Consider the following 471566-nt stretch of genomic DNA (forward strand, 5'->3'; position numbering starts at 1 on the left):
TCCCTTAAAGGGTATCTTGGTTCTTTCCACAGTTTGGCAACCGTGGCCATTGCTGCTATGAACATTGGGATACAGTGGCCCTTCTTTTCACTACATCTGTATCTTTGGGGTAAATATCCAGTAGTGCAATGGCAGGGTCATAGGGAAGTTCTATTTTTAATTTTTTGAGGAATCTCCACACTGTTCTCCAAAATAGCTGCACCAACTTGCATTCCCACCAACAGTGTAAGAGGGTTCCCCTTTCTCCACATCCTCTCCAACACATGTTGTTTCCTGTCTTGCTAGTTTTGGCCATTCTAACTGGTGTAATGTGGTATCTCAATGTGGTTTTAATTTGAATCTCCCTGATGGCTAGCGATGATGAACATTTTTTCATGTGTCTGTTAGCCATTTATATGTCTTCGGAGAAGTGTCTGTTCATATCTTCTGCCCATTTTTTGATATGATTATCTGTTTTGTGTGTGTTGAGTTTGAGAAGTTCTTTATAGATCCTGGATATCAACCTTTTGTCTGTACTGTCATTTGCAAATATCTTCTCCCATTCCGTGGGTTGCCTCGAAAGCCAAGTATTTTTAACCCAAATACCAGTGATGAGAAAATGAAAACTCAGAGAAATGATTTTCTTAAAACATACAGTTATTAAGTGGCAAAGCTCACACTTAGCCTTTTTACTAGATTAGAGAAAACATTTACTATTTCATCCACATTGTCTTAGAGTCCCTCTTAATAAGGGGCAATTCTCATATGTTCAGTTAGTAAAGGAAAGGTTTAGAAATTACTTGATTTTAACAGACTATGTAATGACAACTTAAAACCCGCCAGCATCCGAGTCGCCTAGTTGTCTGCCGCACCGCCAGTACCTGGGACGTCTGTGGACGGACCACGTGCCCTTCACAGATGGTGTTTGTGCCCCGGTTAGCCCTCTCCTTTACTGTTCTTTGTGCTTTCGCTACATTGCACCAAACATGGTACCAAACAAACAAGAAGGCTAGAGGAGATGTGGTGAAGGTGACTTCTGCCCATACAGGACTACAGGACCTATTTATAAGATGTTGGAAAGCACGTCAAGATGGCGGGTCCCCAGTTCTTCTCTGTATGTTGCAGTTAGTTCCGGGCTGTGAGTGTGAAGAGTGGAGAATGGAATAGGTGAAGCCTCAGTGAGAAACTGCACATATGTCCAATTATTCTGACAAGGTTGCTTAAGATTCTTTTTTTTTTTTTTCACTCAATTGAAACAAAATCTCTCTGCTGTTCAGTAATGGCAGGCACTGCTGCTAAGTCCACTAAAGCATAGCTGGAAAATCCAGCCGCCCTCACATCTGTTTTGTATGACCTTTCAATCATCAGCAAATACTTCTGCCACTAGGAATGGGAGTCTGGGTAGGCTATGGCTCTATGACTTTCTAAGCTATCACTATGGAAAACATATTGAAACAAAATTCACGCATGCCATGTGCCGTGCCCAGAAATTATAGACTTGTCTGGGCCGTGTTAAGGTTTTGACCTATCAAGAGTGCTCACACCTGCTTCTTACAGTCAAGTTGTTAATCCTTTGTTCAGAAAATGAGACATATTATGAAATATGTGAATGGGCTTTTATTGCTTAAGACTTAAGTGGTTAGGATCTTAAACTGGTTCAAACTAAAATAACGTTGATGAAATAGCATGTTTTAAGACTTCTAACGATTACATTTACTCTATGTCAGAAACCTGGGTGACTGAACTTTCAGATTCTTTGAAAACCACGACTCGGTTACAGCCCTTGTTTGAGTTCCAGGTTGTAAGGAAGTGTTCTGAAAATAAAATAGAGGGGAAAAGATCACTAAGGAATCTCTTGGAAGGACGATAATGAAATTCACTCTCACACGAATTATGACGGCAAGCCCACGGAAAATGTAGAGTTCAGTTTATCTCCAAGACCAACTTGAGCTGTTGTCAAAGTAAAGTATTAATGGCCATAATGAATATAGGAATTACATTATGCATGTCAAGTGCTTAAAGAGAACAGACTACTCTAGGTGGAACCCAGGCTCTGGCATTGACAGACCCATGTGAGTGTGTCTCCCATCATGCCCGGCTTGAACTTACAAGAGTCTGATCATTTGGGTCACATCCAAATCAGTGATGTTGCATATTTTGTTATTTTTATTCAACATTTAATGCAGCAGAAGATGGAGCAGTTTTTTGGCAGGGAAGGAGGAGGTGTAGAATCCCTAGAAATGGAGATCCAGCCCACAAGTGCTCTGACCCTCGTAGCTCTCCCTTATACTTGTCCACCCCACTCAGCAAAGGAGCCCTGTGCTGGGTGTTGCTCCAGAATGTCCCTAACCAGTCTCTATCCCCGACTCTAAGATGCTTAGCCAGAGTCTCCCATCAATCCCCACGAAGTTCTTTCCTCTAAGAATTGCCTTAGTGAATTACAATTGTCTCCATCTGATAATGTTTCCTGGATTGACACCGAGTACAACTGACCAGTAGGCCAACTTCTCTGACTGGTGTTCCTTCACTTAAGAGCCTTCTAACCTTGGAAAACTACAGAACTTGGTTGAACTGTGTCGTTTTTCTCGTTGTTTTCACTAGTGTGTCTTTTCACTCTCTCGGAGGCTAGTTCTCCAATGTATTGGAGAGTTGTCACAATGCTTAAATGAGATTGTGTATGTGGACATCTAGAGCTTCCAATGACCTATCCAGCCTTTTCTTGGAGATAGTAAGATATATTACTCAAAAAACAGATTCACCTTTTTAATCCTGGTTCAGAAAGTGAGACCTTTTATGAAATATGAGAACAAATGAATAGCTTAAATCTTAAGTGTTCCAAAATAAATTTGAGAATTGCTATTGACTATCCCAGAAATTTGAGAATTGCTATTGACTAGCTCAGACATTCACAATGCTCATTTAAGCCAAGTAGTCTTGCCATGAAGAGTAAAAATAATTAAGTTTTAACTAGGGACATTGGGGTGGCTCAGCTGGTTAAGCAGACGCTCAGGTTATGATCCCAGGGACCTAAAATGGAGTCCCTGCTTAGCAGGGAGCCTGCTTCTCCAGCTGCCTGCTGCTCCCCCTGCTTGTTCTCACTTTCTCTCTCCCTCTCTTTGACAAATAAATACATAAAATCTTTTTTAAAAATTAAATTTTAACTATGTACTTCCCAAATATATTTGGCCATGAGCCCCTTTATTTAAAGAAAATCTATCAATGCCTTATTCTATAATTTGGGAAATACTGGTTTACCTTTTCTTCCTTTTTCATGGTAAATGTCCTGAATTATGCTTGTCTTTGCATTTTAGACCAGTGACTCTCAAACTTCAGTGAGCGCCAGAATCTTCTGGAAAGCTGTCGCAATGAGATTATTGAGTCCCACCCCCACAGTTTCTGATTTAAGTGGTCCAGAACAGGGTGAAAAATGTGCATTTCTACTAAATTCCCAGGTGAAGCTTATCCTGCTGGGCTGGAGACCACCTTTGGGGAAGCACCTGTTGGGGATCACATCTCACTTTAACATGCAAATGACCTCAGGATCCTGAGATTAGGAGTGGGATGAGGCCAATGAGTGTGCCTTTCTGATCAGCTTCTGGTGGATGCCACTGGTGCTGTTGCATCACAGACCACACTCGGGGGGGATGGTGGGCCTTCTGAGACTATAGGTAGAAACCAACATCTTCTCTCTTCTTCCTGGGTCTAAAATCAGAGACTTTAGGGTTTCAGTTTAAAAAATAGAGATTGAAAAACCTTAGATTAAAAACTATCTACTTGGGGAATTTTGCAGCTTTCTTTTATCCTTTCTTTCCAGTATTTCTGCGGCGCTCGTGGAGAGCAGAGCACATTCAGCATCGCACACATTAATGGCGGCCTGGCTGACGCCCGGGCTGGGGCCCCAAACACCAGCCGGGGATGCACAGCCTTACAAGGTGAGAGAGTAATTAAATCTCTGATGGTAAGTTTGTATGTTTTTCCCACATCAATCCAGATTAGGAGTGTTAATTTTCCTGAACTTTAAAAATAAACTCTAATGTGGAGTGGGGGAGGGGTGGCGCACAGCAGCAGTTAAGTTGGAGAACTGGTGCACTGAGGCAGGAGTAAGGGATTTGGGTGTTTGGCCAGGCTGATCACTAATTATTTCTCTGATCCTGGAAATGGCACTTCACCAATCCGGACCAGACCTTCCTTCTCTATAAAAATTAACTGGCTCGGTGGTTTGTACACGTTATTTGTTTTAGTAAATCTCTTTTGAAACATCTTCCGAACCTCACACCTAAAACAGGCAAGAGGTTAGCATTGGACACTTTAATTTTCTACCAGAAATTCTTTTAATTTGCAAAACCATCAAGGAAGCTTTGGGTTGTTCAGGTTCTCAGGAGTGAGATTTGTAAATCACTGAACTGGAAAGCTGCCTAAATTTCTTCCAGGCTGACACGAAACCATCTGTGGGGATTGTGGCTCTGTGCTGATTGATTAACCTCCACTCACATTCCCTGCAACGGCTTCGGCTTCTCCCAAATAATAGTTCCGTTTGAGTTTTTGTGTTTAATCATAATTCATTTCCTCAGTGCTTTCCACCCTAAAAGTAACAAGCAAGCTTGGAGTTTTGGGGTATTTTCTTATCTTTTCCTTTCCTTTCCCTTCCTTTCTTTTCTTTTCTTCTCTTTTTCTTTCTCTTTTCTCCACCCCCCACCACCTTTAAATTATTGAAAACAACTTCAGCCCGGGAGGGGTAAGGGAAGAGAAGAGGTTGTCTGCAGATACCTGGGGAGGTCTGGGAGTTGCTTTGTTTTCTTAGCTGTGCTGTGCAAATGAACTGAAGGTTTAGCACTTAGGTGCTCTTTGAAGATCTAATACAACAGAGCCCTGAGTAGGGAGTCCAGGAACGCCATCGTGCCCACCTTGCCCAAGGCCCCTCGGTACAGCTGTTCCAAGAGCTGCGGAGCTAAAATTTGTTGCCATGGCTTAACCTAAACAAACCCATGCCTGTTCCGGTATGTAGATTATGTTCTCCGAGGACAGCCCTGCTCACTCATTTTGCGTGCATGTGTGGGACAGACAGGTTTCCATCAGTCCTCTACTGCCCGCCATTCTAAAGCTACAGTTGTTTCTATGAGACAGTGCCTTTTTGCTTAACAGACACCTTGCTGTTGGAGTCAGCCTATTTCTTCAGCTTTTCCCCAGCTATACTGGAACCTCTGTCCTCAGGGACCCTGCTGTGGGACCACCTTGCAGGCGTTAATACTTTTCCCACTAAACCTGCTTGGATGGCCGCCAACGTGAATGCTGCTCTCAACAGAGTAATGGAGATTCCAGGAGACCCTGAGGTTCGCTTGAAGGCAACAGAGCCCAGTATCCCCATCTCCCGTCATGGACATCCTTCTCATTTAATTTCCCACCTCCTCTTGCCTCCCCCACCATCCTGGGAGACGACTCCTTTTAGTTGATTCTAGTACGATGATATTTGGCCCTCCTATAGAGTTCCCTCCATTTCAGAGCACTCGGGACAATTTTAAAGACTGAGGGGTCTCCTAAGAAACAGTAAAATAACATTACTTCTAATTTTGTGCAACATAATAGGGAGTCAGAAAATCCATATACATTCTTATCTCAGTATAAAGTAGAACTAGCAAGTAACAATTATAAAACTCACAAAAAGCCCAGATAATTTTCATTAGAAGGGCCTCGTGTGTGTGCATATCTGCACACACAAACACACACACTCTCTGTCTGTGTATTAGTAGCAACCCTAATAGCAAGTTCTTTCCCTGGAAGCTAAGAGAAAGGTGCCATGTGTTCTGCATTCTAAGTTTTTAAAGTGGCAGAGAAGTGTCGCTGTGGGAAGACTTCCCTGCCCTGGATTCTTGAAGGAACTTATTGTGTTGATGCTCATGCGGAAGACCTTGGATAACAAAAGAGCCCATATGTTTAGACTCTGAACAGGTGGGAAAGAGCATCGTTTGTATACAGTTGTGTTTTATGTGAGTTCTTTGTGAAATATTGAATCTCATCCCAGAAAACATTTCTGCAAGGGAGTTGGAAGGATATGGTCCACATCTGTTGGTGCCTCACCTATTCCTTCATACGTTCATTCATTGAACAAACATGCATCAGAGTGTCTAGAATCCACCATGCACTGGTAGTTTAAGTAGCCAGAGATTTAACACCGGTCTCTATTCTCCTAGAGCTTCCATTCCAGTCAGGAGAGACACAAGGTAGAAGTTGGACACAGAGAATACCAGATGGTAAGTGGAGTGCCATACACAGGCTGAAAAGAGAAATGGGGGCATAGGTATGGGCGAACCAGACAGGAAGAGTAGGAGGGAAGGAGTCTGGAAGCTGCTGGGGAGAAGGCTGTCCCAGCAAAAGGGAAAAGCCTGGCATGTTCAAAGAACATTAAAGAGCCAGTGTGGCTGTGAGAGAGAGAGGGGGAGACAGAGAGAGAGAGAAATTAGGGAGGGCCAAAGGAGCAAGCAGGAAAGGCCCTAGAGGTCCTGATAGGCCTTTTAAAAGACGTTGGCTTTTACTTTCACGCTAAATAGTTAACAAGTCCTTCAGGTTGGTGTATGTAATTCTGCCCGTCTCTCTGTCCATCTCTCCCAATCCCCATTTCAGAGGCAGATCTTTGGCAACTGGTGGACCGCATCCCCTGTGTAAGGGAACGAAGGCCTGAGTGTATCTGCAACGTTTCTAACCACCTTTGCTTTTACTGGGATTTGCTCACAGGGCAGGGCTTCCTGAACACTCTATTTTTGGCTTGTAAGAGAAATTATGTAGTTCTCATCTTGATGAAATTTCACAAGTCTGGACTCCCTCTAATTTCCGTAAGACAAAACTGAGTAGTCTCCAGTGTTCCTTTTCTTGTCTTATATGGTTTCTGGGCCTGGACGAAGCTCCTTCTCCTAGGACCAGCCGCATGTTGAGATAACCCCTTTGTGACCCTCTGCTCACATCCATTTTTTGGCCCCAGAAGAGGCTTCCTATAGGAGTTCTCAAGGGCGGGAACGAGTGGGAAGTAGGTGAAAGGACCACATGTGCTCAGTGGCTCCAGGCACAGGTTAAGTAGATGTACAGGTGAAGGGCCTAACTCCTCCCTCCCTCCTCCAAGCTCCTGACAGAGGTACTGTGAAATTTCACTTGAAATTTAAAATCTGAGGTTCTCATGCTTTATCTACTCCACTGATTGTCTTAAAGCGATTCTGACCACTGTTGTAGAGAGCTGCCTTGTAATCCCCACCCCAAACACCTCTGTCCAGAAAAGTAACAAACAGGAGCAGGTTATAGGTCCAAGCCTAGAATGAACACGTGCGTGCCACGAGCGGGACGACTCAGACCCGGCCTTGGCATTGAGGGCTTCTTTGCTGCTGGTGGGGGATACGCACTGGTGGTGCGGCTGCCCCTGCCCCAGACCTTGTCTAGGAGCATCAACAAGATGCTGCTGTCTTCCCTCCTGCCCTTTGCCGGTCTTCTTAAGTTACTGTCTAGCAGGACAACGTTCACCTTGTTCTTTAAATGCCTTTCTGGCCACACAACAAAGTTCTCAAAGCTTTACAGACCGTTCCCTAATGTTTTCTTCTCATGCCAGTGTTTGTTCCTTCTGGACTCGGAGTACGCCTTGTGCATTTGCCAATTTGCATGGCCAATTCTAATGGCTTCAGAAGCCAGGCGAGGAGTGAGCCGGTGATCGTGAGCCTTCCAAGCAAGGAGGGCTCACCGCGATTGTGCCCTCCATTCCTCCTGGCCCTGACGGATTATTCCTCCGAATAATCCCCCAAACACTTCTCTCCAACTCTGTCTCCAGATCACTGTCTCCATGTGACATCATGGGAACTTAGTGCAAATAAATCTCCAGAGAAACCTGTGCCGGACAGATATTGAAATGGATTGCCGTAGGAGGGCATTACTTATCTCCTCAGAGAGCGCGTTTATCACAAAAGCAAGGCTTTGACAAATAACACTCCTGGGGCTTCCACGGGCCTTGGTGTATCTACAGCATTTTCACCATCAAGTCTGAACAGAGCCCAGAGCGAAATGAGAGCAGGATCTTATTAGCGGTTCAGAACTAGGGCCATGTTTTGGGATCCAAGAGTAAGCAGCTGTGATCCTACATTCTCATTATTATTATTGATGTCGTCATTATTATTTAACTGGCAGGGTAGAAGAGGTTCCTGGTTGTGGCTACTGAAATCATTCCACATGGCTATTAAAAAACCAACCATTAAAAATATACCTTTTTTTCTAAATGGGAATTATCCTGTGTGGAAGTTTTATATCCCTGCTGGGAGCGTCGATGGCTTCATCCATGGCACGGTGCTTAAAACTCATAAAAAATTGAAACCTATATGATTTCTGAGCATGTCCTCTTTTCAAATAATTTCACTCTTTCTAACTGAGGTTAGATTTTGAAAAGGAGAATTGATCATTTTTAATACCTTCTCTGAAATCCAGAATGAGACAAGGAACAAGAGACAAACAAACAAACAAAACAAAAACAAAAAGATTCCTGGTGACCACTCAAACAAATGCTTACTGAGCTGGTCTAGAAGGCTATGCGTGGGGTTGGCCAGAAGTCCAGCCGCGAAGTTTCTGCAGCATCCAGGAGAGCGGCCCATGGAGAAAAAGGTACCGAGGGAGGAGAAACCAGTGCCCGAAGATACTCCCAGCCTGGAAGGAATCAGAGGGTTGAAGGGGAAGGTGGAGGGACCCACCATTTCACAACGCAGAAGGTAGGAATTTGTGACTTTATTTTAAGGCTAGTGAAAATGAAGACACAAAATGGCTAAGTAGCTTTCACAAAGTAGCAAGTGACAGAATCAGAATTTGTATCAAGGTCTTGTTTTTTCAAAGCCTGTGTTCTTAAGGCTTTATCTACGAATCAGGGCTGTTGGATTCAAATGCTGATTCCAGGAACACGATAAAAAGAAAATGCATTTGGGCACCTTAAAATAAGTCGGAGCTCTGTGACACAATCTTGACTCACAGAATTTTTATCCTTTATTGCAAACTGGAAACCAGCAGCCTAGCTACCTGTTAGTTGGAAGTGTTACAAAGCCATCCAGTTGTAGAAATTTTAAATGTTGCCAACTATAAAAATTGGAAAGATTATATACTCAAAGTTGTAGTTCTATCTTGTCTCAAAGATTTCACAGCTTTGGGGGCACCTGGGTCAGCAGTCGGTTGAGCGTCTGACACTTGATTTCGGCTCAGGTTGTGATCTCAGGATTGTGAGATTGAACCCCACATCATGCCCTGCGCTCAGCGTGGAGTCTGCTGGTCCCTATCCCTGTCCCCTCCCCGCCCCTCCCTCAGCTGCTCTCCCTCTCTCTTTTTCTTTCTCTTATATCTAAAATAAATAAAATCTTAAAAAAAAAAAAAAAAAGATTTCATAGCTTTGGCCTTTCTGGTTGGCCCTGAGTTACAGGAGCCAAGGGACTATGGCCCCTTTTCATGGCGTGGACTTGTCAGTTTGCTCCTTCTCTCCTCTTTGTCACCTGCTGGCCTGGCAAACCCCATGTACCATGCCCCTGACTTAAAAATGAAGAGGTACAGAGCGTTCTCAGTAGGAGAATAATGTGATTACAGAAGAATTTTAAGAAGCAAGAAAAAGGACAAAGTAATGCATGAACGTAGATCTTTGAATTTCATGCATATTTTTGCAATTGTTAGTCATCCTTAAAATTCACTAGCCTCCATTCATGTCTTTCCATTACACAAGCTATTCTGGGGAACAGAGTCGTGTTTGAGAGCCGAAGGAGCCAGTAAGTGTGTACTATTGGTGTTGGGAGGTATTTTAGCAACTGAGTCCAAACTTTGTTTTCCAGTTGAGGACAGGAAGGCCCCTCTAGGAAAAGCAATTTACCCAAGGCTGCATGGCATAGAGCTGTTCTCTGTTGAACACATGGGAGAAAGCTCATTTGTTGGTAATAGTATAAAGTGATGTCAAGTGTCAGGTTTTGAGTAAAGGTCCTAATGGAACTATGCATCATGTAGTTGAGCTTGATTTTTTTTTTTTTTAATTCTTTCCCTCTTTACTTTCCATTCAAGAAATGTGAAAATCCTAACCTTCCCCAGTGGATTTTCCCTTGGTGGGCTGTGCATCTCCAAGCAAACCTGTCTGGCCCGAGCTGGTGTCTGAGAATTTGGGAAAGGTTGTAGCACTGCCCATCCCTGCAATTCTTTGACAGAGGATAAGTTAGCTTAGTCTGTATGAGAGCACACCAGTAGCCTAGAAAACAGAAAACACAGTCACTTTTTGGTTCTGAGGCATTTGGATTTTATGGAGCATAACATTTCCAAAAAAAGCAGAACTTAGAAGCTGCCTATTTTTAAATTTTCCACAGATTGACAACTATCATTTACTATGGAAATCATTACACAGAGGAAGAAAACGCTAACATCAAAGAAGTTAAAAGGACATAATCACAAATTAACCATTTTACCTGAATAAAATGGCCGCCAGTGTAGCTCCGACATTCTAAATATATGCATTTGTTTTTAAATCTATAAATGTCACATATATACATTTGTCGGCTCTTGCTCTGAACAAATGAACATTTTAACACAGTCTGGTATTTGGGAACATTTGCTCTAAACAGCACCCAGCTATAGGCTGAAACATTTTTGTTGCCACCGTGACTGAATTTTGATTATTGCTTTGTTTTCATGGGAAACCATCTGCCAAGTTTTTTCCTCTGAAACAGGCTACAGACGCCATTCTCACAGTGTATTTCGATGCTTGTAGAGATCAGCGTATAGATATTTATAGCCTGAGATTTGCCTCTTTGGAGTACATTCCCAGAACCTTGCAGAAAAGGAGCCGTCTGCCCCGTGTTTTCGAATCCACGGTTCTGTCTGTGGTTGTCGTTTGATTCCTTTTAAAATACGCTGCACCGTGGAGGTGAATTCTGCTTGCCGGTGGTCATGGGTAAGGCAATTACGAAGTCTGACATTATTCTTGGAAAGATTTTAAGCAAAATATCATAGTTCATCAAAACCTGTCTGCAAAACGCCAACAAGTTAATAGTCATTTATGTACAGAAGGAAAGAATTATGGCTGCCAGACCACCTTCATGTGGGAGATTTGACCATAAATTTTAAATATCCATTGTGAGAATTATATTATGTGTAAGGAAATCAGCGTCCTGCGGTTTTACAAGTGAGCCTAGAAGGGAATAATGCACAAAGAAAGATTTAACAAGAAATGTAAGCAGAGCAGGCAAATGAGAAGAATCTCTGAAAATTGGGTACCTCCTACAAGGTTTTGGGGAAAGGGTACAGTTCATAAAGGCTTTTTTTTTTTTTTTTAAGATTTTATTTATTTATTTGACAGACAGAGGTCACAAGTAGGCAGAGAGGCAGGCAGAGAGAGAGAGGAGGAAGCAGGCTCCCTGCTGAGCAGAGAGCCCGATGCGGGACTCGATCCCAGGACCCTGAGATCATGACCTGAGCCGAAGGCAGCGGCTTAACCCACTGAGCCACCCAGGCGCCCAAGGCTTTTTTTTTTTTTTTTTTAAGACAAAATGGTGGCTAAGGATCCTGAATGTTTTAAACACTTAACCTTGCCACCAGTTCTGAACATTCTCTCTGTGCTTAAGCGTCTCATGTGGATTATCCAACAGGGGTCAGATGAGCCCCATGAGATGTAGATACCGATAAAGCTGATGTTTAGTGAGGGATTGGTCAATTGCCCAAGATCTCAGCCTGGCAGGCTAGCCTGCATCGGGCCCTTGTATCCAGTCCAAAAAGGCCCCTAAGTGAGGGTAGACAAATTATAGAAAGGGGCTCCTCTTGGGAAAGGAATTATAAAAATTACCCTCTATACCCACATAGCCCTCCAAGGGGAACTCAGCCAAAACCTCTAGGAGTATAGATTGCATCTTTGTCAAGAGAGCCATGCCTCTTCTTCAGACCAGGCACAGCCCTGGGCCAGGCAGAAGGTTTGGTGAGCAGTGGACTGAGTTTTAACTCTGATTCTTACTTAACTCCCCCCTGTGGCTTTGATACATTGTAAAATAATGCATTTGGGCTGGCCACATGGCAGAGAGGGCCTGGGAGTCAGACCCAGACATTGTGACTCTGCAGGCACATGTCAGGTGTGATTCTCACTGCTCTTGCATACCCAGTTCAGCCCACTGGGCTCCTTCCCACTGCTGTTCCATTTTGCTAAGCCACACATGCATTTATATCCCCAGTGACTAAGACAAGCTGAACCCTGCCTTCACAGGATTCACATTCTGAAGACCTCACTGTTGCATAAGCATCTCAATAAGGAGTTGGTGCCCACACTAAGTGCTAGTAGAGGGAACATAAAAGGAACCCCAAGCACAGGGGGAGGGGCCATGGGACCCAGACTCAGTATTTGAGAAGACTTCAAGGGCAGCCATGGCCAAGCTGGTAACCAGGGGAAGAAGGTGCTAACGGAGAGAAGAGTGTGCACAGGAAGGTATGATGGCGGCCGTAGAGGTGGCCCAGGGTGGGAAGTGGGGTGTAGATCCAGTTCATGAAGGACCTTGTGGACTAGGTCAAGGAGTTTAGACATGATCCTAGGGCGAAGGGAAACCACTGAATGGTTTTAAGCAAAAACACAGCTCTTTCTCAGGTTTGCCTCTCGGAAACCTTGTCTTCTAAAATAACAATCCTGTAGGTTCGTCCAGTCGTGTTTTTGTGGTTTTAGAACTCTGCCTTTGCTTTGCAGTCACATTGTATAAGATCTTTCCTGGCTTTTAGTAATTTCAAACCTTTTTCAAAACTATGTTCTACCCTTCCACCAAAGTTTAAATGACTTACTCGGGGTGTCCAGACCAGATGGTGGGTCACTGTTCTTTGTTGCAGCGTTTTGCGCCATTCCATTTGTGACCTACTGATTTCTGCGGTATTTTATTTGCTGCCTTCCCAATCTGAATACAAGCTCTGGGTAGACAGGGACACTGCCTTTTTCATTCACACAGTAAATACTTAATAAATATTTGTTGAATGAGTGAACGTCCCATGACTAGTGGCCTTGCTACTCCCTGATATCTAGCAGCTTCCCATCAGATAGTCCCTGGGAGCTTGTGACAGAGGCATGAATTGTGAACTCCTTGCCACTGAATGAGAACTTAGACCAAGCTTTCAGGATGTACACAGTCCAAACTATTTAATGCAGCATTCCCAGAGATTGACATTACATTGTCATTGTAGTTCCTTCTACCTGGTCTTTATCTGTTCACAGCCCCATGAATAAAGCAGATATTATTAGAGGTAGTCATCAACCACTGAAAACTAGGGCTTTGGCAAAAGGATGCCTAACATCTAAGTTTGAGGGAACCCTAAAACTGGAGCCCCCATACTCCATACTATCTTAACATCTGTTTACATCTCCCATTATGGTTTCATACCAGATGACACACTGGAGCCTGTCGATTCAACAAACACTTGCTAAGTACATGTATTTCTAGACATTGAATCAGGTTCTGAATTAAGAGCAGACAGCCATTTCTTTGGCAGTTGTGTTAGTTTCCTATTTCAGCTCTAACAAATGATCACAAACTTCGTGGTTCAAAACAGTGCCATTTTCTTATCTCACAGTTCTGGATGTCAGAAATTGTTAGACTGGAACTTATAATAAAAAACGCAGAGTAGGTTTTCATGCCTTTTCTAAGCATGGAGCTCCTGGAGTTTCCTGAGAAGGGCAATAGAGGTGCTTTTTGTCATGCTAATGAGGGGACTTTTTGGCAAGTTGCTAATGATGGGGGATGGCTGCCAGGGGGAACCAACCAAGTGGTTGGAGGGCTGGAAGTTTCAGTCCTGCCACTGCCCCAAACTCTGAGGAGGGGACAGGGGCTGGAGAATGAATTCAATTACCAATGGCCACTCAATCATGCTGCTCTAATGAAGCCTTCATAAAACACCACCAAGGATGGGGGTCAGGGGGCTGCCATGTTGGTGCATCTGTGGAGAATGGGGAGAATGGAGTGCCTAGAAAACATATAGAAACTCCTCCTTTTTTCCCCATCCCTTGCTCTAACCATACCTTCCATGTGGCTGTTCCTGGTAATCTAGTAAGGAAACTATTTTTTTGAGTTCTGTGTACCTCTCTAGCAAAGTAACCTCTAGCAAAGTAACCTCTCTAGCAACCTCCAAGGTTGGAGGTCATTGGAATTTCTGATCTGTAGCCAAGAGGTCAGAAGCACAGATGACACACAGATGACACAGACCGGCATCCGAAGTAGGAAGGGGGGTGGCCTTGTAGGACAGTGGAACACTTAGCCTCTGGAACATGCCACTATCTCCAAGTAGACAGTGTCAGAATGGAGTTCAGTTGTGAGTTCAGTTGTAGGAAACTCAGCTGGTATTGAATCGCTTGGTGGTGTGGAAAACACACGGGCATGCACATGCCAGAATTAAAATTGGTACCACAATTATAGAAGTCCAAAATGGATCTTGGCTAAAAACAAGGGTTTAGCAGGGTCCTGTTACACTTCTGAAGGCTCTAGGGAAGAATTTCCTTCTCGCCTTTTGTAGCTTCTGGAGGTTGCCTGTATTCCATGGCTCTTGGCCCTTGCCAACAATCAAATCATTGAGACCCCGGCTTCCCTCCACACACCTTCGGACCCTTACTCCGCTGCCTCCCCTCTTTTGTGCATAAGGGTCCTTGTGATTACACTGGGTCCACCTTCCTCATCTAGGATAGTCTCTCCCTCTTGAGATCCTTAATTTAATCCCACCTCCAAAGCCTCCCTCGCCCTATAGGTGCCCCCTTATGTTTAGGATGTAGACGTCCTTAGGGGCCATCATCTGCCTATCTCAGCTGTCAGGTGATGTTTCTACCTACTTGGTTTAGAAAAGATGGCATAGGTTTTGGATTCAAATCAGACCTAATTCCAGTTCATACCCACCACTTACTAGAAATACAACATAAAGGAAGTTACTTAATTTGTTTCAGCCTCAGTTTCCTCATCTGCCAAATGGAAAAGATATAACCTTCCTGCATAGTCATGAAGTTTGTAGACAACAGCCCACATCACTGCCTGCACCCTGGAAATAGGAAAATGTTGGATGGCCTCGCCGTTAATTCCTTCTCCCTTGAGCAGCCATCCCTCACAGCACATGACTTTGAGTTGGGGAGATTTTCAGAGGTTTATCACAGTACATCACTATTTTCTTAAAGATTTTTGTTAACCTGAGAAGTTATAAAATGCTTAATAAAAGTCAATTTCTAAATAGTAACTATGAGCATACAAAAGCATCTTTTAACTCCAGCACAATTGTATTTATCTTAGGTACTGCATATACACCCTTGGAAATACTTAAAAAGTACGTTGCTCCAATTTCAATGAGTTCAAGGATCTCATCAGCCTTGGGTGCTTGTGTTTTTTAGCCAAATCTACTTCCCTTTCTGTTTGAGCCTTGGCAGAAATTGCTTCGGGACTTTTACTAGTAATCATCACAATATATTTAGGGCTAGCCTTGTAAATTAGACTGCACACACCGTCTTCTCTCCACAACTAAATTCCCATAGAGTAAGACTCATTTCCTGCTGCTTCTTTCCCAACTGACTTTCAAATGATCAATTTCCCATAAATTCAAAACGCGATGCCAATTTGCCATAAAAATTTTAAAAAGATCTTTCACAGCTGCCTGAATTTGCCTTAAGGCTAGGTTCTATTAGGTCCTTTCATTTCCTTTCTCCTCCTTATTGGGGAGGCATAGCAAGAGCTCTGCTTGCTGACAGCAGGCACTGAGGGTCTCAACACAAACACTTAAATCTATGTGCCTGTTTTGAAAAACCTGAATAGATAAATATTTGAGAATGATAAGTGCAACTTACCCTTACTTTCACCCCCTCGGCACACATGTTCATACTCTCTGTCTCTCTCTCTCTGTCTCTCTGTCTCTGTCTCTCTCTCTCACTCACTCTCTCTCTCTCTCTCTCTCTCTCACACACACACACACACACACACACACGAATGTATGAAGAATTCCTTGGAGCCCAGAGCAGAAGTGGGTTGCCAGGACGAAAGGATCCATGCCTTTGAGCCCATTCCTTCCCAGAAGCTCTGAGCTTTGGACAAGCTGATACACTGTTGCCATCAGAACTACAAATGTAAAGTATGACTGAGTAATGAAGTTGCTTCTAACAAACATGCCAGAAATTCTACATCCAATGATTGTTGATCATCCATTCATTCACTGCACTTATAGTATGGAATTTGACAGGTATGGTTAGATGGCCAGAGGTTTCGCCTGTGAGAAGTACATGATTAACAGTATGATCACACAGTAAAGTAGTTTATGGGTTTGATAAAATAGAAGTTTCCTGAAATATGATATGAGTTCAATTTTTACAATTAAATTGTTAGTGCCCCACAGGATTTAATCATTTTCATTCTCCTGCACTAAATCTTTGCGTATAACCAATATGTTCTAAAATGGTAATTGGAGTATTGACACAAAGACAAAGAGATCAATGGAAACAAATGGAAGGTGTCGATTCAAATCCAAGAACACAGGAAAATTTGATCTACAACAAAGCAGCTTTTCTGATCAGTGGGAGAGATCATCTTCTCAACATATGCCGCTGCTGTTACTGGTTGCCTATAAAAGGGGAAAACTGAATTTGTACTTTATACACAAAAAATTTATTTCAAGTATATAAAGATGGAAATGTGAAAAATAAACCCTTAAAAGCACTAGAATAAAATATAGAGTTTTCAAATTTTTCTGACGTAGCACAAGAGTTTTAAAATACCACACAAAAATATTGATAAATCTTTTTCATGAAAATATAAAACCTAGGGAAAAATACAAAAACTATGTTGATCAGAAACCATCTTTAAAAGGTAAAATGATAAGCCACATCTGGGTGAAGATGCTTGCAAAGCTTAAGCCAACAAATCAATTAGAAAAAATTATTGTATTTTAATACAGAGTAGGTATGTAATAGAAAGGAACCATGCAGAGGGTACTATAAAAAACACAATTTTAGGGGCTAAGTGTTTGAAAAAGAGGTTCTCCATAAATTGACTCAGATATGAATAAAGTAAGAAGTTAATCTTGTTGATCCCTTCCACATGAAACAAGGATATTTTTGAATTGTGGTTATAAGAAGCCTTTTATAATAGAGATTTAATTCAAATTCACTACATAGAAATAAATCACAAATTAACTCCAATGGTTTCTCCTGCCTCTTACTTGCCTTGTCTGTTTAAGCTTAAATTATTTCTATTAACACAGGGCTCCCCCATCTTTTCCTCCCTGTTGATTTCTAGATACAAGATTGAACAAAGCTGACTCAGGGTTATTACAATTTTTCCATTAAGTACTATAACAACTATTTTAAAAAAACTTTCTATGTGTTTAGCATTGTGCTAAGAATTTCATATGGACCATCCCTTTTATTTCTTACAAATCTATGAGATAGGTACGTTTTTAACAACCCCACTTTACTGATGGAAAAATAAACCCAGAAACTATGTAACTTGCTTACAATTAAACATCTAGTAAGTTTTATTTTTTAAACAATTTTAGTCTAGGAAATACAAACTCCCATCGTTGCATTCTCTGACATCTTAAAATGAAGAAAGTAAGAACAGCTGATCGTTGCCCTTTCAATACATTTATTGGTTTGATTTGACTTATTCTATTTGCAAAATTGCTGCTGGACCTTGACACACATTGAATTTCTGATTTTAAAAAATTAAGAAAAACGCAGTTGTAGAAGTCATGGTTTCTAACTTTGAATTACTAATGAATGGATGAGCTCCCTCAGAAAATTCATGTTTCAGATTACTTGAGTTGACCACAAAAAAGGGCAAAGGATAATGACTTCTACTCTTCCTTGATTCCCCTGGGCAATCAAATTGACCTCTTTTAGCACTGGGCGTGTCGGAAAGGGAAAGAGGCCCATTTAATGAGATGGAGAAGAATGAAGTTCCATCTCCCATCCTCCCCGTATTCTCTCCCAAAAAGAGGTTCAGCTCATACACTCCAAGTTGTGGCACCTGTTCCCAAATTATTGTGCTTAGTTTCTTCTTCTTCTTCTTCTTCTTTTTTTTAATTTTATTTATTTATTTGACAGAGATCACAAGTAGGCAAAGAGACAGGCAGAGAGTGTGGTGGGTGGGGGAAGCAGGCCCCTTGCTGAGCAGGGAGCCTGATGCTGGCCTCAATCCCAGGACACTGGGATCATGACTTGAGCCAAAGGCAGAGGCTTTAACCCACCAAGTCACCCAGCCACCTAGCACAAGGCCCTCTGTTGTGCTTAGTTTCTACTGGTTGGAGAACAATCACTGCCCTAAGGCCTGCCTGTCCCTCAATCCATCCAGTGCCCTCTGCTACCCAGAAGCCTGCCCCTGCCCTTGGTGCCTGGTGAACTTTTCCACTATCCATCAGCCTATGGGTTGAAGACTGGCACAGCCCTCATATTCCAGATCTTTGATCCTGATCTACCATGAGCATCCACTCTGGTCTGTTGGTGCCCATGAGTGGTTAAATATGAGGTTAATGCCCCTGCCTTTCCCATTCTTGATCTTAAAATCCCCTATATGTAGCGATTGACTCAAAGGAGCAAACAACAGGTTTGAATTCGGAATTAATGACTATGTAAATAAATAAATGTGTATTGTTCTCATACATTGTTATTACAAAGTCACCAAGACTTCCTTTGTCATGAAGGTTCCTGTTCCCCACTGGTACATCTCCATTTACTAAGGCAATTCAGAAGTGGGGTACTTTTCATTGTCCTATTTCTTCCTATGACCCACTTAGAAGCAGGATCTTTATTAATAGCTCAAATGATTTATCTTATTGGAAAAACACAATTTGTTGATGTATACAAAGTTATATCTCTATGCTGTACCCAGACAATAATTTTTTCATGACTTTTGTAAGATGATCATAGACCATGTTGTTAGGGGAATTCCTTGGTTTCCTGTCCTTTCTTATGGGGTAATCATTTTGTGTTTGTTTGTTTGTTTGTTTGTTTGTTTTAAGTAAGACATCTCTGCAATGAAACAGAAATGAATCAGTTCCAATAGGAGTGGCATTCTCAGATGACAGAGGCCACCTAGTGTAGACAAAACTACCGAGTGAAGTTTCCAATAGACCCTAATGGTGCCCCATCTCACAAGTGAATGAAAATGCTCACTTACTGTGGTACTTAATTTTATCTGTCAATTTGACTAGGCTCTGTTGCCCTGTTTGGCCAAATAATGGTCTAGATATTGCCGTGAAGGTATTTTTTAGGTGTGGTTAAGAGCTAATCAGTAGACGTTGAATAAACCACCTCCATGTTACAGACAGGACAGGTCTCATCCAATCAGTTGAAGGCTTAAAAGAAAATCCCAGGGTCCCCACTGAGGAAGGAATTCTTCTTTGAGTCTGCCTTGAGACTCAAGACTGTATCAACTTGAGCCAGAATTTCCAGTCTACCGGCCTGTCTTGCAGATTTGAGACTTGACAGCCCCTCAGTTGTGTGAGCTGGTTGCTTAAAATAAATCTCTCTTTTTCTCTCCAATATGTCCTATTGGCTCTATTTTTCTGGAGAACCCTGACGACTAATACACTTATCCACAGAGAAATTTTTTATTAGAGAAAGAGAATGACTTTTTAAAAAGTAATGTCTATTTTTTGAAGGATGAAGAACATCATTTCAAGAATATTAAGCAGATTACACTTCTTATTATGATGTAAGATGACTTTTCCCTATCTCAAAAGGCCAGGACTAAATCTACTTTGCAGCAAGAAAAAGCTTACGTTCAGGGGACAGTACCCCAGCATTGGATTCCAAGAAGTGTCAGGCAGCAAGAAAACTTACTGTATGTGTTCCTGGTAGTCATTCTGTGGACCCAATCCCTCCCTCCTCACAGGCTCCCAGATAAAAGTCACCTTAGGATATTGGAGCCTGTCAACTCTTTTCAAGTTTTTAGTCCCCAAATACTCCTGGGGCCACTGATAAAGCATTCTGCTTAAGCTCCAAGGATTGAGCTTCTCTCCTGGATTTACTGGGTCTGAGAGAGGGATATGGAGGTCAACCACTTATGCTGCAGTGTATTTCTCATCACTTACCTTCTCATGCTCATATTACTGTGCTTCATCAATACCCAAGTCAAGACAACCCAATCTATGAGCATAGTATACCTCTCCATTTATTTAGGCCTCTTTAAAAATCTTTCAGTAAGATTTTATAGATTTCCACATAAAGTCCCCTATATAGCTTGTGTTATATACATTTCCAAGACTCTTTAAAATTTTATTTTCTTACCCTTTTTTGCTAGTGAAAAAGAATAAAATGATTAGAATCTTATTCTTTTCCTGTTGCAATAGTTTGTGTAAGATTGGGTGATTTCTTCATTAAATGTTTGGTAGGTGTTTCTGGTTAAGCCGTCTGGACCTAGAGAGTTTACTTTTTTTTTTTTTCATATTTTTTGATTATTTTATTTCTCAGCATTATAGAATATTTCAAAAGGTAACTTATTTTCTCCTAAATTTTGGTGGGTTACATTTTTCCATAAATACATTCATTTCATATATATTTTTAGGTTATTGGGATAACATTGATTTTAATATACTTTAATGTGTTTCTGTTTATAGCCTAAGTGATAATATTCCATTTTCATTTCGCATAATCTATAAGTTATGTCTTCTCTCACTTCAGTTGATCAAAATCTCACCAGAGGTATGCTATTTAATCTATTATATACTTTTCTATTTGGTTAATTTTTGCTTTTGTTTTTGTCTCTGTGGCTCCTTTTGGATTTATTAAACTATTTGTTTTCTACCTTCTACAAATGCATATTTACCCCATTAATTTTTTAGGTCTTATTTTTTCCCAATATATACAAATATTTGAGCCCCATATTTCCTTGTTTTTTCTATCTATATATATCTTCAAAATTTGAAAATGTTTTAATGATTTTCTTATTCAAGATACTTTCTTTTTTATTTTCTTGTAAATTTGGTTCTTTATTTTGTTTTGTTTTTTAGATTCACCATATAAGTGAGGTTATGGTCATATGGTATTTATCTTTGTCTGTCTGACTTAGTTCAATGTCCTCAAGTTCTGTTCATATCATCACAAATGGTAAGCTTTCCTTTATGGCTAAATATTTTACTATATTTTACTATGTATATATAACCTCTTTATTATCCATTCATTCATCAGGCATTTAGGTTGTTTCCATGTCTTGGCTACTGTAAATAACGCTGCAATAAACATGGGAATGCAGGTATCTTTAAAAAATTAATGGTTTTGTTTCCTTTAGATACATACCCAGAAGTGGGATTGCTAGCTCATATAATGATTTTATTTTTTTAATTTTTTTAAGGAATCTCCATAAAACTTTCCACAGAGGCTGCACTATTCTACATTTCCACAAACACCCCACAAGGGTTTCCTCTTCTCCACATCCTCGTCACTGTTTTGTCTTTTTGATGATAGCCATACTAATAGGTGTGCAGTGATACCTCATTGTGGTTTTTGAGTTGCATTTCCTTGGTTATTAGTGATGTTGAACACTTCTTCATTTACCCATTAACCATCTATATTTCTTCTTTGGAAAATGTATACTCTGTTCCTCTGCCCATTTTAAATTTTTTTTTTTTTTTTGCTATTGAATAATGAGTTTTTATATATTATGGATATTGACTCCTTATCAGATAAAGCTTTGCAAATACTTTCTTCCATTTGGGAAGTTGCCTTTTCATTATGTTGGTTTCTTTTCCTGCATAGCAGTTTTTTTTAGTTTGATGCAATCCCACTTGCTTGTTTTGCTTTTGTTGCCTTAGCTTTTGGTGTCATCTAAAATTTCATTGCCAAGACTGATGTCAAGGAGTTTACCCTCTATGCTTTCTTCTAAGAGTTTTGTGGTTTCAAGTCTTACGTTCAGGTTTTTAACCGATTTTGAGTTGATTTTTTGTGTATCGCATAATATAGTGGTGCAGGTCCCGTTTCATTTTTTGCGTGTAGCTGTTCAGTTTTCCCAGCACCATTTTTCCATTGTATATTCTTGGCTCCTTAACTATAAATTGATTGACTGTATATGCATGGGTTTACTTCTGGGCTCTCTATTCTGTCCCATTGATCTATGTGTCTATTTTCTGCCAATACTATATTATTTGACTTGCTATAGCTTTGTAATATAATTTGAAATCAGGAAGTGTGATGCTTTCAGCTTTGTTGTTCTTTTCAAGATTGCCTTGGCTACCTGCGGTCTTTTGTGACCCTCTACAAATTTTTAGGATTGTTCTATTTCTGTAAAAAAAAAAAATGCTCATGGAATTTTTATAGGGATTGCAGTGAATCTGTAGATTGCTTTGGTCAGTATGGAACTTTTAGCAATAGTCTTCCAGTCCATGAGCATGGACTGTCTTTCCATTTGTGTTGTCTTCAATTGCTTTTATCAATATCATACAGTTTTCACTGTATAGATCTTTCACCTCTTTGTCTAAATTTATTCCTAGTTATTCTCAATGCAATTGAAAATGCAATTAATTTCTTCTTTTGCTAGTTTATGGTGAGTATATAGAAATGCAATTGATTTTTGATTATTGATTTTTGTATCCTGCACCTTTACTGAATTCATTAATTCTAGCATGTTTTTGGTGAGTCTTTAGGGTTTTCTGTATATAGTATCATGTCATCTGCAAATAGAGACAGTTTTTCTTCTTTCTTTCTGATTTGAATGCTCTTACTTTTATGCCTAAATGTTCTAGTTCGGACTTCAAATACTTTGTTGAGTAAAAGTGACAAGGGTAGGCATCCTTGTCTAGACCCTGATCTTGGAGGAAAAACTTTTAGGTTTTCAGCATTGAGTATGATGTTGGCTATGAGCTTTCAAGATATTTCTAATTTGATTTATTCTTTGACCCTTTAAGAAACTTACTTCTAAATGATTTATTTCCAAACACTATAGAATTCTATTTATCTTTGTATTATTTATTTTTAGGTTAATTACTAGAATTTATGGTTTAAAAACTTACTCTATATTATTTCAATTCATTGAAATTGGTTGAGACTTGTCTTATGGCCAAGATATACTTAACATTTGTAAATGTGCCATGTATCCTTGAAAAAGATATATATTCTACAAGTTCTTATGAATCTATATCATATATATATGATCTCAATTACATCAGATTTATTATAATTCGATTGTATGATCTCCTTTAATTTTCATTTTTTGTTCATTTACTGTAAAATTACTTATAAAACTCTCATTTACTTTTCCTTTTAATTCTGTCGTTTTTCTTTGTGTATTTTGAAGTTATGAGGTATCTATAAATTAAAACTGTTACATTTTCCCGGTGAATTAAATATTTTGTCTTTATTAAACTATTGTCTTTGCTTTTCTCTCTCTCTTTCTTCCTTTCTCTTTCTTTCTTTCTCTCTCTCTCTCTCTCCTCTTTCTTTCTTTCTTTGCCTTAATGCACAGTACAATCACATCATCCTGGGTACGCTGCCAACCCAGAGCCACCTTAATTCCCTATACAACCCAGGCAGTATGAACTTGGACTGCAAATCCTGGCAAGGGTTGGTTTACCTGTAGTTTAACTTTATCCTGAAGATGTGGCCCATTCACACTCTGCTTGTTGTCGGGAGGATTTCCTATGAACGATTCTCTATCCTGTGTGGATCCAGGTCTCCGGTTTGTTCTGTCTGTCTGGTGAGGTTGTTAAAGAAACATTGGCAGATATGAAACTCTTAAAGGAAGCGGCATTAGCCATTTCTCAAATCTATATAGATGTTGCGTGCTTTTTGTTCTTCTGTGCTGTTTAAGTAAGTTGTGAATTTTATTTGGAAGTAGTTGGAGGAATAGCAGACAAAAACAATGAATAATAAGTGTTATGTTTTTTAAGCACAGCCACACAATCTTTCTTTTTTTTAAAAAAATTTTTATTTATTTATTTGACAGAGAGAGATCACAAGTAGGCAGAGAGGCAGGCAGGGAGAGAGGAGGAAGCAGACTCTCTGCTGAATAGAAAGCCTGATGCGGGGCTCGATCCCATGACCCTGGGACCATGACGTGAGCTGAAGGCAGAGGCTTAATCCACTGAGCCACCCAGGCACCCCCACATAATCTTTTAATAAAAATATTTTATGTCGCTAGTATGTGGTGAGCTCAGATTCAAATTCAGACAGCCTGACTCCGAGCTTACATAAGTTGGGTGGCTACAAAGGAAAGTTAATCAGAGCAAGACTTTCCCCTCCTGGTAGATCATGGCTATATTTCTACGTGGCATGTACCCTTCTGAGAACCTGTGTTAGAAAACCAAGATTCTACATCTGTCCTAACAAGAAAGTCCTCAACTGAATTCTCTTTTTTGAAATTCAAGTCTGATTCAACTCACAAATATTAGGGGAATCTTTCATATCATCAGTAAATATTTGAGCAAATGACTTGTTCTCTTTAACATTACGTAAGTGTATCACAAATCAACATTTTTTTCCACAAAGTACATTCATATTCTATACAACATGTTGTATTTGAAAGTGATTTCATTTTCTTTGCCTTATTAAGAACACAATATGTGTTCCCTTTCTAACTTTGTTTAGAGCAAATAAACTGCATGTTGTATTCTTAGGCTTATATTCTTTTAGGTTTCTGTTAAGGAATTTGAAGATTTTTCCCAATTCTTAATTTTATCTTGACTTGAAACATCCTATCTCAACCCTCATCTTCCTGCAATGATTATTTTGCTTATGGTCCACAATAGAAAAATAGGTAAAGTGTTTAGAATACTAAATACATTTATTTTTTCATCCGTAGCTAAACCATTTTTATAGTTTTTCAGTAAGTCTGTCCTTTAGAATTTTCTTGTTGTAATTTTGGGAAATTTGGTACTACTGACTCCTGATCTAATGCTTACAAGAGAGTATTTAATGGGTTGGTGGCAGTTTTATTGCCCCTTAAACATTTAATAGGTTTGCTGCATAATTTCTCAATTTCTTATTTATTTACTTTTTTACATTTTTGGTATAAAATTGAAAACTTATGGTATTGAATTTTATGACATTGGCACAATCTTCCTCCACAGATGTAGCAGATACTTTCACTATACTCTAATGTCTCGAGGACAAAATATGAACTTAACATTGCAACATGGCCCGGATCCATAAAGTTTATATTTAGATCACTATTACAAATTAAACTTTTTCTTTATTAAACTAATAAGATTCCAGGTTCCTTTTATTTGTCAAATATATATTACAAATACATTGGCAGAATCTGGAACTACATTTTATTGTAATTTTTTTAAAGTTCAACATCAGTTTGACCAGCGTTGTTTTACTTGCCTAAGTATGTTCTAATGGAAATGGCACCACGGTGGAAGTCGGGGAATTTGTGTTCTAGTCATAACACTGCCATTCGTTTAAATGCTCAGTTTGTACAAGGGCACAGATTCCCAAATTTCTAAAGGCTAACAACTCTCTGTTTAAACAAAATCTTAATGATACGAAAATCAGAACACCATCTGGAAAAGTGTGGAATACATTATTTTTATTTAGTTAATTCACAATTCTAGAATACATAGTTTTCTTGAATCCTTATGAAACTGGAGAGAAAGTTTTCAATTGTTCGAGATAACTAGTTTGCTTTTCATGCTTCTTTAATTTACAAGCACAGGAATTATTAGGAAGTAACTAACTTTCTCAGATACACTTAGGAAAACTTTCTACAGGTCTGTGTACCACTGTCATTTGTGCTGATATTTACATTAACAATTTAGTAAACATGTTTCGAGAGGCAGTGTTTCAAAAGTTCATACTTTAAATGAGAATAATCCTGAGTGGTGATACTGTAAAAGGGCTTTTAATCTGGTATTTAGAATTTGTATCAAGTGAGCAAACACAAATATTTTCTTAAATTCCATACATGAGAAATTTCGTTCCCATTTCTTCTTTTTTCCTTTGGGACATGCCTATCACAGTTGACTTCGGACGAGCCATTTCATGCATAATTCAGAACCTACTGTTAAGCGACAGAATGACGTTCTGTTAGGTTACAGAAAGGCAGAGTGTGAATGTCCACTTTATCTTTTTTTTCCTCACTCTCCGGAAGTGTCATTGCTACCAGCACTCAATGTCATTGGGTACTTCCTTTTTGGCACCCTAGCCCCAGCCTCCGCCTGTGCCCCACAACCATTCCCCCAGGAGGCCCTGGGGCTGCCCAGTCTCTGGGAACAGCTTCCTCAACCCCAGTAGAGGTTACCTGGGAGATCTATTCAGGATTTCACTCCTAAATTTCTGTCTTCCCCTCTCCCATTCTCAAGTTTGCAGCAAAACTTCCAAGGTTTGAGTATGTACTCCTTTGCATGGAATGGGTCAGGCTTCCTCTTGTTACTTGCTTTGTTTTGAGTGATTCTCCATAGGCCCAAGCCTTGGCCCAGTCTCGACTTGTCCAGGTCCTTGACCTGACCCCAGCAGAAACAACTACCCAGGAAGGGAGTCCCCATGGAAGGCCAGTGTCCCATTGAATCAGCACCACTTATAATTATGGTATGTTTTTGAAGTTGAGTGAATTCTAAGTGAGAAATCAGTTATATTTTAAAGACATTTTATATTGGCTTAGGCTAGAATTCTTTTAGTCTAAAGAAGAACAGAAGAAACCCCCTCAAGATTATTTTCTTTTTTCCCCTGTTTATCTCTAAGTCCACTAAAATACTCCAAAAGTTTGCTTTTCCAAGACCATTTGATACAAGTCCTCTTTGGATGAATCCGACCAATGCTTGGGTACCAGTTTTGGACCCTATTTTATGTATATACTGAATTAATTAGTAGTTAATATTTTTATTCTTGATGCCTTCATTCCTACACTTGTAAAACAGGAAGGATCTTTGATTCACATAGGTGGGCAAATATCTGGACATATCAGAATAAGTCTTTCTTAATTTATTCTTTCATTTTTGGATGAAATATTTACAAGTCATTCAAACTCTACAAGATTCCATAAGAGGAAATTTTATAATATAATGAACAGCTCAAAATAATACAAGGTCATACAAATATGCATTTTTCACGCCTTATGTGATTATCATATGTGCTTATATTTGTATTCTTGTAGTAAGGATAAAATCCCTTTTAAATATACTGTTTTCGCTAAATTGTGAAAAGTGTTTTACGGTATAATTCCACATTAAAGCTTCAATTCTTATGCTGTAAAATATGGTATTATACCTAAAATCCTAAACATTCTTGCTTGTGAGCTGAAATTAAGAATCAGGATCCAGTCAAGTCCTTTCAATTGCTTTTGGAACAGGTGCTGGGGCAAAGCTGTGAAAACAGAAAGCTGAGCGCCAAGAATTCCCATGGCCTTCAAGAATGGAACAGACAAAACCAAAAGGTGGTCCAGCATTCATTGCCAAATGACATAGCTCACTCTAATCACTGTATATTTTGAAAGCAAATGCACTGGAATAACGAAACTTTTTTCCTTTATTTTTACATTTTGAAAAATAGGAACTATGACAGTTGTGAACATTTTCAGTGTCAGAAAGAGAAATGATGGGGAAGGCTCTGGAGTGTGCTTTTTTATTAGGAAGGTCAGAGAAAGGCACATATCCCTGTCCCTTAGAGTCCTGAGGCTCTCCTTTTGTGACCATGACACTTTTGAAGAATAATGGTCAACTATTTTGTAGAATGCCTCCCAATTTTCTAGGATTAGCTTGAGGTTAAGCTTTGTCAGTAAGGACACCACATAAGGGATGTTGTGCCTTCTAGGATGTTGCGTCAGTTTACATCATGTCCATGCATCTTCTTACCAGTGTTGTTGACTTGGCTCATTTGGTTCATGTGGAGTCGGCCAGGCTTCTCCACTACAGTTTTTCTGCTGGTTATTAAATACCTATCTTATGAGGAGATACTTTCAGACAAGGCAAATAGGCTGTCTCTCCTTGTGCGTTTGCTCACTATATTGGATATCCATTGATGGTTCTTGCCTCAAAACAGTGTTTGTCTATGGTGACTTTCTATTTGTCTCCTTCTTTCTCCATTTATTAGGAAGTCCATAATTTCTTAATTGATCCTTGGCCTGGGAGTGATAATGATACCATATTCAGGAGATTCTTTTTTACTAAAAACAACAATTTGGTAATGGAAATCCAGCCTGAATTACTATGGCTTCCTACAGTTAATTGCTCCCAATTAGTGTCTAATCTACTAATTTACTGCATACCTCCAACTGTTTTTAGCCTTATAAAATTACATTAAAAAATCATATAGAAACTGGAAATATTACAAAAATATTTTGTGACAATTAAAAGACTTATGGAGAACCTAATTTGGTATAATGAGTTAAAAACCATGGAATTAGAAAACTGTTATAGCTAAAGGAATCTTGATTAAATTGATGATACTTGTTTAAATCAGTTAATTGTTCAGCTTTGTTGACATGGTGTTGGAAAAAAATGTTTTAAATACATGTAAAGTAAATGGGGTCCCTTTAAGAAATCAGAGTGCCAAAAGTAAAAAATGTTCCAAGAAGAAGTGGCTCCTCACTAAGCATGGGGGGTGGGGAGTGGCTTACGAGAATTATTTGCCACCATTTTGATAAAAACAGAAAGTGCACAGAGGCTCTGCGCTCCAGCCTCTAAGTAAGGAACAGCCCTAGGGGAGAAAAATTAAGAGCCTAGAGTAACCAGAAGGTGTTAAGGAGGCAATAAAACCTTTTCCTCTACATGGCAGCCAGCAACTGGCTGAACGAGAAGGTGCCAAGGGCCATGAAAAGGTCCAATAACTTGAACCTGTGGCATTATTTCAGATCACCAAGTTTAGCTGGTATAACTGATAAACACCATGCATAAAATGAAGAAAATATTCCTAATTTATAGGGTCATGGGGAAAATGAAATAAAATAAAGCATGTTTCATGATGGCTGGTATCCAGTAAACAGTGAATAAATAGTATTCATTTTCACAACAAACATCCATTGAGTTTTCATGGAGTTTTACACTTAACCATTTTGGGCCTTAGTTTTTTATACTCATAAAAGCAATTATACTAATGACTTCTAAAGTACCTTTTAACTGAAATGCTATTACTGCATTGCCACAGGCAGGGAATTTAAAACAAAATTCTGCACATTGAAGTTTTATAAAGGCTGACCCAGCTGCCTTCATTTATTGATTAAACACTGGTTAGGTAACAGGCAATATACTAAAGGCTAGACATTATTTTTTTGGTAAGATTTTATTTTTTAAGCACTCTCTACATACAATGTGATGGTCGAACTCACAACCCTGAGATCAAGAGTCACATGCTCCAGTGACTGAGCCTGCCAGGTGCCCCAGAGCTAGACACTTTTTAATTAAAGATACAGCACTCATTCCCAGACTTACTTCAGCCTTGTATTTTGTTTTGGCAGATGACCATGTAAACAAAGTACCAATATGTAAGACCGTAGAGTCGTGGGAGAGAGAGGTAGTGCTCTGTGCATAGTAAAGGCTGGTCTCAGAGAAGTGAAGTTTTGAGACCTGATCCAAGAAGAGTGAGAAGAAACTTAGTGAGCAGAGACTAGCACATAGCAGGTAGGAGAGTTGTTTGGAACAAAGGCAGGGAAGAATGGACATACATGATGGTTTGGGATGAGCATTATACTTTGGTGTGTGGCGAGGAGAGTGGTTGAATATGAGTCAGGTCAAGTTGGAACAAGACTAGAGTTTGACCTTTGTAGGCAACAGGAAGCCACTGAATATTTTTGAGTAAAACAGTCACATGATAGATCAAAGTATTTGTTTGCTAGGTAGAAAATGAAATTAATAGGGAATGATGGGAGGCTGTGGAAACAGTATAAAAGACACTGGAATGATTCAGGTAAGAAGCAATGATTTCAACTAGAGCAGGACCCATAGGAATAGAGAGGAATGAAGTGATTTTATAAATACTCTGGACCTAAGGTGGCCTCTAAGACTTCCACGTCTATAATATGGCTATCAGGTATTTATACTAACCTCCCCACTGGAAAGAACCACAAAATGCTGTGCATGAGTGTATGTTTCTTTAAGCATCAAAATGCTGAAATAGTGGTCAGGAAATATGAGGCCAAAATCCGCCTGGCGGGACGGTAAGCAGGAAGGTAAGCAGAGCTCTTATGCTGAACCTAGCTTCATTTATCAAGGCTTTGTGAAGTGTGAAGGGCAGAAGACAGAGCCCTTCTAACGCAAAGCCAGGCAGTCTAACAAGTAAATTCCTAATATACGTGGGATCTCAAAGGGTTGTGCATATATATAAGGATGTATGAGAGAACTAATAACAAGCTCATTCTGCTCCTTCCATTCCCCCATCCTCAGGAGATGGTGAGAATTGCATAGGACGTGAGCAAAGCAGGATATGGGAAAGAAAACAATAAAGCCATTCCTGAGAAGCGGTGACCACAAGCCTTGTCCTAAAAAGGATTTTATAGGCAAAATTCACAGCATATGGGAGGCCCCCCAAAACTCAAGGCTTGATTTCAACCTGAAGGATTCCAGGACTGCTAGTACCCCATGTCCCTGGCAGAAGGAAATGCAGCTCCCTCTGTAAGGCCACTATCCACAGCCCAGGCTTCACAGATTACCCACATAGAATTTTTCAAGGGAAAAATGTGGCTCACAGTCAAAGGTAATCAAGTATGCAGGAAACAAGGTACCATGGGCAGAACCCTAAATAATAGGCAATAAAACCAGATCTGTACACGTTTCAAATGTTGATATGAGATGCCTATTTTAGTGTAAATATAAGTATGAATTTATGTTTAAAATAAGTCCTATCTGAGATAAGAAAAGGCAAACTTGAAAGTGTCTGCTGGGATCAAAACTGTGTTTTAGAGGTCTTAGTAATTTCTTTAAATGAACCAAACAGAGCTTAAACAAATGAGAACTGAAACTAAAAAACTCAGTAGACAGCTTTAACTGCAAACACGGTAGAAGTCAGGGTTCGTGAAGACAGGGGTCAAGGAGGGCCTTGGGAAGAACCAGAACTTGCGAAGATCCTAGGCAAGGGTATTCCAGCCAGAAGGGGACAGAACAGAGGAGCAAAGAAACAAAGAAGGAAAGGAGCTTTCCTATTCTGGGACAGAAAGGAGGCCAGGGAATTGGAGCACAGTGAAGGACAGAGAGCAAGCGGGAGAAGTCGAAGCCAAAGAAGGAGGTAGAGGCAAAAACATATGACTTTGCATGTCCGGAGGGCTTCTGGCTCTATGGAGAGGGATATTATCAACATCGTGATGGGAACCACTGGAGAAGGGATTTTAAGACAGAGTCTGCATCACATTTTAAGAATGGTATTCTAATCATATTGTGGGTAGATTGGATTATAAAGGGATGATAGCGGAACAGGAAGACCATTTACAATTCTATTGCAATAGCCTCAGTGAGAAAGGCGGATAGTAGAAGATAAATTCTTGAATATGTGGTTTATGGCAGGGTATTGAGAAACACTTCTCAAGAGGAGTCTCCTATTTCTGCATGTCTGCAAAAAGAGTCACTGGTGGTTCTGTTTTGGGTGATCTTTTCTAAACTCTATCGCTCTGTATAAGGAATAATCTTGGAGAACAGAAATAGTGTCTTCCTCGAGAGCAAAGGGCAAGCATGCTTACTAACCATTATAGAAGATTTGAATCCTCCAAGTTCAAGTTTCTTCTCCTGGAAAGCAACCCAGTTGGTATGCAAGGGTTACCTGGCCCTCATTGTCTTGCCCTATAGGAATTGTAGCTTGAGGAATTGCTATAAGGCAATGCTGATATTCTAGCTGTAGTTATTGAGTGATAAATGTCTTGGTCTCTAGCTCAAAATTCTCATGTCTTCTGCCAGTATCCACAATTTCTAAGGCAGGCTAACTTGGTAGCTTCCAAGCAAAGGGTCAGGCGCTTTGTGTGTGTGTGTGTGTGTGTGTGTGTGTGTGTGTGTGTGTGTATTCTCAAAAGCTTCACAGTTCCCAGCAAGAAGTTTAGACTTAGTGATGAATTATGAAGTGAATAGAGATCCAATAAGAAATGAAATCTTATAAGAGATGAATTCCTAGTAACTGAGAACTCAAGATAGGGGATTCTTAGAAGTTTATATGAGAGGGCTAATCAGAAGAAGGAGAAATCAGACCTTGGTCAGGGGTCGAAGGACAGAATTTCATCGGAGGGAAGATGATTGATAAGATCAAGACAGGACTTCAGTACTAGGAATGGGCCAAAATGCTACATAGGGTATAAGGCATTACTTGAAGAGCGCCCATGAGAAAACCCCAGTTACATGGACTAAGGCAGGCAGAGGAAAGAAAACTCACACAAGAAAACCCAGGCCTAGAAATATTGTAGGAATATGAGAAGCTGAACAAAGCAGTAAAATACTAGACAAAGAGGTCAACTTTTTTTTTTTTTTTTTTTTTTTTTTTGGTAATTTGATTTGGCACAGAGTGAAAGTTGAGCATCAAAGGAACACAACTGGCACAATAAGGGCAGAATGTGGCCCAGAGCTCTGACCTGAGGGACATTGGCCTTGCTTCAGGTTAAAAAGGGAAGCGCCTCAGTATATAGCTTCATAGCAGTGGTGGGAGTGGGGGAGAATATGGCTAATGTTGCTTAAGCACTTATGTCTGCTTTAACTCTGCATCAATCTTAGAGTTAAGGGTGTGAAATAGGCAGATCAGTTGGGGGGACCAAGAAAGCCAGGGGTATTGGAGGTCACACAAGAGTCAGAAAAGTCCTGCTTTGGTGATTCCATTCTCTTATGTAAATGCCTTCATGTTTCTTAGCATCATATTCCACAGAGCTTCCAAAAGTGCTTCTGGTTTCTACTTTGTGTGTTATAAATGCTTGATAGATAAAAAGACCATGTCTTAAGCCCTTTGGGATTGGTTCTAAGACCTCTTTCCCTTATAAAAACTCTTTGTTGATTTTGTTAAGGAATCTTTCAGCAAGAAGTAACAGAATACGCAGCTAGCTGTGGATTAAGTAGTAGAGACATCTGAGTCTTTCACACAATAGGAAAAGTGAAGGTGGGCAGTTTCAGTTTTCATGACAATATGGTGGTATCACCAAAGACCTTGGTTCTTTCTCCCTTTCTACCTTACCATCTTTTATCATGGCAACAATTTGGTTGTCCCTGGTCCTCATCCAGCTCAAAGCAGCATGAGAGTGTGGCAGTAGAAGGCTTTGCCACAGGAGGCTCATTCTTTTCACCTGAGAAGAAAACCTTATTTCTAGAAGCAATGAGTTATCGCTAACATCCCTTTGGCTAGGATTGAGTTCACCTACATTAGCCAAAACTGGGCCACCTGCCTACCCCAGACCATTCACTAGGAAAAAGGAAAGAGATTGCTATCACTATGACTGACCTAGTCTCAAATTTCATTGCACGTTGAAATCACCCGGGAAGACTTACATACTGATGCCCAAGTCCCCGTTCCAGAGATTCTGATGAAATTTTTCTGGGGTACAGTCCAATCATCAGATTTGTTTCCCAGGTATTCTAATATGCAGCCGAGCTTGACAACTATTATACATAAAACACCAATTATGATCCCTTAAGAAAGGGCCTAACTTCATGAGTTCAAGGGATCCCAGCTGCCAACTGAATGAAACTGAGGTAGACAAATGGTGGTTGGTGGCCTCAGATTCACATTTTTCCCCCTAACCTTGCCAACCCAATGAAAGAAAATTTCTCTTTGCCAATATTTCCAGTTAAAGTCCCAAACTGAATCCCATGGACCTGTCTTTGGGTTTGGGGCATCCTTCAGTCAATTGTTATGGCGAAAGAGATAGAAAACCCTAATGGACCAATCTTGGGTAAGGTGCAGGAAAGGAATTATCCCAATGGAACCAAGTAGACTGCAAGTGGAAAAGGGAAAGAGATTATTCCTTAAAGGCACACATAGCTCCTGTTATTAGAAAAAAGCAGAGAGGAAAGAAAAACTAGAAATGTACTAGTCCAATACACACTGAACAAATGAAAGAAAGAATATTTATTCCTCTTTTCCACTCCTCAGTGAGAAGAGGGAATAATTTGCACATACCATTCATTCTGTAGGAGTTCCACTCTTGACAGGGAATCTATTGATTCTTGGGACATGTATCTTTGAAATATAATTTCATTTCTCTGCATGTGTTAGCTGATTATTTCTAGTCCAAGGCAGTGAACTACCTCCCACTAAACAGATAATGAGGACAGCTGTAGGTAGAAGATATATACATTCAGCAGCAAATAAAATTAAGTACTTTTGCCCAACTTAACCCTTCTAATCATGACGGCGTCAATTGTGCATTGTACAATTATCAGATATTTAGGGTCAGAGAATAGCATACTGCCTGATGATCAGTTTTTAGTAAGCAAAAGTATTTTTCTCAAAAATATTTTCAACCAAACCAAAGTATGACTTTATTGCTGAGTTTTTAAAAAACCTAGGAGGTCCAGTAGTGACTCATTATTCTGCCTTTGTAGTCCCTTTGAGCATTAGTGTAGCACAGAGTTATAGCCTCCGCAAGTGCTGCAGGAAAATCAGAGGACACATGATGAATGTCAGAAAGAAAGAAAGAAATGTCAGGCCAGAAGTGGTTCACTCAGTCTATATTTGACGGACTCTCCACTTAAGGATGAACCATTAGCTTCAGGGTAATTGCCCTGCCTGCTGAGTTGTTTCAAGAATTTTCCAAAGGGTATTAACCATTTTCATAGCAGCACCTTACATGAGGGGACAATGAGATGTGTCTTAGGAATCTCTAGGAAGGGAGAATGGAGGAGAAAAGTTGGTCTTCTCAAACACCACATGGGACTCAACCCAAGCCAGAAGAGGAAGGAGAAATGTTGATGAGCTTTGTGTTTTGGTTGGTTGGTTGGTTTTTTTATGTGTCTGATTTTAGTTTCATAGAACACATTCTTGTTAGTTTGCATTGGTCAACTAACTCAACAAAAACAGCAAAAGAATTGAGGGTCTCATTGTCTTGCTTCATTCCAAGCACCTTGAAAGGAAGGATTCCCTAAGATCAAAGTTTCAGTACTCTCTAGGGGATTTGTGGGAGCCATGGAGCCTTGACAGGTGGTAGGAGGAGCGGGCAGTCATGTGGGGACGGTTAAATGACAATATGTAAAAGCATAGGGATTGAATGGGGTCTTCGTTCCTGACATTCTAAAATACCACCAGTTAATTCCAACCAAACAAATTTTACATATAATCCTTTGACAGTATGTGTACATGAGAGAACCTCAGTCTTTCCTAAGCTTCTATTTCCCTCTTTTATTTTATTTTTATTGGAAATTTGAGAAAGACAAAAATACACAAGAATATATTGTTTCACATTTTTACCATCCAGGATTAACAAATCTTCAAAGATATCCTTTCTTTCATTCCCATTTTTCTTCCTTCATCTTCATTACTTTTTTTAAATGATTCATAATCCATTATAAAGAACTTGAACAATGTAGAGACGTACAAAAGGGAAAGAGAAAGAAAACTCCAAACCCCACACCCAGAAAACACCCACCATCAACATTAGGTGAACACTAGTTGCAGTATATTCCTATGCATGTGGACATGTGGAAGTCCTTTTATAAAACCAGAATCATTCTAAAGATGCTGTTTTCAACATAAAAGCATTTAATTTTATTTGAATGTGGAGAAAAAAAGAAAAGCTGAAGTGGAAGGGAATGAACTGTTCAATATACACACCTCTGGAGATCTTATTTTCTAAACTATGCTAAGTCTGAAAAAGAAATTGTAAATAACTTTTTAAAAGTTGACATGGTCATGAATTTTTAAAAATCCTTTTTAAATAGTAGGAAGGGATCCTTGGTTATGAAAGATGGAACATGAGCGCCCCCACAGGACCTCTTTTTCTCTCCTTCACATCCTGGTGTTTCTTATTTATTTTTATATTGCTCAGTTTCTAATGTTAATGCTATGTTCTATAGAACAGATGCCTAGTCTTTTTTTTTTTTTTAAATACCTGCCTATTCTTATATATTCTATGTTTACATTGACCTGGTGCTATCATCTCTTATCACAACTTAGTTATTTCTATATTCTGTATCTTGACTCAACTCTTAAAAAGCTGATTTCATTGTCAAGTAATTTTTTTTCAGAAGGACATATTTGGCTGTATTCTTAAAGTTCCTGTCTTTATCTTTGAGAATTTTGCCCACTACATTTCTATTTCAGTATCTTGACTGGCTATAATAATTATGTCATGCTTTTCTTTTCCTCAGAACTTGCCAAACATTGCTTCATTGACTTATAACATTGAACTTCGCTGTAAATTAGACGGAGTCTAGACTCGTTTTTTAAGATGATGTGTGTGTGTGTGTGTGTGTGTGTGTGTGTTGGGTGCCGGGTTGGCGGGGGAGCACTGATCTGTAACCTGAAGTTCCATGACTTCATTGTGGATCAGGCTGAAGATTTCTGTATCAAACTTCTCTGAGATACGGTCTGTATCCTACAAATGCCCTATTATCCCCTTTATTTTGGAGAAATTTTCTTGTATTATATTACCATTGAATAGATGTTCTATTCTCTTCCTGGGTCCTGCTTCAGGGACTGCCATCATCCTTATTTTGAAACTGGCTTCATTTCCCCAAGATATTAAATTTGTTTCATTTCAGCTGCCATGTTTCTTTTCATCTCACTTTGTTGTATAATCCCATCTTTGAACTCTTATTTATTATTGTTCTGATATTCTTGTTAAGGTAGACAATACAAAGTGCTTGGAAACAGTTTTTTGGGTTTTGGGTTGTGTGTGTATGTATGTGTGTGTTTGAATCTTGTGTTTTGAATTTTTTTTCTGGGATGCCTGGCTGCCTCAGTAGGAAGAGCATGTGACTCTTGATCTCGGGGTCATGAGTTTGAGCCCCAAGTTGGGTCTACATTTTAAATAAACTTTTAAAAAAGAAAAGAAATACTATCTGATTTTTGGGGGGGGGTGCTGAGTGTTTTTTTCCTTTTGTTTCATTTTTTTTCTTTTGGGTGGCTTGTTCCTTTCCTTTTCCATCATTTTGTTGGTGTTTTGGTTTTTCCTTGTTTTTTTTTTTTAAGATTTTATTATTTATTTGACACAGAGAGAGAGAGAGAGACAGTAGAGAGAGGAAACACAAGCAGGGGGAGTGGGAGAGGTAGAAGCAGGCTTCCTGCCAAGCAGGGAGCTCTATGTGGGGCTCGATCCCAGGACCCAGGGACCATGACCTGAGCTGAAGACAGACACCTAACTGAGCCATCCGGGAGCCTGGTTTTTCCTGCCATTTTCATATTTGCCTGTTGCAGAGTTACCGTGCTATTTCTTTTTGTATTGTTCATGCCTCAGTGAGCTCTCCACTGTATTTGCTCTGATAATGCAAGAGTGACTTCCTATTTCCACAAAATCAGAAGGTGGCTTTTTTTCAAATCCCACCTACAGCTTGTGGTTCTATATGTTCTCCCCTTTTCTTCTGTACCCTAAAGGGGTGGTGGGAGAGGGGAGAAGTGTGCAGGTTGTGTTAGATGACCTGAGGTCCTGAGATTTTATTACATCTCCTGTATCAGAGTTCACTCCAACGCATCAGGACTCAACACCATTCATACCTGCGCTTTGACTTGTTTTCTACTGCTCCTCAGTCAGGAGAAAAGGAGAAGGGTTAGATAATAAAACCAACTGAATTTCTTTTCTTCCATATTTGGAAGTTTTTGTGGGAATTCTCATATTTTTGTGAACCTACCATCATGGTTTCTGGAAAGCTGAGGGCTGGATTTTGAGCCAAGCTATGTCTTTTATCATTGCTTCATTCCAAAATCAGCTGTTCCTTATTGCAATAGATTATGCCTCTTCCCTTATTTGGTGGTTTGATGAATTTTTCTTTTTGTTGACTTTTTACATGTGTTTTAAACTACAAAGGCAGATTGAGCAGAACAGATAAAGGCATGACCTCCTGAGCCCACGAGGCCTGGCTTCAAGTGTCTGCCGCTCGCTCCCTCTGAGAGTTAGTTTCCCAGTCTCTCAAGCACCTTTCTAAAAGGGCTGTTATTCGGTTTAATCAGTTAATACACGTAAAGCTTGTAGAAGAGTCTCTGGCATGTGGCAAACACGTAATGAATGTCTGATAATCTTTTTATTTGTATTATGGCTAACTTTATTGAGTACTCAGAAGTGGAAAATTCTTTTTAATATGCCGCCTTCAACCAGAAGTTTCTGATTCTATTCTTTAGGTCAACATTTCCTAATCTTTTTGAATCTCTGATACACATGCAACCTGACTGAATCGTTCAATGAGGGTACTGAGACTGTACCCATTGGTCCAATTTTTTTTTTTATTTACAAACTCAATCATATAAATGGGCTCATTTTTTCTTCATCTTGTCCTTTTCCCAAATAATTTTGTCAAATGTTCAGAGTAAAGAAATCTGTGACTTTCAGGAGTTTATTAAGCACTTAACAAAATCCAAGGTGTAGGGGCACCTGGGTGGCTCAGTGGTTTAAAGCCTCTGCCTTCAGCTCAGGTCATGATCCCAGGGTCCTGGGATCGAGCCCCGAGTCGGGCTCTCTGCTCAGCAGGGAGCCTGCTTCCCTTCCTCTCTCTGCCTGCTTTCTCTGCCTACTTGTGATCTCTGTCTGTCAAATGAATAAATAATATCTTTTAAAAAAAAACCAAGGTGTAGTGGACACCAGTCAATGTTTAATGAATAAAGATATCTAAGAATTGCCTCACACTCGGGTGTTTTATACTCCTTTCAGTGTCATTTGAGACTCCTTGCGATTTTTTATGCATCGTGCATTCTGAAAAGAACCAGTTTAACTAGTCATCTAGACATCATCTTTTATTGTTGTGTAAGTTAACATAATATATTTTAAAATATTTATTTTGGCTCTCTCTTTCAAAATACCTGACCTCTACCAATGGTTCCTAAATAGTAGGCCCTACAAGTGTGCCATCAACCATTTACACACAGGCAGTGTTATGGATTCTTCCTGGCATCTGGGCCAAGGCTGCAAAACTCAAACAACTTGTTCTCTGGTCTTCTCTGCTTAGCACTGCAACATCGATCATTTTCTGTGTATGCCATAATATTGAATAAGTTAGGAAGAATGAATCTATGCAGTCAAAGAGGTAAATTATGGTGAAGAGTAGGAACCCCTAATGGACCCACACACCCATTAACCAGAATACAAATGAGGGTTTCAAAACGTCCACAAAGCCCCTAAAATAATGTGTGAAATTTCCAAGTGTGTATTTGAGGCAAGGCCCTATAACATCTACAAAAACCTCAAAAACAGTGTTTTCTAAAGTGCAATTTGAGATTCGGAATCATCCTAAAAGGGCGTTATTAACATATAGCTTCCCAGGACCCAGCTTACTGATTATTAAATCTTTTAAAATGACCTTGTGTACAAAATATTTGAAGTTTTTTTCTGCACACCTGTCAATTATTTTTAAGGTGACCTGGGGACAGTGTTTTGGCAAAATTGGGAAGGATTTGTGGTTGGTATTTGATGGTAAGCTCTGAATGTATTGATAATGTAAAGAGTTGACCAGAAGTTAATAAGGTCTTATGCTTCACTGATAAGTTTAAATGTAGAATAAGAGATATAAATTTCCTTTCATTCTTCACAAATTATATCACGCAGAGGGTATGTTCCCTCTCAGAAACTGTGAATGGAAGTTACAGAAAAACTAATTTCAGTTCATATAAAGAATAACTTTCTCTCAAAGCTGCTTAATGAAGGAACAGGTCATTTTGGAGAAGGTTAAGTTTGCATCTCACTAGAGGGGTTGAGCATAAGGTGCAGACTCACTTCTAGGAAGACTCTAGAGGGGATCCAAATATCAGAAGTATTAGGATTCCACGGTTATAATAATTTAACTTGACTCTCCACCCTGATTTTTAAAAATGTCTTTATATGACAAAAGTAACAGGTTTATTGCAGAAAACTTGAAAAAATGGAGACCCACAAGGGAAAGAAAAGAATAAAACAACTTTAATTCTTTGTTACTCATAAATTATTGTTACTGACATTCTTTTTGAGTCTTCCAGCCTTTCTTATAGAGATATATATACATTTTTTTACAAAAGAGAATTATTTGTGCCTAGTAGTCTATAAATGAAATTTTCACCTCATATTAAAACAAATACCCAATGTTAGTAAATCTTACTTAGAGTATCCTTTTAATGTCTACCTCTTACTTCATCTTATGGGTAAGCATATGATGAGAGTCTAATTATTCTCTGATAGTAAATGTTTAAATTTTTTCATACTCTGTTACTACAGATAATACTGCACTACACATTCATGTAGTCGAAGCTTTGTATATATCTGTATTGTCTATTGCTGCATTAACAAATTACTCCAAACTTAATGGCATTACACAGCAATAAATACTTCTTAACCCTCACATTTTCTATGGGTCAAGATATTAGAGGCACAGCTGGACGGTTTTGGCTGGAGGTCCCTCATAGGCTGCAGTCAAGGTGTCAGCCGGAGCTGTAGTCATCTCAAGTCTTCTATTATTATATATTATTATTAATAGATATAATAATATATAATAATATGATAATAATATTATTATTAATAGATATAATGATATCTATTATTATTATCATTATCTACAGTATTAACTGTAGTCACTATGCTGTACCATTAGATCTCCAGAACTTATTCATTTTATGACTAGAAGTCTGTACTCTTTGACAAACATCTCCCTGTTTCCCTTATACCTTCCTGTTTCCTCTTGTAACCACACTTTCAATCTGTTTTTCTGAGTTTGGCTTTTTAAAATTCCACATGTAAGTGTGATCATATGGTATTTGTCTTTCTCTGTTTGACTTCACTTAGCATACTGTCCTCAAGATCCATCCATGTTATCACAAATGTCAAAAATTCCATATTTCTCATGGTTAAATAATACTCCATTGTCTATGAATATACATTTTCTTTACTCATTCATCCGTAGATGAACAATGAAGTTGCTTCTATCCTGCTATCGTGAACAATGCTGCAATAAACATGGAAGGGCAGCTATCTCTTTGTGATCTTTTGGATATGTTCGCAGATGTGGGATTGCTGGATCATATGGTAGCTCTATTTTTAACTTTTTGAGGAAACTCTATACTGTTTTCTGTAAAGGCTGTACCCTATGGTGAACTACATTCTCATCAACAGTGCACAAACATTACCTTTATTTTTCCCATTTATTTTCTTAAAGTTTTCTTTTTAATTTATTTAAGTAATCTCTATACCCAGCATGGGGCTTGAACTCACAACTCTGAGATCAAGAGTTGCAAAGCATTACCTTTTCTCTGCATTCTCACCAACACTTAATCCTTGTCTTTTGATGATAGCCATTCTAATAGGTATGAGGCATTATCCCTTTATGGCTTTGATTTTCATTTCCCTGATGACTAATAATGTTGAATACCTTTTTATGCACCTGTTGGCTATTTGTCTTCTTTAGAAAAAATGTCTATTCAGATCCTCTGCCCATTTTTAACTTAGAGTGCTTGATTTTTGTTATTGAGTACTGCTATTGAGTTTTATAAGTTCTTAATATATTTTTGAAAATTAACCCCTTATCAGATATATGCCTGGCAAATATTTTTTTACACTTGGTAGATTATTTTGCTGACCATTTACTTTGTGTAGAAGCTTTTTAGTTTAATACATTCCCACTTGGTTCTTTTCTTTCTTGTTGCCTTTGCTTTGGGTGTCAATCCAAAAAATCATCACCAAGACTGATGTCAAAGAGCTTACCTCCTATGTTTTCTTCTAGTTTTATGGTTTTTGCTCTTATGTTCAAGTCTTTAACCCATTTTGAATTGGTTATTGTGTGTGGTGTCAGATAAGGGTCCAATTATTATTTATTTATTTATTTTTTTTTTGCATGTGGCTGTCCAGTTTTCTCAACACCATTTACTGGAGAGTCAGCTGAAATCTTGTCAGAGGCTGAATGCCTGATTTCAATGGCTTGCTTTCATGGCTGGCAAGTTTTGGTGTTGAAATTTGGCTGTAGACATCAGTTCCTCCTCATGTGGTCCCCTCTGTGGGCTGCTTGAGTGTTCTTACAGCATGCCAGCTGCCGTGTTGTAAGAGCAACAGAGAAAAAGCCAGACTGAAGCTGTTTGTCTTATGGTTTACCCTTAGAATTCATATAGGTGTTCTTCTGCCACATCGTGTCTGTTAGAAGTGAGTCCTCACTAAATCTGGTTCACATCTGAGGCAAGGTTAAAAGTGAAAAGTTCTTATGGGCACATTTTAAAAACTATCACAATGAACCTTAAAATAAATTCTTAAAAGACAGGACTTGAAGGATCAAGGGATATGGAACATGTTCAGTTTTCTACATATTCCTGAATTTCCCTTTAGGCAATTTGCACTAATTTTACTCTGATAACTGTATGTGTGATCTTTATTTTCCTGAGCCCTACAAAACACTTAGCATTTTCCTTGAAGCAGGACCTCTGTTTGTCCAAAGGTTGCCCTCATCAGAACTAGAAAAATGTGCCCATACTCTGAGCCGGCACAGACCCCTACCAGTGTATATGGCTCAGTAAGAGGAGTACCAGCTGGTTTTCAGCTCACCCTGGCCTCCAGGGCCGGGGGCCCTATGCAAGCCACAACCTGCACAATCACTCTCCCAGGCCCTGTTAGGAAGGCTGGTTGTGTTGCCTTGTTGTGTTTTGTTTCCTGAACTAAACTACAGCTTTCTTTTTTTCTACTCACTAAGGCAGATTTGGTTTTTCTTCTCATTCTAATCATGAAAGAATGGCCCTAATTTTTCAGTTTAAATTTATTATGTATAACTGAGAATTAAAAACTTTACTACCTTCATGTTTCTATACACATTTTATTAAATTGGACTGGGCTTCTCATCCCTGCTTGTCCTGCCTATCTCTAGCCACCCTCCTAAACAAGGATAGGCCTGTGTCACTGTATGATGACAAAACTGTCTATGGAAGTGATTTCTCAGTTGGTTAGGAGGCAAGTGAGATTGTAAAATGGCAGCCAGGCAAGTTAAGCACGTACTTGTAAGCCTCAGTCGCCCTTCACCATTTTGATGATTTCTGCCCCTCTCCTGCCCTTCTCATTTCCTGTGAGGGGAGATGGGATGAGCCACAAAAGTGGCTGTGAGTCCTACACCTGCTACAATTTGCTACTTGTATTCTGGCACTTACCTTTCATAAAATATACACGGATACTTATGTCGGTTTACATAAAAATACACACCCTAATCACATGTTTTTATTAAAAATATTCAAACTCTGTTTATTATGCTGCCTAAACCAGGCCATAATTATCATCCATGGTGAGGTAACTTTTTCTGTTCTTGTACAACATCAAGCATCAGTGTCTCAGTTTTTTGCTGTTATTTTCAACTATTGCTCACTTCATGTCTTGTTAAGATTAAAAATTTTGTTCGTTAACTGGTAAAAGATTTTATAGAGTTTTGAAAACTTAATATAAATATAAGTGATATTGTCAAACAGTTTGATTCTTTTAAGCAATCTGACCCACAGTTGTTGTTTTCTGTATTGAACTGACCATTCAGTTTAATCATAAACAGTAGAATGGCTTATGTGGTTAGCATAGTTGAAGCCAGAAATATGGTTTCTGTTTTTTACCTCCAATATTTGGGCCCAATATTATTATATTCAGTTCTTCATTAAATCTAGGTTGGTGGTAGGTGTTAAGCAGCAAGAAGAACTCAGATATGCTGCCCTAGGAGTCATGGAAAGCATAACTGAAATATTACTTAAAATGTAAGTACTTTTCCATCAGAAAATTTAAAATTGAGGGTTCACTTTTCCAGGTGTCAAATAAACATTGACGTTTTAAAAAAGGTAGCAGAGTCACAAACATATCAATATATATTATTTATAGTAAACAAATACAAATGAATTCCACTATTGCAAAAGCATCCCAGCTTGTTCAGAAAATGATTACCTCAAATGGTTATGTTTACATCAGTATGAATTAAGTAATTTTCATGAAGGTGAATAAGTTCTCATATGACTAAAACAGAAAGCCTACTAATAGAATCCATTCTGAAGTAGTCCCATTTGATCGTTAGATCAAGTGAATCTATTTTAATTTTAGTGGCAATCTCAATTCTCATGATCATCTTTATTATATTGCAAGAAATATTTTTGCCTCTAAGATGTCCTCAGTTGTAAACCTGGCCTTTACATCAGTAGAGAGAAGGGCGTGAGCAAAAGCTTTAAGTGGGCCAAGAGTTCTGCTTAAATCAATTTCTGGAAAAGTGCTTTCTCATTTATCACCTCTGAAAGGACATTTAACAAAGGCCCTCTGATGTAACTTTTGTCAGAGTACCAGGTAAACTGCTGCTAAACATTAGCTTAGTCTAGAGGCTGAGACCTGGGGAGGGAGGGGCAGTCTTCAAACTTTAATCTATATGAGGAAATGAATTTATTTTGTTAAGTAGTGAGCTGTTTTTTCTTAAATAAAAATCTGTCACTTAGAGCTTAACAGTTTCATGTCCAGGGTGAGAACTCCAGTGTGAAGTATGAGCCAAGGGATTAAGATATTTAAAGGTTAAAAAAAATAGATGGGTGGATCGCTGGAAATATCCTTTCCAATGCAAGAGTAGGAAAGGTTTTATGTGTGCTGTGAACCTGGAATATTTGGATCTTGTCGGGGAAAGTTGACTTTGCTGGCAGAGTTTCCTGGGTTTTTTTTTCTTGTTTTTATGTTGTATTGGTTTGTAGCACTGACACTGGACATCAAAGGAAAGTAGAGATTTTACATATGTGGAGAGTAAATCATTTCTAGGAGTCATTTTCACAGGTTTAGTTATATTCAAGTGAGAGATCAAAGTCCAAGGGCAAAACAAGAACCTTTAAGGGGAGATGATACTTTATTAAATGACCTTATTGTTTAGGGTGAAATTATGTTGAGGGCAAAATGGATCTGAATGGGTTCCTCCATTCTCAACACCACCTTTCTGGGCGTGACCTTCTGTGGATAGACCAAACTAGACGGAGGCAATACGCTGGAACACAAAAGGAAAGAGCATGCCTCTACCAAACCTGGCCACACAACCAATGTTTATGGGAACTTTTTCTTTTTTAATACTGCTTGGAATTTGGAAGGAAAGAGAGAAAATCTTCTGTTTTATCACTTATGCTGAATGTAGTCGGGAGAAAAGAGAGCACCTCCGGGGATTTTAGTATTTCTGTTTCTAAATTAAAACATGAATAGAGCAAGAAAAAGCTGAATGTATATCTCTGTGTGTGTGAACCATCTCCTCAACCTTCAGAAGTGGCTGTGTTACCGAATGAGGGAAGCCCCAGATGGGATGCCGTGTAGAGGGAAATCTACAATTACAAAGTTTCAGGGTGAACCGTATTGATTTTTTGTCTCTCCCAGGGTTCTCTGGGCATTTAAAAGCAATGTCTTCTTTGAGCTGAAGAGTAGTCTGTCATGTTCTCTACTCCAACCCCCTTGATTTCTGCAGATTAGAAACTTGTGGGGCTGGAAATGGCAACACTACTAATTGTGCTAAGCCGTAGCCTACTGATCTTCTGAACAGGGCTGTCTGTAGGACCATAGAGGTGATGCCCAGCACAACCTGGGGAGCACTATTTCCATAACTCAAGGTGAATGATGCTTACTGGAATGATGCTTACTGGAATGGTGCTACAATGGTGGAATGGCTTTGTGGACACAGCCTTCGGGTATGACAAAAAAAAAAAAAAAAAAAAAGACACTGCATTCTCTGGAGTCCCTGACAAGCCAATGGCAAGTGTGTTGATGCAGAAATGGGAAAAGGGCTCTTTCCCGCTGCTCTCTATCTCACTTGGACTGAACCACTGAAGTAGCAGTGCTTGCATATTCTCCTTTCCCCAAACAGCTTCAACTTCTGCACACAACCTCTCTGTGCGCAAGGTCCATTCAAGGGCAGTGGGACTAAGAGAGCAAAAGGATAGACTGCTGACCTCTTTTCATAGTTCTAACTCCATATGCTCATGAAAAACTTTCATGCAACTCTTAAGGACCCTAACACATCAATTTATTAGGCAAGCCTGTCATGTTCAGTTTCTTATTTGAGACCAAGCGTGGACCCTTGCTAGATCTGAATAAGTGAAAAAATGAGTGAGTGACTGGGTTTTGGTATCTGTCTCTTCATATATATCTCAATTTAGTTATTAAACTTGGTTTGTGATGGAAACATAATAAAGCCTATATGTAGTGTTAGTTGCTATAGTGGAGTTTGAACCTGAGATCTCTCATTAAGGTCTGTTGAAAACAAAGTTCATTATTCCTATGTTTTCTATTTATTTAGACCTTCCCTATATGATTAAATGGAAAAATCTTTAGGTTTGTTATGGAATCTTCCCAAGTTTCTAACACAGGCCATTAAATGGACAGTAGGAGACAACCAAACATATTCTCTAGAAGAATTCTAATAACATCAGTATTCTATTGTTTTGTTTCAAGTGATGGATTCCTAACGGTCTTTAGGGCATCTTTCGCATAAGTAATTCACTTCTAATTTTAACATAAAATTTTGGTTATCTTTAAGCCACAGGGAGAATTGTGGGGGTTTTGTTTCTTTTCTTTTCTTTTTTTTTTTTTTTTTTTTTTTTAAGTAATCTCTACACCCAAAGTGGGACTCAAACTTACAACCCTGTGATCAAGAGTTGCAATCTCCACTGACGAGCCAGCCAAGTTCCCCTGTGGTTTTTTATTCGAGGATGAATCAAGAGTTTAAAATACCCTGCTTCCAGGGGCTGTAACTCCCTGATGGGCTGAATCAGAACTTGTAGCCAGGATGCAGTGACCGACATGCACTCACATGTTCAGTGTGAGGTCTTGCATCTAGGATGTCTGTGGATGCCGGTTCAAGAGGATACGAAGGTATTTTACTCTCTCATGGGGTCTCTCTTTTGAGCTGATGCTTCTAACCAGCCAACCATTTCTTTGATGTTTCCCAGTTTACTGAGGGATACACTGAATTGATTGAAGCTTTTGAAAAGTACTATGGGTAAGTCTAAACTCCTTAACCTGTTAACAAGGCCCTTAATTTCGTGGCCCCAGCCCACCATTGCCACAGTTTCCAAACCTCTCAGGCTGTGGTAGCCCACGGCCCAACCGACACTGAACTTCATGTCGTTGCTCACGTACATCAAACAAGCACTTCTGTGACATCATGTCTACTACTCCTTCCATCTAGAACTATCTGCTTTCTCTTCTCCGTGTAAGATCATCTCATTCAGCCTCAATAACTGGCAATCTCTTGGGCTATTTACAGGTGATCCCTTTCACCTGCCTTCAGCTACTTGGGCTGCTCTTCCTCCATCCCAGTTTGGGTGAGTTCATGCGACTTACTTGCTTTTTCCATTACATGTGAGCGGATGTGCTATGGACCAGGCAGAATTTCCCTGACAGAGATAGAGGGATGAGCCTTCCCGTGTTTCCTCTGCTGCTTCTTGTGTTAGGAAGGCATGTACTGAGATGCAGTCTCTCTCACCTGATCACCAGTTCTCTGCTAACCGGAACTAGATGTCAAATGCAAGAAATATGGAAACTTTTGTGTTGGGGCGCCTGGGTGGCTCAGTCAGGTAAGTGTCTGCCTTTGGCTCAGGACACAAACTCAGGGTCCTGGGATCGAGTCCTGCACTGGCTCGGTGCTCAGCAGGGAGTCTCTTTCTCCTTGTCCCTCTGCCCCTCACCTTTACTGATGCTTTCTTTCTCGCTCACCTGCTCTGCTCTGTCTCTCAAATAAATAATTTTTTTTTTAAGGAAACTTTAGTGTTTGTGTTGAATCAATATAAATTTGGGGGGAGTTTGTTACTATGGCTTAATCTCGTCTACCCTGACTGTCAAACTAACATTTGAACTGGGTTCAGTTATTGTATCTAGAACCCGTTCCACATGTGTCCTGCAAAGGCGCATTGACTACCACTTTGCAGTGCTTCCGTAATGCTTTGTTGTAACTCGGTTGTTACACTTGCCACAGCACAGGTGGTTTTGTTTATGTGGCTCTCATACTTTGAACACCCCAAGGGAAAGATCATATCTTCATCTCCATTATTATCTTCTCCAGCCTTCCACCTCTTCCCATTTTCTGGCATATTGCTTGGCATCTGGTTGATATTTAATGAGTATTTTTAAATGAGAAAAAGGATAGCAGGAAACCCACTGGCTTCTTCTGATTAAGAGAGGATTTTTTGGGGTGCCTGGGTGGCTCAGTCGTTAAGCGTCTGCCTTTGGCTCAGGTCCTTGATCCCCTGGTCCTGGGTTCTAGCCCCTCATCAGGCTCCCTGCCTGGTGAGAAGCCTGATTCTCCCTCTCCCACTTCCCCTGCTTGTGTTCCTTCTCTTGCTGTGTCTCTCTCTGTCAAATAAATAAAATCTTTTTTTAAAAAGAGGAGGGTTTTGTGCTTTTTAAAAAATAGCTCCTTATTTAGAGAAAATAAGCTCACCAAGTTATCGGGCCATGCATTTTTTTCATTCATTTAAAATAAACAATATATGAAGTTAAAATCTCCATTTTGTCTAAAAATATTCCAAAAGATTAAAATATCATTTTATTAATAATTATTAAATATTGGTACCAAAATCTGCATTGGCACAATCAAGTTATTTCTTATTTTACTCACGTTAAGTTAATCCTCAATATTATGGTCACATATGAATATTTCATTCATTCAGCACATATTTATTGACTATCTAAACACTGGGGAGCACAGAGATACAGAAAACACAATCCCTAAAACCAGGGATCTTACAGCTTAACTGAGCAAAAGTATAAACAGGTAAATAAAACACAGAGTTGTACAGGCCATGGTTGAGTTACACGCAAGGCATTATTTATAAGCACAAAAGCATTAGTTCAGCCCAAAGAGTATAAACCAGGAGAACGACATGTCACAGTCCCAATCCAGCCATTTCACTCTGGTTGTAAGATGGCTATTTTATGTATGACGAGGGCCCTACCTTGGGCAATGGTCATGGAATAGAAAAGAGGTACAATCGGAAGGTCTTAGTGATGGGACTGATTTGAGAATAAGGGAAGGGAAGATTCAGAGGTGACCCCAGATGTTAGTTCGTGTGACTGGATATATGATAGGGCCACAGACTAAGACCACATAAATAGCAATAGATGAAAGTTAACAGAATGATTTGGACGTGTTGAGTTTGAGTCATAGGGAGGATATTCAGGGGTCCACAGAGATATGGGTGTGATATCCTGGGTCTATAATCCCACAAAAGTTTGAAGCTATGAGTCTGAGCTTAAGAGATATCTATGCTGGAGATATGGATTAGGAGTTACCAGCATGAAAAGAGTGGTAGAGGAAATTGGAGAAATTCAAACATACAGGAAACCCATTGGAGACTATCAAGGGAAAAGGGAGATATGCTTCAAAGAGGACTATTTTTAGTCATTACAATGACTGAAAATCCTATTGGCATTTGGTGTCCTACAATGAAAGACAGTTCTACACAACATAGTTACATTCTGCATGACTTTTGATTATCCTACTAGATGCTGATGCATCTAGAAGCTAGTTCTGGGTCCAGAAACTGATTCCATTTTACACGAATTTTTTTTTCACGGTTTCAATATGCATTGACCTTTTCCCCCCAGGAACAGAACTACCAGAAAAATAATTGGACCATCTTACATTTGGGACTTTACCAAGAGTTGCTTACTATTTTAGAAAGTCATATGCTTGATGATAATATCATTCGTGATATTTGAGCTACACAACTACTATCAGTTTACATTGTAATCATCATGTTGGTAGTTAGACACAGAGGTTCACCATGAAATATGTACTGACTTATTAAAAATTACTTCCTCTCATATTAGAATATTTTACTGAATATTTGGAGCACACGTGTTATGAAGATAACATTACCAATTAACTTAACCTCAGGTTCCTAAATGGGGCACCAGGTGATCCACATTATAAGAAGGACACTGGGACAGAGAGAGTTGACAAGCTATCTCCTAATTTCATAAAGGCCTACGAAGCACTATGCTTCTTTCTCAGTGTCGGCAGATAATGAGATGCAGCAATTTGTCTTTTATTGTTTGGTGGATTTCTCTGCAGGCTCTAGAAAATGTCCCTAATGTTGCAGGCTCCTGAACCTTCATAGGGATCATCTCTCACCCTCTGCAGTTTTTTGTATGACAGAGGCTCCTGTGTCATCTTTAAGGAAGGTTAGGAGTGTAGCAGAATCTGGGATTTCAAAGTTCTCAGGTCCACTGACCGAGATGTTTCTACCCCAAGTCTCAGGGCTTTCCCTATCAGGGTGCTAAATCAAGCTGATTTGTCGAATCCAAGGATGCAAGCTGCTGGACTTCTCTCTCTAAGTCTAAAGCCTGATCCTCAGCCTTTTCTGCCCCTACCTCCCCCGGTTGCAGGAGTTGAACCTTTTCACATGCTGCCATGGCCAGTCTCTAATTCATACTTGTATTTATTTACTTACTTATTTATTTAAAGTTTTATTTATTTATTTGAAAGAGAGAGAGTGTGGGTGGGAAGGGGTAGAGAGAGAGGGAGCAAGAGTGTTCAGACTTCGAGCTGAGTGTGGAGTCCTGTGGGGCTTGATCTCAGGACTCTGAGATCATGACCTGAGCCGAAACCAAGAGTCTGGTGCTTAACTGACTGAGCTAAACAGGCGTCTCTCTAACTCATACTTTTAAATTGGCGATCTACCACCATGGTCTGCCTTGTTTTCCTAATGCATTGATAACACTTAGCAGCAGCCATCTAATTCTGTAGTCCTTATAATCACTACTTCCCTGGTCCTTCACCAATGCCCGAGATAACAGCACCCTTCGGCATTCCCTTCAACCAGCCTCCTGCACTGCTCACCTCTGCGGAACAGTTGCACTGCGGCACTATGCTGGGGGCTTTCGTATTCCTCCTCTGATCCCCCTCCCTTACCTATTGTAGAGTTGCTTCCTAGCACTGCTTCTAGTCTCCAGTCCTAGGATTTCCTGGAAACAGACTGTGAGATGGAGGTTCAGTGTAGCGGGTGTGCTGGGGAGGGCTGCTGGAGTAGGGCCTGTGGGGAAGTGAGGAAGCCATGGTTGGGGAGACTCATCAGTTACCACAGAGACCTCAGCTGATCCCACAGAGAATTCTGCAAGCAGGATGGCTCTCCAGAGTTGTCCCAAATTGAAGCAAGGAGGCTTGGGGGACTTTAAGACCCCACATTAAATAATGATTAGAGGTGAGCAGCTCCTGAGGCTGAGACATGACCTTGGGGGAGGCGGCCTTGGCCAAAAAAGAAGGTTGGAGGGGGAGTGACTTCAATAAGCAAATTTGTATGTTTATTTTTTTAAGTTGTCAAACCCTAAATATTAACTTAATGCTATAGCCCCAGTCAAAACCACTTAAAATTGTGTCATTTGGTTTAGAAATAAAAAAAGATCTGTAGTTAAAATGATCAACTATGGAAATAAATCTTGAAAGTTTCTAATATGCAAGAGCCACTTGGTTTTCTAGAGTATTAATACTTTCTGATATTTGAAACCTTGCTAATAATAAGACAAAATGTTTTTCTGGATCTTTCCATAAGTTTATAGTAATAAGATTTTAGCTGTAACTCTGCTAAAATTGTGTAGGGCAATAAATGATGTATCATGGGCCAAATTACTAGTTTGTTGAAATCTCCCAACAGAGATTTTTTTTTAAAGCATCAGGACCTTGTATCTTACATCTCTGTCTTTCCTAGCCTTATTAGAGTGCGATCAATCAATTAATGCCTGCACACTGAGTGGAGGTGAGCAAAATATGCTGTTGGGTGTTATTTCGAAGACAACAAAGGCAACTCTTCCAAAGCCAGAAGAGGCTTTCCTAATCTGTCCACCAAGTACAGTTAATAGAAAATGAAACTGAGGTCCAGAGAAGTTGTGGTGATTTGTTCAAAGTTATCTAGAAGAATCAGATCTAGAATTTAGGACTCCTGCATTCTACTCCATTTCTCTTTCTAATACCTAGTACAGGTCTCATGAATTCTGAAGTCATCAGATGAGCACTCGCTCATTCAACAGTGAGTGCATAATTGGTGCACTCCTGGTGTATGTCAAGAACTCTTCTAAACATTGAGGAATCTTAGAGAGAAAGCCAATATAAATATGTCAATGGCTCAATTACTAAATTTCACTTTATTATAAAATTATTAGAGGAAACATTTTTATCACCCATTTAGTTAGTTACTGTACATTCCAGGGACAGTGCAGATATTCATACAGCCTCATTTAGTCTTTCCCAAACTCTCTAAATACTTTTATCCCCACCTTTTTGGTTTTGTTTCAAGTTTTTATTTAAATTCTAGTTAGTTAACATACAGTGTATTATTAGTTTCAGGGGTAGAATTTAGTGATTTGTCACTTAAATATAACCCCCAGGGCTCATCACAAGTGCCCTCCTTCATGCCCATCCCCCATTTAGCCCATCCCCCTACATACCTCCCCTCCAGCAACCTTGTTTGTTCTCTATGTTTAAGAATCTATAAAAAAAAAAAAAAAAAAAAAAAGAATCTCTTATGGTTTGCTTCCCTCTCTCTCTTTTCTTCTTCTTCTTTTTTAAAAATTTTCCCCTTCCCCTATGTTCATCTCTTTTATTTTGTAAATTCCACATAGGAGGGGCATCTGGGTGGTTCATTCTAAAGAAGTGGAACAAGGGATGGAAACTGGGAGTGAGACTGCTCCTGAAGGAGACTCCCAGCCAGGCTTCACTGAGGCGGCGGCCCTTCACGCCCACCACGCCAGATAACAGGGTGTGTGTGTGTGTGTGTGTGTGCGCGCGCGCACACGGGTGCGTGTGCATGTGCGTGTGTGAGCCATGGTGGCCACGCAGGTAAACGCTGTCTGTGTCTGGGGATGAGCACCGCGTTTTATACGCCTCTGATGAACTACTGAATGCTACATCAAAAACTAATGATGTACTATATGCTAGCTAACTGGACATAATAAATAAAGAAATAAAAACTTGACTTAAAAAAAAAATCAAGGGGCGCCTGGGTGGCTCAGTGGGTTAAGCCGCTGCCTTCGGCTCAGGTTACGATCTCAGGGTCCTGGGATCGAGTCCCGCGTCGGGCTCTCTGCTGAGCGGGGAGCCTGCTTCCTCCTCTCTCTCTGCTTGCCTCTCTGTCTACTTGTGATTTCTCTCTGTCAAATAAATAAATAAAATCTTAAAAAAAAAAATCAAGTTTCCACATAGGTATAGGTTTATTTGTGGATTCTTTGATTATGTTCCACAGGTCAGTTGGTTTACATCCAGATCAGTACCAGACGATAAATAGTTATTGTGACTCTATTAATACTACCTGGTGAACCATCCCCCATGCCCCACTCTTCCACTTGTTCTTTTTTGAAGTGACTTGGGGCCTTTTTCAAATCAATGTACATTTGGAAATAGCATGCCAAGTTCCATGTGTCCAATAATATTTTAAGTTCAGATTAGATTATATTTAATCTATAGATCAGCTTGGGAGAAATTATCTTTATGATACTACAAGCCATCCATGATCATAGTATTATCTGAAAATCTTTTTTTTTTTTTTTTTTGGAAACTATATAGCATATTTTCCGAAGATTTTTTCAAGATTTATTTCTATGTATTTTATTTTCCCGATGATATTGGAATTGGCTTCTTTAAAAAATGACATTTCTATTTGTTACTGGCAATAGAAAAATCATTGACTTTTATATATTTGCTTTGTATCAACCAGTCTCACTAATTTAAAACTTCTGATAACTGATCTGAAGATTCTTTTGCAATTTTTAAATGTAGGTAATCATAACATCTGTGAATAACCACATTCTTCTTTCTTTCCAATTCTCATCCTTTTAATCTTTTCTCTTGCTTTATTCAATGATGGCTTGAATCTCTTAGAAGTGTGCAAAAATTTTTTAAATTTTAAAATTAAAAAATTTTATATTTCTTATAAATACCTAAAATTGAGGGTGTGATTACATGAAATCATTGAACGGTGATTTCTGATCGATTCAAAATTACCCTATTAATTTGGAGGTCCCTATCTAAAGAGAACATGGTAAATCATATCAGATGTAACTCAATAAAACCACATAAAATCTTATCTTTTGCAAATTTAAAAAAGTTGACCTAATTTAAAATTCACTTCTAATGAAATTCACTTGACTAAAATATGTCTTTAATGTATTTTTAAAAATTAATATGTTCCTTGAATTGTCTAGTCTTTCCCTACTTCTGCGATTTTTTTCAATTGCTCTTTCTTCCAAGAGGACTCTTTTCTCTTGTTTCCCATTATCACTACTTACCACCTGTTCATTTGGAACTTTTATGTATCCCAGAGGTAGGTATCTGCTTAACCATCAATTCGTATGAGAAACTTTCACCAGTCTCTGGATTATATGCAGTCATGAAAATCTGTTTTCTAGAGTTAGCTCACATCCTTACTGAGGAATGATTGCGTGCTGTTCTACGCACCTACATTTTAGAAGTAAATACTTGTTTATGTAATTCTGTAATTATTGGCTTCTTCTATTCCACTCCTTGAGCGGCAGGATTTCTGTTCTGTCCATCATTGTCTTCTCCAGATTCTGGCATATACCTAGCACTTAACAAACCTCTAATATTCATTAAATGGATAAAGTAATGTATGCAAAAAGTTGTTTTTGAGGTTGATAATTAGACTTCTGGCTTTGTGGCCTACATTAATGCCACAGATTTATTCTACACCTTTTTAAAATATCTATTTGCCTATTTGACAGAGAGAGAGAGAGAGAGCACAAGCAGATGGAGGGTCAGGCTCCCTGAGGAGCTGGGAGTCTCATGTGGGGCTCGATCCTAGGACTCTGGGACCATAACCTGAGCCAGAGGCAGACGCTGAACCAGCTGAGCCTCCCAGGTGCCTCAATTCTACACTGTTTTTATCCCTGCTTCTCAAAATGAAGTCTCTGCGCCAACAGTATCACCACCATCTTGGAGGTTGGTAGAAATGCAGAGTCCCAGGAACGCAGAACTACTGAATTTGCATTTTAACCAGACTCCTCCTCAGGAGATGTGTGTGCACAGGCCGGTGGGCAGCCTCGTCCTGCATGATGCCTGCACGGTTACCCGACTTAGGATCTGTTCAGAGTTTTTAAGGCCTTTTAGTTTGCACCTGATGGTAAAAGGCCTGGAACTCCTGCCGCATCCAGTCCAGTTGCTCTGTTGTCTGTAGTACCTGCTGAACGTGCTAGGAGTGAGCTAAAAAGCTTTTGTTTCCTGCTCCAAGGGCAAGGATTTCCTTCAGGAGCACAGTCAATCCAGGATGTAGATGAGTTTTTAGAGAGGCCTGAAAACGTTCCCTTACTTTTTTCACCAAGAAAATGCCGGGACTATTTAGCAGACAGTGTGTTCCACGTCATCACAGTCTGTGCGATTCCAATCTTTAGAAGTGGATTAATATTTGCTTTAAGTGGTAGCATGTTGGCAACCTTTTCTGTGAGCTTGAAAAGAGTGTATATACTACATTTGTTGAGTGTGAAGTTCCACATACGCCTATCTGATCGTGCTTTCAAGCGGTAACGTGTTCTAGGAGCAGTGAGGAGGAAAGTAAAAAAAAAAAAAAAATGCGGGGGGGCTTCTCCAGACTTAGCTGCTTTTATGAGGTCTCTCCAGCCTCACACTGCACTTCCACTTATACTTCAGTAGCCAGGAATGAGTCACATCTTATGGGAAGCTGGAAGATATAGGATTTGTCTGGGTGGCAGTATGCCCAGTTAGGAATTGGGATTTTTGTTTCCAAGGAAGAAAGAGAGATGGGATACTTGTAGGCAACTACTAGCACTTGTTATATGTAGTACAGAAATTCCCTCACCTTGTTAACATGACGTTAATGTTTCTAGTACTTGCTAGCTAAAACCTGGCTCTTCGAGGAGACGCTGCTTCTCCAACAGTCTTCTCACATACATGCTCCTTTCTCTCCCCCGGTACCACCTGCTGAGACAGTGGAGGTGTGACCTGAGTGGGCCTCATTTCCCAAAACTATTTCAAGACCTCTCATTAATTCTCCCATTTTCCCTAAGAACCCTTGTCCACTTGAGTCATGCGCTATTCAGCCACACGATACTTCCTCTCTGTCACTGTCAAAGGCCAAGCTCCAAATCCCCTGGATTTCTCCCCTGAGAACTTGACTTTCTGGGTCTTCCTCTCCACTCGAGTCCTGAGCAGCATACCTTCTGACTTAACGTTCACAGTAAACAGTGGTTTTCACAGTGTGGTCTGGAGTTCCTGAAGTTCTCGGAGACTTAACTTTTCTGGTGGTTCATGAAGTCAAAAGTACTTTTGTAATAATTCTAAGATGTTATTTTTCCTTTTCACTATCATTCACTCACAAGTATGCCATAGAGCTTTCCAGAGGCTACATGATGTGTGGTATTTCAACAGATTGAATGTAGAAGCCGATGAGACTCCAGCTGTTTCCTATTAAGCCAGACATTTGCAATTCATAAAAGGTAAAAGATGGTGTTTTGTTTTTTTTTTAAGAGATTTATTTATTTATTTATTTCAGAGAGAGAACAAGGAGGGGTCAGAGGGAAAGAATCTCAAGCAGACTCCCTGCTGAGCTCGATCTCATGATCCTGAGATCATGACCTGACCCCAAAACCAAGAGCTGGAAGCTTAACAGACTGAGTCACCAAGGCGCCCCAGTGACAGTACTTTTATTTCTAATTTTTTTGTTTTAGGAAAGTAATTTTTTCATAAGGATGTGTTCTTTATGCTAACATGTTATGGTTTATTATTTTGAAGTGAATTAGTATATGTCTCTTAATTTAGAATTTCTGAGTTTAAATTTCTCACCCAGTAAATATACGTGAACTGAATCTTTTTAGGGACCTCAGGGTTTAAGAGTGTAAAGTTTTCCTGAGACCAAAACACTTTAGAAATGCTGAGGGAGGAGCACCTGGGTGGCTCAGTTGGTTAAGTGCCTGCCTTCTGCTCAGGTCATGATCCTGGGGTCCTGGGATCGAGCCCAGCATTGGGCTCCTTGCTCAGTGGAGAGCCTGTTTCTCCCTCTGCCTGCCACTCTCCCTGCTTGTACTCTCTGTCTCTCTTTCTCTCTCTGACAAATAAATAAATAAAATCTTAAAAAAAAAAAAAAAAAAGAAGAAATGCTGAGGGAGATAAAAACAAAAATCCAATTCCTCAGCCACTAGTTCCTTGCCTTTAAGAAAGGCATACTTGCCCTGTAAATATAGTGGATGAACAAAGGGCCGCAGTTCATGTCTGATCTCCACGTTCAACTGTCCAACATAAGTAACTAAATATAACTTATTCATATATAAATTTATTTTATTGTATATATAAAATTTATTTTATTATATATATAAAAATTTTAAAAAGTGACCTATAGATGACACACTCGCGACATAGCAATTCAACAACTCTACGTGTTATGCTATGCGTCCCACAAGCATGGCCACCAATGTACAGCACAGGCAAAACAGTCGATGGTATTGTAATAGCCTTGTATGTGACAGACGGGAGTAGCTTCCTTCTTAATATTTCTAATTAGATGTGTCATGGGCCGTTTAGGCCTATCATGCCAAAGCAAAATCTTATCACTTCCTCATCAAACAAGTTCTTCCTCCACTTTTACTGTTTCACAAAAATGATTTCATGATCCACTCAATGTCTTAAGCTAGAAGCTTGAAAGTAATCCATCATGCCTTTCTTTCCTCTGTTTCCATATTAATAATTTACCAAGTTTTGTCATTTGATACATGTGTCATGTAACTTGATTTGGTGTTGACATTTTTTCAGTTTCAAATTTTTATTTTAAGTATTTTTGATACATACTACTGTGTAGGTTTAAAGTATACAGCAGGTTGATCTGATCGATTTAGATAATGTGATATGACTGCCCTTGAAGCATTTGCAAACAACCCATGTCGCATAATTGGCATGTCTTTCTTGGTGGTAGGAATAGTTAAGATCTAGTCTCTTAGCAAGTTTGATGTTTATAATATAATATTGTTGACTGTAATTACTGTACTGTTCATGAGCTCTCTAGGACTTATCTACTAGTTGCAAGTTTATACCCTAGAAGAGCACCTCTCCTATTCCCCTCCCTCATCTGAGTCCCTGGTAACCACCATTTCATTGTTTTTTATGGGTTCAGCTTTTTTAGATTCTACATACAAGTGATCTCATATGGTAGAAATCTTGCCATTTGTGACAACATTAATGGACCTTGGGGATATTATGTTAGTAAATAAGCCGGAGAAAGACACTTCTAGTTTCTTAGTGGTTCTTGAATCTGTCCACTGACCTCCAATCCCAGTGTCACTACCTTAATTAAGACCACCAATATCTCAAACTCTGACTCCTGTACCAGACTTCTAAGTGTCTCTTTGTTCTCTTCCAATCTGTATTACAAATCTCACTCTGACTGAATGTTCTGAAGCAAGTCTGGTCATGTCACTTCCTCATGAAAAATCTTTTACTGACTTTTACTTACCTCAAAGTAAAGTATAAACTCCTTAAGATAACTATTATTTAGGGAGCATACATTATTTCCTCAAGAAAACCCCATAAAAGCAGCTATTATTATAAACTATTATAAACCAAAATCATCCTTTTTAAAGATAAACTGGGGTGTGGAGAGGTTATATAACATGTCCAATGTACTAGGGAAATAGAGCCACTGTGAGTTACGGGATAAGGGATTTATTATAATACATATATATACATAATTATGAGATATTGGAAAGGGAGATCATAAAGGAGAAACTGGAAGATCAGAGGAATCACGACCTACTGAATAAGAAAAGCCAAGCACACCTAGCTGTCCAGGTGAGGCTGTGAGGGTGGCTGGCAGATAAGTGTGTGGAGGTATTGTTGTGAGTCTGTAGTCAAGACAGGTAGTACTGGAGTAATGGTGGCTGCTTTACTTCCATCTACTAAATCTTGTACAATTTCCTTATCTGGCTAATGCTAATAGAACAATCTAGGGAAAGAGAATATGAAATATGACTCTCAGATTAACCAAGTTGCTAATAGAATGATTCATTACACCTAAAGACATCAAGACATAGCTTGTGAGTGCCCAAACCAGGATCTGAACCTGAACAGCCTGCCTCGCATTCTATAGTGGTCGACCTTACTATGCCTTCATGATTTGGTTTCTGATTACTTTGCTTACCTCTGCTTTCTGGATTCCTGTGCTGCATAGCTCTACCTCAGCCATCCTGCACTCACTCTTGTGTTCTGGTCCTAAGCTGATTTCTCTGGCATTTTGCACGTGCACTAGAACATTCTGCCTTCCCTCGCTCTTTGTCTGGCTGAGTGTTATTTACCTTTTGGTCTCAGCTAAGTTGTCACTGCCTCCAGAACGACTTCCTTATCCTCTAAAGACTGGTTTAAGTACTCTTTGTGTGATAGGATCTGATGTTGGATGCTATCTTAGAACTCAACACGCACTCTCTATCAGGGCAGAAGCCTGTTTGTCTTGCTCACTGCTGTATAACTAACACCTAGCACAGTGGCTAATAGATCATAAATAGCCACAATGCTTAGTAATTTGTTTTAACTTCCTCTTGGGATTGTAAACTCATCGGAGACAGCAATTTTGTCTTGCCTAATGCCTCCTCCGTATATAGCATAATGTCTATTTACGTAAGATGTACTGAATTAAATGAGGCCAAGAATAATTGAGAAAAGCTTAACATTTAGATAATCAATTGAATATTTTCCTTATCTGGTAAATTAGGTAGACAAAGACCTTGTGAGAATTAACTTGGAAATGAATGTTTCTTAGCTTCATTCATTAGCCGCCTTAATCACTCGGCTCTGTTCATCTCCTCAGGCACAGTTACTAAGTAAATTTGTCCCATGAAATTTTAGGTTATTTTTTTCTGATTTTAGTGACAGCACAGTAAAATGGCAACTTCTTTAAGAGATTCAGAGGTAAAGCCAATACTAAGAGATGTGAATAAATGATCATTATTAGAGAATGAGAAAAACACTGTGACTTCCCTTAAAAATTCTTGCTGATTATCCTGTTGGGCTTGATTACTGGGAGAGCTGTCTTTAACAGTTCTGCTTGCTCATGAATTCTGATAAAGTCCAGGGAATGAAGTAATTATGGTGCTCATTCAGAAGGAGGCTGTATTCCAGATGTAGTGCATAGCAAGGTAGAGTTACTAATGTGTTTTCTATGAAAATACACTGGTTTCAATAGGAAAACCAAAGTGAAAGAATATGCTATACATTAAAGTGGATCCTAAATCTTATAAATCCCTTTGAGAAAAAAAACATGGGGGAGGAAATTACATGAACTAGAATATGATCTAGTAAAAGATATGTAATGTATACTTAACAGCTGTACTGGCATGCCACAGGTGAGGGATATGAACATTTTTTAAATAGAAAATCAATAGTATCAGCCACCAAAGCTAAACATGAGAAGATAATCCTTTGAGAGATAAAGGAGAAAGTTGTAAATGATTCGCATGTCACGAAGTTTTACTGATTTTAGCAAAAATGTTAGTTAATACATGCAACTGAAAGTGTTAATTAGCAAATTAATGAAGCGGGGTTCTGTTTACATTCTTTGATGATGAATAATTATTTGTTAGTACAGGATTTTCTTTCTTCATGTGCGTCAATACATTCAAGTGTTGGCTGAGCCCCGATGAAAGACGAGATGTTTATAATATGCACACAAGTGTGGAAGTTCAAATGCAGAACTTTTTGTTTAAACAAATGATTATGGTTGAAGTAGGAGTGTAAACAGGGCGATAATTCATGACACATCAGTTCGTTTTCCTGCTGCGGTCATTAGTTTTTCACCTTCATAGTAACACCCGTATGACTGCAACGAAATAGCCCGTGACTAAAGGATTTGGTTAGACCTTGCTTTACAAGAAAACAAAAACAGGTAAGATGTTATGGAAGGCCTGTGAATTGCTGCTTGATGAGTTCCCTATACTTACAGAGCTAAGTTGCTAGGCTTTGGGAGGTCAGCTGTCCCAACCTTCTTTCACTTCCAAATATGTTATATTTATATTGACATATTCTAGTTCTACATGACATGATTACTCAGACAAAGGATCTAAATAATATCCTGGGAGTTAACGTTAAGAAAATGGAAATCGTGGTATCAGCTGTTCCATCTGCCACTATATTACGACCTAGAGTCTACGTATAGAATGTGGTTGACTACAATCCAGCCTGGTCATAGATAGAAATGAATGATGCTTTTTAATAACTGAGCAGCACTTGGGAATCTTCAGTTCAGAACTCGATTCACTCATGGGTACACCAAGATAAAGCCTTCAAACTGTTATTCATTAATTGTTAGGTAAAGCAGTAATAGGATGGCAAGGAATTCTGAGGTTCATGGGCTTTTGGTGTAGAAGATGGTAAAGCTTGTAGGTGTGTGGATTACTAACCTTGCCAGTTCCCCATGAGCACCACACACATACACTATTCTATCACACTCCAAAGGGGACGCCATCCCAGTGAGTAAAGGTCATTGAAACAACAGCGATAGCCAGAAAAACAATATCTTTGTTGCTATCTTAGACACTGTGATATTAATTTTATGTATATTATACACTTCTCACTTTTCAAAAGTAGGAGTTCTAAACACAAAATTGTTACGGGGGCACCTGGGTGGCTCAGTGAGTTTAGCGTGGGCCTTCCGCTCAGGTCATGATCCCAGAGTCCTAGGATCAAGTCCCGCGTGGGGCTCCCTGCTCAGCAGGGAGCCTGCTTCTCCCTCTCCCTCTGCCTGCCTTTCTGCCTACTTGTACTCTCTCTATCTCTGTCAAATAAATAAATAAAATCTTTTTAAAAATTGTTAGGTTGCTAAATGTAAAAATACAATTATCAATAATTTTGAAATCGAGTGGCAGATAGAATGATAACTCACGTGAAATGTTCTATGGAACGATTCGAAAGTGATTGAAAGCCCTCCCTGTCGTTAACTTTTTGGTCAGTTGCCTCCATTGTTTTCCCTTCAAGAGAATACAGTGACGTGGGCAGCATGAGGCAACAACTTTGTTAACGAGGGTTCAAATGTAAAAGTTGCCGTTCTCCAAGTGGATTTCTCGCTGCCCAGAGAAGATTCTTCATGCTTGACCAGTGTCCTACGGCCTGTTAGCAGCATTCAAAATACTGCCTCTGGTTTCTGGATCATGTACACAGTAGACTCTAGTCACCAATGTACCAGGCTTCTTGTTAGCTTTGAGACTTCTCTCTCTTAACAGGGCGGATACTTGGAATCTGAAGAATGATCTGCCCCTATTTCAGGACCCATGTTGGAGTGGCCACATGGTTTAATTTCTTTTATTTCTTAATTCTGACATCTATTTCTAATACATATAGTTCAGAAAAGCATAGTATGAGTCAAAATGGGATGAAAAATCATACGATTTACCTATGCATTAAACAGGCATTAATATCAATCAATACACTACGAGTGCGCTTACTGCTGGGGAAACAACAAAAAAATGCAAATATGTGGGGCACCTGGGTGGCTCAGTGGGTTAAGCCTCTGCCTTTGGCTCAGGTCATGATCTCAGGGTCCTGGGACTGAGCTGCACTGGGCTCTGCTCAATGGGGAGCCTGCTTCCCCCTCTCTCTCTGCCTGCCTCTCCACCTGCTTGTGATGTCTGTCTGTCAAATAAATAAATAAAATATTTTTTAAAAATATGAATATGTAGTTTCAACTTAAAGACTTTTAGCAGCAAACAGAGGAGAAAGATTAAATAGAAACTTAAAATTCAATATAATTTCAATGTCTTAAAACCTTCAACAGAAAGAAAGGGAGATGCTAAGTTAAAATATTTCCTCACTCCTTGTTAATACTGGAATTTCAATCAAGCATAAACATTTATCTTTAACATCAAGTGATATTGAAAGTCCACTGTGGTGTCTGAGCAATAGCTTTGTCATTAACATTTCAGACTTTGGCATTAGGTACATAGGTAGAGGCAATGGAGTGACTTTAAGGCAGTGAAGCAAATGGTAGAGTATCTTTAGTTTTTAACTGTTTACCTTTTTTTTGCTTCACAAAGAACAACCGTCTAAGGTAAGTTCATGGTTCTAGAAAGATCTGTTACAGAGAAAAGAACAAAATGATGAATTCGGTTAGAAGTACCTAAGTTAATTCATGCATTAGCTTACACTTTTAACTATAGCTAAACATATGGTAGTATTTAGAAGATCTAGGGGGATGTCCTGGTGAAGAATGTGAGCTAATATCCTGGGCTTAAATATCTACTTCTTCATGTACTAGCTGGGTACTTCAGCAGGTTAATTAATGTCTTGAAACCTCATTTTTTTTTTCATTTGTAAAATGATGGTATTAATGATTAAATTAATCCATGATTTAATTAGATTCCAAAATAAATGCTATGGTACCTGGTACATAGTAAGCAATGAGCAATTAACAGCCATCCTTTCTAGTGTTTTATTGTTCTTGTGACTTCAGTTCACTCTAAATTTTGTTCAATTTTATTTATAATGGGTGTATGTGTGAGAAGAATCAATCTCTCCTTATTTTGCTTTAAGAGCACTTGGTAGGTGAAACAATAATGCTATAAAACTGATACAGAGGGATGCCTGGGTGGCTCAGTTGGTTGAGTGTCTGCCTTCAGCTCAGGTCCTGATCTGGGATCCTGGGATTGAGGACCGGGCTCTTTGCTCAGTGAGGATCCTGTTTCTTCCTCTCCCTCCCTGTTCCCCCTCCTTGTGCTTATGCATGCCACCCCTTTCTCTATGGGTGTGTGTGTCAAATAAATAAATGAAATCCTTGAAAAAGTAAAATAAAATTGATACACAGAGTCACATTACATTATTCATTCATTCATTCATTCCTTGTAACTTTAGTAAATCCTTTGTAAGCACCAGGTGCTTGATTATCGACTTTGTGTTTTTGTTCTCAAGAAGCTTTCTTTGCATCAGAAAATATCTTGAAATACTCTGTATTCAGATATAGGATGCCCTGAAAATCTGACCAGTAATATTAGCAGTATACAATTGATGATCCTTTTCTACCATTTAAAGATGACAGTTGCTATCGACTAGTTCGTGGCTACCCCCCGCATCCCTTACCCCAAATTCATGCATTGACATCCTGACCCCTCAAGTGATAGTATCAAACCATTGGGCCTTTAGGAGATATTTAGGTCATGAATGGGATCAGCACCCTCACAGGGGGACGAAGTAATCAGAGCTTGCTTTTTCTGCTATGTGAGGAAAGAATGAGCAATCAGTCATCTGCAACCAGAAATGGATCATGCTGGCATTCTGATCACTCCTAGCCTCTAGAAGTATGAGAAATAAATGTATTCTTTAAACTACCCAATCTGTGGTATTTTTGTTAGGACAGACCTCGTGGACCAAGATAATAGCCTTTGAAATTCATGAGCCAGTTACAGAAGCAATTTTACCCCTGAGACAGGAACTCCCTTTACCCCCTGAGACAGTAACTCCCATGCCTGATTGAACGTCTGTCTTTCTGGACCTTACCTAACTCATACCCAACTGAAATTCTATTCAAGTTGGTCTGGCCATTTTGCACTAGGCCTTGCTCTCTCTGACCTGATAGTAAATAAACTTGTGTGGTTTATTCCTTCATTAAAAATTTTTTTCCTCATTTTCATTTCTTTGTTTTTATAAATTTTTTAAAAATTTTTTATTTTTTATAAACATATATTTTTATCCCCAGGGGTACAGGTCTGTGAATCGCCAGGTTTACACACTTCACAGCACTCACCAAAGCACATACCTTCCCCAATGTCCATAACCCCACCCCCCTTCTCCCAACCCCCCTGCCCCCAGCAACCCTCAGTTTGTTTTGTGAGATTAAGAGTCACTTATGGTTTGTCTCCCTCCCAATCCCATCTTGTTTCAGCCTATACATCGTATTTGTAGGATATTAATTGTTGTTTTTAGAATGGTCAATACAGTTAGGAATTTAGTTTAGGAATTTGGTTCTCAAATTTTCCTCATGATTCTAACATAATGGTGAGGTTTTATATGTGTATCCTCCGGCAGCAAAGATATATAGAGCACCTATTATGTGCTGGGCACTGTGGTGTGTATTAAGAATATTAAAAATTATAGAACAGAGTGGTAATGCAGAAGTGTGGGAAGGAGTGACTAATATGCTTGGAGAAATAAAATATTTTATGAAAGAAGAGACATTTGACTAGGGTCTAGAAGATGAATTTCAGATGATGAAGGGATATTGGTCAGGGGGCCAGATGGTACACTAGCCAGGAGAAATTGTCAGGATGTTTGGCAAGCAGTCTGTTGGTCTGGAGTATTTGGCAGATAGGCTGGAAAGGGATGTCAAGGCCAGATTATCATGGGCCTCTTAGGTTCCACTGGGATGCATGAACTTATTTTGTAGGCAAATGAGAACCTTACCATTTTTTAAGCAGATGAGTTATAATTAGATCTTCAACATTTCATGTATTCTGACTTACTATATAAATATCCAGCTCAATTTAATGAATAACATTACTTAACAAAATCACAAATCCGATCTCTGTGTTAAATAATTTTGCTGGCATAAGGGAAAAATATATTTTAGAATGCAATTTCTTGATCTTTTGCTGCCTCATTCCTGCTATTTTTTTGTTGTTGTTGTTACTTGGAGGACTTGTTTTCTCTTTTGGTTCTTTCCTCCTTAGACTTCAATTCTGTTCTCTCCTTTCCATTAATAGTAGCATGAAATTTGCAGGATTTGTTGAATATTGCCAAGGAGGGCTGTGGCTTTATCCTGCAATATTCCCCAGAGATCATCAATTTGGCTATTTTGTAGTATAGAAATTTATATAGCTTTCAATGTTATAATATTAATATTTTCACAATATTGTTTCAATACATATGATATTTTTGTAATTAGAAATGTCAAGAAGAAATTCTTAAAATGTCTTCTTTTAGTTATAGTCAATATTATTTCTAGCATTAACAGTGTTAAATCTTTATGATTTATATAAGGCACAATCTCTGAATTCATGGAACAGAAGTTAAATTCTTTTTCTCCGCTAGCTTAAAGCAGTTCTATAATTTAAAAATATATGATGGAAAGAAATGGCTTTTGCTAAGAGTCAAAACTGATTTTTTTTTTCAGGTAGTTTAATTGAGGATTTGTTCTTTATTAAGTTTTCTGTTCTTTTTCCTAGTAAAGAGAAAAATAGTTGCTGTATATTTCCTGCTGAGGCACACACTGTAAATATACCGTGAGTCAGGAAAACAGAGAAAAGTTCCAAGGTTGGCAAATCATTTTAGAAGGAAAAAGTCATCAGGACCATGAGACTCCAAAGAAACAGATGTAAGAATTGCTTTTTATAAGTTGTGTTGCAAAATTTTTTCCTAATTTTCCAGTTTTAGAAAATATGTAGGTGTATGGATCAGGATGGCTCAGAAAAAGAGATGCTTGGACTTTAGAAATTTAGGGGAAAAAATGTTAAATAATGAAGTGAAATGACATTGCCTTCAACTCTGATTTCAAAGGGATTAATTTATGACAGAACCTGGATATTTTGGCAGCAAATAAATAGGTAGATATTAATATCTGCGTAAAATCTGTTTTTATTAAGAAAAACTGGAATACGGATGCCTGGGTGTCTCAGTCGGTTATGTGTCTGCCTTTGGCTCAGGTCATGAACCCAGGGTCCTAGGATAGAGCTTCCTGTGGGGCTCCCTGCTCAACAGGGAGTCTGCTTCTCCTCCGGACCTCCACTTGTCCTCTCTCACTCTCTCTCTCTGACAAATAAATAAAATAAAATCTTAAAAAAAAAAAAAAAAGAAAAAGAAAAACTAGAACACTGTTGACAGTACAATAAAGCAAAATCATTTTAACATTTTTACTTCAGATTTTTTTCATGGTTTGTTCCCATTTCCGTTGAGGAATTCTGTTTTTCTTGAACTTTCATATTGAACAAAATTAATTTGTTATTGAACTAGAATCTGTGTTATTTTTTCCTGTTTACAATCAGAGTTGTTTTGTGTAAAACGGAGAACCCCAGAAAATGGAGTAGAAGTTTTAGGCCATGACTTTGGGAGTAATTTGAAGTGTATTTTAATTGTGAGATCATGACTGACATGTTATATACCAAAGCGATTTGCTAGAAATATATTAATTTGCATTTGTTTATTAAACTTATTTAATTATACATATTAATATTTACATTCAAAGAAATTATGTTAATGTTGATATTGGTGTTAAAATTTTGAATTATTCAAATTAACTATGTTAAATATAGATTCAGAAAGCAGGAAGGGGTCTTGAGAGATTTTTGGTCTGTCCTCTCACCCACTGTAGGAACACCTTCCATAATAGCCAATCTTACTTCTGCTTGAATTCTTGTGATGGGAATACTTGTGATGGGAATCCACTATGCAACATTAAAAAAAAAAAAAAATCTGATTTTTGAGCGAAACTCACCCTTTTCTATCTCATAAAAGTGGTTGTGTTTTAAAGAAAAAGCAGTTGGGGGCGTAGTAAAAGATAGGGAAAGGATTCTCAGGGAATTCACAACTTGGCAGAGGGCCTAGCCAAGGATACTCTGCTGACCAGAGAGGGAAATTTTAAAAGCCAAGGACCCTATTGCTTCTCATGATCCTGGCATCACCAGATTTCCCCCCAGCTGCTACCTTTCCAAGGAGCTGAGGAAACCACATAACAAAATATGAAGGACTCAAATATTTTGCCTTTTCATACTTTCTAGGATTGGGCTCATAGATTAGATTCAATTGGGCTCATAGATTAGATTCAATTTTTTTTTTTTTTTTAAGATTTACTTATTTTAGAGAGAGGGAAGGAGGGGAGGAGGAGGGAGAGAGAATTCTGATGCAAGGCTCAATCTCAGGACCCTGAGATCATGACCTGGGCAGAAATCAAGAGTCACCTGCTTAACCTGCTGAGCCACCCAGCTGACCCTAGATTCAAAATCTTTAGGTATTTTTGTCTAGTGTCAGTTTATTGAGTACTTAAAAATGTTCTTACTCCTATAGAGTAGTTTGATATCCTGAAGAAGGCTGAGGTCTATAGCCATACTTGCCTCTTCTACTTCACAGCATGGCCTTGAACTTGTTACCTAACTTCTTTGTTCTTCAGTTTCCTCATCCATAAAATGGGAATAACATAGTACCTACTTTATTATGAGACCTCAGTATGTTAATATGTATGAAGTACGTAGTAGTGTGCCTAGCACATGGTGATCGCTCAGTATGGCTTTTGTTAGAGAAGCTACATATTCACCGATACTTCTACATTCTTATATTAACAAGTGAGGATTTAAGTATTCCAGTTGTTGAGAGATTTAATCTATTTTTTTGATTATGCAGAGGTAACACATTAGCAGTGGGTCAAAAGAAGCCACAGCTGTATGAATTGCAGAGAAAAAGATTTCTTGCTTCTGCTGAAATATTTCTTTAATCTGATTCTCAAAATATCTCAAAAATGAGACATTTTATTCCACATTTAGAGAAAAGCAATTTAAAAGCACATGCTCTAGAATGTTACTTAACATAGTATACATTAATTAATGACAATAAATTAATGGTTAACAGATCCTTTGGAGTTTTGAAAGAGGGGAGATGGAAAAGGGAAAGATGTGGGAGTAAGGATGTCAAAGAAGAGGAAACAGTTGGAGAAGGGAAGCTGAAAACATAGAAGTAAGCTCATTGTATTGTATTACTTTGTTCCTCAGGTCTGTCCTATTTAGCTGCATATAAATTCCCCAAGTAGTCTGAGTCTAGTAGAGCTGGGCAAATGTCTTCCTTCATGGGGAGGTAAACCTGTGAATTCTTTGAGAGTCCTCGCCTTTGCTGTCCTGGTGTTCTCTCCTGAGATACCTGGAAATTTTATATGATTTAGTTTCACAATTAGATAAAAAAAGAAATTGTGTTTTTGTTCAAATTTGTCATTCCACCCAAGTGGAAACCCTCCCTCCTCTTCTTTTCCATAGCATCCTCTACACTGTGGTCGGTCTTTCTTTCTTTCTTTTTTTTAGATTTTATTTATTTCTTTGGCGGAGATCACAAGTAGGCAGAGAGGCAGGCAGAGAGAGAGAGAAGAAAACAAGCTCCCCATCAAGCAGAGCCCAATGTGGGTCTTAATCCCAGGACCCTAGGATCATGACCTGAGCGAAAGGCAAAGGCTTTAACCCACTGAGCCACCCAGGTACTCCTGTCTCTCTTGCTTTTAAAAGCACCATCATCCCAGGCTGCAACACAGGGTATCAGCTTTTACAACTCTATCTGAACTGTCTTTCAGGTCTGCTACTGACCTTGGTAGCCATGTCACTGTCTTGGTTCAGATCGTCACTCTTTACATAAGAGACCCCCTAACCTGTTTTGTGCTTCCATTTCTCCCACTCTAGGTACCTCTAAATGATCTTCTGAAAATTCCATTCCATCACTAACTCTTTACTATAAGTATCTCTAATGCTTCCCTATCACCAAACAAGGAAGTATCTATTTCATTACCATTTCTGACAAGGTCATTCCTGAACCCTCCTTAGCCTGAGATTCATCTCCTGTACCTTCTCCTCATGACTTCAGTAGGAGCACTGAGCTACCAGCTGTTCCCTAAACGCACTATGCTTTTTTTCACACTGTTCCCTCTGCTTTAAGTGCTTTTTCTCTTTTCAACTGTCTTTTTGTCTCTACAGATCCGTCGGGACCCTGATAAGATGCGACCACTCTATATAAGAGAGAGAGAGAGAGAGAGAGAGTATATATAATATATATATGGTCTCTTCTGTGAGTTTCAAGAAGGAATGGACAGGATTTGAATCTCAAACACCAGTCTGTGGCATGCCATAGGTGCTCAATAAATGTTGATTGTTGAATGGCTTATACCTCAGATTCCCCATCCCGTGCCTGTTTAAATGCTACTTTCTAAGGCTCACTTCAAACACAGTTTCCTTGATGGTGCTCTCTCTGATTCTCTCCTGCCCAGAGTGGTTTTTTCCTTTAAGGTAAAACTATAGAAATTTCTTTATTCCTGTTGATTTGGACTTTTTTCATATCTTATAATTTTAAAATATCTACTTATTTATAAGTCAACTGAAATAGAATTTGCATCTTCCCTATCCAGAGATGCCTGTATTCCCAGGATCACTGTCTTACGTCCAATAGATGCTTAAGATATTTGTTGAATAGAGGTAAGCCAAGGAAAGCCAATCCTTAGCACAACTTCTGAAAAGATACATATACCCGAACACTGTCTGCTCTCATAATGTCTGATATTTCATTGCCATTTTTGAGGACAGAAATTCTAAGAGAAAAAAAAAAAACTTTGCCAAATAAAAGTGTCAGTAATTCAAACAATACAGGGGATTGATTAAATGAGATTTCTTTTCTGTTGAAACCTGGTTAATATCAGTAGGGAGAAGATAGGAAATAGGACTGAGGACAAGGAGTAAAAGAATTTTGGATCAGAGAGAACTTGAGATGAGCGTCAATTGAAGGGGCACCAGGGACCCTATTATGAAGGTTGAGTAAGGAAGGCAAAATGATGCCTGTGACAAATGGTGCCTGTTTTGAACATTTTCTCATATTACCTTAAACAGAACTTTCTCCTTCCCATCCAGCACCAGGCACCAGAATTCAGTTTTGTCCTAACAATATCATGGTTCCGGTACATTATAGAGCAAATATACTTTGTTGGGGATCCTAACATTTCTTTGGGGGAAATGTGCCACATTTCAAAAGCTCATCAACAAATGACTAGAGTGCCCCCTGTTCCTCAGTGGGAGCTTTGAAAATACATTTATACACAATAGAATTATTGATAAGTTCAGAGGATTATATTTAATGCCTAACATTAAAAAAAGTAATGGGAATAATTTTAGAAAAAGGAGGAGTTGAAAGAAAACTGGTTGCCAAGAATTTAATAGGGTATAGAGACAGAGGTGAAGACAATTGGAAAGAAGCTAGGTCAGAGTGCAATTGTATCGAGTTATTTAAATCACACATTTGGTGACTAGAGAGGAGTTATCAGTTTATTTAGAAAAATTTTCAAAAAAAAAAAAAAGGAAATTCTGAGAATGGGCAGCTGAAAGGCATCGGGAAGAAAAAAAAAAAAAAAAAAAGAAGAAGAAGAAGCCAAGAGATAGCTCCGTGGGAGACAGAGTTGGCAATACAGCTGATTTTAGAAAGTTAACTCTCCTCAAATCTCCTGAAAGACTGCAGACTAGCTTAATTTGTATTTACTTCCTTAGAAAATATTTCAACCCTGAAAGTTTTAGCAAGGAGACCACAAAGTAAAGAGATGACATACTTTTCCAAAACACACACTACTAATTGTAAAATTTCATCAAATATAAACGGAAGACGTTTTTATTTTGTATTTTATTTTACCAGTTTCAAAATCTTTGAGGAAAGGAAATATTTCATTTCCTTAGGTGGTCTAGGTGTACGTTTCAGAGTTGCTAAACGCCCGCCCAGAAAAGCAGACATAATTCGATGTGTACATGTGTTTTTTACGAGGTGCGTCAGCATTTATCAACTTCTCAAAAGTGTCAATGGCCCTGAGAAGTTTAAATCCACGGCACTGGATTATCTTGGGGAGCCCCTGTCAAGTCTCGATGTACAGTAATTCCACGAAACTTCATTCTTCAAACCGTAGCTTCCTTTTTTTGGGGGGGGGGGACCTCCTTCTTATCCACGACCACGCAGGCATGGAGCAGTGCGCGGCAGTGATGCTCGCGCCGCGGGCGCAGCTCGGCAGTCCCCTTCCGTCCAGCGCTGTGGAAAGGCGTGAAGGGCGCCGCTCCCCGAGTCCGCTCACCACTCCTCACACACGCAGCGGAGCTGGGGCAGCTCCAAGCGTCGAGAAGTGTAATCCCTCCGCTAAGTACTTGGCTCTCAGTCTCCAATCACTAGTGGGAGCTGGAGAGGGCAAGTGAAGGGAAAAAAAAAAAAAAAAAAGATCCAGAGGCAGCCGAGGAGCGAGAGGGGAAAAAAAAAAGTCCCGCGGCGGCGGCAGAGCGGCCGCGGCTGCCAGAAGTTGACGGTGTGGCCCGGCGCGGGGCGCGGAGTTGGCGTGGGGCCCGCGCGGGGCGCCCGGACAGTTCGGGGGCCTCGGGGACAGCGGCGCTCAGGACGCTGGTGGCCGGAGCTCAGCGGCGGGTAAGGCGCGGGCGGGCTGGCGCGCGGGGCTCCGTACCGGCGAGCGAGCGGGAGGCAGCCGAGGCGGCGTGGGCAGAGGGGCGGCGCGCGGAGCCGGTGGCGGTGCCCCGGGCGGGACCCGGCGCGCGGGGAGAGAAGAACGAGCCGCGCGGGCGCGGGGCGGCGGCGGCGGGGGGAGCGGGTCGGGAGGTGGCTCCCGGGCTTTGTGCGCGAGCGACGCTGCCGGGACCCCGAAACCTCGTGCCGGTGCCGGTCACGAGCTGGGGGCAGAGGCGGCCGCGGGCGGGACACGTGCTCCGCAGTTGGGGAAGGAGGGACGGGTTGAGGCGGGGAGTCGGGACCCGCGTCCCCGGGGTGGGCTTGGGAGGGCGAGCGACAGGCAGCTCCGGAATGGGGATGAAGTGGGAGGGGGCCCGGCGGCGGGGCGGCAGTTCGGGCGGGCACCCAGCTCTGCGGAGCCACCTGCCTCGGAAGCCTCCGGAAACTGGGCTGTGCGGCGGGAGAAAGTGCGGAGCGGAGGGCTGCGGGGTCTCGGGCTTGGGCGTGCGTTTCTGCCGCGACTGCGAGTCGCTTTCCCTCTATTACTGTCTCTGCTACGTTCTCAAGTGTTTCTGTCTTTCCCTCGTTTTTCTCCCATTCCCTGTTTGTCTCTTTCCCACTCCCCACCTCCTCTGTTTCTCCCTCGGTCTCTCTCTCTCTCTGTGTGTGTCTCCCTCTCCCCACCCCCTTCTCTGTCCCACGTCCCTGCCTCTCGGTCTCCTTATCTTCTTCCCTCTCTGTCCCCTACACTCTTTCAGTGACTCTTTTTTGCAGGCTGACTTTGTGCTGCTTGTCTCACTGTACCTACCTCCGCGTCTGTCTGTCTGTCTCTCTCTCGCTGTCAGTGCCCATCAGTCTACTCGTGACCGTGTCTGTCGGGGCTCCATATTTCTGTCTGTCCCTTGCAGTGTTAGGGTTTCAGACAGAGAAGATCCTCCGGAAGTTGTCCAGTGTGGTGTCTTATTCCTTTTGAGCTGCACCACTCCAGCTGGATTCTGGATCCTTCGTATTTGTTTTCCAGAGAATGGGAACTCTGTGGTTTCCTTGAATTATTAGGAATTGCTCTTTTCTTAGTCACCTTTCCACCAAGGTGAGGTCAGTGACTGAACAGCCACAGAGGTGCCAGTGAAAGAAAACAGAAGAAGAGAGCGGCTTAATTGCCTCCAATGTATAAAGAGAATGTACCAAACGTATTTGCAGTGAAGCAGAACAACCTGAGAAATGTTTCTGAATTGTGGAAAGAAATAGAAAAGCCGCCAATAATGAGAGGAGTCAGCTGTAAAGTAGTTGAAAATAATTTGAAAAAGTATTTATGGAAATTTCTGCTATACTAAACTGATGCCAACTAGTATCTGTGTTTCTTATGTATATTTTTAGGATCCTAGTGACAACTCTTCTAATTACTGTTTTGAGAAATTATGAGAAATGTCCTGTGTCAAGTGGGACATTTGTTTTTAAGAAAATATTCGGTCTTTGTGCTCTTATACCTCTTTACACTCCAGTGATCAAGAAGAATTATTTTTAACTGCAAAGAAAATAGAAGAGGATTTGTCCATAATTTTAAGACATGAGATATTCCAGAGATCAATAATTTTTTTTTGGAAAACTTTCACTATAAGGACGTTTTGAGGGATATTACATCTTAGTGAAATATGCAAGTTATTATACACTTAGATCATTGTGTGATGCAAAAAACGGTGGTGTGCTGTAAGCAAATCATAGTAGCGATGTTTTTTATGGGAAACATAGCTGGGAAATTAATTGCTCTGATTTTCACTGTTTTCTTTAGTCATACATAATGTACCTTTGTTTTTAGCAAAATATGCCCTAGGGCTACAAAACTTGATACAGTGTGTTATTTGTCCAATCTCAAATACCATTTAGAAAACCACCTTTTCCTTTCGGTCAGGAGATATAAGTTGATATGTTCTCATTACTTATGTGCTAGGGTCTCCTGATGAATTTTAACGGCACTGATTTGGTATTTTAAATCAAAATGTTAGCTTTTGGTGAGTTAAAATCCTGATTTATGTCACTTTAGTGAATCATCACTATTTATAGGGGCTTTGCCACCTTGTCTGCCAGGTGCTGTGTCGTATTTAGCCTGGGCAGGGGTGTCTGAAATTCCCGGGTAGATTATTGTTCCTGAGTGACGTGCTGCCTCTACTCCTGGTGTGTTCATATATGTCCCTCAAAATGTTCCAGTCATTAAATAATATTTATTAAGAGGAAATTGACTTAATTTTTTCCTCATAAACTTGGAAAACCATGTGAGATGGCCTGATAAAATATTTTTATTACAGTAAATGCTGATTTCATTATGTAAAAGTGTAAGGTAACTTAGAATGTGATATCTTTTGGTATATATAGGACCTTCCAGTGTTCAGCTGAGATTTATCATCCAAATCTAAAGTTCGTTTTCACCCACTCCAACCTGGCAACTCCAGCTCCAGCCTTGCCTCATTTTTGTAAGCCTCCTCATGTCTCCTTCTCTGGCTTCTCTGTATACTTCTCTCTGTTTACCTCTGCTTGTCTTGTTACTTGCTTGACTTCCTCACTGGGCTGTCTTTTCATTGAGGTAAAATAGTGTCCCTTTTCTTTCCTTGTCTGGATTTCAAGTGCCCAGTGCAATATCTGCCGTAAGAATATGGTCAGAAAATTCTTGAAGGATGGTTTGTGTAACTTTTTTTTTTTTTTTAAGATTTTATTTATCTATTTGACAGACGGAGATCACAAGTGGGCAGAGAGGCAGGCAGAGGGGGGCTGGGTGGGGGAAGCAGGCTGCCCGCTGAGCAGAGAGCCCAATGCTGGGTTTGATCCCAGGACCCTGGTATCATGACCCGAGCAGAAAGGCAGAGGCTTTAACCCACTGAGCCACCCAGGGGCCCTTGTGTGTAACTTTTGATGCTAATTCTCTGTAGGTGCAGTAGTTCAAGGGAAACACTACAGTGTAGTAGAACAGAGCATAGACTGAGGGCTTAGAAAGCATTTCCTCACACACATTAATATTAAAGTTGAAGAGGATGAGGCCTGAACCATTTGAAAGCCTTGTTAAACAATAGACAATGAAGCCACAGTCATTTTCCTTGGACCTCCCTACTTGCCTTCTTTTACTAGAAGTAGAGAAATCTATTACCAGGAGCTAAAAATTACTATCTAAACTCTGAGGATTTCTTCTCATGCTGACCAATAAGTCATGCATGAAACGTACCATTTTGAAATAACGGGTAATCACTGGTCATACATAGTCATGGAGGTCATGTTTGTCTTCTAGAACACTGATCTCTAAATGCTTTTATGCTGAGCATAGTGTTGGGGGCTGTGTCGTTTTTAGCAGAATATTTATTTCTACCTGAAAAGAAGATTCAGATTCTCTGGAATAAATTTTCTCCTCTCTAAATTCCTGAGCATGTGTTGAATGGGGGATAGGGAGAAAAGAAAGGAAGTTTGGACCAGATTAGGGGAGCTTTTTGAAGTTTTTCTTCAGAGACCACCGGTTTAACTCCCAGAACAACTGCATATTCATCTGTTTTACATATCAGACTTCCCCGTGAGCTTTTGTTTGGGGGGGAAAAAAAAGGCTAACACAGTTTAAAAAAATCTTCAAGACCACTTACTCTTCCAATCTCCCTTCCAGTTGTTGAATTTCATAATCAAGATAATTCCTCGCTTTTAAATCCGGGTATCTGGAAGATGGTTGAGAAAGTTCTTAGGATAGAAGGAGAAGCTGATTTTGCCCGAGAGATACTAATTTCAGATTTTCATATGCTACATGTGACGTGATGGCAGAAATTGAAGTAGAAATGTTGGAATACATAGTCACCTAGAATTTTGGAGGAAGGAAGGGACAGGGCTAGAAATACTACATTTAAAAGACATTCAGTCTGAATTAAAATTGAAGAACTAAAACGTATTAGAGGTAGAGTCCGGAAAGAGAAATAAATGAAGATTTGGGAGTCTGTAAGAGGCACATTTTGTTGCTGCTGAGTATTAAGTTCCCCTATACTATTAAAGATTAAAGAAAGAGTATTATATAATGTACATCGGGCAGTAATCTGTTTTCATGATTTTTAGAGCATCTGCTTTATAGGCCAGTGAGTTTAATTGCATTAAGTCATTTCACTTAAATGTTTGAGTGCCTACTCTCTGCCTGGCATTATTATATATCTCAGGGAACTGTACCATAAGAGCCACAAGGTTCTCACTCTCCTAGAGCTTGCACTCTAGAGAGTGAAAATAACCATGAACAAGCACATGAGTAAGGTCGTTTATAATGGTGAAGATTGATAGGAAACGATGACTGGGTATTGTGACAGCTGGGGTTGTTCTTCATGTGGGGTGGTTGAGGAAGGCCTCTCTGAGGATGTCCCTGAACACCCAGAAAGCCAGCCCACTGAAAATCCCAGAGAGCTTCCTGGCAGGGGGAACATGGAAGCTGTCTCTAAAGCAGCAGCGAGTTGGGCACACACTGGTCAGTGGGATTGGATTCAGGCAAGCAGATGAGATGGTAAGAATGAGGTCAGAGGTATAACCAGGACCATGTAATGAAGTATACATTTTATTCAGACATCTTACTAAACCACCCTGGGAGACTTTATACAGAGAAGTCTGCAAATATGACTTAGCATTTCTGTAGTGTGAGCAAGAATGTCTGAAGTAAGATGTTGTGGGAGACTATGAGCAGGATCTAGCTGATAGTTTGGTGGTTTGGCCAGAGAAATTGATCAGACATTGTTCTTATTACTGAGTAAGAGTCACTGAGTTGAATCATTCTTCCCTCCTCCTTCATCTGCATTGCAGTAATCCACTGGCCCAACAGTTGCTTTTACTTTTATATCACACACCTCAGCAGTTTAGTTCCCCACGTGCTTACCATCCTCCAAGTATCTCCTGGGCCACAAGCTTCTTGATTCAGGGGCTGCTACATATCCTGAGAAGTGTGGCCAAGTTCTTTAGGGCTCTGTGTGATCTTTGGACTCCCTGGGGATTCTTGACTCTTTCAACTAACATCACTTCATTTTACATACAATTTGTGTTCTGGTTACAAAAGAAAGGAAGCAAGTCAGAATTCCTCTCACCAGGTATCTGTGGCAATTTTCTCTGCCCCTCAGCTCTGAAAATGACATGCTTCTTTAAGAAATTCATGCCATCCCCAATCAAAATTCCACCGGCATTTTTCAAAGAGCTGGAACAAACAATCCTAAAATTTGTATGGAACTAGAAGAGACACCGAATTGCTAAGGAAATGTTGAAAAAGAAAAAACTGGAAGCATCACGTTGCCTGGTGTCAAGCTTTACTACAAAGCTGTGATCACCAAGACAGGATGGTACTGGCGCAAAAACAGACACATAGACCAGTGGAACAGAGTGCAGAGCCCAGATATGGACCCTCAATTCTATGGTCAATTAGTCATCGACAAAGCAGGAAAAAATACCCAGTGGAAAAAAGACAGTCTTTTCAATAAATGGTGCTGGGAAAATTGGACAGCTATGTATAGAATAATGAAACTTGACCATTCTCTTAACACCATACAGAAAGATAAACTCGAAATGGATAAAAGACCTCAGCGTGAGGCAGAAATCCATGAGAATCCCAGAGGAGAACATAGACAGTAACCTCTTCGATATCAGCCACAGCAACTTCTTTCAAGATATGTCTCCAAAGGCCAAGGAAACAAAAGCCAAAATGAACAATTGGGACTTCATCAAGTCAAAATCTTCTGCATAGCAAAGGAAACAGTCAACAAAACAAAGAAGCAACCCACGGAATGGGAGAAGGTACTCACAAATGACACTACAAAGGCTGATATCCAAGATCTGTGAAGAACTCCTCAAACTCAACACACACAAAACAGATAACCATGCCAAAAAATGGGCAGAAGATATGAACAAACAGTTCTCCAAAGAAGACTTACAAAGGGCTAACAGACACATGAAAAAACGTTCATCATCATTGCCATGAGGGAGATCAAATCAAAACCACATTGAGATACCACCTTACACCAGTTAGAATGGCCAAAATTAACAAGACAGTAAGCAACGTGTGTGGGAGAGGATGTGAAGAAAGGAGAACCCTCTGACGCTGTTGGTGGGAATGCAAGTTGGTGCAGCCACTTTGGAAAACAGTGTGGCGATTCCTTAAGAAGTTTAAAAAATAGAGCTACCATATGACCCTGCAATTGCACTACTGGGTATTTACCCCAAAGATACAGATGTAGTGAAAAGAAGGGCCATCAGTACCCCAATGTTCATAGCAGCAATGGCCATGGTGGCCAAACTGTGGAAAGAACCAAGATGCCCTTCAAGGGATGAATGGATAAAGAGGATGTGGTCCATATATACAATGAAATATTATGCTTCCATCAGAAAGGATGAATACCCAACTTTTGTATCAATATGGAGGGGACTGGCGGAGATTATGCTGAGTGAATTAAGTCAAGCAGAGAGAATCAGTTATATGGTTTTACTTACTTGTGGAGCATAAGGAATAACACAGAGGACATTGGGAGATGGAGAAGAGAAGTGAGTTGGGGGAAATCAGAGGAGGAAACAAACCATGAGAGACTGTGGACTCTGAGAAACAAACAGGATTTTGGAGGGGAGGGGATGGGGAGTGGGGTAAGCATGGTGGTGGGTATTATGAAGGGCATGTATTGCATGGAGCACTGGGTGTGGTGCATAAACAATGAATTTTGAAACACTGAAAAAAAAAAAAAACTTCACTGTGAATTCTGCATTTTTAGTTGTGGATCTCGCCCATCCTGTATCCCAGCCCTTTGTAAAGAGCTAGTATATAGTAGGCGCTCAGTGAATATTTGTGGAATGCTCTTGGATGCAGTCTACTAGAGTACCTATAGATTTGATTCAGCCGACTTCATTTCTCTTGTCTTCCAGCAAACACATGACTGCATGGGCCTTCAGCTTCAGAAGATACTAAGTAGCAAGTTTGGAAATGGTTTTTCTGAAGGTTGTATTTCCTTATTGGCTAAAAGAGAAAGATACAATCCTGTATCTCTCTTCATAACCTTTCTTGCCTGGCATCTTGAGATAAACATTTTAGTCATTTTTATAGCAGTTATATAGACATGGACTTAAACAAATACAGACACATCTGTCACTGGTTAATTTGTTGATTTGTGAATCTAAAATGATTCCAAGAAAGTCTGTAATGATGGTGCCTTTGTCTAAATTAATATCTTGATAGAAATCAGTGAGTTTTATCTAATATATTTTATAACCATCTATAAAAGATGCTAAATTGTTGGATCTTTTTCTGGGAATAAGCTACTGGTCTGTTGTCCAGTAAACATTGGGCCATAAGAGTGCACATGATGAATGATTATCCCTATATCCTTCCTCTTATTACTGAATGTAGTGTTCTACTCTAATGGAGTTGCAGACAACTTGGCATTACCTTATTTTTTAATGTATTTAGCAATTCTTCCACTGTTTTAGTCCTTTTCAGTTAGTCAGGAGTCCCTTTTGTATCTGAATCTCTTCTTTGCTTTTCTAATTCCATTTTGTTAAAAACCTCCTGCGTTATTTGCCTTCTATGTCAGAAATGTTCTCTTTGCCTCTCCAGATCCACTCTCAACCCTTCTACCTTATGCTCTCTGCCTAAAACAGTACCTGCATGAACGTTCTCATCTCCAGATGGCTTAGTTCATTGGGGAGCCCCAAAAGGAAAATAAGGGGAGAGTGGAGAGGAGAGTATTCTCTTAGCTTCTTCTCTGCTACATCAGTTTGGGCTGCCTGTGTCCCTGCACTGAAAGGCACTGCTTGTTATAAGGTAGTCTTCCTTCTGTAATTCTGCCCTTCCAGTAATCTCTGTAATAGCCCTTCTGCTTTTACCACCCCGCTTTACTGCCCCACCCTTCAATATTCTTTTGCACTCCTGTCTATACCTTATTATATTGTTTGCTTATAAATAAATCCTCTCCAACTTGTCAGAAGTTGTAACAGTTAAGATCTCATTTTCTGTTGATTCAGCTTGTGAAAGCCTTGGCCACTCTTACGTCTGTTGGACATCTGCTTTTCACCCCAACTTTTATGCTTCTATTCATGCAACATTGGCATAGAAAACCCAAGATGTTATATAAATAATTCTGTCGACAGATATATTGGTTTAGCCACTTAAATTAGGGAAGCCTGAGTGGCTCAGTTGGTCAAGCATCTGCCTTCAGCTCAGGTCATGATCCGAGGGTCCTGGGATGGAGTCCCACATCGGGCTTCCTGCTTAGTGGGGAGCCTGCTTCTCCTTTTCCCTCTGCCTGCTGCTCCCTCTGCTTGTATCCTTCTTCTGTCAAATAAATAAATAAAATCTTTAAAAAAATTAACACTTACATTGGCCATCATCCATATATCTCCTATATGTATGTAATTTGATTGTTTCGTTGACTCTTATTAATTCATTAATGCAAAGCATATTTGCAAAGTCAGTATTTGGGGCCAGGTACTGTGCGAGGCATTGTGGATACAAAAGGACAGATATGTTTACCCTCATTTGGGATAAGATTGGAAGGGGCAGAAGATAAAAAACTAGACAATATTTATAAATCAAGTTTGTGATTAGGGCTGTGAAGGAGATAAATAGGGCCTAGTGGGAGAGAGTAATAAGAAGGATTCTCATTTGCTTGAGATCACAAGCACCTGAACGGGGCATTTATTTATTTTTTTTGGAAGATTTTTATTGTTATTTATTTGACAGAGAGAGAGATCACAAGCAGGCAGGGAGGCAGGCAGAGAAAGAATGAAGCAGAGAGCCTGACGCGGGGCTCCATCCGAGGACGCTGGGATCGTGACCTGAGCTGAAGGCAGAGGCCTAAACCCACTGAGCCACCCAGGCACCTGAACAGGGCATTTCTAAGTGGCTTTTATTGACCTGCATCTGTTTTTCAGGCTCTTTATGTGTGAATTTTAAAAGCTTTTCCTAGTGACACAAATAATAAATCTTGGGAGAAGTAGAAATTGCATGTAAACCTACGGTTGCCTTATACCATTACCTTAAAGTAGTATTTTGGTATACATGTATATACCTTTAAGAGTTTTCTTGTGTGTTTTTATGTTTTTTAAATAAAAGTAAGGTCACATAGATTGTTGCTTGTGTTTTTCACATAGCCATACATTGACAACACCATGGTACACAAGTCTGTTCATTTTAAAACACAACATTTAATGTATAACCTGATCTCTAATGATCAGTGGTGGTTATATTTATTAGGATTTTTAAAATGCTAGATAGGCCTGAAGAAAAAGAAAATGGCCAATAATACTACCTCATAAATAATCTGGAAATACCTGAGAGTATAGAAATGGCTTAAGTTATATGGATATTTATTTATCTAAACTCCTTTGAATTATGTCTGATAAAACTAAATGACAACAGAGATGAAAAATTTACTAAAACTTCTTTTGTTTAATAATTATATTCCAGAGATTTTTAGGCATAACAGTGGTTTTGTGCATGTCAGGTGTGTAACCCAACAAGGATCCCGTGGGCAGCAACATTGCCAGCTGGTTAGCTGGGGGTCTCTGGGGTGTGACTGGCTTTGCTTGTTAGCTGTTTGACTTTGGGCAAGTGACTGACTGAACATTGTTTGTCTCTGCTTCATCAGTAAAATGGGGATGACAGTAATAGTGATTACTAAATAGGTTTACTTGAGGATTAGAAGAGTGAATATTTGTAAAGGGTCTATAACAATGCCAGGTAGGTAGTAAACACCACAGAAGCATTTGATAAGTAAATGATCAAACAAGTCGGGGAACTGCTGGCATTTTCTAACTGCAATCTTTCTGTGGCCCTGTATTATGCTAGTGTGCATTGTGGCAGTCCCCCAAGGGGTATTCCATCACAGGACTTGTACTTTTCCCTGCATATATTCCATGCTAGCATTGAAGGAGTATTCCTCAGAACATACTTTGGGAAAAGTTGATCCCATAAATAATTGACTAAACATTCACCAGTCTATTGTCTCCTGAAAGAAAGGGACCATTATTGTTGCCAGAAATTTTTCCTCTACCCATCACACCTATCCTAGAATAGGAGTGGAGTTCTTGTTTTTGTTTTTGTTTTGTTTTGTTTTGTTTTGTTTTGTTTTCCTTTCCCTTTTTCTTTTTAAAAGTAAAAATGAATATTTTTCTTACCCAGAGAAAGACTTTTTGCCAATATAGATGTGAGTATACCCTGGACCTCTGGGGACTCTTGAGCCCACAGTTTATATTGTATAATATTTTCTAGAAAGCTACTTACTCTTATTTTTTTCTAATAATAAAGAATGCATATTCATTGACGTGAACTTGGGGAATATAGGAATTTATAACAAAATAAAAATCACTCATTCTTCCACTACCCAGAAATAGGCACTCTTTGCATTTCAGGTCCTTTTTCTTCTCCTTGACAAAATCGGAAACATAAGATAAGATGGTTTTGTGTCTTGCCTTTCTTTTTTTCACTTGACTTTACTTATAGTCTTAATCCAAGAAATGTAGTGCTTTCTGGCTTTCAGATGATTAGTAATCTACATTTCAAAAGAGCTTCCTTCCTTAGTCCCCAAATTCTGTGGCCAGAGACAATATGAAAATAAAATGGTGTATCTAGAATGAGTTTCTCTCTCATTCGGAAATTGGAACCACCTGGTAAGCAGTTGGCAATTCTTTTTAAAAAAGACCTGGAGTAGGTGACCTCAGGTTGCTTCATTTGTATGAGTCATTCCAGTGTTCTAGCCAGCAGCCAGATGGGCGCAGAAGAATCCATGACTAGGCTGCTCTGTAGGCCTTACTTACTTATCCCGAGTGACTGGGAGTGAGCTTATATAGTCTTGAGATTAACTAGGAAATGTTATAGAGGGAAACTTGAATTATCTAAAATAAATTTAACCATTTAATTTTTAACCCACTAGCCACCCAGGTGCCCCAGACTGTTTAATTTTTAAAAGATGAATCTGTTTCCTTCACTGCATGTTGGAGGTAGGGCTCTAATAATATACTAATTTGGGGGGCAAGCAGTGTCTCTAAATAAATCTTACAGTTTTGAATGGGGAATAATATTATACTTATGTGGCAGGATGTAAAAAAAATTCCGTTGTAAGTTTTACTCTCTGTACTTCATAAATGATGGATTTATACTGTAGTGATTAAAATACATCTGCTCACGAAGTCCTGTATCATTCAGAGGTCCTTCAACAATTTGAATCCTCATCTCACTCAAGATTCAATCAGTCCCACTTTAACACACTTATCTTTAATATCTTTAGCAAATGAAAATATTTAAACTCCTTTTTAAAGAGGAAAACCATGCTATACCGTTTAATTGAATTAAATTAGCTTTTCATGGAAATTTACCTAGGAGCTCTTTCTGGAACCAATTTGGAAAATGATCTTTGTATTCTGTGGCATTTATGTGTGATTATGTTTTTCTTAGTAATTCTCAATGGACCTGATTCACTCCTTGCTTCAGTCATCCAACCCTTGTGATTTTTGTAGGCAAATTAGGCATTTCCTACTCCATAATTGTGCATATTTATGGAATAATGTATACTTCTTTAAATACAGATGACATAAATAGTTAATTCTATAACTTATACTTCATTAAATTTTATCATTTTAATTTTCTGCAGAGAATGTTAAGGCTAAGATAAGTCATATATAAACAAACTTCTTCTGAAAAATGTTTTGTAGAATTTAAATTTTGACTCTTTTACTAATAGAAGCAGGTGCTGTTGCTTGTAAAAATGGCAAGTGATCCAAAAGTTCTTAAAAAATGTATTGCCTTGAAACTTTCTGCATTTCAGGCACATCAAAGATTTTGTGCATTCTCTTACATTGTAATCTGTTGTTTTTCAGAGCTATGAAGAAATTGAAAATTGCTTAGAAAAACTTAGTTTTCAAGTTTTTTAGTTGTAAAAGTTATCCTTTGTGATCAACAGGGTGGGGACATGTTTTACATGCTTTGGTACAAAGACCATAACTTCCTGCCCTTATTTCTTGTTACATCATGTTTAGCAGTTTACAGGTATTTAAAACACATTTAGCTTTAAAAAAACAAAAAAACAAAAAAACAAAACTTTGCTGTATCTGCCCTAATCTGGATGTGAGAATGGCAGCTATTTTGTGAATACACGAATACTCTTCACACCATTCTACTTTTCCCTCCATCTCCCCTTCTGTTTTTTCTCTCACTTTTGCACTTGATTTGAAAACATCAAATCTTCTGACTACCTTTTCTGAACCAGAGGGTTTTGTTAAAACATGCTCATTTCTAAGATTCTGAACCTATAGAGAATTCCCAAGATCCTTACTAGCTTTACGTCCTTTGACTGATTGGAGTTTTGACTGAGTTAGCATAATTGAAATGATGATTTGATATTCTGTAGACATAGTCTTAAAATACTCTAATAATATCATAGACTGATAATAACAGCAAGAAAAATTTCTATTTTGTTATGAAACAACTTATTAAGGTATAATTCCACTTAATATTTATGAAATATTAACATTTATGAAATGTCCATGTATTAAACATTTAAGAAGTGCATTCTTATAGCTGAAACTAAAAATGACCTAGGACTCCTGAGTGGCTCAGTCAGTTAAGCCTCTAACCGCTCAGGTGATGGCTTTGGGTGGTAGGATGGAGCCCTACATTGGGCTCCCTGCTCAACAGGGAGTCTGCTTGTCATTCTCCCTCTACCCCTCTGCCCACTTGTGCTCGCTCTATCTCTCTGTCTCTCAAATAAATAAGTAAAAAAAAAAAATCTTTAAAAAATTAACAGATGGTATGGGCTTATTATATAAAATATATTATAGATATTACTTGGATCTAGACAATATTTATACCTTCATACAGTCTCTTTGGTATAAAAAAAATCTGCAGTTGCATTTTTTTAAAAGATTTTATTTATTTGACACAGAGAGAGAGAGAGATCACAAGTAGGCAGAGAGGCAGGCAGAGAGAGAGGGGGAAGCAGGCTCCCTGCTGAGCAGAGAGCCTGATGTGGGGCTTGATTCCAGGACCCTGAGACCATGACCTGAGCCAAAGGCAGAGGCTTAACCCACTGAGCCACCCAGGTGCCCCCAGAGTTGCATTTTATAGGTTGTCTCCAAATACTCTGTAGCCCGTATTTTATTTGAAATCTCATGTTTTTATAATTGTGGTTTGAAAGCTATTATTATATATTAAACATTTTTCTTGCAACTCAGCGGGTATGCAGCTTGACTTATCATGAGCCTGTAACTTCCTTTTTTGGCTCATCTTTCTTAAACCTGGAAGGTGTAATGCAGTTTAACAATAATATTTTGTATCTTTAGTTTGTGAATAATGTCTTTCTTACAAATGGAATTATTAAATATTTATGCAATATGAATGAACTTGATGCTGTACGTGTCAAAGAGAGATTTGAGTCTTGCTCTAAGGGGAGAGGTGTTTAAAGTTACAGATGCTACACCATCAAAAAATAAATGCAGAGCACAAATAGATGGAATATGGGAAAGAAAAAATGAGCAGCTGATGACAACATTATTAAGTGCCAGGTTGATTCAGTCTTTTCCTCTTTCCTTAGGCAGTACCGTCAGGGGATATGCCTAGGGGAGGCTGGGGTTGGTGTTCTGTGCTTTCTGGTTTATTATTCTGTCTTCCATTCTCTGAATACCTTAGTCTTTATCTGCATACACTACCTCCTTTTTGAAACCAATTAGAATTGTTTAGTTGGTTTAACTTCTTGGATTTATATCTGTGTTTCAACTTTCAACCAGATTGTGAATTCTTGTTGAAGCATAGCAGCACTTCTTTAGCTTGAATTTGCCTTGTTCATACTTTCCGTCATTGTATGGAGCCCAGGAATCCTGATGTCTGTAATGTTTCATTGCGGTCTTCACCTTTGCAAGCTGACAGAACGCTGGTCTTGTTTTTCTTCAGAAGACTTCCCTATGGTCAACTTGATCATCTATTTTTATTTGCTTGGATTATCCTTTGTTTCTTTTTTTTCCCCTTAAGATTTATTTATTTACTTATTTGATAGAGAGAGAGAGAGAGAGAGAGAGCGCCCGCGCGCATGTGCATACGGATGCATGCCCACCTGAGCACATAAGCAGGGGGAGTGGGAGAGGGAGAAGCAGGCTCCCTACTGAACAGGGAGCCTGATGCAGGGCTCAGTCCCAGGACCCTGGGATCACGACCTTAGCCCAAGGCAGATGCTTAACCTACTGAATCACCCAGTTGCCCTGGATTTTCCTTAGCTTCTAAATAATTTTTTCCTTTTTTTTCTTTTTTGGTGAAATTAAACTTATAATTTCTTCATTCAGCAGCAGATATTTTTGTAGTGCTAGGCTGTGGTAGACTAGAAATGCAGGTAATATTTCAAGTAAAGATGAACTGTGGTTTTAAATAGGATGAAAACCGCGTAATGTTGGTGCCATTGTTAGCTTTGTTAGCCAAGGGAACACATTAATGCAGTGGCTTTTAAACTCCTTTTTATGATAACTAAGGCCCATTATCCTGAGAAGTACAGATTGTAACTTCCTTCCTTACACCCATAACCCTATAGTTTTCCACTTTGGATCTTATTTGATGTTTTCCCCTAATAACTCATAAAGTTTTGGACATCTTGTAGGTTATCCCATTGACTTGGCACTTCACATACTGGAAAAAGTTAGTGTCTTTTGCAGACCTGGAAAATTTAATCTACATTTCCTCTTCTACATCATTTATAAAGATGTTAAATAAGATCACTTCCAGCACCTTCCCAATTTATAGTTTTCCTGCCAAAGCAATGCCCCCCCCTTTTTTTCCACTGTCTTTGTTTCTCCAGCAAAAGTTCATGTAATCTTCTGGTGACACTTTTCTTCTTCATAACTTTTGGGGTAGTACCTTGTCAAGGGGCTTTAAAAAAAATAGCTGTATTATATCCACTGGGTTTTCCCTTGAGGCTCCATCCATCTTTTAATTTGCCAGGACATGAATACCCCTGAAAAAATTCAAAGCTAGTGCCCCCTACCTCCCTTATTTGCTAAATTTTTCAGTGACCTTATGCTTTAGCATATGTAAACCTCACAACTTTGCCAAATTACCAAGAAATGGAACACTAAATCAGAGAAATTTGCAAGACCATGGATAAAAGAGATGAAACTGCATTTATCTGGATGGTTGTATTGCAGTTTTATGTAAGCAAGCAAAAGAAAGGCTTACTGTGTTTGAGTCTTTCTTATATTCTAGGCAATGTGCTAAATAAGTCCATCATTTTACAATTGTAGTGATTGTCATCTCCATTTAACAGATGAAGCAGTTTAAGGCACAGTGAGTTCAGCAGGTGGTAGGACCTATGCTAAACCCTAACTTCGCATCCTCTGGTGGGGAAGGCGCTGTGAGAGCACAGAGAAAGGTTGACTGTTAAAGAGTTTTTAAGATAGAGACTTGGATTACTGATCATGTTTTGAGAGGAGAGATGGATAAAGAGAGAAAATTTAAAAATCTTTGGAAAAACATTATGAACGTTAAATGTATAATCTTTTTTCTCCCTTTCAGTTACTGACCATTTCTATACAGAGAGCACTGGTACTGTTTTTTAGACCAAAGTTATGACCTTTTTAGTAAAATTGATTTGATCTACATGTTTATGTGTGTGTGAGAGAGAGAGAGAGAAAGAAAGAGAACCAGAGGAGGGGAAGGGGGGAAGAGAGAAAGAAAGAAAGAGATGATGGGCATTTAACATGGTTTAAATGTAGTGACATTTTAGTGAGTTTGGGAAATCAAATACCTCAAATAATTTGCTAAGGATATAGAGATGCAGATGATGAAAAATCACTTAAAAATGATCAGTTTATCTGAAGTGATGTGATTAAATTTAAAACCTTATTTTGAAGGAAGCATCATGATGTATGCCTAAGAGTAAACTGGACTGTGGGGTCTGGCAACAGTTCAGTTGTTGGGAGGGACCAGAAGGTATACCAGAAGGTATATACTATAAACACAATAAAAACCTGAATGGAGAGTTTGACATTGAAATTTGTGTAAATCATTTTTTAAAGTATTGAAATGGGCTCTAGATCATCATCTGTAAAGAGATAACACCCATATTTTCTGTCTTCTATTTTCATTTGTCAGCAGGCGGTGGAACGAAACAGAATTCCTGAGGTGGTTCTCCAGGCTGGTTTGCCGCTTGCCCAGCTGGACATAGCCTACCAGCCAGACACTGCTCCCTGTCTCCACACACACCTTCTGTAGAAAGAATCCTAAAACCTTCTTTGTTTGAAGCACAATACCGTGTGTTTTGCAGGCAAAATGCAATGGGGTCTTTGGCTGTGGCCAGGGAGTTTCGCCGAGGCAGTTTTTAAAGTAAAAAAAAACAACTTTAATGTTCAGAATAACCAGATGAAACATAGCCAAAGTGCTATGAGAAGAGCAAAACCTAAGGTCGGTTTAGGCACTATAAGCAAAAGGGTAAATTAAAAAATTTCAGTATTACAAATACCAAATATGTGTTATATGAACATGTTTTTGCTAGTCCAGTAATTGCCATTTGATTTTTTAAAGAAATACGAGTGTAAATATCACAGATATACTAAGCTATAGTATAATTCATAACAAATAGAAAGCTTCCTTAGTGACTCCTTATATTCCAAAATACAATTTTCCCATTATGGAAAATTATATTTATGTTGAACATAAATAATCAGATATTTGCTTCACTAATGACCCAGATTATTTTAAAATCATGTTACTGGATTTAACGATGCGACCTCTGTTCTGTGACCTTGTGTATTTCTGGAGGCTTGTTATGCATGTCAAGGGTATTTCCTTTTATTTGTTTTAATTTTACCTGCCATTTAAATCGTTAAATGACCCTTCATAATTTTATTATGAAACCATATAATAAGGAAGGACTAGTTGATTATTTTTTACTTTAACTTTCATAATCTCATATAATTCCAGTCTTCTTTGTGTTCTCATTTCTCAGGTCAAATAATTCTTGTTTTGCAATTTCTCATCACAGTAATGGATGAGATAGACTAATATGTTTCAGTATATTTATTATTCTTATTCTAGCATTTTACATCTGTTCTCTCTTTCAGGGGAGGAAAGCAAGTACAGTGTTGAAAAGAGCACGTGTTTGGGAGGCAGGGAAGGCCATAATTAGTTTTGGAACCTCAGACTGATCACTTAAATAAAAGATTGATCAAGCTCTGTAAGGTCTTCTGGCTCTGAAATGCTGTGATTCTGTAACCCAAATGGGCAAATCTCATCATAGTTAATAATCATAGTATAGCATTAGTCTCTTTAGAGCAAGGCACCATAACTGTTGCATTTTTTACCCCCCTCCTAAGGTATTTTCTGGAATTTTAGGGACAAAAGAGAATGTTCACAAATTAAGTCCTTTCCAAACATTATCACCTCTGAGATTTTATAATTCTTTTCATGAGACACTGATATTGAAAAATGATGTAATTTATACTATACATAATTTTACATGCTTCTGTAAATCCTTTCCTTGGGGGTTGCAAATAATTTTGGTGAGTAGGATGTAATTCTGCTGTGATCAATATTATGTTTTTTTTTTTTAAATTATTTTCTAGGAACTTTGTTAAAAAGATTTTCTAATAAAGGCCAATTCAGCTTCCTGTTTGGCTGTATTGGATTATAATGGCTAATTTTACTAGACATAAAATACACAGAACATGCCAGCAGTATAGGTTAGTTTTTGTGATTGTAAATTTTCACTAATCAGTGAGATGATCTGTATGCTTTATTGGTTACTTTTGTTTCTGTGATTCATTGTACTTAGTATTGTAATTTAAAATGATTTGTAATATAAACATGGAGATTGAACTAGGTTGAGATGTTGTGCAGTTATGCTGGTTCTCTCTATGAGAGGTTACTGCACATTCTATTCTGAAAATATCCTTTTTTTCATGTTGTTCTAAGATTGGTTTAATGTTCAGATTCCTTTAGAACATTCAGGCAACTTGTTATAGTACTTTTTTCTTTTTTAAAAGATTTTATTTATTTATTTGTGAGAGAGAGAGAGATAAAGAGAGCGAGCACAGGCAGGCAGAGGTAGAGGAAGAAGCAGGCTTACCAGTTGAGCAAGGAGCCTGATGTGGGACTTGATCCCAGGACTCTGGGATCATGACCTGAGCCGAGGGCAGATGCTTAACCGACTGAGCCACCCAGGCATCCCAGTATAGTACTATTTTCAAGTTGGTTAATAATTTTCTTTAAAGAACTATATTTTTATCAGCAATCAACTCTATTGCTTTTATATGTTTTAAGGTTTCAGTGGTATTTTCTAGATTATCCATAGCAAATTTGTAATCCCAGTAGGCTTCTGTGCAACCTTTCCCTATAGTATGTCTATATACTAACAGGTTTATTACACTTTTCAAGGTAAGTAAAATAAAATTGGGAAAACAAATAATGACTCTCAAAATTCACCCTGGAGCATTAATATAATGCAAGCAAGAAGCCTCCACTGGAACCTATAGAGTTGATTGTTTTATATGAATTATTTGTTCTTGTGAGAAGAGAAACAAGGAAAAAATTGAAGTTCTTAAGAAATGCTGAAAATGGTCTTGTTCATAGTGAATGAATTAGGGTTCATGATAGTAAAACTTTTGAATCGGAAATGAGAATGAGTATGTGACAGAGTAAGGCATGGACTTGGTATGGACTTTTTCTTAGAAGTTGGGTTGAAAAAAAGTCTATTTACCTTTATGCCCAGCATGGATCACTTCATTTATCAATTTCCCATACTGTTGCTAGGCTTATGCTTTCCCCTTCTTTTGAAACCTAATTCATAGTTGATTTTAAAGGAAATACTCTAGTAATCCCATTCAACTTGACTCATTTTCTTCCTTCTCTCTACCCTCTTTCATTCATATGCACTCTGCACTGCATCTGTTGGTAATTACTAATTCCCTGAATTGTTAGTGTAATTAGCATCCTCACCATTTTCCTTACTGACCACCAGGACCTGAATTCTGTTTCTCTCTTTCCCCCATATTTCATCATACGGAATATAACACCCAGAAGTCACTTGTTAAGTGTCAACTGACTTCTCTATTTTGTGTGGCTCTTATCGTTATTTCTTGATGATTGTGAAAAGTTTCACTTTGAGAATATGTGAGAGGTTTTAGGATTAAAAAAAAAAGTCATTTCTTGTATTTGTTTTAAAATTACATTCTGAGACATGAAGTAGGGAAAAATTCTCTATTTTGTATAAAGCCAGTGTAGATTTTCTACACTGAATTTTGGAGGTTTGTACCTGGGTTTGTATCCTGGCTCTCCCACTCAATGTTCTCATCTGTCAAGTTGAGATAGTAAGAGCACCTACTAAATAAGGATTTTGTGGGACATATAGGAAGTACCTGGAGCTCTACCTGGCATACAGTAATTGTTCAGTAAGTGTTCATTCTTCTCCTTTATTTTAGAGGTTTTTTAAGTGGCATTGGCACTCAGACTTACTTTATGAGATATCTATATGAGATTATTCCACTGAAATAGAATGAGGGAAATTTACAGAGTTAATTGATCAATATTTAAGAGAAAGCTTTCTTAAAAAAGTGTTTCTAAATGAGAAATTTTTAAAGTCATAGATATTCATGTTAAAATACAAGTGTCTGGTTAGAAACAACAAGCTCTTAGAAACAAAGTTATTTTCTTTCCTTTTTATGCAGTTTGGGATTCTTCCATTTCTATTTCAAATGCTTGCTTCTAAAAAAAAGTTTATATAATGAAATAAGAGAATAAATTGTATGTTTTTATTAATTTGAATGACATTTTCCCTTGGATGAATTATGCAAAGTCTGGTTAAGTTTAGCATTGAAGAGATGTTAATATTAAGCAAGTGTTTAGTTGCATGACATGATCAGCTTACATTGATCCAGAACCTTAATTAAAGTTTTATTAAACTGTAAACCATGATCCAGTTTGGATTTGAAAGTAGATAGACATCTGTTTCAAATATTATTACTACAGTTAGACATTAAGAGCTTTTTTCTGTGAAAGTCTGAATGTTTCTTTTTTGGAACGTTTGTTTCTGTCTTCTCAGTCTTTACCCTGTACACATATTTTTGAGATGTTAAGGTTATTTTAAAAATCACATTCATTGTCTTCTTAATATCTGTATTGAAGAAAAGCAGAAAAGCATTTGGTGGTATTTTATCCAAGAACAATAAAATAAATCTTGTCTTTGTTTTGTGTTAAAAAGCAAATTTCTGTAGTGATACATTAGAAGCATTTAAGACAGTTTTCTTGATTGAGGACCTTTGTGTTTGTTCTTTCCCTCCCTCCCTCTTGCTTTTGTTGATTGTGAAGTGAGAGCTAATTCTAGGTAAATTTTGGTGTCATTTTATTCACCCAAGTAATAAGCATAAAGTATCCTCAATTTCTTTTTTTTCTTTCTTTGCTTCAGTGACAGTAGAAAATTCTTCAGCAAATACGTATCTCCAGCTAACTGTATATGTGTTTGTTTTATCCTTGGTTCTGGAAAGAAATCTTGAAATCATATTTCACTCAGGCAACATTTTATGCTATTTAGAGAAAGAACATCAAAATTTAATTTGCTGTTAAACTGTGCTCACCAAAATGGTAGGAAACAAAGCTTGTGATATCCCAAAGTTCAGAATTCATTCACTATATTGCTATGTCTTGGTTCTGCAAGAACTGATTATTGTATGAACTCATGTTTGACAGAAACTTTGTAAAACATAGGAGGAAGTCAAAAGGGAAATTGTACTACTTGGAGTCCATTTTTTTTCCATTTTAACATATTTTCTTTGATCTTTCTCATATATTTTTAGATCTTAAAAAAATGAGAAATTAGCATCTTAGTTTTGTGTTTTGTTTCATTTTTGCTTAAAATTATGCTTGGATATTTTCTCATGTTATTAAATATAACTCCAAATATTTTAATGACTAGAAAATATTCATTTGCTTACTTTTTAACTTTTCATCATAAATAATGCTGCAATGAACATTTTTATGAATATATATTTGAATATTTATATGAAGGCTTTTATTTATAACACCAAATTGCTTTCTAGTCAAGTCATTCTAATTTATAATCTTACCAGCAGGGTATTTAACTTTACTCATATTTTCAGATAGATTAATAAATATCTCAATTATATCTATGAAATCTCCACAAGGCTCAGAAAAAGTCAAAAGAAAATGTGAAAGACCCAAACAGTAAAGTAGTTTTGGATATGTGGGCACGTCATGTTTTTTTTTTTGGAAGATTTTATTTATTTCTTTGACAGAGAGATAGCTAGTGGGGGAATACAAGCAGGGGGAGTGGGAGAGGTGGGAGAAGTAGGCTTCCTTTAGAGCAGGGAGCCGGATGTGGGTTTCAGTCCCAGGACCCTGGCATCATGACCTGAGTCCACTCAGTGACTGAGCCACCTAGGCGCCCCTTACTTCAGGATTTTTTAATTAAAAAAAGTAAAAGCAGGAATTTTTACTACATAGTAATACTGACCATTACTTTTGATACATAATGTCAAAAAATTTATTAAAGAAATGCAAATTAACTGCAAGTTATTTTTGTTGTTATGTTTGAGTGTTAATTTGTAACAATAACAATGACTTTAAGGAAAAAGCTATTAGTTCACACACAAATCCTTGAAGTCAAAGGCAGCAGATATCTCAGGAAAAAAACCCTAATTTTTTATTTGATATGCAAAATAAGATAGTTTTGTGCTTTGTGGAAATGCTTTCATATTATAGTAGAGGTACAGAAATCAAGTTGTATGAGTCTTGCTCTTCTCTTGCTTTAAGAAAAATGTCTGTCTGTCTGCTTGTATTTATTTATTCACTTATTCATTTATTTATTTAGAGGGAGAGATAGTGAGAAAGTGAGAGTGGAGGGGAGCAACAGAGGGCGAGGGAGAAGCAGGCTTCCCCTTGAGCAGGGAGCCTGATGGGTTGGATCCCAGGACCCTGGCATCATAACTTGAGCTGAAGGCAGACGCTTTAGCAACTGAGCCACCCAGAGCCCCTGAAAATGTTTGTTTTTAAATGAAACATTTTTCCATGTTAAAGGGCATACACACTGATGTACATTTTAAGGAGTATGACCGAATACTTTACATCTATTAGTCATCTTTTGAAGGAAAGTAATCCCAGTATCTTTTAAGCCTCCTGGGTACTCCTCAATCACATCTTTCTTGTTCCTTTCCTTCCCCTGGAGTAAACACTAAACTGAGCTTTGTCTTCATAATTCGTTTATTTTTCAAAAATAATTTTACCATATGCATGTGTATTCTTGAACAGAGTATTTTTGAGCTTTATAATAATATCACTCTGTAGGGGCATCTGGGTGGCTCAGTGGGTTGAAGCCTCTGCCTTCAGCTCAGGTCATTATCCCAGGGTCCTGGAATCAAGGCTTACATCCTGCTCTCTGCTCAGTGGGGAGCCTGCTTCCTCTTCTCTCTCTCCTGCCTCTCGGCCTACTTGTGATCTCTGTCTGTCAAATAAATAAATAAAAATATATCGTTCTGTAATTAGCATCCTATGTTTTTACTTTTCCCCATTCAAATTTATGTTTCTGAGATTCATCTATGTTGCCCGAAGCAGCCTTTCATTTAATTTTATTATGTTGTATTATTCTGTTGGTGAATAGACCACAGTTTAGTTTCTCATTTGCTTTTTGATTGGCTGCTTCTGGATTTTTGTAACTGTAAGGAATGATGTTAGGAGTTTCTTGGGTTGTCTCTTGGTTCACAGCTGTCAGTTACTTGGTGACTGCTTGGTCACAGAAAAGGCCCATTTCATGTTTATGGGATCATGCCCTATTGTTTTCCAAAGTAGCTGATGCTCCCACCAACAGCATATGCGGTTTCCTACTGTGCCACCTCCTAACCTGTGCTTAATGTTGATAATTTATTAAACATTTACTAATACCCAGGTTTCACATGTCTTATTGGGATTGTAATTTATATTTTTTAATTGATAATAATGAGCATATTTTCTTTGTTAATTTGTTCCCTCCTCCCCACCCAACTGCCAGCAGTGTGACTTACCTATTGATGGTTTTTGCTGGTTACCTGTTTCAGTGCTTGATGTTACTTACTAATTTGTAGAGATTTTGTTATTACTGTTTATTGTGAATACTAATCCTTTAATCAATTAAGTGGATTGTAGATATCTTCTGACTTGCAGTTTGTTTTATCTTTGTTTGGTAGCTTTTAATGACAGTTTTCAATTTTAATGTGGTCAACATTTTTAGTTTTTTTCCTGTATGATTTATATTTTTAGTCTTTTTTAAAATCATCATTTCCCACCCCAAGGTCATAGTGATATTCTCTTATACCCTTAATCCATCTGCATTTGAATTTTGTTTGTAAGTTGTGAGTTAAGGTCCAACATAATTTTATTTTCATGTGTTTAAACTGTTATTCATTCAGAGTGGTTATCAATGTATGTCAGTTCTGTTATGTATACACATCCGAGTATAAACGTATATATTCATTTCTGATTTCAGAATTTTGTTCCCTTGGTCTGTTTTTCTATTCTGTTGATAATACTACTGTGCCTTAGTTATGAAACTTTGCTGTGAGTCTTTATACCTCTTTGGGCATGTCCCTTCCTCATTTCCTCCTTCTTTAGAGGAAGCTTTGCTATTCTTGGTGCTTTTGTTCTTCTGTATAAATTTTATAATGAGTTCACAAACTTTTGATTGAAACTGCAGGTAATTTCAGTGTGAATTTGGGGAGGGTTGTCATCTTTTTTTAAAATTTTTTTTTTTCAGTGTTCCAAAATTCATTGTTTATGCACCACACCCAGTGCTCCATGCAATATGTGCCCTCCATAATACCCACCAGCAGGCTCACCCTACCCCCCCACCCCCTCCCCTCCAAAACCCTCAGTTTGTTTCTCAGATCCATAGTCTCTCATGGTTCTTCTCCTTCTCTGATTTCCTCCAACTCACTTCTCTTCTCCATCTCCCAATGTCCTTTGTGTTATTCCTTATGCTTGACAAGTAAGTAAAACCATATGATAATTGATTCTCTTTGCTTTACTTATTTCACTCAGCATCATCTCCTCCAGTCCCATCCATGTTGATATAAAAGTTGGGTATTCATCCTTTCTGATGGAGGCATAATACTCTACTGTATATATGGACCATATCTTTCTTATTCACTCATCCCTTGCAAGGCATCTTGGTTCTTTCCACAGTTTGGCGACTATGGCCATTGCTGCTATGAACATGGGGGTACAGATGGCCCTTCTTTTCACTACATCTGTATCTTTGGGGTAAATACCCAGTAGTGCAATTGCAGGGTCATAGGGTAGCTCTATTTTTTAATTTCTTAAGGAATCTCCACACTGTTTTCCAAAGTGGTTGTACCAACTTGCATTCCCACCAACAGGATCAGAAGGTTCCCCTTTCTCCACATCCTCTCCAACACATGTTGTTTACTGTCTTGTTAATTTTGGCCACTCGGGATGACATTGAAAGTATAGATGGCTCTAGGCAGTATAGAATTTTGACAGTGTTTATTCTTCCAGTCCATGAACATGGAATGCTCTTCCATCTTTTTGTGTCTTCTTCAATTTCTTTCATGAGTGTTCTATAGTTCTTCAAGTACAGATCCTTTACCTCTTTGGCTAGATTTATTCCTCGGTATCTTATGGTTCTTGGTGCTATAGTAAATGGAATCGATTCTCTAATTTCCCTTTCTGTATTTTCATTGTTAGTGTATAAGAAAGCAACTGATTTCTGTACATTGATTTGTATCCTGCCACATTACTGAATTGCTGCATGAGTTCTAGTAGTTTGAGGGTGGAGTGTTTTGGGTTTTCCTTATAAAGTATCATGTTATCTGCAAAAGAGTTTGACTACTTCTTTGCCAGTTTGAATACCGTTTATTCTTTTTTGTTGTCTGATTCCTGTTGCTAGGACTTCTAGTACTATGTTAAATAACAGTGGTGAGAGTGGACATCCTTGTTGTATTCCTGATCTCAAAGGGAAGGTTGTCAGCTTTTCCGCATTGTGGATGATATTCACTGTGGGTTTTTCATAGATTTTATGAAGTTGAGAAATGTTCCCTCTATCCCTGTACTCTGAAGTGTTTTAATCAGGAAAGGATGCTGTATCTTGTCAAACGCTTTTTCTGCATCAATTGAGAGGACTATGTGGTTTTTCTCTCTTCTCTTATTGATTTGTTCTATCACATTGATTGATTTGTGAATGTAGAACCACCCTTGCAGCCCATGCCATGGATAAATCCCACCTGGTCATGATGGATAATCTTTTTAATGTACTGTTGGATCCTGTTAGCTAGGATCATTGTTGACAGTCTTGGCATCTATATTCATCAGGGATGTTAGTCTGAAATTCTCCTTTTTGGTGGGGTCTTTGCCTGGTTTGGGGATCAGGGTAATGCTGGCTTCACAGAAAGAGTCTGGGAGTTTTTATTCAGTTTCTATTTTTTGAAACAGCTTCAGGCAAATAGGTATTAGTTCTTCTTTAAGTGTTTGGTAGAATTCTCCAGGGAATCCGTCAGGTCCTGGGCTCTTGTTTTTTGGGAGGTTTTTGATCACTGCCTCAATCTCATTATTAGACATTGGTCTATTCAGGTTGTCAATTTCTTCCCGATTCAGTTTTGGAAGTTTATAGGCTCCCAAGAATGCATACATTTCATCTAGGTTGCTTAATTTATTGGCATATAACTGTTGATAATAATTTCTGATGATTGTTTCTATTTCCTTGGTGTTAGTTGTGATCTCTCCCTTTTCATTCATCATTTTATTAATTTAGATCCTCTCCCTTTTATTTTGGATTAGTTTGGCCAGTAGTTTATCGATCTTATTGGTTCTTTCAAAAAACCAGCTTCTAGTTTTGTTGATGTGTTCTACTGTATCCATAGTTTCTATCTCATTGATCTCTTCTCTAATCTTGATTATTTCCCTTCTTGTGTGTGGGGTTTGCTTAATTTGTTGTTGATCCTCCAGTCCTTTAAGGTGTAAAGAGAGCTGGTATATTCTGGATTTTTCAATTTTTTTGAGGGAGGCTTGGATGGCTATGTATTTCCCTCTTAGGACTGCCTTTGCCATATCCCATAGGTTTTGGACCAAAGTGTCTTCATTCTTATTGGTTTCCATGAATTGTTTTAAGTTCTTCTTTGATTTCCTGGTTAATCCAAACATTCTTAAGGAGGGTGGTCTTTAGCTTCTAAGTGTTTGGATTCCTTCCAAACTTTTTCTTGTGGTTGAGTTTCAGTTTTAAAGCATTGTGGTCTGATAATATGCAGGGAATAATCGAATAATCTCAATCTTTTGGTATTGGTTGAGCTCTGATTTGTGACCCAGTATGTGGTATGTGATCTATTCTGGAGAAAGAGCCATCTGCACTCAAGATGAATGAGTATTCTGTTGTTTTTGGGTGGAATATTCTGTATATATCTATGAGGTCCATCTGGTCTAATGTGTCATTTAATGCTGTTGTTTCTTTATTGATTTTCTGCTTGGGTGATCTTCTGTTACTGAGAGTGGCATGTTAATATCCCCTACTATTTATGTATTCATATCAGTAGGACTCTATCTTGATTAACAGTTGACTTATGTAGTTGGCTGCTCCTGTATTTGGGGCTAATTTAGGTTATATTTACTATGTTAAATTTTCTTAAGTTTCTGGTATGCTAAATATTTTGATTCTGTATACATCATAGATCAGTATTAAGTTTTATCATATTATTTTCCTACATCCTTGAGATCATGATAATTTTCCTCCTTTAATCTCTTTGTACAATGGACTATGTTTATTTACTTTTTAATGTTAAACTGCTCTTATAATCTTGGGATAGACTCAATTTCATCATGATACACAACTACCTTTTTAATAAACTGTTTTACTGATATCTCATTTATGATTTTTGCATATGTATTCATTAGTAAGATTCATTTTTTTTTCTCATAGCAGCTTTTTTTTTCCTTCCAATACCCTCAACCCCCAAGAAGTTACTAATCTAATTTCTGTCTGTCTGGTTTTCCTTTTTAGGTATTCTATATAAATGCATTTCTAAAATATATGATCTTCTGTGACTGACTTCTTTCACTTGGCATTATATTTTCAAGGTTCATCCCTATTGTGGCGTTATCAGTACCTAGTTTTGCTAAGCTAAGCATTGCTAGATAATATTCTGTTGTATGGACATACCAAATATTTATCCATTTAGTAGCTGATGAACATTTGGGTTACTTACTCTTTTAGGCTAATATTCTTAATACTGCTATTGACATACATTCCAAGGTCTTTTGTGGGCATGTATTTTCATTCTTCTTGAGTATATACATAAGACCAGGGTCATAGGTATTGCTATGTTTAACATTTTGAGTAACTTCCAGAGTGTTTTTCCAAAATGGACACAGCATTTTACATCCCCAGAAGTGTATGAGTGTTCAACTTTTTCTGTATCTTCATCAACATTCATTATGTTTTTGGTCATAACCATCCTAGTGGGTATGAAGTGGTATCTCGTTGTGGTTTTGTTTTGCATCATTCTGATAGCTAATGATGTTAAGCATCTTTTCATGCACTTATCTGATATTTGTATATCTTATTTGGAGAGATACCTATTCAGATCCTGTGCCTACTTTTTGAATTGGGTTATTTGTCTTTTTATTATGGAATTGTGTTATTTTATATATTCTAAATATGTGTTTCTTCCATGATTTGCAAATATTTCCTTCCAGTCTCTGGGTTTGTTTTATTTTTTTTTTTTTTCACTTTCTTGATGGTGTCCTTGGAAGCAGAAGTGTTTTACATTTTGATAATGTCCTTTTTATCTATTTTTTCTTTTGTTGTTTGTGCTTTTTGGTGTTATATTAAGAGACCACTGTCTAATCCATGATCATAAATGTTTACACCTATGTTTTCTTATAAGAGTTTTCACCCTTGTATTTCTAGGATTGTTTTGATGGTTATAAGATTCATGGTTGACTTTTTTTTTTAAGAGCACATGACTGTTATTCCAGTGCTGTTTGGCCTCCATTGTTTCTGATGAGAAGTTAATCTTATCGCAGTTTTCTTGTGCATTAGGTCTTCTTGTTTATCTGCTTTCAGATTAATATTTATCTTTAATTATTTTTGTTCTGATGTATCTGAGTGTAGAATATGTTTATTCCACTTGCAGTTTGAGTTTTTTGATTATTGCTTTTAATTAGTTTAAGTGATTTTCATCAAATTTGATAAATTTTCAGTCACCTTGTTAAAAAAAAAAATTCCCTTCTCTCTCTCCTTTCTTCTTGGTGGTCCTGTTACACATGGACTTAATAGTGGATTAATAGTGTCCCACATTTCTCTAAAGCTTTACTTATTTTTCAATTTTTAACCTGTTTTTCAGGTTGTGTATACCTTGTTGTTCTGCCCTTTAGTTTGTTTACCCTTTATCCTGCCAGTCCAAGTCTGTTAAGACCCTCTATTCAGTTTTCTATAACAATTACTCTGCTACTTATCTCCATTACTTCCATTAAAGATGTAATTTCACTCTATCAATAAATTTATTCATCCCTGTTTGCTAAGACACTGTTTTCATACTGTCCTTTACTTCTTTAAGTGTGATTTCATGTACTCTTTTGAGCATATTTATAATGGCAGTTTTGAAAGTTTTATTTTTTACATTATTGTCTGTTAAATCCCACATCTGGACCTTCTCACAGATAGTTTCTGGTGCCTGCTTCCCCCCCCCCCCCCATGTATGGGTCACTTTCCTGTTTCTTTGTATGTTCTGTAATTTTTTTTTAGTGTCTGTACATTTTAAGTAATGTATTGTAGCAACTTTAAAATCTGATTCCCATCTTCTCCTGGCACTTCTTTTTTTGTCATTTGCTTATTTCTCTAGTGACATGACTGGACTGTTTTAATTATTTCCCCCTACAATGTGAAGTCTCATATCTGTTCTCAGAAAGTACAACCTTACGCATCCGCACTGTCACCCTGGGATTACAATGGTTTTGGCAGGTCTTTTGTTACTGTCTCTTTATTTGATTAGTTTGTTTGCCTCTGTTATCACACTTAGCTTTTAGGATCTACTAATTATTGATTGATTGATAATCCTGTTGTTTGTGATAATGCTCTGGAGCATAAATTTCTTCACAGCTTGGTGTAAAAAATTTCAGACAACTTTTTAGCTTTTTAGCGGTGGTTTTTGAGGCCAGTATTTGAGGTTTGTTCTGGCTCTAGGAGGACTCTTAGCTCTTTCCCTGGTTCTCTTTGGTAAACCACCTGGCCAGTGGTTTGGCTTATATCTCTCATGGATCTACCAGGCTCCTCTTAATAGATTACCATGAAGGTCTCTTTTGTTTTCAAGGGTCCTTAGGCCTGAGCTTTCCTACATTCTGTAGTTTCAGCTAGTTAGTCTGTTTGGTAAGAGTTTTGAAGCCCTGTTCTTACAGACTGCTTCTCTCCCTGGGGCAGAATTTCTGAGCTGCTGATCTGGAGTGTGGGAGGGGACAGTGGACTGCTTCTCTTGAGGGGAGACCGCTATTTTGCAAGCATGGTCCTGGGCTGAGGTGGTAAACCCTGTTTTCTCATCATGCCTCTCTTGGTATAGAATCATTATACTGTGAGTGAGCTGGGGTGAGGGCCTTCAGACCCCCAGCATTTTCTGCCTGCCTTGCTCAGTACAGAACCTTCACCTTTTGAGTGGGTGTTGGTAGAGGAAGGAAGCACCAAACTCTTAGCTACTTTCACCAGGACTGTTGCCATTGCAGCTGAGAGCTGGGAGAATGACAAATGCTGGTGGCCTCTCGCTTTCAGTGAGATAGTATGCCTTGACTCGGAGCTCAGGGGAAGGGGATCCCTATTTTCTTGACCACATCCACATGGAGTGGAGCTTCTCTCACACTGAGCTGGGGGGTGAAGAAAGAGGTGGCAGATTGTGGCTCTGGTGCCATAGATTCTCAGTGTTCTTACCAAGACTTAGTATATTTTCTAGAATAAATGTTTCCTGATTTGCATTATGCCCTTTTGACAATTTCTGGAGACTTTAAATGGTACTAAAATTTTTAAATTTTTAAATCGCTTTCACTGGTTATAGGTTTTGGACAGGGGAGTAGTTCTGCAGAGCTCCTTATGCTGCTATTCTGAAAATGGGTTATTGTGAAATTAGTTTTTAATTTGATTTCTTTTCTTAAAGATTTTATTTATTTATTTTACAGGGGGAGAGAGAGAGAAAGAGATAGATTACAAGTAGGTAGAGAGGCGGGCGGGGCGGGGCAGGGCAGGGGGAAGCAGTCTCCCTGCTGAGCAGGGAGTCAGATGCCTGGCTGGATCCCAGGACCCTGAGATCATGACCTGTGCTGAAGACAGAGGCTTAACCCACTGAGCCACCCAGGCACCCCTAATTTTTTTATTTTCTATTGTCCATCAGAGATTTAGGTATCAAAGGTATACTAGCTTAATTGAGTGAGATGGATAATGTAACTTATTTTTCTTATCTTTGGAGGAACTTATCGGTATGGACAGAATGGATCCTTCTGAAATACAGAGGTTGAAGTCCCACCCCCTGGTGTGGTGGTATTAGTAGAGTGGGGCCTTTGCGAGGTGATTAGAATTAGGTGACTTCCTAGGAAGAGCCCTTGTGAGTGGGGTTAGTGCCCTTCTAAACTTCGCAAGAGAGCTTGCTCCCTCTGTCTCTGCTGTGTGAGACTACAGTGAGGTTGACAGTTTGCAGCCTGAAAGAGGGCTTTTAACCAAAACTTTACAGTACTGGACTGCCAGCCTCCAGCACTGTGAGAGAGAAATTTCTGTATTTGTAAGCCACCCAGTCTATGGTGCTTTTTTAAACTAGCCCGAACAGACACTTGTATAAGGTTAAAAACATATTTCTTGAAAGTTTTATAGAACTGTACGAATCATCTGAACCTGTGGGATTAGTTTTAAATTACTGGTTATATTATTCAGGTAGGAATTTTCTGGCCTTCTATTTCACTTTGAGTCAGTTCTTCAAATATATATATGTGTGTGTGTGTGTGTGTGTATGCGCGCACGCGTGCGTGCGTGTGTGTGTGTGTGTGTGTATGTATGTATGTATGTATGTATAGGAATTCGCTGTTTTGTCTAAATTTTGGATAAACTTTGTACAGGCACATCTTGGAGATATTGCAGGTTCTTTTCCAGAACAAAGCAGTAAAGCAAATAACACAGTAAAGCAAGTCAGGTAAAGTTTTTGGTTTTCTAGTGCATATAAAGATCTAGTTACACAATATAGTAGTCTGTTAAGTATACAGCAGCACTAAGTCTAAAAAAATCAATGCATATACCTTACTTCAAAATACGTTACTAACCACCATCTGAGCTTTTAGAGTTGTAATTATTGATCACAGATAACTGTTACATATAATAATAATGAGAAAGTATGAAATATTGTGAGATTTACCAGAATGTGACACAGACATGAAGTGAGAAAATGTTGGAAAAATGATGCTGGTACACTTACTTAATGCGGGGTTGCCACAGTCCTTCAATTTGTAAAAAAGGCAATGCCTGTGAAGCCTAGTAAAGCAAGGTATGGCTCTGTCGACCCTAGTTTCTCTCTTCCCAGATTCATTTGGTTCCCTGACCACCCAAACCTGAGCTGTTTGCCTTACTTTGATTGTAGAATGCTCACAGTATCAGCCTGTGCTGTTCTCATGATTGTAAAGCTCTGGATGTTTTCATCATAACCTCATCCTTGATGCCATAGTTCATCCTAGTTTTCTCTTCTGTGCTTTGGTGTAGACTCTGTATGATTTTGGAGGTGGGAGGCACAGCAAATCCCAGCAAATTGTAGGTATACAGTGCCTCCGGCTTCCCCAGCAGCTGCTTCAGAGGGAACAGGTAACAGCTTGGACACACAGGGGAATTAGGTAACAGATGCTGACCAGTGAGTGATGGGAGGGAGGAAGAAGATGGGAGATAGAATGCTTCCATTTGGCCTCTGGAGTTGTTTGAAGTGACATTCCGCCAGCTGTGATTTCTTATAAAGCTTTGGTCAGTTTGTTAACGGATCACCTTAGAGTTATTTTCCCTTGTGTCCTGTCTTATTTCTTCTTTACCCTTACTCTTCCTTTCATCTACTCCCTAAAAAAAAAAAAAATTATTGGCTTGTAAGCTTAGTCTTAAACTCTGATTTCCAGGGAACAGAAATAGAAGTTGATGCTTGGAAGGGGGTATACAGTTTGATTGCCCACCTCTTGGAAGGAGGTAAGGACTGCCACTTGGAAGGGGGCTGACAAAGACCTCCAGCATGATGTGGCATTGCAGGGACTTCAGCTTTCAACTAGAACTATTTGCTGTGAGGTGTGTGTGAAGGGAAAAATATGTGGCTGCTGCACTTGACAGCTGGATGTGAATAACTATAGGGATTTTGATGTTTTGGCAGTATTGGAGCCCTTGAGAAGGAAAAGGATAGCCCCAGGGCACCTGAAAGTGAACTTTAAGGCATGCCGTGAAAGCCAGGGGGCCTCTACAATTGGTTTAAGAGACTCATTTCTATATGCACAGAGAATATTTTGTTGAAAACCAGGCTCAGGATATAATTATAAGGGAGGCAGGGCTCCTAAGTAGATTAGTTGATAGGATACCTATGTCAAATTCAGGACTTTGATAGAGACACAACGAAACCCTGTGACAGACCAGGAATGGAGACACTGGGTGGATGTGTCTGACAGTATTGAACCCCTAAATTTCCCTGTATTTCTTAGCGGGAAATATCCCTCCCTTTGTTAGAGTCTGTGCAGTGACCTTACCTGAGGTTAATGTGTTGTAAGTTGATGCTTATGCTCCTCAAGATCTGTCTAGATGACCCCTCCTTACTTCCAGGTTGAATAGTCTGAGTAGAGTCTTAGCACAACTAGGGGATTATAACTCCCTACTCCAAGAAGAAATATACTGTATGTCAAAATAATGGGAAGATGGTGTGTACTTTCAGGGAGTATGTGAATGTTTGTGGGAGTAGGTTTTGAGGATGTTAAATGATGGTAGGACATGGAATAGAAGGAACTATTGGGTGAAAATTCTTTATTGTACAGGCACTTAACTGTGACTTGGGAGTAAATGTTCTGACTCGGACTTGTGGAAATATCAGAATTTCCTTGGCACGTGATTGAAGAAGGATTCAAAAGTCTTAGTGTGCAGGAATATTAGAAAAGATTTGCTTCGTAAGACTTAAGAATCCACCATTTATGTTCTCTAGCACATTCCCTTCATCATGGCAGTGAGGGATGCATTGTTGAACTTTCTACTGAGTGCCTGACCTGTTCTAAGTAGAGTTAGGCACTGAGCTCTTGAAATGGCCCTGTCCAGACAACCATTGGTGGCAGATAGATGATCAAAGACACTTTCGAAATTGGAAAAGGTAGCAGATTGTTTTTCACAGAGTTTATTTACACACACACACACACACACACATACACACAGACACACACATCAGAGAGAGGTTTTTTTTTATTTCACTTGCCTGCAGAGACTTGCTAATACTGCCATCTGAGTGTGTAGTCCACTGACACTGACTGAATGCCTGTTAAATCAACATAGTCTCCCTTGCTACATTTCTCTGTGCTAAGGGACCTATTTTATGTTTGAGCCCAACATTCATGGGATTCATTAGTTTTATCAGTACCCCAAAGCATCTGGATAGAAGGATGGAATGGCTTGTGGAATGGAGGAAACTTTCAGTGAAGGCAGCAGCTTGTGGACAGCTCTGGGTTTGGATGTACTATATGTGGTGCTGATTTGATAGTGCTGAGATGGTAACAGATGAAAATAATCCGCAGTGAAGGAGTGGAAGTTAGATTTCCCTTTTACTATCAGTCACAATGACCTCCTCACCGACTTTGTGTCTTCTGTACCTGCAATGTTAGGCTCTGTTGGATAATAGGTTCTGATTCCTGGAGGGCAGGATGAGGAACACTTTAGCTAGAGGACACAATAAGAATTTCATTGATGGGATGCTGAGACTACCACTTGTTAACTTAGGGCATATGACAGTATACCAGTGGGCATTAAAAGAATTATCAGCTAGACCAGTCAGTTTGGAACACAAGGGGATAGTAAGGTTACTGCTATATGCTAGGTACAGGGAAGGAACCCTAGGCCTAGGGAATACTCTGGGTCATCTTCTGGTGTTTCCATGACTTTTGGTAACGGTAAATAGACAGTTTAAACAGGCACAGTCCCAAAAGGCAAGGCAGTGATAGGCCCAAGCCCTTTGGGAATAAATGCCTGGTCCACCCAGACTACTCTGAGCACTGGTCAGGGGTGAAGAGAGACTAATATGGGAGGTGGAGGAAGGATGATAAATATAACCTTATAGAGCCAGCTGCAAATGGCATAGACTGTAACTTCATCTGTTAACAATTCTTTTTCCATGATTGCAAGTCACTCCATGAAGAATTGGACTTGCATGTCTTAAGAAGAGGTAATGACAGCCTTCTTCTCATATGAGATCTGTTGTATCTTAAAAGAGTGCAAGTCACCTAAGTGGCAGAGGGGATGGGTTTATACTAAATCCAGTTCTTGTGCTTTTCAGGTCTTCTGGGTCCCACCTGCCCACGTGTCATCAGCTTGCTCTTCTCCCTCTGCAGAGCAGCCCAGAGATCTCTCTTGTCATAACTGTGGTGGCCTGCCTCTGCCTTTATCACTTCCGTCTGAGCCACCTCTGAGGACTCAAGGCTCCTGGTCATGCCCACCTCCATCACTCCCATTGGGGCAAGAGTGTCAGTAGCTCTAGTGTCGAGGTGCCCTCTGAATATAGAGGCTGTGGCTGCCAGGGCAGCTGGCCAGAGGGGCCAGGAAGCACATCCTGGAAACGTGAAGTAGATCACACCCTGGGGAGGCCAACTGCCTAATGAGAGATGGGGGGTGGGAAGGAGACAAACAATTGTTCATCTTTCTTTCCTTCAACAGATGGTTCTAAGATGCAGTAGTCCCATCAGCCTTTCTATGTTGTGAGGCAGGAGGAGAGGTTTCTGCTGTTCCAGATAGAGGACGACAGTCTCTGCAGCATTATTAAGATTGGAAAAGACATCCTGGGATTGAGGAACTGAAATAGGGCTTTAATTTGAAGTCAAGAGATTCTGTCCTGAGTCAAATGTCTAAATCTCACTGTGCTTATCCCTGGTATCTCTGTTAATTGGCTAGTGGTATTGTTTGCTTTCCAGTCTTGACTAGGTTAGAGAATTGAATTTTCTTTCTTTTTTTTTTTTTTTTTAAAGATTTTATTTATTTATTTGACACACAGAGAGACACAGCAAGAGAGGGAATGCAAGCAGGGGGAGTGGGAGAGGGAGAAGCAGGCTTCCCTGCTTCCCGTGGGGCAGGGAGCCCAGTGTGGGGCTCGGTTCCATGACCTGGGATCATGACCTGAGAGGAAGGCAGCCAGTTAATGACTGAACCACCCAGGTGCTCAGGAGTTGAATTTTCTTATTAAACATGACATCAGTTGAGATACTAATGTAAAAATATAACTTTTAGATGGTTCCATACAAATTTTGAAGCGGAATTGTTTATGGACGCATATCCAAAGATACAGAACTGTCTACAAATGGTTTCTGCTTTTACCGTTTGGAGAATTACTGTCTCAAAGCAGTAGCATTATTCAGATAGTCACAAAAAATGGAAAGTATGATGTACCTAATTTCTGATGGAAAGATACATAGAAACCATATTGAAACATTAAAAAAAAAACCCAATTTGGATCTTGATTAATATTTAAAAGAAGTAAAAAATGTTATGGCACATCTGAGTATAGTAAAACAGTTGGGGAGTCAGAGAACAGGAAGCAGAACTGTAAGATGTTTTAGCCTCAGATTTTGCTATTTAAATTCTTTGTTTAGTAGATTCATGTTGCATTCATGGAAGTGGTGATGTTACTTCACATGTTTGGATATGGGCAGTAAATTGTTGGGCTAAGTTTACATGAGCTTTTAAACATGTGATCTTCTGTAGACATGCCATGCAGTTAGTAGTACTTAGGTAAAGTCATGTTTATAATAGCGGGTTCAACCTTATTCTTTTGAACAGTCAATTTGGTAAAACAGGAGATTTGTGACTGATGTTTGTGGCATCAATAGTGTTTCTGAATACACTGGACAACTAGAATCAATACATGTTGAGGAAATCCATATTCTGAACTTTTTTTCAGATTATATGCAAATAGGAAATAATTCAAGTCTTTGAGAAAAGATTTTTAAAAATGTTTGCTTTAGGTTGAGTAAATATCATGAATGGAGTAAGGGATGTTACTTAAACACATCTCTGGGTTGCTCTTTCATCTTATTGAAGACAGACTTTAAAGTAACAGAAATCTTCCCAGAAGAGGGTATTCTTCCTGTGCTTTTAGTTCTTATGTTGTCCATGCGTCATTATTGGATTTCTCTGAGTTTCTAGTGATTCCATAGTTACAATAATTATTTTCCAGTGGTTTTTGAAATTGTGATGTATGCTGTAAGGAGTAATAACAAAAAATAACCCCCCAAGTAATTTTCACTTTTCATTTGTCTTTAACCTGTAATTGTGGTCTGCTTTAATAAGATTTACCTGTTTATGAAATATTAGGTATAATATAGAATTGCATAATGTATAAATAATTTAGCCTTTGTTGGCATACTTAGAGTTCAAGAGATATATGTGTAAGTGATGCAGTTTAGTCAAAACCATTATTTCTGTTTCTAGAATATTTACTTTAAAGGTGCCCAGGGAAAATTTTCAGAAATGTGTGTATTCCTGAAGTATCTGTTCTGCAAACTGAAGTCAGTGCTGTGATTGTGTAATACAGAAGAAAGATACCAATTGTATTAAGTATGAATTCAAAAGGTATTGGGAACAATTGGGACAAAAATTGTGTTGAGCTTTGGGCTTGGTGATTAATGGTGAAACTCACACCAGTCTGGGGTGGACTCTGTAGTGTTTCCCAAATTTGCTTAATGACTCCTCTTTCCTGGGTGGTGGAATGAGGGTATGTACACTTTAAAACACATTTTCAGGTTCTTTCTGAGGATATTCTAATTGAGTAGGGTTGGGACGAAGTCTACGAGTTTGTGTTTTTAATAAGCCCCCTAGATAGTTCTTTGTCATTAAGGAGGTTTGGCAAACACTCACGGGGTATAAAGAGTCAGGCTGACAGATAGTGTCTGTTGACTGTGGCTTGCACACAAGAGCAGTATTTTTGCTGTTTGAGGACTCTTTGCCAGGTCTGTGGATACATTTCTAACACTGATGTTGAGAAATAGGTCTAGCCATATAATTGCATTGTTCCTTCCTAATAACTAGTCTGTCTTTATTGTTTAAGAAATGGCAGACATTGTGTGTTGATCACATACCATTTGTGATTATTATTTTATATATCTTCTCTCATTTTATCTCATTTCAGAGATGAGGAAACCGACACTGGGCATTTTGACTCAACAGGGTCTAATTGAGTGGGTAGGGAGGTACGATTTAAACCCAGGCATTCCATTGCCAGAGTTAGTATTCCTAACAAAAGTCTAGGTCGGTCTTATGTTTCAGCTCTCTCTTCCTTTGAAACGAGTCTGCAATTCCAGGATCCTCAACCCCAGCATCCCTGTAATAAGAAAGCAATTTTTTTAAGAGTCAGGATTGGCTTGTGCACCTGAATGTTTATAGCAGCAATGTCCACAATGGCGAAACTATGTAAACAGTCAACACTGGAGGGAAGGGAAGGAAAAATGAAAGAAGATGGGACGGGGGAGGGAGACAAACCATAAGAGACTCTTAATCTCAGGAAACAAACTGAGCGTTGCTGGGGGGTGGGAGTGTAGGGGTGGCTGGGTGGTAGAGATTGGGGAGGGTATGTGCTATGGTGAGTGCTGTGAATTGTGTAAGACTAATGAATCATAGACCTGCATCCTTGAAACAAATAATGGATTATATGTTAATAAACACCCGCCCACCCAAAAAAAGAATCACTGTTGGCTGTTGGGAGTTTTGTGAGTTAACTGTTGCCGTCCCCAATCACTTGTGTCCCACAGCTCTCAAGAAATGCTTGGAGTATAGAGAGAGATCCAAGTAGCCTCTCGTTGTACTAGAGTATCCCCTGTTCTTAGTTATAAGTCTCCAAGTAACAGCTGAGAGTTGCACGTAAAACCACCACAGCACCACCACTCCCCCAAAAGAATCCAACATCCAACCTCCCTCCTCAGCATTTTCCTGAAGCTAGACAGCAGAATCCTTCACATGTGTTTTTACTTACTGATTGACCCTTGATAGGTTTCAGTGCCTTAGTGCTAAGTGATAACTTTTACAGTGACATCTGCCTGTCAGAGCTGCAGAGTGGAGAGGAATAGGGGTGCTGATAATCTGAGGTGTTGACTGTGGGGGCGGGTGAGTGCGGCAGAGGTTAGGTTACCCTTGGAGTCCTCATGATGATAGCTACTAAAGGTTTCTCTTCTCCCTCTCCTACCCAATCTTTGTGGGTTTTTTTTTTTAATATTTTATTTATTTATTTGACAGACAGACATCACAAGTAGGCAGACAGGCAGACAGAGAGAGAGGAGGAAGCAGGCTCCCTGCTGAGCAGAGAGCCCGATGTGGGGCTCGATCCCAGAACACTGAGGTCATGACCTGAGCCAAAGGCAGAGGCCCAACCCACTGAGCCACCCAGGCGCCCCCCCAATCTTTGTGTTTTAAAGCCACATCATTTATAAACTTGTGGAATCACTGGGTTTTACACCTGAAACTAATTTAATGTTGTGCGTTAACTATACTAAAAAAAAGAAAGTCAGATTAATTCACCTTAGTTATGAGAATCTGTTCACTCATGTTGCTTTTCCAGAAGGAGCATCCAGAGAGGAAGAGAGAAGTTAGATAATATCCTCAGTAAGACATTTGGCTTACGTGAGTCACTTTTCATCTAAAATTTCCCATCAGATATCCCAGGTGTATTTTAGTGTAGTATCTTAGAAGAACACTATAAAGCTTTTCTCTAATCCAGTTTGAAACAAAAGAAAAACAATGGCTAGCATTCATAATACACTTCTAGGACAAAATTATTCCAGTGCAGCCTCCCCTTTATTCATACTGGGTGCGAACTTGTTCTTGATTGTTCTCTTCATGACTGAAAAGATCTTATCTTAGAGATGCCATGCTGAATAGGATTGATGGTGACTACATTGGATAGTAATTCTGACCCATCCTTTTTTGGAGAGAAGGTGAGAGGAAAGAAAACTTTGGGATATTCCTTCAGACTTTTTAGACAAAGGGGAAATTGAAAGCCAAATTAAAAAAAAAAAAAAGAATTACACTTTTGTGTGATTGAAAATGACTATGTTTTTAAATTCATGATTTCTTTTCCTCTGTTTATCTTGAGTCTATTTAATTCAATGGATGTCACCTTTTCTAAGTGGAATTCAATTAGAATAATGTAATATTTGTGCTTGGAATAGGTGTTTCTATTTAGGTAGAACTAGAGATGATCTCAGATTTCTTTTGGCATTGCCTTCTTGTCATTTTCAGCAAAAGGCATTCTTACATTGCTGTGTCTACAGAAAGAAATTCCAGACTATTTTCAGTTCCTCATTAGCCATGTTAAATCAGGAATTGCTCTTTTACCAAGGTTTACACATTTATAATCACAGATACCATTTGTGTAGGAAGAGCCTTTGGATCCAGATGTGAAGTTTTATGATAGTTTAGAGTTTATATTTGAAGAGTATGTGGGAGATGATTTATTATATGACATTTCAGGGATTAGGAAATAACCCAAGTGTTAAAGTTTAAGGATTGTTTAGGTATTTTCTGGTAGGGGGAAACAAAACTATTTTAATGTATTTTAGTTGTTTTGCTGTTTACTTTGGTCCACAAATGCCCTTTTAGTAAAACAAGACAAGAACTGTTAAGCATCAAAAGCACACTTTTCTAGAATATATGCAAGCAGCTGTGAGGGAGTGACATCAGTATACTTTGGATTGTTGGGATGGTCCCCACCACTTACTATCTGTGTGACCTCAGGCAGTCCTCAGCTATAAAATGAAATTATCATATGAACAGTATTTGCTTCTTAATTGGGCTGTGTTGAGCATCAAAAGTAGCTGTCCTTTTAAGCTATAAAGCAATCATCTAAAATTAATTGGTGAGGGGTACCTGGGTGGCTCAGTGGGTTAAAGCCTCTGCCTTCAGATCGAGTCGTGGTCCTGGGATCAAGCCCGGCATCAGGCTCTTTGCTCAGCAGGGAGCCTGCTTCCTCCTTTCTCTCTGCCTGCCTTTCTGCCTACTTGTGATCTCTGTCTGTCAAATAAATAAATAAAATCTTTAAAAAAATAAAATTAGTTGGTGGTATTGCACTTGTTTTTCAGTATATCAAAATATATTTGGTAACTCAAGTCTGTATCCTTGAGGAACTTCTAATTTGTATGAATAGCATTTTATGTAAAACAAACATTTATAGTGTAGAATAGGATATAACCAAATGTAGTTCTTCTTTAGCAGTTTCTATGATTTATAAGGTGATCCGGAAAAGGAGAGATGCATGTAGCTATAGTAATCAGAGAGGAAGCTTACAGGATAACTGGGGGTCTGAGCTGTATCGGGCAGAGTGTGGATAGGGCAGAGAGTGATCCATGATGGTAGGAAGGAAGGAAGGTGGCAAGCTGATCAACCTGATTTCATTCAAGTGCCATGGCTTTGACAATTGTCTACCTTCATATGTTACCCAAAGTACATAATGGATCCCCATGGCATCTGGTACTCACCTTACCACTTTGTCCATAATAGTTGCTCTTCATTTAATTCTTTCCCCCATCTCCTTCACCCTCCAATCCAGGGCCCTGTGTTCCCCTAACTGATGAAGTATATCATCCTGGTACCTTGCTGCACAGTGAAACCTGCTATCCTCTGCCTTTCTACAGTGCCTTCTGGAGCACTCCATTACTTAGGACATTTAGGATTAGCTACTGTTAGATATGGTGCCATGTGGTTTAAATGTATCATTTCATTTTGTCATTGTAAAAGTTTCATAAATTGGCTAGTACTATTATTATCCCTATTTGATAAATAATAATAAAAATTCTTGAGACTTGTTCAAGGACCTCAAGCTAACAATAAGTACTGGGTCTGGAACTAAGCCTGTTTACCTTTTCTTCCCACTGATGGAGAATTGGGATAATATATATATATATATATATATATATATATATATATATATATATATATATTTTTTTTTTTTTTAAAGTAGGCTCCACTCTGAGTGTGGAGCCTAACACAAGGCTTGAACTCACGACCCTAAGATGAAGAGCTGAACTGAGATCAAGAGTTGGACACTTAACTGACTGAACCACCCAGGTGCCCCTGGAAGATACTTTTTAATTTCTTGATTTTAAAAAGTTTTTGCATATAAATATAGAGAAAAAATGAGCAACATATGGTTTAGGAACTTTCTCTATTTTTTCCTCCTCCTGGATTTTACTGACAAAAAAAATGAACTTTATGATTAAATAAATAGAGATAAATGATACATTGAAATGATTAAGAGTTAATTACAACTGACTTGGGTTTTCAAGTGTTTTCTCTTGTCACTCGGTAAAATTTTATACTATGTAAGTCCAAAGAACTCTTTATTGACCTTTGGTCACCTTTGGTCACAGAATTCCATTAATTCATATTTTACAAATGTATTCATATATACCAAGGCAGATAGATTAATTGTTTAAAAGTGATTCTATTTGTTTCTAGCTGGGAGGAATACTTTTCCTGTGGGCAAGGAATGTTTTGTATTTGGTTATAGTGTCATAGTTGCCTACTGTAATTGTGCTGAGAGACAGGTACTGTAAACATGACTTTTTACTAAATGTTTGACTTCTGCCTTTTCCAGGGCTTTGGTTCTGGCTGAACCTCCAGTATTTGTGTTGTGGTTGGTCTGACTTAAGACCGTGACAGAAGGACTGTTCCCCTTGGCAGCAGGGCCTGTGAGAGGCCTGGGGGGCTCTAGGAGCTCAGTGAGCTGTGTCACTATGGTAAATGCCTCAGTATTTGGGGTGTGTGTATGTGTGTGTGTGTGTTTAAAGAGATCTTTGTCATCCCAGGAGTTTGGTCATCTAGCCTAAAATTATCTTTGTCCAAGGAGGTCAGTTAAGAGAGGGATGAGTGAGATAGAAATAAAAAACCTTTTTGATAAATGTAAGAATTTGAGCTGAACTTTGAGGGATGGTAGGATTTAATTAGGTATGTTGCACAAAGCACATGAGCATAGACCTAGAACTGACTCTATATTGACAGTCTTAGTGGAAGTTTTGATAGGACTTGAGAAAATTGTTCATGGGGTCATAAAATTTTCTTTCTTTTCTTTTTTTTTAAAAGATCTATTGATTTTAGAGAGAGAGACAGAGGGAGCAGGAGGAGGAGCAAGCAGAGATAGAGAGGCAGAAAATCTTCAACAAACTTTGTACCGAGCATGGAGCTCAATGTGGAGCTTTATCTCATGACCCTGAGATCATGACCTCTGCCGAATCAAGAGTTGCATGCTTAACAACTGAACCACCCAGACACCCTCCAAAATTCATTAATGTTGCAACTTGGTTGTATGGAGAAATAGGTACTTCTTGTAAAATTGATCTGTATTGTCTAGTTTGGCTCATTTACTCATTGCTTAAGAGGGGCAAAAAGTCTTAAACTAATCTAGATTAAAAGTAGTTTGAGTCTATAATTTAAATCTCCTTGGGTAATAATACTTCTCTTTAGGAAACATTCCTCACCTCTCAGATCTTTCATCATTTTTTCTAGCCTTTCCAAGATGGTGTGAGATCTATGAGATGTACAGTGTAGCAGGACAGAATTCTTTACATTGTGTCCATTGTCCACTGCCTTTGTCTTTGAGGCGTCTCTGCTTCCCTGGTTGCTCAATGTCCTAACAACCTCCAGCGCTCATGATTGTGACTGATGAACTCAATGGTCCATTCGTTTTCATTTTTCTTACTAAGTACTCCTTGGCTAACTCCAGACTTCTGCTTGGCTCTTGCTGGACCATGAAACTCTTGGAGGTCTGGCTGTGACATCCATTTGGTCATGTCTGGAGCAGTCTACCCTGCAGACTTCTCCAGAGCTACCTCAGTTTATGGCAGTGATCTCCCTCTGAGAAGTCTGGTTGGATTCTTGGTCTGTGTCTGGTCTACCCCACACAGTAATCTTGCACGTTCAGGAAAGCTAAACCTCTGTGACTCCCCTGTATGCCTATAAACTGTGGTGTACTTTGATATGGCTCTACTCCAGGAGGAGTATCTCAAGACTCTCCAGTGGAGCTCTGAGCTTGTGGTCAGAGTGGGCCTGTGAGAACGTAAGCAGAACTGACTCTGTTTCCTACCTCTTCTCGTTTCCACAGTTCTTCCAGTGTCAGAAATAGGCAGAATTCTTCCTTCCTTTTCCTCTCAGATCTTTTTCATACTGGATTCTGTGGTTTGACTCAGCAAAGATGGTGAAGAAAAGAGAAAGGGCTTTATGAAATTTTCTCTCAAGGTAATAATTTAATTTAAAAAACTCCTGTCTTGATACAAAATCTTATTATCTGAATATTAGAATATTTCTTCTGTCTTGATCCTTGCATTAGCAGTTCTGTGATAAATCTTAATCTATTCAAGATGGAAGTTTGAGGCAGATATGGAAAAAGGTCATGCGCTCAAAAAGTCCAAAAGGTAAAAAAGCAACATTAATGCTAAAGAGTATGTTTGCAGGAAGTGGTAAAAATTGACTCAGGAAATTGACCTAGGCCCTTTCAACTGGGTTTTCCAAACTGAATACTGTAAGTTAGTAATAGCATACCTAAAATAATTCCTTCCAAAAAGAATGCATGGCTAATAGATAATGGCCTCTTAGAGAGTCTTAACAAATATTAGCTTATTAAAGGTTCTGAAAAGTCATGCATTAAAAAAAAAAATCTTAAGTTGAAGGGGATTAAGAGTATACTTACTGTGATGAGCGCTGAGGATTGTATAGAATTATTGAATCACTCTGTTGTACACCTAAAACTAATATAATACTTCATATTAATTATACTGGAATTAAAATAAATAAGTAAAATAGAAAAAAGTATCTCAAATTTTGACCATAAGGCTTAAAAACTGTTAGCTACCTACTAGTTCTTAGTGGAAAACAGCTTTTAAGCACAGCTGACCTAAATACAACGCAGGATCCATAGTCATGCCAGTTAGAACCTAGAACAAAAGAGAAATAAGAGATTTGAATGGCTGTTCACATAACTTGCTTTATAATGACTTTTTTTTTGTTGGGGGGGGGGGGCAAGGACCATTACTGAGAGTTGCTAATGAAAGTATTTTTCAAGGTAAACATATAGTTCAAACCTGTTACCTAGTATGTATTTTGAACAGAACTCCAGGTTGAAATCATTTTCTTCAGAGCTTTTTTTCTTCTTTTTTTGTAAAGTAGTTTATATGGTATGGAAACTATTTTGTAACACATATGCCTAAGCAGTGAGTCTTTTGTTAGATCCAGTTAGTTTTCTCTTCTGACTCAATGTGAAATTCTGAAATGTTTCACTTGGCTGTAGGCAAACAGATTCACTTGGGACCTCATCTACATCAGCTTTCTGCAGACCAAAAGCATAATATTAATAATATTTATGTTTACAAAGTTCTATAACTCATTATAGACAGAAATAGCCAGGATATATAGTGTCTGAAGTAATATACCAACTAACAGTACTTATTTAAGCATTTTCTGTAATCTACAAAATGAAGAATTAAACATGTGCCTGTTAAAGGAATAGGTTGACCTAGAATTCAAGAGGCACAGAATTTTGGAGCTGCAAGAAACTGTCAGTTTCTCTCTGTACTATGTATCAAGGAAGAGGAATGAGGCTCAGAGAAGTTAAATAACAATTTTAAGATTTCATAGTGATCACTAAAATATATTACCTTTGTTAGTAAACTGAATGATGATTTAACATTTAGGTAACTTTGTTTTCAGATAAAATATTACACATAAACTTACAGAATTGGATTCCTTTTAAGATTTTTATTTAGAGAGAAAGATTGAGAATGAACAAAGGGGAGAGAGAGAAGCAAGCTCCCCACTGAACAGGGAGCCTGGTGTGGGACTTGATCCCACACCCTGGGATCATGATGTGAGTTGAAGGCAGAGGCTTAACCCACTGAGCCACCCAGGCATCCAATTGCACATTATGGATGTTAAATCTCCCATTGTCTTTATATATTTTATTTACTGCAAGGGAGTGTCTTTGTAAAATTTTATAAATATGTGAAGAAAGAGCCTTGAATTTTAATTTATTTTGAAAATGAGGCTGTTTTGTTGATGGTTAATGAAAGATGCAACTTTGTCATAGAAGATTTTTGTTCCTCAATTGGAATGGTTTATATTCATGAGCCCCAGAGGAATGATTTTATACTGTAGTTATAAATCAGATTTATGCTGTTGTTCCCAGCAGTTGAAATGGGTTTTAAATAGAAAAGTCACAGACTAATTACATTGTTCTGATGGGGTTAGGAGATTTACTATGGGGAGTAGTGTGAAAAGTGGGAAAGCAGTGAGGAAAAGGTGGAGATTCTGGCAAAAGCTAGTTTTTAACCAAAAATGTCCTGGGAATGCATTAATCTGTTATATTTTGTCCTAAACTTTTATTCTTCATTTTGAAATTTCCATATCCTAACACACAGTAGCAGCTGAAAAGTTGTATATAGACTGAATGAAAAGAAATGGATGCATAAGAATAGAACTAGAGAATTGTAGCCAATAATAGTGTAATAGAAGATTTTCCATATGATTAAGATACTCTGTTTTCTTACAGTACATTTGTCTGGTAGTTTCATTGTCCAGATATAGTGACAAACCATATATATTGGAATCCACTGGAACTCAACAGGTATTTGCCCAAGCAATACATTTTTCACTTTTATAACTCTTTTAAATATTAAAAAAAATAGTTCTAGTATCATTAGCAGTGTAATATTAGTTTCAAGTGTGCAATATAGTGATTCAGCAGTTCTATACATGACTCAGTGCTCATTACAATAAATACACTCTTAATCCCTCACTTACCTCCCCTCCAGGAACCATCAGTTTGTTCTTTTTGTTGAGTCTATTTTTTGGTTTGTCTCTTTTTTTCTTTGTTTGTTTGTTTGTTTCTTGAATTCCACATATGAGTGAAATCATATGGTATTTGTCTTTCTCTGACTGACTTATTTCACTTATCATTATAGCCCTTAGATCCAAACATGTTATAAATGACAAGAATTCATTTATGTTTTTAATGGCTGAGTAATATTCCATTGAATATGGACGTGTGTGTGGTGTACGTGTGCACATGCACACACACACACACACTACATCTTTATCCATTCATCTGGGTAAGTGGACACCTGGGTTGTTTCCTTAATTTAGCTATTGTAAATAATGGTTCGATAAACATAGAGGTGCATATTTTTTTGAATTAGTATTTCTACATTCTTTGGGTGGATACCCAATAGTGGAATTATGGATCATCTGGTAGTTCTATTTTTAATTTTTTGAGAAACTTCCCTACTGTTTTCCACAGTGGCTGCACTATTTAACATTCCCACCAACAGTGTAGGAGGGTTCCTCTTTTTTGACATCCTCGCCAACCTCTGTTGTTTCTTGTATTTTTTATTTTAGCCATTCTGATAGGCGTGAAGAGATATCCCTTTGGTTTCGATTTGCATTTCCCAGATAATCAGTGATGTTGAGCACCCTTTCATATGTCTATTGGCCATTTATGTCTTCTTTGGAGAAATGTCTGTTCATGTCTTCTGTCCATTTTTAATTGGATTATATGGTTTTTTGGTGCTGAGTTGTTTAAGTTCTTTATATATTTTGGATATTGACTACTAACCTTTTATCAAATATGTCATTTGCAAATATTTTCTCCCATTCAGGAGATTGCCCTTTAGTTTTGTTGATTATTTCCTTTGCTGCGCAGAAACTTTATTTTGATGTAGTTCTAGTAGTTTATTTTTGCTTTTGTTTCCCTTGCCTCATGAGACATAAAAATGTTACTACATTTGATGTCAGAAAAATTATTGTCTGTGCCCTTTTCTAGGATTTTTATGGTTTCAGGTCTCACATTTAGGTCTTTAATCTATTTTGAATTTATCTTTGTGTATGGTGTAATAAAGTGGTCCAGTTTCATTCTTTTTCACGTAGTTGTCCAATTTTCCTAACACCATTTGTTGAAGAGACTGTCTTTTCCCCATTGCATTTTATTGCCTCCTTTGTCAAAGATTAATTGGCCATGTAAGTATGGATTTATATCTGGGCTCTCTATTCTATTAAGTTGATCTATTTGTCCATTTTTGTGTCAGTACCATACTATTTTAATTACTATAGCTTTATCATATATCTTGGTATCTGGGATTGTGATACCTCCATTTTGATTCTTCCTTTTCAAGATTACTTTGGCTATTCAGGCTTTTGTGCTTTTTAAAAAAATTTTAGGATTAATTGTTCTGGTTATGTGAAAAATGTTGCTAATATTTTGATAGGGATTGAATTAAATCAATAGATTGCTTTGGGTAGTGTGGGTGTTTTAACAATATTTGTTCTTCCAGGCCACAAACATGGCATATCTTTCTATTTTATTTGTTTGTGTCATCTTCAGTTTCTTTCATCAGTGTTTAAAAGTTTTCAGAGTACAGGCCTTTCACCACCTTGGTTAAGTTTATTCCTAAGTATTTTATTATTTTGAGTGTAATTGTAAATGAGTTTGTTTTCTTAATTTCTCTTTTTGCTGCTTCATTATTAGTGTGTAGAAATGCAATAGATTTCTGTATATTGATTTTCTATTCTGCAACCTTATTGAATGTGTTTATCAGTTCTAGTTGTTTTTTGATGGAGTCCTTAGAGTTTTCTTTATATAGTATCATGCTATCTGCAAATAGTGAAATTTTTACTTCTTCCTACCAATTTGGATGCCATTTATTTATTTTTCTTGTCTGATTGCTGTGGCTAGGACTTCTAATATTATGCTGAATAAAAGTGGTGAGAGTGGACATCCTTGTCTTGTTCCTGATTTTAGGAGGAAAGTTCTCAGTTTCAGCAATGAGTATGATGTTAGCTCTGGGTTTTTATTTGCGGCCTTTATTATGTAGAGGTATGTTCTCTCTTAACCTACTTTGTTGAGGGTTTTTATCATGAATAGATGTTGTACTTTGTGAAATGCTTTTTCAGTGTCTATTGAAATGATCCTGTGTTTTTTTATCCTTTCTCTTATTGACGTGATGTATCATGTTGATTATTTTGTAAATATTCAACTACCCTTGCATCCCAGGAATAAATTCCACTTGATCATAGTAGATGAATTTGAACGATACTGTTTGAACAGTTTCCTAGCATTTTCTGAGGATTTTTGCTTCTGTGTTCATTAGAAATATTGGCCTGTAGTTCTCTTTTATTGTAGTTTCTTTATTTGGTTTTGGCATCAGGGTAATGCTGGCCTCATACAATGAATTTGTAAGCTTTCCTTCCTTTCCTGTTTTTTCAAGCAATACATTTTTTGAGGTAACTTATAAGTGTAATTCAATTTAGCTTTATTCAAGAAAACCAGTCTCTTGTTATATAAATGAAATATTCTTATTGTGTCAAGTTGTTCTTAAGAGAGTATATGTAGGGGCACCTGGGTGGCTCAGTGGGTTAAGCCTCTGCCTTCAGCTCAGGTCATGATCTCCAGGTCCTGGGATTGAGTTCCACATCGGACTCTGCTCAGCCTGGAGCGTGCTTCCCCCCCGACCCCCAACCTCTGCCTGCCTTTCTGCCTACTTATGATCTGTGTCGAATAAACAAATAAATAAATCTTTAAAAAAAAAGAGTACATGTAAAACTTAAACTTAGACTAAGTTATAGCCCTTTTAATAATATTCAGTGAAGTCAGTCAGTGTTGATAGTGTGTACAAGTGACATCCAGAGTAAAGATTCTTCCTCCTCATAACTGGGAGGCTGAACAGAATTAATTACTTGGCTCACTCATTCACTTTGACTCTAGTCTCCTTTGTTTGTAGCAAACTATTATTAGCTACTGGACTTTCAACTAGTTACTTAAGCTCATAGTGATTCTCTTTTTTTAACAGGGTTTTGATGAGGATGAAATGGATCATTTGATATGTTACCTGCCTAACATGGTTCATGAGGAAGTTATTGGTCCAGTAGCTAGTAATTTTTTCTTCACTTACCTTCTTTTCTGTTGTAACTAAGTTGTAGGACAAAATGTAAATAATTGAGTCAGTTTGCTTCCAATGCTTTAATATTCCATTTATTACTTCCAGGGCTGCTAGATAAGATAAAGGACAAACAGTTTAACTTAAATCTGTGGTTAAAAAGTGAATAAGTTTTTAGTATAGGCTTATCTCAAATATTGCATAGGACACATTTACACTAAAAATTATTTTTATTTACCTGAAATTCAGATTTCTAAATTTTTTAAAAAAATATTTTATTTATTTGAGAGAGAATGAACATAAGTGGGGGAGTGGGTGGAGGGAGGGGGGAAAGCAAGTTCTCCACTTAGTGGGGAACCCAATGTGGGGTCATTGCCAGAACCCTGAGATCATCACCTGAGCTGAAGTCAGACACTTAACCAACTGAGCCACCCATGTGCCCCCGAAGTTCAGATTTAACTGAGTATTGTGTATTTTTATTTGCTGTATCTGGCAACTTGAATACTATATGCTGAATTTTACATTACTAACAATTGATATTCCTTTTCCTTATTATATTAAAGATGTTACTGTTGATCCAAAGGGGCACCTGTATTCCATTGTTTATAGCAGCAATGTCACAATAGCCATACTTTGGAAATTGTCATATAGAATATTACTCAGACATCAAAAAGAATGAGATCTTGTCATTTACAGCAGCATGGATGTAACTAAGAGGGTATTATGCTAAGCAAAATAAGTCAGTGATAGACAATTATATGATCTCACTGATACATGGAATTTAAGAAACAGAACAGGTCACAGAGGAAGAGAGGAAATAATAAAACAAGATGAAATCATAAGAGACTGTTAATCAAAGGAAACAAACTGAGAGTTGCTGGAGGTGAAGCGGGGTGGAAGGATGGGGTAACTGGGTGATGGACATTAAGGAGGACATGTGATGTAATCAGCACTCAGTATTATATAAGACTGATGAATCACAGACCTGTACCTCTGAAACCAATAATACATTATATATTACTTAAAAAAATATATTACTGTTAAAAAAGTTCATAATAAAATATTTTTGCTTGTTATTTGTGCATTCCAATGTTATATGTTATGTCATATACATTAAAATAATCAGATTTTATATAAAAATTTAGTATGCATTTTATTATAAATGTCTGTATCTTAATACTTGAATTAAAAAAGCCACTGAGAGAAAAAGATGAGAATCCAACAGAGGGGAAATTGTGAATGTACTTTTAGTCATAAATAAATTAAGTAATGAAATAAATCACACTTAGGTAATTAAAAATAATTTAATTTCACTTCGAAGAATGAAATGTGGTAACAGAAAGTCCCTTGAACATGTTAGCCATATTTGGGACATTGTGACTGGAGAGTATAACATATGATGTTTTGTAATCTGTGGAGAACAAAAAGTATATTCATCTATATCTAGCATTGTGTTTAATGGAACTTCTTTTATATTACTTCAGCATTTAAATAGTTAATAAAAAGGAAAGTTTAAATTTTTTCATTGCAATATTGTAGTTACAACATTTGTGATTTTCCATTTCCTGGTTATTTGTAAATTTTGCTTTATAGCATTTCAAAACTTGGGTGAACAACAAATTCTTTCCTAATGTTATTTTAAAGTTTTTTGCATTTTCTTTTCTTGGGTATAAGCATTATATACCCAATATAAAACATTTGGAATTCACAGAAAACTAGACAAAAAAATTACTTATAGCCCCATTACCTCAAAAAAAAAAAAACTATTGGTATACTTCTGGTATTTTAGTCTTCACCTTTTTCTCTATACATATTTTAGATGGGTTATGATTATTGTATTATTTTATAATATGGCAACATAGCATAATTATAATTTTAATGGAGACTTAATGTTATAGCCTGCTAGCGTACAATAATTTACCCAGTCAGTCCAATGTTGTTAGACATTTTTTCTTTGAAGTAATCTTGAGATGAGCAGTTTTGGCATATGGCTTTTTATATGGTCATGATTTCACTTTAGCCTAGTTACCAAAGGTAGAATTTTAATAATCCAAAGAAATATATACACTGTAAGGTTCTAGAGACATATTTCCAAAATTACTCTGAAAGGGTTATGCTTATTTTGTTGGCACTAGCACTGTGTGGGAGTTCTGTTTTATTCCACCATTTAAGACTGACATTGTATTTTCAGAAGTTTTTGCTAATTGGATAATTTAAAAAACCTAAAATGTTTACATATCTTTGATTACTACTGTGGTTGAAACTTTGTAAATGCATTTGACCACTGACTTGTTTTGATCAAATTACTTTATATAACATTTAAAAAAAAGATTTTATTTATTTGTTTGACAGATCACAAGTAGGCACAGTGGCAGGCAGAGAGAGAGGGGAAGCAGGCTCCCCACTGAGCAGAGAGCCTGATGTGGGGCTCGACTCTGAGATCATGACCTGAGCTGAAGGAGACGCTTAATCTACTGAGCCACCCAGATGCCCCTTTTTCTTTTTCTTTCTTTATTGTTTATTTATTTTTATTTTTATTTATTATTTTATTTTTAATTTTTATTTATTTTTATTTTGCATTTTATAGTAGCACTAGGCTATAGGCTCATGAGAAGAGTTTAATAAATGTTTGTTGCTTGAGTGTTGTATGCAGATAGACCATTATATAAAACTGTCTTTGCAGAACACTTTCTGGTTTCCCCTTCAAAGCATTATAATTAAAAAAACCCACAAGTTTGCGTGTAATGAGGTTACTATCACTCCGTGAAATGTACAGCCCGTCAGTTCTTCTATAATGTATAAGTTTCAGATGGTATCACTTTCAAGTCTCCAAGTATTGTGCTAACTGTAAGAGCACAGACAACCAATACCCAGGACAGCTGTTTTCATGTCTAGTACTAAATATTCTTGAGTACTTTCTTCCATTCATCTATTTCCCCTCCTTTTTATGTACATAGTGTACAGTTCCTCCCCCCACAACTTGTAGAAAAGGGAAACAGTATTTTGCATGAATAATTTTATCCTTCTCTTTCTAAAACAAATTTGTTTTATTCTTCAGAAACCTGGCCACAAATCTGAAGGACTCAAGAATACCAGTGGAAATGAGCTTTTGCACAAAGTTAAATATCCATCTGATCTTTGCCAATATCCAAGATTTGAGGCAAAAGTATGGCTGAACGTTGACCCATAAAAACAGGGAGACACTCGGGCAGCAGTTATTTATTTTACTCCACAGTGTGAATTCTTGAAGTATGTGTGTGTCAGTGCCACCTCTCAGTTCTTTTGCAATGGTCTAAAACCACAGAGGAGCAGGTGAATTTATAGCTTTTTTGACCCCAAAACAGGTTGGCAATGGACCCAAAGGGCACAGTCTTTTCTGTCTTCTATTCTTTAAAATAAAACTTTCAAGGAATAAGGAGAGAGAATTAGGTAGGCGATTGTTATATATCTGCTCCCAAGAAATATTGCCTTTTGAGCCACGTTCCCTTGTTATTGTGTAGGTAAACATTTATTTGCTTCAAAGCCGATCAAAGTATTTTTTTCTTTTGTATTAAAGAATTGCCACAATTTGTCAACTGTTGTTGGGCACATACTGTCTTTAAGGAGTACTGTATTAACTTGATTATACTCAGATTGCTAAGCAATACATGGAAATTTGAAAAAACATGTTAACTTACAATGCTATATATATATATATATATAACCAATTATTGCCAATAGTTGAATAAGTCATTTTGTTCTCCTCTTTTGGAGTAGCATCTAGTTCCAGGATTAGAAAATCAGCACAAGGGTATAAATCAGCACAAGAAGGTATAAATTTGGTGTGTGAATGGGAACTGGCAGTAAATTATGTTGTTTTTTGTCCCAAGGTCAGGAATACAGCAAGACTGGGATGTAAACCTACATTAAACACTTCATCACGGAGACAAATACAGTTTGATTTGTATTTTATATGTGATGTACAGCCAAATTAAAAAGCCTGTTTTCTCAAAATATATATAATACACTTTATACCTAAATCTCTTCTATAAAGATAAAGATAAACTATGTTTCTTGAAGCTGTTGATTACAAGTAAAGCCAGAGAAGAAATATGCCAAGTATGCAGTCTTACTGGGGTGCACTGTGTCCTTTTCACCCTTGTGTGTTGAGTGGGTACCTCAGTGCCAGGCACACAGTAGGGTAGCTAACTGATGCTAATTGAATTAGTTTGGCATGATTCTTTAAAGCAGGGATCAAATTACCTATATTAACATATAAATTTATATTGATTTTATAAAATGTATATAAATTCTGTTTTATGTACTTGATATATGTTTATAAGCTAAAGCTTATATATAAAGCAGGGATCAAATATCTCATGTATAATATGTAATTTATATATGTGAAATCCTTTTAGAGTGCATAACATAGTGTTAGGAAGGAAGATTGGGTAGATTATGGTACAAAGAAAAATCAGATGTTTATATGATTTTCTATGAAATGTTAAAAAAGGTAGCATAATAAAGATGAATGAATACTTATTAAAGTTCTCAAATTGTTAATCTTCAGGCTCAATGACTGTATTAGATATGATAATGCTAACTTTTGCATAACAAGGATATCTCAGAATGTGTAGTACTTAACCTTTAGAAGGGATGTAAATTTTTCTTACTCACATAAAGTCCAAAACAGGTTTTTTGACCAGTGGCTACCTCTTTGCCTAATGTTTCAAGGACCCATGCTAATCTTGTTTTATGACTCCATCATTTCCCACGTATGGCTTCCATGGTGCATCCATGCACTAAACCAAGGAAGGGAAATAACAGGGAAATTATTGCAGATTGGAGGATCTCGTGGTCAGGCCCAGAGGTGCTGTACATATGTTTGTTCACGTCCCATTGGTTAGAACTCATGGATAGGTCTTCACGTAGAAGAAGAATACTCTAGCTAGATTGTGCTAGACTTTAGGTAATTACCCGTAACTCTGTGTTCTTAAATCACTGTTTCTTTTCATTTGTGAATAAAATGACTCCAATATGATTATTGTACTCCATTCCAGGCTGATTATTAAGAGAATTGATGGCTTTTTAAAAAATCGAACTTTTACTGAATGTTCCAAGTACAAAATTCCTAAATTCAGGAACTGCTAAACTTCGATACCTTGGTCATGACAACTTTCTCCAGCGCCAAGGAGGGAACCTTTGAATCCAAATATTTTTTCTGTGTAAAAGGCCCACCCACAATAACATTCATTTGCAGAAGGAAATGATTTATTGCTCCCTGTGAATGAGTGCCAAAAAAAGTTTTCAACTGAAACATGGTGCCAGTGTTTCCATATAAACACAATTTTACCATATTCAGAGATGTGGAAATTTATTTTTTTCATCAAATTTTATAGGTTTTGAGATGTAAAGGGTCCTCATAAAATGGTTGCACAGTTTGAAATCTTGAAATATTTAATTTTTATAGTCCAAAAATTTATGTTGTAGAAATGATAGAAACACTAGAGGACATTTAAAGCTTTTTTCTTCTAGTTTACATGTTCATAACCACAACATTCGCTTGTTGGAGGATATTGTATTATATTCGCATTCACTAACATTTATTGGGCACCAATAGTGTGCTGTGTGAAGTATACACACTTAGTCCCTAGTCCTTGAGAATTTGAAGTCAGTTAGGGTAGACTGTTTCCTTGGCTGTGCAGAAGGTTTTTATCTTGATGAAGTCCCAAAAGTTCATTTTCGCTTTTCCTTCATTTGCCTTTGGAGACATATCTTGAAAGAAGTTGCTGTGGCCAATGTCAAAGAGGTTACTGCCTATGTTCTCCTCTAGGATTTTGCTAGATTCCTACCTCACTGAGGTCTTTTATCCATTTTGAGTTTATCTTTGTGTATGGTGTAAGAGAATGGTCGAGTTTCATTCTAATACACGTAGCTGTCCAATTTTCCCAGCACCATTTATTGAAGAGACTGTCTTTTTTCCACTGAATATTTTTTCCTGCTTTGCTGAAGATTATTTGACCATAGAATTGAGAGGGTCCATATCTGGTATCTGCACTCTGTTCCACTGGTCTATGTGTCTGTTTTTGTGCCAGTACTATGCTGTCTTGGTGATCACAGTTTTGTAGTAAAGCTTGACACCAGGCAACGTGATGCCCCCAGTTTTGTTTTTCTTTTTCAACAACAACAACAACAACGAAAAAAAAAACCAAAACAAAGTTACTTAGGGTAGAAAAGCACTTAATCTATGAACTCTAACAGATAATCCAGTCTATTATAGAGGAAATGGTGAAGGAGGATGAGACTAATGTTTTTGAAGAGAGTTTTTGGGGTTTTCATAGAGAAGGTGTCATCTTGGCTTTGGGTAATTTTGGTATTGGTATTGGTAACTTTGGAATTGGTATTTGGGGTATACCCAAATTTGAATACCCCAAAGGAGTTGGGGTATTCAAAGCAAAGAACAACATGGGCAAAATGATGGAAGTTTTGAAAGTTCTTGACATGATTAGGACCCTAGAATTAGTTCTGAAGTGTTAGAAATGGGGCAGTCTGGGGAGGGATTCTGGGGTGTATGACCTTCCCAGTAGGTTGGACTGGTATTGCAGATCATAACGAGGCTTTTGCTTTTTACCTGTGGCATTGGGTTGGTATTTTAATTTGAGCAATAATATAATCAGATCTCTATTTTAGAAAGATAATATAAGCAGATCTCTGTTATTTTGGATAGTGATATAATCAGATCCCTGTTAGCTCTGCAAATGATGTGTTAACATTAAAAAGACCAGAGGCAGTAGAGAGAGGATGAAGGCAGTCACTGGGAGTGGAGAGCTCAATGTGGTCAGGTAGAATTGCCAAAAGCTTGTCAACAGTTAGTTTCTGAAAGTGGTCTTTTGGTTGGTCATGAGAAATTGATCTTTTGGTTGGTCATGAGAAATTGAAAAGGTAATGGGAACCAAAATTGGGTCACATAATTAACCCAGACTTTAATAAACTTATTTTAAATGTAATTTATAGACTTTGCATCATATATCACATTCCGGGAAACAAAAGTATACAAGAAGTAGAAGATGACATTTATTGCTACTTATCAGGACAATTTATGATAATTTACTCCAAGGCTTCCTCCCTTACTTCATCTCACATGAGGATTTTAACCATTTTTCTAATTTTAGTAACCAGTCCTCCCTTGCTTCATCTCACATAAGGATTTTAACCATTTTTCTAATTTTAGTTACCAATTTGTTAATTACATAAATATTTAAGGAGCACCTCCATATGCTCAGAGATGATCTAGGTTATAAAGATAAATTATAAAACTCCTGCCTGCATGGGGTTTAACATTTTCTTAAGGGAGACAGAAAATATATCAAATAAACAGGAAAATCTGTATGATGGTGTGTGATCATAACAGCCATCGAGAAAAATGAAGCAGGGGAAGAGACACGGTAGCAGTTGAAGGGAGTCTGACAGGGGGAAGGTGATGAGGTTCGAGATGGAGGTAGAGGCCAGATCCCTAGAAACTTATAGGCTTTTGCGGGGGGGGGGGGTTGGTTGGTATTTTCTCAGAATTAAATGGGATGGAGACTTTTGAGTAGAGATGTGACATCATCTACCTCAAGTTTTAAAAGCACAGTGCTTTAGCGGTTGTGTTGACAGTAGAGTGTAGGGAGCCAAGGTGGGAGGCAGCGAGGAGCTCTCTCGACTGTATGGTGAAGAGAGAAGGCAGTGGCTTAGACTACGAGTGCTGGAGGAGGAGGTGAGGAGTCACATTCAGAGCATGAGTGCTGACAGGTTGCATATGTGGGATGAGAGGAAGGAGCAAGAGGGATACCAGGGGTTTTGGCCTTTACAACTGGAAGAATGGAGTTTGCAATGTCAAGATGAGGAAAGCAGAAATGTGCGGTAGAAACATCAGGAGTTCTGTTTTGGAGATCTTTAAGTTGTTGTGTCCATATGTAATACATGCTGGTGGAAATGCCAAGAAGGGACAGTTGCCAAGCATAGACTACCCTGGAAGTCTGGAGGTCAGGAGAGAAGGATGGGTAGAATCTGTTGTGATTATGTTTGGAGAAAAAAAGAGTGAATTTAAAAGTGTTGCTAATAACTCAAATATCATCTGCTCATAAATACTTTAAAAGATTATAGCATTCAAAAATGAATGCATTATGACATGGAAACTAGATTTTTTTTTAACAAATGTGTTTCTCAGTGACCTTTTTCTATTGTATTCATATTATCTTAAAATTATTTTTTAACATATTTTCACTTTTATAAATCCAGAATTTGGTAAAGAAGAACTAAAAAGATGGTTTTTCTTTAATTTGGGTTTAGAAGTAAGCTTTCCGAAATCCACAGCATGTTACTGCCATATGTAAACATTATGCTTACTAATTGTTTACCTATGTCCTTATTCTTTCCAGTAATAAGAGTTTTTGACAGGGTCACATAGTGAGTGCCAAAGAGCAGAATTGCTTAGTTGTTAAGAGTTTGAAATCTGGAACACATTTTGGCTCTACAGTTTATTAGTTGGCTGAACTTAGGCAAATTACTTACTATCCCTCTGCCTTATTGGTAAACTAGAGAGAATATAAGAAAAGGATTATTGTGAGGATTAAAGATGTGAATACATATAAAGTCCTAAGTATGGGGTATGTAGTAAGTGCATTAATGTTAGCTGTAATTATCTGCTATTAGTTAAATGACTACTATCAGTCAAAATTTATACTGGGAATTTTCCTTATATTGTATTGCATAATTTTAAACTTTATTTTCTGCACAGAGTATATTTACTGAACAAAATAACAGCATTAATGGGAAACTAAATTTGAAAAATTCATGTGAACTCTACCATCTCTGATTAATGGGGTGTCCTCATTTCCATTTTACTTCCTCTCCGATCTGTCACCTTGCATACTTATCATATTCTTCTGTCAGTTTTCCGTGTTATAATATATAGTCATAACGATACTTTTCAACAGAACAAAATTACTTGGTTATACTTGTACTGATGGATATTTGGACTATTACGATTATAAATACTGCTATTAAATAATTTGAATTTTGTGTATTTTCTAGCAAAAAATTCTCCTTTATTTGACTTATTTCACTTACTTTTATGTATTTCCTAAAATTATATCCCTAAAAATGGAATTATTAAGAAAAGGAATATATGCCTTCTTGCCCTAGAAACATGTTGCTAAATTTCTTTCAAAATTGTGCAGCACATCCTATTAATGATGCCTAATCAATATTGCTAATGTTTTTTATTTTGCTAATTGATGGTTATCGGTAATAATGGCAAAGCGGCTTTGACAATATTATTTTTCATTTTGCTAATTTGAGGGGGCATTGTGATAAAGAACATGGGTGCTGCAGTTGGGCCATCTAGGTTCAAATCCCAGAATCACACCTGACAAGATGTATGAACTTGGGGAAGTTAATTATCTATTCTTTTTTTTTTTTTTTTTTAAATATTTTATTTACTTATTTGTCAGAGAGAGAGAGAGAGAGAGAGTGAGAGCAAGCACAGGCAGACAGAGTGGAAGGCAGAGGCAGAGGGAGAAACAAGCTCCCTGCAGAGCAAGGAGCCCGATGTGGGACTCGATCCCAGGATACTGGGATCATGACCTGAGCCGAAGGCAGCTGCTTAACCAACTGAGCCACCCAGGCGTCCCTAATTATCTATTCTAAGTGTCGATTTATTGGTCTGTAAAATGTGAGTATTGCCCGCTTAATTGTGAATTGTAAATTGTGCTTATTGTAAAGACTAAGTTAGATGATATGTATAAAAAGCAAGGGAGTTGGGGGAAATTGGAAGGGGAGGTGAACCATGAGAGACTATGGACTCTGAAAAACAATCTGAGGGTTTTGAAGGGACGGGGGGTGGGAGGTTGGGGTACCAGGTGGTGGGTATTATAGAGGGCACGGATTGCATGGAGCACGGGGTGTGGTGCAAAAATAATGAATACTGTTATGCTGGAAATAAAAAAATTAAAAAAAAGCATATTTTACAATGTTATTAATATTAATATTTTAATATTTTTCTTGCAGTACTTTTGGCTACTGGCATGGTCAGTTTGTTTATATGTGTGTGTGTGTGTGAGTGTGTGTGTGTGTGCAATGTCTTTTTGGAGGCCGTGGCCTATTTTATCCTAAAGCATTAGTATGCTTTTCATAGAATATAGTATATATGTTGACATTTTGTCTGTTCTTTTGGCATTGTATAGTTTCTTTGGGGTATTGGTTTTCTTTTCTTTTACTTATATTTTATTTAAAGAGTAAATGTGCCTTCTCAACGCCTTCTCATATATCTGATAAATAGTTCTAGTTGATGATAGTATTTGTATAATTTGAACTGTTGAATATGACTCATGCTTCTGTTAGGAATTTGGTACAAAATATGAAATATGGATCTAAATAAATGGTCCTAAATTTTTGATCATTATTCTTTGCATTGCCATTCTTTTTCATTAGCTGAAGCTATTTTCTATGGCAATAAGAAAAGATGATATGAAATGTCTCAACAAAAATCTAGCTCTTGGTTTGCAATACAGTTTTATGTTCTAAAAAGCAAATTTTGTGGAAGGTACAGTCACGTAATTTAGAAGACCCTGTTATTAAGGAAAACAGAGTGGTTCGGGCTTCCTCCATTCTTAAAGTCTTTATCTGGAAAAGGACAGTGCAAGTAATGTTCTTTCTCTGTGTGTGTGTCTGTGTAAAGATAGCCATTTCACACTCATAAAGCCTTTTGCGAATTCCTGACTGATATGAAAGACAACAGTGAATTCTGAGAAGAATGTCGCACAAAATCCCTAGAAAATGTGTTTTCAGGTATTGAACTTTTCAAATATCTGTCAAGTACTTTTAAAAAATGTGTCACTTTTCTTTCAGTTTCAGAAATTTCCTCCTTTCCTTCTTTGATTAGTTGAGATTCTGGTTCTACCACTTTTTCAGTTTGTGACCTTTGAGATACGAACTTCAAGTCCTCAGTTTCTGTTCCTGCTCTGTGAAATGGGAATACCAATGTTTCCTGTGTAGGTGGGACTGATAGTTGGCCATAAACTCTTGTTGCATTCAGCGGGAGTTCATTCTGCTTGATCAGTGCCTAACTGGTTGCTATGTGAAAAGTTTCTCTGCTTTCTTGGGTTACTTTGAGGATGAGAGATTGTGTCTGCCCTATGCTCCAGGTTCAGGGGGATGGTGATAGGATGGCCCTCAAGAGAGGCTCTCAGAATCCTATAGAAACACTTCGCTGATGGAGACACCCTTTTCCAGCCCCTTCCATGGGAGCATCACATAGTGATGGAATGTGTTATATGCCCCAGATGCATGGAGTTGGACAAGACAAGAAACTATAATTCTAGGTAGGTGGTTTTTAACTTTTCTCAGAATCACCTGAGAAACTTTAAAAATTAAGTCAGAAACTGAAGTGAATCCCTGGCATTAGCTTTTTCAAAAGCATTGCTGATGATTCTATTGTTAACCTGGGTTTAGGAAATAAATACTTTAGATTATTTTTCTCTAATAAAAGCAGTACTGTTCTTTGTATTCCAACTCTTTCCCTTTATTAGGACTTTTGTATGTGTATCCCTATGGCCAATTCATTATAGTACCTTTGTCTTGTGTTTTTATTTATAGTCTTAATACTTTATGTTAGCCTTCCAGGTCTTCTCATTTATTCAGCAAACAATAATATCTAGTATTTACATACCGCTAACCTGTGCCAGGCACTACTGTAAGTACTTTATATATTTAACTCATTTGGTTCCCATGACAGCTACATAGGACAGGTACTGTATTCACCTTCATTTTATACATGACGATCTGGAGGCACAAGGATGCTAAATATTTTTCCCAGCTAGTTAGAAGGAGAGCTGGATTTCATTAATCAAGTCTAAGCTTTGAGCTTTAAGGCTATACTGTCTCTGTAGTTGAGTACTATGTACCAGAGACATTCTGTGTTCTAGATGCTGAGATTAAAGCAGTAAACAGAACAGATGGAAATCCTGTTCTTGGTGGAACATACAGTCCACCAAGAGCATAGTGGGAATTTGTATGTGTGTCACTGATTTTAGTCAAATCTTGTTTTAGCAAATGCTTTACCACTAAGCTGTTTCCCTCATCTTATGTAATTACTGATAACTGTATAGTTGTTGAAATAATTAAAATACATAGTTGGAATACATAGCATAGTTGAAAATACATAATATCCTTACTTCAAGAAATGTTTTGTTAATTTTGACTGATTCTTTTATAGGAGGCAGGGAGATGAGTGAGTGGACATTTATTTAAAAAAAATCCCACACCTATTCTCTAGACTTTAAGTCTATTTAATTTTTTCTAGTTTTCTCTTATAGAGTTAGTCTTGGGCTAGAGGATAAAATTTTATACTTTTGAACTTGCTGAGTTCTCTTGGAGTAGAGGGCCTTTGTGTATTTTTGCCTCTTTTTCCCTTACTAGAAAATGTCAAGAATCCAGACCTTTATCAATGCTCATTCACCTTTAGAGCTTCATATTGTGGCATCTCATTCTCTCCAAGCCCTGTGAAATGATCCAAGGGGCTGAAGAATGAAGCTCAAGTTGAACTAAAATATTATTGACTGGTAACCATTTCAGGAGTTATCAATTATGATACCAACCGCATTTTAGCAAGAGTTTCCATGTGAGCTGCACAGATGGAACCGTGTGGGAATCGCTGGCACTGTGGCACAGCCACTGGAAGTATTTTTAGCCCAGGGGCCCTTTCATCACCCCCTCCAGTCACGCCACTTAAACAGCTGCTTACTCTGTGTGTGTGTAAACAAGTTCTTCTCCCTCCTCCCCAAGGACCTGGACTTGAGACCCTTATTCGGTCCTTCACAAATATAGCACGAGTTGTGACCTTTTACTCTAATCTGGATGCTCTTGAGATTTTCAAGTACATGCTGACAGAGATTTTATGGGAATGTGTAAGTATCTGCAAGAAAAAAACCTTTTAACAAGGAGCTCACCCAGTACTGTTCCTTTGGACACAGTTGGTAGTACCTTAATGGTAGAACAGAATTCAACTAATGGAATTGTGTCTTTTGAAAGGTTGTCTTAAAAATATTTTATTCAGTTGTAGTTAGAAGAGTGCTTTTCTGCTTAAAGGAACAATTCCTGAAACAGTCTGTCATTCTGAGCTTTTTTTCCTCTCCAACTCATCCTTCTTAGCCCCGTCTGGTTTGCCTCATAACTAGTGGGTAGCTAAACATGTCAGAATTGCCTGCATTTATTATCAGTCTTCACTACAAAACTGTAAGATTCTTGAAGCCAGGAAAGACATCCTGTTCAGTGTATTTTCCCAGTACTTCCCACAGTGTGGTCCATAAAGGTCCATGTATGGTCCATGAGGTCCATAAAGAACCTCATTATATACTTGTGGAAGGGTAAGGGAAGCAGAAAAGGATTTTCCTAGGGTGTTAGACCTTGACTGTGGGGAATAGGAGTTTTTAACCCAGGTGGCCCAATTCCGAAGTTTACAGTTCAACTTTACAAAAAGGTCAAATGTTTTATAATAATTTGGTAATTCTCTACATAAGTCAGTGCTCATCATGGTAAGTGTACTGTTAATCCCCTTCACCTGTTTTACCCATCCCCTCTATCTACCCACCAACCCGCTGCGGTAAATGAGTTGTTTTCTTTTCTTTTCTTTCTTTCTTTTTCTTTTTCTTTTAAAGATTTATTTATTTATTTGACAGACAGAGATGACAAGTAGGCAGAGAGGCAGGCAGAGAGAGAGGGGGAAGCAGATTCCCTGCTGAGCAGAGAGCCCGATGCGGGGCTTGATCTCAGGACTCTGGGATCATGACCTCAGCCAAAAGGCAGAGGCTTTAACCCACTGAGCCACCCAGTGCCCCAGTGAGTTGTTTTCTATAGTTAAGAGTCTATTTTTTGGTTTCTCTTCTTTTTTTCCCCTTTGTTCATTTATTTTTTAAATTCCACATAGGAATGATATCATGTAGTATTTGTTTTTCTTTGACTTATTTCATTTAGCATTATACCTTCTAGATCAATCCATGTTGTTGCAAATAGCAAGATTTCATTTTTTCCTATGGCTGAATAATATTCCATTGTGTGCATGTATATAGACATATACATTTCATCTCCCAAAAAATCAATTATATTTTTTATTAACATATAATGTATTATTAGCCCCAGGGGTACAGGTCTGTGAATCGCCAGGTTTACACACTTCACAGCACTCACCATAGCACATACCCTCCCCAATGTCCATAACCCCACCACCCTCTTCCTCCCCCCACCCCCCACGGCAACCCTCAGTTTGTTTTGTGAGATTAAGAGTCTCTTGTGGTTTGTCTCTCTCCCGATCCCATCTTGTTTCATTTATTCTTTTCCTATCCCCCAAACCCCGCACATTGCATTGCATCTCCACTTCCTTATATCAGTGAGATCATATGATAGTTGTCCTTCTCAGATTGACTTATTTTGCTAAGCACAATATCCTCTAGTTCCACCCATGTCGTTGCAAATGGCAAGATTTCATTTCTTTTGATGGCTGCATAGTATTCCATTGTGTGTGTGTGTGTGTGTGTGTGTGTGTGTGTGTGTGTATACCACATCTTCTTTATCCATTCATCTGTTGATGGCCATCTAGGTTCTTTCCATAGTTTGGCTATTGTGGACATTATATAAACATTATAAACATTGGGGTACACGTGCCCCTTAGGATCACTACATTTGTATCTTTAGGGTAAATATCCAGTAGTGCAATTGCTGGGTCATAGGGTAGCTCTATTTTCCACTTTTTGAGGAACCTCCATGCTGTTTTCCAGAGTGGTTGCACCAGCTTCCATTCCCACTACCAGTGTAGGAGGTTTCCCCTTTCTCCGCATCCTCGCCAGCATCTGTCATTTCCTGATTTGTTAATTTTAGTCATTCTGACTGGTGTGAGGTGATATCTCATTGTGGTTTTGATTTGTATTTCCCTGATGCCGAGTGATATGGAGCACTTTTTCATGTGTCTGTTGGCCATCTGGATGTCTTCTTTGCAGAAATGTCTGTTCATGTCCTCTGCCCATTTCTTGATTGGATTATTTGTTCTTTGGGTGTTGAGTTTGATAAGTTCTTTATGGATTTTGGATACTAGCCCTTTATCTGATATGTTGTTTGCAAATATCTTCTCCCATTCTGTCAGTTGTCTTTTGGTTTTGTTAACTGTTTCCTTTGATGTGCAAAAGTTTTTGATCTTGATGAAGTCCCAATAGTTCATTTTTGCCCTTGCTTTCCTTGCCTTTAGTGATGTTTCTAGGAAGAAGTTGCTGCAGCTGAGGTCAAAGAGGTTGCTTCTTGTGTTCTCCTCAAGGATTTTGATGGATTCCTTTCTCACATTGAGGTCCTTCATCCATTTTGAGTCTATTTTTGTGTGTGATGTAAGGAAATGGCCCAGTTTTATTCTTCTGCATGTGGCTGTCCAATTTTCCCAACACCATTTGTTGAAGAGACTGTCTTTATTCCATTGGACATTCTTTCCTGCTTTGTTGAAGATTAGTTGACCATAGAGTTGAGGGTCTGTTTCTGGGATCTCTATTCTGTTTCATTGATCTATGTGTCTGTTTTTGTGCCAGTACCATACTGTCTTGTTGATGACAGCTTTGTAGTAGAGCTTGAAGTCTGGAATTGTGATGCTGCCAACTTCAACTTTCTTTTTCAACATTCCTCTGGCTATTCAAGGTCTTTTCTGGTTCCATATAAATTTTAGGATTATTTGTTCCATTTCTTTGAAAAAAATGGATGGGATTTTGATAGGGATTGCATTAAATGTGTAGATTGCTTTAGGTAGCATAGACATTTTCATAATACTTGTTCTTCCAATCCAGGAGCATGGAACATTTTTCCATTTCTTTGTGTCTTCCTCGGTTTCTTTCATGAGTACCTTATAGTTTTCTGAGTATTGATTCTTAGCCTCTTTGGTTAGGTTTATTCCTAGATATCTTATGGTTTTGGGTGCAATTGTAAATGGGATTGACTCCTTAATTTCTCTTTCTTCTATCTTGTGGTTGATGTAAAGAAATGCAACTGATTTCGGTGCATTGATTTTATATCCTGATACTTTACTGAATTCCTTTACAAGTTCTAGCAGATTTGGAGTGGAGTCTTTTGAGTTTTCCCCGTATAGTATCATCTCACTGCAAAGAGTGATAGTTTGACTTCTTTGCCGATTTGGATGCCTTTAATTTTGTTGTTGTTGTTGTTGTTGTCTGATTACTTAGGCTAGGACTTCTAGTACTATGTTGTATAGCAGTGGTGACAATAGACATCCCTGCCATGTTCCTGACCTTAGCGGAAAAAGCTCTCAGTTTTTCTCCATTGAGAATGATATTTGCGGTGGGTTTTTCATAGATGGCTTTGATGATATTGAGGTATGTACGCTCTATCCCTACACTGTGCAGAGTTTTGTTCAGGAAAGGATGCTGTACTTTGTCAAATGCTTTTTCAGCATCTATTGAGAGTATCATATGGTTCTTGTTCTTTATTTTATTAATGTATTGTATCACATTGATTGATTTGTGGATGTTGAACCAACCTTGTAGCCCTGGAATAAATTCCTCTTGGTCGTGGTGAATAATCCTTTTAATGTACTGTCTGATCCTATTGGCTAGTATCAAAAAATCAATTATTAAATGAATTAACAGTCACTGGGATATATACCACCCACAAAAACCCCCCCTTTTTTAGGGAGCATTACAGAGCTCATGACCTATGAGCAATTTACCAGTTGATATAACCTGATTGTTTTCTTTCCAGTGGGTCTATAAGCACTTCAGGGGCAGGGAAAAAAATCTTTGTTATTCATTCTCAGGACTATGGAGAGTACTCCCTGAACAAATGTTTTAAATTGATTAATGCCTTATGACTAAAACATTTTTCTTATAAAGATACAGTAATGATTTGCATCCACAACAGAAACCTTTTCTCTCTGTACTTGAAATGAGGTCTAAACCTTTGGGAAGAATACTAACTCATTCTTAAAGAGCAGTGGTACATAGGATTCTTAACTGAGGTTGTAAAATAATAAGAGAGTCACACATCTAGTAGATGTATTTTCACTTCTTATAGGTATTGACAAAAATCACAGAGATACCTAACGGAAGTTATACTGAGAAACTTTATGATTTAAAAGAGCTACATTTGAAGAGATTGGAAAAAGGAACCTGATTAATTCACTTTTAGCACTAACTTCAACCAAATAACATATGCTGCTAAAATTGGAGTTTTAAAAAAATGTGGTATTCACAATAATTAGAATAATGGATTCTAAGAGAGATCATTAGAGCTCACAATGTGCTTTAACTCTTACCAGCTGTGACAGGGCAAGCCGTTGCTATTCCTCAGATTTTGCCTAGAAGCTTTAAAAGAATCTGTTTATAAACTGGAACCAATACTTAAGTGTTACTGGATTAACACTTCAGAATTTCATGTTTACACATATATTTCACAACTCTCTTTAATATGCTTTAAAGCTGTCTGAGACTTATTTATGTGTTACAGAGCTATAGTGGGTTCCATAATCTATAGCTACTTTCTTTTGATATTAAATTTATTGCCACAGAAAATTGTGGCGAAAATAAAGCCAAAAGGTGTTGCAACCTACTAATTGGAAACATGTATTCTGTAACTAGTAAGCATTAGTAAGCACTTAAGAGGTAAGTCTTATTTAGCTTTTTTGAAGTTTAATACAAAAAAGATTAATAGAAAAGTTTTCTCAGAACAATTTTAGCTAGAACATATACATATATATATGACATAATTTTTCGACTTAACTCTCAGCTCTAATCCCAAACAGAATTCATGCAAAATAGTTAAAATTTGGCTGAAGATAATGTGGGAAGGGGTTCCTCCCTATAAAGATCTTAAAACAATCAAAATTAATAAGAATTCATTAAAATAGCAGTATATATAAGCTGTTGAAGTCAATTATATAAAACATTTGAGTACTTACTATTTGCTAGGCATTGTGCTAGAGTAGGCATTATGGATATAGGAATGAACAAGATGTATGTGCTAAATTGTGTGGATTTAATTAGAAGTGTAACGAGGAGAAGGCTTATAAATATTTTCTTGTGGTCTGGGAGGAGCTGTGTATCAGCAGCTAGTTAAAACAAAACAAAACAAAACAAAACAACCAGCTACAACTGGCTTGTTTGGATAGATTCATGTCACATACATCTGTTCAGGTGGTAGGTAAATGAACATTCAACCCCCTGCCTCCCTCTCTCCAGTTGATGAAATACTCCTTTCTGCGTCCTGGTACAAAGCTCTGTGGTAGCACCCATTTTATTGTGTGGTGCTTGCTTGTCTATCTGAATTTTTACTGGACTATGCCTGAAAAGCAGAGACCACTTTTATGTTTCCAGTCTATAGCCTCCAAGCCCAGTGGGCTTATTAAACTGTGGCTGGATACGTGGATAAATTTAATAAGTTGGAAGGAAAGGGAGAAATGGGAGAGAGGGAAGAATAAGGAGGAAAATGGACAGGGTAGAAGAGAATGAGAAGAGGAAATATAAGAGAGAATAGGAGATGGCTGGCCAACTTTCTCCCCTGTCCTCTTCAGGTGAGACTAGTGTGATTTTCTGCCCCTGGGGCGGAGGAGGCTGGCGTGATGGTAGTTGCATTAGAGCTTGGTTTGGGCTGAGGTGAGTGTCTGAGACTTACAGAAGCATCCCTTACTGTAGGTTTGTATCTAGAAGACTAGTTTGGGTGCATCTCAGGGATGCACTCCAAGCTAGGCACTCCTGAGCAGCAGCATTACTTCATCAGCTGCTGAGCCAGTGTGAAGGATACCACGGCTTTTTTAGTGTAAATCTCTTCAGACCCGTGTCCTTCCCACAATGCTCTGACTTCCCTATCAGCTGAGCTTTGAATGATGATTGCATTTGAATGGGAAATGATATTCCTAAAATGTGTGCTTTAGATAAAATTATATTTTTGCCTCCTAGTTAAAAAGCACTTGTGTTAAGAAAGAAGTGTTTTCAAGTTAATGTTTGGTTTCAGCATTTGGCAAACATTTCCATGGGCAGCCACTGTTTATGCTATACCACAGGCTTTCCTGTTAACCAGGTACTGTTTGAAATGCCGAGATCAAATATTTTGAAGTCATTTGTATTTGAGGTTGTGGTGCCCTTACTCACTCAGCTCACATCCTAGATTCGCCTGACGGAAGAACAATATAATGTCTTAAAGAATTCTGAAACAAAGCTGTTTTTCAAAATTTGGTTAGAACTAGAGTGGAGTGGGCAAAAAGAAGGGGTCCATTGCTGCTGAGGGGTTAGTGGGAGAACTGACATAATGGAAAAAATCCGCTTTGGTTCCCCTCACGTCCGAGCTTCTCTCCTGATGGGCTGTTGTGTTCTGGGGTAGATGTGTGTAAGTTATAGGGAAAATCTGGGAGCAGAGCTATTTTTAGATCTGTGCTTTGGGGAGCCAGTGGCTGGAAGGAGCCAGTGGCTGCTTCGTAGAGGCAAGTAGTAGAGGAGAAAGAAGCAGTGGTCACAGATTATGAAGAAAAATAAAAAGACCCGAGTTTACATGCTGAGAGCCCTTTACTGCACACACAGCCTCACCTCTCTTCATGGCAAAGTCCCGGCCCTGCAGTTTATTTCCCGTGGCTGGCTTCTGCCTCAGGTTGGGAATAGAGGAAATGGTTAGATGTGCATATCAGAGCAGGCTGCAGGATAGTGTATCTTGTTGTCCTTTTAGTTTTTGAAGTCTCATTTCGTGTTTAAATTTGTTTCAAAATTAGAGTGAAGTGGAATCAAATATATAATTGAGCTATGGATCCAAGGGTTTAACAGTTTAAACCAAAACAAAAATGTTTGTATTTTGATGCATTAATTTAGCACATAGTTGTTCTGATCTTTTCAGCACTTCCCCATGCACTGTTATTCAGCAGGAAGCTGAGGAGGCCTTCTTCACTTTGACTTTCTCCTTCACGAACTCCTCAGTTAGATTACTCCCTTCTTTGTAGTAGGGAGTAGCACTTACATTATTATGTGCAATGTTAAATTCTGTCCAGTTTCTGTTTTCTACAAAATTTTAATTGTTGAATGTTGTATATAAGAGTTCTTGAGTCAGTTTAATTAATTCAAGTTAGCATTTTATTTCATTGGTTTATCAGAATAATTTTGTATACAAACAGAAAATCCCAATTCAAATTGACTTGAATAAGAAAGGAGCTATAATCTCTCTCTCTCTCTCTCTCTTTTTTTTTTTTCCAGCAAAATGAGTTTATTTAGGAATTGCAGAGAATTACAATCCAGGATAAGCAGTCTGTGGCAAAATCCTAAGCAAGTCTCTAGTTTATAATCTCTGAAGCAGATGGATGTCCAGGTAGGGTGGTGTCAGAGCTGATTGATTCGGACTGGGTGCTCGATAATGTCATTGCAGGCTTGTTTTTTTGTCGTTGTTGTTCATCTGTAGTCTCTGACATTCCGTGTTGGCCTCATTCTCTGGCTGTATGCAACTCCCACTACCTTCAGATATGGGAAAGTTTCCAGAAGAATGGATAGCATCTTTTAGTATGTCTCTTTCCTAGTATAGAAGAAACCTTTCCCAGAGGCCCCACAGTAGACTTGCCCTGTCTTCCCATTGGCAGGAATTAGGCCACTAGCCTATTCCTAAACCAGTATTGACAAGGAAAATGAATGAAAACGACTGGTCTAGATTTATTTGTGTTGAAATCAGAGCGGCTCCTATAATAGCTAAGTCTCTACTGCCTACATACAAATGTCAGAGTGCTTTGCCGAATATGGAAGCAAAATGGATTTCATTGCACATGAGTGAAAATAGTTTTATGAGAAAATAAAACAAATGTTATAAACATACTTTACATTTGTAGGGAATTAAAAAAAGATACCACAACAAAGGAATTTTTCCTAGTTTTCTAAACTTTGAAACCAGGCATGTGAAGCATTTCTTATTTATTTCAGGCCTTTGCATTAAGGATATTATTTTTTCTCATGTCAGTTACTGGGACAAGATTTAAAAGTATCTTTTTATTTGTGTAAAACAAGTTTTAAAAACAATTACATACAAAAAATGAAATCATAACAATGAATCTTGGAACACTGAAAAAATACAGTTTAAAAATTTTTTTAAAAATTAAAAAAAAGATGAAATCCCATTTTACTTATTTTCTTTGATAAGTGAATCAAAAGTATGGTACTAAAGGTAGAACTTAGGTTTCTGAAGGGACATCATGAAGCATAAGTGAAACATTAGTTAAATACTTATGGACTAACTAGAAGCTTTACATGAGATTTTTGGCTGCAGTCTACTGGTGGTAGAGTTTATAGCTTGGGAGGAATGTTAAGGTTAAATAAGGGTTGAAGGGATATTACAGATGTTATTCTTCTGTCAAGTGCAGTCATTTGCACACCTGCAGGACTGGGGTCTTCTTTCAACATGCATAAAAGCTCACTAGGGGCCAGACTGCTTCCAGATTTACTTCCTGCTTACTTTGTTCTCTTTCCCACTGTGCTTTTCTGCTGTGTCCTTGCTCTCATTTGGTTAAGCCTTTTTTGGAGGGAATATTGTTCTTGTGAATTTCAGATTTTCTCGTTTATATAAAAATTACAGAATTACTGAGATTCCTATTAAAATATTTTTTCTTTTTCCATTTAGTTACTGTTACCATTAGCAAGGTGATTATAAAGGGAACCTAGTAAATGTATTCTTTTGGGAATTACCAACAAAGAAGGAACATCTGGAAAGTTCTGTACAATAATAAAAATGGAAACAGATGCATAATTACTACCCTGACTTCTGTCAGAAGTCTCTGTTATTAGTAATTTAGGAAAAATTTTATTCTGCCTACCCACAAGGAAAGGTAAATATATGGTCATGATATTGTTGAAACTGAAATGAATAGTTTTATTTAGTCTTAGAGATTTTAGTGAAAAATCTTATATGTCCAAGAGTAACAGTTTTGCTAATAAAATAGAGGAATTAAAATATAGTAACTTTGATATGATTTGCCAAACAGATGTAAATTCTTCAACTAAAATAGTTTATGTGATTAAAAATGGGGGATATTACTGTTTCAAAAGTGATATAATTATAAAAATAAGCCCCAAATATTGAATTCTAAAGAAATCTATGAGTTTTTCAGGAAGTAATTTTTCTAATATGAAATACGATCTGTTTTGGCTCAGTAAAGGCACACTGTTCCTACGAGGGCATTCTGCATAATAGATGTCCTCTCGACCCCATCCCTGATCTCCTACTGGGTTTCTTGGGTGGAGCTCATGGACACTTAAGTAGCAAAGGCACCTTCTTTCATAGGGAAGAGTTTTAAGTGATAGATCCTCTGTTCTTGATGTTAGACGTTATGATTACTTTATATAAGGTTTATGTTGCCCTTTGGAAATAGAAACGCTCCTTTTAAGTTAAAGTTTATATAAAGGACTAAACTCTTATAAATGTATTATTTGTTTCTGTGCTGTTTTCAAGTTATTGCCTCTCAGTCATTGGCTCACAAGGGCAGTAAATACATGTGGGGAATCCTAGGCTGCCAGGCGCTGGGTTAGGACCCAGAACTGACAAAAAAACCTTTTTTCTCATGGAGCTTAAATTTTTCAAATCCTCTTAAATAATCACTGATACCTTAATTTAGAATTGACTCTTTTCTGCCTTTTTATTTTCCTAGTAATTCATTTTTGCAGTTCTCATTGTAGCCCACTGTGCTTAGCTTCTAATATCGCAGGATTTGAATGCATCTGTTGGTATTGTAAGGTGAAAGATTTTAAATATGTATTTCACATGCAATTTTTTTGTGATTAAAAGGAGAAAGAGAAAAGTTGCTGGATAAAAGATCAGGAGGAGCATGAAAGTTACAGCAAGGCGGTGTAGTGTAGTGAGAAATGACTGGAACATTGGTCAAAAAAACATGTCATCACTTAGTTCCATGAATTGGTGACTCACTTCGCTGCTCCTTTTCTCAGTAAGCCACAGGGTAAAAGAGTGAAATTCCTGCCAGATCAGCTTCTTTCAAGGTTTTTTTGAACAACAGTTAAGATCCTGTATGAGAAAGTATTTTGACCTGAACAAACTTAGTTTCTTTTATTCCATTGTTTTAAGCATTTTATTAGTAAATGTGAACAAATAAGGTGGGTTTGTGGCTTTTGTAATTTAAATGCAAACTCATATTAAATTATGCATGATTACTAATTAATTGGACTAATGCTTGAAGCATTGTGTGATCTTGGTATTTACTTCACACCAAGAGCTATAGAAGTAGCACCACAAGAAATGTGGTACACGGTTGGAGGAGCTGTGTCTGATCTGAGAATGAGATGTTACTGTATATGGACAGGAATCATACATGGCATGAAGCTGGATCATTTCCAAGGACAGAATTATTTTCTGCTAAAATATATTTTAAGGGAACAGTTCTAAGAGTCTAGTGTAGATTGTTTTTTAAGTGTATTCTACAGAACATAGTAAGATGTTAATGATTACTCTTGGATTAAAAGATTCCAGGGTTAAATAATTTTTTGATAAGTGATGTAAAACTTAATTTACTGTAGAGAATTTCAGAACTTTAATATGTTAATGTATGTAGTGAAATCTTAAGAGACATACAGAATGTGTAGCATTTTCCAATGGCACTTGAGAATGGGTGTTTTCCTCTCATGAAACATCTCTTCACAGCACATCTTGTGTGGTCCCAAGACCAGTAGCATCTCCATGGCTTGGGCCCCACCCCAAACCATGGAATCAGATTCTCTGTATTTTCACAAACCCTCCAGGTGAATCTGATGCGTGTTAGGACCACTGAACTGGGTTCCTGAAACATACTTTGGAAAATCAAGGCTAATGAACTTAAAATACTCGTATTTTTAAAGGAGTCGCTATTCTATTCGGAGTAGTGATATTCAGGTATCAAGTTTTCTCAGGCAGAGATGTGTGTGTGTGTGTGTGTGTGTGTGTGTGAGAGAGAGAGAGAGAAAGAGAGAGAGAGAGAAATCATCAAAGAAAAAAAAAAGCACCTTCATTCTTGCCAAGTAGAATAGGTGTGGTAGAATATAAAAGGTGTTGAAAGTTTATGATTCAGGATTTAGTTAAAGTGGAGTTGGATTAGCTTTATACTACGTATCTGACTTTATATACCACACCCTGACTACTTTGGATTCACACTTCTGTAAATTGAAGAAGTGCATACTTGCACATTGCGGATTAGAAAGTGGAATTCCTCAGAATTTTAATTTTTGTAAGGAATTATACACTAATTAACTAATTAATTTAAAGTATCCTGTCTCTCTCAATTTATTCTAACAGGTCATTCTCTCCTTTATGATATCTTTATGGCTCCTCTCTTAGGAAATTTCCAGCAATTACTTATTGGCTGCCTGGTAGGGCCTTGGTAGGCACTGTGCTAAGTGCTGGACATACATTAGGTAAATGCAGTGCTGATCATCACAGAGCTTACAATGTATGGGAAGGTAGAGGCAAGGATAGGCATTCCCTAAGGAGTGACGGGCCCTGGTAAGGAAGTCCAAAATTTCAAGGAAAAGAAGGGGCATGTATTCCGGGCCTTGGGAATTAGGAAAATTTTTCCAGAGGAAATGTAGAATAAAACATCGTGATATGGTCTATGCAGTTTCTTATGTGGCATAGTGATTAACTTGGAAAATAGTACAGGAATATTCTATCACAATTCTATATTTGGGAAGGAAAAACAGTACTCAGTTTGGGAAACATCTCTCTAAGTTGTGGCAGTTTATTGTCACATAAAATTCAGTGTGTCTCTCTTTTGTAGGTTGAATCGTAGAAAAACAAAGACCACAATTATCCTGAATTTAAAAATGATAGGAAATGAAACAATTAAATTAAGTATGTGATCATGGAGTTATCCAAGCCTGTCCTGAGAAGTAATATGTTTAAGCTTTTGTAAGAAAATATATCAGTTAAATGAATACTGCATATTTTTTCAGTTATAGTGAATTTCCTTCGAAACAAATAATAAATTATACATTTGGACACCTTTAAAAGGGAAAATTCCAGATTTAGGGAAAATAATATTATAAACATTTATGACTTAAAACCTTTTTCAAGAATGTTAATGTGTAGAACCATGTGTGACTATAGACTTCTACCCATATATGTGTTTACATTTATGTGCTTCAATGTGTTTTGTATTTGTGAATATAATTATGTCTCTTTCAATGAAGAACCTATTCACACTGTGTCAAAAAGAGCTAGACTTGGGGCGCCTGGGTGGCTCAGTGGGTTAGAAGCCTCTGCCTTCAGTTCAGGTCATGATCCCAGGGTCCTGGTATCGAGTCCCGCATCGGGCTCTCTGCTCTGTGCGGAGCCTGCTTCCCCCTCTCTCTCTGCCTGCCTCTCTGCTTACTTGTGATCTCTATCTGTCAAATTTAAAAAAAAAAAAAGTAGATTTAATTTTAAAATTCTAATGTTTAAAGTATTTTTGAGTCACTAGTTTTCATTAATTACCTATTATCAACATCATAGGTAAGATTTGATTCTGTGTAGTTTATAATTTTAGATTCCTCCTCCCTTTCCTTTTTTTTTTTTTTTTTTTGAGAGAGAGAATATGTGAGCGTGAGTGGGGGTAGGGGTGGGGGGAGGAGAGAAAGAGAGAATTTTAAAAAGGTTCCATACCCAGTGCAGAGCCCAGTGAGGGTTTGATTTCTGATCCTGGGATCTTGACCTGAGCCGAACTCAGTTGTCAGATGCTTAACAGACTGAGCCACCCAGTCAACCTCCCTTTTCTTTTATAAAAACTGTTTCAGGTACTGTTATTTCTGGGGCCTCCTTTTGGAAGATTTACCTCTGTATAGATATTGACATGATGTCTGAAATAGTAAAGGTAGCTGTTAATAATTTTAATATAAGTATTATTCCTTTTTTTTCTTTTCTTTCCTTTCCTTTTCTTTTTTTTTTTTTTTAATTTTTTTTGGATTTGCTGCTGAAGGTAAATGGTTATCTACTCCAGGCACTATTACTATACCAGCTAACTGGAGTCCCTTAGGGTCAATAGAAGGAGGTTTATTTACACCATGGAGCAGATGATTATTTGATCAGGTTGGTCTCAAAAATAAAAGAAGTGTAAAAGTCACACTGTATGTGTCAGATCCTGCTCTGCAGTTACACTGAACTCATCATTTAACTTTTCTGAGCATTATAGAGGTTTCTCTTCTTTAAATGTAGATATAAATAGTGCTTGCTCATAGAGCTGTTATGAGGATTAAAAAAGTTAATTACTATTAAGTACTTAGAATAGTCCCTGGCACATAGTAGATGTTCAATAAATATGAGTAATTATCATGCTTTATTTGACTTTCAGTAACCTTTCATTATTCTCAGGGTATAGGAAATATCTTAACAAGGTTCATAAGACAGCCTTGTTATCTCGCCACTATCCATTCTCCACATTTTTACCCCTGGACCTTCCAAGCTCCTTACCATCTTGAGGGTATTTTGCATGTGCTCTTATTCTCCCTCCTAAAATGCTCTCTTCTTCATCTTCCCTTGGCCAACTGATTGTTTTCTCATGCTTCATTGTTGAGCTCCAAAAGAATGTCCTTAGCCCAACCTTTGCTGATAGTCCCACCAGCCCTGCACACCCCAAACTACATGCTGCCCTCCCCATTACTAGCTGTGTCCCATATAGAATTTTACAGTTTATAATGATAGAATTGGGTTATTTGTTGTCTTTCCAATCCATAACATAGTATGAACCCAGAACTATTTCTTAGCACATAGGCACACACAAAAAATATTTGTGTAGTGTGTGCGTGAGGGAGTGAGTGAATTATGAATGAACAAATTGCCCTGTATACACTTGGGAACTATGCATACTTGGGTATTATAAACACACGTGTACTACATAATTCTGACACATGAGATTAGACATTTTTCATTTTCTTGAAAGTTGAGAAGGCAAATACTTCGCTGTGCCCAAGTGCACTTGAGAACTGCCCATACAGAGTATGTTTGGTTGATTAAATAAAATTTTTTTTTTATATTTGCTAATTGTACAAAACATACAAGTATTATACTTGAAATATGCTAATCATATTGCCAGTCATTTTCTATTGTCCCTGGGGATTTCAGTCTCCCCGGGAGAGCCTGGGAGAACTACTCTGGGGCTGCGGGAAGCAGAGTTGTGTCCCTGGATGTGCATCTGCAGGTGATCACCCTGAGGCCGTTGCCTGCAGGAAGTCACTGAGAATCTGAACAAGTTGGACATTGAGCCTCCAGCACAAGTCTTACAAGTACAGATTTGTCTTAGAGGACAGATCAGTTCACGATCTGTGTCAGTCTTCCTTTTCTCCTGTCCCATTGTTTCCTTATACTTGTCCTGCTATCTCCCTCCTCTCCGAATGTTCGTCCTGTCTTTTCCTTGCCTCCCTGCAACTTTGCTTCACTTGAAAACTTTCCTTTTTTCTCCCCTTTACCTCCTCTTTGAAAAGCTGAGGGAGATTTTCACCCCCCTTTGAAAGGCTAAGATTTTTGTGTGAACCTCTGAAGACCTCTGCAGCTTTGACATTGGCAGTGAAAAACTGATCAAAATTAAACCCATTTAAAGACATTAGACTTCTGTTTCACCTGGAGCTTAAGGTTTAGTGTAGGACATGAAATTCTATAGTGTAGAACCATATGAACCAGAACCAATAAAAAGGTTCAGCAGAATGGGTGTGCTTTATCCTCTCCGGATCACTGATAATCCAGCACAGAACCTTCAGCCTCAGCAGCACACAGCAGCAAGCAGCCCTTCCACATCTTACTCAGAAAGGGAAGTGGCAGTGCCTACTGTAGATATTTTGAGGATAAAAGGAGCTCATTCCCCAACAGCACCCCCCCCCCAATTGAAGCCAACAGTTCTTAAGAATGAGGCTGTTATTAAAATGACAGAGGACCCTTGCTGCTTGTTAGTTTTTCTTTGATTTATGAAAATATCCTTCAAAGATAGGGAACAGCTTCTTCTCACCTTGATGAGGACTTATCTACTTGACAGCCATTCGCTTTCGCAGTTTGTGGGCCTCTTTTGAAAGATCTATAGATTTTATTCGTTGTCTGAGTCTGCTTTGATTATGTGGACAGTTGTAAAGATTATTTTCTGTAGAGTGTTTTAATGTTCCATGGAACAGTAGGAGTTATCTTTGCAGTAATTTTTAAAATGTAAGACATGCTTTGTTGACACTTTTTTTGGTAGCAGTATGCACACAAGGTGTTCAACGACAGGGTTATTTCCTGTGCGTGCTAACATTTCGCCTGGAAATATTCTGTAAAAGAAATGACTTTTAAAAGTAGAATAATCTAGTAATATTAACAAGTTTTCAGAGATGGAATAAATTTTATTAGTTGGCAAATGTTTTACATTGTCATAGTGATGTCTTTGGTGATAAGCAAATGTCAGGAAGATGGGACAATATTCTTTTAGATGCCAATTTATATTGAAAATATTCAAATACAAGTTTTGTAAAATTCTATTTAAAGATTTTGTCTTTAAATACCTGCTCATTGTTATTAATAAGCTAGATTACCGGGACACCTGGGTGGCTCAGTGGGTTAAAGCCTCTGCCTTCAGCTCAGGTCATGATCCCAGGGTTCTGGAATCAAGCCCCACATCGGGCTCTCTGCTCAGTGGAGAGCCTACTTCCCCCCACCGCCCTCTCTGCCTGTCTGTCTGCCTACTTGTAATCTCTCTCTGTCAAATAAATAAATAAAATCTTTAAAAAAAAAAAAAAGCTAGATTACCAACCACTTAAAATCTATTGTGTTTCCTATTGTCGGTAATTAATTGGGTTGTGATTAGAAGAGCTGTAAATGAAGTCATTTTCAGAAATGTTTTCTGGTGTGCATTCTAACCTTTGTGGAAATCTTCTCTCATGAGTCACTTAAAGGAGATGACTGCTGGAAAAAATGAAGGATATCCTCACCTACATGTGGTCCTTGAGCATGAATACATGCTTTGTTACGGACTTGGTACAATAGAATGAAAACTGTTTAGAAACTTGGTTTAAAAAAAATTAATTTCCTGGGTGAATAGGTTTTTCCGGTACATGGTACAAAACTGAAAAGCTCCAATAAGTAAGCTTTCTCCTTGTTCCTGTCTCCTATCCACTTAGATGTCCTTCCAAGAGATAATTGCTGTGACATACGCTTGTTATTCTTCCAATGGGTGCATGTATGTATATATGTATGTTATATACATGTATGCATATACATATATACATGATATACAACAGTGTATATAGCATACATATTATATACAACATATATGTCTTTTACTACTTTTTTTTATTAAAGATTTATTTATTTGACAGAGAGCACAAGCAGGGGGAGTGGCAGGCAGAAGAAGAAGCAGACTCCCTGCTGAGCAAGGAGCCCCATGCAGGACTCCATCCTAGGAATCTGGGATCATGACCTGAACTGAAGGCAGATGCTTAACCAACTGAGCCACCCAGATGTCCCACTATATGTCTTTTAAATTCAAATTAGAGTAGGTGTATACACTAGTCTGCATCTTGCTTTCAATTGGCAATAAATGTTAGGCATTCCATATTAATACATATAAAGCTGCATCATTCCTTTAAAGACTACATATAGTTCTTTTAAATGCACTGTATAGATATAAAGTGTTGGGTTTTTCCAGTCATTCTTTATATATGTGAGTGCATAGAAGGACAAGAATATTTCCCGGAGCATAGAGAGTTTGTACACCACAGGGCTTGTGCTGATTTCTATGCCCACCACAGGGTGTGCGTGACTGTCTACTTCCTTAGATGCCCAGTGACTTTGTTCTCAAACTCATAAACTTTTAAACTGGTAAAGAAAAAATTCTCTCTCTTTGATGTGTTTTACTTTGCATTTTTCTTATGGAAGTTCAATATCTTTTCATATACTCAAAAACTACTTAAGTTTGGTTATTTTAGTAAAATCTTCATTTATGTTGATTTACTAGTTTTTGTCAGTTGTTGGTCTTCGTTCTTGCTTATTGTGTAGGAACTTCTTATAATCAAGGGGAAAAAATAGCACTTTGTGAGGATTTGGAAATACTTAAGTTTTGTATTTAACTTGATATATGAGGGTTTTTTTTTGAAATGCGTTTTTATCTAGAAGAAGGTAATTCTTCCTAGAAGAAATTTTAACCTAGTAGCATACATACATACATTTTTTTTTTTTGCCATTTACTCTGTGCCAAAGACTCTTTAAAATCTTTTAATTTTTTCTTATAAATTCATTGAATCCTCAAAAAATAAAAATAAAAACCATGAGGAATTAAGTGCCCCAAATCTCACAGCGAAGTTGAACTTGGATAGTCTGATTCCCAAGGTCTACTCTCTTAACTACTACTACACTGCCTAAATCTGTTTTCCTTACAGAGTGAAAATGTAATATTTCTGATAATTTTTCAAAAAATTGTAATTCACAGGATTTTTTTTCTTCCTGAAGTGGGACACAGATACTTAGCAGATATCCATTTTAATTATAATTTTTTTCCAAAAAGAAATACTGATTTAATATTTACTTCAAAGTAAAAATGGACCATTATTTGTTCTTATAGTTAGAAAAGCATTTTATACTCAGATTTATATATTTGATGAAAGAAATATTAGACATGGAAGAAATAGATATCTAAAATGTGATATTTATAAATCGTACATTGATTTATCTTTTTCCATCTGAAAAAAATAAAATACTTGTTTACTATGATTGGGTTTTAGGTGAAGAGTGTTAGACTAATAGGAATATTTTTGACATAGCAGAGCCCTAAGGCAGGGTGCAACACAGATGTGGAATCATGTCTTTATGGTTCCCAACTGCAGAAAGATGGGCAAAAGGTCAGAGGCTATTGAAATACCTTAGATCTCTATTACTCTTTTCTGTATAAGCCTATTATTGACCAAGACCTTCTGTGAATAGTTGATTGTTTTCTGTCTTAAATGTAAAAAAGAACTTGTTTTAAAAAAAATCTACTGCTTTTTTACATGTTTGCATTTAAAAAATTTTGCAGTCTTAAACCTGATATAATTTGCTGTAGTCGTTTTATGAGTCTACAGTGGAAATCGGTAAATTGTGTGGTGAGTCACAGGGGCAGGTAGGAAAAGGTTTTGTGGATGAAGTGGTATCTGCATTCAATCTTGAAAGAGGAGGAAGCGGAATTATGCAAATAGGGAAATAGGTTGTTCTCACTGCTTCACATCTTCATGCCATGTTGTCAAGAGTAACAGCCGTGTACGTTCACTCCTGAAAGTCTAGTGAGGATGCTGAGACTCACTCTGATCGGACTGCAGCTGGAGTGCACATTCCATGCCTGATCCACATATCCCCATCGGAACACAGGGCTTCTTGGCAAGCAGGAAAACAGATTGATGATCCAGTGAGCTCCCATAGGACCAATGGGAAGAGAGAGTGAACTTGCACATGTAGCCTGAAGCATAACTTTTAATGTCTCCTGTTTTAGGTAAATATTAATTATAATTTTGTTATCTTCCACAATACACTTTAGGATAAATCAGAAATTCTCTTAAAAATCCCTGAGTGAAAGGAATGATTCAGAGCTGTTATTTAACCTGTGTTCAGACATCCCTCGGTGCCAGTAGGTATTTGTAAACAAGTCTTACATAATCCTAAGGCAACACTCCTTATTGTAAACACATATTTGATGTGTAAAGAGAACACTTAAAGATATTAAATACGATGTCCTACATACATTTTAAACCATGAAAAATATTGTCCTCTTTCAGGGTAAGTTTTCCACAATTCATTTTTATGTACAACTACATATAACCCCTGGAATGAATTACTTCTTGGGTATTAATAACCATAGTAAAAATATCTAAGGATTCTTATTTTCAAAACATGCTTTGTATCCTGGGTCATTAAACTTAGTCTGTGAATGTGTTTAGTAGCTGTAATTGTGCTGTAGGACTTTTTAAAAACCAGAATTGAACTCTTCACCCCAGTTTTCTCTGAGGTAATTATAGGATGAAAAGTAACTAAAAAAAAAATCTATTATCTTCATCAATGAGAGTGTCTCACAGTACTGATCAGTACCTTTAAATTTAATGATATTTCCATTTTACACATGCACACACAAATAACACACTTAGGCTTATCTGTCTGTTTTTAGGAAATAAGAGTTATTCATTGACTCTGATACCCAGATCTCATTCAAGCCTTGGAGAGTAAAGACAAACTCTTAATCATTTTCAGGCAGGACTAAGACTTACTATGTGCCAGCCACTGTTTTAATGTTTAAAATATGATCATTTGACCCTTACATAAACCCTGGGATAGTTTCTAGCATGATTAAATGACTTGCCCAGAGAGGTGCATGTAGCTAGAAACGAGTCATGCAGAAGAACCCAGGCAGCAAGACACTAGGGCCCGTGATCTTAACTGTACAGGGCTGAATTCCAGTTTTTCTGTTAATTAAAAAAGAAACTCTTGCCAGGTCATCTAGGGAAGTTTATTGTGAAAGCAGTTTGTGGTGATACCGTTCAGAGTCTTTTCATTTGAAAGCAAGTGGCCAACCCTGTGTTTGGGTTCTGGCCTCGGGAGCAGGCTGTTTGCTGGAAACTCACATCTGTGCTGTGCCTTTTGAAGTCATGCTTCACTGGGTCTTTGATGTGTTTCTTCTGTCCAGGTTGCTTTCAGGTGTCTTACTTCAAATGGATGGTAATGTTGCCATTTTTTACCAAAAAAATAGAACTCGGATTCTTTTATTCTTGTTGTTATGTTGGTTATAATATGCTGGACGGTTAGAGAAGTTTATGTTAAGTAATTAGAATATTGAATTATAAGGTTCATATTTTGGTTGTTATTCTATGCGCTTGTCCATTCAGTGATAAGTTAGAAACTTTAAAAAAAATGTTTTTGGAAACACCAGCTGCTCTTCAAAAGTGTGGTGAATGAATTTTGTGTTTGTTTTGGTAAGCAACAACTGGATGGAAAACCTTAAGAATGATTTGCTCTCTGAGTCTCCCTGAGATGCATGCAGCCTGCATTCTCCGTCTTTATTTTGGGTACTCACCTCATGCTGCTGTCAGTTCCATGATGCATTTCCAGTCTTGTTGGGAAAGTGAAGAATGAATTGGGGCTGTAAACCCCAAGGCCAGAAACTCTGAAGAAATATTAAATCTAAACATACTTTTCTATTTTGAATCATCAATATGATTTGAATAGCCATAATGTATTTGAATAATTATTTGCATAATTTTATTGTGGGTTGTTTACTTTCACTCATCTTCCTTTGTGGCTTTTTCTTGCCCTGTCTTGCCACCCTACCCCAGTCAACCTGTTACAGTTACAGGAAAGAGAAGCTGATCTTAAAGCAAATTGTCTTATTGGGAGGATTCAGAGTGGCCCAAAGAAAGAATTGAACAACAAAGCTTTAGAATTGAAGCCAGTTGCCAGTTGACCTGTGTCTAGACATCCTTCAAGTGGATGAATACTTTCTGGTCACATTCTCTGTTCAAGATTAAGTGTCTGGCAGAAAGTGTGGGAGGACACAGGTCGGGTATCTACTTGAGCCCATCTCTGGGCCAAAAGGATGGGGGTATATGTACTGTGTAGAGAAACTTGCCATGAAAGGCTGTGCAGATGGGATATTGGCCACTCTCTGCCTCTCTGCTCTCCCCTCTATCTCTCTCCCTCTGGATTCCCTGTACACTCCCTGTATTAGGCAGGCTAATTTGATACAGGATTTTGCTCTGGGGAAGAAGGATGTGCTGAAAAAAAGAAAGTAATGGCTCTGGATTCCAAATCAATTTCATATTGATCGCTGGCTAATTCTCAGTGAGACATGTTTTTCACTAATCAGGAGTACAAATTGATAAGATTAATGTATGTGGCTAAGATAATAATGGGCCAGAATTTAGAAGGCATGTATTTCCACCTATACCCCTCTTCAGGGAAAATCAAGAGAGGAAGAAAGAGCAAGAATTAGATTAGTAATTTTACTGTTCTTCTGGTTTAGCTTCTTGCAAGACTTCTCTGCTGTCACCAATTAAAATATAGCAAAATAGAATGTTAAGACTAAGGAACAAGAGAAAGAAAATCATTGCAGAATATTGATAATTAGAATTTTGTAAAATAGTATGTCACAGATGACATATTTTTATAGGAATTAAAATTATATATTTTGAGGAGTAGATGGGTAGAACATTATAGATGAATATTTTTTCTAGGATACACACACACACACACACACTTTTTTTTTTTTTTTTTAGTTCTTCTCTGGGATTAGCTGATATAGTTTATGTCTCCTGTCCTACTCAGTGCCTAGAACATGATAGTATGAGACAAATTTTGGTCCTTTTCCTTTCTTTTTAATTCTTGACTGAATTATAAAATCTTGGAGGATAGAGAACTGTTTTACTTAACTTTTTATCCTGTTCAGCATTTGGTGGTTATTAAATACCCTGTGAATACTTATCAAGTACTTATGTATCAATTTTTATTGAAGTATAATTAATATACAACATTATATTAATTTTAGGTGTACAGCATAAAGATTTAGTAATTCTATATACTATTCAGTGCTCATCACTATAAGCATACTCTTAATCCCCTTTGTCTATTTTACCCATCCCCCACCCACCAGTTTGCTCTCTGTATTTAAGAGTCTGTTTTCTTTTTGCCTCTTTTCCCGTTTGCACATTTGCTTTGTTTCTTAAATCCTGTACATGAGTGAAATCATATGGGATTTATCTTTCTCTGACTCACTGACTTCACTGAGCATTATACCATCTAGTTGAAATCCATTTTGTTGCAGATGAGAAGATCTTCTGTTTTTATGGCTCAGTAATATTTCATTATATTTACCACATCTTTATTCATATCACCACATTTGTCTAATTGAGGAAACCCTGAGTAGCATGCTTCTACATCTTGGCTAATTAATATATTTAAATTTATATTTTTTAATAATTTCAATTCAGTGTCAGAAAGTTGTTGAATTTTAAGGCACTTCAGAGTAAATTGTCAGGTTAGAAAAGGTGAGACTGAAAATCATTGCAGAATATTGATAATTAGAATTTTGTAAAAATTTGAGACTGAAAATCACTAGGAAAGTCTTGTTTTAAGAAAGGCCATTTCAAAACTTAGGGAGACTCCTATTTGTTTCAATCACAGTCTAAAATTTCTGCTTTATATTCTCTATTCAGACTTTATAAAACTAATTTTTATTTAAAATTCTACCTAGGGGTAAGTAAAATGTTGGGATCTAGTCAATTCACATGAAATTGTAAGAAGAAATACTAAGTGAGTGTTGTTATCTGTATGTGAGAGGATCAGGATATGTGTAAAGGATTTGGAAAAATGATTTCCCTTTAGGAATCTGTGTTTAATCTTTGTTACTTTAGGAAGCATATTAGAAAAATTCTTGCAAATTTAGGGGAAATAAGATATAAAAATACCAGTTTAATATAGTTGAAAAAAATACATATTTATATAGTTGAAGTATTTGGTAAATAAATGTAGTTCTAGTCTATCTATCCAAACCTTTGTATTCAATCAGGAATTCAAAGAAAGGTGAAGCTAAGTTTCAGTTAAATTCTTTCATCCAATCTATGAAAGCCATTTGAAGAGGGAAATTGAAATTAACTGAACTCTGTATAGAACAGTTCTTTGTAATTAATCCCCCAAAGTACCCAGTGGGGAACTTTTTCAGTAATGGAAGTATTAAAAAGCGGGAATATTTTATTTTAAAGAAATAATCACCATGGTGATTTTCATCTATTAAGAGTGAGGCACATTTCATTTTTTTTTATTGGGGACAGACAGTCCTGATAGAGGAAAGAAGTGCAGATAACTCCAGCCAGCAATGTGACCAAAGTGCTTTAAGACCAACCAGCGAGGAAGCCAGAGAAGTGCAGTCATCCAAGGGGAGAGTCCTGAGAGGGCATTCAGAGAGGTAACAGATCATGTTTGGACTTGTAGGCATTTGTAAGGACTTTAGCTTGTATTTTTAGTGATATGGAAAGTCATTGGAATGTTTTAATCAAATAAGTAACGTGAGTTGTCATTGGCTTTAAAAAGATCATTCTGGCTGCTGCATGGAGAGTAATGTTAGGGCAAAGGATGGGGAAAATAGAGACTTGTGGAGTCCACTGCAGCAATCCCAGGTGAGCCAGGGTGGCAGGGGTGGGGCTGATGAGAAAAAGTAAATTCAGAATGTGTAGTAAAGGAAATAAAAGAATTTGAGCTGTACATGGGAGATACATGGAGAGACATCAGGAACAAGTATGAAGATTTTCCCAGATTAAAGGATCAAGTTCTTATTTATGGGGCTGAGGGAGACTGAGATGTGAAGGTGTGGGTAAAATCAGAAGTTCATTTTTGGACAAGTTGGGATATCATTTAAAATGGGTACGTGAGGCGGGAGTTCAGGGAAGTGCCTGGCTGGAGAAAGAAATTCTGAGTTTCATTAGCTTATACATATTGCCTAAAACCACTAGACTGAAGGAGACATTTTGAGATTGAGTATAGATAGAAAAGAAACTTGAAGACTGATTCTCGAGCACTCTGATGTTTGGAGGTTGGGGAGAGGAGGAGGAACCAGCAAAGGGGGTTGGGAATTAGTGAGGTAGAAGGGCATTCGGATGATGTGTATCCAGGAGATATTTCAAGATATTTCAAGGAGAAGGAGCTGATAACCTTATTAAATCTTGTTTAAAGTTCAGCAGCAAGGCAAGGGCAGGGTTGGTCAACCGATGACCTTGAGGAAGCGGACTGGAGTCGATGGAAAGCCTGAAGGGCTGGAATTGCAGGTAGCAAGTGTAGACAGTTCTCTTGAGAGAAAAACGAGCTGAGAAATGAATGGCATTTGGAGTAGGAAATGAGGCCAAGAGAAGTTTTTGTTTTTGATTTTTTTAAAAATGAAATTAATTCAAGCATGGGAATGATCTAGTGGAAAGATACAAAGTGGGGGCCGGGGGTGGGGGTGGAGAATTGCTGTAGTTCTTCTACTGAGTTAGCCAGACAAGACAATCTAGTGCAAAGATGGGCCTGTGGGGTGAGGGGAGGGAAGGGTCTTAGGAGGAAAGGCAGACTGTATGGGCACAGCTGGAGGTGTGCAATTAGGTGTGGTGAGGCAAGACAAAATTCAGGGATGTGTGTGTGTTTTACTTTAATTTTTTTAGTTATTTAGTTTCTGTGGGCTGTCCTAGATAAAGGATTATAGAGTATGGGAGTGAGGAGTAAGGAAGGGCTGGAGAGAGAAAGCAGTCCTAGAAACAAAGTAAAAGGTCTCTGTCAGTGGATTTTTACAACAGCTGTTGCTTGTCCTAGCGTGTCTTGTGTTCTCTTTCTGTTTGTTCCAGCCTTTCAGAAAAAACTTATAGCACATAGAGGATTGTCCCCTGGCTTGCTTCTTTTCCTTTCTCTTAGTTCTTGATATCATCCCCTCAGTCTCCCACAGCGCCATGAACACAAGGGTTCTTCTGTGTAGCTGTCTTTGATCAGAGAGTTGAGGGAGTGGAGGGACAGGACAGCATCACCCTTCCAGCCTTAATTTTTCCTCTTATGCTTCAGGGTGGTGGTTCTTCATTTCTCTTACCATGGATCCCTTTGACAGACCAGGGAAGTCTATGGACCATCTCCTCAAGATAATTTTTAAAATTAAAAAGGAAAAAAAAAAGGAGCACCTGGGTGGCTCAGTGGGTTAAAGCCTCTGCCTTCAGCTCAGGTTGTGATCTCAGGGTCCTGGGATCGAGCCCCGCATCAGGCTCTCTGCTTGGCAGGGTGCCTGCTTCTCCCCGACTCTCTCTGCCTACTTGTGATCTCTGTCTGTCAAATAAGTGAATAAAATTTTAAAAAGGAAAAAAAAAAAAAACTCCGCAGTATTCTAGAGGATAGTTTTCGAACTGTAACACACTTGTGACATAATAGGTGAAGATTTATTGTGCATTAAATAAACTCCAGTGGCAGGTCATATGACTACCTTAATTTCAAAGTAGTTAGTAATGTAAACAGTATTTTGAGATATCTGCTAACAACTGAGATATGATATAAAAATGTGATTTCCTCTTGTGGCAAGGTTACTGGTATTAACACTGTGATTTGTTGCCTGCCTTTGTACTGAAAGTGAAGGCTGAATTTCCTTTTGTTAAAGGTTTATAAACACAGAGATGCAGTTGTTTCCCCATCCATGTTTGATTCTGTGTTCTGTGTGTGCACACTTTGCAGGTCGGTGGTCTTCATGTGAACCCTCCCCAGCCTCACAGGAGGTCATGCTCCTCTTCTGTCCAAGACTGACTCCACTGGCAGGGATCTAGTCTTCTACTCCCATTTTCTCTGAGACCTCCTCCAAATAGCTATCCCAGATTGCTTTTACATCCTGATCTCTTTTTCTATTCATGGGGATTTTCCTTTTTTTTCTTGGAATATATTTGCCTTTCCTCTACTTTCATTTCCCATATGGGCAATCAGTAGCCTTTCTTCCCAGGGTATGGCCAGCCCAATGGCCAGCATCTGATCTTTAAATGTTAACTGTTTGTAGCATGTGCTCACTAAATGTTTATTAAATGAGTAAATAGATGCATCTGTTTCTAATAGAAATTCACAGGCTTTTGTATTAACAAATAATCCACCTGTCTTCCTTCTGGTGAAAGGACAATCCTCACAGGACTAATGAACATCGTGCAAGCCCCATAGGTAAATGCAGGAGAGTAAGTAAATTCATCAGGCAGTCCATGGAAAAGTTAACATCCTCATAGAGGGATATGTTAGATTTCTATATTTAGATAATTTTGATAAGGACAGTTCAGATAGTTTCACTGGTTTCCATGGAAGTCTAATAAGGAAGATAATTTTATATGATTTATAACTTGCTGGACTTGAGGATTTAGAAATATGGTTAACCTAAATTTCTTTAAGTTGCATGTTTAAAAATACAGTTCTGGTTTGAATTTTGTTATTAGATTGATGTGAACATGAGGTATTTTAGATTAAAAAGAGAATCCAGTGATAATAGAATTTAGCTTTGGGGACATATTCAATATTAGTATTAGAACATGTTTTTTATACTTAATATGAATTTAATTTTTCTAATATAATTTTCTTGAATTAACTTATTTTCCTCATGCAATAACTGATATTTGGGCACATACCTTTAATTTATATAGCTATTCATATTTTATCTTATAATATTCTTTTATTTTCTTTTAATTATTTTTATTTAATTTATTAATCCTTTTATTTTAATCATTTTAATTTTTATTATTAATCTTTACTTGAATTTTGATGTGTGGATTTATGCAAACATAAATGAGTCAGTTGAGGTAATGTAAGGCTGTCACGTTAACACCTGGCATGTAATCACTATACAACAAAATAAGGAGCCACAAACATACATATATACAAGCATTTATTTTTTCTCCAACTAGATTATAAACATTGTGTTAACTCTGTGAACATGGGACCTTGTTTGTGTTGTCCATCTTCTTCTCCCCAGTGCCTAACATGGAGTCTGGCCCATAGTATGTTTTCAATAAATATTTGTTGCATGAATGTAAGTAAGCCTGTAAAGAGCAGTGGATCATATAGGTTAGGAACAGAGACAGAAAATGTAGAGATTATTTTGGTAACTTGTGCTAAGAATGAGCACATTTCCTCCTTTTCTTACAAATATAGAAGTGTATGGTTATTGCAGGTGGGTAAAGTGTAGGAAGGTCCAGTGTTCAGCATGGACACACTGGCATGACTGTCCTTGTTCTTTTTGGCCATCTTCCATTCTTACTGGTTGACACAGGCCACATCAGATGGGCAGCATTTTAAATACCATCTGTGGTCTTCAATGAATATTTAGAAAAAATTATTCAATTAAGCTGTATAAACAAAAGTATTTATGTATACAAACAAATATATATATGAACATTGCTGTGTAATTTTAAGCAGTGATAAAAATTTTAGCATATATTCAATGTAAACCATTTATATGTTAAAGAGCTTACATAAATTAGTAAGCTATTTTACTATATATACTTATATTAATATATACTTATATTACTAAAAATAAGATATCTTAACATTTAAGATGTTGCTTTTCCTAGTTCCAAATGACAGGCATGATAATGAAAGTACATTATTTGGTTTAATGATATTTATGTACTTGCCAGTTTAGTTGGTAATTCAAATATTTTACGGGGTTTTGAAAATCAGTAGAATTTTCTTCTTATAATGACAAGAACCCCAATTAAAATTATCACATTCCATGTACCTTATTTTTTGATCATTGTTGTATTTGTCCTCCCTAAAAAAAAGGCAGAGCAGCTACTACACTATATAAAGGTAATTTTATACTTGCCAGTTGATCTTCCCTTGGGGGCTACTGTAGTTTTTATAAATAGCTTGCTGACTTCGAAGAAATGTAGTTCTGTTCTTAGGAACTCATCTGGAAAGGGCATTTCTTTGGGGATATGGAGACCATGTGTGGAATTTCAGCTACAGGGAAAATTCTAGGATTTAGACAAAGAAATATTGGGTGGTTTGAAATTGAGAGTCTACTTGTGAAAAATTGGTTTGCTTTTAATAGTCATATTTTGTTTTTAGAACTTAATATATTGTAGACTCATGGTCCTCAGTCTGGAGGTTTCAGACTCCCAGGGACCAGAAAATGCAGATTGGTACCACTGGTCATATTATCCTGGTCAGAAGTACTGATTTAAAGTAGTATATCATTGATTTATTAGAAATGAACAAGTGTTGTTTATTACTTAAAAAGGGCAATTTGTTTAGTTTACTAAATTTTTCATAATGTGGAATTCATGGAATAAAACTAACAAAAAGTTCCCTTAGGAGAGATTCGTGCCAGTTCGAAGCCTGACCTATGCAACTGTTATAGATGTGAGATTGTTCACTCCAGAGGTTTTTATTGATCGAATTAATAAATTCAGTTGTAAATCTAAGAACTCAAACTATTTATCTGTATTTTACTTTATTGAATATTGGAGTTTGGTGAACTACTTTTTACCCCAAATTAAACTTTTTGATGCAAGATGTAAGTGGCTTTATGATATTTATGTGATGAGAATATTTGTGGCGTTGTATCTTGTGTATGTTACCATCCTTAATGCTTAATGGGTGTGTGATACCAAATCCATATTTTTTAAAGTAATTTTTATTGTACTTAAATTAAGAGATACCCAAAATAAGCTTTGCTGTTTTCAGTGTCGGTGTTATTTTCTCTTTCTCTCCTCCCTCCATTGGGCGGGGAGATGGGGGAGGTCATGGTTAGCAGCACGTGCCTTCATCATCAAAATCAAAAGCTTCTGCACAGCAAAGGAAACAGTCAAAAAAACAAAGAGGCAACGCATGGAATGGGAGAAGATATTTGCAAATGATAGTACAGACAAAAGGTTGATATCCAGGATCTATAATGAACTCTTCAAACGCAACACACACAAAACAGACAAGCATATCAAAAAATGGGCAGAAGATATGAACAGAGACTTCTCCAATGAAGACATACAAATGGCTATCAGACACATGAAAAAATGTTCATCATCACTAGCCATCAGGAAGATTCAAATTAAAACCACATTGAGATATCACCTTACACCAGTTAGAATGGCCAAAATTAACAAGACAGGAAACATGTGTTGGAGGGGATGTGGAGAAAGGGGAACCCTCTTACACTGTTGGTGGGAAAGCAAGTTGGTGCAGCCTCTTTGGAAAACAGTGTGGAGATTCCTCAAGAAATTAAAAATAGAGCTTCCCTGTGACCCTGCCATTGCACTACCGGGTATTTACCCCAAAGATACAGATGTAGTGAAAAGAAGGGCCACTGTATCCCAATGTTCATAGCAGCAATGGCCACGGTCACCAAACTGTGGAAAGAACCAAGATGCCCTTCAACGGACGAATGGATAAGGAAGATATGGTCCATATACACTGTGGAGTATTATGCCTCCATCAGAAAGGACGAATAGCCAACTTTTGTAGCAACATGGACAGGACTGGAAGAGATGATGCTGAGTGAAATAAGTCAAGCAGAGAGAGTCAATTATGATATGGTTTCACTTATTTGTGGAGTATAACAAATAGCATGGAGGACATGGGGAGTTAGAGAGGAGAAGGGAGTTGGGGGAAGTTGGAAGGGGAGGTGAACCACGAGAGACTATGGACTCTGAAAAACAATCTGAGGGGTTTGAATTGACAGGTGGGTGGGAGGTTGGGGTACCAGGTGGTGGATATTATAGAGGGCACGGATTGCATGGAGCACTGTGTGTGGTGAAAAAATAACGAATACTGTTATGCCGAAAATAAATAAAAAAAAAACCCAAAACCTTGAGACATTCTGAATGGATAGTTCACTGCACCCCTAATTTTTTAAAATCATTGTAAGAACTCTAAAGCTGTTACTTGAAGACCGAATTTTGTATAAACTCAGTATGAAGCATTTTAAAACTTTAAAACATGAAGTGAATCATTATAGAATTGCCGTGGTTTGTGGTACAGCCCAATTTTTAAGAAAGTTTTGCCTTTCACATTCTTAAATGGCTTAAATGTACTGATAAGAAATTCTCATTGTGGCTGTTTACAGTCTTTTTCTTCAGGATGGTGTTTAAAATACCTAACCTAAATTCTTCTTACTTCAAGTTCAAGTCACTCTTTCCTATTCAATGTGTAGTCGAAGGAAAGTAAGTCTGAGTTACTTGGTTTCCTCTGGGCTGTCTTCCTGTGTTTGAGGATGTCTGTGAAACTCAGTTCCTCTAATCCTGTCTTCCTCCAAATCCCATGTTACCTCATCTGTAATAGTCTGTTAGTATCTTAATGATAAAAAAAGTTTTTATATTCTACTACAATCCTCTTGTAATAAAAAGGAGAAATTACATGAAAATGTATTTTTGACATAAGACTTTAACAAGTACATCTTCAAGAATAACATGAATTTCAATATAGAAATGCTTGGACATGACTGGACCAGGAAGAGTGAAATAGATTCCAGCACATGTGTGTGGCATCTCTAGGAAGATCACAGCTACAAGTGCAACTACTGGTTAAAGAAAATTGTACTAGCAACTCAAAATGAGTGGTTTTGAGATTGTGGGTGTGACTTTTCTCAATATGTTGAATCACTTTTGGCAAAGCTCTGAGCAAAATAAATCCCTTCACTTTATATAGTTGTGTTCTTTTTTTTTTTTTTTTAAGATTTTATTTATTCATTTGACACAGAGAGATCACAAGTAGGCAGAGAGGCAGGCAGAGAGAGAGGAGGAAGCAGGCTCCCCGCGGAGCAGAGAACCCGATGTGGGACTCGATCCCAGGACCCTGAGATCATGACCTGAGCCGAAGGCAGCGGCTTAACCCACTGAGCCACCCAGGCGCCCTATATAGTTGTGTTCTTAAAAAATTCAGTGCATATTAAAATTTTTTCCTTAAATACCATATGTTTATATAAAATGGTGTAAGGTTCTAGACTCAGATAATTATAAGCATACTTTTCACCCTCATGAATCTCTAGTCATTCATTCAGAAGACATGAGGGACTCAAGGAAATTCTTTGGGACTCTTGTTAGAGTTGTAGTAAATGTAGCAAGTTTCTCAGCTCACGAAGAGCACTCAATACTCCCTATTCATTGTGTAATCAGTGTAATCAAAACCAAGCATTTCTATATTGAAATTCATGCCTGTGTAAGGCAAAAATGTGATCACTTATTTAAAAAAAAAAAAAAAAAAAAAAAAAAGGCTAGTCCTAAGTGACTTTCTTGAGAATCTTTGCTCTAAGCTAAGCTTTTAAATTTAGGGCGATTTTCTGAAGCATCAGTAATTTTTCTGTGTTTTTTGTTTTTTGTTGTTTTTGTCCTTAGTTGTCTATCTAATTTTTCTTATACTTAAATGTAATTGGTAAGGACAAGCAATTCATATTTGTTTCTCAGAACTACCTACGGTGTCTTGAATGGTGCAAGCTAAAATAATCTAGGTGTGAAAATAAATCTAAGCAAATTACTAGTTGCTAGCGGATCATTGTGGGTGACTACCAAGACATCCTTTCATCTTCTTTAAGTGGAATCCCACCTTGTGTAAAGATTGTTTTATTTTAGAATATGTGTGTGTGTGGGAGAATCATGCCTAACACTTATAGAGCACTTACCTAACGGTGATGTTGCTTGCCTTACCTTTTATTTTTAAGTTTGATAACCATTTGATGAAGCAGGCATTATTAATACCTTTATTTTACAAAAGATAAAGCAGAGCTGTAGGAGGTTAATTACCTTGCTCAAGGTCACACAACTGTTAAGTAGCAGAGCTCGGATTTTATCTCAGGCTTCTTTGACTTTACAGTAATTACTCTTTAAGTTTCAGTGGTGTTCTCATGAATCTTTTCAAAGGTGGGTCATCACTGCTAAAACATGCCTAGTACAGACCTTCAGAGAAGCTCTCCGTATCTCTTTTCCAGTAATGTATTTATGTGCAATTCCTCTTATTTTCCATTCTTTTGAGTTAGCTAGATGTGTGGAATGTAAATGTGAACTACACACGAAATTCTGCTTCGTGTTATTGAAGTGTCAGCATGGCAATGAGAAATGGATGCCAAGTACTTCAAACTTGCCAGCATCATGATGGACATCAGTAATCAGCAAGTGGGCTTAGTTAGCCTGTGTGATCTAGAGTAATAGAAAATATGAAAACACTGCCCTGTACTTAACAAAACTGTATGAATAATAATACCCAGAACACAGAGGGTCATTTTTTTTTTTTTAACCCCTTTCAACTTCAACTCATGGGTAAAGTCTGCTTTTTATTCTTCTGGTGCTGTTACCAGTGAAGAAAAAGAGTTTGCATTTCTGTACTAGTGATATTTGTGACTTCTAGATAAACAGTACCTTCTAGTCTCCTGTGTGTTATTTTCAGCATTAATAAATTTTTTAAAAGTAAAGTTATATTAATGGATCAAATGAGTTCTTGTAATTGACAGTGAAATCAACAGATTCTAACTTATATTTAAAATTTTAAGAGGCTTCTCATTAAAAATAGCATGTGGTTGCAATTGCTGACAGCCTCCTCCAATTTTCTGCTAAGAGAATAATGAAGACCTGGAAACACACTCACGGTATTGGGGAAAAAGAGACTGATACTCCATTGCTAGAAATTTTGATACATTTCTTCCATCTACAAGGAAATAGATTAGGAAAAATAGGATTATCTGATGAAACAACTCAGTATAAAGTTGGAAATGTAATTTTCTTCTTTTGTAACATCATCTGCTTGCTCAGACACCCATGATCTTGAAACACTGAGGAAAAGGGGCAGCTCTCCATCTTATGTAAGGGGTGTTGTTTTTCTGGGGGAGCTATAGTAGCACCATCACTTATGCCTCCACTCTCTCAGTTTTTCTGTCTCTCCAGCAGCTTGAAGAACATAGAAAACAGCAAGGACATTAAAGATGAGGATAGTTGGAGCTATAGACCACTACATCCTAAAAGGAAGATGTCTCCCGAGGTAGAAAGCTCAAAATGGGAATGGAGAACTGAATGGTAGGCATTTTAGACTTCAGGCGGTTCTTTCTCAGACCATCAGTATGTGAAGACAAGGGTCTTTCGGCATCCAGAAGGCAAGCTTTAAGTTAATGCCTGATGGCCACGAGAATTCGACTTTTAACTCTTTGTGTCTATCTACATTGCTGTTAGGGCACTGAAAAGGATTTCTATAGCCATTCAAGAACCTGGTGAGCCAGGCCAAGCCTTCTGTTGGATGGTGGACACTGTCAAACTGAACAACTTTGGACTTACTAACTGATACCATACACTTCAGGGTAAGGGCTTGTCATTCTGAAGATGCAAGAGAAAAGCGCATTTTGGAGAGTTCTTAGAAAAACCAGAAGAACATTTAGAAAACAGTTTAATATAGCATCAGGTAGAAGGTGGAGTATATGTGAGCCTGCAGCAAAGAGCCGCAAGGAAAAAACTAACTCATGTTTCTATAAAGAGGGATGACTTCAGAAAAGAGTAAAACCATGAAAGTGGAATTCAAGACTTAAAGGAGGCAAGAAGGAAGAATTAACGTTTTGAAAAACTGAATCAATAGTCGGAAGAACAAACTTGAGGAACTTAGATTTCAGAGAAACATCAGGAAGTAGAAACAGTGAGATAAAAGATAATAATTATGGGGAGAGAGAATTGAAGTACAGTCTAGGAAAGATAAATACAAATGAGCAATAAAAATCTGAAAAAAATATCGGACTTACTATTTTGCAAAGAAATGAAAATAAAAATGAGTTTTCATTTTAGGCTAATCAAATTAACAAATATTAATCAAGTAAAATGCCCTTTTGATACAAGCTCAGTGAAAAAGTGCTGTTTGAAATGTATAGTCATTTAAACAGTTTGATAACATTTTATTAAAAAGCCTAGCACTTTATATCTAAAGGTTATAGTCATGCATATATAGTAAGATTACTATATAAGGATAACAAACTGGAAAAATTGTAGTAAACTGTGAGACACTTAAATATGGTGATAATTTATACCCCCAAAGTCATGGTTTTGAAACTATTCAGCATTATGGAATTGGCCTTCCAGTATAATGTAGTTTCAGTGTTTCCCAAGCTGGAAGCTAATTGATGAACAAGGAAGATGTGTTTAGTGGGAAATAAATTTGGGAAGATGCTTGCTCCCCAAGTTTGTGATGACTTGCTTCCCAAGTCATTTATTATGAACTAAGTTGTAATAAATCTTAGTACCTTATAGACTGAGAAAGCTTCAGCAGACCTCTGCTCACTTTGCTTAAACCTTTTTATACCATTTTAAATACCACAGACCATTGTTTTTGGTGGAACAGATATTAAGATTATATTAACATATTCCACAAGAATGTTACTTAATTAAATACCAGTTTGGGAAACAACATGTTAAATGAAAAAAAATTATACGAAATAAAAGTAAATATACCAAATAATTTAAAATTATCTCTGAATGGTAGAATTGTTTTGTACTTTTATGGAACTCCTCAATTTTTCTTTCACAGGAATTTCTTCAGTAAGAATGCAATACTTTTAAAAATAAGAGTATACAACAAATGTATTTAAAAAGAGAAATTTGAAGAACTCTGGCTATAAAATTAATAGTCATAAGAGGGCATAAAATAGAATCATTCTGATGGAATTCATGTCACGATTATTTGCTGTTACAGAGTGTTAGATTGGGCACTTTCAAATAATTTTTTATTAACATATAATGTATTATTTGTTTCAGGGGTACAGGTCTGTGATTCATCAGTTTTACATAGTTCACAGCCCTCACCGTAGTAAACACTTATTTTTAAGTATGTAAGGAGATCTTTTGACCAAATATTTAATCAGACACAGAATTTGTTCTCCTTAATCATGAATGAGTTCCAGTAGACCAAAAAATTAAGAATTATCCTGAATCAAAATAGAGTGAAATGGTTGTTTTTCGTTCCTTTATTTTGTTTTAATCAGAGAATTAAATGCAACCCTTACCTTAGTCATTATTAACCCCAACCATATGAAATATAGGACAGGGTGGTTAGTTGCTGTGATGGTTGACAGTGTGCCTGTGTATGAGCCTGTTTGTGTGCACACACGTGTATGTGTGTCTAATCCTTCTTCTTCCTCATTTCCTTCATTTTTAATACATCAAAGTGAAAGACACTGTAATCCTATCTCCTCAGAATCTTTCCTCCACCTCTTCCAAATCAACTTAAATTCTTCTAATTATTCACAGATGAGATTAAGTCCAGAAAAATTTTTGTTCATGTTATTGCTCTATTTCTCTTCTTTGTTTTTCTTGTAGAGATGACTCCCTTTTTTTTGCAGCTATGTTAGTAGATAAGCATGTCCACATAGTTTGCTATTGCAATAATCATATTATTTTATTAATGCAAGAGTTTTAGACTAACAGAGGCAAATCTGGAAGTGATTTAGATCATGGCCTTTTTGAAGAATTTGAATTGTGCCCCCAACAGACTGTCTAGAGCCAGTTACACTGGGAGGTGTGAGAAGTAAGCATTAAGAGGCTTCAAGTTGTTCGAATGGGTAGTATTCACTGTAAATTGTGAAGTTGAAAGAAATGCATGTCCTGGTTCATCTTTTTTTTTTTTTAATTTTCTCAATTATTCAAGTTCATTTTGCGATTTAGACTGAGGACCACAGAACACAACATTAATACCCTCCCATGAGGGATGCTTTTATACTGAAGAGTCCATAAACCAGTCTTATTTTATGTACTGTAGTGTTGATAAGGGCACTCCCATATTAATTTGGTAGGTAAGTCACATTTTCAGAATAACTTGTACACATTTATTTTTAGAATGTTCAAAGGTATAAAGTACTCGAATCCTCATATGGTCAACTCCTGCATTCTTGATTTGGTGAACACTTTGATCAGTGTAGTGTGGCAGTTTTGCAGCCAAATCTCAAACCAGGTGGCATAAAGATGATGAACCTTAAAACAACTGGGTTCAGTGACAAGAGTTCTTTTATTTTTTTAAGAGTTAATATGCAGTAATAACTCAATACTAATACTTGAGAAACCTGTGAAAATAACAAAACATTTTTCAGTTATTTTGGCCCAGTCTTTGAGCAAATTACTTAATTGTATATAAATAAATAAAGTATGTTGTGGTTGGGATTTCAAAAGTAAATCATTTCCATTTTATCATGAAAAATCCTTCTCTTCCTGGGTCTCCAGGAGCTCAGTGAATGATTTGCATTGTGATCAGGGTGGTTTTCAGGATTTTCATCTGTAACTAATTAGAGCTTGGTTTTTGATTTGAAATTCCGCCTCCCTGGTTAAACTTCCTAATTGGAATAAGAGAAGCACATTTTTCTGCTCCCATTCTCCTTTCACAAATGAGTCCCTAACACTTCTTAACCTAGGTGGAAGTACTTCTGATGAAGGGACAATTAAAGATTGGAAGAATTAAATTAACGAGGCTGTTACTTTATTTTGTGTCCAGATTTTTTTCACAAAGGGAAAATTTTTGCTCTCTTTTGTGTGGGGGTGAAATGAAATAAGGTCTGAGAATTAGCTGATATATTGTACAAACTGGAAGAGAATTAATTGTGTATTTAGAAACATTTAGAGATCCAGAAATATTAAGATGATGAGCAAATATTTCCAAAATAGTTATCAGATGTTATAGAATGAGATATACATAATCTCGGGGCAACTCAAGAAAACAAGGGCCCTTTCTTACTTATTTTTTTAATTCTTAGGTCTTAAATAGCAGGTTCACATAATAGGTTTACTTTAATATCCATCAAGAAAATTTCAAAATTGAGGTAAAAGTATTCAGTCGATTAATTGAATTCTTTGTATCTGTCGGTCTCTGTAGCTAAGCATATTCCTTTTTTTGTTTGTTTCTTTAAGAAGTGGCTACATAGAGATTTCCTTTTCTTCTTTTTTTTTCAGTTTTCATAGAAGTATGCTTTTCTTCCTATTAAGCATTGAGGTTATAAGTTCAGTATTATAATAGTTCAAACCAACGAGTTTGGCAGACCTAGGGTCCATGGTTCTAGGCATTTCTGCTGCTGATCCATTCGACAAGTTCTTGGACTAGATATACCTAACAGTCCAGTTTCACAGATCCCATTCCATTTCATTTCATTCTGTTCTTTATTCCTTCACATGTTTGTGTACATTTTTCACTTCCAGTTTGAGTTGTAGGTAGTATGGTGCAGTGATTATGGGAGAGGGTGGTGCAAATAAACTGGAAATTTGTAAATTTGGACACTTTTTTTTTTTTTAATTTATTTGACAGAGAGAGATCACAAGTAGGCAGAGAGGCAGGCAGAGAGAAAGAGAGAGAGAGAGAGAGAGAGACAGAGAGGAGGAAGCAGGCTCCCTGCTGAGCAGAGAGCCCGATGCGGGACTCGATCCCAGGACCCTGAGATCATGACCTGAGCCGAAGGCAGCGGCCTAACCCACTGAGCCACCCAGGCGCCCTGGACACTTTTTTTAATGGAATATTTTAGTGTAGAGAGCTTTGTGGTCAGTAGAAATGGTGCTTCTAGACAATTTACCAGTCTCTGTCTGACTCTGGAGAATATTGTTTGGTGGTGGTCACCCCAAGAAATCAAGTGGGGCAGTGAATCACACTGTTCTTGGCAATATGAAATGGTAAATAGCAGGATTAGGATTTTCCTTTCTGCTAAAATTCTAAGATCTTCAGGTTATTTAGAGTGAAAGGTAAAGAAAACAGTAGTACTCAGTATTTATTTTGCAGTTGCTATTTGGTTTCTAATTTAGGTTGTGTATTTTCCTTTAATGTTTCATTTTGACATAATATATTTTAGCATGGACTTTTCTTGTGGATAAACATTTTATGATATAATTTTTCTCAAGTTCTAGGAGACAATGTGGCTGTGTTTTATTTACTTGAATCATTTAAGATGAGAACCAGACTCAAACTTATTTCAGAAATACTGTTAATTATACAAGCAAAAGAGGCAGATACATTTTTCATTCATTTACGTATTTCAGAGTTGCTCTATGGTGTATTCCTGAAACCATACCTAAATAATAATACAACATCTTCTAATATTGGTAGTTATTTCATACTTGCCCATTGGAAATTATATTTCATTAAATGACTACACAGTAATGTGTGGTTGTCAGGCAGAATGAGAATCAGTAAATGGGCAATTAGCACATGGAAACGACGTTAATCGTAATGGAAGTTGGATTCAAATATACATGATGAATTGTATAAATTATTGCTTTTATTATTGTAGATTTTAGTCAATATCTTATTGGTATTTATAAAACAAAGAGAAGTAAAAAAGATGATAGGTCAGATTATGTCTTTAGTTATTAACATTTTTAGTGGGCAGAATTCAAAGAATATGTGCTACAGTAGCAATACAGCAAAGAAATAGTTGACTGTGGCTCGAGTGTCCACTGTTGTAATTGCTGCAGTCCAGTTTTCAGAAGGCTTTCTGAATGGATTTCAGCCTCTCCCATTTTGCAGCTCCTTATGGCAGGTGGACAGTAAGCAGTGGCAGGTGGGAAGATGTTGGGATAAAAATCAGAATTAAGAAAAACTCCCAATTACTTAAAAAAATTATCATTGAGGTACCATTTAGAAGATTTGAGATATGGGGAGGAATAGAAATAGGACTGGAAAATCATTTTGGGAATTATGGTGACATGAATCCCATTGGAAAGAAGTGCTTATTAGCTAATATTTCTAAGCCATGTAGTTTTGTTTTATATTTCTTTTCTTTTCTTTTCTCTCTCTCTCTCTCTCTCTTTTTAGAGAGTGAGTGTGAGGAAGGACAGAGGGAGAGAAAGAATCTTAGGCAGGCTCCATGCCCCATGTGGAGCCCAATGTGGGGCTCAATCTCATGACCCTGAGACCATGATCTGAGCTGAAATCAAAAGTTAGATGCTTAACAACCTAAGCCACTCAGGCACCTCTGTTTTGTATTTCTTTAGAAATGGATCCTTTAATAAGAGTCAAAGACATCTAAAGGACTTAAATTGCATCTAAGCAGGTAATTTCTTAGAATTTTTTTATTTAAAATTTAAAAAAAATTTTTAAATTTGGGACGGGGAGGGGCAGAGGGAGAGGAAGAGGGAGACTATTAAGCGGTCTCCCCACCTTGTGTGGAAACTGAATGGGGCTGTCTCACAATGCTGAGATCATGACCTGAGCCAAAATCAAGAGTTGGATGCTTAACCGACTGAGTCATCCAGGGGCTCCTCTTAGAATTTCTTCACGGTGGATTAGGAACTTTTATTATCATCATATTTGACAAAAGGGGTATAAGCTCAAGGTGCTCTTTTTTATGTTTTAGAAATATTAGGACAGAGCTTAACTATCACAAGAAGTCATACATGTCTGATTTGCCTTTTAGTTTTAAATCATACTTAAGATTGAAAATAAGGTCAACATTCAAGAAATCAACTTATTGCCTTTTTCTATTTATGTATTTTTACATTTATATAAGAAAATGGTTTTAATAGTTTTACATTTATATAAGAAAATTTTTTAATAGTTTAGTGGTATATCGAGGTTTGTTTTATAATTTACAAATGGTACACTTCCATGCAATATGGAATTTCGAGAGTTTGCAGGTTTTGTGAGTATATTCTAGATCAGTTCAAGAAAATGTAAATTTTAATTTATTAAAACGTGTATAAACATGTGGCATATAGTTCAAATACAAATCTGCTCATGCCATTTTTAAAAAATCTTCCAATGGTTCCCATTGCCTTCAAGATGAAGTCCAGTATCTCTGAAATGGAAGCTTCATCTTCTTCATTGAATTTCAGAGCACTGTTTGTCCACAGTCCACTTCTGCTCCCATTCCTAGGAAGGATTATTTCACCATTCATCTATTCATGCGCTCCACTTCCGCGTGTCCCTGTAGCTTTTCAGAGGCTGACCATTTCTGTTCTCTGACTGAGAGAATACATGTCGTGAGAGCTCTCCAGTGGTTTTCTGCCTTGGACCAGCATACAGCTGGAATACCCATATATACACCCCATATATTCATACTGCTTCCCTCCTGAGATAAGCTTCCTCTCCACACTGAAATGATATTCCTGTTCAGTCATTTTCTGTCTCCTTTCACTCTCCCCTTTCCTATTTCTCTGCTAACTCCTTTTTTTGTAAACTCTTTTCCCTTAGCAAAACCCTTCTTTGAGCCACTGTCAGCCTCTAACTGCTGCTCTAACTCTCCTTCTGGAACAAACCTGTGTGTGTTCTTGACCACCCATTCATTGTTTATTTCACTGTCTGAAGCTGGAATTGCTTTCGCCAAATCACTAACGACCACTGATTTGCCAAATTCCCCTAGACACTTGTTTCAGACTCTGGCATCTTCCTTGTATCCAATGAAAATAACACTTTTCACTAATGTTGTTTTCTCATCCTATTTATTTATATGGCTCCCCCTTCTCTAGGTTCTCTTACTTGTTTTTCCATATGCCTTGTAAATATGTGTTTTCTGAGGTTCTGAGAAACCACTTTATCTCTCCAGCATGATTTACTCTTTGGTTAGACACCCCATTCACAGGTATGATTCAATATGTAGAGCAGGTCTCTCACCTTAAGTCTTGACCCTCATTAAAATGTTTCAGTCTTTCTTTTATATTCCATTATACCTCAAACTCAACATGCCTAATTTTGAATTCATTATCAGTCCCATAAAATTTAGTCCTTTTGTGTTATTTATTACCTGTGAGTGACATCCCTATACAAGATACCAGATACACTAATGCCAAAAGCAGAAATCTAGGATCAAATCTCTAATTCTTCCTGCCTGTAGGATCTTAATCTTGAGTCTTCATCTTCTCTTTATTCCTACATCGTATGATCCTCATTAAATACCATCTCAGTTTTCACCTAGAATAGTTTTATTTTAGTCTCCCTGCCTGCCTCTCAGTCTTTGGCTATCTGTGTTTTGTTATTCTTATTTTTCTTCTCTTTAAAAAAATTTTTTTTGACTTAAAATTTTTTGGTCTTCTGATGCATGAAATTTTTTTGTTTGTTTTGGAGCCAATTGGAAATACTTGTTTGTGAACATTTCAGAAAACAGAATTTCTCATTAACTTCAAAAACTGATCAACACATTGCTCAAGACATGTTTATGGCTTGGATAGAATTATTGTATTTTTGAAGATTAGTGTTAGCTGCACTCAGAATCATAATTTAACAGTATCATGATCTAAGAGGATCACATTTCCTTTGAAGGGACCAAGAAGTATCCTCTGTTTTCAGGGTTGAAGGATCTGCATGACTCCAGCAGTTGTATCTGAGACAAAGGCCATTCTAGCCAGAAGGAAGACAAAAACACCAATGCTTACTGCCATGAAAAGAAGCAGGGTAAAAATATTCCTGGAACATGAATTGAAATAATGTTTCAATTTATGAGAATGTATCTGACTTATTATCAATCAAAAGTATTGGAAAGTAAGATAGGTATTTATGTTCAACTAGTGACTTTATAATTTAGACAAATATTTCACCCTAGGGATTCCCAGTTTGGTAGCCTGGACATGATGGATTTAATGCTGCATGTTAATTTCTTCTGCAATTTCTAATTTCATGTTAGCACTGCTTATTTACATAGTGGTAGGAGTCTCCATGGAGTAATTATTTAAAAGTTAAATGTTAGAGCACCATGAGGACAGATACAGAGATGGTATCTCAAATTTCTCTGAAACATCTTTTAATTTAAAAAGCCATGATTTGTCTAAGTTAATTTCTTACTATCTTACACACACACACAAATTGGAATGATCATTTCTGTGTTTCATTTTATTTTTTTCCATAATGTAAAAGATAAATCCCCCATAGCTTTTCTTTAAAAGTCTAGATTCATTATTCATATATTGTATGAAAACAATTTTACACTTTTTTTTCTTCAAACCTTTTTTCCTTTATATAACTAAGCACCAGAAGAAAGTCAGACTTTTCCTGTGATGCTAAAATTTCTTCCAGATCACATGTTGAAGTACCCTTTCCTTTTTTCTTTGAGGCCTTTCTTAAATGATCAAATGTAGACTTTAAAGTATATATTGCCAGCTCTTTAATCTGAACTACTTTGTCTAAATTTATGCTATTCAGATAGCATGTATCTTTGGTGTTCAACTTTGCATCTGGGCTGTGCTTTAACCAGGTAGCATCTATTTTTCCACTTCTTTTAGATTTGACTGAAATTAGAGGTGCATTCCATCTATATTGTGTGGGTTCAAAAGGCCTGTTTTATTTTGACTCAACTTTTATTCATTATAAAATAAGATGTGGCTGTGTTTCTAAGTACAAAAACTTTTCCCAAAAGCTGGAAACATTTTAATTTGTTATTTTTCTTGATATGAATTAATCATTTCTTTTAAAAGTTTAGTTTTTATAAAACAGGTCATGTTTTATATATGCTTGACCTTTATTTTTTCTGAAGATGCAAAGCTGAATGAATGGTAGTAATGAACAGTGGCATCTTTTTCTTCTTTGAGTTCTGGTCAATATTTGTGTAAAACACAACTCATATCTTCAAGATCGAACAAATTTTCAGTAGTGCTTTCAAGTGATATTTAACAAGCCTTATGGATAATAGGGTTGAAAATATGCACTGTGTGTTTAAAAAGTTAATTTCTTATAGAAGCTGCAGAGAAATTTAGATTTTAAAGATAAGAAATTTATCCCGTTGTCCTTAGCAGCCTTTTAATATTCTATTTTTATAAACTATGACCAGTCTTAACTAAATTTTTCTTTTAAGCCTTTGGATAAAAATTCATTTCACTCTTCCTGCAGTGTGAACTTAGTGCCGTATTTGGGCTTGTTTTTGTGTTTTTCTTCCACCGAATTTGGAATGCAGTCTCGAAGAATAGGTTTTTGGCTCTCAGGGGCCATCATAGTCACACACTAGTTCTTAATCACCGAGTCTGCATAGCGTCTTGTTGATGGAGCTCTCAGTGTATTGACTTGCCTTTTTCTCTATTTCCAGCCAAGATTTTTTGAAATGTTTCAACCAAACAAAAAAACTACAGTTTTACACTTGTGATAGAGAACTTCTTTACTTGGTTATGCTATTTGCTTTATGATGATTATGGAATTACTATTTTAATAGAAACTGTCAGCTTTAAGTTCTGTGCATGTTTTGGGTTAATATCATCCTTAGCTTTTTTTTTTTTTTTCCTCTTCTCAGTCCTTTGGTTTGTTTTGTTATACCTTAGAGAATAGAGAATTGGGAAGAAAAAGAAATGATATAACGTTTCATCAGTTAATTAAACGTTCTGGAGTATGTGAGAGTAAGTTTAAACATTTCTGTTACAATGAGACTTTTGCATTATCTTTGCATTTGATATTCTTTGGGCAAAAATTATCCTCTCTTAGCACAGTAAGATTTTCAGCAAACTGAAAATCTTGCTTTGGATTCTGGCCAGACTCTGGGAGATTTTTCTCTAAAACTTAGATGATACAAAGAGGGTTAACTTGACTCGGTTTGGGATGTCGCATGTCAGCAGCGGAATGAAGGTATCTTGTGGTAGACGAAGAGCAGTTATGGACAGTGGCAATAGCGTTACACGAGGAGATGAATAGCCACCTTTTTCAAGTAGACTCTGTAGTTTATAAGGACACGTACCTGTAAACAGTGATGCTTGTGTGTGTGTGTGTGTGTGTGAGAGAGAGAGAGAGAGACAGAGACAGAGACAGAGACAGAGACAGGGGTATTGTGTCATGTGCTGCATGTAACTTACCTTATTTAACTATTATCCCCATTAACAAGTGAGGATACCAAGGCTTGGAGAAATTAAATACAGCCAGTAAATACCAAGCTAGCCTTCATACCCAGGGACTGTTTGACTTGAAGACTTGGCTCGTCTCTGCTCTGCATTGTGTTCTATGTTAAATACTGTGTGCTTATTGTGAAGATTAAATAAGCTAGTGTGTATACCTTTGTAAAGCTGTTATTTTTGATATAGTAAAATATGGATATATTTGGAACTTGGAACTGTTAATTCTTTCTGCTATTTTAAGGATTGACATTTACTTCATAATTTTATATATAAATATTTTACCTTCAAAAATATTAATATTTTGTCAATGTCTTGTTTGATTTATGAAGTGTGTATATATATTTCATATAAATATTCATATATATATACACGTCATATAAATATCCATACACACACACACACGCACAAATATATATCCTTCTAAAAGGGAAGAGAATCTGTGATGTTTTCCCCTCTGTCTCTCTGTAGTCTATGGATTATTTTTGTTCTGAAAAATAATTTAATAGCTTTACCTCAGAATCTCCTTTTTAGGATTTTCTGGACTTTAGGATTTAGTAATTTATTATATACTCACTTATAATTTCATGCTGGAGAAAGGATCTTTAACACTCCACTGTTTTAAAGAATCATATAAAGTAAACACATATGAAAAAGGATTGATTGGTTCAGTAAGGATACTGATTAGTCAACAATATTTAAACAACTTAGTTTACTATATACACAAGCTGTTTTGAGTGTTGGGCTTAACTAAAATACTTGAAGGCTTTCTTTAGCTTGTATGCATTGCTGAAATAACCCAAGGTTTGATTCTGGAATGCTTGAAAAACTTTAAATTGCAAGAAGAAAACCAATGAGTACTTACTCATGTTGTAACACTTTTCTGTAATTTCCCTCAATTTCTGAAGTTGTCCTCTGGTACCTTTTATTCAGGTTAGGGATAGATTTTAAGTACTCTTGATTCCAAGTAATTTGTTTAATTGTCTTAATGCTATCTTTATAATGATTTTAAGCTGTGGCATTCTGTGAGCGAGTGCCCAGGGGCTGGATAATTGACATTCAGGCAGTGAGGTCTGCTTTCCCTTACTGGCCTCTTGGCAGCCTCTGTGACCTCACAAGGGCATTTAAAAAAATCTTTTAACCTCTAGTAGCTTTGAAGGCAAAACTCTAGATTATGGTTTGAGAATTCAAAAATGATAACTTAAGTAAAGCTAACTGTAAGTATTTGTAGACAAACCCTTCAAGATTAAACTGTCATTAAATATCTTCTAAAAGTATAATTTTTTTCAAATATTTTTTATAGTATGAAAATTCCCTATCAATATCACCTATTTAGTAATGGTGACAAGAATTTGAAATATACATTTTGAAATTCTATTTTTCTATTTAAGGTAGAAGTATGTGAAATTATTAACCTTTTCAGGTGGGAAATAATAGAAATGTCTCCTTTGTCTTTCATAATTAGTATGATTATATGATTATATGATTAGTATGATATATGATATGATTAGTATGATTTTATGAATCTACTGCTTTTTGTTATATTTAGGATTTATATTTTATTGATAGTTTCAAGTATTTAGCATAGCCTCATGTAAACATTCAGCAATAAATGATGATCATTCATTGCAATTACTTACATATACCTTCTGTGAGCATAAAACAATTTTGGATGAAGGGTTAAGAGATAATTCCTCTTTCTAAAGCATTTGTAGTGAGGAAAATTTTACTTTGATAGAGTTGGAAGGTAATGTAAGTCCATACTGGCTTTGAAAGGTTTTCTAGGATATGTCTTCATTTATGGGAAACTCAGCTGATGTGGTTGCCTATGGGTTCCCATCTCACATGTGCCTACATTGTGTCTAGAAATAGTCTATCGAGTTTTATTTGCTGTAACCCAGACTTCTCTGGTCAGCATTGAATAATCTTGTAAGTTTTCCTGATGACATTCTCTTACTTCTGCTCTGTGTGGCCAGCTTTATTTTTCTGAGTATGACTACCTTCCCAAACGATCCTCAGTCTACTTTTCTAGTTTCATAGGGGCCACACTACTCTTATTTGCCTTTTCACCTGAATTTTTGCTATTCTCCTCCAAATACCTTTGAATAGGTTGGGTCTTCTACCTGGACTTTCCTCCCTTCTTCATTTCTGAATCTTGTCCATACTTCAAGACTATGAATTCTGACTTCATAACTTCATGTATGTCACTTACTTGCTTATGCCTTATTGCCTTAAAAAATTGTGATAGAAAACACAACGTAAAATTTATCATTGTAACCATTTTTAAGTGTACAGCTTAGTAGTGTTGAGTATATTTACATTGTTGTGGAGCAGATTGTCATAACTTTGTCATCTTGCACAGCTGATACTGTGCTTATTTAACAGTTCTCTTCTCCACCTCATCCAGCAACTGGCAACCACTATTTGAGTTTATGAGTTTGACTACTTTAGTTACCTCATGTAAGTGGAATTATATAGGATTTGTCTTTTTTAAAAGATTTAATTTATTAGAGAGAGAGTGCAGAGGAGCAGGGGAGGGGCACAGGGAGAGGGAGAAGCAGGCTCTCTGTTGAGCAGGGAGCCTGACCTGGGTGTGTGGGGGGGATGGGAGGGACCTTGATCCCAGGACACAGAGATCATGACCTGAGCTGAAGGCAAAGGCTTAACTGACTGAGCCACTCAGGTGTCCCAGGATTTATCTTTTTGTGGCTGGCTTATGTCACCTTGTATATCTTCAAGGTTCATCCATATTGTAGCACATGACAGCATTTCCTTCTTTTTTAAAGTTGAAAAAATACTCCTTTATAGGTACATACTGCATTTGGTTTATCCCTTCATTTGTCTGTGGATATGTGGGTTGCTTTCATGGCTATCATGAAAAATGCTGCTGTGAACATGGATGTGCAGATATTACTTTGGGATCCTGCTTTCAATTCTTTTGGATATATGCTCAAATGTGGGATTGCTGGATCATATGGTAATTGTATTTTTAATTTTTTGAGGAAATACCATACTGTTTCTTATAGTTGCTGTACCATTTTATATTCCTACCATTATTGTATAGAAGTGTTCAGATTTCTTCACATCCTTCCTAACATTTTTTAATGGAACTATAACTGATATATTGCATTATATTAGCTTCAGATGTACAGCATGGTGATTTGGTATTTGTATACACTGTGAAATGATCACAATAAATCTGTTACCATCCATTGCCATACAAAATAACAATTTTTTTTTTTTTCTTGTGATGAGGACTTCTTTGATTTACTTTCTTGGCAACTTAAAAAAATACACCATGATATTATTATTATTTTTTAAGATTTTATTTATTTATTTGACAAACAGAGATCACAAATAGGCAGAGAGGCAGGCAGAGAGAGAGGGGGAAGCAGGCTCCCCGCTGAGCAGAGAGCCCGATGTGGGGCTCGATCCCAGCACCCTGAAGATCATGACCTGAGCCAAAGGCAGTGGCTTTAACCAACTGAGCCACTCAGGCGCCCCTATACTACGATATTATTGACTAGAGTCACCATGCTTTATCTTACATCCCCATGATTGCCTTATTTTATACCTGGATATTTGTACCTTTTCACTTGTTTCATCTATCCCCCAATAGCCCTTTCAGCTGGCAACTGCCATTCTATTTGTATCAGTGAGTTTTGTTTGTTTTGTTAAGTACTACACATAAGTGAAATCAATGGTCTTTGACTTCTCTGTCTTATTTCACTTAGCATAATATTCTCAAGGTCTATCCATGTTGCAGCAAATGGCAAGATTTCATTATTTTTTTAAGGCTGAGTAGTATTTCACTGTGTGAAAAAAATATATATATATACATACATATGTATATACATATATACACATATGTATACTCACATGTGTGTATACATATATACATGCACATATGTATTGTATAATATATGTTATATTTTCTTTATCCATTTATCCATAGATGAACACTTAGGTTTATTCCCTATCTTGGCTATTGTAGATAACGCAATGGGAAACATAGGGGCCCATATATATCTTTTCTAAATAGTGGTTTTTGTCTTCTTTGCATATATACCCAAGAGTGAAATTTGCTGGATCATATGATAGTTCTGTCTTTAATTTTTGAAGAACCTCAAATTATTTTGCATAATGGCTGTACCAATTTATATTCCATTTTTTTTTTTTTTAAAGATTTTATTTATTCATTTGACACAGAGAGATCACAAGTAGGCAGAGAGGCAGGCAGAGAGAGAGAGAGGAGGAAGCAGGCTCCCCGCAGAGCAGAGAACCCGATGCGGGACTCGATCCCAGGACCCTGAGATCATGACCTGAGCCGAAGGCAGCGGCTTAACCCACTGAGCAGTCTTTAGGGTTTTCTATATATAAAACCATGCTGCTTACAAACAGTGATAAGTTTACTTCTCCCTTTTAAATTTTGATACATTTTATTTATTTTCTTGCCTAATTACCTTGGCTAGGATTTCCAGTACTATATTGAATAATAGTGGTGAGAGTGGGCATCCTTGTCTTGTTTCTGATCTTAGAGAAAAAACTTATAGCTTTTCACTAATACTAGCTTTAGGCTTGTTATATAACTTATGTTGAGATATGTACCCTCTATACCCACTTTGATGAGAGTTTTATTGTAAATGGATGTTGGATTTTGTCAGTGCTTTTTCTGTATTTATGGACATGATCGTGTGATTTTTATCCTTTGTAAATGTAGTGTATCACTTAATATAGTACTTATGGTTAATGTAGTGATAGATTTGCAGATATTGAACCATCCTTGTATCCCTGGAATGAATCCCACTAGAGCACTGTGTATTGTTGGACCTTTTTAATGTATTGTTGCATTTGGTTTGCCAATATTTTATTAGGAATTCCTTGCATCTATGTTTAACAGATGTATTGGCTCTGTGTGTGTGTGTGTGTGTGTGTGTGTGTGTTTGTGTATGTGTGTGTGGTGTCCTTGTCTTGTTTTGGTGCTAGGGTAATGCTAGTCTTATGGCATGAGTCTGGAAGCAGTCCCTCCTCTTCCTTTTTTGGAAAGAGTTTGAGAAGGATAGGTTTTAAATCTTCTTTGAATGTTTGGTAGAATTCATCAGTGAATTGTCTGGTCCTGGACATCTGTATATTGAGACATTGCAAGGTTTTTGATTACTGATTCAGTCCCCTTACTTGTCTCTATTCCATTTAGTTCTAATCCAGTCTTTGTTGTTCCCTTCCTTCTAACTTTTGGCTTATTTGGTATTTTTCTAGTTCCTTAGGTGGAAAGTTAGATTCAGATGTTCGTTTCTTGATATGAGTTTGTATTGCTGTGAACTCTCAGAACTGTTTTTGCTGCCTTCTATATATTTTAGGATATTGTATTTCTGTTTTCATCTGTCTCAAGATTTTTTTTTAAATTTCTCCTTTGATTTCTTTGTTAACTCTTTGGTTGTTCAGTAGTATGTTGTTTAATCATATATTTTTGATTTTTCATTTTTCTTCTTGTAATTGATTTCTAGTTTCTCAGCACTGGTTGAAAAAGATACTTGATATAGTTTCAGTCTTCTTAAATTTATTAAGACTTGTTGTGTGGGCTAACATAAGATCTATCTTGGAGAATAATCCATGTGCACTTGAGAAGAATGTGTATTGTGTTGCTTTTGGTTGGAATGTTCTGTATGTATTAAGTTCATCTGCTCTATTGTGTCCTTTAAGGCCAATGTTTCTTTATTATTTTCTGTCTGGAGGTTTTATTCAATGAGTTAAGTGGGTATTAACTCCCTTACTATTGTTGTATGGCTGTCAGTTTCTTCCTTTAGGTGTGTTAATATTTGCTTTATGTATTTAGGTGCTACTATGTTGGATGCATAAATATTTACAAATGTTTTATTCTCTTGTGAGATTAGCTCCTTTATCATTAAGTAAGGCCCTTCTTTGTCTTTCATTACAGTCTTTGTTTTAATGTCTATTTTGTCTAAGTGAGCTATCCCAGCTCTCTTTTGGTTTCCATTTGCATGAAGCATTATTTTTTAGTTGCTTCACTTTTAATCTGTGTGTGTCCTTACCCCTGAAGTTAGTCTCTTACAGGCAGCATATAGATAGGCCTTTTTTTTTTTAAACTCTATTCAGCCACTGTCTTTTGATTGAAGAATTTAGTCCATTTACATTTAATAACATTGATGTATGATTATTGGTAGGTATGCACTTACTGCCAGGAAATACAGGAATACAAGCACTTCTAGGCACTAAAGTGGTGTAATCAAGGAGGGTCCCCCATATGGGCTGTGTGTGCCTGCTGGCTTTTAGCAAGGCAGAGGAAGAACACTAGGTTGAAATATACCTGCTGGCTTTAGCAGGGCGTTGGAAGAGTGCAAGGACCACATCTGCCTCCCCCAGCACTAACAAGGTAGAGGGAAAAAGCAAAAATGGCACCCACCAGTGCTTCCTTCTTTATGGAGAGGAGACCTCTTCATAGAGAGGCCTCTTGGGAGGCCTCTTCCCCTCTGCCTCGTGCTGCTTTAAGATGAGCAAATGAATGTTCTTCACATATAGTCTAGATTACTTTCAAATTGCTGCCTTTATGCTGGGCCCCAGGGCAAATGAGTCTTTGTGTGTGCCCTTTAAGAGCTCAGTGCACTACAGCCTTCTGGTTGTAACTCTTGGTTCACAGAGAGAGACATTCTGGAGGCTGATATCTCCAGTGCAGTCCCATGTCTCAATTTGGGGTACCTGATGTGGAGTCCAAACCACTTGTTTCTCAGGGAGAAACTCTGGATATATGAGATCCTTCCCAATCATGGGTTGCTGTGCTGGTATTCAGGATTTTGATGAGAGGCGGGGTGACCCTTCTATCTGTTGTGAAGGAGCTGTTCAGCTAGTTTTCAGGTATTTTTCAGGGGAATTTTTCCCTATATAGCTATAGGTTCAGCATCTCCATGGGAGGAGTGAATTCAGGCTTCCCTGTTAATGCTTTTTGTGTGTAATTTGAATGCTTTTGAGATTGCAGTAACTTTAAAACATCGGGTTCGTAAAAAGTAAGTCAACTAATTTTATATTTGCCATCATCATTTCATATAATTTTGTTTTCAGACCATAAAATATTCTATTTTGTGAATCCAAATCAAGGTCTCTCTTGATTTTTGCTTAAATATAGTCATATTCTAATAAAATTCTATGTGATGTTTCTATATGAAATGGGTTTTATTTTGCTTTGGGATTATGGGAATCTTATTACACTAAATCTGGCAGTCAAGTCACTTTGTCAACTTAATTTATATATTAATTTGTTTGCCTACTTAATCTGATAATATTAGAGTGGAAAATATTGTTATCTATTTTTGACCTTATTTAACCATGCAGGCATTTTGGTTCTGGTCGTCTATCTTGTTCTATGTCTCTCTTGTTTATATGCTTTAGCTGAAAAAACATATTTCATATTTAATTAAGATCTAATTGTAGTTTATACAGATTTTACTACAGTAGTTTACTGATGACATAAATGCTCACAAAGGGCTATGAAAACCTGATTAGTTTTCTTTTTTTTTTTTTTAAAGTTTTTATTTATTTATTTGACAGAGAGAGAGAACACAAGTAGGCAGAGCAGCAGGCAGAGAGAGAGGGGGAAGCAGGCTCCCCGCTGAGCAGAGAGCCCGATGAGGGACTCCATTCCAGGACCCTGAGATCGTGACCTGAGCCTAAGGCAGAGGCTTAACCCACTGAGCCACCCAGGTGTGCCCCCTGATTAGTTTCCTTTTTGTTTTTTAGAAAAAAAATTTGGTTAGGAAAATATTAGAAGTTAAAATTTAGTTTATTATTTACTCTGAAATATTGTGGCTATCCTTTTGTTTAAGTAAAATTTTTGCTTTAAAAAATATCCCCAAACTACAAGACTACTTGGAGTTAGTATTTGCTTCTGTCAGAACAAACTTCATATGCTGTCTGTAATTCTGTTCTATAGAGCACTGTATTTTCTCATGTTTCTAAGCTAAGAACTCCAGAGTTAGGGTTTTGAGATGCTATAATACAAATATGTTCCCCCCCATTTTGTTATGTGTTATCATTGGCTCTGCATTTGAATTGGTAAAGGATCACTCACACTTTTCTCACTTTTCTCAAGCCAGTAGATTAAAACAAAGAGCGACTCAGTTTTCCCCCCTTTGTTGACAGGGTGGAATTCAACTCTTTCTTAGATGTGAAATGAAGGGAAGGTCATTTCATGCTTCATTGATAAAAGTAAGGTCATCGCAATTATTAGAGTTTGGGATGTTTGTTAGGGATCATTTGTACTTTTTGACATTCTGACTTTGTGGTAGGCTGAAGTCAACAGAAAGATAATATATTTTATACAATGAATGGAATGTACAATTGTTCCTTTCACTATCAGTAAAAACATATAAGATAAGGAAACTGGTATAAATCAACATGACAAAGTGGATGTGGTTTGTTATGTAATGAGAAAGTACCTTGTGCCTTTCATTTGAAATATTGGCTTACACACTTAGTCTTTTCATCAAGCATTTACACATTTGCTAATAACCTTTCCCCAAATATTGCTGATATCATCATGATAACATTTTTCAGGTTAATACAAACTAGATTACAAAATTATGCTGTTTTCCAGCAAATCCAATCCATTATACTTTTGGGCTGATAGTTCTAGTTGGCTTCACTCATTTGAAAGGATAAGTGTGAAACAGGTGATGTGGACTTCAGAGGCTCAACCCTGAATAGATTGACATAGACCTTGGTGACTGTTTGCTTGGAAATTCTTTTCTAATCAGTTCGTCCCTACTCTACAGTGTGCTACAGTGCTCAGGCCGTGTTACACATGCTTCCTATACATCCACTGATGCTTTACAGTAATTCTTTGAGGACTGCTTTGTTAATATTTCCATTTCATAGATGATAAAACTGAGTACTGGAAGGTTAAGAAAGCTGTCCAAGATTATATGGCTAGTAAATGGTAGAACTGGGATTAAATTGCCACCCATGATCTTTAGTGCTATACTATACTGAAGACATATAACACTATTTGAACAAATATTCTGTAGCAGACCCTTGGTTATCACACATCAACTTGCAGCTCTAGCTATAAATCCACACGGTGGCCAAATGCCTTTATGTAAAATTTTGTGTTTCATAAATATCTCACAATTCTTGGTAATCTTTTCAGTCAAAAGCAAATATATAAAATTTATTTCTTGGGAATATCAATGTGATGACTCTCCTTCAATTCAGTGCCTACAGTTCTATTCATGTTTGTAAAGCTTTAAATTGTTACAATGAAAGGTAAAGATAATATTCAGTAGGAGAATATAATTTTCACTTTTGATGAGTGCTTGATCATATTTCTTTGTCTTCTTTTAAAAAATTGCTCTGGAGGGATGCCTGCATGGTAGCTTAGTCAGTTAAGCATCTGCCTTCAGCTCAGGTCATGATCCCAGAGTCTTGGGATAAAGTTCATCATCAGGATCCTTGCTCAGTAGGGAGACAGATTCTCCCTCTGCCTGCTGCTTCCCCACTAGTGCTCTCTCTCCTTCTCCTGGAAAAAGAAGTAAAACCCTTAAAAATAAAGTAAAATAAAATAAATTGTTCTAGGAAATGTTTGCATCGTTACTTCATATTTCCTAGCATATTCGTTCAATGTTACAAGATTAATGGCAAATTCCATGAGGGGAAATCACTGCATATTTCTTTGAAAGTGAAATATTTAGGAACATGAATAAAATACTTCTTGGAGGAATGAAGTTCATTTTCACAACATAACCGGTTATAGAGGCAGGAAATGTTGGTCCAGAAAGTCTTCTAAGTGGAGAATATAGGAGGCCAAAGGGATCTGAAACCCTGGATGTAAGGGCTTTGTCATTTTCAAGAGTGTCTTATAGTATACTTCTATTTAAAAGGTCAAGGTTGCTAGTAGTTTTCTATAAAATTATACTCTCCTAGAGGTATCTTCTTTCTGCTCTTCCTGTAAGCAAAGGTAATACCATCTATCTTGTAGACTAACTGATTGATAGACCCAGTCCAGGGAGGAAAGAAGCCTCCAAAAGCTTTCAGACCTCTCACCAAAGACACCTAAACACCTCTCTGATGTGAGACAAAATATTAGTTGAAGAAAAAGAACAGTTAAATGTGAATTAACAACTCTTAAGGATCTGGATGTCAGACAGTTTACAAGTCAGTATAGAGAAGTGCTTCATTTGTTCTTTGTAGTTAGAGAGTAAGTGATATCTTAATGCAACTTGGAAAGAGGATAAAGATTTTTCACCAGGTACCATAGTGACATTGAGCCAGTTTATTTTCCATAAAAAGGAAATAAGGAAACGTTAGATCAAAAAGTTGATTGTTCTGTATGAATGTTGCAGGATAAACTGGTTCATAATAACCATGGAAAGATGTACTGTATTTTTCTTACTATTTTTTAATAACAAATGAGTTGATGGAATAAAAGTTATACTTCTTAATGAGTTTGATTTTATCAACATTTTAAATACTTTTTTTTTCAAGATTTTATTTATTTATTTGACAGAGAGAGAGAGACAGCAAGAAAGGGAATACAAATAGGGGGAGTGGGAGAGGGAGAAGTAGGCTTCCCGCTAAGCAGGGAGCCCGATGTGGGGCTTCATCCCAGGACCCCAGAATCATCACCTGAGCCGAAGGCAGATTTAATTCATTAAATCATTACTCAGTACCTTAGTTAAGTTTTCACAAAGTTCCTTATTTCATATGTATATGATTCCATTAATTGCTTCAAAATTATCATTTTGAAAGATAAGATATTTTTAAGTAAGAGGTTGAAATAATACGGTTGCAAGTATTATTATCACTTGTTTCTTGGGGTATCAATACAACTTAAGGTTTTCCCCTGAGCTAAGTGTTTTAAGGTGAAATTTTCATTATGGTAAAGTCTAAAATCATATATAATTGCCCCTGTACTTCATAACCTACATTGACTTGGCTATTTGAGTCATGGGATTGTCCTCATAGAGAGAGATGGTGGGGAAGGAAGTCAGAAATCAGGTCTTGATTTGGTGGCTGTATCTTTTCAAAGGATAGTTATCAGGGGCCTGGGCAGGGCATCAGAAATCTGTGGTCTCAGAGTGAAGCGTTTGGAAAAGGTTTCAACATTTTTTTATTTGTGCTCACAGTTGTTGACGGATTCAGATTTCAATCCCAAAGGAGAGGGGTATTTTACCAGGACTTGGGATGAGATCAGAGAACTAGTCAGATGGACCGGCTTCAGGGTTGGAATTTCCTGCTAGTCAATGAACCAGAATAAATTAGAAAAGCAGGAAGAACCTCAGCCTGTGGACTAAGTCCTCATAGTTCTGCCAGCAGAGAGGGTGCCTATAGGCTTCTTGCCCTAGAAATAAAATAAAGGATTAATTTAGATCCCACCCCACAGTATGGAAGGCTGCTAACTGTGTTTGACTCTGTAGAGATTTGCCTGAACAGCGAGAGTGGTTTAGCCTATACATTGAAGTTTTCAGTACATTCATAAAACAGTGAGACCAAGGAAAATAGAAACTGAAATGTGGATGTATTTCCGGAGATATCAACTATCTGATATATTGAATTTCCTATATTTTCTGAGAATATAGTGTTTAGTAGGATAATTAAAATGATATTTTGTTAATGAAAACAATATGTGCTTATTGTAGAGTTAGCAGAAGTTAAAAAGAATTCTACCATCTTGATGGTAGCATTTTTTTATTCTCCCTGCCCCTTTCTGTATTTCAGTTGGAATCATATTGCCTTTATTGTTGAATGGTCTTTTAAAACACCATTTTAACGCCTCTGTAATCTTTCTGTTGTATTGTTTCAGGTTTTCTATCTCTAGAAAATATTTCTGACAGAAAAATAACTAGATCAAGAAATGGGAATTTTTTTTCTTTTTAGGGCTTTTGGAACATATTGCACAATATTTTCCCAGAAAGCTATATGATTTATATTTGTTTTAAATGAAATGTGTGAGGGGACTGATTTCACAGAGTATTAGGATTATGAAAATATTTGCCAATTAGATAGAGGGAAATTTTTGTTTCATTGTTTTAATATACTATTCTTTGATTCTTTCTGAGATTCTACTCTGTTTTTTGCTTCCAATGTATTTTTTAGATACTTGTATTTCATCTTTTGTGAGTTTTCTATTCATAGGTTTGTATATTTAAAAAATTTTTGAATTTATTTTTTATTATTTTATTTTTTTTAAAGAGAGTGAGAGGGAGAGGAGGATGGTAGAGGGAGAGAGAGAACTTAAACAGCATCCATGCCCAGTGCACAGCCCAATGTGGGGCTCAGTCTCACAACTCTGAGATATCTGATACTAAGAGTCAGACACAACTGAGGCACCCCCACATGTTTGCACATTTATCTATTGTAGTTTTAGCTTAATTAATTTGTATGAGATTCTTTTGAAATTAAGATTAATAATGTTTCAACTATCAAATATTTTTATAGTCAGTTGCTATCTTTTTTAATGGATTTATTAAAATATAGAGGTTTCCCATTGTATGTTCAGGTCTAAAGAATTTTCTTATTTCTTCTAGTATTCATATTCAGAAAGCAAAAAGATGAGTACTTAGATGGTATTAATAGTTATTAGATGGAATATGTACTTTATTTTGGGGCCCATTTTGTCATTCATTTTTCATAAGCATCTTAGGAAGTAATCAGTTCTAGTACCTTGGTCTGTAGATGGTGAGACTAAAGTGCAGTGAGATTGCTACCTCTCTGGGTTAAGTCAGCAAGTACATGGTAAACTGGCCTTGGACTGGTCATATGACTACAGATCCCGTGCTTTTCATCATTCCTACATATCTGATAGAACAGAGCATACAAGTGTCATCCTGAAATGGGTAAGATAGTAATGGAAAGCATCAATGGAAGACATTTGGTTTAATATTTGAATTTGATTTTCATTTTCCTAATTTTAAGTATTTCTTTGTTGATCTACAAGATCTCTTTTTTTAATTTATGTTACAGAATTAGAATAGTATCTAAGGAAAATATTCTGTCTAACCATAACTTGATGTGTATTTCAGTGTCATAAATCAGTGTGTGGGTGTGAATAAGACTTAACTAGATGATGAAAAATTCATTTTTAATACAAAGTTTGGTCTGTTAAAAAATACTTTGTATATTGAAAATGCTTCAGTTATACCAACCATATGCATTATTTGTATTTCCTAGATTAAATTAGGATTTAAGTCACTACAAATTTTTTATTTGTGTTTTTTACCCAGTATCTAGGAGAAATGATTATCACACCAACAAAATAATTTTTTATTGAACTTCTTATATGAAATGGCAAGACAATAACAAAAAAATCCTCTAATTTTGTTAGTATTTTTAAACTTTTTTTAAAAAAACATTCCAGTTGTTGTTGAAGTATGTGTATTTATCATTTACTCAAAAATAGAATTTTCCTAGAAGGAAAGTCCTTTAAAACAGATTAACTCTGCGTACCTATGATGAGTTCTCATTCAATAACTGGCAAAATTTCAGAGACTACTTTTTAAATCATGGTTATCTCTATATAGGCATATCTTGTTTTACTGTGTTTTGAGATACCACATTTTTGCAAATTGAAGGTTTGTGGCAACCCTTTGTGGAACAAGTCAATCAGTGGCATTTTCCCAACAGCATTTGCTTTGTGTCTGGGTCACATATTGGTAATTCACTCAATATTTCCAACTTTTTCACTATTTGCCATGGTGATATTTGGCGATCATTGTTGTTACTATTGTGATTGTATTGAGGTGTCACGAGCTACACCCAAATAAGATAATGACTTCATATAAGATAGTGAACTTAATCTCTAAATGTTGCGTGTGTTCTCTCTGTTCCTTCCATCAGTCATTTCTTATCTCTATCCCTCTCCTTGGGCCTTCCTATTCTCTGAGACATAGCAATATACAATTTAGGTGAACTAATAACCCTACAAAGGCTTCTAAGTGTTCAAGTGAAGAATCACACATCTCTCAGTTTAAATCAAAAGCTAGAAATGATTAAGTTTGGTGAGGAAACCATGTCAAAGGCCAAGATAGGTTGAAAACTAAACCTCTTGCATCACGGTTAGTCAAGTTGAGGACGCAAAGGTAAGGTGCTTGAAGGAATTTAAAATTACTACTCCAGTGAACACAGGAGTAGAAAGCAAAACAGCCTTATTGCTGATATGGAGAAAGTTTTAGTGGTCTGGGTAGAAGATCAAACCAGCCCCAGTATTCCTTTAAAAACTAAGGCCTGATTCATGGCAACATCCTAACTTCCTTCAATTCTTGGAAGACTGGAAGAGGGAGGAAGCTGATTAGAAGTTTGAAGCTAGCAGAGGCTGGTTCCTGTGGTTTAAGGAAAGGAATCATCTCCATAACATCCAAGTACAGGGTGAGGTAGCAAGTGCTGATGTAGAAGCTGCAACAAGTCATCCAGAAGATCTAGCTAATGCATGAAGGTGGCTACACTAAATGACAGATTTTTAGTGTCTGCAAACAGCCTTCTATTGGAAGAAGATACCATCTAAGACTTTCACAGCTAGAGAAAGTCAGTGCCCGGCTTTAAAGCTTCAAAGGACAGGCTGGCTCTTGCAGCTGGTGACTTCAAGTTGAATCCAGTGTTCACTTACATTCTGAAAATTTTAGGACCCTTAGAAATTATATTAAATCTATTCTTCTTGTGTTCTTAAATGAAACAACAAAACCTGAATGATAGCACATCTGTCTATAACATGATTGACCGAGTATTTTAAGCCTACTGAGATCTACTCCTCAGAAAAAAAAATTCCTTTCAAAATATTATTGCTCATTGATAATGTAACTGATTGTTCAAGAGCCCTGATGGTAATGGACATTGAGATGGATTTAGTTTTCATGCCTGTTAACTCAGCCTCCATTCTGCAGCCCATGGATCAAGGAATCATTTTAACTTTCAAGTCTTACTATTTAGGACATACATTTCTCATTTCTTAAGGCCGTAGCTGTCAAAGACAGTGATTCCTTTGATGGATCTGAGCAAAGTCCAGAGATTTATCTGGAAGGGATTCACCTTTCTGGTTGTCATTATGAACATTCATGATTCATGGGAAGAGTTGAAAATATCAACATTAAGAGGAGTTTGGAGGAGGCTTATTCTAACTTTCGTGAATGATTCTGGGGGAGCAGGGATTGGGAGTGGGTTCAGTACTTGAGTGAAGGAAGTAACTGCAGATCTGATAGAAGCAGCAGGAGAACCGGGATTAGAAGTGGAGCCTGGAGATGCGCCTGAATTGCTGACATCTCATTGTAAAACTTGAATAAATAAGGAATTGCTTTTTGTAGTTGAGCCGTGAAAGTCATTTTTTGAGATGGAACTTACTCCTGGTGAAGATGCCCTGAAGATTGTTGAAAGACAACAAAGGATTTAGTATATTACATAAACTTAGTTGACAAAGCAGCAGAAGGGTTTGAGAAGACTGACCACAGTTTTGAAAGAAGTTCTACTGTGGGCAAAATGCTATCAAGTGCATCGTGTGCTACAGAGAAATTGTTCATGAAAGGAAGGGTCGTTGGATGCAGCACACTTTGTTGTCATCTTCTCTTTTTTTAAAAATTATTGTTCATTAATTTGAGAGGGAAAGCAAGAGAGCAAGAGGCAGGGTGAAGGGCTGAAGGAGAAGCAAGCTCCCCGCTGAGCAAGAAGCTCAATGTTGGGTTCCACCCTGGGATCCTGGGATCATGACCTGAGCTGAAGGCAGATGCTTAACTGACCGAGCCATACAGGCATCTTGTTGTCATCTTAAGAAACTTCCACAGCCACCCCAGCCTTCAGCAACTACCACTGTGATAAGTCAGCGTCTATCAACCTCAAGGCAAGACCCTTCACCAGCGAAAGATTACAGCTCACTGAAAACTCAGATAATGGCTAACATTTTTTTAGCAATGAAGTACTTTAAAGGCATGCACAATTTCTAGGAATAATGCTTTTGCACACTTAATAGACTCCAGTGGTGTGTAAGCATAACTTTTCTATACACTACGAAACCAGCAAATTCATTTGACTTGCCTTATCGCAGTGGTCCAGAACTGAATCTGAAATCTCTCTGAGATATGCCTATAAATTCAAGGTAGAACAGCCAATTTGCCCTCAATACAATGAATCAAAACGGTATTTCCATTAGCTTTGGAAGGTAGAAAATGATCCTTTTTTCTTTCAGAGGATTGTGGGTGAAAAAGATGCAACCCAAGAATTTGGCAATGAAAGCAGTTGGGTTCCAGTTCTAGGCTCAGGCAAATATTTTCATCTCTCCAGGCCCCTTTCTTTTTAGCAGTAAAATAAGGCCATTTATTTCACTTCCACAATGGCTGAGAGCCCTTCCAGCTCTAAAAATAATCTTCGTAAAATAAATTGACATACCCTGGAGTGGTTTGTAAGCACAATGAAAGACTCTGAGTGGTAAGAAAGTGTCTCAGCCTTGGCTGTGCACCTCACCAAATTTGTGAGGCTTTGAGAAATGCTTTTCCCTTCTATAGTTCAGAGCTCTGGGTATTCCAGACTCAGGACCGTATTTTTAAATAGTTGCGTGAAGCCATTGGATAGTTAGGTTTGGAACTGCTGGCTCTCATTGTTCTTTCTCCATTGAAATATTGAGAAGCAGAACATCCCTCCATGGATTGTTTCACTTTTTAAAATTTTTGTCATAAGGGAAATTTCCTTAATATCATGCAGAGGGAAGTAGGATAGTCTTTTGTGTCTTTTCTGTTCCAGGAAGCAAGAATTATTCCACCATCAGATGCGTGCTTTCATATGGGCACAAATACAGCTCTGCCTTGGAAATAAGAAACAGTACAGTCTTCATCAGTTTAGTTTGAGCGTAGAGAGTAGTAGAGATTTGTAAAGAGTTGGTTGGAGCTTGGCCATTTTGCCTTTCCCCTTTGTTGTTGTTTGTCACAGTTTGCTTTCCACATGTTAGTGTAGTACACACTTAACATACATTGCTTCATTTCATCTTGTCAATACTCTTTAAAGAAGAGGAGATATTTTAACATATTCTTTTTACAGATGGGGAAGATTATAATGAGAGACTTTATTTACCTGGTCCAGGATTACTTTGTTAGAATCAGAGTGGAAATTTGAATTTAGGTTATTTTGATTCAATACTCTTTAAAGATATAGTGTCTATGGTTTTTAGCTGGGGTTTTCCAGACCTCAAGCCTCATGGGTTAGAAGTAAAATGAACTGGTTTTTGTAAAGAGCACTTACCAGATATCATAAGTATAAATATAGGAATCCTTAAGTTTAAAATGTTAACATTTTTGCTCTGATTTGGTTTGCAATGCAGATTGAATGGGTGGCTTCTCACTTCAGATTTGCTTTGTAGGTGGGATCAGAAATGGCACCAGGCAAAATTATGAGCCACATTTTCTTTTATGAGCCTCTTTTTCTTTGACTTCTTTGACCTCCTTCTCATCCCTCCTTCCTCCCTGTTTCTCCTCCCCTCTTCCCTTCTTTCTCTTCTCCTTCCTCCCTCCTCTACTTCCTTCTTTCTCCTTCTCTTAGCCTTCCTCTTCCCTCCTTTCTCCTTCCCCTTCTTGTTTCCTTGGGTTTTTAGACAGCACCCAGTTCTCAGTGCAGGGTTCTGTCTCCTGATCTGCCCTTCATGGAAGTGTCCCATAAAGAGTTTGAAAAACTTGGAAAAGGGACTTGGAAAAGTAACTCAGTTCTAGTTCACCTCCCTTCTTCCACTGAAGAAGAAGCCCAACTGTGTCAGCTAGGTTCCAGTCCAGAGCTCTTTCTTTTACAAGGCAATTGTGAATTTGAGGTAGCTTTTTGGGAGACAGCATCTGTGAATTCTGAAACTATATGCATATTTTGTATGTATGCTTTCTGGTCCATAACTTCATCTGTCTCTAAGGAGTCTGTGTTCAACAACAAGATGGAACAAAGTATTTGCATTCCATCACATTGACATTCTAGGTAGTCTTATCTCATACTTTCTATCTCTGCTACTAATCATATATTACTGTGATAGCTAATTGCCCAAGGGTTTCTTATTCATTCAATATATCTAAAATGGTTTTTAGATGTAGAATTCTTCATTCTAGTCAGTATATATAAAATACAGAAAATTTAAGGTACAGAACATAAAATGCCTGTTCACACTGTATTTATTTTATTTATAAATTGTTCTTGCTTCATTGTAATGATTGTGCCAAGTTTTAATTTGTTACTATTTTTCTAATCCAGAAGTTAAAAACTTGAGTACTTTGAGGGTTGATGGGAGTTGAGTGGGTTGGGGGTAAGACAATTGGGATTAGATAATAACTATGACAGAATCGAGACTAATTGCACTGTTAAAGTATTACATTCACATTTTAGGAAAAACACAGATAAACGACTATGGGCAAGGACATATAAATGTGACCCCTGTGCTGCTCTCTTTGTAGGACTAAACATTGTTGATACATTGGATACATTTGCATTTAAACTATGGCAGGAGAAAGTAAGTGATTTTTCAGTCATACTTTGAGAAGCATGTGCTTTTTGATCCATATCTCTGTTCCTCATTTGAGAGTTCCATGGATGGATTGACCTTTGAATTCCCAGAATCTATGAGGATATTTGGTACATAGGTGTGTTGAAAACATGTTTAGCAATATAATCAGTTCCACTGTAAAATTATTCCTCAAGTCTGTGCACTGCTGTGTATCTCCACCAACAGACCCAGATCTAGGGCACTGTCTTTCCTAAACCAATGCTATAATTTAGAATCTAAAGGATTTTTTCTGATTCTAGTCTTATCCATGTCCATCTGCTGTCCACAATTAAGCAAATGTGATTATTCAAAAATTCAAAACTAGTGATCTAACTCCTCCAGTTAAAATCCTTTAATAGATTTCTGGAGCCCTTGAATAAAGTCTTAACTAGCTGCTTACTCTTCTAACCTCATATAAAAAACTGACCTCAAGCTAGCTAAATAGAGGATCCCCTCAAAACATGTAAGGGTTGTGGCCACTCCAGGGAGGTGTCAGAAATTTTTCATAACCTTATTCAGGTGTAACAGAATTTTTAGACACTAAAAATATGAAATATCAACCTTAAGTTTTACATGAACAGATTGTGGTTTATGGATGGCAAGAATGGTTCTGGTTCTTCCGTTATCCTTGTATCTGTGCCTTCTGCAATGTGACTTACATTTCTTCCTGTTAAGAAGGTAGTAGAGTCTTTCCCCACCTCTTGAACCTGGATTGGCCTGGTGATTTGCCTTAGCTAATAGAGTGTGGCAGAAGTATGGGTGTGCCAACTCCCAGACTAAGCCTCAAGAGCCCTTGCTTGCTTCTGTTCTCTTTGGAACTCTGCCACTGCCATGAGAGCAGGACCTGGCCTGTGGAAGATGAGCAGCCACGTGGAACACAGCCAGAGTTTGAAATTTGAGGCTAATCATTCTAGGCTAGCCACTAGCCAGCTGACCCTGAAATATGTAAGAGAGCCCTGATAGGGGCCACGCAGAGCCACCTACCTAACCTGTTCCTGAGGAAGGTGCTTGAGTGAGTCCAGTAGAGACCTGAAGTGCCTTGCAGCCGAACCATAGACTCATGAGCTGTAATTAATGTTTGGAGCCCCTGAGGTTTTGGGTAGTTTATTTTTGTAGTGATAACTATACACTGATACAGAGATATCATGCCTTTTCTATCCAGTCACTGAAAAAATTCAATAAAAAGAAATGAAAACATTACATCTTTTTTAAGGAAAACAATTATTGATGTTTAGAAGGATCTCACAAACACATTTACCTATTTTTATGAATTTGTATAAAATGGTGGAGTTTGAACATTTATCTATTCTGATTTTTCTTTAAAACCACAAGAAGGGAATACAGAATATCTTTGTCTTTTATACTGCAGTTATTGGAGCAAACAAATTTATTACCAGAAGAAACTTGTACAGAGAAATTTGCCAAAATGTCTGTTCTCTAGTTTTTGAAGGAAATGTTAACTTTATGTAGAAAAGGAACACTTGACTTCCATTTCAGACAGGAAAATTATTTCCAAAATCAGGATTTTTAAATACATAGAAAGCACAGACTAATGTTAAATATAATTTTTGAATGTGTTGCTGAGCTGGCGAGAAATGAAGGGAAACCTTCAGAGGCCAAAATAAGAAAACATGAATCCAGAAATATGACAGAGGTCTGTATCTGACAGTCCTGGTGACCCCGCTCTGGAAGAGGAAATAATGCTTGAAACGTAACAGCATTACTACAGAGAAAACAAGGTCACTGCATTTCTGTGAGAGAGTCAGATATCCTGAAAGATGCAGTGGTTCCTCACCTATGTATCTAGATGCATGGCTTAAATTTTTTAAAGCTAAAATTAAGTGAGCAGCAGGTAGAATTTGACAAATGCAACTGTTTGGAAAGAAATTTGAATGTAACCCTCTTTGTTACTGATTGAACAGAGCAGGTCCCAAATCAGTGAGCATGTAAGAGAGTGCAACCACCACACCAGTACGACATTTCATTAGAACAGCTCTGCTCTTGGGGTGCTTAGGTGGCTTCGTCGATTAAGCATCTGGCTCTTGATCTCAGTTCAGGTCTCGATCTCTGGGTTGTGAGTTCAAGCTCCACATTGGGCTCCACACCAAGTGTGGAGCTTACTTAAGAAACGATTTATAATGGCTTTATGCTCCGTACAGCACAACACATTTGTTTAATGCTTATTCTTCTCAAAGTCATGTAAAAGATTTTGAAAATGACCATGGACCTTCCAGGTAGCCAAGAACAAGGAAGGGTAGTGTGGGAAATAACCTCCCATATTTTCTTTCCAAATGATATAAATTCACAGCTGTTAAATTCTATGCAGTACACCTGCAATACTCCTTGCGGGCAGAGGATGCTGTGATTGTGAAGTAGCTCGGCGCTGGGCAGGCTTGCACAGTGCTCTTCTTCCCACATCGTGCTCCTGCTTCAGGTTTGCAGAGTACAAATGGAGGCTAAGTAAAATGGCAGGGAGCAAGAAAAGGGGGGTTGGTCTCGTCCTTGAGGAAGAATTAGAGAGACCATCACCAGAAAGATGAAATATAGCCCAAATCCAAGAACACTGAAAGAGGAAACTGGGCAGATCAGAGCAAGACTGCAGGAAAAGGATTTCAGGGAATATTATTTCAAGGGCAAGACCAATAATCTGTTGGGATAGGCTTCCAAATACATAGCTTTTCATTAGAAAGTAAAAAGAAAAGAATCCTTTGTAGTGGGCTCCTAGGTGGCTCAGTTAGTTAAGTGCCCTACTCTTGATTTTAGCTCAGGTCATGATCTCAGGGTCATGAGATTGAGCCCCACGTTGGGCTCCATGCTGGGTGTGGAGCCTGCTTAAGATTCTCTCTCATCCTCTCTTGCTTTTCCTCCCCACTTCCTCTCTTAAGGAAAAAAAAAAAATCTTTTGGTAATTAGATGGTGAAGGAGAAAAGAAAGGAAGAGGATAAATTTGGGGCTTTAGAAAGCAGAAGATAAACAGAATCTTCGAGGATTCAACATTTTCCCCCATCACCAAATCAAATTAGATAAATGGCCAAGCAAAATAGCTAACTTACCTGAACTTTGCTGGACTGACAGCAAAGAGCACCCCAAAATATTCCAGTATCAAAAAGTGAGCAAAAGAAAAATTAAATCAATTCATATCTATTGAAGAAAATCAGGAAGTGGATTTTCATATAAATCAAAAATCAGATGAAATACCACTCCTGTTCTGAAAAACAACCAGGAAGCAGGAAAAAACAAACAAACAAACAAAAAACAAAACAAAACCCAACTTATATCCATCCTCCAAACAGAATTAAATGTATTTAGCAAGTATTTAAGTATATGGAAGCCCTTACCTTTAGTCAGAAATTTCATAGCTAAAAGCAGATACGGAAAAAAAAAATGAAAAATGATGTATGTATTGAACTTAGGAAATAAATTGGAAGAAAAAGACAAAGTTCTGTAAAAAATAAAGATAAATTGCAAGGTACCCAAGAGAAAATGGACTCAAATGAAAGTTAGTAAGAGACATCAGAGCAATACAGGGGAAAATGGCAAGAGAGTACAAATGACACAAAGCAAAACAGTGGAAAAAAGGGGAAGTAGTGGAAGTTGAAGATTGGTAATGAAGGAAAAATATTTGCATTGTCTGCTGAAGAAGAAAAACAAAAGAATGTTCAGAACCAGTATTTAAAACTAGAACATAAGAAAACCTTCCAGAAATATAAAATGATCCAAACATTAAAAATCTTGCATGGGAAAATTAACCCTGAACAATCTGTTCTGAGCTTCAGCCAGTTTCAGAGATAATGATGTAATTCTCGAGGCCAGCAGGCAAAAGGAACAAGCAATCTACAAAGGCAAAGTAATTAGACTGGCATCATATTTTTCAAAACCAACATATGAAGAAAGCAAGGCAGCCATGGAGCAATTTTTTTTTTTTAAGATTTTATTTATTTGACAGAGACAGACAGAGCACAAGCAGGAGGGTGGAGGCAGAGGGAGAGGGAGAAGTCGGCTTCTCATTGGGCCGGGAGCCCGACATGGGGCTCGATCCCAGAAGCTTGGGATCCTGACCCAAGCCAAAGGTAGACGCTTAACTGACTGAGCCACCCAGGCACCCCTATGGAGAAATTTTTATTGTGAGATTAAACTAACTGAAGTTATGAACCAAGAATTTTTATAGCCAAACTATCCTTCAAATTATCAAGGCTTTAGAAAAGCAGTGGGGAATTTTGTACCCATCCTTCCTGAGGAATCTGCTGGAGAACGAGCTGTGTCTAACAAAATGATGACTAGGAAAACTTGAGCCAAGGGGATTGACAGTGGTTATTTTAAAATAAGTAAGTATACATGTAAGACTAAAACAAAGACGGAGGTGAGATATCATAGCTAAAAAAATTAGAGGAAAGGAAAAGAGGATGCTAGGAAAAGCTCTTTGTCATATGGGCAATAGCTGATAATGAAGGATAATGAGAAAACCCTGCAGATGGTACAAAGTTAAACAAGAAACAAGACTTAAGGACATGAAAATTGCGTAAGTACAGAGGATAACCAGTATAACAAATTCGTAGTGCTTTGTAAATACTACCCCCAATTTTTAAAAAATAAAAGTGCAAACAGCACATATAATAAAATACATATAATTACCCAAGATTCTGATACATTTGAGACCAACTGTATAAGCCACAATGATAGATGTGAGTGTGGTTCACTCACCTAGTAAAAGAAAAAGAATTTCATTTTGGCATCTAAAATAAAACCCAATAATACACTATTTTATTATAAAAACACCTAAACAAGGTGATTCAGAAGGCCAAAAAAAAAAAAAAAAAAAAACAATGGACAAAAATCTATCAAGCATAAGGACACAGGGAGAGAGCAGGCTTCCTGATAACAGATAAAACCGAATCCATGACTCTACATAGTAGGTCACATACTATGTCACATACTTTGTGACATAGTGTCACAAAGGACACTTTTCAGTGCTAACAGCCACAATCCACAAAAAAGTATTTCCCAAATAATCCAGCCATAGCCATTATGAAACAAAACCCGCAAAAGTGTAGGAAGATAGATTCCATTCTCAATAGGTGACTTCAATATACTCCACTCAGCACAAGACAGATCAAGTGGACAAAAGATTCCTTAGTAGGAGATGGAAGATCTAAACAGCATAATCAGGGTGGGACTCATGGAGTTTCACAAAATAAAAAATCCATTAGGAACTTTGAAGAAAATAGAAATGTTTAGTTTACAGAGAGAAGGTGTGTGTACAAAGTTTGTAGAATGCTGGGGACTGAATCTTCAGGGCGTTTGAGGAGGGAGTATAGTTGGATTAAAAAAGAAAACTATGATAGCACATTAGAAGGAATAAAAGTTTTAATTTACCAGTCCTAATGTGAAATTCAACAAACTGAATTTGTTTTTCCTACTGTGCGCCAAACACGGGGTCTTGGGAGGTGAAACTCCTCTTGCCTTGGAGAAACTTCCAGTGGTGGTAGGTAATTCTGACATTATTACAGTGGCAGAATTGATGGAGTACTATGGGAAAATGCTTGCCATCTAAATTAATATTCTCAACATTATTAGGAGCCAGGCCTTTGTAGTGGGAAGAAGCCCTACAGACCCTGTGCTGTTTTTCTTCTTTATCTTGTGGCTCGGATGATGCAAATTCCATTTTATAGACTTTTAGCACAATTAAAACTCAACTAATGATTTTCATTAGTCCTGTTTTTGTAGTTTGAAAGTACTTCTTCAGAACAGCCCTTTAAATAAAGAAGAGATTGGAACCTAACCTCATGGAGTTGAGTGAAGACCGCCTCCTGAACATACCTTTCCTAGATGCTTCCTGCACTGGGATACCTTCTTTGATTCATTTTGGGCTAGCAGTGAGATGGTCAGTTAAGTCTTGTTATTGTTTATCAGTGTAATTTCCATTTCTTTTAATTACATGAGTTAGACTTGTTTATTTTAGACCACTTAGAAAGTATAAGATACAAAAAGAAGAAAAGAAATATTCCCATTGATTCTGTCACCCAGATGTGCCCTTGTTGTTTTTTTGGTCAATATTCTTCCTGTTCTTGCTCTTCTTCCCATCTCTTCAGTCCTCCATAACTCCTTTCCTGCCTCCTTCTCTTTCATTTGCACCCTGTACATGTGTATAATTAAAAATATTTTATGTAACAACTTTTCTTGTACAAAATGTACAAAATGGTGGTGCCCGGAGTGATGGTAAATTATGGACGGGAGGATTAAGGAAGGCCTTCTTGGAGATGCGGCTTCTGAGCTGGGCCTCAGAAGATGGGGGAGGATTTTTGACAGGCAAAAATGGGGAAGAAGATGATAGCAGGTAAAGTTCTCTTACTAAAGGCTCAGGAGCAAGAAAACATAGGCTGTGTTTGGCTGATGCAAGTAGGTGTGACTGTATGATTGTTCGTTGTCATAATAGCATAAATAATAACAGTAATGATACTAATTGCTTTTTATGGGCCAGGCATTGTTCTAGGCACCTTGTAAACATTTAATTTTCCAAATTGCATGTAGTAGGTGCCATTATTAATCATGTTACAGATATAGAAACTAAAACATAGATGAGTAGTGACTTGGTCCAGAACTGTAAGTGGTAAAGCTGGGATCCAGGCGGGAACGACTGACCCTCAGTTGGTGTTCCTAAGTAAAGTGACAGTGACCCAGCATTTCTAGTCTAGTCCCAGTTTAAAATACTGTGTTGTGAGTTTGTTTTCTTGGGATTGAATTGTTTTATTGGATTTTATTTATTTAATTATTTATTTAAAAAAGATTTATTTATTGATTGATTTGACACAGAGAGAGAGAGAGAGAGAGAGATCACAAGTAGGCAGAGAGGCAGGCAGAGAGAGAGAGAGGAGGAAGCAGGCTCCCCACTGAGCAGAGAGCCTGATGTCGGGCTCAATCCCAGGACCCTGGGATCATAACCTGAGATGAAGGCAGAGGCTTTAACCCACTGAGCCACCCAAGCACCCCTCATTAGATTTTATTATTAGAAAAGCTATTAATGACAGATCTCTAAGGAAACCACTTACTCCAATGTTTTTTACACTGAAAACCCAACATCTTACCAGTATTAAAACATTCTAAATTTTATCATACACAATACAAAATTGAAATAGGATTAGTTTTAAAAACATAAAATATAGGCTTCAGGAGCCTTTTTTTTTTTTTTTTTTTAAATCTCAAGTATATACTAGGGCCTCAGTGAATGAGAATGAAATTTATAATGAGTCCTTTTATTATGTCAGTATCAGAAGTACTTGTGTGGAATCTAAGAGAGACCTCCCTCCTAATGAATTTTTATTGTAAATAGTACAATGTGGATATTCCAAATGGGTTATCCAAAAGGGAACTTAATTGTTTTAATAAAGATATTTTATCCCTTGCCTTCCTATATTTTTATCTTAATTTGACTGTGGTTAAAGCTTTTTAAAATTTATTTTTATTTTATTTTTTTAAATTTTTAGATAATATATCCTTGTATATCTAGAATTTGTCAAGTATATAATTTTTAAAAGGTTTTTATTTATTTACTTATTTGAGAGAGTCGGGGAGATGGAGAGAATCTTAAGCAGACTCCAAGCTGAGCGTGGAGTCCATCATGGGGCTCCATCTCACGACCCTGAGATCATGACCTGAGCGAAAATCATGAGACAAATGCTTAACCAGCTGATCCACCCAGCTGCCCCAAGATTTTATCAAGTATCTTATATATGGCAGACATTGTGTGATCCAAAAATATTTAAGTCTTATGACAGCTCTTCATCATCTCCATTTCCCAGATGAAGAAACTGAGACTCAAATTAGTAAAATGAAAACAAGTTACGACTGAAATTCAGGTTTGTGCGCCTCCAAAGCTATGAGAAAGTTCTGGTTCTTTCAGTGCAAAAAGTGGTTTTTAAAAAATGAAAGGTTTTATTTACTCTTGGCTCTGAAAGGAACAGAGGCTAGTCCCGAGCCTCCCCCAGGTTTTTCAGTGATGCTGCTGTCCTGCAGAGAGCTTTTCCATACAGAATAACCGTAACGTACCACAGCCTTCGTGTTCCAAAACGGGAAACCTGAGTAGGAGCCACAGTCTTCCTGTAAGCAACAGATGGTTACTGTTTAAATGAGGGTAAACTCCGGATCTCATCTGTGGAGTGACTTTAGGTTTTTGTGGAGTAGATGGGTTTGGAGAGTTAGTCAAGGGAACAGGCTGGTAACAAGATTTAGGAGGCGGAGGAGGAAGAAGTAAACAAACCAAATTTGTCTGTAGCATTTTTCACTCTTATATACTCTTTAATCACAGGCCTGTGGCAGGTTGTATTTTTCTGCCTCCTCCTCCACCCCAAACAGAGGGGGAGGAATGAAGGACGGGCCTGGCAGGCTGTTGAAATTTGTAGTGTGTTGGCATCCAGCAAGTGAGTTTTGCTGTGGGGTAAGTCCTGTGGCTTGTTTTCTGCCTTCGTGAATAGAGCCTTTCCGTCTTTGCCAAGCCTGCAGTTAATGCGGTCAAGGGATTTATTATGAAATGTACTAAATCTTGGCATGGAGCTAATTGCATATAACAAGAAGCGTGCTAGAGGCTTGGACCTGAGAAGTGACACATGCAAAAAGCATTCTCTTTCTGATGCTGCTGAAAGAGGTTTTGTGTAGGGGAATGTCTGCATGTCTGCGCTTATTGCTAATGAGGTAACCCCTCACCCAAAGCATATTTCTGAGTTACTTGTTAAAATAAATGCAGAGTTCTCTCTCCCTCTCTCTTTCTCGCTCTCTATTTCTCTCTGTATGAACAATTAGCAGTTGAAGAATGAATATTAACCCCAACTCCACTTCTGAAACTCTTAGTATATCATAAAACACATATCTATGGCAGTTTAAATTGCCAATAATGACATAGAATAATTCTTATGTAAAGGTATAAAAGTCAACCAGAGAAGTTGTTATCAAATCAGTTGGCCATAACAAGATACCATAGAGTTTGGTGGCTTTAACAACAGAAATTGATTTTTCTCATAGTTTTGGAGACTGGAAGTCTGAGATCAGGGTGTCAGCATGGTTAGTCTCATGAAGGCTTTCTTTTTGTCTTGCAAATGGATGATTTTTTACTGTATCCTAATTTTGGTGGTTGAGGTGGACAGCAAGCAGGGATGGTTGAAGGAGAGGCAGTTGGAGAATTCTCTGGTGCCTCTTCTTATAAGAGTATTAATTCCGTCATAAGGGCCTCTCCGCTTACGACTTCATCTAAACATAATTATCTCCCCAAAACTCCCTCTCCAAATTCCATCACATTGAGTGTTAGGGGTTCAATATATGAATTTGGGGGAGGGGCACATTTCAGTCCATAGAGGAAGTATTTAAAGGAAAAGACAAATATTGTATCTTTTTAAGCCCAAGGTAGGTCTTTAAAACTTTACTTAATTTTACATTTAGTTTAAAAGTAATATTTGAGTACTGTAGAAGTAAAAATTGCACATTTTTTATCCTTTTCTACTTTTATGAATTTTTGTTGTATGAATTTTCTTTTATTGAGATATTTATCTTTATATTCCTCACAACACCCTTACATATGCATAATGTGTAGTAGGTGCTTGATACTTGTTTGCTACATTAAAAAGTTAAAAACTTAGCATTTTCCCATAGCACATACCACCTACACCTTAGTTTATTGAATTATACAAAGATAAACCAATAAAAGCTGGTTCAATGAAATCATTACATCTTTTCCTGAATATTATGAGAAGCATTTTTCTGCAGATAACTCTTTTCCCTTTTGATAACAGAAGCTAGTTAACAAGGTACTTTTAGAAAATAAGTGTAAAGTTTTATTCATATCTTCCTAAAATATAGTAATTTGTGTGCATGTGTAAAGCTAAGACCCTGATACTTAAAAAGTCAAAGGAGAGAGAATTATTGGAAAGGATTCCAGCACACAGCTAACACTAATCTTTTAGGTACTAGCGGTTTTTGAAGTGGCAGTAATCCCGAGTTTAAAACAAAACAGTAGTGGCCACAAATTTCAGTCCTGGCGCAGCAAAAAGGAAATGTTGGAATCAAAGTGTTTGTAGCATGTAGGGAGAAAAAGGTAACATTCAAAAATAGAACAGAAAAGAGGTCATTTGTATGATCCCTGTAACACTGCAAATTCATTAATATCTAGGGCTTACCAGATCAGTTTGAATTTTTATCAAGTGCCAGAAGTTGGCATTGATCAGGGTGATAAAAACCTGATGATTTACAGAGAGGGAATGGTTTGTTTGCTTGTTCGTTCATTCATTCAACATTGATTTACTGAGGTTCTCCTGTGTTTGAGGCACCATGCCAAACAGTGTGACAGAGGAGCGACAAATCACTGATAGCTTTTACTCTCAAGTACTTAATTTTGTGTTTACTTAACTACTATGAAACTGAGTCCCTCCTACATATATGGGACTGTTCTACCTCTTGGGACTGAAAAAACACACATCATTAAGAATGGTCCTTTTCAAAAAAGCTGGTGTCTCATCTAAGGAAATACACATAAACACATAATTGCTCTTAGTTATTACGTTTAGTAACTTGAGGTTTGGATCCAGGTCTAAATAGAGGTTAACATTCAAGAGGAACATACAGCTTTCTGAACCCTTCACTAAGTCTGGTGTGTGTTGTCCCAGTAGTTTAGGTTCTTGCTGCCCTTTGGGTGGTCTGAGAAATGGCAGCCATGTCTTACCTGAGAGACATTACCAGGAACACAGGATCTCAGACTCCACTCCAGACCTGCTGAATCTGAGCTTATATTTTAAGAAGCAGTCCACATGACTCATGTACCCGTTGAAATTTGGGCATCTTCAGTACAAGGTTTGACTCACATTCATAATGATGTGAGATGAAAATTTATCTGGTCTCAAAGCTGAGCGCTTTTATTTGCCTGTGCATTCTTTGAACAAGCATTTATTTAACACAAAGATTTATTGAACATTTACCAGGTATTGCACTGGGAACTGAGGACAAAAAAAAAGAGTAATTTTTAACTGCAGTTAATAGTTAAATAAATTATATGACCTATTAAAGAAGTAGTTATATCAGTATATAACTGCAAGGAATACTTTAGAGCAAGGAAACTTTAGATGAGACGTGAGGTCTGGGGGGGCCTGGGTGGCTTAGTTGATTAAGGGTCTGCCTTTGGCTCAACTCATGATCCTGGGGTCCTGGGATCAAGTCCCACTTCAGGCTTCCTGCTCCATGGGGAGTCTGCTTCTCCCTCTGCCCCTCCCCACACTCATTCTCTCTCTCTCAAATAAATAAATAAATCTTAAAAACAAAACAGAACAAAACACAATGTCTGAACTGGACCTTAAAAGGTATGCAAGAATTTGTCCAAGAGGCGAGGCAGATTCTTCTCTCAGATGTCATTTATCTGTTGATTTTGAATAGTTGAATAGAGATGGGTTGCTGAAAGTATTTTAAAAATAATTAGGTAAACTTATATGTCAAGGTTTGTATGTTTTGGTGTATTTTGTCAATGGGATGAGTGTACTCTTTCTTAAGGAGATATGATATAATGAGTGTTGGAGTTCAGTGTGAGTATTTTACATTCTGAGTCTCAGTTTTTCCATTTGCTGAGTGGGCATATCAGTTCTGTAAGGTTTTGATGAAGGATATAGGCACAAAGAGGTTAGCACTATGGGATCCAATAGATTGTAAGTATTTTTTAAAAATATTTTATTTATTTATTTAACAGAGAGAGATCACAAGTAGGCAGAGAGGCAGGCAGAGAGAGAGGGGGGAAGCAGGTTCCCCGCTGAGCAGAGAGCCTGATGTGTGGCTCGATCCCAGGACCCTGGGATTATGACCTGAGCCGAAGGCAGAGGCTTAACCCTAAGCAGAGCCCCCCAGACACTCCTATTGTAAGTATTAATGATGATAAGAACAGTTTATATTTTTCTTGACATATGTTGATTATTTATGTTAGCAAAAGGAAAATGCGGCAATGTGATGTTTAAAATAAAAGTATTCCTTCATAAGAAATAATAATAACCTTCCTTTATCATCTAAGACATAAAAAATTCAAGAAATGAGAAACAAGGAGTCATAATGTCCAAAAACTGAAAAAAAATTTTTCACCTTCTCAAAAAGGACACTAAAAAATATTTTCACCTTCTCAAAAAGGACACTTACAAACTTCACATTCTTTGGCTTTAGATTCTGTACTTTGGTGTTTATTATCAATCCCAGCACAGGCCCTCTCTGTCTGTAGTGCTGGGCCATTTCAGTGCTTAGTGAATGGTTACCCTGATGCTTTCTCAATATTTGAATAGTAAATTTGTGTGAAGTGGACTCTTCAACATGTTGTGTGTGGGCTTCCCAAGAAGAAACACATACATATGTTCTAGGAAAAAATATGACTTCTTTTTTTCTTTTTTTACTTAACAAATTTGGGAAACATGTTTAAGTACCAAGCTAATAAAGAGAAGCTGTGACTTTCTCACACAAACAGAAATTGAACTTGACTTTCTCTAATTGGTGAGAAAGAGATGTTCTTTATTCAGTGCTCAGGAGCTGGGCTCACTTGCTGTTCTCTAGGTGGAGTCTCACACGACTTCAGGCGAAATTTCTTGGTGCCTTTCCATTCCTATAAAGCGGCTGTCTGAGACCCACCAGCAGAAGGCAAAATGTAAATGGAAGGTATTAATCTGAAGAAAGGCAGGAATGGGGGAGAGAGCCTGCTGCTGTGTGGCATAGTCAGGAATGGATAACAACAAAGTGAGCTGAGGTACAGCATTTGAGTCCCTCAGTGAAATGTGCTACTCAAGGTAAACAGTCCGTTTTTGTTGTCTTTGGAAGCTCTTGAGAACCTTGTCATGTTAATGTAGTTATTGAAATTGAATTTGGAAATTGTAATGTTATTCTCATATTTCACTTTAAAACAGTGCTGCTAACTCCCACCTTGAAAGGGCTCACATATATATCACAAGCAGGGCACTGCTAATATTTTAGTAACCCCACAAGAAGGATAGTGAAATGAAATACTGTAAAAGCACAACTGACCTGTGTTTTCTTTTCCCATCTTGCTTGCAATGAGATGCAAAATGTAAAAATAACCCACTACCCAGTTACCCAGTTCTCTTTACAAATGTGCAAATGGTACTCATTGTGCGTCAGAGATCACCCTAGGTCTCTGTGACCTTGGCAACATTTCAGGGATCACGTTTTCCCATGGATCAACTGTTTTTGAATAGTTTCTCCAATGTACTGGCCAGACCAGCTTTTCTTAAACAGTAAGCATTTATACCTCTTTTCCTACTTATTTTCCCTCCCAAACATAGCCTTTATGGCCTTTATAAAAGGGAGAGGAGGAGAGAGAGAGAGGAAGAGAGGAAGAGAAAGAAACTTTACCACTTACATAGAAATATCTACATATAGTCTCAGGGCAATGTTGTGATAACTGATTTTGGTTCATATTTGTTCCTTTTTTATTTTAAAGGATTAGCTCTTTAAGGATTTCCTTTTGGGAATAGTTTATATTGCTTATTGCTCCAATAGAACAGTCTAAAAGATATTCATAAAACAAGACGTGTATTTTTCTTGACATATCTTTTTATCATTTTTCTAATAGGGAGGAGTTGTTGTTTTGACTTGCTGTTATTTGGAAATTGCTTGAAGAAAGTAAACTTGTCATATTTCTTCAAATGGGTAATCTTAGGTGCCGAATACTGAGAGAGGCTGCTAGATCTTGTTCTTTTTTGTACTTTTGAGCATATTTCTTAAGATGGCTGTATGAAAAAAATGAGTCTTTTGATCATGACTGATTTTTAAAATTTAACATCCTTTAATGTAACTTCTCATTGGAGAGGTCTGGCAGCATCATTTCCCACTTTGAATGTAAACAAGCATCGCACAATTCTTTTCTTCTCTTGGTTTTACAGTGGTATAGCTGGTCTGAAGTGTTTGTTCTTGAAAGAAAAATGTCCCTCCTAGTGTAGATTAATGATGCTTCAAGACATGTTTATTCAAAGATGGCAGCAAGGAGGTGAGTGGGCTAAATGCTCCACATTAGAGATCATTGTGTTCTACACAACAGATGTAGCTAGTGGACTGTTTATGTAGCTGCTTTCAGTTTTTCTTTGATTTATAATCTATGAGAAAACTGAAATGGTTGTCTCTATTTTTCCTTTTTTTTAACAAAAATAGTGAGACTTTAGACAAACACTGTTAATTCTAAAAATCAAATCATGAAGAAGGTTTAGCCTGCTGTACTTGAGCTTTGATGTTAAATTATATATTCACGTTCTTTCAAGAGGTCCATTAGGCAGCTGGATTGAGCAATGGAAATTATCTTGATTTTGGATCTTATAGGCAGTTTCCAGGTATATACATATGTATAATCCATTGGTTAAATTTGAAGATAGGGCACTTTAAAGTAATCATAAAAAATATTCTGATATTTATGAGGTATATGATTTTGTCTTTTTTGAAGGGTATCAAAAATATCCAGAAATAGCACTTAAGTTTTAAATAAAACATCCAGAATTTCCCCTAAACTTTTATGTTTCTTTTGCATTCAGTTACTAGAAATCAGCATATGGACATTCTAAAATCGGTAAAAGTGATGGCACTGTAGCTTTGTTTAATGCTAAAATGTGATACAGCCATACCAGTCATAAAAGGAAGGGAAATTAACCTGTCTGTGGTTATCTGTAGGGTTTTTCAAGAGTGCTCTGTTTGACATTTGAGTTGAATTCTGTTGGTAAACTATATTTCTCAGTGTGTGTTTTTGGGACCACTGTCACTAGTGTGACTTTTTAGATGTACCAGTCTTTTAAGACGGATTGCAGTAAAGAATTTCCACTTCTAGAGATCTTTTATTTAATAATGTCCTGGTTAAAAGCTCTTTGGGGATTTCTAAAAAAATATATCTTCACTAATACTAAAAAATGAAAATGAGTAAAACCCATCTTTAGAGGTTTGAAAAAAATGTTTATCCTCTTGTTATGTTGAAGCTGATATAAATTTTCAAATTAGTGACATAATTGTCTATGAATGTATATATAGCCCATGAGTGCAATATTCTTGACCATTAAATTTAGACTTGATAAACTAAACACCTGTTCCAGGACAGAAAGGAAAAGTTTGGGAATGGAGTTTTTTAATTGACATCTGAAAGTTAGTTTTATGTAATTGATCTTTTGATGCTCTGAGTTTGCTGTATATAATCTGAAAGTTCAAAATTAGCTCCAATTTGAGCATGATCTTTTTTTTTTAACCAGTTAATTATGGTGATCATTTCTGTGATTATATTCTACTGTTAGGAATTTATCAAGCTCAAAACTACAACAACAATAACAAAAGCAGTGTGGAGTGTTTTTGCCAATATAAAATGACTATGAATTGACTCTACGATCTAAATGAGATTGTAGACATTTTGAAGAAAAAAACCCCATAGCTATGCAACTATAATACACTTTTTGGCACACATTAGGTTACATTGTTTTCAGAGTTTTACATTGTTTTCAGAGTTTATTTTTTCATTTGTTTCAATAAGTGAAATCATAGCCAGAAACAAATACTTGTCAAAAAGTGTTGGCTTTTAGAATATTAAAGTATATTATGAAATAGTTAAAAACAAAAACTAAGACATTACTGTAAGGAGATGATTGGACCAATAAATGAGTATCAACTGTATATACTGAATAGAAAATAAATAAAATGCAGAGATGGCACTGATTTGAAAGATCAGGTATCTCTTGCATATTTTTGGTTACGTGTAGTAAGCATTATTTATAAAACTGTGATTTATTTATACCTTGGCTTACTAATGAATCTGAAAAAGTTATAGGGAGACCTGAGATATTTTATCTGATGGGATTTCCATACTCAAATATCAGCCAGTCAGAATTGTGTTCTAAAGCTTTCTGAGAAGGACAGACTGTGCTCTCCCCCTGGCAAAGCTGCTGTGCCATCATGGAGTTGGGGGGATTCAGCCCAGTCTGAAAGGGCATGATGTGGCTTTTTTTTTTTTTTAAGATTTTATTTATTTATTTGACAGACAGAAATCACAAGTAGAGAGAGAGGAGGAAGCAGGTTTCCCACTGAGCAGAGACTGCTGCGGGGCTCGATCCCAGTACCCTGGGATCACGACCTGAGCAGAAGGCAGAGGCTTTAACCCACTGAGCCACCCAGGCACCCCATGATGTGGCTTTTGTCCTCTTCCTGCTTATGGAGGATAACCTTGAGTGGACTCAAAAACTTGTTCTTCCAGTGTAAATAAGTGATAGCCATATCTTTTCCAGGATGACTCACAGAGATTCAAAGTCATGGTAGGTGATGTGAATCATTTGAAGGCATTTAAGTTTTGGCTGGTTAAGATATTATTCTTATGTCTTCTAAACGTCCAGAAAACTGGGACATTGGTGCCTGCCAACTACTGCTATTTCAACATCCCCCGCCTTCAGAGTATCTTGTATATTTTAGTAAAACTGTTTAACAAAATTGTTCTTTTGATTTTAAATTGAAAAAAAAAAGGGGGGAAAAAGTCAGCTATAATCCTATATATTTTTTCTGGTCTTTTTTTTCTATGTTTTTTAAGTAAATAAATCAGTAGTGTATATATAACATTTTATATTTTGCTTTTTACATGTATTATTATATATAATTTTTCCAAATTCATTTTGATCATTATTTTGATAAATGTATGAGCTATTCAGCCAAGGTGATATACTGTGGTTTATGTAACTCTTCTGTGCTTGGATATTTAGACTGCTGCTAGTTTTTTACATTATAGGTAAGTGCTATAAGGAGCTTCTTAATCTATAAAATTTGATCTGATTTTGGCATGTATTCTGAATCTAGGTGTAAGAGTACTTTAATGCTGTTCATAATTACAGAGAAGTTATTTTTTTGAAGACTTTAAATCTAGATTAAAATTGCCCCCTGGGCTAGGCTTCTTCTTGGCTTTTCACACTTGAAACCCTCTTCCTTTTTCTAGGCTTATTTCTTTTAGATCCCTTTCCTAGATTCTCCCAGCACAAGTGAAGAGGTTCTCTCATTTTCCTCAAGTGGTGGGGGACCCCGCATCCCTGTTTTATTAATTTAAATTGAAAATTCAATATTACCCCAAGATGATAGCAAAAATAGTTGTATAGTTTCCTGAGGCTGCTGTAGTAAATTACCACATCTTAGTGGTTTAAAACAACAGAAATTTATTTTCACTCCCTTCGGAGACCAGAAATCCAAAATCAGTCTCCTAAGTTGGAATCAAGGTATCAGCAGGGCTGCATCTCCCCAGATGTTCCAGGAGAGAATCGTTTCTTTGTTGTTCCAGCTTCCATGGTCTGCTGGCATTCTTGGACTTGGGGTTGCATCACTCTGATCTCTGCCTCTATGGTCTTATTACCACCTCCTTTTCTCTATGTGTGAAGTCTCTCTCTCCCTCTGTCTTATAATGATGCTTGTGAAAGCATTTAGGGTCTGCCTGGATAATTTGGGATAATCTCCCTATCACAAGAAGCTGAATATAATCACATCTGCAACGATCTTACCATGTGAGGTAACAATCACAGGTCCTGGATAATAGGACCTGATACCTTCGGCCTGGGGCAACATTTAGGCCCCTACGGTAATTTGTTACTAGGATAGATAAGGTATTTTGAATAATTACTTAGGCTTTTCTTTATCTCTTATGTTTTGTTTAGAGCAAAGCGACTGATATTGCTGGGAAATGATACAGTTGGATATGAAGTGTGACTATGAATGTCACGTGGGGAAGAGCTCTAGTAGTGTTACCTCTCAGTACTATTATGTGACCTGCTAGCAGAGGTGGTATTTTTTATATTTATTGAGATAAAATAAGAGTTGATATTTTATGACTGGTATTCAGCAAACTTTTTATTTGGAAGGTAAAAATTTCCTAATTCAAATTTATGAAAAATTGAGAAAATTTATTATTGTCACTGTCAGAATTAATAAAGATATTGAAACTTTTCCTTCTGAAATGAGAATGTTTGTATTGAACTTAAATTGGGTATTTTTTTTTCCCCATCAGTACCTTTGATGTCAACTAAGTTTTCTTGTTTATCTCTACCTGGTACAGTTAAAGTTTCAGGTATATATTTCTACGATCTATAGCAGGCACAAAGCTTGCTACTCAGATTGCTACTGTACAGTTCCAGAAAATAGCAGGTTGTCACTTGTAGACTCCCAGTATGAGAGAAAAGTACAGGGAGAGTGGGAGAAAAGGCAAGGTTTAGAAATAACCTGCCAGTTCTAATCTCTAGAACCTTTGCATAAACAAGATTGGAATGAAAACAGCTTTTTTTTTTTTTTTTAATTTGGAAACCTGTAACATATCCAATCATAACATTCCATGCTGAGTACATGTACACTTTTAGAAAGACACCACACTGTAATGCACTAGGTCCCCAAATCTGCTTCAGTACTGGCTTTGTGTGTAACCTAAACTTCAGACGTCAATTGGCTAGGTGGTGTATTTTTATATTGCATCCAGTAAAATGGAAAGAAAAGGTAAAATAGCCAGCAAAATATAGTTAGCATAACAGTAGTAAGTTTTAAGAACATTTTACATGTTAATCAGAATGTTAGGTCCTATATTTATAATATAGAATCAAAAAAAGTACAATTTAAGTTTTATGTTAGTTTAAGTTATGTGTAATACTGACACTTATTTTTTCAGTGCTTAGTATCAGCTAAATATAAGGAACATGTGCTAAAAAAAATCCAAGGATAGAGTTCTGAGAAAAAGAAAAGTTAACAACAAAAAATTTAAAATAAGCCCAACATCCTCAACTTGATTATTTTGTTCAAGAATGGAAATGTCTATATTATTTAAGGCAATAGTTGGGATAGTAGAGAAGCTCTTTGTATTGTTTGAGTATTAAAATTATTAACTAGTAAATTATTTGATTCCTTCCAAGGGGATAGAAATAATTTTTTATATTGTTATGGTAAATGTTGGAATTCAGTTTTAAAAAGTAGATAATGAATCTAGGCAATGCAAATTGTGCTCCTGGTCCACAACTCTGGAAATTGCAAGGTAATTACAAAGAAACAAACAAACAAAAATAACCAAAGCAAAACAAAGCCAAGAATAAAGTAGCCTTTAAAGATATGTTTTAAAACTGTCACCCTTCCCCCGTGATCCTGTCGTGTTCACATCCACATGACAAGAAGAATGAGATCTTATAACACCAAGGGGCTGAGAGCCTGGAAATCCCTGGGCTTCAGGGCGGTTAAGTATATTTTGCTATCAGTGTCTGTTTGCACTGGTTAGGCTCAGCATAGCTTGAAACTCACATGAGTATTATCTTCTTCCTCTGTACCTTGGGCATAGAAAAGATCTGATGTCTTTTAAATTGAGAGTCATGGCCTATTAACATTGTTATGACATCAATTTAATGGGTCTCATGTGACAAGATAGAAAGTATCAGTGCTTCACCTGTAAGGATAAGCTTTGTTTTGTTGATTTTGTGTTTATATTCTGCAACATAATACATAGATCTTCTAATACACTGTTCTTAGATCTTGCTCACTGGGGGGGATGAAGTGTGTATATGCCACCAGACTTCAGTGTTCAGATATTGGGAGGTGGAGAGTGAATGGCAGCTTATTGCTGCTCATGGATAAATGGGGTGGGAGCAGATACAGAATCATCAGAAGTGGTACCCTGTATTTAACACGACCAGATTTTTCCTTATATTCTTGTTTAGTTTCACTCTCCTGAAATCATGGACTCTGTCAACTCAAAAAGTTGCCCATAATCTAGGAAGTAGAATTAAAAACAAGAATGAAATACCACTTTATATCATCAAATGGACAAAAAATGAAATCTGATATTTCTAACATTGGCCTGAGTATGGCAAGAGAAGAATTATTTTCTATTACTTTGGAAAGCAAGTTGACAGATCTTGGTGAAGTTGAAGATGTGTGCATCCTTTGGCCCAGCATTTGCATGACTTTGTGTCTACCCTAGAGGTAGGAACTTTCCTGCCTTTGCAGGAAAGAACACTCATGCCAGTGCCTTCACTGCACCATTCAGGTGGATGGATGGATCGATCAATACAGGCAGACTGACGTAGATCTAGTTATATGCATATATATGAATATGATATAGATAAATGATCTCTGCTTTATTCTGTTTCATTTAAAAAATGGAATGGTTGAGAGGGTAACCTGAAGTTCATTTATTTTTTTAAGATTTTATTTGAGAGAGAGAGGGCACAAGCAATAGGGAAAAAGCAGAGGGAGAAGCAGATTCCTGCTGAGCAGGGACCACCCCCACAATGTAGGACTTGATCCCAGGACCCTGGGATCATGACTGATCCTCAGGCAGACGCTTAACTGACTGAGCCACCCAGGTGCCCCATAACCTGAAATTATTTGATATTTTTCTTCTTTATCTCAATCCAGTCTCTGCATACTGGATGTGTGCGTATAAAGAAAGCAACCTGACCACTCCCCTGTTGAGAAACAAATAAACTGAGACTGATTTATGCAGTATACACTCTGTAGCAGTTGGAGTGAATGAATTAGAACTTCCTGTTACCGATGGGATGCATCAAAGAAAGAAAGGAAGAAAGAAATCCCACAGGAAAGATAAGAAAAAAAAAAAAAACAAAAGCCTACAAAGAATTTATATAGTTTAATGCTATTTATGTAAAACTTGATCCACAAAATACAATTGTATCTATTCTATCCAGGCATCCATCCATATTAAAATAGAAAAAAACCTAAATGGAAATAATACTCTGAAGATTATCTTTGGAAAGAGAGAGAGAAGGGAAGATGGAAGTGTGTAGGGTTGTTTTAGCTGTTATCTGTAACATTCTGTTTCTTAAAAAAAAAAAAAGATTCTGAAGCAAAAAATGCAAATGTTAATATTTGGTAAATGTGGCTAGTAAGCACATGATTGTTATACATTTTCTCAACTTTTCTCTTTGAGATATTAACTTAAAATGTCTATGTTATTTTTAGAAAGTAGAATCCTTTAATATTTGAGTTGTAGATTAATTTGTTGGAATTCTGTATCTCTTTGAATACATTCACTTCTAATTTAACATATTGAAGAAAATGTAAACTGTTTATATCTCAGGGTTGTCATTTGGTGATCTTTGCTATCCTAGGCTTCATTGCAGTGAAGAAATGGTTAAGAGTACCCTGAAATGCTCTGGTTTTTTGTTCTTGCTTATTCTTAATTCAACTAACTGTTTCTCTGCTGTTTATTAAGTCAATCTCTGCTTTCTCATTTTATGTTCACTAGAACAGAAACTCCATGAGGGCTGGGATTTTCCTCTCTGGCTCTCGAGCGTCTGGAGTAGTTAGTGTCTGGCACACAGTAGGGTTCAGTAGCGTTTGGTGCATGAATGAATAAAAGGATAAATAGTGAGTCTCCAGCCGGGAATGCTTTTTCACAGCCCGTTAGTTTATGCATGTAACATGACTAGTGCATATTATGTGCCAAGTGAATTTACTGTAAGAGACATTATGAGATGTATCTATACTAATTTATTCTTTACTTGCCTCCTGCAACTTGGCAGTTTCTTTCTCAGGGCCAAATTGTCAGCTTACCCTTTTGTGAAAGATAAGAACCCAGTTACTCCCTTATTATTTACCTTCGCTATGCCTTTCTGATTAATTCTGAGTTAAAACTTAGTGTCTGTGTGGACACACTGGGATGTTTGTTTATACCTGTATCTCTAAAGTATCTTATGATTTCTACTTTCTGTGTTTGCTTTTTTTGTTCTTGCCGTTCTATTATCCTGTTTCTTATAGTCTTAAGAATGTAAACTGCCTCGAAGTTTTTTGAAAAAATTAGGATGACACGTTATTTCCATAGAAAATTATATTCCTGCCAAGTTGTAGATTGCTCACTTTTTTTTTTTTTAATGTAGTCACTCACAATGTACCTGGGATCCAGTGTTTTTAACAGAACTCAGTTGTGAATTTTATGAAGCAAATGCTTAGTGTTATGGGAGGAGTTGAATCCCCAAAATTCGTATTTTAAAACACTTATTCCTAGTATCTGAGAAGGTGACTATATTTGGAGATAAGGTCTTAAAGGAGTGTTTAAGTTAAAATAAGGTCCTAAGGGTGATCCTTAATCCATTACGGCTGTCCTTCTAAGAAGAGGTTAAGAGTCAGTGCAGAAGGAATACACCATGAAGACACAGGGAGAGGACAGCCATCTGCAAGCCAAGGAGAGAGGCCTCTGAAGAAATCAACTGTGCCATCACTTTGACCTTGGACTCCTAGCATCTAGATTGTGAGATAATAAATTTCTGTTGTGGAAGCCACCCAGTCTATAGTACTTGTTATGGCAGAAAACTTGAAAATGAATTACACTTGGCAAAGTACACAAACACATGCACATTTATCTTTTATTTTCTAAACCTAAATTTTAATACATAATAACCTACCTTATGTATCTTATGGAAATATGGAATTCTTATACTAAGGAAGTTAAAGAATGTCATATGTATATTCTGTACAATAATACTTTGTTTACATAGTTCTTTATAGTTTAAATACAGTCTCATGCATCCTCTCATTAGATAGTAATCTGATATTAGTGACTTGCTTTAAAATACGTTCCAGTGCATGGCAATATTTCAGTATATATTTGGCCATTGGACTAAGTGATATACTCTTCTATGATAATTAGTGCCTATAATAGTGACTTTGAATGACCAGTACCTTTCAGGCCCTTTGCCTACTCAGATTTCATGTTAATTTTATTATCATATTCTCTAAGAAGTGGTAAACTGTGTATTCATTTGGTAGCAAACAGGAATTCAGAATATCAGATTAATTCAGATTTCTCATTCCTTGCTTCAGTTAACTGGTAAATAGTATTTACTGCACTGGGTTTGTTGTAAGTAGTTGTGCTAACTTCACTTTAACCATCCAAGTGATTTGTGAATTGCTAGGAAGAGAAATCAAAGATTACAAAATTTTGATCAGTGGTGAACATTCTTTTGCTTCTGAAATGGAAGACGTGATAATTAATAACGTAATCACTGTTTTTTCTGGTAGCAAGCATGGAGGTTGGTTCTATGATGTTTTAAGATAGAGTATGAAATTTCAGTATGAAAAAGATTGGATTCGAACCTACTCACTTTTTTAGCATTGGTTTGCTTTTATTTTAAAACATGGCAGATATCAGGAAAAGACAGCTCTGATTATTGCATTCCTCTGTTATTTGATTTTTTTTCATCATCTCTCAAAATTCTCTGTGTCTACTTCAAATGCTATAAGAAAGCAAAAGGAGTAGCTTGTATAAAATAGTCTATTCTCAGTTTTGGGTGCTCCTATTTTTAATAACTCTGGGCTTTAAAAGTCTTGGAATCTTTAATCCCTATTTTCAGCAGACACTGGAAGAATTATTTTGGATAAATGATTTTAAAATAGACTTCTTCACTTAAATGGTATACTGTTTGTAAATTCCTTTACAAACATTTTCCAAACATAGGGACATTTTTTCTTTTCGTTTCTGGTCATGATTGTTAGTGTCATGAATTTCTCACCTAATCTAATAGCATGAGTTAATTTAAGTCACTTTTCTCATTTTTATTCATTAAATAGCAAATTATGTTTCATTTTTCATTGGACTGCTTTAGACAGACATAGTGAATTTCCCATTTTTAATCCTATTTAGAAAACATAGACTGTATTATACCATTTAGTATTACTTCTGAAGCCAGAGCACTGGGTTCCTAATGCAGAGCAGTTAATAGTTTGAAAACTTTAGTTCTTAAAATAAGTTGATAGTTTAAAAACAAACTCCCAATAACTATAAATATTGTTTATATAGATTAATCAGTGAAAATGAGCTATATTTTCTCTAGACTTGGATTTGGATGAAAAAAGCAGGTCTCTCCTAACCAATCACATCTTATATTTACATAGCCTTCCTTCAAGAGTCCCCCTTTAATTACCTCCATTATATATGTACCTGAAAGGTAGTTGATGTGATCATGTTGCACGTTCTGCATTCCTTTGCATTTCTGGCAGCTGTGATGCCAAGGGCTACCTGCACAAATGCCTACCTACCTCTGGCTGCTACAGCTTATCACCAAGGACCGAATTTATCACAGCCCAGCATGGGCACATGGGAAAGCCAGTAATGTCTCTCTGATTTTCTTTGCATTTACTCTCCTGTCATGATGGAAAATATGGATTTTTTATATTTACTGAGAGAATGATGATATATTTTATAATTTATGTAATAGAATTCATGTAATTCTTCTTTTTCTTCTGTCTGTCCTTTTTTTTTCACTAATAACAGATTTATTTCTCTTTGGAAAAGTATTACAGAGGAATACTTAATGGATAGTAAAATTAATAAAGCAATTTTGGTGGTTTCAGAGAAAGGTTTCAGAGTTAAGATTTGTTTTTGACAAAGAAACTTAGTTTCTGCTCAGCCAAGATTTTTCTGTTCTGAATAGTATTTGGATGTAATTCACTTTATCTCCAGTGACCATACTTTTTCCTGGCTGCTAAAGCTGAGTGATCCTTCAGATTGATATTTTCTTTCTGTAGATATTTTGATAAATCAATCAGTTTTAAGTCAAGTCTGGTTGATTTGGGAACACACATAGGTAAATGCCTTGAAAATGCCTCTGGGGACCAAATTAAAATTGAAACTTTTGTTTTGTTTTGCTTAATATTTGTTATTTTTGATATGTTAAAAAAGCCCAGTTAAAATACCAGTGTATTTCAGACCAGACATTTGTGTTTTATATGGGCAAAAATCACATAAAATACTCACACTTGAGGGGCAACAGCCAAAAGCAAAAACATTTCATGACTCACTATTAGTATTCCTGACTGTTCATCCAAGAAAGACACATCCTTTCATTGTACATCTCTGTGGCCTGGATCTATTAATGCTGAGTTAAACACTTGAAGATGATCATGTATCTTTTATTTTCAAATTTTAGAGAATAGCTCACAATTTGGCTTCTTAATACAAACAAGATATTTGTGTTGTAATTTAGTCACTTTATGGGTTTTACAGAATGACTTTTGAATTAAAATCTCTGCCAGGATTATCCCAGCTATAAGCAAGTAGATATCTGTGTTTTACCTGCTTTCATCTGTGACATAATTTTCACATCATAGCCCTTAGTTTCCAGTCAGTACCTCTGGGATTGTGATGGACTCAGTCACATTGGGAGGTTTTCCGGAATGCACATGCCTGTGCCCTACCCTCAATGTCCTGTTTTAGAATGTTGGAGGTATAGCTGGACATGCACAATTTGGAAAACCTCTCAGTGTATTGTGATGTATTCCATGGTGAGGAGACAGTGACTATACCACATGACCACACTTGAAATGCAGTGTGTGCCCCCTTGGCAGAAGGCCAGGAAAATTTCACCTATAAACCTTGAACCAGAGAGAAGATATTTTTAGTAAATTTTGCATTTTCTAGACTGAATCAGATTTGACAGGATATCGGAATTCCCAAATTTTGTAAGGGTATATCTATTATACTATTTAGTATGTTTTGTATTGTAAACACTACAGTTGAATTTGGCTGTTTGGTCACTTGTTAATTTATGCAACAAGCATTATTCTGATCATCTTCTTTTGCCATTATTATCCTGTGTCCCCCGATGCTCTTCTCTTGTGGTCATCTTTCGGCTCTCAGCTCCTCAAGCTTTCTTGCTTGCTTCTCATCCCACAATTCCATAAGGTTTGTTCAGATCAACTGTTACTACTACTACTTCTACTACTTCTCCTTCTTCCTCTTCCTCTTTTTCTTCCTCCTCTTCTACCTCCTTCTCTTTCTCCTCCTTTTCCTTCTTCCCCTTCTTCTTCTTCCCCCTCCTCTTGTTCTTGTTCTTCTTCCGCCTCCTCCTTCTTCACTTCTACTGCTACTTCTTCTGCTTCTTCTTTTTCCTCCTCCTCTTCCTCATCATCTCCTCCTCCTCCTCCCCCTCACCCCCCTCCTCCTCCTTTCCTACATCATTATCTGTAATGATCTCACCTCTTCCTCAAGGAATCTTCCTCTACCATCTGAATGACAATGATGCCCAAATTTTATCCTCTGCTTGAACTCTTCTTTTGGTAGGTGGTAGTGCATTTCAGTGGCCAAGTCATGAGTAAAGGGTAGACTGATGGCTATTGCAGATGGAGACAGTACTTTCATCAATTTCAGTGGTGTCTTATTAATGCGTTCATGTCAGATATCCTCTCTAAAAGAATTGTGAAAAACCCATATTTGCTTTATCAATGTCTCCATGTTTATAGTTCTTATTTTCTCATATTTTTACTCTGTGTTAGTTTTCTAGGACTGCGTGTAAGAAATTACCACTAAGTTAGTGGCTTAAATAGCAAAATTAATTTTTTTATAGTTCTGAATGCTGGAAGTCTGAAATCAAGATATTGCTAGGGCCATGCTCCTTCTGAAGTTCTAGGAAAGAATCCTTCAGCACTGCTTCCTGGCCCTTGCTGGCTTCTCATAGTCCATGGCATTTTTTGGGGTTATATCTGCCTCCATCTACATGTGGCCTTTTTCTCTGTGGTTCTCTGTGTGTGTGTCTGTGGATTTAGGTCCACTGTAATCCACTATGACCTCATCTTAATTATTTCTGTAAAAGACCCTATTTCTAATGTTCTGCACGGACATGAAGTTTTTGGGAAAAAATCTGGACACTAACCCACTCACTATAGGCTTACTGGTACCAAATATCCAACACCAGAGACTGCTGTCACATAAAGCTAGAGGACAAAATCTAGAAAATGACTGCCAGACTCGGCCACTTACTTGTGTGTGGCTTTGCTTTGTGTGTCAACTTCCTCACATATAAAATGAGATAATAGTGCCCACCTCATGAAACTGCTGTAGAGATTAGAATGATTCATGTCGGTAAGGTGCCTACAGTAACACCCAGCACATTTGAGCCATAACTGCTCCCCAGGCTTCTTGTGAAATTGGCTTGTGAAGGTGCTTCCCAGAAAACTTCCTCCCAGCTTCGCTTCTCTTTCTCCCTCTTCCTGAACTTACATCTTACTTAGTTGTTTCTCCTTCTCACCACAATCATTTGCGAGGTGTTGCAAGAGGGATACAACAGAGCAGACAGCCTTTGCACACCTTCAAGGTCAGGTGTGGATCACCCCACTTGGAAGCCCCGCACGGCTGAATGGCTAGAGATTGTAGGGCCCATTGTGCCTCCGGATGCCTGTGGTTGCGTGGGATCCCTGGAATGTTAATGAATTTTCATATTTCCCTTGATGTTACTTCTGTAGCTATAACAAAGCATTTCTGAGCTGGGTCCCAAAGTGGCATTTTCATTCATTGAGGCCCTCAAAGGAAACTGTACTTGAGGCTTTCTTGTCAGTTTTAAGAGCCTATAAAAAGCATTCTGGGTTCACAAAGCTAGTTTAAAATCTGCTCCCAGGTCTAGCACTGGAGTTTTGGTGACATAGTCTCACTAAAGACTCTTTACTTTAGACTGTGTGCCTTACAAGGCTGAGATAGATTTACGGGAACTAAGGGCCTCTGAGATAGAGGAAGGTACTCTTATCTTTCCTCTTGAGAACATTCTGGCCTCAGGAGAAGTGATTTCACATCAAATCATGCTTCATTTCATATTATTCTTTGCAGTGTTTTTTCTCTTAAAATTAAACATACCAGGTATGTCCGATGGTAGCTATGCTCCAAGATTACATTGGGACTCCAGTATATTCACTGAAGGAATTTCGAGTTCTTTGAATTCTTTTCTGCCATTAGAGATCAGTGGCAAAAAAAAGAGACATAATGAAGCCAAGTGATTTATATACATAAGCTTGGATATTCAATATAATTTGAAAGTGCTTGTTGTTTAGATGTAAGTGCTAATTTCTATTGAAATCAGTGTATTTAAATTTTCAGATAATTCAGTTAAAAAGTTTATTGTTGAAGAAGACAGGTTATTAACTGATTCATCACATACTTTGGCAATCACATATGCTGTTCGCTGCTTTTTACCTCATTGACTCGTTTTTTGGATATTTGATACATGCTAATTTATTTAAAACATACTAGTTTCTTTGTACAGAGGGATGAGCTGAGAAAAGTGTTCATTCATAAGCATTCATTCATTCATCAATGTTTATGCAGAGTGTGAATGTCACTGACCTGGTGCCAGCCACTGGGACTTGAACTTTTGCATCTAGAAGAGAGAATTGATATGTAAACCATTAAATTACAATATAGTGTGAAAAGGGTAAGAGATGGCAATGATTAACTCTATCTAGGAATGAGGGTGGGGAGACGTTTGCTAAGAGGAGGTTACACCTGAGCTGTGTTTTGAAACATAAAGCTTGTTGGCTGATAGGAACAAAGAACGAACATGCCATTCATCGTAAAAATCTCATGGTGTGTTAAAGAGCTACAGGCAGTTTGGTTTTGCTAGAGTTTATAGTGGATGGTCAGTTTCTAGTAGCTGTGGTCTTTGGTGTAGTTTGTAGAAATTCAGAAAATTTTATTGACCTCATGGTACTTGCCAAAGCATTTGTAGAGATAACATAATACCAAATTATTTAATACATGAGCAAGTGAGTATAGATGAAACCCTGATAACTAATATCCTAATATTAGTGATTTGAAAGGTATTATGTAATACTGTAGCATAGCATTTTCATCCTCTTCTCAGTCCTTCAGTATATCTACATACTAATGTATTACCATTAATAGTGGTGGGTTACCGTGGCAATAACTCTCAATCTTGGGCAGTGGTAGGAGGGAATGCCCACATAGAGGGACATATTTGCCAAGGTCACTCTGGTTTTGTAATGAAGAGATACCTGAAGGCAAATGGATTAAAACTCTAGATATTGATTTCTTGCCTAAGTACAGAGATATTTTGATGAGTAATAAGGTGTTGGGTGGGAGGTTAGGCGGAAGGGAGTGGGCTTGGCTCAATATAGTTGCTCAGAGATCTACAGCTGACAGATGCTTGAATCTTTTCTGCATGTGGCTTCCAAATTTGCGTTGGGAGAACCACATGCCATGTGGGAGAAGTGAGAATGTGGAGAAACTCTATCAGATTTTTATCTACTTAAGCCCTGAAGTGATGTATGTGTCACATACATGGCCCCCTGCTCACGTTCCCTTGGTGAGAATCAGCCATAGTGCCCCACCGACTTGACCAGGGGAGAGTAGTCACCTACTAGACCACTGCTTCTCAACAACTCAGTGCTAGTGAAGATAACCACAAATCTTTGGTAGATAACCAGTGGTCTCTGCAGCCAGGTTTTACTAAGAGGAGTAAGAGGATTTGGGAAAAATATGTAGCTTGAGAAAGTCCTGCAAGTGATTCTGGTATGTCCTGTAAAGGCATTTTTCTCTTCTCATCTTATTCCTAGTCCAGTCAAACCAGCATCTTCCTATGCAGGTAAGGATCCTGAAATTTAGGGAGGTTATGTCTTAGAGTTGAATGTTAAATTTTGATTTAGTATGTCATGCACATCATTCTGATTTTGATTATTCTTTTTCTTTCAATTTTTCATTATGGGCATGTTTCTTTCTTTCTTTTATTTTCCAGCCAATTTTCAAAGTCCATTTTCTTTAAAATTGCTCAGAAGTTTTACAAGTCTTAGAAAAAAAATACTTTTAAATACATTCAAAAATATATATGGCTTTTGGGAGAGGTGCAAATCCTTGGATTCGTGAGGATTTGATTCCATTTTTTTAACGTAATTTTAGTTACAGTTAGTAAAGATTCCATTAGGTAATAATTTCCAAGTGGACAGTGTACACGTATTATTTAGCTCATAAGCAGAGACGGAGTGTGCTTTCTGCCCATTTCAGCAACAGATGCTTTACATTATTAAGTTATAAACTTACTTATCTAAGGGACAGTGATGACTCTTAAGATTAATAACAACAGTAATACCAAAAGAACTCTTGGAATGAGATGCAGAATTTCTGTCACTGCTGATAATTTTTTATTTTAAGAAAGTCAGTTCCTTTGTTAGCCCTTACAAGGATTGGGACTACAGAAGTAAATGAGATTCGTAGTACAACAGGTTTGAACCACAGGTTTCCAGCGGTCTTAGAAACCACTTGATTTCAGTATGTAAACTTTGCTTTCTTAAGAAGTTCTGTTGAAGAGTGGTAAAGAGATGTGCCAATATTGCCTTATGTTCATTCTCACTAATTAGTTTACTCTATGTGTATGTGTGTGTGTGTGCTTATACGTAACTATGTTTCAGGTTCTGTGGTAGCAGTAGATGGTGGGCACAAAGTGTTCTCATGGAGTTTATGCTTTAGTGTAGCACTTTCAGTAGAATTTTCTGTGATTTTGGAAGTGTGTATCTATACTTTTCAGTGTGGTAGCCACTAGGCACATGTGGCCACTGAGCATCTGAATTACAGCCAGCGTAACTGAGGAAATGAATTCTTAATTGCAATTACTCTAAGTTTAAAAATAGCTGCATGCACTGGCTACTGGCTGTCCTATCACACAGTGCAGATTTAGGGGAAGATACATATTGTTCAAATAATTACACCACAAAATGTAAAATTGGAATACCAGTAAGTAGTATGAAGGAGACATGTATGGTGCTTTCAGAGCTGTGGAGGTTTAATTGATTTATCTAGGCAGGGCATTGAAGGCTTAAGTCTGGGTGATAGAAATAGAAGTGGGCAAATTTGAAGGATGAGGAGGATATAAAATGGACAGGATCTGGTGGTTGGAAAAATGGGGTGAAGGTATGTGGTTTTTAAAATGGTTTCTAGATTTCTGGCTTATACAGTAGAAGATAGGGAACTTACTCATAAAGAGAGAGAATGGTGAAAAAAGGCCAGGTTTGTGGGTGAATCAAATGAGCTTAGTTTTGTAATATTGGGTTGAATATATAGGCCTGCAACACAGAGAAGAGGTTTGGGCTCGGTGTCTACATTGGGTAATTGAAGCTATGAGCTTAACTGTAGGTAAGCATGTGAGGAAGAAGGATGGATGATGGATTCTGAGAGAATTGAAGAGTTAATGAACTTGAGGTTCCAATGAAGTCTAAGAATGGTCTTCCTGGATACTGTTGAACAGTAGGCTTAGAGGGAAGAAGCTGATGGTTTCTTTAAGATGTTTGAATAAGTGATTCTTGAGATAAAACTTTTGGGAATGATGATAATATCCAAAATCTGCCAATGGAAATAGATGACCAAGACAGGAGCTGGTGGGGGTCATGGGGATTAAGGGAAAAAGAGACCATACAGATTATTTAAAGTGAAAATATATTTAATCCCATCTTGAGTAAAGAAGCCATCTAAAACTCTTATTAGAATTGCAAGGTGTTAACATGTATTTCATACTGTGCATATCTTTAAGTAGTAATACATACACTATATGAAACTCATTTGTTATGGTACATAGAGATAATACTGATCACATAATATCTCTTAGGGAGTTTTTGATCATTTCAGTCGGAAGGTTTGCTGTTAAAGTAACTTCACAATGGATAGAGATAATTTACTCCATTGTTTAAAAAATTATGTGACCTCCTTAACCCTGGCAGATACCAGGAAAAAATGCCTTGAATTTTGCATCTGTAGCTTTGAACGTATTATTGTAAATTGAGTCACTTGTCTATGCTTTGAAATCTTTAAAATTGAGTATTTGATCATACATCTTTCATTGGCACTGACTCTTTTTAGCTGCCCTTTACTTTTTTCCTTCCATTTTATAATTGATTAAAACCACAAGCTGGAAAGAACATGAGTTATTTGAATCCTGCTTTGAAAAAACCACTGAAGTTTTAATACCTTCAGGGAAATTGATAGTTATCAAAACCATTTTGAATCGCTCTCTCTGAACCAATTCTTACCCCTTCTCCCATACTTGCAAAAAGTACACTGAAGTTGACCTTCCTAGTTTGGGCTAAGTTGTAAAATATAACTCTGAAATTATTTTTAAAAGTAATTTGGGTATAACTGCCCAATTTGACAAAGATTACAGTTTCTCTTGCCTCTAAATAAATATTTTTGAAATCAAAGCACATTAATTAACATAAACTTAATAGTAGAAAGAAATGACGTAAATTATAGTATAAAGGAAAATACCAATTTTCAGTTATGATTTTGCTTGATTATTTCTGTTATTTCATAGTTGTCACTGGCTTATGTATAGGCACAGTTATACTTTCTTATCAACTCCACAAATAATAACAAAAGGGTTTTTTTATTCAAATTATTCTAGATGAAAGATACAGTTCTTTATTTTGCTCAGAACTGTGTTGAGAAAATTCTGTTAAAATTATACAAATGTGTATGTATCAGAGTGCATTAGTAAGAAAGTAAGCTCTTTATTCTTATGTGTAACTTTGTCTTAAATGGTGAATGTAGAAAGAGGGTAGTTTTATTCAGTATTATTCACAAAGAAATGCAACTTGTATCTTTTTTATTATTATTTTAAAAAAATTTTTAAAAGATTTTATTCACTTATTTGAGAAAGAGAGAAAGAGAGAGTGAGAGAGAGCATGAGAGGGGAGAAGGTCAGAGGGAGAAGCAGACTCCCCGTGGAACCGGGAGCCAATGCAGGACTTGATCCTGAGGCTCCAGGATCATGACCTGAGCTGAAGGCAGTCGCTTAGCCAACTGAGCCACCCAGGCGTCCTGCAACTTGTATCTTTAATGTGTTTAAATTTCTTCATGAGTTTACTGTTTGCCACGTACCAGGCTATTAAAAATATGTCCTTGCCAGTTAGTAGTATTTTAGCCTCTTCTGGATTAAGCCACTTCTGGTTGACTGATTCTGTTTGGTGTAAAATAGTATTTTATTTTCTTTTAATCCTTCCCATGTTACGGAGTGCAGTGGCATCTACACCTGTCACAGGGAACTTGCTTCTCCTGTGACAATGATTCCATTTAGTATTATTCTGTCTGTCCTTGTGAGTTCTTTGCTATCAGGAGCTTGACTTGATTTGAGTCTAGATATGTGTCTGTTGAGGGGTGACCAGTTCTTTGTGGACTTCTGGACTCAAATGTAGGTACGTACCACTAAAGCAACTCAGGGACTGAGTTCTTAATTTTATCGCGGCTCTTGACTTTTAGGTTTGAAGACCTCATTTAAAGCAACCCTCTATCTTGATCCTAGGGCTCTGCCAGCCCACCAGCAGCGTCAGCTGGATGGTGTACCTCTCTGTAGGAACTGTGGGAAGTTCTGAATCCTTGTACGCCATGCCCAAGCCATGGATACCCAGAAGCACTCTCTGAGGTTTATGTAACTGTCACCACCCTCTTCCAAGCTGCATAAATATTCCCATGTCATGTAGGATTTATAGTCAACCTGACAGTTGGTCTTCTCCTAGGGCAACTACTTTCATACTGCTGTGCTACTAACTGTAATAAGAAGTAGATTTAAAACTAGTCCAGCATGACAGCCGAAGTTTCACAAACCAGCACTTACCCTTGCTACTTGAGACACAACTTACTCTTTTCTATGTTATTCTAATAAATTTAAAAAGATGCTACTTGTGATGTGGTTAATGGATTTATGACCCACTCCTAGGTCTTCCCCTGATGTTTAATGAATATTTGAGAGGCTTTCAGCCTTCCCTAGCTGCATGAGATATGAATTTCTGGGGAAGATTATCTTATAACTAACTGATTGTTTTAACAGATACTACTTATGCACCACCAGTGTCCTCACCCAAAGGCTTAGGCCAGATAGTCTATGGGGGTCACTTAGATATGATCTTCTTACTCTCAATCTGTCTTTCCTTCCCATACTCTCCTGTGGCCAAAAGGGGCAGCCTCCTTCCTTCTGTTTGTTGGAGACTTATTTGTATCATAGGCTGAGCCATTTCTATATTTTGATTGTACTCTATGATCCTGTCATCCAGCCCTTGATATGGGAATGGAGAGTATCAATATAAATAGGTTATTTTAATGTCACCCCCAAACCAGGATTAGGATCATATTATTATGCTAGGAGATACTTTGAGTCATTTTTTATCTACTATGGAAAAAGATGATGGATAAAAGTATGGTACTATTATTTTGTTCATCATAGTCTTTATTCTTTGAAAGTAATTATCTTTCAACTGTTTGCAAATATTAATGATTCTTTAAACTCTGTATTGGATTATTGTGCCACTAGTGGAAAAAGTAGGTTCTTGCAAATTTTCACTTCATTGGGCTCAGAATTTCCAGAAGAGTCTTCAAATACAATTTTATATGAGGTTTAAAAGCAGATGTGGTAGACTTATGTATCTTACAACTGGAAGTTTGTACCTTTTGACTTCCTTTACCTACTCCCAGTTCTCTGCCCCTGGCAATCACCAATATATTTTCTGCATTTATGAGTTTGGATTTTATAAGCCTGGGAATGTACAGCGGAGTGACCGTAGTTAATAATGTTATATATTTGAAAGTTGATGAGAGAGTAAATCTTAAAAGTTCTCATGACAAGAAAAAAGTTTATAACTATCTGGTGGTCGATGTTAACTAAACTTAATTGTGCTAGTCATTTTGCAATATATACATATATTAAATCATTATGTTGTACATCTAACTAAAACATTGTATGTCAGTTATATCTCTATTAAAAAACTGAATCCTAAAACATAACAAAACTAATTCTAGTGGGTACAGTGAAAAAGGAGGGAAAAAGATGTTAATTGTATTTTCTATATTAGTTAAAAGGCATTCTGACCAATTCTAAATGTGACAATAAACTCCTCTTTCTAAAGAGCAGTTGTTTACACTTCTTTTATAAATGTAAAATATGACCCAGAGTTTTAAAGTTTTTTTATTGCTTTTTGATTATTTTTATTGAACTGCTTATTGTCTCTTGTTAAATGACTACATTAATTATATAGCTGGTGCCTAGCTTCGCAACCATTTCCAGAAGAAGCCCCCAGTTTCCATTAAAGAGTTTTATGGGGGCTCCCCATGTGTCAAATTTCACATAGCCTCCTGCATTGCTTTATATAAAGGACATGCAGGCAATGCCAAGGCCTCCCACTAATTGTTTTATGGGCTCAGTGTGGGATTTGCATCCCTGACTGGGGAAGCCCCATGTTAAAGGACTGTGGGAGTAAGGAGTTGTCAAACATACCCAGAAAGAGTACTAAAAAAAAATTCTGGTTAGCTGTACTGTTGTTGCCAAGGAGCATAAGCAGAACACAAAACATGCCAAATGCTGACTGATTTTAAACAGTGACTCCTGTTTCAGAGAATACTCACTTCATTACATTTTTGGGAGAAAAACAAATCACAAATAGCTCCATAATTAATTTTAGTGTCCATTTCAGTTTGACACTTGTAAATTATTGTTTTCTAAGTGGTAAAAAAAAATACAACTAACTATTTTTATGTGTTCTTTGAGGGAAGATAACTCATCATGGTTATCTGTGAACATTTAGTTTTGGAATACTGTGTTCAGAGTTGTGGGTTTTGTTATCTTTTTTTCTCTAAAAGGGTTAAGGAATTGTGTTTTACCCTTGTTAACCATTAATTTGCATATATCTACACTAAAAAAGTAACTTCTAAATGTTAAAGAATTGAATTTCTTTATTATTACTTGAAATTCTTACTTCTTCACCAAGCCCTGACATTCTTTTTTTTTTTTTCTCAGTCTCAAGCAATCTTCTTGGCATTCTGAACCTGTCTTTCCTCTGGAGGCTGAAACAAGATATTTTTGAAGTGCAGTATGACCTCAGAGAGTGCTGTTAGCTTGTTTAATGTTGACATGTGAACAGAATTATTAGAGCCATACTTCAATAGGCCTAGAGTAGAAATACAGTATCCTGTGGGAAGATAAATATTACCTGTCTCCTTGCAGATTGATAGTGTTAAAACTAAATGATATATTGAGGTTTTTGTGAACTTTGAAATATCTTTTGGAAGTTGGTGAAGGGGAGGAAAAATAGAGCTCCTTTTTAGTAACCAAAATATACTCATCTTTTAAAAAAGTTTCCTATATTTCTAATAAATAATTTTAGATTAGCAATTCTTTTTGAAAACTATTTATAATTTTCCTTTGGTAAATAGGTTTCTTTTTTTTTTAATATTTTATTTATTTATTCGACAGAGAGATCACAAGTAGGCAGAGAGGCAGGCAGAGAGAGAGGAAGAGAAGCAGGCCCCCTGCTGAGCAGAGAGCCCCATATGGGGCTCAATCCCAAGACCCTGGGATCATGACCTGAGCTGAAGGCAGAGGCTTTAACCCACTGAGCCACCCAGGCGCCCTGGTAAATAGGTTTCTTATATGTATCTCTAACATAGGTATTTCTTCTGTGTGTGGAGTGTGTGTATGTGATACATGCTATTCTGTCTTACTATAATATAGTAGCTATGTGTAATATATAGAGCAAACCACAAGTGAAACATTATGTATATTAAGAGCAGAATTAGTTTATTTCTGAAAACTACAGAAAGCAATTTGAGTAGTCTGTTAAATAGTCTTTTTAATTTTTAATTTTTTTTTTACTTTTTTAAAGATTTTACCCATTTATTTGACAGGCAGACATCACAAGTAGGCAGAGAGTCAAGCAGAGAGAGAGGGGGGAAGCAGACTTTCCGTCAAGGAGAGAGCCTGATGTGGGGCTCGATCCCAGGACCCTGGGATCATGACCTGAGCTGAAGGCAGAGGCTTTAACCACTGAGCCACCCAGATGACCCTAACAGGCTTTTTAAAATACAACTGTTATTTTTGTTTTTTCAAAGTTGATGGTCAGATTGCAAATCTAAAGCAGAGATGAACCCTTAACGGTAATTTCCTCCTCACTGTGACTCCGAGACATTTTTATCTCTACTTTAATACCTGGTTACCTTTCTATGTAAAATAATATTTCAACCCACTGTTACTTTGTGAAAAATTATTCCTTAAAACCAGATTTTTAATCTCTGGATGGCTCCTTCATATGGCTTCATATGGCTCCTTCTTTATTTTGAATAAGAATCAACCTATTATTAATGATCTATGAAACCAGCCTTACTAATACAAATGTTAAGCTACCCCTACAACTTCCTCTCATGAGCTCAGAATTGTCATTTGTTATTTAGATGTCAAATTATTCAGTCTTTTAGCCATTGCCAACATTTCTTCTCTAGGTTGTACAAAAAGTTTTCCTTTATTTTGTGTTCCGAAAGGCCAGTTGCACAGAGGACTTGTCACTGCTTCTGTGCTGCTGTTAGATTCTTACATTCCAGTGGAATCAAATTTGTTTTGATCAAAAGTGCTCTTTCCTTGACTCCTTTTCTATTGTTCATCTCAGCTGCTTATAACCATGCAAGATAACCTTGTGTATAATACATTTTACACAGGTTTTCTTAATCAGACACTTCAGTTATAATTATTTTATCAGATATCCTCCTCTGCATTTATTGTGTATGTAGTGGTAAAATTTTAAAATGAAAAAAAAAACCTGCAAAGTATGCCAACACCAGAATACATAATGATGTTCTGAGTTATTTTTAATTAATATTAGTATTTAGCATATATTTAATATTTTCTCAGTTCCAAATGCACTTCATATTTTTTATCTGAATCCTTTAGTATTTGCGTTGTTATTCCTATTTGGAGATAAGTCTTAGGAGAGTTAAGAAACTCTTCCGGGGTGCCTGGGTGGCTCAGTGGGTTCAGCCTCTGCGTTTGGCTCAGGTCATGATCCCAGGATCCTGAGATCAAGCCCACATTGGGCTCTCTGCTCGGCAGGGGGCCTGCTTCTTCCTCTCTGCCTACCTCTCTGCCTGCTTGTGATCTCTGTCTGTCAGATAAATAAAATCTTTAAGAAAAGAAAGAAAAGAAAAAAAGAGAAACTATCCCATTGTATTAGCAATGACATTGAATTAATAATCAAAAAACTTCCAACAAATTAAAACCCAGGTGAATTCTACCAAACAGTTAAAGAAGAGTTAATACATGTTCTTTTCAAACTATTCCAAAAAAGGGAAGAGGAAGGAAAGCTTCCAAATTCATTCTATAAGGCCAGCATTACCCTGATACTAAACCCAGATAAAGACACTAGAAAAAAACATAATTACAAGCCAATATCTCTTTGAATATAGATGCAAAAATCTTCAACAAAATATTAGCAAACTGAATCCAATAATACATTAAAAGATCATTTACCACAACCAAGTGGGATTTTTTTTTCTTGGAGTGCAAGTGTGGTTCAATATTTACAAATCAAATGGCATGATACATCACATTAATAAGAAAAAGGGTAGAAAACTTATGATCACCTCAATAGATGCAGAAAAACATTTGACAAAGTACAACATCAATTAATGATAAAAACTCTAAACAGGGGTGCCTGGGTGGCTCAGTCCGTTAGTTAAACCTCTGCCTTGGGCTTAGGTCATGATCCCAGGATCCTCGGATCAAGCCTCACACTGGGCTCCCTGTCCAGTGGAGAGCCTGCTTTTCCTTCTCTCTCTGCTTCTCCCTCTGCTTGTATGTGTGCACTCTCTCTCTCTCTGTGTGTCAAATAAATAAATAAAATTAAGAAAAAAAACAAACAAACCTAACCTCTCAACAAAGTAGGTTTAGAGGGAACATACCTCAACAAAATAAAATCTGTATATGAAAACGCCACAGCTGGAAATATAGTGGCGAAAAATTGAGTCTTCACCACAGCAATCAGACAAGAAAATAAATAAATAAATAAAAGGCCTCCAGGTTGGCAAGGAAGAAGTAAAACTTTCACTATGTGTAGATAACATTCTCTATATAGAAAACCTAAAGATTCCACTAAAAAACTATTATAACTTTTAAATGAATTCAGTAAAGGATACAAAGTTAATATACAGAAATTTGTACAATTCTATACACTAATAAGTAGCAGAAAGAGAAATTAAGAAAATAATCCGATTTACAGTTACACCAAAAATAATAAAATACCTAGGAATAAACTTAGCCAAGGAGGTGAAAGACCTGTACTCTGAAACTAAAAATCACTGAGGATTTGAGGAATCAAAGATGACAAAAAATAACTGGGAAGATATTCCATGGAATATATATTTCATGGATTGGAAGAACCAATATTGTTTAAAAGGATCATACTTCCTAAGACAGTCTATAGACTTAATGCAATCCTTATCAAAATACCAACAACGTTTTTTCACAGAACTGGAACAAATAATCCTAAAATTTGTATGGAACCACAAAAGACCTCGAATGGCTAAAGCAGTCTTGAGAAGGAAGAACAAAACTGGAGGTGTCATAATTCCAGATTTCAGGATATACTACAAAGTTGTAGTAATCAAAACATTATGGCACTGGTATAAAAATAGGCCCATAAGTCAATGCAACACAATAGGGAGCCCAGAAATAAACTTACTCATATATGGTCAATAAGTCTATGACAAAGGAGGTAAGAATATACAATGGAAAAAAGAGTCTCTTCAACAAATTGTATTGGGAAAACTGGAGCACTGCATGCAAAAGAATGAAATTGGACTGCTTTCTAACACCATACATAAAAATAAACTAGGATTAAGGACTTAAACGTGAGACCTGATATCATAGAACTCCTAGAAGAAAACATAGGCAGTAATTTCTTCGACATTAGGTGTAGAAACATTTTTCTAGACATGTCTCCTCAGGCTGGGGAAATAAGCAAAATTAAACTGTTGGGGCTAGTTGTTCCTGAAATTCTGGGTATCAGTCCTTAGTCATGTACGTTTTGCAAATATATTCTTCCAGTCTGTCTTGCCTTTTATTTTCTTAACTGTGTCTTTCAGAAAAAGAAGTTATTTAACTTGATGAGATCCAATTTAATCATTTTTAAAATTTCATGCTTTGCACTTTTGATCACCTAGGAAATCTTTTTGTACCCTAATGTCACAAAATTATTTTCCTGTATTTTCTTCAAGAAGTTCTCCTTGAGGCCAGATAAATAAATAATTGACTTCAACCAAAAAACAACAAAAAAAAACAAACAAAAAACCCCCCCCCAAAAAAAAAATAAAAAAATAAAACAAAACCCCCCAAACCAAAAAACCTGTTGGGATTATGCCAAGATTAAAACAACAACAACAGAAACAAAAAAACTTTTGTAGAGCAAAGCAAGACGTCAACAAATCAAAAAGGTAGTCTACTAAATGAGAGAAGATATTTTCAAATGATATATCTGACAGTTAATATCCAAAGTATATAAAGAACCTATACAACTCAGCACCAAAAAAATCTGTTTAAAAAATGGGCAGATGACCTGAATAGACATTTTTCCAAAGAAGACCTACAGATGACCAACAGACATGTGAAAAGGTGCTCATTACTAATCATCAGATAAATGCAAATCAAAACCACAATGAGATATTACCTTCTACCTATGAAAATGGCTAAAATAAGAAAGACAAGAAATAACAAGTGTTGGTGAGGATGTGGAGAAAAATGAATCCTCATGCACTGTTGGTGGGAATGAAAACTAGTGCAACTACTATGGGAAGAAGTATGGAAGTTCCTTAGAATATTAAAAATAAAAATACTATAAGATCCAGTAATTCCACTACTGGGTATTTACCCAAAGAAAATGAAAACACTAATTTGAAAAGATATATTCCCCTCTGTTTACTCCAGCATTATTTACATAGCCAAGATATGGAAGCAATCCAAGTGTTCATCCATAGATGAATGAATAAAGAAAATCTGGTACTTAATAGACAATGGGCTGTTACTCAGCCATCAAAATGAATGAGACCCTGCCATTTGCAACAACATGAATGGACCTGGAAGATATAACGACGCGAAGTGAAATAAGTCCACTTGAGAAAGATGGATACCATATTATTTCACTCACATAGAGAATATAAGAAAAAAAAACAAAAGTCATACATAAACTCTTAAATACAGAGAACTGGTGGTTGTCAAAGGGGAGGTAGGTAGGTGCATGGGTGAAGTAGAAAAAGGGGATTAAGATTATACTTATCTTGATGAGTACTGAATGATGTGTAGAATTGTTAAATCTTTATATTGAACATCTCACCTGAAACTAATGTAACACTGTACATTAATTATGCTTCAATAAATAATCGGCTAGTATTGAAAAAAAATAACATTAAAGGGGCTATTCCATAGTTACATATCAAGTAAGCAGAATTGGGATATGGATTCAATAAGTTTATGTACTCTGGAATTTTATATTTATGAAGGGAAGTATTGAAATAGAAGGGTTTGCTTACATATTCCAATTTACCTTTTGGTAATGGGTTTCTGGTTTGCAGATACTACTCTAGGTAACCACTAATAGTAGATGCACAAAAATTGTTGAATGGGTTCCAAAGACCTAAATTCAAGTTGTGGCATTTCCAGGGGATACTGATAAATGACTGAAACTTCTTGGACTTAAGTATTCCAGATAGAAAAATAATGAATTATGGGGTGCATGGGTGGCTCAGTTGGTTGCACATCTAACTCCTGATTTCCACATGGGTCATGATCTTGGGGTCATGAAATTTAGCCCTGCATCGGGCTCCACACTCAGCAGGGAATCTGCTTGAGATTCTTTACTTCTTCCTATGCTCTAGTCCCTGTTCACACACACTGTCTCTTTCAAAGAAATCTTTTAAAAAAGAAAAAGAATGAATTTAGGTGTTGGAAAAACTGGATGTCCACATGTAGAAGAATGAAACTGGACCTTATCTTGTACCATACACAAAAATCAACTCAAGATGGATTAAAGACTTATAACCCTGAGACTTTAAAACTTCTAGAGGAAAACATAGGGGAAAATCTTCATAACATTAATCTTGACAGTGATTTCATGAATATGACACAAAATGCACAGGTAGCAAAAACCAAAAATAAACCAGGGAGACTACATAAAACTGAGTTTTCTGCACAGCAAAGGAAACATCAGTGGTAAAAGATAGCCTATAGAATGAGAGAAAATATGTGTAAAGCATATATCTGATAAAAGTTAATCTCCAAAATATATAAAAACCTCTACAGCTCAATATAAAAAAACCCAAAAACTTAATAAAAAAATGAGCTAAAGACTTGAATAGACATTTCTCTAAAGAAGACATACAAATGGCCCAAAAGCTATACGAAAAAAAAAATGCTTTATGTCATTATTCATCAGGGAAATGCAAATCAAGGAAGTAGAGAAATTGGAAGTCTTGCATACTATTGGTGGGATTGCAAAATGGTGCAACTGCTATGGAAAACCATATGGAAGCTTCTCCAAAACTAAGAAGAGAACTACCATGTGATCCAGCCATCTGACCTCTCAATTGAAACAAGGATCTCAAAGAGATATGAGCACTCTCATATCACTCTCATATTGTAGCGCTACTCATAATTATCGAGATGTGGGAACAGCCTGAATATCCATCAGCAGATACAAAGATAAAATGTGGTTTATAGATAACACTGGAATACTATTCAGCCCTAAAAAGGAATGCAGGTCAGCAGTATGTGACACCATGGATGAACCTTGAGGAACTTATACTAAATGAATCCAGTCACAGAAAGATGAATACTGCATGATTCCACTTGCATGGGATATCTGAAATAGTTAAATTCAGAGACTCAAAGACTGGAATGGTGGCTACCAGGGCTTGTGTAAAGGGAAGTCGGGAGTTATGTCAGCAGGCATAAAGTTTCAGGTAAGGAAGGGGAATGAGCCCTAGAGGGCTCCTGTATAATATTGTGCCTGTAGTCAGAAATACAGTAGTATACACTTAAAATTTAAGAGGGTTGGTCTCATGTTAAGTGTTTTTACCACAATAACTTATATTAAAAAAGAAAAAGAATATGAACAAAGAGTAACACATTTAGGTTAACTATTCTTTCAGACTCAAAGCTGTTTGTTCAAATGAAATCTTTTTTCCAGAAGCTATTTTTATGGAATAGATAAAATCAGACATGTCCTTTTTAGAGAGGTAAGAATGGGAGGAGGGTGTGGCTATAAAATTTCCTTGGCTGTTGGGGCATCTGGGTGCCTCAGTTGATTTAGTCTTGGATTCTTGATCTCAGCTCAGGTCTTGATCTCAAGGTGGTGAGTTCAAGCCATGCATTGGGCCCCACACTCAGCATGGAGCCTACTTTAAAATAAAAATTTTCTTTGCTCTGTTTGTCCCTGCACCAGAGCATTTGAAATGCTCTAGATTTTGTGATCTTTCAGCTCAAAGATAATTTGCATTCTAAATCTCTTTTTTAAAAAAATGATTTTATTTGTTAGGGAGACAGTGAGCTTGAGAGAGCTCATGTGCACATGAGTGGTGGTAGGGGAGGGGGCAGAAGGAGAGGGACAAGCAGATTCTCTGAGGATGTGGATGCAGATGCCAGGGCTGGATCCCAGAACCCTGAGATCATGACTTGAACTGAAGTCAGACGCTTAGCCTTCTTGAGCCCCCCAGATGCCTCGGATTCTAAATCTCTTTGACCATGATCTTCTGAAAGGTCTGGTTCACACTTGGACTGGGTCTTAAGAAGATAGTATGGAGCTCAAAAACATGAGGAATAAACTACTCCTGAGGGGGTTGCCATCAGCGCTCAGTTGTTACCAATTATTGAGGATCCACTTGAAGGATGTATGTCTTCGCTATCATATGTTGTTTGGGGGACTCTTTCATTGTTTGGAAGGAATTCCTCTTCCTTCTGAGAATGATTTTCCTTTTCTACCCATTACCCTACTGCTGGAAATGGTAGTTAATTTATTCCTTCTGGGGCAAAGAAGGAAAGTTGAATTTTAAAATTACCGAAATCACCGTATCATCTGAACCATGTTAGCTGATAATGTATAATGACTTTTTGTTCTTATAATTCTAGGCAAAACTTACTGTACTCCTAAATCATAAAAAAATATTTTTTTTTTTTTTTTTTTTTTTTTGCTTTGTGTTTTGCTGCTCAACATGAAATTTGGAGGAGGTTGGAGAAGTATAAGAGCATGCTGGGGGACCTGTGCCTCTTCTGTCTTAATTGGGAATAGGGGCATTTCATGGCATTTTGCTTCTTTTCATGGTAAACATATTCTTGTTTTCCATGCCCTAATCTCTCAGAACAGGGCCTGTAAAACAGGACAGAGGCTAAAGTGTGAGATACAGAATCACAGTGTGTCCCAGACTTGGTTGTGGGGTGGACTATTTGGCTGCCTCCTCAGTGTTCATTGGCCACTTCTCCAGACAGCCCATGGTTTCCTTCTGAGCATCCACGAATTTCCAGGAAAGCTGACTCCACTTCCTATAGTAGTTTCAATCAAGATAATCAGAGCATTTCATCCTTCTGGCTCTAGTGATGTATACAGTTTGGGCATGTGACCTAAGCCAGTTTAATTGAAGTGAATCATATAGTTGTGGTTGAGTATTTTTGAACAACAGTGCTGTCTTTCTTGGTGATCTTGAGCAGGGGGAGTATTTAGCCTTAGTAATTGTTGCCCTCTGTTTTGGAATAATGAGCTAAAATGGTAGCCTGGAGAAATGGGTGATTGGTTATTTTATGGAACCATTGGATCATGCCTGACTTGAAGATTATACTACTTCTTAATTTTTTTCAGTTATGGGAGCAAGTTTCCTTTATTTATAAGTTAGTTTGAATAAATCATTGCCAGTACATGAGTTTTGCTTGACGTATCAAAGCCTTTGGTAGTTTTACCTGGACCTTCCTAATTTAGTTTACTTTCTTAGAACTAAAATCTCCTGCCTGCTTAGACCTTATATACCTAACCTATTAAATGAAGCACTGGGGAGATTTTAATTTTATTTACTAATAAAAATAATAATAAATGAAGAGTTATATTGGGCAATACAAACTATCTGTTGGATAACTACTTCTCTCTGCTTCTAAGAAGTGTAACTCATGTCTGTTGTATGAGAAATCCGTTGACCTCTCTCTTCCTATTTAGCAAGATTTATCCCACTACCGTCCGGACTTTAGGAATGTGGATCTTCTTTTTTTTTTTTTTTAAAGATTTTATTTATTTTTCAGAGAGAGAGAGGGGGAGAGAGTGAGCACAGGCAGACAGAATGGCAGGCAGAGGCAGAGGGAGAAGCAGGCTCCCCGCTGAGCAAGGAGCCCGATGTGGGACTCGATCCCAGGACGCTGGGATCATGACCTGAGCCGAAGGCAGCTGCTTAACCAACTGAGCCACCCAGGCATCCCTGGATCTTCTAATACCATACACACAACAGCATAAATGGCACACTTTTAGTCAATTTCACAGTCTGATTACCTCTTTCTCTTTTCACCCCAGAAACAATTTTTTAGAGGTGCAAGTTTTGAGAAAGAGATGGACATAAGACTGATTATTTTCTTAACCAATTTTCAGATTAAAACTAATAATTAAGAAGTAACACATGACTATAGGAAAGCTAATAATTAATGATGCCAAAGATAAGTAGTTGGTCTCAGTGTAAATGAGTTAATTTTGTGGTTGTTTTTTAAATAATATGTTGGCTTCCTGACACCATTAGCCAACTCTCAGTTGTTAGTAGTTAAAAATAATTATTTGAGAATAGTTTCACAGATCAGTTCAAATCTTTGACCTAGTATTAGAGATAAAACTCTGAGCAGATGCCTTGAAGGTATGCTAAGTCCATGTCAAGTTCACATTTAAGGATAAGGACAGAAGTGCTTCAAAACATGGGCATGGTACTGGGGAGATTTTAATAGGAGTTTGTATATTCATAAGGACTTTAAGCACCGATTCAAAACGATATGCTAAATAGCCAATTAGATTTTTCAAGCTGAATGGGTGCTGATGGTGGTGGTGGGAAATAACTTTTATTGGATCATGCCAAACAGGGACAGGCAGCAATCAGGGCTTTATGAGAATTCAGTGAAGGGTCATTTGCAGCAATTCAGTTTCATGCAGCAAAGATTATCTGCAAGGCACAAATTTCTTTTTCTTTCTTTTTTAAACGACAGCTTTGATATGTGTGACTCAATGATGAATGACTTTGTGAAATACTATTTATAAAAAAATAAGTGTGATCCCCCAGATTGCACTGTGGGACATTTAATGCTCTTTTACCCCCCCGAACAGATGTTTTACAGATTTTGCAAATTTTCTATCAAACTTTTCTTGATCTACTCCATAAAGAAAAATTAAATGATTATATTGAGGTCTTACTTATATTGCTTTAATTTTTCTCTTTTACTTGCTAGTGGAACTTTAGGAACAAGTTTTCATGCATTCTGAAGTCTACTTAAATTCAAGATATTTAAATTTTATAATTTTTATTTAAGGCCAACCATAATATTAACCTAGAGGAGTTTGCCCTGGAGTTCAGATGCATCTACCATTTTGAATGGATGCTCCGGGGACCTGTCTTATTTTGTTTCTCTCAAGAACACCTTGTTAAATTTGGTGATCATGTCCAAAGTCAGCAATGCATGCTGAGTTTCATGAGTTATTTGGCTATACATTGGGTTGCATTTTTTTTTTTTAAAGCTGTCACTATTTTCATTGAATCTTATAGTGTTATATTGATTTATAGTTTGTGTGTGTGTGTGTATGTGTGTGTTGTGGCTGCATTTGCTTCTTGCAGTTAAAGAAATAGTTTAAAATAGTACCTTTGAATGGTGTTCATAAGGTGAAAATCTAGTAGATAAAATTCAGAAAACAGATGACCTCAAATTAACTTATGTGTTGGCTTTTAAAAAACATGTTTAATTTAAAGTATTTCATTTTATTTTCAAACTTAAAAGGGTAATTTTCCCTGTGGTAGAATAATAGGAGTTACTTTTAAAAAGAAATTTCCTGTCTCAGAGTTGACTTAATATTTACTTCTTTGCTTGAAAGTTATTTGCATGTAACCCTTTCATTTAAAGTTCTTCACTTTCACTGACAATAACTGGTAATCTTGGATGGTCTGCACCCAATCAACCCAAGTCACAGGCTTCATACACACAAAAAAGGACAATAAGAGCTTTAGTGGACAGAGGAGTTTATTTATTTCTTGGGGGGGTCACTGATGAATTAATTCTGCATTAATGCATTAGTATTTGCCATTAAATTCAGCAAATACTGACAGTGTTACTAGGACAGATCATTAGGTGCCTCTATATAAGAAAAAGTTGCGAAACATTTCTTGTTTCTCAGGGAGCCAGGGGTTTACTAGTGACATTACACAAAAGATGTATTTAGAGACTACACAAGATACAGTCATTCTGTGAGAGCTCATGGAATGGCTGGCTCAGAGGTGGATGGGGAAAAATAAAATCATTATAAAGGACCTGATGTTTGAGATTATTTCTGAAACATCAGGCAGCCTTTTTGGTGTGAGGAGATGGGGTGTAGGGGCATTCAGTTGGCAGAAATGGCAGGAGTAAAGATAGGGAGGTAAGACAACGGGAAAAGGTAGAGAAATGGTTTCAGAATAGTAAGCCTTAAATAGGTTGCGCGTGAAGAAAACTGCCATGTCATGGGTCTTAAATGCCAGCTGTTAGAATTCTACTTAGGAAGAGCTGGAATGCATCCGGAAGTTGCTCAGATAGTAAAAGACCCGACTGAGAGTGCCTTGTGGCAGAAGTAACGGAAAGAAAGACACAACTTCCTGGCATGTTGACTGTGTGGAATCCATTGTATTTGGATTATATATTGAGGATGAGGGAGACTGGCATTAAGGATACCTCCTAAATTGTGAGGCTGTGTGTCTCAGGAATGTTGGTTATTTTATTAACAGATATTGGGAAGTCAGAAGAAGTTGCTGTTTGTGGAGAGAAAATGGAGGAATTAAATAAAATGGACTTCAGATGTGCTTTGTTTCCATAGCCTTTAGCAGGAAAATGTCTCATCTCTTGACAATGTGGCACCTGTGTGTGTGTGCGTGTGTATATATGTATATATACACACATATATATATATATATTTGCAAGTCATTCATTGTAATTGTTATGTGAAGTTATTTTTTAAATTTCTTAGATTTTGAGTTAATCTGCAAAAACCTGTATTATGCAAGATGGAAGACCGATTATGTTTTAATCTTGGTAAAAACAGTTCAAAAAGTTGAGATCACAATCTAGTTTCTGATTGATTCTTCCGAGCTAACAGTGGGTGGGTTTACCTCTTGTTGTGTTGTCAAGTAAATGAAGAGAAAGGCCTGAATTATTTTCTAGAATTCCCTGGAAAGGACAAGAAGAAATATTGTTTGGGTAGATGCTGTGTAAATAAATAGCTGACTATCTTTTCTTTTCTTTTTTTTTTTTTTTGCCTTGGATGTTAAAACATGTTTAAGAAGTTGTGTAAAAGCAGGTCTTTATTTTTGCTTTTTGTTCTTTGGTTCATACCAGATATTTCACCTGCTTATGTCTTTTTAAGAATTTTTATGTACCAGTATTCTTTGAAAATGATAACATGCAATTCTTTCATTTTTATAAGCCCCTAGAATTTATTAAACCAGTTAATGAGTGATACAAGGAGATAGTAGAACTCATAATAAATTTTCCCTGTATAGTAATTAGTATTTAATCATAATCAATTGAACAGCGAATTGATGTATCTTTACTAAGTCACACAAATTCTATGGTATAAGCTAATTTGATATTATATTTGTATTTTATAAGGTTTATACTTATTGTGTTTTCCAAGTATTTTAGATAGGATTAAAGATTTTATTTATTCTCTTTAGATTAATTAAAAAAAACAAAAGGATTTGCAACACAACTCATTGAATAGTTTTTATAACACATTCACTTAAAACCAACCAAAGCCAGTGCTGCCTAATAATTTCAGCTTCCTCAGGCTGAGGAACATGAAGCTTGCCTAGGACAATGGTTCAATAGATTCCTAAATGATTTACTACAGTGAGTGTCCCAGAGTACTAATCTTACTTCCCATGGAAGTTTCAGTTATAGTCAAAGCCATCATTAAACATTTATTTAGTATTGCTTTGGTGGTACTGTGGCATATTTAAGAAACCTGGACAGGGTGACATGCAGTAGAGAAAAGCAAATTAGAAACAGAGGGAAGGTTGAATATGTGCCAGGAGCTACGCTAGAATGTTTCCTCTGTTCTCACATCATGTTTGTTCCTCGATAACCTCCGTATCACTTTGTTATCATCTCACTGCTGAAGCTGTCTTGGCAAAGGTTGCAAATTAGCTCTTTTCCACAAAATCTGCTGGCCTCTTTTCAGTACTTTTGCTGTGTCTCAGGGTCATTTGACACAGAGGTGTTCCTTTCTCAGAACTGTTCTCTGCACTCTTCTTCACCCTCTTCTTTCCCCCAGGCTGCTCCTCAGTTTCTTTTGCAGGTTTCTCCACTTTCTCTCTCTCCCCTGTGGATGCTCTCAGGAGTTTAGTCTGGGGCGTCCTTCTCTGACTCTCTCCTGGTTCATTGCATCCAGTTTCATGACTTCATTGAGCAGTCCTGGAATACTGATCACTCTCATGGCTAGTTTCCCGCAACAGGTCTCTCCTCTCCATACCAGACCCACTTGCGTGATTTCTACACATCTCCACTTGGAATGTAAACAGAATCTCCAAGTTTGACATGCCCCAGGTTCTAAACCAAACACATCTTCCCTTCCCCTACCAAACTGGCTTCTCTTTCTGTGTTCTCTATATTAGTAAACTTCATCATTATTCTCAGTTGCTAAAACTAGAAACAGGAATTGTCCCTGATTTATCTTGACTGCTGTTTGTTTTCTCTCGACCCCGTTTTTAAATCCTGCTAGTGCTTTCTCCTGGATACTTCTCAAATATGTTCACCATTCTTTTTTTTTAAGATTTTATTTATTTATTTTAGAGAGATAGAGAGGGAGAGTGTGGGTGTGCACGTGGTGGAGTGAGGGAGGAGCAGAGGGAGAGGGAGAGAATCCTAAGCCGGCTGTGCTCAGCGCAGAGCCAGATGGTGGGGGACCCCAGGGGGTTCCATCCCAAGACCCTGAGATCATTACCTGAAACATTACTCCTGAAACCAGATGTTGGGCACTTAACTGACTGAGCCTCCCAGATGTGGCAAGTATGTTCCCCATTCTTTGTTTTGATTACTACAACCTTAGTTTAGGACCTGAATCACCATATGATCTCTTAACTGGTCTCCCTGCAACCAATTTTAATCTTTCCATTCTAGGCTCTGTTTATGGTCATCAAAGTGACTTTGCCGAAATTCATTTATTTAAATGTTTCCTCAGAATAAAGTGCAAAATCCTTAGGATGGTATATGAGAATTTTGAATACGTGCTACTGCGTATATCCTCAGATATTCTCTTTCTTTGCATGTTTTGTGATTAATGCACAATGGTCTTTAAAACCTAGCTGAAGTTTCCGTAAATCAGAACTCGGCCCTTTTCCCTGCTCTGCTAGGTGAACTCTGTCACTTCTTTGAGTTCCTGGGATTCCCTGTGTTGAACCCTAAGGCAACGAATTGCAATAATTTGTTTTCTCATTCTTTTTTATTTTACTTTCAGTGTTTATGGATAAGACTATGACATTTTTCTGATGTGCTTTTACTTATAAGCTTACTTATAAGTATTTAGCATATAGGTAGTATACAGTGGGAATGTTGAATTAATTAATGAGTAACCAAACTAAGATCAACAAAACCTACATTCTATTCTCGTGGGTCACTATACATGAGACGATTTACAAGTACCAATAATTTTAAAAAGCCATCAACAAACAATAACAATATGGTGTGGTGTGAACTATTAAAATTCATGTTTTCAAGTAGGAAGTGATTAAATGGTAATATCTTAAGGGATTGTCTCTTGAGGATATATAATAGAATTACAGAGAAATTTTCATGGCATTTAATTGTGTTTCTTTGAAATGAAGTCTTACTGTAACACTGAAGGCACTCGGAGTACTTTAAAAAACATTTTTATTGACTCTTTAAAACTTTACCCTGTCTTTTGTTTTGTCAGTTTTACGAGGACTCAACAAAAGTGAGGCAGGATGTATTAAAATTCTGGACATCTATTTGGCTAGCTAGGAGGCATGAGACTCGTTGCATGTGGGTTTTTTTTTTTCCCCTTTCTGAAATTACTACAGTTTCTATTATCTAAAAGATTGTACACGATTCTGGCCTCTGGCTTTATGCTTTACAATTAATTCACTAATTACAAGAAATATAATTTTTTTTCCTCTGAAACATTTAAGAGGATGTAGTAGATTTTTAAGAACTCGGGCCTTTTACTTTTATGAAGATTCTAAAAAGCCATTGTGACATAGTTTGCCTCATAATAATGGAGCAAACTGTTGTTGAAAAAAATTAGTGACCCCTTGTGACTTTTAAAGTTATAAATGACTGCATGTCAGAGACTTTTATATTGCTTGGAAGAGTCAACACTGTGAATATTAACTCTGTGATTGCAAGGGCAGGTTCTGTTTAATTTGTGTTTGAATCATGTTTCTTGGGATCCTAAATTCTGAAGGCTGTCTAAAGAGCTGTGTGGAGAAGCTGAGGAATAGCTGGGTAGCTGTTGGGGAAGCTTGGTGGCCCTTTCCTGCATCTTCCACACTTCTGTCACATCAGGTGCTTTGATCTGTTACCTATTAGAGTATTTTTTTCCCCAAAGATTTTAATTTATTTATTTGACAGAGAGAAAGATCACAGTAGGCAGAGAGGCAAGCAGAGAGAGAGGGGGATGCAGGCTCCCTGCTGAGCAGAGAGCCCGATGCGGTGCTTTATTCCAGGACCCTGAGATCATGACCTGAGCTGAAGGCAGAGGCTTAACCTACTGAGCCACCCAGGCTCCCCTGTTAGAGTATTTTTATTTTTATTTTTATTTATTTATTTATTTATTTAAAAAGATTTTATTTATTTATTTGACAGAGAGAAATCACAAGTATACTGAGAGGCAGGCAGAGAGAGAGAGAAGGAAGCAGGCTCCCTGCTGAGCAGAGAGCCCGATGCGGGACTCGATCCCAAGACCCTGAGATCATGACCTGAGCCGAAGGCAGCGGCTTAACCCACTGAGCCACCCAGGCGCCCTGTTAGAGTATTTTTAAAAGGATATTATTTAAGGGAGAAAATATTTCTAAAATACCTTGAACACCATTGGTTCACTCGAGGCAGATGTTCAAGGAAGTCACCTTGTTGACAATTGAGAAAATCCATGAAAATAGAAAATGTACAGCATTTTTTTCTCTAACTTCTCTTCCCATGTGTTACCTGTAGTGCCCATTCTCAAAGACATCGGGGGAAGGCTGTACATTTAGAAGAGCTAGATGAGCAGAGTGTTCTGGCTCATCTGTTTTCCATCAAAGACTTTCAGTCACCACATGGTATTTCCATTGTGTGGTCATTAGAACCTGTGAACCAGGCCTGACTTGGTTTGGGGGAAGTGTGAGGTGGAAATTTGGGGGATGGTGGGAAAGAGAATTGTAATGGTTCTTAAGAGCAGGGACAGGGTTGCTGATCTTGCCAGTGTCATGGTGTTCACATCATAATGCTGAGTACTTTCATGCCAGGAAACTGGAGGATCAGCTCAGAGTTTTATAGATTTTGGCCAAAGTCTTTTCCAAGGGAAAAGTAAATGTTTAAAGGTGTTGACCATTGACCTAACTTACTCTTTCGTTCTTTTGGTCCCTTATTTCTCTCCCCTGCCCCGAAGAGGGTTATCCTAGGTGTGAAATCCAGGTCACTACCATAGTAACCACACAAACAGAGCACAAAGGAGTGCTGTTTGCTTTAATTTTGTGGTGGGAGAAGGAAAATTACGCATGGAGGTGCTTATAGGTGGCAGAGACAATGGTAGGAAACCATGTCTGTAGGAGATGGGCTGGAATGGATTTTGTCCGTAAAACAACCCGTGTCATAAAGAAGCAGAATATAGGGAGTAACTGCATCTTTTTAAACACTTTAAAAAATTGGCAGTGTTGACTCAAAACGCTATTTAAAAACTTACAAAATGACATTTTGGGGGGAAACTGTAACTGTCAATTTGAAAGATGGGATTCTTTTCAGCCGAGCTTGTAAAAATATCCATTGCCATATGTGAAGCAGGTTAGGGCAGTTTGTCATAAACAGATGAGTTTGTCAAATACATAACACACCCTGTTTTGGGGCCTCAGAGGAGAAATTCCAGGGCCATCAATAAAGAAACAGTGTGCATTTTTACAACACATTTTACAGATAAGTAGACATTTTATTAATACTTGTCTTAGGAGGAAACAGTAGTTTAAGAACAGAGATTAATTAGACCCGGGACAAAAAACATTATCATGTTATCATGATAACATGATAGGAGGTTATCATGATTTGCTGGACTTGTTTAGGGTTGGGGTTCTTAGCAAGTGGTTGATGGGAACATCACTTATAAGGGTCTGACTCATCCTTTCTTCTGCTGATGATCATACAAAGAGCATTAGCTCCCATAGTGAAAACCTCACTTGGCTCAAACTATTATAGTAGCTACAGTAGCTTCATTTCTAGTTATAAAAGCAGTATGTGTGCATAATTAGAATTGTGTTTAGTTCTACATCCCAAAGATAAATTCTTTGAACACTTTGGTGTATCTTTTTTCTTTCTTTTTGTATGAGTGTGCATATTATATATAAAAAAGTTTATATGATGCATTTTTATGTAATGCATATGTGTGTGTATATATATGCATATTATATATATATGCATATATATACACACACATATGCATTACATAAAAATATATATATATATATATATATATATAAAACTGGAATCAGACTATACAAATGGTTTTGTAACTGCATTTTTATTTCATCCATTTACCAATTCTTCATTGTGTACCTGAAATAATCTGGGGATTTTCTTTCTTTCTTTCTTTTTTTAAAGATTTTATTTATTTATTTGACAGAGATCACAAGTAGACATATGTGGGGGTGGGGGGAAAGCAGGCTTCCCGCTGAGCAGAGAGCCCGAGGCAGGACTCAATTCCAGGACCCTGGGATCATGACCTGAGCCAAAGGCAGAGGCTTAACCCATTGTGCCACCCAGGTGCCCCGATCTGGGGATTTTCTATCTTGTTATATATGCCATGAAATCATGACATTTAGTGACTTAATATTCCATTATATCATAATTTATTTAATTATCTCCTTGTTGGACATCATTATTTTTTTTTTGCTATTATAAATGCTATTAAGTCTTTATCTTTTTACCTCTCTTTATTTCAATATATCTGATTATTTCCTGAAGAAAAAGGCCAAGAAAGGTAGTTGTATTTTAATAATCCTCAGCTTAGGGGCACCTGGGTGACTCAGTTGGTTAAGCATCTGCCTTCAGCATAGGTCATGATCCCAGGGTCCTGATATGGTGTCTCGCATTAGGCTCCTTGCTCAGTGGGGAGTCTGCTTATCCCTCTCTCTCTCCCTCTGCCTCTCCCCCTGCTCATGTGAGCTCTCTCTCTCCCTCTCCTCCTCTCTCTCAATAAATAAAATCTTAAAAAAAATCCTCAATTTAGTGACACTGTATTTGAGGAAAATTTGATGAACGTAAATTTCTATAGAGCCAAAACAATAGGATATTGAGGAGAATCTATAAGACACAAGTCACTGTGACTGCCTTTTCAGTAATCCAGCATTCTGGGTGGATTTTAAATGGCCTAGACTTTAACATCACTTCAGTGTGGGTATACCAAAGTTCTAATATGGTGCAGTTACCAATGTATAGCAGATGTTTGTTATGACAGATAATGTCATTGTAAACTTAAGTTATTCATTTCTCATTTCTCTTCCCAGAGATATCTGAGACAATCTCAGTACCCAATACTTATGCATAAAACAGCTTTTAGAGCTTCAGATCTTATACACTTCTGGGTCATTGATGCTATAAAAACATTCCACTGTGCCAGGATCCTACTGAACAAAAGAAAATGAAATCTTTCAGAGAAAAGAAAATTCTTACACAATGCATAGGGATTCTGTTGTTCTGTATGAACTACTGATTTTGCTTTATGGAATTTAAAATTATGTATGGTATGTGGCCCTTTTAGATACACCTTGGTAACAATGTTGCTAATGGTTATAAGATGAATAAAAGAAAAACCAGATAGTTTTCCTTCTCCTTCTGTCCTTTTCTCCCCACCCCCACATGTGGGCACATGGACACGCATACTCCCGTGTTTATGTTTTCAGATATGGGGTTTGGTTCACTTCAATCATTCGGAGCATCCACACGTATTTAGTCGTGTTTAAACTTCCCATGAAATGCTTCAGAGATTCGTCATATGAAATCATTCATTTCTCTTTAGTGCTAAGTCATAGCAAATTATCATCTTTGTAGGTTGATTTTGTAGAGTGTTAAGTGCTATTTAAGTTTCCCTAGATATGAAGCCATTTATTTTTCTCCTAATCACTTAAAATAGCAAGAACTAATCAACTGGAGTTTTTCCTCCTTTTTATGAATACACCAATCTACTCCTGACTCACGTGCATGTTTCTGCCTTTAGGTCAGTGGGAACTTTTCCCAGCATGTTTTCTTTTTCCCTTTCATTCCTAATTTCTCTCAGGAACAAATGGCCGCATAGTTAAGAATTAGAAACTTGTTGCTGAAGGTGCTAACCTAAACATTAGTGCCAGGATACGACGGAGACTTAATAGACTAATTAATTTGTCTCCTGCACCCCTGACCTGGGAATTATGTACAATGGGCTATACTTATGGAACCAAGAGTCTGGGATCCAAAATAGAGAAAATGCAAGTTTTGTGTGCTTTATATGTCAACATGCAATTAATACAGCCTTATTTTAGAAAATAGAATTTGAAAATGGAACTTGATTTTATCACGTTTTGCAAATAGGATACTGCAAGATTCTGTATGCCTTTTTGTTTCAGTTTTCTTCTTTTAATTTTATAATAGCACTAAACATACCCCTCACAATTATTTGATCCAGATATGCCACTAACCTCCAAAGGAGTCCAATTATGTATAGAAGACCAGTTTCTGTATTATTTATTCTAATGCAGTATGTTCTCATAACAACCACAGTGACTCTTGGAAAAAAATAGGAACTTGAAGCTTGAATGACATTTTAAAGAGTATTTGCCTTATGAATTCCTGACTATGGTAGTCATTCTCCTTTCAGTAAGAAGATTAGTTTTATTTCTTCTTATATTCCTTTTCTCACTTCTTCATTTTAAAGACAGTTGAAATACATTTCAAGAGCAGTTAACATTTGACTGTCAGTGAATTCATGGCAGTGGATAGAAGCTGAATTGAATCTGCTTTGAATTGAATTTTCTCATCACTGTATGGGTTATGTCTCTTCCTGGATCTTGGGAGCTCACAGAGGTGCCAAATAAACTCTTTCCTGTTGAGATTTTGTTTAGAACAGAGTTTTCATATTTTGGTAGTTTGTGGATTTGGAAGCCTTCACTAGACCACCAAATGTCAGTTGAGCACATGGTAGGCAATCTTCTGGGCACTGCTGAAGAAGTGGTCAGTGAGACATTGGCTCCCGGCTCTGTGGAGGCTTCTTGTCCAATGGTGGAAGTCACCCGCAAAGTAAACACAAAGAGTAACAATACAACTCAAGACACGTCTCCTTGCTGTGCACACAGTGGAACAAGGTAAGAGGCTAGAGAACGAGTGGAAGGCATATGAGATGCTACATTTGCTGGAGTATTTAGGGAGTGGCTTTCAGGGAGGCTATCTTCCAGCTGAGCACTAACTGGTGAGAAGGTAGCCTGTGGGTAGGTGCTATTCTCATTCAGTTATCGGCAGTCTTTTCCCTGAAGGAATATGCAAGATTTCTCAGTCCCCTCAGTATGGGCATCATGTATGGACACAGAACATCCTCCGAGGATATTACCAGGATGAACAGAATAAATAGATGTTGGCATGTGATTTAGGAGAAAAATGCTTTACCCATCTAAAGCTATGTTGCCTCCAGGAGTGGAGTGAAAGATTTAGGTTTTATGTGATTTTTTCCCCTGTTTTTAAAATGTAATGTGAGCCCCCCATTGAAATTTTTTTTTCTTGTGGTTATTATTTCTTTCATTTTATAAATATCAAAGTGGTCAAGTGAGTGAGTGTATCTGCAGTGGATGTACCTTATATAAATCATCAAGAGCATTGTATGCTGCAAGTAGCAGCAGCATATTTATCTGGTGGGTATTCTAAAGCAAGCCATGACAGTATACCTCACAGAAATTAAATCACTGATATTAAGGGAAATGATTTTGTGTGTCAGGTTACATTGAGGCAATTCACCATATGTCTAACCCGGTCACAGAAAGGTTAGTTAAAGTGTTAAAGCGGTAATTTGAATTCCTGGAGGGAGTGGAGAGGGCGGTGCTAGTGAAGGCATGAAGGCATGAAGTCAAATGGCGTAGAGGCCAAACAGAAAGAAGGGAATGCAGACTTTATTTAATTCCCTTAAGTGAATTTTATTTGTACCCATTTTCAAAGGAAAACCTGACAAACAGGTATGTTTGCAGCCCCTTCACTTTGACAGGTTGCGGGTGGGCAGGAGAGATGGAATTCTGTTATCTCTGAACACATAATGTTTGAAAGACATTCCAAGATCGGTAGGTAGATAAACATTGTTTCTACTTTAGGCTTTAAAATACTAATCTTGACCTGTTTCTTCTTGTTTATACATTGAGAACTGCCATTTTAAAGATAGAAGAAACTTTAATTTATTCCTGAACTAAAAATGTATTTGACTTCCAGTAAAGAGTCATGTCAAGTAGTGATGTTGCTCAGAGTCCTGTCTGTGGTCCGCATCTCCTCGCATTCCCTTTGTTTTCACCTATACCCATGCTTTCAGTTGTCACGATTCCATTCAGTACATCCCTTAGCTCAAATCCTCATTATTCCCCAGTCACACTCTAAAATAGCTTCCTAACATCTGTCCATTGTTTCTCCTTTCTGGATTCAACCATTTCATTATCAGAAGGTATATCTGATCCTACCATTCTCTTTTCAGTGGCCCTCAGCACCTCTAGGTGCTATGGCTTATTGGGCCCTTCAAATGTCATCAAGTTCTTTCCTGCCATTCTAGCTTTGTTACTACCTACACTTAGAGCCTATGAGTTTTCTATAGCTCCTCAGTTCATCTGTTTGCTCATTCATTCATGATTCCGTTCCCTTGTACTTGTTGTTCCCTCTTTCTTGAATGCCCTTCCTACCTTTTCTCTTGTTGAATAGGCAAATTTTTATTTATTTTTTTGATTCTATTTAAAGGAAATATTTCTTTTTTTGTGCTGCTTTCTGTGGTAGTTAAGTACTTCCTTTCTGTCCTTTCCATAATACCTTGACTACGTCTCTGATTTGATTCTCAGTTTACACCTGAAAATGTTTTTAATGGCTCTCTCATGATGCTTTGTAAACCTATCATACACAGATAAGGTCTTCTGTTTTCCTTTTTTTGTGCAGCCCTCAGCGCATTCACTGGTAGGGATTGAATTGTCACGTGACTTGTCAGTGTTTTAGCACTATGCTATTTATAGTAGAAAACAATTATAAAAATATGATTTAATTCCTGTCCTTAGTAAGATTGTGATTTTATTTGGTGGGCAAAGACTTAATAAATACATTACATAATTAGGGAACACAAGATAAAGCACAGTATACAAATGAATTATTTATATTTTTAACAGTTTAATATTTATATATATACATACACATATACATACTATGGGTGGGCAGAGGGCAAGGATGCAGTTTAAGTTATGAGATAGGCTTGTACTAGATAAGGGTTTCATGGGGCAGTGAGCGAGTAGAGGTTGGAAAGGACACCATGGTCTGAAGCATGAGCAACTTTGTAGCTATTAGATTGTTTGAGTCCTCCTGTGCATGTTTTGCCTCGCTTAGTTTTAAGAAGTCTTAATTTATGTAAGTTTAGTATAAAGGCAAATGATCACTTTTGTTCATAAAGGGCCAAATATCAAATAGCAGAAATGAGAACAAGGAATGAAAGCTGAGGCGGATACTAGGTAAGTGTTGGAAAGAGATGAATCCAAATACAGTGAAATCTGGACTGAATAATTAAATCTTAAGTGCAGATGCCCTGGAATCAAGTGGGATGATTGATGGCTAGAAAAAATCTTACTGTGAAAGTAAGGGAAGACCTCTCTTTGGCTGGGCTTGAAACAGTAGTTGTAAACAGTATTTACTGGGATCAGAGTTGTTATGGCTAACACCCTGTTCACCCTCATGAGGGAAATGAAAAGAAAACCAGAAATAAAAACAAAACCAAACAAACCCAGATTCATTAGTTTTCAGAGCAACTGTAAGGAAAGGTTTAAATTGAATTGCGCAGGGCCGTTTGATAGAAGAAAAAATGGGTGGGAATGTGAAGAAGCATGTGACTAGTGAGTCTACAAAGGCTGGATCTATAGCCAAAATATGCAGCTCTACAGTTCTCCCATGAGTATCAGTTCCCTGAGTGCCGTGAAGGTAATGCCGACCCTTTCTAGGATAGGTGAGGCAGAAAGAGAACCTAGGGAACTCACAGTCCTGTCTCCCCTCAGGTCTTGAGATCCCTTGCTGGTCAGCTTCTCTGCAGTTTCCATAGTCATCTTATGTGTGTTCTGTGGATGATGTCCAGAGTTTTTACCTGTACTAGCAGTCACATGGGAAGAAGTACTTAGGCTCCATCTTGGACCACAACCACTTAGATTTTTTAAAGTCCCTCTCAGGTCCCTGGAATTTAGGATTGGAGCATGGGGAGTTCATAGCTTTTCAAATTCAGGGAGGTAGTAACTTTAAGGTGCTGTGGATTCTGAAACACCAAAGGAAATAATGGTAATAACCGCTACATTTTTCATATACCAAACCCTCTCTGAAAGCATATCATAAAGTGTCTGGGTGGCTCAGTCAATTAAGTGCCTGCCTTCCTCTCAGGTCATGATCCCAGGGTCCTGGGATTGAGTATCACATTGGGCTCCCTGCTCAGTGGGGACCCTGCTTCTCTCTCTGCCTCTGCCTCTCTCTCTCTCTCTCATGAATAAATAAATAAAATCTTCTAAAAAAAGCATATTATAATTTCAGTAATACCCAATTTCTGTGACAACACTCTATAGAAGAGTAACTAGGGCAAAGAGAGGCTTGTGAGCTTTGTCCAAGACAATCTGGTTTCATAATCCAGACTTCAACGACTGTCCCTTCTGCCACTTGACACATACAATGTTTTTTAGGGCTTTGACATTGCATATTGGGAATCACCAACTTTCAGCAAAGGATTAAGAAAATTATTGATGGAACTAATGTTTGAAATGATAGATTCTTAAGAGAATTCTATATGTGAGCCAAAAAGAACTATAACAAGAAACTTAAAATTTTCCCACATTGCTTTTTTTACTTTAGAATTAATTTTACAGCTTCTGTAATTATGGAGTAATCCAACACTATGAGTTAACACCAGGGTAATAACTAAACTCTTCAGCATAAATCTAATAGTTCTTGACATAGGGTGGTCTGTGATGTTATTAGGTTGTCATGAAAACTTCAAAAAACTACAATTTGAAAGTGGGCTTGAGTGCCCGTTGTACTTGCATATTTGGAAATTTTCCTAGACACATGCAATATGAGTTTTGTTCTTGATTTTTGTCAAGTTTGTAAAATTCATCAACTTTGTTACTTCAAGTCGGGTCCAAAGCAAACCGGCAACTAAAATCTGATATCTAGTTGTAGTTCTCTTATTTTCTCTTAATTCCTTGATAGAAAGCATTACATAGAAGTGTCATATCACTAACAAAATTTGGTAATATGTAGCAGAAAATCTCATTTGTTATTTTAGAATTTTTAGGTCTGGTTATATTTTCTGATTTTCATAATTTGATGTAATTTTTTCCAAATATTACCTAGCAAAATGTCTTGTTTTGGTTTGACACATTTTAAAGCCAAAGCCATTTTAGGATATCTTTGCTTTAGTCGAAGGATGCCAACAATCATGAAAGTACCTGGCAAAGTTCAACAGTATTCAAGTCAGTCAGTGTGGTCAGTGCTTTAACTTGAATTATTTATTTTGAATCAGATACTATTACAAATTAATCTAATACTACCCCCCCCTTTTTTTGGTCTAGGAACTAGGCCAACAATATTAATACATTTGGGTGTTATTATGATGATGATGTTAAAATCAAACATTTATGTAATAACAAAGCAAGAATTGTTCAAGATACAGTAAGACACTGGGTCTGATTAATTTTTCCAATCTGACTTTTTATAATTTCAGATTTTGGCAGTATTGCATGTGGGACTTTTAACATGTCCTAGTCTCTGGGGATTAAAAAAAAGATGCTCTAGTCTTACTAGAGCTTTAACTTCTTAAAGAGTTTTTTGTTTTTATCATGATGTAGAGCATGTCAAGAAATAGTATTTACTGAGTAGAACAATACACACAAAACGTCTTAACACGGGATGGCTGGATGACTAGTTAATTTAGATGATTGCTCACTTTGTTCAGCCTTTATTTCTCATATTGTCAGCTGTACAGTAAGGCCAGCATCACTGCACTGAATTTATTCCTCTTTTATATGCGGAGTAGAACATCTTCCCAAACACTGTGACTTCCTTCATCCTCAGCTGTCCTCACAGTTCACCCCTAAAGTTCATTTTCACTTTTACAACCCTCTTCAAGGCTTTCATCCTTAAACGGCTAAATTTTGGTATAGACTCTGAACTGATTTTTCTGCTTCAGTTTTTTTCACCCTCCTGCACAGCAGTTGCTCTGAATTTTGAGGTACACGCTAGTAGGTACAGTATAAGGATACAGTAAATGTTAATTGATTGATTGAAAAGGAACGCTCAGAGGTAGAAAGTCAGATACTTCATTTGACTGTTGGGACTTTTAATAATGAAACCCTACTTTATTTTTTTTGTTTGGTGGAAAATCTTAGGAAATTTAACTAGGTTCCTTCTCCATGCACTTTCTACATTTTAGTTGTAAAACTTGTACCATGGTTTTCTTACAGGTGATGAAAGAAAAAAAGGACTTGTTACTTGCTTTGCTTTAACTGAATAATACTTGGTAGTTCAAAATAGTGAAGCCAAAATTATTGTTTTCTTTATAGAGATTTTCTGATTTTAATTACACAATATATTTAGATATTTAGCAAGTTAAAATCATAAAAGTTAGCAAGTGGTGTGGGCAACATAAACAAAACGAAAAAATTACCATTTTATAGAACCTTCCACGTTGTCTAGGGGATTTGTTGAACTAGTAACAGTTCATTTTGGGGGGCACATTCAGTGGATTGCTCTACATTTTCAAGAAGAAAAATAAAATGCAAATTTAGTTTTAGTCTACGGTTTTTTTCATCAAAGTCTATCAGTAAACTTCACATTGGTGATGTGGAAAAGCATGCAGTGAAAGTTATGTGAACAGCCCCTCGCTTCCATTGTGTGTTCAAACATCACTCATCCATTCCCAACAGGTGTTCTGCCAGCTGTGCCCAGAACGTTTCAAATGATTTAGACTCTATTTTCACACTTACCTTGTAGTGTGGCTATGTACTGTAAAAGGGGTTCTCTGATTACAGAGTTCCTAGGCACAGGTAGAAGACCAGAGGACGGAAAGGCGAATCTAATTGAAGGTCTACCTGCATGTGGTTATTGCTTTGGAAGAATCAAGAAGTGGGAGGGCTGGGATATTGTTTTGTGTGTAGCCCTGGTGCCAATAAATGAATTTTCCTTTTAATCTTGTATTTTTGGCATGCATATTTACATTGTGGCAAGAAAATTTTAATGGCATCAGAATATTTTTATTTTCACAGCTGTATGAAGATATAGTCAAGGAGCTTGACTTCTCAGAAATTTTAGAGCTATATGGCCTTATTAAAAGGGGATAAAGATCTCTAGATTTTGCCTCTTCATTGAAGAAGTAAAATATATGTAAGGTCTTTTCTAGCTGTGAAATTATCTGATTAGTTATCATAAATGCCTGGGAACAGGTAGGATATTTCATGAATATACCACACTTGTATCAAGATATTAAACAAACTTAGAACTTCTGAATATTTATGTGTTTCAATGCAACTGAGATTAAACTACTTTTGTTTACTTATTATTAATCAACCATATAAACAGGTCTCAATAGGCAGTAAATTAAACAAAGCCGTTTCCCAGGCTGATAAGTAGGGTTTGCTTTCCGCTGTAAATGGTCATGTTTGAAATATCTCATTTTCAAACTCTTGTTATAAGTAACTGATATTGTTTAAATGTCAGGATATCAGATTTAACTGCCCTGTCACTATGTGGTATGTACTATGACTGGACTGAATTCTAGCTTTAGAGTACAACTTCAGATATAAACAGGTGTTAAGGAATGTTGCCTTAAAATCGCAGGCTTAGGGTAGAGTGTATCCATGCAGATAAAATGGTCTTCCTTGTAATGTTGAGAACATATTTGCATTCTGTGGGCAAGCTGCCGAAATATCCCAAACTTTCTTTGTTTCGACAAGGTACTGTATCGTAGAGGCCCTGCAGTATCCTCAGTCGTCAGACCTTCTACTCCTAAACTCTGACTTTCCTCTTTTACAAGAAAATTGAAACAACCAGATCTCTCTGTCCCCAAGAATATCCCAGTAGATGCGTGGTGGTGAGACATGAATGGGTGGGAATTCTTGTTCTTCATTCATTTCCTGTGTGACATTGGCTAACCTACTCGTTCTTTGGCCATGTCTTTACCTCGAAGTGAGGGTAATGGGAATACCTACAGCACAGGTTTGTTTAAAAGTTAGATAAGGGGTGCCTGGGTGGCTCAGTGGGTTAAGCCTCTGCCTTTGGCTTGGGTCATGATCTTAGGGTCCTGGGATCAAGCCCTGCATTGGGCTTTTTGCCCAGCAGGGAGACTGCCTCCCCCACCACCCCCACACCTGCTGCCTGCCTCTCTGTCTACTTGTGATCTCTCTCTCCTTGTCAAATAAATAAATAAACAAATAAAATAAAAGTTAGATGAATTAATATGTGAATGGTGCTTAGGACAGGGCGGGGAAGTAAGCAAGAATGGCTTAGCTATCATCCTTGGTTCTCCCCTATCTGATGACTGAAGGTCGAGAAAAGGTGTTGTGGGAAAGTGGAGCTTTGTATGTTCCCTTTTCCCCTGGCCCTCATTTTAAAGTTAAGGAAACTGAAAGTGTGTGCTGTTCAATAAGCTGTTCAAGATGAAATAACTGCTGAGTAGAAGATTTGGGACTAGAATTTTGGCCTTTTTCAGGGTCCTGCATCTGCACTGCTTTCTTCTGAAGACTAAACAAATAGGGGCACCTGGGTGGCTCAGTGGGCTAAGCGTCTGCTTTTGGCTCAGGTCATGATCCTGGTGTCCTGGGGTCGAGTCCTGGATGTCAGGCTCCTGGCTTAGTGGGGAGTCTGCTTCTCCCTCTCCCTCTGCACATTGACCTCCCTCTCCCAGGCTCTCTCTCTCAGATACACTTTTTTAAAGAAAAAGAATATTCAAATAATATTACTAGCTGCGATTTATATATATAATGTTCAGAAATTCTTTTTCATTTGGAATTCACTGAATAGTTAAAATGTTGCAAATGTATGGAACAGAATCTATTTAATATTCATAATTTCTTTTTTTTCTTAAAGACTTAATTAATTTATTTGAGAGAGACATGAGTGAGGGAAGAGAGGGAGAAGGACAAGAAGATCCCGCACTGAGTGGGGATCGGGACACAGGCCTCAACCCTGAGATTGTGACTTGAGTTGAAATCAAGAATCGGACGCTTAAATGACTAAGCCAAGCAGGAACCCCGATATTCATATATTTCTAAAATCTCTTTTAAAAATTCTCACTTGGGAAATGGTATGTATGTTTTGTTATACAAGAATACCAGGATAAGGAAACCAGACTCCTCTTGCATATCTGCCTGCGTGTGAAACACCGTAAGGTTCTGTGCCCTAACAAGTAATAACAGTTTCTTTCTTTCTTTTTTTTTTTTTTTAAAGATTTTATTTATTTGTTTGACAGAGATCACAAGTAGACAGAGAGGCAGGCAGAGAGAGAGGAAGGGAAGCAGCCTCCCTGTTGAGCAGAGAGCCCGATGTGGGGCTCGATCCCAGGACCCCTGGGATCATGACCTGAGCCGAAGGCAGAGGCTTTAACCCACTGAGCCACCCAGGCGCCCCGTGATAACAGTTTCTTGATACACAGATCTAAGTTCTGAAAATTGGTAATGCGTTATTGCTTTGCATTTTTCAGGATTAAATCCATCATGCTTTCTATGCAGAAATTGTTTCATTTAGATGATCTCACATAGTTTCCTTCAAGGGCCTGACAATTTATATTGTGACTTCTACACAGCTTTGTGGTTCACTGTGGAGTATCAGACAGTGAGATGGGGATGTCTGCACTTTTTGGCTAGTTACGGTGGCAAGTGATACTTCCTGGAAGCAGAACTAGAAAGAGCCCCTAATTCCCTACTCTCAATGGTTATTTTATCTTAATGAACTTTTTGCCTTATTGTACTGCTACCATAATGTTTATGGTACAACGCGTATACCTGCATTGACTGGAGAGATTGAATGGCTTGGCTGTCTGGACATGTAATAGATTCCAGCCTTTTTCCGTGACATCATTATTACAACAGACTTCTTTGAGAATATGAACAGCAGCTGTGCACTTTTGTGAGTTTTATATTATGAACCATAACAACCTTTCAGCTCTCTACAAGTGATGGGGCAGCTCGATGCTTAACAAATGAAGCCAGACTCTGAGCTGTGAAACTGTTAACAGATCTAGTAATGACAAGGGCCCCATGTATGGAACACTTCAGAACACAGCAGGGGAAAGCCGGGTGACCATCATTTAGCACACTGGCCAAAGAGTTTGTCTTTACCTCTTGTTCAGGATAACTTCACAGAGTCAACGTGGAATTGAAATTTGTGTCAGTAGAGGTAGCATATCTTTAGTTTTATTTTCAAACTTCATCAAATTTTCCATCTTATGAGTATTCCATCTGCCAGCCTTTAAATAGAAAAGTAAGAATTCTTGGTCCTTGAAGGTCAGAAACAAAACTGCTTACTCTTACCATAATGGAAGAATCTAATATAATATGATGGGGAAAAATATCTCTTGATTAAACATTTATGGGTTGTTTATGTGTAGGAAATAGATATATCTATTTCTAATCTGCATAATAGTAAAGCGGAATAATCATTTTAGCTGAGAAGTTTACTTAGAGCGTGCCTGAAAAATTCTTTACATACTATGTCTTGTCAGACTTAGTCTTCTTTAATAATAATATATTATTGTGGTTTATAGTGACAAATTATATATGTCTTCCATGTGTCTGTTTTCCATAGTAAAAAAAAATTATAACTTTGAAGTAATGTCTTCCTGGGATATTGAAAATTCTGTGGAGTATTTTAAATAAGAGAGATAAAAATTATAGAGATGGGAACATTTTTAGGAGAATATATTTTATAATTCCCTGTTTCATTATAAATCTAGACTCAGAATAACAGTGGCTCACAAATATTCATGTACAATCCTTGCTAAACATAGTACTGCCATGGAATATTAGTGAATATATTTAGTTTTTGCTTAAATTAGAATAACAAACTAATTTCTTATATTGTTGTCATCACTTTTTTTTTTTTTTTTTTTTTTTTGGAGTGGAGATTCGTTGCTTCTTGTTTGGAAATGTAAAAATATGAAGTGTTTATTTTTCTTCTTTAGACTCCTAGTGAAAACAAAGGGAAAATTGTGGCTTTTAAAAATATCAAATCTTAGGGGCCCCTGGGTGGCTCAGATGGTTAAGCATCTGCCTTCAGCTCAGGTCATGATCTCCAGGTTTTGGGATTAAGCCCTATGTCGGGCTCCCAGCTCAGCAGGGAGCCTGCTTCTCCCTCTTCCTCTGCCTCTCCCCTGCTCATGCTCTCTATGTATCTCTTTGTCTTAAATGAATAAACAAAATACAATAAAATCTTTTTTTAAAAAATCTGGTCTTGAATTTGTCAGGGTGTAGTAATTCTAAGCTTCTATCAGTCTTGTCATTGTTTTCTTTTATCACTTAGAAGTAAGGGTTCTATGGGTGATACATCTACATAGAGGGAAAAAATGGCTGTGTAACCAGCTCCTATAAAATAGCTTGTTACAGAGCACACTGGAGCAAATTTGAAATGAGCTACATGTAATTGATTTTTCAGTGGCAAGAATAGAACCTATGATGTGTATTGTTAAGAATAGCCTAAAATTATGAATTATAGATGATTTATAAATTTAGTTTTAGCTTCATTCACTAAATTGCTTTATCTAGTCCAAGCAAAAAAAAAAAAAAAAGCCAACATTAAATAAATATGCTTTTATCCCTTTCAAGTGCTATATTTTGAAGTTGCAACTCATAGTTCAGGTCGTGATATTCAAAAGGGCAAATTGAGGGGGAAGACCTGACCTTGTGCTAGAAAAGATGTGCTGTCATCATTCTTATGGTTAACATTATTTTTTCTTTTTTAAAGATTTTATTCATTTATTTAACAGATAGAGATCACAGGTAGGCAGAAAGGCAGGTAGAGAGAGAGAGAGAGAGAAGAGGAAGCAGGCTCCCTGGCTGAGCAGAGAGCCCCTTGTGGGACTCGATCCTAGGACCCCGAGATCATGACCTGAGCCGGAGGCAGGGGGCTTTAACCCACTGAGCCAGCCAGGTGCCCCTATGGTTAACTTTAGATTGATTACTCTCTCTCAGAGATAAGAGATTTATCAAATCAAAGGGCATGAATATTGAGTAAGTCTGGAAAGAAATTCCAAACACAGCCGTTTTGTGACTTCCCTTAACAAGTCATGAACTTTAGTTAAGAAAATCTTACCTGTAACTATCAGATTGACTTAACACTGTTTACATGCTTATGTTGTACTGAAGGTAGCTTTAACAAATTGGGTAAGAAAATGATTTGCTCGTGTAAGATTGCTTAGGAGTACTGACGTGGAATAAGCCCATCTTAAAAAATAGTCACAATTCTTCCTAGATGCCTGCTCTGTGAGCTAATTAGTGAGTATCATTCATATATATTACTGTTTTTCCTATTAGATTGTAAGGTTCTTGAGGGCTAGAGCATTTCTTTACCTGTAGTTCTCCTTAATTAGGAGCAGAGTAGGTGTGTTTAATACAAATGTGTTGACTGTGGGAACGCCCTTGCTAGCCAGTCAAGATTTTGGAGTCAGGTTACCCACCTTTGTGAGATAAGACCAACTGGACAAGTAGCCAAGGGTGCTGTAGTAAGACTTAGTTTTCTGGCCTATAGTGGCTCCCTTAGCATCAAATCCTCCTCTTCCTCTCCCTCTTCCCCTCCCCCTCTTCCTCCTCCTTTTTTTTTTTTTTAAAGATATATTTTTTTATTTGAGTGAGAGAGAGCATGAGAATGAGTATGGGCAGGGGAGGGGCAGAGGGAGTCCAAGAGAGAATCCTTAAGCAGACTCCCCACTGAGCACAGACCCTTATTATGTGGGGCTTGATCCCAAGATCCTGAGATCATGACCTGAGTTGAAATCAAGAGTTGGTTGCTCAACTGACCAACCAGGCACCTCAGCACGTCTTTCTTGCATTTTCATCTTTTCCTGGAACAGATGACCTCCTCCAGCTTGCACCCCTCTGGCTATTCACGGCCTTCTCCTGAAACATACTTGCCCTTCACAGGCTTCACTTTATTCTTCCAGTACTTAAAATTCAGATTATACTACTGCAACTAGTACCACTGCTTATTTCGACTGCTAGCTCTAGTTTATTGGGTGCCATTACGTGTGCAGATACTTTAAGTCTCCCAATCCTATAAGTATTTTACATGTGGGAACTAGTAACAAGTCCAGTGACACACACCAGACCAGGAAGAACCAGGGTGTTCACCCAAGGCTTTCTGACTCTAGACGTCTGCTCTTAGGCTCTTCCTGGTTATAGCTTGTTTCTCCCACCAAACCAGGTACTTAATTTCTTTCACCGCGGCTGTGTGCCTACAGTTCAAACCTTTCTGAAGTGCCTTTATGCGCATAAGTAACTTCCACGGTAACAGCACCAGAATCACTCTGAGAGATCCTAGAGAATGTGCACATTGAAAAGCATAAAGGACACCTTGCAATAACGTATATGGAAGAAACGCCAGAGCAGTGCCAGAGAGAGAGCAAGAGGACATTCACCATTCCCTCAGTCTCTGACCAGTTCTCAGATTTCCAAGTCAAATACTGTATTTACACACAAAACCAGTTTTCCTGCCTGAAACTAAATGAGGAAGTAGGGCTTTTGAGGTATCAGGGTCCATCTCACTTAGAAGCAAAAAACGGAAAAGAAGCAAGGAGTGTAAAGAAGAGATGTGGCTTTGTGATTGTTTTCCTTGAGGAGCTCCCATTCTTTATTTATTATTTTTTAAAAGATTTATTTATTCATTTGACAGACAGAGAACACGAGTAGGCGGAGAGAGGCAGAGACAGAGAGGAGGAAGCAGGTTCCCTGCTGAGCAGAGAGCCTGATGTGGAGCTTGATTCCAGGACCCTGGGATCAGGACCTGAGCCAAAGGCAGAGGCTTTAACCCACTGACCCACCCAGGTGCCCCCCCCCCCCCGCTCTTTATTTTAAGAGTTCAGAGGTCCATATAGCCTGAATTCGTTCTTAGCTAACTTTGTGACATTGGGTAACTTTTAGAATTCTCTGAGGTTAAATTACATCATTTGTAAAATGGAGATTTACAGAATCCAGGCTGCACAACAGAATCTCCTGATTTCCCCCCCACCTTCTTACTTTTCTTCCTTTTACAGGTGTCTTAGTTCAGCCTAGGTTTGCTAACTCACAGCCCTGCTTCAACTTGTGCGGAGATAGGGGGATGAGATGGGTGGGGAGGTCATGCAGGAGACTTTGCTAAGGATGCGGGTGTTGCTTTGTAGCCAGTAGGAATGCAGTGAAAGTTTTCACGCAGTTTATTAGTGTTCTCTGACAACGGTGAATGAATGTAGCCAAAAGGTATGCCATCAGGTAATTAAACCTGTCTTTATTTTCTGAACAATCTAAATGTATTTGTAAATTGTATTCTGAAAAGAATGAAAGCTGAAGTCAGTTAAGAGACTAGCCTTTCTTTTCAAGGATGGATTTATATTTCTCATTTGTCTGTTAATAAAAATTCATTTGTTCAGGAATGCGGATTGTGTGCCAGACACAAATTATGTTACTTCCTCAGAGAAAATTATTTAACTTTACTGAGGTGCTGCCTCTATGTAGAATAATCAAAATAGGTTATTTTGAATCAGGCAAAGAAGGCTAGCTACCTTAGGACCCTTTTAATTGATAGAAAAGAAATATGAATTATCTCTTTCTCTCATTTATACATTCCTCATATGTTGGCATTTTAAAGAACTGTAATTCTTCTAAAAATCAAAACTATTTTAACATTTTAAAAGAGAAATATTTGGGGGTTGCCTGGGTGGCTTAGTTGGTTGGATGTCTGCCTTCAGCTTGAGTCAGGATCTTGAGGTCCTGGGGTCAGGCCCCACATTGGGCTCCCGGTTCAGTATGGAATCTGTTTCTTCCTCTCCTTCTGCTCCTCCCCGACTTGTGCTCTTTCTCTCTTCTCTTGGATGAATAAAATCTTAAAAAAAAAGAGAGAGAGAGACAGAGAGAAACATTTGGTTTCATTATCAGTGCAGAAGAATGTACCGCAGACTGCTTAATATCACTTTTACAGTTTTAGGTCTAGTCTCCCAGTTCCTGCTGTGTGTGAATATTTGGAACAGGTTGCATTTCTTTTCCAGAAATCTTATTGTGGGGAACAAACAAGTCTCATTTAGACTGTGGTTTTAGTGTTTGCCATTACATTCCTTTCCTCATTACTAAAATACTAGTTGGGATTCCCATTATGGAACATATTTTTACAGTAAGGTAGAGGCATCTGAAGCTTGTTTGGCTTTTACTAGCAGGTAATAGAAAAGAGTGCCTGCTGTAGGCTTTCAGTTAATTGCCTTTCATAAGAACCAGAGGTCACAAGGGTAAACCTACTCAGATTTATGAAATTTTTCCTGAATTGATGGATACTTACAGGTTTGAGACAGGATGGTTTAGTGGAAAGATAAGCCATTTGGGGTTTGTAATCATATCTCCAAGAGCTTTACAAATTACCAGACCTTAACTTTAACAGTTTCCTTAAGTAATATTTTTAACCAAGACTCAATTTTCTCATCTACAAAATGGATGTTTTAATTCCTGTCTGATGGAGTTACAGAAGAGAAAGTTACTTTTGACAAATAAGTATCAGACTTAATATTGAGTCTTAATAAATGTTACTTTCTCCCCAAGGTTTCCAGCCTGTATAGAGGAGCATGAATAAGCAAGCATATCACATGTGCATATTATGAAGCCAAAAATTCTTGTAGGTTTTATTTATTTTGATTATGACTTTATTTTTTAAGAGCAATTTTAGATTCACAGCGAAATTGAAGGAAAAGTACAGAGATTTCCTATATACACCTGCTCCCACACAGGCATAGTACCCCCCCCTTATCAACACCACCAAACAGAGTGTACGTTTGCTACAACTAATGAATCTACTTTGACACATTATAACCACCAAAGTCCATAGTTTACATTACAGTTTACTCTTGGTGTTGTACATTCTATGGGTTTGGGCCAAAGGTATAATGATATGTACCCATCATTATGGTAATCATACTGAATATTTTCACTACCCTAAAAAAAAAAAATCCTCTGTGCTCTGCCTTTTTATCCCTTCCTGTCCACTATCATCACCCCCAGTGTCTGACTCACTAATCTTTTTTACTGTCTCCATAGTTTTTGCCTTTTCTAGGATATCACAGACTAAAATCATACTTTTAAACCTTTTCAAATTGGTTTCTTCCACTTAATAGGTGCTTAAATTTTCTCCATGTCTTTTCATGGTTTGAGAGTTCTTTCCTTTTTTAGCAGTGAGTAATATTCCATTGTCTGAATATATCACAGTTTATCTACTTACTGAAGGACATATTGATTGTATGTTTTATTTTCTTGATTTCTTTTTTTCCTAGTAATTTAAATAATAATTTAATCCTAGGGATTTAAATAGTACAAATGTAAAATCATTAATATAGTCAGTTGCATTTTGTTTTGTAATTATTTTCATATTTTTCTAAATGTTATTCAGGGAACTTACAATATTACAAATGCAAAAGTGAAACCACATTGTTTAAAAGGGATTCCACGTGACCTAGAAAACTAAAGTGCCTTCTGATCCCACCTTTTATTCAATATTCCTTGCTTTCCCACAATTATAGGCTGTAACACTTTATATTTTTAAGATTTTTTTTTATTTGAAGGATACTTTATACCCATTAATGAATTTTTTTCTTTGACACCTCTTATTTTAGGCAGTTCTGCATGTGATTTAGACTGCACGAATTCCTGCCACTTCTCTGATATTGAGCCTTCCATCTTCTCTTTGCTGCTTCTTTAATTTTTCTTTTCTGGAGAACATTTTCCTAGTAATATACTATTGGTACGCTCACCTCTTTGGAATAGTGTTTTTATATGATTTGCTTGTCAGGAGCATCCTGTGGCTTTTTCTCCCCTTCAGACCATGGTAAATAGTTGGGAAATGACTAAGTTGGGAAAAGACTAAGATGAACTAAGTGCCTTTGTCCTTTCTCTTACCAAACCAAACTGGTTTACTCCTTGGATTTCAGAACAAATCTTGCTCATTACCATATCTTGGCTTTGCTGATTCTATGCCCAAGTGAAAAGAGACTGTATTTCATACTTTGACTCTACAAAATATGCAGTTTGGGCTCAGTTACTAAACTTTCTACTTATATAGTGCAGATCATATGGCTGCCAACTATGGCTGCTCAGACTGTGCACTGCATAACTCCAGGATCCCTGTTCACATAAGTTATAAGATGTGGAATATATGTATGTCTTCTTTTGCAGGATTGTTATGAGAATTATATAAGCTTATAGATAGCATAGTTTAACATAGTGAAAAAGAATATGGAGAGCCCAAGTTCCTGGAATTATAACTCAGCCCTTCCACTTCTTAGCTGTATGATCTTGAGCAAATCATTTATATTTTACTGAGCTCACTTTCCTTATCTTTAAAAAATAGAAACAACAGTGTTGGCCTCATAGGGATATTTTGAAGATCAAATATGTCAATATTTATAAAGCACTTAGAATAGTTCCCAGCATATACTGAACACCCAGCATATGTTAACAATTTTTCTTACTGTCTAAAAGTTATTTACTCTAGTGTTGGTGGTCTTTGGTAGTTTTTAATCATCGTGCAATGCTTATTCTTCACACTTACGGTCTTTCTCCATTAGGCTATTCCTAGCCTCCTTTATACTTACTTTTCCTTCTTTAGAATTTCATACAGAAGGGATTATATTAGGTATGTGATTTAGCTTGGACTTATGCTACTTTAGAGTGTGTACGTTTCTTTTTTCAGTCTCAGTGGAAGAAGCCTGAGGACAAAGCCCCTGACCTGTATGTTTAAGGTGTTCTCAGCTTCTCTGCCTCACCTGTGACTCATTCCTGCTGAAGATCCTCCGTTGTCTGTCCTCTTCTTGGAGATGATGCTCTCCTCAGAGCTTGAGGCTTGAGAACCAGATAGACAGCAGAATTGGTGTACTCGTGGTCTTCTCTTTGATTCTAGAAGAGTAGCATACACAACAGTGAACACTGGAAAATGTAACTAAATACTAGGATATAAGCTCAAACTAACAGAAGGCAGCAGGAGTTGAGAAGAGAGCCATGTCTGTAAGAGCTTGGTTAGAGAGAAGAGGCTTTCTGTGGGGTGCAGCATCAGCAGAGTTGTCCATGAGCTGGACTGGGCCCCCAGACAATGCTGGTAATATTAATGCTTATGTTAATACTAAGAGCTAATATTAACCTTAATCCCAGGAGCAAGCACTAACACAGCCTGCTGTGCTGGCCATTGCTCTTAGTACTTTTCATGTTTTAACACATTTAATTCTTACAGTAAACCTGTAAGGTGGGAAATACTATTATCCCCATGTTAAAAGTAAGGAATTTGGTGTTGCCAGTAGATTTTATTTAATTGTGATCAAGATTACAACTTTTTTGCTTGATTTCACAATAAATGAAAGACTTTACAATTCCTCGAGATCCAATATTTTGCAATTATGTTCCATCATATTTACTTTAATCTTGCCTTATAGTTTTTCTTTACAAATAAAAGTTACTTTTATGATATCCCCCTTCTCATAAAGACATAATTATCAACAACAACACAAACAGATAAAAGGCTTTCATGTTTTGGAATGTGGGGTAGCTTATATTATAATTTTATAGCTACTTCTGTAATTTAGGTCAAGACATCAGATTTCAGTGGTTTATTATTTGTCTAATTAAAAACAACTGGTAAAGATCATCATCTCCAGAGAGAAAAAGAACAGAGTATTGAGTTTGTGAAGTATTTATGATGGCAGAGTTCTGGATTTAATTTTTAGCTACTTGGCTGCCAGTAATAGACTAGAATTTGTTTTTTAGCAACTTTGATAGACTTACTGTGGTCTTGAAACTTTATAACATAAATGGTAGATCATTGGCAAATCTCATCAGTTGTTTTTTGACAACCCTTTGATGGAAATGGACTTTGATTTATTGTGTGTGGGGGTTGCTTAAAGCAAAAAAACAATAATTTAAATTAATCTTTTTTTTCCCCACTCATCAAAGGGACTCTCTTTCAATTTGTTATGATTTTAGCCACCTCTTTTTCTAATGAGTCATAGGCTGTATTCCTTGTGACATCAAAGAAAATCATTTGGTTTCTGATAGAAATAGAAATGATTTTGAAGGTAGCTAAAGATGAACAGACTTGATGGTGGTAAAAAGTCTTACAAATTGTGGATTACTGTGTTGATGCACACAGCATTCCATGATTACCACTGGTTTATTCATTTGCCCAAATAACCGATAAACAATCAGAAGGGCAAGTGTTGTAGAGTCCCCTAATTGGGGCTATATTTCATGTGGGTATTTACCTATCTTTCTTTCTTCTCATTCACAGATCTTGCTGTGGATTAGTGTTAACAATCCTGTGTTTGAGCATGGCTGTGAAACTCGATGCCTCACCTAGGAGGCCTGCCTTCCATGGCGGTATACGAGGTGTGATTATAAAGTGTGAGACTGGTTTCCACTTTATGGACACGCTGTACACATGGAGTCTGCCTCCATTGGGGGTGTGTGTGTGAGATTTGTTTTTTTGTTTTCCCTCTTCTGCAGTGTGTATGTGTGGGGGAATGCATGGAGGAATTCTTTTTGGCTCTTCCTTTTTTGTCTTTTCTTACAAGATTGTAGGATGTTTGAAATGAACTCTAGTATTCCTCCTGCTAAGGTTGCTATTTCATTTGCTCTCCCCATCCTCCAACCCCACTGTCTGCACTGAAACTTTATATAAGAAATGTTTTTCTTCGGCCTACTTTTCCTATCTTTTTTTTTTTTACTTTTCCTATCTTTTTAGCTCATCTCAGAGATGCTTCATGATGACCTTGTAATCATTTTTTTACTGAAGTCTAGGAGATCATATGTAACTTCAGTTGGTGAATTGATGTCATCAATTCTAAGATAAAAGATATGTTCTAATTTCAGAGCTATAAGCATAAAAACATACCTACGGTGATGTTAACATGTTACTATTGTAAGGCGTATTTTTTCAAGTATGTTAAAATATAAAGGAAAAAAAGGCAGGTTTTTGCATCATTGAATATTGGGTCCTGGTTACTGTGGGTTATCACTCACATTTGATATGAAGTAAGAAGTGTATCGTGGATGGAGCCAAGATAAACATGTGTGCCAGAATCCATTCTTCGAGCATTTCTGAAAACAACTCTTTTAAATAGGCCATTACTGATTATGGAACCTGACTACTATATGTGTTCTTAAAATATGTGTGAAAGCAAAGGAAAAAGAAAAGAAAGAAAAAAGCTTTTGACTTCTCAGTCCATCAGTTCATTATTCATCATTATACTACTGAAAAAGTAGTATCTGTAGTTAACAATGTTCTCTTTGGATCATTTTCACATGGTCAGTAAAACATGGTGTTTAGTATCATGAGCCTTAGAAGAAAGTAGGCCTGGGCTCAAGTTTGTACTATGGTCTACTTGGAGACTTTGAGCAGATTACTTCATTTCTTTCAGTTTTGTCAGATAATAGCCACACTTTCCACATAAAGTTATGCTGATGGTTAAATTATTACTATAAGGAAGATACTTTATACCATGTCTGGGCACATGGCAGGTATCTTAGTTTGGTAGAGCTGCCATAACAACGTAACATAGACTGGGTGGCTTAAAAACAGAAATTGATTGTGTCACCGTGTTGGAGGCCGAAAATCCAAGATCAAGGTGCTGGCAGGGAGGAGTTTGTCTAAGACCTGACAGATGGCCACCCTCTTGCTCCACGTGGCCATCCCTTTGTGGACATGCATCCTTGAAGTCTGTCTGTATGCTAACCCCTCCGTAGAAGAACAGCAGTCATATTGGATTAGGAAGCACCCTCATAGGCTTCTTTGAACTTAGTTACCTCTTTTAAGGCCCTATCTCCAAATATAGTCGCATTCTGAGGTACTTAGGACTTTGACTTTCATTTGTGGGGGAATGCCATTCACACTGTAACAGCAGTTCCTCAAGTTAATTGTTATTCATAAATGTTTATTGCTTATGGAAGGATTCTCAAGTGGTGTCTGGTGTCAGAATGTTAGTGTAGTGTTAGTGTAGTAAAGTAAGAGAACTTGGCTCAGGTTGGCATGGTGAGAATGGGTCACATGAGAACATCAGAGATTTAACTAGACAGTGGTAGTTTGAGTAGTCTGACTTTCAGCAAAGGGTCAGTTGTTATAAATAATGTTTAAAATATTGAGTTGGAATGAGCATGGTATGGTTGGAAAGATGTGAGAAAGCTGATCTGGCAGGAAAAGAGCTTCACATTTGGAAGTCATGAGAGGTTAAGTACGTATAAGATAAGGAGAGAACAGATTTTAGAGTTGCTTGAAAACCAGACTGTGATTTGTTTTTAAAACTCAAATATTATTGAACTGGAGAGTGACATGAAGAAAGCCTAGGAAGGTCATAAATGCTTTTTTGCTGTATGAATTTCTGTGTATTTTTAATGTGAAAAGTAAACATATATTCATGTATTATACATGTACTTAAAAAAAAATACCTTTACAAAGCATTTGAAATGATCTTGTTAGCAGTCCATGATAGTGCTTAGGCAGTTAGTCTTCTCGTAGGACATGGGGAGCATCCTGAGACAATGTGTTTGGGTGTTCCCTCCACCCCCAGTCTCTGTGAAAACATCGATGTACTAGGGCCCTCCATAGAACAGTCGGTTTGGGCTCATGGTAATCCCTGAGAGAGTCAAGAGTCATTTCACAGAAACTCCCGAAAGTTGAATATTGCTTTGGATTATTAAAATATTTCTTAGGTCTCACATTTCTTTTAAATATTTTTACCATTATTATTGTCTGAGCCACATTGGCTATCTTTATAAGGATAGCATTCTTTCTTGAAATGTAATATAAAATTTCATTACAAAATATGTAGTTGGGTTCCATTTCATAAAGTTAATTTACTTCACAGAGCTTTGGAAATGCTTTGGCTAGTGAAGTTTTTGATCTTTGATTAAAATGTCAGGTAGTAAAAATATTATGGGAGTTGAGATATATCTGAAATAAAATCTAGAGTAGAGAGTATGACTTTATTTGCAACTTGGAAAGTTTTGTACATTATTTATTGTTTTTGAAATCCCCTTAAGAGTAAAAAGTAGAGCTCCTGGGTGGCTCAGTCTGCTAAGCATCCGACTCTTGATTTCTGCTCAGGTCATGATTACAGGGGTCGTAAGATGGAGCCCCGCATGAGGCTCTGAGTGTGGTGTATGAATTCTGCTTGAGATTCTCTCTCTCCCTCTCCCTCTGCCCCTCCTCCTGCTCACCTCTGCATGCATGTGCCTGCTCAACTCTCTCTCAGTCTTGCTCTCTGTAAAATTAAAAAAAAAATAAGAAATAAAAAGGTCAATATGACAGATAATATAAAAATTAGTTTTCAAATATTTAAATGTTAACTGAATTTTCTGCATTATTTTCAGTGTTGAAGTAGAAGCTTAGCAGCTTTGGAATTACTGTTTAAATTGAGAGTGTCAGAACACGTTGATTTACTGTATGATCCTAAGTACCAGCCCCTCTGAACTCATTAGGATTGTCTAGGATGCTGAATTTTTCTATTTTGCAAATATGAAGGGCTAGAAACTTAATGAATTTTTTTGTTCTATGATGGCGGTTTGAGTCACGAATCATCTTTTAAGGAAGATTAACTTACATCTAAATTAAAGGTAATATATATATATATATATATATATATATATATATATATGTTTATTACCAGTTCTAAGTGAAATATCTTCTTCTTATACTTGTAGTATTAAGACTCTTGCTTACCTTAGACATAATTTCTATAGCTAAAATCTCCTATTAAACTCTCTGAGATCTTTATTTTTGGACATTATTTTTCCTACTCTTTGTGTCAATGACCTAGCATCAGGGACAAGCAGAGTTAAGTGGGGTCGGTCTCTTATAGATGCATGTGTTTTCAGAATAGGTGGGTGGGTTCTAATGTTAGAACAGAACAAGAGAAAACTATTTGGCATTCTAAAGCAAATTAGGTCTAAGGGTCTGCTTTAATTTTAAAAACAAAGCTCTACTGTTTCTATCCAGAAAACCAAATATCTTGGAGTTAAACATGGAAAACGTTTATAGTGTTGTATAGTTTTATTACTTCAGACAGAAGGAAAACAGTTTATGGAGTAACTTTCAGCCAATAAGAAATTTTATACAGGCCAACAATCAAGAGGTGAACAAAAAATATTTTCGGTTTAGGGAGAATGAATGAAAAGGGCTTAAGATACTTAGCCATTCACTTTGAAACAAGTGTGATCTCTTTTGACTTTTATTTGAGCATGCAGAACTAGCCAAGCAGGAAGGTTTTATGAATTACAGAATTGTCTTCAAAGTGAGGGGGATGCTCTCCTTTACTCCCATTCCCTGCTTGCTAAAATGGTCATCTGGTGGCTGGAACTCAGTTAGATACCTTGAATCAAGAGCCAGCAATCACATGTGGAGGACGGTGAAGAAAAGGGTATAGAAGGTAACTGGGTCCTTTACAGTTGTGAAGTAGCCATACCAAACCTGTCTGTTCCTGGAAATCTTGCATACGTGAGAAAAATGAACGTCTGTCTTGTTTGAGCTACTGTTATTTTAGGTTTTCTGTTACTCAGGGCTGAACATGCTCACGACTGATACACTCTCCCCAGCGGTATCCTGGAGTCAGTAAACTGTGGTCTGCAGGCCAAACTACCTGTCATGTAAGTGAAGTTTTGTTGGAACCCAGACACACCCATTTACTTACATATGGTTTATGACAGGCAATGGCTTCTCTCCTGCCTCAGAGACAGAACTGAGGGGCCCTATTAGATACCCTGTGGGCCGCAAAGCCTAAGATAGTTATGATCCAACCCTTTATAGAAAGAAAAAAAAATTACCCATCTGTTATCTAGTCTGTTAATCAGTTGGCCACATTTGTTTTCCTTGGAGAGTGTCTCTTTTCTTTTTTCTTTTTTACTATATCCCTATGGCTCTTTACCAGGCTATACATTTTCACCTCATACCTGGACTACTTGAGCTATCTCATTGTAAGCTTCCTTAAATCATTTGTAAGGTTATCACCTAACCATTGTGTCAGATGCACTATACCGTGGTGATTAAGCTTCCTTAAACATTGTTCACATCATGTCACTCCCCTGGTCAAAAATTTGCAGTGACTTCCTGTTTCCTCTAGCATCTAGCATCTACCTCTAGCTCATAATATTTTTGTGTTTTTTTCATGATTCTTTATATTCTTGCCCTATATTGGCACGCCAACCTTATTTCCTATTCATTTATTAATTCACTTCACATAACTTTTTAGATGCCACCATGTGCCAGGAAACTGAAGACAAATCCATACTTCTAGCTGTCTTTTGCTTGTGAAATAGTAACACTTTTTTTTTTTTTAAAGATTTTATTTATTTGTCAGAGAGAGAGAGAGAGAGAGAGAGCACAGGCAGAGTGGCAGGCAGAGTCAGAGGGAGAGGCAGGCTCCCTGCGGGGCAAGGAGCCCGATGTGGGACTCCATCCCAGGACGCTGGGATCATGACCTGAGCCAAAGGCAGCTGCCCAACCAACTGAGCCACCCAGGCGTCCCAGTAGTAACACCTTCTGACTGGTCTTTTTGCTACTAGTCTTTACGGTTCTGGTCCCCCCCCCCCCCCCCGGCTATCTGGGTGAGATTTCCAGAATGCAGTTCTGATCATGTCACACTCTTGGTCACAATGTCCTCTGACTCCACATTGCCTCTGTGGCAGGCTATGCAGGTTACACCTCAGTTTGTATCCCGTGAATGAGGGCTTCACGTCCGCTTCAGCGCCTACATATATGTGTAACTCCATTTCATCTTGGAGATAGCCACCTTTTATAATATCCCCGAGGGCTTGCTGTTTTTGAATTTCTTCCCGGTTTTGGTCCATTTTGCACATACAGTGTCTCTGTCTGAAGTGTTCTCCTCTCCTCCCTTTTGCCTGCCATACCGTGTCCTTATTCATGCTTCCCAGATGAAGCATGAATGGCACTTTCCCTGTGAGGTGTCCCTGCACCCCCCACTGAGTTGAGTTTATCAGTGCCTCTACGGTGGCACCATTGAGCCTTGTGCATACTAATTTATTTATTTTAAGATTTTATTCATTTCTTTGACAGAGAGGTAGAGAGAGCACACACAAGCAGGGGAGCAGGAGAGGGAGAAGCAGGATCCCTGCTTAGCAGGGAGCGGTTCAATCCCTGGACCCTGGGATCAAGACTGGAGCCAAAGGTGGACGCTTACCTGACTGAGCCACTCAGGCGCCCCCAGCCTTGTGCATACTTATTATTGACCACTTATATTGCAGTAGTTCTTGGTTCATACTGTCACCTCTACTCTTCTAGACAGTGACTCCCTAGACTGAGGTTTCCTGGTCATATGTTCTCCTTGCATCTTATAATTTTCTCTCATGCCAGTTATCATAGTTGTGTTCTGTAGTTCTTTGTGGTATTTGATTAATGTCCTAGTTCACCACCACCTGACCCAAGGCCAACCTTGCAGCTTTTTGTTTCCCATTAAATTTCTCAGTGTAAGCTAAGTACCTGGCATGCTATATACACTCAGCACTTGATTGTTGAATGAGTAAATCAATTTGTTTAGGACAAAGGGGTTTTTTTCTTTTATGTTTGTGTCTGTGTCATATAGCACAGAACTAAACAATGTCAACTAATCGCTAATGAAGACTTGAAGAGTGATTTTTTTTTTTAACACAGAAAGGCTCTTTTCTTCAAAGAAATCTTATCAGAAACCCAATATATGAAGAGATAAAAGCAGAATTGCCATGTTTGAATATCCCTCCTTTCGCTCCCTACTGGGCTCCTGAAGTAACTTCCCAGAATCCCTGGGCGTCACCTTACCCTTAGACAATGGATGGGAAACCACTGGGAGTGGAAATAGCATTGGCCATCATGGCAGGTGAGCCGTGTTTTTCATCAAGCCCCGGCTATAGCTGTGGGACTGGGCACACCATGGAACTATAGGACTATGGTTTTCTTGAAATGAGAGGTCCTAGAGTTCTTCCTGCTATATAATATATTTGAAAATTTCAGGTTTAGTCTAGCCCTTGGTTCTCCCTTGGATATATATTTTCCAGTTGGAGTACCCTTGCCTCTGCCTTCCCAAATGCTTAGTTTCTCTCAAGACCATGCTAACTTCCAGCTCCTCTGAGCAGTCTTCTTCACCTCCTCCTTTGCTCATTGCACCTCCCACAATCACTGTCCCCAGCATAGAAACTGGACCTAAAATAGAGTTTTCTCAGTACAGAGTTTCCCAGCAGGAGCATGTTTTGTGAGGAGAGTGGCCAGATATCCATTTTGCTTGTCTTAAGCAAGATAATATTTTTTAAAATATCAAGGCACGTTCTTTCCATTCTGACATTCTGTACATTTCATTGAAACACTGCATAGAGTGTTTTTTTGCTCAGTCACTTACATTAGCATTATCTGCTTAATCGCAGAGACTTTATCTTATATTTCTGTGTCCCTCCAATCACTTACTGTCTACTCGCTGACTGATCATTTGAAAATGAAATACCTGTTTAGTTGTTCAAGTTAGGAGAAACAGAGGAAAATATGCTTACCTTTATTTGGTGAGACTGTAATTCAAATGAAATTGTATTTACTTACCCAAGGGGGAGAATCCATTAAAGTCCTCTCTATCCATTTCTTATTATATAACAGAGCAAAACAGAATGGACATGCTTTTGCAATCAGACAGATCTGAATTTGAATCAGAGCTTGGCATACCTTTAGTCATATTAAAACCTATCTGATTTAGATTCCTATTTTTAAATGGGGTGATGGCTACTCTCTCAGGGTTGGCTTAACATATGTCAGAATCTTGTCACATAGTAGTAGGCATTGCACAAATGTTAACCGTTTATGGTGTTTCTTATCACTGGAGAAATCTGAGATGAGTTCTCTGTGGCCAAAGAAAAAATTTGGATGTTCAAGAGAGTCCATGCAAATCCCTTTATTTTCTGTCCTGGGTTATGTAAGACATTTCACATTGGGGTTACAAGGTGTTTTTGTTTTTGTTTTTTTCTTCAGGCAAATTTCTAGTTTAAAAATGCTAGAAGAAATGGGAGAAAATAGGGAGAATTAGTAACTTTGATTAAACCTGATTTTTTTTCCTTCTGAATTTATTTGGTGGTACACTGAAGAAATGTTCTTGTTGAACATGTTTTGAAGAAAATACAGTTTTATTTAGACTGAGAGAGTTTTACTTGTGTGTTTGTGTTCTCACATTTACGTATCTGCAGAGGAGTTTTGATAGGATAAACACATCTTTAGGCACTCAGCTTCTCAACAGTATTTAAAACAACAAGCTGGTGATGCACCAAGGGAACATTTGTGGAATTAGAAAAGACAAAGAAGTATTGGACAACAAGTTCCCTAGCACACAGGGAAAGCATTAGCCAGCCCCATACTTATTAGAGAGAATGGACATGACTACGCAGTTGTAGAAAAAGATTTTGAATCTCCCAAAACAAAGTCTTGGCTTTGGACTCCCTCAGTTTAAATATTGACATTTGAAATGGGATGAAAGTTGATCTGTGCCATGTTGGAATATCTTTCTTACCACATGTTAAGTGGCAATAACATAGCCTCGTTGGATAGCTCGTACTGTGTTGTTTATGATTTATAGCCACGGTAATTTTTCTTGCTCTAGGAATACTTCGCATGAAAACACATGTTGAAGCCAAAATTTTCTTCCAGTCTACCTAAGTAACTGAATTCTTCTCAAATAACCAACTAATAAATATTTAGATTTTAAGATGATGTTTAAATATGTAGATTCAATTACCTTTCTCAGAAAAACTGTCAAAAAATACAAAATATATATAAGCACAGAAACAGAAATAGCATCAGGAGTAATTACGATGAATAATAGTTCAGTTTTAGAGGAAAACAGAACACATAAGTGCCCATGAAAGGAGCATAGTGTTGTAAGAAAATCAGGCAAGTGTCTGCAAGGACAAAAAATAAGCTTTGAAGAAAAAGTTTAAAGTTTTGAATTAGTCACAATTTTTTTCAATGAGAAATCCATTATGCAGTGGGTATTCTTTAAGTCATGAACTCTTTTTACTGAACTGTATGGAAAGTCCTCCAGTAACTGGGGGATTCAGAGCATTTACTTGGCTCTGTGTATATGGCACACAGGTTCTCAAGAGAATTTGACTTAATTATCATGCCCTAGAAACTTTTTGTATTTTATTAGCTTTAAAGTAGACATTAGGGTCAAAAACCTGAAGTTTGTTGCCTAAATACATATTATACACAGTCACTGAAAAGTATTTTATATGGTAGCTTTTGCATTGGAAAGGTTTCATGAACACAACCAGCTGTATCCTAAGTGATGGTGTGAGGAAGTTAAGGAGCGGATTCTGGGAGTTCCATGCAGGGAATGAGGGCGCTTGGAAAAAGTTGGTTAAATAGATAAAATGTTAGTTAGATAAAATGTTATTTTATCTTGGGAGGTGACATAGAGAGGCAGAAAAACCAAGTATCTGAGATAATATAATACTGATAAGTAGGAAGGAGATAGGAATCTGTGACAAAATATCTCTAAAGTTGAGATGCACTTACTGGTTACCTCCCTCAGTCCTGGGACTGTGTTCTGATGCTGAAAAGCTTGTTTAGAAGCCTATAATTTCTAGGCTACTGTTCATTCTGCTGAAAGCCTGAAGGCCTTTGTTTTACCATTGGTTGATATTTTCAGAAAACTTATAGCCCATCATAAAGCCTACTTTTTTTTTTCTATTTTGGCCTGACAAAGTCATGATTATTTTAAAAACATCCTATTTGCATTTGGGAGCCTATGTGTTGCTGGAACAGCCTGATCAACAGAGCAAAAATCTTCCTTTTCTGTTTTAGTTTTCCCTTTAGCACTTGCTACTAATGTATATTTCAGTTGTTTTTTTTTTTTAACGATTTCATTTATTTATTTGACAGACAGAGATCACAAGTAAGCAGAGAGGCAGACAGAGAGAGAGGAGGAAGCAGGCTCCCTGCCAAGCAGAGAGCCCGATGTGGGGCTGGATCCCAGGACCCTGGGATCATGCCCTGAGCCGAAGGCAGAGCTTTAACCCACTGAGCCACCCAGGCGCCCCTCAATTTTTTTTTCTAAAGATTTTATTGATTTGAGAGGGAGAGAGAAAGGGAGAGAGTGCACGAGCACATCAGTGGGGGAAGGGGCAGCTGGAGAAGCAGACTATCTGCTGAACAGGGAGCCTGACCAACCAACCAACCCAACCAGGGGTTGATCCCAGGACCCTGAAATCATGACTTGAGTTGAAGATGGTGCTTAACCCACTGAGCCACCAGGTGACCTTACATATTTCACTTTTGAATCTTGTTTATTATTTGTTTTTGCCACCAGAATTTAAGCAACATTTGGGCAGGGAATTTTGTCTGCTTTGATCTCTGTATCTTCAGGTCTTACAACAATGCTTGGCACCCAATAAATATTCATAGAGTGAAATTTTGAATTTGTCAGATAATTATGTCTTTATGTTTAGAAGTCTGTCAAGGAGTTCATGGTCACTGCATTCTGATTGCTTTGTGGTTCCTTATATATAAAAAGAGTGTGGTACCTTCATGAGATTTAAAGTATTTATTATACTTTTAAATGTTTCAGATTTACTTAAGAATTATAATTAAACAAAAAAAAAAGAACTATAACAGATTAACTCTTTAGTTACTTGCAAGCGAGGATGATGTTTCTGTTATGGATGTTGTTTTATTTTTTATAGTCCTTTAAATTCAGGTGGATTTTTTTGTTGCTGTTGTCTTGTTGTTGTTGTTGTTGTTTTTGAGCTTGTAAACCCATTGAAATCAACCATACCTTATTAAGTGATCCAAAGACACACCATCATAACACATTTTACAATTGCAAATTTGTCATTGTATGACAATCACAGCATTTTTTTTTTCCTCAATGTTACACATAATGATGGTGTTGTACATCTTGAAAATGATGTTTTATATTTGACAAAATACTGTAGTTAGGTTTTGAAGTTTTGGATCGTTTTTGAGAATCATTGATGTTTAATTGGTAGAGTAATTTGTTCCAAACCTACATGAAAACATGTCATAGTCTTCTTTCGTGTACTTCGTACATCTCAGTTACTCTAACAAAGCAACATTTTGGAGGGGCTTTGCTATTACTCAGTATTGAACTAGAGGGCATGATTACTCACTTAACAGTGATTTCAAGGCAGTATTTCTGACATCACATGTCACAGATTTCTGTCCATTTGCAATTCAACAGTTGCAACCTGTTCAGTTGCAGAGATTCAGAGGTTTAGAACTCTGCAAGTCAGGGTGCTGAACAAGTTGGTTCTCTGTGAGCTTCTGGGCTGTGGGCCCTCATGCTGAGAGTATAGACGGATTTGAACATACACCCAGGTGTTTCCTAATGTGTGACCTGCTCTGTGTATTACGTTTCTCATCTTTTAAATAAAACAGAGGTGCCCTCTGGAGGCCTAGTCATGATTTTGATAGCATTTTAGAATCACATGGAGCACTGGGTGTGGTACATAAACAATGAATCTGGGAACAGTGAAAAACAGTAAATTAAAAAAAAAAAATCATATGTTAAATAAGAGTTTGTATGAATCTAGATATATCTCCTAGGTAGGGAGGCAAGGAACTTGAAAAAATTGTCAGAGAAAATATGTTGAGCTGTCAGGTTTTGGAGAAACTATTTGGGACCTCTGATCCACTGAGTGACATTGTGGAAAGTCACCAAACCTCTCTGGGCCTTAGTTTGAGTACTTGTAAGGTGAGAGAACCGAGCCATCGAATAAGATAAGTAAAAAGAACTTTTCTTTCAGGAATGGGAGTATTTTATTTAGAAAGGTTATTTGATCTAAGTAAAAAAAGAAATATTTGAGTGTCTAGTTAGTCAGACCAGAGTGATCACATTGGTGTTTTAACTCAACATGTAACTGAATTAGTCACTACTAAAATCTAAATCTTACCAAGGTGTTTTATTATTCTACTTCTCAATTTAGGGAAAAAACAATTTAGTCCTCCTCTCTATCACCTAAGTCATTTAACTGCAGTGTTAAGTTCCACACGACAATTAAAACATGATGGATAAGTGTGTACTATTCTAATTTAATTCAGGGATGCCTTAACAGTAGGCAACAGCTTTAAATCTATGTTGTTTTCTGGTCTAATTGAGCCTGGCACCACAAGATCAGGTTTCATTATCACTTTTCTCGTATTGTTTTTTATCAATAGACTTATTACTTTAAATATTTAATGTTACACAGTATTTTGGATTGTTTAATCCAATAAAATGCAAGTTTTAAAAGCATCTAATAGCTTTGTATGTAAATTCTAATGATGAGACTAACATAAATTTTTTAGCAATAAAATATAATCTAATTAAAAGCACTTACTACCATAAAATTGTAAGCCAGGACACAATTAATCTCTTCTAAACCCCTAGATTTAAACTAATATAGGTAGGCTTTGATACAATAAACATAATAATCTTTGAGTACTAAGACATAGTAGAAGGAGCCAAACCTTGAAGTCAGACGTATGTAGATTTCAATTCTAGTTGTAACTATTTTTGGATTTATAACTTTATATTATTTAATTTTGCCATTTAGAAGATAGAGGTCATGCTGACCTTGAAGTATTTAAATATCAGAAGTAGTATAGTAAAAGAATTTTCACAGAACCCAGGTCGTAAGTAGCTGCTAAATAAGTATCAGTGTCATAGTAATAGCTGATCATCACTACTGAAGGTTATTCAGAATTCACCCACTGAATTAAAAATTCATTCTTTGAATTTCAACGCTTACCTCTGATATACCTCTGAAAATTCCTAACCAAAAACCATTTAAGACTGACATTTTAAACTGCAGTCATACATCCAAATTGCTTTCCAGAATATTTATATTAATTTATATTTATAGTCATCAGTATGCAAGTATGCTTTTCTCTCTACCCCCTTGCCAGTATTGAATTTTATCAAAACTGATAGTGATTTACTTAGCTGGAAACTCACTGTTGTTTTAAACTTTGTTTTATCACTAGAGAAATTAAATTATTTTCATTGTATGCTTCTTTTCTAGAAGTTCTGTCTGCATGATTTGCCTGTTACTATTTTTCTTAACAAGTTGTATGTGTTCTAAAATGTATTAGGGCTGTTAAAACTTTCTAAAAACATACTGTTCTTAGCGTAATATTTATCCTTCATTTTATTTACTAAGAAACTTTAGCAGGCAATTTCTATAGAAGGATTATTTCAACTACTTGTTTTTCCATTTTTAAATATTTTTTCAACAGCTTTTACCAACTTCATTTAGCCTTTTTAAGATTATTTTCCAGGTCTTCCCATATTCTGGTCTTCTCATACATTCCTCATCTCTTTTCCAACTCTGTCCCCAAATCCCTGATGAAATCAGATAGACCTAGTCATTTTCTGCCACTGCAGACTCTATTTATGTTCCTATCATGATATCCTTGCCTTGTCTTAGGTTTTGTTGTTGTTGTTATTATTGCTTTGCATATCTTCTGTGCAGCCTAAGCAAGGCTCTATATCTAATATTATACCACAGTGTAGTGCTTGGTTCTTTTCTCTCTCTCTCTTTCTCTCTCTCTCTCTCTCTTTCTTTCTTTCTTTTTTTTTTTTTTTTTTTTTTTTGCCACTTAGATCAGTCTCTCCAGCTGCATTAAAACTTGTTTCAGAATAAGATCCATGGTTTATACTTCCCCATGTCCCCAAATCTCCTAGCATAGTCAGGGAACATACCAAGCACTTAGCTAGCACTTGTTAATTTATGTAACTGCAGACAATGGTCTCCTCCTCTACCTCTTGCTTCCTCAAACACACATTTATTTTTACCGGTTGACAGAGCAGCTAAGAGAAATGAACAACAAAAGCTTTGGAACAGATGTTTTAGAGTTTGATGCATTCTGTTTTCTTAGTAGAATTTTGCTTCAAAAAGATCCTATATAACATCAAAAAATAGCAGACCACTTCACTAACTCTGAAAAGCCAACAGACTGCACAGGGAGGAAGCTTCCAGACAGTTATTTAAGGTGTCCTGGAGGGTGTTGGGGCAACTGTAGACTTTAAGGTCTCCTCAGGATGTGGGCTTTGGCAGAGAACCAGGTGAATTCGAAGTCAAATGTGTCCCTGGCCAGCAATGAAAATAGGTCCCAGAATATTGGTTCATTGTGAAAAAGTACAAGAGCTAACTCTGTCCAAGAAATATCCTCTAGGGTTCTCCGAGATACATGTCCTTGTTGGAGACTTGGGTAGTTTGGTGACTGAATCGGAACATCTTTTAATTTGCCTTTATTTAAATACCTTGAAGTTATAATTATAATCTGACCTCTTTTTGGTTTTGTTTAATGATTTCACCTAAAGACTGATGATGTCTTTAAAAATGTTTTGTTTTTCTTTGTAAAGTTTGACCAGAATATCTATTCCTATTTTCAAATAATTTTAATGATTTTACCCATATATAACAAAAATGAGATGTAATAATTTGTGCTTTTCATTATTAGTACCTCCAGCTATATAATCATTTTTCCATCCATTGTAACTTAAAACTACCACTATTATCTCTCATAGTTTTTATGGGTCAGGAATTCATAGAGGGTGTGCTTCTTTACTTCTGGCTCAGGTGCTCTCATGCATCTGCAGTCAGACGGTGACTGGAGTTGGGATGGTGGGTAGCCGAAGCAACTGGAGGCTAGTCTAGCATCTTTTCTTCCCATGTAATCTTAGGGCCTGGCCATAGGGTCTGTCCACATGGGTAATTCAGGCTTATTCACATCATGGTAACTTCAAGGCAGTAACTTTGCTGTCATGGTAGCTGAATGCTTCACAAGTGAGTGTTACAAGAGGACAAACTGATGTTTGCCAGAAGGAAGCAAAGGGAAGTGAGTGGTTGGGCAAAATGGGTGAAGGGAAGTGAGAAGTACAGGCTTCCGGTTATGGAATGAACAAGTCATGGGGATGAAAGGCACGGTATAGGGAATATAGCCAATGGTATCGTAACAGCGTTGTATGGTGGTAGGTGGAAGCTACCTTGCAGTGAACATAGCATAATGTATAAATTTACAGAATCATTATGGTGTGTACCTGAAACCAATGTGACACTGTGTGTCAATTATACTTCAATATAAAAATAAATTTTGAAAAAAAGAGTAAGTTTCAGAATGAGCAATGTGAGAGCTGCATTGCCTTTTATGTCCCAGTCACTAAGTCATGTAGCTTCACTTATGCTGTAGTCAAAAATTCAAGGCGAAGGCATGTTGAGTCCCATGCTTGCTGGTGGGAGTGTCCCGAGTTACATTGTAAGTACATGGTGGGATGGGAGAAGTTATTGTGCTTATCTTTGGAAAATATAATCTGCCGTTCTCCATCCTAGACCACAACCAGTAGTAGCTCTCAGACATGTAAAATAGGCTTATTCTTGTCCTTATAGCCCTTGAGTCTCTTTCCCTTACTGCATTAGCTTGAAGTCCCAGTTCTTGTTTTCCCAGTCAAGTCCAGGTACAGGTGAGGCTCCTTAGGTAAGACTTCTTGGATACTGAAAAGATGTGAATTAGAGGTCCTTCTGAAAAGGTCTGAACTAAAGAGTTGAGTTACCTGCCCTTCACACACCCACCATTCAGTTGTGTGACAAGCCTTCTGTAGATCCTTCAGTAGCTCCTTCCTGTGAAGAAAGGGAGAAATGAGAGGCTATTATATTACAAAGCAAATCTGAACCCTGCATGGTCCTGCTGCCATTTGCTTAATTAGGGCTCAGTCTATTCCCTGGGAATTGTTCGCTGTGACCCTTGGCTCTTGCCACTGTATTCTTATTTCCATCTTTTGAATCATCATTCTTTAAAAAAAAAAAAAGTGTCCTGTATTTATAGGACATAATATCCATGTCCTATATTTATAGCTGACAATTTTTCTCAATCTTCTTCCTGTGCATGGAAGTTTGGTGTCCCAAAGGCCACCTTTTATTTTGAATTGTCTTTATTTCCTTTTAGCTCTAGATGATATAATTCTTAGAAATCTTTAGGTCTTCTTATGTGAAAATTTATAATCCACTCTGTGAGGCAGAAGCTACTCCCACAAAATTTTGGAGATAACCCTCTTGTATTAGGGGTTCTCTCTGAGTCTGCTGTAGGATAAACACTCTTATGATTCCTTGTGTCCTATTGTTACTCAGAGAAAGTTGGCTACATATGCCTGGAAGGTCCTTAGAAGGCCTTTTATCTGTCTTAAAGGATCTATCAGACACCACTTTACTATCCCTGAGGTGTTAATAAAGGGTATTTTTAGTTACATGCTTACCTTTTTTTGTGGACCAGATCTTTCTGACTACACCCCATTTTGTCTTTCCCTGAGATCTGCTCTTATTTTGATTCTTTTGCTCTCTGAAGCAGTCAGGAATGAAAAATAGTTTTATTTTCAAATCCAGCAAATCCTGTCTCTTTACAGCCCTCCAAATTTTGCTTTAAACTGAACAATTTCTTTTTTAATTCACATTTCTCTGAGTACATTTCATCATAAGCAGCAAAAGGAAAGCAGATGCTCCTTTCATTATTCTGCTTGGAAATCTCCTTAGATCTTTGGAGATCATTAGATACATTTTCCATTTTGCATGTTACGGTGGGCAATCGTATTGCTAAAAGGTCTGTTGCTATGTAACAAGAGTCTCCTTTTCTCCCTCTTCCAAAAACAAAACCCTTATTTCTCTGGAGCTGTCACAATCCAACTCTTTGAGGCCCATCAGTTTTCCACTAACCGTCTCCTTCAGTCTCCCATCTATGGTCTGGTCCAAAGACCAATACCATATGTTTGGGTTTATTTAATTTTTTATTATGCCACCTCACTTCTGATATAAAAGTGTGTTCTAGTTATCTATTGCTTTTTGATAAATAACTGTGTTACTTGGGGCCTTAAAGCAGCAAAAACAATGCTGTTACCTGTCTTACCGGGTACCTGTGGTTCAGGATTTGGGGCAGAGCTTACTGAGGTGGTTCAAGCACAGGGTCTCACGTGCATTTGCGGTTAGATGGTGTCCGCAGCTGGACTGGTGGGAGACTGTCTAGGTGTATCTCTGCTCATGTAGTCCTGAAGCCTCTCTGATTTCACCACATTGGGTAAATTTGGCCTTTCTTAGAGCATCATGCCCTCTGCACAGACTGCTCACGTGGCAACCAAAGACTTCAAGAACACAAATTCTTACGAGTACGACAGGAGTTGAGTTCCATTTTATCACCTGACCTTGAAGCACATAGTGTCACTTTCACCAGAATCATAAGATTAACCAGATTTGAGGAAAAAGAATTTCAACCTCACCTCTCAAAGGGGTGTAAAAAGAGCATTTGTAGTGGGAGATATTACTGTGGTCATTTGGGGAAAATCCACCAAGTTTCTTTGTATCTGATCTTTATGGGTTAATTCTAAAGTCATAAAATAGAGTTATACACGTTGTTAGGGATGTAGATTGAACCTTTTATGTTTTAAAAAAAAGCCCACTTGAACTTATCACATCCTTGCTTTCATCTTCCAATTTGACTATTTAAACATTTGGTGAATTTCTAATTATAGCATTTAATGGGATTCTAAATTTGATGTTTTTCTCTTGGCTCAGCCAAAATTATGGTTGTGGGTGGTACATGTTTTAAGTTATATCAAGTTCTCAGACATGCCGAATTTATGAATGGTAATAGATTTAACTGGCCAGCTATTGAAACCTCGTGTTTTTGTAAGGAAAGGGGGAAAATGTTCTTTACAAATGAAGAAATCCCATCTCTTCCTAAAATCTAGCTCGGCATAAGTACGGACAGATTTTTCCAGTGATTCTTAAAATTAATCTTTTAAAATCTCAAGAACCATGCAGTTGAACTTCATAAATGTGAAGAGCGAAGCCTTCATTAAAGGTGACAACCATGTAGATGCCAGCATCTCCCGTCTTCTTGGCCACAGCAGCTTGATTTGTCCTCTGTTGCATATAAGTGAGCCCTGTGTGTTTTGGAAACATTGGACTCTTTAGGATATTTTGTCTGCATAGGCTGGACCCCATTCACTACATCTTATTACTTGGGTTTCTTCTCTGCTTTCTGGCTGGTTTTTGTGGGAGAGCCAGGCAGGCAGCAACCCGTAGAAGCCAGGGACCAGAATGCAGCTGCATGTGGGAAACATGACTGTGTCTTCACAGGGCTGTTGGGGACCAGGCTCCATTCAGACCTCTTAAGAGGGTCAAAGGTGATACAGAATGAATGGAAAAATAGCAGAATGAATCATCACAGTTCATTGCCATTATTGTACCTAGGAGAGCACATCCTTTTGTAGCATTCAGCCTGGCCCACTGCCAATGGAAATTCAGTCATCACAGTGTTGAAAGTGGTTTTCCTTAGTGAATTATTGACCATAGTTTGAATGATCTTTTAAAATATATGCAAAGTGTGGCTATAACATAATAAGTTCCAACATATTCCATGCCCTAGTCATAACTGTGCCTCCACAGTATACCCTCAGGGAGATTTCTGTGATACAGCATGATTTCCAGCAAGGAGCCTAGTGAAATTGGCGGTAGGTTTGTGCATTTAATTATAACCTGATTTTTAAGACTACTGAATTGTCTTAGAAACGAAGGAAGTAATATCTCTAGGCAAATGGTAAACCTATAAAAGTAACAAATGACAAAATAATTTGAAAACCACAGAGTAACAAAAGTAGCCTGAGGTGAGTAGATAATTGGAATGTCAGATCTTGATAAAACTATTTCAGATTATTTTAGTTTATTACACTTAGCATCTTAATTGTACTATGAAAAGTACTAACCATTTAGTGTTTTTATTCATGAAAATTGAACTTGTCATTCACTTTTTGTAGGAATTAAATGTCCTACTAATTTGTTTTTTATGCCTTTGTTTTGCCTGTTTCTGGAATGGATCCCCCTTTAACTCTTATCCTAGACTACCTGTTAAGGCATAATTCCACTACCATATTTCCTCCCCAATGACTGAGGGGCTCTTTATCGCTCTTTATGGGTTATTTATGCATAGCTCTTACATTGCTCTTATTACTATGCATTGTTGCTTTTGCCCATGTGCTACTTGGAGGCAGGAGTTAATCCTGTTTTCTTTTGTATGTTAGAGGTGTCTGGCATATTGTAGATTTTCAAAACTGTTTACTGAAGGAACAAGTGATTGAATGGATTTATGGTCCTATTTTACTTGTCATTTGAGTCTACAGTCTTTAATCATCGAATCCTCTTTCTCACTGACCCACCCTACTTGTTTGGAGCACAACGGTCCCTCTCATTTCACATTTTCATTTATTTTTCACTTCTCTTTATTTTACCAGGGAGGGAGAGAAGGTAGTCAGGGCTTGGGAGTGGTAATGCATATGGCGGAAGGCCATTCCAGCACCAAGCTATTTGAATGTCTTATCTTCAACCTCAGGGGGTTAATAAGCCTTCATTATTAATTCATTAATTAGATGTTTGTTTAACACCAGAAAGAAAGGTTTTATGAATATACAAAAATGCATAAAGTGCAGCTCCTGATTTCAATTAAGGTTTTGTCACTAGAAAAAGGAAACACGTATGGTGATACATGTTGGAATTGGTAAGGCAAAGGCTTTTAGAGATAGATTACCGTGGCTGCCTTTATCAGGTAAAGCTTTCCAAAGAAAAATTTGAGTAGAAGTTTGTCATCCCCTTTTACTTACGTGCTGTGAATTCCATGACAAAAATACTGTACAGAAAATTTGTTAACTGTCCTGAAATTTCTTTAGAGAAAAATTAGGGTAGTATAATATTTACATGTGCAATTTTTTTAAAACATAAACAATTTTAATAAAATTTTGTTTTGGGTAGGTAAGTAAAGGAATATCCTGAATTTACCTGATATGAACTGGTTGAATTTTTAAGTAAAACTCCTTCAGGTAATTATCCTATATTATTATGTTAATTAAAGCTGGAGGAAATGCTGAATCAGTTGAAACCTTAGGACTATAGCACCTCATGATAGTTAAATCAGTTTTTAACTGATTGGTTTGCTTTCCTGGAATGTGACGAAGGCTTGATTGCTGTTGCATTTCTTACAATTTAGGTTCTTCAGTATATGCACAGCTATTCACTGTTAAAAAAAATAGGAACTTAAATTGACACTCAAAGTTGGGAAATAAAGCATTTTACTATCATTAGGGGCTTTATTTTCTACTAAGTGCAGTCCAACAGAGGTATTCTAGTGTGTTTATTTGAATGATAGAAATGTCATCTATACCTGATAAATGTATTAAAATATTTTAATCTGTGATGAGATTTTCAGGTTGCAGGAGTGCTATTTCTCCTCAAAGATTATTTCCTAGTGAAGCTCTAGTAGGTGAACTCTTTTTTTTTTTTTTTTTTTTAAATATTTTATTTATTTGACAGAGACACAGTGAGAGAGGAAACACAGCAGGGGCAGTGGGAGAGGGATGCGGGACTGGATCACAGGACCCTGGGATCATGATCTGAGCCCAAGGCAGATGCTTAACTACTGAGCCACCCAAGTGCCCCTCTAATAAGTGAACTCTTACAGATTTGCATGCCACAAAATGATGCACCCATTTACATCAGATTGGATCAAGTGCTCATGGAACTCCCGCTAGAGGAATCCCATGGTCAGTGTTACATATAATCAAAAGGAATGATGCAAGGAAAATACAGATACTATCTCAAATCTTTGTGTATTTGTTTTCCTTTCATTGATTAAAAAGTTATTCACAAAATAAAAGCAAATATATTCTAGAATAGACAAGGAGGTTACGTAAAAGCAGTGAATACATCAGGCATTTCCCAAATAACTAATTTTCATCAAAATTTAATTTTTAAAGGGCAGTGTGTCAATAATTGCTTTTGTTTTGATTTTTTATGATTATTTTATTTATTTATTTTTAGGATTAATTAATTAATTGATTAATTTGAAAGAGAGAGGGAGAGAATGAGCAGGGGGGAGGAACAGAAAGAGAGAGAGAAGCAGACTCCCCACTGAGCAGGGTACCCAACGCAGGTCTTGATCCCAGGACCCTGAGATCATGACCTGAGCAGAAGACAGACACTCAACCAGCTGAGCCACCCAGGTGCCCCTATTTTTGTGGTTCTTAAGAAGAATTTGTTTTAGAGATTAACATTTATCTGAGGAGCTTAGAAAGAGTTTATCTCCTATTAAGCAAATATTCAGATTGATATTAAACAATTTAGGTGGGTAACTGGGTGGCTCAGTTGGTTAAGCAACTGCCTTCAGCTTAGGTCATGGTCTATGGTCCTGGGATTGAGTCGCACATCAGGCTCCCAGCTCAGCAGGGAGTCTGCTTCTCCCTCTGATCCTCCTCCCTGTCATGCTTTCTCTTTCTCATTCTTTCTCTCAAATAAATAGATAAAATTAAAAAAAAAGAATTTAGGTACATGGGAGAAATTTCAGATGAAATTTTAATCTTCCAGTGGCTGTTTATGTAACTGGACTGAAATTTAAATTCCTCATGGCCTAAATTAGTGCTGCTTAACCTGGGCTGCATATCAGAATCACGAGGAGGGTTGTAAAGAATACTCACATCTGGCTCCCACTTGAGGGATTCCAGTGTAATTGGTCTGGGATGTGGCAGCGTATCTGGATTTTTAGAAGCATCCCAGGTAATTCCAGTGTGCAGCACAGTTTAAGAACCAGTGGTCTGAAACACCATATCATTCAGTCACTGTCTCATTAGTTGATTTTTTATGTATCTCCTTTCCTTTTTTTTTTTTTTTTAATTTTTATTTTTTGGTCAGTTGAATACCAAAGATTCTTTCTTCTCAAGGCTCCTTTCATCAGCAATTCCTTCTGTCTGGAATACTCTTCCTTCAGATCTGTACAGGGTTGTCTCCCTCTTATTATCCAGGCCTCAGCTCAAAGGATTCTGCTTCAGGCAAGGCTTTTCTTAATCCTCTTGTCTAAAGCATTCTTTTCCCCAGTATTATCATGTTATTCTTTTTTACTTTTATTATTGCCTTTTTTTTTTTTTGGCCATGAGAGGATATCCTATTCCTTTGTTATGTTCCTCCCCTCTCCCCTACAGTGTGAAGTCCATGAGGGCATGTCTGGCATGCTTGCTTCACCATCCTGCTCTTAAAACTAATCCTGTCCTATAGCAGTTGCTCAATAAATATTTTTTAAATAAATGACAAAATGTTGATAGAAAATTATTGTGAGAATATACAAAATTGTATCTTCTTTCACTCTCTTAAAAAACCCCTCACAGCATGGAATCACAGTTTAAAAACTAAAATAATGCCATAGCGTGAAATGAAATGGAAATACCAGCAGGCAGAGAAGAAGTAAACCCAACCATGTACAGCCCCCCTGTACTGAGGGCTTAAGAGTGTGGTATTAAGACAAGAATAGTTACCACCACTTGAGGCCCACTTCCATGGCTGCACCTTGTATCATCCCAAAGTACCATGTTTTTGAAATTTTCCTGTATGATCTGGTTAACTTATTGTAAGAACTCAGATATCACTTTTCCTCCAAATACTTTCCCTGAACTCAGTCTCCAGAAAGAGTTAGGTTTTCTGTGCTCAGCTTGATTGGATCATGGTCATTGACCTTCATCGACGGTCCTCTATCTCCCTGACCAGCCTCTTGCCTGCCTTGGGAATAGGGATTGTGTCTGTGGTGCCAAACCCGTAACAGGTACTCAGCAACTGTTCTGTTGAATGAAAACATCAATAAATACAAAATATTGCACAAGAACCATTAGAACTGCTAATTAAAATTATAAAATGGATTTTCAGGAATATAAGTAAGTCAAAGTAGTCTTTAATAGAATGAAGCCATAAATAAGGGTATTCTAGGCCAACTGGGGGGGTGTGTGATGTTATGCACTCTTACGAAATTAAGAAAACATTGTTGGTGCCAATAAGTCTGAGCACCGGCTTCCAACTGATATGTGGCTTGTCATCTGAACAAGGTTTTCATCACTCTCTTGGGACTTTTTATACATTATTTACCCTTTTTGATAAACTTCTTTTCAATAGCTGCTATTCAGATGGATGCATTTTCCAGTAACACCTGATATGCATTTTAAAATGTAGCTCTTAATTGGTATTGATTGCCAGTAAACCCAGTGATAACTTTCATCAGTGTACTTTGAACTTTGTTGTTCTGCCTGAAAGAAAATGCAGCAATCTTGGAGCGTATAAATATTTAAAATTCTCTCTGTAGAGGCCCTGGTATTTCCATGGGTACTCCTGTCATGATTTAAGCGCTTAAATACTCCTTAGGATTGCTCTTTTGGGTCATATCCTGCTTCAGATCTCTACAGCCCTGCTATTCATCATTTCACTTGAAAGCCAGATTTGCACGTCTTTCAAAACGACAATCATGCAGTTGAACATTTTTTTATTAACGTTGTTGGAATTGTTTAGTGCCTCATTTTCTGTCATAAAGGTGGTAAAACAGGGAAAGAGGAGTGAGTACCCAGGACAGAAATGCTGATCAGGTACCCCCAAATCATCCTGAAAGGCACAGTAGATCACTGATTCCCTGGTGGCAGCCGGGGAACCAGTGTGTGCATTTCCCTTATGTGCTAAGTACTACCAAGTTGAAACCAAGCATTTTGTCCTATTTTGACAGAGGAGACAACAGGCAAGGAGAACAGGGAATCTTAATACTAAAGTCACAGCGTGCAAGAAAGTTTTCCTTTTAATTCGAATCTACATCCCCCCATAGTCAGATCCAGTTCTGCACCAGCCTAAGTGTTATTGCACTGAGATAGAGATTTAGAGAAGATCATTCCATAAAAAGACATGGGAGGTGTGGACGTGTACCCACAGCATTCCCAGGGAGCATATGGTGTGTTAGGAGGGTTAGGATTTGTGTTGTGGGCAAAGGAGAAAAGAAAAGGAAAGGGTAAGGTCAGGTTGAGATGGCAGAGATGACTGTGTTCTGTGTGGAAAAATCAAACCCTCTGTTTTTGGCAAGAGGGGGTGTTGACTTTTGCTTTTTAGTAGCAGTGCAGAAGGTTGATGGAAGAGAAAGGAGAGTGGTGACAGAAGACTAGCTTTCAGTTATTTAAGTTATTTAAGGTTCTGTAAAAGCTAAATCTGAATTTTGGTAGGAACAGAGGGAAAGGAAAAAAGGTGACAAATGAGAGACATTTCAAAGACAGGTTCTTGAGTTTTAGTGACTCAGTTGGAATTAGGGGAAAGCAGAAGTAAAACACCAAAATTTTTAGTTTGGATGACTCCATAATGGTACCATCATTACCCAAGTACTGGTTGTGTGTATGTGTGTTTGCCATTATCAGCCAAAGTATACATGCCACAAACTGCAATGCATTGGTCTTTCCTCTAAGAGTTAATATTTTTTCCACAGAAAGGTAACTTCTACTAAGATATGGCTCCACTGGTATTATTGGAAAGTATAGTAGTAAAGGTCAAGGATTTAATGTGAAAAGATGTGTATTCAGTTTCTGTCTACACTTCTTTCAAACTTTGACATGTGGACTCTTCCTTTGCATTTAGCTTCCTTATATGTAAAGTAGGGATAATTTCTTATTGCTTCATCCTAATGAATAAGTGAGATGACATATGAAAACTCTTGTTAAAAGTCTGAAGTGTTGTATAAATGGGAGTTCTTAGATTTGTACAAACCCTAAGAGTTGGATGATAAGAGAGGTTTTATTTCATCAGTATGGATCTGTGGATCCCAAGAACATGCTTTGATGTTCCCATACTTTCCTTCATGTTCTCTCCTGTGTTACTTAAAGCACCAAGTATGAGTAGCAGTTTGTATATACTTTTCTAAGCATAAATATTTATGCAAAACAAAACAAAAAATGGAAGTAGGTTGATGACTACATTGATGTCCTTTTAGTTAACATTATTTCATCTCTTTATTATGATGGGAAAAAGTATAAGGATACTCTTTATTCTTATCTTTTCTACTTTCGCCACTCGCCTATCCTCAGCATGGCTCCAGCTCTGTTCTTGGTCAGCATAGGCCAATTACCCGGAATGAAGCAAGTCAGATGACAGGGAAAAATCTCCTCAAAGTGCATTCCTGTATAGTTTTCCCCGACTCCAAAGTAGTCTAATGAAATTAGAGCTGGCAAAACTAGAAAGATTGCTTCAGTCCTTCTCAAAGTATGATTTCATTCTCTCTTAGAAGTATATATTATAGAGGGCACGGATTGCATGGAGCACTGGGTGTGGTGAAAAAATAATGAATACTGTTTTTCTGAAAATAAATAAATTGAAAAATTAAAAAAAAGAAGTATATATGACAATATTCAGATCGACCAAAATTCAGAAGTTAAAAGTAAGATTTTTTTCATTTTTAGTCTTTTTTTTTCCTGCTTTACTCCTTAATTATTTTTGATACCACATTTCAAGGAAATTTCAGGTCTTGTCAACCAAGAGAGCCAGTAGAAATAACCACATTTCATATGTGACTCAAACTAGAGTAGTGGATATCTCATTCATTTCTTGTTTAAAATTAGTTTGCTTTATTGTTTTCTTTCTATATTTTGTTATTTTTAAAAAATATATTTTGGTTAAAAAAAGTGTGATGTTAAAATGAATAGTTATATTCCTTCGTTTCACAATTTATATCCTGCATATGAAAGCAGATTCATCGTAGAGCAATAAGATAGACAAGTGTTGTTTTTTTCTTTCTTTTATGGATGATTGGACTTAATGTCCATGTCTATTTTCACTGCCTGTTAAATTTAATCATTCAGTGATATCTTTATGGGCTACTGCCATACGATTAATGAATAGTAAAAAAGGGCAGCTTAATTGTAGCAGAAAAGAAGTTCCCTCTCCCATTGAACTGGCTTTTTCTGAATCCTTCCTGGCTGGGACTTTCCCCTTCCATCACACGGGATGTTTGGCATTGGTTTGTTTCAGGGAACAACCCATCTTTCCTGCCCTCCTTGCAGCTGACTGAGATCCCTCTGTGTGGGTGATTTCAGGACCACCTTGACGCCTCCTTCCCAGGAGAGGACACTTAGTGCTTTCTTGAGATTCCATTTCTACTGTCCAACAAAATATACTGTACTTTTTTCCAGAAATGAGTGTTCTATTATATTAATATCACATTGATGATTATAGGCATCTGTATGAGTGTAAAGGTCCTCAGCTGAGTTGCTCTCAAAGAAACCAATGACTATCAAGAGATTATCTCTATCTTAATCATGAAAGAAAAGTAGTTGATTCAAATGTGGGATCATCACCTGTCATCTGGATATTAGAACAATTAAGAGATTAATGCAATTAAAATTCTCATCACCATGAAGATTCTTATTGACATATAATCTTAATTTAGTTTCCATTTTGGAGTGATATTAGAAAAATTTGAATTAGTGTGGATTAATTCTTTAAGAAATAGATATTAAAGGCATGATTTTAAATATATATTAAAGAATAGATATTTAAGAACTGCACACTTTTCGAAAAGTAGAAAATAATTGAAATTATAATATAAATATTATGTTAAAAACACTTTTGAGATTGTCCTTAGTATTATAAAATTATATATGTGGTTTTAAGAGAAAGACCAATATTGATACATGCTTTGAACTTAGCTATTATTATTAAGAAATGTCAGTATAGTTTTAATCTAAGTCCAGTTAGCAGCAATGATGGTATAGAAATGAGCTGATATCCCTGGTGCTTTTCAACTCTTTATTATTACCTTATTTTATTAAATATAATTGAGCTTTATTATTAATTCTGGTTATAGGTGTTCTATGCACTATGCATTTCAAAGCAATTTCTATTTATAAATAAAATGTTTTAGTTTAGTTTATTCTTCTCCTACCCACTTAGTTTAGTTTGGGATTAGTTGGTGTTGGTATCAGATGAACTTTAAAGAGGATATGTATTCTTTGCTATGGTTTTCTTGTTTAGTATTCTTCTTTTCAATTTATATACAACAATGTTCTAGTTGAAAAGAACAAATGGCCTATTTATTAATTGTGCAGTCAGTACTTCTCAAAACTAATAATGGATAAGTACTTAAAATGAACTGGCTGCAGTAAAGGTTAGTAGACTTGTGTATGACTTTCCTGTGGGGTTCCGGGGGCCTAAAGTATTTATTACTTGGGAACAAAGAACCTTAGAGTCCAGGTAAGTGACTCTCTATGTGATAGGACTCATAGTAGGCCTGTAAAGAAGGAAAGAGGTCATAGTTAGCTACTAACTAGGCACACTGTAGACTCAATTTCCTTTCTTCTGAGTCCTTTACATTGAAAGTCACATATTCCCTCAGGTTTTTTTGAAAATTGACTATGAGCTTGGATTACTAATATTTTCCTTGTCGCCATTTGCCCCTGAGGAATGTCTCGTTCTTTGTAGTGTTGGATAATTTGTAGTGTTCATATCTGATTGAGTTTGTTAACACAGACTTTGAGATCACTGGCTACTTCATAAGTTGTTTGTCTTTTTCACTTCTGTCTTCAAAGAAGCATTAAATTAAAGCATTAATATAATTGGATTATAAGCCCAGTTTCCTAACATTGAATTTATGGAGTACTTTATTATTACCAAACTAAAGATATTAATGTAGGTATTTGTCATAATACTGAATAGAGGATTGACACTTTTTCTTTGTAATTGCATTTTTAAAATAAGTTTCTTTTCTTCACTAAAAATTTTACTAGACTGTATAGGAATTCAGATTAAGTTAGTGTGAAAACTGAAATGATACACCAATCAAGTCTTTCTAATTCCTAATCCTTTATTTGTTTATTAGCTTACTCATTTACTTCTCTAACAAATGGGCTGTTATGCCTATGCTAGGTACAACTTTGCTGGGCCCTTGAAAATATGTTTTAAGCTTTATTTGGTCCCGTGTTTTCTGGGAAATTATATTTACTGGAAGTGAAGAGTAAGTAGCCAAAAGGCACATGAAAAGATGCTCAGGATTAGTAGTCTTTAGGGAAAGACAAATTAAAACCGTGATAATCACTTTATATTTGCCAGTATTACTGTAATAAAAAAGACAGATAATTACAGGTGCTCATAAGGATGTACAATAATTGGAACCTCATACATTGCTGGTGGGGATATAAAATGGTGCAGCTGTGTTGGAAAACAGTTTGACAGTTCTTTAAAGTGTTAGACATGAAATTACCATATTACCTAGCAGTTTCATTCCTAGGTAGTAAACCAACAGTAATGAAAGCATATGTTCATGCAAAACTATATGCATGGAAGTTCACAGCCTTATTCATAATAACTCATGAGTGGAAACAATGCAAATGTTTACCAGCTGATGAATGGATAAATAAAATGTGGTGTGTCTATACAATGAAATATTATTCAGCTGTACAAAGAAAATGAAGTAGTAATGTCCAGTAACACAAGTACTGATTTTATTATTTATTAATTTTATTTTATTATTTATTATTATTTTATTATATATTATTTCATTTTATTATTTATTATATATTTATACATTTATTATTTATTATTATATTTATATATATTTTATTATTTTTATTTTATTATTATTTATTATTATTATTGTCATCATTACACTGTAATGAGTTGTCCTTTGTTTGTGGTGTTCAGTCACCACCCTCATCGTCCTTTACTTTTCCTTCATGGCCAGAGTTTTAAAAGAGAGCTTCTCTTCCATGTCTCCCTTCACTTGCTGACATCCTGTGTCCAGTGAAAACAGCTCAGCCGCTCATGCTCCATTTTCTTTTGAATGCCTACTTTGCCAAAATAGAACTCATATACCATAAAATTCACCATTTTAAAATACACCATTCAGAGATCTTTAGTATCTGAGCACTTTCTGAATGTTGTATATCATGGGCTCATTTCAGTCCCTTTCATATTTGATCTTCCCATGGCATTTGATGTTATCAACCACTCTCCCTCTGCTACTCCATCATCATTCACCCTTTTTCTCATTTTCTCATTGGTCTGCTTAGATTCATCATCGTTGCACAGACTTTGTGGGTCTCTCTTCCTTGACCCAACTTCTTTTTTTTTTTTTTTTAAAGATTTTATTTATTTATTTGACAGAGAGAAATCACAAGTAGATGGAGAGGCAGGCAGAGAGAGAGAGAGAGGGAAGCAGGCTCCCTGCCGAGCAGAGAGCCCGATGCGGGACTCGATCCCAGGACCCTGAGATCATGACCCGAGCCGAAGGCAGCGGCTGAACCCACTGAGCCACCCAGGCGCCCCATACTTGACCCAACTTCTAAATGTTGGTTAGGGGTTACTTACTATTACCGATATCAGGAACCACTTATGTTGGTATAGGGCCCACAGATCTCTGTTTCAGTTATTTATACAACATATTTATTGTGCCTTTATTATTATGTATTACTGACTCATTTTAGGCACATGAAATCTGTGTTGTCATTCAACTTCAGTTCTATTGGAGAGCCAAGCAGTAACAAGAAAGAAGAAAGTTTGCTATTAGATAGTATGATGGTGGCAGGCTTCACTGAGGAGGTGGCATTTGAACAGAGGCTTAAAGGAGGTGAACCAGTTAGCCATGAAGCTGTCTGTTAGAAGAACATATCAGGGTGGGAACAGCAAATAGGAGGACACCAAAGACAAACTTGTCAGGCACATTTAAGGAGTAATAGGAGAACAAGTGGGTTGGAGTCGTGAAAATGAAAGGGACTATACTATAGCTCATGCTGTCAGAGACAGAATGAGGAGCAGAAAGGGCTTTATGGATCATTATAAGAATTGGGCTCCAGGGACGCCTGGGTGGCTCAGTTGGTTAAACATCTGCCCTTGGCTCAGGTCTTGATCCCAGGGTCCTGGGATGGAACCCCATGTTGAGCTTGCTGCCCAGCAGGGAGTCCACTTCTCCTTCTCCCCCTGCCCCTTTCTTGGCTTACTACGCAGTTACTTACTATGTGCTCTTTCTCTCAAATAAATAAGTAAAATCTTAAAAAAAAAAAAAAAAAGACCTTGGGCTTTTATGTCCTTTTGAGTAGAAGATGCATTACACACACACACACACACACACATTTTAAAGTAGACTTGAAAACCACTGTAGAGCCCAATATGCATCTTGAACTTGACCCTGAGATCAAGACCACAGCTGAGATCAAGAGTCAGACACTCAACCAACTGAGCCACCCAGGCGCCCCTATTATCTGATATTTTTAAATGACTGCTTTGGCTTCTTTGTTGAGAATAGGCTAATGCTGACAGTTTCAAGCAGGAAAACATGAATAGAAGGTTACTGAACTGATACAATCTTCATCTCTCCTATGTTATAGGTCATTATATTTAAGTGTTTACTGACCATGTTCACTTGGCTATAACACAGTTCATCGTGTTCAAAGACTAACTGCCTCCTCACTTCCCAACTCCCTATTCCAGAGCTGTTCTTTTCTTTCTAAATCTCTATCTTGGCAAAGACTCATCTATCCAAAAGAGGAGCCACCTCTGACTTTTTCAAAGCTTGAATTTTTTAGAGCAGAATAAGGTTCACAGCAAAATGGAAGGAACAGAGATTTTCCATATATTCTCTGCCTCCATGCATGTATAACCTTGCCCATTACCACCATTCCCCACCAGAGTGGTCCGTTGTTACAACTGATGAAACTGCATTGACACATCATAATTACCAAAGTTCATAGTTTACAGTTCAGTCTTGGTACTGGAGATTCTGTTGGCTTGAACATGTGTATAATGACATGTATCCACCATTATAAAGTCAGGCAGAGTGTTTTTTTCTAACCTAAAAATCCTTTGTCCTCCACCTTTTCATCCCTCCCCCACCCCTTCCCCCACCCAAATGCAGATCTTTTTACTATCTCCACAGTTTGGCCTTTTCCAGAATGTCCTATAAGTGGAAATATATAGTATGTAGCCTTTTTAGAATGACTTCTTAGTAACACACATTTAATGTTGATAGCTTATTTCCTTAGTGCTGAATCAATCATGTTCCCTTATCTTGATGTACCATAATTTACCTACTCATCTTGATTTTTTCCAAGTTTTGACAATTATGAATAAAGCTCCAAAAATATCCTGTGAAGATTTTTGTGTGGGCATATGTTTTTCAACTCTTGTGGGTAAATACCAAGAAGGGATTTCTGAGTCTTGTAGTAAGAATATGTTTGATTGTGTGAGAAACCACCAAACTGTCTTTCAAAGTAGCTGTACCATTTTGCATTCTCATCAGCAATGAATGAAAATTTCTTTTATTCTGCATCCTTACTAACATTTGGTGGTGTAAGTGTTCCAGATTTTGGACATTCTACTAGATGTATAATGGTATTTCATGGTTGTTTTAATTTGAATTTTCCTGATGACACATGGTGTGGAGCACCTTTTTTATATGCTTATTTGTAATCTATGTGTCTTCTGTGGCCCATTTTAAAAAATGGGTTTGTTTACTTATTGCTGAATTGTAGGAAATTTTGATTAATAGTCCTTTATTAGATGTGTCTTTTTTTAAAATTTTTTATTTTTTATAAACATATATTTTTATCCCCAGGGGTACAGGTCTGTGAATCACCAGGTTTACACACTTCACAGCACTCACCAAAGCACATACCCTCCCCAATGTCCATAATCCCACACCCTTCTCCCAAACCCCCTCCCCCAGCAACCCTCAGTTTGTTTTGTGAGATTAAGTGTCACTTATGGTTTGTCTCCCTCCCAATCCCATCTTGTTTCATTTATTCTTCTCCTACCCACTTAAGCCCCCATGTTGCATCACTACTTCCTCATATCAGGGAGATCATATGATAGTTGTCTTTCTCTGCTTGACTTATTTCGCTAAGCATGATACGCTCTAGTTCCATCCATGTTGTCGCAAATGGCAAGATTTCATTTCTTTTGATGGCTGCATAGTATTCCATTGTGTATATATACCACATCTTCTTGATCCATTCATCTGTTGATGGACATCTAGGTTCTTTCCACAGTTTGGCTATTGTGGACATTGCTGCTATAAACATTCGGGTGCACGTGCCCCTTTGGATCACTACGTTTGCATCTTTAGGGTAAATACCCAATAGTGCAATTGCTGGGTCATAGGGCAGTTCTATTTTCAACATTTTGAGGAACCTCCATGCTGTTTTCCAGAGTGGCTGCACCAGCTTGCATTCCCACCAACAGTGTAGGAGGGTTCCCCTTTCTCCGCATCCTCGCCAGCATCTGTCATTTCCTGACTTGTTGATTTTAGCCATTCTGACTGGTGTGAGGTGATATCTCATTGTGGTTTTGATTTGTATTTCCCTGATGCCGAGTGATATGGAGCACTTTTTCATGTGTCTGTTGGCCATCTGGATGTCTTCTTTGCAGAAATGTCTGTTCATGTCCTCTGCCAATTTCTTGATTGAATTATTTGTTCTTTGGGTGTTGAGTTTGCTAAGTTCTTTATAGATTCTGGACACTAGTCCTTTATCTGATATGTCATTTGCAAATATCTTCTCCCATTCTGTCAGTTGTCTTTTGATTTTGTTAACTGTTTCCTTTGCTGTGCAAAAGCTTTTGATCTTGATGAAATCCCAATAGTTCATTTTTGCCCTTGCTTCCCTTGCCTTTGGCGTTGTTCCTAGGAAGATGTTGCTGCGGCTGAGGTCGAAGAGGTTGCTGCCTGTGTTCTCCTCAAGGATTTTGATGGATTCCTTTCGCACATTGAGGTCCTTCATCCATTTTGAGTCTATTTTTGTGTGTGGTGTAAGGAAATGGTCCAATTTCATTTTTCTGCATGTGGCTGTCCAATTTTCCCAGCACCATTTATTGAAGAGGCTGTCTTTTTTCCATTGGACATTCTTTCCTGCTTTGTCGAAGATTAGTTGACTGTAGTGTTGAGGGTCTATTTCTGGGCTCTCTATTCTGTTCCATTGATCTATGTGTCTGTTTTTGTGCCAGTACCAGGCTGTCTTGATGATGACAGCTTTGTAATAGAGCTTGAAGTCCGGAATTGTGATGCCACCAACGTTGGCTTTCTTTTTCAATATCCCTTTGGCTATTCGAGGTCTTTTCTGGTTCCATATAAATTTTAGAATTATTTGTTCCATTTCTTTGAAAAAGATGGATGGTACTTTGATAGGAATTGCATTAAATGTGTAGATTGCTTTAGGTAGCATAGACATTTTCACAATATTTATTCTTCCAATCCAGGAGCATGGAACATTTTTCCATTTCTTTGTGTCTTCCGCAATTTCTTTCATGAGTACTTTATAGTTTTCTGTGTATAGATTCTGTGCCTCTTTGGTTAGGTTTATTCCTAGGTATCTTATGGTTTTGGGTGCAATTGTAAATGGGATTGACTCCTTAATTTCTCTTTCTCCTGTCTTGCTGTTGGTGTAGAGAAAGGCAACTGATTTCTGTGCATTGATTTTATATCCTGACACGTTACTGAATTCCTATATAAGTTCTAGCAGTTTTGGAGTGGAGTCTTTTGGGTTTTCCACATATAGTATCATATCATCTGCGAAGAGTGATAATTTGACTTCTTCTTTGCCCATTTGGATGCCTTTAATTTCCTTTTGTTGTCTGATTACTGAGGCTAGGACCTCTAGTACTATGTTGAATAGCAGTGGTGATAATGGACATCCCTGCCGTGTTCCTGACCTTAGCGGAAAAGCTTTCAGTTTTTCTCCATTGAGAATGATATTTGTGGTGGGTTTTTCATAGATGGCTTTGATGATATTGAGGTATGTCCCCTCTATCCCTACACTTTGAAGAGTTTTGATCAGGAAGGGATGCTGTACTTTGTCAAATGCTTTTTCAGCATCTATTGAGAGTATCATATGGTTCTTGTTCTTTCTTTTATTGATGTGTTGTATCACATTGACTGATTTGCGGATGCTGAACGAACCTTGCAGCCCTGAAATAAATCCCACTTGGTCGTGGTGAATAATCCTTTTAATGTACTGTTGAATCCTATTGGCTAGTATTTTGTTGAGTATTTTCGCATCTGTGTTCATCAAGGATATTGGTCTATAGCTCTCTTTTTTGATGGGATCCTTGTCTGGTTTTGGGATCAAGGTGATGCTGGCCTCATAAAATGAGTTTGGAAGTTTTCCTTCCATTTCTATTTTTTGGAACAGTTTCAGGAGAATAGGAATTAGTTCTTCTTTAAATGTTTGGTAGAATTCCCCCGGGAAGCCATCTGGCCCTGGGCTTTTGTTAGTTTGGAGATTTTTAATGACTGTTTCAATCTCCTTACTGGTTATGGGTCTGTTCAGGCTTTCTATTTCTTCCTGGTTCAGTTGTGGTAGTTTATATGTTTCTAGGAATGCATCCATTTCTTCCAGATTGTCAAATTTATTGGCGTAGAGTTGCTCATAGTATGTTCTTATAATAGTTTGTATTTCTTTGGTGTTAGTTGTGATCTCTCCTCTTTCATTCATGATTTTATTTATTTGGGTCCTTTCTCTTTTCTTTTTGATAAGTCGGGCCAGGGGTTTATCAATTTTATTAATTCTTTCAAAGAACCAGCTCCTAGTTTCGTTGATTTGTTCTGTTGTTTTTTTGGTTTCTATTTCATTGATTTCTGCTCTGATCTTTATGATTTCTCTTCTCCTGCTGGGCTTAGGGTTTCTTTCTTGTTCTTTCTCCAGCTCTTTTAGGTGTAGGGTTAGGTTGTGTACCTGAGACCTTTCTTGTTTCTTGAGAAAGGCTTGTACCGCTATATATTTCCTCTCAGGACTGCCTTTGTTGTGTCCCACAGATTTTGAACCGTTGTATTTTCATTATTATTTGTTTCCATGATTTTTTTCAATTCTTCTTTAATTTCCCAGTTGACCCATTCATTCTTTAGAAGGATGCTATTTAGTCTCCATGTATTTGGGTTCTTTTCAAACTTCCTTTTGTGGTTGAGTTCTAGCTTTAGAGCATTGTGGTCTGAAAATATGCAGGGAATGATCCCAATCTTTTGATATCGGTTGAGTCCTGATTTAGGACTGAGGATGTGATCTATTCTGGAGAATGTTCCTTGTGCACTAGAGAAGAATGTGTATTCTGTTGCTTTGGGATGAAATGTTCTGAATATATCTGTGATGTCCATCTGGTCCAGTGTGTCATTTAAGGCCTTTATTTCCTTGCTGATCTTTTGCTTGGATGATCTGTCCATTTCAGTGAGGGGAGTGTTAAAGTCCCCTACTATTATTGTATTATTGTTGATGTGTTTCTTTGATTTTGTTATTAATTGGTTTATATAGTTGGCTGCTCCCACGTTGGGGGCATAGATATTTAAAATTGTTAAGTCTTCTTGTTGGACAGACCCTTTGAGTATGATATAGTGTCCTTCCTCATCTCTTATTATAGTCTTTGGCTTAAAATCTAATTGATCTAATATAAGGATTGCCACTCCTGCTTTCTTCTGATGTCCATTAGCATGGTAAATTCTTTTCCACCCCCTCACTTTAAATCTGGAGGTGTCTTCGGGCTTAAAATGAGTTTCTTGGAGGCAACATATAGATGGGTTTTGTTTTTTTATCCATTCTGATAGCCTGTGTCTTTTGACAGGGGCATTTAGCCCATTAACATTCAGGGTAACTATTGAGAGATATGAATTTAGTGCCATTGTATTGCCTGTAAGGTGACTGTTACTGTATATGGTCTCTGTTCCTTTCTGATCTACCACTTGTGGGCTCTCTCTTTGCTTAGAGGACCCCTTTCAAGATTTCCTGTAGAGCTGGTTTGGTGTTTGCAAATTCTTTCAGTTTTTGTTTGTCCTGGAAGCTTTTAATCTGTCCTTCTATTTTCAATGATAGCCTAGCTGGATATAGTATTCTTGGCTGCATGTTTTTCTCGTTTAGTGCTCTGAAAATATCATGCCAGCTCTTTCTGGCCTGCCAGGTCTCTGTGGATAAGTCAGCTGCCAATCTAATATTTTTACCATTGTATGTTACAGACTTCTTTTCCCGGGATGCTTTCAGGATTTTCTCTTTGTCACTGAGACTTGTAAATTTTACTATTAGGTGTGACGGGGTGTGGGCCTATTCTTAATTGATTTTGAGGGGCGTTCTCTGAACCTCCTGAATTTTGATGCTCGTTCCCTTTGCCATATTGGGGAAATTCTCCCCAGTAATTTTCTCCAGTATACCTTCTGCTCCCCTCTCTCTTTCTTCTTCTTCTGGAATCCCAATTATTCTAATGTTGTTTCGTCTTATGGTGTCACTTATCTCTCGAATTCTCCCCTCGTGGTCCAGTAGCTGTTTGTCCCTCTTTTGCTCAGCTTCTTTATTCTCTGTGATTTGGTCTTCTATATCACTAATTCTTTCTTCTGCCTCATTTATCTTAGCAGTGAGAGCCTCCATTTTTGATTGCACCTCATTAATAGCTTTTTTGATTTCAACTTGGTTAGATTTTAGTTCTTTTATTTCTCCAGAAAGGGCTTTTATATCTCTCGAGAGGGTTTCTCTAATATCTTCCATGCCTTTTTCGAGCCCGGCTAGAACCTTGAGAATTGTCATTCTGAACTCTAGATCTGACATATTACCAATGTCTGTATTGATTAGGTCCCTAGCCTTCGGTACTGCCTCTTGTTCTTTTTTTTGTGTTGAATATTTCCTTCTTGTCATTTTGTCCAGATAAGAGTATATGAAGAAGCAAGGAAAATACTAAAAGGGTGGCAACAACCCCAGGAAAATATGCTTTAACCAAATCAGAAGAGATCCCAAATCGTGAGGGGGGAGAAAGGGGATAAAAAGAGGTTCAAAAAGGAAGAAAGAAAAAAAAAGAAAAAAGAAAAAAAAGAAAAGAAAAGAATTATAAAAAAAGAAAATAAATAAGAAAAATATAAAAAAGAAAAAATATATATATCCGATAAACTAGTTAAAAAATGTTAAAAAAGAAAAAGGTAAAAGTTAAAAAAAGAAATTTTACCAGAAGGCGAGAAAAAAAACAAAAAATGAAAAAGAAAAAAAAATTAAATTAACTGCAAGACTAAAAAAATCACAGGGAAAAAGCCATGAGTTCCGTGCTTTGCTTTCTCCTCCTCTGGAATTCTGTTGCTCTCCTTGGTATTGAAACCGTACTCCTTGGTAGGTGAACTTGGTCTCTGCTGGATTTCTTGTTGATCTTCTGGGGGAGGGGCCTGTTGTAGTGATTCTCAAGTGTCTTTGCCCCAGGCGGAATTGCACCGCCCTTAGCAGGGGCTGGGGTGAGTAATCGCTTGGGTTTGCTTTCAGGAGTTTTTGTTCCCTGAGCGCTTTCCGTAGAGTTCTGGAGGACGGGAATACAAATGGTGGCCTCCTGGTCTCCGGCCCGGAGGAGCCGAGAGCCCAGGGCCCCACTCCTCAGTGCGCCCTCAGAGAACAGTGCCCAGTTACTCCCGTCTGCCTGACCTCCGTCCGCGCTCCGAGCTCTCATAGCCTGCGACCGGTTCAAGGTAACACCGAGCTGTGAGCTTACTGTCGGCTCTGTCTCTGTAGCCGGCTTTCCCGTTCCAATATCCGCAAGCTCTGCGACACTCAGACACCCCCATCCTTCTGTGACCCTGCGGGACCTGAGGCCATGCTGACCCTGCGTGGGCTTCGCCCCGGTTTAGCCTCTGGAGCGATGTCCCTCAGCGGAACAGACTTTTAAAAGTCCTGATTTTGTGCACCGTTGCTCCGCCGCTTGCCGGGAGCCGGCCCCTCCCCCCGGGGTCTATCTTCCCGTCGCTTTGGATTCACTTTTCTCCGCCGGTCCTACCTTTCAGAAAGTGGTTGTTTTTCTGTTTCCAGAATTGCTGTTCTTCTTCTCTTCGATCTGCCGATGGATTTTCAGGTGTTTGCAATCTTTAGATAAGCTATCTAGCTGATCTCCGGCTAGCTGAAGTAGTCTCAGCCTGCTATCTCCGCCATCTTGACTCCTCCCTAGATGTGTCTTTTGCAAATATTTTCCCCTAGTCTATGGCTTGTCTTCTCATTCTCTTGACATTGTCTTCTACAGAACTTTTAATTTAAATGAAATCCAACGTATCAATTATTTTTTTTCACACATTGTACCTTTGGTGTTATATCTAAAAGTCATTGCCATACCCAAGGTATTCTACGTTTTTCCTATTTTACCTTCCATGAGTTTTATAATTTTATGTTTATTTATATTTAGTTCTGAGTTAATTTTTGTGATGGGTATAAGGCCTTTGTTTTGATTCTTCTTCTTCCTCTTCTTCTTCTTCTTCTTTTCTGCATACAGGTGTCCAGTTGTTCTAGCACCATTTTTGAAAAGACCATCTTTGCTACATTATACTGACTTTATCCCTCCATCAAAGATCAGTTCACTGTACCTATGGGAGTCTGTTTCTGGGTTTGCTATTTCCCTCCATTGATCTGTTTGTTTATTCCTTCTCCAACACCACGTTGTCTTGATTAATATAGCTTTATAGTAAGTCTTGATAACAGGTAGTGTCAGTCCTACAACTTTGTTCTCTTTTAATGTTGGTGTTGACTATTCTAGGTTTTTTTTGCCTCTCCTTATAAACTTCAGTATCACATTGTACATAGTCACAGAATAATGTCCTGATTGGGATTGCACTGAATCCTTAGATAAAGTTGGGAAGAACAGATACTTTGTCAATATCAAGTCTTCATACCTTTGATTCCTCATGTGTTCCTTACATTTCAGTCAAATTGAAGATAAAACCTTTAAGTTCTTCTTAGTAGCACATAACAATTATTTTAATTTTGTCCACTGAAAAAAGGGTGAAAATATACTCCTATATTAGGGTTCTTTCTAGTGTTAAAGTTAATATATCTGAGGTCCCTATTAGATGGTAAATGTTCAATAAGTAATAATAATACTTCCTTTAGAACACATGCTTTCGGGAAGACAAGGGAAGGGATTTAACTGGTTCATAGTTTGTTTTTTTTTTTTAAGATTGTATTTATTTATTAGAGAGAGAGTGAGTGAAAGAGAGAGAGCAAAGCAGGAGAAGAGGCAGGAGGAGAGGGAGAAGCAAGCTCCCCACTGAGCAGGGATCCCGACACGGGGCTCATCCCAGGACACAGAGGTCATGACCCGAACCAAAGGCAGACACCCGTGGTCCATAGTTTTTATTAGAGCTTTGTCTTTGTGTTGTACAGTTTTATGGGTTTTGCCAAATGCATAATGCCGTGCACCTACTGTTCCATATCATGCAGAATAGTTTCTCTGCCTTGAAATCCGCTGTGCTTCATCTACTCATCCTCCACCCCTCCCAAACTTCTGATGACCACAGATCTTTTAGTTGTCTCTATAGTTTTTGCCTTGCCCAGAATGTCATATACTTGGAATCACACAGTGTATAGCCTTTCAGACTGGTTTCTTTCACTTAGCATTTGAATGGATGGTTCTAATGGAGTCATTGTCCGGATTTTCAACTTCCACATAAACTCTTTATTAATATTGATCTGGCTAAAAGCAATGCTTTATTCATAACAATCTTATTCTTAACTTTACAAAAGAAAGGTACTCTTTCATCCTTCCTAAATCCTATCATGGTACATTGCCCTGCAGTCATAGATAATTTAACAATTAAAAAAATTTCAATTAATACCTTGGATTTTAAAGCTTTGTATTTCAGTAAAACACGCACAAGGTTAAAAAAAAAATACCTTGGATTTTTGTTGGAGAGAAGTATGATAGAGTAATAGAGTAAACAACGAAAGACTTACTTATAAAATACTTTGGATGAAAATTTTGTGAGAGAGTGAGATTGCAGTAAAGGTCAGGAAAATAAAATAGTAATGTAGAATTTTCATGTAGCGTTTATTGGGACACCTGAGTGACCCATTTGGTTAAGCAGCCAACTCTTGATTTCAGCTCAGGTCATGATCTTATTGTGAGACTGAGCCCTGTGTTGGGCTCTGCACTCAGTGGGAGTCTGCTTGAGATTCTCTCACCCTCTGCCCCTCCCCCCATGCCCTGCTCTTGCTCTCACTCTCTCTCCAAAAAAGGAGTTAAAAATTTATTATTTAAATAGACAAATTATTAATTATTATGGATTTATAATCCATTGAGTATTCTTATAAGTTTTACTTTAAAATGTTAGTGTATTAATAGGGTAGAGATTAAATTCTCTGCAGGTACTTATTTCACCACAGATGAAAAATAGTCAATGTTAACTTGCTAATGTGTGAGTAGTTCCATAATTTAAGTCTTTTAAGGATCTGTAAGCAAAAATAGTTGAAGACTGCTAGCATGATGTATAAAACCTATGTTTTTAAAACCTCATATATAAAACCTATCATCACTTTTATCCTTCTAGTCTTTAAAAAAAAAAAAATTAACCATTTCCTGCTCTGCATTGTATGCTCCAGCAAGAAAAACTGCTTGAAGTTCTATACCATGCTTTTTCCTGCCCCTTTGTCTTTACTGTATCATTCTTTCCCCATGTTTGCCTCATTGCCTTCTGCCTTGCTATCATGTACGGAAGTCTTGACTGAGGAATTCCCCAAAGAACCCCCTCTTCATATTGGGTGCTCTGCCTGCTCTCCAGTACTTCTTACCACTCTCTGCTAGTTTTCGTTGTCCCAGGAACACGGTTTTGTCATTAGCTTGTTTTTCTCTGATATTGAGGTGTAAGGTCTCTGAGAGTAGAAACTATGGTTTATCTTTGCCTCCTCAGCAGTTAGCTGTATACCTCTCCTAGAAATAAGTTAATTTATTGGGAAGATATTAATTATTGAATGCAACAAAGATGGATTTCAGTTGTTAGAAAGTTAGTTTCTGCATATAACATTTTTCTGGGAGTCAAACCTTTGTTTTATGCTAGTTAAATTTCCGGCTGTAATATTTGCTCTTACTGGTAAGGTTTGCAGTAAAATTTCACATGAAGATAGGATTCTGAACATAAAAATGAGTTTAACAATCACTCTTATAATAGAAGGAGCGAAGATTGTGAGCAGTAAGAGTAAGGCAGACTCTAGGTTTGGCTCTGCTGCAAACTTGTCATGTAACTGTGGATAAGTTAACCGGCCTGGGGGGTCAGTTTTCTTATCTGTAAAATGAGTAAGTGGCCAGATTATTTCTAAGGTTTTCTTTACTCTTGATTTAATCTCAGACAAAATTTTAGTAAAACAAACATATAATAATTCTAGGGCAAGAAGAATAGAAAATATGGATTTGATTTATTTTTTAATCATTCATACTGTAGACATTATATGTGGTGTGTGTGTGTGTATATATATATATATATATATATATATATATATATATATATATAAAATGCTGACCTTGCACATATCACCTGCAAACGATATAGAGTCACGACTTATATTTTATCCTTAAACTAAAAAAAAACTAAAATAATTCAAATTGTCATGATTGAAAATTTAGAATTAGTTAATAGAATATATTGAGTCATACAATTTTCAGATACATAAATTTATCTGATTAATCTTATACGTTCCAGTGCATTTCTATCATTCTGGTGTTTGAGCTTACCTGTGTTGAAACATTTCTTTACAACCAATTACTCAGTTACTACAGCCTTACTCAAAGAGAAGCAAAATTAAAAACAATTATAAAAATGCTTGCCTCTGTTTGGGCCATTCATAATATATAGTACTTCAGTTTTACAAAGCTGGATTGAACCACATTTAGGTGTAACTTTCATAAAGGGCTTGAAGTGATGTTGTTTGGCTGAAACAAAGGCAAATGTTTCCTTTCTTGTCTTTCACTTCACCCAGCCTCCCCTCCCCCTTTTCTTCACCTGCTCAAGAAACGCTATTTCTTCAGACAAACCTCATAATTGCCCTTCTGTGCCTGGTTTGGGCCTCAGGCAAAGCCCATAGCATCTGTAAAGCTGGCAGCAAAATGGTATTTCCAGGCAGGCACAGGGTTGCTGGGTAGTGAGCCAATCCACAGCTTTGTCTGAGCAGCTGAGAACTTTGCCGGAGTATTACCACGGTGTTCAGTAACACAGACCTGTGCCATGAGCAACTAAAGCACCGAGCAAGTGTCAGGGTCAATATTTATAGACCACTACGTAGCTGCCTTGCAGAGAGAGAAAACGGGAGAGAAACACGCACACAGAGGGCAAGGAAAGACAGACTGCAGTGGGGAGAACAGTAATTTCCAGCATTTTTGCTTAAAACAATTCTTTTTCACTGTCAGGTTCAAACTTCTGCTGAATCATAACCATTCAACGCTGAGCTATGACAAGAGAGGAAACAAAAAGTTAAACGAGCCAGCCTGCCGTAAGTGAGAAGGTAAGTAATTAGCCAGTTCAGTCTTGCTTTTACTCGTAAACTCCCTGTCCCTGTTGGGTGCTCTGCATCAGTGAGCAAAGGGCTGTGTGGCATGTTAAGCTAGCCAGGAGGGGCTGCCTGCTGTTTAAGAATGTTCTTGGTGGCCGTGTAGTGCTGTGTGTTGCTCTTGAGAATGCTGTGTCCTTTCAGGATACCCTGAAATACGGGGGTTGGGGGTGGGAAAGGTGCTCTACCACTGACTCGTGTTGTGTCCCATCAGCAAGTTTCTGTTTCTTCATTCCGCCAAACCTGAAGTCTTCTAATGGGTAAATTCCTGTTTGCTTTTGTATCAGGATTAAAGCAGGACTATATTATTGAGTTTACAGTCGTGAGTGGTCCAGAAATGGAATAGGGGAAAAGTTCAGATGAACATGTGAAAATGTAGTAAAAGCCTTGTCCGTGTAGGCGCTGTGATTGCGAGCAATGTAGGTTCTTTTTAAAAGCGAGCCATGTCCCTTTGACAGTGCATGATAGTGAGTCAAGGGCTAGCTTTGGGAACAGAGAGAACAGGGAGTGGTGAGAAGTGAGAACAGTCTTAGGAATCCAAGATGCAAATCAGCATGGGGAGAGTTTCTCTGTCCAAGGGACTTGCTAGTTGGTTCTTTACAAAAAGCGATTCCCTACTACATTCATGAAATGAACATGTCTTGGGGCATGTAGGTCGTTTGTTTTTCTTTCATTGCATTTAGCACTTTGACATGTTTCTCCGTGTGTTCCCAGTGTTGTGGGATGTTCATTTATTTGTCGTCATTTTGTATAGCCCAGGTTAACATTAAAAGCAGTGGTACTGAAGATGACAGAAAGAGATGGTTTTCCTCTATTTTTTGATTTAGAATGCTCACACAATTTATAAACTATATGGTTTATGTCTAGTACACATGGCATGGAAGGTAAGTATGTTGCTCTGCTGGAAGGATGGCATTAACTAGGTGAAATTTATCTACTGACATAGTGAAAACTTCCCTATTGTTGGTTTATAAATTGTGGTACTATAAGCATTAGCATGATATTTAAAATTTTTAGGTTGGGTTATAGATGCTGATTATAGTTCCAAAGGGTTTTCTGTATTACATGTTTAAGTTAAAAACAAAGGTAATACTAAATTTTCTTGCAGAGCTTAAGCAGTAGATACAAGGAGATACCAAAAGAGATAGAAGGAAAAGCTAATACTCTGGCACAGATTTTGTGTTAGGGTTAGTGTTCAGAAACTCGCTCATCTAAAATAGAGTAAACCACATCCAAAACAGCAGGTGGAATAGGCCTAAATGAAAAGTAAATATCTTAAGATGAGGCTGATCTTTATAGAATATCACTTTTGTTGAATCTCATATAATTTCCCAAATAATGCAGAATGTTTCAAAATCAGTTCTATTAATTCAGGAATGCTTTATGGGTATTTTCACATCTAAATTTCAACTGTGTTTTAATATTCATTTAATGCTTATTTTAGCCTCTGAATCAAGCTTTTTCTTTGTTCAATTTCTGCCTACCAGTTTCTTAATGGATTTGATTTAGATTTTGAACAATATGTTTATTTTGAAAATGCAACTTTGATTTGTCTAGAATGGGCATTTCTCAATTAAATTTTTCTTTGCTACTCCCTTTGAGTAATGATAATCAAGATTATAACTTCAGTTCTTTATTCAATATCTTTTGTTTGTTCACTTTACCTGTTGCATAAGTACATACTACTTTCTTACACTTTTTTTTTTTTTTAAACTGGCTTTATTTTTATTCCTTCTGGTATCTTATTTCTGGAGTACCCTGTGAAAACTTTGGGCAGAAAGCAGGCCAAATTAAATTAGTACAATAAAAAGAAACTGAAGAAAGTTGTCCCTTTAAACAAGAAAGCAAAGAGAATTGTGACTTTGGTTGACAGTGTCTAAAATGGAATGTATTTTGGTTGAAGGCTGTTTGAGCATTCTAAGACTTGAGATACTTTCTCAATTTTTTTGGGGGGGGGCTTTAATGTCAATCCTGATAGTGGTTATTTATCATATCTATAAACAACTTTTATATACAGGTGTTTTATATATAGGCATATTATAAAGAAAGAAGATAATACCTTTTGTATCATGTGTTAACTGTCTCTTGAAGTAAGATGAGTGGATTTAGCTTGAAATGCTATTATTAACCTCCTATTCTACCAGTCCCTCTGCTACATTATTACCCTTAGAAGGATCAGTCTCCCACTGCAGTGAACACTTTGCTTTCCTGCTAACGCTCTCTGGTCCCTGGCTCTCTGTTGCTCATAGATAAAGGTCAGTCTTGGCACAGTGAGCTCCTTCGTGACTGAGCTGATACTTCAGTTCTGTATTGGTCTTTTGCTTTTCTTCTGGGCTGTTTCCATACTACTCTTGCTTATCCACAAGAGTATTCCCCTTCCCTCTGTTTCATGCTCTAGCAATATTGAACATCTGTGTTTCTCAGAAACAATCTATACTGTTTTGCGCCATTCTGGAGTTGTTTATGTTGCTTCTATCTTGAAAACCATCTTCGTGATCTTTGCCTTTCAGCTTCAGTGAAGGCGTCCCTGCTGCTGGACCAGTCTCTGCTTCTTTAGTTTGGCCTCTGGCATATACCTCTGTCAGTATTTAAGACTTTGCAAAGTCTTATATGTTTTGTGCTTTTTTATGCACATGAAGTTGTAAGCTACATGTCGTCAGGTTTTAAATCTATTCTTTGATATTCCTGTAGGACCTAGAGTTTATAGTAGACACTCAAGAACTTGAACTGAAGAAAAACCTTCATTATATTTATTTTAAACCCACTTTTCTTTATAGACTTTTTATTTTAATGCATTTCACAACTTTGACTAATTACATTGAAGGAAAACCCCCTCAAGTAAATGGTAAAGGCTTTTGAAAGACTAGCAATGTTTTATTTTATTTATTCATTTATTTATTTACTGAAAGATTTTATATATTTATTTGACAGAGAGAGTGTACATGCAAAATTGAGGAGGAGGGGGAGAGGGAGAAGCAGGCTCCCTGCTGAGCAAGGAGCTTCATGTGAGCCTCGATCCCAGGACCCTGGGATCATGACTTGAGCCCAAGGCAGACGCTTAAACCACTGAGTCACCCAGGTGCCCCAAGACTAACAATGTTGTAAAAAGTTACTTTGTTTCTCTTACTACCACCAATCATGGTAGTCTGTGTATGGGTGTTTTTCCATTCCAGATGTCTATTAAACCCATAAAGTTATATTTGAATAATAAAATTCAAAGTTGTATTGATTAGCATATACAAATTCAGGATATATAGCTCAAAAATGTTGCTTAATTTGATGAACTCTATCAACACAATCAGCTAGTTGCTGTTCTCACATGGACTCCTATGATAAATTAAATGATGTCCTAGCAAACTGAAGATGGTGTTATACCTTTCAAAAAGCCCAGAGAGAATATCTGGAGAGACGGGGTCCATCTTCCTCTATCCTAGAAAATTACAGCATGGAATGTCTCCCAATGTGACTGATGAAGATATACTTCCTAATTTTACCTTCTATTACAGAGATAGTGATTTAAGGAAATAAGAGCTAGTGACTTAAAAAATTTTTTCAAACCTGAAGAGTGATATTCCATTTCAGTCAGAAGAATTTGCTCCTCAAAACAGAAATGTTGAAAGAAAAGGATGTCAACGTTTAAAAAAGTAGTTGCGAAATATCAGCTGTTTCTTTTATTTTGATAGCAAAAACAAAATTTATTTTGTCTTTGTGTTTTATTTCCCCACCAGACATGGAGTACTTACTTTGTATATGAAATATTTTGATTATCAGGAACAAATATAAAGCTTTATACACAATCTAGAGTAATTGACAACTTTTCTTACTTTGATTTTTACTTATTATACGCAACTAGTAGTTTCCACTACTGTGGAAATCTTATAAACATCTTCTGCACATCAAATATGACCCTTTTGTTTCTTTAACCTTGAATTGCATCTGTCTTAGGAATGAAAATAAGATTGATATTTTCATAAGAGCACTTAGAAGACTTTTAATTGTTTGAAATGAACCGTAATTCAATCTGGAATTTCTCTTCAGTTTTATTTTGCCCACATACCTGTCCTGTAGTTAAATAGGTATGGGAAAGGTGTCTCAAGGGTTATGATTATAGATTACATGTCTCACTGGTGTATCAAATAATCTTAATATTATAAAACTAAAAGGGCGTGTCTCTGTGTATGTGTGTTTTATTTTTTTGTCATGGAACAGAAATGTACTTAATTCCCATCAGCCAGTGATGAGAGAAACCCAAGCTTGACTCAGTATTAAAAGATTATAGCAAAACAAGCCAATAGAAGCCAAAAATACCCCCACCCCATCAAAGAGATAGAACAAGTTTGTGGTTGGAGTGAGGCGTAGAGGATTTTGCCAGTATGTTAAAGTCTTATTTTGTTATTATTGGCAGCTTACCTTTCCAGTAAGTATTTCTATATAACTATGCATGGCATAGAATTCATAGAACACGAGAGCAGAAGAATAAATTAATCATGGAAGTTGAACCTTAGAACTCTTCTACTTTACCTATTTCACTTTATAAATATGGGTGAATGTGGCAATGTAATTGTCAAACATCAGCTTTTTAAGTAACTAGTTAAAATTTTGATTAAAAAAAGAAAAAAAAGAAATGTACAATTTAAGGCCAGTATTTTATCCCTGTGGCTCTTCCAGTCTCTCTGTAATTGTTTTATTTTTATTCTGTATATTGCATCTAAAGCCCAAGTTGTCATAGCTCTGTGTTTTGTATTATATTAGACTCCTTTGCATTATTGCGTGATTCCTGAAAGTTAAAGCTAATAATTATTGGTGGGATATAGTACTTTTCTACTCATAACCATAGTTCATATGTGTGTGTATATGTATGTATGTTACTAATATTATCTTTAAAGATCATATTTATTTGGGAGAGAGAGAGAGAGAACAGGTGTGGGGTGGAGGAGCAGAGGGAGGGGGAGAAGCAGGCTCACTGGTGAGCAGAGAGCCAGACACAGGACTCAATCCCTGGACCCCAGAATCATGACCAGAGCTGAAGGCATGTGCTTAACTGACTGAGTCACTCAGGAATCTTATATTTTAAATGACAGATATCCTTTCTAGCTTTCCCGATTTCCCCCATTGTCTCTGGTTGTGTACCACCAGATTAAAACCCCATAACTGTTCTCCTTTTCAGTACAACACAGCACATAATCCTGAAGCAAAAAATAGAAACTGTAAAAACAAATTTTTCTACATTGATTATATCTAAAGGATTCTAATAGGAAATACATGGTTATATTTTGTTTTATAACTTTGTTTTTAAGTTATTTGTTCTAAATTACGTTGGAAAAATCTTGATTAAAACAAAAGAACCAGGGTACCTGGGTGGCTGTCAGTTAAGTGCTGGACTCCTGATTTAGGCTTAGGTTCTAAGCCCCGCTTAAGGTTCTCTGTCTCTCCCTTTTCCTTAGCCACCCCCCCCCAACAAACAAACAAAACCAATAAAGAGACCCCAAAAGAACCAGATGTGATTTTCCACATTACATTGACTTTTTTTGACTTTTTCTGGGGCTCTTTTAAAAATATAAACAATTAAAGGGGCACGGTGGGGCAAACAAGCTCTTTTGTTCACCTCATCTTCCAGTAAGACTTTGCTCCTCTCTTCCTGTCCCCTGCACTTCCAAAGAAATTGGGGCTCTTTGGGTCCTTCCATTCTTATTAATATTAAGGCCTCTGGAAAAAAAATCACTTATGTACTTAAGAAGGAAAGTGTTCTTGAGCAAATAGTTGAAGGTTGTTCCAATCCTCAGCCTATGATTTCTCTTTTTATCTCCTTCATAGCAAAATAAAAATGACAATCTCTACCCACCTCCCCAATCGGAAAAAAGCCTGATTAACTCTTAGTGAACCTTTCCTCCCAGACTGATATTATTTATCTTTTCAAACTTTTCCTAAGAGATTTATAATTTTAAAATCTTTTGTAAAAAGTGATACTTTAATTTTTATTTTTAATTCCCAATGAACTTGAATCTGAAGGAATTGTTATAAACATTTTATTCTTTATCATTGTTCTATTTATATACTTATTTTTTTTCAGAGGTGTTATTTCTCACTGGTTTAGAAGAGTTCTTTTTTTAAAAAAAGAACCAAAAGATCTTGATTCTTTAAAGTTCTATTAGTTGTAACTGTTTTCATAAGGTTCTGTTACTTTTCAGTTTTCTTTTATATGTTTTGAAGCATAAGTATGTTTTAAAATCTTTTTATTAAATCGAATCAATATTTTCTCCATCTTCTTCGAAACTTAGAAAAACTCTTATATCCAGAAATAGGAAGAATCTTTTTCTAGGTTTTATGGTTTAATTTATTTAACTGTTAATGCTGTGATACACAAGGACTTTATTAAACAAGTACTTCAATTTTTTTGTTGAATCATTATTCCCCTTTCCCACTTTTTGTGAAGTCACTTTTATCTTGTACTTTTATGGTACGAATTTAAATCTTTGTATTACCTCTTAATTTATATTGAATTTGAAATTTTATCTCTGTGGAACAAAAGTTCATGTTTTTAAAAATTTTTAAATTCGGCTATAGTTGACACACAATGTCACATTAGTTTCAGGTATATATAGTGATTCAGCTTCTCTGTGCTTTTTTGCTGTATTCACCAGAAGTGTAGCTACCATCTGTCACCGTACGTTATCACAATTTCATTGACTATGTTCCCTATGCTATGCCTTCTATGTTTCATTTCTGTGACTTATTCATTATGTAACAGGAAGACTGCATCCTCCACTCCCTTTCACCCATTTCACCCATCCCAGAGCCCCTGTTCCTTCTGGCAACCACTTGTTTGTTCTCTGTATTTTATAGGTCTGGTTCTTTTTGTTTATTCATTTGTTGTTTTTTGTTTTTTGTTTTTTTTTAGATTCCACATATGAGTGAAATCATATGGTTTTGTCTTTCTCAGTGTGAGAAAATATGCTAAGTATTCATTTAACATAATACCCTCTGGGTCGATCCATATCATTTTGTAAATGGCAAGATCTTATCTTTTTTTATAGTTGCACAACATCCCTGTGTGTGTGTGTGTGTGTGTACAAATACATACCACATCTTCCTTTAACATTCATCTATCAGTGAACATTTAGGTTGCTTCCATATCTTGGCTATTTTATTTGCTTATCTAAATTTTTATATTCATTTCAGTATAGTTCACATACAGTGTTATATTAGTTTCAGGTATAAAATGTAGGGATTCAACAATTCTATACATTAAGCATTGCTTATCAAGATAAGTGTATTCTTTTTACTCTCTCTCTCTCTTTTTTGGGTGGGGAGCATAACTGGAAGTGGTGGGGAGCACAGGGAGAGAGAGAATCTTAAGCATTCTCAAAGTCCAGTGTGAGGCCTGACATGCGGCTCAATCTCACCACACTGAGATCATGACCAGAGCTGAAATAAAAGAGTCAGATGCTTAACTGATTGAGCCACCCAGGTCCCCACGGTAGGTGTCCCCTTCACCTATTTCAACTATCCCCCTACCAACCTCTACTTTGGTAACCATCAGTTTATTATCTATAGTTAAGAGTCTGTTTGAGGGTTTTTTTTTTTTTTTTTTTGGCTTGTCTCTCTTTTTCCTTTCTTCTGTTTTGTTTCTTAAATTCCATATATGAGTGAAATCATATGGTATTTGTCTTTCTCTGACAGGCTTATTTTGCTTACCATTATATTCTATAGATCCATCCATTTTGTTGCAAATGGCAAGATTTCATTCTGATATTGAACATCTCTTCCTGCATCTGTTGGTCATTTTTTTGTCTTCTTTGGAGAACAATCTCTTCATGTCTTCTGCTCACTTTCAGTTGGATTATATGTGTTTCTTTTGGTGCTGAGTTAAGTTCTTTATATATTTTAAATACCAACCTTTTATATTTTGACTATTTTAAATAATGCTGTAGTAAACATACAGAAGCATATATCCTTTCAAATTAGTCCTTCCGTTTTCTTTGTGTAAATACCTAGTATTGGAATTATTGGATTATATGGTTTTTCTATTTTTAATTTTCTGTGGAACCTCCACAGGTTCCATCGTGGCTTTCCATCATGGCTGCACGAATTGACATCTCCACCAACATTGCATGAGGATTCCTTTTGTTAAATGTGACTTACGCATTGGAACACATTAGAACATTGTTGAATTTAAGTTGCATGCTCCCTGAAATTACTGGAGACAAAAGGATTTGAGTATATTACTCGTAGTAAAGCAGACCTAATAAGAATACAATTTTGTGTGAGTGAGAAATTATACATTAATAATAGTTACCATTTTTCACGGGTTTCTAGATATATACCTGGCATCCTACCAAAAAATTTAATATGATTTCAATTAATCCTTTTAACATACCTTTGAATGACTTATTCTGGTTTCTTTTTTTTAGGGTAAAGAAACAGAGACCCCCAAATGTTAAGTAGCTTGATTAACCTTACCTAGCTAACAACTGATAGGTTCATGATTTAAATTTAGCTCTGCCCAAAGTTCATCTTTTAAGAAAGCATTGTCAATTAGAGAAATTATGCTTTTTGCCATAAGTGATAATAGATGTGCGTCTATAAAAGTCTGGTACAAAGAACCTTCCCAGCTTGCATCCATTTGTGGAAAAATGAGGTCAGGAACAAGGATTTTCGAAGTATAGAGACAAGTCAATAAAATCAGTGATACAAGGAGTCTCTTACTATTTAGGATTAGCATTGAAGATACCAAAATCGTAGGATGGACAGAAATAATCCTATATTTTTAAATTAGTTCAGAAACAGCTAAAAAAAAGTCTTTTAACTTCTTCAGATTTTAGTACTTCTATTGGTGTTATCATTTTCTTCCATTGCAAGCCAATTTATACTTCAGCTCTCCGTCCTATGCATAAGACATAGCACCACTCCCTTCCTCACATACCTACTCATGACCTTGGCAGGAAAACTGACAGCAGCCAGCTCAGCAAGAAGCGACTGTTCCATCTGGGTTCTTGTTTCTTAAACTATAAGTTTCATTCAGGGAAGAAATAAATCTACCATACTGGCATGTTTTGCTATCATCTCTATTTTAAGTTACTCGGTTAAGAGACTCACAGTTGTTGCTGTGGTATAAAACTTTTCTGGTATTTAAAGCAGGAAAGGAAATCCTAGATATTTTGGCATGATTAGAACTTAGTACTTGTACACTAAATGGTTACCTGAAATGATGTAAAAGAGGATAACTTAATTTGCTATGGATATACATGCCTTATAAATAGTTTGTGATTATATATGTACATGTGTGTTGATCTATATATAAAAGTTTATACCAAGACATCATTTATAATCTTAATTGTTATACATTCGGTCACCATGAAGTAACTTGTTTTGTTTTCCTCTTTAAGTCAAGACAAACAATTTTGCCTTAAGATAATATAGGATTTTTTTCTTTCCTTGGGTCACTCTGCTCTTGGTTGATACATTGGTATGTATGTGGTAAGATTTACACTAAAGTCCATTGGGGTTTTTTTCTATAGCCCTGCCTGGGAACACTTGAAAATAAATTAACTTTACCTAATAAGCGGATTGTTGTATTATTGCTTGGAAAATTATGCCTGAGTTAGTATCTGTATTAATGAATAGTCTTAAATATTCTAAGTCATTCACATATATGAGTCCTCCTTTTTTCAATCTTTTTTTTTTTTTTTTTAGTTTTCTGCTTTACTATAAAGATGATTAGAACTACACATTGTATAGTTGGGACAAAAATCCATATATAATTTCATACATTAATTCCCCAGGTAAATATGTCTTCTTTTTGTAAAAGAACTGACTTCAGGGGCTCCTGGCTGGCTCAGTGGGTTAAGCCTCTGCCTTCGGCTCAGGTCATGAGCTCAGGGTCCTGGAATCGAGTCCCACATCAGGCTCTCTGTTCAGCAGGGAGCCTGCTTCCCCCTTCTCTCTCTGCCTGCCTCTCTGCCTACTTGTGATCTCTGTCTCTCTTTAAAATAAATAAAATCTTAAAAAAAAAAAGAACTGACTTCACTCAGAGTCACTCTTGTTCATTTCTTTCTATGCCAATTTCAGCTTCATCAGTAAATTAATGTATCATTATTCACAATAGTAGTTTAGCTTACTAACCTTGAAATTTACTTCTGTGTTTATTGCCAGAAGCTTGTTGATAAATCGAACTTGACAATAATAGAGAAGGAAAGCACGGTGACCTAGGCTGCTCTGTTCTACTGAAGTGATCTACAGTTCTTTGAATGTGTCAATTTTTGTTTGTTTATTTGTTTTAAATTAGCTAACATACAATGCATATATCTTGAGTTACTCATTCATACTCCACATTTAATCTTTAAATTATTATTGGTAGAAATAGACAATTATTTAGAATGATTTTTTTTCCCTTGTACTGTTGTAGTCTAAAGAAGCTTGGTGCAGCTCCCAAAACACAATGGGAACTTAAACTCTGTCTGCTGAAACCATGTGTTCTTAAATAAGGGAGCTGGTTTTGTCATATTTTTTTTTAAAGATTTTATTTATTTATTTGACAGAGAGAGATCACAAGTAGGCAGAGAGGCAGGCAGAGAGTGAGAGAGAGGGAAGCGGGCTCACTCGATCCCGGGACCCTTAGATCATGACCCAAGCCAAAGGCAGCGGCTTAACCCACTGAGCCACCCAGGTGCCCCTGGTTTTGTCATTTTCAAAATGACAAAAGTTGTTCTTTCACTGCATGATCCCTCAGTAGAAAAGAAACATGATACTTACACTAAGATGATTTCAATGTCTTAATAGCCAGAATGCATATGATTTACCTAGAGGATGAGAATCAATTTTTAAAATTTTGGTTAGATTTTAGAGATATTTTCTGTGATATATATGTTTCTCTTTATTAACTATATATTATCAGTGGTGTTAATTAATGCTTTTAGAGACATTGAGCACATTTCATGCAGACTCACAGATGGCCAGTTGACCTTCGTGCTTTGATCCCATACTTACTGTAGGGTTGTTCATTTCTACATGTAGGGCACTTCAAAAAATTGGCTGACCTGGGATGACCTGGAGTGCAGCACAGAACAACCATCCAGCCAGGAGTACAGCAGGCTACCGGCCGCTTCTCGATTTCCCTTCTTGTCCCTTCACCCCACCCCTTATTACCATATTCCTGCTCTCTCTTCTGCCTCCCTTTCCTGCATTTGCTGGTTTTGTTTTTTTTTTAATCTTTTTCATAAATGTTTGTTGCATCTCTGCCAGTTACTTATCATGCCAAATTGTTACTGATATGTTTTAACGTCAACATTTTCTGTATCTGTCGTCTTCCATCTATCATTCAGTTATATCAGAAAATTTCTTTGTGCAACTTGAAGAAAATCTTTCCAATTTTAACAGAAATATTAATTGCTGGGAAGTAAGAGAAACTTGTATCATAAAATGTTAAAGTGCAGTTAGTATATTGCAAAATTTCTGTAAAGTCATTTATTCTTTTGTACTTACCGGTGACTTAGTCAACATTCTGCATTAGATATTTGTATACATGATAACAATCTCATTTAAACTTTATAATAACTCTGTGGAATGTTTTTTGTTACCCCTATTTTAAAGAGGAGGAAATGGAAATTCAGGGAGATCAAATAATCATGCCTAAGATCACACAGCTTGGAAAGCACATGTGTGATTGGAACCCAGCTCTTTCAGAGCCTAAAACCTTTATAGTATAGTGTATGACTTTCTTTAAAAATAGAGAATTTCAGTGGTCTACTCCTACACCTTTAGAAAGGGTGGGAAGTAGCACAGCAGCAAAACTGCTCCCAGTGTGATAGCAGCCCAGATCAGAGCACAGCAACTCCATTCCCTATGAAGAAGTCAGGGCTCTGTTGGTATTTACAAACCAAAAGAGTAAATCTTAATTTTAGTATATTATTCTTATTTCCTTCGTATTTTTTCTTCCTTTTGTAATTTTATCAAAGTTTTTTAATGCAAAGACGTAACAAAAGAAATACGTAGGAAAGTACATTCTTCCAAATAAGTCCACATGATACCCTAAAATGTGTTTGCAGCAGATGATTAAATCCTCATCAGCAGTCTGTACATATACCCTCTTTGATTTCAGTTAGACTCAGTACACTCTGTCATTAGTTATAAATCACACTGGGATGGGATGACGTTTTAAATTGTGCTTTTACAAAAACATTTTTTTTTATATTGTTTGGAGAGTAGTTACTTGTAGATTAACTTCTTACCTTTGTCTTGCCCTGCTTTTCAGGAACTTTATTAGAAACAATGTAAGGCAGGAAATGACATTTAAACAAATACATTTATTTTTAGTCTAGTTAAGGATCTTGTTTTTTTAAAAAGGAGATGTGGAAGAAATGAAAACTGGATAAAATTGACTTCAGGAATTATCTGTTGATTTTTTTTTCCCATGACCGTCCTAGCCCCATATTTGTAAGATATAATTTAAGGTTATTCTAAATTTTAACCCCTTTTTGAAAATGTTTTATATTTCAACAACATTTCCACACCCAGTGTTTCTTTTGATCTTTTGCTCCCCCAAATGCTCTGAAGCAAGTATATGAATTTTATGAATGGAGAGATTATAAGTGAGGGTGGGGTGAAGATCCCAAACTGAAAAGTCAAATATTTTGACCTTAACAAAGTAGTTATTAAAGTTGATTAGTTTATAGTATATGAAAACATGAAGAAATAAATATATAATTATGTGATAACCCATTCCAGACACTGGCAGAAATAATGAATAGCAGGTGCAAGTCATTTAAGGAAAGAAAAATTATGAGAGTGTTGATATTGAGAAAAATGTTATGAATTTAATTTAGTTGTTTCTGAGATGGAGAAAATTTAATATGATTTTAGTGACAGAACACCTGTAGTGAGCTTGTGGAATTATGTGGGAGTCTAGTTGAGAACCACTGAATTATCACAAAAAAATTCTTAATCAGTATGTAGGGTAACAGTAATATTTTCCTAAAGGTTTTCATAAGCTGTATTGGTATGTCAATAAAGAGTTTATAAGGAACACAGACCAGTTTAAATAAACTACTGAATGTTGTCCTACACTGTATGGGGTAAAGTGATGACAGCATGACTATGGAGAGTTATGTAAACTATGAACAAGTCATAAAAATGTGAATGGAGTGAATTTATCAAATTGGTTTTCTTTTCACAGCACTCTCTTTTATTTCTTCTCTCTCTCATCTCTCATGTAGTGACACATTGTAGGCTTCAGCTTCTTGAAGCATCTGTCTATGACACACACCACCAGCCTATGGTCCCAGAGAGCCGTGAATCCACGCTGCCAACATAACTTGTGATAAGCTGTCCATATGGAAAATTAAAAACAATCCATACTCCCCTCATTCTATAAATAGAAATAAATACTGTGTAGAAGAAGGCCTCAATTATGAAAAATTATACTTTAAAATATTTAGAAAAGAATATGTTTATTATTTTAGGGTAAGACAGGAGTTTCTTCAACTAGGTATAAGAGTAAATGATAAAGAAGATTAATAAATTCAACAACATTAAAATGAAAAGAATTTATTTTAATCAAAGGATTCTCTAAAAGCCAGAAAGGCTGAAAATTGGTTTAGTGTACAGAAAATATTAAGGATCCTATGAATTAATAAGAGAATTAAAATCAGCCAGTATAAACATGAACAGGAATTAAAAAGAATATTCACATAGTCAATAAACACGAAAACTTGCTGAGCCTCGCTGATAGAGAAATGTAAATTAAAACTAGAGTGATACGTCATTTTATACTCTGTTGTTAAAAATATAAAAGTCCGAAGTATACCAAATGTTGGTGTGAATATGAAGCAACAAGAACTCTCATACACTGTTAATGGGAATGTAAACTGGTACAACAAATTTTAAGTTACATTTGAACCAAATATATTCTTTTGTTCAGCTGTTCTAATCCTACAAGTATATACTATAGAAAGTCTTGCTTGTATGTCTCAGGAAATAGGTTCAAGATTTTATTTTGTACAAGATTTTATATATGTAGCCTTGTACATAATAAATAGCAAAAACATAAAAAATGCATTCTGGAAACAACCAGAGTGCAGAATGGATAATTAAAGGAATATTTGTATACAGTGGAATTACCATATATTATGAAAGTGAATGCATCTCAGCTACCTGTATGAATCCCCAAATCATAATGTTGAATGAAAAAAGCAAGTCACAAAAAAACACAAGGAACAGGATTCCAGCATAAAAACTTTGATTAGAGGCAAAACTAATATATTTTTGTGAAAGATTAAAACAAAAGTGAGGATACTGATTCTGTCTAAAAGGAGGGAAGGAGTTGTGTTCAGGGAGGAGCCCAGAGAGCCTCAGTGATGTATAAGTGAATGATCATTAAAAATATTAGAATTAGCATTATTAAACAGCTACATGTATTATTATTTTTCATTCCATATGTTATACCTTCTGTCCCTGTGACAAAAGTCTGTATCTCTCGTTCCTCTTTACTTATGGGCCCTTCCCCCTTCTCTCCTTCCCTCTGGCAACTGCCAGTTCTCCGTGTTTTTATGAGTCTGTTTCTGTTGTTTGTTTGTTTTTTTTATTACACATATAAGTGAAATCATATGGCATTTGTCTTTCTCTGACTTACTTTACTTAAAACAGTACCTTTTAGATCTACCCATGTTGTTGCAAATGGTACGTTTTCTTTCTTTTTTATGGACGAATAATATTCCACTGTGTGTGTGTGTGTGTGTGTGTGTGTGTGTGTGTGTGTGTACACATATATACATACCACATCTTCTTCATTCATCTATCTATGGATACTTGGGTTGCTTTCATATCTTGGTTATTGTCAACAATGCTGTAGTAAACATAAGAGTGCATGTATCTTTTTAAATTAGTGCTTTCCTTTCCTTTGGGTAAATACCAGTCGTGGAATTACTGGATTATATGGTAGTTTGGTTTTTAGTTTTTTGAGGAACCTCCACACTCTTTTCTACAGTGGCTGTACCAGTTTGATCCCACCAATAGTGCACATGGGTTCCCTTTTCTCCACATCTTTGCCAACACTGGTTATTTCTTATCTTTCTGATTTTAGCTATTCTGACAGGTGGAAGGTAATATCTCATTGTGGTTTTGATTTATACTTCCCTGTTGAGCTGTGATACTGAGCATCTTTTCATGTATCTTTGGGCCATCTGCATGTCTTCTTTGGAAAAATGCCTATTCAGGTCCTCTACCCATTTTTAATCAGATTGTTTGGGGGTATGTATGTATATGTGGTATATATGTATATATGTATGTATGTGTTGAGTTGTACAAGTCCTTTATATATTTTGGATATTAATCCATTATCAGATACATTGTTTGCAATTATCTTCTCCTATTCAGTAGGTTGCCTTTTTGTTTTGTTGATGGTTTCCCTCAGTGTGCAGAAGCTTTGTGTTTTGGTATAGTCCCAGTGGTTTTGTTTTTGCTTCTGTCTCCCTTGCCTGAGGAGAGAGATCAGTAACAAGACCTTGAGTCCCTGCTCAAGTTTTTCTTCCTATAGTATTACTGGAATTTCTCTGGGGCTCCCACATTTGTTTACACACAGAACAGTCTTCCTCTGCGAGTCAACACTCTGGCCTCCTCCATGGGTGCCTTTTCTCAGTGGAGGCTGCAATTCTCCTGCACCACCGCCATCTTCAGGGCCCTCCCACTCCTGGCTAAGTCAGGCTCCTTCATCTGGGAGCCGTTGCTACTCAGTATCATTGCTGTTTATCGCTGTGCTCTGGATATGTTTGCCACCACTTTGAATAAAGGTGATCTATCCTGACCATGGTTATTTCTTCCTCTCCAGAATGATAGCTTGTTCTGGACCCACCAATCCTCTTCAGTGCTTGCACCTGATTCTGTACTACACTCTTCTGCAAATTGAGAAGAAGAGAAGCTGCTTTCCCGCTCTTCATTGTTAGTTGCTCTTGTTCTCAGGACCTGCAGCATATTTGCTTAGGCCCTCAGGTGATACAGGTAGTAAGGAATCATGTTTCCTGGTTTACCTCTATTCCTATGGTGCACACACGCCACGCAGGTAGATGGATTACTAAGGGCTGCATTCACAAGTGTCAGGTTATAACCAGAAGCATTATTCTCCTCTGAATCTTTGGTCTTATTGCCAAGTCCAGCTCACCACCTCATTCTTTACCTGCCCATAAATTCTCTCTCAGAGGTCCTGAAAATTTGCTTTTAGAAATGATGGAGTCCTATGGTAGCATCAGCCCTGCGATCAAATGATCAATCAATCTATCATTCTCAATCTCGTCCTCTCCCCACCCCCCTTCTCTTTCTCATACACAGATATCATACAACTCTGGATTCATAGACATTCAGACAGGCTTACATATAACAGGACTCTTACTGTGGATTGGGTTTGCATTATCTATGAGGTGGTCCCTCCAGCCCCAGATAAAACTGTGGTTTACTACATAGCTGGAGAGAATTGGGGACCCGAACATATGTGTAGCCACATGTATCAGCACCCAAATTCTGAACCTTGTCTGGATCTTATTAAACAATGACAGAAAGTATAGAAAACAGCGGCAAGGATAAGTATAATGTATACATTACTGCATTTACATTTCATTAAAATCTATGCGGTAGCTTTTATCTCTACTGTATGGATGAAATGGAGACTCATTATATGAGTAACCAAAATACACATAGATTGTAAAAAGTGGAGTGCTGCTGCAAAATATGGCCTCCAGTTTGAAAGCCTGTGCTCTTAATTGCCAAATTAGGTACAGTGTTTCTTAGCACAAATTATCCTCAAGGGCTTCTTTAAAACGTGATTTCAGAAACTCTTAGCAGCTTTTTATTCTGAATATATCACTGAAATAATTATGTTTCTCTAAGAATATAATAATTTCTTTGAAAATAACAGTTTTGCAGTATAATTTATTTTAATGGAAAATGTTTAACTTGATGATGAACTTGGTGGTACTATATACATGAGAATTCATCCTGTAAAAATTGGATATCCTGTCTCAGAGCCAGGATAGTATTTCCCTGACCAGTAAAATCTCTTCAGTTAACATTTGATGAAGAGTGTTAAACTTTCATGAAATATTTTGATTAAGTGTAATATTTAAATACCCTTTCCCCTGGAATTATAAGTGGTACATGCTTCTGGATAATAAGTAGTTTTGTTTTTTGAGTGTGCGTTATTTTGTAGAATGATTCAGGAGAGAATGAGACTGTTCAGAATTCTATGAGAAGAAACATGAATTTATTGTCACATTGGTATAGAAAAAAAATGAAATCACCTTAATGTTTATCTATAGTAGAATAGATAAATAACTGTCTCCATGAATACCTGAATAGTTATACAATTAAATGAACTTGGGCTGTGTTTACCAATGAGGATTAATTGTTAAAACATTGAACATAATAAGTTAGTAATGGACCCATAAGTTTATAATATCATTTATAGAAAATGTGTGGGCCTGCCTGGGGACTCAGTCAGTTCAGTGTCCAACTCTTGATTTTGGCTCCGGTGATGATTTCAGGGTCCTGAGATTGATCCCTGCATTGGCTCTGTACTCAGTGTGGAGTCTGCTGGAGATTCTCTCTCTCCCCCTCCCTCTCCCTCCCTCTCCTCCTTCTGATTGCTCTCTCTCTCTAGTAAATAAAATCATAAAAAGAAAACGTTCTACAGTTCTACAAAATGGTATAAGTGGTTTATGGAACATATACAGACACGCATATTAAAATATGCCTGGCAATGATAGCACCATCAGGGCAATGATTATCTGTAAAAGTAGAAGGAAAGCATATAAGATTGGGATTAGAATGTGCATGGGAATTATATCTATAATGTTTGTTTCATTAATCACGATGATATTTATGTGGTGCTCATTATATGACCTTTTAGCATTACTGAGATATTTAATAATAAAAAACCTGAGTAAACAATTTTTGACTTTGTGATAGCATGGAAAAACCTATATGCTCCTGAAAAAAGGTACCAATAGGGCACTAAATTTTTAAAAAATAACTTAATTTTCTTATTTTGTAAAACAAAAAAAACAAAAAAAACCAGAAAAACAACAACAAAAAAATAACCAACCAACCAAAAAAACCTGTAATAAAAAGAAGCTGAAATGAGGAAAAAGAAAAAAGTATGGGCCACATGCTTTTTTCTTTTCCATTATACCCCATTATCCTGCCGCATTCTCCATGAATGGTTTCTTAAATGTGTTTTCTCAGTTCCGTGAAGCCAACTTTAGTGTATATTAGCTTTTTGGAGAAGGAGAAACTCTACTGTATTAAATACACATATATCATAAATGCATGATATATATGCATTTTAAGATTCCAATATGTGTAATGCATTAATGTTACATATGTGTATGAATATAAATTAAGAAAGAATAAATGAACTTTTCCCAAACTCTTACTAGAACAATTGCTACCTACCCAATAAAACTTGAATTTGCAATGAATCTTCATACTGCAGTGGAACCAGGCTCATTTTACTAGTCTACATTAAGTTAGGATGGGTTTTTTAAAAAAATAATATTTCAGCTACTGTACTATTTGATTGAAAGCTGTCTAGGTCACTGTATTACCAGAATATGTATTTAGTTATGTATCAGATTTTCCTCTGTGACCTAATTACTTGAATAACCCCAAGCAGTCCAGCTTTTGTTCAAGAACACATTGTTGTACCTGCAGTTTTAGACATGGTTGTTGACAGATACATTTTCTTTCATTCTAAGCTGAATATTCTTTCACATATTGCTATTTATCTTATAATGCAGATACATATGTTAAATGGGGTAGAGTTTCTTCTTCCCAAAGGAAAGCATATAGTAGCTTGAAGTTGCTTTCATGGAATTGAAAAAAATATATTTAAAAAGCATTGTGACAGGTTCGAGCATCAGTTTTCAGGACAGTCTCATTCTCTACTTTAATAATTTATCTGAGGGAGGCTTAGTAGTTTTCTAGGAGATGAAAAGGATTGGTGCTGACATCAGAGAGCCTGAGCTCTGAGCCTGTCATCACCTCCAAGGAACTGTATGAATTTTAACAAATTTGTTAACCTTCTGGTCTTTGATTTCCTCAGTTTAAGATGGGATTTTTCTCTTTGGAAGAGTTCCTCTCTGTTAGTGTGGAGAATGGGGGAACAGGAGCTGGGAGCCACAGTCACAGCACAGATATCCTGCAGCAAGACTGAGACCTAAAGATCTTAAGACAGAGGCAGAGGGCTGGAAGATAGGGGAGACTTTTATGAGTTAAAAAATGTAAATGAGGGGCGCCTGGGTGGCTCAGTGGGTTAAACCGCTGCCTTCGGCTCGGGTCCTGATCTCAGGGTTCTGGGATCGAGCCCCACATCGGGCTCTCTGCTCAGCAGGGAGCCTGCTTCCTCCTCTCTCTCTGTCTGCCTCTCTGCCTACTTGTGATCTCTCTGTCAAATAAATAAATAAATAAATCTTTAAAAAAAAAGGTAAATGAAACAGGTGTGAGAGACCAAGAGAAGGAATAGTGATGGATGTTTTCATGTTGTCTGTCCTGCCAACTGGATGGATGTTTTTAGAGTTTACCAAGATGGAACTACAGGAAGGCCGCTTGAGAGGAGGGATGGATACTTTATATCTCCATGTGTAAGTACAGACATGTCAGACTGGGAAAGCTCTACTCCTCATCTTTCCTGCTATTCTGATTCTGTAGCTGGCATTCTGTGTCTGTTACTACTGACCACTGTTGACATACATTCCAGTGGATGATTGTTCATGGGTGTGTTTTCTCTTCCGCGGGAGTAGATCTTTGCTTGCCCCAAAATGGCATACTTTCTCTTCCACCCTTAGTATCCAGTGTATCAGAGCCAGTTCTTTCTGACAACTAAATCCATCATCTAGGACCTGAATATGATGATTTTCTCCTTCCTTTTTAGCATCTTGGTATCCTTTGCTCTCGGAATCATTCCAGTTTATATAAAAAATACAATAACTTGAATTTCAAAGAGAATGGGTTTGGGAGTCTCAGCTCCACAGAAACTACTTTGTCCAATAAAGATCTGTTTGTCTCCTTTCTCCAGACCGGCTCTAATCTACAGGGAATTGGAATAATCTTCATTAGGCAACTAAGAATTCTGTAACCCTTTAATTCAGAGCAATAGTATATCTTTACCTTATGTCTTAGAAAACCACTCAAATGTTCAGTAGTAGCTAATGATTTGTTTCGGGTAAGTATTAGTGTTCACATAGAACAAAGACATGTTAGGCTTATAACATAGTTTGTGATAGAAGTGCTAAAATCATCCTCCTCAAACATCAAGGTATAGTATATATGTCTAATTTCTCATATTCTGGATATATGCTTTCTATCTTTTAGGAATTACATTTGGATGCAAGTAACAGAAACTAGAAATAATGGTAGAAAAACAGAATTTTTATTTTTCATATAAGGAAGTGCAGAGGTAGACAATCCAGGGAAGAATGGCAGTCCTATAGACACCAGAAATCTAATCTTTTCTGATTTTCTGCCTCGCCAACCTAGCATGTGACTTCATCTTCAAAGACACATTTTGGTTTTTGGTGGCCGTCATTTTTCTAGCTGTCATATCCACTTTCCAGGAGGCAGGAGAAATGTGGAGGTGAAAGACATCATATGAATAAATTTCCTAGTCAGGTCCTTCTTGTAAGCAGCAATTAAATATATCTAATCTCTGGTTATATTTCATGGCTAACTTTTAATCAAATGACCACGTCATGGTCTTTTAGCTATATATATTGCTGCCCTGAGAAACCAGGGTTGTATTGCCAAGGAAGAAAGTAAGAATGGGTAATGGATGAGGACTAGGCTCCTTTGCCTTATGTATTGAACTTAAGATATTGATGGAAGTGTTTCATAAATAAGTAGAAAAATGGACATTGCTCTTTAGCCAAAAATTTTAGGTTTCAGATGCCGCATTTGGAAATGTCCCTGATGGAAACCTTTAATGTTTACTTACCATTTGAAAATGAAAAAATTCTGGTATTTTGTTATTCATAACGCATTAAGTTAAAATAAATTGTTCCATGAAGAAATATGAGTGATTATTCCCAGGAAGATGTTAGACATTTGAGGAATTAAGGGGTCAACTAATGAAGTTTATGTCTGGATATACAAATATACCGAGAACCTTAGGTCTGTCAGAAGAAAGGTATGTGGTTTAGGCAAAAGGAGAGATGGAGACAGCAATTTGTCTAAAGTCACAAATGAATATACTGTGAATTATTTCAGTAATTTACAGTGTTACTCAAAAAAGTTGATTCTTGATTTATTTGATTCATTCCTAGTCGTAAGCATAATTACTTGACGCAAACTTTAGATACTTTGATATGACTGTACTTATGCTGCTTCTAATTAATATTGATTTTGAATTAATATTAGCATGGAACAGTTATTTTGTGTGCTTTTCCAGCTGTGTAAATACCCTTATTGCCTAAACAGACCAAATTTAATCACAGAATTTACTGTGCTGACAGTATTTACAGCCTCATTGTGGATCCAATGTCTTAAACATCTGTCCTTCATTTACTGTATCTTAAATACAAACTTTCATAACACTGGCCAAATTATAAGCCTTTACACAAAGACACTGTAATATAATAGTGCTTGGAAGAAGGGACAAAATTTCTGAAAAATTAGTTTAAAATTTAACACAGTTTGGGTTAGTCATGGTGTCTTTCTCTCATAAAAACAAATAGGGGCCTCTTAGAAATAAGTTAAAACAGCATTTTTAAAAGAGCTCCTGGAAGATTAAATTATAATAATATGGAAAATGGTGAAATCATTTTTTTTTTTAAGGGGGAGAGTTATGCTGTTTTTAAGTGTCTTTGTCTTCTTTCTGCAACATTTTCATTAAATAACAAGTTCCTTCACTGACAAAACACTGTGTGGTTTTTAAGGTAGATTGAGAGGATGTACAAAATAGAGAAATAGATTTAGGAAATACGACTTTCAAAATTTATTTTTCCCCACCAAGCAGTGACTCTGTAACCATCCAATTTGATTATGTAAAAGTCGTAGTATTTTATTTTTATAGTTAATTCTTTAGTTTAGGCCCTGCAAGGCTAGTTCCTCATGTATTTCCTCCAACTGATTTAATTTTGGATAAAATTATTTTTATCTGATTTTCCTTTGAGAAACTACGGATATTTGCTTCCTTGGCTGACTTACAGGTACGGGTGAGTACTAAAGGACCCACATGAATAGGCCTCACATGTGAAACAGCCCACCCCATGCAGAGATGCCTCCCAGGCTAGTGTTTGTGCTCTGGAAAAGGCTGACTTGCATGGGAAAACAGGTATTGAGACTGTTCTGCTCCTCAAGATTTACATATTTTTTCCCCTCTGTACATGGGAACTAACAGTGTTCTGAAAGACAAAGAAAATTAGAAAATACACAATGGAACAATATTATTGATATATGAGGATAAAAGAAAATAGTAAAGAAATGATGAATTAGAAAGAAAAATATTGTGTGAAGTCATCAACCTACATGGTATCTAGTTCTATTTCACCTGGTAATTTATTTTATAAAATTAGCATTTTATTGTGCTGTTTATGTATTTGCTTTATGTAGGTCTGTATTATCTCTCCTGATGAGATTACAGTTTTTCTGTGAAACTACTATCTTTTACTCTTTTGGGATCTCCTATGGCATCTAGCATCATGTTAGATGCTGTAAGCCTGAAAGAAAGGTATTTACCAGGATCTGGGGGGCAAGTTTGATTAGTAGTGGTTCCTTCGTACAGTGTTTTGAGGATTATGAGGCTATATCTGTGTGAGTAGAAAAATAATATAGTGATAAATTAGGCCAGGGACTCTGTTTTATACATTGCTATATATCTGGAGCTTAGAGTAGTGCTTGACAGGTTGTAAGTACTAAATAAGTATTTGTTCAATGAACGAGTAAATCATTCTGCGATAGTTGAGAGGGCAATTAAGAGTGCAATGTATTTGCTATTCTGTTACTAAATTAACTCTAAAATCCCTTCTAATTCTACAGTCTGTGATTAATATAAATATTTGTAAATTCAGCAAATATTATAACAGCATACAAATTTAGAAGCCAGACTATCTTATATTTGTAGAATCTTCTGAAGAAAGGTAGATCCAAGCCTGTTAAGAATAATTAGCTTAATAAAGACAGGGGTTCAACTACCATGATTTAAGGAACAATGAAAAAAAAATCCCCCTCACCTATATTAACTTGATGACTTAATGAATCTGTTTAAAGTTTAATATCATGCTATTCTCCAATTAATATTCAATTAGTTAATTGAGTGGCCTTCTTCTTCAATTTATATTTCAGTTTATACAGAATGAAAGTTCATTAACCTGGCTGTGGAATAAGGTTTGGGAATGACTGAATTCTGTTTTATGGGAGGGTAAGATCATACTAGACATTTATCTGATTATCTGGTATAATCATTATAACAGTAAAATTCTAAAAGGGACTTTATGCCTCTTTAATCTTGATCTCTTATACATAAAATGGATTCCTGGAAATTAAGTGATTAGAATTGTAGATTTTTACTACCAGGATTAATTAATACTTGGATCTCTTGATTTCATATTGATGCCTTTTTGAAATGTTACTATTTTTCAATGATTTTTTTCCCCTGAAATATTGGTTAAGGAAGATAATATGCCAAGAAAAAATGGTTCTGTACTACAGGAAATGTCATCCAGGAGAGCATGGGGTGGGGGTAGTAGGCTTCTTGATATGTGAGGAGAAGGGGCAGCCAGAACAGTGGCCCTAAAATACAGTCCAAGGACACCTGGGAGGTTGCTAAGAAACTTTCAGGACATTTTCACATTCAATACTATTTTAATAATAATACTAAGAGCAGACATTATTTGTCTTTTTTGCTCTGCTGACTTTTGCTCCAGTGGTTCAAAAGCAGTGGTAGGGGAGAATGCTGATACTTTAACACCAACCACAGTAGTGACACCAGGTGTACTGGTCACCATTGTGTTCTTCATTGTCATACCCTTGAAGAAGAAAAGTGAGTATTTAACTTAAAAATGTCCTTGATAAAAAGGTTACAATGATCCATTTATTAAATCTTCACTCTTGAGTACATGCCTTTGCAATATTCTGTGTGAGGAAATGGAAGTCTACTTCATCCTTCTGCTGCTCACTCAAGAGCAGTGGTTTTATTCAAGGAATTGATGCTAAACTAGTTCCTTTTTAATGGATCATCATCTTTAACTGAAAGAGTGCCCAACCAACTATGACAGTTTAGACAAACTATAACAATTTGGTGGACATTTTTTTTTTGAAAATGAAGTGAGCCTATTAAGGAAAATAATTGACAGTATTTGTGCTGCTAAGAAAGTATGAGCTTTGAAGTAAAAATTCAAATAAAAACTTAAATTTTAGAGAATTTGTAATTGCTGCCATGAGCCTTGAGAGTATCCACATATTTAAAAGCTTTTTTGATATTGTTGTGGCTATTAGAAGATATAATTTTTGGGGGGTCATTATGTAAAGAAGGGTGTTAACATTTGCAAGTTCCTTCATGAGTCCAAGAACTGATATTTATGTTTCCCAGATGATCAGTGGATGATGTTATATAATTAGGTATGGATAAAAGATCTTTTCAAAGTACAAGTAGTAGAATATGTTTTAATGTAACAGAATAAAAATATTTCATTGTTATGGTTCAGATTCTATTTTGCAACTAAACTTTAAGAAACTACTACCTCTTGAGTTTTAGTGCAGTACTAAGGAGGGCTAATAGCCAAATTATCTGAAAAGGCTAGGATTTCTCCCTTTTCTGTTTCTCTTAGTTTGTGGGAGACAGGAATGTCTTCATATACTTCAGCCAGGACAACCTATCACAACATATTGAAAGCACAGGCAGAGTTGAGAATCTTACTATCTTTTAAACCAGATACTTCTCACCAACTTACTTTTATTTGAAGAAACATTATTTTCATGAAAGCTATATTTATGTTTATAGTAACATATAATGGATGTATTAATGTAATTTTAAAATGAATTAATGTTTTGTAAGCCTCACTTTTGTTTTTTAATAAGGGAAATGAACAAATAAAAAACAAAGGAGACAGAAACAAAAACAAACAAATATCCTTTTGGGTCCTTAATTTTTTTTGAGAATGTAATGGGATCCTGAGACCAAAATGTTTACTGTCACTTCCCTCAACTCTAGATTAGAACAGGCGCCTCTCTGCTTAACTCTAGAGTGATATCGTTTTTGCATTGTCTTGGTACAATTGTTGCCATTTCATTTTTTCAGTTATTGATGTAATCAACAAATAATTATTGTGCCCTCTGTCCTGTTAGGTCTTGTGAGTTATTTCTTTTTTAATTAAAAAAATTATTTGAGTGAGAGAGTGTGAGCATTGCAAAGGGGAGAAGCAGACTCCCTGCTGACCAGAAAGACCAACATGGGGCTAAATCCCAGGACTCCATCTGAGATCATGACCTGAGCTGAAGGCAGATGCTTAACCAGTTGAGCCACCCAGGCACCCTTGTAGGAATTATTTCAAGAAAAGATTCTGTCACTCGCTTATTTTTAAGCTTCTCTAAAGCCGGGTCCATGAGCTGTAGTTTTATTTCCCTAATTATGGTGAAGTTGTTTAGTGTTGGTTCTCTCATTCTTTCTTCTTTTCAACTTCACGGATATGGAAATGTAGCTTAGTATTTGTTTTTATGTTTTTGGCATTTGTTTCAATGACCTAGAGTAGCTAATTTTTTTTTAAAGATTTTATTTATTTATTTGACAGACAGAGATCACAAGCAGGCAGAGAGTCAGGCAGAGAGAGAGGGGGAGGCAGGCTTCCTGCAAGCAGGGAGCCCGATACGGGGCTTGATCCTAGGACCCTGGGATCATGACCTGACCTGAAGGCAGAGGTTTTAACGCACTGAGCCACCCAGGTGCCCCAAGAGTAGCTAATATTTAAGCAAGTACATGTTTTTTCCCCTTTCTTCCTAGTGTGTTTAAAATCATGGAAGAGGTAGGGAAATGTCTTCAGCATTTTGTATATATGCAGTTTTATACAAATTTCAGGGATAAGAGACAAGAAGGGCATGAGAAAGAGAGAGAGAGATGGAAGACCTTTCAAAAAATATATTTATTTTAGAGGGGAGGGGCAGAGGGAGAGATAGAAACTCAAGCACACTCCCTGCTGAGCATGAAACCCAACATGGGGCTTGATCTAAAGGCTCTGAGATCATGACCTGAGCCAAAATCAAGAGTCAGATGCTTAACGGACAGACCCAACCAGGTGCAAAGGTATTGTTAAATACAAAGTTATTGTTAAATACCTTTAACAAGGTATTTGCAAACATGTTTTCCACATCTATCCCTAACTTTTGTGGGGGCAGGGCAAGAGTACAAATGGACAACTACACACTATATACAATCTATTTTACAATCTATTTAAAAGTTACAAATTAAGCTAATACACCATTGTCTAATCAGTCTTGGCCATCTTTTGGGCCTAAGATTATATAGTCTGTTTCTCTGGGAAAAGAGTTCCGTGGTCACAGTCATGCAGAGTGTCATCTAAAAGGAAGGATGGTAAGGTCCAGAGAGGCCCGTCCTGTTGTCCTGTTGGTACCATGGATTCCTTGTACTGGGTGGGGTATGCAGCCGAAAAATGATTGGAGCTGGTACTTTGAAGTGTAGTCTTCAAGACAAGGATGTTATTTTTCCATATCTAAGGGCAATACTGGTATGGGCCATATATTATTTGTATTTGGATTTCCAGGCATGCTTCTTAAAAATGCAAATAGTTAGACTCTATCCCAGACCTAATAAATAGAGAGCAGTATGACACAAAAGTAAGGTTAGCAGTGTTGCCAATCACAGGTAATGGTTTGAAGGTGTTTTTTGGGCAGACATATGAGTTTCTGCTTAGCATCAATATTTCACTGTGGCTGTTATAAAAATCATTCTAAATATTTGATCTAAGTTAATTCTCTCAGCACCTCTTTGAGGTTAATATTGCCATGTTTCAGAATGTATTTTTTAATGCCATTGGGGAATTTGAGCCTTGAAGTGGCCTTAGAATATATCCTTCTCTAATGCCAAGTTTTGAAGTTTTATTCATCGGTATTTCCAAATAATATTGTTACAGATTAGATATACTTTGAAAAGAAAAAAAAAATCTTGTGCAATAGATACGCAAATATAGAAGGCTTCTATGAGAAATCCTTTCTAAATTTTGAAGAAAATACTATCTTTTCAATAAAATGAATTCATATTGTGTAAAATGATTTTATTATACAAGTTAAACTGGAATATTTAGTGATGTAGTATGATGTAGTTATTAAAAAATGCATGTTAGTAACTATATGTACATGTAACAGTATAATAACATTTGCATTTTAGTTTTGTTGATAATTTGCATTTGTAGTGCTTTTTTAAAAATAATTTTAAGGATTCTAGAATAATAGAGAATTTATATCTACAGAGAAGTTACAGATCAAGATGGGAATTGTATAGAAATAGCTATATAGTTTTTGGGAAGTATTGTTTAAAAAGAGTGAATGGCCATATTTAAAAGTTTCTAATAGTAGTTCCATAAAACCAATAATGAAGTCATTTACTCTACTCACTTAAAAAAAATATTGAGGTCTCAGGCTTGTAAAGTGCTATTTAGTAGCAGGGGTGGGAGGGTGGTGCTAGTTACTACTAACCATACAGTACTCTAGTTGTTTCCCACAGTTAACATTAACTACCACAGATTTGTAATTTATAATGTGAAAGTATTTTAGTCACTGGGATTACCTGGATTATTAAGTATTTTGCATCTCTGTGAAATACTGAATGGCCACTTGTTCATGGAATCAGCTGAACTTTTGGGGCAGCTGTTTTGGAAATTTCATACAACTGAAATGTCTTCTTAATGACACTTTTTTTTTTTTTTTTTTTTTTAAAAAAAGAAACAGCCTAGGGTTCAATTTTGCCTTGCAGAGACAATCAACACAGTATGGTTAAGAAATGGGGCCCGAACTAGAAGAGTTAATCTTTAAATGCAGTCTGAGCTGTGTTTACTGATCCTTTTTCTGCTTCTTGTTAATTGGCACCTTAGACTCCATACTAATTAATGGGAGAGCAAGGGGCAGGTGGCGCCATTTTATTTTGATAATCCTTGTCAGCAGTGTCTGTGTAATCTTCTTGTTTAATTATAATGAATGTGCATTTGGGGTGCATGAACTTTTAACAGTTTTTTTCTCTGGAAGTTCACTGGTCAAGGAGAGTTTTGCAGCTCTTTCAGACCTACTGCATAAACACAGTTGTTTTAGTTAGCAACTTAGTTGTTACTTCACACAAATAAAAGTCACTAATGGAGGTGCTATGTGTTTCTTTAAAACTAGATAGGTGTAAGTGTATCCAGAGAGATTAAAGAAATCTGCCTTTCCTTTAATTGTGCCTTTTTTTTTTTTTTTGGAGTGAGGGTAAGAAATTTTGTTTAAATAGAGACATTTAATCTTAAGAGTACTTAATGGATGAAAATATTAGAGTAATGTTTTCTCTGGAAGGAAGAACCTAGGCAGGAAGTCAAAATAAATGGAACTGATTTACTTAAGAATTTGCAAGTTTTAACTGTGAAATGACTAGATAAATGATTCTGTTGGAAACTAGGTACCTTTTAGAAAATGCATACTTTGCTCATTTCCATTTTAAAAAGACTGTTTTTGTTTTCAAATATAGAGATGGGTTTAGGTAAAATAAATTGCGAATAGTTTTGAAGTTTGGGGCAAGTCTTAAAATTGTGTCCCAGGCAATGCATTATTTATTTGGGGGAAGTGGGAGAAAAGGAGAGAGGAAGAAGTCAAAAAACACCTCCTTGGCTGTTAATACCTTGAAACTTAGTGGAAAGGAAATAACACCCAATTTATACGAACTCCAATGTAAACAAACAGGAGGTATGATAGGAAATAGCACTAGGGCCAATTTATAAGACTTGGTCCATGTTCATTTTTCAGATAAAACTTCCTGTACTTACTCCTAGCCATTTTGGGCCAGACCAAAACCAAAATAAATCTTCCTTAAACTGTGTAAGGAAGTATTTTAATTGGGTGATATTTTTGGAAAATCAGAGATAGTTATTTCCACTATTGGTACCTTGATAAAATTTAACATGTTATTTAAAAAGGTAAACTTTTATGAACTTGGATGTTAAGTACATACTTATAATTTACTAATAACAATAATAATTTTTTTAAAGATTTTATTTATTTATTTGTTTGACAGACAAGGATCACAAGTAGTCAGAGAGGCAGGCAGGGAGGGAGAGGTGGAAGCATGCTCTCTGCGGGGTAGAGAGCCCGATGTGGGGCTCTATCCCAGGGCGCTGGGATCATGACCCAAGCGGAAGGCAGAGGCTTTAACCCACTGAGCCACCCAGGTGCCCCAGTAATAATGGTTGATTATGATTTTTGTGCCTCATCAGAGAATCCTGACTTAATTTAAATTTACAATTAAAGTGAAAATCCACATCTGTGGTCCTCACCTAAATCTGTGGTTTTCAACCTGGAGGTAGGGGATATATGGCAATGTCTGGAGATGTGTTAGATCTTTGCCACTGGAAGAAGGGGCCACTGGCATCTAGAGAGAGGACATGATGGGTGCTGCATCCTACAACAAGCCACAAATGTTAGCATTGCTGGGATTGAAAAACCTGCCCTACCTAAATGATGCCTCCTACTGATGTAGTGCAGTAATGATAAATACTGATTTATTTATAATCATTGGATTGTGAAGACACTGGAAATTTCCTGAAGAAATACTACATTTAAAGAAACAGTCCTATGTGGGTATATAAGTAAGGGGTTATATGGGATTAACTAATACATAACACATTCCTAATTTTATTTTGTTCTCTTCCTTTCAAATCATAAATTATTATCCTGTAGGAATAATAAGAGATTCACTATGAAAGGTGAAGATTAGTAAACCAAATGGTTCACAAAAATATGGTAATCATTTTGCAGAGTGTGTCTATCAGAATGTTCTGTTGTACACCTTAAACTGATACGATTAGTCAATTGTATCTCAGTAAAACTGGGGACAAAAGTGATTCTTGGAGGAGACAGTCTGAAATACTGGGAGAAATAGCAGTTACAAATTCTTCACAGGTTTTTCTTTCGGTTTTCGCGGTATATCTTCAATGCAGTACTTACTTGGCCTGAAAAGAATGCATTGTGGTGGGGTCAGGGGATACCTGCCGTATTGTGTGCTGTTGGGCTTATAAAGCCTGTGATTTCCTTGATGTGGAATAGCTATTTGTTAGAAATTCTCAAAAGGATTTTACTTAGCAGCTGAATTCAAACCTCAGTCTGATTTGAAAAGTTTTTCCTCACCTTGTATTCCTGTGTGATTCTTGTTACCCATCATCAGTAGAGAAAAATGTAAACCAGGCATTTATTTATGATAAAAACAATAGCTTGATTCCAAATTAAACATTTAAATTTTATCTGCTCATTATTTTTATTTTATGACATTGATACAGCTAAGTATACACTGAGTAGGATATATCAAATGCCCGCTTTTGGTGTTTTGCTCTTCTTTGTAGATCTACCAAAAGTTGCTGTTGGTTCTTGTTGACCCCTTTATATGGCAGATGTACTATGTAAAAATTTTAAAGTTATATAATATTTTATACAAAATATGTAAGGCATATGCAAAAATGATAGAGCATAAAAATGTTTTTAAACCCACCACTGTACCTAAGAAATTTAGCATTTACATTGTTAGTGCTGTTTGAATAGTGTCTGAAATACACATTTGCCTTTTGAGTTGGTCTGTTCTCAGGTATTATTGGCAAAGCCTGTTATATTGAAAGATTTCAGCAGAAAATGAATATGTAAACTGAATATGTGAGAAGTGAGAAAGATTTCAGCTAACATATATATTCTCCAAAAATAGCTTTCCAAATAAATGAAAAGTGACTTGTTTGAAACACAATTCAGTAGTTTTGGTTTTTTTTTTTTAATTATTATTATTTCTGTCTTATTCCCTGGGAGAGAAGTGGAACAAGCACATCGACCTGCTGTGCTGTAGGGAAGTTGCTCAGTGGCAGGAGGCTTTGTCCATAGAAACACCAAGGCTCATTCAGCTCCGTCACTGCAGTATATTTTATAAGGAAACCTATGTCTAAAAATAGATGCTGAATGAAACTTCTCTCAGAGCCCAGGGCCATATGGTTGTTAAAGGGCCACTTTGTTTTATTGGAAAGAAACTATGAAAACTCCCCATTTGGAAATAAGTCTTAGTAGTAGCTGTTAGAAAATATCTTTTTGTGCACTGTTAGTCGTAGGTAAGTGTTTCAAAACAGTTGTATTTTCTAACCATGTTGATTAAAAAACCACCTTAATCGGCATTTCTCAGATTTTGTGATGGTGTACTTTTTTTTTCCCCTGAGTGATAGTAGCAGTCTTAGATCATTGAACAATTTTTTTTTTGTTCCTGTGAATTTTGGCAGAAGTTTACTATTTGAAACAAAATATGAAATTGAAAAAAAATGTCCTGAAGTTCCAGGTGAACTTTGCTATTTATTCTTTAAAAAGTCGTATGATGTGCCCAGTGTAAAGTTTTAATGTTCTATTCTGTGACAAGAAAATATTTTATTTCTGTGATGTTTATAAGCACATGCCCTACCACAGTCTAGTTCTTTTTTTTTTTCTTAAGATTTTATTTTATTTTATTTTATTTTATTTTATTTTATTTTATTTAGAGAGTATATGAGCAGGGAGAGGGAGAGAAAGAATCTCAAGCAGACTCTGGAATGAGTTTGGAGCCTGGCATGGGGCTTGACCTCACCAACCTAAGATGGAAACAGCTCTGCTGGCTGGTCATAATCTGAGGTTATAATTGAGGAAAACTTCAAATGCTTTCTTTTCTTCCATGAGCACAGTATATCTTTATAGTAAAATTGCCACTAACTTTATTCTCTTTAATGTGAGAGTATTTCCCATTTCCAGTGAAAAGCCCATAGGGCTCAAAATAAATGAAACCTAATATGTTTCCAGTTTAAACACATACACACACCCAAAACTTTCCTCCATCCTCTTTCTTCACTTTCCCCAGAGACCTCTGCCTTCTCTTAGATAGCTCACGCCTGCCAGCAAAACTTCTAGTATGGTAAAATGTTCTAAATTTATATGTTCTTTCCAACTCTTATGTCAGAGACCCTTGAACTTACTTCAGATCTAGAAGCAATGATGGCAAGCCTTCAACACTTACTTCTTTTAAAATGTGTTTATATGCGTTTGTGTAATACATTTTCTAGTTCCCTGGCTTTGAAACATATGCCACAAATGAAACAGGCCTCCATACAAAATGTATTTTAATATATGCATGTTTATATACATGATTGAGAAGTATATTTACAACAGGTTCTAATGTAAGGACTTTGATTTTGTGCAATATCTTACAAGGTTACAAGCTCTTTCACATAGGATATGTCATTTATTCAGTGTGATGCTATTGTGAGGCATAAGGGGATTTCCATTTTATAGCAAGAACTGATGCTAAGCGAGATTAATTGCAGTAGAGCTGGGATCTGTGACCCTTAGTCCAAGGCACTTTCCCTTGACTGTACTAAAAATTCTATTTTAAAACCCAGCAGGATGACATTGCTTATTAATAGAACTGTTGAATTCAGAAATGCTGAATCTGTCGATAATTTAGCCCATGAGGCCAACGCTCTTAGCAACTTGAATAATAATGATTCTAGTAGCTAATCTTTCAGAGGCTATATTTGCATACTTCATAGTCTTTGTGCAGTTAAGGAATAAGTAACAATTTGTCTGACCTTGCTTTTGGAAAACATTCTCTCTCATGATGAGATGATTGATCTTGGCAATTGAAGACATTTCATATGTTTAGATGAAAATTTTATCTGCTGTGTGAATGTTTCAGCCTTTCAGGGTTCCCCCTCCTCTCTAGGATCCGACGGACTGTCTCCTCCTTCTCAGGTCAGTGTTAGGGAATGCTTAAGAAACCTAATGGTATTGGGAGGTGGTATCCCATCCTCCTTCCTTCCTCTGTAACTCACTGTTTCTGCTGCTATCAGGGTTGCCTGCTTGGTTACTCAAGTCTCTGGTCCAAGCCATTCCAGAACATGAAGGTTTACTGTATCTATGAATACCCCATATGGACAGAGATAATCCAGCTTACTTCATCCATTCCATAAATGTCTATTGTACCATATGTGTTCTAGGCATAGTTATAGATGCTCTGGACATTACAGTTGAACATGAGAAAACACCTGCTTTCAAAGTGCTGACATTGAACAAATACATCAACACACAAAGATTATCAAACCAGATAGAGATAAATGACCTGAAGAAAATAAAGTAAGTTGGAAAAGTTGGTGGTTACTTTTCTTAGAATGGTCATGGAATGGAAATGTAAATAATGGGAATAAAAGGAACAAGTGTAAGGACCATGAAAGGGATAGACAGAAAACTCAGAAAACCGGCATTCAGGGCACATTTTGGAGAAAGGGGAAAGAGCCAGGAGATAAGGTCAAAGAAGAGCGAGACCAAATTCTGTAGGCCACAGAAGTGAGTGTGGTTTTGCTTATAATTGGAAGTTTTAAGCAGGGAAGTAATGTGATTTATAATCACATTTGTAATATTCACCTAGTGGATATCACTTTGGGTGCCGATTAGAGAACTCAGTTTGCAGCAGGTCATAGGAGCATCAGTTAATTAAAGAGGAAACTGCTCTTCAAGTTTCTGCAAGATATGTAATAGCAACTTGTCTAGAGTTTTTGCAGTGGTAGTGGTGAGAGTGGTTCATTTGGTGATATATTTTAGATATAGTTCTACCCAGTCTTGTTATAATGGATTGGATGTGAGACCTGGGAGAAGGAGAGGAATTGAGAAAGGCTTAATGATTTGTGAACAGAAAATCGTTTTTTTGTAAAGAGTAAAAATAGTTAATGACTTGCCTGACTGGCTGGCTTGCTTTCATTCATCAATTCATTCTTTCATTTTTGTCGAAATGTGAAGTATCTTGATACACTCAGCATTTTGCACATGAATTGATTCCAGAAGTTGTTTCTTCAGTGGGTTCAAATATACTTAACCAGAAGGCAAGGGGGTGAATGGGATGAATTTCAGAGTGGATTTTTACCTTTCAGAGTGGTGTCCAGAAACACCCTCTTCATTAGGAATAACTTTTTGCATCTCTGTTGTAGAATTGTAATCAAAGTCTCAGCTCACTGGAATGGGTTTTTAATATCTCTGTTTACCATAGTTTATCAAGAGAAAGTAAACATTGCTCAAACTTGTGCTATGAATTGGAAAATCTTGACACAGTCTTACTAACCTATTTTCAGATAGCAGATACAATTGTTAAACATTTGTTTAGCTTTTATTATAACTAGCATAGATTTATGATTGCATTTTTATGTGCTTTGTATAGTTATTATATAAGATACATCTTAGCTCATTTTATAGAACATAATTGTATTATATGGAGGTTGATATATGAACCTTTTAATTCGTAACATTTTTGCCATGTTAATCTATTTAATTCTGTAATCTTAATCAGGAATTCAGACCTAAATTACAATTTTAGGAACGATCCTAATCTTGCAGAAAGGTATAGACTTCTGAACACAGTTGTGAAGCTGTATCTTTATAAAGTGACAGGATAACTTTCTGTCCATCCTGACCCTGTCTACTTTAAGCAGGATTTCTCACCGTCTCTTAACTCCAGGCATTTTATATCTTATGTTCTCAGTATTGTTATTAGCATTTTTTTGTTTTCCTGACAAAGTTTTCTTTTAATGTTCATGGAAGTCACATTTTTCTTAACTGAATTTTTAAAGTTATCTGTAGTCCAGGTTATTGCTTCTTTCTCTGTGGCCAATTAAAAAAGGAGGAGTACTCTTTTAGGGCCAGAAGATTAGCTTGTTTTGTTTGTAAAACATGACAAAGAGGAATACTTGTTTCTAAGACTAGAAAAACCTGTTTCTTAATTAACATTTTATTTTATTAAAAAATCAAAAATAAAGTTAGAAGTAGAAATACTAATCGATTCATGGATTAATGTATTGGAGCCCAAAATGTTAAACCACTTATCTGAAGTTATCTGGTTAAAAATGGTAGGAGAAGAAAACAAAATTTCTCCATTTCTCCTAACCAGATCCTATCTGCTTTTTCCCCAGTATGTGATTCTGCGGGGGGAGGCCCAGCTTGCTTTATTATTCATATTTCCTTTTGAACTGGATGATAAATGCTGAACCATCATGGCAAGCCTATTCTGAAGATGTCCAGAATAACAATAAACCCTTTGTGATGAAAAAACAGCCCAGGGTAGCTATTTGCCAAGTTCAAAATCATGAACTTACTTATTATCTATATTCCTTTTATGTTGCACACCAGCAGTAATCAGAATATAACATATTAGAGAAAACAAGAGTTAAAAAAATTATCATAAGTAAAATATACATATTTTCTCTTTGTTTTATACTTTAATCCCCAGGCCATTCAGATAATTAAATTGGTAATGAGATGCCTGCTTTTGTGTGCATTTATACATATATTGTCTGATATGTTCTATATTTTTTTATTAGGTGTGCTAATAATTAATGATCTTTTATCTGTGTATTACTTTTTACCTGATGGTACTTTATACTGTGTCAAAGATTGTCCTGCAGAGTTAAACTTTTCACAGCTGGAGAACCACCAGAGTAAAGGAAAGAATAGTGGTATTCAAATGAACTAACTTAATGGAGATCATTTCTTCAGCATGGAGGCAACAGGAAGGCAGGGCCAGAAGCATTTACCCCAGGAGGTTATATATAGGATGATTGGAGACATTCCCAAAGACAATAAGGCACTAGCATTTGTTTAAGAGAAAGGCTATTTCACTCTGAGGGCTCATGCTGGAATTAACTGGTGTCATTTTGAAGGAGGGTTTTGCTAATTGGCATCTCCCAATTTTATATAATGCCAACACCTTTTCTATTAATTATTTGCCAGTGAAGCAAAACTCCCCACAAACTTATAAAGATTTAAGGGGAACTGTTGCAATTTAATTAGTTTCCAAAAGCCCTATGTGAACTGTAACAGTTGGTTGGTATTATTTGTGCAATGTTTTGTCGTTTGACGTTGGAAGCATTATGTTCATGTATTGTGGTGATGGCCTGCTGAGTAATTGCAAGGTTCATTATACTACCAGGACTGTCAAGGGGCATTTATGGATATTCATGTGCAGTGAACCCTTGAACTTGAACTGGTCACTCTTGTCTCCCATGGCTAGAATTGTGTTTATTCCAAATGGCAGGAGAAACTTTAATTATGAAACCATAAAAGAGGCAAAATTACCTAAGTTTTAAAATGCTAAATGGACTATTAAGAAATGTACCTGCAGTTTTTCCCCTCTACTATAAAAATGTTATCTGTACTCTCAGGGAAACTCTAAGATTTAAAAAATTTTAAAGATGTATTGTTTGGTGGTAAGTCTGTGCTTCCAAAATTATGTGTTTCTATGTAAAAAGATACTGGATATCCATTATTTCTACTTTAGGAAATCCATCTATAGACCAAATATTAATAAAAAATCAAACATATTCATGTGACGTTAAAAATGTCCAAGCATTGAGCACTGATTTGAAAACTTTTGAAAACATGAAATTTAAGAAGCAAACTTCAAGAAGTATACCAATACATATTTATCAACATGTAATTATGAGTCGGTGCTAAAGCATATATCACAATATTTGTAATGATCTCTATCGGTGTCCTTCCCCAAGATTTTTATGTTCTTGAGAAGAGAAGCATTTTCTTAATGTATCCTGTCTCCAAGTGCTCAATGTAAGGTGCTTGTTCAATGACATTTTTTGAACTGAACTGAAGAGAGCTGGGAGAAGTGATGGTGTATTAGCGAGGGCTGCAGGTGGAAATAGAGAGCTCTGACTGGGGCCTGGAGAGCATAAAGATTGGTGGCAAGAGATGGAATTAAAAAATTACTCAGGGAAGATGGTTCCGTTCATGGGTGCTTGGCTCATACGCAGAGGATATCATGGAGAAGTTACAGGATTTTTTTTTTAAAGATTTTATTTTTGTATTAGACAGATTCACAAGTAGTCAGAGAGGCAGGCAGAGAGAGAGGAGGAAGCAGGCTCCCTGAGGAGCAGAGAGCCCGATTCGGGGCTCGATTGCAGGACCCTGGGATCATGACCTGAGCTGAAGGCAGAGGCTTTAACCCACTGAGCCACCCAAGTGCCCCGAAGTTACAGGATTTTAAGCATCTAATCTCGCCGACAGCAATGCAGAGGTTGGGAATGGGGTAGGAATAAGAAACCAGTTCTCACTCACCCTATCCTTGAAGCCTGGGTTGCACAAGGACTTTTTGTTTGTTTGTTTGAAAGCAAAACAAAATTATTAGATGAAATTTTAATTGTGAGAATTACACACAGCATAATGTACTATTTTAATCATTTTTATGTTACGGTTAAGTAGTTTTAAGTACATTCACATTGGTGGCCAATCAATCTTGAGAACCCCTCATCTTTGCAAAGTGGAAACTCTTAGTCTGCTCAGACGACCTACTGTAGGTCTGCTCTACCTACAGTAGACTGAGTGGCTTAAACCACGGTCATTTATTTCTCAGAGTTCAAGACCAAGATCCAGGTGCCAGAGGATTTGGTTTCTGGTGAGGGTCATCTTCCTAACTGGTAGACAGCTGCCTTCTTGTGTTTTTGCATGGCAAAGGAGAATGAAAACATAAGAGCTAGCCGGGGTGTCTATTTCTCTTTTTATAAAGATGCTAATCCCATTACAGAGGCCACACTTTTATGACTTCATCACCTCATCTAAATCTAATTATCTTCCAAAGGCCCCACCTCCAAATACCGCCACTTTGGGGGTTATGGCTTCAACATAAGAATATGATAACAGTCATCTTGTTACTGTCTTACTTCACTTAGGATAATGTCTCTAAGATTCATCCATATTGTAGTATGTATCAGAATTTTCTTTGTAAGGCTGAATAGTATTTTATTGGGTGTATATAACCATTTTGTTTATCCATTCATCTGTTGAAGAACATTTGAGATGCTTTCAGCTTTTGGTTATTGTGAATAATGTTGCTATGCACATGGGTATATTAATATTTTTTCAGAATCCTACTTTCAATTCATTTGAACATACACCCAGATGTAGAATTGCTGGATTATATGGTAACTCTGTTTTTTTTTTTTTTTTAAAGATTTTATTTATTTGACAGAGATCACAAGTAGGCAGAGAGGCAGAGAGAGAGAGAGGAGGAAGCAGGCTCCCTGCCGGGCAGAGAGCCTGATGCGGGACTCGATCCCAGAACTCTGAGATCATGACCTGAGCCGAAGGCAAAGGCTGAACCCACTGAGCCACCCAGGCGCCCAGTAACTCTGTTTTTAATTTTTTGAGGAGCTTTCTTGTTTTCCATAGTAGTTGTATCATTTTCCATACCCATCAGTGGTACATAAAGTTCCTAATTTTTCCACAACCTTGGCAATACTTATTATTATTGTTATTTTGATAGTAGTCATTCTGTTGAATGTGAGATAGTATCTCATTGTTTTGATTTGCATTTTCCTAGTGATAAATGATTTTGAGCATCTTTTTATGTGCTTATTGGCCTTTTGTATGTATCTTCTTTGAAGAAATATCTATTCATATCCTTTGTCTATTTCTTAATCAGATTTTTTATAGTTCTTGAGTTGAAGCCATTCTTTATATATTCTGGATAATCCCTTATTATATGATTTGCATATTTTCTACCATTTCATAATTTGCTTTTTCATGTTGTTGATTGAATCCTTTTTTTTTTTTTTAACGATTTTATTTATTTATTTGACAGGCAGAGATCACAAGTAGGCAGAGAGGCAGGCAGAGAGAGGGGGGAAGCAGGCTTCTTGCTGAGCAGAGAGGTCCATGCAGGGCTCGATCCCAGGACTCTGGGATCATGACCTGAGCCGAAGGCAGAGGCTGAGACACCCAGGAAGGAGTCCCTGATTGAATCCTTTGAACAGAGGTTTTAACTTTTAAGATGTAGTACAATTTATCTTCTTTAAAAATTTTTGTTTATTTTCATTTTTTACAAGATTTTATTTATTTATTTGACAGAGAGAGAGGGAGGGAGAGAGAGCACAAGCAAGGGGAACAGCAGAGGGAAAGAGAGAAGGCGGCTCCCTGTGGAGCAGGAAGCTGGATGTGAGACTTGATCCCAGAACCCTGAGTTTCTGACCTGAGCCGAAGGCAAACACTTAACCAACCAAGCCACCCAGGCACCCAGGTGCCCTTTCTCCTTTCTTTTTAATTGCTTGTGCTTTTGATGTCATATCCAAGAAAACATTACTATGACATGAAACTTTTCCCTCTTTTTTTTTTTTGTAAAATTTTTGTAGTTTTAACTCTTACATTTAAATTTTTGATCCATTCTGAGTCAATGTATATGTTGTAGGGTAAAAGTGTTTGTTTTGTTTCTTTTGGTTGGTTTGGTTTGTTTGTTTGCTTGGTTTTTTGATTTGTTTTTGTTTTGATTTGTTTTGTTTGTGGATATCCAGTTTTCCCAACACCATTTGTTGAAAAGAACCATCTTTTCTCCATTGAATAGTCTTGGCGACCTTGTTGGTGCTTTGTACATACTGTTGGAGCAAAGGAAAAAGGGAGACCTTTCATGCATAGAAATGAAGGAACAACCTATAAGAATCTTGGGGAATCTTTTTTTTTTTTTTAAGATTTTGTTTATTAGAGAGAATGCACATGAAAGGACCACAAGTAGAGGGACAGGGCGGGGGGAGGAGCAGACTCCCCGCTGTGCAGGGAACCCAACTTGGGGCTCAATCCCAGGACCTCGAGATCATGACCTGAGTGGAGAACAGATGCTTAGCTGACTGAGCCACCCAGGCACGCCTTGGGGAATCTTCTAAGAAGTGAGTCACGGATGTTTTCCAGGAATAGAATGGTTGTGCCTTGTCAGATTGAGAGCACAGAAGGAGGAACTTAAGAGTAGCTCCCTCAGTCAGAAAGAACACACATACAATGTTTGTTTTTGAAGGGTATCTGAAACAGACAAGGAGGCAAGTGTTAAAAGCATGGACAAAGATAAATTATAGGCACTGCACCCTTAGAAAATGTAACATGTAGTGGGGAAGATGGCATGCATAAGTAATTATAATACAAGGTAAAGGAATAAATGTCTTAGAAGTAATATTGATAAAATGTGGACATTTAGAGGAGAAAACAGTTACTTCTTCCAAGAGAATGTGGTGGGTCTTGTTGGATATAGTCATCCAGATTTCTTATTTGAAAGGAGCAGAAGCCAACCATGATTAATTTACACAGAAAGCACAGTTATTAAAAGGATATTTGTTAGTTCATAGACTCTCCAGGGGATATGGGAACCAGATCTGGAAGAGACACAGCTTGGAACAATAGTTAAAAGTTCCACCTCAGAATGTATCCTGTAATAAGGACACTGTTGTCACCCCACTTTAGCCTAGACATTGACTTGTGCCGTTCCCATCAACCCTAGATCTGGATATTGCCACTTACACTGGCCAAAAGTGAGAATCTGACTTTTTTAGCTTCTGTTTTGTAGAATTCTGCCTCAAGTGGAAAATGTCAACCCACAGGAAGTGAGAAGACGTTATAGCTGGGTGGCTGCAAAATATTGCAATATCCACCGAGCTGAGAGAAATAAAATCTGCACTGCTGTAGGAGAACTAGTAAGATTTAGACAGGCAGGGGCAGTTGGAAATCTGGGGTGCAGATTCAGAAAAAGATTTAGTCTGTTAGTGAGATTAGCTAAAGCCCTGACATTATGAGGGGATGTGTGTGAAGAAGAAGAGGTCATTGGGAAAGAATCATGCTCACCTATATTCGTATGAACACGAGAGGAAGAAACTTGGATGGGTGGGCCTTTATCATGAAAGCCAAAGGAAAAGCTTCTAAGGAGTGCCTAGTAAATTGTATTTGTTCTGTTTACTTCTAACTGAATGAGGCTATTAAGAAGGGAAGTGGTTGTAGTGCTCAGTGTTGCTTAGGGATAAAATGAATGGAGACTAAGAAAAATTCTTTGAATTTGTTGATTTTTTGAAAGAAGAATTTCGTTTGGGTGCAGAGGGTGGAATCCAGAGGGCAGATAGGGATTAACAAGGAGGATGTAACTGGAGTGCAATGACAGTAATTGCCGGCATCAAGGGTCAGTTCCTTTAGGAAAAGAAAGATAGGGACTAGTCAAAGGAACTACTTTCCAAAAAAGACTTATTGAGCACCTACTATATAGTAACTGTTTTAAGTACTTGGACTATGTAAGTGAACAGAACGGACAGAGATCAGTGCCCTTGGGATCTTTATGTTCTGGAGGAGTGTGAGAGATACCAGATAGTCAACAATAAACCTAGCAAATAAGTAAATTATATAGCAGTTAGAAGGTGATAAGTACTATGAAAAGAAAAAAAAAAGTAAAGCAGAGTAAGGAAATTGACAGGATTTGTTGATCTTTGCAAGAAGAATCTCATTCAAATGGTGGGAAATAGAGGTCCAGCAGGGTCAGCTAGGTATTTGGGTGGTTGTGCCAGTAAATAGAGCAGCAGGCTAAGTTTGACTGAGCTGAGATTTGAGAAAGTCTTAAAGAAGTTGATGGAGGAGGCTAAGTAGAAATCTAAGGGAAGAATGTTTAGGCAGAGCAGTAGGAGCTGCCAAGCTCTGAGCAAGAACATGAGTGGTGTGTTTGAGGAACAGGATGAGAAAGCAAGAGAATAGTAGGAAAACAACCCAATGAGATCATTGGAAGGCAGTTCTTATAGGACCAGTTCTTGTTAGAACACACCTACTCTCTAGGACTGATAGTTCTTTGAGAGTTTCTATAGATTACCAGATGAGGTAATCTACAGCTTCTTTTACAATTTGGAAAAAGTTCAAGCTTACTTTGCATGGGCTATTTCTATTTAATTGACCTCAGAAAGAGAAAATGTAGAAACCCAGGCAAAGGGATCATATAACAAATGGAAGGAGAGATTCTTTATTGAAGGTGCAGAAGGTAAACTATGATGAATAATTTTATTGGGTTTTTGTTTTTGCCTGAATTCCTAGACTGAAGTAAACATTTGTTGTTTGTCAATTACTGATTATATACATATCATTTTACACTTGATCTTAGCCAAAAGGCTAAGAAGCGATATGTACATATCATTTTTTTTAATTTTTTAATTTTTTTATAACATATATTTTTATCCCCAGGGGTACAGGTCTGTGAATCGCCAGGTTTACACACTTCACAGCACTCACCATGTACATATCATTTTAATAAAAAATTGAAAATCCTTTTTTTTTTAAAATTTTTTATTTTTTATTTATTTTTTATTTTTTTTTAAGATTTTATTTTATTTATTTGACAGAGAGAGATCACAAGTAGGCAGAGAGGCAGAGAGAGAGAGAGGAGGAAGCAGGCTCCCTGCTGAGCAGAGAGCCCGATGTGGGACTCGATCCCAGGACCCCGAGATCATGACCTGAGCCGAAGGCAGCGGCTTAACCCACTGAGCCACCCAGGCGCCTCAAAAATTGAAAATCCTTTTTTAAACAGGTGTTTCTAAAAGAGTAACTTCTTCTTTTGAATTTCCTCTTTGCTTTTTTTCTTACACATCCTTTAATAGAGGTGCTAATGAGATGTGTTGAGGACTTTGAAGTGCTTCTACTGTAAACTTTTGGGAGACCTCAGTGTAGAAATACGGTGACTATTTAAATCAGATTGATTATCTTAATAGGTTTTAAATCATGTGGATCAATGCAGGTTTTGTAATTTTGTTTAAGGTTGAACTTAAATGTTTCAATTGGCATAATCCTTAAGATTATTGCCTAAATTTTCCGTTTTTCAGGTGGGTATTTGATAGTAACAGACATAATAACCACACAGAGGAATGACTAACTATAATGAGATATGTAGAGCGCAGGATGATCAGATAAAAAAAGTGCCTAAGGGGTCCCTGGGTGGCTCAGTGGGTTAAAGCCTCTGCCTTCAGCTCAGATCATGATCCCAGGGTCCTGGGATCAAGCCCCGCATCTGAATCTCTGCTCAGCAGGGAGCCTGCTCCCCTGACACCCCACTGCTCTCCCACCCCCACCCCCACCCGCCTCTCTGCCTACTTGTGATCTCTGTCTGTCAAATAAATAAATAAAATCTTTAAAGAAAAAAAGTGCCTTAGTACCTAAATCAGGAATAGTGTTACTTCATGTATTCCTATTGGACTAGTAGAGAATTGATTTTATTTCTAAATACCTCACTGGTTCTATGTGATATGATCAGTAAAGCTCAGTCTTTTTACTTCCATAATTTAAGCGTCTTCTGTCATGCCAGACACATTTAGCATCCTCTGATTTAGCTCATGTACGGATTTAGATAGAGCACAGAAGGGAACAGTTTCAGTAAGTCTGATTTCCCTGAACTGTGGTATTTTCTGATTAAATAAAGTCTACATGTAGAGTTTTCTTGTATTTATTTATTTTTACAAACTGGTTGTGTGAACACTTAAACCAATCCTTTGTCTTGCAAAAACTCATTCTGTGTATGGAGTTTGTTAGAAAGACCTTCATGAGATTATCGAAAACTGTTTTTTCTCATAAAGAAATTTTAAACACTGAGCAGCTGTACTTTATATCTGGGGACAGGTGAAAGAAGATGAGGGAAATACGCACATGCATATATATGCACAGTATGTGAAATAAACACAGTATGTTTCAACCATCCTTTTGGTATCAACCATATGTCATTAAGAAAGAATTTCAATGTACTTAATGACTTCTGGCTGATAGAAGAGAGGAAAAGGATTTAACATGTCATGAATCTGAACTAAAAATCATGGCATTATTTTTTTCTTTTATTAAAAACACTTTTATAAGCACACAGTTTAAATGTCACTTTAAATAGAAAGTTGGCTTTCTGCAGTTTTTGTATTTCTTCTAGCATCAATTTCTAAAAAACTACTAAGAGCTAAATCTGTTCAGAAATCATCTGCTGGCAGCACTATTCTTGAGTCTTGCTATGGAAAAGCTAATATATGCCAAATAAAAAGAAAGCTTTTCTCTATTACAAATGTCTTCTCTTTTACTTTAAAAAGCTTTTTACTCTTTTGATCCCTCCTATACATAATGAGGTATTTTCCAAAGAGTGAAATGGATTTTCTAAGAGCTGTCTGCATATGGTGTGTTCACTTAAGCATAGACTATTCAAGTGTTGAAATAGGATCTATACTTTAACTCCTTTTATATTTCTTTGATGTGTATACTAACGTGTACCTTCCTTATTTCTAAAGGATATTCAAAGGAAGTTACAAGGCAACATAGGAGAAAAAATAAAATTTTATTGATGTTATCATTTCTGTTCAAAATTTATTCTCCATTTACCTATTATTTAATATCAGTTCAAGTTGGGTTTGGATAAATTCAGTGTATGGTTTACTTTAGGATGAAGTGAGAGTAGGTAATCCTCTTTAAGAAATTGATTTTGATATGAAACTATGTTCAGGTGTTCTTTAATGGCTAGCACGAAATTCAAAGAGGTACTAGAGATTTTGATTTTTTTTTTTAAGATTTTTTGTTTTATTTATTTGACAGACAGAGATCACAAGCAGGCAGACAGGCAGGCAGAGAGAGAGGGGGAAGCAGGCTCCCTGCTGAGCAGAGAGCCCGATGCGGGGCTCGATGCAGGGCTCAATGCGGGGCTCGATGCGGGGCTCGATCCCAGGACTCTGAGATCATGACCTGAGCTGAAGGCAGAGGCTTTAACCCACTGAGCCACCCAGGTACCCCAGAGATTTTGATTTTAAAGGGATGCTTTAGCACTAGTTTGATAAAGAAGAAAATATCCTTTAAGTACCGCTGAAATAGAGATTTGGGTAAGTCAGGTTACTAGCTTCAGTGGCTTATGATTTTCATAGTACGTAACTTTAATTCTGAGGAGTCAGGGACCTAATAATAATAATGATGATACTAGGGTATATCTGTTGTTATTTAAATGGACAACAAAAACCCCTTTCTCATGTAGTTGCTTATAAGTGGTGCAGCGTAGATCTTTTGGAACTGCCTTCCCATAGTATGAAGAAAACCGCTTCTTTTGTGAAAACAAAAGACTCATCTGATGAGGGGAGAACCACATTACATTATTCTGGTGATGTCACTCATCTACTTTTCCTTTCTGAGGCTGTAGAGTTGCCTCCCTATATCTCCTAAGGCACGGACCTATTCAGGGGAAGTAAAACCTCCTTCTTTAACTCCAGGGCCCCTCACTCACATTAGTTGCTTTGCTTATAAAATATGATCGATAATACATGTGTCGAAGAGCTGTTGGGAAAGTTAAAAAGAGTATCTACAAGACACTACTTTAAATTAATGATAATATATCTGTTTTACTTATGCTTATCATTATTCTCAAAAAATAACATACATGCTGTAAAGGAGAGGACCATTTCTCACTGGGTCTGAAACCGCTGACCTCTGAGTACATTGCTGTGGCTTCCAGGGTGTCTGGAGCTCCTCCTCTGAATGGGTAGGTTTGGTCTTCTGCTCCAGCCCTCAGCATTTTTGGCAGTTATGTTCCCTGAATGAGTCTCATCAGTCCCCAGAAGCTCTGAGGCCTCCATCTACTTAGAGGACTATTTCTGTTTTAGTTACTTCTTGCAGGGTGAAAACATATGGGGCCCTAGCTCATGAAGTACTAGTTTCTGATCCTTTCGGGGCCTCACCAGTTCCAGACCTTGTTGGCTTAGGCACACGTAGATTTTCATCTGTAAATGTGAATGGTATCACCTACCACACAGGGAGGGAGTGAGAATTAAATGAGGTAATGGATGTTAGGTATATCGCCCCTTGCCTGACAAATCATAAAAGCTCAACAAGTGGTGGGGCAACCTGGGTGGCTCAGTGGGTAAAGCCTCTGCCTTCGGCTCAGGTCATGATCCCAGGGTCCTGGGATCAAGCCCCGCATCGGGCTTTCTGCGTCCGTGGGGAGCCTGCTTCCTCCTCTCTCTCTCTGCCTGCCTCTCTGCCTACTTGTGATCTCTGTCTGTCAAATAAATAATAAATAAAATCTTAAAAAAAAAGTTCAGCAATGGTATGTCTCATTTGCTTCACCATCATTCTATATTCTATCTAGAAATAACTCGATTTGTCTTCCTGAGTTCCTTGCTTGCCAACTCCTGCCAAGACATTCTCCTCCCATTCAGTTTTAGTTTGTGGTCTGAGGTGATCGTACCGATCAGGTGAAGGATTCCTCTTTAGTGATTAATGTCAAGAATAGTCTCACATCTTATGTATCACCTGGCTGGTTATCACTAGGGTACAGGTTTGATCTTAGCCTTTAGTTGAGTGATACTGAATCCAGATAATAAACTGGACAAAATTATGCCAGCTTGGGAATCCCGGGGTGCTCTAGAAGTTTGTTTTATTTGGTTTTTATTTTAACTGTAGAACTTAGCAAATTCACTGGATTAATTTTCATTGGTAGTTGAATCATGCAAGTTGTCTTTAGTTCTCTTCTTTAATGTTAATTGCTTTTTGTGTCTAATCTTCTTATTTTGTATGCAGGCTGTGCATTGCCTTGTTATATTCATGGTCTAACATGAGCTCATAAAAAGAACTCTGCAATCAGTAAGAAAATGATACTGTCATAGATTTAAGATATCATTCTGTTATGAAGTTCCTTGAAGCATTTTGCTTGATGGGTTTGGTTGTGCTGATGATCAAATTATACCCTCTGAGTACACAGTGTTACAGTGTTTTAGGAGAATACAGTTTGGGACTTATTTGTTCTTTTTCAAAAGGCATCTCAAATCCCTTTAACGAGTTGTGGGGAGTAGCAGTGGTGAAAGACGAACATGAAAGCCTGTATCAGAAGATGTTGTCATGTCTGTCACCTAATATTGAGGCTCTAGCCTGTTAATAATGATAATATTTGTATTAGGTAGAAAATGGTTCGTGGTGTTGATGATTAGTGCTTAAATTACATGAAGATATGTTCAGAGTATTTCATGACAAATGTGGTTTCCTCTATTGCTTTAATAAATGCCTCAAAAAAGGTACCTATTATGTATGACTGCTACAAAAAATTGATGTCTTTAGTTTTTGAAATATATCCTTAATGAGCAATTATTTCAGGAAAAAAAAAAGGCAATCTGCTCAAGTGATCGAGACCTGGTTGTTGTATAGTAAAAGTTTTAAAATTTTAAAGCTGCAGTGAAACCTATTGGTCTCTTTATATTTGTGTATGAATGTCTTTGTTGCTTGTCGTAACTATAGAGAATTTTTTTCAAACAGCACCCTTTTAATAACAATGGTCTCCCCAAATATACTGTGGCACAGCTTTAAACTTTATTAAGTCTGTCTTGGACTCCCCTTCCTCTCCCCGAGTAAATGGAAGAAAAGTTTGGCAGGCTCCATGCTGTGCACTTGATTGATGTCCAGAACATCTGAAGGACTTTTGTGTCCTGCCTGCTCTCCATGAGTGCATAATGTGTGAATACTTAAAGAAGGTCAGCCCTTATCACACGTAATCTAGGCCTGAAAGCAGATCAACAGTGACAGTCATATCCCGTAAGTAAGAACACAAATCATCCTCTACACGCTTTAGACAAGTTGTGGGATATTTTCTCTCTCCTTTTACCCCTTCCCACTCACGGGGGACGTTGGCAGAGCAATGAAAGCAGAGAGGAGACGTGCTCAGAATAATGTGTCACTTGTCGGAGGGAGGAAGGGATTGTTTATATGTGCTGGTCTTTCACTGGGCAGCCGAAGGGAGCTTCGACTTGTTAATGACCAGTGATGTGGAAGGCTGCAAATGAGACCGGGGTGAGGAGGTAGGAGGCAGCGTGAATGTGGCCGAAGTTGCGGTCTTTATAAACCCCAGAGTCAGGAGAAATGTTTTTGTACACTTAAGTTCTATTGTTCATGTGCTCTCCCGTAATGCAGTAGCTTTTTGTGTCATTGTGTGAGTATATGGCTGAAAATCAGAGTCAGAAGATGAATTAGCCAGTATAATTCTGAAAAGTTTAAAGAAAATATTTTAGGGCAAAACTCAATGGAATGGTAGGGTCCTAAAATGCTATAGCTTGCAAAAGGAAGAAGGAAACAACTGTTGTTTTTATGTGCCTGTGCGTTTGAACAGAAGTTTAATTAAAAAGTTAGTGTTGTTCCAAACAGTATTTGCAGGGACTTTCAAATAATAAAGAAAATAACACTTTGTTGTTCTTATCAAGGATTAGAAGGATATTGCTAACATTTTCTTACATACAAAGGAATGTACTTATCATCGCAGTTTTCGCAACCTCATGGTTTCTTTTGAAATGTAATCAGCTGCGAGAAGTAGTTGTAGTCAGTTCGCAGGATGGAAAATAAACTGTGCAAATATCTCCTCCAGAAATGAAGGCATGCCTTCCCACAAAATCACATTATGAGACAGAGGCCCTTTCCCACCTTCTCCCATCTACGTTCCCAGTCTAACATCTGAATGTTCTCCAGGCATATCCGGGCTCCCCCGTTCTCTCAGCGGACATTGCTCTTTTTCTTATTCCTGAGTCTCTTTTCTTCACCATTCCCTTTGCTTAGGCTTCCTTTGCCCTCCCTTTACTCAGTGAATTCCTGCTTATCTTTGAAGACCTAGTTGGCATGCCTCCTCCCCCGCAAGTCCAGTCCCCACCCCCAGTCCAAATGCATCTTTGTCCATTGTACTTTCCATTTTCCTGCCGTTCCCCGGCAGTGGCTGTCCTGCACAGTCATTATTCCACTGTACATCTGTCCTCAACTTACAGGGGCAGTTGGGTCCTGCAGGCAGGTACTGTCTCTTAAATGGTCTCCTATCCCATTACTAGATACAGTTCCCCTAGTTCAGTTTAAAAACTTCATATATACATAAAATCAGTGCATTTGGGGAGTTTCTATGTGAGAATGAGTCACAGATTGAAATTGTTAAAACAGTAATGTCATATACATCTACTTCAGTTGTATGAATGCTCAATGAATTAAGTAAAAGTAGATGGATTAAACATTTGCCTTTGCAGGTGTAATTCGGATTTTTAAAACCTGATTTAACTAACATAAGACACAATTTGTATCTTTGTGTTAGTGATCACATTGTTTATGAGTGAACAGTTAGGCAAATGTTACATTAAAGAACATTGCTGTTAACAAGGGATTTTTCTTTTCTTTTCTTTTCTTTTTTTTAATTTAAAGATTTTATTTATTTATTTGACAGAGAGATCACAAGTAGGCAGAGAGGCAGGTGCGGGAGGGGTAGCAGGCTCCCTGCTGAGCAGAGAGCCCAATGCGGGATTTGATCCCATGACCCTGAGATCATGACCTGAGCTGAAGGCAGAGGCTTAACCCACTGTGCCACCCAGGTGCCCTCTTTTTTTTTTTTTTTTTTTTTTTTTTTTTTTTGGCCAGGAGGCAGGGGAGTGATTAGTGAGAGTGTTTTCAAAATTGACCATTTTCTGATATTTATCTTTGTTCTGGGCACCATATTCAGTAACTAATACTCATAGACTTGTCTAATCTGTATAACACTCTATGGTAGGTAATGGCCAAAGTGTAGAACAAAGTTCACATGATTTGTCCAAGGCTACACTGATAGCACAACTAGGCTCTTGACTTCAGGTTCCATAAATCTAGAATGAGCAGATCTGTTGAAGAATTTGACAGTTGGCAGGTAGCAGTGCACATTCTACTCATACGGGCAGTACTAGCTGTGGTCCTCCTTTTTCCCTTTCCTTACCCTTCTCTCGTGTTTCAAATGGACACCTTTCTGTTAATATTCTCTGAGAACTTCCTTTGAAGCCTCCTTTGGTGTGTACTGCAAGGTGAGTGGCTTAAGTCATATGCCAATCTGGGGGTGGTTTTATTATATCTTTTGAGCCTTATTGTCTGGACCATAACTATACATTTTATAGAACATCTCTTTCATCGTTGGCACCCAGCATATATTAAACAATAAAAGGCAGAACGGAGGAAGTTAATATGGATAAATTCATTTTGAATTTCTTAGTATAAAAATGAAAGGAGGAAGTCTGCATTACCAAAAAGTTGGACTAACTTGGGAGCCCCTCTTCAAGCTTCTGATTTTCGATTCTCCTCAGAGTTAGAAGCTCAGGTTCAGAGACTCTCCTATATGCTGAATTTCTAAATCCTCTTTTTTTTTTTTTAAATTCATCGAACTGGTCCATATTCAAAAGCCTTTAGTTATTTATGTAATATATAGTCTAAACTCTGTAATCTACGTTTTGCGTCCTGCACCGTCTGGTTCCACTCTGTCTAGGTTTCTCTCCAGCCATTTACTAATAGGAGCAGTCTGCTCCAGTAAGATTTTTCTTCTCATGCTATTACCCCAAATGAAATATTTAATCCTACCTCTAATCCTTGCTCATATAATTTCTTCCTTTCCATCTCCTCTTTTGCTGTATAAATTCAATTTTAATTCAACATCCAGCTCTCCCTTCAGTTCTGTGGCCCAGTCTAATCCATCTCTTACTCTGATTTTCCATCTTTATTCCATTTGAGGACACTTCATCTTAAAATGTTATATTCGTCACAGTTCTCTATTATATATACTATTTTTACTGTGGCACTGTAAACTGCTTGAGTACAGTTATTTCAGCGAGCACGTAGTACAAAATTAGAAATGATTGCTGGTATGAATTGCTTTGTACTGAATTAGGATTCTAGGGAGAAAGCAACAGCTCTCTCTTTAGGCTTTGAACCATTTATGGATGCTCATATTGGGGAAATGCGAGCAGTGGGAGCTGTCCCACATTTCAGCCATTCACTCATCCTCTCAAAGCTCAAGGCTGGGTTCCAAATTGGCAGTGGAACCATGTTGTGATGTGGCTCTGAGCCGAATATAGAAGGTTTGAACAGGAGATTCTACTGCTTGATTTTTGTCATCTTTTCCCACATATTACCTCTGCTCCTGATCATTATTAAACATTTTAGTATGCCTCAGTCTCCCTTCTTAGCTGAAAAGGATATAGATAAATGGTACTAAAATGATACTACCCCGACTTAAGTTTTCTGACAAGTCGGTTGCATGGCTTCTGTGCAATACAAAATGTATAGTTTCTGAAATTTAGGATATTCCAGAATCCCATATGTGATTAAAAATATTGTATTTCTTTTACATTTTATTTCATGAAAATGTGAATTGAGGGCATTGGATCGAGAGTCATATTTGTAAATTCATACAAAGCAATTTTTGGTATTCCTAACTGGAATGTGGATTTGAAAATGGCACCTAATCGGGTAGTGCTGGGAGGTGTTAGAGTGTGTGGAGGGGTGGGGGTGTCATTCTCTTAAGAATGAGAAGATGGCAGAGATTTTTTTTTCCAAGAAAAGCATTCTTAAAATATCAAGTAAACACATTCTGACGGTATCTGAGATAGATATAAACATTGAAGTATGTCTCTTATTTCATTACCATAAATCCTTTATCATGTAAACTGATGGCATTTTAATAACTACTTCTGTTTATATCTATGGTGACATTGTAGTTTCTCCACATACAGTCAATTCATTTATATTTCTTACTGTTCTTCTAGGATTGACAGTTCCCAGAGTCAAGTACAACAAATAGCCTTCAAAAATGTTCTTTAGTATTAAAAGAAGGCCACTTGGGATATCATTTAAAGTAGAATTTTACAAATTGTTCATAGTTTATGTTGAGGCACAATTACAGTATAAATCTTAAAAAATTGAATAACTTGTGTTAATATGATGGGTTAGGTTCATATACTTTTTCTACATAGGAAACCTCAGACTGTAGTCACTTAAAATTAGTTGATTAATAACTAGCTTAACTGAAATACTTTAACTTGAAATATTAATTAAAGATACTCTTTACACGGGGCCCTTTTTCATATCTGTGCCCTTGATTCAGAGACATTTGCTCCATTATTTAAATAGTCATGTGAGAAAAGTGTCCTAACATGACATTTTAGGACTCTTGCACTCTTTCTATCATCTCATCAAAAAAAGCATTTTTTCCCCCTTGTCTTGCTACAATTCCCAAACAGTGAACAATTCTTAGCAAGAAAAAAAAATCTTGACAAAGAAGTAAGCTATTTCATGACAGCCAAGTACAGGCGCATGTGGCTTTGCAGTCACTTCCTAGCTGCCTGAGAGATTTGGGGGACTTTGGCATGGCCAGTGCAGAGAGATTCCTCCCCTCCCCATGCGCTGGCCCTTGTGTGGGCAGCTGGGTCAGGCTCCTTTCTTAAGAAAACAATCCAGCTCAGGGTCCTCACCGCTCTTTGTTGTCCTCCCCACGAGGTGATCGGTTGAAGTCTGTGGTGACAGAACCAGTTTGTAACAGGCTTGTCTTTCACGGTCCTGTCTCAGGCTTGCTGGCAGGCTTGCCGGAAGCTCTGACAAGAGTGGCAACAGAGAAGGCTCAGTGAAAGAAGGAAAGGCAAGAAACAGGAGGCTGAACAGGCGGGTCACATTTACTGCTCTCCTGCGCAATGGGTTGGCTGGAAGAACTAAACTGGCAGCTTCACATTTCCTTGCTCATTCTTCTGTCTATGCACACGAGGGGTAAGAAGATCAGTGCCCCTGGTACAGTGCTGACAAGGGGCTGCGTTAATGTCAGGTTGTGTGGCTTTTATCACAGAAGGGAAGGTTCTGGGCAGAAGTACAGTGGCTAAACATTTCCAGTCCCCATCCTCCAACTGCTCTGTAATTTTACTCCTTTTTTTCTATTTGGGCAAAAGTTTGCTAGATAACATAGGAGGATGATTTTAAAGGGAATCAACGTTTCTGTTTTTTTCTAGTAATTAAGAATTCAATCCAATCCAGTTTGGAACTTTGAATGTGAAGTTGCTTGTCAACATACTGAGACAGTTTGCATTTGAAGAATTTACAAAAATAATTCTAATAAACTTTGTTTTGATCATTTAAATGGGAATACTGTTATATTTTATAGGTTAGCTGATTAACTTTGAAGTTCGTTATAACTTTTATGTAGATGCCTTGAGTAAATCTCCAGTTTTATGATCGCAATAATTATAAATTGTGAATAGGTCAGATGTTTGTCCACATTTCAGAACAAGGCTTGCTTAGTGATCATTTTGTCTAGAATTTTTCTTGTATAAAGTTGGCTAAAGGATGGCATTTTTTTTTTTTTAATTTGTGTAGCTGTTTTAATAGTTTAGGGGGTGGCAATTTTTAAAAGTTACTTTAAACTTTTAAATAAAAGAGTAATTGTAAAAGTAGATGAACTCTCTTCAAAATAGAGGAAACATAATGTAATGAAACAACTTCTGAAACAATTCTCTGTTATAGTGATTTGCAGTGAGGGAGTCATGAAGTTAGAGATAAGAAGAGAGTGGCTGTATAAAATTAAGCCAGGTGACAAAAGGAATATGGATGAGATGGAAATGCATTTACAGTTCAGTCTCATGTCCTTGTGAATGCGTTTTATAGAACCACTTTGGCAATACTATTTATTTGGAAAGTGTGTATTATCAATTGGCTTGTACTTTTGATTGGCATTTGTAAGATACATGTTTCATAATCTCAAATATTCCATGACATTAGCATAATATTATATGTTGTGTCTTGGCTCTGTGAAAAAAAAGCTTTTAATTTTTGGCATGGGTAAGTGTAACCCAAAGGAGTTTTATGTGGTGATATGAAGGAACAGTAGGTAGTTGATTTACCTGATTTGCTAATTTATTTTCCAAAAATTGTTATAATAATATGGTGCCTTCTAGAAGACAGTAGAAAAGCCTCAGGGAAACTGTTTCTTAAGAATGTTCCAGGAAGCTCAAGGAATGATATGTGAGGTGAAATTCTTATTCCTCTCTTCATGCTGCTACTATTTCGTGATTGCCTGAAGCTAATTTTTCACTCTTTTAGTGTTTTCCTTGAAAAATACGAGTACCTTAACTCATTATTGGTTTATGTCAGTAAAAAAGAGAGGCCATATGCTACACACTGAACTTTTCAATCACAAATACTAGGGTTAAAATGTACTTTAAAATAATACTAGAGAACTGTTTTACTTTTCTGGTGAGGAGGTTGAAGCTTAGGAACATTCCTTGCCTTTCTCTAGGTAACACAGTCTTTTAAATTCTCTGGCCAGAGCTCTTGCATGCGTGTGTGTGTGTATGTGTGTGTGTGTGTGTTTCTATGATTTATTCTATAGCAACGTGATTAAGAGTATTAAATCTGGACCCAGAATGTTTACATCTTAGCTCTACCACTTAAAGATATCTTATTAGTTCCTCAATTTTCTCAGCTGTAAAATAGGGATAATAAGAATACTTACCTTAGGGTCAATTTGATTACTAAATGGGCACGTGCATGTAAAGCACTTAGAACAGCATCTGTAACACATAATATTTCCTGAGCATTTTTTACTATTCATATTACTGTTAATAGTTTATGCAGAAATATGGGACACCCAAGCTGGAAATGTAAATCGAGACCTGATTTTAAAAGACTCTGATAACTCACCTTAGTGGGATTGGCATACTAAATCCTAACATGTATTTCCAGCTTTGTCACAAATGAACTTTTAATTTTTTTTAAAGGAGTTTCTCTACCTGTAAACTTCTTAATAGTTTTATAAAAAATAAGCTTCCTGGTTTTTATGATTTTGCCCCCATGAAGACAAAATGTGCTACAGACAAGGACTATTAGTTTAATTAAGACTAAGCAACTTTGACTATCAAAGTTGTTATTCACTGATAACTTGTAATGCTTTATGATCATTAATTCTACATGTATTTCAGTAAAAATGAAAATCACAAAACTGGTAAATACAGTGAAGTGGTTGTGATTCTTAAGTGAATGGCAAAGCCAAGAGTATTGTTCTGAGACCTTTAATTCTTCTTAAAAGTAAATGTATTTCAAAATGACAGCTTGAGACATTTGGAGAACGTGAGCATCTGGCTAATACAAATATTTTGTTGATTATACTATGGAAACCTGAAAGTTTTATATGAAAGAAATATGTACAACACTCCAGTTCTACCATAAATGGAACCAGTCTCTGTAGAGTCACAGAACACGGAAAAGAGAATTCTCACATGGAACAGAATAGTTAGGGTGGCCCACAGGTAGGTGACTCATCTTAAATCTTATCGTTGCTTAAATCGTATCTTGAATGTTTCCCTTAAGGAGATCCAGGCTTAAGAAAAAAGGAGACAAAGGTACATCTTGGTAGAAGATTTGAACTTTGTGTTTTTTTATATTGGCACATTGCCAATTGCTTCCCAGATGGATTTTTTTTTTAAAGCTAGAATCATCAAATGCAGAATTGCCTTTTTCTAAAAGTGAAAATAGGACCTGGAGTGGTGAAAATCTGCAGTGTTCATTTCTACTTGTGAAATGTTTTCTTTTGAGGATTGAGCTGTCCCTTTATTTTTAAAACACAGTTAGAAAATCGCAGGCAATCGTGGCGAATGTAGTGCAATGGGTAAACAGTATTAAAGTATCACTTTGGTCACTACTATTCTTCTTAAGTCGTGCCAAAGGAATTTAGTGTGGTTATAAACGTGATCAACTGACAGACCTAAAAACTAAAGGACTTTTTCTGTTTATTGTTCTAACACATTGGTGGCAACAGTGTGCCTTTCCTGACATGGATGGGCCTCATGTTCTGGCATTTAAAAGGGTGAGACTTTTATTTAGCTTCCTGTTAAATATATATGTGAACATTTCTACTGTCCCTTCCCCCTCCATAAAATCATGGTCATAGATTATCTCAGCAATCAGATTAAAGTCAAAATTGGTAGCCAACTTTTTGTCCTTAGGAGTAATTCTCCATCAATAATGAGTTATAGGGAAAAAAAAAGTGAGATAGGAAGTAATCAGCTGTTTTTGAATACAGGAAAATCCCTAAGCCTGGGGAACAAAAATAAGTCCCAGTCTTTCTGGCTCCTACAGTTTTATAGAACCCAGATATTGCATTATTGCATTCTGCCTCTTCATTGCCAGGTCCTACTCCATAGGTTTCTTATTTATAATATCTGTGTTTGATCTGGTTGGCACTCATTTAAAATAAAAAAAAAATCTATGTTATTAAATATTTTAACTAAAATTAAGGCCAATAGAGAGTATAATAACAGGTGGATAACAGACATGGTCTGTGAATGTGTGGTTTCAAAATGGGAATGGCAATATTGCTATAGGGCATCAATTTTTGGTAATATTTTTAAGTGAAAAATGATCCTTGTTACCATATGGCAAAATACAGTGAAAATCTGAACTGTTAGACCAACACAGCTGTTAAATGCATAAATGTGGGTCTGTGTTTAAAATGTTTTCTCCTACAGCTATTATGTGGAACTTCCAACAATTAATCTCAGGCTATTAATCGGCAGTAACTGCAAGTTGTGGTGAGCATCACAGATGTAAGAAATTTGATCTCTGTGGTAATTTACCTGGGAGGAAAGTGACTAAACTATAGTTCTCAACTTAAATTCTTCAGAGTATATTGGATAATAGACATTCACATAACTACTGAGCACAAACTCCAAATATTTGGCTTTACTTTTATTATAGGAAGTTATATTCTTTAATGGCGGCAATCATAGATGTGAACTGTGTGTGTGCTTGTTTGTGTGTATAGTGCATACATACTTTTTAAGCTTTAAAATCACAAATATCTGAGGGCTTCTGGAAGAATAATAGCTTTAGATCAGAGTATTCAAAGGTTTCCCCGCCCCCTCTTTGGCCTCTAAGCTAGTTGAATCTGAAATGACATTTTTTTTTTCTTGAAATAACATTTTACAAATCTTTTATTGACTTAGAACTGCCAGGAACAAATTGTGAATATGTTTTTTTGTCCCCTAATTTTTCAAATACATACCTAATTTTAGAATTCATACAGGACACAGTAGAGAAAATCCTTAAATAAGACACAGGGAAAATCCTTAAATAAGACAAAGTATATTGGCAATTAGTTATAAGGAAATTATCTTAATCAGTTAGATAGCCTACCAAGCTTTCTTTTGCTATATTTTGGGTTCAGATGGACTCTTCGGTTCTTGATTATTATACTTTTTTCCATCTGTGAAATAGTTACATTTTCCATTTTAGTGTTTGTTGTTGTTGTTGTTGTTGTAGAAATGTTCATATTAAAATCTCTAGGGATGCCTGGTGGCTCAGTTGTTAAGCGTCTGCCTTTGGCTCAGGTCATGATCCCAGTGTCCTGGGATTGAGCCCAGAATTGGGCTCCCTGTTCTGCAGGAAGCCTGTGTCTCCCTCTCCTACTCCCCCTGTTTATGTTCCCTCTCTCACAGTCTCTCTCCACCAAATAAATAAATAAAATCTTTTTTTAAAAGAATTTATTTATTTATTTGACAGAGAGAGATCACAAGTAGGCAGAGAGGGAGGAGGAAGCAGGCTCCTGCCAAGCAGAGCGCCCAATGTGGGACTTGATCCTACTGAGCCACACAGGTGCCCCAATAAATAAAATCTTAAAAAAAAAAAAACTCTAAAGATTATTTTTTGACCATGTGCTCAGAATAACCTTAGTCTTGTTTTTAGACCCCATGATTTTTCTTTTAACATTGGAGAGGCTGTGGCTTTTGGGTTAACTGATCTCTCTACTTGATATCATCTCTGTCACATTCCTTCAGTAATAGTTAACTTTTCATGTAAAATCACATTATTAGTATTGCTAATACTTGAGTACAGAAAGAAGTTGAGTAGCTGACAGAAACACAGGCCTGGTAGGACACAGAAGCGGTGAAGGTTTGAGTTTCTACTCATCTGTGTCTCTGAGGGGCTTCCCCTCTTCTTTCCTCTATATGACTCTGTCTCTTTACTTCTTTCTTTTTAGAATTCTTTAATGGAGACCTCTTGCGTTTAGGGTGAAATCCAGATCTTTACCTGGCTGGCAGGGCTTGGTGTCTGCCGGACCCTAACTCCCAGTTCATCTCCCTAACTATTGATCATCAACCCCATGGGTCTTTCCTTGTCTGAAATCATCCAAACCTTTTAACCCCCATGGATGTTTCACATATATATGCTGTTTCCAGGGCCTGGACAGTTCTTTGCTTCTTGCTTATCCATTTGCTTAAATATCAACTTAAATTTTCCTCAACAATCCAAAGTAAGTGAGAGCCTCTTGATATTATCCCTCATTGTAAGTTTTATTTTTCTTTTATAGAACATATCATGACTTATCATTATACATGTCACTTTCCTCCTGGAAGTTCAGTTTCTTAGAGGAAAAGCTATGCCCATTTTATTTATTGCTGTATCCCCAGTGCATATAGAGAAGACTGCCTCCTTAGCCATACTCATTAGCCTGCGTTCCCTGTTATTCCAAGACATTTTTTGCTTAGTTCTGTAGAGTTAACTGATAAATGTTTCACTGCCTCTTACTTCTAATTTTTTTGGAGAGAGAATTTGATTGGCTGATGACCCTTACGGTAATCGTACTTAACCCAGCTGGGATGTGTGCAGTAACTCAGTACCAAGATGGTCACCCAACAACAGACGCCCTGGGCAGAAGTTTTTAGGAAGCAGTTTTGGATTAGATTGACAATCAGAAACCTCTGTTGTAGTTGCCATTGTCATTTGTAATAGTGACATGAATATTTCTAGTGCTCTTTTGTTTATAAATGAATTCCTCCTGGCTGCTGAGTTATTTATTAGCTGTATGAGTAGGAAAATTATACAAAACACTCTAATATTTTTATATGAATGTTGGTATCCAGAAAATGTTACTACCAAAAATAATGGTACTATATTTCTGTAGTTCCTACAGAATTATTTTAGCAGTAAATGAAATGGTATGATTTTTTTTTTCTCTATAAAGAAGATGCTATCTAGAAAATTCAAGAAACCAAATTGGTGGCAAAAATTATATGTAAAACAAGTAGTGCAACCACTTGGAAGACTAGTTCTGTTGGATTGTTGCATATAATTTTCACTCCTTAATTAAAAAGGTAGTTGTAAATCTTACATGGCACAAAGAACCTTTTGTAAATTTTGCATTATGATCCCTAAACAGGCTGCAAGTTTTAGGTGAGCAGTATACATTTTTCATTTGTTCAGATTCTGGGAATTGCATATCTGAAACTATGCTTTTGATCCCTTCTGGAGTCTGGCGGAAAATTGATATAGCTATCTAATTCATGAGATTTTTAAAAACCTCATGAGTACATGCAGAAAACTGGTTTTGGCTCATAGTTTTTCAGTACACATAGTTCATAGTATCCTGTAGTACACAATGTCTCATATTCATCTTAGTATCTTTACAATTTTAACAGGAGCCTTACATATAAGGAAACAGTGACTTACATCACTTTTGCATCATCTGTGACACTTCTATGTTGTGGGAATTGCATTGATGAGATACCAACGAAGTGTGAAGCAATTTAGCATAACAAGAGATCTTTTTTTTTCTTCCTGGCCTTTTATGTTTACCTTCAGATATGAACTATGCCAAGGCCAATAGCAGCGGAGCCTCAGAAAATCTGAGGCCAGGTTTGTTTTGCAAACTCTGCAGGAAATTATCCTTCTGTTACTATGTTTGTAGAAATATTCATGATCAAACTAGGTCTTTACTAAAGTGTTTAGCTTTATTTTGATTTCTCTCTAAAGGAAAACTAAGACAGTGTATTTCTCAAAAATGAAAAAAAGAATAGTAACTTGCCATTTATAATTGCCCACCATTTTAATGATTAGGTACTTTATTATGGGGCTAAATCCCAACCAAATGTTTGTCTCGGTTCAAGTTAATATGCTCAATTGAGTATTGTTTTCACATTCCATTACAAAATACTTTTATGTTTCTATTTTTTAAAAAAAGGTTAATATTATAAAAGTAATACGCTATATTTACCTTTGAACCATCAGCTCATTTGAGGGAGGGAATGTGCAGGAGCTCATTGGCAGAATACTTGAGTGGCTCTCCGAGTTTAACGGGGGCTCTGAAATCCGCTCAAGCTATTGAGACCGGGGCAGTGGTCTGGAAACAACAACAACAGAGCGTTCTGGGTGACATGGTAACAGCAGAAAGGCGGCGGTGGGGGGAGGTCACTTAACTGAGGCTGCTAAACAAATTGCCTTTTTACCTCTACATATATACGTAGCCACACACATGTGTTTCTTATATGGATGTTTTTGCAGGATTATTACAGTTTATTGAAATCAGAGAATATCACTAAATATTTCCTACCTAATTTCCTAGGCCCTGAGTGAAAATGTGTTCAAATTGGGGAGTGGTTCTAAAGGAAGAAGGATGCTCGTGCTCAATCATGTGATTTCACAGACACATGACATTCTCTCAGTGGGCATTTCTGGAGATGGCGTTTGGTGTGGATTTTGTGAACGTACACTAACCGTTTATCCGTAACATGCATTCTAGCAGCTATTATGCATATTATTAATCTTCCCCACTTAACCTCTTGCATTGAAAAATATAATTTTCCGTCTTTTTTTGTTCCACAGACTTCATGACAAACATCTTGCAAATTAGATTTTCGTATATTTCATCTCTTTCTTATGCTCAATTTAATCTATCAAAGCCACACATTGTAGAAGACATCTGGTATTGAGCTTAAGCAGCTGGGTTTCATTTGCAGAGGTTTTGAGCAAATTCTGGTGCTTGCCAACAATAATATAGCAGTTGGCCAATGTGTTTTTTCTGTGGCAGCTTGGTGCAGTGTGGTGGAAGGGACCTGAATTCAGAATCAGGTGATATTCCGCCTCTCTCGGGCATGACTGGAGGGTTTCCGCAGGTGTTTCAGAGCGCGCCCACTGGAGGCCGCTCAGTGGCTCTTGAGGATGAACCCGTGAGCAATGTTCAGTCATCCATTTGAGAAACAAGGAGTCTGCAGTTTTCCTCATGGGGTGGTTCACCATACTGCCTACATCAGAATCACGGAGTCATTTTTGAGATGCAGTTCCTTCCACCCTATGCCAGATCTACTAAGCCAAATATCTCAGAACTGAGCCCAGAAAGGTGCAGTTGATGAAGCTACCTCAAGGAGTCCGGGAAACACTGGATTGGAGTTAACAAATTTCAGTTCATTCTTTACCTACAGACAGAACCTCTAAACTCCCTTTTCTGACCAGAAGAAGAACCCATTTTAGTAATGTGTATTTGAAAGGAATTTTCAGAATTTGTTTCAAAAATGGCTTAACCACATATCCAGTGTAACTGTTCTTTCAGGAAATGTTATATTACTGGGACCTGTTGTTTAATCAAGCAGTTGTTCTAGCACTAGTAAAATTGTGCTCCTAATGATGAAGGGATATCAAGTCTTAACTTACTTGGAATGCTCCAGAAGGATTTCTGGGAGAGGGAAACAGAAATGAGACTCCCAAATTTCTGGTTTCTTTCTCAGATGCATTAATTAATTTTTTTCTCCAAAAAAGTCACTGGACACCCGGTAGGTTCCTGGAAATCGTTTCAGAGCATGGTCACTCCTGAGCCCTGTATGCACCTCCAGTTACATTCAGCATGTTATTCCCAATTAAGATAGTTGGTCTTTTGGCCATATAGAGGTCTGGGGGACTTTTCTGAACACAAACTGAGTCATAACTCTCTCCTTTGCTTTTGCTGAAAAAGTTCCATACCAGAATTCTTAATGATCATAGTTTAGTGTTCTTCTTTTGCTGGTTCTTAGTTCAGAATTGAGTTTTCCAGACAAACACTTCTGAGTTCCAGGGCTATATGGAAACAGCCAGGGAATGTGTGGTTGGTGTGAGGATTGCCTCTTTGGAAGCTAATAGGTAGTGACTGTCTGTTGTTAGAATGTCATTAACTGGAAATGTACTTTTTACCTTATCTTGCTTTGGAAATTAGCACTCAAGATAGTCACTTTAGAGAGCTCCTGCCTTCTCTCAGGGACTTGATTTAAAATAAACACACACACACACACACACACACACACACACACTCCCACTTAATGTAGGCGAGCAACAGCTCGGCAAATATAACATTGAAAGAGGGTAAGAGAAGGGGCAATCTGAATGCTTCAGATTGTCTCATTCCATGATCCATGTCATGCATGGGCTACATCTGCAGCTTTTTAAAGTTTCTGGAGGAAGCTCAGCCATGCAGCTGTCTCTAATGTACTATGAACCTTGAAAAGGAATTTCCTTTCATGTAAGAACGGAAGTAGTTTGTGTTTGGGATGATGGAGCCGAGGGTTTCCTTTAACAGAAAATAAAGTGCCATTATATAAACAAACATCTGCCCAATCTAAAGTAAACCCAGAAGAAATATATGTTACAGGCCCCTACATTTTAAAAAGACCTTGTTCATTTTAACGCCCTTCTTGTGTTTTCCCATTTTCACAGCTTAGGGCAGTGAGGCACGCAGTTGTCAGATTACTTTTCGAAAGTCTGTCACTTCTAGAGCCAGAACCAGAACTTGGGTTTCCAGGTGTAGTTTGTGTTCTTTTGGGAACAACATTTAAATTTGATGTCTAAATTTGCTGTTCAGACTGAATGTTTAGAGGGTTGAAATGAAGCCTTTGCCATATGAACATTTTATTTAAGAAATAGATTATAAAAATACATACTCCCCCCACCATGAGTATTTCAGAGTATGGATAAAACTCCAGAACCAAAGACCTCCACTTTAGTTTTCCTATTTATTGAAATACATGCTAATATATAAAAGGTACTCGATATTCAACCACTTTTCGAATGTCCTAACTTTGTGCTTATGGAATTGCAAATTATCCACAGTTCTGAGCCACCATACCTTGCCATCTGAGGTGAGAAGACAAAGTTAGGAAGAAGTTTGAGTTACTTTTTAGAAAAAAAAATTTGCATCCTGCATTGAAGAATGGGGCATCCTTTTCTTATTCTTCTTCCCAAGATTTCCGGCAAATGTTAAGCTAGAGATTACTTGTAAACTATCCTGAGTAGCTGTTAGTGCAAACAAGAAATGTGATCTGCAGCTTTACACCTTGAGAGTGAGGGCTAACACTTCTACAGATTTATTTCTTAATGCTAAAATTACAAGGTCATTGTTCCTTCCCATTGTAAGATGTCATTTGTACTGGGATCCTTTAGATTTACACATTTGGTTTTATGGTTTTGGACTGTTGTTGTAGAATGTTTTAGAATAATTGATGAGCTGTCTTTACCAGGTAAAATTTCTGTGGTGTTTATCATAATTTTTCTACCTCTCCACTGACTGTTTCTTCAGTAATTGAGAATCCAGACTGGGTTTGGTTTTTTTTTTTTTTCTTTCAAATGGAATGAAAATATTTGGTCATTTGTCCTGTAGCTTGGTTTGGATTCTTGTATTTGCTACATAAGGGGTTTTAAAGATCTGCTGAGGATTTCATATCACGTATTTGTACTTTCAAGATACTTGAGCAAAACTACCCTCCAAAAGTTCTATAATGTTAGTTCTTAGTCTGGATTCCTTGTTTCTTATTCCCATGGCTTTCAGTGAATCATTACTATATTATATAAAAAATCATAACAATTGTTTAGGGGTGGGCGCCTGGGTCGCTCATTGGGTTAAAACCTCTGCCTTCGGCTCGGGTCATGATCCCAGGGTCCTGGGATCGAGCCCCACATCGGGCTCTCTGCTCTGCGGGGAGCCTGCTTCCTCCTCTCTCTCTCTCCCTGCCTCTCTGCCTACTTGTGATCTCTGTCTTTCAAATAAATAAATAAAATCTTTAAAAAAAAAAAAGAATTGTTTAGGGGTAAAGAAGAAAGCAGCATTCTTAAAGTATAATAGTCACTGATATACTTCATTTGCAATCTTATAATTCACAAATTCAAGGATACAATTGTCAGCATTCTTATTCAGTTTGTGAAATGTCTGCTACCAAGTTATAGTCAATTGGCAAAATAATTGACAGTCTGAGATTACCAAGATTTGGCAATGATGCAGATAAATGGGAATTCTTATCACTATTAGTTGGAATATAGTTTCGATCATATTGAGGAATGAAATATTTATTGATCTAGAGAATAATTATATAGAAATATTCATAAGATTAAGCAATAGTTTAAGATGTAGCACCAAAAGTATGTGACAATAAAAAATAATAAAATTGATCTCACTAATTAAAAAATCATGCTTCTAAGCACACAATCAAGAAAATGAAAAAATAAGCCTACAGAAAAAGAGAATACATTTGCAAATCATGTATCTGATAATGAACTTGTGTCCAGGTTATATGAAGAACTCTTACAAATTAATAGGAAAAAGATTATTAGCCCCATTTAAAAATGGGCAAGGATCTGGACAGATTTTTCCCCAAAGAATATATACAAGTGATCAATAATCACATGAAAAGAAGCTAAATATCATTAGGTATAGGTGAAATTCAATTCAAAATGCCATGAGATCCTACTTCCACTCAGATGGTTGTAACAAAAAAGATAATAACAGGTATCAAGGATGTGGAGAATTTGGAACCCTCATACACTACTTCTGGGATATAAAATGGTGCAGTCACTTTGTAAAACAGTTGGGCATTTCCTCAAAAGGTTAATCATTTAGTTACCTTGTCACCCAGAAATTTCACTCCTGGGTACATATCCTAAATGAAATGAGAAACTAGTGCCCACAAGAAAGTTGTATGCAGATGTTCATAACGACATTATTCATAATAGCCAAAAAGTGAAAACAACCCAGCTGTCCATTAGTTGATGAATGGATAGACTGTTGTTTATCTGTTTAACAATATTATTGAGCAGTGAAAAGAAGTGGAAAAGAAATGGAGAACTGATACATGCTGTGACATGAATAAACTTGGAAAACATTATACTAAATGAAAGAAGCCAGAAACAAAGACCATATATTGTATTGTTCCATTTCTATCAAAAGTCAAGAATAGGTAATGCTAGATAGCTAGAAAGCAAATTAGTAACCATAAGTTGCCTGGGTGGGAGACTGGGGTCAAGAATGGGGAGTGACTGCTAATGGGTATGGTGCTTACCTTGGGGATAATGAAAATGTTCTAAAATGAGACTGTGATATGGTTGTACAACTTTGTACGTATACTAAAAAGCATTTCCCAGAACATGTTACATGGGTGAATTTTTTGGTATGTGGATTATATTTCTGTAAAGCTCCTTCATAGGGGTGATAAGTAGCAAAATTGAGAGAGTGGAATAAGGAAGAAGGGGCTCATTTGGCTTTATAATATTTTATTCTGTGGTGATAAAAAACCTGTTAAGATTTTATAAAAACTAGTTTTAAGAACCCAGTAGTCTCTGACTTTTTTTGTATAGTTGTGGAATTTTATATAACAAAAAAGATAACTAGAAACAAAATTAAGTACATATCTACTCCACCCCCTTTTAACTAGAAAGCGTAATGGATTTTCCTTTTCCCTGATAATTAAAGACCTTGACTCCAGAGAATACTTTCTACAAATGAAATGTTGTAGTAGGGCTCCTATACTGACTGTTGTTTGCTTTTCCTGGTTTCAATTATAATAATATATTATCTCTGAAATCTGAATTTTAGTGAGACAGTTTTGCCATTTTATTAGTAGGTTTATGAGAAAAATTCCTTGTGATTAAGAAGTACTATTCATTCTAGTTAAAATCAGATCACATTTCCTTTGCTAAAAATGTAGCAGAGTAGCCCACCTGCAACCCTGTTTACTCAATTAAGGGAAAAACTTATCTTCTTGGGACAGCTGCTGTTCATAATTCTGAGTCTGGGTCTTGTGGGAATCTCTTAGTTCGCTTATGAGCCTTTATCATGAACTTTCCCTACGTAGATTAAAAGATTGGCTTGGGGGAAAGAGAACATGCCTATAGTCCAGGAGGGCTCATGCCTATATCAGAGGTGCCCATTCCTTTTCTACTTGTTAACGTAGCAGAAATGTCTTTCCGGTCATGGGGTTTTAGAGAGGTTGGGAAATTGCCCACACTGACAAGCCCTTCTCAGATAGGAGGAGCTCATAGTCATAACAAAAACATTTTCCCAGAATATTGTTTCATGCTTCTCCCACTCAGGGCCATGACCATCATGAGGGCGGGAAAACGACCTCTGGGCCTTGAGGTTTGTGCATCAGAGTCTGAATAACAAGTGATGCTGAAGCTGATTCAGGGTAAGTTGGACTATAGTTAGGGCAACATTTAAATAAAGTTGAAATGCAGTTGCCCTGTAGAGTACAGGTTAAGTAAGAGTTCTTTCTTTTAACTTCAGAGCCCATAAATATAAGAACATTTGGAACAGTTTAAACAAAAATCAAAGGATGTAAATTTTATGTGGGGGTGTGGCCATTAGTACACAAAAACTAGATTTTTGCTGGATAGTGGTTTTCACATTGTGGTCCCTGCCTCAGCATTACATGGGAACCTATTGGAAATGTAAATTTTGGGGTCCTACCCCAGCTGGATGGAATTAAAAAGCTCAGGCGATGGGTCCAGACATCTGTGTTTCAACAAGCCCTCCAGGTTATATTGATGTGTGGCTAAAATTTGAGAACCACTGGACTACATTATGTTGCTGGTGAGTAAACTTGAACTTTATCCCACATGCAGTGGAAATTTGTGGATGATCTGTGAGCACAGTTATGGAGTGACGAGTGTTTTAGTTAGATAGTAAAGTCTTCTGCCTTGCTTTTCTAGTTATGGACTCCAGGAAGCAAACAGAGACTTTTAGAAGGGAGGGGGATGGGGGGGATGGGTGAGCCTAGTGATGGGTAGGATTGCATGGAGCACTGGGTGTTACCTGCGAATAATGAATCACAGAACACTGCATCAAAAACTAATGATGTGGGGCTCCTGAGTGGCTCAGTGGGTTAAGCCTCTGCCTTCGGCTCGGGTCATGATCGCAAGGTCCTGGGATCGAGTCCCGCATAGGACTCTCTGCTCAGCAGGGAGCCTGCTTCCCTCTCTCTCTGCCTGCCTCTCTGTCTACTTGTGATGTCTCTCTGTCAAATAAATAAATAAATAAATCTAAAAAACAAAAAACAAAAAACTGATGATGTGCTGTATGGTGACTAACATAACACAATTTTTAAAAAAGGAATTTTAGTTTAGAAAGTATAAAAATGCCACAATGTTTGGTGATCTCATTTAATTCACATATCTCAGAAGGGTATATTAGTTTGTACTTTCTTGTAACTTAATCTGAGAGTTGTTTAATGACTTAGTAGGACTTCAGAAGTTTCAGACAAGTGATTTTTATTCACTGGAAATTATAGAATGATGCTTTCTTTTGTATGCCATTCTATTCCCTAAACTTAGAACATATTACAGATTTAATAAGATCTAGGTGTACTCTTAAATCCTGAAAATATTATCCAAATAATTTCAGAAAATTGCTGAGGGCATTCCCTGGGTCACTTTACTGTGTAATTCTTTCCCAAGTATGTTTTGCATTTTAAGTGTTTTCATTTTTCCTCTTAATCTCATTATGTATCAGTAACACATGATGTGTTGGCATCTTCTGGAATAACACATTTGTTCCAAGTGAGAAGGACTAGGTTTAGAAAATCTAGTCGGCCAAGGTTACCGGATAGAAACTTATATTGAATCTAAAACTAATGTGCTCACATTTTCCATCAGAATTAAAATGGAATGAAGCCAAGAAGTTACTATTAGAAGTTTGCTGGTCTCTGTTTTGTATGAATAGTATTAGCTAAATATATCATTTAGTCCTGTACATAATAGACATGTTGAAAAAGTTCTTTTACCTATAAGTCTGCTGACTTGGGGCCAACTGCATAAAATCAGATTATATTATACCTCTCCTTAAGAGTCATTAAGATTTAAGATTCTCTAGAAAAATTTTCTTTTACTTCCAGATGGTCTTATTTTTATGTTTAAATGGTAAATTGGTATTAAAATGCAGTAGGTATTTCTACTCTTTAGCAACCTAATCCCATAATATATCTTAGAACATATTAAACTTAGGTCCTATCCAGGATTTGGAGGGAAAAAGCAGGAGCCTTTTCTGATAGGAATCAGAAAAATTGAATTTTATTGTTGACCCACTACTAAATACTGATATGACTTTGGGCATAATTTTCATTGTCTCAGAAGATGAGATGGTATATTAAAATATTGAAATAGTTAATATGGAAAGATGGTTTGAGGCATGGATATTGTAGCTAAATATAAATAAATATACAGTGACTTGGAGAAGCCATTAATTTATACCTTCATTTATCATACTTTTATTGTACACTTAGTATCTTCCAGTGTTGTCTTGTGCTCTGTGAGCTCAAGGAAAATATTCCCTGGTCACATTCTGGAGGGGAGGCAGACAAATACAATGAATACTTTGGGAACAAATAGATGTCTATCTGACTGAAAGGAGGTAACAACTAAATTGGCAACTAAAGGTTAATAGGGAATTATCTGGGCAAATAAAGGAAGTGAAGAGATTCCACACAGAGGGAACCAATGTGACCAAAATCTCAGAGACCGAGGAGGGCTTGGGGTAACCATAGGATGGCCGAGTTTAGTGTTAACTACTGAATTGGAGGTGAGGGGTAGTGAGTGGCTAATTCGAGATTGTAAGCAGGGGACGGAAGATGTGGGGGTGTGTGGACCCAGCTCAGGAAGCATATATATTCTTCCAGTGGATTGTGTAGATCCATGACTGGCTTTGAAAGAGGAATTAACATAATCATATTTCCCATTGTCTTCCCTTTCAGTTAATGGCAGTTCCATCCTTATAATCTATTGGGAAAAGACCTTTGGTATTATCCTTAACTTTTCATTATCTCTCGTATAAAACATACAGTGCATCCGACAGTTACTTTAATAATGTCTCTCTTGTGCATCCCTGTGTACCACTTCAGAATCCTCTTGCAACTGTGGGCAGCCAGACATGACCAATGGGGGACAGGAGCTGAGGGAGAAGTACTTCATCATTCCCCAGGATGGATAAGCTGAAACTCATGTCATAATACTTTTAGTGTGGGTGAACTAGATAACTCATTCTCAAATCGCCATTTTTTCCCCTCTCGACTTAGCCTGGGTCTTTACTCCTCTTTCCTGGGATGACATTCCCAAGTAAACTACCTCTGAGCACACAGTTGTCCTAGGTGCTACCTTTCTGGGAGACTAACGTCATGGCAGTACCCTCAAAATGTATCTTCAGCCAGACCACTTCCTGTCAGCTCTGCCACTACCAGCCATCAAACCACAGTTAGTGCTTGTCTCAACAAGAAAACAGCAGTTTTTTAATTGGCTTGGTACTTTTATTTTGGCCCTCCATAATCTTTTTTCAGGACAGTGAATGAGTGTTTTATCCAGCAAGACCTCTAGGATCTGCCCCCACTTCCTTTCTGACCTCATTTCCTACTAGTCTTCCTGGTGCAGGATAAGCTGGTACCTCCTGTTCCTCAAGGATTCCAGCTGCCCTTCCAGCTCAGAGCTCTTGCTTGCTCTGTCCTCTCTTTAGAGCACTCTCCCACCTCATAGCTCCCCCCCTTCTCAAAAATTACTTCCGCAGTGAGGACATTCTGACCATCCACTTTAAAGTAACAGCCACTCCCAGCATATTCTGTCCTCCTTCTGCGCTTTGTTTCTCACCACAGCACCTAGCATAGTTAATATGCTTTTAGGTTTATTTTGCTTACTCTCTCTTTCTATCTGGTAACTATAAGCTTTGTTGGGGCAGGGAGTTGTGTCTGTTTCTTTCCACTGTTCCATCCTTGGGCCCACCACAGAGCCTTGGTCCGCAGTAGGTGCTCAATAAATAACTATTGTGTTATGCAAGGGAATGAATGAATATTTTAGAAAGTAGAAGTATTTTAGAAAAATGTAAAGATGGTTGAAGGAAGATAGGTCTAGAGAACAGAGATTAGGAGCTTATGGCAGGCAACCAGGTAAGAAATGATGAGGGCTGCACTTGTCATCTTTTAAGGGCATCAGTGGAGAGTTAAGAAAAGATGACAGAAAAATTAGAAGAGTAGAATGATTGTGTTGTGGATGGATTGTGTATGGCAGATAAGAGAGAGGGAGGCCTCTACGCAGTATCTTGGGTTTTGGTTTTGGCAGTGGGAGGACGGTGGCCTCATCAGAGTCATCAGAGAGATGCGGAAGGTGGAGCAGACTTAGGGAGGTGATAGGATGTAGAGGTTTCAGGAAAGAGGAAGGAGAACTTCATATTTAAATATGTTGAGTTTGGTGTACCAGCAAGACTGCTTAGCATGAAATGTTAGAGACCCAAGAGTCCTTTGACTGGGTAGGACTGGAGTTCAGAAAAGTGTACTTGGGAATTAACTAGAGCTAATAAGGGAGTTGTAACTTGAGGTAGTACCTTCACAAAAATCAAACAAGGAAAACACATTTATTCCTCTGCGTTCCTATATAAGCAGAGGAGTTCTTAACTATGGTCACTATTTCTTTCCTTGATTATTTTAGAAAAAGATGAGAATGAGAAAACCTTGAAAAAGAGAAAAAAAAATCATCTCCTTGATTCATTTTTATTGGCACATTTTGAAAGAATGAAAAGGGCATTTATCTTAGGATGAAGTGTCTGAGTACCTCTGGAGTAAAAAGAATTTACCTTGAGCTTGTCCTGGCCAGCCTCAAACCCCTTATTTTACTTTCACAGCCATCTTCTTTTATTGAAAACATGTTGAAGTACTTTTTTCCCCCTTTACTCACCGGAAATGAGTAAGTTCTTTAGTAAAATATCCAGAATGCATGTAATAAAAAATGTCTAGATGTTTCAAGTAAGATTTCTGGTATATGTTTGTCTGTTTAGTAATATAAATTTTATGTGGGTATGTTCTTCACCAACATTTTTCATGTATTTTGAAACTTAGATTTTTGCCAATAGCTTTTATACCTCTGGTGCTTTTTATTACCTTATTTAGTAGAGAGTTGAGTGTTTGGAACTGGTCTTCAACCTAGAAGTTTATTAAACAATTTGATTTCCCAAGGGGCCAACACTACTGGAAAAGATTGCTATATACAAATCTCTAGGCCAGTGGGGATGAGAAAGATACTGCCCAAGGAAATTTACAGAAATGAAAACAAAATCACATCTGATCTGTGATCATCTTATAGTTGGTGAGTACACCTTAGTTTTGGACAAAAATCTTGTTATTTGAATTGAATCCTTGCTATTTAATCTCATGTTGACACTTTACATTACAATAATAAGATGGTAAAGATCTCATAGTCTTAGCATGATTGGATACTCCCCAGGGCACAGAGACATTAACTTGCTATCAGTAGAGCATAGATTCTGAATACTTACATGAGATTTCAGCTGTGTTGCTGACAGTGAAATTATAATTCTTCATTAGCTGGAAGAAATTCTAAGAACCATTCGAGGACCTAGAGACTTCATGTTTAATTAAAAGAACCTTTCATATTTACTTACAAGAAGCCTGGGTATTGACGGAAACTGTGAAAATGAACAAAAACTGTATTAGCGTTCTTTGTAGCACCAGAACCAAGTCCCAAGATGTGTAGTTGGAAGCTGGAGACCCAGGAGAACCAGTGGTGTAGTTCCCTTTGGAAAGCTGGGCAAGCTTGAGATCTCAAAAGACCCGATGTTTCACTTTGAGTTTGCTTGCAGAAAAAACCTGCCTCAGCTTGAAGGCAGGAAGAACTCTCTTACTTGGAAGAGAGTGCACTCTTTTGTCCTATTTAGGTGTTCAGCTGATTAGGTGAGGCTCATTCGCATTAGAAAGGCCAATCTGCTTCACACAGTATGCCAGTGTAAGTGCTAAGCTCATCCCAAAATACCCTCTTGGAAATACTGGAATAATGTTTGACCAGATATCTGGGCACCCCTTGACCCTGAGTCAAGGTGTGCCCTTAAATTTAACTATCTTAATATTAACTTAAAATTAACTATCACAATAATTTATATTAAATCTATTCAAATTCATTTAATCAATAAACATTTTAAACATAGCTTTGTAGATTCAGCGTAAATTAAGACATTCTGAGAATCTAAAATAGAAGACAGGGGGCAGGTAACCCTTAGTAAGACCAAAATAAAGTATTATAAAATCAAGAAAAAAAAAACCTACAAGTTTTTGGAGTGTTTACATTCTTTCCCAAGACATTTTTCATGTATATTGAAGCAAACTACGTGGGACTAAAATTGAATTTCTTATTCTGAATTTTAAATTATTAAATAGACATTAAGAAAAGCATATACTTGTTTTTTTCTTTTTTATTCCTTTTTTATTTGTTTATGTCAAAATATATACTCATGAAGTTGGTAGTATAATTATAAAGTAATGAATCAATATAAACTTACTCTGTTAAAAAACTCATCTGGTAGATAGCACAAAAAACATTCTTTTGCATTTTTTTTTTGTCCCCAAGTTGCATTATTTTATTCTTATATCACAATTGTGAGCTATTTTGTGCTATGTCTTTCTGAATTCAGGCAGTATACAGTGTTTCCGTTTACTGGACATGGTAGGTTAACAAAGTTTAGATTTTATTTTTTTATTTGAAAAAGCAAGGAGCATCCTTATAAACACAATTATTTAGCCACAGAGTATAGCTTTTTATATTCTTATGAGTATGTAAGGACTGCCTTTATCCCATCTGGACCCAGTCCCATCCAGATTTCAGGGAGTGAGAAATACAAGGCAATGACTATTTTAAGAATCGATAAGTGTCCAGTTTTCCCAACACAATTTATTGAAGAGACTGTCTTTTTAAGAATGAAACTCAACCATTCTTTTACACCATACATAAAGATAAACTCAAAATTGATAAAAGACCTCAACGTGAGGCAGGAATCTGTCAAAATCCTAGAGGAGAACATAGGCAGAAACCTCTTCAACATGGGCCTCAGCAACTTCTTTCAAGACATGTCTCCAAAGGCAAAGGAAACAAAAGCCAAAATGAACTTTTGGGACTTCATCAAGATCAAAAGCTTCTGCACAGCAAAGGAAACAGTTAACAAAGTAAAGAGGCAACCCATGGAATGGGAGAAGATATTTGCAAATGACAGTACAAAGTGCTGATATCCAAGATCTATAAAGAACTCCTCTGAGTCAACACATGCAAGACAAATAATCATGTCAAAAAATGGGCAGAAGACATGAACAGACACTTCTCCAAAGAAGACATACAAATGGCTAATAGACACATGAAAAAAATGTTCATCATCATTAGCCATCAGGGAGATTCAAATCAAAATGGCATTGAAATACCACCTTACACCAGTTAGAATGGCCAAAACTAATAAGACAGAAAACAGCAGGTGTTGGAAAGGATGCGGAGAAAGGGGAACCCTTTTACATTGTTGGTGGGAATGCAAGTTGGTGCAGCCACTTTGGAGAACAGTGTGGAGATTCCTCAAAAAATTAAAAATAGAGCTACCCTATGACCCTACAATTGTACTACTGGGTATTCACCCCAAAGATACAGATGCAGTGAAAAGAGGAGCCATTTGTACCCCAGTGTTCATAGCAGCAATAGCCACAATTGCCAAACTGTGGAAAGAGCCAAGATGCCCTTCAACAGAGGAATGGATAAAGAAGATAATGGTCCATATATACAATGGGAGTATTATGCGTCCATCAAAAAGGATGAATACCCAACTTTTGTATCAACATGCACGGAACTGGAGGAGATTATGCCGAGTGAAATAAGTCAAGCAGAGATAGTCAATCATATGGTTTCACATACTTGTGGAGCATAAGGAATAACATGGAAAAGGAAAAGAAAAGTAAATTGGGGTAAATAGGAGGGGGAGACAAAGCATGAGAGACTGTGGACTCTGAAAAACAAACAGGGTTTTGGAGGGGAGGAGGTAGGGGGATGGGTGAGTCTGAGGGCAAGCATTGCATGGAGCCCTGGGTGTGGTGCATAAACAATGAATCTTGGAATGCTGAAAAGATAAAAAAAAAAAAAAAGAATCTATAAGTGTATTTGGCTTATTTAGACACTTTAGAGTCAAATACAAAACAAAAATCTGATTGTTTTTAAATTTAAAAGTTAAAAACCTTTAAATGATTTAATAATTCTGAATTTGGCTCATGTTAGAAATTTTAGAACTAGGGACTCCATTAAGAAAACATTCTAATTTTCTCGACATCAATGTCTTATTTTCTCCAAATGTGACTGGTGTAGTCTCTTATTTATAGTTACAAGGTTAATGACAAGATAGCTACTTTCGTAATGCATAGACTTTATAGACATAGCTTTATAGAAAGCTATATGTTTATCTCTCTTGGTTGAGGATGTAAAAGAAATGTTAAGAGAAAAGGGGAAAAATTGTTGCTGTACGTCTGAAAATAGCAAACATTATTTATTCTTCTTTTATAGGTAATTTTTTAGCCTGCTTTAGTAAGAATCAGATGTGGTGGGTTTTGGAGAGATTTGTTCTCGTGAGTTAATATTTGACTTGCCAGGCCTTCTGTATTTGCCGAGGTGACCTTGGGAACACTGGTCTTGCCTTGATACCTGGTGGTCATCTCCTTACTTTGGCACCTAGGAAATATTTGAGGTTTTGGCTTCATCAGGAGGAAGCTATTTGTGTGATAATATTCCCTGACTGCTGTGTAGGATTGGTGTAAAATACAGGACTTCGGCAGTGCTTTCTTTGAAGACTCAAATCTAATGTGAAAACCTTCTCCCCCCCCCCCCTTTTTTTTTTAATGAAGAAGGTTTGTGGCACTTTCATAATAGTTGGGCCTGCCCTGTTGATTTAGATCAAAATCATTTCCTCCCATCATCATAACCATTTTACTGTTCAGTGGTGCAGAAGGCAGTGTGAAGAGTTGGTGAAATGTTTTGGATCATTCAGAAGTAGATGAAAGATAAAAATGGAAATATCTCCAACAGAGGTGATACTCTGGAGAACTTCTTATAAGAGCAAAAATAAAAGTATCCAAGTATCTCTACACTAAGAAATTTTTTTTTAAGTTTTCTAATGATGTGAATGACTCAGATAAACATCTAAGACAAAACCAAAAGTTTATAAATCCGCTTAGACTTTGTGCATGCTTATTCCATTTTGAAGTCTTAACTGTTTTCTCTTTTAGCTTTTCGGGAAAGGAAACAGAAATTCTCTTGATGTTTAATGAATATTTATGAAGTCCTCTGACAATTAAGGACTCATTAACATTTCACTTTAAAAGAAAAGAGTTAAAAACACTTTTAAGGCCAAAGCAGAATGTGGTAGCAAGGAGAAACTCCCATCTCTCTTTCATTGTTGTGAACTGTCAGGTCAGAAACACTGCAAATGGATGCAGATTTTTTAAAGAAAGTAGTTTGAAAATAATAGACGTGTTTTATTTTTACACAATGACTTTCATTTTGTATAGACTCTTGTCTTAGTGAGTAATTTTTGGCTTGTTTTCTGAAGATAGTCAGAAACCCTGCTTTTATATGTCAAATAATGTGTAGATCAGATTTTGGAGTCAGACATTTTTGTGTTTAAATTTCAGTTTCAACTCTTTCTAGCTTTATGACCTCCAGCAAGTTGTCAGTGCCTCAGTGTCTGCATTGCAGTTTGGGGTGGGGAGAGTGGTGCTATAGGACTCATTAGCTTGTTTGACAAAGCACCTGAGTTAATGCATGAAAAACACTTAAAATTGTGCTGGCACACTGGTTTTCTTGGCCTTGAGAAATCTTTCCTTTCAATTTACACTACTTTGGCCCTTGTTTTAGGGCCTTGGGGAAGGTCTTTGTTTCCTCAGGCTGAGGTGCTGTAAGAATAGTTAGTGAATGAATCCTCACTTCTGATGGGTAGCACTCAACTTTCTTTTTTCATTTCAGATTTTCTCCATTCTTCATTCCCAGTACCCCAAGGCTTCCTGTCCGGCCATTTGTAGCTACCTTGGACTGCAGCTATTCTCATGGTCCAAGTACAATCCACAGAAAGTAAGAATGCCTAAATATACATTTACTCACTTTCAAAAGCACAGTCTTTTATGAATGAGAAATTGCTAAAGTTAACAAGCTTCTTTTTTAAAAAGATTTTATTTATTTATTTGACAAAGAGATTGCAAGTAGGCCGAGAGGCAGGCAGAGAGAGAGAGAGAGAGACAGGGAAGCAGACTACCTGCTGAGCAGAGAGCCTGATGCAGGGCTCCATTCCAGGACCCTGAAATCGTGACCTGAGCAGAAGGCAGAGGCTTGACCTACTGAGCCACCCAGATGCCCCCCAGTCAACAAGGTTTTTGAAGCAAGAGCGGTTACACCATTTTTGCTGTCATTCCCTATAAATCATTGTTATTTGGTAGTATGGAAATAAAGAAACACATGAGCTAGAAATCAAATGGGGGCCTAGAAAGTTACATGCGGCTCATCATTATTTTAAATATGAAATAGAAGTATGTGTTGGGATGAGCAGAGAAGTTCTAAAACATCAGTCCACATCTGTCTTTCTGGGAGGCTTCACACTTAACAGATGTCAGCAGTGACCTGGAAGCCAAACCTTGGTAATTCTGCTGATAAATATATTCCTCTAAAGAACATCCCACTTATTCTTAAGTAATTTACCATCCTGCTTTGCTTACTATAGGTCATAAGTTTGAATTTGTCTTTGTGAAATGCTGAGTTGCTGTTATTTAACTCAGAACTTATCTTTAAGTCAAGCCTCATAAATTTAATAATAATTAGTCATAGTTACCGCTGGAATTTTTACTGCTTTCACCATCTGCTCCTCTCAGTATATGCAAGGTGTTAGTTAGATCTATTTCACAATAACTGAGTAAACTTTTACTTCTAATAATTACTTTCTACTGGAGAAGTGATTGATATATTTAAGGTTTTTGAGAATATGATGGGGATCTTCTGTGACTTATTTTTCAGTTTTCTAGATGTATCATAGGGAGGTTTCATTTCCACTGGTTATATGTGCATGATACAGTATTGGTGATGACCCTGATATTAGATTATATTCCATTTACCATTCAGTGACTATTGTGTACTTGGGTATTTACTTCTAGTTTTGATGTTGTTGAATTTGTCTTTATTATTCTTAGCCATCCAATCCTCATTTTGGAGTATAAACTCTTTAGCTTAGAGAGCTAAAGAGAGAGCACAGTTAATTATTTCTGTATTTTCCAAGGAGGCTTGGAAATGGAATGGAATGCAGAAATGGAAATGTTCAGTGAATAGGCTTATCTCTTTCCAAGAGTTCTACCTTAATTTATAACCCTCATTTCATTGTATAAGTAGTAAAGTTTCAGGATGAACTGGTGCTCTGCGTGGAGGGATGAGCTTATTTTGTGTTCTGCAGGAATCCTTTCTGACTGTATTAACAATATACTCTAAAAAGTGCTTATAGTCAGCTTGTCTTTTAGTCCATTATTATCATGGTTATATTTGCTCGTATAAACTACTGTGAAAAGTTACAAAGTAAGTAATATAGTTTTTTAAAAATAAGATTTTATACTTAAAAACTTTGTTTTGAAGATTTGTGAAAGCTAAAATCAGAGTTGGATGAAAAAATGTGCCTGTTAGCATCAAATAATGAAATTCTTGGTCATGAATTTCAGCTAATAATACAGAAATTGTTTACATTTATATGGGGGCAAATTCTGCTTAAGGAATTGTTGTAACCATTTTACATATATGCATGAACAAATACTGTTATTATCCTCATTTGACAAATAAAAAATGGAGATTCTTGGAGGTAAATTGGCTGAGGTCACACAACTAATCTTTCACATTGATAGTTAACGGAGTGACTTATAAGTAAATTATACTACTTAACTAGTAATACTTGATACTTGATAGGCTGGAATATACATGCAACTAACTCTTACTTTAGTTAGAGTAACATATACAACATGGTGAATCTCCATGGAAACATCAGAAAAAGAAGCATGTGTCTCTGATTGGGCAATGTGACGTAGATGGTGAAGGAGAGAGACACCGTTAGAGGCTGAAAGAATATTATGAACAAAGAAATGCGAGTATGAAGAACATGGTGAACACAGAGTAAGGTGTGGATAGGGAGTAGATGATGAGAGGTGATAAGGGTGGGAAGAGGGATGGGGCCAGTTCATGAAGAGCCTTGAATGCCTTCCTAAGAACTTTAGAAACATTAGAGCTTTTGCGTACTTGGTTTTAGCTTTTTCGTTTTGCGAGTTCATGCATGTGTGTTGTTATTTTTAGAAGGCAGCAGTGCAAATAATAGATTACAGAAGTGGGAGAGAGATCAGAGAGTACTATGGTAGTACTAAATAGGGGCAGGGATTAAGGAGATAGAAAGGAGGGGCTCCAGCCAGTAGCTCATATTCTGCCCAAAGGGAACATGGTAGACAGTCCTGTCCTTGCTGTTGGGGGAAAAGAAATCAAAGCTACTCACACCTGCTGATGGTGATGATAAGTAATCTTCCTTCTCCTTTTTATTATTATTATTAATACTGTTTTTATTGAGTGGTTTGGTTAAAGCAGTTAAGTGGAGTAGTGAAAGTCTCATCTTGGCCTTAAGATCTCAGTTCTGATCCTCAGTCATTTAAAAATGGGAATAATTGGGACACCTGGGTGGCTCAGTTGGTTAAGCAGCTGCCTTCAGCTCAGGTCATGATCCCAGCGTCCTGGGATCAAGTCCCACATCGGGCTCCTTGCTCTGCAGGGAGCCTGCTTCTCCCTCTGACTCTGCCTGCCACTCTGTCTGCTTGTGCTTGTGCTCACTCTACCTCTCTCTCTGACAAATAAATAAATAAAAATAAAATCTTTAAAAATGGGAATAATTGCACCTGCCTTGCTGGTCTCTGATAAGAATTGTATGAAACAATTGGTAAGTATTTGATAAATAGTAGTTGTATTTCCTTCATTTGCTAGTCATTTCAGGCATTATTTATTTCTGTGCAGCATACAAAGCCCATGGCGATAGCCTTTGTAGACAGTAAAGTGTTAACTGGCAAGCCGTTTTCTACAATTTTTAGGTTGTCTTTATACATTTTAAAGTGAGTGTTTGTATTATATAAATGTTCTCTAAGCTCTTTTCTTATTAAAAACCAGGAAATTAGAGTCCCGCGAAGTTATATTATTGGCTTTACATGATTATATATCAGTGGAAGAGCTGAGGGAAATGATTACGTGTCGGCCAGTTTTAAAACTTCAGTAACACTTTATGTGGATGTTATAGAATGCACGTGTGTATAATTTCTGCATCTGACACACACATATATGTTCATGTAAGTATCTAGTGAAGTTTAAGATGTTATGAAGATATAAAATATCATTAGAGAGTAATAGGTAGTATTACCTAGCAGTTAGCAGTAACATGTAAAGTGAATTGCATATGGTATACAAGGCATGCTGTGTCATGCTGTGTTAAAGTACATTTATGGAAAGTGCTTTGAAGGCAAAGTTGATATGACATACTAAACAGCCCTAAATATGAATAAGTAATATTGATATATTTCACGTGATGCAGTGTTCTGTAGCGCCGTTTCCTTTAACAGTACCACATTTCCTTATCAGTACTAGCAGGAGCCATGATAATGAAATTTCCACATGTCTTTTCTGAATAGTGAAATCATTTTCTATAATAAATGAGAAAGTGGCTAAAATTGACCAAGAATTGGAAATATGAATTAGTATCAGCATTTATGGTAGTCCCTGGTAAGTGATGAATGCCAGTATCTCATTTATCATGCTCTAGAAAATAGATTTGTGTGTGTCTATTTCTTAATTAGAGTGGGTCTTTAAATTGGTGGTGGATTCTGGTAGTGGCTTTATACTTCTGTAGTGGAGTGAAAGGTGTGTGCTTTTCTGTGTTACAAACACCAGAGTGTTTACTGTCAAGTTTGAAGCCTAGATTTCCGTAAAACGAAGCAAACTAGCATTTATTGGGCATTTACTCTGTTTCAGTCACTGGGCCTTTTGTGCTACGTGCTTTATGTAGTACTTCATTTAAACTTAGCAACAGCCGTGTGAAAGTAGACTTTATCATGCCTGTTTTCAAGATGGAGAAATGGAGGTCTACATAAACTAATGTATTTTTCCAGAGGCATACACCTTATTAGTGGAACTGGGCATTGATCCAGGCATGTACTCTCTTCTTCTGTCCAGTTTACGCAGGGATTAGAGACATCTTTCAGAACCGTCCTCTCAAATCTATGCTCCAGTGTTATACTCTTCTTTAACCTAAAGTAAAATTTAGTTGAATTGACTCTGTCAAAGTCTTGTGTTTGAGTTTGAAAATTTTATGGCTAGGGAGCAAAAAGAGTGTCAGAAAAATTCAGCTAAATTTTTCTTTTCAATTTTATTTTGTCTTTTTTTAAAAGATTTTATTTATTTATTTGAGAGAGAGTGAGCAAGAGAGGGGGCATGAGCTGGAGGAGGGGCAGAGGGAGAAGCAGATACCCTGCTGAGCAAGATGCAGGGCTTGATGCGGGACTCAATCCCAGGACACCGGGATCATGATCTGAGCAGAAGGCAGACACTAAACCGACTGAGCCATCCAGTTGCCGCTGTTTTTAATTTTAAAAAGGGGAGATTTTACCAAGTAACAGTCATAGTTAGAACACACACACAGTTGAGATAACATATCATAATATATGTGAAATATTTGTGTTAATCTATTCTCCCAGATGATCCTTGCAGCTTCCAGGATAGAGGAGTTGTTCTACACACCCGGTTTATTTTTTTATTGCATGTGTTCGAGGACCCTCATGCTATACTAGGAAGTGAGGATGTTGTGGTTAACCGATGAGATGTCATTCTTATTCTTATGCACTGTGTATCTATTCTAAATATTTCATCAGAGTGTGAAATAATAGCACCTTTAAGACCTCGTATTTGAAAGATACCTTCAGAGTTTCTCCATAGAGTATTTGTAGGTAGGGGGAAAATGTTCTGCTAAGGGTGTCCCTTCTTCAAGACCTTTACATGATATAAAATCTCTGACTTTTCTTGATTCAGAATTGGCTGTTTTCTGCAGCATGGAGGAAAAACTGATTGGTGTTTGGAAATCACGACTTTAAGTGAGTTAAAGTCAAGACATAAACAAACGTAGTGAAAGTTAGAGAAAAGCTTGTCTCCCTGTATTCAGCCTTTTTTGGTGTTCAGATATGAAAAAGAAAACCAACCAACCAACAAACAAAACACACAGCAGAAACAGAAAAGACTGCCTGTGACAGCTTACAACCCCAAATCAAAGCAAACAAACAAAAATCAACCAACTAATTAGTGCCACATTTGGAAAACTCTTTTTCTCTTTTTAATTACTTTTCTGAGAATGTGAGCTTTCTGTATCTGTTTGTTTTACTCTCCTATTAATGAATCGTTTCTTCTGAAGAGCTTTTCAACATTTCATAACTGGCAGCATCTAAGTGGTGTTAGGTCAGCTAAGGTTCTGTACGTTAATTATGCCATTTAGAGACCAATTAAGAGCATTAAAGCATATATTTACGTTAGTAATTGCTTTCACAGTCATTTGGTATACATAATACCTTTGTGAACAATATAGTGTTTCCAAGTGAAAATTTCTCTCTAGAGTTCAAAAGAGTTCAATGTTTTCTTAATTTTTTCTTTTAAAAATCATCTTAAACTCCTTTCTCTTCCACCATACTTAAAATCTCCTAACTTATTTTAAACTATGTGTAGTTTTCTGTCTCAATTCTGATGGCCAATAGTTGGTCATCCCCTGTGGGAGTTCTCAAAGTATGATTTGCAAGCATAATAATATGTGTATACATAATAATGATGTATTTACAATGATAATGCAAAAGAGACAGTGGGTAGAACTGCTGGCAAAATATTAGCACAAATCAACACAGAACGCCAAACTGTATTCTTAAATTCTTCACTGCCATGTACTCATAGTAAAACAAGCCACCAATCATTCAGCCACTGAAACACCAAACCCGCCAACCAAATAAACAGTCACTCAACCAACCAAACACCAAACAAAGAAAGCTAGCTTCATTAATAATATCCTGAATGAAGTAGTAAAAATTTTTAATTTTATTAAATTCCAACCTCTGAGTCAATGTCTTTTTACTATTGGGTGACAGAATGTGGATCATATGTAATGAAATTGTTCAGCATACTGAAGATTAGTGGTTACTTTGAGACTTTTTTCATGAAACACAACTTTTACTAGAAAGAATGACAAACTATGGTTTTTTAGGTGTATTTACAGACATATCCTCAAAAATGAATGAAGTGAGCCCGTTACTTCAAGGAAAACAAATGACAGTATTTATTCCAAATGATAAAACTCAAACTTACAAAGAAAAATTAGGATTTTGCAAAGTCCGTATCTACAGAACTGATCTGCCTAGCTGAGTCAATCAGTTTTTTTTTTCAACCAGTGCCCATGTTTCATATTCATGTATGTGTAAAAAATCCATTCAAACTATCCATGAGACAGTAGATTGTAATTTATCAGAATATGAAAATTTCATCAATAGGGTTTCAGATTCCACATTGCATCTGACTTTTAGGAGACTCCTACTTGTCTACTTTTTGTGAAGTATCACAAGCAAGGTGGCGGCAGCAGGCAGAGGCAGAGGGAAAAGCAGGCTCCCTGCTGAGCAGAGAGTCCAGTGTGGGGCTTGATCCCAGGACCCTGGGATCATGACCTGAGCTAAGGCAGACACTTAACAGACTGGCCACCCAGATGTTCTGTAAATGATTACCTCTCAAAACCTCCTTGAAATGTAGATATTAATATCATGAAGTGTTTGAGACCAAAGGAAATTAAGAATTTGCCTACAGTCACAACTAATAAATGGCAGAACAGAAATTCTTATATTTTATGAATGTAATATTTAATAACCTCTTTTCATGCTTTAGATATGAAAAAAGAATGGATACTAGCAAAGTAGAAGGTATGTAGGACCATAATGTGTTTGAAGTAGAAGGGAGGTTAGAAAGCATATCTTGGTATCATCTTTTTTTTTTAAGATTTTACTGTTAAGTAATCTCTGTACCCAACGTGGGGCTCAAACTCCCAACCCTCAGATCAAGAGTCACATGCTCCACCTACAGAGCCAGCCAAATCCCTTCTTCCTACCATATTGTTTACCGATAAAGTAATTCAGGGTATACAAATATATAGTATTGTGACCCCTAAATTGCTTTGAACCTGTCAGTATTTTTATTTATTTATTTATTTATTTATTTGGGAGAGAGAGAGAACAAGCAGGGGTGCTGCAGAGGGAGAGGGAGAAGCAGACTCCCTGCTGAACAGAAAGCCTGACACAGGGCTCCAGGCTCAATCCCAAGACCCTGGGATCATGACCTGAGCAGAAGGCAGATGCTTAACCAACTGAGCTACCCAGGCGCCTTGAACATAGCAGGATTTTTAACATAATTATTCTTATTTTTACTTAGTCTCCTCTTATTCCTTTTTTGTTTAGCAGATGAAAAGAACTTCAGTATCTTTGGCAAGAATAACTATGTTATTCTCACATAGATATTTATAGATATTTATGAAAACAAAAACAAAAACAGGGGCGCCTGGGTGGCTCAGTGGGTTAAGCCTCTGCCTTCAGCTTGGGTCGTGATCCCAGGGTCCTGGAATGGAGCCCCACATTGGGCTCCCTGCTCAGTGGGGATCATGCTTCCACATCTCTCTCTCTGCCTCCTTGTGATCTCAATCTGTCAAATAAATAAATAAAATCTTTAAAAAACAAAATGAAACAAACACAAAAGAGAAAGACAGAAGGTTATGGTAGAATAGCCATTGCTTTCTCTGAGGAAGGACAGATAGATACTCATTACTTCTGTTGGTAACAAAATTACCAATAGATTTTATTCTGGCCCTAGGAACTCAGTACATGTTAGAAATTTAGCTGATCTAAAAAGAGTGATCTAAAAAGAGTGTATGAGGGAAGATTAATACCATGTTAAAGCAGAAGGAACTGCAGGTGTTTGGAACAAGAAAGTGTTTATGATAGTCAAGGTCAGACAATCCATCTCTTCAGAGTAGACTAGTAAGATTTCAGGATAACACTCATGTTTTTTGTGATTTCTAGAGAGGAGGTCATAGTACTTACTATACTGTGTGTGCTGATGCTTCCTCTCTTCACCTGCAACCCAAAATACCTTATGGAGGATGGAATTAAGGTTTGGTACCATCACTCTGTTTATTCCTTTTTGCCTTTCTACCTAGTTTGTTCCCATTTAATATTGCTAAGTAGAATTTAAAACAAGTGGGGCCCCTCCGTGGCTCAGTTGGTCAAGGGTCTGCCTTTGGCTCAGGTCATGATCTCAGAGGCCTAGGATCCAGTCCTGCATCAGGCTCTCGGCTCAGCAAGGAGTCTGCTTCTTCCTCTCCCTCTGCACCTCCCCCCTGCGTGTGCTCTCACTCACTCATTCTGCCCTCTCTCTCAAATAAATAAAATCTTTAAAGAAATTTAAAACAAGTTTAATCGATTGAGTTAGTATGCTGTGCCAGCATAGAATTCAACCTTTATTTAAATATAGTTTATGTAAATAATAAGCTCAAGGGAAATGAAAGTTATTTCCAGATTACTGTGTTTAATTTTGGGAATTCAGGACTGCTGTTCATTTTTGGCCATTTGTCCCGTCCTTGCTCCCCTTTCTCTAATATAGCGTAGTCTCCTTTCAGTCTATTCCAGTCCCTTCTCAGCACACTCAGTCATGCAGACTCTCAAGCATAAATAACTTTAATATTCCCTCAATATGTAAATATAGTGTCAACCTTAAAATCTGCCTGAAATTAGGTGAGTGAAGTCAGGAATATCCACATTTATAGCCATAGCCTATATATATTTTTTTAAAATGTACTCAGTTGTGAATGGTTTTCTGTGTTTGTAGCCAGGCAGGTTTGGATTTGTTTTTATCCCTCGTGTCTATGGCTGGTTATGATTTTAGGCAATGGGAAGTTAGATGTCCTTTCCCCAAATTCTTTATTAGGTAAGGATGGAGTTGGGAACAGAGGTATTACATGTTACAGGGTTTGCAGTATATTGGTTACCAGAGCAACCACGGCGTCTTGCTGCACATGAGTCTTTTCTGTAGAAACACCTGTTATCGCTCTTTGTTGCCTGTCCAGGGAATGCAGTCATGGGAAAAGCCGTCACACATGCAGCTCTGCTATATTATGGTATTGATCAGGGTCATTGGCTTTGCAGTGAATTTCTAATCTAGACAGGTATGTTTGGCTGAGTCTTTTCTGGTAATCTAATTCATTCATCGGCATTCCTTACACAAACATGTCCCGAGAACCTGTGTTTACTACTTAAGCCTTATTGGTAAATCATCACTGTGCTGCCTGGCCCCCCCCCCCCCCCCCCCGCAATAAACCATTCTGGACATTCTGGAGATTTCCACTTAGTAGCGTAGCTAAGGTTAGAAATCATGATTCTTACACCTGTTTGGAGTCTAGTTATCCTGTTACACATGTGACTTGTCTTATTGTAAGAGTTGGTGCTTGGTTACATATTTTGAATATAAGTTACTACAAGATAAACATGTCAAATTTTCCTTTCAGGTCTTTTTTTCCCCTTTCTTTATAGTACACTTGTTTTCTCTTTGTCCTAAGCCCTTTCTTTAGCTGGGCTGATCCAGGCTGGGAAAACTACTCTTTGCTCATAACCTGGGAAGGAACAGATGAGGGCACCTCATTCTCTGTGTGAGAGGCTGTGTTCCTGGGGGTGCATCTGGCTGTGGGAGAAGAGGACACACAAATGGTGGGGAAACTCTCCTGAGATGACAAGCAAGGACGAAAGCTCACAAGCAGCGAGCAGGGTGGGGAGGGGTTGTTGAGTGGGGGGCAAATAGGAGTATTTCACACCTGGTGTTTCCTATCTTCTCCATGGGAGTGGAGAAGAAGAAAGGGAACATCTGGGTCTTTAAGAATACTGAAGTTTTCTAGAAGACTTTGGGGGTTGGGAGGCAAAAAATGAGAAAGGAAAATAGAAAATGATCTCAGATCAAAGAGCACATACACTTGAATAGAGAGAGAGCCCTGTTCCCGTTTTCCCTGTATACCGTGGAATCTCACTGGTAAAATGCCTCTGGGTTTGCTGCTACTAAGAAGAAAAGCAAAGCTGCGAAACTTGGTATACATAGATAAGAAATATATAAGTAAATCTGTCAGCTACCGCCAGTACTGCAGCAGACATTGAGAATGGCATGGTGCAGCTCGCTGAACAGGCGCTCTTGTTCAGGGCATCACCATTTAGGCACTTGATGAGGGACTGAGAAGTAGAAAAAGGAAAAAATAATGTTTTAATTGTTTTGGTTTTGGGATCCTTAGCTGGGGGCGGGGTGCAGTTATTCAGTAGTGAGACATTTTTAAGGTTTGGAAAATACTAGGAACGTTTGGCAGGAAGAGATAGGTTTTATGTAATTTGTTACTTGTGGGTCCTCACTCTGGACAAATGTGTGTGAGAGAGAAGGAAAAGGAAGGCTTATAGAAATACTAAATTTTTGGAATAACTGTTAATCTGATTGACAGTGAATTATTAAAGTTGAAATTGATGTGGTTATTCTGGAGTATTAGTAAAGATAATCAGAAATCTGTGACTATTGGGTCATTTTACCAGTAGGCAGAATTTTTCCAATCTCAACTGGAACCTCGTCATTCAATGGCAAGAACGTTCTTCCGATCACTTCTTTTTTGAAAATGAAGAAAGGTGCTGTTTGTGTTGAATAGAGGTTTGGAATGACCAGGCATATGGTTTTTTAGCATAAACACTGGTCGTTTCAGAGTCTGAAACACTACTGCCATCTTTTCTGTTGCAGACTGGTTACCTCCAACAGTCAAAATGTAGTATGGTTTTCCCAAGGCCTAGTGGCTGTTCATGTGAACCAGTTACTCTTAAGCATTTGTCGTTGATCTCCTCATATTTAAGTTTTTTTGTGAGTTGTCATAGCTTTCATGATGTGACGAACACTTATGTGTGTTGATGTTGAATATTTTACCGTTGCTGTACCCGTCGTATTGTCAGTGAAAGTAGAGCAGAAGAAGTGATATTGGAGAAAAGATTAAAGGTTTGCTAAGAGGTGAGAGTTTGTTGTTACTAGCAGAGATGCTTTTGAACAATGCTGCTAAGGAATAGATCTAATGAGATTTGGGGTGTTTTTTAAAATAAGTCAGCATTAGTGTAATATTCCTTCAGGGAGCATTTGTAATGCTCACAAGAATGTGCTGGTGGAAGGATCGGATTCCAGGCTAACCTTCAGTTGCTTTCAGTAGTTGACATAACACACACCTGTGTGTTCTCTTCCCTGACCTCAGGATTGTTTTGAAAAGCTTCTGACATCTGGGAGTGTGAAAAAGAGCAGATTTTGATTTGTTCTCTGACAAGTAGGAAAAATAAATTCTAAATGCACCGTGTTACCTGTGTATGGTACTTGAAGTAAGGGCCTTGATTTATCTTCTGTCCTTCTCATCAACTGTGGAATCCAAGGTTCCATGAAATATTAGTGTTTTTCTGGAAGCGTTTTCACATGCTGGAGGTAGAAATATGTATATATATTTACAGAAAAATGTAAATAAATGTAAAATAGCACTTAGGTTGTGTTCCACCCCCCACCCCGGAAGAGTCATTTAGAAATTATTTCTCCAAATAGTTAAATTGTTTGTGTATAGGAAGACTGCTGACAAAGAAAACTGACCTAATTCAGCTTTACCTTTTATATAGTGATAGGTAATGCTCTCCTTGATAAACATACATTTGTTAAACATGAGTATTACCATAAATGTTGTCACTTAAGGGAATATATCTATCGAGTACCAGTAAATTTACTTCGAACTTGAACCCACTGCAATAACTTTGGTAACTGAATCAATTGGCCTTTTAAAATATATGTTATAACATATATCTTCTATATTTATAGTGTAAAGTAAAATGGGATCCTGGATCTTTATTAAAGTCACAGATTTTTTTTCTCAAAATGAAGCTTCACTTGGTTTGGCCTCAGCAGCCTATTCCTTGCAATCTATTTAATTGAGTGGCTTCTGCTGTTTATTCTAAAATGTAGATAAATGGCTTTCAGCACACTGTTTATAGTTTAATAGTTCCTGAAGTGAGTCAACATTATCTGCTAGCGTCTACATGTCATAACTAATGATCTCTCTGCTTAGACTTTCTTGCAAGTGAAGAGACACTGAACTCAACAAAGGCAAGAGCCTGGCACAGTTGGGGGTGGGTGGATTGTTTGTGATGGCGCCTATTGGCTAAGACTTTCTTTGCCCCTTATTGGTATGAAATTGGAAGAGCAGTGTTACCTTTACCACAATTTTGGCATGCACAAAAGCTGTCACAAAATGTATATTCCAAAGGCTGGGGTGAAACTGTTTTAGGAAGTAGCTGTTAGAGGGGTGTGTTTTATTTCACATTCTCTATCTAATTAGTAATTAGCACAAGTTTAATACTTTTCTGGTCAGGCTAGTTGATTGGATGATAGAGAATGGGAGTCACCAGCAAATTTTCACATTACTCTCAAGTAGCTACTGTGGTTTTAGTATGAAAGCGAATATCTTTTGTCTGCCGAGAAAGATGGAAAGAAAATAACTTTAATTCCTAAGTAGTCTTTGATTGTAAGTGGGGCCTATTCATTCTGAAAGATCATCATGCTCTTTCCTTAGGGAAAAGACAAAACAAAAAAATGAACCAGTATGAGACTTTGCTTCTAGAGAGGATCAGCAGGTCTGATGACCGTAATTGTTAGAGTTGATAAGTTTTACCAGTCTCCAACTCATTAAATAATAAGAAGTCTTGCCTTCTCTACTGAATTATTTTCTGGGTTTTTAGTGGAGAGTAGGACATTCTGTAGGTAAACAGAAGGAAAGGTTTCTTAATAGCTGAAATACCAACTCTTACATTTTGGTAAAATATTTTGTTTGATCTCATATACTCTTTGTGAATGTGGACAACTTTCTAACTAATCTAATTAAGAGAGCCACTGTCCTTTGCTCCCATACAAGTATCACTAGTCTTGGGGAGCACTTTGGTAATTGAAATAGAACATAAGTAAGTATAGGTTTCTTACCTTCTTATACTGATTCTGAACTTTAAGATCATATACCCAACTTACCAAAATATTTCAGGGCAAAATATACAACACACATAAATACCTATGTCGATATGATTTCAAATACAGAAACATCTGAAGAAAGGGTTTATGAGAGGAAAATATTTTTCCTATAGCATCCTTGGATTCACATTTTTTTTTCTTTTTTTAATTGTTTGTGTGTCATGAGACCCCATACTGGTGACTATTTGAAGGAGAAGGAAAGAAACATTTTGGCCTTAGAATATAGTGTGTGGGTATGTACATTATTAGCATAAATGAGGAGATACAAATTGGATAAGGAAATACAAAGGAAGAAAATATAAAGGTAAGATCAGTAAGGATTTTCAAAGTCTGGGCCACTGAGTCTACTAGGCTTTATACAATTAAAAATTAAAAATAATAAGATTGTTTTTGGAGAATGTTTTGAAAACTGAAGCCTTTTGTTTATCAAAAGAGGGACAGCTTGAACAGTATCAGGCCAGAATGTTCCAATGTGTGCCATACTCAGATTTAAGATAACACAATCATTATAATAACATAGCCTCAGTTCAGATCTTTCCTCAGTGTTTCTGCCCAAAAGTCAACAAGATTATCCTTTGGCAAACTTATTCCTAAAAATCAAAGCTGAGCAGATGTGGTTCAAAATCTCAGCCTTATTTTAATGGCCAATTAATTCAGAGGAAAAATATTTTCATCTTAAAATATCAAAAGTCTGTACGTTGCTAGTCATATCCATATCCAGGAGCCAATTCAGCCATCTTGTTTTAATTTGGATGCCCAAACTGGGTTATGGGAATAGTCAGGAGAAGGTAAATAGAACATATTGTGGCATACCGCCTGAATTTTGGTCCTCCTTCAGTGGGTCTGAGAGTGTTACTGGGAAGCCTAGATGCAGTATTATCTCTAACCCCAAAATCTGGATATAAGTCATACAATTTGTCAAATTCTGATTAGAGAGAATGTCTTTATAGTCACAGGAATTTTTTTTTTCTCTATTGTTCTTAACATATATCATGGGGAGTTTTTCTAATTTTTTTAGTAAAGTGCTTTGCTTAGCAGATAGTAGGTAATTGATAAAAAAACATTAAAACCTTTTCTTTAATGTATATATTTAAGGTTTTTTTTTGAAATGGATATATTTTCTTCATTTCACCTCTTTTTGTGCCTATAAATTAATTTTTTGTTTTTATTTTTTAACCGTCTGCTATTAGGAAAGGGTATCTGGTTTTTTTTGGATAAGGTTTTAGATTATTTATTTAAAATGGCACAGATACTAGCCTGGGGGCTAGATGGTTTTGTGCTTATATAGAGTGTGAAAAGGAAATGGAGTGTGGGCATTGGTGTGAGGGAATGGTCAGCAGCCCTTTTATGACTAAAGAACAAGAACAACAACAGAAAGTAACTTCTGTTCTACTGTCCACTACTAGATTTTATGGCTCCTGAACATCGTGGCCATTTTTTCTTCCTCTCTGTGAAATCACAGTGCTGTGTAGTCAGCCTGTGAATGATACGTGTCTTTTAAATCAGTTTGGACTTGCTAGTCATTTTATGCTGGGTAAAATAAATATCTAAAGGTGGTATAACCACATGTAGTGAATAGGATAGTTAAGTCTCAAATACAGATTTTATATAAAAAATGTTAATAAGTCAAATGATATGGTGGATTTAATAAAAACAAAAAAATTAATAGAAATCATTTGGTTTTCAGGTTTCCCAACATTATGAAAGGTTCCAAATTGTAAGAGGAGTTTGACTTTTAGGTTTGGTAAGCCTCTTTAAAGAAAGATTTAAAAATGTTTACATAGCTGATCAGCTGGTGAAGTTGTGCTTATTTTAAAATAAACTTAAGAATTGCACATTGAAGTACCACTCTGAGTGGCAGCAGGGCAATATCGAAAATAGATTTCTAGATATTTTAACGTCCTATATTTTCTGCCTTGGTTATAATCAGAGGCAGCTTTTAACCATCTGGAAATGATATATAATACACTGTGGTCAGTGACTTTTTTTCTTTTCTTTCTTTTTATTTATTTTTTTGATTCTAAGGTTTCCTTTCTCTTTTACCTTTCCACTGTCATATGCCATGTATCCTGAGCACAGCTCAATGCCTGACTGGAATAATCTCTCTTGCCAGTTTATAATCAAAGGGAGGACTGAAAAAACAGCTGAGCTGTATTAGGCAACCACAGTCTGGACTGCATTTCTTAACTGGGGAATAACACATCACAGGTGCAGGATTAGTGCTGCCTTTGGTGCTGGTCTTTTTAGTGGAAACCCCTAGCAATTCTGTGCCTCCTCCTCATGTCTCATCCCAGGGAACCTGGCAACGATCTATCAAGCGAACAGAAATCAAAAGTGAGTAGTGGGAGAAGCTTTATATCTTAGAGCCTGTTTTTACCCTTCAAAAATTGTTTGCAAGGCCAGTGAAGTCCATTTCGGCACAAGAAAAGATGATAGAACTTAATCTTTCTTGGCATAGAGGGTGGAATAGAGCAGTTCAGGGGGTTCAAAAACTTTCTGTGCAAGAATCACATGTCAGGAAAATGCAGTTCAGCTTAGCCCTCCCAGGAGTCTATAATTTAGCTTACTTTTAACTACGGAAACTTTTACATGTGTTTTGTGCTGTATATGTGTTGGAGTGGGTGTGTGTGTGTTTACCCTGACACATTTTCCAACACTGTCATGCTTAGAATCAAGTGTTGGGGCTATGTAAAGTCCTTGTGGTGTAATTTAATTGTTCGTAGCTTTGACACTGAGAATTCATCTGTTCTCTCTGACATGTAACTCTGAATTTGTAGGTTTTAAAAGCCAAGGTTGCTTTCTTCCAAACAGGATTTTTGAAAAATGCCAATCTAGCATCTGTTCAAAGTATTAATTATGCATTTAAATATTAGTACACATGAATGTTTTGAAAGTGTAGTTACTAAGTCGCTTACTTTTAATAAGGATGTTATAAATTCTTTTTATCAAGGTAGACACTCAAAAAGGAAGACAAAGATATTTTAGTACTTCATGTCAGTTTTGGCGTCTGTCTCAGAAGACATTGTTAAGAAGCATAAAGCATAAATGTAAACGAAGCAATGTAGATGATACTGCAGCGTGTGAACAGTTGTTTCTTCAAAGTTTTACCCTTAAAACTAGGAAGGCTTTCTAGTATTCAGATTTTGTTTTAATACATTTTGTTATTGGTACCATCATTCCATATTGTCTCACGAGAGATAAACCTTTAAAGTTACTGGTGATGAGTAGTTGGTAATAGTGCATTCTAAGTTGAGATTTAAAAATATAAAAATATATGTTTATAAAAAATAAAAAATTAAAAAAAATAATAAAATAATAATAAATAAATATATAAATATATAAATATATAAACACGTGTAGTCTCTATGTTTTATGCCTCAAATAGATAAACATTTGAAATAGTGACATGTCTGTATTTTTAGGTCAATATGCCCCTTAACTAAAGTATCCTTTAACAGTTATCCAATTAGAGGTTACAGAAAGGATTAGAAACGAAGAGATCCTAAGTGCTTTCCAGGTTTTTTTCCTTTGGGGAAAAAGAATAGCATAAACGTGGTGATTTGGTTTCTGCTCTGTCTGCTTTCATTGTGACTTTTCTTCTTTACCTGTAGGAGTATGTTCCAAGTAGTTTTACCTGTCAAGCTGTCTTGGGAGTGCTTTTGTGGAGTAAGTTTGGGTGTGGTGGCAAGCTGAACATCGGCTTTGATTAGCCTCAGAATTCTGTGGAACAGAGCATTGGTAGGAGTCACTGAATAAAACCGTAACTCCTGGTTATCTGCCAAGTCCAAGTTGACTCTCTGACATTTCACTGCCATGGGGACTGTGATTCAGTTTCTTTGCCAACAATATGGCTTTAAACAGGGATAAAATACACAGGCACTTTTAATTTTAAAACCATCCTATCAGCTGTGATTGTGCTATTTTATGGATATAGATTGTTCGATGTTAAATTATTTTTAAACATAGTAGTTACTTGCTTGTCGAGTTCATTACTTCTTGTATTGATACTTTCGTTAAGATACCTTTAACCATGTTATAGTTTTGAGTATTTTCAAAGATTTTTAATTTATTTGAACATATTGTTTGAGTTTCTCTAAATTTAAAAGCATATTAAGACCTGAGGGAAAAGCCAGCTGCTGTCTTACCTTTAGAGGGTATACCTGTGATGTCCAAAGAACTGTATTCAATCATAATCACTTGTGTTTCCTCAGGCTCATAGCTCTGCATTTGTTACCTACCAAATAAATAAATATAAATGTATATGTTGTCTGTTCAAATTTATGTGATATTTAATCCTTTTATGATTTGCTCAAGTCATAATCTAGCATCCCATAAAATAAAATACTTGAATGATTGAAGCTTTCACTTTTTATCCAGATGTTTTGGGATCTCTTGGCAGGGCTTTTATGATGTAAAATGTTGAAAACATGATTATCCTACAGAGCCTGAGTGATGCGGTAATGTGGATGTGTGAGTGTGGTGAAAAGGGATGCAATTGCCAATAAATGGAAACATGTAGAGATATTTTATGATAAAAGCCCTCGTTTCTGTAGAGAGCCAGCACATCTCTAACATTTCTAAACTAATGTGTTTTCTTAACCTGCTCAATAGTGTCAACAATAAACCATGGAAATGAAAACCTGTCAGTATCCCTGGTTTCAATGCCTCTGTTTTCTGTAAAAGATATTGGTTCATTACTGCCACCCATAGTCCTCTTCCCTCCTGTGCACCCCTACCTAGGACTGACTTATATTTGATAATTATATGTGGCATTATGACATCTATTTGATTGTTTGCATATAACTGTTTTTTTGGTTTTCCATATGTGGTTGATTTGTCTCACCATGTTCCACGTGTAGTTGATTTGTCTCACCAGCAAGATTGTTATTTTATTGGGGGCACTTCAAGTGCTCTGGGCCATTGTGTTTTGTGAATGGAATAGATTTAATGATTATTTGCTAAATAAATTAATGCACAATAAGAAAAAAATTAAGAACAGTGTATTAGTTGGCTTTGCACAAATTTTCAATGTTTCTTAAACCCCGAACTCTGTATTTTATAGACTTTTTTGCTCACAGTGATGAAACTAAAAAGAAAGAGAAACTAAAAGTAAGTAAAATGAAGCAGAAGAAAGGGGAATTGAAGAGGGATAGAGAGTTGAGAGATAGAGGTTGGGGAGAGAAGAAAAAGAAAAATAGGAAATAGAAGAATGTAGAAGATGAAGGGATAGGGGAAAGGAACGAAAAAACTGAGACAGGGAAAGAAAAATCTGAAGAATGAACACACAAAAATTGAATCATAAGCTTAAGCAGCGCAGCAAATGACAGTGATTACTAATATCACTCTTTCTATTTGCAAGGCACTATGACAGATCTTTGTTTGGAATATCTCCTCCATTCCTCCCAGCAAACCAGTGAGTGCCGGTGCTCTCTGCATCTTGTGTAGGGAAGGTGAAGTGATTTGCAAAGGGCCCAGAGCAAGGGAATAGTGGAGCTGGGGCTTGAACTATTTTATCTGTTTTAGCCTCTGTCTTGGTCAAGTCTGTGTCCACTGCAGGGTGACCATACCTGATACTGGTTTCTCATCTGATATTTCACTCCCCACCCCTCACCCCCCAGCATGTCCAGGAATTTACCACAGAATCTTACCTTTGTCCCTTTGTCCTCTGACTTCTGAGACTCTTGAAAGAGAAAGATTCATGTACAGGTAACATTATAGTTAGTAAGAGAAAGTCTACTCTCCCCTTAAACTATATGTGACTTCAGTTTGGCATTTTTGAATCAGACTCGTATTTGTATTTTGTTACTTTTTAGGAATTAACATATTCCAATTTTTTATTAACGACTGGGTTTCACTGTTCATATATTTTTTTTCTAATTTTTTTTTTTGCAAACAATTTAGAAAACTTATCTGAAAATGGCTTCATATAATAAAAGGGGGTTAGGCAATGAGAATTGAGATTGGGCCTTTTAACTCAATAAACTTACTAGACAGTAAATTAAATCACTGAACTGAGTTAAAGGATTCAAGGTTTAAATGATGAAAAGAATTTAGTTATTTAAACACATTGTTTGAAATCACCAGAAGTTATTTTAAAGATTAATATTGATTTTAAGCTCTGATTCAAGATTTATTCATATGTACCATAAGCCTTTGTTTTAACCAATGTATTTAAATCAGTTTTGTTTGAGAAAGGGAATGGGCATTGGGTCACATTATTTATTGTCATAACAGTGTGGATAGGAGTAGGATAGATCCTTCCCAAAGCACTGTTCACCAGTTTAGTACTTTTAAATGTTTCCTCATTAATCTTTTTATCCAAGATACTTAAAGTACAAACTTGTGTGATAGGAATTTCAATTTCTCTTCTTTCTCCTGCCTGCCCTCTGGTGAAGATGGGGTAGAACAGTGATAACACTTGAAACTTTGTTAATTTTTGAGATGAATAGAGAGCTTAAAAAAAAAAAAAACCTAAAAAAAAATGAGGAAAGGGGAAAGATTAGTAGTAGATCCTGTGGCACAAAATAATCATATGTCATCTTCCAAGGAATTTTGAAGAGTCAAATCCAATTCTCATTTCGTTGTGTTTTACAATGTAAGTTTCCTTGATTAGAGACCAATATTATTCATAGATTGTTTTGTGTTTTAATGTGACAGTGAATTCTGATATTCTCTTCACTGTGATGTATGAAACAGTTTTTTGTATCACAAAACTTAAAATGTTTTATTTATTCTGTTTTTGAAGTGATAAGAATGTTACTGAGAAAAACGTTTAAGCCAAATATAGCTAAAATATACTTCAGGATATAATGGGTGAATATGGAAGTTAAAATTTACCTGTTGGAGACCTGTACTGTTATAAATTCTTTTATATATATATATATATATATATATATATATATATATATATAATTTTAATAAAAAATTGGAATATGTTAATTCCTAAAAAGTAACAAAATACAAATACGAGTCTGATTCAAAAATGCCAAACTGAAGTCACATATAGTTTAAGGGGAGAGTAGACTTTCTCTTACTAACTATAATGTTACCTGTACATGAATCTTTCTCTTTCAAGAGTCTCAGAAGTCAGAGGACAAAGAATTTATATATATATATATATGCATACATATATACATATTTACTTTAGTTCTGTGTCTTCTGAATTTTTGTAAAAATCTTATTTTGTTTTTCTGTAAAAATCATGAGGAAGAGTACACAGTAATTTAAAATAATATAGAAATATTTTTTAAATAAATGAATTATTAAGCATATAGATAAAAAATTAGTTATTGTGAGGTTTTATACCAAGCTACTAACTAATAATTGTCCACTGATCCCAAACAGATACTTTAAAGAAACTCTTTATAACACTGCCTTATTTGCTAAATTATGCAAGAAGAGATGCCACAGAAAACTTGTATTTAAGTATATACAAGTATACAAATAACTGAAAACATGTATATAACCAAAACATATATCCAAGTAAAGATATTCAAGATATTCAATAAAGGTAACTTCCTATTTAAACTTTGTGATTGAATGGAAGTCACATACTATTGTGTGATAATCATTAGGTTATTTCATGAAGTTTGATTAATTTGCCTAAAAAGTCTATAAATCTCTTAGGAATGAAAATCATAAGGAATATACATATAATCTAGTTGAAATTCATTAAACACACACAAAGGAGCAAACATATGTCTTGAAGTCATCTTGTGGTTCATTTGTTCCCTAAAAATCTCATGACCCTCTAAAAAGATGAAAACTAATTTTAGATTGGCTTCCACAGCCCTGTTTTTTATTATCAGGGTAATTTCGATAATTAACTTTGTGTTAACTATAATGTAACCAGCTATGCTGGGTGGACAGTATTTGAATTGTCAGGGTTCACACTGCTAAGTTAAAGATTGTTATCAGAGAGACAGGGGAGGAGAGGGATAGAGGGGGTAGGAGGGAGAAAGGAAAGTGAAAAATGGAATGAACTTCTAAAGAGTGATTTATTCAGTGAAGTATTCTAAGAAATTTCTAGAAGTTAGACTTTTTCCATTTTTCCCCTTACATTCTTTTGTCAGGTTTATTTATAATTCTGTTACTAAATATAAAAAAATAATTGACTGGAAAGCTATTGGTAAGAAATAATCACTTTTGTTGAAATTCTATTCAATTAATTAGAAGCTGTTAACTATTTAGCTTTCTTTAGTAGAAGATTTTTTATACAGATTTAACCCGTTGGTTTAGAAAATATGATGTACTAAGTTATATTTAAAGTTTCTTTAGTCGTTATTTTCAATTGCTTTCAATGGTTATCTTTTATATAAAATTTAATGCAAAATCAAGTAAAATGAAGATCTAATTAATAAAGAATCTTACATTATTTGAATGAGCTGAATAATCAAACTTTTTTTTAAATCTCTTGAAGTCTGCCTTTCTCCTGTTTCAAATGGAGGGATACTAGAAATCTAATAAATATAATGACATGTAAAAAATACAATTTGATAATTGTCTTAATCAGACATCTCATATTTGGTGTAAATCTGCATGATTGCTATTCTGTTGTTTATCTGGATGTTCACATTTATTATCAATATGTACCTTTGTCTTTTCTTCTTATTTCAGCATCATTATTATCTGGTTAAATTCATGCTTTAATAAAAGCATTATTCTTTGTATATTCATGTAATTGTGTTTTTTATGCCCTAGTTGATGTGTTCTGTCTTGTCTTTGTTCCAAAATGCCTGGCTTACGTTTGTGAGGCTGGCTTAATTTTGCAGAAATTGAGTATGGTTTTATATGAAAGTTAATTTTTACAGATAAATCCCTTTTCATAATGATAACAGTTGACAAAATAGTCCAGTTTCTTATTGTCCCTTTTTCTCAAATGGGAACTGGCTATTAAGAAGATCTTAATCAGTAATTAAGAACCCCCCAACAAACAGAAGTCCAGGACTAGATAACTTCACTGGTGAATTCTGCCAAACAATCAAAGAAGAATGAATACCAATTCTTCTGAAACTCTTCAAAAAAACAGAAGAGGAAGGAATACATTCAAACTCATTTTATGAGGCCTGCAGTACCGTTGTACTGAAACCAGACAAGGACGCCACAAGAAAAGAAAATTATGAACCAATATCCCTGATGAACACAGATGCAAAATCCTCAGCAAAGTATTTGCAAACTCAATACAACAGTCCATTAAAAAGATCATTCACCGTGATCAAGTAGAATTTATTCCAGGGGCACATGGATGGCTAAACATCTGCAACTTAATAAATGTGATATACCACATTAAAAAATGAAGAATAAAAATCATATGATCAACACAATAGATACAGAAAAAACATTTGACAGAAATCAACATCAGTTTATAATAAAAAACTCTTGACAAAGAAGGTATAGAGGGAACTCACATCAAAAATTAATAAAAACAAGGGTGCTTGCGTGGCTCAGTGGGTTAAAGCCTCTGCCTTTGTCTCTAGTCATGATCCCAGAGTCCTGGGGTCGAGCCCCGCATCGGGCCCTCTGCTCAGCAGGGAGCCTGCTTCCTCCTCTGTCTCTCTCTGCCTGCCTCTCTGCCTGCTTGTGATCTTTATCTGTCAAATAAATAAATAAATAATCTTTAAAAAAATAATAAAGAGGATATATAAGAAGCCCACAGCTAACATTATATTCAGTAGTGAAAAGCTGGTAGCCTTTCTTCTAAGAACAGGAATAAGACAAGGATGCCCACTCTCACCACTTCTATTCAACATAGTATTGGAAATCCTAGAGCACTTATAAGAAAAAGAAATAAAAGAGATCCAAATCGGAAAGGAAAAAGTAAAGATGTCACAGTTTACAGATGCAAAGGACTTCACCAAAAAACAGTAGAACTAGTAAATGAATTCCAGTGAAGTTACAGGATATAAAATCAATATATAGTAATCTGTTGCATTTCTATACACTAGTAATGAAATATCAAAAAGAAAAAAATAAGAAAATAGTCTCACTTACAAATGCATCAAAAAGAATAAGATACCTAGGAATAAATATAACAAAGGAAATGAAAGATCTATACACTAAAAACTACAAGTCATTGGATGAAAGAATTGACACAAATAAAGGGAAAAATATTTCATGCTCACAAATTGTAAGATTTAATATTGTTAAAATGTTCATACTACCCAGAGCAATCTACAGATTCAGTGCAATCCCCATAAAAATTCCAGTGGCAAACAATTCTAAATAATGTTTATGGAGCCATGAAAGACATCAGATAGCCAAAGCAATCTTGAGAAAGAACAAAGCTGGAGTCATCATGCTCCCTGATTTCAAACTATAGTCTATCCTTTAACAATGTGGGTTTTAGGGGTGCTTATCCCCCATGCAGTAAAAAATTCATATATAACTTTTTATTTCCCTAAACTAGTAGCCTACTGTTGACTTGGAAGCCTTACCAAAAACATAAACAATTGATTAACCATATATGTATGTTACAGGTATTATATACTATATTCTTAAAGTAAGCTAGAAAAAAGAAAATGTCATTTAAAAAATAATAAGACAAAATACATTTACAGTACTGTACTGTGTTGAAAAAAACCTACCTATAAAATCTGCACATGTTTTTCATGGGTCAACTGTATATTATAAGACTATAGTAATCAAAACAGTATGGTATTGGCATAAAAACAGATACATAGATTGACAGAACAGAAAGCCTAAAAATAAACCCCTGCGTACATGGTCAATTAACTTGGGACAAAAGAACCAAGAATATATAAGTAGGAAAAGACAGTTTCTTCAGTTAATGTTGTTGGGAAAACTCAACCAATCTTAGACCATACACAGAAATTAACTCAAAATGGATTAAAACCTCAATCTTAAGACCTGTAACCATAAAACTCCTGGAATAAAACATAGACATAGGCTCCTTGATATTAGTCTTGGTGATGATTTGTTGGATCTAACCCCAAAAGCAAAGGCAACTAAAGCAAAAAAAGGAAAAAAAAAAGAAACAAACAAACAAACAAGTGGTACTATATCTCAAACTGAAAAGCTTCTGCACATGATAGGAAATCATTGACAAAATAAAAAAGGGAACCTACTAAGTGGGAGAAAATAGTTGCAGATCATATATCTGATAAGGGATTAATATCCAGAATAAATATATATATATATATATAAAAGAGTTGAAAATGGGCAGCAGGTCTGAATTGATGCTTTTCCAAAGAAGACATCCAGATGCCAAACAGGTACATGGAAAGATGCTCAACTTTATTAATCATCAGGGAAATGCAACTCAAGATGAGATTTTACATCACACCTGTTAGAATGGTTGTTATCAAAGAAACAAACAAATGTACAAATGCTGACAAGGATGTGGGGAAAAGGGAACCCTTGAGCCCTACTGTTGGGAGTCTAAATTGGTGCAACTGCTATGGAAAACAGTACGGAGGGTTCTCAAAAATTAAAAAAAAAAAACAAACAAACACTATATGTCCAGCAGTTTCACTTCTGGATATTCATCCAAAGAAAAAGGAAAATACTTAACTTGAAAAGATATATACACCCCATCATCATTGCTGTATTATTTACAATAGCCAAGATATGGAAACAACCTTAGTGTCCATCAGTGGATGAATGGATAAAAAAATGTTGTATATAAGTACACACTGAAGTACTATTCAGTCATAAAAAGAAAGAAGTCTTGCCATTTGTGGCAGCATGGATGGACCTTGAGGTCATTATGTTAAGTGAAATAAGACAGAGAAAGACAAATACCAGATGGTCTCACTTATATGGGGAGGCTTACAAAACAAAGAAGTCAAGCTCATTGATAAAACAGATTGGTTGTTGCTAGAGGCAAGGGATGGGAGTAAGTGAAATGGGTGAAGAGAGTCAAAAGGTACAAACTTCCACTTATAAATAATTCATGGGAATTTAATGTGCAGTATGGCACTGTGTAATATTGTAATATAGTTAATATGTAATACACCTAACAATACCATATTGCATATTTGAAAATTGCTAAGAGAGATCTTAAAAATTCTCATCATAAGGAAAAAATCCAATGCATGGTAATGGATGTTAATTGGGCTTAGTGTGATGATCTTTTGTAATATACACACATGTTCAATCATCATGTTATACACCTGGAGCTTATATAATGTTGAACATCAGTTATATCTCAAGAAAAAGATGTTACAATTTTTCTTTTTAATAGCATCCTTAGATTTTAAGATAAATCTAATAAGATCATCCTACTATTCATTTAATCATTCTGCTGCTACTGCTTCTCTTCCCCCTTGTCTTCTGTTAACCTCCAAATTATCACTCAATTATTTTGTCTCACAACTAGAAATATTAACTATGTGATAATGAATTTCATTTCACAGGGAGTTAAACACATATAGATTAATCGACTCCTAAGTAGCAGTTGAAGACTTTTACATAAATTACTCTCTTGATTTGATTATTTTGGCAAAAGCAAGTGAAGAAGTCTCCAATTGTCTCATTTGCATTTAACCATTAATTTCTTTAATTATGCTAATTAAAGAAATCATTTTATCATCCTCACCACTTTTACTTGTACAGGTTACATTGTATGAATGCAGCCTAATATGTTTATTCAGGATCTTACCTGTTAACTTGCCTTATAGAAATAGTATCTCTATTATGAGCTAGCAATATTTTTTTCTCTCTCTCTTTTTTTTTTTTTCCTGAGGAGTGTGTTTCTGGCAAAATGATATACATTCTGACTACATGTTAGTGTTAAGTATTTTAGAAAGATGATGTAGCCCTATCTCATCTTTACAAATTTTAAAGAAGGTATGGTTTTTAACTGTCTAGTGTTTGAGATCAGGAATTGACAGAAACTTGCGTGGAGCTAGCAGACTCAGATGTCTTTCCATATTAATAATTGAAGTAGTTAACTTAGAATGTTCTACAGAATACCTCAAAATAGATTGCTGGTAACTTGCAATATAGATTGAGGCACACATACATACAAACACATAAAATATGGTAAACCATAGTGGATTCAGTGTCACTACCAAGCCAAAGATCATTGGTTCGGTGGTATATCCCATAATGAAGATTATTTAGGAAAGTTTCTTCTTCCTTGCTGGATTTTGTTTTTAGATTGCCTGTGTTTTCCTTGTTCACTGATGTTCTTTATTCCCTGGTCAGGCTATGAGACTAATTACTTCCTTGTTTTGAACTGGGAAGCAGTTTGCAAATGCATTTAAATAGCTCCAGCTACCATCTAGAGCTACTCCATGGATCCAGTCTGATGTAGAAACACAAATCATGGTCCTTTTAAATGCAAGCTATGAAAAACTTCATGATGCAAAATATGAAAATTTCATGATGCAAAATTTAGTAGTCCTTGACAGAGGTCATTAAATTTTCCACAAGAACTAAGATCTTCCTACATTTTATCAATATGTACATATATGTTCATTTTTTTCTCACACACACAGACTACAAAGGATTCATCATATGAGATACATTATTTGAAAACTTGCTAATTTTTGTTTTAACATGAAGAAGCTGGCTTATTTTTTCTTAAAGTATCCTTCCAATTTCTTCTGTTTAGTACCGAATGCACCTGTTCTTTTTACATTTGTTCTTTTGGTATTTTTTCTCCATTTCTCTAAGTAAATAATTGTATGGCTACCTCTTGATTATTCAGTTTTAGGCATTACCTTTGACTTTCCACATTTGAAGCTTTACCAGTCTTTCCCACTATATACATATTTCCATTCCCTATGCTATATGTCTAGAAGTTAAAATGTTATTTGTTTCCTTAGAGTCCTATATTTCCATCACAAATTAATTTCCTAACTCTTGATCAGTTTAAATTTAAAACACCTGAGTTATTGTATTAATTTTAACTTCTTGTATTTCTTCTCCCAAAATTTTTGGACCTGCCTTCAGTCAGGCTTGATGTTCCTTCGGTCCAGTCAGTTTTCATCTTACCAACCACCTTTACCATTATCTTGAGAGTATGCTTCTCCTTGCACTTGGGTTAGATCTCCCATAGTGGAAACTCCTTTCTTTTGTCTTCTTGTTTACACATTCATTTGGAGAGAGCCTCTCTTCCAGTAGCTTCCTGAGAAAGGTGTATGAGAGGTAAATTTTTGACACCTTGAAAATCTTCAATTTTTTTCATATCATATTTGATCTGTAATTTACTCAAGTATTGATTTCTGGATTTGAAATACTTTCTCTTCACAATTTTGAAGACATTACTCTATTTTATTCTACATTCCAGTTTTGTTGTAGAAAATTCAGTGCTACCCTTACTTTTAATCTCTTTTATATACATAAAATATATGTTATATAAGATCTCCCTTTGTCTGTCATGTTATATAATTTACAACATACCTTGGTGTGTAGGTCTATTCATATACTCTATGAATCCTTTTAAACTAGAAAACCATGATTTTCAGTTCTGGAAATGGTACACAATTTATGTATTTGATGATTTCTACCCTCTGTTTTCTCAAGTGTCTCTTTCCAGAGATATTATTATTACTCACATTTTGAATTTCCTAGATTGATGCTCTAATTTACTGAACTCTTCCATCTCTGTGTATTAAACTACAGTGTGGGAGATTTCCTGATCTTTATTTCAACTCACCTATTGGGATTCTAATTTATGCAATCATATTTTTAGAGTTCCTTATTTGTTACTCCCTTTTGGTAGCAACACGTTCTTGTTTCATTTATGTATTTTTTAAATGAGAATGACAGTATTAATTATAGTTTTTTAAAGTTTTTTTCCCATTGTGTGTTTTTTCTAAGTAGGTTTCTTTTTTGTATGTGATTTGTTCTCAATATTTGGTATTTGAGGTTTCTTCGTATATCTAGTGACCCTGAATTAGTGGCTTGTGCATAAGAGAATGGATCACTATAAGATCTGATTAGAAGCTCCTTTCATTGGGTAGATCTTGTCACCAATGGGCCTTACCATATAATATTGCAGAGCTATTTCGCTGAGAAATCTCCAGTATCCCTGTCTTTGGGTATTTTGTTTGTTCTTGACCTGGTCAAATTCCTGAGTAAAGAAGAGATAAGCCAGGCTGTATCAAGTTCTGAAAGCCATGTAGAGGGAGAGAACAGGAGGAGTTGACAGCCAGTGTAGATGGTCACTGAATGTTTGCAGTAAGATGGTACCCCTTGCCCTCTCCTGTGCTTCGTTTTCTGCAGCCCTTCACCTTGATGATAGAAGAGGAATTCATAAGGAAGGCATCTCAGTGATATGTATAACAGATTTACTCTTTCAGTCTTCTGCGGGGGTGCAGGGGAAAGGAGGGTGGAGATGATGTTACCAGCTTTTGGGGATAGGAGAGGGCAGCTGAACTATACTTCTCAAAGCCACTTCTGGTACCACTCTGAGGTCTTTTGGGAGTTAAGTGGTAAAATTGATTTGCTTGTGGTTTTTCTCCACCTTTGGACTAGGAGTCAGCATCTTTGCTTAGTTAAATCAGTTAACTGCTTTTTTTCTGCTTACCAGGTTTTTATTAATCTCTTTTATATTGTAGGTTCTTTTTTTAAAGGCTTTTTTTTCTGTTATTCTAGTGGAATTCATAATTAAAATACTTTTTAATCTACCTTTCCCACAAAAAAACATATTTTAATATTTTTCTTGCCAATAACTTTATTTCCATACCAACATTTTAATGACTACATAGGAATCTCTTTTTAGAGCTCTGACCTGTCCACTGTTGTAAACGTGGGTTGTTAGAAGCAATATGGCAAAGAACTTCCTTCTAGCTAGAATTTATATCAGACGTTTTTTTTTTTTTAAGATTTTTATTTATTTATTTGGCAGACAGATCACAAGTAGGCAGAGGAGGCAGGCAGAGAGAGAGAGGAGGAAGCAGGCTCCCCGCGGAGCAGAGAGCCCGATGCGGGGCTCGATCCCAGAACCCCGGGACCACGACCCGAGCTGAAGGCAGAGGCTTTAACCCACTGAGCCACACAGGCGCCCCTATATCAGTCTTTAATTAAAGTTAAAATGTAAAAGAAAATATGAATCCTTTCTTAAAGTGTTTTTACTAAAAGACATCTTATTTCTGATATTAAGATGTTTCCTTTTCTAACAGAGACCTTTCAGTATAAACATTCCATTTAACCACTTTTCCCACCAGATGGGAAATCCTGTGTATCTTCAGTTCATCCTACATATGCAGGCTGTGCCAGGAACAGGAAAGGCACCAGATATATATTTGCTAATGAGACATATGCATAATAAATGAATTTTAATTATTTTGTTTTAAAACTTCAAAGTGAAGGGGTCTGGTATGAAGGAAGCAGGATGTAATAAATTTTAAATAACGTACTTTCATCACTTCGAGTTACTTCAAGGTTACTCAGGTCATAAAGTTAGCAAGATTGAGAACCAGCTTTAAAAAGAAGGAAGCCAGCATGGCAGGGTGACATACAGGCTTACCAACGCCCACTGCACCTGGATAGCAAGCCGTACTGAGGTGTTGAGGCAGGCAAACTTGTAACAAATGGCTTTAAATACAAAATACATATAATATGTTTTCTTTGGAATTTAAGGATGAGCCTTCTATTGTATAGAGGTAACATATATCTATTGCCATGAATTATGTGGTTGGATTGAATAAATAATATTAGCTTAATCTAGTCCCGAGTTTCTCAGAGTGGAGTCTGCACATGATCTGTCTCAGAATCTCATGGGATCTTGAACATTCACTTTCCTTGTCTCGCCTGAAACCTATGGAATCAGAATCACTGTGCGTGGCCCGGGATTCTGCCTCTAACAAACTCTGCCTGTGCGCATGACAATCTACATATCTTCTCTGGACTAAAATTTAAGAAACTTTGAGAGAGTTAGGTACATGTCTTGTATAAATTTGAACAATCTAATGAATTAAGAATTAATGATTGGGGATATTCTGGTGAAAGGATTTAATACATTTTATTGTTTTCCCCTTCAATTATTACTTCTTAGGAATTTGCATAATTAGCTTATCATACAGAAAGTCAGGAAAAATGATATATATATTTTTTAAACTTCTCCATTCTCTGATGTGACCAATGGCTAGAGGCATTAATTTGTGGTGTAAGAAATGAATGTGTGCATACTGCATAATACATCTATTGAGTATATTGCATCTCTGGCCTAGAATTTCTGTTTTTTAACCCAATATATTTTAGATAATATTTTTGTTGAGATTTTTTTAATTATAGGCAAGCTCAGTGTGCTGTGAGAGAGATAGGTAAATCAAACATTGCTTGGGTTGACAATTTAAGCAGTGACATGGCGTGTATGAGAACTCCTGCCACAATGTCTGGAACAGAATAGGTATCAGTGAATGCATGTCCCCCTCGTGAGCATCATTACTTTCCAAAAGTGGTGGTAGAGAGGGAAAGTATGAAAAACACCTCAGTGGTAGGTCACCCTAAATGAATGAAATGTTTCTATTTAAAATGTAAAAAACTTAGATCTTTCCAATAATATTAGCTAACATCTATCAAGTATTACTATGTAACATATGCATCCTAAGCTGTTGATGTGAAGTAGGTGCTTATAATTATCTCTGCTTTAATGATAAGTGAGGCACAATAAGATTATATCATAAAGTTAACCAAGGTCAACCAACTGGTAAATAGTACAGTCTAATTGTGAACTCAGAAAATCTGTTTCTAGAGATCACATCTACTATCGTATCCTGTCTTCCATTCAAAATGTACAACCATTGCTAGTATAACAGAAAGGCACTTTTCAGGTTAAAGCTGATGGGGAAGATGTATTGTTTGATGTATCTTACTGATAACTAAGTTTTCATCTTCCTACCAGTTTTGCATATTGAATATTTCTAACAATTTCCTTAAAAATAAATGATATACCTTAAAGTAAAGAGACTGGTAGGAAGACAGTTTTAGGGCCCAAAAAATCTGGGTTTAAGTGCTGGCTTCATGATTTATTAGGTGTGTGCAGATCACTTAAACTTTGAGTCTTTATTTTCTCATCTGCAAGTGGGAATGATATTTACCCATACCGTTACCATACAGAGTAGAGATGATCTATATACTAGTGCTTGTTGAGCTCATTGTATTCAATCAAATACAACTATTACAATTTAATGTATACAATGCTGTCCTCAAAGGGTTATGAGAATTTCTGTACTTTATATGAGACATATATTACATAATTATAACAATTCTATAAGTACAGTTATATTCGGCATCAAAATCTTTAAAATAACTGCTTTATATTTAAATCCTTAAGTCTCATAAATACTTAATATTTTGTTTAATCTCATTGTTCCTTTAAGTAGAAGACTTTGGCTGGGTTATCTCACAGATACTTACACTCTTACTCTTTGTTCTTTTCAGCAAATTTACTTGATAACATGCTTTTGCGAAGCTCAGGAAAATTAAATGTGGGCACCAAGAAAGAGGATGGTGAGAGTACAGCTCCCACCCCTCGTCCAAAGATCTTGCGTTGCAAATGCCACCACCATTGTCCAGAAGACTCAGTCAACAATATTTGCAGGTTGGTCATATAAATTACTTAAATCTCATTTTAACAAAGATTTATGCTTTTTTGACTATGGAATTGTAGGCTGATATTTTCTAAAAACACATTTTGGGGAATAGTGCCTAACTCCATTACCTCTCAGAGCTGTGCCTGTGTTTGGAAAAGTATTAGATTGCATTTGGGCCTGAAATGGTGTTCTGAGAGTCTCCTTCCTTGCTGCAAATATCACACATGTACATAAACATAGAACACAAGTCCCAGGCTTGGGGCAAGTGTCAAAGAGCAAAAACCAATTGTTTTCTTTCAAAAAAAACTTGTCCTCCAAATAAATTCAGTAGCAGGTGGTCAAATGTGTGAGGATTTTTATTTGTTTTAACCATTCATCATATCAATGGTGGTTAATCTTTTGGAAAGAACACCTGAGTTGTTACGAATATTCTCTGGCTCTGGGAAGCAGTATAGTGATAGAGCCCACATGATGAGTCTACCAGATGTTAGGAAAGACATTGTCAGAGTGCTAGAGAATAAATTCCTTAGTGGATAATCAGATTTATCAAGACTTTATTTGAAACTGGACTATTTACTGCCTTCTTCCATACACATCTTAATGCAGCTACATCCATTCTGGTGGGCACTGTAGCCTGCCTTTACACCCACCATGGGGACAGCAGTGGGTAAAGAGGTATAGTGTAATGAGGCCAGTGTACCCAGGGAGACATGCAGAATAAACCAGACAAGTGCAGATCTCAAGAATTAAAATGGCAGGAAAGAAGACTCTCCATCAAGAAGGGTAATAGACCCAAATGGGAAGATGGGCTGCTGGGTTTGAAGTCCAGGCAGAATATCTGAGCAATAATTTGGAGCCTCTTTACCCAGGAAGGAGCATGAAGCTGAGCTGAATGCTTTTTTTTCTTCCTGAGAAAGAAAGCATATCATGAGATATATATAGCTCAAGAAATATGTATTAACTGAATGACATGGAAGAATGTTGGGTGTATTCATAAATACATATCTCCTTTAATCAGCAAAACAACTCAGCATGGTAGGGCATGCTTATTTCTTAAAATTAGCTGTAAGGAATTCAGGGCCCAGAGAAGTCTATTAACTCAGCTCTTATATGATAGAACAAAGTTGGGATTGCTGAGTCTTGTGCTGTGGTAAAATGATTCCAGAGGTCAGACGTATTTCCTGGGAAACACTACCTGTTTGTAGTAAATGGCAAAAGTATCAGGAAAATGTCAAAGTTTTCTGAGGAAACTATTATCAGGAGGAAACGTGCTAGGGAGATATTTTACTGATTTTCCTGAGTGTGTAGTAATTAAGAATAAATCAAAGTGCATCATTTGAGCTGTAGTTCAGGTGATCACATGTGTAGACCTTCCAAAATTATCCCAACTTTAAATATTTTGTCCTCTTGTCCCTGTTGGCCACTGGAGTGTCTGTCCTGTGTTGATTTGGAAGAAAGTGATTGGACAGGGCTCACTGCAGTGCAGATGTGTGCGCTGTGTGTGGGAAGGAGAAGGTTGGTATGTTCAAAGAAGACTGGTTTTCCTAACATGAAGGGAGCAGGAGGAGGTGTGGCTGTAGTGGTCTGGAGCCAGGAACGATGACCCATGGCCTGGTCGGCTCTATTAAGAATGTTCATTTTATACCTGGAAGCATTGGGAGGCCATGGAGGGGCATTGGTTTCAGCAGGAGTAACAGTAATATTGATGAGGATTTCAGAAGGACAGTTGGTGTGAGAGAACATGATCTTGGATGCAGGTGGTGCCGACATAAGAGGGATGTGTATGTGTTGGGGAGCAATGTAGAAGGAAAGTTTTACATTGATGAACTACGTGTGCGAAGGGCCCAAAGGAGCTTCGCAGGTTGTTGGATGTGCATTGAGTTGTACAGCATAGGCTTTTAATGAAAGAGGACGGGGGGAATAATTAAGCTCCAATTTGGACATGCTGAGTTTAAAGTTTTTGACACCTGCAAATGGAGACACCGAAGAGTTGGCCATGGGAAATGGATCTGGAGCTGGGATAAGAGTTTGTGGGGGAGAGTCTAGAGTGAGTAGAACATGAGTTAGTTTTTGCTGTGAAACAAATAACCTCAAAATCACTTCGACTCACAACTAAAGATATTTATTTTTTTAAATATTCCTGGGTCTACAAATGGGCTGCAGCTGTGCTGGGCCCTGCTGGATTGGGTGGGCTTGCTTGAATTCAGGCCTGTTCCACATGTTTGTTCATCCTTCTTGGACAAGGAGCTAACCATGGCATGTGCTTTTTAACTTGCCTGGAAAGGAGCAATCTCTTGTTCTTGTAGCATGTCCTCTAGCATTCCACTTAACCAAAATAAGTGATACGGTCAAGCTCAACTTTGGAAAGAAGCCATGGCTCGAGCGGGGCATGAAAAATTGAGTACAGTAATAGAACAGTCTGGTAGTCCAGAGTAGGACTGAGCCTTGAGACATTTAATGCTTGGGTCAAGGAGGCTCTTCTCAGAAGATTCAGAATGAACAAAAAGCAGTGAGTATGGTAATCATTGAAGCCGGGTTTACAGAGGGAGGCAGTAAGGTCAGCTGTGTTAGATGTTGTTAGAGGTCAACTCGGATAAGAACCAAAATCTGGCAGTCATATTTATTGACCTTGATAACTGCGGTTTAGAAATACGTATTCCAAAGTCCTGAATTCCTGACCATCACCCAACCCCTGAACTTGATCTCAAAGGGATGAATATTCATTCTTGGTTAAAAGACACATCCTTTTTGCGAACAAGATGTTAACTCCATTTGAGTCTCCTGTGAGCTGAGATCAGTTGTGTGAAGCACAGGGGCTGCTTTTGTTCCTGGGCCCCGAGACCTGGAATAAATTCAGGCCTCCATTCTTGTAAGCCCATGATATACTCTTTTGACTTCCAACAATCAGTACTTCTCATGCTGTTTCTGGTAAAATATAACCCACCCACCCCCCAACCGTAATCAGTTGCATTGATACTTTTCTAAAGTACAATAAAAATGAATTACTAGAAAATAAATCTAAAAATCTTTATAAATTGTATGTTCAAATTTTTCTGTTTTTCCATTATTGAAATTTAGTAGAGCTAAGTTTATTGCTATGCAAGTTTCCACTTCTGTATTAACTGCTCACAGACCTGTAACAAGCAATTTGCTGACCTGCAAGGGAATATACTTGGAGTAATATTGCATTTAGTCTTGCATTCCTAGGTAAACCAGTTCAAAAGACCAGAGTATGCTTTGTTGAGGCTTGGATAAGGGCTGGTTCAAGATGTGTGGCCTGAGGCCTTTTAGTAAGCAGTTCTTAGCCAATCTGGTTATTGTAAGTAGGTCTCAGGCACCTTACCACTCCCAAATTCCTAGACAGAATAATATTTAAAAGTGACCTGAATCAAGAGTATATCCTCCTTAAAAGAGATTCTGAAATTCCATCTAATAATTCAGAAAATATGTGTAAAAATTTAGAGGGGTTTTAAACTCTTCATAAGTAGCAGCAATCATGTTACCTGCCAACACCAAGGCCAGACTCATTCTTGGCCTTGGTTTCTACCTGATACAGGTGTGTCTGCTTCCAAAATCCATGCCATTTCTATTGCCTCACAGCGTACATGTTAGAGGATGTAGCACAAATATGCCGAAGAAGGTATTAGAACCTTTTTTAATATCCATAATTCAGAGTGAGGGGTGAAGCCACTACTCCATTTCCATTTCCAAAGGGAAGGGATGAATCCTTCCCATTCCAGTCTAGATTAATTCCTAGGACCTGAGACTATCACTACACACCCTTGAATGCTTCAAAGTCTCCTGCAATAACTCTTTACATGACTTTCACCATGCCAGTGTTTTGTCTTATTTTCCAGTTTTCTTTGTCTATTTTTTTTTCTCTATATAGTCTGCTCCTGCTTTGTATATCCTTACCTGTTTTACTTGGACTTGGCCTGTGATAATCATCTTTGTTACTCCTTATCACCTCTCTCAAGTTCACCCAGACAGTCAGAGAAGTCTATCCATTTCTAAAAATTATTTTTCATTTTTTTTCAGAGATGATTTTAAATATGCTACCATTTATCTTACTGGGTTTGACCAAGAATTCTGCCTGGACAGTTTTCAGGGTTTATAGGTATAATAAATCACATCGGATGTTTGCACAGAGGGTGCGCATGTGACAGCAGGCTGCCTAAATGAAGAATTAGATGAGTCTCCCGACTGTACCTTGAAGAGTCAGAGTGGGAAGAAGGGAAAGCTTAGGGGCTGGGAGCCTTTTTATAAAGTTTGCATTACCCAAGAGTTTTAAACCCCTTGCTGAATGTGATGATGTGAGTTTTCAGACAGGTGCTCCCTAGCTAAGATCTCAGAACATTTAAAGGGTGCGTTCTTCTTCTCTGTTTATACATCTTCCACCACATCTGTTTTATTCCACTATTGCTCAGAATAGTGGAATGTCTGAATATTGAGCTTGATGATCTTTTTAAGAACCATTGAAGACTTTCAAGCAGAGAAGGAAAATGTGAGATTTCTCAGCAAGTATGCTGTACAGAGTCCTTCCAAGTCCAGGGAGAGGGTACAGGCAGGCCTGCTGGAAGGCTTTCAGAGCAATTGAAGTGAGAGACAGCATCTGCTCAAGGTAGTGGAGGTGAGACTATATAAATGCTGGATTCATATAAAAATGGAGACAAATTCAGAAGATCTTTAAAATGAACAAAATGCCAGACCACTTGGTATGGCTGCTAGGGAAGGGTGTAAGGTAGTTACACATTCTTGACGATAAAGTGGGGAGCAGTAGTGGTCCTATATGTTACCCTCTTTCCCTCACTACCATGGGAATCCGCCCATCTAAGATGATAAGGAAAAAAACAAATTTTGGGATTCTGTTACTTTGATAATTATCAATGTTCAACATTCTTTGCTTTTTTTCCTGTAGAAAACACTTTGACTAGTTTATGATTTCTATCCTTATTGCTAGAAGTGGGATGACTTGGTTTCTCCTAAGATCGTAGCATTCATAAGACTATGAGCTCCCTCAAAGCGAAGACAATATCTTCCTTAGCTTGTGTCTGGGCATCTAAGTCTGCCTTAATCGTCATGTGCTGAATAAATACTTGTCAAATGAACTACTGTTAGTAAAGGTCTAAGCAGCTTTAACTGTTTTAGTTGACTAAAATTTACATCATTTAAATAACCGCTCTAAACTTTGTATGAACCTTTTAGATTATCTGTGACAGAAAACTTCAAAAACTTTCTTTATTTCCCTTGAAGGTGAAATAGATATTTTAGAAGACAGAATGTTCTCAAGGACTGATTTTAAAATCTACTTAAACAGTCTTTCCAATGAATTGTGGCTGAGACTTAAAAGGAATTTAAAAGAAATTTAGGAATTCTAGTATTTCTTGCATTCTGAAATAAAATTGGAATACATATTGATCAGTCAAGAGATCTATACCCCTTGTGGGCAGAGAGATCCACTTCAGCAAGTATCCATATATATAATTTATTTCTGTCAAGAGCAAAATTTTAAACTACTCAGTAAATAATTTATTTGATAATAAAAAATATTTTAATGATGCTTTAAGACTTCCTGTCACCCTGATTGAGCAGAACAGTTAAACTCCTCTTAACTAATACTTAAAAATTATTTTATAGTGAAATTCATCTTTATGAGGATCTAAACTAGTTAGAAAAAAGTTCTACAGTAGTCCCTTCTAAACTGTGTGGTCGTGTGTGTGAATAACCCTAGCATCTGCAACAGGGAAACATAAGATCTTAGTGGAAGAATAGAGGGAAAGGGACCACGTTGTGAGTAAATCTTACAAACATGTGATTCCCTGAAAGAAAACAATCAAGAGAGCAGCTTAGATAAAGATTTTGGTGGTGCAACTTTAGACATTTACAGAATTAGCTTCTGATTATCCTTAAAGAATCATGAATGAATTGGAGTCCAAGAGGCAGTTTATAAACCCAATTTGACTACAGATGAGAAGAGTGCAGGTTCTGGTTGCATATCCATCCCAAACTTTGAGCCCCGTGTACCTGTTTCTTACTTGCTTACTTGCTTCTTACTGAAAATGTCTGGAGAGAGTTAACTCCCTAATGATCTCTCTAGATGTTTGAGGCACGTCTTGGCTTTTGGAATATTGGGCAGATTCAAGGCACCCTCTGACGGTTTTAACAAAAGTTCATCATCAGTGCTATGACCTCACCTGACCTATAAATTCTCAAATGCTTTGCTTTTTCATAAATTAACATGATGCTGAGAGACAGTCAGTGATGATGACTGATCTCCTTGGTAGGCAACTATTCTATTTTGTTCATTACTTGTCTTTACCTGTTAATACAGCATTTTTGAAATGTTACATCAATTTCCATTTTGTTTTTAAAAATTCATTATCACTGCTGTAACCAAATGGCATACCTTTGTATACATCTCACTACTCTCAGTTTTGCTTAAAATGATTTCTACTTGTGTTTTCTTCACAACGCTTCATTTCTTCTTGTTACTTTCAACACAGTGGGAAGGATGAGGTAATAATAATCAATATAAAGCATTTTAAAACTAAGATTTAACATGGGAGCCAGGCAGCAGAATATTCAGATAAGCTGATGCCAAGGCTTAATTGCCTTTTGTGACAGTCAGCAGGCATCTCTTAGTGGAGGTAGTTGAACAGCTCGGACTCAGGGGCACAGCTTGGTTTTATGTTTGTGTTTGCTCAAGAATTTCAAGTTCTCAAGTGATTCTTAAGCTTCTGTAATTGTACTGCTACTTTCCAGTTAGTGTCTCTTGCTAGCTAGTAATTTCAGTGAGAAGTTTATAAATGACTTTTGCTTTGCTTTGTTATGTGCCTGGGTGGCTCGGTCAGTTAAGTGTCTGCCTTTGGTTCAGGTCTTGATCCCAGTCCTGGGATGGAGCCCTGCATTGGACTACCTGCTTAGCAGAGAGCCTGCTTCTCCCTCTCCTTCTGCCTGTCCCCATCCTGCCCTCTTTCATGATTGCTCTCTCTGTCTCTCTCATGAACAAATAAAATCTTAAAAAATACTATTTTTGCTTTGTTGCCGAAAATATGCACTTGAAATTGTTCTCTAACCTTCTCCTCCAACTACATATTTCGTTTCTGTCCCAATTGTTGACTTATGGGACACTGACTTTTCTCCAGGACTTTTCTCCCCCTCCACACTCTTTGTATTTTTAGCCCCGGCCCCTTTGCAGACAAAGGAGTGTATTTTTTTTTTTTTTAAGATTTTATTTATTTATTTGACAGACAGAGATCACAAGTAGGCAGAGAGGCAGGCAGAGAGAGAGAGAAGGAAGCAGGCTCCCTGCTGAGCTGAGAGCCTGATGCGGGTCTCGATTCCAGGACCTGGGATCATGACCTGAGCCAAAGGCAAAGGCTTTAATCCACAGAGCCACCCAGGCACACCAAAAGGAGTGTATTTTTAAGGCTTGAATTTACTCTCCCTAATTTCTTTAATTTCCCAGGACATTGTTGAAGTGACTTGACCACAGCTTAACCAGTTTTTTACTTTTGATTTTCCTTTTTTTTTTTTTTTTTTAATCCTTATGGGTGTGATCCCATATATTCAGATTTTGAGGAAGGGGAACTCATAAATAAGGAGAAATTGATTTTTATAGATTTAACATGTTGTATCACTTTTTCTAGCTCTGTGAATTCCTAATGTCAGAAAATTAAGAGGGGCCTGGGTGGCTCAGTGCATTCAGCCTCTACCTTCAACTCAGGTCATGATCTCAGGGTCCTAGGATCAAGCCCTGCCTTGGGCTCTCTGCTCAACAGGGAGCCTGCTTCCCCCACCCCCCCTCTGCCTGCTTCTCTTCCTACTTGTGATCTCTCTCTCTTTCAAATAAATGAATAAAATCCTTAAAAAAATTAAATTGACTTTATTTCTGATAATTTCTGAATTTTACTTTTGATCAGAAAAAGAACTTATACATATGGTCTAAATAGGAAGGAAAGGAATAAAAAAATCAGACGGATATTATCTGCTCATCTTGTTTGAATTTCTAAGGGACAGCTCTTATATTTATTGTCTTCAGTGTTTACATGCTTTAGATTTTCCTAGAAATTTCAGTAACTTAGCTAAAAAGCCCCCTAAGAATTCAGAGCAAGGGCTGTTCAGAGGCAGTCTTTCTTCCATGACAGTATTCATGCATTTGACCTCAGTCTAATGAAGAGATTTATCATTGGTCCCTCCTAGCCATTCGTTAGTGTATTTGAACTTTGCCAGTCTAGTTCTTATAAACTGAGGTATTTTGGATCACTTGAGGGTTATAAACTGAGTAAACAATTCTAAGGGTGTTGATGATAACTGGAGGGCTAACGTATGGCAGAACGCTGCTGCCATGGATACCGAATAGACAAGCCCACAAATCACAGCTAATGCCCTGTTCAGCACTTTCTTCCCTTGACCTTTCAGGATGACGCTGCCATTGTCTGTCTTGGACACTGAGCAAGCATATGTATGAGAAAAAGATGGAGATATAATTTAGTATTTTAACTCTCAGCACATGCAGTAGTGGTTGGATGAATAACATTAGGAGTCTGCTGGTATTCATCACCCTAACTTATGAAGACAGTGAAGTCGGTTTATCAGTAGTTCTGTATGTCAGAGTTCTTGTTTTCCAGATTTGGCCGCAGGAGAGGATAGCGCAAGATAGGGGGATGGATGAAGCAAGAGGTCCTTGACTCAAGGCCTGATTCTGTTACTATTTTTTCTGAGACCCTGTACACGTTTAGACTCCCTGCCTTTAATTTCTTCATCTGTAAAATAGAAATAATATTACTTTGTTTCCATTATTGTTGGGAGGATTAAATGAAGTAGAATAAGTAATTTTTTTTAATCTAGAAAGTCATACCTAAATTTAGAATTTTCTTTGCTTTCCGTGGTCCTGTTAAAACCCCTTCTTTCTGTTGTTCATCTTCACCCCACCCCCCAGTATAAGCTCTGCCTGTTTACAACAGAACTCGATGTTTCTTCCGTATGACAGATCAGCCCCAAAGCAGAGGGACCAAATGGTAGAATCTTAGCTGGGTTATGCTGTGCTGATCCCAACTCTTACCTGTCTTTTTCTGGTGCCTTAGTAAGAGAGAAGTTTATTTCATTTGGAGCAAATAGAACCAGCATAAATGTTCACCTGCATGGGGCCAAACCCCTACTGGGCCTCTCATTTGCTGTAAGGTTCTTGAGAAATTGCTCAAGCTCTCTGAGCCTCATTCAAAGATGAGCACAATACTTCCTTCCTCATGGAGTCATTTTCCTGGATGTATGGAGGGGATGTCTATGGAGGACCAAAGCAGGTGTTCAGTAATTGGTACATACGGTTATTAATGGTATATGTTATATGGAAAGCTTGGCTCCTTCTTTCTCACAGGTTTCTAGACAAAGAAGATATTACCAAATGTTTTATGGTTATTAAATCAAATTTCACAAAAAGAAAGTTTTGGAATTCTCTTAACAGATTGTAACCTGTGATGATGATCAACTTTGTCCTTGTACGTAATAGTACAAATGACAAACATGTTCCTTTCCCCCCAGACATACACACACACACACACTTACTTTGCCTGTTTGGTCTTTAGCACAGATGGATATTGTTTCACAATGATAGAAGAAGATGATTCTGGGATGCCTGTGGTCACTTCTGGATGTCTAGGACTAGAAGGCTCAGATTTTCAGTGTCGGGTAAGGAAGATAAGTTGATTCTACTTCGTAACCTTTCTTTGTCAGCTTTCAGTCAGGTTTCACATTAGATAAAACAATTGCTTTTCTTGACTAGCCTGTAGTTAGTAAGTTGGAAAGTAATTTGAAAATTCTTTCATTGGGCCAGTTCTGCCTTCATTTCAAAATCAGACATGGTTAACTTCTTGCGTTAGTGATTCATTCGATTGTCTTGCTCAGATTCCAATTTAGTTCATTGCATTAATCCAAGCCTTCTTCCTCAGTTTATAACTATGTGCCCTGGCTCTTATAAATGCAATAGTAGTTTTGTTGAAATGCAAAAGCTGCAGTAAGATAATACATGGGAAATTTAAGAGCAATTTCCTAATAGAAAACAAAATATTCAGGATGTTTGAGAAAAATCATCAGAATTTTAAGTGTGCTCTCTAAATAGTGTTAGCTCTTTAAAAAGCTTTCAATTATGTGACTTTGAAATGTAGGGGGCTCCACTAATCACTGTTTGGGTTCAACTTTAGGATACCCCCATTCCTCATCAGAGAAGGTCAATTGAGTGCTGCACAGAACGGAATGAATGCAATAAAGACCTTCATCCCACTCTGCCTCCCCTGAAAACCAGAGGTAAGGAGAGAGGAATGCTTGGGGCTGGGAGGGCTTTAGGCACAGAATTGCTCTGTCCTCCCTAAATGAATGTACCATTTTCCTCTGCTGGGGCAGGGGACTGAAGCAATAGGACATGATTCAAGTAGTTCTTGGAAAAGTAGCCTTATGTGGCTTCATGCTCGAGAATCTTATTTCTTTAACTTCTCCCCACTTCCCTGTAAAAATTAGAGGTCCTAGAGCTTGTAGTATGTTTCAGGAGCATGGAGGAGGGAGACGGCATTTTACGCTTACCTCGAAGTGTTATTCAGAAGTTGCACTTCAGTCAAAAACTGCCGTGAGGCTAAGGTGCCTTAAAGAAATAAAGGACCAAATTGGATTATTTGCCAGATGCATTTCCTTTTGTCTGTGCTAGAGTAACTACATTTTAGTCAAATCATGTACCAGTATATTGATAGGATGGGAAAGATGTCTAGAGAATTTAATTTAAAAACTTATACACTTAAGTGTTGCTCATTGAAAAAAAAGACAAATACTGCAGCCTGAAAGACTTTTTGTTAAAAACTACTCCTATGTTTCCTTTCTTCTCGCTCTCACCACAGAATAAATGACTGGGATTGTCACAGAGTCCTAAAGCTTAAGTCTTATATAAGTGGTTTAAAATGATTTCTCATGATTGATTTTATTTCTTGAGAAAATCTTCCTAATAAAATATAATGACATTTCATGGTTCTGATGATAACATTTTATAACACTTGTTTCTGCTGAAGCCTAGAAAGCTTTAAAGGATTCATTCATAATAATTCACATGAAACATTCTATTTCCAGTCAGCATAGTAGGCATTAGGGATACAGAAATGGCTGAAGAAAATTCCTGCTCTCAAGACATGCCTACTGGGATATGAGAAATATGTACATATTTAAATTATATTTGGTCAGGAATAGTTTAGTAGAGTTAAATTATAAGTGCAGTAAACAGGTCAGTGGTTTACTCCACTTGGGGTGGGAAAATGTCAAAAGAACTTCATAGAAGTGACACAAGCAGACTGTAAGGGTAAACAAGAGTTCCCTAAGTAGATAAGACAGGAATAAAAATTTAAAAAGTTCCTTAAGTGGGTAAGACAGGAATAAAAATTAAAAAGAAAAAATTATAATGACTAACATAAGCCAAGTATTATTATCAGTATCACATTAATTAACCCATTCGCGTCCCACCATAGTCCAAAGAGGTACTCAGAATTATTCCTTGTTTAAAGATGAGGAAACTAGGGGCACCTGGGTGGCTCAGTCCTTAAGTGTCTGCCTTCGACTCAGGTCTTGGTCTCAGTCCTGGGATTGGAGCCTTGCCTCAGACTCTCTGCTCATCGGGGAGTCTCCTTCTCCCTCTCACTCTCTGCACATGAGCTCTCACTCTCTCTCTGCTCTCCCTCTCACTCTCAAATAAATAAATAAAATCTTTAAAAAAAAAAAAAAGGTGAGGAAATTGCAGCACAGGGAGTTTACCTAATTTTCCCAAATTTGCACAGTCTCTTAGTAGCAGTGACTCTAAACAGAAGCAGTAGTGAATGCAGAGGTTCGGTTTGCAATACTTGAGAGGCATTTGCAAAATACAGGCATATTAAACAGCATGGCTGATTGGAGAAAATCTCATAATTAAGTTGTCTAAAAACCTCATTATTTAAAGTAGGTCTGTAGATCTGCTCATTAGTATCGCTTGGAACTCATTAGAAATGTGGAATCTTGGGACGCCTGAATGGCTCAGTTAAGGTTAGGTGTCTGACACTTGATTTTGGCTCAGGTCATGATCTCAGGGTTTGAGATAGAGCAGGGTGTAGAGCTCCATGCTGAGAGCGGACCCTGCTTAGGATTCTCCCCATTCCTCTCCCCCTCCTTCCAACTCACTTGAGCACTCTCAAATAAATAAATAAATAAATAAAAATTAAATAAATGTGGAATCTCTGGCCCACCCCCTGCTACCAGGCTTACTTTTTAATGGTACTCCTCAAGTGATGTGTATGCACGTTACAGTTCGGGTAATACTTTCGGTGGAAAAAAGTAGGACCTTTAGAGGATATCGCTAGCACACTTGTGCCTCACCATGTGAGTTTGATAACACCTTGTTCAAAGAGAAGTCTGATGTCAAATTGCTGTAAAGTTTTAAATGTTTACTTTCAGGTTTTCTAGGCATTTCCTTGTGGACCAGTTGCAGAAAGTTGGCGGTCTATAGACACTGTTTTGAGTAGCACTGGTATAAGGGCTCACGCATTAGGAATGGGGGAGGGAGGAGGGTGGCAATTGGCTGAATGTGAAGGTAGAAGTGCTAGATTTTAGGATCTCTTCCCTCCAGGGGAAAAGGTTGCTTACATGCAAGTGAAGGTGCTGAGTTCTAGAAGTTGCAGTAGGGTTTAGGAAAATTCGGATTCCTATTGCTATTGCTGAGAGGGCTGCAGTGCGCATATTGTCCTGTAGATGGAGCCAGATTCTACTTCGCACTAAGCAGATGAGGGACTGTTCTCTGAGGAGGTTGAGAATGTAGGGACTTAATAGTAGAGTAAGTCTCTAGAGAACAGAGTGAAGAGGCTTTGACTAGAAAGGCAGCAGCATAATCCTTGTTTTAGAGCAGTATGGGAAGGAGAACGTAGAAATGGTTGATGCAAAATGCTGAAAATTATGAAAGGTGGTAGGCGTGGGTGGAGTTTAGTGGCATTAAGGTTTACTGCTTTGACCTTTGAGTATCCCAGGTAGTCCCTAGGTGAGTTCGCTGCAGATCCCATCCGTGCAGTCATTCTGGGGCCCAGTAAATGTCCCTGCAGGCTGCAGTCTGAGAATGCTGGCATTTTTTAACATAGCTCTACCATAAAGCGGCTGTTTCCTTTTTTTTTTTTTTTTTTTTTTTTAACCTCCGCCATAAACACCGCCATGGCCAGTGATGTAAAAGAAGAGTGGACTAGGACAAGTTCGGAGTGGATACATCCCCTGTGTCCTGTGGAGCCACTGCTTCATGGAAAGGGACATGCTTGGAGGGAGTCAGAGTGGGGCCCTTTAAAGCTCAGAACCCAGGCTGATTTTCTGGCCTAAGGGCTATGGAAATCATTCTCATAATTGAGATATTTGCTAATGAGAATGGGGTGCTTACTTACTATGGCTCTCTTTTAAGTACCTTATATATGCTAACTTACCGAATCCTCATATCCTGATGAGGAAGGCATTGTGGTTATTATCCCCATTTCACAGACAGGGAAGCATAGGAACAGTAAGGTTAAGTACTCTGTGAAGGTTACCTAGCTAAAGTAGTAGAGAGAAAATGGGCCAGTGGTGTCATCTCATGGCATCTTCTTCAGAAAGTTCTGAATGACGCTTTCAAAAAAAAAAGTTTTCCTTTTGTAAGAGTGAGGAAACTCCAAAAAAAAAAAAAAAAAGGAAAATAATGGTTAGCCATGGCACCTAGTAATCAATAAGCAATTTTACATTAAAGCCTTCTGTTTATTATATTTGCTTTGCTTTATTTATTAAATTAGCATTTTCTCTATTCTTGGATATGGTATCAGGGGTTGCTCTCTCCCTCCTGTGTGCTGGCATGTGCTGGCTCATTCTTCCCCCTCCCGTCCTTCAAGTTAACATTTACTACGTCCCACTTGTGTGGTTGCCAGTGATTCTCAAACTTCAGATGCAACAGAATTCACCTGGAGGGCTTGTTAAAACTCAGACTACTGGCCCCACCCAGAGTTTGATTCAGTGTATCTGAGTGGGCCCCAGTCATTTGCATTTCTCAGGAGTTCCCAGGTGTTGCTGATACTGTTGGTCCAGAAACTACTCTTTGAGAACCCCTGTACTTGGCATTGCCTAGTAGATTATTATGTATTATTATAGCAGATTCATTATAAATCTGTATGTCAGATGACTAGAAAGCAGAGACCTTTTCAGAAGACTAGAAGGCTAAAATAACCAGCTTGCCATTTGATGGCGGTTGTTTTTGTTCTTAAATAATTGCTCTTCCAAAAAAGGTAAATGAATAACAACACCACAAAACATCTGTATTACTAGATACTCCATAATAGCTTAGGCGAGGTTTCATTACTAGAGATCAGAGAAGCACTAAGTCTGGGGTTAAAAACCCACAAATAAATTGTCCTTATTAAAAACAAACAAAATCTTTTCTACTAATCCAGATTTTTCTCAGACTCTTTTTTTTTTTTTAACTTAGGTACATTTAGCAGGAAATTAGAGATATACAATCTCATGCAACAAGTATTTATCAACACGTATTTATGTCCTTGAAATTTCATTTGTCATCTTCTGTTTTGAAAGAGAAGATGAAGGGCAGCCAGAATACCGTTTAAATTCTTCACTGAATACTGGTCTTCATTTTGCTTTTGGTTATTCCCTTTCAGCACCAGAAAAGCAGAACATCCTAGGATAACGTTTTTGCTCTGGAAGGCAGAAATATGAAAGTTATTAGATCAAATGCAGCACCTTCACATAAACAGTAAAATATGATCTGGGCAGCCTGAGTAACATGGCAGCTGGTGCTCAGAGTCGGAAGCAATGTCTGTTTTGGTGGAGAGGCTTATAGGGAGAAGTGGTCTTGCCCTGGCGTCTGGCTCCTTGCCTGCAGAGCTGATCAGGGCACCAGAATGCTGGGAGGAATGATGTGTGCCTGGACTCTCAGCATCAGATGGTTTGACCAAGATATTGTGAGTAAAATGCTCTCTTGGAATTGTGTGTAGGCAGGAGAAATTGATGAGAGTCCCTCCCCCCAGTGACTTATTTTTGTTTAATTTTTTTTAAATGAGCACTTTTAGAAGTGAATGGTGTTGAATAGAAGTTGTTGCTCTATTAAGTGGGATCTTCTAATTTGGCTTTTGTAAAAACAAAGAAAGTTTATATGGTTTTTTGAAATAGATATGTTTGTGTGTTAAAATGGAGTAATTCCTCATATATACTACATATGTACTTCGTAGAAAAATCTATCAGAAATAACATTCTGTTTTGAAATATGCTAATCTCAATGTGGTTTAAGTCAAACTACAGCACAGAACTTCCAGAGTTAAAATTTATCTTATTTTCCTACTCAGTTGAAAAGTATATCCCGAGCAGCTTACAGATTTGCTTTAAAATGCTATTCCTTAGCTTAGATATTGCCGATTAGAAATCAAAGTCTGTAGGTAAGTTATTTAAGCAATGAAACCTCTCCCTTGTTCATCACAACACAGATAGATTGCATATATAATAATGTGCAGAATGCAAAGATGAGTTTCAAAATTTTCCATCGGATACACATATTATGCCCTTGGCAGTGTGAACCAGTACAGGAGAATCTAGGCTTAAATTCCTTGCTGGAGAGTAGCTCTAGCATGTCTTGGAATGTTTAGGTCCTAACTATTTCTAGGTAATTTTGTATTTGAGACAGATGAAAGGAATTTAGAAATAATTAGTCTTTTTCTTTCTCAGTGGAACACATTAATCTGGATATAAAAATTCTGTCCTCAGCATCATAAATACAGAGAACAACCTGGTGGTTGCCAAAAAGAAGGGGTTTGGGAGGATGAGTCAAATAGCTGATCGGGATTAAGAGACACAGAGTGCCAGCTACAAAATAAATGAGTCATGGGTATGAAAAGTACAGTATGGCAGATCTAGTCAACACTGTAATAACATCGTATGGTGCAGATGGTAACTATACTTATCCTGGTGAGCACAGTTGAACGTCCAGAACTGTTGAATCACTGAAACTAACGTACATTGTATGTCCCCTGCATGTAAAAATAAGAAAAAATAAGTAAATAATAAAGTTATCATTAACAAAATCTGTCTTAACTGACTGTGTTTCCAAGAAATATAATCCTAAATATTTTTATGCAGGAAAATAATTAGAAAATTATGTCTTTGTTGTTACAGTCAATTTATTTCTAGATGTTACTATAAGAAAGAATCCCAATGTAAGGTGAAAGTAAGTTACTTTTACAATATTCTTTGTTGACTAAAATCCTGATAAAATATGCTTTTCAGGTGTTTTGTGCTTTATTAATTGAAAGATGTCTCTAATTTATCCATGATTATAATATTGAGAACACATGCAGAGATGTCTTTGGGCAAACTTATTTCCAAGATCTGTTCTAGCTACAGGGTTTTTTTCTTCTATTTCTTATTGCAACTAGGAACCATCTCATGGCCTTATTAAACAAACAAAGAAACAAACAAAACAGTCCCTGCCATTTTTAACAGTCAGAAACTGCTTACTGATCAGAGAAGAGACAAGTAGTGACAGAATGCTATCCTGTTAAAAAACCACCGGTGATTCTCACTTGCTTCTAAGACTGAGCCAGACTTCCCTGGAGGCTTCTCTGTTCTACTTCCTTGAGCAGTGCAGGTAAAAATCTGCTGCCCCAGAGAGAACTGTGCGCTCTGTTCTTTTCCTGATAGGAATCTGGATGGGTTCACTTTCCGCTTTCTGAGACTCTGGCAGTGACTTGAATGTTTACATTGTTAATGCTCTGAGCACAGGTAATGGCAGATTAAAACATGACCAGCATGACCAACAGAAACAAAAGGTTTATTGATAAGGATCACCTATTCATGTCGGAAGACAAGCTAGGCAGTAGATGAGGTGGCAGGGAATAGGGTTATTGGGGCAAAGAAAAGGAAAATGGGAGCTGATGCTAGCTTGAGGAAAAAACTCTGATGGTTGAGGAAAGAATCCCTTAGATCCTTTCTAGTCTCATTGCTCTCATAAATTGGATATCAAATAAGATGGGTAATACAGTGTTCTACGAATTCAGAGTGTATTCTGCACTTACATGGAAAGTATGAGGCAGTGAGGCTGAGAGGTTCAGTGCAATTAATCACTTGGATGACAAAACGTTCTCTATGCAGATACCGATTATCCATTGTGCTTAAGTAGTTAGTTCTTGCGGTTTTAATTGTATCCAGCATTCATTCTCTCTCTCTCTCTCTCTTTTTTTTCCCAAACTAAGGTTTTTTGCTTTTGTTATCCTTAAAATTGGAAACATGTTTTATGCGAGGTTTCCAGCGACCATGTTTGCACGTATGTGCTCGTGCACCGTGGCTTCTGTGCACCTGCCCATGGGTAAACACCACGGACTGTGGGCTCTCCCCAGCAGAGGGACTGTGCCCACCTGGGTTTTATTGCCTACAGCCTAATGGAGGGAAATTTTGCTAAACAATTCATTAGATAAAAATCTTGGCCTCTTTAAGAGTCTGCAAATTATTTTCAGGATTTCCTAAGTAACACTTTTTAGACATGCATGTGCTACTTTATACAATCTCTGTGGTCTTTTGAGCCCGAATGGTTTTTTGGACCTGTCCTGTCGTGGGTCAAGGTCCTGAACTCCTTTTTATCTGGACCATTGGCAGTGTTTCTGAAGTTGTTGATATCAAACTACTTTTCTTTAATGGCCTCTTACTTAGTCTTTTTGGAGGCAGACTACTTCCATTAATATTTTGTAAGTAGTGTAGATCATAAGTAATTGTTAAACATATGTTCTAGGCTGATAAGTAAATTACCACATTAATCGTAACAGGATTTGGACTTGGAATTTAGTATAAAGACCAGTGGATTTTAATTTATAACAAAAACCCAGATATTTTAAAGTAAGATTTATTTTCAGTTTATATGTTCATGTTTCTTCATTTTGATAATTTCATTACCATTTTGTAAAACAATGTCCTTGTTTTTAGTAAGTGCGTTCTGAAGTGTTTATGGGTAGGAACATTATATCTGTAACTTCAAATGATCTATCTACAAATCATACATATAAATAAATATAAATATGAATACAAATATATACATGTATGTATATATGTATATATTTGTATATTTGTATACATATAGACAGGCACAGATACCCATACTGAGAGAGCAAGAGAATTGTAACGCAAATAAGGTAAAATTTTAAAAATGGTAATTCTCTGGGAAGGGCACATTAGAGTTCTCTATCCTTACAGGTTTTCTATAATACTGAAATTATTTCAACATAATTAAAACATATGTTCACACTGATGGTGAAATAGAAACTATTATAATCTTTTTTAAAGGCTATTTTGACAAAATGTACGAAAAGCCTTAAAATGTATATTCTTTGAATAATTATGCTTCTAGAAATCTAGTTTAAGGAAATAATCACTGACATGTGCAGTGATGTACCTTTAAGAGTGTCCACAAAATTTTATATATTTCAGCAAGGATGTATTATAGAAAAATCTTTACAATCTTCTAAATATATATTATCGGAAGACTCACTTTATAATTAGGATGTGTCTGTGTTTATACTATGTGGTCTTTAAAACTCATGTCATGGGAAAAATTTATTGTTTTGGAAAATATTCACAATATTACCAGTGAAAATAGTCTAGCAAACAACAGTGTTTTTTTTCCTAAGATTTTTATTGTGGTAAAATACACATACCATAAAATTTACTATCTAAACCATTTTGAAGTGGATAGTCCGATAGTCCAGTGGTATTAAATATGTTCATAATGTTATACAGCCATCACCCTCCTCCATCTCCATAGCTCTGTTCATCTTACAACATGTAACTCTATACCCATTAAACATTAACTCCCCTGAGCTCCTGGCAACGACCATTTAACTTTTGTCTTTTGATTTTGACTTAAGTATCTCATAGAAGTGGAATCATACACAATATCTGTCCTCTTATTACTGGCTTATTTCCCTTGGTATAATGTCCTCAGATTCACCATGTTGTAGAATATATCAGAATTTACTTCCTTTTTAAGGTTGCATAGTAGTCCGTACGTGTATATACATATACCATATTTTGCTTATCCATTCATCTGTCAGTGGACAGTTACTCTTCCTCCATGTTTTAGCTGTTGTGAATAAATCTGCTATGGACATGGGTGTATGTAAGGCTGCCTTGTGGGATATTTTGCTAATAAATTTTTTTTTCTGTTCATTGAAATGATACTGCAAAGGCATAGGTTAAAATGTTGTAATTTTCCTAAATAATGAGATGGTGGCGGTTTTATTCATTTCATTAGTTGGTGCTTTTTAGTTTTTATTTATGGGATATATAATACTTTTGAGTGAAAAAAATATTACATTGGGGTGTTTGGGTGGCTCGGTGGGTTAAGCCTCTGCCTTCAGCTCAGGTCATGGTCTTAGGGTCCTGGGATCCAGCCCCGCATCAGGCACTCTGCTCAGCAGGGAGCCTGCTTCTCTCTCTCTCCCTCCTTCTCTGTCTACTTGTGATCTCTCTCTGTCAAGTAATAAATAAAATCTTTAAAAAAAAATTGTTACATTGAGTAGGATAAGGTCCCCAGCCGAAATGTTTAGGTAGCCATGCACTTAAAACTATACAGCACTGTTGGAAAATTTCTTATTCATAGTAACTGAAGTCATAAAATAGAATAATACCTTTAAAAATTAAATAACAGTAATCACTTTCTCAAGGGTATATGGTGCACATAATAAGAACACTGCTAATTCTGTTACTACATAAGTATACCTGGTTTTAGGTCAGTTTTCTCAAAATATGTTTCAGAGACTCTTTGCATATAAATCACCTGGGATGATTGTAAAAAATAAAATACTCAGAATAAAAATCTCTGAGGCTGAATTCAGCAAATACGCATTTGTATAAAGCTCTCCAAGTTACTCTTATTTATATGAAGCTTGAGAAGTCATGCTGCAAGTAAATCTTATTTGTCAAGAACTGGAGTTAAAACAACACAAATAGTATTTAATAATTTGTTTTATAAAAGGATCACACAATAATTCTTTGAGTAGCACATGCCCATTCTTTTAAAATATGATGCAGTTTATGGAAAAGTTAACTACGTGGTTTTGAAAGGCATCTTTGTTTAAAGCGGTGCACGTCCATATATTCTGTATTCGGCAAACTTTGAGGAACCCTGTTGCTCTGTACCCATCATAAGATGACTGTGTGTTTTTCATGTACAAAGAATATAGATCAGGGTTTTTTGCCCAAACTCATGATATGGAACACTTCAGAAACCACATGAGAAAAACCTGTAAACCCATCAGCTGGATCTGAGATAAAGATGAACCACCTACTTACATTTTGGAGGCCTTGATCGATTTTCATTTCATACTCTGTACTTCTATTCTGTGTCAGGCCTGTTCCTTCCAGAGGGGAAGAAATGCATACTCTTGAAACAAGTGTCTGCATGAATTATGTTTCACACTAGTTGAGCTTCTAATAATTTTGAATATATGTGTATATATTTACTGTGCAATACGCCATATTGTTCTTCTCTGTGGGCAGATTAAAAGGACCTGGGGCATCTTGCTTATGAGGCTTAGCCAACACTTTTAGGAAAGAGTTGTTTCCTAATTTTCAAGTGAAAATATCCTCCGTCTTATGGCTCCTTTTCTTTTTAATTTCAGATTTTGTTGACGGACCTATACACCACAAGGCCTTACTTATATCTGTAACCGTCTGTAGTTTGCTATTGGTCCTTATTATTTTATTCTGTTACTTCAGGTAAGTTTCCAACATCTAGATGTAGAATTTTGAGTTTAAAATACCAGCCTCACATGACTGTTCTACCAGTTGACGTTTTTCACCACAGCTTTCTTTGACTTAATTAAATCTTAGATTTCCCTGATAGTATCAGTGGCGATTGATAGATATTTGTCTTAATGAAGCTATTAATAGATAGGTGTCTCATTTCTGCTTCAGACATCAAAGTTACCCAGGTAAATTTCACTCTTAGGGAATTTAGGGTAGTTAAGAAATTCAGGATCTAGTTGTTACTAAGGTTTGATTCTAAGTGGAGAAATGGCCGTGTTGAACTGAGAATCACTCCAGTAATCCCTTATTTCCCAAGCTAACAATTTCCTCTTAATATGGAAGAATTTTCAACTAATTTATAAATTAGTTATTCAGATAAAATAAACTTGACTATTGAAGTTAAGTGACAGTTACGAATTATTTTCATACACCTAAGAACTTATTTTCTATTCTGTGATGTATCAAGGACGTTTAAATTTTTACATTTGCTTTTTTAAACACTCATTTATGATACTATTCTGCAAGTAGGAGTTGATTCAAGTAAATTCATTTCTAATTGGAAGCATAATTATTGACAAAATGTTTCTAAAGTTGAAATTTATTTATTTATATTATTGCTTTATACATTGCCTGAGGTGAGAGAGTTAGCTTTTATGTCTTCTGTAAATCCTAAATATTCATCTTTAATTAAAGACCTTAAAGGGAAAAATTTTAGGGAATGAGTATTGAAGCTATATAGAAATATTTTTGGAATCCTTGCCAGCAAATAAGCCGTTGAACGGAGAAGAATTATAGATGGTTGAGATCAAGTAAAAACATGTAGTTGACTTAAAAATAGGTTAGCAAAATAATTACGATTTGTATTTTAGTAATGATAATGAAGGGTAATAAATACTAAAAATTTATCTTCTTTTGTGCTAAAATGAAATCTGCTATGATTACTGTTTTATCTGCAGTGTTTTACTCCCATTGCTGCAACTTAGTATCTTAATTACCTTCTTCTGTGCATCTTTAGGTATAAGAGACAAGAAACCAGACCTCGGTACAGCATTGGGTTAGAGCAGGATGAAACGTACATTCCTCCTGGAGAATCCCTGAGAGACTTAATTGAGCAGTCTCAAAGCTCAGGAAGTGGATCAGGCCTCCCTCTGCTGGTATGAGAAGAACATGTCTCAAATTTAAAGGAAATGCCTTCTGAGAGGAAATGTGGATAACCACAGGGTTTCATTTTACTGAAACCGGATAGGGTAGTGGACAAAGAGGAGCTCTGGGTAGTGGATTAGACATCAGATCTCAGATGCAGGGCTTCCTGATAACATTTTGACATACTAGGGGTAAGGTGATTGTTTTTTAATGTAAGTGTATGGTTAGACATTCTGATAAGGAGCAGATTAGAAAACAGTAAACATGGGACCATCTCCCCTCTGTTTTCAGTAAGGATAGCATTACCGAACTTTGGCTTGGTGTTTGAAGGCAAAAGTATTACAATCGACTGGGATCTGAGTATTTCTACAGGGGAAGAATACTGCATTTCAGCTGGAGAGCTTATGTTTCAGGGCGAAGTCCTGGCTTTTCCATTCATGAGAGATTTAATTTTCTGATGGTCCGCACTGCCAACCTTGAAGAAAACATAGAATGCATCCAAGGCACTTGTTTTAATGAAAAAAGCATTTGGTTCCTTTATAGACCATGCAAAAAGATTGATGGGATGGAAAATAACAATTTTAATGGAACTATTTTCCTTCAGAAACTCTTAAGATTGATTTTCCTCATCTTTTTCTTTTTTTTAATTTTCCTCATCTTTATTGTCTGGTTCTGACTTTGAATATCATATTTACTTGATTGTTTTGGTGACCTTTTATTTTAGTACTAAAAAATTTTTTTTTAATCTCAAGGCAAGAATTATAACTTTATTGAGATCGGAAACCTATATGTATTTAATGTATAGAAGTATGTATTTGGTGTGTGCAGCTGGAAGAGTTTGGGGATAAGTATACATCAATGAAACTATACCCCCAACTTATGCCATGAGCATATCCATAATCTGCAAGAGTTTCCTTCTGCCCTCTTTATTTTTTGTTCTTTTTTTGTTTTACATGTAAGAACACATAACGTAAGATCTACTCTTTCAATTTTAAGAATACAACACCCTGCTGTTAATTGTAGGCACTGTGCTGTGCAGCAGATCCCTAGGCCTGACCCATCTTGCATAAGTGAAACAATGTTCTCTTTGATTAATATGTCCTCGCTGGGTGATAGGACAGAAGGTAGTCATTAAGAGCCAACTGATACTACTTAGGATGTAGATTTTTTTTTTAATGTAGAAGTTTTTATTATCAAATTTTTTTAATTTAATATATAGCAGATACAATTCTCACATTTAGAAACCTGGATTGTAATTTTTTTAAAAAAGAAAAGTACAAATATGAAAATTCTTTCTAGTATGAATAAATCAGATGTTTATGCTCTCAGAACTGAAACCTGCTTGTTTGCCAGTGTTTTCCTCCTTAGATGTTACGATAAGTCTCAAACCAAAAGTACACTTTAAATTTCTGAATATAATTTAGTGACACTTTTTATCTTTGAGATAAATTCCTAGTCTTTTAAGCGTTGCCAATTCCATTAGTATGTTCATTAAATTATAAGAAGATATATTATCGCTAGAAAAGAAGCAAATACAAAACTGTTTGTGTTAGGAAATGCTCCATAGATTTACATAAGCAATGCTTTGTAACATCTGTAGATTAAATATAATATTTCTGTAATAAATGTGGGAAGTTTCCTCTCAAGTCTGTAATTTAACTGCTAGCAGATTTGGCTCCCCTCTGCTTAGTGCTTAGTGCTTTTGATGCTTCTGTTCCCCCATTTGGAAAATGGAAATACACTGAACATTTCCTTGTATGGCATGTTTGACTCCTAAATTGTTCCTTACTTCCTTCAGACTAAGTGGCTGAATTGCATGTCAGCAACGCTTCTTGATTTTTTAATCTTTCTTTTTAGAAGATAACATTTAAAAAAAAAAAAAAGATTTTATCTTTCCTCAAAAAGCTTTCAGTCTGATATTGGTGCTGTTAATGACTCAGTACAGATCACATAGTTCTTCAAAGTGTAAAAGCAGAAGGAAACACTGCAGCTTTACTTGATGGGAAGCCTATCTCTGCGAAGAGTGCATTCCAGTTTTCTGAACAGATCTTCTAAGAGTTCTGTGTTAGGATCCTTATATATGCTTCCCGAGTTAGGCCAGTTGTCACCAGGATTCAGCCATGTCAGTCATGGAGTTCTTCAGATATTCTGCTGAGTGCGGATGGGCTGCAATCGTATGTGAAGGGACATTAGACCTGCAGGCCACTTCCTTGCCTATTTTCTCTCTCTTTGCTCTGCCTCTCTCTCTAAGTCTTCACAGCGCTCTTACAGCTTAACTCTCTCTCCAAATCTAACCTCTTTTTCCTCTACCTGTCCAGTTTACATTCTTGACCTTGGCAAGTAACCGTTCCACTTCATCATTTAATTTTCAACAATTTCTTGCTGTTTCCTTCTTTTCCTTTTATCTTCTGTTTCTTTACATATTGCATTTAGTGTCCCTTGGCATTCTATAGCTGAGAATTCCAGTATCTGTAATCTGATGGGGTTCAACCCCCTTGGGTTGTTTTTCTTGACTCTCATTTATGATGGCTGTTTCCTTTTGATTTAAGGAATTTATTCCGTGGGGTCTTCTTTTCCTCTCTCCCTTCCTTCCTTCCCTCCGTGTACTTCCCTCCCCTCCCCTCCCCTCCTCTCCCCTCCTCTCCCCTCCCTCCCCTTCCTAACCCTTTCCTCCCTGCCTTGGGGAATTTCCTGTATTCCTTTGTGAGGTCAATAATTCATTAGTTTTTTATTTCTTATATTTTACCATAATCAAGTTGTGTGGTGGCAAGAGTTCCTTCAAGGTATCTAATGCATCTGGCCGCAGTGGTGGCCAATAAGATTCTCAGGAGAGGATTTGTATTTGTTTTTGCTGGGAACCATGGTGTGCTACCAACCTCTGGCAAATTTAGTGTCCCTCCGTGGTCCCAGCTTCATGCTGAGGCCCAGGTTCAATTTCTTTACTTTTAAGGAGTTCAGGGTTTCGATCCCGGATCCCAGCGCTGGTGTTCTTCCTCTCCCAGATAGCAACCTAGCTTTTTGCGGGTTCTTAATGCATACTGTTCCCTGCTCTGACCTCGGCTCTTCCCTCCCTCCCTCTCCCCGCCCCCCATCCTCCCTTTTCTACTGGGAGATTCCCTTTATTTTGGGGGGTGTCCAACAATGCTTTACAAGTTAGTTTCATTGTATTTTATCCACAGTCAAGTGCATAGTGGATGAGTCCCTTCACAGGGTCCCACTGCAGAAGTGGAAGGGAAAAGTATTCTATTCTGCTAATGAAACCATTCAGGGCTTTCTACCCCTCCCCCCCCGAATATTATAATAGATAAGAGGAAATAGTTAATGTGGAAGCAATAATTCAAACATTCAGAACCCACAATCAGTTTCAAATACATTTAAAAGGGGGCAACATAAATGAATAAATACAAGTAATGTGTCTATATAAAGAAAAACTACCAGCTAAATATATTTTGCGTGCAGTAATTGTGTCTTCTCTGGAGGAAAAAAAAAAGAAGAAGATTAAACAAATCTGTAGTGCTGTGAATACACTAACAGTGTGTTTTGGGATTTAACAGGTCCAAAGGACTATAGCTAAGCAGATTCAGATGGTGAAACAGATTGGAAAAGGTCGCTATGGGGAAGTTTGGATGGGAAAGTGGCGTGGCGAAAAGGTAGCTGTGAAAGTGTTCTTCACCACAGAGGAAGCCAGCTGGTTCCGAGAGACAGAAATATATCAGACAGTGTTGATGAGGCATGAAAACATTCTGGGTGAGTTGGTGCGGCAGTGTTCAGGGTTCCCTCGCTTTCCTCCAGTTTTTGTTCACATCTGCCCATGAACTCATCTGTCTAGACCTGTTATGAAATATATAGACGTTGACTTCTTGGCCTGAGCCCAAGAACGTCACAAGCCTCTAATGGGAGACCTCACAGGAGGAATGACTAAGGCACTTCTGTGAATGATTCGTGGGCTGGAAATGGGCCGTGTTTTTCTTCAGGGACAGGAAATGCAAATGTAACACCAGCATTTCTTAGGGTTTCTTAGGGATTTGAAGGAGCACACAGTTAAATGTTGTGAAAAGTTCTAGAGGTTTTATCTGCAGGGTTTATATATAGCCAGAGTTTTTATATGGAGAACTGAGTTTAAAAAAAAAAAGTCTCTCAAGTTAGCAATGATGTAGCTGAATCAGTCAAGTAGAAAGCATGTGTGCCCCAACTCAAGACCCTGTTTTGTAAACAGTGTCTTATGTATAACTACGATGATGCCTGAGCTATTTACTGTGACCATAAAAATAACTTAAATATCAACTACCGACCAGGAAGGGATCATGTTTTCCAGTACAGACTCTTAATGCTCTCTCCCTCGACTGTTTTGATTGCCTTTAATTGGTTTTAATAATTCAATACTGTCATGGGCATAGTCGTAAAGCCGAATGAAATGCCCAACAAAGACACCTATGATAAAGAATGATGTTTGGGTGTATGAATTATCCTTGATATTGTTCAGAACATGCTTGGGTTCAAACCTTTTTGTCTTTCTTCCTTTTAGGATTCATTGCTGCAGATATCAAAGGGACAGGGTCCTGGACCCAGTTGTACCTAATTACAGACTATCATGAAAATGGTTCCCTCTATGATTACCTGAAGTCCACCACCCTCGATACAAAATCGATGTTGAAGTTAGCCTATTCTTCCGTCAGTGGCCTGTGTCACTTACACACAGAAATCTTTAGCACCCAAGGCAAACCGGCAATCGCCCACCGAGACCTGAAAAGTAAGAACATCCTGGTGAAGAAAAATGGAACTTGTTGTATAGCTGACCTGGGCCTGGCTGTTAAATTTATTAGGTTAGTACCGAAGTGAACTAATATACTTTGTGTGATTCTTTTCTATCACTTTTACAGCTTGTGCATTCTGGAGCAGAGTGCTTCTAGGGTATTTAGTAGAGAAGGAGTTTTATTAATGATGACATTTCTTGGGAGGGAAAAAGAAACGTTTATTTGAAGGAACATGTATTTGTGTCCTGTGGTGTCTGTGCTCATCAGTGACCTGGCTTCCAGAGTTTGCATTTGGTTTGCTGCTCTCTTTGAGCTCTTTAGAAAAGAGGTCTCTCTTGTCTGGGATGATTTGGTGAGGCTTCTGCTTAGCATTTGTAAGTAGGAAACGGTTTTAGTATAGATCTACGTGTGATATAGTGATAAAGGCAGTTTTTTTTTTTTAACATGATATAAAAAAAGATAACTTGCATAGTTATTCTGAGAAACTAACAAACCGCACACTCAGCGTTCGGCACTGCTGTACTGTGACTTACACAGCGAATATGACACCGGGACACATACAGCATCGTATGTCACAAAACAGTGATTTCAGACCCCGGGTTGCTGGGAGTGACAGCAGTAGCTTCTAGGGAATGGAGAGGGGGACTGCCCAGTGCATTAGGCTCTCTTTTGCCTACCCTCCTTCTGAAGGGAGCAGCCCATTCTATCTTGGGAGGACTTAATTAGAAGAAATGATTCCTTTGCTTTGAAAGCAAAACAAAGAGTTTGCAAACTACTGGCATAGAGGGATCATCCTGTAACTGCCTTTTTAAAAACTGAGTCTAGGCTTAGCCTTTATTTAATTGCTGCATCCTCTTCTGGATTTTTGTTTTGTTTTGTTTTGTTTTAAATCCCAAAGAAGACTTGATAAAATATGGAGAAGAGCACAGAGGAAAAGCCGTGGAGATGATTAAACATTTGGAAAATAAAACTCATGAGGAAGGACTAATGGATTGATATTTTTACCCAGAGGTGAAGACCGAGTTTAATAACAGGCCCCAAATACGGGAAGGCCTTCACCATTTAAAGGATGGTAAATTAGATGTTCTCATCTTTAAAATCAAATGATCTGGATTATAGATTTCAGTTAGAAATAAGAACCTCCTGTCAATAGGATGAATAAATCCTCTCTCTCTCATGAATTCTTTTTTCTGACCTATAGCCTTTTTCAAGTCTCCTCTACAAAAAAAAAAAATAATAATAATAATCCCATGATTCTTCTCACATAAGCAGCCTCTCTTCTGTCCTCCCATGTTAAATTTCTTGAGAGTTCCAAAGAGTAATCATCTTTCACAATCCAGTAATTCATAATATCTTGTGATTTTGTGTCTTCTGCTCCCATCTCTCCTGAGCTGCTTTTTTTGAGGGATACCGTTGGTCTTTGTCACCAGGAGCCTTTCCTTTTGTCATTCCACCTTCCAAAGAGCACAAACCTTTCTTCCTGCTGTTTTCTTGATGTGCCTTTTTTCCAGGTTCACTTTCTTTCTCTGTGGGTTCTGTTCTCTGTGAACCTTTTACATATTTCCCTACTGCTAGATTTCCTGCTGGGTCTGCTTTTTCTTTCTTGCTCCCAGTTTTGGTTGATCCATTCTAAATTGTGAGGTGCCTGACATTTCCTTTGTTCCTTAAGATTTTGGTTTGCTCAGCTGAATGAATTCTGTCTCTGTGACATTCTCATTTGAACTTCTTTCAGTTTGGGTCCTTGGTCGTTTTTCTAGATTCTGAAGTAAAGCATTTTGTTGTTACCTGCTCTTCGTTTTTCCCATTTTCATTTTCCCCTCCATCATGCTGCCAGATTTATCTTCTTGAAATGTAATTTTGGATAGCAAGATAATTTCATAGTTTCCTATAGCTTGGGGTTCAAATATAGTTTATAGCCTAAACACACCTTGAAGTGTGTTTAACACGCTTTTAACATTACATGAATACCCAGCATTTCTTCTTCTGTTTAGGTAAACTACTGTTTTTTTTTTTTTTTTTTTTTAAAGATTTTATTTATTTATTTGACAGAGAGAGATCACAGGTAGGAAGAGAGGCAGGCAGAGAGAGAGAGGAGGAAGTAGGCTCCCTGCTGAGCAGAGAGCCCAATGTGGGACTCGATCCCAGAACCCTGAGATCATGACCTGAGCCGAAGGCAGCGGCTTAACCCACTGAGCCACCCAGGCGCCCCGGTAAACTACTGTTTATCTTCACAATTTCTTCCTTTGGGATACCTCCTATTGTTCCCTTCCAAGTCTGAATTTTAGTTGGCCTTCTGCCCTCCCCTGTAACCCTGGGCACACTGTCATGACCTTTCTCACTCTCTTGTCCAGTAATCATTGCCTATGTCTCTGTCATTCCCAATGAAGACTAAGTTCCATGAAGGTGGATACCATGTTTTTTTCCTCAAATTTACATCCCTAGTGCCTTTCCTTGGTGCCCATTACTTGGGCGTTGCTTCAAAATTATGTATAATGTCAGATAAATGATTCCTCGTGAATTACAGGATGAAGAAAGAAAAAGCGTCTTTTCTTAGCTCCAGAGGTTCTATGCAGTCTGGATTAAACCTACTTTCCTAGTTTTATTATCTTGTAAACCCTCCAACTTACATGCTTTCATTTGCAAAACTGAAGTATTTGTGTTTCTCCACGTGAATTCCTTGTTTGCTACTGCCTTGCGTTTGATTGAACAGTCTATAGTTTGGAATCCCCTTGCTTCTCCTTGTACCTAATCCAGTCTCCAAGCTGCCTTTACGTCCCTTTACCCATCCCCCAGCCAGGAATAATGACATCCTCTTCTGTACTCCTGCAGTAATTTCCTGGCCCTTGTCTGCCCGATACTGTAAGTATTAAATGCAGGCCTCCTTTTGCCTACTTGTCCTTGGACATCTTGAGAGAGAGGTCCAGGCCAGATTAATTAATGTATTTCCCATTTGACATGACATAGCGAACTATCCGTAAAAGGTATTTCCACATTGTTTTGAATCGATACATCTTGGCCATATCAAAGTAAATGAGAACTTTCCTTCTCTATAGACCTTTAAACAAGCAAGGAAGCGAGTGTTGTATTTCTGAAACTCAGCTCTGCTGAATGGAAGGAGAATGAACGTAATGACCTCTCAAATTTCATGCAAACCCTGATTCTAGAAAGTGGAGGGGAATTTTTTAAGGGATAATTCAGAGATATCTTTGGCATATATTGACCATTAGCAAGAGAGCAAAGCTTGAGGATACTGTCTCGAATGCGAAACTGTGGCTGTTGGAGGCACCGACCTCATATGGCTAGAGAGTAGCTGTGGGGCCACTTACTGTTCTGGGCCTCAGTTTCCTTCTGTTAAATGGAGGTTGCCTTTGATAAGTTCAGAGGCCCTTTTCACATTTTATTTTCTGTGTTTCAAAGGAACTCTGCTCTTCTTGATGTTTGAGCCTTGCTTTTAAACCTTGCCTTTTATGTTTCTTTGGTTTTCGTTCTTTTCCTGATTTTCCTGTTTGAGGGCACTGCACACACACAGATAGTTAGAGATCTGATTACAGGTGGGGTCAAAACTAACCCAGTGTGGAGTTCTCGGACTTCATAAGTGAACTTCCTGTGAGAATTGAATCTTTACCATGGTCTCTACATGGTAAGTGTTCTCTCAGGCTTTTAAGTAATTTCTGGGAGGTTTCCAGGGAAGTTGAGAGCCACAGGGAGAGCGGACTGTACTTTAGAGATTTCCTGCTTATGTAATTTTTTTAAAATCCCGTATGCATTTTTTTTCATGCACTCTCTCGAAAATGATATAAGTGGTGATGTATTTCCTGCCCAACAGAGATTTAGTCGTGGTGATGTTGTAGCAGACATCATCCTAATCCCAGATCTCTCTGGGGAGGAGAACAGTGACCCGTGAAATCCCTTAAAGGAACTCAGAGATCTTTTTACTTTGGAGGATCAAGCAGCCCCACTGGTTCTCCAGTGTCAGAATCGTATTTTCTTATGGGGAACTTAAGTCCTGGTTTAGGGCTTCTCCGACACAGATCTCACAGCTGATGATTGTCAGGTTGTCTAAAAGGTGAGGAGGTGGGGTGGCCCAGCCCAGAGGGCAGAGCATTTCTCCAGCGTCTTTCTCAGGCCCTGACTACTAGCCATGCTTCCCCTTTGCGTACCTAGTGGCATTTTCAAAAAGTGACATGCCTAAAGACTCTCCAGAGGCCGAGAACTAAACAAATTAGCGGCTGGGTCAGCATGTTCAGTCAAGATTTCTGCAGCCTCTGCACTTCCTTTTGAAGGGTCTTTAGTTCTAGAGTTCTGTTTTGCAGAAATCACTGAAGCATTGAGTCCTTTCGAAAGTGCAGCAGAAAACTCTGCTCACTGGTTAGCATCTGACTGGGCAGAGTGGAAGGCAGCCAATCAGCCGCTTACCAGATGCTCCAAGAAACACCAGGGGGTGTGCACAGCCCCTTCTTCTGAAGGCTCACAACAGTCTCTTGTGGTTGCTCAGGCTGTAGTCTGAGGTTCTGTAGTCTCTGGTGTATTTCACAGGGAGTTAATTTCAGAGCTCAGTTTCAAGCCTGGAACCAACTAGTGGCGCCCTCACCTGTCTTCTGTCCCCTGCCCTTCTTCCCTTGTTCTTTAAAATTCAGTTCTTTTTTTTTTTTTTTTTTTTTTTTTAAGATTTTATTTATTTATTTGACAGAGAGAGACCACAAGTAGGTAGAGAGCCAGGCAGAGAGAGAGGAGGAAGCAGGCTCCTTGCTGAGCAGAAAGCCTGATGTGAGGCTCGGTCCCAGGACCAAGAACCATGACCTGAGCTGAAGGCAGAGGCTTTAACCCACTGAGCCACCCAGGCGCCCCTCAGTTCTTATTTTTTAAAAAGCTTTGTAGCTTATTAAAGGTGTACGATGTTTGCTTCTCTTCTTCCTCTATTACCTTTTTACCTCCCTTCTCCCTCTCTCCCCCTTTTTATCTCTCCCTTTTAGACAACCAGCAACACCCAGCAGGAGACCACCCATATGTGTGCCAAGGCTCAACGAGGTAGAGCTGCCTCATTCGGAGCTAACACCTCGATTCCCCTGCTGGTCACTCATGACCATGGTGGGCTCTGCGTGTGACTTTCATGCAACTCTCCCTGCAGCTGATGGTCCAGTGGGAAAGTGCGCTGTGCTGAACCAGTGGCTTTCTCCTTTACATAATCCTTCTTGCAAGAATTCCTGCTATGCATTTATACTTAGGAGGTTTAACTGACATGAAAAATTTAACTCAAAACAAAGTTAAGACAAAGACTCTATTTTTTAAAAATCTATTTTATTTTTATTTTTAAAAATCTATTTTTAAAAGTCCACTTTATTATATTCTACCACCAAAATAAAGAACTTTTGCATGCCTTTCCTCTGGTGCATCATGGTTGAGAGCATGAGGCACGCCTTGTTCCCCAGTCTCATGCTTTTTGCCCATGTTCTTTCTCCAGGCCTCACAGGCTCCTGGCTGGAAGCTCTACTTTCAGCCTTTCTGGATTCATAGGAGCTCTGCGGTTCCCTCTGTTGGTTACTTTAACACCTGCGAGGCACATGTGCCACTCTAGGCACCAGGGCCAGACCCAGGCAGACACTGCTGGAAGCCCACCTGAGTGTACGCGGTAGGCAGGGAGTTGCACTGTCTATAGACAATAAAACCAATTAAAATGATAACTGTGTGCCCAAGTTCTAAACCATGTCAGTGACAACATCAGTCTCCCAGCAGGTCCCATCGCTTCCACTGTCCCCTACTTTTTAAGCCTTCCTTGTCACCTTCAGAGGAGGAAAGTCTTAGTTTTGTATCATTTAATTTCCTTCTCTTCTTCTCTTTTCTGGCTGTCACTGTCTCACGCTGTCTTCCTTGCTGCCCTCCCCCTGCCTAGAGCACTTGCCTTGAGAACTCTCACTCACTTTGTGTCCCCGTGGGAGCAGAAGAGCCACTGCGTGTACACTTGAAGACCCTTTTTTCATGGCTGTTGACTTCCCACGTCACCATGCTGGCATTTTCTTCATCATCCGGGGGACTTGGGTCAGAAATACAAAGTTTGTTTTCATACCTCCTTATGAAATCCTAGCTGAGGGCATCCTGCATTTTGAGATTCATATAAAAATGCCCTTTATCACCCCTAATCCTACCTACTCCAGTAGGGAACTCTGTGTCACTCACGGCATCTGGGGATTCTAAGGAGCCGTGTTCCTCTCGTCCTGCCACCTTCGGTCTTTGTTGTGCCTTTTCCATGTGGTGTAGTTGCTGATGCTTCTCTTCCGCAAATACCATCAACACAAAGTTGAAGAGAGTTTTACTCAGGTATGATTAGCCATAAAATTCATGCTACTGGAACATTTTTCAGACTTTTGCTTTCTACAGGAGCTTAACATCTTGTCATGACCCTAAGCCAAAATGGAGAACCTGTTTTCTCCTTAATTGATTTGCCTTATTCTCCGATTCTTCCAAATTACTGTTTTTTACTCAGAAAATTATAGGTATTTTAATTTTTTATTTAATCCTGCCCCAGCCTGTTGTCTCTAAAGTTCATAAAGAAAAACACCCACTAATATAAGATTATAATTCATTTTTTTTTCCTGATGAGTGTGCCTGACATCACTTCATTTAGTTTATTTTGTTCAGATTATGTTTTTATGTTTTTCCAGTTCTACGGAAATCTTTATTATACTGCTACTCACATTAACAGGGACAAAAGCCATGTGGGATTTAGTGGAAGTGTTAATTATAAAAGTATATGTGGACAAAAATACCTACCCCCGTGGTACTCTAAACTCAGTTTTTCTGTCTTTAGCCCCTTGCATATTATTTCCAGCCCTTCTCCAAGGGAAGGGAGGAGAGGGATCCTGTTTCTTCCATGGTGAATGTGACATCCATGCTTTTGATGGACTATTTTCAGTTCTCCTTGGTAGAAACCCATCTTCTCTGTATTTTTCTCCACTTTCTTTAGATGTCTTTTGCTCTTCAGAGCCTTATGCCACCAACCTATCTATCCCTTAACTCTTGAAATGTACATTTTTCTTGCTCCTGATCCTGCTGAGTTCTTATTTATAATATCTTAAATGAAATCTATGTACATAAAAGTATAACAAATGGTAAGGCACTCCGATAACAATTATAATGTGGACAAAGTCAACAATTTGCCTTATTTCTATCTGGTCGTCTTTGTGTGGAAGATAGCCCTTTGCATTCTCCCTATTTTATTCCCCTTTATCAGTCCCAGAAGTAGCCATTATCCCGAGGCTGATACTCATTTTTGCTCTGTGTGGTTCTATGCTTCGACCACATGGATGCGTAGCCTCCCCAGCTCCAAGGGTTATTTGTGCACTTGAAGTTCATTTCTCTGCTTCTGCCCTCCTTGTGCAATGTCCATCTTTTCTAAGGAACCTTGTTTCTCACTCCTCCGGCCCTTCCATGGACGAGAAAGCAAGGAAAAGCTGAAGGCACCCTGTCCTTTCCTGCTTTCTTCTTCCTCCTTGCTCCTTTCCTTCAGTTACTTAATACCTTCTTCTTATGTGCCCTGCACCATCAGACTCTTATAGCCTCTTTTTCTCCCTTTGTTCTTGGTGCCCCAGCATTTAATATCTCTGGCTTTTATTTTTGCTCTTGAAGATTAACAAGCTTAGTTTTTCTCTGCCCTAATTTGGGAACAGGTAAGATAATGTTACTGAGAACCTGAGAGAGAAATGCAGTTTAATTATTTTCCAGTATAGAAACACTCCTGAGAGAAGAAGGGATGGAGCTGTCTGTCTTGGAGACTCTGACCCTTCATAACATCAGATATGAATTACTTATAATTAACATGTTTGTCATTTAAATGTAGAGCTGAAGGCATTTGCCATTAGGCTCATAGTAATCTTTTACAAAATTGACTTAACAAAATTCTATTTATCATTTTACCTATTGGTAACGTCTCATTTTATGGTCTACCTACAAAAGAGATTTTTTTATTTCTTTTCCAAGTTTTCATAGCAAAGTTTACTGCAAACAAAACTTTTCTTTCTTTCACTGAGAATATATTATCTGCCTACTATGTGCAAGCACATTATACATGGAGATGGATTGAGATGATACCTTTTAGGGCTGTAACAGATGATTCTACCAGATATTCAGGCTTCAAGGAGTTTACACTTTTAGGTGGGAAGACGGATATTTATTCACATACTAATAAGGCAACACCAAGGGTGAGGAGAAGAAGGTAGAGGAGAGATAGTAATGCCAAGCTTCATGGCATGTATAGGAAACTGTTTTTTGGGAATCTGACGGACCAGCGAAATCCTTGATTGTGTATTTGTTCAGTGTTTGAAGGAAAGAGAGTTTAGGGATGAACTCTGTCTAGTCTGGCCATCACAGATCTTATTCTATCATAGATAACAATTACCGTTCTGTTTCCAATAGGTGTTTCCATGTCACACATTCTATTCGCCCTTCCTGACCTTCCAAATCCAAATAAAGCCCAAAGGATCTAAGAGTAAGAATGGGAAGGAATCACCTAAAATTTTTATCAGCTGTGGTCAGAGTGTATCTTTGGCCTAAATATACTCTTATAGGGCACATTTTAAGACTATTCATGGTTTCCTTTCCCAGTCTATGTCTATTATGAATATAATTTAGGCCCTTTACCGGTTTCTTTCCATCTGCAAGACCCCATATTTGTTCCTTGGTATGGAACCCACAATTTTGTACCCATGGCACTTGTCTTCCTCTGATGATTCAGAGTTACAAATTATGACACATGAATGAAATGCCTACTATGTGTTCACAGAAGAGATGTCAGTATAATTAAAGATGGAATTTTTGTAGCATCTTTTTTAAATCTGATATTTTCCATTTTATCATGAAGATATTTCTTGGCTCATTTTCTTTCCTTATCATTTACTATTTAGGTACACAAATGACATTTTTCTGTTATATTGTACTGGTAAATACTAGGAATTCACATTTTTCTAGAAAATGAGCCTCATAGAGCCCAGAACATTAAGACCTACATTTATAGATTAAGGCTTATTTATTTATTTTCCTTTTAAAAAAATATACACTTTAAGTTTTATTTAAAAAACAAAACAACCAACCAACCAAACAAAAAAGGCTTCTTCAGAGTAGTTGCTCCTAGAAGATCCCGAGGAGCCTAATAAGAGTACAGGGGGCCTGTCTGCTGTAATGGCTTTAGATTGAAGATTTTAGCTGGAAATGAATTTAAAATTGTTCTAAGAATGAAGCTTTCTACGTTTTAGTAAATGTTAACAGTTTGGAGATCTGCAGAGAGACATCTGCCATCCTTTAAATTTTCCAAAGTGACATATGTATTTTATGCTTCAGAAACTAGAAATCGAGGCAATAAGATCAAACCCAGAGATTCTTTCCAAAAGCCACTAGTGTTTAGGAAAATTTGGTATCGCCTGTGGCACAGCCTGAGAACTGTGATATTTGCTATATGTAATTTCCTCATTGAGTAAAAACAAACAAACAATCAAAAACCATGTAAATGCATGAGAGACAGTGGAGTGTGATGAAAAGAAAAAAAAAATTCTCAAGAATCAGGAGATAACAAGGTTTATCCACAATTTCCCACAAACTTTGGTTGATAATGACTTTTTAGTCCCTTTTGTTTTTCTTTCTTTCTTTTTTCTTTTTCTTTCTTTCCTTTTTTTTTTTTTTAAGATTTTTATTTATTTATTTGACAGAGAGAGAGAGAGATCACAGAGGGAGAGGGAGAAGCCTCCACACCAAGCAGGGAGCCTGATGCGGGGCTCCATCCCAGGACCCTAAGATCATGACCTGAGCCAAAGGCAGACGCTTAACCAACAGAGCCACCCAGGCGTCCCAACTTTTTGTCCCTTTTCTGTCTGATAGCTTCTACCTCAAAACTGGGGTTTATTGCTCTTCTTTGTTCCACTGATTTCTACTGATGTAGTGTCAGTGACGCCTCTGATATGGGCTTCACATTGTCCTGGCTGCGAGATTACACATCCTGTCTTGTTTAATCATCAGCTGATGATTAAACTAGGGAGAGACCCTAGTTCCCTGCTTGAGTCGTCTCCTGCAGAGCTCTAGTTCCTGCTCCACTGGGATGAGTTGGTGGTTCCCAGGGCCATCCTGCAGATCGGGGTCCACTCATCCCCAGGGTTGGGGGAAATGATAAGAAGTGGGTCGCATTCTGAAACTTTGATGGAACTGCTGGTTTTATATTCAGTTATTCCTTTCTTCCTTTTATTAAAAAATACATGTTATCTGGTTGATGAAATAATGGTGACCATAAAAAGCTTTGTCATGGGTCCTGCTTATCAGAGCAAAACAGTTTCAGGTCTTTGTTGGTTCTCTTCCCCCTTTAGGTATTTGTACCTCTAAAAACCTTGCAACACATGGTTTAAAAAATACTGTCTCAAACAAACCACCTTGGCATGTACTTATGCCACTTTGAAGAGCCATGCTATGAAAATAGGAAGGGGGAGATGATACTTTGTAGACATTTACTAGATACTTAGCAATTATTTCAAGTTTATACTTGATGCCAATGCAAACTTGTATGTTGCAGCTTCCCTTTGATTGCCCTCTTCACTGGGTTTTTACCTGTGAATATCTAATATAATTCTCAGCAAGAAATATTTTTCAGGGGAACGTTATTCCCCGAAAAGATATCCCTTCACCTTTGCCTGAAAGCCTGGTTCAGGAATCACTTCGATTTGTCATGTGTTGGTCCTTTTCAGTACTGATAGTGCTTTGCTTTACTTTTTCTTCAGTGATACGAATGAAGTTGACATTCCACCCAACACCCGAGTTGGCACCAAACGCTACATGCCTCCCGAAGTGTTGGATGAGAGCTTAAATAGAAATCACTTTCAGTCTTACATTATGGCCGACATGTACAGTTTTGGACTCATCCTTTGGGAGGTTGCTAGGAGATGTGTATCAGGAGGTAAGTAACAGTGATGCCGTTGCACCTGCTCGAGATCCTTGCTTTCTGATCAGAAATCAGAGTTATCATATTGTCCCCAAATCTGATTTTCTTTTATTTTCCACCTTATTTCTGTCAGTGCAGTCACAATCCTCCCAGGAAATGATTTAACCTCTTAGAATTCTATTTGACCCCCTCTTTCGTGCTTCTCACCAACAAGCCAGCCTTAGAAAAAAAAAGTTAGGATTTTAATTGCTTTCCTGTTTCTCACCAACCTGCTGGGGCCCATCTCCAGCTCCCGTGCCCCATCCCCTATGGCTTCCTCTCTGCAGATGAAGGTAGAGACAGAGAGGTGGGGTGAGATAACCCTTCTTTACCCCTCCCCCCACTTGACTTTCTATAGTTCTTCTTCATAAAGCAATTTGAAAACATCAGTTTTTATCAAAAGGAAATTAAAGCATAAGGATGTTACTACTGGTCATGATGATTTTTCTGCAAACAAGGATTCCCTAGTAAGATGATATCAGAAGATATTTTTAAATATTCAGAGGCATTATTATTGTTTGCTGTATTTAGTTTACTGTTGTGTCATCTGCCTTTAAATAGATTCCAGCACTTTTTAGGTGAGAAGCTGAATCTTCAGCTCTTCCGTGACAAGAATCCTGTTGACGGTCATATTCATGGCGGGGCTTGGTTAGAAACCATGCTACTGCTGCTGCTGCCTCTCATGGCCGGTTTAAACTCACTTTTGTGAGACCTTGAGTTTGCCCGAGGTTCTGAAAGTCTAGTGAACACTTAACTGGTACTGGAATTCACTCTTGGACCTGCCACTGACAAGTGACTCAGCTTTGTTTCCGTTCTTTCATCTTAAGAAGGAAGTGAATTAAAAAAGAATTAAAACTGCCTTGTACATAAATAGCATTCAGTAGATCTTAGCTCTTACTTAATATTTTGCTTTTGGTTGGTAGAGGCTTAACTTATATTTAGATTCATATTTAGGGCCACCTGGATGGCTCAATCAGTTAAGTGCCTGCCTTCAGTTCAGGTCATGATCCCAGGGTTCTGGGATTGAGCCCCACATCAGGCTTCCTGCTCCGCAGGGAGCCTGCTTCTCCCTCTCCCATGTCCCCTGCTTGTGTTCCCTCTTTCGCTGTGTCTCTGTCAAATAAATAAATAAGATCTTAAAAAAAAAGAGAGAGAGATTCAGACTTAAATAGAGAAGAGAGACGGTTAATCACCAGGAACTTATACTTTGGGAGACAGATCGTGATGCAGTGACACAATGCCTTCTAATCACTTGGGAGCTCTGAGCCTATTCTGAGCTTAATTTAAAATAGAACGCATTTCCTCTCAAGTGAGAGAACTCCAAAATGAAAATTAACATGGGAAATGTTTCCTAACCAGATAGTGAGTAAATCTCCCGTCTTCTCTGAAGAAGGAAAGAGCTAACAAAAATATAAGTTAACTAATTGTCTATGCCTTGCCTCATATTTTATAGAGAGTAGATGAGCCTATTTTGGAATAACATACTTACACTCAGGATTGGTTTATAGAAGCTGAAGGAGTAGTAGAGTACAAGATTACTTTCTCAGTACACTTTCCTGAACATCTAAAGCAAGCAGGCCCACAAGAAACCTGTATCTGGAAGCCTCTGGGTCAGAATACAGAAGAAACGATCCTTCCCTTAAAAACAAGCCAGGCTTAGAAAAAAAGTTTGGATTTTAATTGGTTTAATGGGTTTGTCTTTGCCAGGGGAGATTTGAGAGGCACTAAGGTGTTGCCTTATCTCTTTATGAGATTGGTTCTTATTTGTCACAGCTGTTTGATTCTCAGCTCGGCACCATACCAGCTGTGTGGCCTTGGACAATTAGTAAATCCCTCAAAAGCAAGTTTTCTCATCCGGATAATACGGATAATAATGCTATCTCATAAACATGTGTCAAAGAATTTAGTAAGATAAATTATACAGCATACTTGCTGATACATGGTATAGACCATATTTGCTTGGTAGGCTCCTAACAAGCAGATTTGTCTCCTCTTTCCAGAAAGGCAAAACACAAAAAATTCTATTCTCTAACACTTTCCTTTATGAAGATGTTGAAAGTTATGGGCTTGTTTGGGTGAAGTAGATTTTGGATGTAGGTCTTCTAAACTTAGGAAGAAAAAGAGAATTCTTGAGGTTTCAGACACCCTTAAGCAGCAGCCCTTATGGAAATTTTGATAATTGCATAATAAGGAGAAAGAAGTAAGGCCTGTAGTTCAAAGACAGACTTCGATTAATTCATAAATTCATGTGGTTCGCTGTGTCTGTGGTGGTATGTACACTTACCCCACTGTGGGTATCAGTCCAGCTGGGCACTGGCACCAGTGCTAGGCACTGAGGGAGACATGCGAGGAGTCAGATAGATGGTCTTTGCCCTCAAGAGTTTCCCAGAACCACTGTCCTGAGAATTAGAAAGGGAGGAAGAACTCAAGTGAAGTAAGCGTCCCCCATTCGTTAGGCCTTGTGCTTTTAGTATTTCCTGTAGAATTAAAACACAAGAGAAGGAACGATGAACACAGATACGTATAATCATGCTGTGTGGTCTCAGTGAGGGACAGAATAAATGGTGAGTGGGAGTGGTCTGAGGAAACGTTTGAACCTTCTGGTCCTTTATGTATGGGTTTGAGTTTGCAGGAAAGGACATATACTCCAGATTTTGTCCGAGTACACCCCAGCGAGTTTAATGATGAGTTGGATAAAATCTGCCAGCTTGATAGTATCGTCTTGTTCCAATAAAAAGCAATGACATTTCTATAATAGATGATTTAGGATAGGGAGGGAAGGTGCACCAAATACATTGTTCAGAGTGACATCCTTTAAGGACAGAGGCTGCTTATAATTATTGTGAGGAGTTAATCAGATAGGGTTGAAAAGAAGATAAAAGTAGCCTACTTTTCTAAAGGACACAAGGATTAAGGTAGAAACTAGATACTAGGAAAAATGAGATGGAATTTATCACGATAAGGGCCATTTTCCTAAGATGACACAGACTTGAATTCCTTAACCCTTCTTTCAACAATACCGATTTTTTCTGATAGTGATGTATTATTTTTTTTTTGTAGAAAGTTTGGTGAAATACAGAAAATTTTAAAGAAGAAAACAATAAAAATCTGACAGTCATTGCACCCAAAAAAAAAAATCATGGTTAATATTTTTAGGTGTGTATAATTTTTAAAGTTTTAAATCTGGAAAAATGCATTCTTATGATTAAGCAGAAAGAAAATGTAAATCTCACATTTTGTTCAAGTAGGATACACTGCCAAATGTATTATGAGATTCCTAATCTCATATTGCAGTAATAGAAACAGTCACATATTATGCGGTATGAGTTTGGGATGTGTCTGCCAAATTCATGTTGAGATTTAATGTAGATTTTTTTTTAATTTGGCATATAAGACCCTTTAAAAAATTGGAAATAAATTTGAGATGCTTGTTTTACTTAGCTTTGGGAAATTTTTTAAAAAGCACTTGAAAACCTATAATAATATGTTTCATTAGGTTTTCTATTTATATTTTTAATTAGATTAAGTGTCATTCGGGCACTTTTTTTTTTTTTAGACTGACTTTGCAGTTTTTTGAGCCTGAACGTGTTTTGAGTACCGATAGGACCTTGCTTTGAGAATAGTTGTTAGACTTTCATTTCCACCTCCCAGAAGATATTAATAGTAGCAATAATTTAAAAACAAACCATATTCTAGGCATAGTGGAAGAATACCAGCTTCCGTATCATGATCTCGTGCCCAGCGACCCTTCTTACGAGGACATGCGAGAGATTGTTTGCATCAAAAAGCTCCGTCCCTCGTTCCCCAACCGCTGGAGCAGTGATGAGGTAAGACTCGAGGTAACCGTGTGACCACGACAGACTTCTAAACAGACTTTACTCTTTTTGCCAAAATTCCAGATACCTGTTACAGGAATGCTCCCCCTCTGTTTTGATGGTGTTGGTAATGGTTCTTCGCTGCAGTCATTGGTGTCATATATTAAATTATCTGTTTCTTTTTGCCAGTTTGAGTTTGTTCTTTCTAAAGTATATGGGGGGGGGGTGTTCCCCTTAGCCTGGACAATAGGTAACACTATTCCATTTACTTATGCTATCCTGACATTTGCCTAAAGGACGTTATTTCTCTGTGTGCATCTTTAAAGCACCATGAATTTTCTCCATGACAGACCAGTGTATACCATTCTCTCATCTTGATGAGAGAAAAGATAGGCATCTGCAGAATCTAGTTTTCCTTACACAGAAGGGACACAAGCTGTGGTTGGGCTGCCTGACTGCGCCATTGGTCTTTGTTAGTAGGGCTGATGTTTGCCCTTTGGAGAAATCCATATTCAGCCTGGCTCTCAGGATGCAGGGCTGAAACCTAACCAAGGCTGAAAAGGGGCTTTTCAGAAGGAGGAAGTGATTTGGGTGGGCCTTGCCTTTCCTGTCTCATGTCATCCTCGACATCCTGCCTATCTGTCCTCTGTACTTGCAAACTCACCAACTCTTGGAGCCCTCTGGCAGGCGGACATGTTCAGAGATGAGTTTGAAGCATCCCGAGGATAAAACACAACCCCATCTCCAAACCCACCTCATCAAACATGTAGCAAAGCCAACACAAGCACATGGAAAGAGCACTTGTTGATAAGCTAATTCTTTAATGTTCAGTGCATTTAAAAATAACCTTTCGTTCATTGGTTTGATGCCTTGTTCCTGAAATGCTAAATAATGCATACATTTTCCAATGAGCTATGCAGAAAACTTTATGAGATGCTGGAGTTACATTATCTTGAAGGTGGTTATGGGCGTTGGTATTACTCAGAATCCCCTTACTACAGATTTCTAATGAAGTGAAATTGTGCTTTTCCACAGAAAGACCAGTAATTGATGCAGCACAGGAGAACACAGGAGAAAGTTTTAGTGAGGCTGTGCACAGGTCATTAATCTTGTTAAATGGTACAGTGCGATGCTATTATTGGAGCAGACAGCTGTGATTTAGGAATAACCATGTTTGTTTGAGTAGTATGGAATTAGATAAAAGATTTAAGCTTATCAAGTGTTATAAACAATGTAGGAGTGTAGAGTGGAATACAGACTCCCTGGGTATTTTTGTATTTGGTTAAGACCGACTTCAAAGACACTCTTGTACAATTAGCAAAACCACCTGCTTACTGCTGTCATAGGGAAGACATGAAAGTCTGTTTTCATTGTTTAGAATTTGCACAAGAAAAGAGTTTTTATGGAATTTTGTCTACATGGTTTTAGGAGTATCTTTGAAAAATATATTTGTACTCCAGAAACCACACACTAAAGGCCACATGTCCGATGGCATCCTTGTAGATAAAACATTTCTCTAGTGTTACTCCTGTTTTCCTTTCCCTCCCCACAGTGTCTAAGGCAGATGGGAAAACTCATGATGGAATGCTGGGCTCACAATCCTGCCTCAAGACTGACAGCCCTACGTGTTAAGAAGACACTAGCCAAAATGTCAGAGTCCCAGGACATTAAACTCTGATGTGAGGAGAAGAAATAAGCATCTCTGGAGAAAGCCAGGAGATATTCTTCTGTTCGTGGGAAGAGCAGAAGATGTTCCGGAAGTAACCACAGTACAAGCCTTGAACATCATCCTGCTTCCCAGTGGGTTCAGCCTCACCTCTCAGGGAGCAGCCTGGACAAAGAGAAGTTCCCAGAAACACGTTCTCATCGTGTCTGTCTGTAGGAGGGAGAAAGTGCTTGGGTAGCTTGTTCAAGATACATGATGCATGTTGCTTTCTAAGAAAGCCCCATATTTTGGGATCGCCTTTTTTTTTTTTTTCCCCTAAAGATGCTTTAATTTTGCCAAAATAGAACAAATCATGTAGAAGTTTTAAGGTTTATACTGTTATAGTTTAATAAATAATAGCAACAAAAGTTCTTCCCGGAAATTCTGCTGGAAGGTAAATTTTAAAATACCTTTTTCCATTAGTGAAAATGCCTTTTTCCATTAAAAAGGAAAAAATACCTTTTTCCATTAGTGAAATCTGTTGCACTCTGCACACCAGAAGACAGTCTGCGGAGTTGGAGAATATAGAACGGAACTCATGTGAAAATCTCCCCGCTTCTGCCTCCTCAGACCGCTTTGGCCAGCCCTGCCTACAGGGGCCGCCGCAGCAATGTGAATGCACCTGGGCACAAGTACCACCTGTGTGGGGCCACGTTTTGGGTTCCTGTGGGTGCCCTTTTGTAGCTTCAGACGACACGGAACAAATGAAGGTTTTCTGTGACTCTGTTAGAAGTAGTTAAGTGTCGATGCCGTTCTTCAGAACTACTCTGTGTTTCTGATTCTTTTAAGGCATTTCTGTCATGGTGAAGTCCTTTCCTTTTCATTAAACACAAACAAAGGTGTTTTTTATGTGCAGAAAATTGACTCATGCCTAGTTTTGATCTCTCAAATGAAAGGATCAATATTAAATAAAATCACAGTCAGCTGGATTAAAAACAAGGCTCTTTAAAATAGAGATACTTTGCTCCTGTGTTGCAAGAAAGATGTGTCAGTAGGACAGAGGATGAGGGTGGGGGTACAGATGGCCTGTTTCTTGGATATGCAGAAGAGCCTGTCTCAGAACCACAAGAGGGAAGGACACACACCTTGTTTTGTATAGACAAAGACAGTTTCTTCTGTGTCTGAGTGAAGGGAAGGGGAGGAAAGCACGTTAGGTTAATTTAACTAAATTTTAATTTAAAAAATATAAATATAACCTCCAGATGGGACAGCAGGAAGAGCTAGTGGAGGCCACAAAATGTGGTAGCTGCTGTGACTTGTTTTTCCAAAATAGATACGGATCAAGCACATACATCTTACATGATAAGTTCCTGTCTTCGAGGAGTGCTGACTCAGTTTATTTTATTCTTGTGATGTTCAGTTCACTTTTTATTTATATATTTTTTCTTCTCTGTGGCGCTTGTGCAAAACATCTCCTCACCTCCTCAATTCTGTGGGGTTTTAAACTTTGGAGGAATGTGAGGCAAATCATTGACAGGGCCAATATTCCTTAGCAACAGGAACATAAAGCTCAGAATTATGAACACCCCTCTCAACTGTGTTCATTTACATTTCCTTACTTTTCTTTGGTTTTCTTTTGTTTCTTCGAAAATCCTGCAGTGTTTAGTGAAGAATTGGGAAGTGCTTCTCCTTGGTCTTTTTAAAAAGGACGTTCCTTCCAGCATACTCTAGGGGGCACTGTTTTATAACACATTTTCACCACTTGGTGCCTGAAGGTTGGAGGGTTTTTGAACATTTGACAGCTGCAAGAAATATGAGAAGATATGCCCCTCACTGCTGAAGGAGGCTTGCAGCTGGTGACTTGTTCATCCCAAAAACCTCTCAGAGCGCAGAGTGGTTGTGAGGCCGCGTCAGTTTGGGGAGAACGCAAGGAGAACTGGTGTTCTCCGTTCTAAGCATTCACTTCCCAGTGCCTCGTAGCTGCATTTTGTTTGTAACAAAGAAGGATTTTCTTAACCCTTGAATAGGAACAAAATTTCTGGTTTTTAAAGATCACAAACAGTTGTTTCCAAATATAATTGTAATGCTGCTTGTAGTAATATTAAAAGTCACCTGAATAACAGTGTAAACAACGGTTCCTTTCCCTTGCATCAAATTGTATTCTTTGTGATAGTTTAGAGGGAATATGTGTCTAGAACTATGCGTGATAATCATCTGAGCCGTGGAGAGAAGCTTCAGTGCTTCTAATCTGATAATCTGCAAACACATGAGTAAACATGGATGCCAGTTAAGTAGGGACGCGTTTGTGTTTCTTGGTTTTCTCCAAATTTAAGCGAGGTTGGGCTTGCTTACATCTTCGATTAAAAATTCTTGTTCTTTTTGGCAAATTTTTATACATAGATAACTTCATATCAAAATATTTTGTGGGGAGGTGATGATTTAAAAGTAAACCAGATTTTTAGAGAGGTGTTAGTTCCAATGAAGAAAGGAAAGAAATCAAAACAGCATCCAGATTTCTTCTAGGTTATTTGCTGTTTTGGAAAAATCTATAGCTTACTTTCTAACTCTCAAACTGATTTACTCACGATGAACATTTAAAAATTATTCTCAATATATTTAAAAAGGTCCCTTTAGTTATTAGAGTCTTTTGATGAGATAGGAATTTATTTATGAGTAGATTTTTCTTTGTGTCTCACCCAAATCTGCCTTGCTTAAGGAATACTAAATTGTTCTCACAGAGACTACCTACTCACTTCCAAATAATCCTTTTTGGTTTTTAAATTTTTAGTAGCTTAGAAGTGAATTTTAGTTTTTTGTTTTGTCTTTCAATAGAATAAGGGGGAACCTGGAAATTATTGTAGTCAGTTGTTTCCTTTCAGGACTCTTTCGAAGTCTAAAATTTTTCTCCTAATCACTCCCTCCCCTTCAAGGGAATCCTAAAATATTAGTTGTTAGCTAATATAAGTTTTATAGGCTAAGATGTTCAGGTTTATAGTTTATGTATGTGTGTACATATTATATAAATATATATGTATATATAAATATTATGTTCAGCTTGGAGTCTGGCACAACTCCATTATGTGGATTAGAGAGTAAAATATTATAGATGATAAAGTACTAAATGAAACATAGTATTTATTTATGAAAGTGTGTAGTTGGTCCAGTCACAAGTGACAGTGCTATGAACACTGTATGAGGAGACAGGCCCTTGGCTCCTGGACAGCACCACTCCGAAGTCACTAGTGACCATTCTTTTTATTCTTTAAACATAAAGCTTCTTAGAAAACATGTCATGATTTGATTTACAAGGAATCCTTTGACACATTTCAATTGTGTAGTCAGGTATAGGAAATACTGAATAATGACAGAATTTCATGTTCCTCAGAGTCATGCATATTCATTAGAAGTTACGGTGGTTTACACTGTTGGTCTGTTCTGGTTCTTCTTTGCTGGTGAGCAGAAAGACACTGGAAGAAGCTGAAATTTTTAAATTTGAATAGTTCTGCAGTTACATCTCCTTAGAAAACCCAGTCACATAGCAGTGGGAATGAAAGAAGTGGTATCAGAAGTGATTTAATTTAGCAATTATGATTCCTCTTGTAAAACAAAACAAACCACAATGCCATATTTTTTGGAGAGAAGTTGGCACTATATAAGGGGTTTTGTTGTCTGTCTGTTTCAAAAGAAGATTCATTTGTGTTCTTTTGGGGAACCAGTGCCTTATTGAATTTGTATATACTGTAATTATTCAGGACTAGGGAACAAACAATTGTATTTGTTACAAATTGTATATGGCTTTGTTTTAACATTCCCCGAAATAAAATGGTTTCTTTCTCCCCTTGGAAAGAACATGTCTGTCATCTTACAGTTGTGCCTTTTTTTCTGTCTTCAAAAACATCGCACGTCGAACAGGGATATATAAAAGAGAGCCATGCAGGTAAGTTTGTATGTTTGGTGGTGGGAGAGCAAGGCAGTGGTCTGATGGCTTCTATTCTCTCTGTAATTAGGAGCCGTAGTCATCTGTTGTTAGAGGAAAGGTACGGTAGTCAGTGGGCTGGGAGAAGTGAAACAGTTTAAAATTGCAGTATGGAAAATGACAGGTGGATGGTTATGGGCAGCACTGAGGGTCTGGTGCGCTGAGAAGACCAACTGTGAGAATGGGGGTGGGGGTGGGAGGGTTGCCGTCTGTGAGGGGAGAGAGCAGAGACGGGCCAGTGGGGCCTGATGGGCCGAAGCCCACAGCAGTGGGTGCCACAGAAGGGCAGTGGTCTGGAAGCAGCAGAACCGTAGGAGAAAGTTCTCAACTTTCCTCCCAACTGTGACATCTGTGGGGTATGGAGGACTGAGACCACTGTTGTTGCCCAGCAAACAGTCCCCTTGGACAAGAGACAGTCCTCTGCAAAGGGAGGGGGAACGTGTTAGGTGATACTAGGTGATGAATCTTGGAAGGCAGTGTAGAAAGTTGAGGTTTGAGGAGCTCTGTGGGAGACGGGATCAGGAGAGACGAAACCCAGACTTGTCTGGGCACAGAGGGCATACAGGAAGGCTTGCATCTTTGTTACTGGTTCTCATGAGAATTGGCTGTGTTTAGCCGGTTGCGCTGATGCCAAGAGAATTCATCCCAGCGCTGGGATTCTGATCAACTTGGCTCATGTTCCACGGTTTTCACTTTCTCACTTCTGTGGAAGTACACAGTCTGAGCACCATTTTCTCCCCTGTACGTGGGCTAAAAATACCCGTCTTAAAGGGCTCTTCGGAGGAACAAATGAGATGAATATGTGCAGGAGGGGAAGGCCCCACTTCAAGCACCTAGCGGGTGCTCGTAAATATTGTTTCTCCTTACTGAGATTAGTACCACAGGATACAGAGCTAGCAACATTCAAAAGAAGTCACAGTTCGCTGTGGGCACACTCTTCCAGCCCCTCTGTGTCCTGCATTCCTGGGCTCACCTTTCCTTTCCTACCCAGTAGTGCAGTTGCTTGTAAATGTCATTTAAAATCAGATCTCTCAGGGTGGGACCTCGTATTCCTTGGTTCCCCAGGACCTTCTGATGCTGTGCCTCTAAGACTCTGGGTCTCCCTATTAACTGCTCGTCACTCTCACCTGTGGGCATTGAACACTCTTAATAGCCACACCAACCCACCCCCGATCTGTAAAGTCAGGATCTCTGGGGGTGGGAGTCAGTTTTTCTAAAGCTTCTCAGGTGATTCCAATGTACAGAGAGGCTTGAGAAGCCCGGATTCCAGATCCCCATCCTGTCTCCGAGGGAGGCTGCGATTACCATCCTTGCAGAGTCTAAGAGCTTCTCTGTGCTAATGAAGAGACACAGGATGACTCTTCACACAGAGGGGTGCTTTGTTATGAAGACGCCAAGGAGGGGGTGTCTCTCGGTGGCTTGGTTGGTTAAGTGCCTGACTCTTTTTTTTTTTTTTTAAAGATTTTATTTATTTGACTGGGCGAGAGAGAGAGAGAGAGAGAGAGAGAGAAAGCGCATGCGCCCGCAAGTAGGGGGAGAGGAAAAGGGAGAAGCAGACTCCCCACTGAGTAAGGAGCACAATGTGGGGCTTGATCCCAGGACCCCAGGGTCATGACCTGAGCTGAAGGCAGACGTTTACTGAGCCACCCAGGCACCCCAGTGTCCAGCTCTTGATTTCAGCTCAGGTCCTGATTTCAGGGTTGAAAGTTTAAGCCCCGCATTGGGTTCCACGGTGGGCATGCAGCCTATTAAAAAAAAATAATAATACTAAAAGAAACAAGGTAGCATTCTCTGTTGCTTATAAATATAATTTATTACCTGTTTAAAAATTCTTTCTTACATTTTGTACATGTTGGCTGACAGAATAAATGCAGGCAATTTACAAACCAGGGGACTGCAGGAAAAAATGGGGAGAGGCAGCGGGAGAGAGAAGGGCCACACCCAGAGGGGGCAGCCCTCACTTCCACCACACAGCGGCACGGCAGAGCACTCCTCCGCCAGGGATTTTCTAGAAAAGGAATTGCATAGAAGATACAGCAAGAGGGAACTCCACAGCAACAAAAGAAGTGTTCTATATCTGAAAAGCCAAAGTTGTGTTGTCGCGTTTCAAAAAGAAAAATGACAAAGCACAAAATCTCAATCCGACATTTCTGCAGTTGAACTTGTTCCAAAGGGAACAGCGGGTGGATGACACAGGCTCTTCACCACAGACTGCTGGGGATTTTTCTCTAACAAACACTGCTTGTCTTCTTTAGAAAGAGCAAAGAGGAAGGTCACCAACTTGCTACAGCTCAACCTTCAACTCGATGAACACATCCAACACTGGCATCCAACACACACACACACACACACACACACACACACACACACACCACATCCTGCAGTTGGGCTAAACGCATTCTGTCTGGAGTGCAAGGGCATCGCTACCAATAGCAGATCTAGGGAAGAGTGGAGGGGAGAATGCAAATCACTCACTCAACTTGTTCTGATTGCTGTCCTCTTTATTCCCCAAGGCCAGGAGGGGTATGCACTTGAACTCCCACCCCTATGTCACATGAGACGTCAAGAATATAGAAAGGCAAAGGCATTTTCCACTGGCTGTTGATCTCTTGATCTTTTAAGCTGTTCTAAGACAGGTCTGTCTGAACAGGTAGAAGATAGCTCAGGCTGTGATTCGGGATGTTGCCTCACCACAGTGCCGAGGTCAAGGCTCATCGACTCCTGGGCTACTGCCTAGTAGTACCTGTCTCCAAGTCCCATTCTGAACTCCAAAAATGAGGATTGTTCCCCCCAGGGTCAGTGCCGTCAGGTTCAACAGCAGCTCTGATGGTGCCAAATTCCAACAGATCTTTGGAACTGAAGGTTGACACACACAACTCAAGAATATTTAGAAGGGATCCTGAAGTTTGATGACCTCCAGCAATTTATCGTCTTGCTGAGGCACAAATCTGAAATGGCTAGTGAAGAGACTGGTGTAGAGCAGCAAACACTTTGGCTGGTGGGCCACTGACTGTATCTTGGGGCAGTTTCCTTGTTTTCTTCTCAAAAACAGGTGAGCGCTAACTCCTGTGACATTCTGCAGAGATTCCCAAGTTGGGGTTCCAGAAGGGTTCCTCAGTACCCAGGAGTCTAAGTATACAGCCAGCTGGGAAATGGCCTGTTACAGTTGTGTGGTTTTGGCTACAAGTATGTTTGTAGAGTTCCTATTGGTTTGTCCTGGTGATGCCTCTGTCAGCCTTTCTAAAATGGGTCTAGGGCATATATTACATTTGGTTGAGTTGAGACCATGACTATCCCACCACAAGTCAATACAGGGAGGGGACAAGCCTATCAAAAAAGCTGGGAGCCATAAACTCTCTTTTGAAGACAGGTTTTGTTTTGAAGTAAGATTTCTGACAACGGGGACAACCACACGGCCAATATGTCCGACAGATCAGGGATTAACTTGTCAGACCTAGTTTGTAGGGAAGAGTGACCTACAATGCCATCTCCCTGTTTTTCAAAAATAGGTTTGAGGCATGAATTTGGGAAATACTTATGACTCCATTTGGCTAACTTGACCTGTATGGACACAGGTTTGAATTAGCGTTGGGTGCAATGTATTTATTCCCCTTATGCCTTATTCCATTAAAAAAAAAAAATCATTACAGATGCAAAGGAAATCTTTCAAAGTAATCATTACAGCCAGAGATTATACAAATAGATTTCTTAGGGTAGAGAAACAGCACTTCACTGCACAGAGGCAAAGTTCCAAGGATTTTAGTCAACATTAGCTCAGTAAGGTTAAAAAAAAAACCCACAAAAACAAAAAACCCGAAGTGTAATAGTTGGTCCTATGAGGCACTCGGAAGATAAAAAAATGTTTTATTACCTTGAGATAATAATAAAAATATTTTTCCTTATTGGATCTATAAAATCTAATGCTCATTGACCACTATCATCTTTACAAATAATTGGCTTTAAGCAACAGCATTCTGATTCACAAAAGCTCCTCTATTCTCAAAGACGATGGATCAAACCCAGTTTCCTTTCAGCTGATCCCATGGTCATCCTTCCCCTCATTGGCCTTAGACTGGTACTGAGGTCTCTATGTGAAACAGATCACCTGTCCAGAGCAATAGCTCAGCAAAAGCTAAAGCTCACATTCAACTTGAAGACTGAAAATTCAACATGTAAACGTTTTCTACTTTCTCTACAGTCTTTTGCAGGTCCTCGTATAGTTTTGATTTGTTTGGCCCCATGGGGGCAGACCTTACGCTGGCAAAGGCTTGTGAATCCTGGGAAGTTAGTGAGCACCTTCCTGGCTCCCTTCCTCACACACTGACGATAGAAGCGGACCCAGAGCATAGCCGCTGTGGTCCTGAGAGTGATAGACATGGGGATCCGTAAGAAAAGAGCCTCCTTTGCTCCTCTCCAGAAGCAAAAAGCCTTGATCCCACCGTTTGAATGCTTACTTTGAAGGTATCTAATATCTTCTAAAAAAAAATGATCAAATGTCTAATTTCCAGAGGGTACTAAACTCAGAATCCATGACTTTTTCCTAAAGAAAGGCTCTACTGGTTGAGAGTTGAGAGAGTAAAATCCCTAAAATAATTGTACATATGAAAATGGGGAATGATTTATACAGTTTCTTGGATACCTCACCAAAATCTTGCCCTGCCTTGGAAGAGCTTGTATTGCTCATGTGAGGACGGGGATTTTTCCTTCTAGCTGAGGT

The 471566-nt window shown here is 37.3% G+C and overlaps 1 protein-coding gene and 1 long non-coding RNA gene across 11 annotated transcripts; one reads left to right on the forward strand and one right to left on the reverse strand.

Annotated features, from left to right (window-relative positions):
• The first annotated feature begins 71233 nt into the window (after positions 1-71233).
• BMPR1B (bone morphogenetic protein receptor type 1B) lies at positions 71234-466727 on the forward strand. 10 transcript variants are annotated; one of them, XM_032332935.1, is made up of 15 exons: positions 71234-71991; positions 312261-312355; positions 378341-378435; positions 383236-383365; positions 388055-388159; positions 419615-419774; positions 429351-429453; positions 429966-430068; positions 440439-440535; positions 441581-441719; positions 445263-445455; positions 446234-446531; positions 457214-457389; positions 461110-461240; positions 462781-466727. In XM_032332935.1, the coding sequence occupies exons 5-15, from the start codon at positions 388135-388137 to the stop codon at positions 462904-462906; spliced, it is 1551 nt and encodes a 516-aa protein (XP_032188826.1). In that variant the 5' UTR covers positions 71234-71991; positions 312261-312355; positions 378341-378435; positions 383236-383365; positions 388055-388134; the 3' UTR covers positions 462907-466727. The 10 variants fall into 10 exon arrangements, with proteins under 10 accessions (XP_032188826.1, XP_032188825.1, XP_032188829.1 ...); XM_032332934.1 differs by lacking the exon at positions 388055-388159; XM_032332938.1 differs by lacking the exons at positions 383236-383365; positions 388055-388159.
• Positions 366698-372332, reverse strand: LOC116584499. Its single transcript, XR_004283216.1, has 3 exons — positions 372234-372332; positions 369246-369284; positions 366698-366756 (listed from the first exon to the last, which is right to left on the reverse strand). It is a non-coding gene; the product is annotated as an uncharacterized LOC116584499 (long non-coding RNA).
• Positions 466728-471566: the final 4839 nt, after the last annotated feature.

The sequence above is a fragment of the Mustela erminea genome, chromosome 2, assembly GCF_009829155.1.
Source record: "Mustela erminea isolate mMusErm1 chromosome 2, mMusErm1.Pri, whole genome shotgun sequence".
In the NCBI taxonomy this organism is placed as follows: domain Eukaryota; kingdom Metazoa; phylum Chordata; class Mammalia; order Carnivora; family Mustelidae; genus Mustela; species Mustela erminea.

Excerpts from the sequence above, each read along its gene's own strand:
- BMPR1B (XM_032332932.1), top strand. The coding sequence starts at position 364,891 with ATGGGTTGGCTGGAAGAACTAAACTGGCAGCTTCACATTTCCTTGCTC. Across the intron at positions 429,454-429,965 it reads GCTCAGATTTTCAGTGTCGG|GATACCCCCATTCCTCATCA; the intron begins GTAAGGAAGATA and ends GTTCAACTTTAG. Across the intron at positions 461,241-462,780 it reads ACCGCTGGAGCAGTGATGAG|TGTCTAAGGCAGATGGGAAA; the intron begins GTAAGACTCGAG and ends CCCTCCCCACAG.